Raw genomic sequence first — 576716 nt, 5'->3', positions numbered from 1 at the left:
GGATTCTCGTCTGCCCACACATGTTGATTGTGAAAATTTACAATTTGATCACGTTGGAATGAAGCCTCATCTGTAAACATTTGCACTGAAATGAGGATTGACACATTGTTGGATGAACCATTCGCAGAAGTGTACCTGTGGAGGCCAATCAGCTGCTGATAGTGCCTGCACACGCTGTACATGGTACGGAAACAACTGTTCTCCCGTAGCAGTCTCCATACAGTGACGTGGTCAACGTTACCTTGTACAGCAGCAACTTCTCTGACGCTGACATTATCGTCAACTGCACGAAGAATTGCCTCGTCCATTGCAGGTGTCCTCGTCGTTCTAGGTCTTCCCCAGTCGCGAGTCATAGGCTGGAATGTTCCGTGCTCCCTAAGACTCCGATCAATTGCTTCGAACGTCTTCCTGTCGGGACACCTTCGTTCTGGAAATCTGTCTCGATACAAAAATACCGCGCCACGGCTATTGCCCCGTGCTAATCCATACATCAAATGGGAATCTGCCAACTCCGCATTTGTAAACATTGCACTGACTGCAAAACCACGTTCGTGATGAACACTATCCTGTTGATGCTACGTACTGATGCGCTTGATGCTAGTACTGTAGAGCAATGAGTCACATGTCAACACAAGCACAGAAGTCAACATTACCTTCCTTCAATTGGGCCAACTGGCGGTGAATCGAGGAAGTACAATACATACTGACGAAACTAAAATGAGCTCTAACATGGAAATTAAGCGTTTCCGAACACATGTCCACATAACATCTTTTCTTTATTTGTGTGTGAGGAATGTTTCCTGAAAGTTTGGCCGTACCTTTTTGTAACACCCTGTATATTATTACAAAATACGGCTGAAAAGCACGGGCCGCAGTTTGACGATCAGTGGCCTCGTGAATACGCGCCTTTACGGAAGCTGGCAACCGAGTGCAATCGCCGGTAGTGGCTTCGCGTCAAGCGTAGCTAAATGGCTCGTAACAGATGATTATCTCCGGTTGCGTCCGATTAAGCGCCTGCGCAGCCAGCCGATAGCGCGGAGAAGCGCGTAGCGACTTCCTGCTACTGGTGGCAGGGGGGAGGGGCGGGGAGGGGGGGCCGTGTTGTGTGGCGGCAGTCGCGTGGCGTGCCGGAGTGAGAGTGGCGGCGGCGTGAAAGTGAAGCTGCCGCGGCGCGCGGAGAGAGCCGGGGCGCCAGTGTCTGCGATGCGGCCGCGGCGCTGGCAGCTGTGCGCCGCGCTGGGCTGCGCCGGCTGGCTGTCGCTGGCGCTGCTCGCGCTGCTGCCCGCCGGGCCGGACGCGCGCGCCCCCCGCCAGCCGCAGCAGCCTCCGGACGCTGAGCCGGCACCGGGCAGCACCTCCCCACTGGCGCCCGCCGCAGACCCGCGGGTCCTGGCGTCCAGCCCCGCGGCGCGCTCGGCCACCAAGTCTCTGGCGGAGGTGGCGGCCATGCCGCCCTCGGCGCACGTGCTGCTCTTCAACCGCGTGCCCAAGGCTGGCGGCGAGATGCTGGTGCTGCTGCTGCAGTGGCTGCAGGGCCGCAACGGCTTCCGTCACGTGCGCCTCGGCCCCGGGCCGCGCAGGATGACCCGCTCACAGCAGGTAAGCGGAGACAGGGGAGGCAAGACTATAACACAAGTTGTCCCAGCTGCAACGGCCAGAAATATGCTACTGTTATGCCCGTACACCCACCTGACGATGCAGAATAAAGCTTCGAAACGCATCTTGGAAAAACATAAACAGTGACTGGTAACAGTAAACTTAGTGTTTCTTTTGTGTTAGCAGAAGAGCCAACACCGTGTTACCAATGGAGGCCGAAATGCACGCGTTTTAGCTCACGCAGGCTGGCGTGAGGAGGGAAGAACTATACTGACGTGAGGTCTGGAACATGACCAGGAATTAGAATTCAGAAAGCGGACGTAATTAGTTTGATACTTAACTTTAATCCATTAATGATGAAAGTCGCTCTTGACGGTACATGATTCACAATATTATCTGTTCAGAATACATTCATAGTAACTGAATATGGCGCCTTGCTAGGTCGTAGCAAATGACGTGGCTGAAGGCTATGCTAAACTGTCGTCTCTGCAAATGAGAGCGTATGTAGGCAGTGAACCATCGCTAGCAAAGTCGGCTGTACAACTGGGGCGAATGTTAGGGAGTCTCTCTCAACTAGACCTGCCGTGTGGCGGCGCTCGGTCTGCAATCACTGATAGTGGCGACACGCGGGTCAGACGTATACTGACGGACCGCGGCCGATTTAAAGGCTACCACCTAGCAAGTGTGGTGTCTGGCGGTGACACCACAGTTTCATTGAACAACTCGTTAATGCATGGTGTCCTAGGAGGAACGGACGGAACGATCATGCGAAGTAAAAACTGCCGGCCGGAGTGGCCGAGCGGTTCTACGCGCCTCAGTCTGGAACCGCGTGACCGCTACGGTCGCAAGTTCGAATCCTGCCTCGGGCTTGGATGTGTGTTATGTCCTTAGGTTAGTTAGGTTTAAGTAGTTCTAAGTTCTAGGGTACTGATGACCTCAGCTGTTAAGTCCCATAGTGCTCAGAGCCATTTGAACCATTTGAAGCAAAAACTTACAGTACACGTGGGCTGTAAAATGCATATCTTAAGAGATGTGAGCACTTCATCCTAATACCGTGGGTTTGGGATTCTCTCCACTCGGGGACTGGGTGTTTGTGCTGACCTCATCATTTCATCATCATTTGGGAAATGACAAAGACTGCAGATGGAAAGATTGGAAACTTTTACGGGTTTTGATGACCACAATCGTGAGCGCCCCACAAACCTCCACCACCATCATCATCCTAATACTGTGAAAAAAATTCCTTCTACTGCAAGCTCTTTGCTTTCCATATTTTTGGAGAGGTAGTACGGACCAAAACAAGAAAAAATATCGAATAAACATGAGCCCTAAAATGGATACCTTAAGAACAACGAGCACTTGTTCAGTAAGAGAGATTTGTTTCACACTAGCGAAAATGAACAAGTGCATACAGCTCTCAAGTTTGCCGTTTAGAGTCGATGTTTGCTACACTTTTTTGCTTCCAATGATCGTCCCTGTCATATTCCTTAATACTGACCATTCATCCTCGGACAACTTGTGTAAATCAGTTAGCCAATGAAACAAAAAGTGCACTGTTACCGGGCATTGTTTATCTGTTCCCACAACGGATGTCTAAGCTTTAAATCTCCATCATTAGGAGGATTTATGTGCATTAACGTGACATGTATATGTTCTGTTACGACACTGGAGTAACCTGTGACAGTGTCTCCAATGGCGCGCGGGATTAGCCGAGCGGTCATGCCGGCAAAGGTAGCTCAGCGTGTTCGGTCAGAGGGCTGCGTGCTTTCTGTAATAAAAAAAAAAACTGAGTCAAAGAATAAACGATGAGCTTGAACGGATGTGTTGTGACCAGACGCAACGAACAATATCGAACAAAATGAATTAAAAAAAAATAAAAAAGCGGTCTAAGGCGCTGCAGTCATAGACTGTGCGGCTGGTCCCGGCGGAGGTTCGAGTCCTCCCTCGGGCATGGGTGTGTGTGTTTGTCCTTAGGAATTTAGGTTAAGCAGTGTGTCAACGTAGGGACTGATGACCTTAGCAGTTAAGTCCCATAAGATTTCACACACATTTTTTTTGTCTCCAGTGCTCCAGTGCTTGTTACTCTGTCAAGACATATCACAAACACCTTCGACTTTGTGACAACCAAGGTTGTAGCGCAACACATTCTTTAGATACCATATTAAACCACGTAATCCACCTGAACGAACAGCGTTGTGGGAATAAACAAACAGTGATTGGTAACAATAAACTTCTTCTTTCATTGGATAAACAATAAAAGTCGCATTATGGTAAAGGCTTACCAAATATCTTTAAAAATAAATGAGTTGGGCAGTTTGCACACTTGCCATGCCACAGGAAAACAATTTTATATGTCACACAAAAATGTGTCACGTCCGGAGAAATGATCGTTATCTACGACGTGTGATAATTCTAGGATGAATAAAAGGCCTGTACTCTACATTCTAGACGAGGGAGAGGGAAAGGGCAACAAGTCTCTCCTCTGCTTCCACTTGCAGACTCCTGTGCTCTTCTGCTGTACACTCTCTTTCCCACAGCCTCCTTTACCTCTACCAATATTGTCCTTCTTGTGTTAAGTAAAACGCTCAATGTAACATAAATGATTTCCCATCCATTGCAATGAATCTTAAGGATTCCTGACAATGAAATGGACAGTTACAGCATTGAACATATCTTTATTTTGTTTATTTATTGCAATATGGAAACGTGCTCTCTTGTGTCTCCAACGCAGGTCGTACAATACATTCGCAACATCGAAAATTCTCTATATAATGGTTTTTTTTTTAATTCTGTACTCTATCACTGCAATAATAAACATATTAATTTATACAACATAACTTTACAATGGCTATGTGCAAATCAAACTTCTGGTACCATTAGCTCTGTATGACATCTAATTTCTCTAACTTTCTCGTTCTGATCGTTTCACGACACGTGTGTGGAAGTAATGCGTTGCCCGACCGTTCCGGGAATGTTAGCGCTCAAAATTTCAGCAGTAAGCCTGTCCGTGATGCACAACGTTACTCTTGCAGCGTCTGCCACTGGAGTTTGCTGAGCATCTCGCTGACGCTCTCTCGAGCCGTGTGATCCATTTCGTGACGAAACGCGCCGGGTATCGTTCGGCCATTTGTATTTGTTCTATTAATGAATTACATGGACTCAATGATTTACATTTCCTCAAGATTCTCCCAATGAATCTCACTCAGTCTGGTATATAATTTTGTTTTGTGTGGTTGTTGAATTTCAGATAGCTGCGGATGATTACCCCTACGCATTTTACAGTAGTTACTGTTAATAGTGATTTGTCGCCTATAGTGTAATAGAATAGTGGTGGATCTCTTCGCCTATTTACGTTAAATTTATTTACGTCCAATGTCAACTGCCATTTCTTACACTAATCGTCGATCCCGAGCAGGTCTTCCTACATTTCATTACAGCCTACCTACAGACAACAGCAATCCTCCGCGAATAGCCTCACAGAGCCTCTAACGTTATCCTCTAGTCCATTAAGAAATTTAAATAGTTGCGGCTTTGTAACATTCCTGTGAGGTACTCACGAAAATATCTTTCCATTTGTCGATTTTGTTCCGTTACGAGCAACATGTTGAGTTCTACCAGCAAGAAGGTCGTGCATCCATTCGCAAACCCGATCCGATACTCGGTGAGTACATATTTTATTCTCTAAACGACAGCGTGGAATTGTTTGGAGCACCTTCCAGAAATCAAAGGCCGGTCGGACTGGCCAAGCGGTTCTAGGCGCTACAGTCTGGAACCGCGCGACCGCTACAGTCGCAGGTTCGAATCCCGCCTCGGGCATGGATGTGTGTGATGTCCTTAGGTTAATTAGGTTTAAGTAGTTCTAAGTTCTAGGGGACTGATGACCTCAGCAGTTAAGTCCCATAGTGCTCAGAGCCATTTGAACCAATTTGAAGAAATCAAGGAACACGACGGTAACCTCAGCGCCTTTGTCTACGGCGCTCTGGATCTCATCCTCTATTAGAGTGAAGTGAATTTCGCAAGATTTCTGTTTACGGAATTCGTGTTTATTTTTCTACAGGAGATTTTTGTTCCCCAATAACGTCGTAATGCGTGTCCCTAAAACAGGCTTCAAAATTTTACAACACATTGAGTTCAGGACGATAATTACTTCCATATGTCCGACAGCCTTTCTTGAAAACGGGAATGACCTGCGCTTTTTGTAAATCGCTAGTTAGCCTTCATTGCTCCAATGTCCTAAAATAAACTACTCCTGGAAAGAAAGCAAGTTCTTTCGCATAATCTCTGTACAACAAAACAGGTATCTCATCCACTCGATTTGCCCTTCCACTGTTGAGCAGTTTTAGCTGATTTTCTATTCCCCGATCGCATATCTCAATATTTGCCACTTCGGCATTCGTGCTTGATTGAATAGAGGAATCGTATATGGTCTACCGCACAGAAACAATTTCGGCAGATAGAATTCAGTTTTTCGCCCATCTCTCTATCATCTTTTGTTGAATAGGTGTATTCAATCCACATACTGACTTTACGTAAGACCTAAATTTATTATGATTTTTAGTACTATCGTTTGGCAAAATCTGACTTTGAAATTCTTTGAACACTTCTTTGTCGCTCTCCTAACTGTCACTTTTTCCGCACTCAGCTCCTGTTTGTCTACTAAGCTTTCACTTCGCTTAAATCGGAGACGAAATTCTGCTTTCGCGGCTACTGAAGAAAGAAGCGGAGGGAGGGGGGGGGGGGGGGGGGGACCGTCTTCAACCTTCCTCGGCACAGTTCGCGAAGGCATATTGTACAATGCTTTTGAATTTTATCCGTTTGTGCTCCGTGTCTTCGTCATCATAATACTCAGTTCATAACATAACACAATATACTCCTATTTATTCATAGGGGCATTTGAAGAAGTCGTGTTGCGTATGTTTCTTTCGAATGGATGAAGTTCTTGTGTTGGTTGATTCATCCTCAGCTGTCATTCGTCCAAAGTAGGTGAAGGTCTATAAGGTGAAAAGACAATTATCGCAAAACTTTTTGTAATTAAAAAAAATGACGCCAGATTTTCTCCAAGGGAATTACGTCAATTTTTGAAACATCAAAAACAACTTGCGACTGCGTGTCTTTTTTGAGTCCAGTGAAGTAGTTGTACCAGCCACTGATGAGTATTCCGATGACCTTCTTGAATTGCTCATGAACGATGGAAAACTTTCGACAAATTGCTTTGACGCAAAAGTAAGCTACATCGAAAATACGCTGTTTCTTGACCTCAGAAAAAAAATTAAAAAGTGTGTTTTACTACTACGTCGACAATTTCCTCCTTGGTCAAGTGCATCTTCACACTAATGAAGGTTGCCTATAATTGTGGAGGAACGTACCAACATCTTACAACATGGCGCAATTGTTCACGCACACGAGCTGCAACACTGTCCTATTTCTACAGCATTCTAACGTGTAACGTAGATGACTGAAACCTATATTACTAATTTGTGTTTGAAATAACGCGTGTATATGACATTTAATATTGGAAATTGCGTTTGCAACGTGTCACACTCCGCGCCAATGCTGTAAGTAATCACTGGGTGTGTCAGCTGCGAGACGCCGCCTTCAGCCGGCAGATGTGTACTGGGCGCGCCAGTGCTGTGACAGCCAAATGGCAGAACTACGGTTTAGTTATTCCGTTTATCCATTTGTTAACAAAGCAGTGTGTGGCACAAAGCTGAACTTGTCAGTATTTGAAAAGCGACCAGCTGGTGCGAAACGCCTCTGTAAAATCGTTCGTGTATGGTTCTGGTATCTAGCTTAAAACTGGAATCGCGTATTTGCACATTCTCACCACGTTCTGCGGTACAGTCTTCTAGCAAGAAATAAAGCCTAAGGTTGTTCACAAAAAGATTTCCTTAGGTGTGGGGAAGATATTCTGTTGCGTGCAGTGTCTTTGGTATAGCAACAATTCTGTACTAGTTATTTTCTTAAAATGGAAAGGCTATAACATTTCAGCAAGTTCAGGCGCAAAGATTTGTAAGAAGTGATGTGGGATTCATTTATCACTGACGAAATGATTTCTTATCTTTATGTGCAGAATATTCTTTCGTTTTGGAGTGGCTATGTAGAGGACACAGAAGGTAGCACTAATTTGATACCGCATTTTCTTTTAAAACAGGAAATATTTACAGGGACATTCTCAGGAATGTTAGCATTTGTCACGGTGGGACAAAGCAATAGCAAGTGGTTAGAAATTAAAAATGTACCCACTTCAGCAATTGAGACTCTCTATATTATAATACTATTCTCAGCATGCATGGACATAAATATCCTAACAAGACATATCCATGGCATACAAAAAGTGCGATCCATGCGATATTAAAAATATTCAATTTTATTGGTGTTGCCACCTTAGTGGCCACACTAGCGACATTTGTATGTTTGAACACGACTGGACACCTTCTTTTCTGCCCTCAAAGTTACGATTTTTTCACTGGAAGCCCGCTGAATTTACTGCGTCTAAATCCTTTTCTGATTGTTTCCATAATGGATGACTGAAGATTCTCATGAAGTGTCTGTACCGTGTTGACTTTTAGGAGTTATATCGTTTCAATCAAATAGTGCCAAAGGCAGCCTTTGTCTGTCATTTTAGGTACACTGCATACAGTTTCTAAAATCCATTTGTTACTAACTTCTCAACAGTTTTCTTAACTATATCAACTGACTGTAATTTTGCTATTATTCTTTAAACCTATACTAATCACCTACAGCCAATGCACCCACAGTGGAGTGGCCGAGCGGTTCTAGGCGCTACAGCCTGGTACCGCGCTACCGCTACGGTTGCAGGTTCGAATCCTGCCTCGGGCATGGGTGTGTGTGATGTCCTTAGGTTAGTTAGGTTTAAGTAGTTCTAAGTTCTAGGGGACTGATGACCTCAGACGTTAAGTCCCATAGTGCTCAGAGCCATTTTGAAACCACAGTAATGATAATAATAATATCGTTGTGGTATAAAATGCTGCAAGAAACCAGAAATGATCTTAAAGAGATGAGAATAGTAAACCACTAAATTCTAGACAGAAATGCGTTCGGGGTTTAGAGTCCATTTCCAGAAGAAACGAAAATGAAGACTTGTTTTTATTATAAGTGAGATAAGAATTCTGTTCATTAACATGTACCCTGTTGATTTCCAAAGAAAATTTTACGGCCCGACTAGAGATCTGCTCTAGGAAAGCATGACTAATTGCTATGTCACTGTAATACCGAGAGGGTGACGGGAAGATGATAGCAATATATCACTGTTTCCATAGATACAGGTAAACGACTGAAGCAACAAGGTAAGCGAAATACATCAGTCCACTGTGTCTTCACTATACTTTCAATATATATTCGGGTGGTATAAAAATTTGAATGAATACTTTAATAGCAGCTTTCGCCACAATACCAATTAAGACGTTTTTAATATGACGGCAGAGGTTTGATTGTAAACCGACAGAGGTTGGCCACCGAGGTCGGTTATTCTTTATCAAAATACATCGACAAACATCTGCAGTAGAGATAGCTGTTGCGTTAGAGGCGCCACGGCTATTGGAATAGTCCGACGTGAGAAGTGTCACGCCATCGGGATGTCATCACATGATAACTCAGTGCAGGACTTACAGAGCATGTGATCGCAGCCAAAAACCTAGGCTCCAGATATATCGAACACTCCATTTTCAGCGTCGAGCGCGGATCGAGTTTACCACGTAATACCCTGTTAGGGCGTACCGCGAGAACGTCAATTTGGGGAAAACAGACATTGCTATTAGCCTAATGGCGCGGGAAACAGTGTCGATGACATTGCGGATAATCATACGTTGTTCCCACAAATGTATCTGACTTCCCGAAATGGTGGTCTGTTGTGGACGTCATACAGGGTTAGCAACATTGTACATGAGCCGGAACGACATTATCTCTCAATTCGTGCAATTAACTACAATTCAGTAAGGTTACTGTCGTTCTGCTGAAGACTGTATGGTTCTCCCGAAGAACTGCTCAACATGTTGGATTTATTCCTCAGCCATGTATCGAAGGTCTACAGCAGGTGTACAGTCTCTTCACTCTGCTTTCAGGCAGCAATGGCGTACAGATTCACGCCTAGACCGCCGCTTACGATGAACAACTATTCCTGAACGTATGGCGTCGGCAACACAGATTCGGAGCAATGTTGCACCCATTGTCAGATGAAACCATCAGTAACCATCTGCTAACAGATGAGCTGCTACCAAGGGAGTTCCTTTTCTCAAGTTTCGCCTCTCAGTGGTAATTGACACTTCATCAGGTCTATTATGTTATAGTTCCCACAAGGCCAAGGAGATGTGCTTTTACAGCAGCAAAATAGAATTCAGCACGCATTTCACACGGTCTTGGTTCGTCCTGACAAAGAGCTTAATAATTCTGGGGGAATATGATACGTACACCAGTAACAATCAGAATGGTGTTCAATGTATATGCAAGTACAACACCTTGCAAATCAGTTCGTAGTGGTCTAGTTTAGTAAGCAAGGTAAAGGTCTGCCTTCAAATTATTTAGGGAACTCACGGAAAATCTAAGTTAGTTTGGTCAGACAGGAATTTGAGCCATCTGAACCTCATAAGGCTTCTGGGAGACTTGCTGAAATACTAATGCAAGCTCCATCTTCTGTTCTTTGCTAACTATGATGTATCAAGTAGGTATGTGTATCGAGTGGACGACTGCGATGAATTATCCCTCATTGTACTGTTGGGCTGTTAACAAGGACTAACGAGTAAAAGGATATCAAAGAGTGAAACTCAGAGCTGTCAAACATAAATATCCATTCCTCTCAATTAGCACCAAAGAGCTGCTGAAAAATAGTCCCCTTCCGACACATGAATCAAGATAAACTGCTTCGCCGTAATTCGACCGCCTGATAGTCAGACGCTGTACGTCACTTAAAACTTCCGGTGTGACAGGCCGTTCTCGATGCATAACACTTTCGCCGGCCGGTGTGGCCGAGCGGTTCTAGGCGCTACAGTCTGGAGCCGCGCGACCGCTACGGTCGCAGGTTCGAATCCTGCCTCGGGCATGGATGTGTGTGATGTCCTTAGGTTAGTTAGGTTTAAGTAGTTCTAAGTTATAGGGGACTGATGACCTCAGAAGTTAAGTCCCATAGTGCTCAGAGCCATTTGATCCATAACACTTTCCTCTAACGTTTCATCTCCGACTGCGGGAAACACCTGCAACCAGAACTCGATGGAGCGCCGAATATATAGGCAGTGTTGAGGACACCACAATCTATCACATAACGTCGACTACGAGATTATCTTTCGTAATGCCAACATTCTCGATTGAAAGTAATCGATTGTTATTCTTACATTGCAACGTTGACATCCAAATTTTATCTATTTTAACACCTTCTCCTGTCCTGTTAAAATCATTACATTGTTTATAATTCTCAATAGTCCCCTATACATGCACGCATGATAATGCGATGCTTTTGATATAACCCTCCTCTCCCTTAACTTTATTTCATGATTACCCTCTTAGTAAACATGTTCCGCTACAACCGATTCATCAGACATCCCAGGCGGCAATTCTTCTTGCGTTCATCCACACAGGTGGTAACTCTTCTTTTCGTGGTACCAATGTAAACCAATCTATTTTATACACATTGATCAGCCAGAACATTATGACCACCGACCTACTATCGATACAGACCGTGTAAGTAGGCTGTTTTGGTTTTTATGTTGGTAACGCCACATAGCGCTCTATATGAAAATCACTGACTGTGTTGTGTCCGGTTGGCATTGTTGGAATATTCGCTATTGGGCAGTTGGATGTGAACAGCGCGTAGCGTTGTGCAGTTGGAGGTGAGCCGCCAGCAGTGGTGTATGTGGGGGAGAGAGATGGCAGAGTTTTGAAAGCGGACGATCTGGACGTGTGTCCGCCAGAAAAAGAAAATTTGTAAATATGGTTGTCATGAATTGATAGATATATGATGACTTTTGAACATTATTGAGGTAAATACGTTGTTTGTTCTCTATCAAAATCTTTCACTTGCTAAGTATGCCTATCAGTAGTTAGTGCCTTCAGTAGTTAGAATCATTTATTTATCTGGCAGTATTGGCGCTCGCTGTATTGCAGTAGTTCGAGTAACGAAGATTTTTGTGGGGTAAGTGCTTCATGAAAGGTGTAGGTTATTGTTAGTCATGGCCATTCTTTTGTAGGGATTATTGCGCTAAAAATATTGTGTGTCAGTTTATTGATAATCAGAATAAGTAAAGAGAGAAATGTCTGAGCACGTTCAGTTGTGCTCAGCTGTTTGAAAATCAAATAACATAAGAGGTTACCAGCACAGTAATTTATAATTTTCGAAAGGGGACGTTTCAACCGCTCCAGGCGATAGCAGCGTCATCCGGCGAGGAATGACTGCTGGTCAGACACACGCACGGTGCGTGTAGTACCAGTGAGCGTGTTGTCCATGTGTAGAATGGGGAAGGCGCGCGATCTATCTGAGTTTGACCGAGGGCTGATAATGACGGCCCGGAGGCTCGGCACGATCATTTCGGAAACTGCGTGACGTGTCGAGTGTTCGAGCAGTGCTGTGGTGAGTGTCTTCAACACAAGGCGAAACCAAGATGAAATCACATCCAAACGTCGGGGAGGGGGCGGGGGGGGGGGGGGGGGGGGTTGGGCGACAACCCCGCACATTAGATGTTGGACCTCGTCGCTGGGCAGAGTGGTAAAATATGATAGGCGGCGAACTATGGCGGAAGTGACATCAAACTTCAATGCTGGGCAGAGTACAAGTGTGTCTGAACACACAGAGCACCGGAAACACCTACCGACGGGTCTCCGCTGCCGAAGACCCACGCATGTGCTAATGTTAGCACCACGACGTCGGCAACTATAACTGAAGTAGGCACGCGAACATCGGCACTGGACGTTAGCGCAGTGACACAGCGTCGCATGGTCTGATGAATCGCGATACCTTCCTCATCATGCCGATGGGAGGGCGAGAATCCGTCGTCTTCCAGGCAGACAGCTCCTTGACACTTGTACTGTGGGACGGAGACAAGCTGTTGGCGGCTCCTTATGATCTGGAGAACATTCATGTGGGCATATATTGGTTCAGTGGAGCTCATACAAGTCAGCGTGACGGCCAAGGAGTGTCACGCACTGGTTGCAGACAACATACACCCCTTCATGCCTATCGTGCTTCCCGATGGCAGTGGCATTTTTCAACAAGTTAATGCGGCATGTCACAAGGCCAGGAGTGCTATTGAGTGGTTCGAGGAACACAGTGGCGAGTTCCAGTTGATGTTCTGGATCCCCAACTCGCCCGATATGAACCAGATCGATCACAACTGGGACGTGTTTGAACGTGGCGTCTGCGCTCATCACACCGTCCCCGGAATTTACAGGAACTAGGTGACTTGTGTGAGCAGATGTGGTGCCAACTCCCTCCAGCGACCTACCAAGGCCCCATTGCTTCCATGCCACAACGTGTCGACGCTGTTATCCGTGCCAAAAGTGGACACACTGGCTATTAGGTAGGTGGTCATAATGTTCTGGCTGGTTAGTGTACACACGGTGTAGCCAAAGAATGTTGTTTATCTTTCGCTGATCTTAAACATTCTTTTACGCTGCTGGTGGGTGTGAAGATCGTTTCAGCAACATACTTGCTCCACATTTCTCAATACGATCTGTAATCTTACTAATGAACGGGAATCTGTAATCTTACTAATGAACGGAAAGAAGCCTTTCCCCTTGGGCGACCGTTGTTCTTCGTTGATCCTGATTCTCTCCCTAGGTCGAAGTGCTCGACCTGTCTCCTTCTTAGAATAACCATTCTTCTTTAATGTCGACAGTAGGTGTTCAACCTCATCTTTAAATAAGTCGGTTCACAAATTTTGTACGCCCTGTCTACTAGGATTTTAAACATACCTGTTTTTTTTGTCTGAGGTGGGGGTTAGAATCTTTATGAAGGTAACAATGACTATGCGTTGCTTTTCTATACACCCTATGGCCAAACGTCCCATCCCCTCGCTTGATATCACACACATCCTAAAAAATTGGTTGGCCCTTACTCTCCGTCTCCCTAGTAAATAGGATTTTCGAACTGACACTGTTGAGACGCATCAGGAAGGCATCCAACTCATCTACACCGTGTGTCTACACCACAGAAATATCTTAGACGTAGCGGCATCATCTGGCTGGTCTTTTACTCGCATCTGCAACGTCCGTTGTTAAAAGGTCTCCACAAATAAACTGGCCATAAACGTACCAAGAGGACTGCCCAGAGCCACCCCGTCAATCTATTCATAAAAATTATTAGTGTATTGAAAATACACTACTGGTCATTAAAATTGCTACACCACGAAGATAACGTGCTACAGACGCGAAATTTAAAAGACAGGAAGAAGATGCTGTGATATGCAAATGATTAGCAGATCATTCACACAAGGTTAGCGCCGGTGGCGACACCTACAACGTGCTGAAATGAGGAAATTTTCCAACCGATTTCTCATACACAAACAGCAATTGACCGGCGTTGTCTGGTGAAACGTGGTTGTGATGCCTCGTGTAAGGAGGAGAAACGCGTACCATCACGTATCCGACTTTGATGAAGGTCGGATTGTAGCCTATCGCGATTGCGGTTTATCGTATCGCGACATTGCTGCTCGCGTCGGTCGAGATCCAATGACTGTTAGCAGAATATGGAATCGGTGGGTTCAGGAGGGTAATACGGAACGCCCTGCTGGATCACAACGGCCTTGTATCACTAGCAGTCGAGATGACAGGCATCTTATCCGGATGGCTGTAACGGATCGTGCAGTCACGTCTCGATCCCTGAGTCAACAGATGGGGACGTCTGCAAGAAAACAACCATCTTCACGAACAGTTCGACGACGTTTGCAGCAGCATGGACTACCAGCTCGGAGACCGTGGCTGCGGTTACCCTTGACGCTGCATCACAGACAGGAGCACCTGCGATGGTGTACTCGACGACGAACCTGGGTGCACGAATGGAAAAACGTCATTTTTTCGGATGAATCCAGGTTCTGTTTACAGCATCATGATGGTCTCATCCGTGTTTGGTGACATCGCGGTGAACGCACATTGGAAGCGTGTATTTTTCATCGCCATACTGGCTTATCACCCGGCGTGATGGTATGGCGTGCCACTGGTTACACGTCTCGGTCACCTCTTGTTCGCATTGACGGCACTTTGAACAGTGGACGTCATTTCAGATGCGTTATGACCCGTGGCTCTACCCTTCATTCGATCCCTGCGAAACAATACATTTCAGCAAGATAATGCACGACCGCATATTGCAGGTCCTGTACTGGCCTTTCTGGATACAGAAAATTTTCGACTGCTGCCCTGGCTAGCACATTCTCCAGATCTCTCACCAATTGAAAACGTCTGGTCAATGGTGGCCGAGCAACTGGCTCGTCACAATACGCCAGTCCCTACTCTTGATGAACTGTGGTATCATGTTGAAGCTGCATGGGCAGCTGTACCTTTACACGCCATCCTAGCTCTGTTTGACTCAATGCCCAGGCGTATCAAGGCTGTTATTACGGCCAGATGTGGTTGTTCTGGGTACTGATTTCTCAGGATCTATGCACCCAAATTGCGTGAAAATGTAATCACATGTCAGTTCTAGTATAATACGTTTGTCCAATGAATACACGTTCATCATCTGCATTTCTTCTTGGTGTAGCAATTTTAATGGCCAGTAGTGTATTTATGTTGTGGGTGAGTAACCAGTCTTTCCATAAAGCGTTGACAAGTCTTCCTGCACTTCGTAATGAATTTCGAAAGATATGACCTCTCTGTACACAACTGCGTCATCTGGAATAGGCTCAGAGAGCTTAAAAGTACGTACATGGATATACAAAAGAATGGAAAGAGGAGGTGAAATCCGATGGCATCACGTAACTTACTGTTCTCAAATAACACGTGAGCTAAAGCCCCATTCAGCGGACAATTACCAACAATAGCTCGACGTGATCGTACATTGTGAGGCAATTCGAAGACGTTCATATTTGCAATGTAACTGGCTGAATCAGTAAGTACATTACTTTTCTCTCTATATAGGTATATTTCAGTCAAACAATTTTGTGAGCATTGACTGAAATTAGCTTTATAGGGCAATTCGGAGATATCTGGGATTTCACCAGCATCATTATAGCAGTCTGTCGATCAGGAGTATTCTACCCTTTGCTGACAAAACATGGACGCTGAAAATATCTTTAGGATATTTGACTTTGTACGTACAAGTCGGCGTCACCACACTAACGTTCAGCAGTGACTTCAGTTATGGAAGCCGGTAGCTATACCATGGATAAGTAGATTGAAACACCATTTGGATAAACAACGTACAACGTGTAAGAGTCTCACTTGCGGGTTACGAAAGTTATCTTAGTTTTGCTAAGTTTATGACATTTCTTGACTACTAACCCTGAAGTAAGCAATTTATAATTAAGCTCGCGGAAGGGACTCTTTCCGCACGGGAGCTGGACACTTCTTGGCTGCGAACGCCTGACCTTGGCGTATTCTGAAGGCCTGGGTGGTGACGTAACGGACGCATCAACAATCGCAGCACGCTGAGACATGGCTATTTTGTTCTCTTTTTCTTTGCTGCTAGCCGTCTGAGCAACTGAGGAGCTATTTCTGGAGAGAGTGACTTGCTGTTTCCTAGTGTACCTGACTAGTAGAGTAGGAACTTTCGTTTCAGAACAAAAAGGTATTCAGGAAAGAAGCCGCACATGGAGAAGCCCGGAATGGAAATTTGCCGACTGGGAACAGGTTAATATATACAGCGCTCATTCACAGGATGTTTTAAACCTTTTGGATCAAATTGGAACAGGTGATAGTGGGTCCACAACCGATTATATTCGGATGGGGAACCAATGGTCAGAAACGCACATTCGTTGTCGTATGAACACGCACAACGTAATGCGGCGCATGCCGTTCTGCCGCGCTGTCGCCAAGATCTCGGGTGTTTGTTGCACACTGGAGCAGGCAGCGGCTGATAAACAGCGTACACCTCTGACTGCCACCAGACAAACATACTCTACACGGCTGAGCTCATATCATGCGTGTCATATGGCGAGGACCGGCATATTGCCTAGTTTGCCTCATCCACGTTAACTGGTGTTCCTGCGAGATATGCTATCACAGTTTTTGGAGACTGTGCCGCCGGCCGGTGTGGCCGAGCGGTTCTAGGCGCTTCAGTCTGGAATCGCGCGACCGCTACGGTCGCAGGTTCAAATCCTGCCTCGGGCATGGATGTGTGTGATGTCTTTAGGTTGGTTAGGTTTAAGTAGTTCTACGTTCTAGGGGACTGATGACCTCAGATGTTAAGTCTCATAGTGCTCAGAGCCATTTGAACCATTTGAGACTGTTCCCATTGTTGCCCACGAAAGTATGTGGTTTCATCGCGACGGTGCACCAGCACACTTTGGTGTTAATGTTCGCGAGAACCTAAAGAACACTTACCCCCGTGACTGGATTGGAAGGAGAGGTCCTGTCCCATGGCCAACACGACTGTCGGATCTCACGCCTCTGGACTTTTCCCTCTAGGATTACGTCAAGGCGTTGGTGCATGACACCCCTGTAGAAACGGATGGAGACCTGCAAGCTAGGGTCCAAGCTGCATATCTGCTGGTACAGCAGACACCACGGAGTATTGAGAGAGTGCAGCAGAACTTCATGAGCCGTTGCCATGATGTGTCGAAACTGATGGTTCTCGTTTGAACAATTACTATGAGCTATATCGTTGCTAAGCAGTGTACGCTGTGTATGTCCGTAACACAACAGACATTCATTTCAGACCACTGGTTCCCTATCTGCCTATAATTGGTTGTGGACCCACTAACATCTGTTTCAGTTTTACGCAAAAGGTTTTGAGACATCCTGTATAATATCTGACCTCAATGTGGACAGCGTTCATTATTGCTGTCTCTGATCGAAGTCGATAAAGCGCTTGAGCTTCCAAATGTAGCCGGTTCCAGTCTTTGCGCCGACCGTTGTGACCGAGCGGTTCTAGGCGCTTCAGTCTGGAACCGTGGGACCGCTACGGTCGCAGATTCGAATCCTGCCTTGGGCTTGGATGTGTGTGATGTCTTGAGGTCAGTTAGGTTTAAGTAGTTCAAAGTTCTAGGGGACTGATGACCTCAGAAGTTCAGTCCCATAGTGCTCAGAGCCATTTGAACCCTTTAAACCATCCAATCTTTGCGGTCGAAGGTATTTTCTTCGTCGGGGTTTGTCGCAGAACGAAAGTATTTTCATCAGTTCAGGGTCACATTCTGAACTTCGAAGCGTGCGTCGCGCAGCAGTGATATAAAATAAGCAATAGTGATTCGTTTACTATACACGGAGGACAACCTCGAACTATCTAATTGGTAATTTACTAGACCACCTCCATGTTCCAAACTTTCCCTTATTTTCAGTACATTTTCATCCAAAATACAAATATTTATAAAGAACAAACTTGACAAATATAGCAATACACATGTCAGCAATCACTGCAGTCAGTCATACACACACACACACACACACACACACACACACACACACACACACACACACACACACAACAAACAAACAAACACTCACACACAAAACACACACACAGTGAATGGATGGATACGTAGGAACTTCAGAAAGTAAGTTACACATGTCGTTTCACTCTAAGACTGTTGCGCAAACGCAATGTGCGACTGTATAACAGCGGCAGCTCCAACGTATTCCGCAGTTGAAGTACGTGGGATGATGCTTATGGGCAAGGCATCTAAACTGCACACAGAGCCTTAGTATAAAGGTGCCAAGAAATTTGACCAAGGCCGCACAGACGTAGGTGATACTGACCGAGAAGTCCAAATCTTGCATCACATACTTCCTGTGTGTTGAAAGTACCTCTGGAGGGAAAGAGATTTTCCAACGAGAGGCATGTTCACACAGCCGTTCGAATGGCACTGTGACTGAGGAGCGGATTTCTGTCGACAGTGTACTGAGCGATTGGTAGAACGGTCCGGCCGTTATTTGCTGAGACTTTGTGAGTTACGTTTAAATATAGTGTCATGTATCTGAGTCACTTTGAATAAGGTTTGTCATACATTTTGAAGTCTTCTCCTATAAGAAACACCATTGAAAGAAGACAATAGTAAGCCACCTCCACTAGGGACGTCTCTGTATTGTTGCAGAGAACATTCTTAGTCGGCGCTGATCAAAATTAGTAATACAATATACGTGCGGAATGAAATGTTGTTGACATTAATTGCTCATTTCTTATTCGTTGTGTTTGTCTCTTTGTCTTGCTGTCAAACTGTTATCAGATATAGCATTTAAAACTGTCTGCTTCATCAGTCACCTCGTACGTCCGATTCTGATATTGTGGTGGGATCTGGCCAAGCTACTGATCCCGAGGAATGTGAACATTGTAAGTAATGGAATTAAATCCAAATATTAAACGCCGGAAATGGCAGGTATGTTATTTTGCTAAGGTTTAGTTAACGGACCTAACGGAGAGGCGCGTGTCATTCAGGGGCAAGTGCTGTAGCTCGGAACACTTCTCAGAATTTCGCCTCTAGCCAGCCCCATAATACAACAGAAGTGTAATACCTTTCCTTACTGCACTTTTGAATAAAAGCATTGACTTTTTGTGCGCTACTGTGTTTATTACGAAGTAGCAAAATTTATTCCAGAAAAGAAAGATTTTTCCAAATGCGAAAAAATGTTCCAAGGTATAACATGGTCATGTGGCTGTGAATAAATATTCTATCAAACTTGAAATATGTTTCAGTCATGAAAATTCTGTCAATACTATATTTAATAGTCTAGCTGTTGCATTATTACACTCTTACATATCATTAATCAGTATGTGAGACCAAATTAAGTGGAAGTTTATCAATAATTTGCAGAATGTATCATGAAATAGAAGCTATTGGAGAATAACACAAATTTCCATTTTCAATGTAGGTAAACTTGGAAAGACTGTAAAGAATCCGAAAATGTTGCATGTTCTACGGTATAAGATCTTCCGTTTCAATATATAAGATGATGCACGACCGACGAAGTATGGCTTACCGTCGTCGTTTTCAGAATTCTATTTTTTACGAAGTATAACGTGTACAAATATGACTGACGCATCAATAGGACCATATACTCACCAAGTGTGCATTGTGCCCGCAAGTAGGCGCTATGCCTTCGATTTAGCATCGCAATGCAGGACGCATTTGAAGACGAAAATTTCTCCTCCAAGCTGATGTTCAGCGACGAAACAACCTTCCATTTATCTGGAAAAGCTAATCGCCATAATGTGAGAGTGTAAGCCACTGAAAATCCTCATGAAATTGTGGCGCATGAATGAGATTCTCCGAAGATTAATGTTTTCTGTGCAGTGTCGCAGTCTAAGCTGTATTGACCATTTATCTTCTGCGAGAACACTGTGACTGGTACCCCTTACCTCGATATGTTGGAGTTATGGTTGTTTCCCCAAGTGACTGCTGGTTCCAGAATTTCAAGACGGGGCACCCCCTCATTGGAGCACCCATGATCGTCGCTCCGTATCACGGCATTGGGCGAAGTGGTGAGGACATGGCTTTGTCCGCTTGGCTCCTCAGGTCGCCCGACTTAACGCCCTGTGAGATTTTCCTTCTCGCGTACATTAAGGATGATGTGTACGTACCCCAGCTGCCAAGACCACCGAAACAGCTCAGAGAATGCATCAATGCTGTTGCGATGACATTGCCACATGAGGAGCGGAACGAACCTGACTACTGTTCAGACGCGTGTCGCGTAACCAGAGGAGAACTCGTAGAAAAATTTTAGAGTACAAAACGCAAACTTGGCGAGTTTCTGGCTCTGTTTACGAATCAATGTATTTGTACATGTAATACTACGGAAAATGTAGGACCTGAATGAATCGTTTAGAGTAGCCCTATATTATACAGGACTTCCATATATAGAATTCGTAATATTTATAAACACTGCAAAATGCATTACCTCAGGTATCATAACAACAATAACAAAAACAAAAACAAAAAATGCCAGAAATTGCATCTTGCGGCCACTAGTGCGCATTCCTTCATGTGATTCCAAAATAAATCACTAGCTTGAAACACAGACCAGAAAATACCATGTGTTTCTAGGCAATTCTCACGGTACAACAGTACTCTCTACGCCTAATTACATCCTTGATGCAGCATTCCACCAGGAAAAAACTGGAGTTAACAGGTTGTTCCAGCTACTTCCAGACACGGGACTGTTCGCAACAGGAACAAAGGATCCCGCTGGACCTCGCACAGTTCTCATGCTGGTACATGTAAGAGGGAGGGGCCAGTGCTGCGACGGGTAGAAGTGTTCTCAGACAAGTGCGCGAAGACCTGAAGCTGCAGAAGACGTAAAACACGCTGTTGCGTGGTCAGTTCTGCAGCAGCATGGCCCCCTTGTTAGCCTGACCTTCATCCCTTAGGTATCTGGCTATGAACACATTTAAAGGTATTAGCGTATTCCCGACTCATTGACAACGTGTATTTCTCACAGGAGTGTGTCCCACGCATGTGATCAAACCCTAAGGCAGCCACGTGTGTTCACACGGGTTCATAATTCTATGTTAAGGAAGGCTGAAGGATACAAAATGGCCTAAAACTCAAAAAATATTTGTTTCTTGGCGTATGTTTGCACATCTTTCCTAATTTTGACCGGTTCTGTCTCCTGCAGGAACATGGGACTCTTTTTTTAAAAAAACTACCTTTATAGCGAAAATACTCTGCTTCTTTTGTAGTTTTTTCCAAATTTTGATGTTAAGCAAGTCGTTATTCTAATTCTTACTATTCCTCGTAAACTAAGTCTGTAAAATAATAATTCTTACTATCCCTCGTAAACTAAGTCTGTAAAAATCTTATGTTAGGTATTCAACCCATTCCCTTTAACAATTCCAACTTCCCTTGCTTTTGGCCAGATGAGCTGTGCTGCCTGCGAACTTAGCAGTACTACGCATTCATCACAAACTTTTAATGCCACTTGTAATCTCCTTACACTTTGTTCTTTGCTTATTTTACGCAAAAGTTGAACATTGCTGCTAAAAATTCCCCTCACTTTTTTATTCGTATTAAAAAGAGGCCTCTTTTGTTCATCCCTGCTCATCTCCCGATTTTTTATACTACTATAAACAGTCAGAGGCTTAAATCTAGGTACAAAAACGCTATCGGTTTGTCGTTGCCTTTATGTATTCATCTTTCTATCATTAAGCGCATGGACGGAAATTGTCCTTAAGAGTATCACAATTTCTGAAATGAAACTGGTCTTCACTATTAAGAAATAACTCCACTGAATATATTTTCTAAACAATCTGATTGTAGTGCGGTCCTTGGTTATTGCACTAGTTTATGTTGGTGGTGATAGCCTTCCGAGTGATCCGAAATAATACTTACGTAAATCGCGGAATGTAGAGCCTCCAGTAAATGTTTGTAGTAACGATACGCAATAATAAACGGTCAGTTCGTAAGCTCACGATCCATTAATATTAGCGGCAATTTTGCATCTTTGTGGGAAGTAACACTCTCAGACACTAACAGTTGCTTTCATAAGCGGCGATCAAGAAGTTTCCGTTCGAAGGCCACACCAATTCCTTGCCTATATGTCGGCGGTTATGTACCTGTACCTAGCATCGGAGAAGCGCAGGACTGCATATACACTCCTGGAAATTGAAATAAGAACACCGTGAATTCATTGTCCCAGGAAGGGGAAACTTTATTGACACATTCCTGGGGTCAGATACATCACATGATCACACTGACAGAACCACAGGCACATAGACACAGGCAACAGAGCATGCACAATGTCGGCACTAGTACAGTGTATATCCACTTTTCGCAGCAATGCAGGCTGCTATTCTCCCATGGAGACGATCGTAGAGATGCTGGATGTAGTCCTGTGGAACGGCTTGCCATGCCATTTCCACCTGGCGCCTCAGTTGGACCAGCGTTCGTGCTGGACGTGCAGACCGCGTGAGACGCCGCTTCATCCAGTCCCAAACATGCTCAATGGGGGACAGATCCGGAGATCTTGCTGGCCAGGGTAGTTGACTTACACCTTCTAGAGCACGTTGGGTGGCACGGGATACATGTGGACGTGCATTGTCCTGTTGGAACAGCAAGTTCCCTTGCCGGTCTAGGAATGGTAGAACGATGGGTTCGATGACGGTTTGGATGTACCGTGCACTATTCAGTGTCCCCTCGACGATCACCAGTGGTGTACGGCCAGTGTAGGAGATCGCTCCCCACACCATGATGCCGGGTGTTGGCCCTGTGTGCCTCGGTCGTATGCAGTACTGATTGTGGCGCTCACCTGCACGGCGCCAAACACGCATACGACCATCATTGGCACCAAGGCAGAAGCGACTCTCATCGCTGAAGACGACACGTCTCCATTCGTCCCTCCATTAACGCCTGTCGCGACACCACTGGAGGCGGGCTGCACGATGTTGGGGCGTGAGCGGAAGACGGCCTAACGGTGTGCGGGACCGTAGCCCAGCTTCATGGAGACGGTTGCGAATGGTCCTCGCCGATACCCCAGGAGCAACAGTGTCCCTAATTTGCTGGGAAGTGGCGGTGCGGTCCCCTACGGCACTGCGTAGGATCCTACGGTCTTGGCGTGCATCCGTGCGTCGCTGCGGTCCGGTCCCAGGTCGACGGGCACGTGCACCTTCCGCCGACCACTGGCGACAACATCGATGTACTGTGGAGACCTCACGCCCCACGTGTTGAGCAATTCGGCGGTACGTCCACCCGGCCTCCCGCATGCCCACTATACGCCCTCGCTCAAAGTCCGTCAACTGCACATACGGTTCACGTCCACGCTGTCGCGGCATGCTACCAGTGTTAAAGACTGCGATGGAGCTCCGTATGCCACGGCAAACTGGCTGACACTGACGGCGGCGGTGCACAAATGCTGCGCAGCTAGCGCCATTCGACGGCCAACACCGCGGTTCCTGGTGTGTCCGCTGTGCCGTGCGTGTGATCATTGCTTGTACAGCCCTCTCGCAGTGTCCGGAGCAAGTATGGTGGGTCTGACACACCGGTGTCAATGTGTTCTTTTTTCCATTTCCAGGAGTGTATGTTGCAGCAACATCAGCAAACAGAAACTTTTTGACCGTATCTTATACATGCAATTTTAGCTCAGCAAGCCTAAATACTCTCACTCGTATCAAGACTTAAGGCCGATATCCGTATTTGCTGTATGCGTGCGCACTCGTTATGACCCTGAGGGACTCGCTTTCGGGAGAGGGGGTTTCAACTCCCCGCCCTGATGTTCTGATTTTGGATTTCGGTGGTTTCCCTAAATTAGTGCAGGTGATTCCGGATTGATTGCTACAAAAAAGGTATCTCCGATTCCTGATCAACCTCTCAACCACTCCGTTACCAATCCTTATTGATTCTTACAACAAGCATATATATCCGATTGCTCGTCACATCCAGCACTCCGTCACCACCGACAGGGTGTGCAACATCCCTTCCCGCTATCGTTCTTTCTGCGTCTTGGGGACCTTACTCAGTACTGCCAGCTTCCATTGACTTACTGCCAGATCCCCAGGATCTTGTGGAAAAGAAAACAGCTGGACTCACTTCAAAATGTCCCGAGATAAAATAAAAAATCTGTTGCTGGTGCTAGAGTTTAGCACGAAGTACTATAACTTTATTTTGTCTACATATTATGCACATTATTTTTAAGCCTTTGCTTTCATCATCTGGTGCAACCTGGTGAAACTGTACGTTTATCATTAAATATCAGTCAGACTTAATTTTAAAATTACATGAAGACGCTACTCATTTACGGTTCACCATGGAGAATGACCAAACGTTTAATCTCATAATCGTTTACCTAATGATGTGCGATAGATTTGTAATTCATTGTGCAATGTGTATAATGGCAACAAAGAGGTGTACGTCAGATCCAAGACGAATATTTTCATGTAAAGCTTCATAAACAAATTATAATACTGTAGGACCTCTTCTCAGGTGACTTACCAGATATGATGAACATTATCACGGCTTGCTGAGCTTTTCCAAGTTTTAAAATTGATTCACTCCCTCTTTCTCTGAGAATGCCTTCAGTATTAAGAGAGGAAGGTACACAAAAACACATTTGACTTTGGCGTAATCACCCACAATAAAAATCTCCAAGAAATTAAATATCAGCCGGGAAAGCCTGTATTTTATAATCATTCTCGTGAAAAATATATACTTGTACACTCGTGGATGCGCCTGTGAAGCAGCTACGAATTCGTTTGCAGTTATCACGGGAAAAATATAAAACTACCAGATAAATCAGTGACGCTGACATTCCCTTGTGTCATCAGAACACAGCAGTCGACTTCTATTCCTCAGTCTCAGTTGCACTTTTCTTTTGCACAAAAAGTATACAACTGAGACTGAACAATAAATGAGCATAAGAATACAATTGCTGATTCTCTCGGGACGAATATATCAGCTATAGTGAAGATTGTATGATCGACAGGAAAATGCATTTGTGGCTTCAGAGTGAGAAAATATAGGTGAGAAAACTATCTGTTTGAGTGAAGTTGAGATACCCGTAAACTGAACAAACTACATTGCAGGGCCAGTGGCAGATTGTAGACACGTGAAATTCGCACGTAGCCGGACATCTGAATACTGACTCACCTGTTGTAGCAATATCGTTCCTCCGGTTTGCTATTTGGAAATTAGTACAAGAGCCATGACGCATGCCGATGACTGATGACTGATGTAGGTTGTTATGCACTCGAAGGAATAGGTCCCATCACTACCGCGGCCCGTCCTTGCTGCAGCTGCCAAAAGAGTGATATCATCGAGTAAACGTGCAGAAGGCTTCATGAAGGTCATAATAAACTCGAGGCGACAAGCTACGTGGAGCATACAACTCGTCACAAGAGGAAGCGTCTTAGTCCACTAGTGAACACGTAAACTGGAAAGCAGGTCAGAACGGACCATTTCTTCACAGGTAAACAACGGTGCAGTTCACAAAGTGACAACAAATTTATACAGACACAGGCCAGTGCTAATTTGTGCGCTGGAAACTGTATCAGGCAGCGCAGACGTCCTTATCTTCTCAGATGGAAAGAGATGATTTACTTCTACAAGGCGATTTCATTAGACAACAAAGGAATGTTCTGGTGCGCAAATACCGTGAACAAGAAACAGTTAAGAGAACGGAGTGGCCAGTTGGAACCTCTGGCCTTCGTCCCATTCAGGAACACGTTCTGAGATGCTATTGGGAGATATTTTGCTACTGCTGTTGGTTCTCTTGACCCGGCCATTACTGTGACAAGAACAAGTTTTCAAGAAGACCTCGCAAACAAAGCAATTAAAAGCATGACACATCGTAGTAAATGCTGTAGCTCTGACTTGTACATCAGATTACTACGTACATTCGCACTTGGAGCTAGGTTTTCATACACACATCAAAAAAAAGTTTTGCATCACCCCGGGTCGCAGAACTCCTGAAGATAGATGTTGAATGTGAATATACTATCACAGATACAGTCCCTTTAACTGTTAAGAAGTGTCACTAAACCCGCCCAAAGATGTAAACAACCATGCATGAGCAGCGCCTATTAGACGGAGGGGGTCCCAGAGCCGATCAGTTCCAGTCATTCCACGAGGAAGGAGGTACACGGCTCGTGTTGTCTGTAGTTCAACAATGCCTAGACGGTCAATACCGCGGTTAGATCGCGTCCGCATTGTTACGTTGTCCCAGGAAGGACTCTCAACAAGGGAAGTGTCTAGGCGTCTCTGAGTAAACCAAAGCGATGTTGTTCGGACATGGTGGAGATACACAGAGACAGGAACTGTCGATGACAAGCCTCGCTCAGATCGCTCAAGGGCTACTACTGCAGTGGATGACCGCTACCTATGGATCATGGTTCGGAAGTTCAATGGCTCTGGGCACTATGGGACTTAACATCTGAGGTCATCAGTCCCCTAGAACTTAGAACGCCGCGCGGGATTAGCCGAGCAGTCTCAGGCACTGCAGTCATGGACTGTGCGGCTGGTCCCGGCGGAGGTTCGAGTCCTCCCTTGGGCATGGGTGTGTGTGTTTGTCCTTAGGATAATTGAGGTTAAGTAGTGTGTAAGCTTAGGGACTGATGACCTTAGCAGTTAAGTCCCATAAGATTTCACACACATTTGAACATTTGAACTTTGAACTATTTAAACCTAACTAACCTAAGGACATCACACACATCCATGCCCGAGGCAGGATTCAAACCTGCGGCCGTAGCAGTCGCGCGGTTCCGGACTGAAGCGCGTAGAACCGCTCGGCTACCGCGGCCGGCGAACGCCTTAGACACACTGCCCAGCGAATGCAGCAAGGTGGAGGTTCTCTGCTGTTTCGGGATGGCATTACGTGGAGCCAAATTACGCCGCTGGTGGTCATGGAAGGCGCCGTGACGGCTGTACGATACATGAATACCATCCTCCGACCGATAGTGCAACCATATCGGCAGCATATTGGTGCTAAAACATGCAATGTGTGGTTTTCGTGAGTAATAAAAATGGCGGAAACGATGTTTATGTTGATCTCTATTCCACTTTTCTGTACAGGTTCCGGAACTCTCGGAACAGAGGTGATGCAAAACGTTTTTTGATGTGCGTATATTAATTTTCTTTTTGTGTTATGGGCTTTCGCTACATTTCATTAAATCTGACCTATAATTTTAGGAGTTACCGTTATTTTTTTATATTATATGATCTATAGAATGCAGGGTTTTATAATATTTTTAGTTGTACAGTTGCGAAAGTTAAATTTGATCTAACCTACCAAATCAGTTACATTCGACACACTTGGCCATCATTCCACGGCGAGTAATGCAATACACTTCTGCTGCAAACGACGCGACCCCTCGTTTCGTAGTTTTGCAGACCAGGTCTCGTCTTTTATACACCTTAACTGATGACGCCGTGAAAGGGCGACAACGAAAACATATCACAGTGTTGAACAACTGAGAATGAAAACAAAACTCTAAAAATTTAGTGGTGTTATAAAAATGTTTAGTAATAGTGTTGGAAGACAATACAATGTTTATAGCCAAAATTATTTCTGCATTGAGGCACAAAGTTATCTCACAACTCTCACCCCTTAACAAAGTGGTATTAAGTACTCGAGTTTCTTCTCATTTGAACTTACCTGTAGCTCACAGTGCTCTTTCTGTGCCGAGACTCCATTTGCGTGGAAGAACAGCTGACAGCTTCAGCCACGACGCGTTTGTCTGGCAACGAGGCGAGACATGCTAATGCGACAGGTTGCCTCACGTGAGCGTGACTCACAGATCGGAGGAATGAACCCTGGGCCCACCCACCTTGTAGGTCCTGCTGAAAGTCGTCACTGAGTCAGAAAGCTGAACACTCTGGTTTTCTCGCTGATTACTATACGTATCCACTACAATACATTTCAGGCGAAACGCCGCTTCGAAAATGAAATCAATGTTACACAATTGTTCCTATTTCAAAACTGTAATTTTGGCAATTCCGTTCTTACAGTCTCTATTACCTGTCTATATCACTAAGCGTTATTTTTGACCGAATTATAAATTTAAAATGTTGTCATAAACTACTCATTAAGAGGTATAATCCTACGTTAAAGGTTTAACACAATAAGACAAATATTACAGTTAGAAACTGTGTGTTTGCATTGAGCCAGAGTACTCACCGCACACAAATACCCGGACTTCATTCATCTGATAATTGAAAACTAGAGCGCTTAGTGACTTCCAACAAACAAAACCCAAAAAATAGAGAATAGAAAAAAGTTTATCGCTTATTACATTTTCACTGTTCACGCAATAAGAGTTCAGTATCAAACATAACGTTTCAATCTATTACTTCTTTAGTACTGACTCTATTCTAACGCAGTTTGTATAAGATATCCACATATACCACTGAATGTACCTGCAAAATTATATCATTGTACGACACATAGTTCAGAAAATACACATATCAAAAAAAGTTTTGCATCACCCCAGTTCCCAGAACTGCTGAAGATAGACGTTGACTGTGGATATTGTATCAGAGACAAAGTCCCTTTGACTATTCAGAGACGTCGCGAAACCCGCCCAGAGATGTAAACAACCATGCATGAGCAGCGCCTATTAGACGGAGGAATTCCGACAGCCGATCAGTTCCAGTCATTCCACCAGGTAGGAGGTACACGGCTCGTGTTGTCTGTAGTTCAACCATGCCCAGATGGTCAATACTGTTGTTCGATCGCGTGCGCATTGTTACCTTGTGCCAGGAAGGATTCTCAACAAGGGACGTGTCCAGGCGTCTCGGAGTGAACCAAAGCGATGTTGTTCGGACATGACGGAGATACAGACAGACAGGAACTGTCGATGACATGGCTCGCTCAGGCCGCCCAAGGGCTACTACTGTAGTGGATGACCGCTACCTGCGGATGATGGCTCGGGGAAACACTGACAGCAACGCCACCATGTTGAATAGTGCTTTTCGTGCAACCACAGGACGTCGTATTACGACTCAAAATGTGCGCAATATTCTGCATGATGCGCAACTTCACTCCCAACGTCCATGGCGAGGTCCATCTTTGTAACTACGACATCTTGCGGCGATGTATAGAAGGGCCCAACAACATGCCGAATGGACCGCTCAGCATTGGCATCACGTTCTCTTCACCGAAGAATGTCGCATATGCCTTTAACCGGACAATCGTCGAAGACGTGTTTCGAGGTAACACGGTCAGGCGAAACGCCATAGACACAATGTCCAGCGAGTGCAGCAAGGTGGAGGTTCCCTGCTGTTTTGGGGTGGCATTATGTGGGACCGACGTACGTCGCTGGTGGTCATGGAAGGCGCCGTAACGGCTGTACGATACGTGAATGCCATTCTTCGACCGATAGTGCAGCAATATCTGCTGCATGTTGGTGACGCATCCGTCTTCATGGACAAAAATTTGCGCCCTCATCGTGCACATCTTGTGAATAACTTACTTCAGGATAACGAAGTCGCTCGACTAGAGTGGCCAGCATGTTCTACAGACATGAACCCTATCGAACATGCGCGGGATGTATGAAAAGGGCTGTTTATGGGCGACGTGACCCACCAACCACTCTGAGTAATCAACGACGAATCGCTGTTGAGGAGTGGGATAGTCTGGACAGACATTGCCTTGATGAACTTGTGGATAGTATGCGACGACGAATACAGGCATGTATCAATGCAAGAGGACGTGCCACTGGGTTTGGAGGTACCGTGGTGTACAGCAATCTGTACCACCACCTCTGAAGGTCTCTCTGTATGGTGGTACAACATGCAATGTGTGGTTTTCATGAGCAATATAAAGGGCGGAAATGATGCTTTTGTTGATCTCTATTCCAATTTTCTGTACTGGTTCCGGATCACTCGGAAACGAGGTGATGCAAAACTTTTTTTTGATGTGTGTATAACCTCATAAACATTTAGATGCGTGAAAAGCCAGCCTTTGCTCAGAATGGCGAACAGTGGAATTTCGGCATCAGGTATGATATTTTAATTTTATTACTCCTTTACTATTAACTAGATTCACAACGCCGGCCGCGGTGGTCTAGCGGTTCTAGGCGCTCAGTCCGGAACCGCGCGACTGCTACGGTCGCAGGTTCGAATCCTGCCTCGGGCATGGATGTGTGTGATGTCCTTAGGTTAGTTAGGTTTAAGTAGTTCTAAGTTCTAGTGGACTGATGACCACAGATGTTAAGTCCCATAGTACTCAGAGCCATTTTGATTCACAACGCACTTTGCGGACAATATCTACACATATCGCTGAATGTACCCGGAGAATTATATCATTGTACGATATTCGGGAGATATAACACCATAAACATTTAGATGCGTGAAAAACTCGTCTCGCTTAAAACTGAGCGCATATTACCCAGATAATATGTAACCAATGTTCCACAATGAAAGTACTTAGTGCCTTCCACGTATCTTCAGACATAATTTCAAATCTTTTTTAAATTTATTTTCTCTCTTACATGCTTAACGTCAAAAACTTAGCACATTAACTCATTTGTAAAGTATTCACACGTTTGAAGCTCATATAATACGATTTTTAAAGAATCTGAGGTTTACTGGTATCATATAAAACATTAAAAGACAAAGAAAGAGGTTGAAGAGCTGTTCTTGAGAGCATATAAGTTGTATCTTTGGCCATAGTGCAAGGAGATCAACAACCGACGAGTTTCGTTTGAACAGTGAACTACTAACAGTATCTGCCTTCTATTTTGAGGTCTTCGATAATTGTACGTAAAATACCGAGTAAAACAGCAAATCATCAAAGGCGGAACAAAACGCTGCTCTTCAATAAGGTATACGTTTGTTGATTTCCTGTGCAGTAACATAACTTATTTCATTTTTTTGACTTGCGTGAACTCGTATTTTCAATATTTGATATGTATTATCTGAAGGTTTAATGCTACGTGATGAAAATTATGAAGAAGGTTAAGTACGATTCGTAAAAATAATAGTTGTTTTATGTGTGGAACATTTTAAAACCAAATTAGAAGTATTCATAAGACGACGCGGTAACATGACGATTAGTAACACAGGCCACATCGCCGGGCTAAAGGAGTTCACTAAAGCTCTTTAATCCCTAGAAAGTGGGCTCTCTGAAAAGTACCTGCAAGGACTGCTAAGGGAAGTATAGCGTTGCATAAAGGTGTCAATGCCATCAGCAACAGCAAAGCGACTCCTATGCAAGACGCTTTTCACCAGGAGAGGTTGGCGTTTGCGGTTGCTCGCGGTTCTGTATTGCCAAGGCGAGTAGAAAACTGCCGTTAATGATTCTCGCAAAGTGTGTCATCTGCCGCCAGAGATGTTGTCTGCATTTGGCAAGCACTAATTAGCATCCCTGAAGTTGACGTTGGGAAATGGCAGCACTCCTGATCTTAACTGCTCCCAGAGAGTTAACTAGGCTTACAGAGCACATCATTTAAAAATGAAAGCAAAAACTTCTGTTTCATAAAAATGTGGTTCTTTTCTAGGCTTCAGACATTATCATCATTTATTATCTTATTACAAAACGAACGTCGGTCGTAAATCAGTCGGTGAATGTTACCTTACCGTCGATGTCTTAAGGTCTTGGCCTGTTTCTGCGTATTTGCCTCAGTTGTTGATGTGTCCAATGTTTCGAAGCAACGCAGCAGCCTTATGTATTGAGGCTTACATAGCTGATGGACTGTGGTCACACGGGAGTGCATCACATCAATGATTACCTTACGCCCGGAGCTGCGCCGGGTATATTCACAATCCTAGTGTTCCCTCACGGTCGGTCATTATATGGGCCGGCCGTAGTGGCCGTGCGGTTCTAGGCGCTACAGTCTGGAACCGAGCGACCGCTACGGTCGCAGGTTCGAATCCTGCCTCGGTCATGGATGTGTGATGTCCTTAGGTTAGTTAGGTTTAATTAGTTCTAAGTTCTAGACGACTGATGACCTCAGAAGCTAAGTCGCATAGTGCTCAGAGCCATTTGAACCATTTTTTTTTCATTATATGGGACCGTTGAATGTGTTCAACCTTCCTCCTATAAAGCCCTTATAATGCCAGAATATTCATGGCTTGTAAGACCTCCCCTTTCGATTCCTGATCGTGTCTGGAATTATATCGTTTCTTTATTAATCAGAGTTACTGGAACACCGCTTCCTTTCCCTTTATTTGAACGCAAAACACCAGTTACAAGTTCGGTGCAGGTCGTGAGCTCGGTGTACAATACTAACTTATGGCTGGCTGCAGTTGCGGAAAGAATGGCCAATGCGAGATGCTGCAAGTCCGTGAAAAAAGCCCAAGTCTGTCATACTTCTACGAAAAGTCCAAGCTTGCAGAATAGTTTGTTAACAAGAAGGCAGCCTTTTTTGTGTTTGTGTGTGGATCGAAAATGTTTTTTTTTTTTTCCTTTGAGACTGACGTTGGACTTTTGGGATGATGGAAGTTAATGATTCAATTTTGGCATTATTTAGGCGTGAGCAGCGGTTTAGGCTCATGGCACGGAGGCCCTTCTATGCTGGTAGTTTCTGCAGTTAGTTTGTAGTTTTATTAGGGCATCCTCACAAATGCGCGAGGCACTTTTACACGGTGCCATTGTTCCGGGGCGACTGAGCCTGTGTATTCCAGACATCTGTTGATAGGTCGAAACGCATCAATTTTTTCCAGTAGGGTTTCGGTTTTAATTCTGATTTGGTCACAGATCGGTGGGAAGTGGAGTTCTTGTGTAAGTCGCTGACTCGGGCTCATACCGGGGTGCCAAGGGCGACTCTTAAACACCTGTTCTGGTTCACCTATTGTGGCTTGATATTCGTGGTGCTAGTCAATCACCGACCTTGAATAATGTGGGTAGGACCATTACCTTATATAATCTAAGCTTTTTCTTTATGTTCCTTTGCATTCTGGCCAGTAGTGGGACGTAACTGGTGCAGGAAATGTAATAACTGCATCGTTTTAGATTGGCTGTGAAGTTTGAAAAGTAATTTGCCGTCGAATGATACCCCAGATGCTTAACTTCACTGGTCCAAGCGACTTCTCGGTTGCGGAAAACAAGTCTGTCAGGCAGGTCGGAACGTCGGCGAGTTAACATGATCGCTCTGGTTTTTTTTCACTTTGAGTCTAATGTGGTTCGTTGCTGCCCATTCTTCTGTGAAAGTGAGTTGTAATTGTAATGGTCCTGAGAGGGCAGCCGGTGCGTATTTTGTAAGCGTTTGGACTAAATGCGACATTGGCTTGTTGAGTGTGTGCAGACAGCTTGATCCCGCTGCAGAGGCCACGGGATCACATCACGTGACGTGACGTGGCGGAGGAGGGCGTCACTTCGGTCCCTTGCGGTGTGCTCACCACCTGCCCCGTGTATGTGGCCAGGTCCTTTGTGGGAGTAAGTGCCGGCCTGAGTGGCCGTGCGGTTCTAGGCGCTACAGTCTGGAGCCGAGCGACCGCTACGGTCGCAGGTTCGAATCCTGCCTCGGGTATGGATGTGTGTGATGTCCTTAGGTTAGTTAGGTTTAAGTAGTTCTAAGTTCTAGGCGACTGATGACCTCAGAAGTTAAGTCGCATAGTTCTCAGAGCCATTTGAACCATTTGGGAGTAAGTAGATACGTTTCACTATCGCATCGCTGCCTACAATAAATGTATAGCTGCAATCCAGATGTTAAGTATTTTTTGCAACTTTTCTTTATTACTGAAATTATATTTGCATTTATAAAACTTAACTGCTTCGCGAGTACTATGGGTAATCCCTAACGTAGTACTGACGACAGACGTTTCTTCGGATGAAACACTGTGGTTCTTACAAAGAGCCTAGTCGGCTAATGCACACTTATTGCTGTACACCAGCCTACATTAGCTTCCAAATCCGACTAACAAAATTCCATGCGGTTGTGGTCAGATGCATAATGAAACTACTAAGTAAATAATCGACACATAGTTAAGTGACTGCAGAAATGACAGTTCACTGAATCTGTCAGAGTAGGGCACGCTGTCGAAACCATACATGATTCAAAGAAACCTCTATGACTATCACCACAACAAAGCTGATGTCCAGCATTAAATAAATTTTTAAAAAATTGAGGTACTGTCAGGGGATCTGATGGGAGCTGTTAACAACAGTGAATAAGTTGTGATAGTGAGTGGAATACAAAAGGATTATTAAACACACTTACCAGTGCTGTATTTGCGACGTTTCTCGGAGGAGCGTTAGGTTTGGGAAGATGTCCCGCGCAGCTCCAGAAGAAACGTCAGAGATAAGCTACACACCTGTTAAATAACGATCTACGAAAACCATTTAGCTCTTTCCATGTCAATGGCAGAATCTTCCATGAGCCTTGTTGCCAATTGGTGCTCGTCTGGGGCTCTTCGGCTGACGGTCGTTTACTTCTGATCCTTCTCCAGCTCGGGTGGCTAACATTGTCAAAAAAAATTTCACCGTCCATTGAGTGCAGCAGACTGGAGTCGACGATATGACGTTCAGCCGTCAGGAGCCTCTACCTTGTCATTTACCGATCGAGGTGGCACATTGGTTAGCACATTGGACTCTCCTTCGGGAGGATCACGGCTCAAACCCGCGCCCGGCCATCCACGTTTGGGTTTTCAGTGATTTTCCTAAATATTTTCAGGTAAATGCCGGGATGGTTCCTCTGAAGGGGCACGGCCTACTTCCTTCCCCATCCTTCCCTAATCCGATGGGACCGGTGACCTCGCTGTCTGGTCCCCCTCCCCCAAATCAACCAACCATCCAACCAACCAACCAACCAACCAACCAACCAACCAACCAACCAACCTGGTCCTTAGCGCTGTGGTTATCCCTGTGTTACCGCCAACAGTTGTTCACTATATCGACGGAATCCTGAGTCTGTTTTAAGATTTTCTACCACACCTCTTTACTCATAAAAGCCATCGAAAATCTCATGTAGGACAACAGTTTCTTATGCAACTGTTGTCCTACTTGAGATTTTTGATGGCTTTTATGAGAAAATAGATGTGGTAGCTCTTCCATCCTGCGAGCCCTGCGTGTAGCCTAATTTTATCACATGATCCGTCTCAAACAATGTGTGGCCTGCCAATTCCTCCATCTGTCCCATCCTACAAAGCCGTTTACGTTTGCTAATCATGTTACTGATGGGTTGTCCAGTATTTACATCATAGATTTTTCCTCAAGTACAAGGTATGCCACATAGTTACGACACTGCGATTGAGTCCCAACTCTCCTTTGCCGATCTGAGAGACTCTAATGTTCTCAGTCGGTTTGCACAGAGCCTTTAAGCCAGCCGTGTCAGCGCAATATACGGCCACTCTGTCACTCTGGGGATGTACGGCAGAAAGCCCGCGATCAACGTATATCTTTCTACAAATGAAATGACACAGTTTCAAAGACGTTACTGGTCTCATGCAGATATAATTTTATGTGTATAGACTGAAGCGGGGAGTGAAAATTGTACCAACACGGGGAATCGAAATCGGGTCTCTTGCTTGCTAGGTAGGTGCGCTAGCTACTAAGTGGCACAGTGGTTCGCACAACTGGACGTATTACCTAGCACACCTTCCTCTTCAATCCAAATTCTCCGTCACTCCAATCTACTTTAAATTCCCACTTGCACACGAATCGCCAAGGCTCTCCATGTCGTCGAATAGCACCTCTGCATCGAATGTGAATGGGGGATCCAGCCTGAAACCCAGGTGCAGGTATTTATAGAAATGAAACGACAAAATTTCTGAGACTTTACTGGTCTCATTCAGATATGATTTTATGTACATGGAGCGAAGTGGTGACTGAAAATTTGTAATCCGTGCAGTTTTGTGAACCGCTGTGCCAAGGGGTCTTAGTGGCTATCGCACCTGCCTAGTATGATGGAGACCCGGGTTCGATTCCCTGCCTTGGTACAAATTTTCACTCGCCGCTTCAGTCTATATACATAAAATATATCTTTTTGGTTTGTCTCACTTCACGGTGTGTTAGGTTTCGCGACACTTGTAACACCTGTGGTGAAGTACCCACTGTCCCTCAGAACGCATTCCATCCAGCTTCCGAGGTTCTGCGTCTTTTCTGGGTCGGCTGTGTAGATTCACCGGTGTGTGTGTGTGTGTGTGTGTGTGTGTGTGTGTGTGTGTGTGTGTGTGTGTGTTTGTCGGTTAGTGATACACACTGCAGCTCAGGTTCCCACCATTCCTCGAAACCAGCACGTCCAGAAAAGGTAACTGTTGATCCGTTCATAGCTCCGTAGTAAATTTAATGCTGGTAAGGAGACCTTTCAGACGTCTTAGGAAGTCACCGCGCCGTTCCTCATGATGGCCCCACACAACGAAGGTGTTTCCGAAGTACCTTTGCCAAATCCAATTCCTGTTTTCCGAAATGCTCCTTGAAGAATTTGGCATCCACCAGACTAAATAGACTACCAATGGCGACCCGTTCCGCGTGAAGTAGTTAGTGATAAGGCATGCGCGAAAGAGCTTGGTGATGACCTGGGAGAAAACGGAGACAGTGTGTTCCAGAGAGTTTTAAAGTGGGACTTGGGCAAACGAAGAGACAACATCAAAGCTGGTCATGATCTCGTTTAGTTCAAATTTCTATTTCTGCAGCTCCTCGAGGAAATATCTCCAGTCCTTTATGGACGTGACGGTGGATAATACAGGAGACCAAGTGTTTCACCACTTTGTACGTCGAATTGGCATCATATCGAAGATTTATGCCGCTTAGAGGGAAAGTGGAGAAACATCATCGGCTATGTCAAAACGGGGACAAAAATGGGTGTTTAATGGCTGTGACAGATGGTGATCGAAGAGAATTATGACGAAAAATAAGTATCCGTGCGGTCTGAGGCGTCTTGTCTCTGTTCGCACGGCTCCCGCCGTCGGAGGTTCGAGTCCTCCCTCGGGCACGGATGTGTGTTGTCCTTAGCGTAATGTATTTAAGTTAGATTAAGTAGTGCGTAAGCCTAGGAACCGACGACCTCAGCAATTTGGTCACATAGTCCTTACCACAAATTTCCAATTACAAAAAATAAGAGCTCGACACCTGCAAAAGTCACCGCAGAATTTAATGTCGCGCTCAAGAACCCTGACAGCATGAAAACAACACGAAGGGAGCTTCATAAACAGAGAAACGCGGGGCGATTTGGAATTCCAAAACCACTTATCGCTGATGCATGTGCTGGTAAGAGGAAACATTGAGTCAAAGCCATAAAAACTCGACTGTGGAGCTATGGAAGAAAGTGATTTGGTCGGACGAGTCTTGTACCACACTGTTTCTAACTTCCGGTCAAGTTTACGTCGCAAGAGTGAAACACGCCGGGAACATCCACATCGCGGTATTGCATGGGCGCTGTGGTTACTCTGCAAGGTCGCCTTACTTCCAAGGACTGTGTGACTATTTTGGCTGATCGGGTTCATCCCATAGTCAAGTGTTTGTTTCCTTACGTTGATGCTGTGTTCCAAGACGATGGGGCCCCGTTCACACAGCACGCATCAACCAGGATGAATTGTCGCATCTCCCCTGGCCAGCATAGTCTATAGCTCTCAGTATCAATAGCCTTTGTGGTTCAAAAAATGGCTCTGAGCACTATGGGACTTAACAGCTATGGTCATCAGTCCCCTAGAACTTAGAACTACTTAAACCTAACTAACCTAAGGACATCACACAACACCCAGTCATCACGAGGCAAGCCTTTGTGGTCTAAATTGGAGAGAAGGGTGTGTGATCGCTATCCACCAACATCACCGTTACCTGAACACGGCACTCTTTTGCAGTCAGAATCGTATAAAACTCCATAGAAAACATTTAAGGCCTTTTTTCTATCCATTCCGAGACGACTGGAAGTTGTTTTGATTGCCAAGGGTTCAAAAATTCAAATTGCTCTGAGCATCTACGGGACTTAACATCTGAGGCCATCAGTCCCCTAGAACTTAGAACTACTTAAACCTAACTAACCTAACGACATCACACACATCCATGCCCGAGGCAGGATTCGAACGTGGGACCGTCGCGATCGCGTGGTTCCAGACTGAAGTGCCTAGAACCGCTCGGTCATTGCGGCCGGCCGCCAAGGTTTCCCTAACATATTATTCGTGGTAATGTGTTGTGTTTTTTGGTGTTTCTAAAATTTTGCCATCCCTCCCCCCACCCCCACCCCACCCCCTGAATGTCACATTTCAATAAGTATTCCACTGATTGCATCTATCCACAATCACACTGGTATCTTCTTGTAGACCTCACTCTCCCATCATCTTCCTTCATCTGTCCATTCCCGTTCTCGCAAGATTCAACGCCATCCACAGTTTTCAAGTGAGGGTCACTCACAAGGTCATGGTTTCGAGGTTTGTTTATGTCCCAAATCTCCTTCCAAAACTCCTTTGCATCTAAGTTAAGTGTTCTGTATGTTTGCCATTGTGGGAGCCTGAGTTGGGGTGGTTAATACGTACGAGATCCTGGTATACGAGAATATCGGAAGATCAGAGTTGTTTTCGATTTCCTAGTACTCGACAGCTGTCTTTAAGGCTCTTCTGCACTGTCGGACAAAAAAGTGCACGTGGTCTGATGTTAATGTGACTTCGTACAGACACATACATCGGCTGGTACATAGCACAGCCACCAGAGGACTTTAGTTCTGTTCCCAGGCTTGATACGGGGTATAATGGGAGTGAACAGCGTCAGATGTTTAGCATCACCATGAGGGATCTGAGATGCCGCACACTCCTGTGAGAAGCGTTATCAGCATCTGACAGAGTTTGAAAGGGGCCACATTGTGGGTCTCCTTATGGCAGGCTGATAGAATCAGGCAGTATCCAGATGTGACGAGCATTCGGATGTGACAGTGGTACGATGTTGCCTGCGTGGCAACGTGAGGCCAAGCACACTCGTCGCCAAAGTTACGGTCGACGGTGTCAGACCACCACATTAGAGGATCGGCGAATTGTGCACCAAGCATATCGTATCCCCTTCACATCAGCACCTGCCATTCGAGAACAAGTAATGGACTCCTGCAACATTCTCTTCCATCCGACACCATTAATCGGAGACTAGCAGCATCCGGACTAAGAAATTACCGTCCCATATGTAGGCTGCCGTTGCTAAAACAACACATTCGGCTGCATGTGGAGTGATTTCATGATCAGGAAGCATGGACTGTTGATGTATCAGAGATAAACTGTGGCTCCGCACTACACCAGATGACCAACGTCGGAGAGAAGGACGAGGCTTCACTCTTCCAATGTTATGGAGGTGGTGTGGGGAGCCATCTCGTGCGACTTAAGGTGACTAACGGAAGTAGTGATTGACGGAAGTCTGCTAGCACAACGGTACATCACGGACATCCTGCGTCCTAATGTTTTACCTCTCATGTGACAGTATTGTAGTGCCATTTTTTAAAGGGTTATACCCGTCCACACACGGCACCTGTCTCTATGAGCTTCCTGAAGATGAGGTACTCCCCTGGCCAGATAGACCCGCAAATCTGTTCCCGACAGAACATGTGTGAGACCAGCTTGGACGTCAACTGAGACCCAGTGTCAGTATCCAGAGTATCAAAGACCAGTTACGGCAGTTGTGGTCCAGTTTGCCTCAGGAGAATATACAACGACTTTGAGATATCCTTCCCAGTCGAATCGGTGCATTCATCTAGATCAGAGCCGATTCAGCGTCACACTGATAAGAGGGCTCATATTGTTACGTCCTTTGTAGATTTGACTCTATATTTTAATCACTGCAATGACATCAAATACCCTCTGAACACGATGAAGTTTCATTCTGTTTCCGGCTCACTTTCTGGGTAGTTCGATTTTCGTCAGATACTGTATTTGCATAAAATCCATCGTGGTTGTTGACTATATACTGCTGTAAAGCAAACCACTGGTTTCACACATGATTAGGCCTGTATGCGTCCGGTACGTCAATAATGTGCCTAGTTTTCATGGAAAATGCATCTGAAAGTGGCCAGTTATTAGGCTAATGACATCGATGCTCTGAAAGGGGGACAGGCCGCACTGAAAAATAATCGGATATCAAGTGATAAATTACGCCAGCTTAGAAGCGAAACTAAAATATTGCTATTTTTTCTTCTTTCCCGCTATGCTGACTACTTACACAACTGCATACAGGAGAGAGCGACACAGCTGGTGAGATCAGCGACCCCTGATACAGAGGTCGCGACTCATATCCCCGTTGTAACTGGCTCTGGGAAAATCTCAGACTGACGCAGTTTGTTGCGCAGAGGAAAACCAGAAGGAGAGTTTCTCCTCCAGAGGTTCAAGGCTAGACCACACCGTTCCCATTCCGCGCAGTGGCCACCGTGACGACACTGCTGTGCCTCTATGTGCGTTACCGGTTCTGATGCCAATTAAGCTTCCGACCCAGACAGGCCTCAGCTGTCATAAGTAGGCAGACTGAACCGTTCATACTCTCAGTTTGCTGATACATATAGACAACTGAAAAAAACATGCTAACAGATCGTACAGTAGTTATAACATAAAGATTTACCAATAACAATGTCATGAAACTTGTTGAACAGATACTTACATCTACACCTATATCTACGACTCTACGTCTACATCTACGTGATTACTCTGCTATTCGCAATAAAGTGCCTGGCAGAGGGTTCAATGAACAACCTTCAAGCTGTCTCTCTATCGTTTCACTCTCCAACGGCACGCGGGAATAGCGAGTACTTAAATTTTTCTGTGCGAGTCCTGATTTCTCTTATTTTATCGTGACGATCATTTTTCGCTATGTAGGTGAGTGCCAACAGTATTTTTCGCAATCGTAGAAGAAAATTGGTGATTGAAATTTCATGAGAAGATCCCGTCGCAACGAAAAACTCCTTTGTTTTAATGATTGCCACTCCAATTCACGTATCATATCTGTGGCATTATCTCCCTTATTTCGCGATAATACAAAACAAGCTGCCCTTCTTTGAACTTTTTAGATGTCATCCGTCAGTCCTACTTGATACGGATCCCACACCGCACAGAAATACTCCAGAATAGGGTGGACAAGCGTGGTGTAAGCAGTCTCTTTAGTAGACCTGTTGCACTTTCTAAGTATTCTGCCAATGAATCGCAGTCTTTGGTTCGCTCTACCCACAACACTATCTATGTGATCGTTCCAATTTGGATTATTTATAATTGTAATCCCTAAGTATTTAGTTGAATTTACAGCCTTCAGGTATGTGTGACTTATCGCGTCATCGAAATTTAGCGGATTTCTTTTAGTACTCATGTGAATAACTTCACACTTTTCTTTATTCTGGGTCAATTGCCACTTTTCGCACCATACAGATATCGTATCTGAATCATTCTGCAGTTCATTTTGGTCACCTGATGACTTTACAAGACATAAATGACAGCATCATCTGCAAACAATGTAATATGGCTACTCAGATTGTCTCCTATGTCATTAATATACACTCCTGGAAATGGAAAAAAGAACACATTGACACCGGTGTGTCAGACCCACCATACTTGCTCCGGACACTGCGAGAGGGCTGTACAAGCAATGATCACACGCACGGAACAGCGGACACACCAGGAACCGCGGTGTTGGCCGTCGAATGGCGCTAGCTGCGCAGCATTTGTGCACCGCCGCCGTCAGTGTCAGCCAGTTTGCCGTGGCATACGGAGCTCCATCGCAGTCTTTAACACTGGTAGCATGCCGCGACAGCGTGGACGTGAACCGTATGTGCAGTTGACGGACGTTGAGCGAGGGCGTATAGTGGGCATGCGGGAGGCCGGGTGGACGTACCGCCGAATTGCTCAACACGTGGGGCGTGAGGTCTCCACAGTACATCGATGTTGTCGCCAGTGGTCGGCGGAAGGTGCACGTGCCCGTCGACCTGGGACCGGACCGCAGCGACGCACGGATACACGCCAAGACCGTAGGATCCTACGCAGTGCCGTAGGGGACCGCACCGCCACTTCCCAGCAAATTAGGGACACTGTTGCTCCTGGGGTATCGGCGAGGACCATTCGCAACCGTCTCCATGAAGCTGGGCTACAGTCCCGCACACCGTTAGGCCGTCTTCCGCTCACGCCCCAACATCGTGCAGCCCGCCTCCAGTGGTGTCGCGACAGGCGTGAATGGAGGGACGAATGGAGACGTGTCGTCTTCAGCGATGAGAGTCGCTTCTGCCTTGGTGCCAATGATGGTCGTATGCGTGTTTGGCGCCGTGCAGGTGAGCGCCACAATCAGGACTGCATACGACCGAGGCACACAGGGCCAACACCCGGCATCATGGTGTGGGGAGCGATCTCCTACACTGGCCGTACACCACTGGTGATCGTCGAGGGGACACTGAATAGTGCACGGTACATCCAAACAGTCATCGAACCCATCGTTCTACCATTCCTAGACCGGCAAGGGAACTTGCTGTTCCAACAGGATAATGCACGTCCGCATGTATCCCGTGCCACCCAACGTGCTCTAGAAGGTGTAAGTCAACTGCCCTGGCCAGCAAGATCTCCGGATCTGTCCGCCATTGAGCATGTTTGGGACTGGATGAAGCGTCGTCTCACGCGGTCTGCACGTCCAGAACGAACGCTGGTCCAACTGAGGCGCCAGGTGGAAATGGCATGGCAAGCCGTTCCACAGGACTACATCCAGCATCTCTACGATCGTCTCCATGGGAGAACAGCAGCCTGCATTGCTGCGAAAGGTGGATATACACTGTACTAGTGCCGACATTGTGCATGCTCTGTTGCCTGTGTCTATGTGCCTGTGGGTCTGTCAGTGTGATCATGTGATGTATCTGACCCCAGGAATGTGTCAATAAAGTTTCCCCTTCCTGGGACAATGAATTCACGGTGTTCTCATTTCAATTTCCAGGAGTGTAGTTCAGGAACAATAGAGGGTCTATAACACTTCCGTGCGGAATGCCGGATATTACTTTTGTTTTACTCGATGACTTTCCGTCTGTTACTACGAACTGTGACCTTTCTGACAGGAAATCACGAATCCAGTCGCACAACTGAGGCGACATTCCACACGCACGCAGTTTAGTTAGAAGATGCTTGTGAAGAATACATCTTCTGTGTCAAATTGGTTTGTACTATTCCCTTGTTGCCGACCGCGATGGCAACGCGGTTCTAGGCGCTGCAGTCCGGAACCGCGCGACTGCAACGGTCGCAGGTTCGAATCCTGCCGCGGGCATGGATGTGTGTGATGTCCTTAGGTTAGTTAGGTTTAAGTAATTCTAAGTTCTAGGGGACTGATGTCCTCAGATGTTACGTCCCATAGTGCTCAGAGCCATTTGAACCATTTATTCCCTTGTTCTACATTGCTTGTTCAGTAGAAACTTAAGATTTTCCATTGTCTTTTGTGTTCACAATTAATAAATTCGTGGCAATGAATCTGCTAATCCTTAATTTATACTTCACGAGCTACAATCTATGTCGTTAAGGGAGCGTCCGGATATTTTATTTGTATCATAACTCCTCCATGACTTTACATTAGAAGACTGGTGCGCTCAAAAAGCGACTCCTATGGTTCCACATATGGCTTATATCTTCTAATTTTACTTGAGCTACAGGACAAAAATTTCTCGGTTAACTTCCCGCGCTATATTCGATTAAATCCTAAGCTAATGGTGATGAGAGCAATCATGGAAAGCTATGTAATTTATTCGAATTAGACGCAGCAAGTTAACCGAAAACATTTTATCCAAGAATTCTGTCGCAGAGGACTTCGTAGTCACATTTGCTCGTAGTTCCCCAGTTCCTCTTGGAATTATAATGTTGAGGTTTTCACTTTATATAATTATTAAAGAATTGTGATTTAGCACTTTCACTGGATTTTGTTGAGTAAATTTATCGAGCCCAATAAATAAATGTCAGATCTGACATCGCTTTTTCCTCCTGTCGCTGTCTTCCGTTGTCTTGTTTACTCAGATCCTCAAATAGGGGTTCATTACTTTCTGTACTTCCAAAATGCCTCTGCTGCAGGTGCACGCCCTTGTCTAGTAAGCAAAGTACTGCCGTACCGAATACTGTAATACAAATGGAATTTGACTGAAGACTTCTTAGCAGGCTGAACTTACCATGGGTTTCTTAATGGAGAGGTATCATTAGAAGCAAAGGTAGTTTTCGGCATACGTCAGCGGAGTGTGACACGGACTAATGTCAAAGTTATAGAGGGTTTGGCGGCAGGAATGGACAACATGATATGGCATTCAAAGCAAAAAATTCTGGTAAATATGGGCTCTAAAACGCATACCTTAAGAGCTATGAGCACTTCTTCATCTTCGATACTGTGAAACAAATCTCTTGTACCGCAAGGCCTTTGCTTTTCATACTTTGAGAGATGATAGTACGAACTAAAACAGGAAAAAAAGTCCAGTAAGTATGGACTCTAAAGTGCATACCTGAAGAGCTTCGACCACTAGTTCATCGTCGCTAATGTCAAGCACATCTCCCCTATTGAACAAGTGCTCATAGCTCTTAAGGTATTCATTTTAGAGCTCATGTTGACTACACTATTTTGCCTCGAATTATCTTTCGTGTCATATCCTCTGAATATTGACCATTTCTCCTGGAGCAACTTGTATACAGGGTGGTCCATTGATCGTGACCGGGCCAAATATCTCACGAAATAAACGTCAAACGAGAAAACTACAAAGAACGAAACTTGTCTAGCTTGATGGGGGATACCAGATGGCGCTATGGTTGGCCCTCTAGATGGTGCTGCCATAGGTCAAACGGATATCAGCTGCGTTTTTTAAAAAATAGGAACCCTCATTTTTTATTACATATTCGTGTAGTACGTAAAGAAATATGAATGTTTTAGCTGGACCACTTTTTTCGCTTTGTGATAGATGGCGCTGTAAACATATGGCTCACAATTTTAGACGAACAGTTGGTAAGAGGTAGGTTTTTTAAATTAAAATACAGATCGTAGGTACGTTTGAACATTTTATTTCGGTTGTTCCAATGTCATACATGTACCTTTGTGAACTTATCATTTCTGAGAACACATGCTGTTACAGCGTGTTTACCTGTAAATACCACATTAATGCAATAAATGCTCAAAATGATGTCCGTCAGCCTCAACGCATTTGGTAATACGTGTAACGACATTCCTCTCAACAGCGAGTAGTTCGCCTTCCGTAATGTTCGCACATGCATTGACAATGCGCTGACGCATGTTGTCAGGCGTTGTCGGTGGATCACGATAGCAAATATCCTTCAACTTTCCCCACAGAAAGAAATACGGGGACGTCAGATCCGGTGAACGACAACCAATCAAAAAAATGTTCAAATGTGTGTGAAATCTTATGGGATGTAACTGCTAAGGTCATAAGTCCCTAAGCTTACACATTACTTAACCTAAATTATCCTAAGGACAAACACATACACCCATGCCCGAGGGAGGACTCGAGCCTCCGCCGGGACAAGCCGCACAGTCCATGACAGCAGCGCCCAAGACCGCTCGGCTAAACCCGCGCGGCTGACGACCAATCCACCTGTCATGAAATATGCTATTCAATACCGCTTCAACCGCACACGAGCTATGTGCCGGACATCCATCATGTTGAAAGTACATCGCCATTCTGTCATGCAGTGAAACATCTTGTAGTAACATCGGTAGAACATTACGTAGGAAATCGGCATACATTGCACCATTTAGATTGCCATCGATAAAATGGTGGCCAATTATCCTTCCTCCCATAATGCTGCACCATACATTAACCCGCCAAGGTCGCTGATGTTCCACTTGTCGCAGCCATCGTGGATTTTCCGTTGCCCAATAGTCCATATTATGCCGGTTTACGTTACCGCTGTTGGTGAATGACGCTTCGTCGCTAAATAGAACGTGTGCAAAAAATCTGCCATCGTCCCCTAATTTCTCTTGTGCCCAGTGGCAGAACTGTACACGACGTTCAACGTCGTCACCATGCAATTCCTGGTGCATAGAAATATGGTACGGGTGCAATCGATGTTGATGTAGCATTCTCAACACCGACGTTTTTGAGATTCCCGATTCTCGCGCAGTTTGTCTCCTACTGATGTGTGGATTAGCCGCGACAGCAGCTAAAACACCTACTTGTGCATCATCATTTGTTGCAGGTCGTGGCTGCCGTTTCACATGTGGCTGAACACTTCCTGTTTCCTTAAATAACGTAACTATCCGGCGAACGGTCCGGACACTTGGATGATGTCGTCCAGGGACCGAGCAGCATACATAGCACACGCCCGTTGGGCATTTTTATCACAATAGCCATAGATCAACACGATATCGATCTTTTCCGCAATTGGTAAACGGTCCATTTTAACACGGGTAATGTATCACGAAGCAAATACCGTCCGCACTGGCGGAATGTTACGTGATACCACGTACTTATAAGTTTGTGACTATTACAGAGCCATCTGTCACAAAGCGAAAAAGTGGTCCAACTAAAACTTTCATATTTCCTTACGTACTACACGAATATGTAATAAAAATGGGGGTTCCTATTTAAAAAAAACGCAGTTGATATCCGTTTGACCTATGGCAGCGCCATCTAGTTTCCTCCTTCAAGCTAGACGAATTTCGTTCGTTCTTTGTAGTTTTTTCGTTTATGCTTATTTCGTGAGATATTTGGCCCGGTCACGATCAATGGACCACCCTTTATATTCCCCCAGATCTAGGCTGTTCTCCAAAGTAGGCCGGCGATGCTAGGAGCTTTTATTTTCGCTTCCGCACACGTTCTGTCTCTCGCAAAGCACATGCGGTCATCGGCCCTCCCTGAAGACATACGACGTCTCTCGGTTTGATTCTCTACACCCAATTAAATATTTTTGCTGTACTCTACGATAACTTGTTTTATGGCCTCAGTAGCAATACCATCCGTCGATAAGAATACTTAGGAAAACACATCAATCCTCTGGCGTGGTTTCTGGCACCACAAAGCGCAAACGTTGCAGCGGAGGGAGAGAGAGAGAGAGAGAGAGAGAGAGCTGAAGCGACAAGCTGACGACAGAACACTTTGGACAATGGTTACTGCAAACTATTCTGCTGGCTGAGCACTGAAAAAAATAGATGGCAATTGATGCATGCTGACTGAAGAGTTGAGTCGCGGAAGAAGTCGGCGCGGAAGTGCGGTCAGACGCGTAAAAGGCACGGAGGCGGCATCCAGCACGCGGCGTGCTGGGGGTTAAGGCCGCGACACCAGAGGAAGACTCTGTGTCAGGGGGCCACGAGGCAAGGAGCGAGGTGGAGGGGAGGCTGGCAGGAAGGAACAGGCCCGCCGGAAGGCCGCGGGGGGCGCAGGGCGTGGGAAGCGGGCGCGGCCCGGCTGGGAACCTGACCTATTGGCCACTCTCCGTCCTGGCCGGCTGGCTGGTCGGGCGGCACACCTGGGCCCAACTGCCGCCAAATAAATGTCACTTCAGCCACGGTGTTTCACACATGGAGGTAAAAATAACAGGAGCAGTCATGACGTCACAAACTTGAAGCCGACCCAAGTCCCGATCCGCATGTTAGCTACCGCAAAACATTCGCTACTGGTGGTTTGATTCCGTGTAGTCGTGAAGTGTTTTGATAAAAAAATGCTGGCTTGAGTCGCTCACGGATGTACTAATCGTTCTGATTGTAGTCTAAAGTTTAAACAAATCACATTTCATTCGTAAGTCGACTTGCGCTATTTTCATATATATACTTGAAATTCTGATGCTCTGTAAAGTTTTACAGTATGATTTTATTTCTGTGATTTGACTTTAGATTTCCTATCAATCCAACGCGAAGATCTTTCTGGAGGTGAGCAATACACTTGGTTTTCAGTGTTTGGTTATTCCCAAGTAACTGAAAAGTCCTGGCAAGAAATATCCTGGAAAATGGAGACTAATGTTTTAAAATGCGATAATTTAATATAAAAGTAATGTAATTACATGTAGTTAATTAAATCTTCAGTATAATGTGTGGAACACCTGTTACAGTGGTTAAATTATAAGTACTTACAGGGTTACATATTTGTTAAAGCGAAGTTCCCTATCTAAATGCAGGCTATTTAGATCATTTCATTAATCACTGTGTTGTCGTGTTACCCTGTAACTTGCTGTTATTTGCCACACTGGATGTCGCTTGGTAGGTACAAATTAAGAACAAAGCAGATGTGTAAACTACGATGGGCCTGACAATCTTTAATTCCGTTCTTTTCCTTCGTAATTTAACGAATCTTTGACTTTGTTGACATGACAGCTGGCTTGTTTATATCATCCCTGCATACATCTATGGGACAGCATAGGAAATAACGTAAGTTTCTTGCATTTAAAATTTGCATTTGACTTGAAAATGCAACGAATACTAATCGGTGCCTCTGAACTATCAATCATTGCTTTTGGAGTTCTGGCTTTACCAATTATCGACACAAACACAATGAAAGCGAATGGAAATGAATCACGAAAGCACACTCTTCATAGCACATACTTCTCGGTTATTCGAAGTGTATAAACAAAAAGGAATTACAGTACTGAGGCCAGAAGCGTCATATTTTCGTGTCGTATTACTGTATCAAATACGCATTTAAGACCAGAAAAACGTTTGAAGTTGCGTTCCTTATGCTGTGTTGTTCACTAAAACAGTGTAACGTTTACTATATAAAATAAATATCGCGTACACAAGACAGAAATAACGAACAAGAAGCAATTGTAAACACTCGTCTGCTAATGTAGGCCCCGCCCACTGGCTTCAAAACAACGTACAGCGTAAGTCTGTAGCGCCATCTCCCCTTATTCTACCTCCATGGTTTCACAGGAACACGCGGAGGGCTTGTCCTCAGCCAGGGGCTGTTTGGTGAAAATCAGATTGGGAAGGGGTGGCGCGGAAAGAGGGGAGAGGGGGGAGGAGGAAACGTGGCTCATACTTTGAAAAACAAATCTGTCTTCAGCTTCCCACGTTTATGTGCCATTCCCCTCATTTTGAACGGGCCACCAATGAATAAGATCATCATAATAATAACAATAAAATATATAAAATGTTTTGATGTTATTCTGACACAAAAAAAGACGCACCACGAAAGAATTATCCCAACGGGGCGCAATCGCTGGATATGATGTAGATGCACAGGCAAACAAATGATCACTGTTTCACAAAAATTGGATGATTCATTCAAGACAAAGAGCTTCATAAACCGAGCAAGTCAATAGTGCGTTCGTCCATCTCTGGTCCTTATGCAAGCAGTTACTCGGTTTGACATCGATTTACAGGGTTGTTAGATGTCCTAATGAGGGATGTCGTGTCAAATTCTGTCCAATTGGTGAGTGAGATCGTCAAAATCGCTAGTTGATTGCAGTGGCCTGCCTATAATGCTGCAATTCTGGGGTCACATTTCAACAAGATAATGCTGATGATGCTCGCCCATACACGGTGAAAATTTCTACTGCTTTTCTTCGTGCTTGCCTACATGAATCTACAAGGTCGCCGAATCTTCATCCAATTGAAAACGTTTGGAGCATTGTGAGTAGGGTCGTCCAACCAGCCCATCATTTTGACGATCTAACGCTGCAATTGGACAGAATTTGGCACGATATCCGCAGGAGGACATCTAAAAAGTCTTGTCAATCAATGCCAAGCCGAATAATTCCTTGCATAAGGGCCATAGGTTACTAACTGTTTCACCTCATAAAGCATTTTCTCTTGAATAAACCGCTAATTTTTCTGAAATTTTAATCAAATAGCTCTGAGCACTATGGGACTTAACTGCTGAGGTCATCAGTTCCCTAGAACTTAGAACTACTTAAACCTAACTAACCTAAGAACATCACACACATCCATGCCCGAGGCAGGATTCGAACCTGCGACCGTAGCGGTCGCGCAGTTCCAGACTGTAGCGCCTAGAACCGCTCGGCCAGAAATTTTAATCATTTGTATGTTTGTACATGTACATCATATCCACCGTCCGCCCGCAGTATCTGAGGGGTGCAGGCACGGTAGCTCATCGTGTTCGGTCAGAGAGCTGGTTGGCCTCTGTAATAAAAAACAGAGTGGAAGGATCAACAGGCGAACTTGACCGTATGTCATGCGACGTCCGCAACGACCAAATACAACAATCAACAACGAACAAAATGAAGGAAAGAAAAAAGAGAAAAAGAAAAGTGGTCAGCGCGATAGAATGTCAATCTTAAGGGCCCAGGTTCCATTCCCGGCTGGGTTGGAGGTTTTCTTCGCTCAGGGACTGGATGTTGTGTTGTCCTAATCATCATCATTTTATCCCCATCGACGCACAAGTCGCCGAAGTGGCGTCAAATCGAAAGACTTGCACCCGGCGAGCGGTCTACGCGACGGGAGGCCCTAGTACACGACATTTACATTTTTATTTCTCACATCCACCGAACTCCGTCCCATTTGAACCGTCATGGTGCGTTTTTTTTTTCTTAGAGAGTGATTATAATTTGTATACATCAATGCTTCGTACATTGCTTTAGCACGATTTTCAAGAAATAGCAATTTAGAGAAATGAAAAATAAAATCTGGGAAACATTTGTCCGAAAATTTGCAAGTATACATATAAAAAATCATGCAGTTGATTTAAGAGCTATGATAGCAATACTCTCTCTACACTTGCGCAACATCAAAATTGACACAATATGAAATAGAAATGTCCTTTCTCCATTATTAGTACTTCTTTTTGCACCACGACTGTGACCACAGGTCTGCAGACTGCAGATATTACGGAGATATTTGAGCTTTTGAATGGCGGGAGGGAGGAGGGGGGAGGGGGAAGGGGAGAGAGAGGGGTTCGGAAAGTCACTATTTCTGTTTCTTCCCCTGTATTGGAGGCTATTTCTCTTTCTGCCTTCTAAACTTCCTTTGATTAGTGCAGATACTGTTCTATGGTGTTTTTCAAAGCCTGATTGATATTTTTCATGGTTGGTATAAGTTCTAACGTAATCCATCAGATATTCGTGGACAATGTACTCCGAGTCGTTAGATGCTGCGGGAAACATGCCGATCGTCCTATAGTCAGCTGGTGATTTTTGGTTATCATTCTCAGATATTGGTTCAATTAAGCTATGCTTTCACCGAGTAGGATATGTATCGCTAACAAGGGAGAGAAGCCGGCCGGGGTGGCCGAGCGGTTCTAGGCGCTACGGTCGCAGGTTCGAATCCTGCCTCGGGCATGGATGTGTGTGATGTCCTTAGGTTAGTTAGGTTTAAGTAGTTCTAAGTTCTAGGGGATTGATGACATTAGAAGTTAAGTCCCATAGTGCTCAGAGCCATTTGAACCATTTTTGAACCAAGAGAGAGAGGTTGGAGATATCTGTGAGAAAAGGAATAATAATACTGAAAACTTTATCTTATCTATATTTACTTCTATTACTTCAGAAAAGATTCTCATGCGCTTTTACTAAAAAAAAATTGAGAGGATAGAGTCACGACCACCATTACATTCCCCTTATCCATGGATCCGTGCCTGCCTTCAGTAACACGACTTAGCCTAGAGCAAATGAATGCCCAGAATAAATATCGAGTTTGTGCTGCCCCCACCCTTCTCTCCTGTTCAATCGCCATCGCTGCTTAGCCTATTCGTTTGCTTATTGATATGAAAAAGATTTTACAATGAAGAAAAAGATACAGATTCCAGTAAATTTTTTATGATATAATTCAAAACTTGAACATCATACAGTCGAAAGCGTCGTTGCTTGCAACTATAATGTGATTCCTTCTTCATTGTTTCATTGCCCATCAATACAAAAAAAACCTGATTCAAAATATACTCTTTAGAGTTTGGTAACGTTAACACACTTTCCATAACGATATTGGCTCTACATCTAGTAACCGGAAACACTAAATGTGTCCGTACCAGGCAGAGATAAGTTTTATGGAACTGTTGGTCAACCCATCCAGACCGAATATCCTTTCATATATCTCTATCCCCTTTCCCTCTCTGAGGTTTTCCCCACATCATCTTTTTACACCTCCTACTACGCTCCCCCTCCCCCTAACCCTTTTTCTTAAGTCCTTGATTTTTTCGTCTGGCGTAGTGCTGCAACCTCGCGAAAAAAAGTCTCCAAGGCATGCGCCCCAGCTGCCGTACTCCAGGTACGCTGCTTTCTAAATCAAACCTTTGTGTGAACTATAGATTAATAAGCTAAGGGATAGGTTATCATTCATCCTCTTCAAAGGTACTTCGAGAGATGTCGTCAGACAACGGAGAGAAGCCATCAGAAGAAAACAAGAAAACATTGACTACGTTTCAAAGCACTGAGAGAGTACTGATAAATCTGGAAAATTTATACAAAATACTAAAACAATTATTATGCGGCCCGGCAGTTGATAACATTGGTTCTTGTAACTACACTACTGGCCATTAAGATTGCTACACCAAGAAGAAATGCAGGTGATAAACGGGTATGCATTGGACAAATATATTATAGTAGAACTGACATGTGATTACATTTTCACGCAATTTGGGTGCATAGATCCTGAGAAATCAGTACCCAGAACAACCACCTCTGGCCGTAATAACGGCCTTGATACGCCTGGGCATTGAGTCAAACAGAGCTTGGATGGCGTGTACAGGTACAGCTGCCCATGCAGCTTCAACACGGTACCACAGTTCATCAAGACTAGTGACTGGCGTATTGTGACGATACAGTTGCTCGGCCACCATTGACCAGACCTTTTCAATTGGTGAGAGATGTGGAGAATGTGCTGGCCAGGGCAGCAGTCGAACGTTTTCTGTATCCAGAAACGCCCGTACAAGACCTGCAACATGCGGTCGTGCATTATCCTGCTGAAATGTAGGGTTTCGCAGGAATCGATGAAGGGTAGAGCCATGGGTCGTAACACATCTGAAATGTAACGTCCACTGTTCAAAGTGCCGTCAATGTGAACAAGAGGAGACCGAGACGTGTAACCAATGGCCCTCCATACCATCACGGCGGGTGATACGCCAGTATGGCGATGACGAATACACTCTTCCAATATGCGTTCACCGCGATGTCGCCAAACACGGATGCGACCATCATGATGCTGTAAACAGAACCTGGATTCATCCGAAAAAACTACATTTTGTCATTCGTACACCCAGGTTCGTCGTTGAGTACACCATCGCAGGCGCTCCTGTCTGTGATGCAGCGTCAAGGGTAACCGCAGCCATGGTCTCCGAGCTGATAGTCCATGCTGCTGCAAACGCCGTCGAACTGATCACCTGACTCATTCCCAACCACCGCCCGCCAGTAAGTACTGTAAGACCTTAGTCGAAACAAGCCCCGAGAGAACTACTGACAGCCTTGGAAGAGCCAGTCCTGACAAAACTCTTCCATCTGGTGAGCAAGATGTATGAGACAGGCGAAATACCTGTTGGTGCAGATGGTTGTTGTCTTGCAAACGTTCCCATCTGTTGACTCAGCGATCGAGACGTGGCTGCACGATCCGTTACAGCCACGCGGATAAGATGCCTGTCATCTCGACTGCTAGTGATACGAGGGCGTTGGGATCCAGCAAGGCGTTCAGTATTACCTTCCTGAACCTACCGATTCCATATTCTGCTAACAGTCATTGGATCTCGACCAACGCGAACAGCAAAGTCGCGATACCATAAACCGCAATCGCGATAGGCTACAATCTGACCTTTATCAAAGTCGGAAACGTGATGGTACGCATTTCTCCTCCTTACACGAGGCATCACAAGAACGTTTCACTAGGCAACGCCGGTTAACTGCTGTTTGTGTATGAGCCCCGGTTGGAAACTTTCCTCATGTCAGCACGTTGTAGGTGTCGCCACCGGCGCCAACCTTGTGTGAATGCTCTGAAAAGCTAATCATTTGCATATCACAGCATCTTCTTCCTGTCGGTTAAATTTCGCGTCTGTAGCACGTCATCTTCGTGGTGTAGCAATTTTAATGGCCAGTAGTGTATTTTGTTTTAAACATTCAAGCAGACGCAGAGAGGATTTGTTTGTTGGGAGTCAGTTGCAGTGATCGGTATGACACATAGAGTAGAAATAGGTAAGACAAGTAATGTACACAGTCAATGTTTTGATCGATCACGTCACGTGCGACCACCAAATAAAGGATCGCCGAATTGTGCACCAAGCACGTCGTCGCACCCTCGCGTCTGTGTCTGCCATCCGAGAACAAGTAATGGACTACCTGCAACATTCTGTGTCAGCTGAACTAGGGAATTACCGTCCCATGCGTAGGCTGCCGTTGACATAACGACGCAAACGGCTGCATTTGGAGCGGTGCCGTAAGGGGGTGCGTGGATCGCTAATGTCGCATGGTATACAGCGATGAATCGCGGTTTTGCACTATCCCTGATGACCATCTTCGTCGAGTATGACGAGAAGTCTCATTCTTCGAATGTTTTCCTCCTGGCTTCGTGATGTGCCTTAATGACATGGCTGATAGTGATTGACGGACTCAGACAGTGCAACGGTGCGTCGCTGACATGCTGCGTGCTCATGTGTTACCTCTCATGCGACTGTACCGTGGCGCCATTTCTCTACAACGCAATGCCCCTCCACACAATGCAACTGTCTACGTAAACTGTCCGCGTGATATTGAGGTAGTCTTATAGCCTGCAAGATCCCCAGTCAGTCTCCAATAGAAATTGTGTGGGAACAGCTCGGACTGCAACTTCATCCAGATTAACAAGGACCGGATACAACAGCCGTGGGCCAAATTACTTCAGGAGAGGATACGACAGTTATTTGACGCTTTCCCCAGCAATTCAGGGTATTTATCCCAAAAGAGGGGGGGGGGGGTGCGGCTTCTTGCTGGTAAGTGTATTCATGTCGCCATTATTTCAATAAATGAAATAATATCACTTACTCTTTCAAACCTTGACGTTTCATTTTGTTACCTTCCTCCGACATGGGAGCTTCACTTTTCCGTAAAACAGTGTCAATGTGTACATACTATCAAAACTAAACATTGTACCACAAGAGGACAAGAGCACTTGCACCGAGCGAGGTAGAAAATCCCGCCTGGCCTTCCAGATTAGAATTTCGTGGTTTCCCTTAATCAAATTAAGGAAAAGTAAGGATGATACTTTTCGAAAGGACGTGCGCAATTTCTAACAGCATCTTTGTATCATTCGATACTGTACTCCAATGAGATCGTTATCAATGCGACGCTAAACCTTAATCTCCCTTGATTTTGCGCTGTTGCATTCGCTACAACGCTCTTACTGACTGGACTAGTCAGGTAGGACTCACAACCTCAAAGTCTGGTTCCATCAGCTGCCAGCTCTCCTATCTTTCAGATTCCCACAACCTCTCCTCTTGTCCAGAAGGTAAAAGAGACTTACCAGCAGATGGCAGCTGTGAAATTGGCAGTGAGTTCTCCTTGGCTATAGCTGGAATCGCAAACGATGGCGGTCGACTGGAGGCTCGTTCTGCGAGCCCACGTCACTCATTCTTCGACAGCCAATGAGTGTTCAGTACTGTTGTGAGTGCTCTGCTGTCAATGTTGCACCCAGTGCGAGGATTAAACGAGATGGTGGCGAGTTATTCAGTGAATTTTTATTCCATTTGTTGCGAGTTGTCATGGGTAATGATGGTGTTAAGCGACACTTTCTAGACAAGCAAGTGAGAGACATAATTTGCAGGACACACGATTATATCAGGCGCAAAGCACGCGTATGCGCTTACAACAACTGTAGCTTGGAACCTGCTACAAGACCATTCCCGTCCGTTTTCGACTTGTGCGAACTTCCATGCGTCGTGGCTCGGACTATATTAGTAACAGAGTTGCCACGGAAGCTATGTTCTCGCGTTTGGGTTCCGATGTGGTAAGCAGATGTAATCGTTTAAGAAGGTTCACAAAATCATTCTGGAAAAGCTGAATGATGATTCTAGCTATTTCAGGCGCCGTTACGTGACTGTAAGCGAAACGTGGATCAAAATACATACTCCAGTACTTCTAACTGCTGTAATAATACAGCAATACGTGGTCGGTCAATGGGAGAAAAGGTATTAACCATACAATATGATGGGAGAAAAGGTATTAACTGTACAATATGATGCGTGTACGGCGTACATTTCTTCTTCGCTCAGCCTTAGATATCGTCACTGTTCAAAGTTATACGTACAAGCCCCTCAAATGTTATAATGGTTACTAGAAATAACACGCACATTTTTTGATGTAATTCCCTTGTGGAATGGAACTGGTCAGTCCACTTCTTTTTCGTCACATATAGAAGAATCTGATACACAACACGAACCAACGGAGTCAAAATCGTAACTCTGTATTTGTTGTGATTCTGATAAATTATTCTTATATATTTTATAAACAGAAATAACTCGTGAAATTAACGTAAGAATTATTTTTCGGGAAACTGTTACTGTATTTCTAATTTAATTCGGAAGTGTAATCACAATATGTTATCAAAAGTATCCGGACACCTGGCTGAAAATGATTTACAAGTTCGAAGCGCCCTCCATCGGTAATGCTGGAATTCAATGTGGTGTTGGCCCACCCTTAGCCTTGATGACAGCTTCCACTCTTCCAAGCATACGTACAATCACGTGCTGAAACGTTTCTTGGGGAATAGCAGCCCATTCTTCACGGAGTGCTGCACTGAGGAGAGGTATCGGTGTCGGTCAGTGAGGCCTGGCACGAAGTCGGCGTTGCAAAACATCCCAAAGGGACTTCTATAGGATTCAGGTCAGGACTTTGTTCAGGCCAGTACATTACAGGCATGTTACTGACGTGTAACCTTCCTCCACAGGCCGTGCATTATGAACAGATGCTCGATCGTGTTGAAAGATGAAATCGCCATCCCCGAATTGCTCTTCAACAATGGGAAGCAAGAACGTGCTTAAAAGATCAGTGTAGACCTGTGCTGTGATTTCACGCAAAACAGCAAGGAGTGCAAGCCCCCTACATGAAAAACACTACCACACCTTAACACCACCGCCTCCGAATTTTACTGTTGGCACTAAACACGCTGGCAGACGACGTTCACCGGGCCTTCGCCATACCAACACCCTGCAATCGGATCGCCACGTTATGTACCGTGATTCGTCACTCCACACAGCGTTTTTCCACTGTTCAATCTTCCAATGTTTACGCATCTTGCACCAATCGAGGCGTCGTTTGGCATTTATCGGCGTGATGTGTGGCTTATGAGTAGCCGCTCGACCATGCATTCCAAGTTTTCTCAGCTCTTGCCTAACTGTCATAGTACTTGCAGTGGATCCTGATGTAGTTTGGAATTCCTGTGTGATGGTCTGGATGGATGTCTGCCTAATACACGTTCCGACCTTCTTCAACTGTCGGCGGTCTCTGTCAATCAACAGACGTGGTCGGCCTGTACGCTTTTGTGCTGTACGTGTCCCTTCACGTTTCCACTTCACTATCACATCGCAAACAGTGGACCTAGGGATGTTTAGGAGTGTGGAAGTCTCGCGTACATATTTATGACACAAGTGACACCCGATTACATGACCACGTTAGAAGTCCTTGAGTTCCGCGGAGCGCCCCATTCTGCTCTCTCACAATGTCTAATGAGTTCTGAGGTCGCTGATGTAGTACATGGCAGTAGGTGGCAGCGCAGTGTACCTCATATAAAAAACGTATGTTTTGGGAGTGTCCGAATATTTATGATCACATAGTGCCGGCCGCGGTGGTCTCACGGTTCTAGGCGCGCATTCGGGAACCGCGCGACTGCTACGGTCGCAGGTTAGAATCCTGCCTCGGGCATGGATGTGTGTGATGTCCTTAGGTTAGTTAGGTTTAAGTAGTTCTAAGTTCTAGGGGACTGATGACCACAGCTGTTAAGTCCCATAGTACTCAGAGCCATTTGAACCATTTTTGATCACATAGCGTATTAATGTCATTCTGTAATTCATTCTTAGTAAAAATTTGGCAATATCTGTAACAGAACTAATTGTGTATTAACATATTGTATGTAAAACCTAAATTGTGTATACTCAACATACTGCAACTTTTCGCCCTATCTTTGTTCTTGTTGCCTGTGTAAGTAGTTGTTGGAGGAAGTCAGGCGTGACTTATTGTTACGGAGATGGCGTGAGAAGCAGTTATGGAGAAGTTGTTACGAACTCGTCTGTTAAAATGAGTTGATTGTATCAAAATGGACGTCAGATTCGTAACATCTTACTGAAATATGAGATAAAGAAAATAAAAGTTCTATTGTAGAAGTTTAATCGTGCAGTGTCCAGATTGTCAGACTTAAAAGAACCCTATCACATCGCCTAGAAAAAAGTACTGTTTTCAGCAATCTACGTTTTCTACGAGCCACATTATCGAAGAGGACTGAGAGAACTAGATGAGTAATTTATTTTATTACAGAAGTGTGCATGAATAATCATTTATGATTTTTAGAAGTGACAGAAGTTCGTAATTATTGCTATTTTTCAAAACTAATGTGTGTGGCGTGTGGTATTGAGTGAGTGACATCCGAAAGGGTAGAATCGTCTTCGGCAGCGCGTCCTAATGGGACCTCGCTCACACAAGGTCTCTCCTATATTGACTCAGCACATTTGCAAATGAGCATCATGATGTCAAGATTCTCCAGAGAAGGTTAATGGTCTACCAAAGCGCGTCCCACTATTGGCGTTGCGCGGCGAAAATAGAAAGCTACGTCCTCATGTGCGTTACTCGCAGAGGAGAACAAATTTGGAGTATTTTAATCCTACATCCCTATTCTTGTCTCCAAGCTTTACGCTACAATAAGGCAAAATTGTAATGTGATCTAGACAAGATCCTATAGTTAGGAATTCGTCAAAAACTTTTACATCGTTCCTGACTTCTAACTGCCTGTTGCTGAATTTATGTTACGCTACCGTCATTTTGAATGCGACACGAAGCTAATTTGCAGTGGAAGACGTGGGCAGTTTGCACAGAAGATTGCCGCCCTTTATGCTATTTATGAAATCCAGACGGAGGCACACTGGTAACAAAGATTCTCCCATGGTGACCTGAGATTTTGGCGTGTTAGGTACTGTTCTTGGGCACAATTTTCTACCTAACGTCTCTAGCTGTGGGAGACAAAGGTAAGGACTATCAATACCAGTGTCTAAATTCTCTTCTGTTAACTTTTAACCCTTTACTGGCAAAAGCAGTAAGTAGAGCTGCACTCTTTTTCGCATACTTTGGTTGTGAAACGTGCTACAGCAATATCTGTTCCAAAATTGTTGTATTTCGAACAAAAACAGCGGCGAACGCAAATTGTTGAGGAATCGTGAGATGAAGCCAGCAACGATGGAGAAGTGTCACAACATGCGGTGAGAACACGCTTATAGATATGACGTCGAAACCTAGGTTCAGACGTCCCAATGGAAGCATTCTTAATCGTCAATACCGAAAAAAGTTCGACAACTGTGGTCAGGTGTGAAGAATACGCTCGCCGTGCTGTACGACTTTAAAGGTACAGTGCACCATGAGTTCCCACCAGTTCGAACGGCCAAGCAGCACTTCTTACAAATGAAACGCTGTTTGCATGAAGTAGTCCGAAGAAGAAAAAAAACTCACGGATCTGTGACGAAAAAGTTCAGGTTTTCGCCCCATGACAATGTATCTGCTCTCACTTTTGTGCGCTTTCGTGAATTTATGACCAATACAATACTACAATGAGCTCCAAACTTATGTTCGTGAGCCATGACCCCATGTGACGAAAATTTACAACGACATAACTTATCTACAACACTCGTAACTTACGAGACTTTAAAAGAAATACTTTTGTAAGTGCCCGAAAATTATCGAAATAAACCTGTTTCTCACACAATCATAAAATGAAATCAGGGAACGACTGTTTCTGAACGACCATACCCTTGCTGTTGTCAAAACTTCCCAAAAAGAGCACTGTTTAACTTTAGGCCTACATGTGACGATAACACAGTGTAACGAAAGAAATGACCCTCCACGAAGGATTTGTACGAAGGGGACGCAAATCGGTAGATGTCATGTACAAGTACATACAAACAAACAATTACAATTTCAGAAAAATTCGACAATTTATTCAAGAGAAAGAGCTACTTAAATTGAGCAAGTCCATAAGGCGTTGGTCCACCTCTGGCCCAAATACAAATAGTTATGCGTCTTGACATTAGATTTATTAGAGGTCCTCCAGAGTAATATCGTACCAAATTCTATCCAATAGGCGCGCTGGATCGTCAAAATGCCGAGCTGGTTGGAGATCCCGTCCATAACGCTCCAAACTTTCTCAATTGAGGAGAGATCCGACGACCTTGCTATCCAAGGTAGGGTTTAGCACGCACAAAGACGAGCAGCAGAAGCTCTCGCCGTGTTCGAGTGAGCATTGCCTTGCTGAAACACAAGCCTAGAATGGGGCAACAAAAAGAGTTTTTGAGCTAAGTGTCATTAATAGTGAGGCATTAGATTTTATTTGTGATAATACATGAACAGGAATACACCAGTAATGTTTTAACTAGTAGCACTAATCAACAAAAAGTATTTCTCATACCTTGTAATTTTTTTGCAAGAAATAAGAGAATTTAAAAAAAAATATTCCAGAATTGACTCCTGTTTCTTACACATATCCATTCTTGGGATCAGATGTTGCTGTGTTTACTGTAGAGTTCATTGTGCTGTTGAGGAAGAAATGGATTTTCGTAACATTTGTCAGACACATGTTTTGTCTCTACACTTCTCCAACAGTTTTACTATTTTTGAAACCCAATTATCTCCTTCCATTACAAAGACGTTTTATTGATACATATAGAGACTTACAAGAACTATGCTTACCACACAAACTGAGCATCAAGTAAACGAAGGAGACGCATGGGTCTTGGAACTCCAGAGGGAAGCACTGCTGGGCACGAAGTCCATGCGGCATCTAGTAGTGAATGTCTGGAACATTTTCTTCATGAATTGGCACTTGGAACAAGCCTAGTGACATGCAACAAAGTAACGAGAACACAAAAGGACTAAAAAAGCGTTTTGTAAAAGAATGGCAATTAGAACTTTAACATTTTCACTCCTCAATAGCATTTAATTTATGATGAAGCAGGATGTAGAGCCTCGTAAGTCGGACGAGTGATGGAGAAATGTTTCACTACAAGTAATATTCTAATTGGAGCCGGCCGCTGTGGCCGAGCGGTTCTAGGCGCTTCAGTCCGGAACCGATCTGCTGCTACGGTCGCAGGTTCGAATCCTGCCTCGGGCGTGGATGTGTGTGATGTCCTTAGGTTAGTTAGGTTTAAGTAGTTCTAAGTCTAGGGGACTGATGACCTCAGATGTTAAGTCCCATAGTGCTTAGAGCGATTTTTCTAATTGGAAGAAATCTATGGCCTTGCACAAATACAGAAGTCGCGTATCTTTTCTTGTCCGTGTTTCAGGCGTTCCGTGAGTAAACACTGTCCACATATGTAACACATTCAAAGAATGTGTGTGCGCTCATGAAATGTCATCTAGAGTAGCGGCATACGCACAGCCCATACTGTCCCAACAGGTCGGTACATCTCATACGAAAGTGTTAACAGAAATGCTCGGAGAACTGTCACTCAAGGAAAAAAAAAATATCATTCATATAGATATCGACTGCTAAACGGTAAGCCTTGGCGGCCTAAGGATGACTGTGAGACGCTGCAGAACAATTTCACCACGTACCTGGCAAGGATTGCAAACGGGGGGGTTGTCGGTATTAGGGCAAAAAGTCCTTGCGTATTTTTTTTTTGTATCCTCAGCTGGTTAGTAACTGTGCCTCGCTGATAGGCGCTTGAACAATACATGCAGATGTCAGCATTTGAGAGATGACGTGTATTTGGGCCCATAGAAGCCGGTTGGAGTAATCAGCGAATCGCTCGACATTTCAATAGCAGCGGTGTCACTTTTCTACGATGCTGGTAGAATATGTGAAGAAAGGCCGAACACAGCGTCAAGAAAGAAGCGGTCTACCTAGAATGACGACAAAACGTGAGGATCCAGCAATCGTCAGAGAGGCACTCAGAGTCTCGGATTAATCACTATCATCGATCCGACGCGCATTTGGTGCTTCAGTGACGACAAGGCGGCTCACAGAATGGGAACTGAGGTCACGACACCCCCTACGCCGACTGCCATTGATCTCTGTACACCAACAAGGCTGTTTGCAGTGGTGTTGGGCACATTTGGCCTGGATCTCATTGACTGTAGTAGAACCATCTTCAGTGATGAGCCCTGATGACCTGCGAAGACTTCTCCGAAGACACCCCAGACAGCGGTGGGATGCCAACCGGACCGTCGCCCGCGTTACGGCAGACAACCATCAGTGATTGTCTCGGATACCATTACATTTCATAGCAGGACTTCTTTGGTTGCCATGTGCGGCACACTTACAGCACAACGGTACGTCGACGATATTGTATATTCCCGTTTTGTGGCCCTTCGTGGAAAGGTATCCTTGGCTTACTATTCAGCAAGATAATGGCCACCCGCACACGGCGAAAGTTTACACTACTTGTCTTGATGTTTGCCAAACACTATCTTGGCCAGCATCTTAGCCGGATCTCTCCCAAACCGCGACCATTTGGAGTATTATGGGCAAGGCCCTCTAACTGGCTCCAAATTTTGCCGATCTCAAGTGCCAATTGGACACAATTTTACCAGCATTCCTCATAAGGACATCCAACAACTCTATGAATCAATCCCCAGCCGAATAACTGTTTGCATAAGGACCACAGGTGGACCAACGTGATACTGACTTACTGAGTTTGTGAAGCTCTTTATCTTGAATGAATAATCAAATTTTTATGAAATTGTAATCGTTTGCTTGTCTATGCATGTACATTACGTCTACTGATTTCCGTCCCATTCGGATAACTCCTTCGTGGTGTTTCTTCTTTTGTCTTAGAGTGTAAATGGGAATCCCTTGGAAAAAAAAGACGAAAACCTCGCGAAACGCTGTTGGTTAAATTTAGTGACGTATTCAAAGATGACTGTGCGATCAATAGGTTGCTACCAGTGCATATCTTGCATAGGGGTCATGGGAAAAAAGATGAAAGAGGTTACGGTGCCTTCAGGGGCATTCGGATGATCGTTTTTCCATCGTTCAGAAGATGAATGGAATATGAAAGAAAGTTAATAATAATGGCACGATACATCCTGAGCCATGCACTGTACAGTGGTTTGCGGAAAATTTACGTAAATGCATAAATAGAAACAGAAGTTTCATTACAAACTGAGCAAAATGACAACAGAGTCGCGAGCAATGTTGGTGCAAGTGAAAGGAATAGACTACGGGGGTTGGAATTGTGTTCATGGCTGGTTCAGCCATTCTTTTCGGTCTATATTTTTACTTATATCATTGCTTTATAGGTGTCGTATCGAATGATCAAAAGGATGGAAAGAGCCTTTACCTAGGAACAGCTGTGTCACCACTGTAGACAAAACCTTTATAACAATGGGAAAACTTGAAAGCTTCATTCGCCGATTTATGTAAACTAGCCAACGTGTACCTGATAATTCTAGAGAAATCAGTGCCCTCCGAGTGTTTATTTTCAAAGACAGGCAGTAAGTTGTTGAAGTCACGTAATAGAGTATCGGCAAAACGGCTGGTTAAAATATTGTTTTTGAATGGCTATACGACGAAAGAAAGGGAAGTTTAGGTAAGATTTAATTTATTTACTTTTGGATATTATTCAGGCGTTTTTCTGGTAAATACGGGATGGGCAAAATAAGCCTGGCCAGGAAAATTTTCACGCGCCTTAAGATAGACAACCCAACTTCCATCCACCTCAGGTGCAGAATGTGTGTTTCGTTCGGAAATTGCTCTCCTTTAAAATATATTCAAATATACTTATCCCTCCAGTTTCCCATATTGTCTTCAAATGAGAGCTATCTTACACTTTGCAGTAATTGCTTTGAACTCTATTAAATTTTGCAATGAAAAAAAAAAACATAGTGACTTTGTTATATAGACTGGCAAACTTAAGCGATAAGTCCTGTTCACGAATCAAACCGCACAGCTAAGAGTGAATACTGAATCACTGCCATTTCTGATGATGAACTCACTCACCTAGTTAGAATAGGTTACGCTGATGCCTCACTGCCTCTACTATTCTGATTAGTCTTAATATACCAAGTGAGATAGATGTTGGACGACAACCTATTAGCTGAAATCACGGGGAACGGATGCTACGCAGCTAACACGCTCAAGCCAGTATCCTGCCTCACTGCCACAAAGACACATCCTAGGGCAGACAGCAGGTTGCACACATCATGCACTGCCGTTAAGCGGCCAGATAACGTGAGATGATGTAGCGTTGATGCGTCTGGTCTTTGCGATGTGCATTGTAATGGCACTGTGTCTGATCTTGACCATCACTGACAGTGAGAAATGTATGTCTCAGACTTCTGGAATGCCTTGATCTTTAATTGCGTGATATAGCCACAACCCGGAGAAAATAAACTGTAAGTACCGAAGAGGATTTTTTCTTACCGACCTAATGATTTTTAGCGGTTCTTTCAGTAAGTCCAACAACATACACGCAGTCTGGAAACTCGCACGAGGTCCGCAGAAAATCCCTCCAATGCGTAGGACAGCCAGTGTTGTACACGAGTTGCCTATTCTCCTTCCAGTAAAATATCACTTTAACGATGGCACCACAATCAGTTGTGTGGAAAAGACGTGGTAAATGGTCCCCGCGCTGTGAAATTCAAGAAGTAGAAATTGAAAACTTAAATTAACAATCGGGATATCCATTGGAGTTATTGATCCAGGTAGTTATGGAAGGCAGACGTATGTGTATTTCGCTTAATAACTACAATATGGATACCTAAACATATAATTTAATATGGATAACTTCAGTGAAACCAGAGTTGAAATTTACACAGTATATGATTAGCAGAATGTAGCTGAAAGCTAGCTGACGCTCACTGTTGCGAAGTGAGGAACATTTCACATCCTGTCGCAAGCCTGGCGTTGTTACGCCATCCTTTTAGCGTGTCGCCGAACGCGACCAAGTGTCTGTGACACAGCACGCCGGCTCGAAAGTCAACACTTTGCCTTTAAACTATGCGGCGTCGTCTTCCAACTGGTGTCCAACCAGGTATTTTTCTTTGGTGCACATACAGCAAGTAATGCAATGTTAGCAAAGGCCACTGATGATGGCTTTGCATTATAGATGATGGACATGGACATTTTGCACTTTCAAGTTTTATTGTGCTCATTACTTCACCCAGCTAAGACGTTATTTTTATTTACAGTCATCAACTACGATATTGTCTCTCTCCTTCCCCCCTTTCTCTAAACTCGGTAACAAAATTTGTATTTACTAATTTCGTAGATCTACATAAGTACTCAACAAGCAACTATAGAGTGTGTGTCGAAGGATACTACGTACCAAAATCGGCAGTTTTCTATCCTGTCTCATCTTCGTGTTAACGAATGAAAAGTGACCACCCTTCTGCTCTGTATGAGCCCTACAGCTTCTTGTCTTGTTCCCATGATTTCTACACGAGATATAAGATGGTGGCAGCAAAATCGTCTTATATTCATTCACAAATACCTGTTCTCTAAATTTACGAAACAAGATTTCGCGAGAAATATGCCTTTCTTCCAAAGATTCTTATTTACGTTCCCTGTCCATCTCACACACATTCGTCTGGGCTATATCATCTGTTGCAATCATAGTACAGCGTCTCCGAATTTGTACAACCTCCGCTGTCATACCTACTTGATAAATTAAACTATAGGCAATACTGCAACCAGTCACAAACTTTTTTTTATGATTTCATAGTATCATTACTAGTTTCGAGCCTGAGCCCACTGTCAGTTGATAGCGTTGAGTTCTTTTCAAGTTTTATATTTGAGTCTTCATGAAAAGTCCTCATTTACGTTTTATAAGCCAAAGGTTTGATTTTCTTTTACAATTCATGTTGGTCAATGAACTTTACTACATGCAAGATGGCAGGCACGTTTTTCATGAAGACACAAACGTAAAACTTGTAAAGAAGTCAACGCTACCATGTGACGATGGGCTCAGGCCCAAAACTAGTAATGGTACAATAAAATGACAAAAAAACTTATGGCTGGTTGCAGTTTTTCCAGCTGTGAAATTTAGGGAAACAGATGTGGTGTGCTATAACCAAAATGAATAAAATAATATTTGATAAGGAGTCCAAATGCTGGACCAGTACTCCAAAACGCAGATTCAATGCATTTTTCCAGAACCATTCCAACAAATCTACGTCTTCCACGCATTTACCTTTTACATACTTTATTTGTTTGCTATACATTGCCTGAGAAAAAGGCACAGCACCCGGAAAGGGAAGAGCGATCAAAATGAAATTAATGTTATTTCAGTGAGTGTAAAACCGACTCATATTTACAATGATTTTGGCAGTATGAGCCCACTTATAAGTATGACATTGCACTCTCTCTGGCCTGAACGTAAGCACTGATTCAGCCGAAAGCGTGTCATAAAGACATTGTATCCTCTCCTGAGGCAAGCTGGCAACTGGATAATGGCGCTGGAATGGAGTGGCTGTCCGAGACGGTTCCACATATGTTCGTTGGTGTACAGATCTAGGGAACTTCCTGGACACCGGAGTACCGCATCAGCACGCAGACTGTTCGTAGAGGCGCGTGCCATATGTGGACGAGCATTGCCCTGCTGAAAAATGGCACAACGATATCAGCCCAGATATTCTCAGCAAAACGTACTTGATGGTGTGACTCTACTACAGCGTGAGGGTTTTCCTCGTCCCACACATGGCTATTTCTGCTGTTCGAAATACCATCACGATCAAATTAGGCGTCGACAGTAAACAGCACAATTTGGACAAAATCTGGTGGATCAATCCACTGTTGGAGCAACCACTGACACAATGTGATCCTTGGTGCAAAGTAAATCACAAGCACTGCATAGGTTCGTTGTGGGTGAAATGGGTGTAACTGTTGTTCGTGGAGTACTCGCCGCACGCTAGTACGTCCACCGCCCATTTCAGTGCAATACGACGAGTACTCGTAATGGGGTCCGCTGCAAGACGTTCCAGCACTCCCTCTTCAGAGTAGGGTGTGCGAGTCGTCTTCATCCAGCGAGGGCGCCGTTTCTTCTTGCCAATGAACTCGTCTCCCGTATTCGTCGATCGGATGATGCCTATTAGGCAATCGTTCCCTGAACAGTCGTTTAGCAGCGGGGCCATTGCAACGTACTTCCCCATACACAATATGCATGTCCATGAGTTCAGCGAAACTGTACTGCTCCATCGTACTGTACGTCTCTAAATAGTACTGAGTAATGAATGGCTCTGTCGTTAGTTCGTAGCATGTTCTGTGATGGGACCAAGTAAATACGATCCAACAGAGCCACCGTATGGACAAGTAAAGAAACAAAACCTGCGCCATGACTTCCTTGTAATCAGACTCGTCCTTGTTTCCTTGCAGGCAATAAAGAACGTACATGGAAATAAGCACCACAGTTCGTGTAAACTTGTACGTATATTAGTTGTAAATAAGCTCGAAAACAGTAATGCTAGACAAGGCGGCAGACAAATTTACTTCCATATCCCCTTAAGCTGGCTTCTTCGACTCCCAAGTTTATCGACCGAGAGAGGTGGTGCAGTGGTTGGCACACTGAACTAGCATTGGGAAGGACGACGGTTCAAATCGCGTCCGGCCATCCTGATTTAGGTTTTCCCTGATTTCCCTAAATCGCTTCAGGCAAAAGCCGCGATGGTTCCTTTGAAAGGACACGGCAGATTTCCTTCCCCATCCTTCCCTAATCCGATGGAACTGATGACCTCTGTTTGATTCCCTACTCCCAAATCAATCAATACCAGGTTCCCTACCTCAAATTGTTCAGTGGCGTATTCTGTATGTCGTATTAGATTTTTTCACGCTATATGGAAACACTCTGTATATGGCCGATTCCCTCTGAAGCAAATTCTCTCTTCTCTTACTGGTGCTTCTCTCTCTTTTCATATCTCAGCTTCTCACCTTTTTTCTCTCTCTGTTTCAAAAAATGTGTACCAAATATGTGTGAATTCCTATGGGACCGAACTGCTGACGTCATCGGTCTCTAGACTTACACACTACTTAAACTAACTTATGCTAACAACAACGCACACACCCATGCCCGAGAGAGGACTCGAACCTCCAGTGGGAGGGACCGCGCAATCAGTGACATGGTGCCTCTAACCGCGCAGCCACTCGGCGCTGCCTCCCTGTTTCTCTCTTTATTACTTCTATCTACAACGTTTCTCTTTTCGTTACTATCCTGCCCCTACTGACACGTGCATTGCTCCCACGGCTTACAGTCTGAATATACTTGCCTGTAAATTACCTTCATTACACTATTCTTCTCAAACAAGAAAAAACTATGGTGCTGATGCTGTAACATTATGGTTTTTTATGATATCTTTGGTAACTGTTTCTAACAGGTGCTACATTGCATACTAGATGTGAAGCCTCTCATACCATGTATGTCTTAATGAATGCATTGTGAAATATTAAGAATGCCTTGATAGATTTAAGAGAGATCCTTTGCCAGGATCAGTAAAGAAGCAAACATAAATTGCTTCTCACAGTAACGTTCGCGCACAGATAAAGTCACCGCACGAAATATGGCACATCCTTAAGAAGGCACACTGTGTGCGTTGGAGCGATAAATATATTATAGGCACTCAAGTGATCTTCCACCGCTAGCGTGCGTCGTGGCAGTGAAGTGAGTAAATGTGGCAGTCTGTTGTATGGAATCAGCGTAGTTAAGATGGGTCGACGTGAAGACTTGACTGAATGGCAGAAAGGAACCGTCGTGTATGCATGTCCGCATGAACACACCGTGAATGAACTTGGCCCATTCGTTGATGTGTCAATGGGAACTGTCAAAATGTCTACAAGGAATGGTGAACCCCTCACAGCTTCGTATCAGTCGCCATAAGAAGATCGTAACCAAAATGGCTCAAATGGCTCTGAGCACTATGGGACTTAACAGCTGAGGTCATCAGTCTCCTAGAACTTAGAACTACTTAAACCTAACTAACCTAAGGACATCACACACATCCATCCCCGAGGCAGGATTCGAACCGTTCCAGACTGAAGCGGACAGAACCGCTCGGTCACACCGGCCGGCAAGATCGTAACCATCAGGGACCGAAGACCAATGTCGTGACTTATCAATGACATTCGGTTTCACGACCTTACATGGATTACTGCTCTCAGTGAAGGCAGATCATCTCGACAAGTTTGCGAGCAAACATTGTTAAGCGAAGTGCGTGCATTGCATAAATGGAGTCGTCTATCTCACAAAATGTGGTTATTCACAGCGGTGCAGCCAGCTGTAATCTTCAACGAACGAAACACATAAACCGGACGCTAGCTGACAAGACACAAATAGTGTGGTCTAGCCAGTAGCGATTTTGTCTCTTTTTCAAATGATGCAACAACGTGCCGAGTGCGCCGGTGGCTCTATGAGGCGTTACACTCATTGTATGGAGGGTGGGAGATGACTCTACGATCTTTTGGGGGTGTTTTTCGTGCCGTGAACTGGGCCCACTCATTTAGGTTACCGTGTACGTGAACCAGGATGTTTGTTTCAACATTATCGGAGACCAACTATTGCTCTTTCTTCTACATCTTCATGATGTGTATGTTGTGGACACTCCCATCTTGCAAGATAACAACTGCGTTCGCAGGACTGCATGCATACGCTCCTGGTTCGAGGAACGGTCAGTCACCCCACTGCTCCTCGACTCGCCCGGCCCCATAAATCATTAAAACTTTATCTCTTAGGAGATGTCTGGTATATTTCGGGCAGCAGGTGAAGCATAGCAGTGTATATCCTTGCAGTTCGGTAACTCTGCGGGATTATTAATCGCCGCGCGGGATTAGCCGAGCGGTCTCGTGCGCTGCAGTCATGGACTGTGAGGCTGGTCCCGGCGGAGGTTCGAGTCCTCCCTCGGGCATGGATGTGTGTGTTTGACCTTAGGATAATTTAGGTTAAGTAGTGCGTAAGCTTAGGGACTGATGACCTTAGCAGTTAAGTCACATAAGATTCCACACACATTTGAACATTTTTTGATTATTAATCAACGAGTGGTTTCAGTTCGATACAGCGTAGCTGAAGAAAGTTCTAGACACGCTCGCCGAAGTGAAGCCATTGTCAAGGCCAGAGGCGGTGTTAAATGTAAAAGCGTGGTTGCTGCTCGGAGCGACTAGTTTTTTGCCGGCATGCTGACATCGTCACTGCGCCAATGATTGCAGTCGACCGGATACGAAAGCTGATGGCCGACGGTGAAGAGAAAATCCAATTAAAACGGTGAGGCGCTTTCTCGCGGAGCACGGCAGCAGCCCGATCGACAAGCGGACAGTGGCCAAACGAGTAACTGGAGCGAGTCGTAACACTTGTTAGTCACTGATCGCTCCGCATCAAAATAATTTCTCTTTTTCTTATTGCCTCGTTAGCAACGTAGTTCTTAAGGAAGACAGAAACCCTGTTTCAGCATCGTCCTTCTTTTGAACAGTTGCTCATATCTTTTCTTATAAGTGGCTATCAAAAAGTATTCGTTCGAAGGGCGTGCAGTTAAGAATCGGTATGCCAAACAGGCAAAATCGCTTTGAGCACTGAGGCAACCAGACCACCAACGAACCAGGTTGCAGATATCAGTTTGCTAAAACATCGTGTCCTGCTGCATGAAGAAGTCCGACCAAGCGAGGTGGCGCAGTGGTTAGCACACTAGACTCGTGTCCGCGAGGACGACAGTTCAAACCCGCGTCCGGCCATCCTGATTTAGATTTTCCGTGATTTCCCTAAATCGCTTGGTTCCTTTGAAGGGGTACGGCCGACTTTCTCCCCCGCCCTTAACAAATCCGATGTAACCGATGACCTCGCTGTTTAGTCTCCTGTCCCAAATCAACCAACCAACCAAGAAATGAAACTTCCTGCTAGATTAAAACTCTGTAACGGACCGAGACTCGAACTCAGGACCTTTGCCTTTCGCGGGCAAGTGCTCTACCAACTGAGCTACCCAAGCACGACTCACGCCCCGTCCTCACAGCTTTACTTCTGCCAGTACCTCGTCTCCTAACTTCCAAACTTTACAGAAGCTCTCCTGCGTTTGTAAGGTAGGAAACGAGGTATTGGCAGAAGTAAAGCTGTGAGGACGGGGCGTGAGTCGTGCTTGGGTAGCTCAGTTGGTAGAGCACTTGCCCGCGAAAGGCAAAGGTCCTGAGTTCCAGTCTCGGTCCGGCACACAGTTTTAATCAGCCAGGGAGTTTCATATCAGCGCACAATCCGCTGCAGAGTGAAAATCTCATTCTGGCAACCAAGAAATCCCTAACTGCCTGCTGCATATCTACGTCCGACGGTAGAAGTCGACTCTTCAGGTCCTTTTTTAAAGGACCGAAGGATTGAGAATCGCATAAGGAGAGATCAGGGCTATGGAGCGTATGCTCGAGTGTCTCCCACTTAAATTGGCGTAACTTCTGCGTTACGGCATTTGCTATTTGGGACGTGCGTTACCATGAGGCAGCAGCATTCCTTCTCGCACCATTCCACAACTATGGTTTTCGACGGACATGGTGCCCCGCAAAATTCTTCATTTTCCCATGGATGTCTACCGGTGCATGTACTTCGGCAACCAAAATAAGAATAACTGCACGTTGGTCCTGTTTGGACACATTTGGTAATAACGTCGCATAATTCAGTTTCCGCAGTTCCGCACCCACGTCGGAAAGACACAAATGCCACACTGATCCCTAGCCTAAATCTCTTATTGAAGTCTACTGAAAGCAAGATGCATTGCGCTAACAATCTGGCACCTTGCACATCATTTCAATACATTGTAACATAATATTCAAACACTCAATAATTATAGAACATTTTATAAAGAACAAACATAGTACTATATTCGGCAACTTCCTTCAACCAGTATGAACGTACCTTTTCCGCTGCCACAGTTCTTCACTTTATGTCCCACTTTTGCACTAAAATTTCCCATGAGGATATTTTTATGAGATTTCTTATAGTCCTGCATCGGAGTCACGCTATGTTGCATATACGCTGCAACAGCGCTTTCCAACAGAAACTTTTTGATCGCCCCATGCATTTCGCTGCATCCTGCGTAACGTGAGCGTACATGGACATTCTCGGGTGAGAAGTTGCAACCACGACTCCATGCAGCGCGGTGCAGATGGGCCAAACAACATGCCGAATGGACCGCTCAGGATTGGCATCACGTTCTCTTCACCGATGAGTGTCGCATATGCCTTCAACCAGACAATCGTCGGAGACGTGTTTGGAGGCAAACCGGTCAGGCTGAACGCCTTAGACACACTGTCCAGCGAGTGCAGCCAGGTGGAGGTTCCTTTTTGTTTTCGGGTGGCATTATGCGGGGCCGACGTACGCCACTGGTGGTCGTGGAAGGCGCCGTAACGGCTGTACGATGCATGAATGCCATCCTCCGATCGACAGTGAAACCATATCTGCAGCATATTGGCGAGGCATCCGTCTTCATGCACGAAAATTCGCGCCCCCATCGTGCACATCTTATGAATGACTTCCTTCGGGATAACGACATCGCTCGACTAGAGTGGTCAGCATGTTCTCCAGACATAAACCCTATCGAACATGCCTTGGATAGACTGAACAGGGCTGTTTGTGGATGACGTGACCCACCAACCACTCTGAGGGATCTACACCGAATCGCCCTTTAGGAGTGGGACAATCTGGACCAACATTGCCTTGATGAACTTGTCGATAGTATGCGACGACGAATACAGGTATGCATCAGTGCAAGAGGGCGTGCTACTGGGTATTAAAGGTATCGGTGTGTACAGCAATCTGGACCACCACCTCTAAAGGTCTCGCTGTATGGTAGTTCAACATGCAATGTGGGGTTTTCATGTGCAATAAAAAGGGCGGAAATGATGTTTATGTTGATCTCTATTCCAATTTTCTGTACAGGTTCCGGAACTCTCGGAAACGAGGTGATGGAAAACTTTTTTTTGTGTATGTAGTTCGCTATGACACTGCAAGACCATTGAAAGCTGATAAATCCTCGGAGGTACTACAAGTTTGTTTTGTGCATTTGCGAGAAAGTTTATAGTTTAACATCCCGTTGGTGACGAGATCATAAGAGACGAAATTTGAATACACCTTCAACAAAAAAAATATACGATGTGATATAACATGCAGTTCTTCACAAGCACGCGATAGCGTGCGCATTTGTTTGACTGTGTGTGCGTGAAACTGTTCAAAGTTCTCTTTGGGTGTGGTTGAGTGTTTTTGAGCTTTTTTGTTGAATATTTGTTATATATTTTTAGTGTTGTTGATTATGTTTTTTGTTGAGCTTTGTTGGCAAGCTCTTTCGTTCCATGTTTTGTGTGGTTTTTTTTTAATATTTTTGAGTGCTGTTGGTGAGTTTTGTGTGTTTATGCTGAGCATTTTTGGGTGTTTCCCGGTGTTGATGACTGATGTTCTGTGTTAGTATTTTCGAGAGTTGATTGTTTTCGGAGCTTTTAGGTGCAGTTATTGAGTGTTGTGTTAAGAACAGTTGTAAGCCATCTCAGCGGCTGTATGGATTTTGTTTCCAACGTGAAACAATTGCAAAAAAGTAATTATGAATGTTATTAGAATGTGGATGTTAGGAACAGGTTATATTTCTGTAGTGCACTCCCGCGACAGCAGACTCAAGAGCAAATTGTTTCTCTGAGAAACATTTTCTTGCCTTCTCTCCATTTTGTAGGGCCGAAAACGTCAGTGAGTCATAAAGAAAATATGGCTACAACTCCTAAGAAGTAATACGTCCGATCTACATTCCAGACGAAAATAAATAATAAAAGAAAACTGCTAAGATGTACAAAATACAAGGATTTATAAAGCACTGTAAGGGACTCTTATGAAATTGAGAGCAGAGGGATGTTTTGAAACACCATGTCACTGTTAGATTTGAAGTACGTTAACGAGTTATGAGATTCATCCCACTGATTTCGTCAGGACGAAGTTGCGCTCACTGCAGAGAAAGGGAGTAAGTAGGAGACGAGCCTGCTGTGTATTTTTCGTGCCAATTTCACGGCTGTCAGGGGTGTCGCTGATTGCGCAGTCTTCAGACATCCAGCGAAAGGAAGGCATTGAACAAACGGCGCGGATGTGAAGGTGCGTCGCGAATGCGGCCCGTCTGGTTGTCTGACGGCAGGCGATGCTCCCCTGTAATTGCCGCACGCTCCTGTGCCAAGCGCCCTCCTTTCCTAAGGCCGTGACTCTTTTGCCAGGTTTTTAGGCAATCTTCAAGAAGAACGAAAGTGAGTGGACACTAACTTTCCCCATGTAACCGTTCTATTAATCAGTGCTGCTAAAAATAAAATTCTACACTAATAGCCAAGTGTACGAAAAACAGAAGATGGATGAATTTCAAACGAATCTGTTGCTTGATGACTAAAAATACACAGTTTATTCAGTCAGTGTCAATACCTTCTATTGTTTTTAAAACCACAACACATATAATGATGAGCAAAGCAAGAAAAGAAGTGAAAATTCACCACGCTTTGATGAAATAGTGCTCTTCATGTGTGGTATCAATCAGATAACGGTAGTCCGATATGTAGTCGAGATCAGTCCCTACTTTTTCCTAGTAATTTTGTGACACTGTAGCAGCTATCTGTGATCTAAACTCCACCGGTTTCTGTGGTAGTTGATGTCAGCAAACATGATTTTAACGTCAAATTCCAAAGAGGGAAAACATATGTAGATAGGTAAAGCTAGCAAAACGATCAGAAATGCCAGACTGTAATGACACATTCCGACGCAGAGACATACAATACCTTAAAGGCTGCGCCAAAGATTAAATTGAGAGGGATGTAGAATATAATCTCTGTAATGTTCATATTGGATTCTCTTTTGTTTCATACTCCAAGGAGGAGTTAAGATACACTTTCGATTGTTACCTTGTATGGGGATGGACGTAATTTTTGGTGTGTGCGGAAAGGCAGCCATCTTGTTAGTATTTATGGTTTGCGCGACGAGCAGAGCAAGTCTTATTGTCTTGTGAATAAAAAATAGTGAGAAGTATCTAAGTTTTACGAGAATTATTTAAAGCGACGTAGCATTGTATTCCTTGGTTTCCACCGTTTTCGTGAAGTAAACCGATGCCGACTTAGGACGATACACACGGTCAACAAGGAGAAGAACATCGATGGTGACTAATGAATTAATGTTGTGCCAGGACGACTAATTCTACGTCTAATTTGTGAGTACTCTGATTAATTCAACAATGACGTAGAATTCAAAAGTGTAATTAATCGGAATTCTAAATTATATTACAGGCAAATTTCACGCAACACTGAATTTGTTCGCATTAAAGCCGGTCAATAAAGTCCGTAAAAAAGCCTTTCAAAAATTCTAACGTTAAAGTTCCATATCCATAATTTTTCTCTTTTCAACAAATCAATATTTTTTTATTTATTTCGCCACAAGACGTAGATAGAATGACAAGCTTGAAGAAGCAAACACAGCCTTCAAGAAACACAAATCACGCGTCTTTTTCAGAGAAATAAAGAGAAGAATTGAAGGTTTCGAGGCAAAAGAAACCTTCGTAATAGGACAAGATGACACAATAAAAATAGGCGAGAAATACGTGTGCAAGGAAAAAGGCTAGGTATTTTAGGGATTTTCTGAATGCAGAAGCACCAACAGTAAAGTGGGCACACTTACGCTCTAGGGACGAAAATCAGGAGAGTCTAGACAATGCGCCCACCGGGGCAGAAGTAGCAGAGGCAATTAAAAACCTCAAAAACAACAAGGCATCAGGTGAAACTTCCAGGCAGATTAAAACTGTGTGCCGGACCGAGACTCGAGCTCGGGACCTTTGCCTTTCGCGGGCAAGTGCTCTACCAACTGAGTTACCCAAGTACAACTCACGCCCCGCCGTCACAGCTTTACTTCTGCCAGTACCTCGTCTCCTACCTTCCAAACTTTACAGAAGCTCTCCTTCGAACCTTGCAGAACTAGCACTGCTGAAAGAAAGGATATTGCGGATACATGGCTTAGCCACAGCCTAGGGGATGTTTCCAGAATGAGGCATCAGGTAATGATGGTATCTGTGCTGAAGAGATCAAGTGGGGTGGCCTGATGGTTCAAATGGCTCTGAGCACTATGGGACTTAACTTCTGAGGTGATCAGTCCCCTAGAACTTAGAACTACTTAAACCTAACTAACCTAAGGACATCACACTCATCCATGCCCGAGGCATGATTCGAACCTGCGACCGTAGCGGTAGCGCGGTTCCAGACTGAGGCCTGAAGTACAAAGAAGTACAATATAATAATGGATCTCTGGAGAAATAAGAAAATACCCATATACTGGAAAGAAACCATTATAATACCACTACACAAGAAAGGGGACAAGAAAGTACTGGATGACTACAGGGGCATCTCTCTCTTAAACAAAGCTTACAAGGGTTTGTCGAGAATCTTGCTGAACAGAGTTGAAGAACAACTGGAGCCTACAACAGGAGAGTACCAGTGTGGCTTTAAAGAAAGGGAGGAACTGTGCAGAACAGATATTTGGAATAAAAAGGATAATAGAACACAGACACAGGAAAGAAAATAGTGACATTTGTGGAAACGTTAAGCGACACTACTGCCAGGATCAGGCATCGCAGTACGCTGTCATGCAGCTTCGAAATCAAAACAGGAGTCCGGCAAGGGTATGGAGTGTCACCAGTTTTATTTAACCTGGTTTTTGGAGACAACTAAATAGTAACATGAAGATCAAAGGTGTGCAAATAGGGTACAAGATCAAACATAATGCAACATTGGACTGCATGGCACTCGAAGATGACATGGCAGTCGTAAATGAGACAGAAGAAAAGGCAAAGACAGCACTAAAAAATCCAGCCGAAACAGCAGAAAATGTCGGACTGAAGATTGCATATAAGAAGACCAAGACATTGAACACTGAATCTGACTGTAAGATAGCTGGTCAAGTAGTTGAGAAAGTCAACAGTTTTCGTTATTTGGGGGAGAAAGATAACCGGTGGCATACAGAGCAACAGTGACGCAGTAGACAGGGCACAGCTTTTGCAGAAGCTTCGGTATGCATTGAAAACAACACATGGCAAGAAAAGTCTTGTCATGGAATGCCAAATTGCGATACTAGACAGCAACTGTAAGAAATGCTGCTCTGTATGCATCAGAAACGATCACATTCGGCAAGAGAGCTTGTGCACAGTTGAGGGAGGAGGAGCGCAAAATTTTGAGATACATATGGGGCACCAAAAAACATGGGGATATCAGGGTACACAGAACACGACATGAACTGTATGAAAATATTGAACCCATATCGAGCAAGATAAAGAACAGGAGGTTACGATTTGGTGAGCACATCATGAGGATGGACGAGGAGAGGTTGACTAAGAAGATATGGAATGTAACATGTCATACGGGAAACAACTGGGTGATGGAAGTCAGAGACGACTGGAAGGCTGTAGGAATAAAAGAAAGGAATCGGCAACTGGTTGTACAGGACAGGAAGAAATATAAAGGGTCGGTGGATGGTCACAGATGTCCGGACACCAAAATCAAGATTGTCTTAACAGAAGAAGAAAGAAACAGAAGAAGCGAGAGAATGAAGAGGTATTGGGAAGAAAGAAGACGTACAAAGCAAGCCACACGTGTTCCTGAAGGGTCCTAGTCGCGCGGGATTACCCGAGCGGTCTAAGGCGCTGCAGTCATGGGCTGTGCGGCTGGTTCCGGCGGAGGTCCGAGTCCTCCCTCGGGCATGGTTTGTGTGTTTGTCCTTAGGATAATTTAGGTTAAGTGGTGTGTAAGCTTAGGGACTGATGACCACAGCAGTTAAGTCCCATAAGATTTCACACACATTTGAACCTTTTTTTGAAGAGTCCTAAGGAAGCAAAAGAAGAAGAAGGTAAAGGTAACAAGGGAGCGTGGATTGACTAATCTCTCTTCACCGTTCTATCAGACAAGGTCGGTCACTCTGCGCTTTTCGTTAACGCTGTGAGTTTCCTCTGAACCAACGATACTGCCGTACAGTGCTCAGCTTACCGCGCCCTTATTAAAGTCTTCTGAAAGCAAGCTGCATCGCGCTAACAAGCTGATACTTTGTACATTTCAATACATTAAGTATGGGAGCGGAGGCAAGGGGGGGGGGGGGGGGGGCTACAGCCCCCTCCCCCCCAATGGAGTATCATATTACACTGGATAAAATAACTTCATAAACCAGCGACTATGTTACTCCAACAGATTCAGTAATTTTTTATAATTATGTAGGAATACAGGTCACAATGTATTTCAAACACATTTTAACAAAAGAATAAGAGTGGCAAATAGCTTACTATCTAAACCAACACGTATCATTTAACTTAAAATGGGTGTCTTATTATTTGTTAATACTCCAAAACACTGCAAAATACTAACACAAATTCTTTACAGACGAATGGAAAAACTAGTAGAAGCCGACCTCGGGGAAGATCAGTTTGGATTTCGTAGAAATACTGGAACACGTGAGGCAATACTGACCTTACGACTTATCTTAGAAGAAAGATTAAGGAAAGGCAAACCTACATTTCTAGCATTTGTAGACTTAGACAAAGCTTTTGACAATGTTGACTGGAATACTCTCTTTCAAACTCTAAAGGTGGCAGGGGTAAAATACAGGGAGCGAAAGGCTATTTACAATTTGTACAGAAACCAGATAGCAGTTATAAGAGTCGAGGGGCATGAAAGGGAAGCAGTGGTTGGGAAGGGAGTAAGACAGGGTTGTAGCCTCTCCCCGATGTTATTCAATCTGTATATTGAGCAAGCAGTAAAGGAAACAAAAGAAAAATTCGGAGTAGGTATTAAAATCCATGGAGAAGAAATAAAAACTTTGAGGTTCGCCGATGACATTGTAATTCTGTCAGAGGCAGCGGAGGACTTGGAAGAGCAGTTGAATGGAATGGACAGTGTCTTGAGAGGAGTATATAAGATGAACATCAACAAAAGCAAAACGAGGATAATGGAATGTAGTAGAATTAAGTCGTGTGATGCTGAGGGAATTAGATTAGGAAATGAGACACTTAAAGTAGTAAAGGAGTTTTGCTATTTGGGGAGCAAAATAACTGATGATGGTCGAAGTAGAGAGGATATAAAATGTAGACTGGCAATGGCAAGGAAAGCGTTTCTGAAGAAGAGAAATTTGTTAACATCGAGTATAGATTTAAGTGTCAGGAAGTCTTTTCTGAAATTATTTGTATGGAGTGTAGCCATGTATGGAAGTGAAACATGGACGATAAATAGTTTGGACAAGAAGAGAATAGAAGCTTTCGAAATGTGGTGCTACAGAAGAATGCTGAAGATTAGATGGGTAGATCACATAACTAATGAGGAAGTATTGAATGGGATTGGGGAGAAGAGAAGTTTGTGGCACAACTTGACCAGAAGAAGGGATCGGTTGGTAGGACATGTTCTGAGGCATCAAGGGATCACCAATTTAGTATTGGAGGGCAGCATGGAGGGTAAAAATCGTAGAGGGAGGCCAAGAGATGAATACACTAAGCAGATTCGGAAGGATGTAGGTTGCAGTAGGTACTGGGAGATGAAGAACCTTGCACAGGATAGAGTAGCATGGAGAGCTGCATCAAACCAGTCTCAGGACTGAAGACCGCAACAACAACAACTCCAAAACAACTACCAAAAACTACTTTAAGAAACACCAAATTTACCAATTTGTCGGTGGAGGACCCCAACTCTCCTTTTGTTAAGCGATATTCGATTCCCCCATACCCAATCCCCCCCCCCATTAGCTCCCCCCCCCCTCTCCTTGCCGCATGCCCCCACCCCTTGACCGACTTCTAGAATCGCCCCTGAACGCCAAAGTGGTTTACAAGGCATGGTCCTGTTGGAGGTGGTATGCCGCTACCTTCACCAACCTTTGAACTGATTTACACAGCCAGTTATAGATGGAACTACAGTTTAACGTGGATTCCGAAGTAAGGTAAAACTCGGTATTTTTCACAACAATGACCTTTTCCAGAAGTGAAAGAATTAATGTCCCATGACACACGTTGAAGTTCGTCGTTGATCCATTCACTTAGGTTTTTATTACAGAGGTCAGCAAACCCTCTCACCGTACACGCTGAGCTATCATGCCGGCTACCACTGATCCACCGAGCTAAGAAATTCCGATCTATTAAGACTCATCTATTCCCACTTATGAGCGATTCTGTTGTGAATTCATCCTCAGTATGACACATCCAAAGATTTACTACCACCTAATGGAGAAAATGCAGACGCTTTGCGTTTTCGGTACATTTCATGTACCAATCATCACTGTAGAGCAGGAACGCACTGACCACGGCCCGCGGGCAGCATGCGGTCGGTCATTTGATGGCGGCGTGCCCCTCGCTATCCGTTATTGTAAATTTCCTTACTAATCTTTTATTGCTGCATGAAAGGAGAGAGCGGACCCTTAAAAATATAGAACTTAGTTCTTTTAAGCCACGCCAGTCGATAGCTAGCATTGGGCCAGAGGGATCCCAGTTCGGAATAATAGTCTCTTACGGCACGTTATTTTTTAACTTCTGCACTACTTGCGCAACGGTGCAGTGGCGACAAGAAGAGCTACACGAGGACCTGCAGGGAACGACTTTGTTTAGTTGTCTGTGGTTCGTCTTTCTACAGAGTGGTCAGAAACAGTCTAACTTCAATGCTAAGCGGCACAACTTGCCGAATTTTTTCCTCTAACTGTAACGTGGGACACACGCTCAAGGATACTTCAACTCAATACAGACAAGGCAATAACTACTAATCAAACACCAACTCTGGTTTGTAGTGTCCAACAGATTTTAATACAATTTCATGACAACAGCAAGCTGCTGCTATCCCAGAACAATATACATAATTGCCTAGAATTTGAAACATAACTAAACAGACAAAATGTCTATGGCCGTTAAAGCCCACCCCAAACGATAAAAATTTTTAAAGCCCTGTTTACATAAATTTTAACAACGATACAAATATTTTACTGAGAAAACTCCCACAGAAGCAGAACACCTTTTAAGATGTGACAGCAGAAGCAACTCACAATTTCTCTTTCTGAATAAGATTTTAAAAACCCAGTACGATGAAAGGAATCTGATCAGGTATTACAAAATTTCAGTCACAAGTAATGGCACATCAGAGGTGCGCGGAAACTCTGATGGAGCCTGAATGAAAGCTGAAAGGAGCGGTGAAGAAGGAAAGACGGACGCCTTGAAACGACCCCTTAGAAAAATTATTGAATAACTATGCTGATAAACCCGTTACGTTATTTTATTTTCAAACAGCTGAGCAAAACTGAACGTACTCAGACATTTCTCTCTTTACTTATTCTGATCATCACTAAACTGACACACAATGTTTTTAGCGCAACGCAGTCTCACTTTCAATAATCCCTACAAAAGAATGGCCGTGACTAACAATAACCTATACCTTTCATGAATCACTTACCTCCAAAAATCTTCGTTATTCGAACTACTGCAATACAGCTAGCGCCAATACTGCCAGCTACATAAAAGATTCTAACTACTGAAGGCACTAACTACTGATAGGCATACTTAGCAAATGAAAGATTTTGATAGAGAACAAACAGTGCATTTACCTTAATAGTGTCCAAAAGTCATAATATATATAGCAGTTCATGTCATCCAGTCTTACAAATTTACTGTCTCTGATGGACACACGTCCAGATCATCCACTCTCAAAACTCCGCCATCTCTCTCCCCACATCCACCACTGCTGGCGGCTCACCTCCAATTGCGCAACGCTATGGGCTGTTACCAGCCAACTGCCCAACACTATGATGGCAAATTCCAACAATGCAAACCAGCTACAGAATGCACCTACCACTGTCAGTGATTTTCATATAGAGCGCTACATTGCGTTACCAACATAAAAACCTAAACAGCCTACTTACAGCCTCGACATCACCAGGAACAAATAATAAAATATTCAACTTAGATTCACCGAAGAACTGGAGTCTACTGATAAACACATCGACCGTGCTCTAGATTAAAATTCAGACTGGCCTCCACCAAGGCCTGTCCCCCAGTTAAATGACCAGCCGCAACGGACGACGCGCACCGCTGATTATACCACTGAAACAACATAAAACCACACAGCAACTGGGCAGTATCCAGAGTAACACAACAACAGTTCACACTCCCTTTGCACAGAAACCACGATAGATGAAAATTCACCATGAGAACATTGCAGAAAGTGTAGAAACCAGAACACATATTCTGTCCTATAATCCTAAATAATAATTACACACAAGAAGAAAAACCATGTCACAAATCTCTTAATTTTACCAAAGAATGCCACTATAGGTAGATTACTCTTAATAGCAAAAGGCAGAAGGAAGTGCCAGAAAATCGAACCTGTGGTTATCTCGGAATGCACAGACACGCACTTAGATATACACTCCTTGCCAGAATCTCAAGTACGTTCGAAACAGGCAACCTTTTTCACACAGGTAACTACTGTTGTGCATCAGTGATCAACACGAAACAGATGACATGGGCGTCCAAGCACTGGGAGAGGCGTTAACTGCAAACAGCATTAAATTCAGCATACATATATACAACAGGACTTTAAGAAACTGAATAATTCCCACAGTTTGACTCTGTGGCGCATCCGGTTGCAGGCGGATACATTCCAAAGCCACTTTTCACAGGTTCACATCGTTTAGCAGCACAGACGAGACCATCGCCCTCTCACTAGACTTAGTACACATTCCCGAGCGCACGCACATCTCCGTCAGCGGCCCTATTGCCCACGTGACAGAAAGAGGCAGAGCATACGCAAAGAGCGACCGCCGACAACCAGACTGCACACCAGCCAACCAAAACCAGTCCTCTGCCCACAGCGCCGTGCGCTTAAATAGCCGAAAAGCGACCAAAGAGGAGAACCGCGGCCAGGCGGTGCAGAGTCGATGGCAGAAATCTTAAATGAAAACAGTCAAGCGACTGACGCCAAGAGTGCCACGTATCACTGACAATTATTTCTCAGCCTAGTCTACTCTAAAATGGCCTTACAACCTTTTCGGACTGTTTCTTATCATCGTATATATTGCCGAACATCTGCTGCACATCTTATAGTCTTTTAATGTGTCTGCTCCTTTGCCCTAAAATACATATTTCTTCGTGTACTTTCCCTGAATTTCACCAGTTTCCGTTACGGTTGTACCCCATTCCAAATGAGGAGCTTAAAAGCCATGTTCAAAAGTCGCCTTTCTAGTTATTCGTTCCTAAGTGAGTTGTGAATTGCTAAGCTACTGCATAAACGTTCTGTACCAGAGTTCTCGACTTCTAAGCGTAATACAGTCTCCGGCTGACGAAGTGAAAGTACATCTGTAACCACACTTTGAATAAAAAAAGTTGGCTGAACAATCAGGTGCCACTGTGGCAGAGTTCGGTCGAAGCGTGCATTCTGCTTTCTGCGTTCTGTTTGCTGCACTCGGCATTTCATGTTGGCGGTCGTGCCGGACCTTCACGCATTTCGGGACTGGCTTGTGGACACTGTGTACCTAGTTGAGGGTACGTTCCGACGGCCGTACCCATGTTGCTGTAAACTACAAGAATTACGGCGGGGTCGAGGCTGTGCTAGCAAGCCTGGGGCCTAATATTTTGTTTGAAACGCTTTCGGGGTTACAGATGTACACTATGTGATCAAAAGTATCAGGACACATGGCTGAAAATGACTCACAAGTTCGTGGCGCCCTCCATCGGTAATGCCAGAATTCAATATGGTGTTGGCCCACCCTTAGCCTTGATGACAGCTTCCACTCTCGCAGGCATACGTTCAATCACGTGCTGGAAGGTTTCTTGCGGCATGGCAGCCCATTCTTCACGGAGTGCTGCACTGAGAAGAGGTGTCGATGTCAGTCGGTGAGTCCTGGCACGAAGTCGGCGTTCCAAAACATCCCAACGGTGTTCTGTAGGATTCAGGTCATGAATATGTGCAGTCCAATCGATTACAGGGATGTTACTGTCGTGTAACCACTCCGCCACAGGCCGTATATTATGAACAGGTGCTCGATGGTGTTGAAAGATGAGATCGCCATCCCCGAATTGCTCTTCAACAGTGGGAAACAAATTGTGCTCAAAACATCAATGTAGCCCTGTGCTGTCATAGTGCCATGCAAAACAACAAGGGGTGCATGAAAAACACGACCACACCATAACACCACCGCCTCGAATTTTACTGTTGGCACTAAACACGTTGGCAGACGACGTTCACCGGGCATTCGCGATACCCACACGCTGCCATCGGATCGCCACATTGTGTACCGTCATTCGTCACTCCACACAACGTTTTTCAACTGTCCAATCGTCCAATGTTTACGATCCTTACACCAAGAGAGGCGTCGTTTGGCATTTACCGACGTGATGTGTGGCTAGAGCAGCCGCTCGACCATGAAATCCATTTTTTCTCACGTCCCGCCTAACTGTCACAGTACTTGCAGTGGATCCTGATGCAGTCTGGAATTCCTGTGTGATGGTATGGCTAGATTTCTGCCTATTACACGTTACGACACTCTTCAACCGTAGGCGGTCTGTGTCACTCAACAGACGAGGTCAGCCTGTTTACTTTTGTGCTGTACGTGTCTTTCACGTGTCCACTTCGCTATCACATGGGAAACAGTGGACCTAGGGATGCTTACGAGTGTGGAAATCTCGCGTACAGACGTATGACACAAGTGACACAATCATCTGCCCACGTTCGAAATCCGTCAGATCCGTGGAGCGCCCCATTCTGTTGTCTCACGATGTCTAATGGCTACTGAGGTCGCTGATATGGAGTACCTGGCAATAGATGGCAGCACAATGCACCTAATATGAAAAACGTATGTTTTTGGGGGTGTCCGGATACTTTTGATCACATAGTGTACCTTCAGCCATGTTCAGACTTTACTTCCATTGTTCAGAGACAAAGGTCTTATTTCCTGCTCGCGTAACACTGTCGGTATTCGTTGTATATCCGTAAGATTAGCATTCGTTACCTTCTCACTATTCTACAATTGTTCAGAGTATTCTGTAGGGTATCGAGTTTCCAATTGATTTGATTCTCATGTACCGTTGAATTATGCACCACGTTATACCTCATAAGACAAATGTAATTTTATTGTTTGCCACTGCTTATTGAGTTACTTATCAAGAAACAGGAATTTCTCTAAAGCAATTTCGATTTATTTTCGTCTCGTATCAAGTTTGTACGATTTTTGAACTGTTTATAAGTGGCCCCATATTCTTACTTGAGACAGTATTTCATCTGAGAACAACACATTACGTACATTCCGCCTTCGGCAAACTTACTAGTCAAAAAAGATCTGCCATGAAGCAGTAATTTGAATTCGTTGCTTGCTTTTATTTTCAGCAAGGTAAGTCAGTGTTAGCGAGACTTCTAGTCTTCATGCTGTTACAAAGCGTTTTGGATGTGACCGATAATCATATTCATTTTGTGGATAGACGTTTGCCTTCGAAAATGAGGTTGTATTATCTCACTGCACGTAATCTGCCAACGAGGGAGGCCGCTCTTACACTTATGAATCATGATAGGAAGATACAAAATACAACTATGATCTTAGATTCATTGAAATATTCGTCAAGCTCCCTCTTTTTCCACTGAGCACGAAAGTACTTCCTACTGCTGAATATTTTAACTAAACAATTATCTGAAGTGTTAATAAATTATTCTTGGGTCAAAATTTTTGTGGTAGAGGGGAATCTCTTCGGAGTGTTTTGCTGAAATCATTTATTTTATGTGTTCAATTTAGTTCAAGGAAGAAGAACACGAGGGTTTCAAGCTGACAAAATTTAGTGGTTTCGCTCCTGTCTGAACTAAATTTGGAAAAAGTCACGGTCGCCATGTTACTGATGTCATTAATATGATTATTTCAGATTTAATCGCTTCTACACTAAATTCATGTTTTGTTGCCATGAATCTTCTAACAAAAGCGGTAAAGTTAAGTGTAAAATGCAGAACTGAACAGGAATGTGAAGAGCAGCGATGCGAAGGATACCCAGGTGTAGAATCTGCCGCGCATCCTTGAAGCGCGGGCAGACGGATCCGGTAGCTGGCTCAGTCATCTGCAACGCAAATGACTCACTGGCCACAGCCTCACGGCCGCGCTGGTGGACAGTAGCACAGCACGCGCCAAGTCTCGCAAGATCGAGCAGTAGAAGCCGACTGCCAGACAGTGAGCTAGCGCAGTACCTTGTTTCCCAAACCGGCTCTATATTCAATGAAATACGCTTACAAGATTACACTTACGAAGATTTGCTAGCAGCTGTTGAAACAACTGTCACTAAAGATGAGCAACATGTGATACATTACAGGAAAAGCGAGAAACCAAGTTTTATTTATTGAGTGAACATCATAAAAAAGCACAATAAAAGAATATTTTGCGGACTCTAACGGACACAGACCTACCATCACCGCTCAGTTTGAGAGATCGCCTTCTGTATCATCAGGTTGAAGCTCACACTTATGTTCGAGTTTGCCTACAAATGTTTGGGTTTTTGGGTAAATGCCGCCTTGAGCGAACACAATTTTCTTCTTTTTCTTACCTACGCATTTTCTCTGAAGTTACAGCAGCCTCAGGGCGGTTTTATTTTCTTTCTGTTAAATAAAAGAAAAATTGCTCTTTTCTATCTGTAGATATACAATTTCAGTTTTTAAGAAGAGAATCTAACAAATTTGAAAGCAACACAAATATTTTTGATATGTTTGCCGTGGTTTCAGTGGCTTTCTGCATTTTGCTTTGTAGTTGCTTTTCTTTCACATTTCTTCATCTGTAACTATAGATAGATTAATGTAGGAAATCATTCATATAGAAATTTATGACAGGGAACGTTGTGGTTCAAATTATTTTAATGTCCGTGAATGTGTGATTGTGTGTGTGTGTGTGTGTGTGTGTGTGTGTGTGTGTGTGAGTGTGTGTGTGTGTGTCTGAGTTCGTCGCGCAATATGTTTCTACTAAATTTGTCAAGTTTCTGCATTTCACACAGTGCATGTTTATAAGTGCAGTTTCGCACTGAAGAAAATGGGGAAACCTGAAAACTTTCCCAGTCGTAGTTTTCAAGGTAAATAATTTCCTCCGCTAAGCTCCCCATCGTTGCTGATGGCAAATTGTGAAAGGCAGTATGCTATAATGCCAAACACAAAAAACCACAAAAACAACAGCATGTGTTAACAAAGTACAAATAAAAAATTGCATCTGCTTTTATGTCTGTGAATACTTTTCTTAAAATCTGAAATTCTGTATGTGCAGCAAGTAAAGATCAATTGTCCTGTTGTTGAACGGAAGGGAAAATCAAACACCGATAATGCTGTAACTTCAGCGAAACGTGTCTTGCCAAAAAAGAAAATATTGTTTGCTCAAGGCGGAATCTACCCAAAAAACAAATGTATCCCTTAGAACTACGGAATCACTTCATCGGAACTCTGTCGGCAACCAAATAGACTGAAGGGAAAACTGCTCTCAAAAATGTTATTTTTACATTTTGTAGACAAAAGGTTGTGGGCTATATAACGCCGATTATTGTTGTAAATGTTAAAAACATCGATGTTCAGAGGTCGATTACCAGCCTCGATGTTCAAAGGTCGATCACCAGCCATCAATGTTTAGTCGTCGATGATGAAATCCAAATCAGAATCTATGATTTTCCAGTACAGCCCATCCCTAAGAGAGAGTAGCAAGGGTGCACAGCTCCGTCATTTTGGACTGTCGAAAGAGGGACCACTGGAGACCATTCGGTGGTGGAAGTATTCTAGTTTAGCGAATGTTTACGTGGGATGAAATGGGGCCAATCACTGGTGACCTGTACAGGGACCTATGCTCCAGTCTAACTGCAGCAGGAGAGTGCATCACTCCTCCGCTCCAGAACTGTCACAGCTGTATAAGAACCAGTCCAAGTACAGTACATGTGAGTGCTTGAGTGGCTCGTTAGGTCACATAATCTCGTATTTCTTGACCAAATTTACGACCTCTTCGTGGGAGAGGTGCACATCATGGACACAATTTCGAAGACTCTCGTGAGATTGACGGTTGTTGAGCGGTCCTGGATCAGCATGGACCCACAACGCAAGTTTATACTGTGACGGTTGACTACTGCTATCAGGCCGTGAGTGCTGTTACGAACACCTCCTACGTGTTTTGTATACGGCATGTATTTTATGGCGCAGGGCTACGTCGCATGATGTCCAATAGTGAAACAGAAATACAAGGTTATCGATCAACACGAAGTTTCATCATTGCTATCATGAATTAAGATGACTATCATCTGAGCTATAAAAACAGATGACATCGGTTTTTGCATTATAGATAGTAATATTTTTCAACGGTAAACATGGTGAACGGTTTGCTTGCCCTTACAGTAAAACTGTGTCGTAAGGAAACTACAGTGACACCATTGTAAATAACTACAGAAACTGCTGAGTCTCAAGCACTATCAGTTACCAAAGTAATAGGCTGTTGTGAAAGCCAGCATCCTTCAGTAAAACATTATATTGTCTAAATCAATTAGTATGCAACTAGACTTCTATCTACGGCAATAGTACAAAGCGCTCTGGAGCACTCTGGCCCCAAATCAGACGGATGGTAAACGCACGCTGTAATTGATAAACATTTTGCAATTGTTCCTGCAGAAACATAAAAAGATGACAACAGTATTATGACTGTCAGATTATTTCCTTGCATTCTCTGGCGCTTTTGAGCGTGAATTCATGCTAAAAGAGCATGTTTCCTCCCTATATAATGATAGCCTTTCTTCTATAGAACAGAATATTTTTAGTTTCACATATGGTCTGAAGTGTCTGCAGATAGCTCGATAACACGATCAAGACTTCAGAATACATTTATGTCCCAAGAATGTCTCGACCTAAAATTAAAATTCCGTTCGGGTGTTGACTTTAAAACTATTATGGAGTGTAGTTGACAAGATTTTTGCTTTGACTAGTATTGGGTGCACATTATAAGGTGAGTGCGATATGAGGCACACTAAGAGACAGAGAATACTTTGCAATGTCACCAGAACGTTTCCTTCATCTGTTTCACACGAGAGTAGAGGTGGGTCATTCACAGGAACGGGTCTGTAGGAACAGTTCACTAAACTGAATGAAAGGACCAAAGAACGATTTCTAAGGAACGGTCGTTATGCGTTCCCTTCAGGTCGATCTCATTTTCACCCCAGTCTCGTTTAGTCGGTGTAGTCGTTTGTCGAATGATTGCTCATTTCTCGCTCCGGCTCCACAATTCTTCGTTCAGTTTCAGTGTTTTTCGTTCACTGCGTTCGCTTGTTCTTGCCCAATTTCAAACCGTTCTCGAAATTTAGATTTCTAATTCTTTCCGTGCACCGTTCAGTGTACAAAATTTCCATCCACTAGAACTACCTTTTGGATGTTTTAGTCCGTGTTTTTGAAAATATAACGCCCATAATCCTAACATAGTTTTACCAAATAATATTTATCATGTACCATCTTCACTTCTTTACGCCTGAGGCACAGCTGGTTATCTTTTGAAGGAATTAAGGAGCATTCGGACTACCTAGAGCCCATTCTCATCTGTTTCATTCTCTTAATTCATCAACTTTTTTAGTTCTAATTTCGAAAATTTCTGATCCCACTAAAGTTGGGTGCATATAACATACTTATCAAACAAAGGGCCCTTACGGACTGATCTACCCTCTTCGATTTTCTTCATGTTTCAGGTTTTGAAAATCAATGCCCAAATATTAGGTTGTAAAGCAGTACGATGCAATTCTCAAAACCTCGATAAATCGGCTTTGTAGACTGGAATAGTTCTGAGCTCTGTTATGTACAAAACGACTCAGGTTTAGGAGTGCTGTTATTGGCAGCCATACGTGTAACATAACAGTTTTGCAATCGTAAAGTCGCTCCTTCTAATCGTACTAGGAGGAACTACTTTTTATTTTTATTTAAATTTATTATGTATTAAAAATAGAAATGTTAATTTACAGATATTGAATTACAATTTTCAATAAAAAAAACGTATTTTCATTTTTAATTACTGGCCATAAACAAGTATTTGACAAAGATCTACAGTATTACATAATTAGATAAAAAAGGTGCAGTGAACGAATAAACTTGATTGGGTCCCAAAAAGGACCAGTCACCAGTGAACTAGTTCCCAAAGATAAACGAATTTGCCCTCTCTACATCGGAATCCTCAGCTGTTCTGTCCCTAGGCAGTTGACACTGGCACACATTGAAAATACAGGGTGTTTCTTTATTGAAAAAACATACTACAAACATAGGACGAATTGCAAAATACTCACAAAATCTTAAAGTTTCATTTACGCTATTACAAATGCTCTATCTTTTCATCAGCAGCAGCACGAACAACATCTAGATCGATGGTTCCCAAGTTGGAGATAATTACCCCTGAGGGGTAAAATGAAATTTTCTGAGTGGTAAAAACTAAACGATTCGATTCTGTTTCAGCCACTAAACTAAATTATTTTCAAAAGATCGTTAGTACTATCACAATTTTGTGAGTCCCTAATACTGATTATGTAAGTTATCAATAATTACTTTTTCTCAATTAGTAGGATTAATCCGGTTATACAGATTCCTTATATAGCCCACTCACTACACACATGTAAGTTGTGCTTTGTCCGGTATTCTGCTGATGATAAAAGTGAGACATACACGTAAAAAATGCTAAATATCTCGAGAAAATGTCTTCTCCAAGTTGCAGATAGTACTTGCGTTCGTCTCTCTTCAAACTGGCGATACCAACGACAAGTGTTTTGCGTGCAGGTGGATCAACGTCGAAATCCTGACGAAAAGCACGTTGGACTGTAATCTCGTATTTGCAGCGTCCATTCCGTCCGCCTGTGACATCGGCATCCTGCACGACAGATGACTTCATCACAGCGAATGAAACCAAAGGAAACGAAAACACAGCCTCGTGTGTCAGCCAGAGGCCGCCAGAGCCCGCTACCTGAGCACCGCCGATAGACAGCAGCGCCAGACGTCGCGATCAACAAGCGAATTATTTTCCTGCGCTACTCACGTGATCAAAAATAGTCCCAGAAGATCCATCCACCAACCAGCTAAAGCACACACACCGCCGGCCAGAAGGCAGTTTGACACGCCTCCCGGAATTGTGGGTTCAATATGGTTCAAATGGCTCTGAGCACTATGGGACTTAACATCTGAGGTCATCAGTCCCTTAGAACTTAGAACTACTTAAACCTAACTAACCTAAGGACATCACACACATCCATGCCCGAGGCAGGATTCGAACCTGCGACCGTAGAGGTCGTGCGGTTCCAGACTGAAGCGCCTAGAACCGCTCGGCCACATCGGCCGGCCCGGAATTGCGGGGTCTGCCATCCCGCACGCAACATCCACGCTCCTCGTCTGTTGGAAGTCCCGTATCGTCAGGAGTGGTTGCTTCGGACTGTCTCAAGAGTGTCATGTAACGGTGGTCTGGCCTCCCTGGACTTTTTTGTAGTAATGCTGTACCGACCATTCTCTCCTAGTTTTGTTTCCGTATTACCTTTTGTGGACTCTATGGAGCGAGAGACTTGTGAGGAAAACATTTTATTTTGTTATTCTTCTGTTATAAGAACCGAAGTGGGGTCCATACTGTGTTTCTTGCTTAGATTGTGTTTTGTTTCGACGACATTGTCGGCATCAGCATTGTTCTTGTTTATGTGGTTTTTTTTCAATAGAAACAGAGAAATATAGTTCGCGTTTTGTCTCTGGTACCGCAGATACAGCCCAATTACTCACTGTTTGCAAACTGCAGCACACAAAACGCCTTCTGTTGAGCAGACGTCATCTTACTTCTTACTGACTGCAAACTGAGAAGAAGCACTGACTGACATCCATCACCGATTTTCTGAAACTGTAGGCCACGCCCATTCAACCTACACACATTTCCTTGCCAGTGTGTCCCATGTTTCCTAATCATTACCGTCAAAAATGATCTCATTCTTTTTTAAATACCCTGTATTATACAGCTGGAACACTAACACTGTGGATTGTTAACATAATACGTCTTAGTTTGCTTAATTTCCATAATGAATACAGCCATGTCAGAATAGCCGTCACCAGTTGTGCGCTAACACTAAAATCAAAACGCCTAGTTCAAGGCACAACAAAGCAATTACTGCGAGTGCATATAATGGCAGAATTTAAATATGGCAAAAGAAACGTAAAACAGGATGTCAAGAACAGCACTAATGGAACTAGATTATGACTTGACTTTAAATGAATTCTAATTTTCGAGTATTTTGGTTGTCCTATTTCGCCTACCTACGACGTTTGATGCGAGAGTATTTCAACAAACGACTCATAAGCGATCTTTGTTAACAACCTAGTGCAAATAATCTACGTCGATACTGTGGCGCAATTTAACAATAATTCATTAAAGAACATAGTCTAACAGAACTTGTAAATAAAGCTCTTGTATCAATTGATAACACGTAAAATGTTTTTTAATAAAATGCAGTGTTCCAAAAAAAGTGCGAATACTTTGAGAGGTGGTAGTACTTCAAAAAATGGTTGAAATGGCTGTGAGCGCTATGGGACTTAACGTCTGAGGTCATCAGTCCCCTAGAACTTAGAACATCTTAAACCTAACTAACATAAGGACATCACACACATCCATGCCCGAGGCAGGATTCGAAACTGCGACCGTAGCAGTCGCGCAGTTCCGGACTGAAGCTCCTAGAACCGCTTGGCCACAGCGGCCTGTAATGTTGTGTGTGCTCACTGTTTTTTTTCTTGAACTAATTTGTGCCTGATTTTATTCTCAGAAGCTCAGTAATGTATGTAAATACCGAAAATGTAAATGTAATTCAAAAAGTACTTGAAGTGAAGCGCAGCAGGACAGCAAGAAACTCTTTAGCGCGCGATCCCCGCAACGACTGTATTAGAGAATCTTTGAGTATGGACTCTAAAAAATAAAATAAAAAGACAATTGATTTTACTTAAAAAAAGACTGTTAATCTGTATCTTGTGGAAAGAGGACGTGTAGCTAGACCGTCGCTCAGAACGATCTGTTACATTTAATGAAAATTGACATTTTACTGATAAAACCGAGTGAAGTATGTGTAAGAGTTGCCAAACATTTACGTATACAAATATTCTGGAAGTGAAGAATAGAAATGTCTTTGTTTTTGGAAAAGGTGGTGAACTTCATTGTTGTCGCCGTCTATCAATTGACAGAATTGTAAGTGTACGAAGTTCACTAAAATGCCGGAAAAGAAATGCATTCTCTATAGTTTTCATTCAACAAGTAACAAGCTCTCATAATTTCTTAATTACAGTAATTGGATTATGTTCTTGTACAATAGTATGGTGTTGAACTCCACTGACCAATTTTGATGTAACAGGACGTGTAGTTTGAAGGAAGTTTGTGTGTCAATCAATCTCCTTTTCTCACGAAAATCAGATTGCTGTTTGATCTTACTTACTTACAACAGTGGTCCCTTAGGTATGAAAAGATACGAAAACTTGGGCTCAAAGCTATTCGCAATACGGCCAAGTAACTAACAGAGTCGTATTTTAAACCTTAAAGAACAATAACTTCCTCCAAATTGCAATACGTCAACAACAGGTGCAGAAGCTGATCATTCAAGGAGGCAGCAACCAAAAATTCAGGTACCAGTTACGACTTAAAGTAAAAATCTCAATCAAAAATCAATCTCTCTCTCTCTCCAAACACATATATAAATATTGATGTTATTATAAAAAAAGTCATTTTACAGGCCGGCGTGGTAGTACTTATCGAAACAAGAAAAATAAGTCCAATAAACAGGGATCCATAAACGCATAGTTTCTGTGATAAACACGTGTTTACAGGTGGTGGTCAACGTGGCGTCCATTCATGACAATGCACCCCTCTGCCCTCTAGCGTAAGAAAAGACGCACCCTTCGAAGTATACGCGGTTGTTGTTGTTGTACCTGCTGGCACACATTGAAAATGGTTCAAATGGCTCTGGGCACTATGGGACTTAACATCTGTGGTCATCAGTCCCCTAGAACTTAGAGCTACTTAAACCTAACTAACCTAAGAACATCACACACATCCATGCCCGAGGCAGGATTCGAACATGCGACCGTAGCAGTTGCGCGGTTCCGGACTGAGCGCCTAGAACCGCGAGACCACCGCGGCCGGCGGCACACATTGAGGGCGCGACCCTGTAGCGTACGCACAACGTTGATTGGCATGGCGTAACCCAATTCCTTCAAGTGTCCCCATAACCGATAGTCTTGGGGATTTAGTTCTGCGGAACGAGCAGGCCAAGGTGATGGGTCGCCCTGACCAATCCAGTAGTCTTGAAATATCTGTGTCAGATGTTCGCGGACATTGTGAAGAAACTGTGCTGGTTCGCCATCATGCATGAACCACATTCGTATTTGTTGCTGCGATGGTACAGTCACCAGCGATGAAGGCAATGCATTAATGACAAAGTCCGCGTAATGTGCCCCAGTTGACCTTTGCTGTAGTGTGTATGGTCTATTAATCTATCAGCAAGTGTGCTTGCCTATACGTTGATTGAGAATCGGTGTTGATGCCGTCTTTCCTGAATTGCTTCGGGATCCACATCTGCGCTGTAGATGATATGGCTACAGCAGTTGTTCATGAAGTACTCCCCAGATAACAGAGTAAGACACGCCTTCTGCTACTGCCAGTAGTCGCTCACTGGTACCTAGGGTAACTTCCACCGAACGTATAACACGCTCCTGCTTGTCAGGTTTGTGGACTGTACGGGGCCTTCCACTTCCACTGTCAGTCTCCCGCCGTGCAAGGATACCTGCGTCCCTCAGATGCTGTAAAAGTTTTCCGAGCAGATTATCAGAGAGCACTCTGCGCTGTGGATATTTTTCAGCATAGTGGGCATGGGGATACCCGTGTCCCTCAGATTCTGTAAAATTTTGCTGAACAGCTTATCAGTGGGCACTCTGCGCTGTGGATATTTTTCAGCATAGTGGGCACAGGAATACCTGTGTCCCTCAGATCTGTAAAAGTTTGCCGAACAGCTTATCAGAGGGCACTCTGCGCTGTGGATATTTTTCATCGTAGTGGGCGCAGGAATACCTGTGTCCCTCAGATGCTGTAAAAGTTTGCCGAACAGCTTATCAGAGGGCACTCTGCGCTGTGGATATTTTTCAGCATAGCGGGCACAGGAATACCTGTGTACCTCAGATGCTGTAAAAGTTTGCCGAACAGCTTATCAGAGGGTACTCTGCACTGTGGATAGTTTTCAGCATAGTGGGCACAGGAATACCTGTGTCCCTCAGATGCTGTAAAAGTTTGCCGAACAGCTTATCAGAGGGTACTCTGCACTGTGGATAGTTTTCAGCATAGTGGGCACAGGAATACCTGTGTCCCTCAGATGCTGTAAAAGTTTGCCGAACAGCTTATCAGAGGGTACTCTGCACTGTGGATAGTTTTCAGCATAGTGGGCACGGGCTAGCAGGCTACGTTCATTTGCTAAACAATAAATATCTGCTATTTCAATTGTTGTGTAGTAGGCTTCCATTGCTAACAAGTTGTGGAAGAGATAAAATGTAAATGTACTACACCATTTGTATATACAGACAGCGCAATAACGATAAACACATTAGCGAATACGCGTTTGGAAGAAGGTTAAACACCCTGATGCTTACCCGTGGTTGACAGTACTGTACAATCAGGCACACAAACACGACGAAAACTGAAGTAGCCCACGACATGACTCGAACCACGCAACAGACTGCAGACCACATAATCGTAGATTGAGTACTGTAAAACATCATAATACCCTGCTGACACACTTGAAGGAGCGTCAATGCAACGATTGTGGTAATATCCGCAACCAAGCGTCGCGCAGCTCTTTCTGTAAACATGTGTTTATCTCGGAATGTATGCGTTTCCGGACCCATGTCTATTGGATTTGGGCAGGCCGGTGCGCCCGAGCGGTTCTAGGCGCTTCAGTCTGGAACCGCGCGACCGCTACGGTCGCAGGTTCGAATCCTGCCTGGGTCATGGATGTGTGTGATGTCCTTAGGTTAGTTAGGTTTAAGTAGTTCTAGTTCTAGGAGACTGATGACCTCAGGTGTTAAGTCCCATAGTGCTCAGAGCCATTTGAGCCATTGTGTATTGGATTTGCTTTTCTTGTTTCGATAAGTACTTTCACCTCTCAAAGTACTCTACACTTTTTCTGAACACCCTGTATTGTTATGCAGAATGCATCATTTATGCATTACGGCAGCCCTCGGTCTCGCTGGAGATTTGCCCACCATCCTCGCGGATACCGATACCAGTTTTAACAGAGTGGTCAAATTTTGTGAACGGTCAGACCTCATGCTTAAACTGGTAGGGAAGGGCGGCAGACTTTAGAACGTTATAAACTGCTCCGCATGTGGGGACAGACTACGTCCCCACCCATGAGATTTCATGTTGACTTTTCGTCAGGGCGCTGATGAACATGATGTCGAGTGCCCCCTCAACTAAATCATCATCATCATTCATGCATTCAAAAACATAATTTTATGTCAACGATATATTATTCCAGTGCGTCAAAAATACTGAACAATCATTTCGTTCAAAACGTTTATGGTTAACTTTCCCCCGAAAAAGTTCACATTGTGGCGCGGGATCCCTGAAAGCACGGGGTGGAGCACGAGATACGTTAGGTGGCTTAGTTGCTTCTGGATATCTTTGTTTTTTGTCTGCCTCGAGCTTATGCTGCATCTCTTATAACCTCATCGTATAAGGGACGATAAAATATAATCTTCCCTCCTTCCTTCACAACACCTCAATGTATTAGCGAAGGCGATGTATAGGTTATAGAGGAATGTGACTTTGGCTTACGACTACATGAATGTACGTTCCAGTTAATGAGAGGGCATTATCGGCAGCTCGCAGTAAATGTGACACAACTACAAGCAATGCGTTAGCTCTCGTTATCTTAGGAAGGTGTGTGAATAAAGTCTTGTTCATTTGTACCACTAATCGTTAACGACTAAAGCAAGAAAGCTGTAAAAATGCCTCTAACGTTAGTTAGTATTTCTCTCCAGTACTTGACTTTATCAGTTGGATGTTCTAAACTGTAATGTTTATTATTGAAGGACGTAACTGAATTATGCAATAATTGCTGGTGAGGATGAGATTTTGCGCCGAGCACATTAAAGCAGACTGCAGCGTCACGAATGGTATGGCTAAAGTGCAAGTGAAAGGTATTACTTAAAAACCTGCGACATTTAGTTGAAGCGCACACTAGCCAACTTCATGCGATGCTGACGACTGATGGAGAAGGAATAAATACAGTGAGAGGATTAATGTTCTTTGAGGAACGTAAGCGTGCACGCGCAGGCAACAGTCTTCAACTCCGACACCGCACTTCATAGAAAAGCGCTGAAAATGCGGCGTCGGATTGCTACCGCATCCTAACACTGGAAGTAATGGACATCTTATTTTTGTTGGTGAGTCGTCTTCTTGTAGCCATCATGATTAAAGCGCGAGTAACGCCTGATTCCACGCTTCACTTGTGTTACATCGCGTACCTCTGTTATCTAAATGATTACTTGTGTGGACGTGAGCAGCCCGTTTCAAGACACAGTCCCGCAAGGAGTAAGTAGTGAAGAAAGTGTTCATGGTCCATCTTGTGTCCTGCTGAGGTAAAGAATAAACAGAGCTACGTAGGATAAAAAAATCGGAAGCTACTCCTCTACGCCTTTGTATTCAGTAACTCATCCGACTGTCAATTAGTGTGTGTATCAGTCTGCACTCTCGTCTGTGTCCTTGGTGGCTCGGTCGGATAGAGCATCTGCCCTGTAAGCAGGAAGTCCCGGATTTGAGTCCCGGTCGGGGCGCACATTTTTCAACTGTCCCCGTTGATATTTATCAACGCCTATAAGCAGCGAAAGGTCTAGCTTACACTTTAACTACATTCTTCGAGAGCTGCAAGATCACCAATGATATCTGTACAGGTACCAGCTTCATATAAGTTTATAATTCGTTGTGTAACATTATCCTGTAAAGTTTCATATGTGTTATTTACATGCTATAATGTTTATTGTGTATTTTAGTTGACTGAGAGTTTTGACAGTTGCCTCTTGCGTCATTTGAAACGTAAATATGATAATTTTAACGTTTTAATATTCTATTTCTCATATTTTCATTGTCGTTCTACAGAGTACTCTGTTATCAGGTTACTGCAGCGAAATACGAGGGCGTGCTGAAAAGTAGCGCCGAATTTTTTATTCCGTTCTCAATTTCGGCTTTCTCTCTCGATTTACCGGCTTCGCTGACGCCAGTTGCAACCCTTTGCCGCTAGAGAGCTCCGAATCGTAACGTCTAACATGGCGGTTCGTAGCGTAACTCCGTTGGCGCTTGAGAATCGGAAAGATATAATCAGGGACGCTCGCAGGGGTTGCCAGTGGGGGCAGCTGCCCCTAGTGAAAATTCATTTTAGTAGTATGGAAAAGATCTTTAAGCACAGGACCCAAATTTTTATGACCTAAAATAACTCGAAATTTAATATCAAAATTATCTGAAAATATTGATGAAAGGACGTAAAAATGTTATTAAACATATGTAAAGCGAGGTATAAAATAAACCAAAGTAAATGCAAAAAATTTTAAAGGAGGTTGGAACTGAATTTACAAAAATGGTAGGTAATTTAAAACCGCAATTTTTTCTTTAAGATGTACGAAAACTGCTGTATAAACATCTTAGAGCTATTGCAGTATTCTTGAGCAACATCGATGCGTTTTTTTTACAGCCACATGCATAGTTCTTTCTTACCAACATTGATAGAGTGAACTGTTATGTCAAAAATAAACATAAAACACAAACAATCAAGAAATTAAGTAAAACCTTAAAAATGAGATTGTCCTACATGACAAAACTGCAGAATTAAATTGACATACCTGTAGTCAGAATATTCGAGATCTCAGTACTTGCGAATAATGTGTAACTCATACGTAAAGAGAGATTAAATGTCAACAGTCTCCGGACATACCTAATAAGCTATAATAAAATGGAATGAAGACGTCGATTGACTGAGAGACGTAACTAATACATGGGTATCGGTGCAATTAGGAACCCTAATGAAGTACGGGGCGTGTAATGTTCACCGCAAGACTGTTATGCAGCACTTGTAGCTTCTGAATCTTGTCTGAAGCAGCGATAACTACGCAAGCAGCGTAGGCCCACTCGGCTCACTGCGATATCACACAACTGGATTAAAATTAACAACCCGACAAATTATCAATAGATTTAAATCTGTATACTTGGTCAAATTTACTTTAAGTACAGTGAAAGTGTTGTTGAACGCATCTAACAAATGTATTGCACAACTACATTGTTCAGTAACTGCGAATGGTTGTTTCAGGTGCAGTTGTGTTAGTCGTTCAAAAAGGCAGAATGTGGGAAATGTTGTGCATACCAAATTTTCAACGGCAGGAAAACAGTTAATTGAGAAAACGCGTCTTTGGAAGGTCCCAACGGAAAATAACGTAAATGACGGGAAAATGTCTAATTTGTGAACACAAAAACAGGTTTTACTATAATTATACTGTCAGTTCGTTCGTGTTTGTAACACTAGTAGGAGAAAATGATGAGTAGACAACAACGTCCGCAGAATTTCTTAATCATATTCATAAATAAAATGTTCTGCCGCTACTGACACGAAAACTTGCGGGCGCCCCTAACTATAACTGAGTTCCTAGCGGTAGAAAACGTGCCTCCAATTGAAATCCGTAGAGGAATGATACGCGACGTTGGGTTGTTCGTGCTCGTAATGATGGAAACGGTGGTGCTAACCTCCGTATGTGACACAAAGCTCGGAATGGACGGCCGCGTAAGGAAACCTACGAAATTCACGGAATCTGGTAGATGAACTCATCTGCTTCAGCATGAGAGTGACAGATCAAGCACGAGCGCTGCGACATCTGCAACAATCAGACGCCTTGACTTTTGTTACCGATCATCCTCCATACAGTCCCGACTTGGCACCATCCGAATGTCATTAAGTTTCCAAAATTTAAGGAACGCTCTGGAGGACTTCAGTTTGTTAGTGATGAAACAGAGCAAGCAAAGGCGAGATCGTGGCTCCCTCAAGAAATTTAAACATTTTACAGTGACGCTATCAACAAACTCGTCTCTCGTTGGAAGTTTCGTTCGTCGAGAGTGTGACTATGTTGAGAAATAAATATATAGACATGAAGAATAAAGATATAGAATTTTAGTAAATGCTTGAAGAGTTTTCACATCACAAAAACAGAAACACTACTTTTCAGCTCGCCCAAGTACTTCCTTTCGCTCATGTTTATTTTTTTTATTTTGTTTACTCATTTATTTATTTGCAACAACATTTAACGCACCGCTGTAAATGAAGGTAATTTCCAAGAATGATTGCCTATCGAAGTGGCGGGCTCCAAACGATACATATCGAACGTGCGATCGTAAATCGATCATGCGACAGTGGTGGCGGGCGTTATGAGTTTGTTTACGGTGGTCGCTACAGCAACGACAAAAGGAGAGCGTTACAAAAATACTTTTAATTGCAAAAGAGACGACTTACCTTACTCATCGTCGGTGTTGGAATCATATGAAAGCCCATTACGGTGGTCTGGATGGATAATTTGGAAGAGTCGAACCATGTATTCTTCCCGACACCCGTTCGTTTTCCGCACTGTCCACAGTGAAATTGTAAACGGTATTTCATCATCGAAACTGTTCTTACGAAGTTTTACACACTTCGCACCGCCACAGTCTACACAGTCCCTTCTTTCCTCGTCCAGTAATGCTCCATATTTGCGACAAAAAGTCGAACAATTTTCGACGATGGATAAACATGGAATTAGATTTTTCCATGTGAGAGAATACCAGACATCCCACTCACTAACCACGTAAGTCGTCTGGGATTCCCTAGCAACTCACAAATAATTCGCGGAGGTATGTAATTTAGAGCAACTAAGGGAACGACAGGAAACAGATAAAATGACGATCACAAATAATTAATCACAACGCCCGCCACCAGAGTCGCGTGGCCGATTTACGATCGCACGTTCGATATGTATCGTTTGGACTCGTTAACTTCGATAGGCAATCATTATTGGAAATTACCTAAATGAATGTTCTCGTCTCTACATACTTTCAGAATACCTCTTCAAAACAAAACAGAAATTTAAAAACGATCACGTCCGCTTTACGCAACATGCATATGAAATTATTACAATATTAGTAATTCAAATACTCGCATCAGCGTAACCGCAATTGAAAGGTCATCTCTATTGTGAATCTGGCAGTGAAACCAGAAAACAGGAGCGATTGCTGGACGGGTTATTTCTGTAGCGATGACCAGACTGAAAGTGAGAGAATGGTGCTGTCAGTTGTTCGTATCAACTCCGTAACAGTTGTATGGCATGTCGCAGCAAAGATATTAGCTTCAAACAGGATTCTTAATGGATAAACGTGTATCTGAATGAAAACACTTCTGTCGAAATAGCGCACATCATGGTTCAAATGGCTCTGAGCACTATGGGACTTAACATCTGAGGTCATCAGTCCCCCAGAACTTCGAACTACGTAAACCTAACTAACCTAAGGACATCACACACATCCATACCCGAGGCAGGATTCGAACCTGCGACCGCAGCAGCAGCGCGGTTCCGGACTGAAGCGCCCAGAACCGCTCGACCACAGCGGCCAGCACGCACATCATGGTGCGAAAAGGTTTTGTAGGTGGCTCGCACTAGAATTACACATTTTCTTTCATTATGCAGTCCCTACACTATCCCTGCTGAAAAACTTAGGTTTATAAAGTACTTGAACAACTCGCGAAAATTGTGGTACATAGGAAGTTCTTCCCTTCGTCATTAGAAATATCACTGAAAATAACTGGCGTCACAACTTATTTTGCAATAGACTTTCTACGTCTGACAACTCTTTCGAACTTTAAATTCTGCAAACTGTTACTTGATTCTTGTCTTGCTGGCGAAGTAAGTGTGGCTTCTTGGACCGAGTCTGCTATATCCTTTTTAACAAGAGCAGCAGGAATAACCAGTGTACCTCGTAATAAACAGCGATGATGATGATGATGCAGTTTAGATGTGTACAGTCTCTATAGTTACAAACGAATGAAAAACTGGTAGAAGCCGACCTCGAGGAAGATGAGTTTGGATTCCGAAGAAATGGAACACGAGAGGCAATACTGACCCTATGGCTTTATGTTACGAGATAGGTTAAGGAAAGGCAAACCAATGTTTCTAGCATTTGTAGACTTAGACAAAGCTTTTGACAATGTTGACTGGAATACTCTCTTTCAAATTCTGAAAGTGACAAGGGTAAAGTACAGGGAGCGAAATGCTGTTTACAATTTATACAGAAATCAGATGGCAATTATGAGTGGAGGGGCATGAAAGGGAAGCAGTGATTCAGAAGGGAGTGAGACAGGGTTGTAGCCTATCCCCGATGTTATTCAATCTGTGTATTGAGCAAGCAGTAAGAGAAACAAAAGAAAAATTTGGAGTAGAAATTAAAGTCTGTGGAGAAGAAATAGAAACTTTGAGGTTTGCCGACGACACTGTGATTCTGTCTGAGACAGCAAAGGACTTGCATGAGCAGTTGAGCAGAATGGACAGTGTCTTGGTAGGAGGATATAAGATGGAAGCCAAAAAAAGCAAAACGAGGGTAATGGAATGTAGTCAAATTAAATCAGGTGAGGCTGAAGGAAATGGGATACTTAAAGTAGTACATGTTTTCTTATTTGGGAAGCAAAATGACTGATGATGCTCGAAGTAGAGAGGATATAAAATGTACACTGGCTGTGGCAAGGAAAGCGTTTCTAAAGAAAGGAAATTTAACATCGAGTATAAATTTAAGAGTCAGGAAGTCCTTTCCGAAAGTATTTGTATGGAGTGTAGCCATGTTTAGAAGTGAAACATGGACGATAAATCGTTTAGACAAGAAGAAAAAAAGCTTTCGAAATGTGGTGCTACTGAAGAATGCTGAAAATTATGTGGGTAAATCACAAAACTAATGAGGTACTGAATAGAACCGGGGAGAAGAGGAATTTGTGGCACAACTTGACTAGAAGAAGGGATCGGTTGGTAGTACACATTCTGAGGCATCAAGGGATCACCAATTTCGTATTAGAGGGAAGCGTGGAGGATAAAAATCGTAGAGAGAGACCAAGAGATGAATACACTAAGTTGATTCAGAAGGATGTAGGTTGCAGTAGTTACTCGGAGAGGAAGATACTTGCGCAGGATAGAATAGCATGGAGTGCTGCATCAAACCAGTCTCTGGACTGAGGACCACAACAATAACATAGCCGATATGGACATTTTGGCTTCCTTGTTTTGATATGATTTACACAAAACAAAGCTCGTTTACAGAATAGTAAACAACAATGCATCGACAGTCAAAAACTGCTGCCTATTATCACCCATTTGTGCCATTTGCCACCTGTGTTTACCGAACATTATTGATTCCAGTATACGCGACCAGAGTCCCAAAGAACAATTGCGTGGAGTTAATGTTAAAAAGCGCGCAGTGATAATGTGAATCATAGATTACGTATTAGCTGCAATGATTACTGTACTAACGTCTGTTGAAGTTTCGCCATCAAAAATACATGTGTGTGAAGTAAACTTTACGTTACAGATTAAGTACGTGACAATAGCCAAGTGATTAGCATTACATAACTACGTACGGTCTCTGTCTTAAAGAATTTGGTATGATATAAAAGACTGTCATGCTGTACCCAGAACGTCCATAAAGCCTCATGTACATTACGCGAGTCTTGCTTCGCAAGACATAGCGCGGAGGAGAGGGGATGAGGTCATGGAGACTGACTGTCACCTACACCGTTCGAAGAACTGAAGATGTTTGTATTTTCCATATGTCAGTTTCTAAGTTTCTCAGCTGGATTTCGTGAAATAAATTAGCATGAAAATCGAGTCTCGAAGCTAGAGAGGAGTTCTAGAAAATTGCGAGCTACTCGTATGTTTAACAGCGTAGGCCTACTTTTCAGTTCACCGCCTGGGGGTAGCCCACGTGGACACGCTTGCAACCTGACCGGTTGCACAGAACATTCCAGCCAGGAAAGGGTACACATTCACGGGTTGAACGTACTCGGCAAAAATTCCAAAACAACTGGTAAGTCGCACGAAGCTGAGTGCAGTAAGACAGAGAGAGGGAGGTCCGCCGTTAAGAAAAAAGTAAGAAGAGTGACTTCCTAGAAAGAATAGGTGTGAGCATGTGTTCTATGATTTGGAATTTTTAAAGTCCTTCTGCGTTTCCTTGTAGAATTAGATTTGATTTTTCTGTTGTACCCTTAGCCGTGTTTCTTTCTTTTTTTGTTAGACCATTAAGATTCACTCTGAAGATGTGCCATAAAAATCGACTCTTTATTTTCATCATTGTATTTGAGAGTTTTCGGTTATTTGGTAAAGATACATTTCTGATGTGATTCCGTTTGTTGTTATGGAATTTTGGGTCTAGCATTTTTCTTTCTTTGATCTCCATCCTTTAAACTGGGTGTACAGGGCTCCTGGTTTGATTACGATATCATATTGTCCTTTTGTTGTATTTCATGAGTGGGACTTCATGTTGCGTGTTTTTGGTGCCGGCCGGAGTGGCCGTGAGGTTCTAGGCGCTACAGTCTGGAACCGCGTGACCGATACGGTCGCAGGTTCGAGTCCTGCCTCGGGCATGGATGTGTGTGATGTCCTTAGGTTAGTTACGTTTAAGTAGTTCTAAGTTCTAGGGGACTGATGACCACAGCGGTTAAGTCCCATAGTGCTCAGAGCCATTTGAACCATTTATTTTTGGTGAATTGGAAGGCCAATTCAACTTTATTTCTTATAGATTCCATTACCTTTTTCTCGAGAACATTCCAGCTGGTACAGTCGCTAAGATATTTCAGTTCTTTGGCGATTTTTATGTTTTTTCTCCCACTTTTAAATGTTTCAGTTGGTTTCTTATGTTTATCATTTTCTTATCTTTTCGAAAGAGATTTTGATACCTATTTTTTCTGCTTGTTTTTGTAGCTCAAGAGTCTGTTATTATATTCAAACATTTTATGTATGTTATCTTTATTATTAAAATCCTAGTAATTTTTGCTACATTAAAAGTGTGGATAACAGCTAACCATATTTGGTTGGGAAGGACGGGGAAAGGAAGACGATAAGAAACTGTGACTCCTCCCGAGAAGCCCACCCTGATCCCGCACATGCCACGAAGAGGGATGTTAAATCGTGGGGTGTCGGTTGGGACAAGCATGCTCTGTTGTACCCTCGGCTGCTGCATCTGCGTTCATCCTCGCAAAGATATACATTTTCACTATCTATAAACAAGGCTCTATTACTATAACAGTTTTGTAATGAAAGTAAGCTATGGAGCATTATAAAATAATGAGTGTGCATAAATATACAAAATTTACTTAACCAATCTAGTAGCATGCTTTGTTGTCCCTACATCTTTCACTTCTGTATGACCCCAACAGAATCATCATTTTTTATTTCAAAGTTGAGACTGGCTGCTGAAGGATTACGTTCATTTCCTTCCAGACATCCTCCCTTCTGTGCTTTCTCATTGGGATCTCACAAACAAGTGTAGGCTTTGTACAGTTTGATGAGTCGGATGTTTTTCTCCTGATCCACTGCCTCACGAAATAAGTAACGACGTTTACAATACCGAAACGAGACAGGCCACACGGCAAAACAGCGACGCGCAACACATTTCGCGGTGGAAAGCACCTCTGTTCACAAGGTTAATGTATAGTGCAGAGGCACAGTACAAATCGGAAAAAAGGTACCTGATTATATTCTTAAGAATCTCCCTCCACGTAGTTTATATCAGATGCCGCAATGCATCAACAATGCATGCTAGAGCACAATGACAAACAAACTGCAGATAAATAATATCCTAGTCATTTCCGACAAACATGCTGGACGGAAAAGCAGTGGTACACATCATTCTTTGAAGAAAAACGTTCCTCACCGGTTGTGGCTGAACATTGTTCTGCAGAAATATAGCGTAACTGACATTCCAAAATTCATTTACTTTCCCTGTTGGCTTTAAATTTTGTAGTTACATCCAATAGCACGCCCAACTACCGTACGTCTCATTTGTCTACCTTGCCGTTCATCAATGCTGGCTGCCGGGTTGTCGTCCCCCTGGAACCATTCGATACGTACGAGGCCATCACTGTAGGACTGCCGGCCGGGGTGGCCGAGCGGTTCTAGGCGCTACAGTCTGGAACCGCGTAGCTGCTGCGGTCGCAAATTCGAATCCTGCCTCGGGAATGGATGTGTGTGTTGTCCTTAGGTTAGCTAGGTTTAAGTAGTTCTAAGTTCTAGGGGACTGATGACCTCAAGTTAAGTCCCATAGTGCCCAGAGCCATTTGAACCATTTGAACTGTAGGACCGGCTGAAGAAGGAGTCGTCCGAATACAGAAAAACACTAATTTCTGCTACTCTTTCATTATTCATTAGATATTCGATGACGTTTAGTCATCGTTGTAGCCTCATTCATTTCAGTCTCTCTCTCTCTCTCTCTCTCTCTCTCTCTCTCTCTCTCTCTGCCTCTCTCTTATGTCGGATTATGACATATCAAATTCCCGCAGACCTACGTCGTGATGTCGTGATATTCTGTCCCATTCGAACTCGGTCACATGCTGATAATGTGCTCTTAGATGAGGCGTACTACCGCTTAATCGCTCTTCTCTGAATGAAGTTAGCTTAGTATGACTTTCCAGGTTCCAAAAGAGAGGCCGCTGTAGAGCGTAGGTCTGTGACATTATCACAGCAGTCGTATGTACTTACCGGTACGGATTCACAAACTTGATCATTGTCATTGTTTTTAAATCTGCATTTATGGGGCAAGCAGCAATAAGTTAAGTTGAAAATGCCCTTGAAAAGCCCAAAATTAAGAGAGAAAATCTTTCGAATGTAGGAATTTTCTTAAAAGTTAGTGTAGAAGAAAAAGCGGGTAGGAAGTAGGAGCCTAATTAATAGGCCTTTTTGTATCGCTGCACTCAATGGAATACGCTGAAATTGTTATTCGGGAAGACGTGCAGGAAAGGTGTCAGTGAGGTTCTGGAAGGTACCGATAGAGATGTGGAGTGGTGCTGACTGGACTCCAGTACCGTGGCCAGCTGCGCCAGGTTTCTCAGTTGAGGATCCATGCGCGAACAAAATGGTTCAAATGGCTCTGAGCACTATGGGACTTAACATCTGTGGTCATCAGTCCTCTAGAACTTAGAACTACTTAAACCTAACTAACCTAAGGACATCACACACATCCATGCCCGAGGCAGGATTCGAACCTGCGACCGTAGCGGTCGCGCGGTTCCAGACTGTAGCGCCAAGAACCGCTCTTCCACACCGGCCGGCCATGCGCGAACAGCCCGATCAAAGTGGTCCCACAGACTCTCGATAGGGTTTAAGTCTGGGGAGTTTGGTGGCCGTGGGAGCACGCTGAACGCATCCTGGTACTCTTCGAACTACACACGTACACTGCGCGATGTGTGACACGTTGCATTGTCCTGCTGGTAAACGCTGTAACGCGAGGAAAAAATAAGCTGCGTGTAGGGGTTGACATGGCCCCCCAAGGATAGATGCATACTTGCGTTGATCCGTTGTGCCTTCCATAATGACGAGATCATCCAGGTAATGCCACGAAAACATTCCCCAAACCATCACGCTCACTCCTTCAGCCTGGACCCTTCCGGTGCGTGTTACAGAGTGTTCGCTTTCAGACGTTTCACGCCGTACGCGCCAACGGCCATCTATCAGAAGGAGCATAAAACGCGACTCATCTGAAAAGGCCACCTGTAGCCACTCAGTGGACATCCAGTTGTAATGTTGGCGTGCAAATTTCAGCCTTCGTCGTGATGAACAGCAGTGAGCAGGTGTGCATGAAACAGGCACCTACTGCAGAGGCACATACGCAGCAAGTTCAGTGAACGGTCGTTGGGAGAGACACAGCAGGTAGCCCCTTTGTTCATCTGGGTGGTCAGTTGGTCAGCAATTGCATGCTTATTCGCCATACACATCTACGCCAACAGTCGTTCACCCCTGTCCTTTTGGAAATTTGTGGTAAGGTCTTATGGGACCAAACTGCTGAGGTCATTGGGCCCTAAGCTTACACACTACTTAATCTAACTTAAACTAACTTACGCCAAGGACAACACACACACCCATGCCAGAGGGAGGACTCGAACCTCCGGCGTGGGGAGCCGCACGGACCGTGACAAGGCGCCCTGGACCGCGCGGCTACCTCACGCGGCACCCCTGCCCTCTGTCCTCCATGGCCCGTTGTGCACCACAGTTTCCTCGACGCCGATTTATGATGGTTTTCTTCTGCCGTGCACGGTATACTTTAACCACTGCGGCACGCGAACAGTTTACAATCTTAGCCGTTTCGGAAATGCTTCCACTCTTGGCACGAAAGCCAATAATCGCGACCTTTTTGACGTCATATGAATCGTTCCATTTCCTCATTACGACAACTACTGTGCTGTTTTCCGCGTCTCCCTCCGACACGCTTTATCTATCCTCCACTGCTAGTGCTGCCACCTGCTGTCTGTGAGTGGTTATTGCGCGTTGATATCGAACAAAGGAGATGCGACTGGAATTTGAAAAAATTTACCAATGAATTAGATGAGAAGTTTTAATGGGTGCAAAATACACCTGATAATCTGAACTCAGGTTGGGGATAATCCATGTTGTAATCAGATCAGCATTCTTTTATTAAACAAGCACGTACACTGCTTTGTTAATGCCAAGTGTAACTCCACCCTTGGGTCATTGTCACACGGTTTCACTAGTTGTTTTAAAGTTTTAGCTCTTCCTGATGTCTTCGTATTTGGAAATTTGTGGTACGTTCTACGGGACCAAACAGCTGAGATCATCGGTCCCTAGGCTTACACACTACTTAATTTAACTTCGACTAACGCTAAGGACAACACAAACACCCATGCCCAAGGGAGAACTCGAACCTCCGACGGAGGCAGCCGGACGAACCGTGGGAAGGCGCCCATGACCCTACGGTCGTCGTATTACTTACGGGGTATTAAAACCATGTGTTAGCTTCGAATGCAACAAAACGACGTAAACATAGTTTAATAAATACGATCAGGGTTATTTACATATTAATACTAGTAATGTGTATTGTGTGCAATGTTAATAGTACACGCAAATAATATGTGTGTGTATACTGAACGACTGTTGTGTTCCGAAAGCTACAATTTGTCTAAAAAAACTCTAAACAAACTTTTTACGACTGTTTCATAAGTGGCAGAATGTAAAATTAATCGTAAGACTTATTATTATTCCTCGCACAATCATATTTTATAACACAATCGCAAAAGGTTTCACCCTACATTGGAAATCTTCAGACACTGTTAGTAACGGGCAGCATTTGGAGAACACAAGGTTCATTACATACTCTAGGAATGCTGGATAGCAGTTGGTTATCACACAGTTATATGACAATTAGAAATCAAAATATTCGAATCTATAATACATAGACGGAAAATAAAATCCCAACATCGAGGAATAATTAATGTAGAGTAATGAAATTTCGGCAGTATATTTGTCTAGGTAACATATTTAAGTGATTGACGATACAAATTAACAGGTTATGTAAACGCGAGAAAAGCTGTTGCAAATGTGAAATGCTGGTACTTTAACAACCGGCGTAGCTGCTAGAGCGTTGTACGAAACCATGCAAACGTGCATGCATTGTGTCGTACATGTACCGTATGTCAGTTTGTGGAATGGAGTTCCCTACCTGTTGCACGTAGTCGGTCAATACAGGGACTGTTAATGCTGGTTCTGGATGACGCTAGAGTTGTCGTCCGATGATATCCCATATGTGCTCGCACTGTGTGCTGTGTACAGTAGAAGAACAGTTCTGGGGCGATGACTGTTTGTATCTCCATGACAGCGCACCCTGTCAGCAAGCAGCATTTGTGAAGCAGTGGGTTGTGGAAGACAACATCCCTGACCACCCTCCCCATTCCCAAAACGGCTCTGAGCACTATGGGACTCAACTGCTGAGGTCATTAGTCCCCTAGAACTTAGAACTAGTTAAACCTAACTAACCTAAGGATATCACAAACATCCATGCCCGAGGCAGGATTCGAACCTGCGACCGTAGCGGTCTTGCGGTTCCAGACTGCAGCGCCTTTAAACGCACGGCCACTTCGACCGGCTCCCCATTCTCGATCTAAACCCAATGGAACAGTTTCGGGACGAGTTAGAACGTTGACTTCGCTCCAGAATCCAGCGTCAGAGATCACTACCGTCTCTTATTTGGTCTCCTGGAGAAAAATGGTCTATCATTCATCTGCGAACATTCAGACACGTTACTGAAAGTGTCCCCATCAGAGTTGAGACCCATATTAATGTCCCCGAACAGGTGTCCCGATACTTTTTGATGAGACAGTCTAATTGTATTGTTACCTGTTCCATATGTAATTGAAATTTTGAATGAGATCTCATGGAAATGATGGGAACTACGATCTGATCATGTACAGAGGAGGCGGTCTGGCAGGAAAAGCAGCAAGAAGCCGCCACAACTCCACAGCGCAGCGGAGCTTGATCAGAATGAGTGCATCTCTACATATCTTTAATGAATACGTACACTACTGGCCATTAAAATTGCTACACCACGCTGATGACGTGCTACAGACGCGAAATTTAACCGACAGGAAGAAGATGCTGTGATATGCAAATGATTAGCTTTTCAGAGCATTCACTCAAGGTTGGCGCCGGTGGCGACACCTACAACGTGCAGACATGAGGAAAGTTTCCAACCGATTTCTCATACACAAATAGCAGTTGACCGGCGTTGCCTGGTGATACGTTGTGATGCCTAGTGTAAGGAGGAGAAATGCGTCCCATCATGTTTCCGACTTTGATAAAGGTCGGATTGTAGCCTATCGCGATTGCGGTTTATCGTATCGCGACATTGCTACTCTCGTTGGTCGAGAGCCAATGACTGTTAGCAGAATATGGAATCGCTGGGTTCAGGAGGGTAATACGGAACGCCGTGCTGGATCCCAACGGCCTCGTATCACTAGCAGCCGAGATGACAGGCATCTTATCCGCATGGCTGTAACGGATCGTGCAGCCACGTCTTGATCCCTGAGTCAACAGATGGGGACGTTTTTCTGAATACAGAAAATGTTCGACTGCTGCCCTGGCCAGCACATTCTCCAGATCTCTCACCAATTGAAAACGTCTGGTCAATGGTGGCCGAGCAACTGACTCGTCACAATACGCCGGTCCCTACTCTTGATGAACTGTGGTATCGTTTGAAGCTGCATGGGCAGTTGTACCTGCACACGGCATCCAAGCTCTGTTTGACTCAATGCCCAGGCGTATCAATGGCGTTATTACGGCCAGAGGTGGTTACTCTGGGTACTGATTTCTCAGGATCTATGCACCCAAACTGCGTGAAAATGTAATCACATGACAGTTCTAGTATAATATATTTGTCCAATGAATACCCGTTTATCATCTGCAATTCTTCTTGGTGTAGCAATTTTAATGGCCAGTAGTGTATTTAAGTTCCCCACCACGTTTCTCTGTCTCTAGGCGAAGACTAATTTCAGGAACTACAATAGGGACTATAATACGGTTTTCACTAAGAGACCCATTCTAGAGGAAGGTTTATGTATATTGCCACCTATTATAATCAAGTCCTCCACCCACGCGAATCTGGGGGGAGGGGAAGGAATTGCTAGTGTAAATTATTCATGAATAATGTGCTTCTACGCTACGTTTTACAAAGACTAACAGATACTTCTATCATGAACGGTCAGTGAAGAATTGCATCATTCTCAGAAAGATAAACTCATTCGATAAACACATAAAGGTATTGTTGATTTTAGCAGTGGTCTAACACAGGAAACATCTACAGTAAGGTGTAGGAGCCTTTTAGATTAATATTGATGTAACTTTCGATATCGTTTTACAATGTAATTATTTGACCACTCCATGTGTTTCCAATTCAATAGTTACACCTACGTATTTTAATATGTCAAGTATACTGCTACGGTGAGAAAACCTGCATATGGGTTGTACCTTCAAAATTGTGACAGTACCTACTGCGTTTGCACTTAACTCGCGTTAGGAGCGCCACCATACGTTGATTTTTCTCACGCTGTTATATGTATCGCAACAATCTGTTAAGTAGTAGTAGTAGTAGTAGTAGTAGCACACGGTGATTGAGAAGGTACGCCGTTTTTCGACTTTTTACAATAACTTTATTATGGCTGAGCACTATAGGACTTAACTTCTGAGGTCATCAGTCCCCTAGAACTTAGAACCACTTAAACCTAACTAGCCTAAGGACAACACACACATCAATGCCCGAGGCAGGAATCGAACCTGCGACCGTAGCAGTCGCGCGGTTCCGGACTGGAGCGCCTAGAACCGCTCGGCAAACACAGACGTGTTATTCAGTCCTTGAAGTTTCATGCGATGTGTAGCACTTGCATCTGAAAAGACAACATCACTAAGATGAGCTTCGCCTTTATCGGAGCACTCATGTAGACGAACTATGAACCTTGCACACAAAGCGTTCTCCAGGACAGCAACAAGAATACCGGTTTCTTCTCTACGGATGTTGGTTTCCAGCGCCTGGAGGTCTGCACGGCGATTTTCGAACGCCCTGGACCGAAGGTACCCACAAAAGAAAAAATTGGGAGCCGCCAGATAGGATAAAAGTGCGGGCAACGCCACATCACCAGATCGGGAGATGAGACGCCAAGGAAACCGTTCACGAAGTCCGTCCATTGATAGACGAGCGACGAACGCAGTTTCACCGTCCTGTTGATATCATCTGATTGGACGGGGTTGCTATTGTAGCGCAGGGAAAATAAAATTTGGAATCACGGACACATATCACTCGGAAGGCACAGTACGTGTTGCACCATTGTTGTCCCGAAAGAAATATGGACTGGCGATCCCAGCTGTAGCGAGTCCACATCAAACCGTTAATCTCGGGCTGCGTAGCGCCTCTTCATGGACTTGCTGTGGATTCACAGTACCCCAAAAACGCCAGTTTTGCTTGTTAACTGAAGTGTCCCTCGTCAGTCAATGTCAGGTAGTCAACAATTCCTGCATTAGCAGTTCACATTTCCAGAAACGTATCACAAAACCGGACATGTGTGACCTTGTTGGTGGGCCTTAAGCGTTGCACTACCTGTGTCTTGTGGAACCGTGCATGCAAATCTAGGTGTATAGTGCGTCGTACGGTACCGTAGCTCATGTTTAGTGTCTGCGATTTGCGGTGGAGCGATCGTCGAGGTCCAGCTGAACTGATGCCCGTACACGATCAATGTTTTCCCCGTGTCCTCACATTTCGCGATTGTTCAAGAGATTTGGCATCACGCACTTAGCCACACCTCCGCCACTGAGCTATCCAAAGCCGTGTGGTATGGCCATCTGGGAGGTGACATCGTTGGTTTAATCTGCAGAAAACTCGTTGGGTCGTTACTATTGGCTTCGTTTCAGTGTGAAGCTCTACCAGCTGGACATGGCCTTGCGCATTCCAATTCACCATCGCAACTGAACTTCCCACTCCCTCGCAATGCTGCTAGCATGTAACCGACTACCTCTGCACACACCCGCAGTCACAATGACCAACTGAAAAGAATCGTTCTTTCTGACTCACCCTGTAGTTCTGCGTTTGGCCTTAGACGTGCCAATCGGGTCCGACCGACCGCCGTGTCATCCTTTGCCAAAGACGTCACTGGATGCGGTACGGAGGGGCCTGTGGTCAGCATACCGCTCTCCCGGTCTTTGTTTGGTTTGTTGCCCTTGGAACCACTACTAATCGAGTAAGTGGCTCCTCAGTTGGCCTTACAAGTCTGAGTGGATCCCGTACCAGGCCTCCTGCCAAGGAAAAATCCCTGCCAGTACCAGGAATCGAACCTGGGTCCTCCATATAGCAACTACGGAGGAAGGCTTGCTGGAAGCACAGCCATTTTTGGTGGGACGTAGTGTGATAGTGCTCGAGGGAGCGAAATTAGATAACTACTAATAGTAATGAAATAAGGTATTCATTTCGAAATAAAAGAATAGCTTACTGACGAAATGACTTCTTTTAAGAAAGTGAATTATTTTCCAAAATGTAATCCTGTTTTAAGAATTGGACTGGTTCAAGTTGCCTATTTTGTAATAGTCTTGTGCTACTTTCGTCGCAAACTGCGACTGTACTGTGTGCGTGCGTGTGTGTGTGTGTGTGTGTGTGTGTGTGTGCAGCGATAGCCATCAAATCAGGTAATTAGGAAAGTGGTAGCGGTTTCGTCCGGAAGGTATTTGGTGAAAGTTCAGCCTGCATTAGTAGCCGCCTGCGTCTCCAAACGGGTTTCAGCCGGCACCTTGACACTAAATCACGGCCGTGGCATTAAATAAGGTCGTCGCTGACTCAACAAACTTGTCAACTGCGCCGTTGAAGCGAAATCTACTTGCTTACGGTCTCTCCTGAATAGTACTAACAATAATAGAGAAAGAACAAAGTAATATTCGAAATTTAAGGCAGCAGTACTTGTACTATAACAGTACGTACAGCTGACATAACAAACCTGCTCTCTACTCTATTGCGGGTTACAGGTTGTTGTTGTTGTTGTTGTTGTTGTTATTGTTGTTGTTGTGCCGGCCGGGGTAGCCGAGCGGTTCTAGGCGCTACAGTTTGGAACCGCGCGACCGCTACGGTCGCAGGTTCAAATCCTGCCTCTGGCATGGATGTTTGTGATGCCCTTAGGTTAGTTAGGTTTAAGTAGTTCTAAGTTCTAGGGGACTGATGGCCTCAGAAGTTAAGTCCCATAGTGCTCAGAGCCATTTGAACCATTTGTTGTTGTTGTGGTCTTCAGTCCAGAGACTGGTTTGATGCAGCTCTCCATGCTACTCTATCCTGTGCAAGCTTCTTCATCTCCGAGTAAGTACTGCAAACTACATCCTTTGAATCTGTTTAATTTATTCATCTCTTGATCTCCCTCTACCATTTTTACCCTCCATGCTTCCCTCCATCACTAAATTGGTGATCCCCTGATACCGCAGAACGTGTCCTACTAACCGATTCCTTCTTCAAGTCAAGTTGTGCCACAAATTCCTCTTCTCCCCAATTCTATTCAGTACCTCCTCATTAGTTACGTGATCTAGCCATCTAACCTTCAGCATTCTTCTGTAGCGCCACATTTCGAAAGCTTCTATTCTCTTCTTGTCTAAACTATTAATCGTCCATGTTTCACATCCATACATGGCTGCACTCCATACAAATACTTTTAGGAAAGACTTCCTGACACTTAAATTTATACTCGATGTTAACAAATTTCTCTTCTTCAGAAACGCTTTCCTTGCCACAGCCAGTCTACATTTTATATCCTCTCTACTTCGACAATCATCGGTTATTTTGCTCCCCAAATAGCAGAACTCATGTACTACTTTAATTGTCTCATTTCCTAATCTAATCCCTCAGCATCACCCGAGTTTATTCGACTACATTCCATTATCCTCGTTTTGATTTTGTTGATGTTCATCTTATATCCGCCTTTCAAGACACTGTCCATTCCGTTCAGCTGCTCTTCCAGGTCCTTTGTTGTCTCTGATAGAATTACAGTGTCATCGGCAAACCTAAAACTTTTTATTTCTTCTCCATGGATTTTAATTCCTTACAGGTAGCGAATGAACTAATCATAGGCTAGGTGAAAAATTCCACCGAATGAACTGCTTAGCAAAGTCTTCGAAACTTTGGCATATGATGCTAAAAGTCTTTCGGCGAAATGTATGATTGGAGTTGTAGGATTAAAGAAGACGCACCGGCATTGACGGGTACTGATTGTTTCTGATCCTTGCCATCTTCGTCTAAAAGACTAAAAATTGTTCGTGTCGAGATCCTCGAAAGTTTAATTGACACTCTTCTTTCTCCTGGCCTTGTCTCGTATGTTACGGGTCAGCAAGTTAATCTGGATTTGGCAGAGGTACAGAATAGCCGGATGGCTTCCGGACCCCCACCCCATTCCCTCCCGAGCAGAAACTGTGTACGCCATCTATTTACGTCTTGTGTTAGCCATGTGAAAGTGTTAGAACCTATTTGAAATGTCTGCGAATTTTGTAACTAGTGTGGCACGTGGGTACCAGCCCGATAATCACTTATTCGGATGTGGGAAATCCTCAGGTCGTCACGTTAATGTGACTTGATTGCATACTTGCGTACATATGAAAATTCATCACAAAGTACCCTATTAACTTCACGGAAACCTCACCTCGACGTATTTACTCGTTTCAGTATACAGGGCTACTATAAATGATCCTTTTGTTTTCAGTGTTTTATATTTTACATAGTATTACATGCACGTATGTTATTGACGCCTGGATAAAACCGCGTATTGCCGGCCGAAGTGGCCGTGCGGTTAAAGGCGCTGCAGTCTGGAACCGCAAGACCGCTACGGTCGCAGGTTCGAATCCTGCCTCGGGCATGGATGTTTGTGATGTCCTTAGGTTAGTTAGGTTTAAGTAGTTCTAAGTTCTAGGGGACTAATGACCTCAGCAGTTGAGTCCCATAGTGCTCAGAGCCATTTGAACCAACCAAAACCGCGTATTCACGGAGTTTCCATTGTGCACACCAGTTGGTGTTACACGAGTGCAACGCCTTGAGAAAACTGTGACAAAGCAAGAAAAGAGTTTGTGGGTTGTAATATGCGAGATGTTTATCGTTACAACAGTGCAGCGCTCATTCAGGAGGAATTATGGGAAAGAAACACAATGTAAGCAGAGCAGCGTGCATTGTTATCGACAATAAAGCAACAGATGAAGCCACAAACTTGGAAAAGCCGCAGCGTTTGTGGAAGATCGTCTGTAGCACTGCCGTATCATAACGCTCGTCAGTTGAACTTTAGTCTTCACGGAGAGGTCTTGCATACGTACATCATAACGGTCACTGTTGCTGTTAAACGAGACGTCGTTACGGGGTTCTTAGAACTGTGCAAGGAATTCAAAGGTTTGTGGGGTATTTCTGACAAGCGGTATTGTAACAAGGATGCCAGAAACCAGCGACTACAAATCCTTGCTGATAAACTGTAGCCGGTGGTATATTTATAACGAAATACGTTACAGTTTTCACCTCATTAGAAAGCAGGATAATTGACACAACGCCCTCAACGAAGGACGATGTCCCAAAAATAAGTTAATATGGTTCTAATCCAGGGATTCCGAACAAGATTTGTGGGAGCTTTCCCTAGGTTGTAAGGCTAATGCCAGAACTGGAAGGCCCCCAGCGACTCTTTAACGGACCAGATCTGAACAGTGGCACGGGTCAGACTCCCAGCACAAACGTCGATATCGGACTGTCAGTAAGGAATATTCCCTCCTAATGCACTAATGCGCATTTTACACCTCTTCTCCATGCTCTCAAACTGTTGCATCTTAAAGGCAAATGTTAGTCTTGTTTACCTGCTTTGGACTGCCTTAACAGGTGTGACGTGTTAATGGTCCAAGAAATTTTGCCGCTGTACTCGATAATGGCATAAAAGCAGAAATCTAGGTAGGAAAGAAGATAAATACGCTAACACACAGTCAAATGTCGGTTTATTCTTTCAAAAAATATTGCATAACTGTGGCTCAATACCATCGATAACTTTCGTTGAAGAGTCATTGATGGATATATCCCACCGCTCCCTCAAGGTGAGTTTCAGTTCTTGCATGGTTCAGGAAGGAGGTGTTAGTTGAGAAATACGTCTACCAAGAGCATCCCATGCACGCTCTATAGGGTTTAGGTGTGGGGAGTATACAGGCCATTCCATACGTTAAATATCTTCACCTCCTAATGTGTCCGAAACCTCAGCGGTCTTATGAGGGCAGACACTGTCGTCCATAAACAGAAAGTCAGGACCTACCGCAGCCCTTAACAGATGTACACGATACAGATTAACGTAAATCATCCAGAATACTCTCCATGCAATACTGCTGTGCTGTACCGGTACCTCGCGCAAAGATATGCAGCGGTATTCGGCCATTGTACATAACGCCTGCCCTCACTACAACGCCAGGCCATACCGATGATGTTGATGAATATTCTATAATGTTTAACGTGTTCTCCTCTCTCTCTCCACACGAACTGGTGATCAGAACGTCACTCTGGACCATCGTTGGTCCTAACAACATGCTATCTACACCAACGAGCCGGCCGGAGTGGCCGAGCGGTTCTAGGCGCTTCAGTCTGGAACCGCGCGACCGCTACGGCCGCAGGTTCGAATCCTGCCTCGGGCATGGATGTGTGTGATGTCCTTAGGTTAGGTAGGTTTAAGTAGTTCTAAGTTTTAGGGGACTGATGACCTCAGAAGTTAAGTCCCATAGTGCTCAGAGCCATTTGAGCCGTACACCAACGAACACTTTCTCGAAGATGTCGTGATTGAAGGGTGATAGATTTAACAGGCCTCCGAGAATATAAACCAGCCTGCTTTAATCATCGCGAAATGGTTCTGGCAGAGCGGTTGCAAGGTCTACAGCGATCCGCCTACGAGGGAGATATCTGTTCCTTTTCGGCACTAGGGCTACGAATCGATCCTCTTGCGGTGTGATGGTTTGTCTAGGACCACCGGTGTACTGTCGCACAGCATTTCCACCTTCAGTGGGCTTATTTAAATAGCTAGATGACACTGTGGCCCACTACTGTGGCCACAGTCGTGACACTTAGGCCAGCTTCAAGCCGCCTAACTGCTCGTCCACGGTCGTAACCACTGAAATGATATCTTGCAGTCATTTCGCCGTACGTCACGGAATGTCGCACTAATCGGTTCCACAACCTTCGTCAAACACCGTACTGCATGAACTATCTAACGCATACAGAGTGTACGTGCAAAGACTTCACTGCAGGTAACACGTCTCGCCCTCTACATTTCCTTCTACCACCACTGATCGCGTGTTCCGTAGTAGTTGTCGGCTGTTCCACAACAGTTAGCACTTGTTCGGTAGCAAGTGTCAGTTACTGCTTAGCAATTATCAAGGAAGTGTTATAGGCCCTTTGCTGTTCATTATCTATATAAACGATTTGGGAGACAATCTGAGCAACCGTCTTAGGTTGTTTGCAGATGACGCTGTCGTTTATAGACTAATAAAATCATCAGAAGGTCAAAACAATTTCCAAAACGATTTGGAAAAGATATCTGAATGGTGCGAAAATTGGCAGTTGACCCTAAATAACGAAAAGTGTGAGGTCATCCACATGAGTGCTAAAAGGAATTAGTTAAACTTCGGGTACACGATAAATCAGTCTAATCTAAAAGCCGTAAATTCAACTAAATACTTAGGTATTACAGTTACGAACAACTTAAATTGGAAGTAACACATATAAAATGTTGTGGGGAAGGCTAACCAAAGACTGCCTTTTATTGGCAGGACACTTGCAAAATGTAACAGATCTACTAAGGAGACTGCCTGCACTACGCTTTTCCGTCCTCTTTAAGAACACTGCTGCGCAGTGTGAGATCCTTAAGAGATAGGACTGACGGAGTATATCGAAAAAGTTCAAAGAAGAGCAGCACGTTTTGTATTATCGCGAAATATGGGAGAGAGCGTCACAGAAATGATACAGGATTTGGGCTGGATATCATTAAAAGAAAGGCGTTTTTCGTTGCGACGGAATCTTATCACGAAATTCGATTCACTAACTTTCTCCTCCGAGTGCGAAAATATTTTGTTGACACCGACCTACATATGGAGAAACGATCACCACGATAAAATAAGGGAAATCAGAGCTCGTACGGAAAGATATAGGTGTTCGTTCTTTCCTCGCGCTATACGAGATTGGAATAACAGAGAATTGTGAAGGTGGTTCGATGAACCCTCTGCCAGGTACTTAAATGTGATTTGCAGAGTATCCATGTAGATGAATAAGTGTAATAATAATAATAATTTAGCATTTTCAGATGACTTAGCGATTATAACTGTTGTGGATTGGCAGGAGAGCCAACCCGTATGAAAAGAGGAAGCCGAAAGGCACGCGTTTAAGCTCACGCAGGCTGGCGTGAGGTCTGGAACAGGACAAGGAAATCAGAACCCAGAAAAACGGACGCAGATGGTGGTAATACTTGTCTGTACATTCTTTACAATATCAATAGCAACTGATAATGGCGCCTGGCTAGGTCGTAGCAAATGACGTAGCTGAAGGCTATGCTAACTATCGTCTCGGCAAATGAGAGCGTATTTTGTCAGGAAACCATCGCTAGCAAAGTTGGTTGTACAACTGGGGCGAGTGCTAGGAAGTCTCTCTAGACCTGCCGTGTGGCGGCGCTCGGTCTGCAATCACTGATAGTGGCGACACGCGGGTCCGACGTATACTAACGGACCGCGGCCGATTTAAAGGCTACCACCTAGCAAGTGTGGTGTCTGGCGGTGACACCACATTCCTCCCCCGCAAATCGGCGCATGGTTGTGGCATAAGACTTCCGCCCGCAGTGGGGAGGACCCCACGTTAGGTATGCGACGAGGTGCGGAGCCTAACAACAGGCGAGGCTGTGCCACCCGCACCCTGCCATTCGGTCCGAGGGGAGCTAGGAAACGCCTGAAAACCTGCTCCAGGGTGCAGGCCAACATGCGGTGTATGCGCCCGCAGAGAGACAGGAGGGGCCGAAGGGTCGACCTCCATCGGGCCGGGGCACCCGACGGGCGAAGACGACATATGGTCCAGAGCAGGCAAGAGGTCCATGTCGGAGGACAACTGGTCACGGGAAGCGATCGGCGGCGCGTGACCCAGGGAGGCGCCCGGCGGTTGCCGCGACGCGTCCACTGCGGGCGTCGCCGGCGGGAGAACAGGCGGCGGCGGCGGCGCGTCGTCATGGGGCAAAATGGAAGGCAGCGTAGGTAACACCTGGGGCTGAGGCGAGCCAGTAGATGGGTCCCCCGAGCGCTGACCGGGCGACACCGTCGCTGAAAGCAGACGGGGAGCGGCAGATCCCGTGCGACGACAGAGGCGCAGCTGGTTGAGATGCCGGCGCACCTCACCAGAGACCCCCAAAACCAGATACATAGCGCAGCCGAGGCAGCGAAGAATGCGCCCTTCCAGCCAACGCCGTGAACCTCGATAGTGACGATAGTAGACAATGTCGCCTGGAGCAAAAGCAGGCGTCTGCCGCTGCACAGGAACCTGATGCGGCGGATGTAGCAAAGGCATCAAGGTTCAATGAGGACGACCGTGGAGCAACTCAGCTGGCGAGCGACCATCTCGGGGCTGAGAGCGATACGAGGACAAAAAGAGCAATAACGCGTCCTCCCGAGAATGCGACTCTTAACTTCAACATCTGTGACTTGAAAGTCCGGACCAATCGTTCAGGGGCACCGTTTGAGTGTGGCAAAAACGGCGCGGTTGTCAGATGTTGAATACCATTGGCCTTGCAGAATGACTGAAATTCTGTGGACATGAATTGTGGGCCATTGTCGGAAACAAGAGTCTGTGGAAGACCTTCAATGCAAAAGATAGCATATTACGCTTGGATGGTGGCAGATGACATCGTGGAAGACATCTGGACAACGAAAGGAAAATTACTGAATGAATCTACCACAACCAACCATCGAGCATTCCAGAATGGACCAGCAAAATCGATGTTTAAGCGTTGCCAAGGGCAAGTGGCTTTTGGCCATGCAAAGAATTTCCGCGGCGGTGCGGATTGTTGTTCGGCACACGCCATGCAAGAAGAGCACATATTAGTAATCGCAGCATCGATTCCGAACCAAGTACAGTGCTGACGAGCAAGTTGTTTTGTTCTCACTATACCCCAATGTCCTTGGTGGAGAAGCCGTAAGACAGAGGCCTGTAACGAACGTGGGACCACGACCCTGGACTGATCATTATCAGAACGCAACAGCAAAACACCACGTCGTACAAAAAGTCTCTCCTTGTGAGCAAAAAATTGGCGAACCAACGGATCCCCGATCCGTGACTTTGACAAGGGCCATTGCGTAGCAACAAAACACAGAACGGTAGCAAGGACAGGGTCAGCAGCTGTGGCTGTAGCGACACGACGAAAATCAATCGGAAACGATTCGACCACGTCATCGGTTTCCGCATCAATGAACAGGCAAGCAAGTTCGGAGGAATCGAATGCTCTATCCTCAGCAACAGGCAAACGTGACAACGCATCGGCGTTTCCGTGCTTGGTGGACCGATACAAGATATCGTAGCGGTACTGCGAGAGGAAAATAGACCAGCGAATGAATTTCTGCGCTGTACGCGGAGGTACAGGCTTGTTCGGATGAAAAAGTGATGTCAAAGGTTTGTGGTCTGTAATGATGGTAAAGTGACGACCATACAAGAAATCATGAAACTTAGTAACACCAAATACGAGAGCCAATGCTTCTTTCTCGATCTGTGAATAATTTCTTTGCGCAGACGAGAGCAATTTGGACGCAAAGGCAGTAGGGCGATCGTGCGATCCATCTGTGTGCGCAAACACAGCACCGATCCCGAAATCCGATGCATCCACCATCAACAAAAGGAGCTTCTGGGGATCGAACGGCGTAAGGCAAGTATTGGAAAGCAACGCCGATTTCAACTGGAGAAAGGCGCGTTCGCATTCCGTCGTCCAGACGAACGGAACACCTTTACGGCGTAAGCGATGAAGCGGAGCTGAAAGGGAAGAGGCGTGGCGCACATAGCGATGATAATAACTGATTTTTCCCAGCACACTCTGTAGCTGCTTCAAATTCTGCGCCGAAGGCAAGTCTTGTATGGCACGAAGGTGCTCGGGACTGGGATGTATGCCTTGGGCATTGAGTACATGTCCCAGGTAGGGTAAGTCACGAGCAAAAAACACACATTTGTCCTTCCGCAAGCGAAGACCATTTTGTCGCAAGACCTGAAATAATGTTCTGAGATTGGCTAAATGTTCTTCTTCCATCTGTCCGGAGATCACAATATCGTCCAGATAGTTTGCTGCAGTAGGGACCGACGCACAAACTATTTGCAGATATTGCTGAAACAATGCAGGGGCGGATGCACACCCGAATGGCAGTCATTTGAACTGGTACAAACCAAGATGCGTGTTAACCACCAAAAAGCGCTGGGAGTCTTCATCCACCGGTATTTGCAAGTACGCATCTGCTAGGTACAACTTCGAAAAATATTTACCCGGGCACAGTTTGTCAAAAAGATCTTCCGGGTGGGGTAAAGGAAAAGTTGCAATCACTAGTTATGGATTCACTGTTGCCTTGAAGTCCACACAAAGTCTCAATTTTCCGGAAAGTTTTGGCAAAATTACTAACGGTGATACCCAGAGAGAAGCCTGCACATGTTCAATCACATCTTGTGATTCCAAATCGTTTAATGTTCTTGCGACCTCATCACGCAATGCGTGGGGAACATTGCGCGCTCTGAAAAATTTCGATTGCACGTTTACTTTCATTTCCAAATGTGCTTTATAGTTCGTAGCGCAACCAAGGCCCGGTGCATAAATGTCTGCAAACTCTTCACATAGACGAGAAACACTGTCTGAAGGCACAGTCTGGTTCACTGATAGGACCTGATTTACTATAGACAAGTTAACCAACTGAAATAAATCGAAACCAAACAAGTTCACTATGGAAGAAGAATGAAGGACGTACAATGACAAGTTTTGTTTGTCCTTTGTATGTTGCAAGAAGGCTGTACTGTCCTAACACAGGGATCGCTTGTCCTGAATAACTACTTACCATTTGCGGCACGCAACGGAGGTGTGCCCAGCTGTTTGTACGTGTCGTGATCGATCAGTGAAACTGCAGCTCCGGTATCGAGCTGGAATGGTATCACTTTGCCGTTAATGTCCAAGTCTACAAAATGTTTATTGTCCTGCTGACGACAAGAGTGACTGTCTCGTGCAATGTGAACTGACACTGGTACAAAATCACTTGTGACATGACGGGATTTCCGTCGATGTCGACGCACACTATTTGTGGGACGAACACAGTCACTGTTAGAGAGAGTGGCACTGAGCGGAGTGGAATGAACTACATGAATTTCCATGGGCGAAGGTTCACGAGCCTGAGTATCCTTGGTTCGAATTCGGCGCGAAGCAAAGGGCCTGGAATGGTTGTGAGTGTCCGATCTGAGCTTTTTCTGGCAAACACTCTGAACATGTCCTTTTTTATTACAGAAAAAGCAAATAGCTTGGCGTGACGGGCAATTCTCATGTGAATGTCTAGTAGCACACCGCGGGCATGATTTTAGCACTGCATTTGCTTGCCTGCGCAGCACACATGGCTTAGAGCCAGGCGGCCGTTGCGCGGCCGGGCGCGAGGGCTGTTTACTGCTCCGTGCTGCTCGCCCGGCGGGCCGGTTAACGTGACACACGGCTGGGGAAGTTTCAAATGATTTCTGAGCAAAGTCAAGTGTGTCCTGCCGATCCAATATGTCCATTACTTGTTCAAGGGAGGGATTGACTGGTTTCAAAATTAGTTCCCTTATACGAACATCAGAAACGTTCTGTGCAATTGCATCACGTACCATAGTATCTGAATAAGGGAGTCCACATTGACACTCAACACAATCCCTAGTAAGGCCTTGCAAGGTTGCAACCCACTCCCGATTAGTTTGACCGGTCGTACGTTTTGTACGAAAGAAGGTATACCTTTTTGCAACTACATTGACTGATTCTTTGAAATATGCATCTAATGCAGACAAAATTTCGTCGCAGGGCAGAGTTGCTACGTCGTGTCGGGGAAATAATTTCACTATCACACGGTACGTTTGGACGCCTATGGAGGAAAGGAGAAAAGGCTGCCAATCATTACCTTGAATTCTGTAGGCGGCGAGATGGAATCCAAATTGGCGTGACCACTCCGTCCAGCTTTCCAGTGCAGCATCAAAAGGACGAAAAGTTGGTGCAACAGCGTGTTGTGGCTACGTTAGCGGTGGAGCGGCGGCCGCCGCATCGTTTTGCATCGCACGTTGACCCTGGACGAGCTGTCCAAGGGCATCCAGTAAGGCCTGCGTCTGCTGATTCTGCAAGCGATAAAATTCGGACAGTACATCTGGAGATTGTGGCGAAGCCATGACACAAGTAAATCAGGGTAATATCGATAAGAACGCGGAAAACCTCGTCGCCAAAATGTTGTGGATTGGCAGGAGAGCCAACCCGTATGAAAAGAGGAAGCCGAAAGGCAAGCGTTTAAGCTCACGCAGGCTGGCGTGAGGTCTGGAACAGGACAAGGAAATCAGAACCCAGAAAAACGGACGCAGATGGTGGTAATGCTTAACTTTAATCCATTAATGTTGAACGTCGCTCTTGTCTGTACATTCTTTACAATATCAATAGCAACTGATAATGGCGCCTTGCTAGGTCGTAGCAAATGATGTAGCTGAAGGCTATGCTAACTATCGTCTCGGCAAATGAGAGCGTATTTTGTCAGGGAACCATCGCTAGCAAAGTTGGTTGTACAACTGGGGCGAGTGCTAGGAAGTCTCTCTAGACCTGCCGTGTGGCGGCGCTCGGTCTGCAATCACTGATAGTGGCGACACGCGGGTCCGACGTATACTAACGGACCGCGGCCGATTTAAAGGCTACCACCTAGCAAGTGTGGTGTCTGGCGGTGACACCACAATAACCGACTGTGAAGAAACAACAATAAAACAAATCGGGACCCTCAAAGAATGTGCAGAGAAGGTTGATCTGCAAATATCCTTCGAGAAGGCTGAATTCACGGTTCCAAGATAGATACTGAAACTAAAACAAACTATGGTGAAATCAATGAGTCAAACACTTTAAGTATCTCGGTGAAATCACCAAACCAGAAGGACTTGAAAAAAATAGCACAAAAACGCAGATTGCAAAAAATCAAGAAAGATTCCGGACTTGTTTCAGATTTGTATAACAAAAATGCCTGTCAAAAGGCACTAAAATCAGACACTACAACACAGTAATCAAACCGACAGTCACACATCCAAGTGAAACACTCTCACCAAATCGAAAACTAGATTTACAAGAAATTAAGAACGTAGGGAGAAAGATTATTAGAAAAATTCTGGGAAAACGACACACACAAGATGGATAAGTATTACAAACCATCGAGACAACAGGAAAAGGATCAAATATTGAAATTGACATCAGAAGGATACGAATGAAGTTCTATGGACACCTTGACATATTACCTGGAAACCGACTAACTAAACGTTTGTCGGCAGCACCTGAGAGATTTACATCAAATAAATTAACAAACAACGGAGCTGATCCCCCTTGGTACACAAAACGGGTCAAAAGATTGTTGCAGAAATAACGAAAAAACCCGCCAAATTTAAATGGAAGCAATATCTCCAAGATTGCCGATATTTTACAGAAGCTCGAAATTTAGGGCGAACTTCAATACGAGATGCTTATAACAATTTCCATAGCGAAACTTTCTCTCGAAACCTGGTAGAAAATCCAAAGAGATTCTGGTCGTATGTGAAGTATGTTAGCAGCAAGAAACACTCAATGGCTTCTCTGCTCGATAGCAATGGAGGTACTATCGAAGACATTGCTGCCAAAGCAGCCTTCCAAAATGCCTTCACAAAAGAAGACAAAGTAAATATTCCAGAATTCGAATCAAGAACAGCTGTCAACATGAATAACGTAGAAGTAAATATCCTTGGAGTAGTGAAGCAACTTAAATCACTTAATAAAAGCAAGTCTTCTGGTCCAGACTGTATGTCAATTAGGTTCCTTTCAGAGAATGATGATGCATTAGCTCCATACTTGACAACTACAGGGTTATTACAAATGACTGAAGCGATTTAACAGCTCTACAATAACTTTATTATTTGACATATTTTCACAATGCTTTGCACACACATAAAAAAACTCAAAAAGTTTTTTAGGCATTCAGAAATGTTCGATATATGCCCCTTTAGTGATTCGGCAGACATCAAGCCGATAATCAAGTTCTTCCCACACTCGGCGCAGCATGTCCCCACCAATGAGTTCGAAAGCATCGTTGATGCGAGCTCGCAGTTCTGGCACGTTTCTTGGTAGAGGAGGTTTAAACACTGAATCTTTCACATAACCCCACAGAAAGAAATCGCATGGGGTTAAGTCGGGAGAGCGTGGAGGCCATGACATGAATTGCTGATCATGATCTCCACCACGACCGATCCATCGGTTTTCCAGTCTTCTGTTGGTGAATTGCGAATTTGTTGCACGAATGCGTGAGGATTCTCTACCGACCAGATTCGCACATTGTGTCTGTTCACTTCACCATTAAGAAAAAATGTTGCTTCATCACTGAAAACAAGTTTCGCACTGAAGGCATGCTCTTCCATGAGCTGTTGCAACCGCGCCGAAAATTCAAAGCGTTTGACTTTGTCATTGGGTGTCAGGGCTTGTAGCAATTGTAAACGGTAAGGCTTCTACTTTAGCCTTTTCCGTAAGATTTTGCAAACCGTCGGCTGTGGTACGTTTAGCTCCCTGCTTGCTTTATTCGTCGACTTCCGCGGGCTACGCGTGAAACTTGCCCGCACGCGTTCAACCGTTTCTTCGCTCACTGCAGGCCGACCCGTTGATTTCCCCTTACAGAGGCATCCAGAAGCTTTAAACTGTGCATACCATCGCCGAATGGAGTTAGCAATTGGTGGATCTTTGTTGAACTTCGTCCTGAAGTGTCGTTGCACTGTTATGACTGACTGATGTGAGCGCATTTCAAGAACGACATACGCTTTCTTGGCTTCTGTCGCCATTTTGTCTCACTGTGCTCTCGAGCGCTCTGGCGGCAGAAACCTGAAGTGCGGCTTCAGCCGAACAAAACTTTATGAGTTTTTCTACGTATCTGTAGTGTGTCGTGACCATATGTCAATAAATGGAGCTACAGTGAATTTATGAAATCGCTTCAATCATTTGTAATAGCCCTGTATATACAACCGTACACTCGACGAAAAATCCGTACCCAAAGACCAGAAAGTTGCACAGGTCACACCAATATTCAAGAAAGGTAGTAGGAGTAATCGACTTAATTACAGGCCCATATCGTCAACGTCGATATGCAGCAGGATTTTGGAACATATATTGTGTTCGAACATTATGAATTACCTCTAAGAAAACGGTCTATTGACACACAGTCAACACGGATTTAGAAAACATCGTTCTTGTGAAACACAATTAGCTCTTTACACACACGAAGTGTTGAGTATTATTGACAAGGGATATCAGATCGATTCCGTATTTCTGGATTTCCGGAAGGCTTTCGACACTGTACCACAAGAGCGACCCGTAGAGAATTTGCGTGCTTATGGAATATCGTCTGAGCTATGTGACTGGATTCGTGATTTCCTGTCAGAGGTCACAGTTCATAGTAACTGATGGTAAGTCATCGAGTAAAACAGAAGTGATTCTTGGCGTTCCCCAAAGGTAGTGTTATAGGCCCTTTGCTATTCCTCATTTGTATAAACGAGTTAGGAGACGATCTGAGCAGCCATCTGAGGTTGTTTGCAGATGACGCTGTCGTTTATCGACTAGTAAAGTCATCAGAAGATCAAAACGAATTGCAAAACGATTTAGAAAAGATCTATGTATGGTGCGAAAATTGGCAATTGAGCTGAATAACGAAAATTGTGACGTCATCCACTTGAGAGCTGAAAGACATCCGTTTAACTTCGTTTAGACGATAAATAAGTCAAGTCAAATCTAAGAGCAATAATTTCAACTATATACTTAGGAATTACAATTAGGAACAACTTAAATTAGAAGGAATACCTTGGAAGTGTTGTGGGAAAGGCTAACAAAAAACTGCGTTATTGGCAGAACACTTAGAAAATATGACAGATCTACTAAAGGCAGTGCCTGCACTACCCTTGTCTGCTCTCTCTTAGAATACTGCTGAGCAGTGTGGGATCCTTACCAAATAGGATTGACGGAGTACATCGAGAAAGTTCAAAGAAGGGCAGCACGTTTTGTATTATCAAGAAATAGAGGAGGGAGTGTCACTGAAATGGTACAGGATTGCGAGTGCAAAATTGTAGGGTTCCCCTTAATAGATCACACGTGCACTACACGCAGGAAGCGGCTGCTGGGGCAGCGGAGTACGTGTGACGTGCACATGGGGCTTTTTTAGGTTAGATAACCCCTCCCTTGGGCTCAAAGACGATTTGCCTGTTAAAGCAGCCAGGGTGGCCTCAGAGAATCTTGGTCCTCGCGGATCAGAGATAGAAAAGATTAATACGATTTTAGTAAACTGCAGGAGCATCCAAGGAAAGGTCCCCCAATTAGTATCGCTTACTGAAGGCTATAATGCACAGATAGTATTGGGACCAGAAAGCTGGTTGAAACCAGATGTCAGTGACAACGAAGTCCCAAGTTTAGATTGGTATATTTATCATAAGGATAAGTTAGTCGCCAATGGTGGCGGCGTGTTTATTGCAGTAAAAAAATCGATAAAATCTAGTGACGTTATCACGGATTTCGAATGTGAATTAATCTTCCATAGGCAAGTATGTTCCGAGTAAGGTTTTGAACGGGTGGGAAAGATCCGCCATGGTTTAATAGCCGTGTTAGAAAAGCGCTTCGTATACGAAGAGTACTTCATCTCAGATTCAAGAGAAGAAAAAACCTCGATGACAAAAAAAGCTGAACGAAGCAAAAATGAGCGTGAGGAGAGCAATGAGAGAAGCGTTCAGTCATTTTGAAAGTAAGACGTTGTCAACCGACATGAGTAAAACCCTAAGAGATTTTGGTCGTATGTAAGACCAATAAGTGAGTCAAAATCACCTATTCATTCTCTCAGTGACCACACCGGCACCGAAACAGAAGATAACCGAAGGCCGAAATACTGAATTCGGTATTGCGAATTTGTTTCACTGTGGAAGAGCCTAATACTGTCCCTCCTTTCAATCGTCGTACGAACGTCGAAATGGCAGTTGTTGAGATAACCGACCGCGGAATTGAAAAGCAGTTGCAATTGCTTAGTAGTGGAAAGATGTCAGGACCAGATGAGCTACATATAATATTCTCGTACAGAGATTATGTGTAAGAACTTGCTTCCCTTCTAGCAGTAATTTAACGTAGATCGCTTGAGCAACGAAAGGTACTTAACCACTGGAAAAAAATGCAGGTCATTCCCTTTTTTAAGAAAGGCCTTAAGACAGATCCACACAATTATAGACCTATATCGTTGACGTCAATCTGTTGTAGCACTATGGAATATGTTTTATGCTCAAAAATTATGACATTTTTGGAAAATGAACATATCCTCTATAAAAACCAACATGGATTCCGCAAACAGAGATCTTGCGAAACTCAGTTCGCTCTGTTCCTCCATGAGATCCACAGGCCGGCCGGGGTGGCCGAGCGGTTCTAGGCGCTACAGTCTGGAAACGCCCGACCGCTACAGTCGCAGGTTCGAATCCTGCCTGGGGCATGGATGTGTGTGATGTCCTTAGGTTAGTTAGGTTGAAGTAGTTCTAAGTTCTAGGGGACTGATGACCTTAGAAGTTAAGTCCCATAGTGCTCAGAGCCATTTGAACCATTTTTTTGAGATCCACAGCGCAGTGGACAACGGCGCTCAGACTGATGTCGCGTTCCTTTATTTCAGTAAGACATTTGACACCGTTCCGCATTGCCGTTTAATTAAAAAAAAAAAAAAATACGAACTTACGGAGTATCGGAGCAGACTTGCGATTGTATTCAAGACTTTCGTGCAGATAGAACTCAACACGTCGCTCTTAACTGATCTAAATCGACATATGTAAAGGTAATATCCGGAGTACCACAGGGAAGTGTGATAGGACCGTATATAAATGATCTAGTAGAAAGCGTCGGATGCCCTTTAAGGCTATTCGCAGATGATGCAGTTGTCTATTCCAAAGTAGCAACGCCAGAAGATAGTAAGAATTTGCAGAACGAGTTGCAGAGAACTGATGAATGGTGCAGGCTCTGGCAGTTGACCCTGAACGTATATAAATGTAACATATTGCGCATACATAGAAAAAGAAATCCACTACTGTACAGCTACACTCTTGATGACAAACAGCTGGAGACAGCGTCTGCTGTGAAATATCTAGGCGTAACTATCCAGAGCGATCTTAAGTGGAACGGCCACATGAAACAGATAGTTGGAAAGGCAGTTGTCAGACTCAGATTCAACGAAAAAATCTTAAGGAAATGTAACTCATCCACGAAAGAAGTGGCTTATAAGGCGCTTGTTCGCCCGTTTCTTGAGTATTGTTCATCTATCTGGGAACCCTATCAAGTAGGACTGATAGAGGAGATAGAGAAGATCCAACGAAGAGCGGCGCGTTTCATCACAGGATCGTTTAGCTGGCGAGAGAGCGCTACGGAAATGCTAAACAAACTCCACTGACAGACGTTACAAGAGAGACGTTGTGCATCACGGAGAGATTTACTATTGAATTTTGGGGACAGCTCTTTTCAGGGGGAGTCGGACAACATGTTACTTCCCCCCATATACATCTCATGTATTCGAGAAAAAAGAGCCAATACAGAGGCTTACCGATCATCATTCTTCTCACGCACTATTCGCGAGTGGAACAGGGTTGGAGGGATCAGATAGTGGTACCGAAAGTACCCTCCGCCACACGCCATTAGGTGGCTTGCGGAATATGATGTAGATGTTGATGTAGATCATTAGAACAAAGGCGTTTTTCGTTGCAGCGGAATCTTCTCACAAAATTTTAATCACCAACTTTCTCCTTCGAAGGCGAAAATATTTTTTTGACGGCGACCCACATAGAGAGAAACGATCACCATAATAAAATAAGGAAATTCAAAGCTCGCCCCGAAAGGTATAGGTGTTCGCTTTTTCCGCGCTGTGCGAGATAGGTATAATAGAGAATTATTGTGAAGATTGTTCGATGAACACTCTTCCAGGCACTTAAATGTGATTTGCAGAGTATCCACGTAGATGTAGGTGTAGACGTAGACTATGTGACATCACTAAAGCATCAATACTCTGGATAACTGAAGTTAAGAAGGATTTGACAAAAGCAAAAATGATGTAACAAACGTATCAGACAGGTATACATCCAGAACCAAAATTGGTAAGTTTACTCCAGAAACGGAACCAAAACCATACCGACTAAAGTGGGCCCGAGAAAGAAAGAAGGCCTTCGAGGAGAAAATGAATAAATTTTGGGAAAATAAGAAGAACCCTAAGAAAGATTGAAAACCACCTGCTTATCGTTCTCCAGTGAGAACATTCGCTAATAATAATAATAATAATAATATTATAATAATAGTAATTCCGTATGCCTCAACATCCTGGTACAAATCTTTCAGTAGGACACCACTTAAGTGATCTGCGTGTCTCTAACCTATCCCGGTAATTCTACAGGGTAAAGGAGACCCACAGCTTAACGTGGAAGCCGAGTCATGTTCAGTTTCTGGTGAAACTTCATATCACTGATAGGTGAAGGCTAGATTAAAGGCAGCCTGAAAATTCCGTGGTCCGACTGGCATTCGATTCCATGAACTTTCGGATTCCGGATACGCCCTTTTCCACCATGCTCGACTTTGAATGGATGAAGAAAATACTTTTCACATATAAATTGCTCTTTAGTTTGCAGAATTATTCTCGTCAGCATTCGTCTTTGGGGGGGGGGGGGAAGCGGTAAGTGGTACATTCACAGGAACATCGTGGAAAGAGACCAACGTGGTTGCCGTAAGATTCATTATGTGTGGAGGTATCAAGGTAGCCGGGTGGAGCGTCACATCTTCATTGGTGACTGAAAGAGTACTGTTAACGCTCAGAGGTACAGAAATCCCGTACTGCAGCCATATGTTCAAATACTTTACTTTAACTTTTGAATCTACTTTGAAACGCATCGAGGCTGGCCATACGGCGCTGCACCAGTAACTACAGTCTTTTCATGGTTGTGCTTTTTTATTTTTGTTAACAATAGGAAGTAAATTTTAGTAGTTTTATTCAGAACAGCCCTCTAATATACAGCTTGGCTTTCGCTCTTTGTGAGGTAGCATCTATGATTTGATTATTTAAAGCTTTGTTGTTGTTATAATATGAAGTTGGTTTCTTGTTCTCATATTCTAGAAATTAATTTCGCTAGAAGCAACTCGGTTGAAATTACTGGATAGAATATTAGTTTGTGTTAACTAGAAGATTTATCAGAAAATGTTTTCTTTTAGAAAAGTCAAGTCGCAGCTTGGAAAGTATCTGCTAGTAGAAAAAGTAAAGAATTACAAAGCAGTGAGTATTCAAACAACCAACCAATAGCAATTGCCGACATTTAAGGTAAAATTTTGTTTCTATTTTTGACGTCCGAGTGGTAAAGAGCAAATTGTTGTACACCTATCAATAGCGACAAAAGCTGCAATGTCCTAACTGGCTCCTTGGCTAACAACCAACAATCAGTGGTATCGTACAGCATCTTTAAACCTAAATTCCACGACATTTGTACTGGGCTTGAAGCCGCCACCTGCATTATTTGAAGCCAGTGTGACGCCGCTCTGAACTGTGACTTTTCAAATGAGCACCTGATCCAGACTCTCTTTTAAATGGCAATAACGTTCCTCTGCATCGGGCTACTCCGGTGGATGAATTGTTCATAGGTGAAAAAATCCACCGCATAAACTTGTTAGGGACCTATGTGGAACTGAATCGCATACAGTATATCTGGCGTGCACTGGCGAGATGAACTGCGGTAGGTCAGCTGCCACCGAGAACTCTTACATTGTTCCGTATAGGCTTTTCTTGGAAATGGGAAAAATTTACAGTAAGAAGTGTTCTGCTCTTGTTACATTTCTTGCACACGGGGCGGAGCAAAAGGATACACAGCTAAATTTTCACAACGCATTTCTCTTACATAAAAGAAGACGAAGAAGAAAATGGACGAAACTAGCGACCCAACCTGTATTCATACGAGCAGCGCTAAGTAAGCCTAATTACAGCTGGACGGGCCTGCCGGAGTGGCCGAGCGATTCTAGGCGCTACAATCTGGAACCGCGCGACCGCTACGGTCGCAGGTTCGTATCCTGCCTCGGGCATGGATGTGTGTGATGTCCTTAGGTTAGTTAGGTTTAAGTAGTGCTAAGTTCTAGGGGACTGATGACCACAGATGTTAAGTCCCATAGTGCTCAGAGCCATTTGAACCATTTGAACGGCTGGACAATTTGCCTGCCGTAGGAGTAGTAAACTAGATACACAGATACCTTCCACGTGAAGTAGTCTAATTAGAGAAAACCACATCAAAATTTATGCATTAGCTCTTGAGATAAGATTTCACCTACCGACAGAAACACGCGACGAAGGACTTTATAATATACCGATTGAGATCCCGGCGTTGCTAAGGTATATATTTATTCCAATCTTCTCTTAGAGTGGAATATATACCCCTTATATCTCCTCCTCCCCTCCCCCCCCCCCCTGTCTGTGTACATCTTCTCATGGCCCCTTCTCTCTCCACCTCATTACGTTCATTATAAAAGGGCACTGGTGGTTTTCACCCTCCCCCCTCCCCTCCCCGCCCCTCACCGAATTTCGTTCCATATCATAATTCATATGAGTTCCATATTTGACTGACATCGTTCAATAGTTATAGATTCCACCCATGGCTTTGCACACGTGCGCACATGTAAAATGTATTTCACGTATATCTAACTTATGCCATATGTATTCTACATACATAGGAATTTCACTTCTATCTCTACCAGATATCGCTCTGCAGCTTCATTTCCATCCAGAGTAATGTTTATAGTGTCGTATCTCCTGAAATATGTATTGCACAATGATAGACGTATTTCTAGGTATATTCAACGGCATTTGTGGACAGCGCCTTTTCAATCTATCCCAGGCGAGTTCGATACGATTCATGTCTGGAGAACATGCTGGCCACTCTAGTCGAGCGATGTCGTTATCCTGAAGGAAGTCATTTACAAGAAGTGCACGATGGGGACGCGAATTGTCGTCCATGAAGACAACTGCCTCGCCAGTATGCTGCCCATACGGTTGCACTATCGGTAGGAATATGGCATTCATGTGTCGTACAGCCGTTACGGCGCCTTCCATGACCACCAGCGGCGTACGTCGACCCCAGTAATGTCATACCAAAACAGCAGGGAACCTCCACCTTGCTGCACTCGCTCTACAGTGTGTCTAAGGCGTTCAGACCTCCAGACACGCCTCCGACGATTGTCTGTTTGAAGGCATATGCGACACTCATCCGTGAAGAGGACGTGATGCCAATCCTGAGCGGTCCATTCGGCTTGTTGTTGGGCCCATCTATAGCGTGCTTCATGGTGTAGTGGGTGCAAAGATGGACCTCCCCATGGACGTCGGGAGTGAAGTTGCAGCCTATTGCGCACAGTGTGAGTCGTAACACGACGTCCTGCGGCTGCACGAAAATCGTTATTCAACATGTTGGCGTTGATGTCAGGGTTCCCCCGAGCTATATCCGCAGGTAGCGGTCATCCACTAGAGTAGTAACCCTTGGGCGGCCAGGGCGAGGCATCTCATCGACAGTTCCTGTCTATATGTCCTCCATGTCCGAACAACATCGCTTTGGTTCACTCCGAGACGCCTGGACACTTCCCTTGTTGAGAGCCCTTCCTGGCACAAAGTAACAATGCGGACGCGATCGAACAGTGGTATTGACCGTCTAGGCATGGTTGAACAACAGACAACACGAGCCGTGTACCTCCTTCCTGGTGGAGTGACTGGAACTGATCGGCTGTCGGACCCGCTCCGCCTAACAGACACTACTCATGCATGATTGTTTGCATCTTTGGGCGGGTTTACTGACATCTCTGAACTGTCAAAGGGACTGTGTCCGTAATGTAATATCCACAGTCAACGTCTATCTTCAGGAGTTCTGGGAACCGGGGTGATGAAAAACTTTTTTGATGTGTGTACAACACTCACACAAATTATTAGTAATTTATTAGAACTTGGACGTGGTAAAAACTCTGGTAACAACTAGTGTCCACGCCGGCCACTGTGGCCGAGCGTTTCTAGGCGCTTCAGTCTGGAACCGCGCGACAGCTACGGCCGAAGGTTCGAATTCTGCCTCGGGCATGGATGTGTGTGATGTCCTTAGGTTAGTTAGGTTTAAGTAGTTCTAAGTTCTAGGGGACTAATGACCTCAGCAGTTGAGTCCCATGGTGGTCAGAGCCATTTGAACCTTTTTTTTTTTTTTTTTTTCAAACCGCGTTTCGTGTAAAATGCAAATTAGTTTTTCAACAAAAAAGCAGTTTAATTTTGAAATCTGTCTATAACCGTTAGAAATTCTTACAAATATGTATTAATTCCTGTGATGTATGAATGGATAATGTGTGTTTCTAGGTACCATAGTGTCACGCTCGAATTATCGCAAATGTCTATACGAGTGAATACAAAGATCACTAGGCACTGAAACTTCGTAGGAAAACCTAATTTGTTGTATTCTGATTTGCCTATAATTACAATGTTTGTAAAATTCACGCTTCTCCATAACAATCTGCCTCACACAAAGCTTGATAAACCTTCTTAATGACTGTTCTGCAAAATCAGATTACCCTGAATATAAGTGCAGTGTCGAAAATCTTCACATTCATTAAATATAATGGTTCAAATGGCTCTGAGCACTATGGGACTTAACATCTGAGGTCATCAGTCCCCTAGAACTTAGAACTACCTAAACCTAACTGACCTAAGGACGTCACACACAGCCATGCCCGAGGCAGGATTCGAACCAGGGACCGTAGCGGTCGTGCGGTTCCAGACTGAAGCGCCTAGAACCGCTCGGCCACACCGACCGGTCATTAAATATACATTCCTGAGAGAGTTTATTTTGCGATCGTAAATAAGAGCAATCAGTTTCACGCCTGTGGTTTGGGTTCCACGGATTAGCAGAGCTCATATGCTCTTTGAAAGCTTACCTTCTGACTGCTATCGTTGGTCCATGCTCTTCAAGCGCATCGCTTAAGCTATTCTTGAGATTTTGGTGACGGCAGACGGACATCATCATGTCAAAACTAATGCTAAGCAACGGACTACGTCGCTGCATAAATGGGCTATTGTTGATGACTGCGTCACGTCGTCCTATGTTGTTTGCTCTAAGAGGATATATGGAAAATAATCACTGCACAATTAAGGAAACCAGCCGGCCGGAGTGGCCGAGCGGTTCTAGGCGCTACAGTCTGGAATCGCGCGACCGCTACGGTCGCAGGTTCGAATCCTGCCTCGGGCATGGATGTGTGTGATGTCCTTAGGTTAGATAGGTTTAAGAAGTTCTAAGTTCTAGGGGACCGATGACCGCTGAAGTTAAGTCCCATAGTGCTCAGAGCCAATTAAGGAAACCAGCCAAGGATAATAGCAGCGGCAAACTACGCTGGGACGTCTGGGGCAGTTCCTCCGAGTATAATGTGCTACTGGAAAGAAGAAAAAATCAGGGGAAAATGAGAGAAGATTGAAATTGTAAGGAAAAGAGGAAATATTTAGACGGTCAATACCGCGGTTTGATCGCGTCAGCATTGTTACTTTGTGCCAGGAAGGGTTTCACCAAGGGAAGTGTCCGGATGTCTCGGAGTGAACCAAAGCGATGTTGTTCGGACATGGAGGAGATACAGAGAGACAGGAACTGTCGATGACATGACTCGCTCAGGTCGTCCAAGGGCTACTACTGCAGTGGATGACAGCTACCTGCGGATTTTGGCTCGGAGGAACCCTGACAGCAACGCCACCATGTTGAATAATGCGTTTCGTACAGGCACAGGACGTCGTGTTACTATTCAAACTGTGCGCAGTAGGCTGCATGACGCGCAGCTTCCCTCCCGAAGTCCACGGCGAGGTCCATCTTTGCAACCACGACACCATGCGACGTAGTACAGATGGGCCCAACAACATGCCGAATGGACCGCTCAGGATTGGCATCACATTCTCTTCACCGATGAGTGTCGCATATGCCTTCAACCAGACAATCGTCGGAGACGTGTTTGGAAGCAATCCGGTCAGGCTGAACGCCTTAGACACACTGTCCAGCAAGTGCAGCAAGGTGGAGGTTCCCTGCTGTTTTGGAATGGCATTACGTGGGGCCGACATACGCCGCTGGTGTTCATGGAAGGCGGCGTAATGGCTGTACGATACGTGAATGCCATATTCCGACCGGTAGTGCAACCATATCGGCAGCATACTGGGGAGGCACCCATCTTCATGAACGACAATTCGCGTCCCCATCGTGCACTTCTTGTGAACTACTTTCTTCAGGATATTGACATCGCTCGGCTAGAGTGGGCAGCATGTTCTCCAGACATGAATCCTATCGAACGTGCCGGGGATAGATTGAAAAGATGCTGTCCACAAATGCAGCTGAAGATACCTAGAAATACGTCTATCACTGTACAGCATGTAGTGCAGGAGATACGACGTCGCGCAGCAAGCTGTGAGCAGGCACGGAGCACGGCGAGCACGGTACCAGCACTACCGGCACAGGGCGGAGGGAGGCGAATCGAATGGACAGTCGAGTGGCAGGCGGAAACTTAGCGTGTTCACCACTCATTAAATTAAATCCGCAACCAGCTGCATGAAAACCATTATGTGAATCATTACTGCTACAAATGAAACAAATAAACGAAAACTACACCTACCACAAATGTTATTAACGCATAGTACTACATTTTTCTTAATTTACTCTGCGAGCTGTTATACAAAAAATGAAGTCATGAAGTCATTAAAGTGTGGGAGTCTCGGTTCTCTTTCTCTTTTCCTCCTTAACAATTGCTTCTATTTCGGAGTAACTGTTCTTGTGCATTGTAGATTCTGCTTATAGTTTTCTATTACTAACAAACAGCCATTTCCTGAGGCACTTACTTTGTTTACGAACGTACATGTAACCGAATATTGACATTATTGTAACAGCCTGTTTGTGGACTCGAGGAAATCGAGCGACTCACCGTTACTGCTATTAGACGGCACGGCTGTCACAGCTGACCCTCCCTTATTCGGTAGTATGCGCTTCACTCGAACTGTCGCCACTAAACGGTGCGCGCACATTTCCCTCGCGCCCCACCACGCGAGCAAGATAGTGAGCAGGCATGAGTGCACACGTGAACGAATTGTTACGCCTTGCTATAGGTCTTAAAAACATTATTTTACCTTTTTCAGGTTCCATACGAATAGTATAGCTACAGGGCTTTTGACCCAGGCCCACGAGAAAGTCAGGCTGCGGCGCGTTCGTCACGAAGGTAGGCCGAGCTCGCTCGCTCAACTCAGTAGAAAACTGCGTTTCTACTCCTTTTAACTCGTAACTGGGTTTGTAAGTACAAACAAGAATTGCATCTTCTACTGGATTCCACTATTATGGAATTTTACAGTTATTAGTCCTGCAATGATAGAACGTGCATGGGCCTAGTACTGATTTGTCACGGCTGTACTCCTGTACAATAAAATTAAAATCATGTCAAAATATTAATCAACTGCACGAGGCCCCACATCTTGTATGAAATGAGGACTGTTACGCAGAAGAGACTAAATGCTACAAACAAGCCGTTACACAATTTATGTCGACAATCGATTTTAAATTTTGTTGTGCAAGTAGTAATTAGTAAGACTTTATAATAGCAGATTCCAGTAGAAGACGCAATCCTCGTTGGTACGTACACACCCAGTTGCTAGTTAACAGGTTTAGAAACGCATTTTGTCCACTGAGTCAAGCCAGCGAGCGAGCTCTGGCCTACCTTCGTGACGTACGCGCCGCAGCCTGCCTTTCTCGTGGGCCTCGCATTTGACACTATTACATCACGTACGTTGGTTATGACATCATACACGCGAGTTGCCTACATGCATGGCAGTATAATGGCGTCACAATACAAGAAAAAAATTGGCTGGAATGTCAAAAATCCAAGATTGCGGAAATAGTCAATTTGTACTAGCAGGAAATTTATATAATTACAAGATGGTGGAACAAGCCCAGTTACGATTTGCAACCCTTCTGATGTCACAATAGAATACAGCAGAACCATCCCAGTTCAGAAATATCTGAACAACCTGAGTTGTGTAAAATGAAGCAGGCAATCAGTATGTAGCCCAGAGCCGCCATCTTGGCTATGCTCTCAAGATCAGAAAGATATAAATATTACGTATATTAGCATCACTATCAAAGTGTCTGAATAACCAAAATTATTTATCAGAAACGAGTAAGCCTCATCTGCAACACACAAACTCTCTTGATGCTGATGTCAAGTCTCACAATGTTATTTCCACGTCTAAAACATCCGTATCATTTATCAAAAATATACAACGATACTAACAATTATGGTGTAACTTAAAGTATTTCTACATCTAAAATGTCTGTTTTATTTCTACAAAGATAAATGAAACTACTGATCTAACATATAGGTCAAGGTGCACTCGGCAACAGACAAACTTCGATTTTTGTACCACACTTGTTGCAAGGCACAGTGAAGTTCAAAATTAGATATTTCCACATATAAATTGTTTGTATTATTGTTCTTTAACTGTACAAAGATCACGATAGCTAAAATAACATCCTAATCAGTCAATGCAGTAATAATTAAGTACCTCTTAGGCCTAAATGAAGCTATGTTACTGGTGGTACAAAACCGAACTTTTATTGCTTGATACAGCACCATTTTACAGGGGAGAAGATAATGCAGCATGTACCATATTAAAAATGGGACTTACCTGTAATTATTTTCCACATGTGTAAAAAAAACTGACTTTCAGTTAAGGATGCGGCATTTGCTGATGGCACCTATGGAAAGACTCTCTAAAAGAGTTTACAAACCACATCTACACAATCAGCTACCAGATAATACTAACATCCGTAGCATGTTATCCACCAGTCTCACATCGTTCAACGCTTTAGCACAGCAAAGCGTACTTTATCGTTCGTTCTGGCGAGATCTTTTTTGCTTTGTATCACCCAAACTGCATATTTTGATAATAAGCAAGTATAACTTGCATCAAATTCGATGTATTATCTTCATAAGCACTGCTTGGTTTGTGTATGTCAAAAAACAATGATGGACAAGGTTTCACACAGATCTCTGATCGCAAACGAAAATTCAATCTTTGGACCTAAACAAAATTGTCAGTATTATTCATCAAAATCCGTACACATTTGTTCTATAAGAGTACAAACACATGTTCCACTGCTGATCTAACTTAGGGGGTTAAACACAGTGTGAGGACTGACTTGTGCTGTCACACGGTGGAGACTACATGGCTCTTCTACAAAATAACATACTGAACAGTAGTTTTGATATCTAAATAGAAAACACATTCAGTGACATGGGGCCCCAACGAAATTGTAACAGATTGTCCCCATATATCGCCACGCATTTTATGACAGACAAAACTACAATCATCTGGCCATAACTGTGGTTACTTTGACTTCTTTGGGAGATGGCTCATCTGGACAACAACATATGAAATATTAGTTCACTTTATTACATGAATGATAAAAGAATTTACTTAAGTTGATACAATCCTTTGCCACAAAAAATATTTCAAATGGTTCTAAGCACTATGGGACTTAGGCTCTAACATCTGAGGTCGTCCAGTCCCCTAGACTTAGAACTACTTACACCTAACTAACCTAAGGACACCACACACATCCATGCCCAAGGGAGGATTCGAACCTGCGACCGTAGCAGCAGCGCGGTTTCAGACTGAAGCGCCTAGAACCGGTTGGCCACAGCGGCCGGCCCTTTGCCACGGAGTGCTTGGTAATTTACAACTGTCATTGACTGTTAAAGCATCGATGTACTTATTAACAAACACTTCTCTTGAAGTATTATGTTCAACGTTTACAAATGCACACTTCCGTGTGACACTTGAATAATTCTGTAATCTCACGTGATGATGACTGCTTCAACTGAGGTCATGAACTGGGGCTGAGTATTCCACGCTTGGCTCCATATTGACCTCCGCGTCAGGGCACTGCTGTGCTTCCTCAGCCTCTCCCATTCGTTGTTGCGGATTGCAGCAAGACATCGCGAATGTCTGTGGTATCTACGAGCACTGCCGACTTTCGTGTGGCACCATGATCTCCGGACGTACCACACACATGACATTGGGCAGGTTGTTACCCTATAAGAACTAACTCTAATGAAATTATAACAAACTGACCCGTATATCGCCAAGCATGTGACATGCTGCAGGTTGCTACTCCGTAACAACTAGCCCCTCCCCACCCCCAAGAACACAATTAGCACATTCCCCCATACACAATTATGATGACACCTCCAGTTATGTCTCCTAAAAAATTATCGATTCATCTTAGAGTTTGCTGACTAAGCATACGTTCGCACGTTTGCACTGCCTTCAGATGTCACACACTTGTGTCCCCCATCATACCCCTCTCAGCCTCCTTTCTCGCTGCATCCTCCTCGCCAGTTTGGTCGATTTTGGCAGAAATCATGAAGAACCTCAATTTGCATGGGTGGACAGGGACCTGACTTGCCGTCGTTCTGAACGCAAGTCCAGTGTCTTACTGACATGACATGTCGCTCGTTTCCTATCAGAAAGAATTTGCATCGAAGTATCATACAACCAACTACTTGACGAAACATTTAACATCTCTGAAAGATTAGCCATTGAGCGTAATATATCTAATAAGCGAATTAAAGATGTAGAGCAGCACATTAGTAAGCTTTGCAAGGACGCGAGGCTGACGGAGCCTGTAACTAGACTTAAAGTAACACTGTTATCTGATATACCGCAACATTAATCGCAACCAAATATCTGGTTTTAAGGACTGCCTGTGGCAAAGATCGTCAAAACGAAGCACATAAGTTTTTCACTGATATTTCGTCATGACATTTTTCTTCTGTTTCTCGAACAACTAATGTTGATAAGAACTTTTCTTTCTTTCTTCTTTGTCCTGCTTCAACGCGGGGTCGGCCGTGTTACTATTGATTTGGCAGTGTTAGTTGCAGAGAGTGGCCAGATGCCTGTCCTGCCGCCACCCCGAACCCCCCGGGACGGAATGAGTGTACCCTAGCTGACTGTGTCTAGTGTAAGCCATGGAACAGTGCGAACGTAAGAACTTCATTAAAACACAGATCTACAAAATTGGCGTGCAAGACTCAGCAGAAAAAAACTGAATGCTCCTTTTCCAAGCTAAGAATATTTTTAACAATGCTTACACTCTATGAGTTAGCCGGTTTGGCAGTGCTATGAACAGTGACAGGTTCATTTGACTGGTGAGACCGTGTAACACATACCACGAAAGGCTTTATACAGCATGACTCGAACACGATGTATGTCTTCCAAGAACTTGCTTGAAAAACTTCGACATCCATTTTTCAGGGCAGATATCACGACTCTTCAGTCCACTACATAACTGCCCGTAGAGATCGTGAGGATCAAATTCAGCTCATACAGCAGCTCCTCTTCGCATGTTCCATTCGAAAATGGAGCAGGGAACAGATTTTAATGTATGATTCAATAATAAGTACCCTCTGTCAAGCAATATGCCACGAAAATATTCCCCAGACCATAACGTTCCGTCCTTGTTTGCTTTAACATGTTTCACGCCCTACACGCCAATGGCCATCTGTCCCAGGGAGCATAAAAAGTGATTCATCTGAAGAGGTCACCTGTTGCCACACAGTGGATGTACAGTTACTGTACTGGCGTGCAAATTTCACCCTTCCTCGGTCGGTTATGAGTAGCAGTCATCAAGAGTGCATGAACCAAGCACATTATGTAGAGGCCCAACAGTTGCTGAACAGTCATTGAGGAAACACTGTCACTATAGCTCCTTGGTTCATCTGGGCAGTCAATTGGTCAACTATTGTACGTCTATTCCCCTGCGCATATATCCACAACCATTATTCATCCCTGTCATCTGTGTCCCACAGTACACCACAGTTGCCTCGGCACCGGGTGTGGATAGCGCCGTTTCGTCATGCACAGTATACTTTAACTGTGGCGCCATGTGATCAGTTTGTATGTTTAGCCATCTCAGAAATGCTTCCACCCTTGGCCCGAAAGCCAATGATCATGCTCTTTTGGATGTCAGATGAATTGCTCTGCTTCCACACTATGACTACGACCGCACTGTTTTTCAAATCCCCCTCAATTCTCTGTATATACCCTCCACTGATAGGGCTGCCACTTGCCATCTGTGAGTGGTTCATGCATGTTGATGTCCAACATAGGCGGTGGTCACATTAATGTGACTGAACCATGTATAAACAGTTTGGCCTGCTGGGCTTGTTTGAGGTTGAAACTGCTGCCAAGAGTCAGTTTCCAGCCAGGTTGCGGATTTTATCCGCTCAGGGACTGGGTGTTGTGTTGTCCTCATCATTTTATCATCATTGACATGCAAGGCGCTCAGTGTGGCAGCAACTGAGAGGCTTGCAACTCAGTGGCTGACCATCACCAGGTGGGGGCCCCCAGCAATCAATGCCATACGATCATTTCATTTTCACTGCTACCTGAGTCTTTGTAGCCTTTGATGATGCCTGCAGCATTAGGAAACAAATTGTTAGGCATGAAACCCTGCCTTGGACCGTGGCCTAATGTTGATAAAACGAATTTCACTGAGGTCACAAATACAGTCCAGGAAATGCTGCATTGTTTTTTATAAAAATGTACCTTTCTTAGTGCATAGTATTCACCGTGTGTGTGTGTGTGTGTGTGTGTGTGTGTGTGTGTGTGTGTGTGTGTGTGTGTGTAAGGGGGGGGGGGGGGGCTGGGGTGCATATGCGCATGTTGGAGGGGAGGACAGGAAAGAGCCTCTGAAAGATGACGTGTGGATGAAGAGTTTTGGGCTGACATGGGGGCCGTCATGCAGGAAAGGAAAGGGAGCCCACTTTGTGTACTTGCCCAGGTGCCCCACATGGACATAGTTATGGTCCTGGCTTTGGGGCAGTGACGTCTGTATCCCATGACAAGGAGGTGGTTGTGGCTGGTATAGCTGAGGCTTTGTGATCTACTTTAGAGAGAAGGATGGTGAGATCATTACCTGTCTCCATTATCATCATTGAACTTGCCACTATTTTGCAGGAATAATGGTATAAGATTCCCTTGAAAACCACACAGGACTCATATTTGTTCATTCCAAAACAAGCTGTTTTCAATGCCAACGGAGTTCCTATACTGCATTAAGCATGGAAGTGTGTTGTGTTTTTGGCATTTCCATATCTTTTTCAGCCCCTGTATCTTATAGGAATCTTTAGAAGCAATCACCTTGTATAATGTTATTAATTTTAAGTGTACTTATAACATATCAGAATTTGATTGTAGTAACTACTAAGTGTATCATGGTCATCTTCAAAGGAGGGAGCACTCTTCTCTTATCCAATGCAAAGTACAGAATTTTACTCATTGCAAAATTCTCATATTCTTCTAGAAATGATTGTCTGATTCCATTAAAACACAGGATTAGGCAGTTTTAGCATAAGGTGAACAACCACAATGATAAGTCCTATGGATTTGGTAGCCACATAGCTTAAATTTGTTTGTTTGTCACACTGTTCATGGGGAATTATGTTGTATCTTTGAACACAGCTGCATTTTTGAACTGATCTTCTCTTAAGTCAATATGAACCTTTGCAGAACATTGCTGAAACAGAGGTTCCATTCATTTTTCTGTCAATTCTCTTTACCCATTGTTCTTGGATACAGACAACGCACATGCAGATTGTTCAGTTATAGGTGACAGATCACTGGGTTGGCCCCCAAAGACGCCATCTTGTTATACATTAAGTACATTTGCTTCAGTCATCAAAAGGCCTTTATGCAAAATCGTCAGAAAAGTAAGACGTATTTTCTGAAAGATTAATACACACTTTTTTTATCAATGTCATAGCCCATAGCATGTGTGACATTACTTTAATTTTCATACATTTTCAGAAAGAAGTCATCACTTAAAACTTGCTGTATATTTTTTATTCCAATTTTCTAGATATTTTTATGCTTTCTCAAAACTATACTCTACTGCCTTTTTATGCATTGTGTGGCCCTGGGTTAGGTATCACTGTGCCCTCTAACTCAACTCCAGGTTCAGAACTAGCTTGAACTGTTTTGAAGGTCCATAAGTGTGGTTGAAACAAAAGAAGCTCTGTTTTATTTCATACTATGTCATTTGAGTACAATCAGAGCATACTTGTATTCTACGAAGACTCTCAGTGAGGTGACTGATGGGAGTAGCTGCATTGGCCGAGACTGAATTTTGACACTCAGTATTGACTCCTTTCCAGTCAGTATCAACTTAAGGTAGCAGCCAACACTGTTTAATGGCTCAAACATGTCAGTGAGTAAGATGATTCCAAAATGAATTGCAAATACACTCCTGGAAATGGCAAAAAGAACACATTGACACCGGTGTGTCAGACCCACCATACTTGCTCCGGACACTGCGAGAGGGCTGTACAAGCAATGATCACACGCACGGCACAGCGGACACACCAGGAACCGCGGTGTTGGCCGTCGAATGGTGCTAGCTGCGCAGCATTTGTGCACCGCCGCCGTCAGTGTCAGCCAGTTTGCCGTGGCATACGGAGCTCCATCGCAGTCTTTAACACTAGTAGCATGCCGCGACAGCGTGGACGTGAACCGTATGTGCAGTTGACGGACTTTGAGCGAGGGCGTATAGTGGGCATGCGGGAGGCCGGGTGGATGTACCGCCGAATTGCTCAACACGTGGGGCGTGAGGTCTCCACAGTACATCGATGTTGTCGCCAGTGGTCGGTGGAAGGTGCACGTGCCCATCGACCTGGGATCGGACCGCAGCGACGCACGGATGCACGCCAAGACCGTGGGATCCTACGCAGTGCCGTAGGGGACCGCACCGCCACTTCCCAGCAAATTAGGGACACTGTTGCTCCTGGGGTATCGGCGAGGACCATTCACAACCGTCTCCATGAAGCTGGGCTACGGTCCCGCACACCGTTAGGCCGTCTTCCGCTCACGCCCCAACACCGTGCAGCCCGCCTCCAGTGGTGTCGCGACAGGCGTGAATGGAGGGACGAATGGAGACGTGTCGTCTTCAGCGATGAGAGTCGCTTCTGCCTTGGTGCCAATGATGGTCGTATGCGTGTTTGGCGCCGTGCAGGTGAGCGCCACAATCAGGACTGCATATGACCGAGGCACACAGGGCCGACACCCGGCATCATGGTGTGGGAAGCGATCTCCTACACTGGCCGTACACCACTGGTGATCGTCGAGGGGACACTGAATAGTGCACGGTACATCCAAACCGTCATCGAACCCATCGTTCTACCATTCCTAGACCGGCAAGGGAACTTGCTGTTCCAACAGGACAATGCACGTCCGCATGTATCCCGTGCCACCCAACGTGCTCTAGAAGGTGTAAGTCAACTACCCTGGCCAGCAAGATCTCTGGATCTGTCCCCCACTGAGCATGTTTGGGACTGGATGAAGCGTCGTCTCACGCGGTCTGCACGTCCAGCACGAACGCTGGTCCAACTGAGGCGCCAGGTGGAAATGGCATGGCAAGCCGTTCCACAGGACTACATCCAGCATCTCTACGATCGTCTCATGGGAGAATAGCAGCCTGCATTGCTGCGAAAGGTGGATATACACTGTACTAGTGCCGACATTGTGCATGCTCTGTTGCTTGTGTCTATGTGCCTGTGGTTCTGTCAGTGTGATCATGTGATGTATCTGACCCCAGGAATGTGTCAATAAAGTTTCCCCTTCCTGGGACAATGAATTCACGGTGTTCTTATTTCAATTTCCAGGAGTGTATATTTCAGTGAATGTTGACTCAGCATATTATTTTTGATCTCATTCAACCTAGATCAAAGTTTGTTTCACTGACAGCTCCACTGAAGGATTCAGATACCTGGCTGGCTACACTGCGTATCACACGTGAAACCATGATGATACACTCAGAAAGCTGTTCAGCAATGTTTCTAATCCTCCTCATACAGATTTTGAACATTTTCTTTTTATTGAAGTACTATTTTGCATTGTGTGTACAGTTCTGACATATCACTGATTGCCTAAAGAATTTCTGTTTCAACTTATTTTCAATAAATGTAAATGTTCATAGAGTGTTTAGAAAGGAAGACAGACTGGCTCCACATGTTGGAGTAACAAATGGTTCAAATGGCTCTAAGCACTATGGGACTTAACATCTGAAGTCATCATTCCCCTATACTTAGAACTACTTAAACCTAACACACATCCCTGCCCAAGGCAGGATTTGAACCTGCGACTGTAGCTGCAGTGCGGTTCAAGACTGAAGCGCCTAGAACCGCTCGGCGACAGTGGCTGGCTCAGAGTAACAATGAGCAGTCTTTTGTAATTGTAGCCTATCAGTTTTATCCAATTTCTCATACTCATACAACCAATTTCAAGATTCCTCTCCATCACCATCTCAGAAAGACAACACAGAAAGAGCTAAAATGTACAGAACGAACAAGGGATACAAAAATCACAGAAAGTGAGTATGTACAACTTTCCTTCATAATGGTAACATTTTTTCAGTGAAGGAGATGATATCTAACAACAGAATCAAAAATAAAAAAGGTTCCAAATTTTGGAAGGGTGGTAGCCCATTATTAGCAGATCTTGCCACAGTTAGCTGGACTGCAGGCTACAGATGGCACACAAACTGAACTCTGTTAAGTCACTGAAGAAAAAGTAGATGGATCTTTGTGATAAAAAATACTGTCACTATTATGTGTTGGGTCTTCATTTTATTTTACTGTAGAATACTTCTCATGTGGCAAGAGTGAATTAACTGCGATGTGGTGTTATTGTTAACTGCAAAATCTAACAGACATACATTATGTTCCAAAATTATCTTTAAAATTTTAATCACATAGATTTCAGAAACTGGGACAGGTAGAATTGTGACGTTTATGGCATAATGTTTACACACATATAAAGATTTAGTGCCCATTTAACAGAGTTCATTTTGTGTGCCATCTGTCACCTGCAGTACAGCTAAGTTATATTCCAGGTTCTCCCATGTCAGGCCTAGCATGTCCTCATTAATGTATGCAATTGCTGCTCGAAAGTGACCTGTCAGCGGAGGTTCTCAGAGTCTCAAGTCCTTACCTTGACTCAGTTTTCCTTCCCCTCTCTAACTGTTGTAGCTCGCTGACATATTTTCCATGGAAATGTCATGATTGAAGATTTACACCACCATATCTTTTGTCACTATCTCTGACATTTTGTTTTTGTTTCTTTTTTCAATATATTCATGTATAACAGTTCTTTTAGGATAACCTTTTGCAACAATACAATCAACTTCTTTGGTATCTATTATATGTTCCGTTTATATTCAAACGAACTCTGAACTAACAGGTTATCTTGTAGGGCAGTCACAAGTTGAGTTCATGAAGACCATTTTGGAGGAAGGGGTGGAGGGGGGGGGGGGGGGGGGGGAGGGCAGCTTTGTTCTTTACAAAATGAGAATTTTCTCCTCCTAACTTCATCCTCATTTCCTTTGGGCCTTTGTCCCACCGCAGTGCAGGTTCAGCCTTGTTATTACGGATTTGGCAATGTTAGTGGCAGAGGGTGGTCAGATGCCCTTCCTGCCACTACCCTGTACCCCCTGGATGAAATCAGTGTACCCCAGCTGTCTGCACATAGTGTACACCATGAAATAGTGCGAACGTTTTTTAAATGTCTGCTAGTCATGTAACTGATGCAGAATATGGGGAACAGCCCAGTATTCACCTAGAGGGATGTGGAAAACCGCCTAAAAATCACATCCAGGCTGGATGACACATCGACCCTCATCGTTAATCCACTGGGCAGATTCAATCTGGGGCTGGTGCACCTACCTGAGTCCGGGAAGCAGTGCATTAGTGCCCTCAGCTAACCTCGTGAGGTTACTCATCCTAACTTAAAGAATAATAATTAACTGTAAACAATACCATTGATAACATTTTAAAAGAACTTAGCTGAGCCTCATAAATGACATAAAATTAACTTTTGAACAGAAAAAGGATTCATCTCCAATGTTCAGTTTTAAATCCACTCAAAATTATGTGATATTTGTATACAAGCAATCAAAACAGGATTCCAAATGTTGTAAATTGTATGGCATTTAATGTGAGCTGTGCATGATTAGTCAATTCTGTATTCAGCAATAAGCTTATATACACATGGTGACACATCCACTAAATAATTTTCTGTGTTGTTTAAAAAATAAGAACTTTATACTGTTATTCTCATCAGGTGACTTACTGATCAAGAAATCTTACTCTTTTAGCAGTAGATTTTTCCTAAAAATAATTATTAACAAATAGGTTACAATGAAGTGAGAAACATTCATGAATATTTGCTGCAATTCTTAACAGGGATGTACCAAACCAAGTATAGCTTCTTCAACGTTGAAAAACATATTTTATCATTCTTTTCAGAACTGGTCAAATTAAAACAATGTTTATTTCAAGAAATACATAAAACTTTTACAAATAAAAGTTTGTCCTAAAGTAGTGCTTTTCACTGACAAAAAACTTTGATGCAATGGCTGATACTAGGGAACTGATTACTGAGTGTTTTATAATCTGTATTTGTTATGCCCTCCTGAAACAGACAAGTTCTCAAAACAACAAAGCAACTTCAAGGAATTTGTTCTATATTATCATTTCCTTTGCAGGAAAGTCTTGTGGAAACGATAATGAAGACCATACGTGATGAAGCTGTCCCAGTTGCTTTCGATCGTCATGTGTATTTTATAAATTTCACACTGTTTGATAAGCAGTCTCCAACATACATAAACCTTGTTAGAGATCCTGTGGACAAAGCAGCATCAAGGTATGAAGAATTCTTTCATATATTTTGTCTTCTCAGTCGTATATGAACCGACACGAAATTACACCAGCAACAGAGGGCACTCACAGAATTTCAGTTGGTACATAAGAATGGTAGATGCTCCTATGATTGTATAGGGTGAGTCAAAAACGACTTTACAAGTTTGGAGTGATGTAGAAATTTATTGGGATAACTTACAGAATATGTAGGTGTGCCATTTTGTAACAAACAACTTCAAGTTTCACATAGAAGTGTCAAGTGTCATTTTGATTTAATGTGACTACCATTTGTGATGCAGCGAACACCCCATCAGTAATAAGTTTCTTCCCACACTCCTAATGCAGCAAATTGTGAAATGGCAGTGTAGATTTGATTTTTCAGGTTGGTTAAATTGTCTGCTGGGAGAGGAACTTACACACAGTTTTTAATGAAATCCCAGAAAAAGAAATCCAGTGGTGTCAAGTCTAGGGACTGAGGTGGCCATGTGATTGGCTCTTCAAGGCCAATCCACTGGCATGGGAAGCAATTATTGAGCATACCTCAAACTTCTGTGAGGAAATGAGGTGGTGCACAATCTTACTGGTAGTAAACTAATGCATCTCTGTCATCTTCATTGATTTGAGGAGTTAAAAAGTTTTCAAGAATATCCACATGCAAAATACCAGTGAATTTTCTCCATGCAGAAGAAAGGGCCTTCTATTTTCAGTTTGTTAAGTGTACATAACATATCAACTTTGGAGCAGTCATGAATGCATTCCATGGCTGTGTGTGGATTTTTGCTGTCTCATTTTCTGCATTTGTGGGTGTTCACCATGCCACTGATATGAAATGATGACTCACTGCTGAAGATTATTGTGTTTAGGGATGTCTCATCATCCTGTACTTAATGCAACATTTCCAAACAGAATTCTTCAACCAGCAACCTTATCTGCATCACTAATGTGCTGTGCCATTGTGAATCTTTATCGTTTCAAGTGTAAATGTCTACACAGTACTCACAAGACAGTCTATTGAGGAATGCCAGTCTTGCGAGATGCATGTCACATTGGTTTTTGTGTACTGCAGGCAAAGCTCTTCCTAACTTGTTTGACATAATCATCAAAATGTGGGCAACCTGGTGATTTATCATGTCACAGTGAACAATCTGTCTCAAAAAATTCTTGTGCAAAGAGCAAATTGTAGGCCTGCTTGGAAGTCTTTTACCTCATTTGGTGCAAAATTTTCACCAAACAGTTGTTGCAGAGTTCATTTCATGAATCCAAAACATATGGCAAGCCCACTGTGCACCAGTCAAAGTAGCCATTTTAACTGTGCACTATGCTGGTGCTCCTGGTGGTGGACCGCAGACTGAGGCACTTTATGAATCAAACTTGAGGTTATTGGTGACTGTCAAGAGAACATTACCTGCCATTATGAGTATTGCTAACAGTGAAGTATAGAGAAGGTGATGTTACAGTATAGGTGGTGTTACAGTATAGGTGGTGTGTGTGTGTTTTTTTCTTTTTTCTTAGTTAGGATGTGGTCCTCTTATTAGCTTAATAAAACACTAAATTTGGAAGGATATGAAAATATTTTACAGCACTGTGCAGTGCATGCAGGAGAGGAACAGTTTGGCAACCATAACTGTTTGTATCACCATGACAATGCACCCTTTCATAAAGCAGCATATGTGAGGCAATTGTTTGTCAACAGTAACATTCCTGAAATGGACTGGCTGGTCAAGAGTTGAGACCTCAACCCAGTGGAACATCTTTGGGATGATTTAAAAAGTCAACTTCACTCCAAATCCCAGTGTCCAACATCATCACCTTGTCTGGTTTCAGCTCCTGAGGAAGAATGGCCTGCCATTCCTCCAGGCATTCAGAAAACCCATTGAAAGAGTCCCCAGCAGAGTCCAAGCCATCACAAAGTGATAGGGCAGGCACTCCCAATATTAATGTCCACTGACAGGTGTATGGATACCTTTAGTTAAAGTGTGTAGGATTTAAATAGCTGCAATACCAGACAGGAACACAATTTATAATTTCCAAGCAGATTTTCCCTCTATATCTAGTTTTCAGAGTGGGTTCCTCTCCTCCATTGTGTAGATCTTCATCCATTTGATAAAACAAGAAATTGATAAACTCTACAAATACAGAAAAGCATTTAAAAAATTAATGGCTATACTTCTTCCACAAATCATCTAATTATGTAGACTCCAGGACTGAAGATTTCTGTAAGTGGAATGACAAGAAGCAATGTTCATTATGGGACACGGATAACTGCTATTGTGTTACAAATAACTAAACCCATTTCTAATAAAGCATTGTTTCTGTTCTGTACAAATTTCTGAATCTGTAACAAAAACTTATTTTAAAATGATATTGTAAGAATATGTCCCTAATTTTAATTTGCTTACTATGTATTACCGCAACTCTTTTTTGACCTCTCCAATATCAGTTGTACAGTTTGTGCAGTATGATAAAACTGGATCTACGAAAAAAAAATCAAATCAAATATCAGTGCAGTCATATACACACTAAGCAGATAGAACTGAGGAAGCAGCAGATAGTATCCTTCATATCAATTTTCCAATGCCAAATTTGGTTTGAGTGAGCACAAATAATTTATAGCAGTTCAGTGATAGTCAGTACAGTGTCTGTCAGGTGATCCACTTTATTAATATTTACTTTGACTTGTTACATATCTCCAAAGCTTATCCTTCATGACAGAATCGACAGGATATGGTGAATGAATGAATATACACTTAAGAGCCAAAGAAACTGGTACACATTCGCAACATTGTGTAGGGCCTACACAAGCATGCAGAAGCGCCACAATATGACATAGCATGGACTCGACAGATGTCTGAAGTAGTGCTGGAGGGAATTGATGACATGAATCCTGCAGGGCTGTCCATAAATTCTAAGAGTACGAGGTGGTGGTGATCTCTTCTGAACAGCACACTGCAAGGCATTACAGATATGCTAAATAGTGTTTATGTCTGGCGAGTTTGGTGGAAAACAGAAGTGTTTAAGCTCAGAAGAGTGTTCCTGGAGCCACTCTGTAGCAATTCTGGATGTGTGGGGTGTCACATTGTCCTGCTGGAATTTCCCTAGTCTATCAGAATGCACCATGTACATGAACGGATGCAGGTGATCAGACAGAATGATTTCATGCATGTCACCTGTCAGTCTTTTCTAGGCATATCAGGAACCCCATATCACTCCAACTGCATGTGCCCCACACCATTACAGAGCCTCCATGAGCTTGAACAGTCCCATGCTGACATGCAGGGTCCATGTATACGAGGCTGTCTCCATGTCTGTACATGTATATCTGCTCAATACAATTTGAAACCAGACTTGTCTGACCACACAACATGTTTCCAGTCATCAACAGTCCAATTTCTGTGTTGACGGGCCCAGGCAAGGCATAAAACTTTCTGTCATGGAGTCATAAAGGGTAGAAGAGTGTGTCTTTGGCCCTGAAAGCCCATATTGATGATCTTTCATTGAATGGTTCACATGCTGACACTAGTTGATGGCCCAGCATTGAAATCTGCAGCAATTTGCAGAAGGGTTGCACTTCTGTCATGTTGAATGATTCTTTTCTGTCATTGTTGGTCCCGTTCTTGCAGGATCTTTCTCTGGCCACAGTGATGTCAGGGATTTGATGTTTTACTGGACTCCTGATATTCAAGTCATGCTCATGAAATGATCATACAGGAAAATCCACACTTTGTCGCTACCTTAGTGATGCTGTGATCCATCACTCATGCGCCAACTATAACACAATGTTCACACTCACTTAAACCTCGATAACTTGCCATTGTAACAGCAGTAACTGAACTAACAACTGTGCCAGACACTCGTTGTCTTATACAGGTGTTGCTGACTGCAGTGCCATATTCTGCCTGTTTACATATTTCTGTATTTGAATACTCATGCCAACACCAGTTTTTAGGCACTTCAGTGTATATTACACAATTGCAACTTAGGATTTCCATTGTTTCTTTAGATTTAGTCTGAGGAATGCCCATGTTACTCCTTCACCAATGTCACAGCTCATCTCAACCGATGTAACTAGTACTAAGTTTGCAATTCAAGAATTATCCATTTTTAACATCCCTCACATATACATAACTGCTTTTCTAAAGTAATAAAAACACCAAAAACAAAGATCTGATCATATGAAACAGCTGCTGTATATGTGGATAATTTCATGAATTATACCATATTTGTTGGTAGTACATATTATTATGGGAAATAGTAAAGTATGAGAGTGTGAATTATGAGTCACAATGAATTGATTTCAGTCTCATTTGTTTACTTTTATTCAGATTGGGTCTTTACAAATGTTTAACATATATTTTCAGGTTTTATTATGCTAGAGTAACACCAGATCCAAGAAATCCTGATTTGCCTTATGCTCCTCCAAGGCTCAACAAGAATTTCATCAGCTCTAATTTTGATGAATGTGTTGCACTTCAAGATCCTGAATGTACATTTGAAACAGGGCAGCCATATGATCTAACAATACCTTACTTCTGTGGACATGAGGAATGGTGTATGTAAGTGTTCATACCTTTGTTATGCTTGTAATGCTACTAATTCACTATCAATATAATAGTATTTCATGAAACATAGCTAATTTTAGAGCAGTAATAATTTTGTTTTTCTTTAGTAATGAATATGATTTCATGGGTATTGAAATCCTACACCTGCATTAAGTAGGAATGTAAACAATAATATTTGTTTGGTAAATGTTGTACAGCTTTTGTATGACATTCACTCTGTTGACACACACACACACACACACACACACACACACACACACACACACACACACACACACACACACATGTATATCACACGATATTCATAGGACATCACTTATGGATGCACATTACACAGTTCTCTTTAATATTTTAAATAGATAATTTTTATTTACTTTCATATGATGAATGAAACATAGATAATGAATTAATTTATGAACTCTCCATACAGATTATAAACTTTCTGACACAGAATAGAGTAAATCCTCATACTGGAACTGGAAATTCTGCACCACTGTATATAACTACTTTAGTACTATATAAATAAGATTATTTCTCAATCAAAGCAACATGTCATAATGACCATTTTGTTGCAGCACACTTTGTAATATCACTTTCTACATCTACATTCGGACTCTACAAACCTCTGTGAAGTGATAAAGAGTATTTGTCATTGTACCACATGTTGGGGTGTCTTCCTGTTCAAATTGTGTATGGAACATGGAAACAATGACTATCTAAGTGCCTCTGTGCATGCTGTAATCAGTCTACTCTTATCTTCACAGTTCCTACAGGAGTGATAAGTGGCTTGAGGTATATTTCTAGATTCTTCATTTAATGCTCGATCATCAAATTTTGTTAGCAGACTTCAGTGGGACGATTTGCATCTATCTCCAAGCATCTTGCTCACCCAAGCTTTTCAGCATTTCTGTGATTCTCATTCAAGACACAAACAAACACGTCACCATTCATGCTGTCCTTCAAATACATTCAACAGCTCTTGTTTGTCCTACTTGTAATGAGTCCCACATACTTGAGCAATATTTTAAGAGAGGACATATAAGTGTTTTGTAAACAGCCTCCTTTGTAGGCTGACAGCATTTTCCCAGTATCCTGCCCATGAGCAAAAGTCTGTCAACTGCTTTACCTATCACTGAAACCATGTGATAATTCTATTTCATATTCACATAAATTTTTACACCCAAGTGTTTGTATGAATTTGGTTGATTCATTTTGGGAATCTTTGATAGTGAATTCAAAGGATTCTGCTTTTCTGTGTCTTGTGAGATGCATAATTTTACATCTACATCTACATGTAGAGGGCTACTCTGCAATTCACACTTAAGTGCCTGGCAGAGAGTTCATCAAACCATTTTCATACTACTTCTCTATCATTCCACTCTCGAATGGTGTGTGGGAAAAAGCAACACCTAAATCTATCTGTTCGAGCTCTGATTTCTCTTATTTTATTATGATTATCATTTCTCCCTATGTAGATGGGTGTCAACAAAATATTTTTGCATTCAGAAGAGGAAGTTGGTGATTGAAATTTCGTAAATATATCTCGCCAAAGAAAACCGCCTTCATTTCAGTGACTGCCGCCCCAGCTCACATATCGTATCAGTGACACTCTCACCCCTTTGCACTTTTTCGATGTCCTCTTCCATCAATCCTACCTGGTAAGGATCCCACACCACACAGCAATATTCCAGCAGAGGACGGACAAGTGTAGTGTAGGCCGTCTCTTTAGTGGGTCTGTCACATCTTCTAAGTGTTCATCCAGCAAAGTGCAGTCTTTGTTTCACCTTCCCCACAATATTATCTATGTGGTCTTTCCAATTTAAGTTGCTCGTAACTGTAATTCCTAGGTATTCAGTCGAATTGACAGCCCTTAGATTTGTGCGATTTATTGTATACCCAAAATTTATGGGATTTCTTTTAGTACCCATGTGTATGACCTCAAGTTTTTTCTTTGTTTAGTGTCAATTGCCACTTTTTGCACCATACAGAAATTCTCTCTAGATCATTTTGTAATTGGAATTTATTGTCTGATGATTTTACTAGGCAGTAAATTACAGCGTTATCTGCAAAACAATCTAAGAGGGCTGCTCAGATTATCACCTATATCACTTATGTAAATCAGGAACAGCAAAGGGCCTATGACACTACCTTGCAGAAGGCCAGATATTACTTCTGTTCTACTCGATGATTTACCGTCCATCACTATGAACTGTGACCTCTTTGAGAGGAAATCACTAATCCAGTCACACAACTGAGACAATACTGCATATGCAGACAATTTGATTAATAGTTGCTTGTGAGGAATTGTATCAAAAGTCTTCTGGAAAGCTAGGAATATAGAATCGATCTGAGATCCCTTGTCAACAGCACTCATTACTTCATGGGAATAAAAAGCTAGCTGTGTTGCACAAGAATGATATTTTCTGAATCCGTGTTCGTTATGTATCAATAAGTCATTTTCTTCAAGTTGATTCATAATGTTCGAGTACAGTATATGCTCCAAAATCCTACTGCAAATTGAGCTCAGTGATATGGATCTGTAATTCAGTGGGTTACTCCTATTTCCTTTCTTGAATATTGGCGTGACCTGTGCTACTTTCCAGTCCTTAGAAACACACCTTTTGTCAACTGAGCGATTGTATATGATTGCTAAGAAAGGCGCTATTGTGTCTGCATACTCTGAAAGGAACCTGATTGGTGTACCATCTGGACCGGAAGACTTGCCTTTCTTAAGTGGTATGAGTTGTTTCGCAACACCTAAGATATCTACTTTTATGACACTCATGCTAACAGCTGTTCTGGTTTCGAATTTTGGAATATTTACTTCATCTTCTTTTGTGAAGGAATTACGGAAAACTGTATTTAGTAACTCCGCTTTAGTGGCACCATCATCGGTAGCTTTTCCATTGCTATCACACAGTGACAGTACTGACTGTTTTTTGCCACTGGTGTACTTTACATATGACCAGAATCTCTTCAGGTTTTCTACCATATTTTGAGACAATTTTTCATTGTGGAAACCATTAAAAGCATCTCGCATTGACATCCGCACTAAATTTCAAGCTTCCGTGAAACTTAGCCAGTCTTGGGGATTTTGCATTATTCTGAATTTAGCATGCTTTTTTCATTGCTTCTGCAATAGTGTTCTGACGTGTTTTGTGTACCATGGTGAATCAGTCCCATCTCTTATTAACTTATGCGATATGAGTCTATCTATTGCTGTCAATACTGTGTCTTTGTATTTGAGCGATATCTGGTCTACACTTACATAATTAGCTTGGAAGGAACGGAGAATTTCTGTTAGGAAGGCATCAAGCAAATTTTTATCTGCTGTTTTAAATGGATATATTTTGCATTTATTTTTAGTGGTTTTGGTTGATATTGTTTTGAGACTCGCTACAATGACCTTGTGTTCACTAATCCCTGTATCCATAATGACGGTCTCTAGTAGATCAGGATTATTTGTGACTAAGAGGTCAAGTGTGTTTTCACAACCATTTACAATTCATGTGGGCTCATGAACTAATTGTTCAAAGTAATTCTCAGAGAAAGCATTTAGTACAATTCTGAAAAATGTTTTCTGTCTACCACCAACTTTGAACACGTAATTTCAACAACAAATTGAGGGTAGATTGAAGTCTCCTCCAATTTTAACTGTATGAGTGGGGTACTTGTTTGTTATGAGATTCAAGTTTTCTTTGAACTGTTCAGCTATTATATCATCTGAGTCAGGGGTTTGGTAGAAGGAGCTAATTATTATTTTGGTATGGCTGTTGAGTATAACCTCTACCCATAGTAATTTGCAGGAACTATCTATTTCGACTTCCCTACAAGATAAACTACTACCAATAGACACAAACACACCACCACCTACTTTATTTAATCAATTCTTTCTGAACACAGTTTGCGCCTCTGTAAAAATTCTGGCAGAATTTATCTCCGGCTTTAGCCATCTTTCTGTTTCTGTGTACATTTAAAGTAAGTTGCCAATCTTGGGATCACTTTGAAATCTGACTGGTTATTTAAGCAGCTTTTTTAAGATGGTACTTCAGTAAACACTGGTGGAAGAGAATTGCAACACCAAAACGGAGTCATGCAACATAAAAGTTGGCGGGCGTGTTTCTACATCTGTAAAATGTTGTCTATTCAAATTTCACACCAGTCACATAAGAGTGGCACTAGCAGCCTCACTATAAGGATGCAAATAAGGTTTGCTTTAAATATGTGTTGTGACAGTTGTGAGACTATGTGTGATCACGAATGCCTTTAAGACAAGAAAGATGCCATTATCAACACCTCACTGAATTTGAAAGAGGTCTTGTAAATCTGTATGTCAGTCTGGTGATTCAACCTGTTGTACTGCCATTCATGAACAGTATTCCAGGGGGTGGTTTCCAAGAGGATAGCTACTGCCCACATACCACTATTGTAACACAACTTGCTCTACAGGGAGCTGAATGTTGCCTTGGCCTACTTGATCACCTGATCTGTCTCCAATCAAGCACATATTAGACATCATCAGACAGATCCAGTGTCATCCATAAACAGCATGAACTGTCCTTGTAATAACCAGCCAAGTGCAACGGGGCATGTAAGTCCATCCCACAAAGTAACATCCAACACTTGTACAACACAATGCATGCTTGCACACATCATCTTGGCAGTTACACCAGTTACTGATGTATGGGCATTTCACATTTGCAATGGCTTAGATCTCACTTACATTAACCTATGATCTTGAAATTACAGTCTTGAAATGGCTACTCTGTTTGTAGATGTCAGGAAACATGGTTACATTGAGGAAAGGTGCTGGATCAATTTTTTCAAAAGGAAAATTTATTACAAAAGCCCTTCATGACAGGTTTTTTTTGTTCCTTGGTACTTACACACTAGGAACAGAGGCATCTAATTTCTACTAGAATTTTACAACACCTTCAATCATTCTATAAGTATTCGCCACTCCAATAATTAAGAAAGATTCACTTTGAATTATTTTTAAAAAACACGTTAAGGAAAAATATATATAAAGGCATTCATTTTAATAATTTAAAAAACTTTCAATAAAATCTGGAGCTGGGCTGAATTTTAAGGGAAGAACTGTCATCATAAAACGATGTTACAAACAAGTTAATCCTGAACAAAGATAGCTTAACCAACACTGGTTGCCCATAGAAGCTTGTTAACTAGAACTTATCAGGAGATTCTCAAAATAGCCAATAACAATTCACAAGTCATGACAAAATAAACTTTGTCAATTGCTGCAGAATTCCATCTAGACACCTATAGGCCACAAACATGGCATTCAACCTTAGCCAACACACAAGTTTCTGATATTAACCATACTAGAGAAGGTTACAGAAACCAACATATCCAGTTTACAAACAGTAATGGTTTTCCTTTTTTTAAACCAGTACAGGTTTGTTTTGAGTGCACCCTTTTCCCTCAGGCTAGACACAGAATAGTCAAGCATGCCCCACATCACCTGCTGTCACAAACAGACTTACACACAAAGCTATGTTGTGTAATGTGTCCCAATCAGATAGGAAGGTTTTTCTTTTTTTTCCCCACTAGAATGCTGACATTGCATTCTTCCAAAGTCTAATTGTTCCAAAGTTGGACATGTCACAATGACCAGTGCAGGAACATAATATCGTAAGCATAATTAAAAGTAATAATATCAATGTGGAATTACCTCTACTGTGGATGGGCAACTTGAGTTAATTTAATGGTTACCAGTGTTGATTACCATAAGGCTCGGAATCTTCACTGGCAAGCATCGAGTTTGGTGATAGCAGACCATGTTTGTGTGAAATATAATGCAACAAAATAATTTGCATCACACTAGAAAACATAAATGAGACTTCATTAATGAAATTTAGACTGCAAAGTTTCACTACATCTGTATCACACAAATCTGCACATAACAGTGTGCAGACAATGCACAAATCAACAGGAAAGGTAGTCACATCATTCTAGTAAATCACTCATAGACTATATCAGAATTTCCAGTTGTTATTTCAAATAAACTACAAGCAAACATAAGAGATGCTTACATTCTGAAAGGTAGAAGAGAGACAGAAGGTAGGAGGCAATTTGAACCTTTCTTATTCGCAACATGAATGTCGAAATTAACAACAATGTTGGCTGTAGGAATATGGTAGTGGTATTGTGCAATTTTATCTTTGCAGAGTGAACTAATTAGTTACAGTTGCTCCTGCATCATCAGGATACTGTAGTTATCTCGGACAATGTCTATGTCTATGTCTATCTCTCTCTCTCTCTCTCTCTCTCTCTCTCTCTCTCTCTCTCTCTCTCTGTGTGTGTGTGTGTGTGTGTGTGTGTGTGTGTGTGTGTGTGTGTGTGTGTGTTGTTTCTTGCTTTTAGAAAGAAGAAAATTGTCAGACAGGCAACATGTTTCTTTGCATGCCTGCCAACTGATCAATGCTTCATCTAGCACTATGTAATCTTTCTACTATGTTTTTTTTTCCACCCAGGACTTCTCTGTATCATATTTTACCATTAGATTCAGATTGAGACTTCTTCACATACATCTGTATTGAAATTGATGTGAAATTAATTAGGGAAAGATAACACTATAGTAAATCATTTTTATGTACATTTATTGCAGGCAGCTGAACAACCGAATGGCACTAGAGAAAGCCAAAGAAAATGTGGAACACTTCTTTCCTGTTGTTGGTGTCCTGGAAGAACTGAATGCTACTTTAGCTTCCTTGGAGAGCAATCTCCCATATTTCTTTAAGGGTGTTCAAAAAATGTATTTTGAAGAATTGCTACGTAAGTAATATGAGAGCAGCTGCAGTTTCACGTAACTACATTCATTAGTGTAGAAGAGTATATAGGGCATTGCTGATTTCTAAAGTAAGGAAGTGTCATTTATATAATTAAAACTTATCAAGTTCTCAAGAATTCTATTCATTCAATGACATGACAAATCACAGAGACATTTAAACCTCAGTGTAAAACAAGTTTTTCAGATGTATGAAAATAAAAAAGTCAACAAAAATGCCAACTAAACATTAATTACTGTTAACTGAGGAATGTTGCATTATGTAGTATCACAATGTGAGTGAAATTAGATAACATCATAATAGAATTAGTAATTCATTTTGAGAAAGAAGTGAGAATTAAATGTAAAGGGTAAGGCAACGTAAATGACAACTAGTGCCAAGACATTGTTGTCATACAGTGCCAGAAACATAGCAAGATACTGATATTAGTAACTGAATTGTAGTGAGCTGTGTGCTATAAGCAAAGTAAGGGCTGTAGCATGAGAAGTTAGACATACTTCTCAGTTCTTTAGTACAAGGATGGTACAGAAAGTAACTACCATTCTAGCATGGTGCTAGTATTTGTGTGTGGAGTGCTGCCACTGTCACATCTGCATTTTCTCTGATTCAGTAACCATCTGACTGTGAAAGTATGAATCTCATTCTTTTGTGGGTTCATTTATTATAACAGGACTATATGAGTGCTGTAATAAGAGATCTCATGAGGTATGAGCAGTAATAAGATTTCTTTCAGTGCAAAATGTCTCAGCAGCAGGCATTTATCGTCAATTGTGTACTGCATACAGTCAAAACATTAGTTTTTAGTGTGAGCCATATGGGGAAGAACTCCCTCCCTAGCATTTTCAGTGTGAACTCCTTTCCCCTCTTCCTTTCCTTCTCCCTTCCCCACTGTAGCACCCTTCCATCCTACTAGGTCACCAGCACGTGTAGCCAGTCCGTGTGGTGGAGCTGTTATGCACCCATATGGCTCAGCCCCCTGACAACACAGGAATCACACTACTGATACCTGAGCTGTTCCCTCCCCATGTATACCAAAGAGTGGTAGTTTATCTTTTTAGAGCATCAGAAACCCCAGCAACAGCCACCATGCCAGTCATCCCTTGCTCTGTGGCTGGGTGGCACCCATGGGGAGAGCCCCTGGTTGGAGCAGGTGATATCAGGGCGGATGCTTAGCGCATGAAGCATATCAAGCTGCAAAAATCTGGCTGTTCTCAAATGGCTCTCTATTCGAATGGTGAAGGATCATTGAATACTGGAATACTGCTTCGTATGACCTGGCAACCTTTCCGTCCCTGTTCCCTGGCTACACCATTCGGGAAGGGGAGGGGGGGGGAGGGGGGGGGGGGAGGGCCAGGCTCACTGTCTTGGGATGAAATACTTTCCCCATTACTTCATCTGTACTAGGATGGATGGGAACACATTCACCACCACAAAGCCATTGTTTTTCATGGAAAATATCAAGGACAAGTTTGGTGAAGTGGAGTCTCTTCGTGAGATGTGGTTGGGCTCCCTGTTGATCAAAGCTGATCCATAGCTCTTCATGTCAGTGATTGTCATGGCAATGTCAAAGTGTCCATAACTCCTCACCAGTCTCTGAATATGGTCCAAGGAGATATTTTTCATAGGGACCTCATCCTGCAAACTGATGAGGGAATCCAGGTTAATCTGGCGCAGCGTGGCATTCATTTTGTTCAACATGTGCAGATGGGTCACAAAGACAACTGCACCAATACTGGTGCCTTCATTCTGGCTTTTGAGGGGGATACCCTGCCACAGAAGGTCAATATGTGCTACAAATATGATGTGAACCTGTACATCCTTCCACCTATGTGGTGCTTTCGATGGTTGAATTTGGGCATGTCTTCCCACTGTTTAGCAGACTCTTTGTGTGGTGACTGTGGCCACCCACTCCATGAGGGAAGCCCAACTGTGTGTGTCAATTGTGCTGACTGCCTCTCCCCTCACTTGCCAGATTGCCCAGCTTACAAGAGAGAAAAGAAGATCCAAGAATACGAGTCCTTAGATCGCCTGTCTTACGCTGAGACTCGCCAAAAGTATGAGAGATTCCATCCAGTGACACTATCTTCAACCTTCACCTCTGTTACTTCATTTCCTCCTCCTCCCCCCTTGTCCTTGACTCAGCCACATCCCTCTCTCCCTGAAGTTCCCACGACCTTCCATCAGGGGGCTACTCCCCCTCCTTGGCCAAAGAAGCGCCCCCTTTCTTCAGCATCTGCCAGTGATCGGGCTCCCTCCTGGGACTTCTCTCTGTGAAAACAAGCATCTTCACATTTATATTTTGTCTGCCAAACCTGGCAGTTTCTAACCCTGCTGGTAGGTGGCACACCACCTAAATATTTCAGAAGCGATGGTAGCACTTGGCTAGTAGTAAATCGTGCTCTGTGGAGCTGTGTAAACACAATGCAGTACCATAAATGTTTCATGCACAACACTCATCACTGCTATAGAGCGAGGGAAATAAAAAGAGAAGGTAGGAAGCAATATACGGTATGAATGTTCCAGTGAAGCAATGAAAAATTTTGGGTATGAATTTTTGTAACACAATCCGTTTATGATATCAGGCAAACTACTAAACATTATTTTTAAAAAAATTATAAAAAATGATCAGTACACCTATTTGATGCATGATTTGCACAGCTGATGTCCTTAGCTCATCAGTTTGAGCACAGAAACAAACATTAAATTTGTAGATGGGCCTTCACTAAAAGTTCACCCCTTGTATCAGGGCCTGGGCCTACGATGTGAGGACCAACCCATGAATGCAAATCACACCAGGTACAAACCAGAAAAAACTGTTTAGACACAACAAAATGAATAAAGTTCATAATCATATTGTGGCATCGATAGGTCATATCGACCATAGACAACATTAATCTTTGGGACTCAGTCGCTCATCTGAGCCGCCATGTTAATTCAGTCTGTTCTTATTCAATGTTTTATCCATCTCCACTGCAGGATGTGATTTTAGTGTATTTTTGCTTCTGATGAAGGTATATTTAGATGTACCAAAACTGTGGTCAAGGATTGCAATAAATCTTTATCCTGCAACTGTTTGGCTGTTATCATTTACCATGAAGATTTTCAACAGTCGCTGCTTCAGTCATGTTTAAAATTTTGAAACCTGGTATAACAATTGCAAATGGCACTTAATCTAACATGAATAGGGACTTTTTGTTCCAGATTTGGTTTTTAGTAACAAATTTAAAAACTGTTAGAGGTAGCTTAGTGCCGTCACATAGTTATTGTTTTTATATCAAACTGAGTCTACGTATGAAGTTTCATATAGTAATTAGTGCCTTCAAATTTTTATAAAAACACCAGTTTTGACCATAATATTGCTCTGATCAAGTTGAGACTTGTAATTTTTGATTGTGACATGCATTTGCACATTCTGACCAATTTTTGACTTTCTGGCTTTATTATTTAGTGCCATTTATTTTTTCTTGAAATAATATATTTAGCAAAACATATTCATCTTATCCTTCTGAGATTTAATAATTTTAACATTAATATACTGAAGCATACAGTGACAAAGTTTGCTGAAGCTATTTCAATTTTTATGTTCACTCTTAGATTATGGCACAATACTTTGTATGCTATGCACAGGTGCATTATGATGACATGATGCTAGCAGCAATGAACTGGGGTCAGTCCCTGCGCACTGACTCACCTCTGTATCTCTCAAATGATACAGTGCTTATTTCTCTGATTCTTCTCACAAAGTGAAATAAAACTAATAATCAACTCTGTCTATTGCAAGACTGCAAGGAGAAAATATTTATATTAACTAAAATACAGCAAATATTGCAACAAATAAAGGTCCACACTGCACATTCTATGCCAAATTCTTCTCATTGTGAAAGCCAATGTACTAATTAACTAGTTAAGCCTTTCCTGATCACTCATTTAACAGTTAATAAATTAACCCATAATAAAATAAAAAATAATATACTGTCATTTGTATTCAGCATTAAAAGACGAGTGATGCCACAATAAGCCTCATAAGACTGGATTCACAAGTGTAGTGTAGTTCAATATGAGATGAATCATAGAATTCAACTGATACCTAGTGATGGATGATGATGGAAGAAAAAAATCTAACAAGGAACTCCTCGAGTTTGAGGTCATAAAAGGCTAATGATGCTTATGGCGTTTGATAACCCACATATTGTCTATCATGCAACCACAATATTGGCTGCTAATGGCAACAGGGAGCTGGACTTGGCCATCCAATGGTAAGCACAGCCTGAGGCTTGGAGCATAGTTGAACTGCTTAGTCAATGAGTAACTCACAATTGTGCTAGAGTGCTAGTGGTGTTGATACAAAGCAGAGCAATGACAACGATAAATGAAGCAAACATTGCATGTTATCTACAACAACAGCTGTAAAAGTTGACATTTCATCAGTAAGGAAACCAAGGAATTTCACAGAGTGAGAAAGAAGTGGCAGATGAAATATTAGCATTTCTGTGAGATGAATCAGTGGAATGTGTGGTGTCGTATAAGCTCAACTGTGCGGACAATGTACATGAGGTGTATAACGATTGTGATCCATGCTTAACACATAAAACTGGTATTGAAACAGATGTTGATCCATACAGTTCATCACCCTTGCCACATAGGGAGCCACAAATCCAATCTCCAGTGAACTGTAATAAAGGACAATCTTTGTCCAAGGAGTGGGTATTAAACATCATTATGTACATGGAAGACCACCTGCAGCATTGTTAAAAAAAAAGAACAGGTTTTGAATAAATCCACAGCAATATGATCTTATAGTGCATAATGAAAATTACAGATATTTAAGGGAGCACAAGGCACACTTGTTACAGAAACTGGTGTTTGCGCACTTCAAGTATGCTCAATAAAATTTACAGGATGTGCATGATAGTGACCTACTATGTTATGCACATCAAATTGCACATGACATAGATTGCAATGATCTCAAGGGAAGCACAGGGTGGTTGTAAAACTTCAAACAGTGCTACAGAATTGGAAAATGTAAGGTAAAAAAATTTCAAACAATACATCAACTTGATGATGCACAGCAAACTGCAGAATTGGTCTGAAAATTTGTAGACAAGATAAACTAACTTATGCCATCATTTCTGGATGGTAAATTGGCTGGAAAGTTATTTATGTGCCACAAGAAGTTGGAGGTGCTGTGCTGCCTACAAGTATTTCTCATATGCATGATATTGCAAGGGCAGTAGGGAATATTTATGTCACAGCAAGCAAGAGTGGGAAAATGGGCATAACAGAAGTACAACTATGGTATGAGAACTGCTTTTGGCCAGTAGCTAGTCAAAATAATTTGCTTTTGCCTGATTCATGGTCTGTTTATAAAAATCATCCTCCTTTAGAGCAAACTATCCCTCCTGGAAAATGTATGACATTGCAGTTCATACCACCTGGAACCAATGGACAAATTCAGTCTGTGGATCTTTCTTTGTTCCATATCTATAAAACATTATTGCACTTACTGCTGTTATGCCTTAAAGCAGGGGTGGGCAGGAATCCTGCACCTGTGCAGTGCACTTGCTCGTGCACAGTTAACAGGTGTTCTGCATGCACACAGAGGCAAGCTGACCACCCACCCACTTCTCTCTCCTCCCCACCACACCATCCCTCCGCTCCTTTCTCTGTAATGCGTTTTGTTTCCTAACTTGCTTTATTGAATGAAGTAATAAGATTAGTAGGAGTGCTTGAAAGAAATCATGGTTTGAAAGAGTACCTATTACCTACGATACATTTTATTTAATTATCACAGGGGGGGTTTACAATACGTTTAATGTCTGGAACAAAATTTCTACATACAGACAAACGCAAACAGTTACGTAAATTTTCATCACTGATGTTTACTCTTAACCAAGACTTAACAGAAAAAAATCTCTCACAAATGTATGTTGAGCCAAACATTGACATTATCTTTGCGGCTTCATGATGGAGATGAGGAAACTCTTGAAGTGGAAAGTCGTAATAAAAGTGTATTACACTTCTTGCCAAAAGGAACTTGTCTCTCAGACGAGAATTACACTGTAGATCCATTAATTCCATTTGCAAATTGGGATGAATATCATCTACAGAAACAGCAAATGGTCTCGAGAACCATTCAGAAGCTTGGGATAAATATGATATATCCCCAAATCGCTTGAGAAATTCCTCTTTTATTGCACTAAGTACGGAAACATATTCTTTGCGATTCTATTCTCGCACAGTAGACAGAGTAGGAAAATGCACCGCATTCCCTGATGAGAGATGTCATTCCCACAGCTCAAACTTGCTAGTGAAAGCTTGCACCTTTTCAGCCATTTCATAAATTAGCTGATTTTCTTCTTGCAAACTTGTGTTCAATGCAGTCATGTGCCCGGTAATGTCCACTAAAAATGCAAGGTCGATAACCCACTCTGGATCTTCTAACTTGGGATCATACCTTCCTTTGTCCTTTAAAAACTGATTTATTGGTATTCTCAGCTAAAAAAATCTTTTAAGTACATTACCACAGCTAAGCCAGCGGCCTTAACTGTGGTATGGTATGTCACTGTACTCTTCCCCAACTTCAGCTAAATATGTGTGAAACTGTCTATGATGTGTAAGCCATGGGATCTCAAATAATTAACTGCCAGAATAACCACTTGCGTGACATCCCCCAGTTTTGCTGCTTTTGCACAGAGTACTCCTTGGTGCAAAATGCAGTGATGTTGTGCAATGATTCTTCTGTACGTTGTAGCTTTTTCTTAGTAATCCAACAAATCCCATTTGTTCCCCTTTCTTTGCAGGTGCTCCATCTGTTGTCACTGATGCCAAATGTTCTCAGTTTAAGCCAGCTGAATTGACAGCTTCTTCAACGGCTTTTAGGATGTCCGCGGCAGTGGTCGTGCTTTTTAAAGATATCATATCTAAAAAATTCTCTGTTATGTGCAGAGCAGTGTCCATACCACGGACATAAATCACTAATTGCGCAGTGTTTGAAATATCTGTGGACTCATCAAGTGCAATGGAAAATGCAATAAACTCCTGCACGTCACTCCTTAATTGAGGGCAAACGTCACCTGCCATGGCATTTATTTGACAACTTACAGTCCGCCAAGAAAGAGTGATAGCTCAAAAGTGATTTGAATTCAGTGAGAAAAGTAAATCAGCAGTGTCATTGATGCACTCCTTTATAAACTCACCTTCAGCAAATGGTTTTCCAGCTATCGCTATATTAAGCACACACTTATAACTTGCACGTACCGCTGGGCTATCATTGTTGTCATCCTGAAAAACTGAAAACAGTGCTCCATAAAATATTAAATCAGTTAGATGAGAGACATGACAAAAGAAAGTCACAGATCTCTGGTGACAACAGCAACTTATGTCAGATTCATCTTGTATTGTCACATCACTCTTCTTAAGCTCAGTCAGTTTCCCCATCCACTCAGAATCTGAGAATAAATTGTACTCGTCCTTGTGAAATTTTTTATAATGGCGTCCAACACTAAACTTCTGCTGACCTGTGAGAATATTGCCACATAATAAACATTTCAAATTTTCACGTTTTTGCACAAAGAAAAAATGATCCTCCCATTCCTTTTTAAAAGATAGCAAATCTCCACTTCTCCATTTCCTTGATTCACTCTGCATTTTCCAGTTCTTGAAATACAACGTTAACTACGTAGTGGTCACTTTGCATCAACGTCCACAGCCTATCCTAGTACTACACTACCGCAATATGCTGGCTGTCACCACTGCCCCGGTCAACGATTGCACGCGAGCAGCACACGTGCATCGCTGTGCACTCGTGAGCCACGTGCAACATTTGCCCGCCCCTGCCTTAAAGGATAGCCACTTTCATGATAAGCTCTGTGATAGACTGTTTTGCATTCAGTTGCATGCCATCACTTTTCATCAGTTCTCATCACCCCATTACACCAATATGATTCTGTATGCGTTTCTATAAGGGTCGATACTTAGCTGAATGCCCTGCACTGTTTCTAACTCCCAAAGAGTTCAACTCTGATCTTAATTGTGCAAACCCTTGTGGTCACTTGGCACACCATTTTTCATTCAGTGTTTGTGGTCAAAGGTAAACAGTTTGTTTTGAACATTACTTGAATGTCAATGCATCCAAAATGGTTCAAATGGCTCTGAGCACTATGGGACTTAACATCAGAGGTCATCAGTCCCCTAGAACTTAGAACTACTTAAACCTAACTAACCAAAGAACATCACACACCTCCATGCTCGAGGCAGGATTCGAACCTGCGACCATAGCAGTCGCGCAGTTCCAAACTGAAGCACCTAAAACCACGCGGCCACTCCGGCCAGCTCAATGCATCCATTTTATGAAGTGTAATACATACATCCTGTAGTAGGTTGGTCTGTGCACCTCCCACACACTCATTTTCTGTCACATTCCTGATGCATATGGTGAGCCATTAGCAGCTAATATTTTTCCAGTCATAATTGTTAACACAACACTTTCAAATGAGCCTTACTAAAGACCAACTTGTGACTTCACATTCAAGAGGCTCCTTGTACACCAGTGTTTCTCAATCACTATGTCATGACACATGGGTGTGCCATGAGATTTTTAATGTCTTCTAATCTTCCTCAGACAAAATAACTAAAACATAAAAAAATATTACCTAATTGTTTCTTGGGGTGGCCCAGTTCACAGGAAATCACCCATTATGTACAGATTTATAGATGTTTCATAATAATTATACATTTTTTTGCATTCAACTCTAAAAAGAATGATTTGTCATCTCACAATCATGCCATAATTAAAAAAAGTATTGTATGTATTTTGTGTATTATCTTTTTTACCATCTGGATCTCTGCTATCAAGAATTATGTAAAACTCATTATATAGCTCTACAATTCATGATACAACTTTTCTTTACAGAACCACACAAAAATAGGAATCGAAAGAAACCACCAGAGGTTGCTCACAAAACTCGAAAGTGGCTACATTCACAACTGGAGCTTGAATATGAATTTTATTATTGGTTACGAGCAAGATTACTGACTCAAATACAGTGATATAATGATAAACTGTCAAATTGCAGATTGCAGCATCAATTTTATATAAATGTGACCTGAACTGAAATTTTATACCAAATGTGGTGTGCAATCTCTGTATTTTATTGCTGAATCAGCTATTTTATTTATGACTCTACTTTCTGAATAATAAGTACAAATTTATTTATGTATATTTTCATCTATTTGTAGTGTATTTTTTAATGCAGTGTGCTGCATTATGCTTGTAGCTAGTGTACACCTCTTGCCAGATGTTAGATGGACTGGTTGTTTCCTGTGTGTAACTGTTATCAGGTGTCCTTCATGGAACATATGATGTGTGAATGATCTACGAAGAAAATTTTTCATAATTTGCAAATAGTTATGTTTTAATTTTAAAGATGTCTGACTTACCATGTTTTAAGTCCCTTTGATACCATATATATCAAAAATAGAAATGCTAATTTCTACACACAGATTGTCAAATGTTTGCATATAATTTGGTTGCACGTTATTCAATGAGAAGAATAGTTGTAAATATTAACATAATTGTTGTATGTCAGGGCAATAATATTGTACTTGCATTACAATTGTAACTTGCCAGTATGAATATAAAATCATTTATAGTTTCGTCAGCCATGCATACCCAGTAATAAATGAGTGTGCAATGTCTTCGAAAAGTTACCAAACCATTCATCATATTTGAAATGATTTTTATTTGAAGAGCATTTTTAAAGGGATTATACCAATAACAAACCTCATATGGTGGTTAATGGATGTATCACTATACCCAAAATATAGATTCATTACCATAGAACAATAAACTTTACTTGTACGTCATTTAACTATGAATTCTTAGGAAGATAGTGGGAATGTAATTTTCATGCCAAAGCCTAAACTATCATATGTAGAAGTTTAATATCCTAGAACCAGCAGGCATAAAGTGAAACTCAATGTTTCATTTGGATACTGTAGTCTGTAGATCAGGAATTGAGAGGCAGTTGGAGGAGGATGAATCCTAATGAAGGTTTAGACCATGGAGACTGTGACAGCAGGGGATACACAGGAACAGTTCCCATCAGAGTAGTTGGCACTGAGTAAAATCATAATAGTACTGGTCTCTAAGTAGAATGGAGCATGTGGAAGAACTGTGGTTCAAGGTTAAAAAAACAGTTGACCGTACACTGGATGGACAGGTAACAAACAGAACAGTAATGACTGGAAGAACCTTCCGTAATATACAGTCACTGTAAAGAAGAGACTACTGCATAATAAGTGTATATCAAAGCATATGGCTATACATAGAGAGATAGTGCATTGGGCATATTTGGCTGTCGAGAGGACAACTCATGAATCCTTCAACAACTACCGTAATAGAATATTACTTAAAGATCTCTCTCAAATCCTGCAGAAATTCTGGTCATACATAAAGAGTGTTAGTGGTATCAAAGTGGGTATCCAGACTCTCATGAAGGATAAAGGGGCTGAAACTGGGGATAGCAAAGAATAAGGGCATATAATGAACTCCATTTTGAAATATTCCATCACAAAAATAAAAAATCCATTAGTATTGCTCCATTTTCATTTTCTCACCACTGCACACATGAGTGAAACAGATTATGATTGGTGGCATTAAGGAACTGAAATTCAATGAAGCTCTACACCCTAGGGGAACCCAATTTCAGATACTACAAAGGAGCTGCAGCTGGTTTAACCACACTTTTTAACTGTAATATGTTGTAGATCCCTCAAACAAAAACACTGTGCCCAGTAGCTGGAAGGAAGCAAGGTTGAAACTTGTCTACAAGAAGCTAGTGATGTGGTGCATAAAACTACCACCAACATCCTCACATCCATCTGTTGTAGGGATTAAGAACATATTCTGAACCCAAAAATAATGGGATATCTTTAAGAACATGACCTTCTCCATAACACACAGCAGGAATTCTGAAAATATCTGTCATACAAAACCCAACCTGTGCTTCTCTCACATCCTGAAAGCCATGTTTCAAGGCAGTTGATACGTGCAGTTTTCATTGATGTCTGATAAACATCTCACTTAGTACCACATCTTCACTTATAATCAAAAGTATCATCGTATGGTGTATCAAGTGAAATTTGTGACTGGAGCAAATATTTCTTCATAAGGAGCACACAGCAATGTTATCTTGGATGGAGATTCATAGACAGATATAGATGTAACTTTTTTATGTCCAAGTGAGGTGTATTGTAGCTCTTGTTCTTATGCTGAATATTAATGAAACAGAACAACGACATTGGTTCTGTCACAGGAAAAGCAGGTGGCAGAGTTTGGTTTATTGGTAGGACATAAGAGAATGTGGTTCATCTACAAAGGAGACTGCTCACAAAATACTTACATCCCATTCTATAATATTGCTTGAATGTTTGGGACACATACCAATTTTGGACTCACTTGGGATATTGAATTTATAATGAGAAGGGCAGCATGAATTGTCACAGATTTATTTGACCCATGGAAGAGCGTCACAGAGGTACTGGAAAAAATGAACTGACACACTTGCACATAGACAAAAACTACCCCTGAAAGCTTACTGGTACTTACAAAGTTTCAAGAATCAGCTTTAAGTGAGTAGTAAGGAATATACCACATCCTCCTAAGTATCACTCTCAAAGGGATTACAAAGACACAGAATACTTATTGTCTGCAGAGAGGAGCTTAAGGAATCATTCTTCCCATACACTATACATGAATGAAATGAGAAGAAGCCCTAATAACTGGCAGAGAGGAAAGTACCTTTTACCACGCACTTCACAGTGGCTAGCAGGGTATAGATGTACATGTAGTGGAATGGTGAATATTCAGCAGCTGGATGCATAAAAAAAGGCATAATTGCACATGTTTCTCATTGCAATACAAACCACTACAGTCTGTTACATCTCACACCTGTATGCTGCTAAACACAGTTTTATCAAGATGGCCACTATTTGCATACAGGGCAAATCACTTAACACTTGCACCCCATTTATTTTTAGAACAGTTCTGCACATTGAAATGTGATTTTCAGCAAATGATTAATACTCTTTAACTCTCATATCTACCAAGATATTGAAGCAAGTACATCCTTTTCAAATGGAATGATATACTTTATAATGGCATTCAAAAGCTCTTGGAATATGAATACAGTGGCATAATGCTCATTAACATTGGTGTTGATACTTTTCAAAAAAGAATCAGAGACATGTACTTAAGCTGAGACATAGGCCTAGTGGCAAGAATCAGCTATTTCATTGTAAACTCTGCCAAGTGGGACTCTCATACCAGGCACCGTTGTTATATGCAGCAAGAAGATAGGCCTACTCTACTAAGATAAAAATATTTCCTCTAGGCCCTATTTTATATGACATAAATACAGTATTGGCTACAATTAGTGCAAATTATACTAACTTCTAATGTATCAGAAGGGGCTATGAAAATTATTTCAAATGTGTGTACAGATTTGCATTTAAGTGAACAACATTTGTGGAAACAAAGAAACAGGCAAAAGGGTTGAATCAAAAGGATAGCATGGTGCAAGAAACTCATTTGGCAAAGTTTACACCACAATAACTGATTTTTGCTGCCTTGTCCTTTTAATTTCAGCACATTTGTTGGATATTTTTGTAAGCAGTTTGTGTCAACATCACCAAACATTATAACACTGTACTCATGGTTTGAAGAGCTTTCAAAAAATTGCATCTGCATCCTGACCGATATAGCAGTTAAGGTATTAATTGTACAGCAAAACTTTTTGATATCTTGATTTGTTCATGTAATGAAAGGTATGTAAGTTTTATGTGATTCAATCTGTTTGTTGTTTAGCCTACATGAACCACTCATATAAATACATGTGGCTAATTAATTATATTTTGGTGTGCTAAAAAACTAAGAGAATAAATTATATGGAAGTAAACTTAATAATCTATAGTTTCGATACACAGATTTCATTGAGTCGAGTTATTTGATGTTGAACAGTCAGATTTTGACATTGGCATGGCACAGTTAATATCATATTTAGTTTGGTTATTAGCTTAATACTCTGATAACTAACCCTCTTAGCACAGATGAGGTTCAGCAGAATTGTACTGCCTTAATGATATAGTAAGTAATCTGGTACTCTGTCCCTGAAGCATCCAGCTTAAATTAATGCAGTGAATTTACTATAAAAAATACCACAGAATCACAACACTCCTCCATGCAACCCCAATCAGATCATTACTACAGAATGCGACACTAGTTATTGCAGATAAGACTCAAAATGTGCAATCAGATCTCACTTGTGCAGCACATGCACCAGTATTTATTGATGAAAACAACATACACTTTTAAAGGAGGAATATTATAAGTAACAAGGATTTGCAATATTGATTGTGCTCAATAATGGAGTGCAATTTAGCTGAATAAATAATGTGCCTTAGGTAACGAAAGACTGCTTTTATACAGCACAGCATATAAAGTTTTCATAAAGAACTTATGTGTACTAGTCCTGTCTACTTTTCATTACTTATAATGAAATTATATTGTACTTGTTGCTTAATGATGTAATCAATTAATGAGGATATAGAGTGTGGTATATGATAAAATAATCGGGATAACAATCCACGACAGAATAAATATGTATAAGAGAATAAAACACTTCTCATCAAATAGAGAAGGTACTAAGAAGATTACAGCTATAGAAAAAGGCAGATATTGCATACATAACTTTCAGACAAAGTTCTTCCTGGTAACAATATAATTTTAGAAAGTTTTTGAAAAAGTTATGTAATTAAGTAAGTATTAAACTCACAATTAAAGATAAATAGCAGCTATTTAGTATAACAAGGGAAACAGCAACTTTTTCCAATGGAGTGGCTTACCTCTATTCTTCAGGTTACACTTTGCTAGCATAAGCACAAAAAGTATGAAGCAATACAATGATTTTTGTTGTTAATACGGTGTACTGCTTAAAGTTCCACAGTTACATGTCTTTTGTTAAAGTATAACTTGTATTCCACATCCTCGAAGGTTCTCCTTCATGATGGGATCATGAAATATAATAAATGAATGAATATCAGTACTAATAAAAGCACCCACAGTGACTGAAGTAATTTGTTCATAAGATAAGCAGTTTACTGCCTGTTTTTCATACTTGCCTGCTGCTGCTAATCCCCGCCTCTGTTTTACTTATAGTGATGTATCTTATACATATTATAATTACATTAAATACCGGTATGTACTTATATTAATACTTCATTAAAACTGATAGTGGAGGAAGGGCTTGACAAATAGTTCTAAGAGTGTTTTTCATCTGAGACAGTCCATTGTGATTGGTCTCTTCACAGTCATCTGTACTAGTTCATATAGGATATGAATCTGCATTCTGTAGATAAGACCAGTAACAAGCTAGTTTGACTGCTAAGCTCAGCTTCTTTGTTGCATTCACAAAACAGTTCAGCTCACTGTCTAACAAAGATAAGATATCCCTAAAGTCAAGATCCCACACACATTTACAGAAACACACACATAATTTATTACACTGACAAATTTTAATTCTAAATATACAATAAATAAAATGTATTTTATGAGTAAGTAAATCATTAAAGGAACTAAAGTTATATGAAGCAAAAATATTACATAAAGATAATCTCATTTCCTACAGATGACATTTATGGACCAATACATTGGAATAATATGAGATTACTATCTGTAATATTTTTGTTACAAGAAAGAGAAAATACAACAAAAAATGCAATGCTCATGGATTGTAATCCTATCTTTTACTCACTTCCAGAGTTGTCCAAATCCAACTCCCAACCCACCACCTCCTTCTAAGTTTGCTTGATCACATTATAACTTATCATTATCTTTCATTTGAAGACCAAATATAAATATATAAATAAAATATAAAAAAATCTTTGAAACTGCCACAGACATTTTTCTATGCCATTATATTTATGGGCGACCTAAAGGGATCAAAGCTCTTGACCCAAAACTAAAATCCATATATAGTGAAGATTAATTGATGATGTCTTTATTCCAGAATGAGATTTTCACTCTGCAGCGGAGTGTGCGCTGATATGAAACTTCCTGGCAGATTAAAACTGTGTGCCCGACCGAGACTCGAACTCGGGACCTTTGCCTTTCGCGGGCAAGTGCTCTACCATCTGAGCTACCGAAGCACGACTCACGCCTGGTACCCACAGCTTTACTTCTGCCAGTATCTCGTCTCCTACCTTCCAAACTTTACAGAAGACCTACTCCCACATTCAGTCATGCCGGACTTATTAAAGACCTTCTCTCCTACTCCCGGTCCCTCCAGCAGACACACTTTTTGACCGCCAACCTTACTAATCAGACTCAATCAAAGCCAATGTTGAACCCTGCCTCACTTAGCTCACTCCTTCATCCAACCATAGTCAACCCTCACTGCCCTCAAATCCACCAACTGTCAGACTCATCCACCTACAACCCTCACCAAAGTGACCCCATTCCAGAAATGCAACAGGATCTCCGGTTTCTCCTCAAATCCTTAGGCCCATACCAGTACCCTTCCCTGGAATCCATCTCTCTCCTCACCCCTACCACTCCCCACATTCCTGCCTTCTACATGCTTCCTAAAGTCCATAAAACCAGCCACCCAGGATGCTTCATTGTGGCCAGTTACTGTGCCCTCATTGAGAGAGTCTTTCTTGTAGACCAACATCTTCAGCCTATTGCCAGAAATATAAAAGATACCAACCATTTCCTCCACTGGCTCTCACAGTTCCTATTCCCTCATAACATAGTGCACTGCTTGTCATTATTGATGCCACCTCCCTTTACACTAACATCCCTAATACCCATGGCCTTATCACTGTTAAACACTGTGTTTCACAGTGCTCAGTGGATTCCAAACCAACAACCTCCTTCCTAGTCACCATCACCAACAATATCCATACCAACAGTTACTTCTCCTTTGAGAGCATGAACTACAAACAAATCTTGGGTACGGCTATGGGCACTCACATGGCACTATCTTATGACAACCTATTCATGGACCAACTAGAGGAATCCTTCCTAAACACCTAGAATTCTAAACCTCTCACATAGTTCAGATTCAACGATGACATCTTTTCGATCTGGATTGAGGGTGAGAACAACCTATCTCCATTCCTACAGTACCTCAAAAGCTTGTCCTCCACTTGCTCCACCGGGTCCTACTCAACCCAACCAGCCATCTTCCTAGATGTTGACCTCCCCCCTCAAAGATGGCTACATCAGTTTCTCTGCCCATATCAAATCTACTAACCACCAGCAATACCTCCACTTTAACAGCTGCCACCTGTTCATACCAAGAAGTCTCTTCCATGCTGCCTAGCCATCCATGGGCATCACATCTGAAGTGATGAACAGTCCCTCTCGAAATATTCCGATGGCCTCACTGAGGCCTTCACAGACCATAACTGTTCTCCCAACATTGTACAAAAACAAATCTCCCATGCCTTATCTTCCAGTCACTCACCACCTCCCAGCATCTCACTGTCTGGCCACAGAGGAGCATTCTCTTTATGACTCAGTACTATACAAGCCTGGAGCAGCTGAATTACATTCTCCATCAGGGTTTCAACTAACTCTCATTATGCCTTGAAATAAGAAATGTCCTGCCCACTATCCTTCCCATCCCTCCCACAGTGGTGCCATCCACCAAACCTACATAATGTACTCATCCACCCTTACATAACCCCTGCTCCCAACCCCTTACCTCATGGCTCATATACCTATACACATGGCTCATATACCTATACACATGGCACTATCTTATGCCAACCTATTCATGGACCTAGATGCAAGATCTGTCCCATACATCCTCCGACTAACATCTACTCCAGTCTGGTCACAAACATCACTCACCCTATCGAAGGCAGAGCTACCTGTGAAACTAGCCATGTGATCTGGAAGCTAAGCTGTAACCACCATGCAGCATTCTACATGGGCATGAAACCATGAAGCTGTCTGTCTGCATGAATGGCCGCTGACAAACTGTGGCCCAGAAACAACTGGACCACTCCACTGCTCAGCATGCCACCCAACACAATATTCTTCATTTCAATGACTGTTTCATTGCCTGTGCCATATGGATCCTTCCCACCAACATCAGATTTTTGAATTGTGCAGATGGGAACTCTTCCTACAATATATCCTACGTTCTGGTAACCCTCCTGGCTTCAACCTTTGTTAGTCATTGTAATCACCCATCTAGCCCCTTTCCTGTTCCCATTCCAGCACTACACAGCCCTCTATTCCAACGACACACACAGTCTTTTTACTTCTGTCCTTTTCTGCTAAACCCCCCCCCCCTCCCTCTCTCTACCCCACCCTCTGTCTAACCTCCCAACTGCACCTAGCTGCCCTACCCTCTCTACATCTACATCTACATACATACTCTGCAATCCACCACACGGTGTGTGGCAGAGGGTACCTCATACCACAACTAGCATCTTCTCTCCCTGTTCCACTCCCAAACAGAACGAGGGAAAAATGACTGCCTATATGCCTCTGTATAAGCCCTAATCTCTCCTATCTTATTTTTGTGGTCTTTCTGTGAAATATAAGTTGGCGGCAGTAAAATTGTACTCCAGTCAGCCTCAAATGCTGGTTTTCTAAATTTCCTCAGTAGCGATTCATGAAAAGAATGCCTCCTTTCCTCCAGAGACTCCCACCCGAGTTCCTGAAGCATTTCCATAACACTCACATGATGATCAAATGTACCAGTAACAAATCTAGCAGCTCGCCTCTGTATTCCTTCTATGTCCTCCCTCAATCCGACCTGATAGGGATCCCAAACACTCAAGTAGTACTCAAAAATATGTCATATTACTGTTTTATAAGTGGTCTCCTTTACAGATGAACCACATCTTCCCAAAATTCTACCAATGAACTGAAGATGACTATCTGCCTTCCCCACAACTGCCATTACATGCTGGTCCCACTTCAGATTGCTCAAATATTTAATCGACATGACTGTGTCAAGTGCTACACTACTAGTGGAGTATTCAAACATTACGGGATTCTTTTTCCTATTCATCTGCATTAATTCATTATATTCGAACTGAGAGTATGTTCGAGAATCCTGCAACAAACTGATGTTAAGGATATTGGTCTGTAATTTTGAGGATCCGTCCTCCTACCCTTCTTACATACAGGGGTCACCTGCACTTTTTTCCAGTCGCTTGGGACTTTACATTGGGCAAGAGATTCACGATAAATGCAAGGTAAGTAAGGAGCCAATGCAGTAGAGTACTCTCTGTAAAACCGAATTGGACTTCCATCAGGACCTGGCAATTTATTTATTTTCAACCCATTCAGCTGATTCACAACCCCAGGGATGTCTATCACTATGTCCTCCATACGGGCATCTGTACGAGACTCAAACGGCGGTATGTTTGTACGATCCTCCTGCGTGAAAGATTTCTCAAATGCTAAATTTAAAATTTCAGCTTTTGTTTTGCTGTCTTCCATTGCCAGGCCAGACTGATCAGTGAGTGACTGGATGGAATCCTTCGACCTGCCTACTGATTTTACATAAGACCAGAATTTCCTTGGGTTTTCAGCAAGATCTTTTGCTAAGGTATGACGGTGGTAGTGGTTGTATGCTTTGCGCATCACTCTTTTTACAGCAGCACAAATCTCTACTACCTTTTGCCTGTCCTCATTCTCCCAGTCTTTCTTGTACCGTGAGTGCAACTGTCTTTGCTTCCCGAGCATTCTCCGAGTTGCGCTGTTAAACCACGGTGGGTCTTTTCCATCCGTAACCCACTTTTTCGGCACATACTTCTCCAATGCATGATTTACAATATGTTTAAAATTTGCCCGTAATTCTTCCACATCCATCGTACCAGAAGTAAATGAAGTCGATTCATTTACTAAGTGGGATGATAACAACTGCTTATCTGCTCTTTGTAGTAAGAATACTCTCCTATCCTTCTTGACCGACTTTTTAACTTTCATAACCATAGTCGTAATGACAACATCATGATCACCTTGTCCCTGTGCACTCCCCAGTAGCATTTCACCATCCCCTACCCCTACCTGCTATCCCTCCTCCTCTCCATTCCAGCCTCCTCCTTACCCCCACCCAGTTGTTCCTCCCATCATGCACTGCTGCTGCTGCTCCTGCTCCTCGTCTGGTTTCAGCTGCCACAGACTGTAGTTATTTCCTAACATCTTTTATACAAGTGGGTGCCATTTCTCAAATGGGATGCTGGAGCTGTCTGAATATGCTGCTAACATTGCCAGAAATTTACAGACAACAGTTTAGTGAGGAGTTAGTCCAGAAACAGATTTCCCATGTCATTTCCTTCTGTCATGCCAACAAACACATAATCATTGTGAATTATTCTATGATCAATACTCCCCACATCACCTAACAGCACACACCCTTGAAAAACTGAACCACATTTTCTTACAAGGCTATCATTGTGCCCTTGGATAAGGAGGGTACTATCCTTTTCCAGAAAGTGATATTCCACCACCCACCCAACCTGTGCAATTTCCTGTACCATCTCAATTCCTTTCCTTTTCATAATGTTGCAACCTGTATGACATCTCCCTGTGAACTGGATGTAACACCAATGCTACAAAGGCAATCCAGTCTGAAGCATTTCACATCAAATGAAAAGGACAGTCATACTCCTGTCATATATCCTATTATATACCAGAAACAATTGGACAGCATTCTGTATGGTCCAGCTGTATGTGTACATGAATGGTCACAGCCAAATAGTGGCAAACTTGACTACATCACTGCTGAATTTGGTCTATGCCACAATATCAATGACTTCAATGAAATCTTCAGTACCTGAAGTATTTTGATCTGTCCTCAGCACCAGATCTTTCTGAACTCTGCAGGTGGTAGTTGTCCCTCCAATACATCCTTCATTCCCACAATTTCTCCTACTTAAACTTCAGTTAGTACCCAATTCTTTGCCATCCACTTCCTGATAATTCACCCTGTTCTCACTTCCTTATCCTTATCTCCTTCTCTCTAGTCTCAACTCTCCTCTCTCTCTCTCTCTCTCTCTCTCTCTCTCTCTCTCTCTCTCTCTCACCTGCCTTCCCTAATTTTTCAACCTACTCCATCACTTTAAAGGTTGTTGTAAAAATTAATTCACATTTTTTCCAGTGTTGTTTAGAGCCAGAAATCATTATTGTGATACATGTCTGGACAAACTGTTGCTTTCAGCTGTAGTCAGTGCAATTCACAACTTGTTTGGAATGGCTACTAAGCTCACTCTGAATAAATACTGTTTTGCAGTTTGTCTGAAAGGTATGAAAACTGATCAACTTACATTTCATCTGTCAGGTGTCATCCCAAATATTTGGTAACAATATAATGGAAGGAAACATTCCACGTGTGGATGGATATGTGCGTGTGTGCGAGTGTATACCTGTCCTTTTTTCCCCCTAAGGTAAGTCTTTCCGCTCCCGGGATTGGAATGACTCCTTACCCTCTCCCTTAAAACCCACTTCCTTTCGTCTTCCCCTCTCCTTCCCTCTTTCCTGATGAGGCAACAGTTTGTTGCGAAAGCTTGAATTTTGTGTGTATGTTTGTGTTTGTTTGTGTGTCTATCGACCTGCCAGCGGTTTTGTTCAGTAAGTCACCCCATCTTTGTTTTTATATACAAATATTTGGTAATTTTGAAGTCAGTAACTGAGGATCACAAATAATATCTCTTGAGACACTCTTTTATTTAATTAGCTTCCATTCTTCTTGGCACCACTGGTAGAATTTGGTGATGCTAACAACGTTGTGATATGAGCCATTACGTTAAACTTACTTCTAATGCCATGCATATTCCCTTTCAAAGCTTCAATGTCTGACTACTGCACTAAAGTAGTTTCATTTCAGATTATGACTTCAGCATATCTCAGAGCTTAAAAGTAAAAGATCTGTCACAAAACATTGCTTACGGGTACTTCTATATACTTCAGGAAAAGCAGCAACTTATAGGCTGTCTGACTTCTTCAAAGTAGTTTTGTGGAAATCCCAGAAAACACATCTAAGTTAATATCACAACTATCACTTAGGTAAGCTACTACAAACAGCATAGTGAACACATTATTGTGGCCAAGATAGACACGAAGCCACCGTCTACTACAGTAGTACAAGTTTATATGCCAACTAGCTCTGCAGATGATGAAGAAATTGATGAAATGTATGATGAGATAAAAGAAAGTATTAAAGTAGTGAAGGGAGAAGAAAATTTAATAGTCATGGGTGACTGGAATTCGAGAGTAGGAAAAGGCAGACAAGGAAACGTAGTAGGTGAATATGAATTGAGGCTAAGAAATGAAAGAGGAAGCCATCTGGTAGAATTTTGCACAGAGCATAACTTAATCATAGCTAACACTTGGTTCAAGAATCATATACATGGAAGAATCCTGGAGGTACTAGAAGGTATCAGATAGATTATATAATGGTAAGACAGAGATTTAGGAACCAGGTTTTAAATTGTAAGACATTTCCATGGGCAGATGTGGAGTCTGACCACAATCTATTGGTTATGAACTGTAGATTAAAACTGAAGAAACTGAAAAAAGGTGGGAATTTAAGGAGATGGGACCTGGATAAACTGAAAGAACCAGAGGTTGTACAGAGTTTCAGGGAGAGCATAAGGGAACAATTGACAGGAATGGGGGAAGAAATACAGTAGAAGAAGAATGGGTAGCTTTGAGGAATGAAATAGTGAAGGCAGCAGAGGATCAAGTAGGTAAAAAGATGAAGGCTAGTAGAAATCCTTGGGTAACAGAAGAGATACTGAATTTAATTGATGAAAGGAGAAAATACAAAAATGCAGTAAGTGAAGCAGGCAAAATGGAATACAAACGTCTCAAAAATGAGATCGACAGGAAGTGCAAAATGGCTAATCAGGGATGGCTAGAGGACAAATGTAAGGATGTAGAGGCTTATCTCACAAGGGGTAAGATAGATACTGCCTACAGGAAAATTAAAGAGACCTTTGGAGAAAGGAGAACCACTTGCATGAATATCAAGAGCTTTGATGGACACCCAGTTCTAAGCAAAGAAGGGAAAGCAGAAAGGTGGAAGGAGTATATAGAGGGTCTACACAAGGGCAATGTACTTGAGGACAATATTATGGAAATGGAAGAGGATGTAGATGAAGATGAAGATGAAATGGGAGATACAATACTGCGTGAAGAGTTTGACAGAGCACTGAAAGACCTGAGTTGAAACAAGGCCCCGGGAGTAGACAACATTCCATTAGAACTACTGATGGCCTTGGGAGAGCCAGTCCTGACAAAACTCTACCATCTGGTGAGCAAAATGTATGAGACAGGTGAAATACCCTTCAAGAAGAATATAATAATTCCAATCCCAAAGAAAGCAGGTGTTGACAGATGTGAAAATTACTGAACTATCAGTTTAATAAGTCACAGCTGCAAAATACTAACGTGAATTCTTTACAGACAAATGGAAAAACTGGTAGAAGCTGACCTCAGAGAAGATCAGTTTGGATTCCGTAGAAATATTGGAACACGTGAGGCAATACTGACCTTACGGCTTATCTTAGAAGAAAGATTAAGGAAAGGCAAACCTACATTTCTAGCATTTGTAGACTTAGAGAAAGCTTTTGACAATGTTGACTGGAATACTCTATTTCAAATTCTACTGGTGGCAGGGGTAAAATACAGGGAGCGAAAGCTATTTACAATTTGTACAGAAACCAGATGGCAGTTATAAGAGTCGAGGGACATGAAAGGGAAGCAGTGGTTGGGAAGGGAGTGAGACAGGGTTTTAGCCTCTCCCCGATGTTATTCAATCTGTATATTGAGCAAGCAGTAAAGGAAACAAAAGAAAAATTCAGAGTAGGTATTAAAATCCATGGAGAAGAAATAAAAACTTTGAGGTTCGCCGATGACATTGTAATTCTATCAGACACAGTAAAGGACTTGGAAGAGCAGTTGAACGGAATGGACAGTGTCTTGAAAGGAGGACATAAGATGAACATCGACAAAAGTAAAATGAGGATAATGGAATGTAGTCGAATTAAGTCGGGTGATGCTGAGGGAATTAGATTAGGAAATGAGACACTTAAAGTAGTACAGGAGTTTTGCTATTTGGGGAGCAAAATAACTGATGATGGTGAAAGTAGAGAGGATGTAAAATGTACACTGGCATTGGCAAGAAAAGCGTTTCTGAAGAAGAGAAATTTGTTAACATCGAGTATAGATTTAAGTGTCAGGAAGTCATTTCTGAAAGTATTTGTATGGTGTATAGCCATGTATGGAAGTGAAACATGGACAATAAATAGTTTGGACAAGATGGGAATAGAAGCTTTCGAAATGTGGTGCTACAGAAGAATGCTGAAGATTAGATGGGTAGATCACATAACTAATGAGGTGGTATTGAATAGAATTGAGGAGAAGAGGAGTTTGTGGCACAACTTGACAAGAAGAAGGGACTGGTTGGTAGGACATGTTCTGAGGCATCACAGGATCACAAATTTAGCATTGGAGGGCAGCGTGGAGGGTAAAAATCATAGAAGGAGACCAAGAGATGAATACACTAAGCAGATTCAGAAGGATGCAGTAAGTACTGGGAGATGAAGGAGCTTGTACAGGATAGAGTAGCATGGAGAGCTGCATCAAACCAGCCTCAGAACTGAAGACCACGACAACAACATCACTTACTTTTGTCAAGATAAAATTGATGATGAAGGTTTCACCAGACCCACCTGAAGTATCTAAGAAGAAAGTTAGTCCTTGATTTGCCTCCCCATCTGTGATTATTTTATTGTAACTTTGCTAATCTATCACAGAGTCTCTACTGTAACTCATCGATCTCTCTCACATTCACACACTGTAATTAGTATCCCTCATGTATTTTCTGTCTTCTAAATCTTGTGGCATACATGTTTGCATCAAGCTGTATTCTTTTTACTGCATGCTCACCAAAAGCTGAGACTGCTTCCTCAATTTAAAAATGGTTTTTATTAAACAACTCATCTGTTACATACTCTTCATTGTGGTACCTATATATCTCTAGATCTGATATTTAAAGTCTTCTGATAGATTCTCTGAACTTACTGCACAGACTTAATGACTCTGTTACATGACGAGACACTAATATAACTAGAGAAGGCTCTTGCATAATAAATGATGAAGCAAAGCCTTCTAGAGTACTGTATGTCATTACTGACCATCTTTATTTGTTCATTCACATGTCATATTTCCTAAATCCCATTGTGATGGAGTACCTTCAGGGGTTTAGAAAAAATCAAGGTATACATTAACAACCCAAAGCAGCCACTCACCACAGGCTAATTCTATAAAGTATATGAACAACCAATTATGACTAGTGACAGTCTGATTACAAAAATTAGTGCTAAAAATTTGTAAACAGTATGATGATTGATACCATCTGCCATTCTTAATCCTACAAATGAAACTGGCCACAGTACAGGACACTTATTGAATGGGGATAAGGATGGTAACAAGCCAGCTCAATCCCCAGTAATGAGCATAAGGATTTATCAAGCCACTTTCCATTAAGGTCTATGATTTCAATTTCAGTTGTCATGCATTACTTTTAGAAGGGGAAAATACCAATCTAAACAGTCCTGGTTGCTAATGTCCTTGTAATGATAATGCTGGTTGTGTGATACATTCACAGTTCAAGACCTTATTTGGACACACAAAACTCCACATCAATGTGCCAGACATAATTACAGGACACATTGCTAGTCCTCAGGGGTTGAATTTTGAAAACTCCTGTCTTGATGAGTGTTTACATTATGTAAGGAATGGTTTCTACAAATTTCATGTTTCTAGGACCATTTGATTAGGCTATAATGGCACAGTAGTTAGCACTGCAGCCTCACACTTTTAAGCCCTGTGTTCAAAACCCAATTATTATTTTAATTTTTGTTTGTCACTTATGTAACCACATCTGTAGAAGACTACTGCCCGAATGTTTTCCAATGTATATTGAAATAACATTGTCCTTATTTGTCTGCTAATTGTATGCCTGGGGAATGAATTAAAAAGAAAACGGCAGTAAATGAACGAAACAATGATTTGAAATTGTTTTTGGTTCCTGTAGTGCATCTTGATTCATAATCAATTGCAAGTACCAGTTTTTGGTAAAGTTATCCATTTTGCATGGTTTTTCATGAAATTATTGCAAAAGTGCGAAATCTTCAGCAATGTTAATGATGTCTCTTCACTAGGTGAGATTCAAATGAAGAAATATCACTGTGGAAAACCTGCCTTTGTGTGACGCTGTGATGTTAAGGATTTCTATGTTTTGAATGTTTCTATGATCAGTATCATCCAAGGGAATGCATCAAATCTTCCTGCAGAATAAACACTAGAGTAAAATATAAGAATTCTAAATTAATGTAAGAGTGAAATATAAGTGTGTGAGAATTTAAAAAGACTGTAGCTCCTTAAAATGCCAACCCCACTTACATTACTTAATAATAAATGTATGATACTTCTTGTGAAACCCAGTTGTAATTTTACAGTTAATATAACAACCTTGTATCCCACAGCTTGATAAGGAACATTCATGTAGTAACCTTCTACAGACATTAGTAAATAAATGAGAGAAATAAAACAAAATGAAATAATGAAAAATAAAACAAAATGAAATAGTTAAAATTAATAATTGTGTTTTGAACACAGGATGCACAAGTGAGAGGCTGTGACACTAACCACTATGCCACCATGTGGGCTGAGCTTATTGTGTGCTAAAAGGTATAATGTTACCATAATTTTTTGGGCTTTACCTCAGAAACTAGCATTTTGGCCACAGCAATGAAAAGCAGTTGAGGGGTACTAATGTGCAAGTGTGCAGATTGCTACATTGGAACTATGCATACAGCGTAAGACAGATGATGTGAAGCATCACACTACTGAAACCAAAGTAAGAAAACTCTGTTAGAGAAGGCTCTTGCATAATAAATGATGAAGCAAAGCCTTCTAGAGTACTGTATGTCATTACTGACCATCTTTATTTGGTCATTCACATGTCATATTTCCTAAATCCCATTGTGATGGAGTGCTTTCAGGGGTTCAGAAAAAATCAAGGTATACATTAACAACCCAAAGCAGCCACTCACCACAGGCTTGCAGGGTAATGCAAACCGTTACCACACTCTCGGGCCATAGATTTGTTATAATGAGTCCAGCTGGGTACAATCATTGGCACACGTAGGCCATGAATGGGTGTAAATAATCATTAATTTGAACACAGGATCAGTAGTACCTATGGAAACTGGACAGCGAGACTGGTCAGACAAAAGGGACTGCACACACTCTCTATAAATTTGAGGATCCAGTGCCACACCTTCTAGTAGCACCACGTCCTTGTTCTCCTTGTACTTGGTACTCTCTCATCAGTGAGCTGTCTCATGGCCCACTCCAGTAGCTCCAAGGCTTCTGCTCTGGATGGCTGTGGAACGACGCCCAGGTGATACAGCCATCAAACTGTCTATGTTGGTGTGGGCACATAGGCACTGCACATCATCACTTGCTGGCATAAGTTCCATCACCGGAGGCTGACAGCCCCTACAAATAACTTCACAGTCTTCAGCACTGCTGGCTCTGTCCATGAGTGGCTGTGTCCCACTAATGGGGCCACATATAGCTGCATGATTTTATTTTATTTTATTTACACGTCAAGTTCCTTAGGACCAAATTGATGAGCAAATCTCCAAGGTCATGGAATGTGTCAGTACATGAAATTACAACATAAAAGTAATAACAGACAAAAATAAAATGTTTATGAACCCAAAAAAAGTCAGTCCATAAGTTTAAGTAAACACAATCAACAATAGAACAAGAATCAGCTTACTTTTTCAAGGAACTCCTCAACAGAATAGAAGGAGTTATCCATGAGGAAACTCTTCCTCTTCAGTTTTGCTTTGAAAGTGCATGGATTACCGTTAAGATTGTTGAATTCGAGTGGTAGCTTATTGAAAATGGATGCAGCAGCATGCTGCACACCTTCCTGCACAAGAGTTAAGGAAGTCTGACCCAAATGCAGGTTTGATTTCTGCCAAGTATTAACTGAGTGAAAGCTGCTTTTTGGGAATAAACTAATATTGTTAACAAGAAATGACAGTAAGGAATATATATATGGAGAGGCCAATGTCAAAATACCCAGTCTCATGAACAGGGGTTGACAAGAGGTTTGTGAACTTAAACCATTTATTGCCCGAAATACCCATTTCTGAGTCAAAAATATCCTTTTAGAATGAGAAGAGCTACCCCAGAATGTAATACCATATGACATAAGCAAATGAAAATAAGCAAAGTAGACAAATTTTTATGTTGAACTATCACTCACTTCAGATACCGTTCAAATAGTAAAATTGACAGCATTAAGTCTTTGAACAAGATCCTGAACATGGGCTTGCCATGATTGTTTACTAACTATCTGAACACCTTGAAATATGAACTGCTGAGTTTCACTATTCATATGCCCATTCGGTGAAATTAAAATGTCAAGTTTTGTTGAATTGTGTGTTAGAAACTGTAAAAACTGTGTCTTACTGTGATTTAGCATTAGTTTATTTTCTACAAGCCATGAACTTGGGTCATAAACTGCACTATTTGAAACCAAGCCAATGTTGCACACAACATCCTTTACTACCAAGCTTAGGTCCTAAACTGCACTATTTGAAACCAAGCCAATGTTGCACACAACATCCTTTACTACCAAGCTAATGTCATCAGCAAACAGGAATATTTTAGAGTTACCCGTAATATCATTTATATAAATAAGGAACAGGAGTGGCCCCAACACTGATCCCTGGGGCACTCCCCACTTGACCGTAACCCCCTCTCAGGCCCCACATCACAGCGATTCTCAACATTGTGATCAATGACCTTTTGCTGTCTGTTGTGATAGAGATGAACCAATTGTGAGCTACTCCCCATATTCCATAATGGTCCAACTTCTGGACCAATATTTTGTGATCAACACAATCAAACACCTTAGTTAAATAAAAAAAAAATGCCTAGCATTTGAAACCTTTTGTTTAACCCATTCATTACAAAGAAAAGATAATATAGCATTTTCAGTTGTTAAGTGACTTCTAAAGCCGATCTGTACATTTGATAGCAAATTGTGTGATATAAAATGATCAATTATCCTTACTTACATAGCCTTTTCAATAAGTTTAGCAAACACTGATGGCATAGAAATAGGTCTAAAACTGTCTACATTATCCCTTTCTCCCTTGTTTATAAAGTGGCTTTACTACCAAGTACTTTAATCTTTCAGGAAACTGACCATTCCTAAAGGAAAAAATTACAAATATGGCTAAATACAGGGCTAGCATGTGCAGCACAGTACTTTAATATTCTGCTAGGCATTCCATCACAACCATAAGAGTACTTAGTCTTCAGTGATTTAATTATTGACTCAATCTCCCCCTTGTCTCTATCAAAGAGGAGTATTTCAGACATCAGTCTCAGAAAGGCATTCGCCAAGAAAGTTATATGACTCCTGGTAGAAATTAAATTTTAATTTAATTAACCAGAAAAGCTCAAAAAATGATTGTTAAATACTGTGCATATATCTGATTTATCAGTAACAGAAATATTTTTACTATGAAATGACTTTATGTTGCCAACCTTGTGCTGTTAACCAGACACTTCCTTCACAACTGACCATATGGTGGTAATTTTATCCTGTGAATTAGCTATTCTATTTGCATACCACATACTCTTTGCATTCCTAATAACATTTTTAAGAACTTTACAATACTGTTCGTAATGGGCTACTGCAGCTTGATTGTGACTACATCTAAAATTTTGATACAATTACCGCTTTGTTCTACATTATATCCTTATCCTACTAGTAAGCCACCCAGGTTGCCTATTACTGCTGGTACCACCTTCAGAATGTTCTAATGGAAAACAACTCTCAAAGAGTGTGAGAAATGTGTTAAGTAAATCATTATACTTATCATCTATGTTATTGGCACTATAAACATCCTGCCACTCTTGTTCCTTGACAAGGTGTAAAAACTCTCTATTGCTGTTGGATCAAGTTTCATACATAGTTTGTAATTACATGTGATATTTGTTTGAGTACAAAAGCCTTTTAGTCTTCAAATTTGCGCATCATGGTCTGAAAGGCCATTCACCCTTTTACTAACAAAATACCCATCTAGTAATGAAGAATAAATAAAAATATTGTTAATGGCTGTGCTACTGTTCCCCTGCACCCCAGCTGGAAAAAACACAGTCTGCATCAGATCATACGAATTTAGGAGACCTTCCAACATCCTTTTTCTTGCACCATCATAAACAAAACTTATATTGATGTCACCACATATAACTAATTTCTGGTACTTCCTACAAAGTCAGTCAAGAGCCCTCTCTAGCCTGAGCAGAAATGCTCTGAAGTCAGAGTTAGGGCACCTATAAACAACAACTATTAGAAGTTCAGTTTCACTAAATTCATCTGCCCCTGCACAACATTCAAATATCTGTTCAGTGCAGTGCCGTGATACGTCTATGGACTCATGTTTTACGTTCTTGGCCACTCCCCCACTCTGCAAGGAACTCCTTGAAAAACAGCCAGCTAATCTGAATCCTAGTAAAGGAAGCCTCTGAATTGTCAAATTATTTAAGTGGTACCCCAGTATACCAATACTTTTAGAGTCAACACCTATAAGCAGTTCACTAACCTTATCTTTAACACCTCTTATATTTTAATGAAATGTACTAATTCCTTCTGTACTTTGAAACATGATGTCCTCTGAAGGTAATTACTTAGTTAGAGAGACTTCCTTTAAGCAGGTATACCTATCAGCTGACTTCAATCTAAGAAAGGTACAGCTCTAACACCAACTGCTACAGGAATTTTTCCATGAGTGATCCCACCACCACTCAGTACTCTGTCACCTATAATCTTTGCCAGCCTCCTCTTCCCATACCTATTGAGGTGCAGCCCATACCTAGTGAAACCTGATCTACTGATAGAACCAACTGGCACCACTGAAATGTGACCCATGCCCTCTGCCATCAGTGCCCTCCCCAGTCCCATGTTAAAGCGCCTACCAGCTGCATTAAGATGAGGTCAATCATGACGCTGAAACAGTTGCACAAAATGCACATTAGTGCCACAAGTTTGAGTAACTACCTTTACCAGGTCACCACCTACATCATATTTCCCGTCCCTAACAAGACTGTTCCCTGCTCCACCAACTATCGCAACCTGATCCTCCTTTGTAAAATTCCTCCATAACTCCCCTTTGCTGTCAGTCACCTGAGCCAACCCTGCACCAGGCTTCACAATGCTGGTCACCTGGTACTCACTCCCCAACACTTTCTGCAACTGCTGGCCCACACCTCTACCATGCAAACCACCTAGCAGCAGAACCTTCTTCTTTGTGTTTGACTTTGCAATGAACCTTGGCCTCCTAACTGCAGTGGACTGCTGCATGTTCCTTACATCTACAGCTACAAGAGGCTCCTCTCCACTCAACTCTGACAGTTGGTCAGATCTATTGCATATTCACAAAGTATAACTACCTGAATACCTCCTCCTCCTAGCTGCCTTTTTGCCAACTGCCAGTTCGACTTCCCAACCACCCTTCATCCTCCTCAACCTATCTAATTCCTCCTTTGCACTTTGTAACTGCACCTGGAAGGCACAGATCTTATGCTCCTGCTCCTCTATCAGCTTATTTCTACTACAAATTCTGCATTCTCAGGAGAGGACCTCGCTAGAATGCCCACTGGCTTCCCTACTGCCCCCCCCCCCCCCCCCCACACTCAATGAAAATACTTTGAACAAATCCCACACTATAATCCACTACTCACAAACCTATGACAAGGGTCCACACTTCTCACTAATAGTAAAATTTTACAGTTACTAAAAAAAACTATATGTCTATGTTACCTAAGTTCAGTTACACCAGTACAAGTACAACTAATTATAGAACTAACAACAGCAGTCTCGAAATTCTCTGTCTACTAAGAAAGCAACTACTTGTATTAATACTACTACACCACAGCTAATACCAATACCAACAAAACTTTACAAAATTATTAGCTAAAACCAAAAATTCAAGCGGCCACTGGAACAGTCAACAAATTTAAAACACTGAATGAAAATATTACTGAAATACTTAACTAGAAACAGGAAGAAACATCTGCTGAAAACTAAAGCATGAAATTTACTAAATGACTTCAACACACAGAAAACTCTAAAAACAACAGCAAGTGAATGTTTCCAAAAGTTTATTAAATTGTTATTTTGCCACAAGCAGCACAAAACACCACTGAAAACTATTAAATTTAATTGTATAACAGGGCACAAATAACTGTGTCAGTAATTGGCTTTATACCTGCTACAGCTGCAACTGCACGCTTCAAAATGTAAACACACTGGAGTCAGCAACAATGAGCACTAATGTCACATTGCAGTAGCCATCAGCTCGCTGGTGCCACATACAGTCCTCATCACATGCTGTGAGGGGGCAGGCCACTATCTTCAGTGAAACTTTACCAGTGTAGTGGAGTGAGTGCTAATAAAATGTTTTGCTTTTTGATGATATTTGACAAAGCTACCAATGGCCTGATCCCATGAACTCACCACACCGCAACATACCTGGCCCTGCAAAGAAGTGATCCTTAATCCTTGGACTACTTCATCTCGTATCAGCAACAGGATCAAAAATGCCTACAACCATGGATGCAGAAGATGACTTTATTACTGCAGGATTGTATTTTTGTCAACATTTGATGGGAAGTTAGTAGAGTTTAGATTTTATTGTTTTAAATGCAAGTACCTTGGAGAGGCAATAGGTTGTTTGCCAAATTTGTAATTATATTATTAAATTCAATACATGGCAGGTAGTTGCAGACAATGTTCTGTGGGTATGGCAATAAGAATGTTAAGTTTTGCATTATGTGTTATCACATGCAAGGTGTGTGGCTCATTGTCTAGGAGCATATAAGGTGTTAACCGTGTAGCGATTCAGAAGGTGGAGCTGAGTGCTGTTTAAGGAGTATCCATTGTTTTCAGTGTATAAAGTAATAATTATGAGAAGCCACTCACATAGACTAGTTAAATCACAATAAGAACTTTTATGATAGTGTCGCCGTCAATGTCCTTGATTTTGTTTTGATTTTTTTGTGTAGTTATTGAAGAGAGTTGTCATGATACCAGAAGCTGAGGGTCATAGGAAATGTGTGTTCGTTTGTGCCCTTTGGAATGGGCAATGGTGAAGAGTAAGGAACATGGCTCAGGATGTAGGCTTGCAATGTAGTGTAGATTGTTCAATAGCAGTACATTTTTGTACCTCTGTCATTTGTGTTTATGTATTTGATAAAGTGTAATCATGTGGACAGTTCCACCAGGTGTGGAATTTTTAGTACTGCAGGTACTACCATAGAGGAGTTATAGGAAACTGTGAAAGGAAAAGTAGACAAGCTACAAGGAGCCGATGTAAAAGTGTCTAAGAGCTTATGAGCAAAACAGATGGAGGAGGAGGAGCAGAGTGGAGATTTTTGCAATAGAGTTATTCCAGAGGGGAGGCAGAGAGAATATGATCAGGGTGTCTATGACCCGGGACAATCGGGAGATCCGGGATAAACCTGGGAATTTTTTCATCCGGGAGAAAACTGGAAAAACCTGGGAATTTTTTTTTAATTCCAGGAATTTTTCATTGTTTTTGTTCTCAGTTAAATTTTTGTAATTTTGACTGGTAAGAACCATACTCTAAGAAATGATATTACTCTATCCTGCTACTGCAGAATAATACTGCAGCAATTAAATATGAACGAGAGAAAAATGAAAACAAAACTTAAATTGTAAAAGAAATGCGTCATATACAAGAACAAAACACAGTGCTCATACAAGTGTCTGCCAACAGCAAAATGTGTCAAAGGCTTTAGGAAGACTACGGAATGAAAAAAAGCAGCTAGGCACTACCGGAAAAAATTTTACTGGCGCGCCCAAGCTGCCAGATTCTTGCATGCACAACAATCCTGGATCAAGGAGTAGGGGGGAGGGGGGTGGAGGAGCAAATTCATATTATTGAGGAAAAAACCTTGTTTCACAAGGCACCTAGCATCCAGCGCACATTGGTCTATCGATTATTTGTATGACTTTGAAATGTGTCCCTGTTGGTTTTTGAACATTGTTGAACACATTCTAAGTTGATTTCTGAATGAATCATAAGTTGATTTGTGAATTCGTGCATAGCGTACATGATGTCTCTGTCAGTGGAATCCACATCACATCTAGAGATAAACTTTCCTGCAGACAAAAGGGGCTATACGAGCTGAGCAGAGTATAGCCTAATGAAAGAAAGCCAACCACTGTCTGATTATGTGGTTGATTGGATTCGAATGACGGGCATTGTTATGATTACCAGCAAAATTCATGGATTCAGACTACCAGAGTGTGGATAAACGACTAACAGGAATAACAGGTAAAAAAGATTGCATATTATCTTCTCAGTGTATCCAAGAAAACAAAATTATGACAGAAAATTTTTGGGAATCGAGGACATCACTTGAATTATGGAAGAATATTATGATTCCAAATTTATATAAAAATTTCACACTACTACTTTTCGATCTCATGCTTGAGAAACTGGAGTGTATGAATGAAGTGTAAAACTATTTCCTAATGTAAAGCTTTTGCTTGAAGTAGGCCTAATAGTCATTTGATATTGGTACTTTGTGAATTATATTCTGCCATGTTATAAAAATGACCATTTGTGCCAAAACACTCTCGTTTATTTGGCGTGTGTTACAATTGCTGCAGTATTAGAAAGGCCTATTTTGTTTTGTCTAGCAGACAGTGACAAAATACATGTAATCAGGTTGAGAAACCACACCAGTCTTGGGTCCTATTTATATTAACAGCATTTTCAGTATTAGACAATGACATTTTGATTTTTCATGTAACAAAACGTTTGACGAACTTTGATGAGGTAACAGAAAGGAAAGCACTCCATGTAAAGCTGTAGCAAGATTATAGAGAAAAACATTCTAGGAGCTAAGGATTGAAGAAATGTGTACTGTCTTGCTTGTCTCTTGTCTTTACTGGTTTTATGTATCCTACACTTAATTTTATATCACATAAAGCAGCAAGTTGTTACCTAATAGGGAATAAAGAGTGCAAATTTTCTGAAGAGTTAAAAAAAAAGGGGGAGGGGGGGGGGGGGGCAAGATGTCAAACCGGCCAACTGGTAGCAGGAGAGGCACTATAGGACATTTTAACTTCCACTGTCTCGAATATAGTATGATAGCATCCATCACGAACTATACACGTTTCAATTCCACAGACTGAAATACAGCGACGTGCGATAGAAGAATGCTGTGTGAGGAGGTATGGCACTGCACTTTGGCACACTTAAGATCAAATAACATGTCTTACAATTCCTCAGACACATATGTTTCATGTATCAGACTCTTCAGAAAGATGTGTGCTGCAAAACGAACATATTTTTGAAAATTCGATTTTTTAAAATTTTTGATGTTCTATATCAAACGCTTGAGGGACACCACTATCTACTATTGCCCCAGTTCGGAAATATCATAGATACGGGGCTGATGTGCAGAACAGTCTGAGTTATAATAGGGAAGCGGGTAGTCTCCATGTGACCCGTGTTTATATTTAGTGATTATGCTGTTTCCTCTTTGTCTAGTGCACTCATGTCAAATGAAAACAAAATTGATTTCTGTGGCCGGGAGCTATCATGTGAATTAAAATACATTCACATAAATACGGAAGGCTAAAATATGTTATTAGTTTCAGATTTTATTTTATTTCCACCTTTCTGACAGTCAAGAATTAATTGCCATGCATAACAATGAAGTTATTTTTATCGGTATGCGGAAGAAATTTTCTTTTATTAATCTTTTCCTTTGAGGCACTCAATATATTTGAAACAAAGTGTTTAATTCCAAACTATTGGCTAGTTTCAACTGTTCGGTACATTTCAAGGGTACATTTTCATCTTCTAGCATGTATGGCATTATGCCATAATGAAGAACCAAACATGAGATAACAAAGTACTAGTACTCAAGGAAATTTACATCCTGAAAACCACATTGAAAAGCTTACTATCAGGTCAAGGCCTACTTCAATGGGAATCTGGGACTCATTTTAAAATCAGCTCTTTGATGACGAGCCATTTAGAAGAATTTAGAGCCCAGAAGATCCAACATTTATGTCGTTATTAAAAAATTTACTGGCACATTTGTGTGATGTATCTTAAAATGTAATACGCGCATAAAAGACCAACATTATATGTGAAAGCTTAGCTTCTCTTGCAGCGTATTGGCCTTAGAGACCAATATTATATGTGAAAGCTTTGCTTTTCTTGTAGCAACATTATATATATTAATTTAAACTATTAACTTTTCCTGTTCGTGTGTTCGTGCTATTTAACAGTGATGCTGCTATTGGCTGACTACACCATGTGTCTGAAGCTCTGAATATCCACTATCATCAGCTGGCAAGATCACGTAACATGAGCTATGACTGGCTTACAAATATGCGTCACAATCTTGATTTCAATGCTTCGGAAAGTAACATGCGGTGTTTGGTGGAATTCTAATTTATACTTTCGTAATATGAAAATATGCAGTGTACATGTTGCTGCATATCAAACATCTTTCCAAAAGGTGTTTCTTTCCCCTGTGTTTTGTTTTCTAAACCGCTGGGAAATTCCGTGCCCGTGTATAAAACCATAACCATTCAAAGGATTGATAAGTTATACAGTTCCAAGAGAAAATACACTGTGAGTTAACAGGGAAAAACTATGTTTCCACCAGGGAGAAAGTGTATTTTTAACTGGGACATCCAGGGGAAATCCGGGAATTTTTTTCCTTGTCCGCATATACACCCTGATGATGAATGGTGAATTGAAAGTGGGCCTTGAGAGATGAGGAACAGGAAGATTTTGGAGAGGATGGAAAGAAGGGAAAGATAGTTGGCAGAGAAGGACAAAACTGAGATGGTGTTAAAAGATGCAGAGTGAGACAGACCTTTGTCTAGTTTACTAGATCCCACAGTACATCCAACTGTCACTAATGTAGTTAAACCATCAATACTGTGAGGATTAACTGAGAATCTGATGCCTGGTTGGATGAGCTTAAGAATGTGGAAATTAAGGTAATTAATGAAGAGGGAAATGATATAGTGCAGAGTTGATTCAGTGTGCAAAGTACTAACATTGTTGAAATTAAGGGGTGTAATGTAGAAGTATCAGCTCTGATATTGTGCGGAATTGTACAGACTGAAGTAGTTACAGTGCCAAACAAAGTGAGTGTGGGTTGTACCACAGTGAATAAGTGTTTGAATAGCAACATGGCTCATTTAGGTACCATAGTTTCTACTCCATTGGGTGATAATGGTTTTAGAGTCCATCAAGGCTGCAGAGTAGCATGAGTTCTAGGTCCCAGCCTTGCAGAGGAAGCTGCTGATGTGAGCAAGCTGATCACAATGCAGCCACAGTCTGAAGTGTGCAATGAGTGTAAATTAGGTGAGAAGTATGAGGTAGATATGAGAGTAAATTTTCTGTTCAAACAGCATGCCAAAATTAACCTTTGGTCACATATGGTGGAACTCAGAGGGACAAAATTCCAGCCAGGGGAAAATGTTGCAAGTTGCATGCTGTCATGAGGTTTGTCCACCTTAAGGGGCAAATCAATTAAACTGCAAAGCTTTAATTCATATTTAATAGTGCCACTAGAAACCAGGAAGTAGCTTTTAGTGAGCAAGGGTACCAGAAACCCAAGCATTTTGAGAGACAGTTAGTCTATGATCAAAACCACTGGGTGGACAAAACAGATGCCGACGTAAGAGATGAATGGAGTCAGATTATGTACTGCTAAAGGTCATGTGTGAAGGAAGGCTTGTCATGATAGAAGGAAGACTTGATATGATTGTGCTAAACCAGTAATGTAAATTCACAATTTCTGAACCTCTAGATTCAAGCCATCTAGTATTTAAGAGAAAACTTGTAAAACACTGTACATTGTGTCCATGTACATTGAGTTCCATTGCAGACTGGCCTATGGTATAGATCCAGGGGCTGGATCTTCCAAATAGGTGTTGTAATATAATGCCACAACTATTTTTGTTACCTCAGAAAACAGCAGTTGGCCACAACAATGAAAGACAGCTGATGGGTGCCAACGTGCAAATACACTGGTTGCTACATCACCTCTGGTTGTGCAGTACAAGGTAGATCAGGCAGATCACTACAATACAGCAACTGCAGCAGGAAATGGAGCTCTTGCAGGGTAAAGCATGCTGTTACCACACTCCCAGGCCATGGATTCATTGTAACGAGCCCAGGTGTGAACAGCATATGGGTGCAAGAAGTGGGCCATGGATGGGCATAAGTAATCATTCATTTGAGCACAGGATCAGCACTTCAGCAGCACCTACGGAGACAGGAGGGCCACACCAGACAACTGAGTGATATGGGACAGCACACAGCCATTACCAATTTGGGCATTCACTGCCACACCTTCTAGTCCTTGGATTTGGTACTTCTACACTGGTGGGCTGCATCCTGGCCCAATCAAGTGGCTACCAGACTTCTGCCCTGAAGAGCGGTGGAATGAGGCCTGGGTTGTACAGCCACCCACACTTCTGTGCTGTTGCAGGCACCTAGACCCCACATGCCATCACCTGCTGGGGCGAATTCCACCACCAGAGGCTGTCATGCCCTGCAAGTAATTCAACTGTCTCCAGAGCTGCTGGCTCCATTCACAAGTGGTCACCTCCATCTAATGGGTGCATGCTGCTGCACATGCTACTGGAATCAGTAACGCTGGGTGCTAAGCTCACAGCATGGTAGCTGTCAGCTCACCGCCCCCACAAATTACCCTCACTGCGAGGGAGCATACCTGCCCCCTTCACTGAGATGCTACCAGTGTTGTCAAATGAGTTCTAATACAATGTATTTCCCCTTTATGATATTTTTCTATGCTACCAAAGAACTGCTCCCATCACCTTGTCACACACACTGCCATGACCCAACCCCACACAAAAGTCCTCATACACCACTGGACCACTTCACATATTTTATAAGTTCACTCCTTCAGTTCTTTTGTTACTTAATTGTTTCATTGACTTTAGAGATGACAGAAATTACTTACTTTGGAGTGAGAACCAATCACTGTATGAACAACAGTCACTACTGAAGAAGACAGAGTAATTTCTTATATTTATTTCTCTCTTCAGTGTTTGCCATGATTCACTCCAATTCCCAGAATTTCTAATTTATGATGGAATTGACAGAAAGCAGTGAATGGCTGAATGATAGTATCCATGAACTACGACAGCTTTGAATATTGTAGTATAATGTTGTATGACTCTAGATCATGACACATTACAATGTTGAAATAACTTTTACACTGAAACTGAACATGCCATCAATTGGACATCATATCCCTTATAAACTCTTTGGTTGAAAATGTTGTCATTTCATAGATGCAGTGAAGCTGTAGCATTGTCCACAATACTATAGAACTATTTGTTATGACAAACTAGTGCATTACATTATTTTATCATGAACTGTCTTTATGATGTGATAAAGTTCATAATAATCAATCAATTCAGTAACAAAGCAGTTTACTCTGGAAGAAAATATTGTGTATAAGTACAATTACAACAGTAATGAGACTGATGATACAAATATGTGAACTCACAAAATACATCCAGTTAATGTGCTCATCTTAAAATTAGAACTCTTTTGAGTCCACACATACCTACATGTCCATTTGGCATTTTTCAAAAAGGTATGAAGGAGCTGCTTTTGTTCTCTAGCAGAGCACAAGAACATATCTGTAGTAAAATGCACAGCCACTGTCAATGAGTTGAACCATTTTGATCAAATTTGTCACAGCATAACACATTTCTAGGCTGAAAAATGACAACACATTAATACATGATGACAAATAGTTCTTTAGATCTACGAGTAGCCTTGTCTCTTTTTTTATACACCTTATGTAGCAGAGCACCAACCCTTGGTGCGATTAGCAGTTAGCAGCAACAGGAGTACTTAGTTCATGCAGAGCACTTAGTTTAGATGTCATATTACACAATTCTTCTTGAATGTGACATGAAGCCATTTATTTATTTACTTACTTACTTATTTATTTTGTGTGTTAAATAGCCCATTTCATTTCTCTAATTATTTTCATATTTTATGAGTGTTAGGGTAGTGTTATTTAACTTTGTAATAAAGTTTCAGTCTGTCAAAGCATCACAGTCATCTGATTCAATCTGAATTTGCAAATAGTCATTAAATTTCCAGGCTTTGCTGAGTGTACTCTAGCAAAGAGCAGCATACCATTAACATTTACATTGTATCTAGCAACTGTAAGCTTGGGTTAATACAATTTTTCTTGTTGTATCACTGAATGCAAGTAAAGATGTTCTGTACAGATGAGTGGAGAATTAGCCAATGTCCAGAAACAGCTGGCCATGATTGGCAGACTCAGGCTGTTGCCCCAGCTTTCAGTAACATTGACACATCAGGTGCCTCTAGCATTGCCTGGTATTTCTGAAGTCAAAGGATCTTCCAATATATCTTACCTGGCTTGTTCACGCTCACCAAGAGTGAATGGCAAACAGTGGTGGGGTCACAGATCTCTTGGTGAAAGGCGAAAGCAGATACTGGCCAGATGTCTGCTCCCTTGTGCCTCAAGAACAGGTATGAGGCATTGCCCAATGCTGAAAGTACGTTTGAGCCAAGATGAGACATCTCATCTATTGGAACAGTGACCAATCTGCCTGTATGGTCTGAATAAGCACAAAGGGCAAGTTTACAGTCATTTTGAGCTCCTGTGTTAGATGTGTGATCAAGCTCCTCATGGAAAAAAGCAGACAACTAGAAAGGAAGACAAGTGTACACTCAATATGTTGCAAGGGAGTATCACAAGGGAGTAACACAAAAAATTCTATTCAAGTTTTCTTGATAGTGCAAAATTCGTTTAAAAAAGACAGCTACTAGTTTCATCAGTGTCTACTGTCACAATAAAAGTGTAATTAAATGTTTCTAAATCGTATTTAACTAACACATTTCGTATTGTTTACTAGTTAGACATGATCTAGGCTTAAATTTTCCAAGTTGTAAACGTTTTAAAAACCTGACCAAACACGCCTGATAACATAAATTCTCTAAAAGCAAAGTAATTACAAGTTCATTCTTCTGTCATTGTATCTCTAAATCAGTACAAAAACAAAAACCACTGCACATAAGACCTTTGTGTCATTTTTTTTGTGTCATTTTTTGTTTACGTATTGCCAATCTCGCATCCTTGACAAATTAAAAACATTCTTTAAACTTAATTATTCTTTCAAAACTGACCATGAGTGAGAAATGTGGGAGCTGTTATAGGGTAGTAAGTACAGGCATTTGTTGCCAATCTTGTAGGAAACATTTTCACTGTGGGGGAGGAGAGGGGGGATGCAGTGGGGAGAATGTTGGGAGAAGATAAGAGGCTCTTTCCTGGAACTGCAGGGTATGCAATAGGAACTTTTTGATTGGGGAACAGGAAAGGAAAATCTGTGCCCTTCAGGCACAGTTGGAGGAAGCAAGGAAGGAACTGATAAGTATCAAGGGAGATAGGGGGGAGGAGTGTGGTTGGGAACTGGCAACTGGTAGGAGGATAGGAAGAAAGACAACGCGATCCAACAGTTTTATCATCAACACCAAAAACAGGTATCTACCACTGCCAGAGTTAAGTGGAGAAGAGCCTCAGGTAGAACGAGGAGCAGGAAATGTGCAGCACACTTCAACCAAAGCCAAGAAGCCTAGGAATGTACAAAGTTTTAGGAAGAAGAAAGTTCTGCTGCTAGGTAGTAGCCATGGGTGAGCTGTAAGCCCTCAGTTACAGGAACGTTTAGGGGCAGCATACCAGGCTACCAATATCTTCAAGCCAAATGCAGGGCTAAGTCATGTGTCTTTATGTAAGGACTTTACAAAAGAGGACCTTGTAGTGATAGTGGGTGGGGCGGGAAACAGTTTGGACAGGGATGGGGCTTATGACATAGGTGGTGACCTGGACAAGATAGCTTCCCTGACTCATGGCATCAATGTACACTTTGTTGAGCTGTTCCGGCGTCATGATCGACCACACCTTGATGGAGCTGTGAGGTGAATCAATGTGGGGTTAGGGATGGCTCTGAGGACACCAACTTTGCTCATGTTTCTCTGGACACCCGTCGGACTATCAACAGATGAGGTTTCACTAGGCATGACCTACACCCAAACAGAACTGGGAAGGGAAGATTGGTACAGCTGATTCATGAAAGTATAGGAGGTGGATCTTGGGCCACACATGGTCAAACACCTGTTGTTATAGGTAAGAAAAGTAGGTTTTTTTAGGATAAATCCAGACAACAGGTTCCCCTGACTAAAGAGTATCTCCAGCAGTTTAAAAAATACTGAAACAATCACTCACAAAACAGATTTTAACACTTCAAATATCACATATACCAGATGTCACAAAGAAAAACAAACCATTGGAAAGAGCAACATGGGGCATTTCACAGACTTAACAATCCTCCATCAAAACATGCAATCAATAAAAAATAAAATACAACTATTATAAGTTGAGCTCCAATCTTTGAACTGCACAGTAGTTTGTATTACTAAGCACTGGTGTAGAGACACAGAAATCCAACATGTAGTATTATCATTGTATGAAAAGGCAAACTCTTACTGCAGATCTACTTCAAGGGGTGGAGGATCATGCATTTATATCAGAAAAGGATCACAGTTCAAATCAAGACATGTCCTCACTACAGTAAGTGAAGACAAACACTTTGAAATATCAGTTATTGAATTAACAGGGCTTGATATCACCAAGAAATTAATCATTTTGTGTGCATATAGATCTCCCAGTGGTAGTGTGGACACTTTTTTCAATAAATTAACAGAAGTTCTAGATAAATTCTCAGGTACAAAGGTCAACATAATTTTGTGTGGGGACATTAGCATCAACATTAATATCATAAATGAATCCAGCAGCATCTTCATAAACATCCTTCAAAGTTTTGGCATGTCCCTATTGGTCAATAGTGCAACAAGGGTTACTATGATGACTGCATCAGTAATTGACCATGTGGCCACAAATATGGACAGGAAAAAATGTGATGTAGCTGTAAAAGACCTCGGACTATCAGACCATCTCTGTCAAATAACAACAGTAAAATCAGGCATCAAATCATTCCCTAAACTAAAAGCCTACAAACAACATCTATCAGAAACCAAAATAAAAGATTTTTCAAAAGAACTACAAAAATAAAGCTGGGATGAATTGTATAAGGAAACGAATGTGAATATGAAATTCTCTAAATTCTCCACATTGTTTAAATTGAACTTTGAAAAGGCATTTCCAAAAGTACGCATGTCTGTATCAAGATCTCACAAAAACAGATGGATAACAGCAGGTATTAAGAAGTCCTCCCAAACACTTAAACACCTCAGTTCCATGAAAAAGATTCACAGTGATTCAGAATTCCTAAATTTCTATCATAGATACAAAAAGATCTGTAGGAAGGTGCTGACTGCTGCAAGAAAGTCATTTAATGACAAAATAATAAATAATGCAGAGAATAAAAGCAAAGCAGTGTGGGATGTTATAAAAAAGGAAACAGGGAGAAGCAGACAAATGCAGAATAACATACTGCTAAGGGAGGGGGATAAGGTAATAAATGAACCACAACACTTAGAAAACTATGTAAACAAGCATTTTTCAAGTATAGCAAAGAATTTACATCAAAAATTCCCCAAAACAAATATAACACCTGTAAATAATGTCGCACTAAATACAATGATGTTACTTTCAACCACAGAGAATGAAGTCAATAAAACTGTTAAAAAACTAAAAAATAAAGTCAGTAGGCTTAGATGAAGTACCAATGTGTGTACTGAAACAATGCATAGGGACTATACAAGGCCCTTAACAAATATAATAAATGATTCCTTCACATCATTTAAAACAGGCAAGAGTTGTACTTTTGCTTAAGAAAGATAATGCAGAAGAATTACCAGCCCGTTTCCCTGCTGTCAGCATTCTCAAAAATAATAGAAGTGTAACATTTCTGGTACTAATTGTAGCACTTCTGCTACTAAATGTAATTGAGTTTTCTCTTTTGATGCTAGTCAGTTGTCAGGATGAGCATTACTGCAAAGGGCATTTGATTCTAAAGCATTATGTCAGGGTGAAAATACTAAATTAATTACTTTTCTCTCTTAACAACATGTGGGCAGGGTGGGTTCTTCCTTGGCTCGGGTATGAGGTAGAATGAAACAGCATTTTTACATAAGATAACTTTTATTGCAAGTTTCGTACAACAGTTTTCTTACTGGATTGTACTGGCTCGGAGAGCGGCAGCTGTGTCATTTGCGAAGCCTTCTGCTGCGGCAGTGGCAGCGGCATCTGATTACGCGTAGTGGTGTGTATCTCGTGTCGCTGTCTCGCCCTGCTGACTGGAGACACGCAGCGCGAGGTGGCCCGTTTAATTATTGGGAGTGAAGTCATGCATTGGATGGTGATACCTTGGATGTGGCGCCCCAGTGTTTCTCTTCTCTAAGCAGCCGCGTGAGTTGTGCATCGGCCAGCGGAGCAGCGCAGTGGGGGAAGGCCAGTGTCCCGGACTCGAACAACGGACTCCCGCTTGCCAGTCTTCGGCTGTCAGATCTTCATTCCAGCTCACAGGTGACTGCTGATGTGAGGCCGTCTCCTTTCCGTTCTCACGAGTCACCTTGGTGCGTAAAAATCAGACTTCAAATACCTTTTAACTTCTGTCTTCTGGCGCCAAGGCTACTGCTTGCTATTCCATTACAATGGCAGACTTGGTGCGTCTGTGCATGATGCAGTCTCTTCTTGCATGACGGTCTTCAGCACCAAAACTGACTGAAAACTACTGATACTCTTCTCTTCTCCCTTCATCTTCCTCTCTCGGGCCCACTGCCTCCCGCGTATTTATTCACTTCAGTTTACTGGAGGTGAACGACTTCACGGTCATTGCCTCTTCTGTCACGTTGAAAAGCTTCTTGAAGAATCTTCTTAACATCGGTCATTGGCTCTTGGAATGTAGGCGAAGGCCTTTGATCACATGTGATGACTGAGAAACACGTGAGCTGGTCGGGCGATGCCCTGACGGCTGAATCGACAGCGTCCGCTTATGTGGAACTTGCTGACTTTATGGTCATTGTCTCTTCTGCTCTGCTGTTCTGGCCGCTGTTTGCCAGTAAGTAGCTCTCTAAACTAAACCAAGTTTTTCATTTATATTCTAATTTCTACTTCACTTTGATTTCACTAATTTATTTACTTAAGCACCACTCAACAGAAGCAATTATGAAGGACAGATTAATGAATTACCTGAATAAAGACAATCTTTTAAGCGAATCAAGTTTGGTTTTCGAAGTGGACAAAATACAGAGTCAACCATAGTAGAATTCACAAAAGTTGTACTTGATGCTCTTGATGAAGATGAGTGTGCCACAGGCATACTTTTGGATTTTTCTAAGGCATCTGATACAGTTGACCAAAAGATTCTATTAAATAAATCAGAAGCATTAGGAATAAGAGGGGTAGCTAATGACTAGTTTCAATCATACCTAGCCGATAGGGTACAAAGAGGAGAGATAACACATAATTCAAATAGATCTAAACTTTCAGTTAAATATTTATCAGAATAAAAATACATTAATATAGGGGTTCCACAAGGTAGCATATTAGGACCAATACTGTTCCTGATATATATCAACGATTTTCCGAGTCGTGTTTCTCATGGTGAAAAAATTCTCTTCGCTGATGACAGCAATATTATAGTCACTGAGAAAACAAGAGAACTCCTTGCCGAGAAAGCAAATATAACTCTCAAGGAAGTTATAATTGGTCAATAAGCAATAAAGTGACATTGAACATAAAGAAAACTAATGCCATGAATGTCAGTTAGAAGAGGAAAAATGACAATGTTAAATTAAATGTAGATGGCACCTCTATAGACTGTGTAACAAATGCAAAATTTCTACAAATGAATATTGATTCTCAGTTGAAGTGGTGTGAACACACAAAGGTACTTGCAAACAGAATGTCATCAGCATGTTACGCCCTTAGAATGCTATCAGTGTGTAACATGCAGTGTCTTTTAGTTACATATTGTTCAAATGTACACTCAATTCTTAGCTATGACATTCTTTTTTGGGGAAATAATACACAAAATATGAACACAATTTTCAAACTCCAGAAAAGAGCCATAATAATAATAATAACCAAAAATACTAACAGAGCTCGTTGTAAAGATCTGTTCAAAACACTGGGGATTTTAAGTGCTCCATGTGAATACATTTACCAGTCAGTTGTACACATCAAAAATAACATTGGTAATTACTGCACAAACAGCTCTGTCCATGACCATGCAACAAGAGAGAGACTCAACTTACATTTACCAAGAAAAAATAAACATAAAACTCACAACAGCATTTTCTACCAAGGAATAAAACTGTACAATAAATTATCAAAAGAGATTAAAGAAACTGAAAAAATACACTTATTTGAAAAGGCTGCTAAAAAGTACCTGTTATGCAATAAATTTTATACATTGAAGGATTACTTAGATAAAACAGGGTAGGGATTTGATAAAAAAATGTTATACAAATAAATAATAATAATAATGATTATAGAACATACAACGTTCCACATAACATCTTCACTTTACGTTTTTTTTTTTTTTTTCCTTCTTTTTTTTCTTTCCAGAAATACTTACCCCCAAGCTATGCATAGTGTTATGAAACAATGTGTGAATAGTGTGTGCAGTGACTGATAGTGAGATATGAGTGAACAGTGTGGCATTACATTATTTAAAAAAAAAATGTATACCAGGAGTAAATCTAATGATTGTCTCTAACTAGAAGTCTGTAAATATATGTGTATATGAATTAGCTTATTTTAAATTGATCTAAAATTGTAAATATATCTAAAAACACAGATGATGTGACTTACCGAACGAAAGTGCTGGCAGGTCGATAGACACACAAACAAACACAAACATACACATGAAATTCAAGCTTTCGCAACAAACTGTTGCCTCATCAGGAAAGAGGGAAGGAGAGGGAAAGACAAAAGGATGTGGGTTTTAAGGGAGAGGGTAAGGAGTCATTCCAATCCTGGGAGCGGAAAGACTTACCTTAGGGGGAAAGAAGGGGTATACACTCGCACACACACACATATCCATCCGCACATACTCAGACACAAGCAGACATTTGTAAAGGCAAAGAGTTTGCACCACAAAAAAATATACTCATCAGCATTCAACTTCTTCTTTCTTCGGCTACTCAAGGTAAATGGCATACTAGGAACAACTGTACCATAAGGCTGCTTAGCCAAAAGTCCTGTTGTCTCTGCTATACTCCATGTCTTCCATGTTAAAATATTTCCATCTGGAAAGGCTTCAAGGCCACCATAATCTGCATGGTTGCCCCATACTACAGCAAGCCTAAGCCACGTACTACCTTGTGTTAACGTGCCACAGCAATGCCTCGGCGACGTGCATGGCGATGTCGCGGGTGGCGCAGCTTTCCTGTGTATCGCAGCTTGAAAGCTATTGACATTGATTTGGCTGGACAGTTCAATAAACAACAGTTGATTGGAGGTCCAAATGTCTTTTGTGGACCCCATTTAAACTTTACATGTGATGTACAAGCAGTTTTTGGAGGTAGTACGTGGCTTATGCTTGCTGTAGTATGAGGCAACCATGCAGATTATGGTGGCCTTGAAGCCTTTTAGTCTTTTTTTTAAAAAAAAAAAACTCACGGGATGGATAAGGATGGTTCTCGGGTAGGGCAATCTTTATTGTCTGTAATATAACATACAATTACCATTGATCTTTATTTTACAGTTTCCATTACCAATCTTGCACCACAAAAAAATATACTCATCAGCATTCAACTTCTTCTTTCTTCGGCTACTCAAGGCCCAAACTCTTTGCCTTTACAAATGTCTGCTTGTGTCTGTGTATGTGCGGATGGATATGTGTGTGTGTGCGAGTGTATACCCCTTCTTTCCCCCTAAGGTAAGTCTTTCCGCTCCCGGGATTGGAATGACTCCTTACCCTCTCCCTTAAAACCCACATCCTTTCGTCTTTCCCTCTCCTTCCCTCTTTCCTGATGAGGCAACAGTTTGTTGCGAAAGCTTGAATTTCATGTGTATGTTTGTGTTTGTTTGTTTGTGTGTCTATCGACCTGCCAGCACTTTCGTTCGGTAAGTCACATCATCTGTGTTTTTAGATATATTTTTCCCACGTGGAATGTTTCTCTCTATTACATTCATAAAATTGTAAATACTTTGATATGTCCTATATCCTCGTAAAAAGAGATCTACGGATGAGTAAAGCTACTGCTACTACTACTACTACGACTACTACTACTATCATCAGGGATGTGGAGGAGAATCTGTTGGTGGCTATTGATTGCTTGATTAATCAGTGAAACAATTTAAATTGTATGGATTTCGTCATGTAAAAGATTGAAATTTTTATGGCTTTAAATTAATTTCTTGTGCAGTTATCGGCAATGAATTTTTTCAGTCCAATAACATTTTTATGGTCTTAGCTAATTATTATTCCTATATACAAATTATAAACAGTACTTCTTATAATAGGTAAAAATGTATTAATTCATATACCGTACTCCATTATAGTGTTAATTTCAGTTTCATTTTGAAAGGGTAGATAGAATCTATGTATTTCATGCACTGTGGTAATTTGTTATATAATATGATTGCATTGTACAACAGACTTCTTCCTTTTTTTGTCCAGATGCAAATTGTAGTAATTTCTGGTCTTACAATAATGTACTAAGCAGTTTTTAACATAGTGATCAATGTATTTTTAACATATATAACACTCTAAAAATATGTTCACAAGGTACAGTTAATATTCCCAGTATTTTAAAAAGTTTGAGGCACTGAGCCATATTTCCACTCATGGTCATTATATTTATTGTTCATTTTTGAAGTCTGAATAAAGCTTGAATATTTTCCTTATTCATTTTCCAAAAAATTATGCCATAGCTAGTACTGGAAGGAAATACACTGATCTGATACATGAAATAGCACATACTGATGAAATAATTCAGAGGACATAGCATGCTGCTATTGCTAAGAGCAAATTGTGGATTATGTCAGCACAAGTGGAAGCTACTGTCTGAGTTCACAGGCTATCCTCAATTCCTACAGGTTGCTGATTGAAATGGTGCAGGGAATTAGCCTGACACATAGAGCAGAATGTGATCCTGCAGGATCATTCTCAGAACAGATTGTGGTCCTCTGGTTTGGACCCAGCTGGAGGCTTAAATGATTCTGTGACAATATTGGATGCAGATCTCTTGACTACTATTGGTTATAGAATTGTAAGACTCTGTGAAACTTTAGCTTCTCCTAATGTACTTAAAGTTCCCATAACTTACAGGAATACAGCCATGTAACATCCTCAACAGCCAATATTTTGACATGTGAATGACCCACCATTTTCAAGGTACAATGAATCAATATGTCACTGTATATGGCAATTTAAACTTTTGGTAGATGGGGCTGCATCAGAAGGGACTAAAAGACAGCATATGCAACATTAATTTCAGAGAATAATCCTACCCACAAAGGGTCATCTTTGGCATAAAACTCTGGCCTGAGATGTTGGAGTTGGTGATCATGTGTGCATGACATCTGCTTGCTTGTGTGTGTGGGTCTATTTTGCTGATGAAGGCTGGGGCCAAAAGCTTTATTTAAGTGTCTTTTAATTGTGCCTGTCTGCAACTTGACATGTCTTCTTTACAGTAAGTAGCAATCTGTCTTTTTCTACATTGTTGATATTCCTAGCTGGAGTTTCCATTGTTTGATTTAAATAAAAAACTGATTACACTAATGTATGCTGTAAGGGTTCTCACTCAAAATACAATCTGTTCATCAGTGGTGACAATGTACCATCATAGTATACAGTGACTTATGATGTATAGAATGATTATTTTAGAGAATTCTATGATTTAAAAAAAAGAAAAATTAAATAACAAAAAAAGATAATCAGGGTGATAATGAAGGATAAATAAAGGGACTCTCAAAGACCTTTATTTGAAAAGTTTGAAAGTACTGCCCTTGTCTTAACATACATGCAAATCAAACTAGGCAGAAGCCAAAGCCACGCATAAATGTAGTAAGCACAAACTTATACAAAAGAGACGTGTATCGAACTGGGGATATGTTATTTAATCATATGTCTTCTTACTTAAAATGCCTGCCAACATCAGGCTTGACCACACCTTCTACTCTGTCTCTGAATTTCTGAAACATGATAATAAGTAAACTTCACTTACCCAAAAACTATTAATTGTGCCTTGTGTCATGTCGCACTATACTTTACTTTTTGTGTTTATCACATACTTTCACTTACTAACTTGTGCTATCAAATGTAGAAGCAATGTAGTATGTCAGTTTATATTATTATGCACTTTGATTGTGCTGACCATTTAGTCACACTGACTACTGTATCGTAAATCTATTATGTTTACCATTGTCCTATATCATGTTACAAACAGTGTATTAAAAATGATTCTTGGACTAAATAAATAAGTTGCTCCAAAATCAGAGGGAACTTCATCACAGATTTAAAGGCAACCAAAATCTTGTCAGCAAATGAAAATGGAACAAAGCCAAAAACACAGAAGAAGAGCAATGCATGTAGTGTTGAGTATTTCAAAAGTAAATTTCTGTTGATCAATCTCAATAAAATCATAAGAATATTTGGTCTTATGTTAAGCAAGTTAACAGATCAAAGCCATCTATCCAGTCACACAGTGTCCATTCAGGCACTGAAATGAAGGATGATGCAAAGGATGCCAAGATACTAAATTTCATTTTTGCAAACTGTTTCACCAAAAAAGATTGTACTTCTGTTTCTCCTTTCATGCATCACACAATTTCAAAAGGACAAATATAAAGGTAGGTAATCTTGGGGTAGGAAAACAAAGAAACTCACTCAACAGATGAAAGGCAATTGGACTCAATACGATCTATTCGATTCTACACAGAGTATCAGAAAGAACTTACATCTTTTCTAACATTAGTCTGTTCATCATCACAAGAGAAGTGAAGTCTTCTAAGTGACTGGAAAAAATTTGCAGGTTATTACCGTTTTCAGGAAAGGTCATTGAAAGGATGCACATAGCTGTAGGTGTATACCGCTGGTGTAAATCTGTTGTAGAGCACTAGAACACATTCATGCTCATGTACTTTCTGGAGTCCAAAATTCTCTGTACAAATCAATGTGGATTCTACAAACACTTCATTTTGTGAAACCCAACTTGCTATCTTCATCTGCAGTTTACATTGATGCCCAGTTTGATTCCATGTACCTGGATTTTTGGAAAGTATCCAATTCAGTTCCACACTGCTTGCCAATAAGCAAAATACAAGGGTATACAATATCAGACCAGCTTTGTAACTGTACTGAAGAGTTTGTAGCAAATAGAACATGGCTTGCCATTCTCAATGGAAAGAAATCTTCAAATGTTAGAGTAACTTTGAGCATACCACAAGGAGATCTTATAGGACCATTATTGTTCACCATAACTATCAGTGACTTAGTGGATAATATCAAAAGCTCCATGATTGTTGGGTCCTGCCCACATGTCTTGTATAGTGTGCCTAAGGAATTCTGCATTCGTGGAATGCTATACAACAATTCAAGCAAATAACATTGGTAGTTTTATTTCTGTAAAGCAGATTGACAATACTTAACTTTAGTGTGCAAAGGTGTTGCAAGCGATGAGCAACATGCAACATAATTCAGAGTCCTTTGCTGTATGCAAAGTTCCTGCAAGTTTGACACACATCACTAATAACTGATCTGCAAGTACTGGTCTACAACTGTGCCTATACTATCCACTAATGTCCGGCTGAGGCTGGCAAGAAAGGCACTTAAATTCACATCTTGCTTGTGTCGTGTCTGTGGTGGCGCAGTCCTAATCAGCACACTGTTGTCTGATGTTTCCTCACCGGCTTCTCTGGTCTTGCATTCTTCCTCTTCATTCCGGCGCGTTTGGTTATGCCAGAACAGTCATGATGTTTGTCAACTGTAGTATTATATGTAGAGAAATCAAAGCAATGGAAAATTGTAGTGATATGCAGGAAGATCTGTGAAGGACAGAAATTTTGTGCAATATTTGACAGTTGGGCCTCAATACAAACAAATGTAACATATTGCATGTAATTTGGCAAAAAGCCTCATTACTACATTATCACTTCATTGCTGATCTTTCACTGTAAACAGCCATAACCATTAAACATTCTGGAGTGTACCTAGAGAGTGATTTGAAGTGGAACAACCATATGCCATATGAAGCTAATAACAAGAGAAATGAATACCAGACTGAGATTTCTTTGAAGAATTCATAGGAAGTGAGCTACACTCACAGAGAAGGTAGCATGCAAAACCGTTTCCTAACTAAAATTTGAGTATTTCTCCTCAGCTTGGTACCCTTACCAGATGCAACTGATAGAGGGAAAGGAGAACAATCAAAGAAAAGGAGTGCATTTTGTCAAGGGTTCATTTAGTAAGTATGACACTGTCACAAAAATTCTAATTTCATTAGCAGATGCTGTGAGAGAGACACTGTGTATGACAGTCTGGTTTACCATTAAAAGAGTGAGAGTTTATACGTGTAGAAGTGGCAACCAACAAATTGCATTCTCCTTTGTACATCACACAAAAGGACCAAGAAGATAAAATTAAAGAGATTCAAGCTCTTATGGTACACATATCAATAGCTCATACTGTGCACAATTCATGACTAGAAAAGGAAATGGGTGAAGTAACAGTGATACATGAAGTACCCTTTGTGAATCACCACGAAGTGGTTTTTGAAGAATAACTGTAGATGTATGTATGTGTATGACCTTTTACTTGATAACGTACTTCAGGTAGCATTAGTTCTTTATGAAGTGGCAACAGTATTAGAATGTCAGCAAGAGAAGAAGTCATCAGTAATGTTATTCAATGAACTATTACATAATTTTCCACAAATGGACAATGCCCGAAATCTGGAAAAATGCTGAATGTTCTGTTCTGTAAAAAAAAAGTTTTAAAAAATCCCATTGACAAATGTAGCAGTTGAAATGAATCACTGAATAGGATAGAATGGAACAATTTTTTGGGAATAAACAATGATGAAAATTTGAACTGTAAGAAACATGTTATTGAGCTTCTCAATCAGCTAAATTTCACAACTTTAACTTTTCATGTTCATCAAAGATGATACCTCTACATATAAATTATTATAATGACATACCAATAGTAATTGTAATATGTGTTAATAATAATAAACACACATATAATGTTCAATTTACCAGGATGTAGCTACAAAGATACATATTATAAGATCCTAATTGGTACAAGTTGTGTTCAGATTCTGGCAGAATGGAATATGTCCTTCAGTCTGTGATAGTCTGCTGTCCCATTTTTCTCTCCATTCAGGTATGGTACCCACATTTAACTAGATTGGTTTCTTGAAACGCCTCTCCTCAGCCAGTTATGGGTAAGAGAACTCCAAGTGAGATACGGAAGGTGAACCTACCAGAGGTGGGTGGTGGTGGTGGTTAGTGTTTAACGTCCCGTCGACAACGAGGTCATTAGAGACGGAGCACAAGCTCGGGTTAGGGAAGGATTGGGAAGGAAATCGGCCGTGCCCTTTCAAAGGAACCATCCCGGCATTCGCCTGAAACGATTTAGGGAAATCACGGAAAACCTAAATCAGGATGGCGGGAGACGGGATTGAACCGTCGTCCTCCCGAATGCGAGTCCAGTGTGCTAACCACTGCGCCACCTCGCTCGGTAAACCCACCAGAGGGAGCTGCTACTTGATCGCACCAAAGTTCCATTTTGTTTCTGCATTACCATTAAGTAGGTGGCTAACTTTTTCTCAAGAAGCTCTTCTTGATCTAAGTCTGGATGCTGACATCTGATGGTCATTCAGCAGATGGAATTAATTTTCATGTAGTGTTGTTTAAAAGATTAAGTTCTGTATCTAGTTTTATGCCAAGATGCTTTGGTACTTAGCATTGACCATGATCTTGTTCTCTCCATTTTATTTGTGGTTTGTTTGTTTCTTAGGAGAAAAACACATACGTTGATTTTTATGGGGTTTGGCATCAGATGGTCAAACTTATAGAGCTCTTCCAGTGATCTAACTAATCTGCCTTTCACCTCTTTGAATGAGTATCTGTGCTCCCACCAACATGTCATCGGCATAGATATATTGCTTGACTTCCTGATGACTTTCACATGATTACAAGTTTCAAAAATGTAGAACTGAACATCTTAACATTTTTCCACATTGTCACTCATTGTTGTATTATGGCATACTTTTGTATGATAAATCATTTGGTAGTAAGAAAGTAATGACGGCACAAATGCAAACAGTGAGAATAGTACGTTCTGTTCATCTTGTCTTCTGGCTGGTACCTCTTGCAGAAGTCAGGCCTTCCAGCTACATCTTCATGACATACAGGATGATTATCCTGTGTGTGCAAAAAATCAAAGTATGAACAGATAATGCTGAAACAAATCAAAAAGTTAAATAAATAAAAAAGTTAAATACGACTTTTCACACAAACCGACTTTTACACATCTATCACCACCTTTCTGTACCACAAACAACTAGACAGAACGTAAAACTATGTAATTCATGTACAAAATGGTCATGCTGTAAAGATTCCATCTAAATGAGACGTGTTGGTAGTAAAAAGCACTTAAAGTTCTACACAGAACCAAGCAAACAGGGGTCGTAACTTTAACAATATCATATTTCCTTCAGGCTTGATAAGTAGAGCTTCTGGACGAGTCTTGCCAAGTTCAGCTGCTTGTCCAACATTTGTCATTGCCAACCATTCTGGACACAATTAGTTTTCAAAGGTCATTCCTATAAACAAATAAAATTGGTATCACTTATTAATAGGGACCGGAAAAATTCACATTTTGTGATAAATGCAAAATAGATGCAAATTCTGTGTCAAAATGAGAAAACTTGAAATTACTTAACAGGCGCTGTTTCATAGTGAACTGAATCCAGATTAACTATTTTATCAGAGATAATTTGAAATAGCTTTATTTTCTGTACATAAATATCAAAACTGTAACCAATTTTCAGTTACTGGTACTGCGAACCCCAATTTGGAAAGATAATGTACGTAAGAATGTGTATGCAAAATGAAAAGTGTATGGACACAACATCTTATCAGTGTGCTCAATGATCTGGTGCCATGATAACTGTAAGCGGCTGAAAGGTCTATTTAAGGTATATGCCAGTAATGCAATGTAGTACTTAGACATGGGATCTAGCATTTTATAAACAAGGAACACATACGTATCTTCATTAGCTAGAGCTCAAAAGTTGGTACAATACAGGCACTTTTAACAGGGAGAAATAGGTGGGGGAAGTTTTGAACTGTGGTTGCATTGAATGCCGTTAGAGGTCAGGCCTGAACTACATCATTCATGCTCTGTTAAGATCTTCGATCGCTGTGACTTCTGAGTCAGTTCTGCCGGAGGTTTCTGCCCTGCAGAAGGGAGGCGGTGGCCATTTTTCCCCGCACCGCTCCTTGCCCCTCTGGTATTTAAAATTCTAGTTTGTTTATGCTTGCGGCCATCTGCTACTAAAGCCTATAGTGCCCGCATTCTGCGCTACAGCAATTGCGAAGCAAAATCTTAACGTTTTCTGACTCCACCGAAATTCTTGCCCTAACACTACTACTACGCCAACTGCCTTGTCAGTTCTATCCATAGCGCTGCCAGGCATGTGTTGCACAGTTATGAATGAACACAAAAGGTAAAAATTAATTGTCTGCAGATTTTGTAAACATGAAATTTGGCAGGAAAACACAAATAATACCCAGAAACACTTTACATAGTCTTTTCACTGCCGGGAAAACCTCTATACAACCAAACAAAGAACACAAAGCCCCTTTTGGAAGAAAAAGTTGTTGAAGCTTTGCAAAAGTAAATATTCCAGTCACAAAGTTCCCAGTTGGCAATTCTTTAACAGTCAGTTTCAAAGAGCAGAGGCCTTGTTTCTCTTCACTCACACAGTGTGACCCCCTCTTAAATTTGTGTTTAATCATTTACAAACAAAGAAAATAGATGCAAATTTTGACAAAAGTAGACATGAATTCTGCAAAAAATAGATGCGAATTTTGCCAAAAATAGTTACTACATTTTCTGGTCTCTACTTACTGAATTAAAACTTGGCAAAAGAGAGAGAGAGAGAGAGAGAGAGAGAGAGAGAGAGAGAGAGAGAGAGAGAGAGAGAGAGAGAGAGAGAAGAAGATGAAAAGAAAAAAAGAAAGAATGGAGCTGGAATTTTCAGTTGCAAACTGTCTGCATTTCCTTCCTTCTGTATACATAGAAAAGCCACACATAAATCTATAGAGACAAATATAAAAGTACAAACAACTGTTCTAGAGTCAGTTTCACAAGATAGTGTATGCCATTATCTGTATGAAATAAAGGACACTATTATAAATATATGTTTATATATGTTTACATGAGAATATATGTTATTACTAACTGCACAATTACCTAGTAGTAAATTCAATCATCGCCATTACTGATTATAGCTCGACACCTTTATGGCATGCTTTTCACATGATTTTTTGCTTATTCCCTCGGTACCAATTACCATATCATCGTCATTTGATATGACAGCTGCTTCAAAGTACCCTACATACTTGATTTTGTTTAAGCTTCATCTTAATATACAATCAAACATTATCAATTGGATCTGCATCCGGAGACATTGCAGGCCAATCTTCAACATTTTGACCACCAACCTTTTTTTTTTTTTTTTTTTAAAAAAAAGGCCAAGATGTCTGCAATGAAATTGCATGGGGTAAAAGAAATGGACAGTATAAAAAAGTTTTATTTTTTCCTCGATAAATGTGAAACATCAATATTAACCTCAAGAATTTTTTTTTATTTTTTATTTATTTATTTATTTTTTTAAAGCTTCCTGGCAGATTAAAACTGTGTGCCAGACCGAGACTCGAACTCAGGACCTATGCTTTTCACAGGCAAGTGCTCTGCCAACTAAGCTACCCAAATACAACTCACAACCCATCCTCACAGCTTTAATTCCACTAGTACTTTGTCCCCTACTTCCAAACTTCACAGAAGCACTTCTGCGAACCTTGCAGAACTAGCACTCCTGCAAGAACGCACTTGCCCACGAAAGGAAAAGGTCCCGAGTTTGTGTCTCGGTCTGGCACACAGTTTTCATCTGCCAGGAAGTTTCATATCAGCGCACACTCTGCTGTACTTTTCAAAATCAACATTAAACTGCAGCATCCTCCCGTGTCTTTGTGTCCCGGTTGTTTTTGCAGAAGGCAGGAGACAAGTAATATCAGACCTCTCCACTATTGACTCATCTGGGACAAAAGGGAATACAAATCCAGATCCTTTTTTCTGCAGATAGGAAACATACACTTTCTCTTACTCAACAGTATTTGCAACTTGCCCAACATAATATTTAAAAGTCTCCTTGGTGGCAATACGAACAAAAACAATATCACCAGACCTCACTTCATCATGTGTCAACATTTGCACAGTTTGGGCTTCCTCGTCATCTCTTTCACAACATCCCTCATCCTCAGATTCCAGCATATTGATGAAAAGGTGTCCAATCCACTGTCTGTATAATCACTGATTTTTTTTCTCCTCAGAGATCATCAGGTCCTTCTTGCTTTCTTGCTCTGGAACAAAGTCTTCCAATTTTTATTTGAGTACTAGTGTAAACTACAGATTTCTTTTGCCTCGATTTTCCTCCTCACCTTGCGGCTTTTGGGAAAGGTCGACAGTCTTCAGGAGTTGGAATTTCAGTTAGGACTGCACCTGAAGTGGAAGGTGAAGCATCACACAAACTTGCAGGATCCACAGGAGAAGGTGTGTGACAACTTGACGTAGAGGCTGCTGTCTGTTTGGTTACTTCCGACAGCCTAAAATCATCTTCAGTAAATGCCAACCTAATAAGTGGCCACAATCCACGCACTTTGAAGCCAGATGCGATATTTTTTGGGTAAATGAAAGTGGAAAGGCTGTCCCACAAAACAGAGTGATTTCTGAAATAGTGACTGGATGATCAGGATGCATCCTCATCCAGTCAGCCATTGCTATTCTTAGATATCGCTTACAAGGCCCAAGCACAGTGATATTTAGTGGTTGCATCCTGTGGGAACAATGTTGTGGGAATGTCAGAAGAGTGATTTTAGCATCTCTGGCCATATTGACAACATAAATGCTGATGTGACTTGCATGATTGTCCAAAAGTATGAGTAGGCGATTGTCTTCTGAACAGCTCATCTGCTTAGCTACATGCTTCAAAACTTCAAGGGACAATTCGGTTGCCGTGTATCCAGATTTATTGGTGAAGCCAATACTACCATTTGGCACACCATCCATGAATTTGTCTTTCATATGGACTCATGGAAAAATGAACACTGGCAGTATGGCCATTAATGAGCACACATGGTCACATTTTCGCCTCTCTCGTGATGCTACCATTCCCACTTGCTTCTTACCACATTCTGCAATAACTTTAGGAGGCTACATTACGGTAGGAATGCCACACTCATCCTAGTTCATCATCCTGTCTGGAGTGAACTTAAAATTTTCCAACACACTCAAAAAATTGTCAAAGAAAAGATTAACATTTACTTAGTTAAATGCTGCATCCCTTCAGAAGCTTGTATTTTCAGGTCTACAAAGAGATAGCTTCTGTTGCCTACGTAAAAATCTACACAACCAGCCCCTTTCTGCCATATGCCTTACATCCCAGCTCCTAGGGTAATTTCTTTTCTGCAGTTTTTTAGCATACATAAGCGGCAGTTCACGTGCTTGGTTGTATGTCAGTCCATAATGTAAATTTGATGCCTTCATGAAGTAATTTCTTTTGAGGATCTGTAAAAATCTTGTGAACTTTGGATTTGGACTCAGTCATACTAAGTGTTTGGATTTCTTCATTGAATTTCCGGAATCAGTTCCATCACATGGATCTGAAAAAAGTATATAATGTAGTCAGCCACAAGGTATGGAATAGAAGAGGATTTTTGGAACTACACAACTGTATCTGTTATTTATCTAAGACAGTTGGTTTACAAATAATGATAGAATTATCATATGGTGGCATAGTTTAGAAACTCATCTGGATGGGTCTGAATGCTTTCAGCAGCATATTTCTTAGCTGTGGTGACGCATTTCTGTAGCATCAACTTCTTTAACCAAATTTCTCTGCAGTTCGTTCAGTACTCCCCTTTCTGAACAAAACTTCTTTTAGCACTTTCTGAACTCTTTCTTCATCAATATTAGCCCTGTCAGCTTTTTGGATATGTGTCCTCACCATCTACAATACAGATAATTTACTAAAATCATTCATAAATGTAAAATTATGAAACTGTTCTAAATCAGGACTGGGGTAACAGTGGACACTGTCCACACTTGCTCCTCTTCAAATGTCCACACTTGGTCCAGGGGGCCATTCTGGATATGAAATCAAATTTTAGCAAATGTGTTGTATTTAGATGAAACATTACACAAGTAAAAGTTAGGGAAATCTTTATAAATTTATAAACCATAACTGATAATATGTTCAGTACTAACCCTTTGGAGTAATCTTGAAACTGGTTTATGACAAAAATCGAATAGAAAGGACAGAAATCGAATTTTCAGTTCTCTTGCTTGCAACAATAACCATACTGGCACCAAACTTTGTTTGATTGTTCACTACATCCTACAGAACTACCAACATGAACATACAAAAATTCCAAAGATTATTTCACTGAAATAATTCTGTGTCCACTCTTACTCCAAGTCCACACTAGCCCCACTCTCCCCTACACCCCATAGTCTTGTTTCCATATTTTACAGATGCTGTGGCAACATTTCAGATCAGTATCCTCTTGAAGCACCCAGTTTGCCGTGTTCAAACCAAATAGCTTCTTAAGGGACCTCAGAAGGTGTTTTTGATAAATATATAAGTAAGTGATGCTTCAGATATTTTGTGCTTATTTTAAACTGGATCCAATGAAACTAAACATTCAACTATCTCACTGTTTATCTATACACTGTGCAAAAGCGCATTGATTACAGACTCAAGACCATAACCAGAGATGTCGCTGCAGATGTTAAAATTAAAATTATGGCGTACACTTTCTTGTGGAACTGATTGTAGATCTTGAAATTGTCAGTACTTCTCTCAGGAGGACAGAGAGATACAATTGGGACCAGTCAGTCAGATTCCAGGTTGAGAGGATATCTCCTGTTGCAAGGATGATGGCAGACAAGGATGATGGAGCGGATGACAGAGAAAGGAGGCAGCTAAAGATTGAACAGTGGTAAGCACTGTGCCAGCTTCAGTCCAGAGCTGATAGAAGGTCAGAGTGATAGGGTAGATGGAATACGAGGTTAAGAAACAAAAAGTGACATTAATAGTGCAATAAAGAACTAAAATTAAAGTTAAAATGCAGACAGGATAAAATTAAAAAGAGAGAGTGGGAGAGGTCCCCAAAAACCTCAAGATTAGTAAAAAGTAACAGAGTAAATTATTGAGTAAACAAATAAAGAAATATATTTAAAAAAAAGGAGGCCAACAATATACATTAATGAGGTTAAGGACAAGTAGGAATAGTAGTAGTAGTAGTAGTAGTAGTAGATGTAGTGTTTGATGCTCAACAGTGCCCTTATGCAAATTAAAAGAAACTTAAGGATGAAAGGGTAGTGGGATGTAAGGATGTACTGGATAGAAAGTTCCAATCTCTGAAGTTCAGGGTAATTAGTACTGGGTGGGAAGATAGTTCTCACACACTCAGCCAGTTTAGTACTCATCATTCCTAGATAAACAGCACTACAATGAACGTATGTTAGTTGGGATACAGGGGAACTGCAGAGTATGTAGTCCACCAGGGGCTCATGGTTCTTTCATCAGTTTGTGTGTGGTGCACATGGGGCCCCCAGCTATTGCAGCCCATTCTTCCTTCCCTGGCTGTCATTCCTTAACCCTCGCCCCCCTCCCTATCCTCACTCCTTCCCCACTGTCCCCTCCTTCCCCTCTCTCAGTGTTCTGATTTATGTTGACCTGGCTATCAACCTGGTTCCCTGTACAGTGTGCAATTTTGTTCCTCCTATCTGATCTCTTTCATCCTTTTTGCCATTTATGTCCCCACTTGAGGTTTGACCTCCACGTCAATATTTTCTGTTTTTAGTGTGAGCCATTTGGGAAAGCACTCCCTCTCTAGCATCTGCGACAACAAAAATGCATAACCTGCGTTTTGGAGGGAGAAAATAGGAAGCCATGGGAGACGGTCCACAGAGAGGCCTTGGAGCTGACAATCAGCAGATGCTACTGAACAGGAGCTGCATCAGATGCAAAATTCGTCAACATACAATGCCGGAGTAACCACAGGCCCAACAGAGATTACAGGCTCATTGATGGCTACATGAGGAAGAGGGTGATATTTAACACAGAAGTCTGTGGCATACCATTCTCCTGAATCGGAGGAGTGCTGAGTGAAATGCCAACTCGAACCCGGAAGAGACAGTGGGATAAAAACTCATGGATAAAAATTGGAAGGGAGCGGCAAAAGCCCCAGTCATGGAGGGTAACTAAAATGTGGAGGCACTAAGCCATGTTGTATGCCTTATGTAGGCGAAAGGAGACCGCAACAAAGTGCCGGCAGTTAGTGAAAGCCTATCGGATTGATGTTTCCAATCTGAGTAAATGGTAGGTTGGAGATTGTAGAAGCCACACTGATATGGGGACACAAGGCACCAAGATTCGAATACCCAACATAATTGGGAGCTAAACATCCTCTTTGCATTTTACAAAGTACATTCATCAGGCTAATGGGGCAGTAGCTGTCAAGGGACATTGGGTTCTTCCCAGGCTTAAGGATGGTGATAACTATACTGTCTCGCCATTGTGACAGGAAGGCACCCATGAGTCAAATGTGGTTGAAGACCCTGAGTAGATGCTACCCCTGGGTAATATCCAGGTGCTGGACCATCTAGTCATGGATGGGATCCCGGTCTGGGGCCACGTTACGTGAAGAGACAAGAGCCTGCAATAATTCCCATTCAGTGAAGGGTTCATTATAGGGTTCAGTGTGGTGGGGGTTGAAAGAGAGTGGGGTTTGTTCAACTCAGAATTTCCACCAGAAAGAGGTAGCCAGATAGGAAGAGGATGTCGATGCCATCACAAAGTGTGTCTCAAGGTGTTCTGCAGGGACCAATGGATCAGTGCACAGAGTGCCTTGGAGGATAAGACCCTGGACAGTTGACTGTCACTGGCGGCCCAGAAGGCTACGGAGTTGGACCAAACCTATGAGGAAGCATACGTCCCCAGGGAGGAAACATGGTGCTCCCAGCATCATTTGTTTTTACTCTGCGTAACAAGGTAACAAGCCTTAGCATGGAGGAGGGTGGTCTGTGAAGGGCATCATCGAAATCACCCGTCAGCGGTCCTGGACAGAGACTACTACGTCCTTGCTCCACCATGGTACTGGTCAATGATGAGGGCAACCTGTGGATAAGGGGACAGCAGTGCCAGCAGCATGAAGAATAGTGGCAGTGCCCTGCACAAATGCATCAATGCAATTCGAGACAGAGATGTCGAAGTGCAGAGCAGATGTATGTAAAGGCCAGTTTGCCCTGTTGAGTGCCCAACATGGGGCCTGTCTGCCTGGTGGCAACAGGGGAACCATAAAATCACTGGAAAATGGAAGGATCATCATGGGGTGACCAGTGGGGGGGGGGGGGGGGGGAGCCAAGAGAGCAGGGGAGAAGATTGTGAGATCAATAGCAGTAAAAGTGTCATGGGTGGCCCTGAAGATGGTAGGGGAACCATCACTGAGGAGACACTAATGAAAGTATGTAATAAGTTGGTCAATTAGGAGACCTCTATCAATTGAAGTGACACTCCCCCACAGGGGGTGGTGGGCATTGAAGCCCTGTGGAGGAGAAGCGGGGGCTGGAGTTATTGTGTTAAGGCAGACAGCTCAACACAAGGAAGTGGCCTACCTGGAGGGAGGTAGACATTGCAAACAGTGATCGCTGGAGTCATTTGCACACTTCCAAGTTGGTGTGAAGAGGGATCTAGTCAGTAATGACATCAGAGTGAACCAAAGCACAGACCCCTCCAGATGCTATACTGGGGCTGCCACAGTTCTGACAGAATACCAATAACCAAGAAAAATTGAAGAATGGTCATCACGGAAGTGCATTTCTTGAAGAGCAAGACAGAATGCAGAATAGGAAGAAACAAGATGTTGCATTTCTGGCAGGTGATATAGCACCCATTGCAATTCCACTGGATCGTCGTGTGGCAAGAGTCCAGGTTAGACATAAAGAAGCTGAGAGGAGGTCATGTTACTCCGTGATTAGTCATCACCAACAAGGATGGGGTGACACCTATAAATAAGACATCAGACACAGGTTGTGCAGAGGGAGATGGCACCTCGGGGGGGGGGGGGGGGGGGGGCTTGTCCTCGGGCTTACCCTTTTTCTTTCTCTCTTTCAGAGGTGGAGGATGGCAGGGTACACAGGGAGTACAGGCTTCTGCAAGGTCCAGAACTGAAAGACAGTGGGTGACCTTGGGGCACACAGATGGTGCATCTTGTGGCTGACTTGTGGTAGTAGGCTGAGAGACACTGGAGACAGGGGTCCTGGGGATGAGCCCCATCCCCAGCAGGTATTGAAGAAGGAGGGCACTGCTTTGGCCAGGGAGAAGGAGAGGCTCTCGGAGGGGAGGACATGGGAACTGGAGGGGAGAGGGGGACAGGGCTGGGTTAAGGAGGAGGTTGGAGGGTGAAAGGATATAACAGAGACAAAAGTTAAAGAAATTGACAACAGATGGAGTCTCTCATATTTTTTGTGAGCCTCAGTATAAGGCAGGTGATCCAGGGACTTGTACTCTTGGATCTTATTTTCTCTCTTATAAGCTGGGCAACAGTCATGACAATTGACACACACAGGGGCAGAACACAGGGGCTTCCCCCATGGAGTGGGTGTCCACAGTCACCACACAGATGGTCTGCCGTACAGTGGGAAGACATGCCCAAAGCACAAGTACTGAAAGCACGTCATGAGTGATAGGAGGTACAGCTTCACATCACATCTATAGCACATGACCTTAACCTTCTCTGGGAGAGTATCCCTCTCGAAAACCAGAATGAAGGTGCTGGTATCGGTGCAGTTGTCTTTGCTACCCTTCTGCACATGTTGAACTTAATGAATGTGGCGTCACTCCATATTATCCTGGAGTTCTTCATGAGTTTTCAGGGTGAGGTCCCTATGAAAAATCACTCCCTGGACCATATCCAGGGATTGGGGAGGAGTAACAGACACTGCGGCATTGCCAAGATGATCATAAGCATGAATAGCTGCAGGTTGGGTGGCAGAAAAAGGTTTGATCAACAGTGAGCCTGACTATCTTACTGAGAGACTCCACATAACCAAACTTGTCCAAGATATTCTCCATTAAAAACAATGGCTTTGTGCAGGTGAATGTGACCCCATCTGTCCTAGTACAGAGGTAGCAGGGAAACTGTTCCATCCTAAGACAACAAGCCTGGTCCTCCTCCCATGGTGTAGCAAGGGAAGGGAAAGGTGCTAGGTCATACAAAGAAGCATTCAACAATCCTTTACCATTTGAAGAGACAGCCATTTGAGAATGGTCAGATTTTTGCAGTTGGAAGTGATTCATGTGCCAAGCATTCACCCTGATACCACCTACTCGTATCAGGGGCTCTCCCTGTGGGTGCCACCCAGTCACAGCAAGTGCCACCTAGCACAGCAGCTGTTACTGGGAGTTCTGATGCTCCAGGAAGACAAGCAACCACTCCTTGGCATAAATGGGGAGGGAAAAGCTCACGTATCAGTAGTGTGATCCCTGTGTTACATGTTTTATTATCATTATTATTTATTTGTGTTACATTTTTTACCAAACCCCCCACTTTGTGTTACCATACACACAAACTAACACATGTTCACTGTAATGCTGTTTATATACGAATGATCAATACTAAACTGGCTGAGTGTGTGATTGGGCATGCCAGAACTGTCTGCCTTGGGGACACCCAGTACCCCATTGCTGAGCATGCTGTACAGCACATCTCGAGGGATGTGAATGCCTGCAACACCACATGGGCCATTTGGATCCTCTCACCCAGTATTAATTACCTTGAACCTCATAGATGGGAACTTTCTCTCCAATATATCCTTACCATATTTTATGGACTATAAGATACTTTTTTTTCTTCAAAAAAATTGCCTCCAAAGTTTACATGTATCTTATACTTGAAATTTACATAAAAATGTCCAGTGTTTGATTTAAAATTTTCACCACAATTAAAAATAGCCATATATTCAAAAGTGTGTGTATCTGGCAACAACAGATTCAACTGGCAGCAGCAAGAGTTGTGGTTATTTACAAGCTTGCTAACACTGTCTCCCTCTTGCCCCACCATCACAAACCCAAAACACTGTCTAACCTATGATGTGTCATTGCAGTCTATGGTGCCACTGAATTGAATTGAAAGTGATTTGAGTTATTGGTAACATACAATATTTTTGTTAGTAGCTAGTTTAGGAGTGGAAAACTAAAAAGTATTCATATGATGCAAACTATTAATTGAAAGAAATAGCATATGCAGAAGAACATGGCAACAGAGCAACAGAGTGGCATTTCGGCCTTCCACCAATAGAAAAAACTATTCAACTAGAAGATGGCATATTGAAATAAATTCAAGGCTACTATCAAAGTGGCATTGGAATTAATACAAAAACAATTCACACATTCATAAGCTAGCACTACAGCGGAAGTTAACAGACTTTAAGGGTGGAGCTGGTTGGTGTTACGGATGGGTGAAGTGTCATGGACTTAGCATGCAAACCAAAATCAAAATATCTCAGAAAATGGCACAAGAGTATGAAGAGAAAATATTTTCTTCCATCACTATATTAGTCAATATCGAAAGAAAACCAGTGTGGAACTAAACCAAATAGTGAATATGGATGATACTTTTTTGACATTTGATGTGCCAAGTAACAGAAGTTTCGCCATGAAAGGTGTTAAAGTTGTAAGTATACAACCTAGTGGACATGAAAAAATACACTACACTGTTGTTCTTTCATGTTGTGCTGATGGTACTAAACTTAGTCCAATGATCATTTTGAAGTGCAAAACAATGCCAAAATCCTCAGAAATACTGCCAACTATTGTTGTTCATATACATGACAAGGTCTGGATCAACAAGGCTAGTATAAAATTATGGATTAACAAAATGTGGGAGAGAAGAAAGATGCTTTATTGAAGAAGAGTTCTCTTCTAGTGCTAGATCAGTTTAGTAGTCATTTGAACAATTCTGTAAAAGAGATATTGAGGCAGTGAAATACAGAGCTTGCTGCTACTCCAGGAGGACTTATTTCACAATTGCAATTTCAGTGGATAAAACAGTCATGGTCTAGAGTGAGAGAAGACATTACTGTTAAATATTTCACAAAGTGTGGCATAAGTAATGCTTTTGATCACAGTGAAGACAATCTTATATGTGAAGAGGATGATGATGATGATGATGATGATGAGGAGGAGGAGGAGGAGGAGGAGGACGAGAAGAAGAAGAGGGAAGTTCAGATGATGAATCTCAGGGATTTTGAAGACCTGTTTGGTTTTATAAATTAAGAAAATTTTTTTAGTCTGGCTTTCTAATCTAGTAATAAAAATGTTATTTAAAAAAAAATGCTTAAAATTTAGGTGCATCTTATAGTCCATAGTGATAGTCCATAAAACATGGTACATCTCGACACCCTATTGTTCTTAACCTCCATTACTATACACCATTGGTCCCTTTTTTGTTTTTGTTACTATTTCTTTATTTGTTTATTCAATAATTTACTTTGTTACTTTTTACTTATTTTCATGTTCCCCTTCTTTCTAATTTTTCCCTGTCTACTTTTCTATTTTCTTTTTAGTTCTTAATTGCACTAGTCATTTCACTTTTCATTTCTTTCCCTCTTATCCCATCTTCCCTGTCCCACTGCCTTTCTGTCAACTCTGAACTGGATTTTTTAATTTATTTTCCAAGCTTCATCTGCATCAGATACCTGACATAGTCCTAACATTACTGTTGTACTTGAAGCTACAATTGTGCAAAACTACTGCCAAATCAACTCTTAAGTTTTGACATTAGCAGTTCTTTCTCCAGTATTGCAAAATGATGTTGGCAGTCACTGTATTGGTAAAGATGACCAGCAGTGTTCTTCATGTAGTTTGCACTGTAACATTCGACTTGAAAATAACACTGATATTCCTTGGGCTAATTTCTATTACTCATGATGGTGCAGCCATGTACACACTTGCCATTTTAACAGTAAAAAATTATGTGAGTTACTCAGTTATAGTTAAATGTTCAACTAACAATAAAACTCAAAGAAAATATTAATTTCACAGTAGTACTTTTTTGTGACATGAACGTGGTTGCTCAAATATTTGCTGTCTACGTATGACCACAGAATATCAAAAATATATTAAAATTAAAGGTGTAATTCTGAATTTTATGTGCAAATGTATCTTAACTAGACTATTAAGATTTTATCAAGTGATTTCCATGTTGTTATAAACTCTCATTTGTGTATTACCTTTCCTCTAAGCTTCTTGCACCAGTATGACACTGGCAACTGTACAACAGCGCTGCAATAATTAAAGTCTTTCCCTGAATGAGGTTATGATCTTTTACTGACCTTCACTCACCAGCATCCCCCTTTACTACAAATAGAATTACGAGCATTTACATAAATCTTTGTGAATATAGGTGTGTGTGTTCTTAGAAGATCCATGGATCTTTCTCTTGAGCTAAAATTTGGGTACAAATAGCATCTGGTAGATTAGAGCATGAGATAGAATGACATACAAGTCCTAATATTAAGATAGACAAATCCACAAAAGCCCTAAAATGCAACTATATTTACGAAATTTTAGTTCTCAACACATTCTGAGGAAAACAATCCTACAGCATGTGCATAAAAATTTACAGCAGATCAGATTTAATTTCTATTTATTCTCTGTCAACATGGGAAATCTATTTTAAGGTCTACTTTCTCACTGCAGAAGAGAGAAGCCGTGCAAACTATACAGGGTGTACCAAAAACAATCATACAATTTTAAAAAATTATAACCATTTTGTTATTTGAGATATGTGCGTGAACCATGTACCGTTGGAAAGAGCAAACTCTCAAGTTTTACGTAGTTCCTGCTACATAGCAGCAGTGTGTGCCCATATCATTTCTAGTAAAAATGATGTTGGGACAACAGAAAGCATTTTCTGTTCTACTTGTTGCGCAAGCATTTTGTGTTCTACTTGTTGCGCAGTGTGGGTCAGTAACAACTGTTCAGCATGACTTTTGTACTAGGTATGGTTTGAATCCTCCTACAGCACAGAGCATTAACCAATGGCATGAACAATTCTGAGAAACAGGTTGTTTGTGTAAAGGCAAACTGCCGGGCCATCCTTGAGTGTCTGACACTGATGTCAAATACATCTGCCTTATTTTCACAACGAGTCCACAGAAATTAATTTGCTGTGCAGCTCAACAGGCCCCTGATGTCCATCTGGCATATGTTGTGTCGATGTTTACACATGAAACCACATAAAATTCAGCTACTGCAAGTTCTTCGTACATTGTTCACAACAAATGAACTGAGACACTTCATGGCATCAACTGTGGAAGCTGTAACTCAAGACATGTCTGCTGCAGTATGGGAGAAATTCGAACACCACACTGACATATGCCATGCATCTCAAGAGAGGCGTATTGAACACCTATGAAAAGGTATGAAAAAGAAACTTTTTGTGTTTTCCATTCATTAAAAAACAAAATTCATCGTACACGTTTATTAGTTTTAGAAATATAGACATGCCAAATCAGATGATTCTTTATGATACACCATGTATTTCACATTATTGTGACAGCAAACACCTGGCCACTAAAAATAGTCCTAGTTCACAACCTATCTTTAGTGTTAAAATCTCAAACAATTTGTTGTTATCCAAGTCCTCATATAAAAATGTAAAATATTTAGTCCTTGGACATTGATTAAATGGCCAGGCAAGAGTTTAAACACAGCTTTTTCTGTTCAGTGTTACTGTATTTGTCAGCACACTGATTACTACAGCCTTACTGTTTTTGCACTATTGTATAAAGCATGCCTGCATAATCTTACCAGAAAACTGGAAAGATTAATGCTGTGTTCAATATAACAGTCAGAAAATAGGGAGATACCAATATTCACATATTAAAAAGTTCTGTTAGCTACATGAGAAGTAGTAGTAGTGTTGATTGTAGATCTAAATCTAATGTACTGTAAACAGAACTTTGTATTTACTGCTGAATTTTTTTTAAAATTTCATTGCAATTAAGTAAATATTAAGTTATATAAATTGAAGGTGGAGGGGGAGGGAGGGGGAGGGGGAGGATAGGAAAGGGAACGAAATATTGATGTCAACTGTATAGGGACTTTGTATGGAATCAGCTGAGTCAAGTGAAAAAGTGTGCTGGACTGGGATACAAGCCTGGGATCTCCTGCTCACTAAGCAGTTGTGTAAACCACTGTGCCACTTGGACACACTGTTAATCGCAGTTGCACTGATTATTTTGGCACATTCCACGGCCTACTCCCACTCCCACCTAGCACCACCTATCCACAGTCCCCATGTGTGTCCTCCATGCTTTCTAATTTTAGAGTCCTGCTGGAGGTTGGACAATATAGTGTATCTTCACTGAAGGCTGTAGATTCGTTTTCCATTGGGGCAAATCAATTATATGAATTTGTGTATTAGATTATTACATAAAAAATTGAATTAAATTGGTCAAGAACTTTTCTATATTATTGGTTATAGAGTTAAACAATGACTTGTGTTCATATAGTAGTATAGATTAATAAAGAGTGAAAAGAGTAATAGCTTATGAGATTTCAGACATATTCCTCAACCACAATACTACGAGGAGGCGATCAAAGCAAGGTTACCATGGATTTCCTACTGTTGTAAATAAACTCTCCTGAATTACTAAGATATAAGAAGATGGAGCAATATGACAGTGTGCAAACCACAGAGTTCATACGGGCTATTATTGCCAAACAATAGGGCAGTGCATGAACCATTCTGTTTGCATAGGTCAGTGTATTCTCCTTGTTTTTCGATAACTGTAAATAGTAAGATATTAACATAAACTTTCAGGAGGAGGAGGAGGAGGAGGAGGAGGAGGAGAGATTAGTGTATAATGTCCTGTTGACAATGAGATCATTAGAGACGGAGGCCAAGCTCAGATTAGGGAAGGGTGGAGATGGAAAGTGGTCATGCCCTTTCAAAGGAATCATCCTTGCATTTGCATTAAGTGACTTAAGGAAACCATGGAAAACCCATAAACTTGCAGATAATTTTCACTACTTGCGAGATCATAGTGATAGGATAAAGTAGCAAGATGGTGGATGGTATTCATATAGTTTAATGAAAAGAGAAGCAGAAAAGTCAAGTAGTGCATGGTTTTTTACGTTAGTAATTGGATATGTGTCATATTATTTTTGTACGTCAAGATATGACTTAATGTTACTATTTGAGAATGTATTTGATTTGTTAAAGGAATGTGATGTAAGTAATATGAGAAAGAGACACAAATTTAGTATATAGGTTAGGATGTCTTCATAATTCCCATTATCTTTCCATGACGTGAAGATATGTATCTGCTACCAGCACTAAAAGTGAAGATAGTTTAAAGCAAAAAATGATATCATGAGTGGAGATGGAAATATGAAATGTAAATAATGGTAAATAAACCAGTGTCTGTGTTTCGGCAAAATTCAAGGGCCAATTTTCTTAATAGAAGGGAGGAAACTGTAAAGTTATAAATGAGATTTAGAATCAGCAGTTGAATGCCAGAACGGAATAAGGTCAGAGACAAAGTTAGGTGCTGGCCAGTGGACTGTGTGGTCAGTAGCTTCACAGCTGTGTCTGTGATAACAGGCCACACGTGCCAGTGCTGGACCAGCCTGCAGGGAGTGTAACAGTCTGACTTCAACTGTGTCCTCAGCTCATTCCAGGCTGTTCAGTGTGGAACTCTAACAGCACTATTACTGTGAAATGAGCATGGAGTAGCAATATTTAAACGTGGCTGAACCAGCTCATCGTCATCAAACATACAGCAGTTATGTAACATCAAGCCTGTGCTGCTCCGTGCTATGCCAGTGATATAGACAACTCTACCTCTGCCTAACACAAAACACTGCCTGCCACCTAAACAGCTGGTTGCCACGCCAGCCTCCACACTTTGCCACCATTCCAGACATATGACCTGAGTGTCCAGCCATCTCTGCACTCACCTTGGCATCAACAGAAGACCACTATATTCCAGGTCCTGTAGCGTGATGTGGGCCGACATCCTTGCAGCAATTGCTGCCGCTTGTCGCCCCACTCTGCAGAAAGCAACAAGAGCTGCTTCCCCACCAGTGTCAGCACAGCACCATCATACCAGAGATGCCTGCTCAGTGCTCTGTCTTCCAACCAGTGCATACACAAGACTCGCTGCACCCTATTGGCTGCAGTCACAGTGCCAGAATATTATGACAGAACACTGGATCATGCAAAAAAAATATGGCACACTCAGAAGACTGTCCAAGCTGAATAACTTAATAAAGAACTGTCCTATGATCACTGATGGTTTGCCTGCAGCTTCCCCACACATCACACCTGCCTTCCAAACCAGCTATGGAATCCTAAAGTGCTGACAGAAGACTCTAGCACATCCTGACAAGCAAGGACTGTCTATGTTCCGCTTTCTGCTCTGTTAGGCACCAATGTCATCTCTGAACTAATGAAGCAGTTGCATCACTTACTACATATTCATAAACTAAGAACTAGCCCATTACACCCAGAAGGTAACAGTAGGATAGAACTTGTTAATCAAATGACTGGTAAGATGCAGATCTATTATGTTAATAGCCACCCTAATGATTGGCGTGTTTACTTGTCATATGTGGCAGCAGCATATAATTCAAAAACCCATGATAGCACTGGTCTTTCACCATACTAGGCTGTGTATGGCAGGAAGCTGGCTCACTGTTTGACATGGTCAAACTGAGAACCAGAAGGAATGGGGAATCGGTATGAAAGTTCAATAGGTGAACAAAAGATGTGTGGAAGCAGGTGCTAAAAGTGAACACCGAGGCCCTTGAACATCACGAGAGAATGGTGTTGCATATGAGTGAACTACCAGAGTACTGCGCAGGTCAACAGATCACATTAAGAAGCCTATAGACCTTGAAGGGTAAGATAAAGGAGTTCATCATGTGGTACCAGGGGCCATACTAAGCAGTTGAAATGATATCACCTGTGAATGTCAAATTACAATTTCCAACATGGACAACTATTGCCTTGATCTTTTTAAAGATGCAGTGGATTCACTACCACACATTGTAGCAGCAATTCCTGGGAAGGAAGTAGGAGGTAAGAGGAAGGATAAGAGGCTGAGGACATTTATGCAAGCAGGGCACGAAATGCAATATGCATTAAGATCGTGAATGTAGGGGGTTTAGATTAATATGTTTTATTTCAACTGCATTATTATAGAAGGGGTTTATGTTATATTTTTGTATTTGAGAAGTTAGCTTGAAATATTAATGTAGGATATTCATTGTTTGTGGTTATTTGTATAGAAAGCCTAGGATTCATGGGACTCATTGCTAACAGTTGTCTCTCATTCATGTCACATTTGCTTGGAATCTTGTTTTGTTCATATGTGAAGTTTGAGGCTTGTTCATTTTGATTTTTTTTTGTTAGTGGTATACATGAGTTGAAGTTTTTTATGGTAATTTATTGAATAAGGTGGCAGTATGGTGGTAGAGTGAAAGCATATTTATTTAATTGATGGTGTATCTATAGGTGTGGATTATGAACATCAGAGCTTTTGAAAAGGGGAGGGAGAGTGACTGTAGCTTTCTTTCCCCAGGTAGTCACCATCAAGGATTACCATGAATGTATTCATTGTGAAGAATTTCATACACTGGTGTTTTATTTTAGTGTGTGTGAATTTTTGGTGACAGTGGTAATCAGAGGCTTTGTTACAAGGACACCCAAACGATAGTTTGTAGGGGGTGGGGGCAAGATCTGCGGGTATGAAGTATTTTTAATGTTTTGGAAGACAAATGCAGATTTGTGAGTAGCCACAGAAAAGTTCCAATTCTGACATGGTTAAAAACTTGTGTAATATCAATTTTTAAGTAATTTTCTTGAAGGAAAAACAACTGATTACATTATAAATTTACCTTTCCATGAAAAATTGGGGGGTTGTGTGTCCAATTGTTGTGATTAGTGGTAGGGGTGTGTTTTTCTAAGACCCGGGTAATTAATGGATTAAGTATAGAATCTTTCAGTGTTGTCAGTGATTTGGTCTTGTGGTATAGTACACTGGCGGGGATGTAGGAGGTTGATGAGGCAGTACCTTAAAGCAATTTTTGTGTGATTTATATGATTATACTGTAGCTATGATTATATAACATGATTATATTTGATTTATATGATTTCTGGTAAGTGCTGAGGATTTGTTTTGTGGACGGTGTACCTGAAATGATGTTCATTTTGTTATAAGCAATGAGGATGAGTTAATTGTAACATGAAAGTAACAGACCCAAATGGTCCAGACTGACACAGAGGTTTGTGTGGTTCAAATGCTTTTAGGCAAAGCAGAAACAAAAGTGGAAGGTTGCCCGTGGGATATCCTGCTGCCGCAACCTTATTCTCAAAGGATACGCATATAGTAGATATGTTCCATGTACAAAACTAAAGCGGTTGTTGTGAATTACTATGAGGGAGACTGACCTAGTGTCATAGTGCGACTGGAGGTGAAATGTAATAGTTTATTAATTAACAGTACAGCTTGTGATATCACAGGAGAAACTTCTTACCTGCCAGCTACTATAATTGGGACCACAATTATGAATGTGACACCACCTCCACTGTCTTGGCCAGACAAAACACTGGAAGTCCTCCAAGCACAGAACCTTAATGACACCATGGAACCCAACCTTACCCATTCACTGGATTACAATGAAAAAGATGTTCCTACACATGCAGCAGTACCATAATGATCAACGTCACAAAACTGTAATGTCGAGTGTTTCAGTTTCTGGTGCTGTTGAAGTTCTGCCTTTACTTTATGCTACCTGCATCTGGCTTAGGTGAAAAACCACCCACCCACATGAATTCCCAGTAAATCATTTGCCAATAGACTGGATTAATCTTAGAAAGTGAGAATTAGTTAAATGCTCAACCAATGAACCCAGTGGTTTAAGCTGAACTAGGATGAGGAAACAATGAATATTACACCTATCTGTCAAACTATGGAATATGTTGTTAAAGTTTTTTCCAGAGTCCAGAGATGTAGATGGTCCGGACACTGGGTCTTCCAAAGAGGGTAGGTGTATGGCACCACAGTCCCATCTGTCATAGCAGCAGATTCCTGTGACCCTCTAAGAAAAACATCATAGGAAGAGAGAAGGACACAAGAAACCCCAATAGTATGTGTTTTTGTGCAAGAAGACATATTCAATGTGCTCACATTGCTAAAGTCACTATCTGGTGCTTCTGAAAGAACTTGCCACACTGTTACAGCACTGCCAGATGTGTGAAGTTGCTGACAAAACAAGAAAGGTGGGGCGCTGATGGTGTGGTTGCTCAATGGCTATCCCTTATGCCTCGATCTTGTGACTTAGAGGGCATAACTGCTACACTTTCCAAAACAATAGTGGACCAAGCTCGCATATATCCTGCCACTAGCTTAGCGCCCACTGCTACACTCGTGTAGACTGTATGGCCTGCAGAGATTTTTTTTTGTTTTTACTTAATCAAATTTTTATGTTGTTCATAAATTGCAACACATTCTAAGTTTTTCAAGCCAAGTAAGTGTGGTCTTTCTTGAATGTACTTCTATTCAAAAAGCAGTTCTGGTAGCTGCAGTCCAAAGTTTCTGTTAATCATACCTTTTGTGTTCTTGTGGAGATATTACCATAGCAACTTTCTTCCCCTATCAAATATTTCTTTATATATAACTGAGAAGTGAAATACCAACTGTCATAGATGGTGCCTTAGAAATCCTTTAGTACCTCTATGGTAATTATTTATTTTCAAAAAAACTTTCATCTACAATTTTACCCCCTTAGTTGGTGAATTTCTAAAAGTGTTAAAACACAAATTTTTTATTTTTTGACTGAGAAGCAAAATGCATTTTCATAATTCTAGCTTCAAAATTCTCTTCAGTGACAAATTTTCAAAAAGTCTTTCACCTCCTGTTTCACCCCCTTAGGGGTGGAATTTCAGATAATCTCTTCTTAAATGGTGCCTACAGTATAAAATCCACACCCTCTCCAAACTTCAAGTTTCTATCCTTAGCAGTTTGGGCTGGGCAATGATGAGTCAGCCAGTCAATCGGGAAATTGCGTTTTATGTATAGAGATTTCTAGACAAGCATCAGACAGTCACCACCAGAAGCCAGTTATGAGGAGAGATCTATGCTAGTCTGCTGGATCAGCTAGGTGCCACCAACAGACTCTACCTAAACCAGCTCGAGGTCTGCTGTCCTCGCTAAGTCTAAATACTGCCAACTAGGAGCCTACCAACCACTTGCTGGCTAACTTCCAGGTGCTGTTGTCCACCAACTCCAGAGGTCCGTAGTTCGTGCAGAGGTTGTCTAGCTGTTCCTGTCTGTCACTGTCCGTGCGGACAAACACGTCTCCCTGCTCTTGTCCATCATCACCTGTGACACACACCTTATTGTCGTGAGCCATCATCAACCTTGCTGAGGACTGCAATTTGATTCTGCACACCCAGTTATGTCCCACACCGAGCTGTCTATTTGTGTCAGTCACCTCAGCTCCCTATCCTGGCTGCCGAAGTCCACCCTACTATGGAGGCTGAACGTTGAGTACTGAGCACACCACCTCTCCGGGCTGCCATCCACAGCTCTTCAGATGCTGCACACTAGCCTTAAGGAAAGGCCTCTTGCTTACCTCAGCATGCTTCACCAACCAAGTCCTATCTATGTCTTCGGGGAGGGAGGGGGGGGAGGTGATGGTCATATGGTCACATTCTGGTACCACCACTACTGTTGTAGCTTGTATGGAATAAAACCACCTGCCACACCACTGCAACCACCCTTAAGGTGGTGAATTACAGGAGTACCTAAGCACTAGCAGCCCAGCTCCACAATCCACTTTAGAGGTCATCCACCCCTGACCTCTACAATTCAGTCAGATCTTGATAAGATTTTAAAGTGGTGCAAAGCCTGGCAATTTGATTTAAATGTTGAGAAATGTAAAATTGTGCATTTCACAGAATGCAAAAACATTAGTGTCATATCAATGAGTCACAACTGGAATTGGCCAATTTATACAAACACTTGAGTGTTCCAGTGTGTTGCAATGTGAAATGGGAAGATCACATAAGTTCAGTCATGAGTGAAGCATGTGGCAGACTTCAGTTGAGTAGCAAGATACTGGAGAAAATACGTGTAACAGGAGATATTCAACATGTACAAAGAAGGGCAGCAGCAACCTTTACAGGTTTGTTTCATCCACGGACATTGCCAAGGGAAAAACCTGAACTGGCAGACATTTGAAGACTGGCACCCACTATCCAATGAAAAACCTGCTTACAAAGTTCCTAGAGGAACCAGTATTAAATGAGTAATTTAGGAAGATATAAGAGGTGTTCCAAAAGGTTCCATTCCAAGGCTGTACATTCCAGAATCAGTATGCCAATCAAGCAAAATCACTGAGCAGTGAGGCAATCAGTGGATGCATCACGTTAAAGATACCCATTTGCTAAAACTCTGTGTCCTGCTGGGTGCATAATTCCATAACTGTTTGCTGCATATCCTCATCTGATAGAAATTGTTGCCATTTCAAAGGTACTAAAGGTATGATAATCACAAGGAGAGAGCAGGTGCTCAAGTGTGTCTCACTTGAGTTGGCATAACATCTGCTTTACAACATTTTTATATAGGATGTGCATTATGATGAAGTAATGTGGAACTTTGTGCACCATTTCACAATGGTGGTTTTTGAGGGGCATGCTACCTCACACAATTCTCCATTCTCTGATGGATATCTACTAGTGCTTGTCCTTTAGCACCCAAGAAAATAATAACAGCACACTGGTGCCATTGGACACTTTTGGTAACATCATTGCCACAGTTCACGCTGCCACATTTACTGCTCGCACATTGGAATGACACAAGTACCACACTAATCCCTTGCCTTCATGTCGGTGCTTATAAGCTGCATCAGAGTCATGTTTGTTGTATATGTGATACAGAAAACCGTTTTGTTTTCATTTAATGTGAGAGCAATAAATGAAGGGGAAACAGCAAAATCACTACACGTAAACACGGGTCACGTGGAGACTACCCACCTCCCCACTACAACTCAGATTGCTCTGAACATCAGCCCCGGATCTACGATATTTCCGAACCGTGGCAATACTAGATAGTGGCGCCCAGCAACACATCTGTAGCCAGAAGCGGGAGAAGGTCCTAGTCATACGTGACTCAACTGTGCATGCACAAGAGCCTGCCTGCAACTGCTCAAACGAATCTAATATAAACAGCTGTCACGTCACACTCATCGGACGCAATTTGTTGTTAGGAAGCATTGCATAGTCTTCCTGAAGCCTTTGACGCACTTATATGAGCACTGTGTTTTATTGTTGTGTATGGCGTATTTCTTTTTTTTTTGTGACTTAAGTTTTATTTTTGTTTTTTTCTGTCGTTCATGTTTTGTTGCTGCAGCATTATTCTGCAGAAGTGGGATACAGTAATATCCTTTGTTAGAGTATTGGTTCTTACCGGTCAAAATCACAAAAATTTAACTGAAAACTAAAACAATGAAAAATTTCCAGAATTCTAAAAAAATCCCGGGTGTTTCCCGGTATTCTCCCAGATGAAAAAATTCCCGGGTTTTTCCCGGATCTCCTGGGTCGTACACACCCTGTCATATCAACACCCCTTGGCTTATATCACCTATCTGTATCTCAGCTACTCCACCACTAGTTTGGAATTGTTCTCAATTACATTTAGCTTTCATTCTCTTTGAATACACTTTCATGTCATTCCAAATTATTTTAAGTTCCTCTTGTGATCTTTATGTAAGGCCTTCTGCATTGTATTCAACATGTGTTCTTTCCCAAGCATCCTTTTTACTTTTTAGCATGTCGACACAGTACTCTTTAGACTCAATACTAGTTATATATACTTTTTCATTAGTTGAGCAAATTGCTTTTTATCAGTTTCTGGTATGTTTTTTGAACATTTCTTAATAATTAAATTGTCCTTGGGTACCTTCACGTTGGTGATAGCTTGTATCTCAAGCTGCAAAAAAATTGTATATGTATCACTTAAATTACCATGTCACATACTAATAATGGATGATGGGAGCTGTAGATGGCAGCGTCAAGGATTGAACAATAAATTGTTCATTAATAGTACTTTTCTTTTTCATGATACACCAATCCTATTATCAATTCACTAGCATTTAACTTCTCTGAATATCAATACTCTTTTCTAGAACCAATTATGCTAACACAATATTATTTCTGAAATGTGATGCGTTAATGTCTGCTGACAATCAATATTTCCAAGGTGAAATGAAATGCACTTGCCAGCAGTGTGCAGCAATGGCATACTTCTTTAGTAAAAAGGCGTAACTCCTTTAGTTAAAAGTAAATAGAAAGTGAACACTCCATCAGTTACTAAAGGAGTATATTGTTACAGAAGTAACTCACTGTGGTAGTCCAGACTAAGAGAAATTGACACTAATTTGGTGCTCATCACCCTAAAAGTAGAAGACGAGTTTTGCTATTTGAGCAGTGAAGCAACTGATGATGGCCCGATTAGGGGGAATATAAAATGTAGACTGTCAAAGGAAAGAAAAGTGATTCTGAAAGTGTCTGGCTGGAGTATAGTCTTGTACGGAAGTGAAATGTGAATGACAAACAGTTCAAGCAAGAACAAATTCAAATTCAAATGGCTCTGAGCACTATGGGACTTAACATCTGTCAGTCATCAGTCCCCTAGAACTTAGAACTACTTAAACTTAACTAACCTAAGGACATCACACACATTCACGCCCGAGGCAGGATTCGAACCTGCGACCGTAGTAGTCGCGTGGTTCCGGACTGAGCGCCTGAACCGCTAGACCACCGCGGCTGGCAAGCAAGAACAGAATAGAAGCTATTGGATTGTGTCATTACAAAAGAATGCTGAAGATTACGAATTATTTAGGAATAAAGGAGATGACTCACCGGAAGGCAGAAGTGCTGTGTTGTCAATAGGTACACAAACAGAATGTACAGAGCTCTGCTACCTTTACGAATGCAGTTCCTTTTTCAGTGAAAGTGGCTGTGGCAAAGGACAATGGCAAATGGCTGATATACTTTGTATTTCCTGATGAGAGGAGGGCAACTGCTGTCCCCTGCCTACATCCTTTTCGCTTTTACAGATGACAGCACTCCCTCAACTACTTTTTGGCATATCTCCACAGTACATTAAATATTCTGTGTTAAGATATTTAATTGTTTGTCTCTCAAACCATAACAACCCTTTTTCTCTCAACTGCTTAATTTACAATGCTAACATAAATACACAGTAATGTCTTTGGAACACATTATAATCAGTATCTAATGACTAAAGGCTGTACACTTTCCTTTAGTATAATAATTATATTTGTGGACTCAGACTATGACAAAAAACCATCCACTGTGAGCTTTCAAGTCCTGTTATAACTTCCATGGCTTAGCTTGAATAAACAACTAAAATAAGTAGTAATTCTTAGACAAGGACAAAATAAAAAAAGAAGAGGGATATCTCAAGTCACAAATGATTACCAAAAGGAAATATGAAAGAAAGCAAATACTTCTTCAGGGTTTGTGTTTAAGTTTCCATAACCAAAAATCTGCTGTACGAGTTTTCATTTTGTTGTTGTATGTCATGGCTACATGGTGGTCATACACAAAAGCAACATATACAAGTGCCCTGTTGCAGCAGAATAGATGCTCATAGCTGAAAAAAGCAGCAATCTGACAAATTGTAATACAAATTTAGATGAACAATGATAAAAGCATTCCTAGCTGTAGATGACTATAAGACAGCATGCCTATCTCAGCTGAGACAGACATGTATATACAACCAGATGTGGAACCAAGTACTACAGCAGTGCCAAAACATCTCTCAGTTCCTTAACACAATAACAGCAACAACAACTACAACTTTCTTATGCTCCCTGTGATAACCCAAAATGATTTATTTTTTAAAGCAAACCTGGGCCTACAAGTACTGCTCTTCAAACATCCCAATATCTTTGATTATAATTTTCATTGTATTTAGGAAAAACAGCAATGATGATACAGATGCTTCAGAAATATCATTTGACATGACATTATTTTAAAAATCCAGATAGGAATACAATTAACACAGTAATATTTGTTATACACTTTATGAATTCCACATTAAATAATACATATGCAATAGAAATTTCATCATAATGCAACTGCCTCTTAAATAAAATATGCATAGAGCTCATCCAATTTCTACAAAATGGGAATAAAATGAAATGAAAACTCAATTTCTGTGTAAATGATGTATTTGTAGACTTCGTAATATATTACAAAAGTCATCTCAATCAAAGAAGCCTGTGGCATGAGTGTTTTTAAAAAACCATAATTAATAAATGCATGTGTCTTCTGCAACATGAGATACATAAAAGTAAAACATAGGAAACTCTTGTTTAGTATCAACCATATAATAAATAAGGAGCCAAACATCATCAAATGTGTGGCTTTCTTGTGAACTGTAGCACAAAAGAAACAGCTAAAAACAAGTTTTTCTGTATGTCAGTCTGCCACAGGCTTCCAATACAGGTAAGGAATTGCAGCAACAAATATCAGGATTGTGGATCACATGAGGTCACTTTTTCTTCGCATCCTTCAGGCCTGCTCCTGCATTGAATTTGAAAAATATGATGTCACCATCTTCCACGACATAATTCCTTCCCTGTTGTCTGTATTTGCCAGCTCCCTGAAACAACAAAAAATATTTTAGTTTATGGAAAATAGAGCACAGGATTTTAACTTCAAGGTCATCTCTTTCTGTTATAGAAAATGTAACTGATGTTTCCCCCCATGAACCATGGACCACGGACCTGACTGTTGGTGGTGAGGCTTGTGTGCCTCAGTGATACAGATAGCTGTACCATAGGTGCAACCACAATGGATGGTTATATGTTAAGAGGCTACACAAACATGTGGCTTCTGAAGAGGGGAGCAACCTTTTCAGTAGTTGCAGGCGCAACAGTCTGGATGATAGACCCATCTGGCCTTGTAACGTTAAGCAAAACGGCCTTGCTGTGCCGGTACTGCGAATGCCTGAAAGCGAGGGGAAACTACAGCCACAATCTTTTCCGAGAGCATGCGGCTTTACTGCACAGTTAAATGATGATGGCGTCCTCTTGGATAAAATATTCCGGAGATAAAACAGTCCCCCATTTGGATCTCTGGGCAGGAACTACTCAGGAGGACATCATTATCAGGAGAAACAAAACTAGTGTTCTACGGATCGAAGCATGGAATGTCAGATCCCTTAATCGGGCAGGTAGGTTACAAAACCTAAAAAGGGAAATGGATAGGTTAAAGTTAGATATAGTGGGAATTAGTGAAGTTTGGTGGCAGGAAGAAAAAGACTTCTGGTCAAGTAAACGCAGGGTTATAAATACAAAATCAAATGGGGGCAATGCAGGAGTAGGCTTAATAATGAATAAAAAGATAGAAGTGTGGGTCAACTACTACGAACAGTATAGTGAACGCAGTATTGTAGCCAAGATAGACATGAAACCCATGCCTATCACAGTAGTACAAGTTTATATGCCACCTAGTTCTGCAGATGGCGAAGATATTGAAGAAATGTATGACGAGATACAAGAAATTATTCAGATAGTGAAGGGAGACAAAAATTTAATAGTCATGGGGGACTGGAAATCGATAGTAGGAAAAGGAAGAGAAGGAAAATGTGGTAGGTGAATATGTTTTGGGAGTAAGGAATGAAAGAGGAAGCCACCTAGTAGAATTTTGCACAGAGCATGACTTAGTCATAGCTAACACTTGGTTTAATAATCATGAAAGAATGTTGTATATGTGGAAGAGGCCTGGAGACACTGAAAGGTTCCAGATAGATTATATAATGGTAAGACAGAGATTTAGGAACCAGGTTTTAAATTTTAAGACTTTCCAGGGGAAGATGTAGACTCTGACTACAATCTATAGGTTATGAACTGTAGATTAAAACTAAAATAACTGCAAAAAGGTGGGAATTTAAGGAGATGGCACCTGGATAAGCTGAAAGAACCAGAGGTTGCAGAGAGTTTCATAAAGATCATTAGGGAATGATTGACAGGGACAGGGGAAAGAAATACAGCAGAAGAAGAATTGGTAGCTTTGAGAGATGAAATAGTGAAGGCAGCAGAGGATCAAGTAGGTAAAAAGACAAGGGCTAGTAGAAATCCTTGGGTAACAGAAGAAATATTGAATTTAATAGATGAAAGGAGAAAATATAAAAATGTAGTAAATGAAGAAGGTGTAGAGGCACATAACACTAGGTGTAAAATAGATACTGCCTACAGTAAAATTAAAGAGACCTTTGGAGAGAAGAGAACAACTTGTATGAACATCAAGAGCTCAGATGGAAAACCAGTTCTAAGCAAAGAAGGGAAAGCAGAAAGGCAGAAGGAGTATATAGAGGATCTATAAAAGGGTGACATACTTGAGGGCAATATTTTGGAAGTGGAAGAGGATTTAGGTGAAGAAGAAATGGGAGATATGACACTGCGTGAAGAATTTGACAGAGCACTGAAACACCTAACGTGAAGCAAGGCCCTGGGAGTAGATGACATTCCATTAGAACTACTGAAAGCCTCGGGAGAGACAGCCCTGACGAAACTCTACCATCTGGTGAGTAAGATGTATGAGACAGGCGAAATGCCTTCGAATTTCAAGAAGAATATAGTAATTACAATCCCATAGAAAGCAGGTGTTGACAGATGTGAAAATTACCAAACTATCAGCTTAACAAGTCACGGCTGCAAAATATTGATATAAATTCTTTACAGATGAATGGAAAAACTGGTAGAAGCTGACCCTCGGGAAGATCAGTTCATTTCCATAGAAATGTTGGTACACACAAGGCAATACTGACCCTACAACTTATCTTAGAAAATTGATTAAGGAAAGGCAAACCTATGTTTCTAGTCTTTGTAAACTGAGAGAAAGCTCTTTCAAATTCTGATGGTGGCTGGGGTCAAATACAGGGAGCGAAAGGCTATTTACAATTTGCACAGAAACCAGATGGCTGTTTTGTAAGTGTCTAGGGGCTTGAAGGGAAGCAGTGGTTGGGAAGGAAGTGAGACAGGGTTGTAGCCTATCCCTGGTGTTATTCAGTCTATTTGGAGTAGCAATTAAAATCCATAGAGAAGAAATAAAAACTTAGAGGTTTGCCAATAACATTGTAATTCTGTCAGAGACAGCAAAGGACTTGGAAGAGCAGTTGAATGGAATGGACAGTGTCTTGAAAGAACACAAGATGGACGTCAACAAAAGCAAAACAAGGCTAATGGAATGTAGTCTAATTAAATCAGGTGATGCCGAGGGAATTAGATTAGGAAATGAGACACTTAAAGTAGTAGAAGAGTTTTGCTATTTAGGGAGCAAATTAACTAATGATGGTCGAAGTAGAGAGGATATAAAATGTAGACTGGCAATGGAAGAAAAAGAGTTTTTGAAGAGAAATTTGTTAACATTGAGTATAGATTGAAGTGTCAGGAAGCCTCTCCTAAAAGGATTTGTATGGAGTGTAGCCATGTATGGATGTGAAACATGGACAGTAAATAGTTTATACAAGAAGATAATATAAGCTTTCAAAATGTGCTGCTACAAAAGAATGCTGAATATTAGATGGGTAGATACTGAATAGCATTGGGGAGAAGAGGAATTCGTGGCACAACTTGACTAGAAGAAGGGATCGGTTGGTAGGACATATTCTGAAGCATCAAGGGATCACCAATTTAGTATTGGAGTGCAGCTTGGAGGGTAAAAATTCTAGAGAGAGACCAAGAGATGAATACACTAAGCAGATACAGAAGGATGTAGGGTGCAGTAGTTACTTGCAGATGAAGAAGCTTGCAGAGGATAGAGTAGTATGTAGAGCTGCATGAAACCAGTCTCTGGACTGGAGACCACCACCACCACCACAGCAGCAACAACAACAACAACAACAACAACAACAACAACAACAACAACAACAACAACAACTGATATTTACAAAACGGATTACATCAGTATCTGAATTTGATTTTGTGGCAACTTGTAATCACTAGAAAACAATACAGAGGTGGAACATCCATCTTGTGATGTGATCGTGGAATACTAATTAATGAAACAAAATAATGTTCACCAGCCCAATGGGGCAAAATCTAAATTTTGTACTGCCAATGAAACCAACGAAAACATAGTTTTTATTATGTGCAATAATCCAGCTGCTGTTAATGCCAGAATCAATAATGCTGTATAATTTAAAACTAACAGTATGTATAAAATTTAAAATTTTGAGAAGTCAGTGCTGCTATTAAGACTATCTTATAACAAATGTAACATATGCAGTAGTGATCAAATCCTCGTTAAACCAGTTATGTTTGGTAGTGTTTCACTTCATGGAAATGCCAGCATCAGCATGGTCCTTTTCAACAATGTGATGTGTGTTATCTTTTCTCGCGTTTGTCCAACGCAGTATCAGTCACTATCAACTGTGACATCATAGAATGCTAGTTTCCAACTTTACTCCCCCTCCTCCTCACACGCAATCTTGCCTCATTCCTTCTGATCTAAACACTACATGTGTTTTGGCTGTCAACTTAAATATTAGGGATCTGCCTCCTGTCATGTATTACACATATTGGGCCACTCATTCCACTATCACTGATTCTGATACTTTAGGTAACCTCATGTCTACTGTAAGAACTTTTTCCAAATCTGTATATGCAGGGAGATTAACACAACTGAATAATTCAAACATGTTACGGCAACATTAATGGCACCGCGGATCCTTAAGTGCTGCAAATAATGTAACTTGCACTCATTACTTTTCATTGTTAGCTCCTTTTCCCTTTCTTCTTTATGTATTCCACTAATCGATACAGCTTCTATGTACACTCCTCGAACTATTGTATGACGGAAAATAAATTAGGAAATCCAAATGATTCATGGAGGCAGATATACAATAACATTTTCAAATGAGGTTTCACAAATTGTCTAGTACTCAAGAAGAGAAATGCATTAACTGATTAGTAACTTACGTACATGGCATGTTGAAAAAGGTGAACTTTGAAAATAGTGAACATAGTGCTGTAGCCCTGATGTCAAGTATTGCTAAATGAACATTTAGCAAGACATTGTTGTCTACCACATTCCTTTGCATAACTAATTTCTGAGATGTAACCATTCAAGTGAGCTTGCACACAAATTGTTCAACTAATTTTATAATGAAGGAACAGGTATGGAAGTCTGTTGCAAAACTGGAAAGGGAGTTTAAGGAAGATACATTTGAATTGCTTGGCCAAATTAAAGAGGCAGGCTTTAAATGTTGCATGCAGTCCAATCAGTGATTTAACTACAACCTACCACATCACATAAGTCGATATCACAAGTGTGGAGTGCTGTGCAGTAATACGCAAATACAGTTGTTTAACAGTCTGAAAAAGTTGGAGGCCTCAATGTGGAAACCTACTGAACAAGTGTAACTAACAAATTCAGATCAATCATCAGACAGCAAAATTCATGCCTCAGTCATTGAAAGGCGAAGAAAAAGAGATCCACGTATGCATGTGTTGGAATGTGCTTGAAAATGGGAGGGTAGTGATGAAAACTTCTCAAAAAAAGTCATGGCAAGAGATGAGATATGGTTTTGTGGTTATAACGCAGACACAGTTGGATAAAAAATGATCAATTAATAAGGCATACACATGTCTGTTCAATGACAGTGTGGTAACAACTACTAATTTCACTAGAAAGACAACATTCACATCACTAGTTTGCATCCCTTGGCAATCCGGAAAATGAAGAACTGCACCAACAGGTTTCAACACATTAGTGAGAAGCTGTGAAATGGCAGTGCACTGAATTCCAAATAATTTGTGATATACAACTACCTGATAAAATGTTACACAGATGTTTCACATCACACACCTTATTCTACATACTTGATGGTAGTAGATATTATACCAATTATTCACATTAAAAATCACATAAGAAAATTAGGTTAGCAAAACAATGCTGAAATTGCAGAAAATTCACTTTATGTATTCCAACAACAATTACCGAGGAATGGCTGGGTATATTATGTAACCAGGAGGTTACGTGAAGGGGATGGTACCCAAGTTATAAAAACAAATGAAACTGTTACAGCACAAATATGATTTATTTTCATACCCTTAATACTATGAAAAAATTAAAGTTTTTTTCTACTGTGATCCTGAATACCTCTCATATAGGCACTAAAAATCTCAAAATCTATGTCCTTAAAGATCCAAGTATTTTATCAGACTATAAGAAATGTTTGCTATTCTGTCATTTAGTCACTTTCCAACACACATTTTTGTTTCTTCTCTCGATCTCGTTCTCATGCTGAACATAAAAATAAAATATGAATAGCAGGTAGTGTTTTTGGAAACTGTGCAATACAGAAAAGCTAGGTTTACAAGGTAATTCTTCTTTGGCACAGTTTCAAAAAATATGCAAGTCTTCAGATCAATACAAGTAATTCATTGTCTTTGTAGAAGCAGAACAGTTCATGCCAGATTTTTTTTGAGACAATGACTCACCTTGACCCAAATTCCTTTCTGAGATGTACTGTAGTATGAATAGCTGTTTTGAGTGATCTGCTCAAAATATTGGCGTCCCCCCCCCCCCCTGCACATTTCTTCATTGAAATTCCTGATCAAAAGTATCCAGACACCAATTTGTGGACATTCTTCTGTTACTGTTTCTCTACTGATAAAATACCACCCACATCCTTTTATACTCGCAAGTCAGTCTCTCCTCGGGTGCCTCGACACTTCTGATCAAATAGCGTATGTTTAATACTTCTCATTTTGAATAAATGAATTGTCAGTTCTCAAAGCATGTGACTGTCTAACTTCCAGTACTTGTTTTTTTACTAGTCCTTGATTAGTGGCCACAGCTACACTGCACGAGGTGGCGGAGGCAGTAGAAAAAAAAATTTGCAAAAGCTGGTTGTTGAAGAGCTGACTTATGAAGTCCCACCCCCCTCCCCTGCCTCTGCCTTCCAAAATGGAAAAAATTTAGCACTTACCATCCTTCATGAAGAAGTGACTGAGAAACAGCTGATTGGAAACTGCCAAAACAGACTACAGCACACAAGAAAATGCTCCAAGAATTATTTCCCCTGAAGAACTCTATCTTCAAATGATGACAAACATCAATAGAATGGTCTCTCTATAATCATAAATACAAAATGGGAGAACTGAAGAGAGCCATTATCTTCAGTCTCGAAAGAGGCTTGGAATGCTCGAAGTAGATCAATGTTTGTATTTGTGATTGATATTCTCTCTGTCTCCATCAGTCTCTTGCCTGTACAAAAATGTACTACACACCCTTGTCCTCCTTTGAGATACTGTCTGGGGAACTGAATTCATTAGTGCCTGGACTTCTCAGGTTTTGTTGTTTACTATTACATGCTGAAGTTCAACCCGTTCACTGCTGTAAACTAACACGACAAACTTTAAGTAGACTTTTAACTTCTGTTTCAATACAGTGAAGTCTTTCTTTCTCCACGTTTGAATACTGTTGCTTTAAAACAAGCGTTCAGTTCATAGTGTTGTGGAATGGGGGAAAAAACCGCAAACTGGCGTTCATAAGAAGAAGAACAACACCAAAAATGCAACAGGAGCATAATATGTAGGAAATTGTCCACGCAACCTGCCACTGATGATGCCTTGCAGAAAATAAAGGCGAAATGTGTATGGTACTAAAATTGTGTTTTATTCAGTTGCTGTCAGATGGTCCATAAGTAAAAATTATTAATATACCGTAACATTACACGCAACTGAGGAAGACAGGACTATAAAAGTTGAAGATGTCAGTAACAGGAAGTTTATTTATGAAAGCTATGTAAATATTTTGAGTGTGTGTATGAGATTGAGGATAGATACTTTATACAGGGCACCACACATAAATGCACCTAGGTCGATACAGTGTTCACTTTCAGGAGGCATTTTTACAGTTTCATGCTGCCATTCTGTCTTCAAGTGAACAAAATATAATCTTGCAGAGTACAGACTGGATCACAAACTTCCTAACAGATAGTACTCAACACTTGATTCTTAACAGGATGAAATTTATAATAACTCTGGGAAAGCTGTTACTTTTTGCAGTGTATGTAAGTGATCCAGTGGATAACACTAGAAGCTTCATAATGCTGTTTTCAGGCCTTGCTGTTGTCTGTGGTGAAGTTGTAAGAAACTTTCAGATGACTGATGATTGGTGGAGGGACTGGTAGCTGACCGTGATTGAATATGAATGTAACATATTACACACAAATGTGCAAAAGGTATTCATTAAGTCAATCAGAGAAACTTTTTACCAGTCAGTGGTTCTTTGTACTACTTTTCACTTTTGTTTCAAATGGCTGTTGCTCCACCTAAACAAAAGTAAAATATAAAAACATAAAGAAACAATGAAATTAGTTTATAGTTTGTCATATGTGATTATATTATTTACAACAAGTTAGGATCATGTGCAAACCTGGACCTCCAGCAATTGTGAGCAGTGTGCTTAGGAAGGTTTGATACAATTCCTGGATTAATTTGTAGCCAGAGGTGGCTTTACTTGTACTATTTTCATTTTGAATCCTGCAGAAGTTCTTCCACAATACTTTGAAAATACACTAGAGAGCAGTGAAAGTGGCAGTCAGGTCTCCCACTCCTCTTCTTCCCTTCTCTTCTCTTCTAAGTACCAATGGAAAGTCTTTGCCCTAGTCTGGCTTGGTCTATATATCTATATTCAAACACAGTATAATTTCTATCATTGTTGCCATACAGGTACCATTATACGAAGCAGCAACTACCAAATGAACACCTATTATTAATGGGTTTATATGGCAATACCACAATTCATTCATTCTGCTACTGGCACAGCTTCGCAACTTTGTTGCCACCTACTACCCAGCATTCGTTCATGTGTGCACTGCATGGAATAATGTTTGCTAAGATTGCACTGATTTTAATCACGTAGTATTGCTACTTATTCTCATGAGTTAAGATGAGTGAGTTTCAAGACACGCAGAATCAAATATAGGGAGTTATATCCACAGTACATGAATTTCTTCGCAACCTTAGAGACAATGACAGACCAGATGAAATCTTATAAGCACTAGAGACTTCAAAAGCAAAGGCGTGTGGTGGTGTTTTACTGTGAATGTTACAGAGGAAATTGCGGAAGCACGGACAATGGAAACATATGATGAAGAACTGAAGTGTCGATCTCCAAGAAAACATATCAGTGAAAGAAGAACTGTCACTGATTTTGACTACTGTTGAGTTGCAGAAAGGCACAACAAAAAGACTGTCAGAAAGTTAGCTGTCAGCCGACGAGGCAAAAGTATACATCATACACACACGCACACAATCACACAAATGCAAATCTCATTGACATGACCAAAGTCTCTGGCAGTTGGAGTCAGACTGTGAGCAGCAGGGCATTATGGGAGAGGCAACTTGATGAGGATAAATAGGAGGTTGGGGAGGATAAGGGATGGAAGGGTAGAATTGGGGACAGTAAAGTTCTGCTGGGAGTGTGCAGGGGCGAGGTGGAGAGTGGGGCAGCTGGGTGCAGTCAGAATGTTAGATGGAGGGTGCGGAAGAGAGGGGGAGGGTTAGCGGAAAAGGAGAGAAGTAAGAAGACTGGGTACGTTTTGGAAAAGAGGGCTTTGTAGCTGGAAAGAGAACAGGGAAGGGCTAGGTGGGCAAGGACAATGACTGACGGAGGTTGAAGCCAGTTGCAACTGAATTACATTCTCTGCCAGGCTTTCAGCTACCTATTGTCATGCCCAAAAATGAGAAATTTCCTACAGTGGTATTCTGCCGTCCACCAAACCTACACAATAGCCTCATCCATACCTACACAACCCCTGCTCCCAACCCCTTACTCATGGCTCATATCCTTGTAATAGACCTAGACCTGTAATAGACATAGACGTGTCCCATACATCCTCCCACCACCAGCTACTCCAGTCCTGTCACAAACATCACCTATCCCATCAAAGGCAAGGCTACCTGTGAAACCAGTCATGTGATCTACAACCAAAACAGCAACCACTGAACTGCATTCTACATGGGCATCACAACCAACGAGCTGTCTGTCTGCATGAAAGGCCACCAACAAACTGTAGCCAAGAAATAAATGGACCACCCTGTAGCTGAGCATGACACATGGCACCCAGCATGACATTATTCATTTCAATGACAGCTTCACAGACTGTGCTATATAGGTTCTTCCCACCAACACCAGCTTTTCTGAATTGCACAGGAGGGAACTCTCCCTGCAATATATCCTATGTTCCAGTAACCTCCCTGCCCTCAACCTTCGTTAGTCATTGCCCTTACCCATCTAGCCCTTCGCTATTCCCATTCCAGCAAACACAGCCCTCTATTTCACCGACATATCCAGTCTTTTTACTTCTCTCCTACCCCACTTATCCCCACCCTCTTTCCCCTGCTCTCCATCTAACCTCCTGACTGCACCCAGCTGGCCCACTCTCCACCTCACCCCTGCATGATCCCAGCAGCACTTTACCATCCTCCACCGCTACCCTGCTACCCTTCCCCCTCGCCACCCCAGCCTCCTTTTTATCCCCTATTTGTGTGAGTGTGTGCATTGTCTATTTTTGATGAAGGCCTTGTTGACTGGAAGCTAACAATCTGACAGTCTTTTTGTTGTGCCTTTCTGCAACTCAGCTTCTCTGCCATATGGTGAGTAGCAAATATCCTTTTCATTACATTGTTACATTCTATCCTGGATTTTCCACTGTTTGACAAAAATGAGGTAATACTTAATTCACGTCAAAGAAGAGTGATATTGCTCAGTGGCTAAAAGTGAAAAGAATTTCAATTTTCGACTATACAAAAGCAGAGATAATTGAGGAAGTCATGTGCCACAAACACCTTTATAATCAATACGAACTTAGCAGCAAAAATGGGCCATGAGGTTGTAATGTTGCCCCCTTACCACTGTCCACACAATGTGATAGAAAATGTGTGGGGCCCCACTGACAGGAAAGGCTGCATCCAGTAATGGCAGATTTAGAATTAAATATGTAAAGAATATACCTGAGGAAGCAATTGATAAAGACACAGTGGAAGATAGGATTGCGTGTGTATAACAACAATGAATAACTGGAAGAAAATGACTTTCTGAAGGAAGGCATGTAAATAAGTTCATTGAAGGCATTGTTTCAAATAACTTCTCAAATAGTGAGTCTTCATAACTGGACAATGAAAAAGCAAAAAATTTTATAAAATGTTCCTTTCCCTGCCGAAAGCTGTAAACACTGTTCCCTCTCTCTGCTTGTATGTTGCCTTCTCTTTCCTTTTTGCCACAAAAATCAACAACAAAAGTCAGATACAGCTGCTGGGCATACACTGTCTGCGCTGGCATGTGCGTAGTTGTTACTTGCAGCAACAGAAGATCCATATTTATTCATTTGTACTGCGATCTTAAAAGTAACAAGCAACGCTAAGGAATGGTTAGATTTTCACATAATCAAAACTGAAATAGCAGTTGCACCATGAGCAGTAATACCGTATTTACTCGAATCTAAGCCGCACTCGAATCTAAACCGCACCTGAAAAATGAGACTCGAAATCAAGGAAAAAAAATTTTCCCGAATCTAAGCCGCACCTGAAATTTGAGCCTCGAAATTCCAAGGGAGAGAAAAGTTTTAGGCCGCACATCCAAATCGAAACAAAGTTGGTCCACTGTAATATGAGACACAATTTAGGTCGAATGAATGACGATACAGCTACAGTAGTTTGGTTCGAGTCTTAAGCTTAGCAGTTAAGCTTTACCATGTAGCCATTGCTATGCGTCAGGTGCTCCGTCCGTATTTTTACGGGTACCATTCCTTTTTCACGTGCTTCGTCCGGTTTGAATTGATTGCTTATTTTTCTTTGATCTGGTGAGTTTAGCGAAAATTTTTCTCCAGTTGAAAATCTTTGCAGACGCCTCTTTAGTACCTAGTACATTACATTCTGCACAGAAATTAGTCATCTTAGATTTAAAAATCTTGTCAATTGCCGTGCTTCATTTCTGACTGTATCACTATTAGGCATAAGAGCAATACGAATATAAACATGACATGATATGTATATTATTCCGCGTTTGCTGTTGTCTCACTCTAGTTTCGTAGTTTATTAGGCAGACAGGATTTAAATGAGATAGCAGCAAACACGAAAGAATACATGGCAAAATGTTTATATTCGTACGGTATTATTCTTAAGTGAAAAGAATACTACATGCGATTCACAATTCATAAAAGCTCTTATTAGCAACGATCTCTTGTCACAGGTAGGAAAAATTTCAGAACGTAGAGTTGGCCATATTGACAAACACCCAAACAATCTTGCCAGTTGGATTTTCGTAGTACGTTGAAACGCTGCTACATTCGAAGATGAACAATACGGAATTTGTATTTACTTCATTGGATAATGTATGAAAATGCAGTGGTCGAAACTCGGGGGCAGTGAAAAAAAGCTCGTCTTCCACCTTTTTTTTTTTATTTTTTAAATTTACTGACGCAGAGGTTTTGTTGCCAGTATCTTTGTGCCTGCAAAGCATGCCAGTGTAGCGCTACATAATTCGACGGCAGAAGTTATTTTTCAGAACTTCCGCTTACTTTGCACTCGATTCTAAGCCGCAGGCGGGTTTTTGGATTACAAAAACCGGAAAAAATGTGCGGCTTAGATTCGAGTAAATACGGTAATGTATTTGGCAGTAATATACACTCCTGGAAATGGAAAAAAGAACACATTGACACCGGTGTTTCAGACCCACCATACTTGCTCCGGACACTGCGAGAGGGCTGTACAAGCAATGATCACACGCACGGCACAGCGAACACACCAGGAACCGCGGTGTTGGCCGTCGAATGGCGCTAGCTGTGCAGCATTTGTGCACCGCCGCCGTCAGTGTCAGCCAGTTTGCCGTGGCATACGGAGCTCCATCGCAGTCTTTAACACTGGTAGCATGCCGCGATAGTGTGGACGTGAACCGTATGTGCAGTTGACGGACTTTGAGCGAGGGTGTATAGTGGGCATGCGGGAGGCCGGGTGGACGTACCGCCGAATTGCTCAACACGTGGGGCGTGAGGTCTCCACAGTACATCGATGTTGTCGCCAGTGGTCGGCGGAAGGTACATGTGCCCGTCGACCTGGGACCGGACCGCAGCGACGCACGGATGCACGCCAAGACCGTAGGATCCTACGCAGTGCCGTAGGGGACCGCACCGCCACTTCCCAGCAAATTAGGGACACTGTTGCTCCTGGGGTATCGGCGAGGACCATTCGCAACCGTCTCCATGAAGCTGGGCTACGGTCCCGCACACCGTTAGGCCGTCTTCCGCTGGTTCTGTCAGTGTGATCATGTGATGTATCTGACCCCAGGAATGTGTCAATAAAGTTTCCCCTTCCTGGGACAATGAATTCACAGTGTTCTTATTTCAATTTCCAGGAGTGTACCTTTCAAAACAGACAAGAATGCATTAATAAACAGAGGCTGCTGTTTCACTAGAATATTTTTTTCACCATAATCTTGAAATATGCTGGAGTCGTTTTCTCTCTGCAGCAGTGTGTACATTCATTTGAAATTTTCTGACAGATTAAGACTGTGTGCCAGACTGCAACTCAAACATAGGACCTTTGCCTTTCATGGACAAGCGCTTTTCTTAATGTAGGGTTTTGCAGACACAATATATTGCTCAAAACGGACCACTGTCCACTTCCAATTATAAAATTGTTATTGCAATGTGCTATCTGCTGGTATCAGGTATCGTATCATTTTCCAGAGAATGTCTTGTAATGCAGTGTGCATACATGTGCCACACGGCATTGTCTGATGGCACACTTTTCCTGGTTTTTTTCAGTCACGCAGGCCAAAGGTTTCTGACATTTGATGACTGAGGTGTACAGTGAGAACATGATTGGGGGAAGCATGCAGAAAAGATGGAGAGAGTGCTTTCTACATTTGCGTCTCCAGCTGCCACTTTCACTGTTCCCTAGTATAGCAACCTTGATGTAAATGGCACAATTTAATTTGAAGATTTATTTCACTTTTTAGTAGCAATTGTGCTAGTGAGAAGTTTATGTTTTGAAGTGGTGCTTGACATGTGCCAACAACAATTACTCTGAATAGCAGTTGCCATGAAAAGGAGGTGTCTAGGTAACGCAATGGTGTTGCACACAGTTCTGACTTGTTACATATGTCCAATGCAGCATTTATTTTGCAAAGGAGTGATCAGCTATCTTGTCCAGCATGCATTATGTTACAAACGATCATGTATTTCTCGACACATTGACATGCTATCTTAAAAATTTCAAACTTCTTCAGTATTTCCCTCACTTTACTCCAGTTATAAGTATATAAACCACATCATCATCATCATCATCATAACTTGCACAGTACAAACGCAAACGCAAACGGTATTGTACCTTCACAGCTGCTTCTGATCCTTCTTCCTTGAAATCATCAAATTTCATCACTTCAGCCATAATGAAACCCTTTTCGAAATCAGTGTGAATTTTTCCAGCAGCCTGTGGTGCTTTTGTGCCTTTCTGTAACACAAAAACGACAGTGTAAACATTTCTGCATTAATGTTTGAATACAGATCACAAAAAAAAAAACACATGCACAAAAGGCATTACACACATTATATACTGAGATGCACTACTTTATCTACAAGCAGTTTTTTTTAAAGCCAATACTTATACTGAAAGTAATTATTCAGTAGACTGCCATAACACATACAGTTCACTTATAACTGACCAAAACACTGCATAACCGAGTCTAATATAAATGATGAAGGAATATTTGACAATCCAAAATAGGAAAAAAATCATCAATCAGTTGCCTTTCTTCCTGTTTTGGATTACATCAGTGTCACAGAGCACAACAGTTCTAATGGAATCCAGTCTGATATTTGACAGTCCCCAAAAGCACTTTATTTCTTGTATGCACCCCCCCACTTTCTAAACTATGGGAAGACTTCATTTGAAATGGCCACGCTTCATAAACCATAAACAGAAAGAATAACTATGACTGGGAATCCGAAATTTTTGGGACTGGTGCTGCCATCTGGAAAGTACGAGTAGAAGATCTTTGCACCGCTAGGTGGTGAGAGTTGCATATGTGATGAGTCATTTCCGTAATACTCTGTGTTTGGCGTGTGGCGATTTTACAATGGATCTGTGAACAGAACAGCATGTGTGTATCAAATTCTTTGCGACTCTCGGGACAAGTGCTACAGAGACCCTTGCAATGATTCAACAAGTGTTTGGGGTACAAAGCAATAATTGTACCAGTGGAAGAGCCTGGACTCTCCAAGACCCAAAAAAGTGCGACAGGTGGAGAACAAAGTGAAGAGCATGATCATCGTTTTCTTTGATACCAAGGGAATTGTGCACAAAGAATTTGTCCCATCCAACCAAACAGTGAATTCTGTGTACTACTGTGACATTTTGTGATGGCTCTGCGAAAATGTGCGGTGATGACGGCTTGAACTTTGGCATCAAGGGAACTGGCTGCTGCATCATGACAACACGCTCTGTCACATGTCCTTGCTCATCAGGACCTTTTTGGCAAAAAAACAACATGGCGGTTGTACCCCAACCACCATACTCACCAGATTTGGCACCTTGCGACTTTGCGCTATTCTCAAAACTGAAACTCAAGTTGAAAGGTCGTTGGTTCGACACTCTAGAGAGGATTCAAGAAGCATTGCTCGTGGTGATAAACACCCTCAAAGAACAGGACTTCCAGAAAATGTCTGACCAGTGGCAGAAGTGCTGGGACTGGTGTGTACGTGCGGATGGGAACTACTTCGAGGATGATGGTGTCCATTGGTCCAAAGGTAAGGTTTTCAACAGATGGCAGCACCAGTCCCGAAAATTCTGGATAGCACCTCGTATCACTTAAAAATAGATGTTCTAAAATTCTGAAGGACCAATGCTAGAAGACTCGTGATCAACCACTAGAATGCTCCTACAACATACATGTCTTCTGTAAAAGAAATTACTCTTTGTCTGTAAGACAGGAGTACATATTGCTTTTCATCATAAATAATATTTAAACACTTAGTTGAGTCTTATGCAAGAAACGGAAGGAGGCTGGGAGAAATAGCATTACTCAATGAATCTTTTAATGTTGGAACTGTATGAGGCACAGATTTACTGTATATTATTTTTACTTGCAGCTTCAGTCAAAAATGCCAACACTGGTTTCTCTGTGTTTCATAACAGTACTATACGTGTTGCAGCACAGCTCAGAGTAAAATGGTTAAAAATAGTTTTAATAGAAATAATGATTAAATTAATTAAATAAAATTGTAATGAAAAGAAATCTGTCAGATCATGAGTCCAGAAAATGGAGACGGCATTTCAGTTAACCAAAAATGTTTACAACAAAAGGATTTTCTCATGGAACTGCAAAATACGACACTACAAAACAGTAATTAAACCCGAAGCTCTCTACACCTCTGAGACACTAAACCTTCAACACAGAACACTAAAGGGGGAATTAGAAGTGAAAGAACATAAAATAATGAGGTAAATCCTAGGACCAAGAACTAAAGATTGTGTGCATTATCCAAAACCCAATGCAGAAATATATAAAAATATCTCCAAAATAATAGACATAATGCGCATGAGAAGAATCAAATTCACGGCACACTTGGAAAGAATGGACTCAAACACGTTAACGCACAAAATCCATACATTTTTAAAGAACAAAACTACAAGACCGAACTGGTACAAACAGATGGAAAAAGACCTGAGAGAATTTGGGTCTCCAAAGCTACAGGACAGAAATGAAATCAGAAAAATCACAAACACACGGCATTTTGAGGAAGAAGAGAGAAAAACTAACCAACATAGGTGGTCTACACAACAAAAGCTAGCCCATTCGTTGCTTATGAAGGAATACTGGGTGAATAGGAAGGCCAACACATGTTGATTACGCGTGGTCCTAAGTGATCCATCTGCGAAGGAGGAGGTCACTGACCTGTGATGGCACTTGATACTAATGCTTTACATACAATTTCCTTCTGCAACATGTCATTTTTGGCGAATACTACTCTCAAAATCAAATGAAAATATCACAGCTTGAAAAATTGTGTGAAATTACAAACAGAAGGTTTCTTCTTTCACACAAAAAGTAATGGATTTTATTTTTTTTAAAATAGATCTTAACAGATCTGGTATACTTCCATTTACATATTTTGACACCAACAAACTCGGACAACCTATTTCTAGCTCTCTGATCTGGCACAAAGAAAAGTCAAACTATATGCTGGCACAGCTGCACTGTGTGAAAGAGATCTTACTGGGTTGGTTGTGGCATGTTGTTTCTTATAAGAATATCTCCACAAGCTGTGACCATTAAGTAAATAAACCAGCTGCTGACAGAGTATCAGGTTTCCAGCACAGAGGTAACAGTCAGATGTGTAATATTTTCCTAGTAGGATGTGTTTTAAATGAACTACATGCACACCAGGAACTGGTGAATTCACAATCAACTGTCAGTTTTCACAATCAACTGTCAGTTTTCACAAAAAACTGTCAGTTTTCACAAAAAACTGTCAGTTTTCACAAAAAACTGGTACTGACAAATGGACTACCATCATGGTTGGGCAGATAAACTATGAACAGAAAAGATCTCCTGGAACAAATCAGCAGCCCGAATACTAGCATTATGAAGACGTATCATTTCTCAGAGAAACAGCAATTCAACGAGAAACTATTCCCCTTTCAATATGCCTGATAGTGTTCATTTTGCTGACTTGCATGGTGAAAGGCATAAGGACCGATGTAATCATCAACATGAAGGGAACCTGCAAAAAAGAAGAACCTATGAGGAAGTGGAACAGCAACAGCAGAAAAATTAGCACTAAAAACTGCTTATTATTTTTTAGAGTGTCTACAGAAACATCTGATTTTTTATAGGTCTTTCTGGAATAAGGTCAACAGTTTGTCTATGAGCTGAGTGGCGTTACCTTTCCAACAGACACTGCTGTGTATTTTCCTATCATAAACATTTGCAAATAGGGTGTCTATCGCAGAAGTGGGGGCGAATAGGTTGTCTATTGCATAAGTGGGGAACAAGTGGAGCATTTGCAAACCTGAAAAAACCACCTCCTTCATTACATGCTAAGTCTGTGGACTACTTGACATGAATCCATCAAGTATCTGAAAAATCACATTAGATGTACAACTTGATTACTGAAGCATAACACTGGGCTAGTAGAAAATGGTGTTGCCTTACTCCAGATGTAAATAAATACTCCATATGTGGAAGGCTAGCTGATAAAGAATACCTATAACAGTGAAAATACATTTACATGCTTAAGCAGATTAAACAGAGCTGTGTAATACAACATACTATTCTACCAACTGAGTTTACTGATGCTAATAGAATAAAATACGCTGGAATAAAATACATGGAGCAAAAGGTTAGTTACAATGTGTACAAAAACTAGACAGGAGTTATAAGAGTTGAAGGGCTTGAATGAGTCAGAGTGGTTAAGAAGGAAGTGAGAGAGGATTGTAGCCTCTCGCCTTTGTCATTCAATATGTACTGCAAGCAAACAGGACAAGAAACCAAGGAGCAGTTTGGAAAGGGAATCAAATTTCAGAGAGCAGAAATAAAAAACATCTAGGTTTGTCAACGATATTGTAATTCTATCAGAAATGGCAAAAGACTTGGGAGAAGAGTTGAACAGGATAATTAGTGTCTTGATCAGAAATCATAATATGAACAACAACAATTAAGTAAAACAAGGATAATGGACTGTACACAAATTAAATAACATGATGCGTAGAGATTTAAATTTGGAAATGAGACACTAAAATCAGTATATAAGTTTTGTTATTTGGGCAGAAAATAACTGAAAACTGTCAAAGTACAGGGGAATAATTTTCCTGAAGGTATCTGTTTGGAGTTCACCATTGTATCAAAGTAAAACAAAGATGACAAACATATCAGACAAAAATAGAATACAAGCTTTTGAAATGTGGTGCTACAGGATGAGTAAATTGGACAATTAACGAAGAGATAGTGAATTGAATTGGAAAGAAAAGATGTTTATGGCAAACCTTGAACAAAAGGAGAGATCTTTTGACAGAACACATCTTCCAGCATCAAGGAGTAACTAATTTAGAAACAGAGAGAAGTGTGAGGGTAAAAATTATAAGAGAGTGACCAACGCTTGTCCACAATAATCAGATTAAAACGGGTTGCAGTCATTATGCAAAGTAGTAAGACTTTAAAGTAACATGCTTTCAAAATACCTTGGGATCACTTTAGACAGTACGTTTTTCAATGTCAATAAACTTCACCAACAGCCATATATTTTAATGTATTTTATTTTACTCTGAAAGCAACCAGTTTCAGCAATTCATTTTGTGAGCTTCACACCCCAAATGATTTTATCAAAATAATCGAACTTATCGTATAGCACCACAAAACCACTGATTATCATGAATTCCAATCATTATACAAATGCTTCATATGAAGACATGACAGCAGCTTGAATAAAAGAAGAGAGCTTTTGACAGAGCGCACCCTCCAGCATCAAGGAGTAACTAATTTGGAAATAGAGAGAAGTGTGAAGGTACAAATTATAAGAGAATGACCAAGGTTTGTCCACAACAAGACTTGCTGTCACGTCTTCATATCAAGCATTTGTGTAACAGTTGGAATTCACGATATCCTGTGGTTTTATGGTGCTATATGATAAGTTCATTTATTTAGATAAAAGCATATGGGGCCTGAAGATGGCAAAATGAATTGCCGAAACTGTTTGCTTACAGAATGAAATAAAATACGTTAAAATATATGGTTGTTGGTGAAGCTTATTGACATTGAAAAGTACTTGCCAGCTGATATCCCCTGGCTGTGATGGACCAACAGGGATTAGGCAGGACATGTTCTTTTCAGGAACACTTAAAGTGAACAGCTGCTAAACTTAACAAGCTCTGTTGCACTAGTCAGGCATTGCCAGCAGATACTCTTAGATTATTGGGAATGGGACTGGTGTACTCAATAGCAGCACACTGCGCATCTGTCTGGATTAATAATCTGTATGTGAAAAAATTAGATGTGCTACTTACAAAAATCGATGTGCATTGTTTGAGGGTCAATCAATTGCTCCCACATACTGGTAGTACTGGGGATCAGTATTTTAGAGCACAGCCTGAAGTGTCATATAGGTTTGTGAATTTGAGATGGCCAACATGAGGATATGAACACAGATCTGAGAGTAAAAGCAAATCTCTATGACATCACACTCCAAGACTGAAGACCTGGGGATTTGAGTGCAGCCTGCAAGGTTGTTAGATTTCTTGTACAATTCAAGACGACTACAGAATTTTCCCTGAAATCACAGTGGAACTACATCTGTTTTCCTAAGTTTAAAATGGCGGTAGCCCAGTTGTCTTACATTTGAAAAGTTTCCTCCACCTCTCCAATGTCACAATTCAAACAATTTACCAAACCTAGTTACCTCACTTTGGAAGGCCAAGAGCTGACTTGATCTAAGTTTAAGCCCACCTATCCTATTCTCATATTTACTGTCTAAACAACTGCCACCAATACAGGGATAAGACAGGAACAAAAGCATCTTTATTTAAACAAAAATGAGGGTCTTCCACCACAGGTCGCTACTCACGTTAAATCTAACTTTGGCTCAGAAGGGGGTAAATTATGCTGCCACAAAAGTCTTTGGTCACTTACCTAATAGCATCAAAAGTCTGACAGATAACCATATAGCATTTAAAAGGAAATTAAAAGAATTTCTTAATGGCAGCTCCTTCTACTCATTAGATGAATTTTTGGATATAGTAAGTGGGTAATTTCCCAACCCCCACAAAAAATAAAAATAAATAAATAAATACTGAGTGTCATGTAATATCTTGTATAGACACCTTTTATTAACCTGACACGTTCCACATCATTACAAAGTGTCGTATTCATGATCCATGGAACAAGTACTAATCTAATCTAAAGTTCACCGCCAGTAATGTCATGTGCAGCACCACATCAACAAGCCTCACCCATACTGCTGCTGGAGAGGACAGCATGCACTAAGATGCTGTGACGCCACTCACATACTGCTGACTTGACTTCCTAATGTGAAGTGCAAGATAGTAGTACCAGTTTCCACCACTATTATGGTGTTTGTGAGGTGCCACATTCATAGATCATGTGACCTAAGTGAAAACAACAAGAAAATTTGAAAATGCAAGGTGCATTTTAACCTATAATAAAAAATGATGGGAAATTCAAAATAACCAATAGCCCACAGGGATATTCAAAAATACAAACACACATTTCCTTGCAGAGAGGAAATGACTCAGGGGGAAAAAAGCCACCACCAGACATATATCAAATCAAGCACATTGAGAATGAAACACATTTATACAAAGTGACACATCAACATGTGACCATCAAATTGGGTCAAACACAAATATCTAAAAGAATGACATTTTTATGAGAGTAGAGTTCAGCAACTATATGTGTGAGACATTTCGTGACTAAAAAAACTTGGCTACAATCAGCAACAGAATGAAATGCTATCTAGTGAACATATGTTGCATGCAGAAGTCCACTGGGACAAATTGACTCAGTCTGTCCATACACAGATTTCGGAAACATTAGTCATGCACACTTCCCTGTCACCTGTCAGACCAGCTTCTGGAAGCCGCAAGAGGCAACCTGCTGTGCAGATGCACCCTCTGCCAGCATCACCCACACACAACGATGGCTGAACAGCTAGTTAACACAGCAGCGATACCTCCACAGCCTGGACTCTTGAGTGGCTAAAACTTACATAGGGCTGAAAACACTCATCTATATATACTCTGAAACACATTCTAAGCAACTTGCAGTGATGTAATAGCTTGTTAATGTTTATGCAATGAAAATTCTTGGAAATAAAGACAGGAAACGACAAAAAGTGACAGTCCAGACAGTAGTTTCCTACACCTACTATTTGAAAAAAAAAAAAGAAAAGCAATGGGAACTTTGATGCCTCAACAGACGTAGCAAACAGTGTAGTATAGTTTCTGCAGCTTCCAGCGAAGTATTTTCTGTGAATAACCAGTATAGAATCTAACTTTGAACCACAATCTAGCAACTTTGGATGCATTTGGGAATCTAAGGATCTGGCTAATTAACATGCAGTCCAGATCAAAGTGCACACTGCAATGTTACCAATACAGTGGAGTCAAAACATTACAACCAAGCACTTAATAGCAAGTGTGTGTACATTTTACATCTTATACAACAATGATTCAGCATGACACAAGTCCATGGTAGGTTTCTGCAGGGATACGGAATCAAATCCCCATCTGATTCCAGTTATGAATTTGAATCATTTAGACAGAATGCATGGTATCCACAAAAAGTTGAACAATGCTCATTTGTGAAATGTGCTGCTTGGAAAGGAACACATAGCAGGAACAGAAGCAAATTAGTACGAGTAGCTCTGACAGGTGGCAGTACTACTATTGAATTATCATGTTGAAGGTGTCCTCATTTGTGTCACAGACTCCTATCTGCCAGAACTAGTAGGCTGAGAGTACCACTAACATTTCTGTTGAACAGTGCTGTCAGTTGCTTTGGCCTGTTGGGTACATATCTGTTTGTGAGATATAGACATCACAGGTTGCCTCAAGATTTCTAAACAATTTCTGATGAATGCATGTATGCTTCCCACAAAAAGGTGCTTGGGCGAGAAGTCTTTTGCTGGCCTACATTGTGGATGGTCATGGTACAGAGATCTGATGTTACGGCTTACACTGCAGTTCACATGAAGGCTTATGATTTTCAGCACTTCGAGCATGCAGACAAAACAGTGGTGCAGCAGATTCTTCCAGAATTTTAGGGATGTTTTACACAATTCCTGTAAAATGCAGGTGCAGAGTTGATAGCCAACCATGTGCCAGATGCATTCAGAGCATAATAATTTGATGTCACATCATCACGGGTGCTCCTCAGACCACTGTAACAGGATTTGAGTGTTATACCACAGTCAACTAAATTATACCATGATGAATTAGAAGGGGACTAGTGTGAGCAAAACCCACTATAAAACTTCATACAGACATGTGGTTGGCACAGTACAGTTGGTAGAGTACTACTAGTTGTTGTTGTAATAGTATGTTCATTCCATAGATTCAAATAGTAGGTCCCTTGGCACATTCAGTACGGTGGTAGCAGTAGATCCATACCATAGATTCAAAATACATCCCAAAATGGCTGTAGTAATAGTAGATTCATATAGCAAGTTCAAACGGTTTCTCAACTAGCTGTACTGTCATGCCCTTTCAAAGGAACCATCCCAGCACCTGCCTGAAGTGATTTAAGGAAATCATGGAAAACCTAAATCAGGATGGCCTTACAAGGATTTGAACCATCCTCCCGAATGCGAGTCCAGTGTGTTAACCTCTGTGCTACCTTGCTCGGTATTATTATTAATTTTGTATATATCTGTATGTGTGTTTTCTTTTATTTCACCCACAACACAACAGCTCCTGCAGGGAACCAGTTCTAAACTGAGTTTACACTATATCTATAATCTCTTGACAAATCTAAGCTGAGTCATTTCAGAATGCTGCTCTTCTATGCTACTTACCAATGAACATCAACGAACAGGAACACGTTGATGTCAGTCTAGCACCTGTAGCTATGAAATTATAATAGAAATAGAGAATGTCTGGTGTGGTACAAAAATCCATTTTAGTGATACTGAGTGGGACCAACTGCACAGCAAACTGAAATACATTGAGGACTACGTGGCAACCGGTTACAGTCCATTCCCTCCACACATCTATACCTTCGGCAGCAACACTGCATCCACTGTCAATGAGTTTGGAGAGGATAATATGAAGTTTACATCTGAAGGCTCAAGATGGTGCATATATTTAAAGTGCCCAAGTTTCATGATCCTCCACGGCTTGTATGCTGCAATATGGATCGTCACGGATAGGCTCAATCTATGATGAACACATGTAACAGCTCATCAATGATGATGGCAAGTACGCATCGGAACATAAAGTTCAGGATGAGGGGTCAGACAAGTGCACGTATGTGTGCTCCACATAATAAATGCAGGTATGTGTGCTATATGTCAAGTCTGCTAGTATTAATCCTGTAAACAGAAAGTCCTACATGCAGAGTTTACAAATGGCATACCTAAGTCTAGATCAGACAGAGACAAGGATTTGCGCGACACTATTTTGAATGTCTTGTCTGAAAATTACTTTGAGCAGACAGTTAGAGAAACTCATGAATGTAACTTCTTTGACCTCCTAGCAACAAACAGACCAGAACTTACCGAATTAGTCAACATAGAGGAAGGTATCAGTTGTCATAAGGCTGTGAAAGTAACTATGACAATGAGTTTTGTAAGGGATATTAAGAAAGATAGAGAGGTCTTTTTGCTTAGCAAGTGTGATAGGATACAAATCGCAGATTAACTGAGCAGTGAGCATGAAATGCAAAGCAACGAGGACGAAGATGTGGAGCACAAATGGAAAAAAATTCAAAAGTATCATTCACTATGCCTTTCACAAGTATGTTCCAAGCAAGGTCTTATGGGATGGGAAAGACACACCCATTTAATAGCCGAGTTAGAAAACTGTTCTATAAACAATGAGAGCTTCATCTAAAAGAGAAGTCAAAACCTAGCTCACAAACAAAAGCTGAATGAAGTGAAAAAAAGGTGGCAATGATTCATTCATTTAGAGACTATACTGGCACCAAAACAGAAGACAACAGAGAGAAGGTTGAAGTAATGACTTTGGTCTTACAAAATTGTTTCACCATGGAAGATTGTAACACAGCCCTCATTTCAATCACTGTATTAATCTTGAAATGGCAGATACTGAGATAACCGATTGTGAAACAGAAGAGCAACTACAACTGCTTAGTAGCGGAAAGGTATCTGGTCCAAAAGAGATAACTATAACATTTCAACAAAGATTATGTGAAAGAAGTTGGCTCAACTTCCAGCAGCACTTTAGTGCAGATCACTGAAGTAACGCAGGGTATCTAGCAACTGGAAAAAAAGTTTTCAAGAAGGGCCACAGGACAGATAAACACAATTATAGACCTATATAATTAACATCAGGTGACGTCTTTGGAGAATGAAAATATCTTTTATAAAAATTAACAGGGATTCTGCAAACAGAGATATTGCAAAACACAGTTCACACTATTCCTCCATGAAAGCCACAGCGCTGTAGACAACGGTGCTCAGGTTGATGCCATACTCCTTGACTTCAGAAAGGCTTTCAATACCTTTCCGCACTGCTGTTAAGTGAAACAAAGTACGAGATTACTGAGTATCAGGCCAAATTTGCGATTGAATTCAAGATCTCCTTGCAGGTACAACTCAACACGCCACTCTTAACAGAAGAAAACTGACATATGCAAGGATAATTTTGGAGTGCCTCAAGGAAGTGTGATAGGACTGTTATTGTTTAAAATGTATATAAATGATCTAGTACAAACCACTGGATGCTCTTTAAGACTATTCGCAGATGATGCTGTTGTGTATACAAAATAGCAAGTCAGAAGACAGTAACGATTTGCAAAATGATTTGGGAAGATTGGTGGGTGGTGCAGGCGCTGGAAGTTGACCCTGACCGTAAATAAATGTAAAAATTGTGCATACATACAAAAAGAAAGCCACTACTACAACTACACTATTGATGATGAAGCGCTGTAAACAGTATTTACCATAAAATATCTAGTTGTAACTATCCAGAGCGACCTTAAATGGAATGACCACGTAAGACAAATAATAGGAAAAGCAGATGCTAGACAGAAACACATGAAGAATCTTATGAAAACTTATCCATGAAGGAAGTGGCTTATAAGGTACTTGTTCGACCTATTCTTAAATACTGTTCATCAATATGGGATCCTTGCCAGATAGGACACATAAGAGAGAGATTAAGACGACGCAACAAAGAGTGGCGAGTTTCGTCATGAGATCACGTAGTCGGCACGATAGCGTCACCGGGATACTCAACGAACTCCGCTGGCAGACGTTACAAGAGAGGCGTTATGCATCACAGAGAATTTTTCCACTGAAATTACGAGAAAGCACTTTCCGGGCGGAGTCAGACAACAGAACACTTAAATGTCGCAAGAAATCGACTTAAGAGACTGCCTGCAACACGTTAGTCTGTTCCCTGCAGCAATACTCTGCTCGGTATGGGATCCTTACCAGACAGGATATACAGGGGACATCGGAAAAGTTCAAAGAATGGCAGCTTTTTTGTATTATCAAAAATAGGGGACACAGTGCCACGGATTCGAAATGCGAGTTGGGATCGCAACAATTAAAACAAAGGCATTGTTCTTTTTTTTTAATCACTAACTTTCTCATCCAAATGACGCCCACCTACACAGGGAGAAATTATCATCGTAATAAAATAAAAGAAATCAAAGGTCGCACAGAACGAGTTAAGTGTTCGTTTTTCCCAGGGCACTATCTGAGAGTGGAACGGTAGAGAAAGGGTCTGAAAGTGGTTCGATGACACCTCTGCCAGGTACTCAAGTGTGAATTGCAAAGTAGTCTTGCAGATGTAGGTGTAGATGCGATTTTTTCAGCCTTATGTACGGTTGAACTTTTCAAGATTCCAGGGTGTGGAGGTTTCACTGCTCTGTCGCTTAGAAGGGCAGCCGTGGCGCCGTATGAGAGACCGCACATGCACAGCAGAGCGCTTCCTGTGACCAGCTATGGCTGGCTGGGTGGCCGACAGGGTAGTGCTCATGACTCGTGTCTCCGGAATCTGTTTACGGCCAGATCACCACGTCCTATTGTGTGTCACTGGACCACTGTGTTCGGCATCAGTTCACTAGATAGGTCTGTAGCTGGGTTTTTTTCGTCATGACATGTCTCAAACAAATAGATTACCGAGTTGTTCTCTCGTAAAGATGTCGTTCTTTTAGACATTTGTATTTGTACCATTCTGAAGGTCACATACTGTGTAACTTCGTATAAACGAGTTCTGTTCTCAATGTGCTTGATACATATCTGGTATATATAATCGTCACATGTTTGTATGCATCTGTGAGTCTTGGCTATTGACGTAGCTGTCATCTATCCTTCATATTAATTTTTCATGGTGAATTTTGCAAGCATAATACCTGAAACTTTTTTTGGCTCCTGAGCCGTTTTTCTGGGAAGAAACTTGTGCTTGTATTTTTGAATTTCCCGGCAGAATATCCGTGTGGGCTACAGGTTATTTTGAATTTTCCAACTTTTTTCAATAGGATTTAAAATCCCTCTTGTAGTTTCATATTTCCTCAACTTCTCGCTTAGGTCACATGCAGTGCCATCACAAGCAGCATACTAGAGGTGGAAAATGGAACTACTATCTTGCACTAAGCATTTAGGCAGCTGGATGGGCATTATGCGTGCAGCAATCCCTGTGCTGTTACCAGCCGGCGAGTGGGACTCGGTGCTCGCCGTTCTGGCCGCGCGATGGCGGCGGCACAGCGCCTTAGCGCACGCTGCCATCTCCGGCAGTAGTACTGGTGTGGCGAGTCGATAGGTCGCGACACGGGACTTTACCGGTGACGAAGTTGGTGACACGCGCTGATGAGACACTCCCGCAGTTTTCTTTCAACAAAGCTGCAGTTGTTACTATACCATCCCTGCAGGCAGTTGTTTAAACATGAAATATGAGTACTGCTTAAGTGGACTTAAACTTCGAGCAAGTCAGCTCTTGCTATGGACTACATTCTTTAATTTGTGGCAGCCGAGGGAGGGAGAAAATAAATGTTTAAACTTAAGACAACAGGGCTACCACCATTTTAAACTTACGTCAACAGACGTAGTTCCATTGTGATGTCAGAGGTAAACCAGTAGCCGCCTTGGATACTACAAGACATCTGACAACCACGCAGCCTGTGCTCCTATTCCAGGTCCACTAGCTTGTATGAGGCTAGAACACTTGCACGGAGCCTGGGGCTCTTGCCAGGCTAACTGGCCTTCCACAGGTACAGACACATTAAGAAACCTAGCAGCTCACCACAGCTGCTCATGCGAACTGGCTCGTGCCCAGACCACAGCAGTCAGCAACTATGTATTGATTCAGGGTGGCTCATTAACGCATTTCGTAGCAAATTTATTTTTAATATTGTTGTATTAATGAAAACTGACAATGAAATTCAACATCTCTTTTAATATTTTATGATACAAAGAACGGGGAGCAGCTAAGTAAGAAACATGCTATTCCTTAGGGCCGTTGGAGCCTTATGACGACTCCGTTTTAGAACGAAATTTAAACTGACAAGTTTATATATCGTTACCATTTTTCCTAAACGTTAACAATAAAAACACAGAATGTCAATGAATATTGTATCGTGTATTGATCTGGGAGCCTAGAAACGACAGAGAGGCTTCGTCCCGCCATAGCCTCAGGGGTCTACAACCCCCACAACACGCCACAGCAGTCCACCCACCCCACCGCCGCTCCACACCGAACCCAGGGTGGTTGTGCGGTTCGGCCCCCAGTAGAACCCCCTGGGGAAAGTCTTATACCAGACGAGTGTAACTCCAAACGTTTGCCTGGAAGAGTAATGATGGTGTACGCGTACGTGGAGACAGTGTTTGTGCAGCAATCGCCGACATAGTGTAACTAAGGCGGAATTGGGGAACCAGCCCGCATATCGCCGAGGCAGATGGAAAACCGCCTAAAAATCATCCACAGGCTGCCGGCACATCGGATATGCAGTTTGATAAAAACGTTTTTCCCTTTTGGCTGGCAAACAACAGAGTATTCTGTCGTTCGGTCCGCTGTTATCATCTGCAAATAAAAAATTGCTACTATAATTTACCAGTAAGGTATTTTCTTGGAAGAACATTCCTCCAGAATGAGTGGAATCTCGTGTAGTTCCCATATATTTTTGTCTACAGCGATTTAACGATTGTTTCGCAATTCTTTGTGATGGTAACGACGTTACTAAGCCGTAGCCTCGATTGAAGAGCTGGCCCACTTCTTTAATGTAAACTGATAAAGACTGTAGCGTCTGCTTCTTTTGCCCGCATCTTTGCACTGACAAAATGTTTTCGCATTTCATTTGCTGCTTCGTCTGGAATGCAAATATGGCCACCTTCCACTAAAACTGTTTTTTTGTGGACAGTCTACCTTTGCATTCATTCTTTTTAAAGTTTACACAACGCCAGCGAGTCACTTCTTGTTTATTTTTATAGTCCACTATACACTGAAACCCGCTGTAAACGAGTAAAGCCCATCCTTTGATGATGTTGGTGGACTTTATTATCTCAGCACTGAAACAACTGAATACCATTTGCGAGTCAGAGGTCAACAGCAGTACTGAACTCTGGGATAAAGCCACGCACACTACGAACTCGTGCACGGACAGGGAACTGGGCCTCGACCTTCTCCAGAAAACGTCGCAGATAGTGGCGGACATGCCGGTGTATCCTACTTCTGAAACACCCTGTCCACTACCTACAGTGTCCTGGGCTCCGTCTAATGTCAACACGTTGCCTCTTCGTACAAGTTTCACAAACTCAACTTGGAGTGGAATGTCATATAGCTGTGCTCAAACTCCTAGGTCCATCATCTTGGGTCACCATCTTGGATTTAAGTGACACTGACGTAGACGGTCCCAAAACTGTGTTTATATCATCATTTCTGGCAAATGGGATTTCGTGGACTCACACGACACTTTGGACTGTTCTCGAGTCAACTGTTTGGACTTATGAATTCTCTGCCAATTTTCGTATTTCCCAGCATTTTATTCGTAAGACAATTGCCCCCTCCCCTGTTCTATGAAGCCACTGATGACGACATGATAAGTAGTAAAGTTGTCTGATTAATACGACGCTTTAGGCTGTGCTCGAACATACGCAGCCCCATTACTACTATAGTTTGATTAAAATTACTTGATAGATGACGTCTGTCACTTGAAGCTACAGTGTTGCCCCATCGGCTGCCGGCTACTGCTCGATTACAGGCCACACGACAAGGTTCGTTTGAGAAGTTGCCAGAGAGCGCCGGCAAACAGGCCGTAATAATGGTATTTTTTCTGTTCATACGCGTTTCGATGCATTTCTGTTTAAAATTCCGTGCGTGGTGGGGCATCAGGTGGCCATGTGCAGCCCTGCGGCATGTTGTTGAGAGGACAAACGGAGTTGTACGTGGAGCAATTGTTTTATCATATCCTACCCAGATAAGGGATGTAAATAAGGAAGCAGTTCTTGAAAAGATTCAGAACTACACTGCAGCTCAAAGTACCCTAACACTTTGCTATGTGGTGACATTAACACAGATATTTTTTTTATTCGTGCTCTGAAATACTGTTGTAGCATTTCCAACCAGGTTTACATTACACACACTGCAAAAATCTAGTAAGAAGAAATACAAATTTCTTGCAAAAATAAAAGAAACAGTTTCTCGTGTAGCTTACACCTGAATAAAGGATGATAAATTATTTCATAACTATTTCAAAATGTGTAAAAAATTAACCAGGTTGTTTGTGAAGCAAAGAAGCTATACAAATGACAGTTTATATTCTCTCTAGGAATAAATATAAAGCCACGTGGGGAGTTAAGATTATTAAACATGGTATGCTGCCAGTCTACAATTTAGCATAGAATGGCATTCCATAAATGTAAGATGTAAACAACACAAATTAAGAAATACCGTCAAGTATAGAGGAAATACTAGAAAGGCGTCTTGTGATCGAAAAACATTGTTTTACGGATGGGAGATTGGTAAAATTCTGCTAAAGCTGTCAGTATATTTCAAACAAAATATTTAATTAAAAACTACTGACCAAATTTTCCAGTTTAGTCAGCTTCAAGTGAATATTTATGTATGCTCGTACGTATGCAGCATTAAGAGATCTTACAGTGTCATATAAAACGAACAGGACATCAGAAATTCCTCTAAAAGTACCGAAATTTCGTAAACCATACTAAAATGATTAGTTCGGCTTAAAAGTGCACATTTGTATGTCCAGATTCACAATGAAGTACCTGATACTCAGCTTTTCTATGTGATTTTCGGGTTATCAATTTTCTTTGAGTACCAGTACTGTATTATCTCATGTTTGGTTCTTTCTTAAGGTACAATGCCATTCGTGCCAGAAAATGAAAATGTGCACTTCAAATTGAACGAAGTTGAAACTAGCCAGTAGTGTGAAACGAAACACACTTCGTTTCAAATAAATTGATTGCCTCGGCGGAAAAGATTAATAGAAGCCATTTCCCCTAGCAAACCGACAAAAATAACTTCATTAAGACGATTAAGGGTTGAATGCTAATAACGTGGAAATAATATAAAATTGAAACTACTAACTTATTTTAGTTTTCCACGATTATGGGAATGTATATTAATTCATCTGATGGCACCCGGCCACAGAAATCTGCTTTGTTTTTATGTGACGTGGGAGCTGTAAACGAAGTGAGAACAGCAATATTACTCAGCATATACACGGATCACATGGAGAATGCCGCCCCCCCCCCCCCCCCTCCCAACATAAATCTGATTGCTAGCGGGAATCTGGTAGCTTGGGGGAGCCGGAAATTTCTTTTACAGATAGCAGCATCTGGCTACTTGCTGCTACTGCTGATACGGCAAACAGCCACGCTCCAAGTAGCCAGAAGCTGAAGAAGGCACTGCTCATAAGCAAATTCAGCTCTCCGCATTTGCACGAGCCCGCTGGCAACTTCTCAAATGAACTTATAAACACGGCGGGTCATTTCACAGATTCTGTTAATGCGCAACATGGCGCAATGCTGGAAGCGCCCGCCGCGCGGTTTGTCGGAAATGCGAGATAATCTGTGGACCGCTGATTTTAAGCGACCAATGACTGAACTGCTCCAGACGTCGCGTTTTGTAGCACGATGTCCTACGGTAACCACAACCTCGTGAGATGCAGTTTTTATCCGAGAAAACGGCGGTCAACAATCTGAGGCACAACCAAATCACGATCGCTTTATTCACAATGATTAAAGCTAACCTCTACGCTGAAAGCAAACTGTAATTTCTCGCTATCATTTGTTACCTGAAACTATCCTCATACTGGCCACATGAGTTACCGCGGTACCAACCGCTGATCAGTTTTCATAGGCACTTGGTTGCAGATTATAGGCGACACAGGCAGATTCCAAACGAAAAAAGAATGATAGGAAGAAAAGTAAGAGCAAATAAAGTCAATACGATGTTTAAATTGATGAAGCAGGGATTAGAAATAAAATTATATATATATTTGCACGCATGACTTTTACCACGCTAGGTAGATACGCTAACCATTTCCCTACGCCACAACACTAGCAGGAGCAGTTTATATTTTTGATTGTCATGTTCCAGTCACAACTTTGAAATTGCAGCCTTGAAAAATTCGACTTCGAGCAATATGTGAAACTTACCTATGCCGATCTCCGTGATCATGATAACTGTACGAGGGAGAGGGGGTGGGGAGGGTCGTAAAGTTTCTAGCCTAACAAATAAAGAATGACAGAAATCTCATAATACCAATTTATTTTTCAATTTAATACCCGTGTACACTAATACACTTCAGGGCACGCTCAGATAATGTCTGCAAACCATTCAAACAAAAGGTCTTCAATTTGAGTCCCACCAAACGTACACAGCATCAATCACTGCATCATGACTGTCTAATCGTCGTCCCTTTACGTTTCGGAAAAGAGATAAAGTCTGTGGAGCCAAATCTAGAGAATACGGCGGATGGCATAACAATTCGAACCCACAGTCATGCAGTTTCCTGTGTTGCGAGGGCATGCCCCGGTGCATTGTCCTGATGCAAAGTAACTCCGCGCGCCAATTTTCCGCGTCCTTTTTTTAACCTCTTCTCTCAAAATGAAGGATGTTTCAATTGTTGCGACTGTTTTTTTTGTCTCAGGATCAAAGTGGTGAACCCATGTTTCGTCCAATGTCGCATACCTTTCAAGAAAGCCGTCTTCATCCGCTTCAAGTCTTTCAGGACCCATCGAGATGCAACTTTCCGCATTCCCAAAATATCCACAACAATTTCACGAGGAAGCCCCTGGGAGATTCGAAATGTGGTTTCAATGTGCTGCAACGTTGTTCGACGATCCTGTAAAATCGTACCGTGAATTGCAGCCACTGTTTCATCAGTGGCAACAGTGACGCGCCTTCCGCTCCACACGTTCTTCCACGTTTGCAGTCGTACACCCAGTTTATCACTGTCGCATGAGACGGAACACTGTCCTTAAGAATATTCCACGTCAGCCGCAATTTCCCTGGGCATCATTGCCTTCAAATGAAGGGCACGGTTCTTGATTTTCTAAATATTCGCCATTTTGCTTACACTACGGTATACAACGCATCAAATGGTTCAAATTGCTCTAAGCACTATGGGACCTAACATCGGAGGTCATTAGTCCCCTAAGACTTAGTACTACTTAAACCTAACTAACCTTAGGACATCACACACATCCATGCCCGAGGCAGGATTCGAACCTGCGGGCGTAGCAGCACTGCGGTTCTGAAATGAAGCGCCTAGAACCGCTTGGTCACAGCGGCGGGCTACAACGCATCCTAGCGGCAAAACCAACGAAGCTGGAGCTGCGAAATTTGACTTGCATACCCACAAAGGGTCACCATAAAAGTAGGTGGTAGTGTTTATGCGAGACATTGTGGCAACTATCTCGGGCCAGAAACTTTTCGACCGACCCTTGTACATGTGACGCTGAAGCGCGTCTTGCATGGAAGCATCCATTAGTGTTTGATTAGTGCTGTGTATGAAATGTGTGTACTGTATTACAATCGTTGTGTGTGTGTGATTAAATACGAAATAAAGGTGCCTGGCCCATGGATCTGGATCCAAAAACACTAAGAAACAATGCCGGACAAGGATTACGATGTGAAATGACCAATTGTTGTGGCAGTTTGGCAACGATGAACGGTTCGGGTGTGACGTTGGGCGCTCCGATTCCAGGAAACCAGCTTCAACGCGTGAAGTGTCAACTATAGTGTAATTTTAATCGGACTATAGTCCCATACATTATGTCATATTCCACTTCCTCATATCAGACGGAAGAGTGCAATACTAGGTGATTATCGGAAGATTGTTGATAACCTTGACCTTCCAATACTGAATGATGTATTCTCTGAGGTGCGAAAAAATTTAAGATCAAGACGTCCCACTCCTATCACAGATATGATTCTTGCAAAGATGAATTCACTGCCATCAATGAATGCAAATGCTGTTGGGCAACAAAAATATCCTCCAGATTTCATGAAACTGCTCAGCGTCCAGGAGCAATACCCTGTATTTGACCAGCCTCAAGCCATTTTGGACTATCCTGAATCACGTCCGAACAAGCCGTGGAAGATGTGCAAATACTCTCCACATGTGGAGAAAATCTCCATGACCATCTTGCGAATGTGGTGCTCGACGACGGACTGTTGCTCATGTTGCATCAACACGACCTGCCACGTGCCTACAAGGGTCCTTTAGAAGATTTAGTGACAATGATGATGAGTGCATTGATAAACTAGAGGGTGCGCCACATAAAACGGGCGCGCCTCACGTACCGGTTAATCGTATCTAGTCGAATTGCTTGTGACGTGGCAACACTGCTACACTGCATTTTATAGGTAAGTTGAGTGCAGCTGTGTGTGTTCGTGCGTCATGTGGTGAGAAGATCGTACTGTTGAGTTGTTACAGAAATGGGACAGTTTGTATGAGAACAGCGAATTGATACTGTGGAGTGTACATAAAGACAGGCTCCATCAAGGAATGTAAATAAATGTTTCAAGCGAAGGCAAAAAGCAGAAACTCTGGACTTGCTGGGCGTCATTGAAGAGTAGGAAGGGCTTTAACATCATCTGGACCACGCGGAAAAAGGGCTCGTACCACGTTACGATGGACGGGGTAGAGCAGCATGGTATTCAGTATTGCCCAGCAGCAATGTTTTTTCCAAGGACGTGTAATTTCGAAAAGTCTGAGTTTATTCTGACCGTCCTTATTTTATTTTCCAGTTAAGTTATTTTCTTAGTTTCAAGGCATATTCTTTGATTCCCTGCTCCCCTGAAACTAAGCCCACTCATGTTCGCGCCAAAACTACTTCTGAGTATTACAGTATATTGGTAATTTTTTACTTCTGGACCGTCTAATTAAAACAGTTCTAATTTTCAAGAATTTTCAACATACCATAACATTACACGCAACTGAGGACGACAGGACTACAGAGGTTGAAGATGTTACTTCTGAGCAGTTTAAATGTTAATAAGTCTCATCCTTATCAGCCTGTAATAACGCAGGCTGGGAGATTACACAGTGATGTCAAGAATGAGCTCTGCTTTCATGTTCTATCAACGGACACTCGGTCCCAGCGCATGGTGGACGGCGCAGAGCAGTTGCGGCACCTCTCGCCAGATGTCGGGCAGAGCGCGGGAGGCAGGGGGGCGGGCAGTGGGAGGGGCCCGCTTGTATACAGCGTGGGAGGGGCGCTCTGCTTTCATGGCGTCAGCCCAGCCACTCACCCTTCCCCACGCCGTTTACACTCCTGCGTGACGTATAAAGGAAACACAGGCTACGCGGCAATCGTCTAACTTGAGACAGACAAAATAAAACTGACCCGGAAAACCCTTACAATTAGACGGGTGCGTGATGGACCATTGTTAATGAACGTCACAGAAGATCCTGGAAATGGCAACCGCTGAAGGTGTTGCACTGCTGAGTTCGATTTATCAAACTGTGACACGAGTAGCAGCTTGGGGGATGGCAGCAATAGCGTTTTTCAGTGTTCTACTGTACCTCTTACAGCATGTAACGATTATTTGAGTACACTTGACCTTTCAATTTTTCCCGCAGGCAAAAATGGCAGGGAGAGAGATTAGGGGATAGAAGTGACCAGGAGATTGCAGCGTCTCTGCTGACTGACTTCTCTTCACCAAACACCTCACGTACTTCTGACATGGCTGTGTGTGCTGTTCCTCTGTCTTGCTGAAAATATCGATACAGTCGTTCATATTTGTTCCACAAATGGATTAAGCAGTTTTTGACATACCAGTTAGCATTAATAGTTTGACGAAAGCAAGGTTTTACGATACGAACACCGAACACTGCGCACAAAACGCCAAAGTTCGGATTATGCAACGGTCCTTCAATATACTGAAGGGGATTTTATTATGCAAAACGGTGTATGTTCTCGCAGTTCACATACCGTGGCGGGCCGAACCAGACCTTACCTGCAAAAACGAAAAACTGAGGATCCGAAAGTCTGGACTTCTCTTCCGTCAGAACGCACCCGCAGAACGCAACAAGCGAAAGTTTGTCTGGAGTCATGCATAACAGTAAATCTGTAAGGATACAGATGAAAGTCATTTTTGATAATGTTTTGATACGACGGTATCTCACTTCCCACTTGCAGAGATAAACAGCATTGAGATTTCGTAGCACTTTGTTCCAGGCTTTCCTTCACTCGAGCAACGTTTTCTGATCATTTTCACCAAGGTTATTACGAGGTTTTCTGGATTGTTAAGCTGGAGCTGGATATTCCTTCCATGTACTTCCAATTGCGACGCCTATTGTCGCATTCCCACCAAATGGGATTTGGTTGATACGAACGTAGATTTCTACGAACTTCTGTATACTGCGTCTGAATGGGAATAACAAAAATAAAGATTTCGTGAGACCAAATTGCACTAGATAAACACTCTAGACAAGCATCTGAATGACATGGTAGCCCTTGGTTGCTCTCATTCACCCAAAAGCATGACTATATTCAATTAAGTAACGTAATCTTACGGAAAAGGTCGGCAAGATTCTTACTTGCCAACTTCTGATGAAGTCCATAATGTTTCAGAGAAGGTTTAATCAACCACAGTCTTCGGAGAATGCGAATCAGTCACCATTAGCTCAGATATTCACCCACGTCGTGGTGGTGGCAAGTAGCGTTATGCTGACAGAGGCACTTGCTGTCCTCGCACAATTTCAATGTTTTTGGCAATAGCGCGCTATTTCTTGCCGCCGACTTCTTCTTCTTCTTCTTCGCCGCTTTCCTTTAATGGAATCGCCATGCGTGTTACCGCCCGTTGGTCCTCCGAATTTTTTAAACTTTATACTTCCCGGTCACTATTTTGGGGTTATTTAGCAATCTTTAGACCCACAGTAAGGCGATATTCGATCGATTATTTCTGTAAGACGATGACTAATACAGTTAATAAGTAATGCACTTTTAGATTTTGAATTCATTATTTTATTACTAACCGATTAACATCGTTTCTTGCTGGTAGTAGGAACTCGACTATAATACAGAGAGGAATAAAAACTGCCGGCAAGAAGCAAATTTCCATCATACAAACATGCAGGTCTCATCGAAATACGTGCGTTGGAAGTGGAAAGATACCAATCTTAAAGGAATAGTAAGCAGTTATCTTAAAACAATGAAGTATACTGCGTTTACTTCTAATAGTTGCATCATGCCAACTCCTTGAACCACTGTATACTATATTCCAAACGTCTCCTCTCGCTCTCTCTCACTCACTCTTTCTTTCCGCTCGCACCCCCCCCCCCCCCTCCCCGCCATCAAGCCCCCATTCATCCGAAGAATAACTGATGTAGCAGTGGAGAATGTCGGGAAACTCTTGCACTCTGGTTGAATCAACCTATCAACTCAACACGAATCAGAGTATCTACACAATCTTTTTATCCCAGATACGTATAGATTCTTTTCGTTCTATACCATGTCTGTACCCACACTAAGCATCACATGGTCTTCGAGGAAACTGACAACATTCAAATGTGAATTCGGAGTGGGAAACCCGGAGCTTTATCCTTCCTTATCTGCAGAATGTAGATGGTTTCACTCCTGCCTGCTTTATTCAGTTGCGATGAAATGCTCATTATTTGTGTAGCCAAGTGTGTAGTACTCTTCATGCCATTTTGAATACAGTTGCGTGTCGCAATAACGGTATTGCAATTATTAGTTTGGTGCATACATTTGTAACGTTTTTCCGTACGTTTAATAAACACAACTAAGACACATACCAGAGACATTAGTCATTAATAACATTTCCTCCTTCGCTCTTCACAACAGGTTGCCAACGCTGGGGTAACCTATCGATACAGCGACTGTAGAAGTAAAATGGTTTTGAGGTGAAGGATTCGTCGTGCCATGTTCGGAGCGCATTTTCATCCGGAAAGGATGTTCTTTGACGTTTGTTCGACAGAGAGCGGGAAATGTGAAAATCTGAGGGGCAAGATCAGGTGTACAAGGTGGGTGCAGAATGACTTCCCAAACCCAATACCTGTATAGCGTTTTCTGTCAGTCTAGCAGAATGCGGGTGGGCGTTATCGTGTAGTAGCATCACTTCACGCAGTTGTCCTGGTCTCTGTCCCTAGATTGGGTCTGCAACACGTCTCAGCTGTTGACAATAAATGTAAGCAGTGATGGTTACACCTCGGGCAAGCAATTCTTAGTATACCACACCGTCGCTGTTCCACCAGATGCATAACATTATCTTCTGTGGATGCGTGCAGATCTTTGTACGGGAGTTGTTGCTTTGTTTGGGCTAAACCATTCCTTTTTTTCATTATATTAGTATAAAGACACGATTTCCTGTCACCAGTAGCAATACAGGATGGGAATGGTCGGAGTTGTTCACGAGCCAATTGATGACGAGCGCGCAGAGGTTGCAAATATGGCCACTTGCTGATTTTTGTGATTTTGGCTCAGACCACGCGGTACCCACGCACCCGATCTTTTAACCTCCCCCAGTGCATGCAAATGTCGCACGTTGGTGCAATGATCACAGTTTATCACGTTTGTCAGTTCTCCAGTACACTGACGTGGATCACTGTAGATTAATTAATGCGTTTAGACCAGTAGTCGGCACACATTTTTGCTCAAGAGTCAATAACTGATATGGTGTGGCGGCATTTCGGGCCGCATATGTACCGATCTTGTCTTTAACTCGCAACCTATATAAATATGTTATAAGCCTCCAACTGACTAGTTATAGTGAAGATGGCTATCACCCTCAGCAACCCCGAAGTTGCGATACTGCAGTTGTCAGACGAAGCGGTGGTGCGTTGTCTATTTGAGCACATGATCAACTGATAAAGTCTATTTGAGCACATGATCAACTGATAAATAACAGTGACTGCACTGACATTTAAATGCATTTTGCAATATGAGACACGATTTCAAACGTTTAACAAACGTTTTGAAAGTCATTTTTCTTCTACTGACTGCGTTCAGGTACAACAGCGTTATTTTAATTTCACATTCCTTTCTAAAAATACGTACAGCATTTGAACTGACGGTCTCTGTTAAGCGCGTGCACGAATTCACAGCTGCTGATCAGTATGGATCGCGCTCCCTTAAGTTATCGGGACAGGAGACAAACAATAAAATACTCTTCCTCTCACATCCTCTAACACCGCATTGACCGCTCTTTACCCCTCTGCCTCTGAGGTATGTGGGCAACTATCCTTAGCTCTCAGGCGAATCCATCGTGAATTAAAAATTACGCCCATTTTGTAAAATTACTGTGTCTGTATTTTCATTTGTCACTGAGTACGAACACCACACTTCTTAAGAACTCTTAATGTTAACTGACGTTTTTGGATTCCGTTATTAGCTGCTTGATGTATATTACTACGTTATGTGGCCCGCGGCGCACAATTTGACGACCACTGGTTTAGATGATCTTCATCAGACCCTGAAGGTCTTCCCGAACGTGGAGAGACACTAACGTCAACCCTCCTTAAAACGAGGTAACTATTTTCTTGCCGTGGTCTGTCCAATGGAATTTTCCCCACACCCGGCGCAAATATTTCTGGCCGCCTCCTCTGCTGTCATGCCTCTACCGAACTCAAACAGAAGAATATGTCGTAAATGTTAGAATTTCTCCTTTTGGCACTCCACTTTCTAGCCTCCACAGATTCAGTCACCGTCTCCAAATGAAAATCGATAAATAAACCCATGTTGTTGTTGTTGTTGTTGTTGTTGTTGTTGTTGGTGGTGGTGGTGTGGCCTGCAGTCCAAGATTGGTCTGATGCAGCTCTCCATGCTACTCTATCGTGAGCGAGCCTCATCATCTCCGAGTAAGTACAGCAACTTACATCCTTCTGAATCTGCTTATGTATTCATCTCTTGGTCTCCCCCTACGATTTTTACCACCCACGCTACGCTCCAATACTAAATCGGTGATCCCTTGATGCCTCTCAGAATGTGTCCTGTCCACCGATTCTTTCGTTTGGTCAAGTTGTGCCGCAAATTTCTTGTCTCCTCAGTTCTATTCAGTACCTCCTAATTAGTTACGTGATCGACCCATCTACTGTTCAACCTCCTTCTGCAGCACCACATTTCGAAAGCTTCTGTTCTCTTTTCATCTAAACTGTTTATCTTCCATGTTTCACTTCCGTACATGGCTACATTCCAGACAGATGTCGTCAGAAAAGACTTCCTAACATTTAAATCTATATTCGATGTTAAGAAATTTCTCTTCTTCAGAAACGTTTTTCTTGCCACTGCCAGTCTACATTTTACATCCTCTCTACTTTGGTCCACATCAGTTATTTTGCTGCCCAAATAGAAAAAAAAAAAAAAAAAAAAACATACAACCAGGTTGCCAACATACAAAACAAAAACACTGCGAACTCATGCATGAGCCTAATACAAAGGCCAATAATGGAGACAAGTAACGACGAATGTCAACTCTAGGTGACTCTGCCACACAGGGTTCGACGCGGGGAGCAAGCAACATGCGCAGTCGAGAGCCGGCGAGGTGGGAAGGGTGAGCCAAATGGTCTAATCGCGAGGCTCGCCACGTCCCGCAGAGAGTAGTCGGGACCGCAACAGAAATCTCCTTTTCACCCAAATTAAAAGTGGACTAGCTTTTTTCCCCCCTCCTGGAACGCTGTGGCGAGTGCGCGGAAGATGGGCCGCGGGCGGCACGTTCGAGAGTGGCGGCACGGCGTGGCGAGGCGAGGCGCGGTGCGGCGGCCCTTAGCCATTCTCATGCAAATGACAGGGGGCGGCAGAGCGGCCAGGAGACGGCCAATTTCGATTCCGGCCGGCGCGAGCCGTTCCCGGCCGAGGGCTCTAATTTTCCCGTGCAGCGGGTCGCGAGTAATACGCCCACCATTTCGCTCGGTACCAGACGACGCGGTCTACAAGATACGGACCTTCTCCGCTGGAATAAAAGGCGGAAAAAAATTGTACAAGAATAAAAAAAAAAGATGAATACGTGGAGCTGGCGACGGGGCGGTTGACTGGGGGCCGAAAGCAGGGTGGGAGCAGGAGGACGGGAGAAGTGGGATGAGGACGAGAGAGTCGGCAGGCTACGTCAGGAAAGCGCGCAGGGAAAGGGGAAGGGATTGGGATGGGTGGTCGGGGCCACTACAAATTTTTGTCCGGGGAAAATTTCTCCTTGGTCGGTGCGCGCGGCGTGTGTGCGCCCGCGCATTTGCATGCGTAATGGGCCGGGCTGCCGAGGACTGCGCGTAAGGTAATGACGGCACACGTGACCGCCGGAGGCGACGCCGGGCCAGCCGGAGCAGCGGTGCGGTAGTGTGTGGAGGGAGGGAGGGGTGGCAGCCTGCGACAGGCGCGCAACGTGACGCCGGCGCCGGGGAATACCCGGGGACACACGCGCGGAATCACTGGGCCCGACGTTGCTTCTGTCTCGAGGTCTGTCCGCTGGCTGGAAAAGTTTATGCAACCCGTTACGCACCCTTGCAAGATGGGTTGCATACTACCCAGGAACATATGGCTAAGGCCGTCTTCGCACGGGACGTTAAAGCCATCTTGGACGTGGAACTGGTCGAGTTTTGTAACAAGTTACATTTGGTAGAGCATTCCCAAATGTGAACGGAACAACAGGACGTAGCCAATGACATTCAGAGCTTCTGGCATGCTATTTATATTCACTAGTTACCATTTGAGGCATGTATTTGGTGATTTTTATATTATTACATGCTACGAATATACGCTGGTTCCAAACACCGACACACTGTGGATATCACGAAACCGCGTCGTTTTTAAGATGTGTTGCAATCAAATGACGGATGTTATACGTATTATTACTTGCGCTTTATGAAAGTACACCGTTTCAAAGCATCAGGGCATTAAAGACTTCTTAAAAATGTGTCGTTTTTGGTGCAGTCTGTTATAATTAAATGTCAGGCAATGAAAAATATGCGGTCAACGCCTTTAGGACTTCGTGAGATGAAAGGCTTACATGGAGCGGTTATGGAATGATCCTCTTTGAGTTCCATAAAACGTAGTCCTATAACATTTCGAGGTCGGTGTCTGGGTACCAATTTTCTAAACCAAGATAATGCAATGGGACTAAAAAATAAAACAAATAAAAAATCTTTGAAAATTAGATTTCCATGCGCTGTTAAGTAATGAATATTCCGAACTTAATAACATCATCGCTGGTAACTGAGTTCGTAGCATATAAGTCTTGCAATTTTAAGGTCGCTGATACGAGTGTCGATAGCAGTAAAGCTTCTTTTTACTTTTATTTAAATTCTGGATTTATCAACAAATGAAAATGTTAATTAACAAATACTGAATCAATTGTGAATATAAATAACAACTCTTCCATTTAATCGCCAATGTATGAAAATGTGAATATTTACATGAAATTAAAATTTGGTACAAAAATGTGAAATATCAAATCGAAAATAAAATACTTCTTTAATTCCAGAGCTTAAACAGTTTTATTAATATAAATTACTCTATCATTAATTAAGAGTAAGGCATTTCGCATACCTGAATGTGATTTTCACTCTGCAGCGGAGTGTGCGCTGCTATGAAACTTCCTGGCAGATTAAAACTGTGTGCCGGACCGAGACTCGAACTCGGGACCTTTGCCTTTCGCGGGCAAGTGCTCTACCAACTGAGCTACCCAAGCATGACTCACGCCCCGTCCTCACAGCTTTACCTCTGCCAGTACCTCGTCTCCTACCTTCCAAACTTTACAGAAGCTCTCCTGCGAACCTTGCAGAACTAGCACTCCTGAAAGAAAGGATATTGCGGAGACATGGCTTAGCCACATCCTAGGGGATGTTTCCAGAATGAGATTTATGAGGACGGGGCTTGAGTCGTGCTTGGGTAGCTCAGTTGGTAGAGCACTTGCCCGCGAAATGCAAAGGTCCCGAGTTCGAGTCTCGGTCCGGCACACAGTTTTAATCTGCCAGGAAGTTTCATTTCGCATACCTATATCACAATTTCATGAACCAGTGATTAAAAAACGATAGTTGTTAATTTTATAAAAAAATGACTGATTGTTCATCAACATTTCCATTTGCCGATAAACATAGAATTTAAATAAAAGTAAAAAAAAAGTTCCACCTATCGAGGTTTGAACCAGAGATCACACGGTTTCAAGCTAAGATACGAACTCAGATACTGGTGATTAAGTTATAAGATCGATATGTTCTACACTTAAAAGCGCACCGAAAACAATGTAATTTCGAAATGAAATTTTTTCGAGTTTTTTGTTTTGTTTTTGAGAATTACGTCAACTGCTTTAGGAAACTGATGTCTTAATATTATATATCACGGATTTTAATAAAATAGGATATATATTTTGTAGTACAAGATGTTCTGTATGTCTAAGAGAGCTCTCCACTAAGAAGAGAGATTGCTCGATCTTGAGGACGCTCCAGCCAACAGGGACCATCAATTACAAAATTTCTCCATGCATCAATGGCTGGTGTCCAAGTTCAGAAGAGACAGCGTGCGTTTTAATAGACGCAGTGAACGAGGATGAGTGTTTGAAGCCATTACCACAACAAACATTGCTGTGTCGTTTTCCCGCCTACCTGAAAAAGTAAAACGCGCTAGGGACTTAAAAACGAATGCCAAAGCAAATTTGCAATTATGTAGATCATTTGGATGTTCCAGTCTATCGACATGTCCACAAACTATTTCACGATTTTCTCCACTCATCTTCGACGATCGCTAACAGAGTTAATGTACCTACTATGCGTACGTGCATTTCCATAAGAGTAATCCCTAAGCGTGCACCAACCACATTGGGAAACACATTAGGCCTGGTTCACGTACGGAAGCTAGTACCGCCTGTAGGAACGGCATAAACTATAGTTACCTTTACGTTAACTTGTAGACTGTAGGGCGCGGAAATTAACCAAGAGCAACGTACCATTTTTTCATCCCGTAAAATTATACGACAGATGGTATTTCCGTACCGTTCACAGTATCGTTTCTGTTGCGACAAAATATGGCAGGTATGCTTTGCCTCCCTTCCTCCACTGCGAGAATAAGTGTCGATCGAACAGAATGTTACGCCGGTCTAAACATAGCGTCAGCTCTATCCAACATATGGTTCGGGAGTCACGGCAAGTCGACAGGGGACAGTTCGTACGTGCAACTTTCCGTGACATCAGACAATGCAACAGAAGGCTAACACACGTCTCCTCCTACGAAGCACAGTAAACATCTATTGACCGACAAGAAACACTCGTATTGTGGCGTTCTGGTATACATACAGAATGCTAGCAGATAATGACATGTAAACGAACTATCAGGAACGATTACTCGCCAGACTCGTAAACGGTGGAACGCTAACGTTCTTAAACTAGTAACACTTATTGCTAGGGTAGTAATATCAAGCTGCATGAAACATTCGGGTATATGAAATAGGTACTGAAAACCTGATCCCAAAGATTTAGACTTATTTATCTTCACGAACTTGAAACTTGCTTTTGAGCAAATTTAACTGCTCAGGCGGTGTAATGGTAATGCAAAACTGTGTTCTATGTGTATACTGAGTAAATGAATACGATATTAGAAGGCAGTGGACGGTCATTGTTATATAAGTTTCCATTCATTTTGATGTTTCGGAATTGCTGCGCCTATCATGGAATGAAAATATTTTCTCATAATCTCATAGAAAAGAATTTTAACGACGGTACAATTCAGTAGGAACGTGGCGACGGAATCGCCACAAAATATTGTATTCATTTCAGGGGAGCCAGGCCGCAATCTTCGCCCAGCGATCCTCACTGGCGTCTTTCGTCATTTTCAACTAACCCAAGGTGAATGCGGAAATATGTTTCAAAAGCGACACTAACGATTCCTTCCACCTTCGTAACTATATGACTGTGCTGGTGATCCGCCCCCTGATGACGTTAAAGTAGACTCATAGTGACTGGTATGCAAACGACTTAGCAAATTTACATGCGCTACCATCAACACAAGTTTGCTTGTGTTGTCCCATTCTCGAACACAATATGAACCACATTGTACGAACATTGTTTGCACAAAACACGTATGACTAAAAAGTTTACGGCTACTGTTTTCTCCTGTGTTTTTCATTTCTTTATCAACCTCTATGGAAGCAACTATAACAAAGGCCATTGACTGACTTACAAAATTAAACAGAGTTATTTGGGAACTCACGATAAAATTTTGCGAACCGAAAGTCACATATGGTGAATTTTTTTGATTACTAAGAAACATAGCCTTTCTACCAATCGTTTATGATTTATACTCATGATATATTCGCATGGTTCTGGAAGTGACTAAATAATTATTATTTTTTTAAAGGCCTTTGTGAAACAATTTACAACGCGCCTCTCGTGTATTACAAGCACCATGACATGCTTGATACCGTTGAAGACACGGCGGTTAACTTTTGATTAGAATGCAAGGATTCTGTATCATGTCGCGAAACGCGTAATGGTTCAAATGGCTCTGAGCACTATGCGACTTAACTTCTGAGGTCATCAGTCGCCTAGAACTTAGAACTAATTAAACCTAACTAACCTAAGGAAATCACACACATCCATGCCCGACGCAGGATTCGAACCTGCGACCGTAGCAGTCCCGCGGTTCCGGACTGCGCGCCTAGAACCACTAGACCACCGCGGCCGGCGCTCAAGTTCCTCAAACAACGGCGTGGCGAGTTCTGAAACGATGTCTGCATATGAATCCTTACAAGTTGCAGTGACTGCAGCAATTACGTCCCGGCGTCCATAACAGAAGGTACGAATTTTGCATTTCAGTTGTCCAGGATATGGCAGAGGACACTTCTTCTGAGTGACTCACATTCTCGGACGAATCGACGTTTCATCTATCGTTATACTAAATCATCGTAATGAACGAATTTGGGGGTCACAAAGTCCTGGCGTCGTCGAAGACAAAGGGACACACCGATTATACGTGATAGCGCCTCGCCTCAGCTTCATCTTGAGTTGTCGCGTTATCTTGAAAATCCAACCTCAGAGGCCTACGTTGGATTGGAAGAGGTGGACAACAAGATCTTGTTCACTGCTTTTGGCCTCCCACGTCACTAGACCTCACACCTTGCGATTTTTTTCTGTGGGGGCAAATAAAAGATAAGAATCTTTGTCCCAGCTATGGCACCTAATATTCGCGAACTGAAAAATCGAGCTGTTGACGCTGTGGATTCAAAAACAGGGAACTGTTGATTCGAGTGTGTTATGGAATGGACTATCGTTTCGATGCTCCTCTAGCAACGCCTGATTCAAAAAATGTTCAAATGTATGTGAAATCTTATGGGAGTTAACTGCTAAGGTCATCAGTCCCTAAGCTTACACACTACTTAACCTAAATTATCCTAAGGACAAACACACACACTCATGCCCGAGGGAGGACTCGAACCTCCGCCGGGACCAGCCGCACGGTCAATGACTGCAGCGCTTTAGACCGCTCGGCTCAGCGCGTGGTGCTCATGTCAAGTGTATGTATAGAGGTTTTGCCAGCATGAAACTCTGAACCTTTCTCTATCCAGGATTCTTCGACAAAGGGTAATAAAGTCGCAAAAGCGAGATAACTCGTTAACTAGCATAAAAAATAGTTTATTCAAAAGTTCAGTGACTGAACACATTTCTTTCTAAAAGTTTATTTTTAAACCATGGTTCAACAATGTTTGTAACTAGTTGACATCGAAAAGTGTCTGCTTCTGAAACCTTAAAATTCATGGGGAAATATTCCGATGTTAGTGACTGTTGCGTCACTAAAACTTCAACATCAAAAAGATTAGCAAATAACGAAATTTCATTTATGGTGCGTCATTCCATGCTGCTCCAACCCTGTGCCACGGTCCATTAATCGTTGTATTTGGCAAGTGACGGCGCTCTAGTTTTTTCGAAACCCAATATCAGAGGTTTTCCATGTGAGAGAGACCTGGAGAACGTGCTGGCAATTACTGAACGTGAAACACGCTGGACACCGTTACTCATACCTAGTTTGTGCGGCTGCGCTGAAACGCTAACCATTTGCATATCGAGGCATGTAGTACACTTTATGCGAAATTGACTTTTGTTGCACGCCGTCTATATGATGCTGCAATTTTAATTTCCAGCAGTGTAAATCAGAAATGCCGTATCGAAAACACTCGCGAGTTTCTTTCTGTTACGGGTATTGTAGTAACCACTGAAAAACGAGGGGTGTTCAATAAGTAATGCGACAATTTTTTCTGAAAACAATTTGTTTTATTCAGGTTTCCGGACACCATATTATTCCTCACTCTTCTGGCTACATAACCCGGTTGTTCAACATGATCTTCGTTCAATGCGACCGCCTTACGGCACCTTACTGGTAGTGCCCGCATTGTGCCACTCTACGGGTCGACGTTGGAGACAACGTCTTGCTGCATCAATAACTTCCCCATCATCGACGTAGTGCTTCCCATGGAGTGCATCCCTTATTGGTACAAACAGACAGAAGTCTTTTGTTAGACGGCAAGCACACATTTGAGTACCCAAACTACTGGAAGAGTGTGTCTGCAAGACCAACAGTGCCATCCACTTGAGCAGCGACGTGTTTGTGATCCGTTGAACACCTCGAATGAGAGTGTCTGCACGTTCCAATACTGCAAGAGTCACAGCCGTGTGGGGCTGGCCGGTACGCGGGAGATCGGACAGGTTTGCGCGACCTTGTTGCGATGATGACAGAAGCTTCGCTCAACGACTTACCGTGCTTTCGTTCAGTGCCAGGTCTCCGTTGACATTTTGCAAGAGCCTATGAATATCTGCGATACTCTGGTTTTCTGCCAAAAAAGAGTCAGTTGTTTGGAACGGATCTCCTTTACAGACGCCATTTTGATGGCTATGTATATCGTTGCCCCTACCGGAACTACAGGAACTGAAGCTGGAACATTCCACGATCTCCCACAAAAAATTCTGCATTTTTTCAATCGAAATTGGCAGTGAAAAAAAGGTGTCAGATTACTTACAGAACGCCCCTCGTAATTTATCTTTCTCCACATTTGACAAAACTTACCCATCCTGTAAAAGAAAAGGAAGCAACATTTCTGTTGAGGTTTCGGCCGACACTCACCTGTATGGTCCACGCCTTCACCTCGTCTGGACCAGCAGTGAAGAAGTACTGCAGCTGAAGTGCTTTGTAACCCTGCACTATGATCTTGTCCAGCGCACTGTAACAAAAACACAGTCATGATTGCCGTGTCACATTGAACGCCCACAGTCATTCACTTCAGATGTGGAGTGGCACAATTTCATGTACCGAACGGTTCTCATTTCTGAAACTACCTGCCGGATTGAAACTGTGTGCCGAAGCAGTAGTCGGTAAGAACATTGTGCGCGAAAGGAAAGATTCCGGTTTCGAAACCCGGTCCACCACGCAGTTTTAATCTGCCAGAAACTTTCATAATAGCGCACACTCCGCTGCAGACAGAAAGATTCGTTCTGTTTTTCTCATTATCTTTTTAAGCATGCTTCAAGTTCCCGTATAACCTACGATTTTTAGGCCAAGTGGTCAAAATAAGATTCCTCCATCATATTTCTTAAGAAATATAAGCAATGTCGAAAATTTGGAATAAAATATTCTTCTTTTTCAATATTCAGTTCTTCGTTAAAGGATGCTCATGTTAACGACGAATGTATTGGAAAGTAAAGCCCCTAACGTAACAGAAATTATTTTTCGATACCTACCATTTCAGGACATAACAATAATCCCTCAGCATTTCATTTCACTTAACACTGCTTTCCAAATAAGTTTGATAATTATTTTCCGAATATAGCAGGAAGGCACCAGGTGAGGTGAAGAGTACGCTATGCGAAATTTCTTTATTTGAGGGCAAGTGAAAACAAAACTTAATATTTGCAACTATAACTATGGCCATCATGTCACTGTGCCCTAAGTTAACACTGTTGTTTTTTTAGATGTAACAGAGAGAACGAAGTGTACGTGGTCGCAAAGTATGGATGCACAAACACTTTTACACTGTCTACACTATGTGGTCAAAAGTATCTGGACACCCAGCTGAAAATGACTTACAAGTTCGTGGTGCCCTCAATCAGTAATGCTGGAATTCAATATGGTGCTGGTCCACCCTTCGCCTTGATGACAACTCTCAATCTTGCAGGCATACGTTCAATCAGGTGCTGAAGGTTTCTTGCGGAATGGAAACCCATTCTTCACGGAGTGATGCACTGAGGAGAGGTATCGATGTCGGTCAGTGGGGCCTGGCACGAAGTCGATGTTCTAAAATATCCCAAAGGTGTTCTATACGATTCAGGTCAGGACCCTGAGCAGGCCAGTCCATTACAGGGATGCTATTGTCGTGTAACCACTCCGCCACAGGCCGTGAATTATGAACTGAACAGGTGCTCGATCGTGTTGAAAGATGCAATCGCCATCCCCGAACTGCTCTTCAACAGTGGGAAGCAAGAAGGTGCTCAAAACATCAATGTAGGCCTGTGCTGTGATAGAGCCATGCAAAACAACAAGGGGTTCAAGCCCCCTCCATGAAAAACACGACCACACCATAACACCACCGCCTCCGAATTTTACTGTTGGCACTGCACACGCTGGCAGATGATGTGAATCGGGTATTCCCCATACCCACCCCCTGCCATAGGATCGCCACATTGTGTACCGCGATTCGTCACTCCACACAACGTTTTCCACTGTTCAATCGTCCAATGTTTACGCTCCTTACACCATGCGAGGCGTCGTTTGGCATTTGCCGGCGTGATGTGTGGCTTATGAGCAGCCGCCCGCCCATGAAATCCAAGTTTTCTAACCTCTCGCCTAACTGTCATAGTACTTGCAGTGGGTCCTGATGCAGTTTGGAATTCCTGTGAGATGGTCTGGATACATGTCTGCCTACTACATATTACGACCCTCTTCAACTGTCGGCGGCCTCTGTCAGTGAACAGACGAGGTCGGCCTGTACGCTTTTGTGCTGTACGTGTCCCTTCACGTTTCCACTTCACTATCACAACGGAAACAGTGGACCTAGGGATGTTTAGGAGTGTGGAAAACTCGCTTACAGATGTATGACACAAAAGTTACCGACGTGATTGTGGCCGCAAAAAGGGAATTAACAGACTTTGAAAGTGGAGTGGTAGTTGGTGCAGGACGCATAGGACATTTCATTTCGGATATCGTCAGGGAATTCAATATTCCGAGATACACAGTATGAAAGGAGTGCAGAGAACACTAAATTTCAGGCATTACTTCTCACCATGGACAACTTAATGGCCGATGGCCTCCACGTAACGACCGAGAGCAGCGGCGTTTGGGCAGAACTGATAGTACTCTAACACAAGCAAAAGTGCGTAAAATAACCGCAGAAATCAAAGTGGGGCGTACGTCGAACGTTATCCGTCAGGGTGGTGTGGCGGAATTTGTCGCTAAGGAACTATGGCAGCAGACGCCCGATGCGAGTGCCTTTACTAACAGCACGTCATCGCCTACAGCGCATCTCCTAGGTTCGGGACCATAGACGACTGGAGAACGGTGGCCCGGTTAGATGAGTCCCGAGCTGATGGTAGGATTCGACTGTGGTGCACACCCATCGAAGCTGTGGACCCAAGTTGTCAACAAGGCACTGTGCAAGTTGGTGGTGACTGCATAATTGTGTGGAATTTGTTTACGTGGAATGGACTGGGTCCTCTGGTTCAAATCAATCGATCATTGACTGGAAATGGTTATGTTCGGCTACTTGGAGACCATTTGCAGCCATTCATGGATTTCATGTCGCCAAACAACGATGGAATTTTTATTGGTGTCAGTGTGCCATGTCACTGGGGGCCACAACTGTTCGAGACTGGTCTTAAGAATATCCTGGAAAATGCGAGTAAATGATCTGGCCATTCAAGATCGCCCGATATGAAACCCATCGAACATTTATGGAACATAATCGAGAACTCAGTTCGGTCACAAAGTCCTGCGGCGGCAACACTTTCGCAATTGTGGACGACTATACAGGCAGCACGGATCTGTATTTCTGCAGAAGTCTTCCAACGATTTGTAAGTCTATACCACTCCTAGTTGCTGCATTACGCCGAGCAAAAGGAGGTCCGATACGATATCGGGAGGTATCTCATAACTTTTGTCACCTCTGTGCATGCTAAAGGTGAGTTTTGGAGTAGTGAAGTCACTCTCAGCCAAGTGGAAATCTTTCAGTTCGACGTCACATAGGCAGAAGAAAGGAAGATTTGCGATGACCGTCCCTCTGACGATCAAGTAATTAGTGATGTGATCTTTCCAAAGGAACGATCCCGGTATCCACCTTAGTCTATTTACGGAAACGGAAACCACGGCATTCCTAGATCTGGATGGGTGGACGCAGGATTACAGGCACTCTTCCGCATGCGAGTACGCTATCTTAACCACTGCGCCGGTTTGCTCGGTCAATTTCACCGGTCATTAGTTCAAGCAGCTTCTCAGCTGGGGGGTCAGGAGGACCCGTGAAACACGTTCGAGTCCTTCCTATCAAAGAAAAATCTGAGGTGGTCATCGGGAGTCGAAACCCGTACCTCTGCATCGGTATCGAGCGACGCTAAGAACTAGGGCAGCGCTCTTGGGCGTCAAACCAACTGACACTCGTGCAGAATGAACATAAGCATAATGGTGGGTTCTTGTTTAAAGCGCGAACATACAAGTCGGTTACGTAATTCCCGAGTGTGTCCACCCATCTATACTGTGGTTTTCCAGCAAATGCGTGTTATGTTAGAACCGTTTGGGGGACAGATGATTGGGCGCTATTTCGGAACGCCGGGAGACCTATAGGAACGAGACTCATTTACGTTTAGCAGACAGTTATGAAAATTACCTACGTCCCACAATACAATCAACGCAACGTCTATTACAAACGTGAACTTTCAGAACACTACACTGTAAGACATACTGTCTGGGCTACACTTATGACAATCGACAACATATAGAGATTATGAGTCAAAAAGAAACAACGTGGCGAAAAAAGTTCGGTCCTGACGAAGGCAAAGGCTGTTTGTTCATGAGTGATAGAGCAGAGTGCCAAAACTGGCTTTTATAAAGTAACTAGATGACAAACCTGGCACTGTCCGGGTATTCATTTTGACAATTTTCCATTAGGAAAAAAAATGAACTGTGTTTGTAGTGAAGTACTGAAAAAATTTGTTATCTATGTATTCGTGGCAACATCTATGAAATTATGCAACATTCTTACTAATAAATATCCACAATGTGTAACTACAGTATCCTAACTAACCATGATCCCTGATAGTTTCTGTACGAAGGGCGCAGCTGCTTCGCGTGTCTACAACACATTTTTGTAAATGTCTCTTTGGCCAAACCTCTTCATAGCTCTATAGACGGTTATCGTTTTCGACTACAGCCGTTCGCGCTTCGCAGTACAATCGTCAAAAGCGCTTCCAGATGACAAGAATTACCGTAAGTTGTCACAACTGTAGGAGCGTTTAGTAGTACAGAATAGATGTAGTAAAACATCTTGGATGATGTGGCGTTTTTTCACGTATCTCACTGTTTATGTCATCACATGCTTTGAACTATATGGCATACAATGATATATTTCTGTGGGTACATTCAGCGGCGAAAGTGGATACTGTCTGCAGAACGTGTCGCAAATTGAGTTAGTAGAAAATAAGTAACAAATTTAAACGTAGTGCACAGTGCGGTAGTTTTTCATGCATTTCTGTGTTTATGACGTGTTATCTCTTGAACTACGTGTGGTACCACGATAATCTTTTGTAGGTGCGTTTGGCGGTCTATGTGGGTACTTCCTGCGAAATTTATTGCGAATACAGTCAGTAGCACAGAACTAATACACCGAAACGCCACGCATTATGCGGCAGTTTTACGTATCTCATTGTTCATGGAATAATATCTCCTGAACTATGATACGTAGGTGGTTCTTACACCACAGCGATTTTTGTGAAACAGTATGAGACATGTATAACACGAGTTTGGTTGAAGTCGGTCCAGTGATCTAGGAGTTGGTGTGGAAAACACACACACACACACACACACACACACACACACACACGCACGCACGCACTTTGGGACCAGTACAGTAGTAATGAAGATAAAAACCTTACGCTGTGGCACCAGAACAATGGTAATGAAGATATTTAATGTCGTTAGTACCTTTAATTGCTTCCGTGAAAAACACATAACATAAGGACAAACTCGCTGCAGATTCCTATATTGGTATCCGAGGTGGTGCACGGTAAGGTTCTTAGCACGACAGTGATTAATGAAAAATTGAGTACAGCGTTTATTAATGCCCTTCGGGAAATAATTTATTAGAGTATTAGATTCCGAAAAGTTTCTGACGCTGACAAGAGCGATACGAGTACATACTCAGAAGTTTTAAACACAACAGTGGAAACTAGAAAACAGAAAGGAGATATGCGACATTCTGATGGCGTTGCTATCTTGTTGGTCGAGAGCAGGGCTCGAAATATCTCAGGTTTGAATTCTCTCTTCATTTCCCCTTACTTACTGGTGGAACTCAGTAAACTCTGCATAATTTTTTCGTGTATTTTATATTAACACGGGTGGTCACGTGTAGTTATATCATCATACATTACTACAAAACAGATCAAATTAGGCGTCCTAAAGAACAGCGATGCCCCATTACTCTGTTAAAATGAACAAGGCTGCAACTCAAACCGCTAGACAGAACGTTACATTACAAGAAAAGTATAACATTCGTATCGTTCCCCAAACGGCAGTAAACACATTTGGTAGGAAAAATAGGAATAGCACCTATGGATGTTCTGCTGCTTGAAATAAGATCGAAGCTGAGAAGCATACGCCTGGACGGTTCCAGCAGTACCTTCGACTACAGTATTTTATCCATTCTTTTAAGACTCTTGGCGAATGTAAGCCTTGTATCGGTTTTTGGCCTTAGAGAGTGTGTCGGATCTGGCAGTCTAGTGGTAAAGCGCAGTAATGGAAACGGAGGTTGCAGGGCTGGATCTCGGTCGGGCCACGGAAATTTTGAGTCTACGTTTAATCTAATCTTCACCTCTCAACAATGTTAGGAGCCTATAGGAAGAGCACGTCAGTTTTTGTTGGATGGAGCCGAAGTGGTGTCCAGTTGAAAGAGTTACACCTGGCCACTGAGCGACACGAAATAACCATACCAGAGAGACGTAAATTTGTTTGGAAGAGAAGTGCGGCAGATCCGCATGGCCAGAAGTATGGCCGAAGATGCAGATTATCATCTTATTAAGAGACCAACAAACATGAACTTGCCGTTCATTTTTCGATATAGTCATTATTACCACTGGAACAAGTATTTTTATTTCATCATGCATAATTAAAACGACCCCAGCAAAGAGGTTCTCGACACTTCGCTATCTTAACTTAAGAAGACATTTCTTGATGTACACGAGGCGATGATCAGAGGGTGTATTATCATGGCTGAGATGTGGAATATGCACGTAGGGTGGGAGTCGCTGTTCTAAAATTCCTTAGCATATGTTCCGAATAGTCTGGACGAAGCAGTTGTCTTTGTTTGGATACGCATTACCTATATCAGGGCAGTTCTATATCTCAGCTTTTTACATTGTCGATTATCAATGACAGGTCTAAATCTCGCAAGTATTGGTTGGTTGGTTCGGTTGGTATAGGGACCAAACTACAGGGTCATTAGTCCCTTCTGCAAGTATCTGCGTTTACTTCAGATTTTATTCGCGTCTCTTGCACCGAAAAACTCTCTGAGAGTGCACACCCTTGTGGTACACATACACGGTTCCCAGAACTTTCAGTGCACACAGTGTTTGTAGGGATTTGTTTAATTGTAATGATGCTACTTCACGGATTGCTATTTAAGACTACGCGCTGATGGAAGAAACCCATGCCTGATGAGCGACAACGATATTTGGAAACAATTTCGTCTCCTATTCTCTGCCGTTGGCAACTCAAACACGACGGCACTTTTACTTTCGAAGCCTTTGACGACTGATCGCAGAGGATGAGGGGAAGGTGCAAAGTAGCCAGTTGACACAGAAATATCCTCTGTTCAAGTGGCTGTTTAAAAGTGTGTGCTCCATTGTAGCATGTACACTGAAATATCTAGCCCAAAGTAAAATTAATCCGAAGTTGAGGACGATTTATCAGAACCTTGCTCCTTAATTTTCAACATTAGCTGCTGAATTAGAATATAGGCGTCTCTCTCTTGGAGATGACCCCTATAAGGCTGTACCAAAGGTGCAACCACATAGCCAGACATCCAAAAAGAGCACGATATGACAAGCTACTGAACAATCGATTTTAAAAGGAGTATGAAATAGCCACACTACAGAAATATAAGAAGAAAGGTTACGGTTCACCATACGTTAAGAATTTAACAACGAAAATGTTTTACGCATATGAGATGCGCTTTTGTCGAGTACTGACCAAAATGAGATTCAAAAACAAATTTCTATGCAATGTTTGGACTGTTTTAAACATAATCCAACAGTTCTCGTGTGGTGGTTCGTTACTGTAGATGAGTCGTGGGCCGCACCTCACGTCAGAAATTCAACAGCTATCACGGCAGCGGACGGATACCGGTGGTCAAGCCCAAGGTAGTTTAATCTTCCGCAAAACTTTATGGTTAATGTTTTGTGGGTTTTAAAAGGAATTCTTTCTGTTGATTAACTTGTAAATAACAAAACTGTCGAATGCTGGGCATGTTTACTGCGTCGACTGGGTAGAAAAAACGTAAGAAATGCGCTGGATTACAAATGTGGGAAAAATCATCTTACGTGACGGCAATGAGAGACGATATGGCAATGCGAAAAACTGAGGGATTTGAAATATTAACCATTTTTTTCGTCAGCCCTCAGATACTCGTCTGATGCTGTTATGTATGACATAGCACTACACGAAAAAGAGCTGCACAAGTATCGAGTCGGATCTTGATAGTATTACAGTGGTGCAAAGACTGCTTTAAATGTCCATAAAAATAAATCCGTGCAAAACGAGAAAAAAGAACGTAGTATCGTATGACTACAATATCAAGTCGCAACTGGAAGAGGTGAATTCATACAAATATCAGGGTGTAACGTTTTATAAGGATATCAAATGGAACGATTGCATACGCTTTGCGTAGATAAAGCAGGAGGGAGACTCCGGGCCAGTGGAGGAATACTAGGGTAATGCAACCAGTCTATAAAGGAAACTGCTTACGTGACACTCATGTGTTCCAGTCCACTATATTCTTCAAATGCGGGAGACCCGATCCAAAACATAATGACCAGATGCATACTGAAGGGCAGAACGAATGGTCATGTGCTTGTTTGACCTTGGGAGTGTGTCACGCACATCATGATGAAAAGTAACTGGTAGTCACTTGAAGATAGACGTAAACTACCCCAAGAAGGCCTACTTACAAGGTTTCAAGAACTAGCTTTAAATGATGAATCCCGCAATGGTCCCGAGGATAAGATTAGACCAATTATATCGCGCACGGAGGAGTTCAATCAATCATGTTCCCGCGTTCCGATCGTGAATGGAACGGGAAAAGTTCTGATAGTTGGTACGGTAGAGTGTACCTTCTGCCTTGCACTTCAGAGTGGTTTTGTTGAATACTGTTGTAGATGTATAAGTTTTTCACCTTGCAGATGTTGTATGTTGAAACAAGATTACTTAATTGTCGAATATTATACAGGGTGTCTCCGACGAAAGGTTATACCTGAAGAGCTCTGCGCATGCGCAACAAATCGGAGTGTGTGCGCGCGCGCGTGTGTGCGTGTGTGTGTGTGTGTGTGTGTGTGTGTGTGTGTGTGTGGGGGGGGGGGGGGGGGGGGTGCGTACATCACTTTCCTGGCCTTTTACGAATTCAGTTGATAAGAAGCACGTCTTGGGAGCACACCGTGCGTTCTGTGTGAGAATTTTACGGAAACGCTGATTCGGTGACTGTAGCACGAAGGAAAAGTTTGCAGTGATCGTGGAATGCGTAATGTAAATGATGGTCCAGGTATTCCCCCTTATCCTGAAATGGGTCAAAGTGTTTCTGGGGACCCGTTCAGCATTGGCCACACAGAGAAATCGGGCGACCGAGGTCATCAAAAACGGGAGAATCCGTGGAGAGTGTACATCAGCCTGCTCGTGATGATCCTAACCTCTCCCTGGTAACCGTGCAAATTCCTTAAATGTGCATAGACCACCACTGCACCGAATTATACAAAAAGATCTTAAACTGCACCCTTAAAAAGTCTAATTGATGCAAGAATTAAAGCCTCAGGATGCTATACATATCCCGCAGTTTGTTAATGATGTGACTGAGTGACCATTTCACATCATCTTGTTTTCTGACCAGGCTCATTTTCCCTGAACGGTCACACTAATAAGCAAAATTGGCGCTGCTACACTGCAACGAATCCCAAAGAGAAGCATGAGAAACATCTGCATTCGACAAAAGTTACTGTATGCGCTGTGATGTTTACTCGAGGAATAATTGGCGCGTACTTTTTCGAGGACAAGAGCTGTAGTGCAGTTATAGTGAATTCGGAGCGTTATGTGTCGATGTATAACAACTTTTTGGTGCCTGAATTGTAAAAACTTTTCTGGTTACAACCGAAGAACATGGTTTCAGCAAGACGGAGCCACAGCACACACGCGCAATGCGTGTATCCTGCAAGTTTGTGAAATTTACCCTGGTAAATTGATCTCCAGGAAAGGACATAAATTGGACCCAACGCAGTCCAGATTTGAGTCCCTTGGCTTGTTTGTTATGGAGATTAACTTAAAGAAAATACCCTAGCGAAGTGGCAGGCATCCCAGTGTTTAAATGACTAGCCGTCATCCAAAATTTTGTACATCGTTTGAATGAGTGCCGTAGGCGTGCTGGACTGCATTTAAATGACACTGCTTTTACGAAGTAAATTACTAAACTGTTTATTTTAATAATAAATAACGATTCTGTCGATAGGCTCCAACCTTTATTTTATTTTGACACGGCAAATATAAACTTTCTTTTGAGGCACCCTGTACAAGCAGGAAAAAGTGAGCAGCGAATTACTGGAGTCTCAGTATCGCCACATGGGACGTACGTGAACGGAGGGGTCGGACAGAAACGGAAACTATGTCCGGTGAAGGCGAACGGGCGAATAGTTTTGAGCCCCTCACAATGAAATTATGGCAGAGGGTTTGGGACAGGCGGTGGCGGTGCCGGTGCCGACAGAAATCACGTACCTGCCTGCGGAGGCGCCGGCTGGAGCTATAGTTATACGTAATATAACGACACGGGCGCCGCCGGAGAGGCAGACAGAGGCCTGCCTGCAATTACTCGGAACCCTTTGCCGCTCGGCCAGATGAAATGGACGGACGTAATGCCATTGTTTTACGAGGCGCTGCCCTGCATTTGGGGTCGGAGGAATAGTCGTTACAATTGCTCGCCGTCGTCCGGCCCCGCATCATCATGATCATTATTCGTAATGATCGTGATTGTGAAGGACGCCAAACAGTCCTCCTGCGCCGCCCACTAAACCGATGCGCAGATGTATGTGTGAACCAAGAAGCCGCCTCCCATGTCATCAGATCTGAAGTGAAGACGCCGTTCTACTAATGTTACGAAAACTTACGGTATCACGGACGAAATCTTATCGTTTCTGATAAAGTGTTAGCCGTGCCTAACAATCAGGTCAAAACTGTGTACCATACTTGTGTGCTGTACCATTTCCGACTAGTTCACTTAAGCCATCGTGTACACTCCAAGAGTAGTGCACTTCGTTATTGTTCCAAGAACAGCTCGAATAGACACCAGGTTACAGTATTAGAAATTTAATGGTCTTTCGTCAATGACTTCATATAAGTTCTCCAGCGTACCTCACGGGACTAGAACTCCTGGACAAAAGGAAGTTTGGAAAGTAAGAGGCGGGTATTGCCAATATTAAAGTTCTGAGGTCAGGAGGCGAGATGTGCCTGGAGAGGTCAGTGGGTGTCCCTCTTATGAGTCGTCAGACGAAGGTTTTCTTATGTTTCAGCAGATATCTGCAATTTAGTTTTGAAATTTGTAACTGGAGTCAGCCCAAACAAATACTGATTATACAGTCTTCCATGCGACGCCCGGGGAAAGTTTGTTCCCAGTTACAAAGTGGAATTTTACGTGCCCATTCGATAAAGCGATTTATGCGATTTTTGTTTTAGCGATATGTAGAACACGGACAGTGAAACACGAGGAATAACTAGTTCTCCAGCAGCGCTACCGCCACGCAGCAGCGCCCCTCAGTTGCTGCTGGAGTACTTCGTGTTTCACTGTTCCTGTTAATATATGCCCGTAACACAAATATGACATTAGGCTAATTTGCGACCGCTCTATCGAATAGGCATGTAAAATTCAATTTTAAAAATTATCCTGTTTGTGTAACAGGAAAGAAACTGGCGTTTTCAGTTGAGAACGAGCGTCACAAGAAAGACAAGACGAGTAGTATTCGTTTGGTCTGACTCCAGCTACACAACGCCAAAAATGAAACTGCAAATATCTGGCGAAACGCCAGAGAAAATGCACCTGGAAACTCTTAGGTTGTAATACATGATGCACACAGTTTCCTAGTTCTAGTACGTCTTCTTAGTCGAAGGGGCATTAAATAATGTTCTTTACTCGAGATTCTGAAATAGCGTACTGTCATCACAGAACCATAATGGTAAGCGAATATTTTGTGCTGTTTCTTTCAGCGACTCGAGAAACAAATATTTTATGGAAGCTACGTAACTGGATACAGTGCATCATGTTCCATCATATGACAGTCGAATTAAGAGTCTATGAATGATGACAGTTCGAATGAAAGCTGCGAATTCTCGACGGTGCCAACAGGAAATAAAACAAAGCACTTTTTTTAAGTCCAGGAAAGATTAATGTAACTGATTAAAATTGCCTTTTCTTCGATTACTATCTAATTGCGAAGAAAGGACGACAGCGTTCAAAACCGAATGTAGCTGGAAACAGCACAATTGCGTCTTTCACGTCTTCCTGAAAAACTGTGAGAACGATGAGTCTAATGGCGGGTATTGCCAAGTAAATAAATCCGCCGTTCCCACCGATTCACCTCTTGCCACAAGTAAGCCACACAGTCTTCACTACAAGCACAAAATTCCTACGATCGACACTGGCATTCTTCTACTCTGTGTTCTGCATTCATACCCTGCCTCCATAACAATCATCAACGCGGCAGAAAACCTATTTCCCGGTGGTGAAAACTGACGTTTACTTTCAAGTAACTGCAACAGGAATTAATTTCACTCTTATAAACCACAAATGCAGCTGTTAGACGTGAAAAAAAAAAAAGAATGCTGCTTTGGCATTACACCAGGTACACTTCTTATCGCCGGTCGTTATGGCCGAGCGGTTCTAGGCGCTTCAGTTCAGAACCGCGCTGCTGTTACGGTCGCAGGTTCGAATCTTGCCTCAGGCTTGGATGTGCGTGATGTCCTTAGGTTAGTTAGGTTTAAGTAGTTCTACGTCTAGGGGATTGATGACCTCAGATGTTAAGTCCCATAGTGCTTAGAGCCATTTGAACCATTTTGAACTTCTTATTGTTGGTGCTTGCGTACGTTGTTATGACAAAGTCAGTATATTAAAGCAAAGAACATTAGTTTGTGAAGGAAGTCGAAACAAGGAAGTTCTAGGAGTTTTCGTATCGATAGTCACCCTCAGGTGATATTAGCAGCCATCGAATGTGTGATAAACGTGAAAATAAAGTATGGAGAATCAAGTATATGGGGGAGACCAAATACTCATATGTTTATACGCAACTTCGACTTGTATTCAGCTTTTATCAGTTTTTATTAACATTGTTATTTTTGCATTTATAAGTTTAGTTTTCCGACCTTTGGATATTAACCAACCTTTCCACTCCTAAAACGTACTCCATCTACATATCAAATCTGCCTACGTATATGTTCATACATGGCACATGAACAAAATGAACTGAATGTAATGAACTCGTATCTTCAGTATAGCCATAGGCATCTATATACTACTACTACTACTACTACTACTACTACTAATAATAATAATAATAATAATAATAATAATCTATTGAAGCAACAAGTCTCCAAAACAGTAATTTCTTCGAACAAATCACATATAACGAACAGAAATTTGAAACCGTTTAACTGTATTCTTGAAGGAAACACTACTATTTACCTTGTTGTGTTGTGGTCTTCTAGATATTTCTTCCTCTCCACCTCGTCCATATCCAACAATTTATTTTCAAAGACTCCAGAAAAGGGGATGATTATGGAACCTGGGTCATTTTTATCAACCCATTCTTTGATTTTAATTAACCTAAGGGAAAAGAACAGATTAAATCCTTCAATGTTTTATTATTATTTTTGGGGAAACTTCTTGCAAATGACTGCAAGAAGTAAGAGTATGAAGAGCAAGTGACTATTTTGTTAAGACTGAATTACTGTGCGACAGATACAGGGAGATAAGGTAAAGGCGTCTCCTGATCCATCAACAAAAATTTAAAATCACCTGTCACAATAACAACAGAATTCTCCTTCTTCACTCTGCGGTCTGACAAAAATTTTCTTCAAACATCGAAACGATAATGTCGGGCATACTTTATACTGAAACGTGTTCATTAATATCAATATGAAAATAAATGTATCTGTACTCACCATTTATTCTTTTTTCTAATGTAGTCCTTTTCAGAGAGGTTAACCAGGTATATCACAGGTTTGGTGGTGATGAACATATGCTTGTTTAGGACCTCGATCTGCAGGCGAAAAGAAATTTCTCTTACTGTACAGCCGTTGTCATTCAGCTTTGTAAAGATACGTAAGACTATCACAATGAAATAAATGTTTTCGACTTACCTTATTATCGGACAGAGACAATACTTTCATGTTTTTAAATAAAAATATCTATGTACAATACAACCATCAAATTTGATGTTCTACTTGGTGTCCTCCCACCATCAGAGTTATACAATTGGGAAAAAAACGAGCGATGCAATGGAAGATGTATGTCGCCTACAGAAAAATTAAACTTTTGGAGAAAAGAAAAGCACCTGTGGGAGTAAAAAGTGCACAAATGTAATGAAAGTGCTAAGGAAAGACAGAAAGGTTTTGTGGAAGGAATATAGCCTATAGAGGCGTTACACAAAGGACACGAACCTCAAGACGAAGCAAATGAAGAAGAGATGGGGAATGTGGCAACTAGGAGAAGACTTCAACAGTGTGCTGAAAGACCTAGGTCGAAAGTCGTCCCCTGGACTATACGACATTCATTTAAAATTATTGAGATCCTAAAAGTAGTGGACAACTTTTGCTATTTGAGAAGAAAAATAACTGACGACGCGCAAGGTGGTAGGATATACGATAGACTGGATAAAGCAATAAAAGGATATCTGAAAAAGAGGGATTCTTAACAATGAATGTGTATTTAACTGTTAGAAAGATTTTTCCGAAGTTGTTTTGTCTGGAATGTAGCCTGGTACAGAAGTGAAACGTGGGCAATAAAATATTCAGACATGAAGAGAAAAGAAGATTTTGAAATATGGCGCTAAAGCAGAATGGTGAAGATTTGATAGGTAGATCGAATAAGCAATGAAGAGGGTTTGAATCGAACTGGGCAGCAGAAAAGAATTTTATGGTGCAACTTGACTAATAGAAGAGATCGGCTGATGGGACAAACAGGAGGCAAAATTACAGAAGGAGACCAAGGACCGACTGTAGCAAGCACGTCCAAATGGATTTAGGTTGCAGCAGTTATGCAGAAATGAAGAGGCTTGCACAGAATAGAATAGTGAGAAGAGCTTCGTCTATCCAGTCCTCGGACTGAAGAATACAGCACAAAACGAATGGAAAGGTAGTTCAAACTAACTGTCCTCTTTATATCTGTCAAAATCAAGCAGAGTTTTTGGTTCAAATGGCTCTGAGCACTATGAGACTTAACATCTGAGGTCATCAGTCCCCTAGAACTTACAGCTACTTAAACCTAACTAACCTAAGGACATCACACACATCCATGCCCGAGGCAGGATTCGAACCTGCGACCGTAGCTGTCGCGCGGTTCCAGACTGACGCGCCTAGAACCGCTCGGCCACACCGGCCGGCAGGGTTTTTGGTTCTTCACATTTTCGATAAGGACGTTTACGAATAAAAGCTTCCCGTCTTTTCAAAGTGTTGTTAATTTTGTTTTGTGAAACTCATAAACATTGTCAGAATACACAGTCCAAGTGTCAATCTGCTCTAATATGGAGTTATGGTCGAGAATCTAGCCTAACATAAATTTAGGTCTCATTGTTGAGCGGACTGCATATCTGACTTGATTTTCTTTACGAGACCCGCACATTTCTGGAAAATGTCTCTAGAATAAAGAGCTCAAGATTTTCTCGTAACGGGCATACATGGTCCAAAATTGGAGTTATTAGAGTTCCAATTCTCTGTGACAGGTAGTACAGGAACCGAAGTACTTTAGTATTGTTCGTGGTTAGTACTGTTACGAGCCCTGGTAGGTCATACAGAGGGCGTGAACAGCGTCAGATGTTGAATGATGGAAATGGAAATGAGCGTTTGGCGCCATTGGCCGGGAGGCCCCTTGGGGGGCAGGTCCAACCACCTTGATGCAGGTCTTATTACATTCGACGCCACATTGGGCGACCTGCGCGCCGGATGGGGATGAAATGATGATGAAGACAGCACAACACCCAATCCCTGAGCAGAGAAAATCCCCGAATCAGCCGGGAATCGAACCCAGGCCCGTAGGACGGCAATCCCTCACGCTCACCACTCAGCTATCGGGGCGGACATGTTGAGTGATAGCTTCAAAGGACACGGAGGTGTCAAGTGCTCTTGCGAGACAGCCTTATCAGAACCTGACAGTTTAAAAAGGGGCTTCATTCTGGTCTATGTTTGGACGGCTGGTCGAATAGTGGAATATTCAGGTTTGCCGGTCATTCATATGTGATAGTGGTCCAATTTGGACCTCATAAGAATGTGAGGGTAGCAGCGATAAATTTCAGTTTTGCACTACCGCAAGATGACCTTCGCTGGCGAGTGTTGCAGCGATGTGGGGAGAGGTCCCTTTCTTCCAGTTTTGGAGAGGCACAGTGGTATTACTCCTGGAGTCATAGTGTGGGGAGCCATCGGATATGGCTTCAGGTCACGGCTGCTAGTGATGAGGGAAGTCTCAGGGCACAAAGATACGATACGGACATCCTGCGTCCTTATATGTTGCCTCTCATGCAACAGTATCGTGGTGCAATTGTTCAACTGGATAATACTCGTCTATAACTGGAACCTGTATTCATGAACCGTCTGCGTGATGTTGCGGTACTCCCATGACCAACGAGATCCCCGTACATGTACCCGACAGAATATCTGTGGGATCAGCTTGGACGTCAGCTTCGTTCTAGTGCTAGTGTTCAGAATATAAGGACCAGTTGCAGCAAATGTGGGGCGGCCTGCCTCAGGAAAGGTTACAGCGGCTTTATGACACACTTCGGAACTGAATCAGTCCATGCGTATAAGTCAGTGAGAATGCAACCCCATATTGATAAATGGGTTCATTCTGCCAAGGTCTTTGTAAAGGAAGCAGTACGTTGGCTGACTCTTTGAGGAACGCCTCTGTCGCAGGGTCTGCCACCGGTGTCGGCTGAGTATCTCCGTGACGCTTTCGCGCGTAGCAAATCAACCTGTAACGAAACGTGCTGCTGATCCTCTATCTGTCCTATCTGGTACGGATCCCAGGCTGACGTGCAATACTCAGTTACTGGTCGAAGCTACCATCTTTGTTGATGGACTATATTTCCTGAGGATTCCTTCAGTGAATCTCAGTCTGACATCAGCCTTACCCAGATTAATTTTGTGTGGTCATTCCACTTCAAATCTCCCCGTTCGCACACACCTACATATTTCATGGAAGTAACAGCTTGCAGTGATTGTTGTACAATCGTGTAATCACACAATAAGGGGAATTTCTCTCTATGTATTCGCAATACTTTTGTTTGTGTTGATGGTCAATCACCACTTCCTACATCAAGCGTCGATCGTCTGCAGGTCTTCGTGCACTTCAGTACAATTTTCTAGCGTTGCGACTTCCCTATATACAACACATCATCAGCGAAAATCCTCATGGAACTTTCGACGTTATCTACAAAGTTATTTGTGTATATTGTGAAAAGTAATGGTCCTACAACACTCCATTGGGGCACGCCAGAAAGTGACTTTTACGTGGGAAGACATCTACCCGTCGAGAAGGACATGCTGTGTTTTGTGTACTAGAATTTCTTCAATCTAATCACGCAGTTGATCTGATGTTCCGCACGCTCGTATTTTGCACATTAGGCGGCAGTGCGAAAGTGTATCGAATATCATCTGGAAGAGAACAACGCGGCGTCTACTAGAGCGCCGGTATCTACTGATTTCTGTTTCTCGTGAACAAATAGAGCGAGCTGGGTTTCACACGATCGTTATTTACGGAACAACCGATGTTGATTCCTACATAGTAGATTTTCTGTTTCCAGAAATGTTATAATAAGAGAGCATAAAACTTGTTCCAAAATTGTATAACAGACGGGCGTCAGAGACAATGCCCTGTTGTTTCGTGCGCCTGTCCGACAACCCTTTTAGAAAAGGGAAATGATGAGTGCTTTTTTCCAATCATTAGGAACGCTTCACTCCTCCAGAGACCTAGGGTACATTGTTACTAGAAGAGGGGTAAGCTTTTTCCAGTGCTCTTCGTAGACTCGAACTGCTGTCCCGTCCTCAGGTCCAGTGGACTTTCCTTTTTTAAGGGATTTGAGTGCTTTACTTTCTTTGTAAGGCAGCGAAAAACTTGATGTGCTGTAACACTCTTAAATGAAGGTGATGTAATACGTTTTGAAAGTTGATCTCATGCTCCACGGCCGTAAAAAGTATAAGTACAATACGTGGTTGGATAGTTCTGGAGCAATACTACCGTCAGTTCAATCAATTTTCAAATGTAATACACATTCCGTCTTAACCGTTTAAGATAGTTTTATATCAGACCGTTCACTATTCTCGAATTCAGTCGTCAGTCATGCAAAATGGCGGACAACTATTAAGTTCCCCGCGAAAATTCGCATTTCCATTTTGCGATGTATCAAAGACAAGCACACTTATTTACTGTTTTGTGACCATCACTACCCTCGTTTCAAAACTATCAAAACTGTCTCATCAGTTAAACCATTTACTACTGATTATGTTAACACCGTCCGCCGCTCGTGATCTCGCGGTAGCGTTCTCGCTTCCCGAGTACGGGGTCCCGGGTTCGACCCCCGACGGGGTCAGGGATTTTCACCTGCCCCGACATGACTGGGTGTTGTTGTGTCATCTTCATTCATTCCCATTACGATCGGAGTCAACGGAAAACCACCTCCATTAAGACCTTGCTTAGTACGGTGGTGCGGGCCTCCCGCATCGTTCCCCAACGCTCTGTCAAGAAGCATGGGACATCATTTCTATTCCATCTTAACACCTGTTGTTCTTGCGGAAGGAAAGTTAGGTTTTAACATTCTGTCGACGACAGCTTTACAGCTCATGCTGGCCACGGACGGAGAAGGAAATCGGACGCGTTCTTTTCAGAGGAAACAATTCGGTATTCCTTTTAAAAGATCGATCCTGAAAGCTACGGGAGGTACTTTTTATTCGTTTTATCATCACGCTATTTGTCATAGCACCACTTCAATGGTTATTTTTCTTGAACTGGGTATTCTTTTTATGTATACAGTCAGCTTCGACAAGTTTGCTACGTCCTGAAACTCGTAGTCATAGATTGCAGTCCCTCATTCGCTACCTTCTTTGATGTCTGAACTACACTCCTGGAAATGGAAAAAAAGAACACATTGACACCGGTGTGTCAGACTCACCATACTTGCTTCGGACACTGCGAGAGGGCTGTACAAGCAATGATCACACGCACGGCACAGCGGACACACCAGGAACCGCGGTGTTGGCCGTCGAATGGCGCTAGCTGCGCAGCATTTGTGCACCGCCGCCGTCAGTGTCAGCCAGTTTGCCGTGGCATACGGAGCTCCATCGCAGTCTTTAACACTGGTAGCATGCCGCGACAGCGTGGACGTGAACCGTATGTGCAGTTGACGGACTTTGAGCGAGGGCGTATAGTGGGCATGCGGGAGGCCGGGTGGACGTACCGCCGAATTGCTCAACACGTGGGGCGTGAGGTCTCCACAGTACATCGATGTTGTCGCCAGTGGTCGGCGGAAGGTGCACGTGCCCGTCGACCTGGGACCGGACCGCAGCGACACACGGATGCACACCAAGACCGTAGGATCCTACGCAGTGCCGTAGGGGACCGCACCGCCACTTCCCAGCAAATTAGGGACACTGTTGCTCCTGGGGTATCGGCGAGGACCATTCGCAACCGTCTCCATGAAGCTGGGCTACGGTCCCGCACACCGTTAGGCCGTCTTCCGCTCACGCCCCAACATCGTGCAGCCCGCCTCCAGTGGTGTCGCGACAGGCGTGAATGGAGGGACGAATGGAGACGTGTCGTCTTCAGCGATGAGAGTCGCTTCTGCCTTGGTGCCAATGATGGTCGTATGCGTGTTTGGCGCCGTGCAGGTGAGCGCCACAATCAGGACTGCATACGACCGAGGCACACAGGGCCAACACCCGGCATCATGGTGTGGGGAGCGATCTCCTACACTGGCCGTACACCACTGGTGATCGTCGAGGGGACACTGAATAGTGCACGGTACATCCAAACCGTCATCGAACCCATCGTTCTACCATTCCTAGACCGGCAAGGGAACTTGCTGTTCCAACAGGACAATGCACGTCCGCATGTATCCCGTGCCACCCAACGTGCTCTAGAAGGTGTAAGTCAACTACCCTGGCCAGCAAGATCTCTGGATCTGTCCCCCACTGAGCATGTTTGGGACTGGATGAAGCGTCGTCTCACGCGGTCTGCACGTCCAGCACGAACGCTGGTCCAACTGAGGCGCCAGGTGGAAATGGCATGGCAAGCCGTTCCACAGGACTACATCCAGCATCTCTACGATCGTCTCCATGGGAGAATAGCAGCCTGCATTGCTGCGAAAGGTGGATATACACTGTACTAGTGCCGACATTGTGCATGCTCTGTTGCCTGTGTCTATGTGCCTGTGGTTCTGTCAGTGTGATCATGTGATGTATCTGACCCCAGGAATGTGTCAATAAAGTTTCCCCTTCCTGGGACAATGAATTCACGGTGTTCTTATTTCAATTTCCAGGAGTGCATTATTCCAAGTCAGTGTGTCACATTCCAGACTCTACAGCTCCGCACTGCGAACGGATTTCTATCATCAATCACACTTCTCCCATAACAGGAGGTTCCTGTTGCATGATGATTAGTTGCGGCAATAAGAGCGCGAAAGAATATCGCAAACTGGTTACGTAGGGTATTCACTTCCTAGCAAATCAACAACCGCTACAAAAGTATATTTCAAGCACACACAAAGCAAAAGCCAATACGGAGGTTAAGACAATGATCCTCCTAATCAAGGAACTTATTCCAATGGAAATGCAATAAATCGAAAGCACCACGCATAAGAGAAAATGGAATCACCACCTATTACATCACGTTTTCGGGTGGTCCTAGCAATAGTATCCAACACCGAAAATAATGTGGAGAAAATAATAAAATTGTCAAATCTTTTTAAGAGTATTAGTTTCAGATTAAGGGAAAAAATAATATAATGATACTTGGAGGTGCTCTGTATATTATAAAAAACTGCTTTGGCTAAAAGAGACAAAAAACAGCTCGGCTTTTAACCGTTTTAAACCGTGAGAAAATGGAAGGATTCTGTTAGAATTTGGACTAGGTTGCTGTATGACTGCAAAATATGGATACACTTAAAGGTTGGTGTAAAAAGGCACTAAGAGCAGTGAAAATGTGGTTATGCTGGAGGGTGACGGAAATCGGTTGGACAGAAATGAAGATTCAAATCAGGAATTAAAAGGAATGAGCGTACAACAAAACTTCCCTATAATAATGGGAAGAAGAAAATCGTCACTCTCTGAGCAACTTGTAATACATACAGCTTCCTTAAAAACATTCTCAAGGGCAGGATTCTTGGGATGAAATAAAGAGGCAAACTAAGATAAAAGATCAGAGAACAGCTGATGCAGAGAATGTGTGTGGTACCGAAACTACAAAGAAATGGACGCATCTGCAGCCAAAATATGTAAATGGTAGTAGCGATAACGCGTAGCCTTTAGACAACGGTTACATCTACATCTGCATGACTACTCTGCAGCTCACATCTAAGTTCTTGGCAGAAGGTTCATCGAACCACCTTCACATTATTTTTCTGCCGTTCCACTCTCGAGCAAAGCGCGGGAAAAACGAACGCTTCAATCTTCCGTACGAGTATTTTTTTTCTGTAATACATTACGATGATAATTTCTTCCTATGTAGATGGGCGGCAACAAAATATTTTCGCATTCGGAGGAGAAAATTGGTGGCTGAAATTTCATGCAAAGATGACGTTGCAACGAAAAACGGTTTGTTTTAATGATTTTAGCTGAAATGACAGGTTTTAGATTACCGTGATTTATCGTGCAGACGAAATTTCACCGATTCCTTTTGGTGGTCACTTGGATGACCGCACACTTTTTATTGTTTGAGGTCAATTGCCACTTTTCGCGCCGCACTGATACATTTTGCAACTGATTTTGATTTTCTGAGACTTTACTGGACGGTACACGATAGCATTATCTGCAAACAATCTGAGAGACTGCCTCCTAAATCATTAAGATAAATTAGGAGCAGCGCATCGCGCGGTGTGAAGCGCGTTGCCAGGGTTCGCGCGGCTCCGCCGTCGTAGGTTCGAGTCCTCCCTCGGGCATGGCTGTGTATGTTGCCCTTAGCGTAAGTTAGTTTAAGTAGTGTGTAAGCCTAGGGACCGATGATCTCAGCAGTTTGGTCCCACAGGAACTTATAAATTTCCAAATTTTCCATGATCAGCAGAGTGCTTAAAACACTTCCTTGCGGAACGGCAGATATTACTTCCATTATACTGGATGACTTTCCGTCAATACATTCTCCGCAAAACACTGCACAGTGCACGGTAGATGCCTCTTTCCATTGCACCTAATATTAGGGTTTCTAGTCGTTCCATTCGCATACGGATCGTGGCAAGAATGACTGTTTAAATGCCTCTGTACGTGCTGTAATTAGTGTTATTTTCGAGACACCTATGTAAGCATTCGGAAGAGTTGCAGTATATTCCTGTGATTCTTCGCTTAATACTGATTATAGAAATTTTATAAGCAGGCTTTCGCGGGATATCTGGCGTCTATCTTCAATCGTTTGCCAATTCAAGTGTTTCATCGTTTCTGTGAAGCTCTACCGTGGATCGAACAATCCACTGAGCATTCCGACTGCACGTTCTGCCGTTTCAAGTATCGAAGCAGCTATCCTCTATTTGACTGGAGCCTTGACAACAGTAAAAATAAATAAAAATAAAACAAAAAATAAAAAAATCCGCAATTATGAAATGAAACCGGGCACCATTGTTTTACATCTTTTTCTTTCAAGTGTGTTGTGCACTATTTTCTATGCGTTTTCATGGCAAAGTGCGAGAAGTACTGGGTGATCATAAGTGAAGTTCCGGTTTCAAAACGCTGTAGAAGGAGAACCGCTGCTCAGCACCAGTGTGCTAATCACTGTGCCACCTCGGTCGGTGCAACTGGTTGAGACGGCAAGACGACAAACTTGCCGGCACTGCGTTCGTCTCTCTCTCTCTCTCTCTCTCTCTCTCTCTCTCTTTCTTTGCGCCATTCGATGTAGGCTTTCATAGCCAAAGTCAAATATTTCCTGTGCGACTGGAGTAGTGAGATATACCACCATGTCGTGAAGAATGCATTACTCTTCACTCCCTGGTGTAGCATCAGTTGACAACTCAGTAATCGTACATACGCTGAAATACGAATGGTTTGTGTCAATAATTATACCTGAACGGCCATTCAATTTATATGTTAATTACGTGTTATTTTTCAACTACCGTCATTTAAAAACCAATTGTAGTTGTCAGAAAATGAGATTCATAAAATAAGATGGATGTAAGTATATGTTAAGTTTTCAGTCTTTTGTGATAGATCCCTCCATAAATCCTGTTGGCTCACCAATGACAACAAAGAATTATACGTGTAATCGTCACAACTTCTCACTAAGTAGATGCACGACGAACAAATGACCTTTCCATCACGATTCCGAAAAACCTCTATTACACCTCATCGATGAAAAATGATTCGTTATAGCGATGTCAAAATTTGATGGGAAATCAAAAAAAGACGAGACTCGGACGCAGTGAGTGGAGAGCTCTAGTGTGCAGCCTTAGCCAGCTGCATTAACGCAATCCTCCACGGCTGGCGTTCTTGTGTGGTACTCAAGAGGCTCATCAAGCTTTGAAACTAGATTTCTCGAAAACGCTTGATAAGTGCATCGCGCTACATCAGTACTTCTTGTATATATTATAACTGTAGGAGAGATGAGCGAAGTCGCAGATGTGTTGTGTGTACAGTGTCTGATCAAAAGTATAGGGACACCTATCAATGAAGATTATTACGGAACGTGTCCACCCTTCGCCTTTATGACGGTTTGAACTCTGCTGGGGACGCTTTCAGTGTGGTGTCTAAATCTCTGTGGGGGAATGGCAGCCCACTCTTCCTCAACAGCCCCAACCACATGAGGTAGAAATGTTGAGAAGTGGAGTATGGCCGCAAGCCGACGCCTTAAATCATTCCACAGGTGTTTCCCTGGCTTCAGACCTGTCCTTTGGGCAGGCTAGTCCATTTCACAGATGTTACTGTCCTCAAACCATTGCCTCACAGAAGCTGCTTTATTAGAGGGTGCACTGTTGTGTTGATACAATCAATCATCGTTTCCTAAAAGGTTTCTCAACTGTGCGCGGCATATTATGCTATAATATGAGTTGTTGTCTTTCCGCATTTAGCGTTTTCCTAAGCGCAATAAAGGGACGACATCATAACCACGAAAAACACATCCATACAACAAGACCACCTCCTCCGTACTTCACAGTTGGCACTAAATACTGATGGAGCGTAACATTCTCCAGGCATTCGCCAAACCCAAACACTTTCATTGGATTGCCTAAGAATACTAGAGATGGGCAAAACTGTTGTTTTCAGAGATCGGATCAGAATTGGTCACTCACTAGAATGAACTAGCTTTTTTTCATGACACAGCACTCACCATTCACTCATAAAAATAAGTAAAGGGAAGGTACAGTATCTTTTTAATTCAGATCACTAAACCAGTATTTTTATCCGATTTGGTCCTATTTTGAAAGGACATATAAAGAGGAGTAATAATTTTGTGTTATGTCCTCAGTAATTTTCAGATACAAAAGCTTTAAATTTCGTCTGCTGTAAAAATTATAAATATTACAACAAAATCCTAAATATATTTTAGGAAGCGGGAATTTTTTAAGTATGAAGACTGATTCTTGCTATATTTTGATATTTTTACTGGACAAAAATATAAAAATTATAACAACTGTAACTGAAGTGTATCTGCAGTCATCATTTATAGTCAGTATTACCATATATGTTCCATTAAGGAAACATTAATATTGTCATTTACACTGCTTTGTGTACATAATACGATTGCCGGCCTGAGTGGCCGAGCGGTTCTACGCGCTACAGTCTGGAACCGCGCGACCGCTACGGTCGCAGGTTCGAATCCTGCCTCGGGCATGGATGTGTGTGATGTCCTTAGGTTAGTTAGGTTTAGGTAGTTCTAAGTTCTAGGGGACTGATGACCACAGCAGTTAAGTCCCATAGTGCTCAGAGCCATTTGAACCATAATACGATTAAGGACCAATTGATACAGAGCTGGCCACAGCACTTTTCTTGTTTCCCACCAGTTTAACAGACTGCTGTTTCTAGGCAAATATCCCTCCGCTAAATATTTGTCCTGTTCGCCAATTGCTGCATTTTCTGGATCATGACTTGTTTGAAGCTGGCCAATAGTTTCACTGCACTACTCCCTGACTGAAAAAGTCTCATGTATCACTGTGGTAATTGGTTGAGAAATGAGCTCTGCTTTTTCTCATTGAACAACCAACGCTTTCATTTCTGCAGTAGCCTCCATGTAGCAGTCCTGAAATGTTTTGTCGTCTAAAAATCCTTGCCTTTGAATCGGGTCCAGTAACGTTGCCTTAGTAATAAGTTGGTTGCTGGAGATAACACTAAACCACTCTGATAGCCCTTGAAGCTAATTATCAACAAATTTCTTAAGGATATTCTTTATTGTTGTCTTCAAACGACTATCGTTTCCGTTCCATTAATCTTGGCAAGACTTTAATTTTTGAAAATGAAAATGTTTTCTCTGAGGACATCGCTTTGATTAGCTCATAGAAAACTTTGAAAAATCTGTAAAACCTGTTGCATTATCTCCCAGTCTGTACGTTTTAATTTAAGGTGACAGATTTTTAAAATAGCGAGGCAAGAAATTATGGGTTCTTTATTTACAGTAAATCTTTGCAACATTTCGTAAGCCGAGTTCCATCTGGTTGAGCCATCTTGTTTCAGTTTCAGTCGGTCTTTTTTTAAATTTTCTTGCATTTCAACAAGTTTGCTTGAAGCAAAAGGTCTCTCCTTAAGAAACATAACAATTCATTTGGCCTCGTCAATGGTTTTCTATATGGACTTCTGAACTGCGTGTTGAGCAGTGAGGTTGAAAGAATGTACAAAGCGTGGGATACGAGGTAGTTTCAGAAGCATGGCAGTTCATTTCATATTTGACTAATTTTCTGTTATTATGGACGTGATTTTAAAACTGATATTGTATTTGGGATAGTACACTTGACCCAGTCTGAGATGTTTTCTGCAGTTTGTCTGTCTTCGAATTGTGAGCACTCTAAAAGGTGGGACTAGTTCACTTTCTCATCTATGATAGGTGCAGTGGGTGCATAGAAACTAATGTAATTTACACTCGTCCACGCATCAGTCGAAGGGCAGACTGCCTTTGCGGTGGTCAAGTCATTTTTAGTTTTATCAAATAACTCATGATGCAAACTGACAACGTTTTTTGACTTGGTTAATTATAATTTGGGCAAAGCTACTAAGAGAGAGACTGGTATTATCTGCAAGTCATTTTTAGAAGCTGTATATCTAATGAGATACTTTTATTTAATGTGACCGGCTTTATAATATTATTAAAAAAATTACTTATCGGTTGTTGTAAATGGAAAGTAGTTGAGGGTGGGGCACCACAAAAGGAAATAAATCAGGACTTGGTCCAGAACCTGACGACACTGATGGGCTGGATAGGGAGGTGGAAGCAGGCGTCAGTGAGGATGGTTCACGAGAAGCGATTTCTTGAATTTCTGAACTGACTGATAGCGATCTTGATCGGCTTCTCCCACATTGTTGCAGAGGTATTGTAGGATGCTTCGGTTTTAGAGGTCTCTGCAGGTTTGATGATGAGCCAGAAGCCTTGGAAATTATCTTCTGACAGTAGTGGCATTTTCCTTTTTCTTCCATTTTGGTAAAACGATATTAAACATCGCTCGTAATTCTTCTAGACGAAGTCAATGTGGATTACATATTTTTTGTGCAGCACTGGTAAAATTAAAATGTTTACTATTTACATAGCCATTTTAAATTGTAAAACCTTAAAGCGAGAACAAATATACACGCAGCACATTCTATAATCAGAAGTTAGAGAGTAGGATGTACAACGTTGTTATCTGCGAAACCTAAACCCACAATCGTGAAGTTTGTGTCATATACGAAAAGGTCTGGAGCAGTCACAGTGATTAAGAAACTCGCGAAGACAAGCCTGATAATATGCCAGGATTTCACTGCTGAAAGATAAAAATTTTGAATAACATTATATCCGAATTTGGGATGCATAGCATCTGAACAAGAGACAGCTGGATAATATTGCGGATAAACGCTGGAAAAAACAGTGCAAATGAACTCTAAAGCCTTTGCTTTAGGAGCTACGAACTTATGCACTAATGCAGCCACAGGTTCTACCAGTGTGTCTGTATTGTTACTGTAGAACATAGTTGGCCATCACTTTAGACTCATTTCGACGAACTACGCCATGTATTTCAGAATATCAACATCCATGTGTTTCTTCTAATGAATGTGAACACCTGGTTCAAGCCAAGTGTGCTCTTCAGTTCCCTAAATTTAGACACCACTGTCCGAAGACACAACAGACGTAACAGATGATCAGGTGGAGTAGTGGCCTACAAATCTTTTGTCTTATTTCCGACCATACTATTCATATCCATCAGTAATGAAGACGAGCAAGTCAAATATAGGTTCGTAAGTATCGAATCTGTTAAGAAAATTTGCCTAATGTGCTTCCTCAAGAGACCTCCGAAACTAGGCGAGATAGCCTGTTTCAAAACTGACCTTTCAACATTCGATTCGACTTAGGAGCATACAAATAATGCTAGGAACATTAACAAATATTCTGCCCCTTCACTGTAAAATTCAAGTGTGTAGTTTCTTCTTCAAACGCAACAGTATTTCAGTTTGCACCTACCCATAATGCAGCCTATAGTCCGGCCCCCATTCTTATATTTGCCACAAAATCCACAAGCAAAGAAATTTCCTGGAATATCAGCTCACATCATCATATTCATGATTTGCCCCCTAAAGTATGCGAGGAATAAACTGTGCCAACACACAGAGACTGTAAGTGTACAGTGTACCCGAACTTGCAGCGGAGGCACAAGAGATGATTTGGGAGACGACTTCCATACCATTCCTGTACGTGAAAGACAAACTCCATGGATTTACTACCAAACTAACTCATTACATAATAAATATGTTCCCTCAAAGACCGGAAACCTGAAGGGAATACCTGCATCTTGGCTAAAGGAAGAGCTAAAATAATTTATGATTATGAAGTAGTTCTTGGAGACACTGCACATCAGACTTGCAAACGACCTCCTACCCTTGAAAATAAAATTGGTTACACACAGAAAGCAAAAAGATTCAATCAATTTGAGAGAAACAATAACTGAGACATGTCAATACATTAATCTAAAACATAAAGACCAGATGCTCTATGGAAAATCTTGCGTATCCTAGGGATGAGTAGGCAAAATAGAAGCTGCAGCTGATCCCACTGTCCCTACCTAGGAACTAAACCAGTACTTTAGCAATAACTTTCATTGAACTGTAAACAAAACATAGACTTGATTATTTCGCAGAGGTAAATGACGGTAGTCGCGAAAAATTCTTTCTTGAGCTGACAACACTGTCGAAAAATCCTTCAGCTCAGCATTTACGGTACAGGACGGCGACACAGTCCAAACGATCAACTTACTGTTGACCCACTGCTGCTCATACTGCTCCCAAGACCTTGTAACTCTTGCCTGGCCAAAACAGCAGAAACACTCGTCCCCATCGGAATACAAGCACTAGAGAGATACGATTGCTAAAAAGAGTAGGAGGGTACATTCTGTTTGACGGGAGAGTGAATGTAGACATCAGAAAAGAACTGAAAGTGAAAATCTTAAATGAGCAGATTAAAGCATACAGAAACACAAGTGAAGGATTATGTCACAAGAATGGAAGACGACAGTTCGCCAAAATTGGTGCTAATTACTACCCAGTGGACAGAAGATATTTAGGAAGACAGAGGAAAATCTACAATTTCAACCAAGAGAGCGTAACAGGTAAATGCCTGACAGATGCAGAGAGAAGAAGAGATATCATATTTAAAAAAAATACGATTTTTAAGTAACTGTGATTTTAATAAGTTCTGTAATATTGTATAAAATGCAACAGGACTCCCAAATGCATTAATCTGTTCAGATTAATTGAATAAATAAAAAATTAAAACGTCATGTACAGGTCGTCCTAGTATGAACTGTCAACATTCAGGGATGACAGGAACGATCATGTGAAGCAAAAAACTTCAGATAGACATATGCACTCTTCTGAATGGTTTTCGAGATAGAACATTTTTAATGTACATTGTTACTTATTATCTTTATTGTTCAGTGCTTTGTCATTGTTTACAAAGTACCATAGTAGTGTAGACGAATAATTTGATGCAGGACACGTGATCTATCAAGTCGGGAAACTACCACAAACTGCTTACCTAAATCTCAGCGCATGCACGTTGCGCAAGGTTTTCTGTATTCTCTCGATCTCTTCACGCAACCAGTAAGTCCTTAAAAAAAAAAGATACTGTCCGTTTTAAAGGAAATTTACTGGAGTTTAATTTTGTACTGTGACAAGTTTTCGGCAGAGGCTGCGGATTTCGTGTTATTCAAGAAAAACGTACAAAAGTAGCTTTAAATCTGTTCCATCTCAGAAACCTTTTGGAATAGGGTATATTTCCACATTTAGATTTTTGCTACAAATGACCGTTCCTGTCAAATGTCTGAATATTGACGTTTTCTTCTGAGACAAGCTTTATATATGGACTATCATGTATGTTAAAATAATTATGTTATACATATCGTTTGGTATCCTATCCACCCAAAGTAATTAAAACCTGCATAAAGGCTACCAACACATCAACAACAACAACTATAAGTGCAGCAGACATAGAAGAAGACATAATAGTACAGCTAACAAGAACACTCATACGACAAGAAAGCAGAAGAGCAACAACACAAGAAGACGACGACTACAGCAAATCAAACAAGGATACAAAGAAGAAAGAGATGAGTTTGGATGGTGAGGTGCTCAGTCAAAAAAGCGATCTGTTCCAAGAGCCCAGGGAACAGTGACGCCTCAAGTCGCCGTGTGGTCTGCTCTATGCGATCTCGTCCGCGAGAGCAGCAGGGAGCAGTGGGCTAGCTTGCAATCCGATCAGTTAATAGTAGTGGGGAGCGCCGGCCGGAGTGGCCGTGCGGTTCTAGGCGCTTCAGTCTGGAACCGAGCGACCGCTACGGTCGCAGGTTCGAATCCTGCCTCGAGTACGGATGTGTGTGATGTCCTTAGGTTAGTTAGGTTTAAGTAGTTCTAAGTTCTAGGCGACTGATGACCTCAGAAGTTGAGTCGCATAGTGCTCAGAGCCATTTTTAGTGGGGAGCAGTGAGCTAGTTAGACGGCCTACGGTCTGATCGGTGAGAGTGGTGGGGAGCCTGAGCTGTTGGGTGGTGTGTGATGCCTGCATCACTTTGCGATACACTTCGACCGCACATTGGCTCGAGACTGCAGCCGTTATGATCTTTATCAACACTTTCCAGGTGCGATACTAAGTCAATGGATAAGGAGTAACAACTCACTCAAAGTATGTACACGTTCATTGAGCTTCCGAAATTTGAGATATTCTTTTGAAGTCAAGAAGGAAACAGAATGGTCAAAGTGTTTTCTGTCTTAGTGTACCGTAGTGAAGCCCCTTTGTTTCGTTTGCCTTGATAGCTGTGCGGTTAATGTGTCGTACTATGAAATGAGGAGACCCACGTTCTATTCCCAGTAATGTCGAAGTTCTTTTTTTCTTTTTCCACTTGGAGACTGGATGTTGTGTTGTGCTCACTTTCATATCGTCATAATTAGTGTTACTATTGAGAGATGGATGAATGGGTAGTGCCTGACAGGGAATAAATTGGGGGGAAAAAGATGGAGCTTTATTTATTTTCTGTTCTCATGGACGAGAAAAGCTTCATATACTAATAAGGTATGCAAATCCACATGCGCACATGGTCTATAACACATGTTTTGTAGCTTGGGAAACGTTTTCTTAAGGATGTGGGGTGGGTCGCCGTTGCAGCAGCCTAACGCATAATTTTCATCCCGCTCATTACAACCACCGGAGAGGCATTTTGAAATTAGATGAGCTAACATTTTTTTCTGAAGCATGCATCATCCACTCTTCAGAAAGACCTGGTTCTTTGAATTAATTCAGGAGCAGACTGCCCACCTCAAAAGAATACAGCGTGATTCATCACTCCAAATCACTCGTTTGCAGTCATCCAATGTCCAGTGGCGTCCACCTGTATACCACTTTCAACGTCGCTTAGCGCTAACTGGCTACAAAAATCTGTAGCTTGTGAGGATCTGCTCGACTACTGTGCCTTATTCTTTTTAACTTCCTACGTACAGTCACTGTGGTAGTTGGACTGGTGGTAGTACTTTGGCACTCGCGAGTAATTCCTTCCGCTGATGATACGATACTTTTTACAACAAACCTCCGGAGTGCTCGTCGTGTCTGTCAGTACAGGAGGTCTGCCTGGTCTTGATTTAGCTGCAGTTATTCCTTTGTGTTTCCACGTCACTATGACGTCACCAACAATCGACTTTCGAAGCCAATGGGCTCTTCTGACCGATCCGTTCTGCTGTTCCTGCTTCTCTACCGACAATACAATACTTCGCCCTATTTGTATACAGACGGATTCGGCTTTCATGACATCTAATCATCAGTTCCGCATTACAACGAGGTGTCCTGATATTTTTGACCAGATAGTATACTGTATGATTCCCTTGTGAGATGGATTTAAATATTCAGAGTCCATTGAATGGCGTAGAACGATTGATGCCGCAACTGCACCACATTTCCGCATGACTTTCGTTCCGTCAGTGTGTCTTCCTACGTAAAACCCAACACAGACGATGGTACTGTTAGGATGGGGCAAAATTGCATGTAATACTGTTTCTGCGCCTCTGTTTCTGGGCTTGCTGAAAGCTCGATAGTGACAGAGCGAAAACCACGATAAAAGACTGAGTGACTGGGATCCCTACCACCTGAGAGAGTGTACGTGGTGAAGTCTTTATCGAATCAACACACAAAATGGCTTTTTTGAACACATGTAAATTCCAAATACGTGACGGAATTCAGCAACATAAAACGCCGAAAGGACAAATTAAAACTAGAGATGCAATCGCAGGTAGAGGCGAGATGACCCCTGGCCCAGAGGAGTGTTGTGGCAGGAAACAGAGGAGACGCAAACAGGGGCGAGCAGCGCACGGCTGTCAGGCGACCATTACTCAGGAGGCGCAGCGGGCGGCCGCATTAGTGACGTTGTCGATGGTCGCCCCAGGTGGAGGCGCAGCGGGGCACCCGCACACCTCTCCAGCGCGCTGACTCTGCGCTTTGGCCGGGTAGCAGAGGAGAAGAGTGCTCTTCAAGAATTGCATGGGTCCTCCACGGTTGAGTGGGGGGCTTAACGAAGTGTTCTAATGCATCCATTCTCTCGCTGACTGCAAAGTGGTATACTTACATCGTTAGCGTTCCAGTCTCCGAACCTCAGGTGTCGTTTCTCGTCGACCAGTAAAGTTTTTACTTTGCACAGGATGTCCTGAAATAAAACAAGAGACCATTACTAACATCATGACTGCCAAAGCTCCTGCTGGCAAGTAAGTTGTTTATCAAATGCAATCAGCGACAATTTTAGGTATATACATTTATTTCGGGCCAAATGACCAACAACAGACGTTATACATGATAGTCTCGTAATTTGACTGTGGTTTCCCTGTTTTTCTTGTGATGTATCCTTTAAGAAGGAGCATGACTTTGTTATCATGTGATGACACTATGTAAATGACACGCGATGATTATCGTGCGCGAAAAAGAGATACCAACATAGAGAAGTATCCAATTTCGTCGAAGAGAACGAAGATTAGTGTTCAATGGCCTGTCGATACCGAGGTAATCAGAGATGGAGAACAAAGTCGGTGTGGAGGAGCTTGGCACGGGGAAGGGGGAGTCGACAGTGTCCTTTTGAAAGGAACCATTCCGGCATTTTTTTCAGCGATTTAGAAAACCCAAGAAAAATCTAAATATGGATGGTCGTTCTAGGGTTCGAATTGCTGGCCTCTTGAATGCCAGCCAGTGTCTTAACGACTACTACACCTCGTTCGGAGGTTATAGGAGTTAAACTAGTGCTCGAAGAGTATAATCTCGAATAAGTGTCAGATTTCATATAATCTAGGTGTAAATTAAGTGTCGATAGAGATACTAAGGCCATGACGAAAACGAAGAACATCAACCAGGTACTTCAGCCAACGCAAAGATTTCTGGAGAACAACACAGAAATGAGATAAAAAGTTCTAGGTCTACGTAAAAGGCCTAGCTCTGGTACAAGGAAACGAGACCTGAAGGACGCATACGGTAATAAGCAGCTTCGAAACGACGGTCCATTACAGCGAGAGATCTATTAGAACTGATAAGGTATTTTCTGGAAAATATAAGGAAAGCACAAAAACGAAAAGAATTACGTACGGCCTGAAGGCAAGATGTCAGTATCTAATATACATATTAGCTAGGGATACAGACCCACCGACAGGAGAGAGAGAGACGGGAAAACCAATGAAATGATGGGCATCACTTGTCGTTTACGTAAGATCATGGTGAATTTCGGGTTTCCAGCTGATTTCACGATTCCGCATAAGATCACAAGTGAAATCATTTACTCGGCTACAAATCATAAATTACATCATCCATTAGTTGTTATTCCTAATTGCTTTACGTAGTATATATTAACTAATCATTCGTGGCCACAAAGGTATCAACCGATAAAACTGCAAAACTACTCAAATATGCAACAACACGAGTAATGCTTCGCCAAGCTGAGGAAAAAGACAACATTTTCACGTAAATCAAGACCTACTGTAGATATCGTTTTAGATTACGCAAGCGGAGCGTGTGTCTGGTGATGAAATCAATGCACTGGCTTTGCTGCGTAGGAAAGCACATTAATTGTATAGTGGGATAAATGCAGATGAGAGAACTGTGCATTATTCTCCCCTCTCAAGAAGAAATAGATGTTTTTGAAACAAATATTCCTGGAACCTATTACGATTCAGAGAGTTTCAAAACGTACCGTTGTGTTTCGAAACACGCAAACCTCAATGGACCGCGGAGGTTAATAAAAACTCTATCATTTACGAAAACTACTTCAAGGGTTTCTATTACAGGGCGTGTGTGAATACAGCATTGGGCATCGGATCTGAAGGACGGGCCTGGCTGTATTGCTGACCTTGGGGTGTTAATATACACTGATGATACAGACACTGTGACCATTGCCCACTGCGAGATTAAATGTCGCCTAATGGTGTTAGGGGCAGGTGACGCAGTAAGGGAAGTACAAAAGCGGAGAAGTGACGAATGGGGAATCATTCTAGCGACAGAAATGGGGAATCTACTGAGATAAGAGACTTAAAAAAAAGGCCAGACTGTTATAGGCTGGCGTCTGTGTACGAGCGTCTCGGAAACGGCGAAGCTCGGCAGCCGTTCTCTTGCTGCTGTCGTGAGCATCTATGGAAAGTTGTTGATGGCTAGTGAAATCACGACAAGGCGACGGTGACAAGGCGTTTGATGTCCACGACTCACCTCATAACTTAGATATCGAAGGCTTTTCCGCACTGCAACGCAGGATAAACGACGATCTGTACCAGACCTGACACCGGAGTGCAATGCTCCTGCAGGTACACGTGTTCTACAACAGACGGTCAACACACATTTTGAACATGGGGCTCCGTAGCAGACGGCCTCTACGTGTTCCTATATTGTCCCAAAAACGACATCGTCAATTACGATGGTGGCAGTGGGCGCCGGATCATCGAGTTTGATCAGTAGATCAGTGGAAATACGTCACCTGGTCGATCGAACCACGTTTCTTGTTACACCACGTCGGTGGACGTGTCGGGATATGCCATCATCCAGGCGAACGGATGCTCGAAACTTTTACCGCGCCACAGACGCAGGCGACTGGGGGCTAGATTACGCTATGGAATATGTCCAACTGGAGCTTCACGGGACCTAGAATGGAAGGCACCGCGAATGAACACAATTAAGGACCATCTGCATTCCCTTATGCTTCATGTCTTCGCGATGGTAACTTCCAGCAGAGTAACTGTCCTTATCACAAACCGAGCGAGGTGGCGCAGTGGTTAGCACACTGGACTCGCATTCGGGAGGACGACGGTTCAATCCCGTCTCCAGCCATCCTGATTTAGGTTTTCCGTGATTTCCCTAAATCGTTTCAGGCAAATGCCGGGATGGTTCCTTTGAAAGGGCACGGCCGATTTCCTTCCCAATCCTTCCCCACCCCGAACTTGCGCTCCGTCTCTAATGGCCTCGTTGTCGACGGGACGTTAAACACTAACCACCACCACCACCACCACCACTTATCACAAGGTCAGATAGTGGTATAGCGGTTTGAGAAGCATGGTAGTGAACTTACGCTGTCATGATCACCAAATTCAACTCACCTGAACATTATGAAACATAATACGTGGGACCCTATCGGGAGCCAGCTCCGCGCCCACAAACCATCGACCCGTAATTTATAAGTATAGCGCCACTTGTGCGTATTCATCTGGTTTCACATATCTCTGAATGCCTAACCCTGACTTGCCGAATGCATGACATGCAGAATCTCTGCTTACTGTGTTGCCAGGTCTATGTAGGTTCTGAAGGTGTGGTCACATGCCCAATTTGTTGAAGGCACTGCTTGCAGTAAGAGGCTATGAATCCTGTCACATGTTCATTAGGTTTCAGATTCCTCAGTCCTGAGTGGGTTTCATCGATAACACAAACATAAAAACATAGCTAAGGAACAAACAATAATTATTTCCTTACATCGGTTAATATCTTCATTTAGAAATAAAACAAATCCACGTTATTGAAAATCGTGCCCCAGTTGACGTCAAACAATTATTCGTCTAGTAGTCAAAATTCCAGGTATTACCCGACCCCAATATTATTGCACTTGGGCTCCTGTGTCCACTGTCAGAAATACGGCGTGACGTTACAGTAAGCAGGTACAGTGGTGACTAACGAAAACGCATCACACTGTGAATGCCTTCAGGATAGCTGTGCATATACTATCAAATGGTTCAGCGTGTCCTCGAGAAATACCACGATAAAAACTCACAATAAGCCGGTCGAGGTGCCCTCACTCCTAGGTGCAATAATGTTGTGGTTGACTAATACGGTGCCACACGGACACATGCCTCTCCATTTCCTTATGGAGTTTTCTTTCATCCACTTTAATGGATAGTTCCTCCTACATTTTCAAAGCCATTAAGTGATATTTAAGTAGAGTTAATATGGTTCGAAAATGTCGCGAAACTACAAAAGAAGGCAGAAATACCAGGTTGTTCCTAGTAATGGCAGACCTACCAGTATAGTGAAGACTATCATACACAGGTTTAATCAGAACAAAACGTACGAAAACCCATCACGAAGCTGCCGTCCGGCAGTACTATTCGAGATCCAGGAAAAATCCAAAGCTAAGAGCTCCAAAGCTTGTTAGTGCACTTCAAAGGAAAGTCTGCTTCAGCACAGACTGCAAGAAATGTGCATTACGAAGCTGGGTATAGAGCACGAACAGACCGCAGAAAACCACACATTAATAAAAATCAACAGAAGGAAGTGAGTTTCATTTCCAAGAGAGTATAAATCTGATGGGTTTGATTTCTGGAAGACGATTGTATTTAATGACGACAGTCGATTTGAACTGTTTAAGTCAAATGGGCGATTAATAGTGTGGAGAAACAAGAATTATGAACTTTAAGAGAGAACTGCAGCAACCTCAGGTGAATACATGAGAGGTTCCGTACTTGAGTGGGGCTGCGGGAGTGTAAATGGTACGGGGGGGATTTGTGTTTTACTGACGGAATTGGACCACAAGGTTTACGTAAACATCCTAAAAACTCATATACCCAGAAGTATTAAAAATGCCGATCTTTCTGGGCATTCTATTTTCACACAAGATAATGATCCAAAACATACAGCTCTAGATGAAAGGCTGTGGCTGCTATATAACGCTTACTGTTGGATGACACCAGTGCAATCTCCAGCTGTTAGTCAAAATAGACAATTTGTGGAATGTACTCGACAAAAGTGTGAGGAATTATTAGATATCCAATGGAAATAATACAAAGGACGCTCTACTAGGGGAATGGCAAGTGTCTTTTTCAGTATTGCGGACGAATACTTATCTGCAGAATGAAATTATCACACAGCAGCAGTGTGTGCGCTGATATGAAACTTCCTGGCAGATTAAAACTGGCGAACCGAGACTCGAACTCCGTTTTTGAATATTTAACTAGGTTTTCGTAAATACTAATCTGTGTTTCCTTATTGTATTCCCGTTTTCACTGATTGATAAACACGTCCATTTCCCTGTCGTACATTATTTTGACACTGTATCAAAACTATATATAGACTCAAGTATTAGACGAATACTTTTTGGAGTACGTGTAGGCAATACCACTGGAGCGATGCTTCCTTAGCTTTAATACACTGTCCCGAGGCCTACAATTCGCGGGAAGGAGCGTACATAAAATTCTTCGTACGATTGGATGGCGGGAATGGGAAGGAAGGAAGCTTTAGTTCTTTAACTGCTGTAATTTTTGGTTTAATGTAACTGGTAGATATTGGCAAACAACGGTCGTACTGCTTTAATTTTCACCTCGAGACAGTAAAGTTACGTAATTTCATTATTATTTTTTATGAGGTACGTTCTCACCACCCGCACACACTGAAGTCCCCGCACCCCAGTTCCGCAGAATGTAGCTAGAAAAACCAAAACGAAATGGCGCACCCCTTCTTGCATTACAACAGACCGGGACATTTCCTTTTGGCTTTTCTGGCTACGTGCTACGTAACTTTACTGCCTCGGGATGTTAATTCGATTTTTTATACTGTTCATCGTATATGATGACGTGATGCAGCTCCCGCGATGTCCGGTGTACATTAGGACGCGTCAGAGCATTGTGTGCCTATCGCGGAACTTTTTACTGCCGCGAAAGATGGAGCGTAGTCCTTTCTTATGCTTGTATAATCACTGTATGACGCTATCTACAACTCAGTGAAAAGTTCCGAGAAAAAGTCATTTGGTTGGCCAAGATTATTGGGACATCTTGTATATATGGATAACTCTCACAATTCTCTCTTTCCTCCACGCGGAATCCATGAAATGTAGATTTGCTGGAAGTTTCGGATACTTCACTGCCTGACCTACGGCTAGATTATCAGGTCTAACAACTTTGCTTTCGCCGTTTTGCAATAGATGGCAGTAGCGGGATGTGGTGGGTGGTAAGCGTCATTCAATGACCTTAGTCATTTGTAAACATAACGCCATCAAGGTGATAGTCGATTTGTGACTGAACACGATGAACATATTCTCGATTGAATGTATCAACATACGAGCCCAATTCTCGCCATTTGTGGGAAGTTTTAATTTTTGCTTTAACATGAAGAAATCTGCGGCTGATGCTGATGAAATGAAGCACGAATAAATGAAAGAACGTGCAGAGAATGGTTTCAACGCTTCAAGAACGGTGATTTTGACGTCGAAGGCCGGCATAGCATGGAAGAGAGAAGTTAAACGAAACTGGAAGCGACGGAAACAATCACAGGAGACCGTTATCGAAAGCAATTGATGCGTCTCAGCCGAGCGCGAAAAGGCAGACGGCCACAATACAGCGACAGACATGACAATGTGATTTTGCAACATGCAAATGCTCGAACCCATGTCGAAAAACCCGTGAAACCATGCTTGAAAACGTTTACATGGGAAGCGCTATTTCACCCGCCGTGTTCTCCATACATTTCTCCTTCGGACTACCACCTTTATCGATCAATGGGACGCGGCCTGGGTAACCGGTACTTTTGCCATATGAACAGGTGCAAAATTGGATCTGTTGCAGCCAAATGTAGTAAGCGTCACTTCATGCAGTGGAGAATAGCAAAACAGAGGCACGCCGGCGACCGAGGCGTTGCGAAGTAAGCACGCACAGATAGCCTTGCTGACAGCAGCAGTCTACCAACAGGCTGATAGTGGAGCGCAGACAGCAACAGACAGAAGAAGCAGTTAGGATCTGAGGACGGACGTGGTCCGTGTCAGAATGTTCAATCTTCGTAGGTGACGATTCCGGAAGTCTGTTCCAGGTCGCAGGAGTCATCCGTTCGCCGCCAGATGTCAACTTCAGCTCTGGAGGTCGGCCCGAGTTCGGTCGGCACCATGACTGACTAACCACAGCGAGAACTTCCAGCAGGACCGGCCGCAGCACGGTCTTGGTCACAGGCGCTGCCGGGGACTGACGCCTGGGCTTCACGGCAACCCGGCCCCACGACGGGTGATCCGTCCATGACGGGACCTCGAGGACATCGCGACTGACGGCTTCCCAGCCGCCGGTGCAGCAGGCGGCGACGAGTTCATCTCAACCACAGGGCATCCTGGCTTCAACGGAGCACTGGTGGCCTGAGGCGTCCGAGTGCGGATCAGCGGCACCCGTTGCGCCATTGTCAGAGAATCTACACAGCAGCAGCCAGGCGGCGGGATCCGCAGGTCTGGGCAGCGACGACGAGGGAGAAATTGTAAAGGAAGTTCAATAAATAATTGTAAAACTCCACGCTGTCTCAGTCTTTGGCGCAGCCACTGCGTCTGCTGCTAACAAGAGGTGCAGAAGTCGTAACAGATCGATTCATGATCTCAAAAGACGCCCAGTTCTTCCGCCCTGTGACTCGTATGCTGTCCGAGAGGAAGGAGGACGTGGTAGGTCAGCAATGGACAATTCTTCAAATGTTTTTCACAATAACGCCTCGAACTTCGAGAAAAAAACGGCGGAAGCAAAAAAGAAGACCTAATATTACCCTGACTGGGAACAGTTTTGTTTTCAGATGTTATGATTCAGCAGACGGAATTTTGTTTTGCGAGAATGCTTGCATACGAGAGCGACGCTGGCTTGTCTGAGAGGCAGCCAAGCAGGAGAGCATGAGCAGCGCTCCTCGGACTACGCCCGCAGGGAGTTGTTTCCCGTGACCGGCGGCGGCAGAGCGGCCGGCGTGGGCGTGCCCGGTGGGAGGGGCCGCAGCCAAGCCCGACAAGCAGGGCGACACGGTGTGCAGCCTGGGCAGGGCCGGGCCGGGCCCCGCGGTTCGGCGACGGCGCGGCGCGCTGCGCTGGTAACAGATTAGGAATACGGCGCCCCTATTAGCTGGGGCTGGGGGCTGCCCGTGGCAGTAAATTATTCATCGGTGTCGCAGGGTCGGCCCTCCTGAGTCGTGTTGGGAGGCCCCACCTAATACGGCCCGCTGCGAGGGAAGCCTGCGAGAGCGCATGCAGCCTCCACTGAGCAGTACTCGTTTCCCAGTTGCTGGGTCATCGTGTGCTCAAGACGTACTAGGAAAATTTGCCATTTAGGTAATTATTTGTACGCCACGTACGTTTTCACCTTCATGAAATTTCGTAAACTCGCATTTCGTCTCCTTTTTCTTTAGCTGAGAGTTTTTCTGATACAGCAACGTCCGTTTCTTCACATATTGCAACGCTGCTACTCCTGATCTATATTGCGTCTTTACGACAGAGACCAGTTAATGTCATCGTGCCACCTACGATGAGGTGACAAAAATTGTGGGATAGAGGTATGCGCATATACAGATGGCGGAGGTATCTCATACACAAGGTGTAAAAGAGCAGTGCACTGGCACAGCTGTCATTTTTACTCAGGTGACTCACGTGAAAAAGTTTCCGACCTGATTACGGCCGCACGACAGGAAGTAACAGACTTTGAATGCGGAGTGGTAGCTGGAGTTAGATGCATGGGACATTCCACTTCGAAAATTGTTAGAGACTTCAGTATCCGCGATCCACAGGGTCAAGAGTATGCCCAGATTACCAAATTTCAGGCATTACCGACAACGCACTGGCCGACGGCCTTCACTTAGCGACCGAGAACAGCGACACTCACGTAGAGTTGTCAATGCTAATATACAAGCAACACTGCGTGAAATAACCGCAGAAAGCAATGTGGGACCTACAATGTATCCGTTAGGACAGTGCGGCGACATTTGGCGGTGATTGGCTATGGCTGCAGACGATCGGCGCGAGCCCATTTGCTAACGGCACTACATTGCCTGCAGCGACTCTCCTGGGCTCGTGACCATGACGGTTGGACCCTAGACGATCGGAAAACTGTGGTCTGGTCAGATGAGTCCCGATTTCAGTTGGTAGGGGTTCGAGTGTGGCGCAGACCGCACGAAGCCACACGCCGAAGTTGTCAACAAGGCACTGTGCAAGCTAGTGGTGGCTCCACAATGGTGTGGGCCGTGTTTACATGGAATGGACTGTGTCCTATGGTCCAACTGAACCGATCATTGACTGGAAATGGTCCTGTTCGGCTAACGGGAGATCATTTGCAGCCATTCATGGACTTCATGTTCCCAAACAACAATGCAATTTTCATGGATGACAATACGCCATGTCGCCAGACCACAGTCGTTCGTGACTTCCGTGAAGAACATTCTGGACAGTTCGAGCGAATGGTTTGGACACCCAGATCGCCCGATATAAATCCCACCAAAAATTGGTGCGACGTAAGCGACAGGTCAGTACGTGCACAAACTTCTGCATCGGCAACACTTTGGCAATTATGGACGGCTATAAAGGTATGGCCCGGTATTTGCGTATGCAGATGACTTCCAACGACTTGTTGAGTCCATGCCACGTCGAGCTGCTCCACTACGCGGGGCAATAGGAGGACCGAGGCGATATTAGGAGGTATATCATGATTTTTGTCACTTCAGTGCGTAATTACATATTCCACGTAATCCATAGTAACGGAGCAAGTCTTCGTTTATTTTCTTTGGTTACAGAATGTAATACTTTGATATTCGGTGCGCGACTATAATCTTGTTAGTCTAGTTTTGTTTCTTTTCTTGGTGTCCAAAAACATCTTTTGTTCCTATTACACCATCTTCGATTGATATTGCCTTTTTTATGATAGACTGCATACTTTTCAATAATAATGTATTCCTGGTTTATCCGCGGATCTGTGTCTTTGAGAATAAGGTATTTCGAAAGATCTATGGACTCGTCTACATTATCAAGGAAGGTTAATGGGAGCGAAGAACGAAACAATACCCGTACCGGCGGTTTGGAAAGCCACACTATGGCCGAATTTTGAGGCACAAGAGGCTACAATGGAGTCAGCCACATCCGTCGAACTGACAGTCCTCTGCTCTTAACCTCCTAGAAAAAGCCCAAGAGGACGTACAAGGACGCGATGGAAGGATCGAGTATTAATAATCGTTAAAGAAGTAGAGCCGACAGCGATGGGAGATGAAGCTGGAGCCCGGCAACGATGGACTACCCTCTACGGTAGGTATCTCCTCTATTGACACAGAACCATTTTACTGTGCTTTTTATAATGTGTTCTCTTTTAATTGATTTTTACAGTGTTGTTTTTCTCTTTTTGTCGTGTGGTTACTTACTTCGTTTTCTGCTATAGGCGTTAAAGGTCCGTTAATGCAATAAATGACTATCATGACAATGATTGCAGATTTATTGTGGAAATTGTAATGTAATAATATTTTTCTGCTTGATCAAGCATTCACTACTTGCCTGTAGGGATACCTTTGTCTTCGGTATGTCTTTCTTGTCTTCTATCTTCAGGTTTATTTTTTACTAATTATTCTGTTTATGTCCGCAGTTCGTGGTCTTGCGGTAGCGTTATCGCTTCCCGCGCACGGGGTCCCGGGTTCGATTCCCGGTGGGGTCAGGGATTTTTCCTACCTCGAGATGACAGGGTGTTGTGTCGTCTTCATCATTAATCCCCATTACGATCGGAGGAAGGCAATGGCAAACCACCTCTACTAGGACCTTGCCTAGTACAGCGGTGCGGGTCTCCCGCATCTTCCCCTACGCTCCTCGGAGTATGGGACCTCATCATACATCATCATTCTGTTTATGTACCACTTTCACTTTTCTTCGTGGATATTATTTCCTACTAAAGGAATCGTTAGGCGACTAACAAATTGGAGAAATAAATACATCAAGAGATGGATGGATAGTTTTGAGAGACCTAATACTGACGGCACCAGAGGAGTAATAAGGCAAAAAGACAACGCCCAATACAAATCCTGGGGTAACACATGACATACAAAATCAAATGGATGAAAGAAGCAAATAAAAAAAGTAGTACATGAAACAAGGAAATGGGAATACAGGCGTCGAAATAATGAGACTGATGAAGTGCATAATGACGAAGCAAATATGAAAGTATGACCATGGGAAAAATGAATGCCACGCCCTGTTGTTGCCCACGTTTCACTTTCATATAAGACTAAACTGTAGATAAAACAGGTTTAGAAAAATCTTTCTAAAACTTAAATTTACATTCTATGTCGACAAATTTCTTTCTTTCAAGAAAGGTTTTCTTACAACCCCTAGTCTGAATTTTGCATTATCTTTTCTCTCTTTATCCCACCATCAGTTAGTCTGCTGCCGAATCAGCAGAACTCTTCCACTATTTTTAAGGTCTCATTTTCTAATCGACTTCCCTCACGGTAACATGACTTGCTCCAGCTTTTTAAAATCATAAGCCACTGCACCCTCCCCCCATGAACCATGGACCTTGTCGTTGGTGGGGAGGCTTGCGTGCCTCAGCGATACAGATAGCCGTACCGTAGGTGCAACCACAACGGAGGGGTATCTGTTGAGAGGCCAGACAAACGTGCGGTTCCTGAAGAAGGGCAGCAGCCTTTTCAGTAGTTGCAGGGGCAACAGTCTGGATGATTGACTGATTTGGCCTTGTAGCACTAATCAAAACGGCTTTGATGTGTTGGTACTGTGAGCGGTTGAAAGCAAGGGGAAACCGCAGCCGTAATTTTTCCCGAGGGCATGAAGCTTTACTGTATGGTTAAATGATGATGATGGAGTCCTCTTGGGTAAAATATTCCAGAGGTAAAACAGTCCCCCATTCGGATCTCCGGGCGGGGACTACTCAGGAGGACGTTGTTATCAGGAGAAAGAACACTGGCGTTTTACGGATCGGAGCGTGGAATGTCAGATCCCTTAATCGGGCAGGTAGGTTAGAAAATTTAAAAAGGGAAATGGATAGGTTTAAGTCAGATATAGTGGGAATTAGTGAAGTTCGTTGGCGGGAGGAACAAGACTTCTGGTCAGGTGAATACAGGGTTATCAATACAAAATCAAATAGGGGTAATGCAGGAGTAGGTTTAATAACGAATAAAAAAAATAGGAGTGCGGGTAACCTACTACAAACAGCATAGTGAACGCATTATTGTGGCCAAGATAGGCACGAAGCCCACGCCTACCACAGTAGTACAAGTTTATATGCCAACCAGCTCCGCAGATGACGAATAGATTGATGAAATGTATGATGAGATAAAAGAAATTATTCGGATAGTGAAGGGAGACGAATATTTAACAGTCATGGGTGACTGGAATTCGGTAGTAGGAAAAGGAAGAGAAGGAAACGTAGTAAGTGAATATGACATGGGGGCAAGGAATAAAAGAGGAAGCCGCCTGGTAGAATTTTGCACCGATCATAACTTAATCATAGCTAACACTTGGTTCAAGAACCATAAAAGAAGGTTTTATACATGGAAGAAGCTTGGAGACACTGGAAGGTTTCAGATAGATTATATGTTGGTAAGACAGAGATTTAGGGACCAGGTTTTAAATTGTAAGACATTTCCAGGGGCAATGTGGACTCTGGCCACAATTTATTGGTTATGAACTGTAGATTAAAACTGAAAAACCTGAAAAAGGTGGGAATTTAAGGAGATGGGACCTGGATAAATTGACAGAACCAGAGGTTGTAGACAGTTTCAGAGAGAACATTAGGTAACGATTGACAGGATTGACGGAAAGAAATACAGTAGAAGAAGAATGGGTAGCTTTGAGGGATGAAATAGTGAAGGCAGCAGAGGATCAAATAGGTAAAAAGACGAGGGCTAGTAGAAACCCTTGGGTAACAGAAGAAATATTGAATTTAATTGATGAAGGGGGAAAATATAAAAATGCAGTAAATGAAGCAGGCAAAAAGGAATACAAACGTCTCAAAAATGAGATCGACAGGAAGTGCAAAATGGCTAAGCAGGGATGGCTAGAGGACAAATGTAAGGATATAGAGGCTTATCTCACTAGGGGTAAGATAGATACTGCCTACAGGAAAATTAAAGAGACCTTTGGAGAAAGGAGAACCACTTGCATGAATATCAAGAGCTTTGATGGAAACCCAGTTCCAAGCAAAGAAGGGAAAGCAGAAAGGTGGAAGGAGTATATAGATGGTCTGTATAAGACCAATGTACTTGAGGACAATATTATGGAAATGGAAGAAGATGAAGATGAAATGGGAGATATGATTCTGCGTGAAGAGGTTGACAGAGTACTGAAAGACCTAAGCCGAAACAAGGCACCGTGAGTAGACAACATTCCATTAGAACTACTGACAGCCTTGGGAGAGCCAGCCCTGACAAAACTCTACCATTTGGTGAGCAAGAGGCGTGAGACAGGTGAAATACCCTCAGACTTAAAGAAGAAAAATAATTCTAATACCAAAGAAAGCAGGTGTTGACAGATGTGAAAATTACCGAACTATCAGTTTAATAAATCACGGCTGCAAAATACTAAAGCGAATTCTTTAAGAGACGAATGGAAAAACTAGTAGAAGCCGACCTCGGGAAAGATCAGTTTGGATTCCGTAGCAATGTTGGAACACGTGAGGCAACATTGACCCTACGACTTATTTTAGAAGATAGATTAAGGAAAGACAAACCTACTTTTCTAGCATTTGTAGACTTAGAGAAGGTTTTTGACAATGTTGACTGGAATACTGTCTTTCAAATTCTGAAGGTGGCAGGGATAAAATACAGGGAGCGAAAGGCTATTTACAATTTGTACAGAAACCAGATGGCAGTTATAGGAGTCAAGGGGCATGAAAGGGAGGCAGTGGTTGGGAAGGGAGTGAGACAGGGTTGTAGCCTATCTCCGATGTTATTCAATCTATATATTGAGCAAGCAGTAAAGGAAACAAAAGAAAAATTCGGAGTTGGAATTAAAATTCATGGAGAAGAAATAAAAATCTGAGGTTCGCAGATGACATTGTGATTCTATCAGAGTCAACAAAGGACCTGGAAGAGCAATTGAACGGAATGGTTGGGGTTGGGTTGTTTGGAGGAGGAGACCAGACAGCGAGGTCATCGGTCTCTTGCCTGGAGCGATTGAAGGAAATCAGGGAAAACCTAAATCAGGATGGCCGGACGAGGGATTGAACCGCCGTCCTCCCGAATGCGAGAACGGAATGGACTGTGTCTTGAAAGGAGGATATAAGATGAACATCAACAAAAGCAAAACGTGGATAACGGAATGTTGTCGAATTAAGTCGGTGATGCTGAGGGAATTACATTAGGAAATTGAACACTTAAAGTAGTAAAGGAGTTTTGCTATTTGGGGAGCAAAATAACTGATGATGGTCGAAGTAGAGAGGATATAAAATGTAGACTGGCAATGGCAAAGAAAGCGTTTCTGAAGAAGAGAAATTTGTTACCATCAAGTATAGATTTAAGTGTCAGTAAGTCATTTTTGAAAGTATTTGTATGGAGTGTAGCCATGAATGGAAGTGAAACGTGGACGATAAATAGTTTAGACAAGAAGAGAATAGAAGCTTTCGAAATGTGGTGCTACGGAAGAATGCTGAAGATTCGATGAGTAGATCACATAACCGATGAGGAGATATTGAACAGAATTAGGGAGAAGAGAAATTTGTGGCACAACTTGACTAGAAGAAGGGATCGGTTGGTAGGACATGTTCTGAGGCATCAAGGGATCACCAATTTAGTGCTGGAGGGCAGCATGGAGGGTAAAAATCGTAGAGGAAGACCAAGAGATGAATACACTAAGCAGATTCAGAAGCATGTATGTTGCAGTAGGTACTGGGAGATGAAGAAGCTTGCACAGGATAGAATAGCATGGACAGCTGCATAAAACTAGTCTCTGGACTGAAGACCATAGCAACAACAAGCCACTGCGCAGGGTGTCCTTGGTTGGAATAAAATATCGCTTTAATGTTGCATTTACCACTACTGCGCAGTTTCAGATTTATAACCATTTTCAAGTGATTGTATAGTATAACGTAGCAAATGCAAATATCTGGGTCAAAATCCAAGGAATCTGGAAGTCACGCAATGCTAAGCAACAACTTTTAAGTGATATGCTAAGCCGCTGTTGTTCACGTGAAACACTTGGGTCATGTCTATAGTTATAAAACCCGGCGAATCCTCAACATTGTCAACGATTATGTTACTTGAAGAAATCTTCGACTGAAACCAAGTACAATATCTGATCAAAAGTATCCAGACACAACTATGTAATACGGAACTGACTACTAGATGTCAGGACAGGTGGAACCGTCACTATAAAGCAATTCGGGCAGTATTATGCTGTCAGGAGAGAAGCAATAACAGCTTAATGGCTCTGACGTGGACTAGTCTCTGGATGTCATCTGTATAAAAAAATCCATCAAGAATATTTCAACACTTTTGCTGCCAGAGTCGAATGTCGGTGACGCGATTGTGAACTGGAAACGCAAGGGAACAACCACATGCATAAATCATGTATTGATGGACAAGAACCGCCAAGCTACGCGGATGGTGGTTGTAATAATTGGCATGAAATCAGCGGAAGGAATCATTCTTGAGTTCCAAAATTGCTACCAATAAATCAGCTGCGATAATGACTATGCTTAGGGAGTTAAAAAGAATGGCATGCAATGGTCGGTCACCTCCTGATAAGCCACTATTTCTATAGTCAATGCTAAGCGACCCATGAGGTGGTGTAAGGAGCGACGCCACTGGACCGTGGATGACTGTAAACGAGTGATCTGGAGTGATGAATCACGCTACATCCTGTTAATCTGACGAAAGGGTCTGGGTTTTGCCAATGCCTGGAGCACGTCAGCTGCCAACATATGCAGTGCCAACAGCGAAGTACAAAGGAGATTGTGTTACGTTAAGGGGTTGTTTTTTGTGGTTAGGGAGTCGTCCCATTATTGCGTTTCAGCAAACCTAAATGCAAAAATATGTCAAATCACTTTACAGCATTGTGTACTACATAGGGTACAGGAGTAGTTCGGAGGCGATGACTGACTGAATCACCATGACAAAGCATTCAGTCGTAATGCAGCACCTGTGAGGCAATGATTTGTGGACAATAACATACCTGAAATTTACTGGCCTGTCCAGACTGCCGACCTGTACCCAACGGAAATCCTTTGGGGTGAGTTGGAACGTCAACTCTACTCCTGACCCCAGCGTTCAACATCACTACCTACTCTCGTTTGGTATGTTGAGGAAGAATGGACTACCATTCCTCCACAAACATCGGAAAAATTGGAAATTTATGATAATGTCTTATGGGACCAAACTGCTGACGCCGTCGGTCCCTAAGCTAACGCACTACTTAATATAATTTAAACTAACTTACACTAAGGACAACAAACACACACCCATGTTCGAGGGAGGACTCGAACCTCCGACGGGGGGAGCCGCGCGAACCATGACAAGACGTCCAAGACCGCGCGGCTACAGCGGCTCACAAACATCGAGACACCTCGTTGAAAGTGCTCCAGCAAAGTTCAAAAGTCATGCAGGCGAATCGTGGACACACGTAATGTCCACTAATAGGTGACTGGATACCTTTAATCAAATGGTGTATACGTCTCTTTGATGGTTTAACTTGTGCTACTACTTTAAAATGGTCACACAGCCGAAACTGTCAAATGAAAGGAAATTTATGGTAGCTGTGGATCCTTCTTCAATTAAAACACTATTTTTTACTTTTGTCAATATTAATGTTATAACTGGTTTTCAGCACATAAATTCTATCAACTGATTTTCCTAATGTAGAATTTCCTAGTGCCATGAATTCATCATTACTTAACTATCAAGTTCACAAATACACGATGATTGCTCCCAGTGGAGAAGATGGGGCCACTTAGCACGATAGTCTTGCAAATGGCTGGAAGAGCACCATCTAGGGTTCCCTCAAATTCGCCGGATCTTTACTTTATTGAACATCTGAGATACCACAACTATTGTCGTGTTCGCTGTGTGAATCCTTCTAATCACGGCCTTCACCGGCGTCCTGGAGCCCATTTAGCGCCTGAATATGTAAGTCCTACAGCGTTCCAGAGGTTTTGTATGCTACAAACAGCGTTTATAATGAAATTTAACTGGTGGCTATAATAATGTAACTGGATAGTACGGTGTGTTATTTCTGCTGACGGCAAAGGCGGGAGGAGAACAAAGGGCAGCGCTTTGGTACCTGAAGTCGTTCTCAGACGAGATATGAATGCAAAGGTGGACGTGAATGAGATCGGGAACGTGATTGGTGAGCGCTAAGAAACGACGATATGTGACGTCTGCATGAACCAGAAGCTACAGCAGCTTGCAATATCTCAGCTGGTGCCTGAATTATCAACATGTCCACTTACATTAAGGTGCGGTACTCACTGCGGAAATAAGACAAGCGATACGACACAGAAGCAACTCACATCGGTGCAGCACAGAGAAACGTAGTGTAAGCGACTTAACTGCTTCACACTGGGGCGACTGTGATGCAACAGCGATACGTATCTCAGTCGTATCGCCCGGCGCAACATAGAGTGCTGGTTGCTCCACACATCTTGCCTGGTACGATACACGGGGAAGGAAATTTCAAATCATCCCATATGGCCAGTACTTCCTTTTCAGGTTTTTTTAATTTTAAATAATGATAAGCCACAATAAAATTATCTTCACGAGAGCTCCTGATTGGAACTGAATCTGAAACGCAATTCGTGCAGTCTTGTTGCTTGTTCCATGGTGAGTCCATCGTGAACCGCATCGGCTTAATGCGAACCGAGCTTAACAATGAGACGCCTGATGTTTGCCGCTAGGACTTCGCTAATCATGTTGTGCATGTGCACGAAGCACAATTCCTCTTAACCTTGCCCCTCGACTCACTGACAGCGGACATCTCGTCGCACGACCATAATATGTCTGCTTTCCGAAAATTTGATCAGGTATTGTCGCGGATGGACGGAGAAAATCACGAAGAAAGCTGCCAACGTCAGTTGATAGACTGGGAATTGGCACAAATGTCTGAATTTCAAACTGAGTATACTAGCACGTACGGGACTAGTGCCCGATATACATAGCTGCTCGAAGTTTGTATTCCTCGCACGTTTTCCTCCATAGCTTCCAAGTTCGCTCTATTTAAAGAACAGCGTACCAAAGCACCAAAATAAATGGAAGATACTACTGTTAAATTTCAGTACAACTACAACGTGTATAAAAATGTCTTTAGGATACTGTATTTCTAACTATTTCAATTACATGCTACAACTGATTAAGTAAGTTGCAGACTTTTAGGTCATAAGAAGAGCAATTTAGGCGCACAAAATAGGCTATTTCATTACCCATTTAGCTACATAAAACCAAAAATATGCCTAAACTTTATTATGCAGAAAAAGTAAACATAATGTATAATACAGACTGTTGACACATGAGCATATTTCTATCATTAAAACAAGGCAAATGAAAAAGTGCACAGTTGCCGAACACAGGAAACTTTATAAAACTTTGCTGTTCGAGCCGATCCTATTCCTTTTCAGTTTTCCTGAGGTGAAAATGCGCTAAAAAGCACATATGGCTACATGTTGAAACAGGCGTAATAAGTAATTTAATAAATGCTGCATAAACCAGTAGCTTAAAACATTCAGACCACCTTTACAGTAAACAAATAAACAAAATCTTTTCTAGGTTTTTCAGAGGAAAACTATGTTGCTTGTCAGTCGGTATTAATTTACCTGCCGAAAAGGAACATTTTAAATCAAGGATGTCACAGGGGCTTACTTCACTTGGGGCACATGTTGGACAGGAATACTACAATCAGGGGAGCTGGATTTTCCGCTAAGCGTGTATGTTGCTGCGCGGAAGTCCTTCAGGCCAGTGCTGTTCTAAAAACACCGTTGCATTCTTGCACGATTTCTAATTCGAAAATAATTCTTGCCATAAATGTGTAGTTACCTCTAACAGAAGCCAAGTCCCATCTTTGAGTATTTGTTTTGCTGAAGGCACCCTCCGCTAGTTTTTGTTACCTTCTGGACTGCTGAGAGATGCTTACTGTAGCATTTTGCTACTGCTAATCATGTGCTCCACCGGTTAACAACAAATTGAAGTGGTAAGAGGATATCTGGAAGTTGTTCTTTGAATGCCAGTACCCTTCATGGTGCTTTAACCAAAATATTCTTTATCGTGGAGACTGGGTAATTTATTTACGTTGGAGAATTCTAGTCTTACTTTTTCTGCTATACGGTTAATACCATGTGCTACGCAAGTTACATGCAACATCAAAGGGTAAATTACTTGAAGAAATTGAAACGCTGCAACCACATATGCAGCAGGATTTGTGAAGGCTACAAGAACCTCGTTTTCATCCATTCCATGAGAAGGCCTCATCCCGTCTGGAAGTCTCCCCTGGCCCGTGATTTTCCAAACTCTCGCAATTCTTAAACCTCGCCAATATTTTTCCTTTCTGTCTCTTCCTTCCCTTTCAACCCTTCTGCCATAAGAAGAAGCCACTAGCCCCGAAAGCTTGCATATTTCTTTAACCTTTATGTGAGTTTTCTCCTGCTGCCATCTGTTGAGTAGATTCTTTTACCTATCCAGTTGTATTAGACTTTGAAATAGCTAGACTTTGAAATAGCTGTTTTCGCACTTTTTTCTGTTGAACTATTCGAGCGCTGAAAGTAGAATAGATTTTGAAGAATGAATATGTCACACTTTATGTGTCCATTGCTACATTACGTGTTAGTTTAGTTTGGCGGGTGCACAACAAAAATTCGACAATGCCTCGTTCTCCTACAATGAGTGTTCGTGTGTAACCAAGGAGAGAGGTGAGGTTTTTTACTTCAATACCTGTACATACGCAGCTTTAACTTCCCCCTTCTGTTATTTTTCCTTCCTTCATCTGGGGTCAGTTCAAGGCCTAGGAATATCTTTGTGGAAACAGGCAGCTGGCCAGGATTCTACGGGCTATAGATTTTTTTTTCTTTTTCAAATATAGCCTTCAGTCCTCTCACTTTCAATTCTTGTTAAGGAATTCTTATCTTGTGTAAACATAAGAATTTTATGTAACGCTAAAAAAAAAAGTACCTTGCAAGATTTTAAAGCTAAACCAGGCAAAAATAGACGCCAACATTGAAATACGCTGTTTTAGGTGCTACAAAATTAACGATTTTGTGTTTAGTCATGACAAGTTTATTTTTAACTGGTAACTCGGGAAAAATAGGTTTTAACCTAAAGGTCCGCAGTCTAATAACAACCTCTCAGGTTTTCTCGGCGCCTCTGATTAATTGTGAGCTTCTTGGTGTTCGGTTATAAACAGCTGCGCGAGATCAACAATAGGTCACAGTCTGCTGGGAGTCCTGGCAGTGAGTACATACAGCAGTAGAGGTCACAGCAACTGAAGAAGGCGGCTGGGTCGACCGTGAAAAATTGTGGCCGGCCGGAGTGGCCGAGCGGTTCTAGGCGCGACAGTCTGAAACCGCGCGACCGCTACGGTCGCAGGTTCGAATCGTGCCTCGGGCATGGATGTGTGTGATGTCCTTAGGTTAGTTAGGTTTAAGTAGTTCTAAGTTCTAGGGGACTGATGACCTCAGCAGTTAAGTCCCATAGTGCTCAGAGCCATTTGAACCATTTTGAAATATTGTGCATGGAGTGGAAACAACAACGAAACCGAACATCCGGAACAATTGTATTACTTGACGCCAAGAAACAATTCCTTAACTTGATGTAATAGTAGCAGTATTCGTCAGTATCTGCTATACACAATATTTCATCTGATTATATTGACTAGGACTTTAAATGAATTTTTTCAAAAGGAAAAACAGAGAACTATAGAAAGGTCAATGTTAGGTCTCACTAAGAAAGATCGACAGAAAAGTAAAGACATAACGTGCATTAACAGGAGTAAAAGATGTTGTAGAACAGGTTAAGACTCTAAAATGGCAGTGGGCAGGGCATATTGCACGAACGAAGGATGGAAGACGGACAAGAGAGTGGAGTCCCAGAGAAAAGTGAAGACCACCAGGGAGACCATCTGATCGCTCGGATAAAGAACTGAGGAAAGTTGCGGGCTTCAACTGGGAGAAGAGAGCAGCGGACAGAGATGCATGGAAAAACCTCTTAAAAATGTATAACTTAAAGAGGCTGCATCTTGTATATATTGAATTAGCTGAACAATAAATAAATAAATAAATAAATAAATATTGACATGTACTATTTCTTAAACATTTCTGTAAATACGTAGCCAATTTACAGATGGTCGCTTGACCGAAACTGATTGTCAGTTAAGTGTACACACCACAACAGCTTTTGGTGGTTTCGTGATGCCGTAATTTAAATATATCGAAGCACTGCGGCACTGTTTATAGAAAAGTTCGTTTAAAACAAGATTTCCACTTCTATGTAAAAAGCACTGAGTAAAACTTCTTGAGAGTTTTATATCCCCCAACGATACATTTCAAATTAAAGATATTGTAGCACTTTAACGAACCGATGTGGCATTTACCATATTCTTTATACCATATCACACCAAAAACATTTCTTGTATAGACATTCGATGCGCCGGTCTCTTCAAATAGAAATTATAGCATGCAGTCTCTGAAAGAGAAACAACAAATACCGCCGTCAAGCTTTAGAAAGCTATATTCTAATTTGGTTTCTGCTGTTTTCAGCGTGTAACGAGGAACGTGACCTGGAATGGTATTGGTTCATCATGTCTTGTTGTACCTGGAGAAGATCTTATGAACTGTTGCTGTTTACGAGTGGAAATGATCCGGTTCACATCCCGCGTGAGAACAGCTGATCGCAGGGCCTCAGTGAGTAACCTGGCCGTGAGGAAACCCCCGTTCTTGTGTCGGGTGTACTGTGATAATGTAAATTTCTTTCGCGCCCATGCTTGGAGCTAATTACCCCAGAGGCGGGAGGTCACTGCGATTTAGTGAACACGGTCTTGTAGGCGAGTACACGGACAAGTGTTAACAGGAAACTGCTAGCTCGACACATTACCTATTACTCGACTGCCTGTCTGGCCACCTTTCACGTCGCTGGCGTGATAACAAATGACGGACGGTGTAGCGCAAGTGAAGGCCTATTAGGAGGCTGCGAAGCAAGACGAGGCGGTGTGCTGTGGGCGGATGCTTGACGCATCAGCTGACGGCTGAGCCGGGCCGAGTTCCGTAATGCGACGTGACAGCGCGCGCCGCGGGGAGCCGGCATTTGTAAACAGGCCGGGCCCGCGGGGGGCCGCAGCGCCGCCACGCCCTGCCCGGCCGCCGTAGCGCGGCTTGGCTCGTGCCTGCTGCACGCGCCACCCTGCCCGCCACTCGACAAGGAGACGACGGTCGGCGTCGCCTCCGCGCCGTTCTCTCATTAATGAAAGACACTACCGTTATATATCTCACAACACGCTAGTTCTTCAACGCTTCTCATTGGAAAGTTTCCGTAATACTGGTAGTTCTGTTGTTGTTATTGGTGGTGGTCGTAGCAGTGGTGTTCTTCTTCAGTCCCAAGCCTGGTTTAAGGTAACTCTCCACTGTAGTCTATCTTAAGCAAATCTATTCATCTCCGAAAAAACTTCTGCAACTTACATCCATTCGAACCTGCTTACTGTATACGAGCCTTGCTCTCAATCTCCACAAATACACACTTCCTCCGCTACCAAACTGAACACTCCTTCATGCCACAAGTTTATGTTCTCCCCAATTCCGCTCACTACCTCCACTGTAGCGATCCTACCTACCCACATAATCTCGATCACTCTCGTCTAATACTATATTTCAAACCCTGATCTCCTCTTCTTGCATGAAATGTTCATCGTTCAGTTTCAATTCCGAACATGGCTAAACTCCCACAAATAACTTCAGAAGAGATTTCCAAACATTCAAATTTTAACTGACGCAAGAAAAGTCATGTGACAACGATATGCACTTATACAGATAGCGCTGGTATCGCGTACACAAGGTACAAAGGACAGTGCATTGACAGAGCCGTCATTTGCACTCAAATGATTCATGTGAAAAGGTTTCCAATGTGATTGTGGCCGCACGACGGAAAAAAAAAAAAATCTTTGAACGCGGAATGGTAGTTGCAGCTAGACGCATAGGATATTCGATGTCAGAAATCCTTAAGCAATTAGATGTTTCAAGATCCACAGTTTCAAGGGGTTAGGAGGTTCAAATGGCTCTGAGCACTATGGAACTTAAACATCTGAGGCCATCGGTCCCCTACACTTAGAACTACTTAAACCTAACTAACCTAAGGACATCACACACATCCATGCCCGAGGCAGGATTCGAACCTGCGACCGTAGCAGCAGCGCGGGTCTGGACTGAAGCGTCTACAACCACTCGGTCATAGAGGCCGGCTGGTTAGGAGGTATCCTACGACTTTCGTCACCTCGGGGTATATTCGGTGAAAAATTTCTCTTTTTCTGGCATTTTTTTCTGCCGATGCCAGTCTATATTTTATATACACTCTACTTCAGCCGTCATCTGGCGGATTAACTACGACGGTGAAGATCGGTATGCTGGCCTGCCTGGATTTTTTTTTTTTTTTCCCCTAGCTCACGCTCCCTGCATTTTATCCCTGGTACTTTCAGTATTTCCCAGAATGTTTTCCCGTCGTCACTGTCAAAAATTTTTTCTACATCTACAAATGCTATAAATGTATATCTGCCAACTATCTTCTAAGACAAGTTCTAGCAGCCAACCTTGGGAACAGGCTGTCAGTAACTACATGGCAAAAACTGAAAAGTTTAAAATTCGAAGCCTGATTTAGGCCTTTAAATGCTATATTTCTGACACTCTCCTGACCCTAAATAAGGAGACGGCCGTCGCTATAGTAGCGTCAGCGTGGTGAGTATTATCAACTACGGATAAAAAGGTGAACTGCGCATCTTCTGACGTCACCTAGTTAGAAGAACCGCAACAGCTTCCAGACAAATGTCATGAAATTTGTGACGTCACTCGGTTTGAAAGCAGTTTTATTTCTATCGTTTAAGCTGACATGCGCAGAACGAAAAATTTTCGTCGTCACTCAGCATAAACTATCTTAGTAAGCCGTGCTGTCGAGACCATTCGTAGACAGGTTTCCTACGTACTCAGGAACGAAATCGTTACAGCCTATAAAAAACTTTCGTAGCATATGATTAGCGAAATATAAAGAGTAACCTTTCCGATTTTTTTGAAACACAACAAAGTAAAATATCCAATTCCGTTATTTTTAATAACTTCCTCGTAACTCCATAAACAAGGCGATAAATCCATAATAATTACTGACAATCCGTAGTAATTGGTGGTTCTACATGTTTTAGGGTCAGCATTGCCTCGCGTCTTCCTACATTTCTCCAGAACGTTGAGTGATTAACCCCGAGATAAGTCTCTAAAGATGAAATTATTAAATAAACACTTGGAAACTTAAACTAAACCTAGTCAGTTAGGCTCAGACAACTGCGCTGTGCCAACCGGTCGCCGTAGCAGCTTCTACCGACGGCGTCTTTTGATAAGGTATGGAGAGGCGTGTTCTTGGCACATCGGTCCCACACCAGTTCTCAGCTTTCTCAACCTCGTAACCGTCGTTTCTGCTTTCCATCTGAGCGCAACGCGACATCCTTAGAAAACTGATTGAGGAATCTGATATTTGTCGCAGCATAAAGAGAGTGTTCAGCATCGGAAAACACAATATACGGTTTCTTGGTACTCTGTGCATGGTAAAATTAATCCGATCTCGTTCTCACGATAGCTACGGAAGCGATATGACGGGGGTTGCAGTATGTATATAGAGACGTCATTTAAATCCGGTTCTTGAAACTTTGTACAATATGTAGTCTTTCTCGGGATAGTTTCCACCGATCTTCAAGAGGCTGCCACTTCAGTTCTTTCAACTTCTCTGTGACACTCTCCCGCAGGTCAAACGAACCTATGACCATTCGTGCAGCCCTTCACAGTATACGTTAGTCTTACTTGGTAAAAGCCCCACACACTTCCGCGACATTCTAGGATGGCGCGCAGGAGTGATTTGTATCCAATATCCTTTGCAGACTGATTGCATTCCCCTAGTATTCTGCTGATAAACCGAAGTCTACCACCTGCTTTACTCACGAATGTTATCATTCCATTTCACATCTGTACAAAGTGTTGCACCCACGTATTTTTGTGAGCTGACAGATTCCCTCTGTGACTAATTGATATTACAGTCCTAGAATATTAGGTTTTCTGTTTTCGTTCTGTGAAATACATGCGTTTACATTTGTGAACGTTTAAAGCAAGCTGCCAATCTTTACTCCACTTAGAAATCTGATCTGGCTAACTATTTGTGCAGCTTCTTTCACGTAGCTGCATTATCGGCGGAAAAGAGCACACCTGGGGCACAGGCGTGTCAGAACATGGTGTGTAATAGAACGATGTATACATTTTGAGATCTTAAACGTGAGTGACTTGTGACGGTTCAGCGACGATTTCGTATCAAATGTCACGTAAAAGTTCGAACGGACAAAACAACCCACAGATGACACAATACTTTCTGTGAGACTGGGTGCAAATGCGGTGCGAAGAAAACACGCCGGTCGGGACCGTCAGTAGTGAAGGTGGAGCACGTGCGGGAATCACTCGTCAGGATGTCGAAGAAATCGACAACATGCCCGAACAGAAAACTGCATATACCGCAGAGAACTGTCTCGTGCATTCTACGCAACACTGCCGTCTACAATTGTTACATGCGCTGACTACTTAGGGCAACGAGTTTCGCTCTGACTTTTACGATTACCTGCAGGGGTTCCTGAAGGAAGACTGTTCTTCACATAATTTTGGTTTTCAGAGACCAAGTCACGTTTCCTGGCTCTGGAAAAGTTAGTCGTCTTAACGTACATGTTTGTGGCACAAACCATAGTGCGTGCAGCACATACGTGATTCACATGGGCCACGTCGTCTTTAATAGTTGATGGATTATCTTTCTTTGCCGAGAAAAGTGAAACTGATTTCCTGTACCTGGGCATGCTGCAACAATGGTTAATGCCACAATTACAGTAATAAGGTGGAGACTTCATTTTGCAACGAGACTGTGCGCCACCACGTTCTCTTTAAGACATTCGTGTTCAGCTCGAGGCCGAATTGCCTCAGCAGTGGATTTGACGTGGCTCCCGTCATGTCCTTCTTCTTCTTCTATTTCTTCTTCAGTTCAGTAGCCCCCATAATCACCTGACTTAACTTCATGTGATTTCTTCTTACGGGATCGTATTAATGTTGGTACGTCCCTACCTTCACTGCTACGTTATACGGAAGAGTTGCAAGGAGCGATAATTAATGAGATGACTGATATCGACAATGACGTGCCGGAACTTTTATGGCAAGAGTTTGAATATCATACCGACATTTGCACCGTCACAAACATGCCGACACTGAGCACCTGTGACAAGAGTTAAGACTAAGAGAAATGCTCTATCCCTGATGCCTGTCTATGTTCCGTATGTCTCGCGCAGTCATCCTCTGAAAGCCTGGAGGTACTTATGAATAACCCCATATAACAATGCAATAAACATCCGAAAGTTCTGGCGCGATACAAGCACTGCGCAATAGGGATTACCTATCAAGGAGGGCAGCCTGGGTCAGCAGGTGGCGCGTACCTGGACCCACTGTGCCGCGAGTGCCGGACTGCGGAAGAGAGAGCACGAAAGCTCGCGCCATTCCGGGCAGGACGGCGGCCGCATCTTAATGGCATCTTGCGTTGCCGCCCCGCAGGGGTTCGGCCGTGCTCGCTGAGTCACGCACATCTGGGCGGAGGTCCGGGACCACCGCGGAGAACTCGCACCGGTCACCCAGCATCGATACATCTCTGGCGAGGTGGCACAATGCACACACGCAGACAGCAACGGCGAAGGCACTCCCCGAGTAACTGTACGCCGCGCTGATTGCTTTCGGAATATAGAACCTAGATACCGAGCATCACAGGCCTAACGGTTGGCCACTCCAATTCACACGAAGCTCTGTTGCGGGCACCGCACATCGGAAACTCTATCCATCTGGCAAGATATGGTACACGAACTGTCAATCGAGTCACCATAAAAAATTCTGGGTCTTGCCGTTACACACGAGGGTCGCTTGATAAATTTGCTCAAAAACAACAGAGAATGCTTTTTCCCGAAACATTCAACATTATTTCCATCTACGAAGATACAAAGGGTCTCCCTGCATTTCAACTTTTAATCTCACCAGAGAGTTGTGTTTTGTTCAAATTTCCCGCAACGGTCTGAAGAAAATATCTTCCCACCAAACTGAAATTTTTAAATTATGGAACAAGATCAATGCATTAGTCGCTAAATCTGCAAAGTAAGATGTCTAATAAACCAAGCCAATACAGTTTCTTTTTTGTGTGCCACTGTGACAGCTGATGTAATTGGCGCGAATTTCTACTGAAAAATCAAATTCTTGTGTTTCATCTAGGTAGTTTTCCACGGAATTCCTTGTTTAAGCGTTCCTACTACGGACGAAACTACGGGAGCAGTAACAGTTACCCCTTTGGTCGCGTAATTATGATGATTACAACCTTTTAAACCTAAAAAAAGCAGTGGCCACTACCTTTTCATCCGACAAAAAAAACCTTTTCTTTGTCAACCCTCTCAAGATTTACACGGTTTTGACTGCTACTAGGACATACGAATCGACATTTCATTCAGAGCCAAGAATTAGCCCCTATAAAGTTCAGTAGATTACCACGAACATGATTGTAATTACAAACTTTCTTCCGTATAACTTTTTTGTTCTAAAACAAGCAATCGTGGCACCTAGCCCACATTGAGCTTTTTCGTCTCCAGTTTCTGTTATGCTATCAATCATCACATATAAACCTTTTCAATGGTTTCCTTTGTGATGTCCTCGAACATCGCAGTAGCTACATGACAACGCAAAAACTGAAAGATGATTCCGTGATTGTCATACAATCGTATGCTTCCACAGTTAATCACATCGTGAACGCTACACTATGGAGAGAGAAGTCCTATAACACACAAACGCCTGGCTCTGCTGTCACCGCGTCACTGTCTACATCTTACTCTGTTAACGAGACGCTTTCTATGCAGAACATCAGTACTCTATTCAAACAGTGTGTCTGCTTTCTCAAACTGAAGCCGCAAGGTCTATTTCGAGTAGCTCCTCAATTGTTCTCTTGAGGATCCGTTCCAACGCTGTCACTAAACACAAAAGAAATATTTCGCGGTAATAGGGTTAGAAACAAGTATTCCAAATGGCAGTCTAAGCACTGAATGGGCGGGAACCATACGAGCGTATTTCAACAGAGTGAGCCAATTGCGAAGAGAGTACATCAGCATTCATTACTGAGCAGCGCAGGGTCAGTGTGCTCATAGAATGTTAGTACAATTACGTACAACGAAGTGGACAAAGTCATAGGTTAACTAACAAACAATTTCGTTGAAGACCTACACACATGGCTCTAGATATGGCTCGTTACACCAGTCGTCTGCTTCTTGGGTGCTCAAATCGTTAGCAACTAGATACGTATTGCGAGAGGATACTCCTTGAGCAAAACACGATTTTTATTCCCCGGACATGTTTTACTGGAGTTTCGACATCATCAGCGATTTTTGTTATTATCTTTCTATAAAACGGGAAAACGCTTTCTACTCCCGTAGACATACAAATTTGAGTTTTTAAAAACAGACAAAGTTTTGTACATATGCCTTATTACCGTGTGCTGTGGATTTCCTGGACTTTATTTAAGGCAGTTGTTTTGTTTTACAGTTCGTCACCTGCAACCACACAGAACTTAATGTAGAACAGTTATTTCCTTCGGATTTTTATGACTGGGCACGTTATGGTTATGCCTATCATTAACTAATACTATGCGGAAGATCATTTTTATTATTTATTTCTCGTATTTGACGATTTTTCTTCAGTTATTAGTTTTTGTGTATGTGTGTGTGTGTGTGTGTGTGTGTATGGGGGGGGGGGGGAGGGGGAAGAAGCGGGCTATTGCTGCATTTGAGAATTTTCTTGTCAATGTTTATGTTTCTTGGGCTGTTTCACGTCCATAAGGCGTTCAGCAAGTGTAGAATGACAACTGTTACTTTTTAATGCTCTTCTGTGTTATGTTTACTTGAAATTAAAGTTTCCGCTTAACTGTCCTATATATATTGATTTTATAGTATATCAGTTGATAAATGTCTTAGTTTCTTCTGTACTGAGATGTCTGTGCTGTTGCCTATTTTTAGCCCTTGTTTTTCTGAACATGTTGCTTATTCTATGGGCTGCTATGTTGTTGTACATGGGAGTGTACCATTTGCTTGTTATTATGGGTGTTTCTTGGCTCTGAGCACTATGGGACTTAACTTCTAAGGGCATCAGTCCCCTACAACTTAGAACTACTTAAACCTAACTAACCTAAGGACATCACATACATCCATGCCCGAGGCAGGATTCGAACCTGCGACGTAGCGGTCGCGCGGTTTGAGACTGTAGCGCCTATAACCGCTCGGCCACCCTGGCCGACATGGGTGTTTCTTGTTCATGTGTGCTTGCGTGTGTGTTCTGCGAATTTATGTTGTGTGTGTGTATGTTCTGTGTTTCTGTGTTTGTAAGTTGTTGGTAGGTTGTTTGTTTTTGTGTGCTAGATGTCCCCTTTATTTCTGTTTTGATTTTGTGATTCAGTTATTCTGTGATGTTTGTATCATGTTCATTCTCTATAGCTATTTTAGTAGTTGTCTTCACTGAGACGAGTTTTGTTCAGTCTTTGCAGCATATACTGCAAACTGGCTAGTTTGTGCGCGCAAACAGATGATTTAGAGTATTTGTATGTAGATGTGGTGGTGGTGGTGATTTCCCTCAACATGGATACTTGGTGTTGGTTGCCGTCTCTGTGTACTGTGAGATCAAGGAAATTCAGCATTTTGGAATTTTCTGTTTCCATGGCGATTATTTTTTTTTAATTTTTTGTTTGTGAATTGTATTTATATCATTGTGGAGTTATTGGATGCGACTGGGTGTCCCGGCTGGATAACATATGATGTTGTCAACCTAGTGATACCAATAAACCATCCTGTATTCTTTCGGTTTTACTATTATTTAAAATATTTTGTTTTCAATGTGAATGAGGAAGATGTTTGCTAGGAGTCCACAGAGCGGTGATCCCAAAGGAAGTCCATTCTGTTGTGAGTACAGCGGGTTGTCAAATGAGAAATAGTTTTACTCTCTGATGAATTTTAGAATGCTAGCTATTTCTTTTATCTGAGTTTTGGGAACGACATTCTATTTTTTAACTGTTGTTTCATGATGTTCATGGTTGCAATATCAAACGATGTGAGTACGGCTCTGGTGGGTATGTTGATGTTTTTTTATTTTTAGTATCAGCTCTTTAGTATTGTGTATGCTTCTTTTGTTTGTGTATACACAATGTTTATCTAAGTTTGTGTATATTTCTATTGCTATGTGATATGTGGGTGCACTTTTGAAATTTACCAGAAGTTTGTAGGTTGTTCAATGTAGGTGCAGTGGGACTATTTTGTTTTATTCATTTCACTTTTTGTTTTGTGAGTATGTGTGAGATATTTTTTGTACGTGTCTGTGCATTTCTCTGGTATCTTTGTGTTGAGTGACAGATTAGCTTTGTTATGTTGTTGTCCTCTAGAAATTTGACTGTTTGTTTCTGTATTCTTTCTGTTCTATTACTATCAGGGTGTTGCCCTTATTAAGGACAAGGGGAAAAATCCCGAGTTTTTCCCGGCTTGCCCTGTTATAAAACACGCTTTCTCCCAGGTGAAAATACGTTTTTTCCGTGTTAAGTGACAGCATACTTTCCCTCGGGATCGTAAAACTTATCAATACTTTGAATGGTTAAGGTTTTATAGACCGGCGTAGTACCATCCGCCACTTTCGGAAACGAACCCCAGAAAAAATGCGTTTTGGAAAAATTTTTGATGCGCAGCTACATGTACACTGCATATTTTCGTATTACGAAAGTATATAATCGAATTCCATGAAACACAGAACGTTAGTTTCTGAAGCATTGAAATCGAGATCGCGATGTGCTTTTGTAAGCCAATCATAGCTCATGTTACGTGATCTCGCCAGCCGACGATACCAGATATTCATCGCGTTTACATGGGGCTCCCAAAACCGGATTTCGTAAGCCGATCTCCCAGTACCGCTTCCGGGTGGTCATCAAAACATTTCCATCAGTTCTGGAAATTCACTTCTGGCTGTCGGTTTTCCAATTCCACAATCGATTTTCGCTGCCATGTAAACGCAACCGGTTTTGGAATGTGCTAGGGCTGTCAGGTTTTGTCTTATTTTTAAAAATTTTCGAGTAATATGGACGGAGTGGCTTTTTGTACAGTGAACGATAAGTACAAATGTTAGACTATTTACAACTCGTCTAACTGCAGAGGAATTGCGATTGCGCTGACTAAGTCAGAAACTGTAACAGCTGTTTTGCAGGCGCTGTAGTTAACTGGGCTAGCAAATCCACTTCAGACCTTAACGTTTAAACACGACGGCGATAAACGATTTCCGAAATTCAGTTTTTGTCTTTCGGAAGATGTGTCGCATGTAAACGTCGTGATTCAGAGCATAAGACACGAGATGCAGTCAGCCGATAGCAACATCACTGTTAAGTAGCACGAACACACAAATAGGAAAAGTTAATGGTTTAAATTACTGTACATAGTGCAGCTACAAGAAAAGCTAAGCTTTCACATTTAACATTTGTCATTTTTGCGTGTGTTACACTTAGTTACATCACAAAAATGTGCCAGTAAAATTTAAAGTAATGACGTAAATGTCTGGTCTTCTGGGTTCGAAATCTTCTAAGTCGCTGGCCCTCAAAGTGTTAAGCTTTAAATGAAAATCAAACGCTCTGTGAGTTAAGAAATTCAAGGCACGTTCGCACACGTGACATAATTAATATTGCGTATAATAAAATGTACTTTGAAAGTAATGCTTTTCAAACGACCAATTGCAATATTTTCCCGCTGCCTGTTCGAAAACGTTTCAGCAATTGTCAGAGAGCGCCAGAAAACGGCGTTACTGTGCCTGTGCATTTACGATGAAGTAGGTAGCCCGTATGTATATAGCATTGCATCATAAACGAAACAGGACATCAGAGGATACTTCAAGAGCATCGGAATTTCGTAAACTATACTAAAATGCGTAATTCGACTTAAACAGCATATTCGTATGTCCAGATTCACAAAGAGACCCCCAACGTACAATTGAAATTCCGCAGACAGTTGACACTAGCCAACAGTGTTTCAAATAAACTGACTGTCTCTTCGGAAAAGATTTATTAAAGGCAATTTTATATAGCTAATCTACAAAAATAACTTCGTTGTTCTGCACGGCAATTGACACCGGACTGCCAAAAACCTGGAAATCAAATAAAACCAAAAACAAATTAAAAATATATTTTGGCCTCCCATACTTATGCGAATATTTTAATTCACTTTATATGTTCCAGCCACAGAAATCCGATTTGTTCTTGAGAGCTGTAAACCAAGAGGAAACAGCAAAATCACTAAACGTAAACACGGTTCACGTGGAGACTACCCCTCATCCCAATACTACGCAGACTGCTGCTTGTTGCTACTGCCGATACGGCTCGTGTCTAGTTGCCTGGACTACAGCGAACAGCCGCACTACAAGTAGCGGGAGACGGTAATGCTCATACGCGCCTCAACTGCGCATGCGCGAAAGCCCGCTGGCACCTGCTCAAACGAACCTAATGTTAACCGTTGTGATGTCACGCCCATCGGAAGCAGCTTGTTGTTTTGAAATAATTGCATAGTCTTCGTTCTAAAGCCTTTGACAAGAGTATCAGTTCTTACCAGTAAAAACTACAAAAATTTAACTGAAAACTAAAACTACAAAAATTTAACTGAAAACTAAAACAACAAAAAATTCCCAGAATTCTTAAAAATTTCCGTGTTTTTCCCGGTTTTCTCCAGGATGAAAAAATTCCCAGGTTTTTCCCGGAGCGTATACACCCCGTTATCTGATCTTGTTATTAGAGCTCCATTGTTTTTAAATTTGTTCGTTATTTTCCTTGTAGTTTTTTCTTCTTCAGTTTTTATTCATGCCAATATGCTGTTTTTTGTTTTCTTTTATTACGCATTTTATTTCTTCTGCAATTAACTCTCTTGTCACACCTGCATTGAATTGCTTGCTATAAAAGCCTGTAAACGATGAAACTGAAGTTTCAAGTAAACACTACCAGAGCGTGTCAGCTGCACTGCAATTGTTTTTTAGTCAATTGTATTATTCAATTTCTATTACACATTATAGACAACTGCTTACATTTGTACAGCACAACTGATATAATTCTGGTAAGGAAGACTTGATGCTTCATTAGCAAAGACATTGGATGAAAAACAGGTTATTAATTCTTAAAAAAAAAAAAAAAACACATATTAGGCTTTCTATCAAAAATTAATTGCATTCTACAGATTGATGTTTAGACTCCTACAAAGAAATGTTACTGATAGCACCTCTTTCATATCACGGAGATATTTTGATTTATTTCCCAACGTCACTCCATACTCTGCATTTTCCCCTAGAATATTGTTACATCTTATAACCGTACCGCCATGAGCATTCCTCAATTATTTGACAAAACTGATGGGAGGAGAGCGCAAAGGTGGGAAGGGGAGGGGAGGGGACCGGTAAGGAGATGGTAGGAGAAGAGAAGAGATATTTTGTCGTTACTTGCCTTAATATTACGTTACTATAGCTACATATTAAGTGACTACACAAGTGTGTTTACCACCAGAATAGCATATTGAATTGCAAGCAACTAATAGGTGAAATCGTTTGTTGTGGTTGCGCTTTGTGTGGTTAGCCATAATTCTGCGAGAACGGACTCAATGTCAAACGGCTGCCAATGTGAGATGCTAGACACATGACCCGTGGGTGGGGTGACTAACTGAAGAGCCAGAAAGTAGCTCGTCAATGTGGCTTCAACGCAACTAGAGAACAAAGACTCGTATTGGACTATTGAGCCATCACTTGGTATTTCTACGTGGAACACGTAGAGAATAATAATCCCTCTCTACAGTGTTCCACGAATACTTGAGTAAGTTCTTACAGGACCAACGTGGTGACTGGACCACTAGGTAAAATTCTCTATAAAGTTCATCAAACGCAGTTTACACATATCCCGTCATATTATGGCGTTCATGGAACATGGGAAAATTTTTCCTTCTCGTAGCTGCTTCCGACAAACGTTTGTGCGTTTGGGGAGCCTTAATTATTTTTCAGTGGAAACTTCCGACTGCAGCATAGCGTGCAATTTTTTCTGGTTCGGTGGTCATCTGACGATAGGACAGGAGTTTCTTGAAACTCAAATGCGGGGAAATTTTGTGGTGGTAGACGCATACGGCTGTGCAAGGTTTACTAGAAATTATCGTCATTATCACTGACATTTAGGCGCACAGAGTTTTTGCTCTGGCAAGGGATGAGAATAACACGAATATTTTTTGAACTATTCAGAAACAAAAACGTGTAAGTTTTGTAGTGGGTTCCCTGCGCGTGGTGGTGTATTACTATTTGCTTAAAAGTATGCGGACACTCCTATGTAATGCGGGATTGACCACTCCATGTCGCGCAAGGGGGACATGCCAGGATAAAGTAAAGCGGGGAGTATTGTGCTGTCAGCGGAGAAGCGGTAACAGCAAAGTGAGTCAGTCAGGGGTGTTCAGTGGCTTCGTACGTGGACAAGTCAGTGAAGTAACAAATCCAACAGGGACTTTTCAGCCTTTCTGAGACTGCCCAAGTCGACTGTTGGTGAATTGATTGTGAAGGGAAAACGAGAGAGAATAATCACGGGTAAACCGCGACCAGACAGAACTCATGTACTAATGGACAGGGTATGTCGAGTGCGGTTGTACGAAATCTCATAATATGAGCGAGAGGAATCACTCGTGAATTCCAAAGTGCTATCAGCAGTCCACTAGGACAATGACTGTGCACAGGAAGTTCAAAGACTGGGTTACAATGGTGGAGTAGCTCATCATAAGCCACACATTTGTGTAGTTAAATTTTAAGTGACGCTCGAGGTGGTGTAAAGACACACCTCTGGACAGTGAGTGTCTGGAAGCGAATGGACTGACGCATCTCGCTATATCCTGTGGCAGTCCGATGGAAGGGCTTGCGTTTAGCAGATGCCTGGAGAACTTTACCTCCCATCATGTGCAGTACCAATAGTAAAGCGCAGAGAAGATAGCGTTACGGTATAGGGATATTTTTCGCGGTTTGGTCAACTTATTGCGCTTAAGAAAACGCCAAATGCAGAAGGATACCAACACATTTCACAGCATCGTGTACTGCGTACAGTAGAAGAACAGTTCGGGGATGATGACTGACTATACGAGCATGACAATGCATTTTGTCATAAAGCAGCATCTGAGGCAATGGTTTGGTGACAAAACCATTCTCAGAATAGACTGGTCTGCGCACAGTCCCAATCTGAACCGAATGGAACACCATTGGGATGAGTGAAATAGCAGAAAAAATTAAATGGTCAGTATTTTGAAACCACGTCATTTTCTCCAATTGAGACGCAGAAGTTCGAAATTTGGTTCGGAGGTGCCTACAACCTTCCTCTGTAAGGGTGCAAAAGCATAGCGCCTGCAGTGTCATTCTCGGGTTTGGCGACGCTTCAAGCCGCAAAATGTCGACATGTGCTACAAAAAGGCCAGAGCTCAGAAGTTCATGTGAGGTATAAAATGACGTAATGACGTCACATTAGTAATACATTTCGCCACAACTCTGCCAAACGTCCCCGTGGACATGCCTCACACACTCGTCTTGATGCCTTTGCGACGGAGATCAAGAATAGCTATGCCCAGTTTTGAAATCAAGCGATTTTCTTACGGTGGCCGAGGAAAACATTTCACACATACCGCTGCTCAGAATCGACACGAAAAGGCCTCAGCAGGTGTCATGTAAATGGCGTGAATGAAACCAACCCTTCCCTACAGCGGTTCATTTTCACACATTTTGTAGTCGAAAATGATAGTTCGCAGTGCGATGCGCCACAGGACGATTTTCTTGGCAGACTGCTGAAGACCCTCTGGACGATTCAACCCTTCTCTAAGGACGTCACTGAGCCCAAACACCACTGAACGTGATCTCTTATTTGGAGTATAGCCTGAATTCGATTTTTGATCTGGTATACAGGGTGGAACCACTAGGGACTGTTCAAAACCTAGTGACTTAATATCAACGTGTTCCGAGGCAGAACAGAATGTTTATACTTTTTTCAATTTCCCTCAGATTTCGCATGAGGCCAGCAAGCGATAGTGCAACGCCACTCATGACAGCTGAGGGGCGTCGAAAGGGTTGCATATCCCACCAGAAAATTGGAAATTTGTGGTAAGAACTATTGGACCAAACTGCTGAGCTCATCGTTCCCTAGTCTTGCACACTACTTAACGTAACTTAAACCAACTTACGCTAAGGACAACAAACACATACACACCCATGCCCGAGGGAGGACTCGAACCTCCGACGGAGAAGCCGCGCGAACCGTGGCAAGGCGCCAAAGACCGCGCGGCTATCCCACCAGAACCTAGGAATCGCTGAATGGGTGTCTACGTACAGGAACATTTTTAAAGTGCGCACAACAAAGAACAAAGGTGTGCGGGTGATACCGAAGGTTTTGCTGAACTGTGTTCTTAATGGGACCCGTTGCCGCTTTATTCATGTGCGTGTCAATGTAACACCCTCACGCACATGTCACAGCAGAGCACGAAAAATTTAATATATAAAACGATACGCATACAGTCTGCTTCGGATCACTTTAAAATTTCGTTGAATAGTTTTGAAAGGTCCCTAGGGGTTTCATCCTGAATATCAAAGAAAAATATTGTGGTCGCTCCACACTCCTCCAATGCTGATGTTCAATGGGGAAGCAGCCCCACGATGTCTTTAGAGGCGGGTCGACTCGTCCGTGGTGTGCTCAGTAGTGTCAGACGTTGTAGAGAACGTCGTCCTGTTGGGCATTGCTCTGCGAACTGTCGTTTTTGATCGCGAACGTGTGAAAATGAACCCCATACTGGCACGGACAGTTTCATTCACGCTCTCTCTGTCACCTCTTGAAGCTTTTCGAGTCGATTCTGAGCAGCGATGCATCGAAAATCTTTTCCTCAGCAAGTCGTAACTAAACCTAGGGATTTCAAAGCTGTACGTCGCGGTCTGATCACCGTCACAGAGGTGTCAAGACAGGGGAGGTGAGACGTGACGACTTTCCCATGGTGTGACACATCCACAGTATTGCTGGGCACAGATGTGATGAAATGAGGTGCCAGTGTCACGTCATTAACCTATTTTACACTTTACTTGAACATCTGAGCTCTGGCCTTTTTCCTGCACGAGTCGACGAGTTGCTGTAGAAGCACTGCCCAGACCAAGGGCGACGTCGCAACGCGCCAATGTTTCTGCACCATTACGAAGTACGTTTCTACGCAAATTCGACCCAAGTACACTTCAACTTTGATTCGCAGTATAGAACGTTGATCTTTTCCCAGACCCCAGAGTCGAACATCACTACCTTCGATGGTTTCGAATGCTAAGGAAAATGGGCTGTCACTCCACCACAGACATTCAGACACCTCTCTGTGAATGTCCTCAGCAGAGCTCAATCTGTCATAAAGGCGGAGGGTGGACACACCGCATTTAATATCCACTAATAGGCGTCCGGATATTTTGACAGATAATGTGACGTTGTGAGGCCAGTCACCAGTTACTTATATTTCAGTGTATGTTGTCAGCACTCGTCCGTGGAAGGCAATTAGACTTGATCGGCTGACTGTTACCACGACTGGAAGTTAATTAAGTGATGGTTTTAAACATCATCCCGAACTGTTTCTGTGAAAGACTGCCCACTGTCTTCAGATTAAATAGCGATATTTCATACACGCTGCCTACAACTAACAGTGCAGAAGCAAAGAGAGAAATGAAGATTAATATGTAGCTTCCCGTCGACGAGACGTCGTTATAGACACGATCACATGCTTCGATTGGGGAAGGAAATCAGATTTGTCCTTTTCGAAGGAAGTGTAACGCATCAAAGAGCGACAGCCAGGACAGCAGCTCGGCAACCGAAACCAGGCCGCAGTTAGCGGTCAATGCCCTACCAGCTCAGCAGCGTCAACAGGCCCCAGCGGCTCTGCGTGAGGGACGACACCGGCATTCCCGTCGCATGAGCGACCGACCCACCGATTACGCCAACCAGGCCATCGATCACGATCCAAATGATTCGACGCGACCTCAACACACGGGGTCTTCTGCAACTGTCAGCACGTGGAAATGGAACTTAAACTAGCAGGACTAGCAGTCAGCAAGTCTTCACAGCTGGCTCGTCCGATGACGCAGAGCCCGTATCGGTCGCCGCATCTATGCCGGGCCGCGAACCAACGATCGCTGGCTGAGGGTCCAAGCCGGCACAGGGACGCTGCCCCGCAGTCGTCCACGGGAGACGCCTGCCTCGCATCGCCCGTACCGGTGTGCTAGGGTCCGTCGCCTGCAGTCTATCTGTTTCAGATGTGTTGAACCATGTCCGCTCGTGTTCAGCAATAAAGTGTTCTATCAAGTGATTGGCTACCTTCTTCGCTCGCTCCATCGTCAACCTCCTGCAGAGAATCACTCGCACACTCCCATAACGCAGTAAAAGCCTGCCACAGAAGCAACCCAAAATTTTCCTTGCGTGTTTTGATAAAACCAAGGAAAATGTCAATCTGGATGGGGATTTGAGCCGTCGCCCTTCGAATGCGACAACAGACAGACATATTATCGTCTCGGCCGTGCAGAAACGTACAGCCACGTTTTCAGTAGGACTAGCAGTCACACAGAGAGTGCAACGGCCCTCTTGAGCACCACGCACTTTTTGCCTTTACGTACACAAGAAGTTCACATATTGTTTGCATAACCGTTGACTGCCACACGCGGCTTTACATTTGCGATGTGTTAAGGTCAAAGGTCAACAGCTGTACCCCCTTCTTCGAGGTAGTCGTGACATCTTTCAACAAGATAACGCAAAACCGCATGTTGCCCGTGCTGTTCTGATCTACTACCTCTATACAGACAGTGTGAAGCTTTTACCTTGACCAGGACGTTCTCCAGATCTGTCACTGAATGCAAGCATCTGGTCATGGACTGCGACGATATTGGCACGCCGCCAGCCGTCAGTCATCACCACTGATGAAACCTGGCGTAGATGATGTTGAAGCAACACGGTAGGAGGTATCCCTATCGTCATCCAAGCTCCGTTCAACTCGATGCCCGACAGTGAGAGAGTCGTCGTTGTCTCCAGACGTATGAGCTTCTCTGTATTAAATTTCGCACCCCCCTGTAACCGGAATTACCTTCAAATGTTATCACGTATTCTTCCTACTATACTGTATACGTGCAATGAGTGAAATTTCTTATGTACCGACCTTCCCGGTGCTGCAATTTTAATGGCTAGCAATGTACTCAACCACGTCCAGTAATCCTGCACTTCGAGACCGACAGGCGTCGCCAGGTACTTGGTTTTGTTTCCCCACGGTACCCGCGGAGCGAGCGCGTGATGTACGGCTAGGCTATGAATAGCGATGAGGCGCGACCCGGCTGTTCTCCCCCGCGGGCCAGGCCGGCGCGAACACTATCAATCGGTCGGGGCGCAGCGGCGCGGTGCGCTAATATGACACGGCCGGATAAGATCGAATTAATCAGCGCCCTGCGGGCTTGTCGCGGGGCGGGCCGGGGCGGCGCCGCGCCGATTGGCGGAGTCACAGCGGCGCAATCTGTCAATGTCAGTTTAGCGTCCGCCTCCCGGCCGGGCTGGCGGTAGGCCGCGGGATGAGTCCATTACCGAGAGGGTGGCAGCGGGAAGTGGCCAGCCGCGAATGGAAGGGCAGCCCAGAGCACGGCGCAGCACTGCGTGGCTAATAGGCAGCGGCAATTTCGGATGGCGGAAACGAACACACCCGCCCTTTACGTCTCTATCAACATCGCGGTGGCTGGCAGTAGCTACTTCCTCCGCAAGCTCCACCTGGTTCCAGCGCACAGCTCAGAACAGTGTATCGAATGGATACATATTACATGTTCTTCACCTGCAAACTTTCAGTTAATGCATTCAAAATGGTTAAAATGTTTCACGTTATTCTGTAAACCATGGGCTTTTTAATAAATTCCTATGCAACTATACAAGGGTTTTAGGTGAGGCACGCGAGGAAAGTAGTTAAACTGAAGTTCCACTTATGTCGAACAAAGTAACAAGGAAACACCTTCGCATAAACACGTGTTTTATCACATAACTAGACCGAGGTGACACAAGTCATGGGATAACTCCTAATATCGTGTCGGACCCACTTTTGCCCAGCGTAGTGGGGCAACTCGACGTGGCATGGACTCAACAAGTTGGAGGCAGTATCTGCAGAAATACCGAGCCATACTACCTCTACAGCCGTCCATAATTGCCATCGTCTTTTTTCACGAACAGACCTGTCGATTTTGTCGCACAAATGTTTGATAGGGTTCGTGTCGGGTGATCTGTCCAGAATGTTCTTCAAACCAGTCACAGACAACTGTGGTCAGGTGACATGGCGTATTGTCATCCATAGAAATTGCATCTTTGCTTGGGAACCTGAAGTCCATGAATGGCTGCAAATAGTCTCCCAGCAGCCGAAGAGAACCATTTCCAGCCACTGATCGGTTCAGATGGACCACAGGGCCCAGTTCATTCCATGTAAACACAGGCCACACCGCTATGGAGCCATTACCAGCTTGCATAGTGCCTTCATGGCGCCACACTCGACCCCTATATCAGCTCTTACCACTTGAAATCGGGACTTATCTGACCTGATCAAGGTTTTCCAGTCGTCTACGTTCCACCCAACATGGTCACGAGCTCAGGAGAGTCGCTGCAGACAAAAAATGGTTCAAATGGCTCTGAGCACTATGGGACTTAACATCTGAGATCATGAGTCCCCTAGAACTTAGAACTACTTAAACCTAACTAACCTAAGGACATCACAGACATCCATGCCCGAGGCAGGATTCGAACCTGCGACCATAGCAGTCGCGCGGTTCCGCACTGAAGCGCTGCAGGCAATGTGCTGCTAGCAAAGTTACGCGTGGGTGGTCTGCAGCCTTCGCCTATTAACGCCAAATCTCGCCCCATTGTTGTAACGGATACGGATATTTAACGCAGTGTTGCTTGTCTGTTAGTAATGACAACTCAACCCAAACCCCGTTGCGCTGCGGCGACCGTGGTGAGAGGTAACGCTTGAAATTTGGTTTTCTCAGCACACTCATCAAGATGTGGATCTCGAAATACTGAATTCCCTAACGATTTCCGAAATGGAGTGTCCCATGCGTCTAGTCCAACTACCATTCCGCGTTCAAAGCCGTTAATTCCCATCGTGCGGTCGTAATCAAGTCGGTAACCTTTCCACATGAATCTCCTGACAAGGGAACCTCCCCATCGCACCCCCCTCAGATTAAGTTATAAGTTGGCACAGTGGATAGGCCTTGAAAAACTGAATCCAGATCAATCGAGAAAACAGGAAGAAGTTGTGTGGAACTATGAAAAAATAAGCAAAATATACAAACTGAGTAGTCAATGCGCAACATAGGCAACATCAAGGACAATGTGACCTCAAGAGCGCCGTGGTCCCGTGGTTAGCGTGAGCGGCTGCGGAACGAGAAGTCCTTGGTTTAAGTCGTCCATCGACTGAACAGTTTAATTTTTTATTTTCAGACAATTATTATCTGTCGGTCCGATCCGAGGTAACTGCGCCGTAGTATGGGGACGCCACACCTAAACAAACATCGAAACACACGACGTCAGTCGACTACAGCGCACGGAAGAGAGAGTATTCCTGCTAACGAGGCTCCCTGGCTGGCAGTTGACTGTTCACTACTTTGGACGAGAGTGCATTAAATACGTGAGATGTATTCCGTGGGCAATATGAATCCAGCAAATATAGCTCGCGACTTCAATAACAATCGCATGGTTTTGCGGTGCGGTCGCAAAACACAGGCGCTAAACTTATTACAGTGAACAGAGACGTCAGTGAACGGACGGACAGACCATAACTTTGCGAAAATAAAGAAAGTAAAGTTTTCACTGGAGGGAAGACTTGAACCAAGGACCTCTCGCTCCGCAGCTGCTCACGCTAACCACGGGACCACGGCGCTCTTGAGCTCTGCATGTCCTTGATGTTGCATATCTTGCACATGGACTACTAAGTTTGTAAATTTTGCTTACTTTTTTCATAGTTCCACACAACTTCTTCTTGTTTTCTAGATTGATCTGTGTTCTGTTTTTCAAGGCCTATCCACTGTGCCAACTTATAACTAAATCTGAGGGGGGTGAGATGGGGAGGTTCCCTTGTGAGTACAAATGGCAGCTCCGCCATACTACTGTCCTCTTATGCCTTCTGTACGCGATACTACCGCCATCTGTATTTCTGCATATCACTATTCCATGACTTTTGTCACCTCAGTGTGTATCCGTGTTCGGTTCTGAGTCCTGCTGATTTTTTAAAATGAAAACATTTTCGCTATGAACTGCACTACATACATGGTGAAAATGTTGTGATTAAGAAAGTCTTATTATTGATGAATGGTGCTAAAAAATAATGATGTCGTGACCCTGAAAGTTGGTTTGAGCACCACATTGCTTTACTAGGCAAGATCGTACTGGAGGTGGTACACTATCGCCTTTCCCCCACCGCTGAACTGACTTGTTGACCCGTAATAGAGGGATCCACTATTTAATATGGACACCGATCCACGATGCAACTCGGTATTTTTCGTATTAACTAAAACTGTCAGGGGTGAAATATGTAACAAATATCCTAACTATGACTGGGATCGACCCGAGAATCTACAGTGTGTCACCTGACCACGCCACTTCGACATCAGAAATAAAATTAAAAAATTTGCCAAGTGGAAGTAGGAATCGCACACTGAGTGTTCCGTGCAAAGTTAATTATATGTTCATCCAACTTCGGAATCGAGGATCTCAACTACACACATAAAAAAAAATTGCATCACCAATGTGGATTATCCTTCCTGACCTTAAACTGCACCCAAAATAGTGCAACGCCGAGGCCTGGCTACTGGGACACACTGCCTACGCCATTTTTGAGTTACAACTCAGTGACACCGTGCAGTACATGGCCTACCTGTGGGAATGCCATCAACGATTGCGAAGTTCACCGCAGTACCGTGAACATTTTGCCAACACTTTATCGGTTGCGTTATTGTACGGATATCAGAGGACGCTTCACTTACAGTGAATACTTTCGCTAGAAGTATCCCTTTTGTTTCTCTTTTCTCATTAGTTTTCCATTTTCTCTTAGTTTCCTACCTGATACACTTATTTCAATTTTTGTTTACATCGACTCATACTGATTTTTTTTAGAATTGTTACTAAATGCTCTCTGTGAATAACTTGTCACACGTTTCAGTTGTATTTATTTCTGTTCTTAAAGGATTTCGACTATGTGACATATTGACCAGCTATTCACAATTACATTTTTCTGTTCATGTATTGTTGTAATGATGTTATGTTCATAAATAAACAAATAAAAATGGGCGTCCTTAGGGCGCATACATTTTGGTAGTCGGGATTGCGTTCGCGCTGACCTGACGAAAGATATTTAAAAAAACAGGGGGGGGGGGGCAGCCGACTGGGAGCAGGAGAGGCACCATACGAGATTAAATTTCCACTGTCCTGAATAGGGGTCTGATGGCCTATATTACAAAATATATGAGTTTGAATTCCACAGAGCGAGATATAGTGACGTGCGATAGAACAATGCTGTGTGAAGGGGCGTGGCACTGCAATTTGGCACACTTAAGACCAACTAACCTGTTTTACGTTTTCTCGAACATATATGTTTTATATATAAAACATTTCAGACAGATGTGCGCTACAAAATGAACATATTTTTGAAAAATCTATTTTTAAAAAAATTTTGACATCCTATCTCAAACGCTGGAGTCCGAGGAGGGGAGGGGGGGGGGGAGAGGAGCAGCACTATGATGTTTTCGCTATGGTTCAGAAATATCGTAGATCCGGGGCTGGCGAGACAGAAGAGGACTTCGTTTTCTATTTGAAGGACGCCATATTTACAAAAATCTTAAAACTTCGTGATTAATACGAGTTTTCTAAGTGAAGGTATTTCTGGGGCACCTTGCAGAACATGTCCGGGTCGATAATCTCCTGACGCGCCCTGAATCACTTATGTGAGCGTCGCTGTGCTTTTCAATTTGGAGCTCGTCGGTTACAGCGGACAAGCGGGATTAGCCGAGCGGTCTAATGCGGTGCAGTCATGGACTATGCGGCTGGTCCCGGCGGAGGTTCGAGTCCTCCCTCGGGCATGGGCGTGTGTACTTGTCCTTACGATAATTTAGCTTTAAGTAGTGTGTAAGCTTAGGGACTGATGACCTTAGCAGTTAAGTCCAATAAGATCTCACAAATTTTTGAACAGCGGACAAGTAAACACGAATCTGCGGGTTCTGACATGATAATTCAATTACAGATACAACTGTGTTCTTATATCAAGCTGGGTAATGAATGGATAAGCATTTTGTAAAAAGAATCCAGCGGAACTGTCCCAAAGAATAATTTCAACACAGGCAATCAAGTGAACATACAGAAAGCAAGAATGATTTCATTCGCTTGCAAAGCAGGCTCTGCCTTAACGATATAATCTAAGAACGGAGTGCTGCTTTCGAAACTGACATAGACTCGCAGATTTAGGATAAAAAATCCGAGAAAGAGCCGAGGAAATAAGAAACTGTTGGAGAATGGCATCAATTTCAAACTGCGACAACCTGACTCTGAGAAATCTGAACTAAACTGCTGTCAGACCTTGCGGCTTGTGTAGAAAAAGTTACGTAGCGCAGCAACCAATCTGAAGCGTACTCGAAACATCACACTGATTAACTATGCTTTCTTCCGCTGAAAGGTGGCACGCTCTTTCTATGCTGTCCAGCCAATTACTGCGGGACGTACAGTTTAACGCGGAACACGCACTATGGTGTAACTCGGTATTTTTCACATACGCACAGCATTGCCAGAGGTCATCTCGAAGGTAAATGTTATGGGCGAAAAACTGATTAGGAACGAATCCTAACAGAGTCCCGAACAATAGGTTCCCAGTCTGACACACACGCAACCATGTTATCAACCTAGAAATCCAAGTCCTACAACCAAGCCTCAGAAAGCATTAAAGATACAACACAGCAGGAACAGTACAAACAGAATGGTGAAAGTAATTTTCCATTTACAGCATGAGCGCTGAGACAGGTGGAAGCACGATACTTACATATTCTGGTTTCAGTTTCTTGTCACCGCCTCTTAACACAGTCCGTTCGAGCTTCTCCATGTGCGTCATGAGGTACTCTTCGTCCTTGAGACGGAGCTCTTCGCTGATGATGTCCAGGTCACGGACAGGATTCACATCGCCCTCTATGTGCGTCACATCGTCATCCTCGAATGCACCTGCACACACAGAGACGTGCGCGTTAGATGTGACCAAATTCAATACATTGCAAGCTCTGTACGAACTGCCTTCGTCGTCATAAAACTAGTTAGCCGCGACCATAACAGCACGACATGTGCATTATTTTTGTTCCGTTTCGTATGGCTTGAGATATGTATACAATGTATCAAAAAACTTTGGAGGTACGTTCCTCAGATAAAAAAAAATATGTCCAGAAATATTTAGTTTTGAGCTGTAATTGAAATAAAACTTGATGTAATGTTACATATAAAATTACCCTGGCGATGAACTCTTTCAGACCTACAGAGCGTGTCCCACGCAACAATAAGAATGATGTGGTTTGTGTATGATAGAACAGGATGTTCACCTGACGAAACATCAACGGTTATCAAGGACGCTACCTGCCTGACAAACAAGTGAAGTGCCCAGACGGAGAGGGGGAGGAAACGGAATGAAAATTCACGGGTTGAGATGGTATCTGCTGCAATTTCAGTGATTACAAAATCAAACCAAATTTACAAAGAACTCGTCGGTATACGTCCACTTATCAGTATGACGTTGCACTGCCTGGAGGCGCGCTCTGTTTCGGCTGAGAAGACTGTCATAAGGCCGGTGAATGATGAGGCAAACTGACACATAGCAGTTATATGTGGCCCTTGATATTGTGGATACTAGCACTGAAATGGAGTTTATGTGCGAGCTGGTTCCACACGTGCTGTATCGGGGACAGGTCTTGTTAGACACTGGAGTACCTCATTATCACGAAGACTGTTTAAAGAGACACCATTTGTGGAGAGCGTTGTCCATTCGAAAAACTGCACCACGATACTGTCGCCAGAGCGCTAACACAAGAGGACGCATAATGTCCGTGACTTACTGATATGCCGGCAGAGGTCACTCAGTGTGCCACTGCTGTGACAAACAGTCATACCCGTAGGCTCCCCACGCCATGACGCCCGGAGTGACACCGAGCTGTGCCTCTCCGGAATATTGGAGAGTGGAACCTCTTCCCAGGTCGCCGCCGTATTCGCCGACCATGGTCATCTGGGGTAGTGCAGAACCGCAATTCATCGCTGAACACAATGCGATGCCATTCATCAGTCCCTGCTTCCCGACCACCGCTCCACTAGAAATGAACCGTGTTAGTGGCAGCCTAAAGGTGCGTTTACACCTGTGCGCTTTGTGGCTAGTCGTGGTGCGGCTGTAGCTTGCCCCATAAGGAAGTAGAGGCGCCCAGTGTGAACACAAGCGTGAATGGATGGAACTACTCGCACGCACGTGTTAAGGAAGACGCCTGCAACCCACACGCGTGCCTCTGCTTTCGCGTGGGGCAAGCACAGTCGCACGGACTAGGCGCAAATGCACAGGTGTAAACGCACCTTAAACATGGGACGTTAATTCCTTCGCACGAGTCTGTCTGCTTGCACGAGTCTGCTAGCTTCCAACCAACGGTGCAGGATAAGATGGTATGTTACATGGAGTCCATTACTTGTTCTCGGGTCTGTTCAAAAAATTCCGGAGCATTCGTAATTTCACGCCAAAGGTGTGTTGGAGCGAAATGCGGTTGGCATCCGTGCACATCCCAGTGCTTAATGTGTAACTGCCGGAAGTTTCATTGTTGTATGCCTGTTAGTTATTGTTCAGTGCTGTTTTGAGTAGAACGTTATGTCGTACAGCCTGCGAATTTCGAGGCGGCAGAGTTAGAGGAGCGAAGCGTCTGCATTAAAATTTGCGTGAAACTTAAGAAAACCTTTACAGACACACACCAAATGGCGCGGAAGCCTACGTTGATGAGAACTTAAGCCATACTCCGTGTTACGAATGGTTAACATGGTATAAAAATGGCCGGACGGAAGTTAAAGATGACCCTCGCTCAGAACGTCCTTCGACGTCTACCGACGACGCTCCTGTCGGGAACGTCAACGAAATTGTGCGTGCCAATCGAAGAAAGACAGTCCGAGAGATTGCAGAAGAAGGTAACATTTCAATTGGATCATGTCATGAAATATTGGCAGAGCATCTTGGAATGCATCGTGTTGCCGCCAAATTGGTCCCACGGCTCATGAGTCAAGACCGGAGAGACCTTCGCCTCACAATCTGTGAAGAGTTTTTGGATGACACAAATGAGAACGATGTGTTCCTCAAGCGAATCGTAACTGGTGATTAGAAGTGGGTCTACCGTTGAAAGGACGAAGATTTGCAACAATAGACGAGATAAAAGAAAATTCGCAGACGGCGTTTCGCGCGATCCAGCCTATTGCCGGGATGGTTAATGAGAGAGAGCACGACCGATTTCCCCCGTCTTCTTTTTAAGAAGAGAAGTGACTGAATAGATTCGTCGACCCACGTAGTGTTTTTACATACGACCACAATTTTCTCGGGTACTCATTAAGATCTTACGCTAACGTATGACGGTCGAAGTTGTACGCTTAATGCGTAGATTGTTTTAGAGATGCTTGAGTTTTTGCCAACTTTTGCCTCTCGACACTTTTCTATCTGAGAGTGGATCAATATCTTTGCTCGGCATTTACCGGATTTTGTTATTAAACAACGACGAGTCAGTTCCATCTTTAGTCTAGTTACTTGGCACATTCTTCTTCAAATCGAGATTCGCAATTTGTTTAAGGTTTGCCCATAATCCCTCTACGCACAGCATCTTGAAAATAATATCAATGTTTACTAAAGTTGGGATAGAGCAAGGTCTGCTCATAGCTACTATGTCTAATATATTTCCTTTGCGTGGGTTGTCAAAATAGCTACTCAGGAGTGTTTTCGGAAAACTTGTTTAGAACAACTGTGTGTGTATTGTGTGTACTGAACCGGCGACCTAGAAACGACGGAGAGGCTTCGTCCCCGCCGTATCCCGCAGTGGTTCACTACCCCACAACAGGCTACAACTATTCACTCACTCCACCACGGCCTCACACCGAACCCAGGGTTATTGTGCGGTTCGGCCCCCAGTGGAACCCCCCGGGGAACGTCTCATACCAGACGAGTGTAGCCCCTAATGTTTGCGTGGTAGAGTAATGATGGTGTATGTGTACGTGGAGACAGTATTTGCGCAGCAATCGCCGACATAGTGTAACTGAGGCGGAATAAAGGGAACCAGCCCGCATTTGCTGAGGCAGATGGAAAACCGCCTTAAAAACCACCCACACGCTGTCCGACAGACCGGACCTCGACACTATTCCGAGGGCGGATTCGTGCCAGGGACCGGTACGACTTCCCGCTCGGGAAGCAGCGCGTTAGACCGCGCGGCTAGCCGGGCAGGCCAGAACAAATGTACACGACTATCGTCCATACGACCTGCAATGAATCCATCAACATTCCAGTCTGTACTTGATAGGTTAAAGTTGCCTCCTACTGATATTGCACGAACGGGGTACTTGCACGCTACTGAGCACAGATTACTTCGTTACAACGGAATCTAGTAGGGTGTAAAAACATTTGATGAGTAACTTGAGTTCATCTAGGCTGTTAATTCGCTTCCAGATACCTTCACAGTCAGACATATGTTTCATACCATGACTATCTCTTTGCTGTGTAACTGGGGTTTTGGGAGTTTTGCACTCAGTTTTTTCTTAAATTCACGATAATAAACTATGACAACATGGAAATAAGCTAACCAGACAAACTATTTATCACCTGTCTTGGCAATGACAATCGGTTTCAAGCCAGACAGGATTGCTGCTATCAGTGAATGCAGGCCCCTCTCGACCAGTTTCCGACTCCGAAGGGAAGTGCATGCTATGGATTTGTAGCATAGGATATTTCGCAGAAGACAATTTTTTTTTACTTCGGCACATAAAACTGCGTGTCTTCAAGAGGTCAGACAACACAAAGTCGACAGTAGTAAAGGGAGACAACGCATATAGCTGTACCGACTGCCCAATGAGACATTTTACCTGCAGTGTGTGGAGGTGTAGTTCGGATACGAGGTTGTTCTATGATGTTTTTGGGGTGTTTTTCGTACCTTGATTTGGGCCAACTCTTTCAGATTATCTTAAACATGAGACAGGATGTGCATTTCAGCATTCTCGCTGATCAAGTTTTGCTCTTTCGTCTGCATCTTCATAATGAGTGTGCTGTGGACACTCCCTTATCCAAGATGACAATAAACGTGTTCAGAGGACTGCACACATAAGTTCCTTCTTTGATAAGCACTCGGGCACCATATTGCATCTCGATTGGCGCGCCAGATCTCCCGGTCTTATTACCATAGAAAATGCATGGGATTATTTTGAACAGCGAGTGAAACGTTGCAGTTAACTTTACCGCAGTTTGGTAATTGTACGGTAGGCCAATCATCAATGAGTGGCTGCAACTGGATATGGCAAGAAGCTTGTGGACTCTCTTCCCCACCGAATAGAAGTCTGGAGGTGTTAACGTCATGCCTCCTGGAGACGATTTTTTTTCTTTACGCTGTGACCTTATGACTGCCTTGATTTGTCTTTGGTAATCACGAACAAAGTTCATAAATTCTTTCAAATTGTATTTACTTCATCGCATATTTTTGATGATGGGGAGACTGGCTTCCTCCGCAGTTGACCAGCAGCGACTATTCGATCTGAAATGTCAAATTTTTGTGTCGACGCGGTTTCGCGTTCCGGGCGTTTCTGATTCTCGTCAGCAAACAAGTATTGGGAGACTTATCGCGGAGAAATTTTTGTTTCACTTGAGTCATTTGTTGGAATGTGGAATACTAACGTTGATGAAATTCCTGTCGTCTCAAAAGTTCTCAGATTGTTAAAGGGCAGTCGTGTTCATGAGCGCCTGCCACTGTCTTTAAAGTTCAACTGCCGATGTTTTTGGTTATCGTAGTATCGAATCATCGTTTGTGCTCACAAGTTAACCACAAGCAGCTAGAGAATGGTAACACTGTTTACTGTTAGCCCAAAACAAATTTCACACTAAGCATTCTCGCTTTCTGTCGGATTTTTTGCACGTGTAACGTTTCGACCTTTGTGTACGTCATTTAATCTGCAACAGCCACAGTTTATCAAACATGTGCATGCTCCGTCTTCACCGCAAGTTACATACAAACAAAGAACTCTTTGCACGAAATAAAATCACTCGATTATTCCGCAAGTTTTCAACTGCAAATTACACAATTTTAAATTTGTTGCACAATTCAGTGTTATTCCTAGCCTGTCCAATACTTAAGAAAATTATCTTCCTACTTGGTTGTTTCGTTATTGCAATGAGGTACCTTGAGTATAAAAGACAAAAACTTTCACTTCGATCTTCATAACTTCATTGAGAAGTTATTTACAGTACTTGGTCACCAATGTCGACAATACGCAGCAGTATTTCTCCTCGTGTTGCCTGGTAGTAGTCCAAGTACGACGCTCTAAGATAGGGTTCGTATGCCATATTAACAATAACTCTCATGTACAAGATAAATCGAAAATACACTGACACAAGTAACTCATTATAATATAGTTTGATACTCACAGGATAATATTTGAAGCTCAAATTAAAGTGCTCCTCAGAGATAAACGACTGCTTACAGTGCTTTGTCTAGCTACCTCAACCACCTTTCTGACCGTGCCCGTTTGTATCCCGATACACAAATAAATCTGCAGTAATCTGAGAGAGACTTCGACTTCTCTTTTGAAGGTCCCTAAGGATGCTCACGCCTATTCTATCCTCCATAGCAGACCGTGCGCATGCACACCTATTTTCAGTCTGAAATGTCGATTGTGAATCGTTAGGGGAAATGTCCTTAGATCACCTTCTTACCCAACACCCTTCACTGCAGGTGTAAGCAAACTAAGGGCGCACTGAATACACTGACGTGACGAAAGTCATGAAATACCTCCTAATATCGTGTCTCACCTCCGTTAGCACGGTGTGCTGCAGCAACTCGATGTGGCATGGACTCACCAATTCGGTGAAAGCCACGTGCAGAAATATGAGCCATGCCGCCTCTATAGCCGTCCATAATCGCGAAAGTGTTAACAGTGCAGAAATTTTTGCGCGAACTGATCTCTCGATTACGTTCGACGGGATTCATGGCGGGCAATCTGTGCGGCCAAATTATCCGTTCGAATTGTCCGTCATGTTCTTCAAACCAAATACGAGCAGTTGTGGCCCGGTGATATGGGGCATTGTCATCCACAAAAATACCTTCCTTGTTTGGGAACATGAAGTCCACGAACGGTTGCAGATAGTCTCCAAGTAGTCTGACACAACCATTTCCAGTCAAACATCGCTTCAGTTGGACAAGAGAGCGCAGTCCATTAAATGTAAATACCGCCCACGCCGTCATGGAGCCACCACCAGCTTTTACAGTGGCTTGCTGACAACCTTGGGCCATGGCTTCGTGGGGGTCTCACCACTTTCCGATCCTACCATCAGGTCTTACCAACTGAAATCGGGACTCATCTGACCGTGCCACGGTTATCCAGTCGTCTAGGGTCCAACCGATATGGTCACGAGCCCAAGAGAAACGCTGCAGACTATGCTGTTAGCAAAGACTCGCTTCGGCCGTGTGCTGCCATAGCACATTACCGCCAGTTTCGCCGAAATGTCATAACGGATACGTTCTTCGTACGTCCCACGTTGATTGTTGCTGTTATTTCTCCCAGCACTGACAACTCTACGCAAATGCTGCTGCTCTCAGTCGTTAAGCGAAGGCCGTCAGTCAGTATGTTGTCCGTGGTGAGAAGCTAATGCCCGAAATGTGCTGTTCTCGGTAAATACTTGACATTGTGAATCTCGGAATATTGAATTCCTTAACTATTTCCGAAATGGAATGTTCAATGCGGCTAATTCAATCCACCACTCCACGTTCAAAGTCTGTTAAAACCCGTCGTGTGGCCATAATCACGTCGGATACCTTTTCACGTGAATCACTTGAGTACAAACGACATCTCGGCCAATGCACTGCCCTTCCGTACCTTGTGTGCCACTGCTACCGCCATCAGTATATGTGCATATCGTTATCCCATTACTTTTGTCACAACAATGTACAAGGTGTAGCAGGACTCCAGTTTAATGTCAGCTGTCAAGTAATGATTTGTTATATGTTCCACTCTGTCACGTTTTAGATAATTTTCATTCATCCTAACATATCTGTGGCATCAGACTCCACAGGTGATACCGTTTTGCAGTACGCAACTCTTTCCGCCAGAACGCTTTTCATTCGTTCCTGGTGGAACAAACTGGTTTACTTGCATGTCTCACATTGTCATCGAGGATTTGCAGCCATTTGTCTTGAAAATTTTACATCTTACTTACAAAATACAATATTAACTAATTTCTCAAAAGTCCCTCTGTGTGAGAAAAAAAATTTAGACTTTTACGGCTTTTGAAGGATATTGAGAAGCCCACTGATTCGCATTCACTCTGCATTTCTCATCAATTTATTGTACTCATGTGCTTCTCATTTCCTTTAATGTGCTTCAAGAAGCAGTGAACTAAAGTGTTCAGTGAAGAGGAGGTCGTACGGTTTTCATATGGGTGAAGGAACAGTGAAGCTACGTAGTGCATTTCTGGAAATAAAGAACCACGTTTACTCAGAGAAAGAAAGTGATGTTGGTAGACATTCACAGAAAGAAAATAGGATCAAAGAAGCGGTGTGAAGCCCCAAGTATAAATGAAATTACCCTTCAAAGTTACAGAGTTTTCGGAACAACGGCATACATCACTTGTAGCAGTGAGAACAAACTGTACACTTGCCACATCGTTCTTCGGCGAGTAATGTGCAAGTGTAGACATAATTTATGTGTAATCACGGAAAATCTAAATGTGGATGTGCGGACTAGGATACGAACCGTCGTCCTCTCGAATGCGAGAGGACTGAACTAACCACTGCACCATCTTACCCGATGGGACGTTGAAGTATTAAATTTCATGTTTAAAAAAACCATTCACGCAGGAGGATCGTACAAATATGTCTCAGTTTGACCATAGCACACGGTCACGGATGGAGGGAATAGCAACAACGATTCCTGGCACTGAGAAGCAACTGAAAGAGTTGAAAACAAGTAAGTCGTCAGGTCCGCATGCAATCCCAGTTCGGGTCTACACTGCGTACTCTTCGGCATTGGCCCTTCACTTGGCTCGCATTTATAGATGTTCTCTCGCCCAGCTCAGTCCCAAGTAAGAGGAAAAAAGCACATCTGACTTCCTTAGATACAAAGGATAAAAGAAAGGATTCGCAAAATTACATATCAATAACAAACTTCAGTTTGTTGCAGAACTCTTCAGTATATCGCAAGTTAAAATATAACAAATTTTCCTGAGGCAGAACAGCTTCTGGTCACGAATTAGCAGGGATTTAGGAAGCATCACACATGCGAAACTCAGTTCACCCTTCTTTCACACGATATCCTGCGAACCATGACTGGAGGGCAACAGAGTGATTCCACATTCCAGGACTTCCGGCAAGCGTTTGTCACAGGGCCCGCCTATAGACTGTTAACAAAGGTCCGAGCGTATGGAATGAGTTCTCAGGTACGAGAGTCGCTCGAGGACTTATCAATCAAGTGACAGAATTCAATAAGTTGTCATCGACTGTTAGTACTTATCAGAGGCGACGGTATAGTCGTCAGTTCTCCATGGAAGTCTGACAGGACCGCCCTTGTTCTCTATATAAATAAGCCATGTGACGGACGGGATCAGCAGCAATCTGTAACTGTTCGCTGATGACACTGTAGATGGATGTAAAATGATTTAGACAGAATTTCTATTTGGTGTGATGAATGGTAGCTAGCTCTAATGTAGATAGCGGCATTAGCCGACCACAACATTACTGCACCTGGTTGTCACGGACGTCGGTTGGCTTATGGCGAGATTTTATCCTGATACTTCACGAGGACACCCTGAAATTCTTGATAGTATATGCACAGTTAGCTTGGTGCCATTCGCATTGCGACGAGTTATCCTTGGTCACCATTGTACTTGTTTACAGTAACGTCACAGCGTGTTTCCGGTAACGGTCAGGCGAGGCCAAGTGCAGTAATACCGTGGTCGAGTAATAGGCCAACGCAGATGAATAGGAAAAACATTGCTTTAATGTTTGAATACAGCATTAGTGTTTTGCCGCTTGACACATGCACGTCGATTAAATATGGATGTGTAACATCGGAAACCAATATGAAACGGAACGCCAAAAGTTGACTTAGGTGCATTGGGAGATTTAAGGAAAGTAGCTATCTACAAAGGAGATCATTCAAAAACCGTTAGTGCGACCAATTACTAAGCACTGCTCGATTGTTTTGGATGTCCACCAGCTCGAATTAAAAAGAAGATACCGAACTAATTCAAAGGTGTGCTCCTAGATTCGTTACCGGTAGGTTCGATCAACATGCTAGTGTAAGGGAAACGACTGCGAACTGACATGTGAATCCCTGGAGGGAAGATGACGTTCTTTTAAAGAAAAATATTTAGAAAAGTTACCGAATTGATATTTGCGGCCGACTGTGCAACGATTCTACGTACGTTTCGAATAAGAACTGCGAAAAACAAGAAAAATGAAGTCTCCACAGAAGTCTTCCCCGGCTCCATTTGCGAGTGGAACAGAATAAGGGTGGTAAAAGACACCCTCCGCCATGTACCGTATGGTGGCTTGCTGAGTATGTTTGTAAGACGTAGATTTTTCACAACGCTCGGCCATACAAGAAAAACATCCCTACCGATAACCTGTGTTAATACTGTTGGAAAGTGTTACCTAATTGTTATCAAAATTCTAGATAACACACAACACGACTTCAATGGAACATCCTACGTGTGGACATCGTTTTCCTTCTCTGGGAGTGTTTTTTGTATCAGTCTGATAGGTCAACAGAGTTGATGTCTTGGGTGGAATATCAAAGTTTCCCAACTTCAAAGTTTGCCGATTTGCTCCTTCGTAAACACTACCTAGTGAATGTTATAACACTATTGCTACACATTCTACACATGCAGAATTAGAGCACGCTTTTAAACCAGGTAGATTAGTATCAAAACCAATTTATTTGTGTGTCTACGGGCTGCTAACTGTGTACATCGAAACAAATTAACAGAGACAAATCGTTTCTAAGTTTCCGACTAATTCTGTTCACTTGGCTGCCAGGTGTCCACATACGGGTGCGTAATATTCACCCGCATCGTACACATTATAATATGTAAAACTATCCTCTTATTTCACACCATGGTGTCTGCGCAGTCTTGCACTAGTGTGTGAAAGAATTTACTGTAGCTTTCTGTGTAAGTACTTTTTTTTTCTTTTTACACATAATTTACTTATACCGGCAGAAGTTAGTATATTGTGCAAACTTTTATTTACAGTGATGATTCTTCTTCTACAATGTAACGAACAATCGCTGCACAGCAGCTGCTACTTGTTATGATTGTTGCTGTTAAACCTGTTTGTCATTGCCCCTCTAAGCCACCTTAATTGTTCAGGTAGGGTGGACAATTAGTTTCCACTTAGATCACACATCTCCTGCTGGTGTCATACTTGATCCAAAGGTTCCTATTTCATTTTGTGGTGGTGGTGGTGGTGATGATGATGATGATAATGATGATGATGATTATGATGACTGGTTTGTGGGGCGCTCAACTGTGCGGTCATCAGTGCTCGTATGGGCTCAAATGGCTCTGAGCACTATGCGACTTAACGTCTGAGGTCATCAGTCGCCTAGAATTTAGAACTAATTAAACCTAACTAACCTAAGGACATCACACACATCCATGCCCGAGGCAGGATTCGAGCCTGCGTCCGTAGCGGTCGCTCGGCTCCAGACTGTAGCGCCTAGAACCGCACGGCCACTCCGGCCGGCGCTCGTATGGAGTCCCAATTTTTCAGTCCCAAGTTTTTACGCAGTCCGCTCTAGTCACTGTCACGAATTATGATGATGGTGATGGTGATGAAATGACGAGGACAACACAAACATCCAGTCTCCGGGAAGAGAAAATTACCAACCCGATTTTGTGGGTATGACTGACACTGTTTGCATGCTCCGCAAATATAAAAGCTCTCGTAGCTTTACTGATAGCATTTTTTTTCTTTCTCTTTGTATTTAATAACTATCGTTAGTACAATGGCATCTTAGTTCCTAATGGCTTGTAGAAATTGTTGTGATCTTCAATACGAAGACTAATTTTACGCAGCTCTCCATGCCACTCTATCCTGTGTAAGTCTCTTCATCACCGAACAATTACTGCAGCGCACATCCATTTGAACTGCGTACTGTACTCGTCTCTGGGTCCCCCCTCTGCAATTTTTATTCCGCACATTTCTCTCCAACACTAAATTCACAATGTCTTCACGCCTCACAATGTGTCCAACCAACCGACCCCTTCCTCTACGCAAGTTGTGGCACAAATTTCATTTCTCCCCAATTCTATTCAGTACCTCCTCATTAGTTACGCGATCTATCCATTCAATTTTCAGCATTCTTGTGTAGCACCACACTTGAAAAGCGTCTCCTCTTGTCTACTGTTTATCGTCCATGCTTCACTTTTATGCAAGGCCACACTTGAGACAAAAAAGACTTCCTAGCACTTCAATTTATATTCGATGTAAAAAATTTCTCTTCCTCACAACCGCTTTTCTTGCTGTTGGCATACTACATTTTATATCTTCTCTACTTCGACCTTCATCAGTTATTTTGCTGTCCAAATAACAAAACTGGTCTACTGCTATAAGTGTCTCCTTTCCTTGTCTAATTCCCTCGGCATTACCTAATTTAATTCTACTACATACCATTATCCTTGTTTCGTGTTCGTTGATGTTGATCTTATATCCTCCTTTCGAGACACTGTCCATTCCTTCCAACTGCTCCTCCACGACCTTTGCCGTCTCTGACAGAATTTTGCTCAACATTATGGTCCTTAGCAAGCCAATCTCATGGTTGGAGACGAAGGCTGTCCCCACATGCGGAGCAGTTTATAATGCATTACAGTCTGCCTCCCTTCAGGCCAATTTAGGGATGAGGCCTGACAGTTCATAAAATTGCACCACTCTTGCAACACTGGAATCAATATCGGCGAGGATGGTGGGCAGATCGCCATCGAGACTGAGGTCTGCCCGGATGTCAGTATATAAGACACATGTTGGCAAAATATGCTGAACTGAAAATGGCATACTACAAACCTCACAGTGTGGTGGATCCTCCCGCCAGAGGAGGAGGCCATGGGTTAAAGGGCATGTCCGATGTGCGGCCTGGTAGGCAGAACTTCCTTCCAGCGCTGAGGCTGACATGTACTCCACTACGCGTGTGTGATCGATTTGAACGACCGCAGTTTGTTTTCTGTCACCTGCAACCATTCAGTCTCCCACTGACGCATGATGCATCTTTCAGAAAATAAGATGACGACGTCCAACACTACTCCGACATGCTTCCTTGGCTGCTTTGTAGACGATGTCGTTTCCCTGTTTCTCGATGTGACCATGTACTCAGCAAAAGATCACCATCTTGTCATAATGTTGGAGTCACTGTAAGGAGTCACAGGTGAGCTAAATCACCTGCTCTACTGGGTACATTTGGTGAAGCGCTTGTAGTGCACTAAGCGAGTCGGAACAGGCAGGAGAACTTTTATAGTGATGTCTGTGAGTCATTTCCAGTACCATCATAATGCCATTTAACTCCGCACAATAATTTGTAAATATCGTCCTTCCTGTAGGAGTGATAACCCATTAATGCAGGTGTGTTGGTGGCTTTAAAACGAGTTTCTTGTAAGCAGATGCTGAACAATTTCTCCTGAACCATGAGCTCCAAATGTGATCGGTATCCATTTAAATTTCACTGCAACACTGAATGTTTGGTCTTGTGTTTCTCCCACAGAGGCTGTGATTCAGCTGAGAGGTCAGGGGGAACGTTAGCTGGTGACTGGCTCTCCGGCTCCTCCGAGTGGAAATCCATATCCTCAAGAGTGAAGTCTCCATCTGAGAGGGAGAGAGCTCGCCGATCCGAAGGTTTAATTGTTACTTTCTTCGACTTACACATACTTTTTGAGGGACGTTTTCCCTTACTTACGGGAGGTGTTGGTTGCTTGGATTGAGGTTATGGCTTAGCAGGCTTCTGATGGTGGGCAGCAATATGTGGCTTAGGTTTAAGACCATCGCTGACAGCTTCCGTATGATTTCTGGCCCAAGTGTAGCCTTTCCCCAACAGACACACCAACAAGTCCATGTGCTTGTACTTGAATCTGTGGCCTGAGTTCGTGTGGAGGCATCACACTTGGCGATTCGCTTCTTAATGGCTGATGAGAAAGAAGTATAAAAAACTGGAGGTTACATAGCTTTGAAAGCTTTTTTAGCTTCACCATAGGGTATGCGTCTCAAGACTTTCAACTCCTGAATTTTTGTTAACTCCTGAATTTTCCTTTCTTCGTTGTAAACCTGACACTTTCTGCTCCATAATGGATGATTCCCGAAGCAGTTTGTATATTCCGAAGGAAGTGTACGAGCAGCTTATAAATTTTGGAGGAAGTGTGCAAGAATTGGTTGACTTTGGAGCTGAGCCTCCACAGTTTCCACTTGTAGGCTTCCCATTACATCCCTTGCTGGTATGGCCAAATCTTTGACATTTGAAGCATCACATTGGGTTGCAAGAATGTTTCATGTAAATCTGGAGAGCTAAACGTTACAATAAATAACGCAGATTTTGTCAATGTCGCATTGACTCTCCTCGGGTAGTTCTGCACTTCCGCGATGCCCATATTTTTCCATTCTTCACGTAACTCCGCAGGGGTCCATCTCCATTGTATCATAGCAGCTAACCGCACCTTTACAGAGGTTGGGTTGGGTTGTTTGGGGGAAGAGACCAAACAGCGAGGTCATCGGTCTCATCGGATTAGAGAAGGAAGTCGGCCGTGCCCTTTCAAAGGAACCATCCCGGAATTTGGCTGGAGCGATTTAGGGAAATCACGGAAAACCTAAATCAGGATGGCCGGACGCGGGATTGAACTGTCGTCCTCCCGAATGCGAGCCCAGTGTGCTAACCACTGCTTTACAGAGATTAAGGGTGTTATGCAATTCAGTCTTGACTGAGTAGTCACCTACGGCGTTACGTCCCAGAAGCTTACATACTTGGTTTGAACTAGCAGTTCTAAATAGAAGTGGCCCAGCAATACCCTCCAATGACTTATGAATACAGAAAGGGGAGAACTTCTCAAAGGTTCCCCCTGTTCTCTTGGTTACAATGAAAGTGTTATGCACACTAGTGCCTAGTGACTACGATTCTGAGAATACTACTCAGTCGGAGTGACCAACCGACCTCTCTTTGATAAGTGGGTGTAGGTACTACCTGAGAGTACACTCGTTGGAAATTTGAGGGTATGTTCTCCGATTTATGGCGTAACGACAACTCCATATGGTGCGTAGTATTTCGACGACTGCCCTAGTCACCGATTTCGGGTGCTCCATACTTGTGTTTCACTATTTTCGCTGCCTGGACTCTAGTTAGAATTTTCTGAGGATAATACCGGCAGTCTTACTGACTAGAGTAACACCTCACTGCCTGGTTGGAGTACACGCAGCTAACATCCTTAAATCCACTGTAAGGAACACCGTAAGAAGAAGACTACAGTGTTAATCGTCGAAATACTCGTATTACGCGTAAAATGAAAGGTAAACGCGGCTAGAAACCAGAAAACATAATATCAGTTAATCACACGGAGGACAGCTCTGAAATCACAATACAGTTATCTTAAATTCCACTATGATTCATTTGCAATTCGATTTCGTTCTTCGTTTAGGACTGGCGGCCGTTGGTTTCGATGTTTCGCCTAACCTAAAAAGAAATATCATGAGCTCTCCATACGTACTCTCTCACCCAAGCGGCCGATACAGCAAATAGTATAAGATGACCTATCCAGGAAAACCATGGCGGAAGCTCTATCCAATGTCGAGACATGTGTAACCACTGAATCCTCTAGTTTCGACTCGGCACTCAGTTCAAGATCACAGGAAGCCGATCGACCCAGGAGACGATAACGCACATCGACAGCTATGCTGAAACTGCAAGAGTAGGACCACTTGCTTTGACCACTTCTGCTAGTCGCTCGAAGGAACTCACGATTGTTTCGGACCATGACGATAGATGTTCTTGGCGCCAAACTGACCAACACCTTTAGTCAACAGCATTACGTACTATAGATTACCCTCGGGGTGGGAACTTCCAAGCAGTGTAAGTTTCCTCCAGGGACGCACATGATCACATCGGTTTTCTTTCTCTTACACATCTTTCTAAGTTATAGACATCATCTTTCAGCCAGTACCTATGTACATTCCTTTCTGCAAAAGACTATCAGAGACCGGAAGAACTGAACCTGAGATTCTGGTCTCCAGTTAGGATTCTCTGCCGATCACACCGTCGAGCTTCGAGACAAAAGGGCAACATTCTGTTAAGTAAGAGCGTAGTCGCACAGATGGTAAAAGATATTGCCTTAGTTCTTTCTCAGCCCGACGGAGGGAACCTTCGTCCTTCATGCCATGTCCATAAAGCATCAGTTTACCTTAAATTCTTGGCTGAGATAAACATGAAGAGACATGAGTGCACCTTAACGTCGCGTTTATCAAATATGACTGATGCTGACTGCTAAACGTTGGTTCATCGACAGAAATGAAGATTGGATACTGAGAGGATAATGATCCGAAGTACTGCAGCAGACTTTGCAGCGGCTGGCAAAATGAGAAAAGTGTGCATGGTCCTCATAGTCGCCTGAAACTATCCATTGAAAACATATGGTCTACCATCAAAAACAAGGTGCGTGAGAAAAATATCTTCACTTAGACATAGCTATCCACGCAAATTCTACGCGTCTGGAGGTCTCTTACACGTGAATACGGGGAAAACATGTTTTCAAACATGTGTCGGAGACGTCAAGCAATCATCGACGATGCAGATGACTGGACGCACTGTTAATGGCAACTGCATTTTTCTTTTGTTCATATATCATGTATGTGTGTATTTTAGTTTGTTGTCAAATACATTTTTCTACTGATTAACCCGGCCACGATCTTATTTAACAGACTGTATTTCACATTTATTTTAGGAAGAGTCCCATACTTTGCGAGGTTAAGATGTTACTGAACCATTTTCCAACGCTCAAAATTAACTTGACTATACTTCGATATTAGAACATTTGGTGTTTTAGGTTTTTATATATCCGTTATATTTACAAGAGATGTTCTGAAAATTTATCTTCTTTTTCAGCTAATGTTAGATTGTCCGCACCTCGTGGTCTAGTGGCTAGCGTTGCTGTCTCTGGATCCTGGCCGGAATGTGGATTTTCTCTGCCCGGGGACAGGGCACAAGAGAGAAAAACTGCCACTCGAACGTTATGTGCGAAATGTTGTTTTGAGAAACATAGCGACCTGCTTGTGAAAACAAAGAAATGCGATCTTTTCGACGTTCTTGTGAAGTAGGCGTCAACCATGACAAAACGCATCGTTACTCAAAATGCTAAACTGCCCCGAGTCGGCAAGCCCCTTGTTTTTCGGAGCGAGGAGGGCAGGACACAAAGCAGGTTGAGCGACTCAATGGCTGACTGCCGTGCAGTGAAATTTACGCTTTACACAGATGATGATTGAGAACTTACACATTAGAGCTGCTCACTATAATGTCAATATAAAGGACGACCAAAGAAACTTCGCTATAGAGGGTCTTTGCTAGTAGCACTCACAGTAACTTTATTTATCAGTTTTTCCAACACTTCCGAGGTTTGCCATTAAAGCGTTACTCCTGTGTCATGTGCATGAATTCATGTCCAGCCGCGACACTTGTTCTAGCATCTCACCCGTTACGCGCGCTCGTCGGATGGGGTCTCCTGTCTTCGGAGGAGCAGCGCGGCGAGGCCCGAATGAGCAATCAATCACGTGCGAACGACGGCACGGTAGCAAAACAATGACCGGCGGACAGGTAATTTCGGGTGCAGGTGACGTGTGGGCCGTCCGGCGACTGATAGCCGCCGCACACGAGTCGCCGAGCCGGCTGAATAATGGGATGAGGGCCCCACACACGGCACTGAAAAACACGCCGCAAGAAGGAGCACATTCTTAATGAAGCCGGCGGCGAGTGCTAAATTACTTGACAGCTGCGGCCACCAGCAGGGCGGCACGTACGCTGGAATAACGCGAGCGACTTCTATTAACAGAGGCCGGCATCGCCGTTATTATATGACTGATGTAGATGGTTGGTCAGATTGCAATCGTTGTGACACATTCCAGCTTCAATAATAATTTCGTGGCGTTCTTCTTTCCACTGCAGATATTCAATGACACTCACTCTCCCCCCCCCCCCTTCCTCCCTCCAATGTCAAACGTGAGGTTGGTTTGCAGCAGACGACATTCCCCTCATGTCTGCCTCCCCACTTCCGCATATGTACTGCAATCCATATCATTCATAATCTGCTGCAACAAGACATCCTTGGTCGTCTCTTTATTGGTAACTCTGTCTCTCATCATCCTTCTGTAGCACCAAATCGCCAGAGCTTCTAGCCTCCTTCTCTTTTGTTTTCCTATCGTCCTAGTTTCACACCCGTATAGAGCCATACTCCAAACAAAATAATACTTTTTGTGCCCCTTTTCCGTATTACCAGACTGATATTATTGTTGGTAAGTACGTTACTTCCCAAATTAAATGCAGTTTTAACTTTCTTTATTCTGCGCACAGTTTCTTCCCGGCTTCTGCCATCCCTTTTCTTCCTTCTTCGTAATTAGTTATAACTCTTCTTTTCCAATTCTTTTTCTTAAAGGTCCATATTCTTCTTCACCACCGCATACCGTCACTTTAGTTTACGCTTGTTTATTATAATACAATACTGACGGCGGAAAATCCTTCCCGTCGTGCTGAGGACCTCTCTGTATCTTCTTTCGTCGTCGTGACCACAGTGTATCTTCAGCGTAACACAGAATGTCTATCTTGTGCGCGTTAATTTGATCCCCGCCTTAGTAGTTCCACAAAATTCGTCCATAGCTTCCTGGACGTAAACACTGACTATAAGAGAAGAGTGAGAACACCTTTGACTCACAGCGTCTCTAATTTTTGCTTCTTGTTTCTGATGAAAATTTCTAATCAGACACATTTCGTTCTTATAGGCTGAGTATCACCCGAATATCTTCGTATTTTAGACCCGCTTTTCTCGGCACTCTTAACACTTCTTGCCAGGTAACATCATAAAGCGGCTTTTGCTGGTCTACAAAGGCAATGTAAATTGGGTTGTTTTCGTATATTTGCTTTTCGATAAGAAGCCTCAGTGCTAGAACCGCCTGTCTTGTTTGTAATCCTCTCCTGACTCTAATTTCATCTTCACTCAGCATATCATCCACCTTCTCGAAAACTCTCCCCAGAATTATTTTCAATGTCTACTGTAAATAAATTTGCAGGAGCTGCGCAGTATTAATCACAGTTAGTATTTTCTTCGACAATTAAATACGTATACTCCGGAAGTCACTTTACACTGCATGGCACAATATATCAGTAATAGATACGACGGTGACAGTAGAATTATGGGAAATTCCTAATTAGCTTTTGTAAAAACTGGGCTTTTCCCAATGAGGTCCACTGATGTTATCTGTGCATATACATACGGAACAACTTCAAGTGCAACAACTACAAAAAACTAAACATGAGTAAGGCACATGAGAGACAGATTGATTGGGAGAATCCTCAGGAATTGTAGTACACCGACAAAGGAGGTCGGTAACAAAAACCTCGTTCGCCCAATATTGCTCGTCAGTATGGGATCCGTACTAGATGGAATAAAGAGGAAACACAGATGATCCAAAGAAGAGCAGTGCGTTTTGTTACAGGTTCATTTAGCAACCGCGAAAGCGTCACGGAGCCGGCAGGAATGGCCGTGCGGTTCTAGGCGCTACAGTCTGGAGCCGAGCGACCGCTCCGGTCGCAGGTACGAATCCTGCCTCGGGCATGGATGTGTGTGATGTCCTTAGGTTAGTTAGGTTTAATTAGTTCTAAGTTCTAGGCGACTGATGACCTCAGAAGTCAAGTCGCATAGTGCTCATAGCCATTTGAACCATTTGAAAGCGTCACGGACGTGCTCAACCAACTCCAGTGGCAGACCCTGCAAGAGAGGCGCTCTGTATCACTGTGATTAACTGTTAATGTTCCGTGAGCGTACATTCCTAGAAGAGTCAACGAGTCTGCTGATTCCTCATATATATATAGCACCAGGAAGGTAAAATTTGAAAGATTGGAGCTCACACAGTGGCTTACCAACGATCGTTCTTCCCGCGAACTATTCGCGATTGAAAAAGAAAAGAGGAACCGGGGGGGGGGGGGGGTGGAGGCCGGCCGCTGTGGACGAGCGGTTCTAGGCGCTTAAGTCTGGAACCGCGCGACCGCTACGGATCGCTACGGTCGCAGGTTCGAATCCTCCCTCAGCCATGGATGTGTGTGATGTCCTTAGGTTAGTTAGGTTTAAGTAGTTCTAAGTTCTAGGGGACTCAGAGCCATTTGAACCATTTGAAGGAAAGGGGGGGGGGGGGGCAGGTTACATAACATACCTACCACCACGCACAGTAAGGTGGCTTGCAGAGTACAGATGTAGATTTCAGTTATTCTTTCGGATGGACTATTTACCTGCTACTTATCAATCTGTGCGTCCCTGAATTCATTCAACGCCACTTTGATTTCGAAAGAGTTTCGAAAGAAGACTACTGGCGGAGAGTCAGGAAGGAAATGTGGATTGTTCCTTGCAAGGAAACATCCCAGTATTTGCCTTACGAGATTCAGACAAATTACGGGAACTTAACTCTGGACAGGCAGACGGGGATCTAAACCACTCTCCTACCGAATACGAGTCCAGTGTTTTACCACAATGCCACCTTGCTCGGTCGGTAATTTCCATACTCTTCCAAACGAATCTAAGTTATTACATTCGTCTTTCATGATATTAATTTCACATATCCGTTCCATTTTATTTCATATAGCTTTGTTATTGGTTGTACGTACTTGAAAGATTTGTCCGGTTTCATAGTTTACCAGTGTACTATGCTATTGTTTTTTCTTGTTTACGGGTGTTATTTTGCTTTTAACCACATTTAGAGTTGTCTATCACGAGATCAATTGATCTATCGTTCTATTACGGTAATCCAGGGGCGTTGTTTGGCTGTAGACAACGACATCGTCAGTAAAAACGCTGAGAGTGTTGCAGACACTGTTTGATAAATGGTTTGTTTCTGCTGAGAATATTATTGATGATAGTACGCTTTGATGGGGTATACCCAAGGCCGGTTGGAGAGCATTTATTCATACAAGCGACAAATCAGTTTGCCGCCCCCTAACGCTATGGATGGCGGAAATGAATTGCTTTTGCTTTTAAAATAAGTAGTACATAGTACCTCTGTACTGAAAGTACTACACACACACATTCCTCTCCAAAAATAAATTTCTGGATCTTTTTACAGTGCTAAACATTAAAAGAAGAAACAATTCATTTACATTCAGATCTTTGAAATGTTTCAGTGAAAGCAGAAAGAACTATACCTATTGTATTGTTCTAGTTTCAATAAACAGTGCAATTAAACTGGGTAGAAAGAACGAAAATATATTTTTTAAGCTCAATAACGTAATTTTTAAGTTCTGCAATTTACAAATTATTTCACTGTAAATCGGAAAACATGGAACAGAAATATAAAAGAATCGAATTTTATTTTGACGTGGCCGTCTTGGACCATATTGCCGCGATGAGCTGCAAAGCGTGTAATTATCTTGCTTATCTATCGACATTTGGTTTCGTCATATGAAGATTTTCAGTAACTGTTCGTCATTCTTCCTCTCATGTGCTGCAGATGCAAACGCATTTCCACTGTGAACAAATAACGAAGGTTGTAAGCGGACGTTGGGCGACTTACGGGTTTATTCGGGGTCTTTTTCTATGGCGACTAAAGACCTACATTTCGTCACTATTACTGATAATTATTTTTTTTTTCCTGCCTGCAGGTAACACTCCCAGTTCCTACGTAAACTTTTCCGGATTTTACGTCACGTCGTATCACAAATTAATGATGAAATGTTCCTCGTTGTCCTGCATTTCTGCCGCTCAGCGCCATCACTAACAAGCCGTTGTGAGGAGGGAGCTCTCATAAACAGAAAAAGGTTGACAGTTTATATTGATTTTAATGCATTTCATTTGGCCGCACTGCTCACAAAAATACGAAAAAAGAAACGCATCCCATACACATTCCTCGTCACAAACGTCCACAGGAAACTTTCACTTCCTGCTCCCTTGTCCACGCAGGAACTGCTTGCCTCTCGACCGTCACATTCCCCGTAGGTATTATTACGAAACGTCGACTCGCTGGGAGTGGGACATATTAAAAATGCTTACTGGTCAATGTTTCTGTATTGTTTCCTATCGATTTTTCTAATAAGTCTTGCAGTTACTATGATTCTGTGATACTACGAAATCATTTCTCGTCTACTTGCTAGTTTCTCGAGACGCCAGACGGATTACGAAAATTCCTGAAAATCTGGGCGCTTAATATTCTGCAAGCAGAGCTCAAGATATTGAATCTCTTTTTAGAAAATATGTACTGGAGTGCACGTTTCAAAAAGAAACCGGAAGATTATAATTTTTATACGGAATTATTGGGTTATTGCGCAAGGTCGTGGCGTTTTTCCCACAAATTTAATAAACACAACAGACACACACATAACAGACTTTAATCGTCACTAATATATACTTCACTATTTACAACAGTCTGCCAAGATGGGGTAACTTCTAGATTTAGCATCTGTAGAAATCACGTGGTTTTTGGGGCGAAGAACTCATCGAGCTATGTTCGGAGTGCATTTTCAGCCGGAAAAGAAGTTCCTTGAAGCTGAAAATCTGAGGGCGGAAGATCAGGTGAATAAGGCGGGTGCGGAATGACTTCCCAACCCAACTCCTGTATAGTTTTTTTTTCCAGTCTGTCAGAATGAGGGCGGCGTTACCGTGAAGTAGCATCACTTCACGCAGTCTTTCTGGTCTTTGGCTCTAAATTGCGTCTGCAAGATTTTTAAGCCGTTTGCAATAAATGTTAGCAGTGATGGTGGCCCATCATGGAAGCAATTCATCGTACAGCACACCGTCGCTGTTCTACCAGATGTAAACATTTTTCGTGGATGAGCGCAGGTCTTCGTACGGGGAATTGCTGTTTTGTTTGGGCTCAATCATTCCTTCATTTTCCTCATTGTGGCATAAAGCCACCATTTCTCGTTACCAGTCACGATACAGGATAGGAATGGTGGATGTTGCTCACGAGACAACTGATAACGAGAAAGCAGAGATGCGCATGTGGAAACCCACTGATTTTTGTGATTTCGGTTCAAATGATTCTAAGCACTATGGGACTTAACCGCTGAGGTCATCAGTCCCCTAGACTTAGAACTACTTAAACCTAACCAACCTAAGAACATTACACACATCCATGCCCGACGCAGGATTCGAATCTGCTATCGTAGCAGCAGCACAGTTTTGGACTGAAAAGCCTAAAACCGCTCGGCCACAGCAGCCGGCTGAGATTTCGGCTTAGACCATGCTTCGGTGTTCATAAAACCGATTCTTTAACTTCCCCATTGTAGGCGAATGTCAGATGATGATGGAATGGAATGGTCACAGTTCATCATATCTCCCAGTTCTCGAGGACACTAATGTGGATCAGTGTGGACTAGTGCGCTTAAACAATCTTCATCAACCCCCCCGAATGTCTTCCTGAACGTGGAGCGTCACTAATGTCAAAACGATCGTCCTTCAAACGAGAAAACCATTTTCTTGCTATTCTCTATCCAATGGCGTTATCCCCATACACGGCGCAAATGTGTCTGCCTGCCTCCGTTGCTGTCACTCTCTACTGAACTCAAACAGAAGAATATGTCGGAAATGTACCGATTTCGCCATTTGGCACGCCATTTTCTAGCGTCCACAGTTCCACTCACTATCTCCAAATGACAAAACGATAATCGATAAATAAATCCATGGCAACAGCAATACCAACATGCAAAACAAAAACGCTAGGAACTTATGCAACAACGTAATAAAATTAATTGCGCGACTACGAGTCAACAGTAAATCTGAATTTCTACTGCACTGCATTACCTCTAGGAATGTCGAGGAAGAGACTTGGTGCAGGCCTGCGGCATAACTCTACCGAACAGCACAGAGGGGGTCGCCGAACTTAACGGCTAGCTTGTCACCACGAACAGCTCTTTCTTTTACCAAGTGATAAGATATATAATTCAGTGACCTTTTATACAATTTCATGACGGTCAGAGTGTGTAATTTGAACTTTTATATACCATGATGAAGTGGGCTAACTATCGCCATATGAACACGGAAATAAGTTGTCTAAAGGGGAAGTGATTAGGCGAACCTGACGTAATAAACTAAATTTGACTGACCGTTGGAGTATTTGAACTATCTCCCTCCTGAAAGCTAGATTGTATTTTACAACTATATGTCACGTCTCAGTCAAAAAATTTAAAAATACGATTGTTTAAAAGCGAGGACAAATTATATATCGGTCTAGTGGAGTATGTTTTACACCAGAGAGCAAGGCAGTTAATTTAAATCTCTGTTGCTGACTCTGATCTGACAGAGGTAGACGAAATAAAGGCATAGCAATATGTAAATTTTTTGTTACGAACGAGTAAGTCGCCATTTTGTATGCTGAGATCAGGGGAAATTAATTTTACTGATGAGCATTACAGAAAACAGCAATTTCATCATTTCATTATCCATGACATTACTACTAATTAAGATGTAAGTTTCAGTCAAAACTTTTTATTTATATGCACGAAAAAGAGTCAGGTCCACAGGCCTTACAGGCCCATCAGTACCGACCCACCGCCGTGTCACCCTCAGCACAGAGTCACGGGATGCGGTATCGAACGGCGTTGGTCAGTACATCGCTCTCCCGGACGTTGTTAGTTTTCTTGACCTGGAGCCGCTACTAATCGGTCGAGTAGCTACTCAACTGGCATCATGAGGCTGAGTGCACCCCGTGCCAGTCCTCCTCCACCAAGTAAAAAGCCCTGACACTACAGGGAATCGAACCCTGATCTTCCGCATGGCAGTCAGCCGCGCTGAGCACTCAACTAGAGAAGCGTACATATTTTTCTAAATATGTCATGACTACTGGCACTAAAATTTCAGTTACTTTCATCGCTGCCTGAATAGCGTTATACTCTGACTTTCCCTTTTGGTGAAAGATACAATTTAATTTTATTCGTTGCGTATTCAAGTAACAGGCTCTGATTGAAAGAAAAGCAGTATTAGTATGAGCCATCTTGCTCCGCAGCTCTCACTGAGACCTTGATCTATGCGAACTCTGATTTGTTTTGTTTTATTATGACATTCATGTTTCCATATACAGACGGGAACCTTCAGTCACCTCGGTTCAGCATGTGTCCTGTTGCCTGGAAGCAACACGGTCTGCCACGAGCCCTGTTCACTTGTTCCCTGCATGATGGAATCGACGCGTATAGGGCGCGAATGGCTTCCTGTGGTATACCCATCCATGCTGCATTCACCTGGTTCCAAAGTTCATCTGCAGTTGTCACCATTGGGTCACAGCGCTGCACCCGTTGTTTCAGCATATCCCAAAAATTTTCGATTGGCGGCAAGTCTGATGATCTGGTGGGCCAGGCAAAGCCTGACATCCTCTGACACCAAGAAGGCACGTCTTCGTGAACCAACATGCGGCCGTACATTGTCATGTTGGAAAAGGGTGTCTGGAGTGTTGTGCAGAAAGGGTACGGCTACGAGTCGCAGAATGTCGTTCACCCGCGTCACAGTGCCCTGGACACTCAATTACTTTGATTTGTAGTTGTGCCCAATAGCACACCACACCATAAGGCCTTGAGTTGGTGCTGTTATGTCTTGTAAGAATGCAGTCACTGCGATACCGCTCCTCCTGTCTGTGGCAAATCAAAATGCGGGTTTCATTTTCATACAAACAGAACCTGGATTCGTCCGAACCCTGTCTGATGCCATTCCTGTCCCCAATGACATCGTTCCATACACCATTGCCGTCTAGCATGTCAAAGGTAGGCGGACAAGTGGACGACGCGCACGTAACCCATGCCGTAATAAACTGCCTGATAGTGTACGATGTGTTAAGCTGTTCCACTGCTGCGCCAGAGCCCAGGAGGACGCAGAGCTGTCCTACAATGCCATTCGGATGAGGTATCAATCTTCTCGGTGGGGGGGGGGGGGGGCTGGGTGATGCGACCTGGACCAGCACGCCGTGTTCTACGGCCTTCCGTGAACCATTCTGCGCACACCAGTTGCATTGCAGAAATACTTCATCCCACACGAGCAGCCATTTTCCAGATGGATGCATCATATTCTCCCACACCAAAAAAGTGCCCTCTTTCAAACTTACTGATATGACGTAAAGTTCGCGTGTACTTCGGCGAGGCATCCCGCACGTCTACTCATGTCACAATGATCCATTACCTTCGGTTTACAGCGACAAAGAGAACCGCAGACACATTTTATCAGTACGTGATGTTGCGCTGTGGTGTCGATGTTGACCTTGAACCAGCGGGCTGACATGTTTCAAATGGTAATCGTTTCTGCTGAACATACTAAAAGTACAATGTACTTGTCCTGTTAATATGAACGTCCTGTCTCTAGTGGTTCGGTTTTTTCCCCCTCCTTCTGAATATGACTGTACGTGAAAAGATTAGTCGGAAAAAAGACGCCTTTGTTTTAATGATTGCTACCCCAACTCGCTTATCACATCCGTGACCCTGTCTATCTTATTTCGCACTAATATCAAAAGAGACAGCCTTCTTTAAACGTTTTCGATGTCCTGCGTCGATCCTTTCTCGTAATGATTCCACACCGCGCACATGCATTCCAGAAGAGAAGGGACAAGCGTAATATCGTTTCCTTACGGGTACGTTAGGGACAGGCCAGCCGCTGAAGTAGCGGCCAATTGAAAGACTGGTACAAGGGCACACGTTGCATCTTCTAATTGGTCTGGCAACAAAACGGCACCTTTGGTTCGCTTTCTATGTAACATTATCTTTGTGGTGGTTCCAGTTTGTTTGTAGTACCTGGGTAATTGTTAAACTTACAGCGTTATTTATCTTGTACTTGAAATGTAGACATCTTGCCCTAATCATTAAGCAGTATCATCTGCAAACAATGTGAGAGAGGAGGGCTGCAAAGCGTAGATTGCGTGGGATGTGTACAAAAAAAAAAAAATAAAGAAAGGAAACAAAAAGTGGCGCAACAACCCTGTCACCGCAAAAAATAGCAAATTAAAGGACGGCTGTTTGTTCACAGGTACTGTTCAAAGTAACGTCGGCAATAAAATAAATGTGATAACGAACAGAGTGGTTGCTTCTGTTAACACACAGTGGAGACCAATTTGTTCATTGTATGAAAAAATTCGACAAACAGCCCTAAATATCATCTGTAAATTTCTCGGGAGTGTGGATTTACCACTTAAATAAAGACGAAGTCGGGCGCTTCTGCGTTGCTAAACGCGACACATCGCACAGCACCCTCAGAGTGCTGACCTACACTCATCAGCCAGAATATTATGACCACCAACCTAATAGCCCGTCTGTCCCCCTTTGGCACGGATAACAGCGGCTACGCGTCGTGGAATGGAAGGAATGAGGCCTTGGTAGGTTGCTGGAGGGAGTTTATACCAAATCTGCACACCCAAGTCACGTAATTCCCGTAAATTCCCGGGAGGGGGGCATTGAGCTCTCACGCCACGTTCAATCACATTCCAGACACGTCCGATCGGGTTCGGATATGGCGGGCTGGGCGCCAGCACCTAAATTGCAATCCGCCATTGTGTTCCTAGAACCACTCCATCAGACTCCTGGCCTTACGATATGGCGCATTATCTTGTTGAAAAATGCCACTGCTGTCAGGAACCTGATCGTCATGAAGGGGTGTATGCGATCTGTAACCAGTGTACGATACTCCTTAGTCATCACGGTACCTGGACCTACGTGAGTGTTCCGAAGAGTATACACTGGAGCCACCGCCCGTTTGTCTCCCTCCCGCAGTATACACGTCAAGTGGCTGTTCCCCTGGAAGACGACGGAGTCGCGCCTCCCATAGGCATTATGAAGAAGGTATCGACATTCATCAGTCCATGCAAGGCGTTGCCACTGCGCTAACGTCCAGTGCTGACGGTCAAGTGCCCATTTTAGCCGTAGCTGCCGATGTCGTATTAACACTGGCACATGCATCGGTCGTCGGCTGCAGAGGTCCAGCTTTAGGAGTGTTCGTTGCACTGTCTCTTCCGACATTCTTGTACGCCGTGCAGCATTAAAATCTGATGCTAGTTCCGTCACAGTTCGCCGCCTGTCCAGCCTGCCCTGCCTACGACGTCTCACATTTGCAATGAGCGGTGGCCGGCCAACCACACGACATCTTGACGTGATTTTGCCAAGTGTTGAAGACACTCACCACAGCACTCCCCCAACGCCCAGGAAGTCTTACAGTATGTGAAATGCTCCTGCCGAGCCTCTGGGCCATCACAATCTGCCGTCGGTCAAAGTGAGAAAGCTCGCACTTCTTCCCCCTTCTACACACCTACAGCACGCTCACTGATGCTACATGTAACGTGCCTGTGTCTTGACTAGCCGTCATTCCTCGTCAAGTGACACTGCTATCGCTTGAACGGGTTTATATCGACAATAGGTCGGTGATCATGATGTTCTGGCTGATCAGTGCATTTGCATTGTCCCTGCACTGTCAAAGGTCTTAGAATGTATAGTCCACGACCAGTTAACCAACTTTTTAACAACAAACCGCCTTTAAGACGAATACTAAACAGGTTTCCGTAAATTTTGGAACACAAACACGACCTGAAGCTTGCCATGGATGGATAAGAGACGACTATTATGTGCTACTTGGACTTCACCAAAGCCTTTGATTCTGATGACTTCGACATTTTACTTGGCAAACTTAGCAGCCAGAATTTCTTGCCAAGAGCAATGCATTGGTTTCGCTCGTTCCTCATGTCTCGCCAGCAATGGGTCGTATTCGGCACCACAAAGTCACTACGCAGTCAGGTATTATCAGGTATCCCTCAGCGTTCGGTATTAATTCTTATATTCTTTTCAGTATATGTCAATCATGTGTCACCAGTTTTGTCCTGCTGCAGGTACCAAATGTATGTTAATGACCTTCAAGTTGTATCTAAGCGCACAACCAATTAACTCAAAAGACAGCAATCAAGAATCTAAATACTAATCTGTATGCACTATCACAATGGGCAGAGAATGTAGAGTTAAAGCTCAATCCATCCAAACCCAAGCGGTACTGACTGGTCACTCTAGTCTCATCAACCTAAAATATTGGAATCCCAATAATATTTAAACCTAAATGGGACGTATATCAACCTCTCTCCCTCAGCAAAGAGTCTAGGAGTAAAACAGATGAAAATCTAAATTAGACTGAGCACATAGTTGTAATTTGCTACTGTTATCTGCACCTCTCTACACCCAACAAAACTATAAAAAGTTCTTCGCTTTTGTTCCGAAAGAGGAACTTGAAATGCTTATTCTTTTAATAATTGATTACAGTAATGTTATGCTGCAAGGCGTGTCTCGGGAAAGCTCATCATGCCACATGGAACTGGTTATGAAAGCGTCTTAGATATATCTGTGACGTTTGACTCAATCATACGGAGGCGTCCAGAAAAATATAGACACTCTATAATAGTCAATACTAATGAAACAAAATGACATGAAGTTACAATTCTTACGGGGGGAAGATTATTTTATGTGCTCAAAGTGACCCCCATTAGCAGCCAAACATCGTCGATGTCGCTGAACTGTTGACCGATCCACGGCTGTCACTGTTGCCGGTGCGACAGGCGCACAGGACGCCTCGGTGTCTCGTAGCTCGTTCAGTGTAGCTGGCTTCTGTTGATAAACTTCATTTTTCAAAATCCTCCATAGGTAGAAGTCAAGAGCTGTAAGATCTGGAACCGTGGTGGGTACTCAATAGCTCCTCCTCGACCTATCCACCGTCCAGGTAGATTTTCATCAACGCAGGCTCTGAAATCTGTGTAGAATTGAGGCGGAGAGCCATCTTGTTGTAGGTAAAAATCATTTGTTACCGCACACCTCGGCTGGCAGGTAAAACTGATGTTTGCACCATATGAAGATACACCTCACTAGTTACGGTACCTTCAAAGAAGAATGGGCCAATCAAATCGCGCGATGACGGACCACACAGTACATTAACAACAGGTAATAACATGTTTGTCCACGTGAATGTCAGGATTTTCATGAGCCCAGTACAGGCATTTGTGACGTTCATAGTACCCTTCAGTTTGAACTGCGCCTCGTCAGACCAGATAAACATTCCTGCAAACCGTTCACTCTCGCGAAGCATGTCTTCAAACCATTCGCAGTACTGCATCCTTCGGATCGGGTCGTCCTCGTTCACAGCGTGCAGTGACCTTGGAATTTACACGTGCACCGTGTTTTACAGATGTTTCAGGTGACCTAGTAAAATGTTATAACACAGCAGCGCTGGATGCTGGACTTGTCGATGTTTTTGGTCGGCCACTGTTTCGTCTTCAAATTTATCCCGAATACAATAAATTGTTGTACGTGTTGGTGGCTGAGTTCCATACACATTACGTCATTGCAGTTGTACCTCCATCCTGTTTTCGTACTTCCACTACCACTTCAATACGGCCTTGCCGTGTTCGAACGACAGTCTTACTCCATTCATTGCTGTACTGTCATCTGTTGGAAAACACGATATGTTGAAGAAACAATGGTCTCTGTTACCGCGCAAAATTGCAACGACTTGTCATTTTGTTCCAAAGACATTAACTATCAAAGAGTGTCTACTTTTTCTGATGCCCTCTATTTCACGGTCTTATCCACGAATATTCTGGATGTGCAGACAAGACAGGGAGTAACATACAACTCTTGTCTCCTCTACCGTCTTATCAACGTACATTGTCCTTCATCTCTCTCCTCGACCTTAGCACTCCTGTCTAAACAACAATGCAAAAACACCCAATCTAATAATAGCAGGAACCCGACTCTGGAACAACCTCCTCCATTATGTAAGAGAAATGAATAACATCATCAATTTCAAAAGACAGTCATATACAGGATGTTACAAAAAGGTACGGCCAAACTTTCAGGAAACATTCCTCACACACAAATAAAGAGAAGATGTTATGTGGACATGTGTCCGGAAACGCTTAATTTTCATGTTAGAGCTCATTTTAATTTCGTCAGTATGTACTGTATTTCCTAATTCACCGCCAGTTGACACAATAGAAGGAAGGTAATGTTGACTTTGGTGCTTGTGTTGACATGCGACTCATTGCTCTAAAGTACTAGCATCAAGCACATCAAGTACGTAGCGTCAACGGGTTAGTGTTGATCACGAACGTGGTTTTGCAGTCAGTGCAATGTTTACAAATGCGGAGTTGGCAGATGCCCATTTGATGTATGGACTAGCACGGGGCAATAGCCGTGGCGCAGTACGTTTGTACCGAGACAGATTTCCAGAACGAAGGTGTGCCGACAGGAAGACGTTCGAAGCAATTGATCGGCGTCTTAGTGAGCACGGAACATTCCAGCCTATGACTCGCGACTGGGGAAGACCTAGAACGACGAGGACACCTGCAATGGACGAGGCAATTCTTCGTGCAGTTGACGATAACCCTAATGTCAGCGTCAAAGAAGTTGCTGCTGTACAATGTAACGTTGACCACGTCACTGTATGGAGAGTGCTACGGGAGAACCAGTTGCTTCCGTACCATGTACAGCGTGTGCAGGCACTATCAGCAGCTGATTGGCCTCCACGGGTACACTTCTGCGAATGGTTCATCCAACAATGTGTCAATCCTCACTTCAGTGCAAATGTTGTCTTTACGGATGAGGCTTCATTCCAACGTGATCAAACTGTAAATTTTCACAATCAACATGTGTGGGCTGACGAGAATCCGCACGCAATTGTGCATTCACGTCATCAACACAGATTTTCTGTGAACGTTTGGGCAGGCATTGTTTGTGATGGCTTGATTGGGCCCCATGTTCTTCCACCTACGCTCAAAGGAGCACGTTATCATGATTTCATATGGGATACTCTACCTGTGCTGCTGGAACATGTGCCTTTACAAGTACGACACAACATGTGGTTCATGCACGATGGAGCTCCTGCACATTTCAGTCGAAGTGTTCGTGCGCTTCTCAACAACAGATTCGGTGACCGATTCCATGGCCTCCACGCTCTCCTGACCTCAACCCTCTTGACTTTAATTTATCGGGGCATTTGAAAGCTCTTGTCTACGCAAGCCCGGTACCAAATGCAGAGACTCTTCGTGCTCGTATTGTGGACGGCTGTGATACAATACGCCATTCTCCAGGGCTGCATCAGCGCATCAGGGATTCCATGCGACGGAGGGTGGATGCATGTATCCTCGCTAACGGAGGACATTTTGAACATTTCCTGTAGCAAAGTGTTTGAAGTCACGCTGGTACGTTCTATTGCTGTGTGTTTCCATCCCATGATTAATGTGATTTGAAGAGAAGTAATAAAATGAGCTCTAACATGGAAAGTAAGCGTTTCCGGACACATGTCCACATAACATCTTTTCTTTATTTGTGTGTGAGGAATGTTTCCTGAAAGTTTGGCCGTACCTTTTTGTAACGCCCTGTATCTACTGAAATGAAATGAAATGTCGTGTGACGAGGGCCTCCCGTCGGGTAGATCGTTCGCCTGGTGCAAGTCTTTTAATTTGACGCCACTTCAGCGACTTGCGCGTCGATGGGGATGAAATGATGATAATTAGGACAACACAACACCCAGTCCCTGAGTGGAGAAAATCTCCGACCCAGCCGGGAATCGATCCCGGGCCCTTTGGATTGACAGACTGTCGCGCTGACCACTCAGCTACTGGGGCGGACCTGTATCTACTGAAGCAACAATAATGACTAGCTTTGTCCCTGTATACACTCATTACCCACATTCCATCCTTCTATCTAACCACATATTCCTCATATCCTAGAGCTCTCAACCATGGACAACGACAAGATCCATACGGCTGGCCGGCCAGAGTGGCCGAGCGGTTCTAGGCGCTACAGTCTGGAACCGCGCGACCGCTACAGTCGCAGGTTCGAATCCTGCCTCGGGCATGGATGTGTGTGATGTCCTTAGGTTAGTTAGGTTTAAGTAGTTCTATGTTCTAGGGGACTGATGACCTCAGAAGTTAAGTCCCATAGTGCTCAGAACCATCTGAAGCATACGGCTGTCAACAATGATGCCTTCCCGCAACGTCACAGAACTTGGAAATCTGAAGATTTCCTGGACAACATTTGGCAGGTACCGCTCACTACGGGTCACCGCACAAGAACAAGGCCATCACCTTGTGTCAGAGGATATCCGGACTCGTACTCGTCTGTGAATAAACGGCAGAACCGAAGGCGAACTGCAAGATGATGTGTCAAGTGGCGTACTCGAACAGGACTTCTAGGTCGTAAGGTCCTTTCTCGTAACCTGCTCATTACAGTACGATCGGACGCAGCGACACCAGTGGCCCTTTCAGATGGTCTTGCAGTGTTCTGGCGGTATCCGTAGACGCCACAACACAGAGTTGGGCAGATACCGGTCTTCATATGGGATTGTAATGCGTCGGCTACCTTGTCAACTCGCCTTGTCTACTGACCTGTCCCGCTCTACGTGTCCACAGCGTAAGGACAACACTTGGAGAGGCACTGGCACCTGCAGCAACACGACCAAAAGACCATCGTCTTTGGATCAAAGCAACCTGAACTGCATTAACTTGTTGCAGTGTATGTGCTTGTTGAATGCTACATCCACAAATCACAACTGCCACCTGTGGATCTCACTAGAAAACTCAGACACCGTTACTCACTTCTGAGCGGTCACCTGGCACTGTAATGCATAACACAGCCGATAGATGGCGTATGATTTTAAATGTTGCCTACAGTGAAAGCGTAGATCTCATGCCGCGTAATAAGACCACAGGTACCTCCTGTATCAAAACAGATTTAACACCTGGCCATCGATACAGATGTTCCTTTAATTCTTTGGAACAATGTATTTGTCATATTGAAATTATGGTTATTTCTTAGGTGACAATGCTGTAAAAAGGCACTGTAGGAGTGTGACCCTCGTCCGACATAACAGAGGGCCTTCGGGCCCTAGTCTGATCAGGTTAAATAAATAAAATAAACAAATACACTGCCGGCCGACGGTAGCTGCTGGAACATCTTGTAATCCAAGAGATTACTAAATCACTCCGCATAACCGCAGCACGTTTACTGATATAATAATTGTCTATCTTTTCCTCGACCGACTAACAAGCTGTATTATGTGTCGGATAATATCATACAATTATCAGAGCGAAAACATATCCATTCAGTGCCAAGCGGTTTCTTCTCTGTCTGGCGTCTGAAAGACACTGTCGCAGATCCTTCACAATGAAAGCTCCCGTCTCGACCACATGGGAATAAAAAGCAGAAAAGAAAACCGACGGGGAAACAACTGAGTTGCAGACCGCGTAAGATATCGTGACGGCCAATACAAACAAACGCCCCCTCGGGCGTGCTATTCTTTCGGCCGAGCGTGCACCCTCTGCGGTAGCATTCCAACAAGGGAAAAAGGGCGGGAACTGTTCGCTTGCGGCCACAGTGGCAGTGTCCGACGAGGAGGCATTTGCGCGAGCAACCGCAGAAGAGGGACCAGTTGAGAGCGAAAACGTTCCCACGGCGGGCCTCCAGACCGCACGCACGAGAGCGGGCCGGAGCAGTCACTGGCTACGCATTGTTCGGCGGGCAGCCGCCGCAGGCACGCCAGGAGCTGCGCACGCCGCTGCCGCTGCCCGGCGCCCGAATTAATTAGTAACGTGTCCGGCGGACGGCACCAGCGCCTCCCTCTGTTTGATTAAGGCCGCGTCCCGACAACTGCCTCATTCTTCACGGCCTGACAAAAGGTCCGGTGGAACGATGGGGAAGCCTGGTGGCCGAACTAGACGCGAAGCAAAAAATAAGGAAGGACATTTCTGTCACGCTGATGATATTGGAGTTCTGGTGATAGTAAAAGATCTAGCACAAAATGCAACCAAAATCTGCCTCGAAATCAGTGCTGAGAAGATTAGAGGTGATGGTGCAATACAGGGCGTCCTATTGCAAGTGGGAGGTCTGAGTTTGGCCAAAGCAAACAACTTTACGTACCTAGGCTCCCATTTTAGCAGCACAACTTCAAACTGGAGATAAAAGAGCGAATAATTTATGTAATCTAGACTGTACTTCCGACGGAAACAGATAATGGAACCATGCATAGTTCCAATGGCGTTACAAGGAACAGAGACCATGGAGCCATGGAAGACCGTTGTTGAATGTAAAATCTACACGGAAGTTTTTTGGCCCAATGCGAGACGCGGAGGGCTGCGAAAAAAGGAAGAGTCAGGAACTGTATGAAATGACGCAGCAATCAACCATTGTGCAGGAAATGAGGGCTAGAAGATTTTGATGGGCAGGACATGTGGATCGCTTGCTCGAACAACGCTTAACGAAAGCAGTGCTGATGGGAAAATCTGACAGGTGGAGGTTGAATTAGCTGGATGGGAACGTCTCAATAGTGCAGTCATTGGAGATAGATTTTGAGATCAGCACATCACATTGAAGGACGAAAAACGCAGGATAAGTAAGCATACATGTATAATCAAGGACGAACACAGCAAACAGTCCTATATCAATTTGTATTTCATTGCAGATCTAGCTAGATTTAAGTTAAAGTATAGCCGACACAGCGCATTTAGTACTGAAACATGTACACCCAGAAAACTTGTGCAAAGCTTTCTCGGTATGTATGACTCACTACTAAAAGCACTGATGATGGCTATACTTATCTGAAATCTAGCTATATCTGCAATGAAATACATACTGATATACGATTGTTTGCTGTGTTCGTCCCTGATTATAATCATTTCATAGTCGCTGAGCACGACGACTCCTAATGGAATCCAACTTGATGAAATTAATGTTCTCGTATTGAATAACGACACAGTTCGAAGCTTCTTCACCAATATTTAGAGTCTACGGACCACCATAACCGTATACAACGGCGATGTTACCCTTCATTTATCCCCATGAATACACTGTACAAAACAGAAGTTTTCAAGTCTGAAACACACTAATTTAATTTTCTTGTATGATCGAATCTCAGTAAATAAAATCACATAAATCGTGAGTTTCTGGAGATCGTTTCCCACTTGGTATGTTTGTATGTGCTATGCTTGATAATCCACGACCTGTACGCTAACAACTAGGTGTCTGTCCAGGTGAAACTGCAAAAGCTGGTGTACACACAATTTTCGTTTGCTATTACGCTGCAGTGCTGAAAGGAAACTCCCGTCAAGAGCCTAACACTACGCCCTTTAATTTTTTCTGAGTTGGCGTGAAATGAATAGACTAGTCTTTGTAGCAGTACGTAGTGACGACCAGACATTTTCTGTTATTCCTCTATTTATTCGTTGTTTTCAGATTACAAGTTTTGGTTAGGACCGAAATTAACATACGCACCTTGTAATTTAAGCAGTCACTGCAGTTTCATTTACTGTATTAGCCACTCTCAATGGAGAGAAGTCTTCCGAAGGAAGAGAGATTTCAGGTGCCGCAGGGGAGCGTCTGCTATTCACAATATATATAAATGACCTTGTGGATAACATCGGAAGTTCACTGAGGCTTTTTGCGGATGATGCTCTGGTATACCGAGAGGTTGTAACAATGAAAAATTGTACTGAAATGCAGGAGGATCTGCAACGAATTGACGCATGGTGCAGGGAATGGCAACTGAATCTCAACGTAGACAAGTGTAATGTGCTGTGAATACACAAAAAGAACGTAGACAAGTGTAATGTGCTGTGAATACACAAAAAGAAAGATCCTTTATCATTTAGCTACAATATAGCAAGTCAGCAACTGGAAGCAGTTAATTCCATAAATTATCTGGGAGTAGGCATTAGGAGTGATTTAAAATGGAATGACCATATACAATTAATCGTCGGTAAAGCAGATGTCAGACAGAGATGCATTGGACCAGTCCTAATAAAATGCAGTCTGAAAACAAAGGAAGTAGGTTACAGTACACTTGTTCGTCCACTGCTTGAATACTGCTCACCGGTGTGGGATCCATACCAGATAGGGTTGATAGAAGAGATAGAAAAGATCCAACGGAGAGCAGCGCACTTCGTTGCAGGATCATTTAGTAATTGCAAAAGTATTACGGAGATGACAGATAAACTCCAGTGGAAGACTCTGCAAGAGAGGTGCTCAGTAGCTCGGTACGGGCTTTTGTTGAAGTTTGGAGAACATACCTTCACCGAGGAGTCAAGCAGTATATCGCTCCCTCCTACGAGTATCTCACGAAGAGACCATGAGGATAAAATCCGAGAGATAAGAGCCCACACAGAGGCACACCAACAATCTTTCTTTCCACGAACAATACGAGACTGGAATAGAAGGGAGAACCAATAGAGGTACTCAAGGTACCCTCCACCACACACCGTCAGGTGGCTTGTGGAGTATGGATGTAGATGTAGAAGCCTAGACTGTATTGCTGCCTTGTCCACAAAGTGACAGATGTCTACAGTCATGTAGTCGGATCTAATGATACATTTATCAATTAGTGAACTTTCGGCCAAGGCAATTCAACTAGATAGAGACACTAGTGAGTACTTGCTTGAGTGTGCTATGAATTATGTGGGGAAAAAAAGAAAATGTTAACCATTACAACAGATAGGGCCAGAGTTTTCAGTGTGAAAAATGTAGCTATGGTAAAGCTTTTGAAAAACAGGTCACAAGAAAAAGACATACACTGTGATTTCTTGTCTTTTCCTGCATTCTGCTTCAGGAGAGCCTTTGTAAAGCTGCACTGGACTTAAAAAAGCATGTGGTAGGTCCTGTTATTGGTGTTGTGAATGTAGAGCAAGGGCACTACACTATCAATAGTTCAGATCTCGTCTTGAGAATGTGGGGACAGAGGATTAAGACTTCATTTACAACAGTGTAAGGTGGATGAGACTGGACAAAGTGTTAAAAAGAATCTGGTCATTGGAGAATAAGATTGTCTTATTTCGGGACAAGGAGGAGACATATCATAATTTTTTTACAAAAATAGGATGTGGGAGGTGGGGGCAGGGGAGATATAAGATGTTTGCAGCTGATATATTTGAGAAACTGAATGCTGACATTGAAAGGAAAGTGGTCGTTTGTACGTAAAATGTAGATACAGGTACACTCATTCAAAGCAAAACTAGTTCTATTTGTAAGGCAAGCAGGGAAATGTAATTGTTGTCATCTCCTTTATTAGGGGAACAGAAAGTGCCTGAAAGTGTTTCTGCTAAGATTAGCACTTGCAGAGTTTGGAGGGTGAGCTAACAAGATATTTCAGGACCTAGCCTCAATTCAATTTGCTATCTTATCACATCAGTGCTGATATTGAGACAGCAGCTGAGGAGCTGCAACTTGAACTTCTCAACATGCAGTCAGATCAAACTGTGGAAAAAAACATTATGTTGTGTTGTTAGCTGACTGTTACAAATCTTTGTCAGCTGAAAAATTTCCCCATATGTTCTCCATATTTGGGTCTATATATTTCTGTGAGTGAGGATTTTTTGCTTGAAGATCAAGAAGAGTAAATATTCATGCTCTTTGACAGACATTAACTTGCAGTCTGTAATGCGAACCTCAATACGATATCTCTCTCCTGATTTAAAAGCCTGCACAAAAATGTGACACCATACATTTGTCTCATTAAATTGGTTCTAAAATTAAATGTGCTTACAGATGTAGATTGCATGAAATTAGGAAAATAATAAACTGAATAACATTTGGAGTATTTTATTGACATGTATTGATCTTTATGGTGCAGTTTATACTTTTCTGAAATGCAAAGTTAAGTAAGGAATCCAGTCATTTAAAAGTTGTGGCTTTGCACTAAGCTCCGCTTCCACAAAGTGGTCCTTGAGTTGAAACAATTGCCCACGTCTGTTACGGATGACTTGTATCTGAAGGTGAGCTATTAAATCTCAATAAGTGTCCTAAGAAATTAAAACCTAAATTGTTACTGGTCAATTAAAGTCTAACCAAATAAAATTGTATTCAAAGGCACGGTTTTATTTGTGTACATCATTGGTGAACAAGTGCTGTATTCAGCTACAAGTGCCAAATATTGATGAGTATGGACCCGAAGCTATTTGAATAGGAACACGCGATTTCACTAAGTTTAGCTGTATGGATGTCGAACTGAAACTTGTAGTCTTCTATGAAAGCATAACTCATCCAGCGGAGACATTGTTTGCTATATTGTCCTCCGACTGATTATTCAGTGCCTGTTGTTTGTTTTGTCAAGCCGAATTAATTGGAATGACACGGAAGGGTCAGATGAGTTGCGTGAGTCTTCGAAGGCTTGATTAACAAAGCAAATAATTTATCCTTTAAAACTGCCCCTAATATTACAAAAAAATATAGAATATCTAACAGAAGATTAGAAAGGTGAAAAAATGATATTCGCCATTAATTACAAAATATGTGGAGGAGGCTATAAGTACTGTGACAGTCTTTTAATAACTTTAAGTAATATCTGTTGCTTTGGTAATGTTGGTCGAGATTTCTTTTCGCACTAGATTTAGAAGGCTCGTGGATTCTGAAACAAGTCGATAGTGTACTGGAGTATTTGACATTATACCACCAGTGTGGCAAGTGGGGTGCTGAAGATTCGATTTCCCTTTCAGACTCTATTTCTGATGCGAAAATAAAGAGATCTTTAACCTCCTCCATGGTACATCACAAATCCTTCTGCCAAGAGCACGTATTAGTTCGTTTACACGCTCTCTTTTGACTGTCTGCGAGAAGACCGAAGCTATTTGATTCGAAAAGGGAAATGTCATCTGATTACGCACTGCAACGAAGACAGAAATGCGCGAAGCTGCTGTCTACGTTCTACTGACTGGTCCTCACAAACTGAACATTCCAGCAGGACGTGAACACGTGTACCTATGTACGTGGGAGGGGGTATCTATGTATCGGAGATGGGTTGCTCTTTCTTCTTGATTCTATATACGTAATACAGGTATGGATCATGCCCCGGCAGACAGCACGCAAGCCCAGCGGTTGGTTGAAGGAGTATGTCAGCCTTCCAGAGGCAGAAGAGTCGCATCTCTTCCGGAATGAATTAGTAATAAATGAAGATAGAGAATATAAAAATAAACGTCAGAGGAATGGATATGACCTATCGGACACGAAAGAACAAGACTGTCGGTATGGACAGTGTAGCTGCACTTTGTGGTAAACGGAAGTATATAACATGTGCAGAGATGCCGAAGCAGCAGCTGACGAACATGGGCGTTACCGTGTGTGTGTGTGTGTGTGTGTGAGAGCTGATGCAGGTAATCGGAGCCCGCATGCCCGGCCTCGGTGCCCATTGTATTTGCGCGAGTGGGCGGGGGTGAGGAGCCGCTAATGAGCCGGTGCTGGTCCGCCTTCCGCCAATAACAGTCATAACGCGCCCATAGCGGCGCCCGCAACTCGGCCGTCGTGGGCGGCAGCCACTCCGCCCCGCAGCGCCTTACGCTCGGTACTAAGTGGTACGTCAGCCGTGCAGTGTGTGGTCGGCAGTGAACTTGCAAGCAGTCTGCCCTGAGAGCGAGATTCGTATCATCCTCATTTGGTTATAGAAGATCAACGTTCCAAATAATGCCAAGTCTACGGATTTTATAAGATTTTACTTTTGGCGAGCCAATAGCCACTCCGCTGTACGAACAAAGATTCCGAAAGCGTAGACAGCGGTGAAATCTAAACTTTTTTGTTGGTTTACGAAATACAGAAGGTTGCAGGTACCGGAACCCACGTTAATTGCGTTTTTCTTGATTTCCGGGAGACCTCTCGCCAACTAAATAAATAATAATGGTGTGTGACGAGTGCCTCCCGTCGGGTAAACCGCTCGCCTGGTGCAATTCTTTCGATTTGACGCCACTTCGGCGACTTGCGCGTCGATGGGGATGAAATGATGATGATTAGGACAACACAACACCCAGTCCCTGAGCGGAGAAAATCTCCGACCCAGCCGGGAATCGAACCCGGGCCCTTAAGGATTGACAGTCTGTCGCACTGACCACTCAGCTACCGGTGGCTTCTAAATAAAATACAAACTTACGGAATACCTAAACTGACAAGCGATGGGACTGAAGTCTTCTTAATATCAGAAACGAGTTGGTACTTTTGTTTTCATCGGTTGGCGTCAAGAGAAGCGGAAATGGTGTATTGCGTACCTCAATGAAGTGCGAGAAGATCGTTCCTGTTCGCAATATGTATACAAATGATCAGGTAAAAGGAGCTTCTGACGTTGTTTGTTGATTGCGCAGTATGAGCGGGAAGATGGTGTCATTAGAAAAGTGAAAAGAAATGAAGACAGGTTTGAAGACATAAAGAGTCTACCGCATAGACTGGCCGCTGACTCGCAATGTCCGTAAATTGAAGGAAGCATTCGGTGTCGTCTGACCATAAGAGTCGCGATCTGTCATTTGTCTAACACAGAGTTATTCGTAAGAATATCTGGGTTTTCAGAAGACGACTGGGTGAAAACACGCCATCCGAACAGGGCGCGCACCAACGACCCATTTCCTTCAATGTACCGACAGAACGTGGAACTTATTCGCTGTTGCGTAGAACTGCGCCGTTTGACGTCCAAGCAAGCCGCGCAAAGCGAAGGAAAGAGTTGTGTGTATCCCTAGTGTCTGTTCTTTCGGGCATGCTCGAAAAAAAAGAGACAGTAGCATTCATGTAGCTGATTCGCATTGATCGGCAATCAATCTACCAGCTTCAGTGCGGTTGCACAATTAAGGTCGACCTTCTGCGGAAATATCAAAGCAGCGAGCATAGGGGACATGGACGGTGACTGCGGATAGGTGGCACTAAGTGGTAATGTGGGTCGGCCGTGAGGCGTGCCCGTACAGTCGGCGCAATTGCGATAAACCCGGTGTCCGGATGGTGCAGTGGTTAACCCAACTACCTAGTAACCATGAGATCCCGGGTTCGAATCCCGGTCTGGTGCACATTTTCACTCGTCGCCGCTGATTTGCATGAAGTCCCGATGCAGCTGATTACAATACCTCCTGCCTCTCCTTTCCTTTCCCCCACTCCACCTTCAATTTAATTAACTAAGGAAAGAGGTTCGGCGTAACGCGGCGCGGCCGCTGTAGATATTAAACATCACCGATCTACGCAACAGCGAACAAGTTCCGGGCTGTGTCGGTACATCAAAGGAAACGGTTCGTTCGTGCGCGCTCTGTTCGGACAGCTTTTGTCGTTTCCATTTTTACTAATGCATGCGCGCGGACACACACACAGGAAAACTGAAATATTGCTGCGCACCAACAAACACTTCTCCGTTCTCTGGTCTGTGACGTACTGCGATGCCCTGCGACGCTCTTTTGTGCGCGGCTCGCGTTGCTCACGTATCAGCTCGTCAGGTGTGGACAGGGCTTAAGACAAACAGGAAACAGAAATGTATTAGCGGATAGATTATCTCTTCAACTTTTTAATTCACAGTGCTCAGTGTGGTCACTGTAGGCGCAATTTTTTTACAGTCGCTGACACAAATTGCAGGGGAAGGTACAACGGCACTGTACTTCGAAAAACTTTTCGTCGGATTTCCTATCTGCAGACGCGAACAAATTCGATGCGACAGTAGGGAGCAGATCATTTTTCTATGCATTCTAACACACCCGCCTCCCAGTGCAGCAACGTCACAGCGCTTAATATCAATCAAATGATGCGTGACATGTGTGATATTTGTTTGTATGACTTTTAGTTTTCGCGCAGTCGCCTTCCGGAGCCAAGTAGATACTTTAGAACAACCATGTAGATGCCAAGCTCTCGACGTTCCATCCGGGAAGCAACGTTCAAATTTCGCAAGGTTAAGGGAGTGCCATACCAACTACAAAACAATGCTAAAGATTGGATGGGTAGATGGGATAACTAATTAACAAATACTGAATCGAAAGAATGAGAAAAGAAATTTAAGAGAAGATTTGACTAAAAGAAGTGATTAGTCGACAGCACACATTCAGAGGCACCAAAGTATAGTTAATTTGTTTATGAAGCCAAGTACCGGGGGGGGGGGGGGGGAGGGAGGGGGGAGGACATGGTAAAATGTATAGGTAGACCCAGGCTTAATTGCAGAAACCTCGTTCGATGGATGAAGATATGCACAGTACAAACTAGCGTGGAATAATGCAATATGGCAGTTTGAAACAGAAACAGGAAGGTAATCATACGTGCAGAACGCACCTGATGGTACCGTTCGATAATTATGACGACGAAAAGAAGTGAAAAGAGGCCTTTGCTGAAATTGGTGTGCTAGAGTTCCCCCTTCTACGTTTACACAGAAACTATCCGTGAACAACTCTAGGGGAAAATGTGTCAGAATTTTACTCACACAACAACAAGCCTGCTCAAAGGCCGACCAAACTATCAGCATTGCTGGAGAAGAATCCGTCGCAATGAAAAACGCCTCTCTTTTAATGACCTCCAGCCCAAATCCTGTATCATTTCAGTGACACACTCTCCCATTTCTCGCGATAATACACAACGTGCTGCCCTTCTCTGAACTTTTATGATGTACTCCGTCAGTCCCATCTGATAAAGATCTCATACCGCGCAGAAGTAATCTAAAAAGAGGACGGACAAGCGTAGTGTAGGCAGTCTCCCTAGTAGATCTGTTACATTTTCCAAGTGTCCTGCCAACAAAAAGCAGTCAGCCTTCTCCACAACATGTTCTATGTGTTCCTTCCAATTTAAGTTGTTCGTAACTGTAATTCCTAGGTATTTAGTTGAATTTATGGCCTTTAGATTTGGCGGATTTATCGTGTAATCGAAGTTTAACGAATTCCTTTTAGCACTCATGTAAATTACCTCTCACTTTGCGTCATTTAGGGTCAACTGCCAATTTTCGCATCTCGTTTATATATATATAAGGAACAGCAAGGGCCTATGACACTTCCTTGGGGAACGCCAAAAATCACTTCTGTTTTACTCAATGACTTTCCGTCAATTACTACGAACTGTGTCCTCTCTGACAGGAAATCAACAAATCCAGTCACATAACTGAGACGATATCCTGTAAATGATACAGTGTCAAAAGCCTTCCGGAAATCCAGAAATACGGAATCGATCTGAAATCCCTTGTCAATAGCACTCAACAATTCATGCGAATACAGAGCTAGTTGCGTTTCACAAGAACGATGTTTTCTAAACCTATGTTGACTGTGTGTCAATAGGCAGTTTTCTTCGAGGTAATTCATAATGTTCGAACACAATATATGTTCCAAAATCCTGCTGCATATCGAGGTTGACGATATGGGCCTGTAATTAAGTGCATTTCTCATACATCTACGTCTACATCATACTCCACAAGCCACCTAATGGTGTGTGGCGGAGGGTGCTTTCGGTACCACTATCTGATCCCTCCAACCCTGTTACATTCGCGAACAGTACCTGGGAAGAATGATTGTCGGTAAGCCGCTGTAATGGCTCTAATTTCTCGAATTTTCTCCCCGTGGTCAAAACGCGAGATGTATGTGGGGGAAGTAATATGTTGTCTGACTCCTCGTGAAAAGTGTTGTGTCGAAATTTCAGTAGTAAATCTCTCCGTGATGCACAACGTCTCTCTTGTAATGTCTGCCAGTGGAGTTTGTTTAGCTCTCTCGGCAGCTGATCGATCCCGCGACGAAGCGCGCGGCTCTTCGTTGGATCTTCTCTATCTCCTCTACATCTACATCTACATTGATACTCCGCAAGCCACCCAACGGTGTGTGGCGGAGGGCACTTTACGTGCCACTGTCATTACCTCCCTTTCCTGTTCCAGTCGCGTATGGTTCGCGGGAAGAACGACTGTCTGAAAGCCTCCGTGCGCGCTCTAATCTCTCTAATTTTACATTCGTGATCTCCTCGGGAGGTATAAGTAGGGGGAAGCAATATATTCGATACCTCATCCAGAAACGCACCCTCTCGAAACCTGGCGAGCAAGCTACACCGCGATGCAGAGCGCCTCTCTTGCAGAGTCTGCCACTTGAGTTTATTAAACATCTCCGTAACGCTATCACGGTTACCAAATAACCCTGTGACGAAACGCGCCGCTCTTCTTTGGATCTTCTCTATCTCCTCCGTCAGACCGATCTGGTACGGATCCCACACTGATGAGCAATACTCAAGTATAGGTCGAACGAGTGTTTTGTAAGCCACCTCCTTTGTTGATGGACTACATTTTCTAAGCACTCTCCCAATGAATCTCAACCTGGTACCCGCCTTACCAACAATTAATTTTATATTATCATTCCACTTCAAATCGTTCCGCACGCATATTCCCAGATATTTTACAGAAGTAACTGCTACCAGTGTTTGTTCCGATATCATATAATCATACAGTAAAGGATCCTTCTTTCTATGTATTCGCAATACATTACATTTGTCTATGTTAAGGGTCAGTTGCCACTCCCTGCACCAAGTGCCTATCCGCTGCAGATCTTCCTGCATTTCGCTACAATTTTCTAATGCTGCAACTTCTCTGTATACTACAGCATCATCCGCGAAAAGCCGCATGGAACTTCCGACACTATCTACTAGGTCATTTATATATATTGTGAAAAGCAATGGTCCCATAACACTCCCCTTTGGCACGCCAGAGGTTACTTTAACGTCTGTAGACGTCTCTCCATTGATAACAACATGCTGTGTTCTGTTTGCTAAAAACTCTTCAATCCAGCCACACAGCTGGTCTGATATTCCGTAGGCTCTTACTTTGTTTATCAGGCGACAGTGCGGAACTGTATCGAACACCTTCCGGAAGTCAAGAAAATTAGCATCTACCTGGGAGCCTGTATCTAATATTTTCTGGGTCTCATGAACAAATAAAGCGAGTTGGGTCTCACACGATCGCTGTTTCCGGAATCCATGTTGATTCCTACATAGTAGATTCTGGGTTTCCAAAAACGACATGATACTCGAGCAAAAAACGTGTTCTAAAATTCTACAACAGATCGACGTCAGAGATATAGGTCTATAGTTTTGCGCATCTGCTCGACGACCCTTCTTGAAGACTGGGACTACCTGTGCTCTTTTCCAATCATTTGGAACCTTACGTTCCTCTAGAGACTTGCGGTACACGGCTGTTAGACGGGGGGGCAAGTTCTTTCGCGTACTCTGTGTAGAATCGAATTGGTATCCCGTCAGGTCCAGTGGACTTTCCTCTATTGAGTGATTCCAGTTGCTTTTCTATTCCTTGGACACTTATTTCGATGTCAGCCATTTTTTCGTTTGTGCGAGGATTTAGAGAAGGAACTGCAGTGCGGTCTTCCTCTGTGAAACAGCTATGGAAAAAGGTGTTTAGTATTTCAGCTTTACGCGTGTCATCCTCTGTTTCAATGCCATCATCCCGTAGTGTCTGGATATGCTAGCAGTCCTACCGGATAGGGATCCCAGACAGATGAACAATACTCAAGAATCGGGCGAACAAGTGCCTTATAAGCCACTTCTTTCGTGGATGAATCACACTTCATTAGATTCTTCCGATGAATCTGAGTCTTGTGTCTGCTTTTAACACTATCAGTTTCACATGGTCATTCCACTTAAGGTCGTTCAGGATAGTTACGCCTAGATATTTTACGGCAGACGCTGTCTCCAGCTGTTTGTCATCAATAGTGTAGCTGTACAGTAGTGGATTTCCTTTCCTAAATATGCGCAATATGTTACATTTATTTACGTTCAGGATCAACTGGTAGAGGCTGCACCATCCATCAATTCTCTGCAGGTCGTTCTGCAAATTCTTACTGTCTTCTGGCGTTGCTGCTTTGGCACAGACAACTGTAGATCATTTATAAATATTGTAAACGTCAACGGTCCTATCACAATTTCCTGTGGTACTCCGGATATTATCTTTACATCTGTCGATTTAGTTCCGTTAAGAGCGACGTGCTGAGTTCTATATCCAAGAAAGTCTTGAATCCAATCGCAGGTCTGCTCCGATACTCCGTAAGCTCGTATTTTGTTCATTAAAGTACAATGCGTGACGGTGTCAAATGCCTTACTGGAATCAAGGAACCCGGCATCAGCCTGAGCGCCGTTGTGCACTACACTCTGGATCTCGTGGAGGAACAGAGCGAGCTGAGTTTAGCAGGATCTCTGTTTGCGGTATCCATGTTGATTTTTATAGAGGAGCTGTTCATTTTCCAAGAACGCCATAATTCTTGAGCATAAAACACGTTCCGTAATTTTACAACAGATTGACGTCAGCGATATAGGCCTATGACTGTGTGGTTCTGCCTTAGGGTCTTTCTTAAAAACGGGAATGACGTACACTTTTTTCCAGTCGTTAGGTACCTTTCGTTGCTCAGGCGAACTACTACCTCCCTTGAATATTGGTGTGACCTGTGCAACTTTCCAGTCTTTGGGTGCGGATCTTTGGTCGAGCGAACGATTGTATATGATTGTTCAAGTATGGAGCTACTGCATCAGCATACTCTGAAAGGAATCTAACTGGTATACAGTTTGACCAGAAGACTTGCTTTTATTAAGTGATTTAAATTGCTTCACTACTCCGAGGATAATTACTTCTAAGTTACTCATGTTGCCAGCTGTTCTTGATTCGAATTCTGGAATATTTACTTCGTCTTCTTTTGTGAAGGCATTTCGGGAGAATGTGCTTAGTAATTCTGCTTCGGCAGCACTGTCTTCGGCAGCACTGTCTTCGGCAGCACTGTCTTCGGCAGCACTGTCTTCGGCAGCACTGTCTTCGGCAGCGTCTCCATTGCTATCGTACAGAGAAGCCATTGAGTGTTTCTTGCCGCTAACATATTTCACATAGGACTAGAATCTCTTTGGATTTTCTGCCAGGCTGCGAGACAAAGTTTCGTTGTGGAAACTGTTGTGAGCATCTTTCATTGAAGTCCGCGCTAAATTTCTAGCTTCCGTAAAAGATCGCCAATTTTGGGAATTTTGCGTCTGTTTAAATTTGGCATGTTTGTTTCGTTGTTTCTGCAACAGTGTTCTGACCCGTTTTGTGTAGCAAGGAGGATCACCTCCGTCGTTTGCTCATTTATTTGGTATAAAACTCTCAACTGCTGCTGATACTATTTCTCTGAATTCAAGACACATCTGATTTACACTTATATCATTCATTTGCAAGAAGTGGAGATTGTCTCTCTTGAAGGCGTCAAGTGAATTTTTATCTGCTTTTTTGAATAGGTACATTTTTCGTTTATTTTTGGAGGATTTGGGGATTACAATATTCAGTCTCGCTAAGACAACCCTGTGTTCATTAATCCCTGTATCCGTTTGGATCCACGTTATTAACTCAAGATTATTTGTTGCTAAGAGGTCAAGTTTGTTTTCACAATCGTTTACTATTCGCATGGGCTCATGAAATAACTGCTCGAAGTAACTTTCTGAGAATGTGTTTAGCACAATTTCGGATGATGTTTTATGCGTACCTCCGATATTAAACATGTATTTTCGCCAACATATCGAGGATAAATTGAAGACACCACCAACTATAATCATATGGGTTGGGTATGTGTTTGAAATCAAACTTAAGTTTTCTTTGAAACTTTCAGCAACTGTTGTCATCTGAAATGGGAGGTCGGTAAAAGGATCCATTTATTATTTTATTCCGGTTGCCAACAATGACCTCTGCCCATACTAACTCACAGGAACTATCTTCTTCAATTTCGCGACAAGATAAACTACTTCTAACAGCAACAAACACGCCTCCGCCAACCGTGTTTAGCCTGTCCTTTCGGAACACCATTAGGTTCTTCACGAAAATTTCAGCTGAGCTTATATCCGGCTTTAACCAGCTTTCAGTGCCTATAACGAATTGAGCATAGTGGTTTGTATTAGGGCTTGGAGCTCTGGTACTTTCGCAACACAACTACGACAATTTACAACTGTTATACCGATGGTTCCAGTATCTACGTTCCTCCTGTGTTCGGCCTGCACTATTTGTGACTGAAGCGGTTCTTGCGTTTTCCCGAGACCCTGTAACCAAACAAAACCGGCCAGTCCACGCCACACAGCCACTGCTACCCGTGTACCGCCTCCTGCGTATAGTGGACACCTGACCTATTCAGTGGAACCTGAAAATCCAGCCACCCTTTGGCCCAAGTCGATGAATATGCAGCCTACACGGTCGCAGAACCGTCTGAGACTCTCATTCAGACCATCCACTCGGCTCTGTACCAGAGGTCCTGTCGACTACGCTGCAAATGGTCAAATTTGCTTTCATCTTGCAAGCAAGACTGGTAGCATTTACCACTTTTGTTAGCCGCACGAAACCAGAGAGAATCTCTTCTGATCCATAGTGTGACACACATCATTGGTACCGACGTGAGCAACCACCTGCAGTTGGCTGCACCCTGTGCTCTTCATGGCATCCGGAAAGACCCGTTCCACATCTGGAATGACTCCATCCGCTATGCACACGAAGTGCACACTGGTTCTCTTTCCCTTCTTGGCAGCCATGTCCCTAAGGGGCCTCATAAAGCGCCTAACGTTGGAGCTCCAAACTATCAATAATCTTACCCTCTGTGATTGTCCGGATCCTGCAAGCTGAGAGGTTTCCTCTGAAACAGACAGGCGACAACATCTGACTCAGTGACAGTGTCAGCCACAGATAGCACCTGGAACCTGTTTGTTAGACAAACCGGGAAGGCCTTACGTGCGGCCGCCTGGGAAGTCTTTCGCCGCCTGCTACGCCCCGGGGCGACCCCTCACTCGACCATAGGTGAGGGGTCAACCTCAGTATGAGCAGTAACTGGGCTGGCCACCGGTGAGGACCGATCGGAGGACTCTGACGTGCTGGAAGTCCGTTGGATCCCCACGGCCGGCCCACAACAGTGGTGCCCATCCACTGCAGCCTCAAGCTGTGTAACCGAAGTCATCACAGCCTGAAGCTGAGAGCGAAGTGTCACCAACTCGGCTCGCATCCGCACTCAACAATCGCAGTCCCTATCCATACTAAAGACCGTATAAAACTAAACTATGCAGATAAACGGACTATCGGCCTGTGCTGCGCAACTCTACTGTAGCCCTGATGAAAACGCAGGAACTGTGTCTAATAAATTAGATTAATACTCAGAGATTCAAAAACGTAACTACCGAAGCACTCAAGTGAAACTAAATAATTCGCCCCTGATTAGGAACTTGTAATATGTCACAAAATCGGTTTACTTTCCGACGCAAACGAAAACGCGAGAACTGTGGTTATTAGTTATTAAATAAACACGCAGAAGCTCAAGAAATTAAACTATTAAAGCACGCAGATGATATTATAGAAATCGCTCCTGGTTAGGAACTCGTAACGAGTCACAATATCGGTTACTTCCCTGTTGCTGCTTGTGTCTCGGCCGGCTACTCCACCGATCACGTCCTTTTCCCTTTCGTAAGGCACAGTTTTGTGTTTTTAAAAGCGGCTGCGTCAGCGAAAAAAAAGATTTTTTTTGTTCATTGTTTGAGCGGATATACTACTGCAGACATTTTAGGGAAATATTCTGAGAATATTTAATGAGAAACATGGGGTAAAAAAACGTTCAATTTTTACGAACATGTTAACATCCTCCCATGCTTCTGCTTGAATAATTGTAGTGTACAACACATATTCGAAGATAAAAGCCTCAAGCGAAAGTGAAGGAACACCGCCGTTGCACTCCTACAGTAACAACAAAGGAGAGTGAATGGTTGGGTGAAGTTAGACAAGAGAAATTTCTGTATCACTGAGCTCGTTTCAATGCACGTAATATCTATCATCCACGCGGTGTCATTCACAGCCATAAGTTTATTAAATGAAGGCCGCATTTTCCATTTAGGCTGTATTTTGACTTCTTCGACCAACAACTAGTTACGAATTTTGTTAAGCATTATACCTCTGCACCTTTTTCTCGCTTGTGCACCAACTATCTGTCAAGCAATCAAGAACAGTATAACTTTTAAATCAAAACTAACGAAAGCACATCAAGTGAATACGCTGTCATTTTCGTGCACATGACAACTTTTTCTCGCTTAACACTCTACTGTATAATGGCTTAACGAAGCTGAAACTAGTTCTGGAAAGTAGAAGGGGCCAAAATAAATCCAGCTTAAGGTAAAAAACGCCGCCTTCATTTAACAGACATCAGCTAAATATTGCGTGGAGCGCAAAGCAAATTTATGAGAGTGTAAATTTAGCCTTAGAACTTGCGGTATTGACGTATTACTTTGATAATTCAAAGCAGTATAATACCAGAAGCAATTATAATAATAAATTTCTTGTTACAAAGGACTGATATAAATTAGCAGTCTCGGGAGCTGTATGCTGCCATTATGTATCAGTCCATAATCTTGCGTTAGAATTGGACCACCATAACAATTTGCAGAGATATAAAACAGAACTACAACAAGCATAATCGCAAGAAAGGTAGAAGACAGAATAGGCTCACTAGCATGATACTGGGAAAATGCAGCCCGTTTACATATCACTTGTGTATTCTATTTTAGAATATTGCCCAACTTTGAGAGAGCCACACCACATGGGACTAACAGGACGAGTTGGAAGTACACACAGAAGGGCAGCACGAATCGTCATTGACTTGTTTGATTCTCGGGTGATAGTCATGAAAATGTTGAAACACTTGAAGCGGCAGACTCTTGACGAAAGACGCAAAATACGAAAAGCCTGCTTACAGAATTTCACGGAAGAGGATAAAGTAAAGAAATTTTTCAGACCTCAACGAATCAGTCCCGTAGAGATAGTGAACACAACATCAGACTGATTACTACAGGCACAAAGGCATTTAAGAAGACATTCTGCCCGCGCTCCAGAGGATACTAGAACAGGCAGGATCTCGAACACCTGTAAGCCGTGCAAGTACCCTCCAGCATTCACTTCACAGTAGTCTGCTGAGTATAGATGTAGCTGTATCAGGTCGCTAAATAGGAAAAGAAATTAAGCGTAGTTATTTTAAAGAGCCAGTAATGACAATACTCACGGGCTAAGTGGAAGATGGCGTCGCAGGCTTTGATGTGCGACAGAAAGGCATTGCCCAGCCCTTGACCCTCTGCGGCGCCCTTCACGAGACCCGCGATGTCCACCACGTTCAGGAATGCTGGCACCTTGCTGCAAGAAACACACTCTCAGATTCAACCTGTTCCATCATAAATTGGTTTTCTTCACTCATTACTCTAAAGAATTAGGGGAACACATCCTTATCTTAAATCTATTTTAAGACAGGTTTGTGGTCGTACTGCACAGCTTGAGATTTTAGCTTCCAATGTATGCAACAACTAATGTCATTCGCCATCTGTCGGCTGTGTTACACATTACGATATCAGCTGAACCTCGAAAGGATGTAAGTACCGGTTTCCCAGCGAGGTACACAGGTGACAGTTGTCGTTTCTGGAACTTGTCGTCATCAACGAAGTGCAACTTCCAAGGACAACCTGTTTCAATCGAGAAGGATGGACTTTCCGTCGCATCGCTGCAGATGCCAACGTCTCTCTATCTGGTATCGACAGATTGTGTACACGCTTCAGAGAGACAGGTCAGTAGACAAGGCGAGTTGCACAATGTCCCCGACGCACTTGAAGATCAGTACCCGGCCATCTCTGCGTTGCGGCGTCGTGCGGCTACCTCGAGAGCACTGTAAGATGATCTCAGATGGGCCACTGGAGACGCTGTATCCGATCAGACTGTAAGGAGCAGTTTACGAGAAAGGATCTTTCGGACCCGACGTCCTTCTGGAGTACCCCGCTTGACGCGACAATCTCTCGCAGTTCGCCTTCAGTTCTGCCGTACCCGTGTTAACAGGCAACTTCACTTCGTCACTGGCGAAAAGTGTTATTCAGAGACGAGTTCAGATTTCCTCTAACGCAAGGTGATGGCCATGTCTGTGTGTGGAGGCTCCGTGGTGAGCGGTACCTGTCACTTGTTGTAAGCTTCTGTGATGATGTGGGGCGGCATCAGTGTCGACCGTCATACCGATCTTGTTGTCCGTGGTAGCCTTCCCGCCTGGCAGTATATCCAACAGATCCTGCTGGACCATGTGCAGGTTGTTGCATACGGTGATGGCCCTGAAATCTTTCTCATGCACGATAATGACAGGGCCCGTGCGGCGGGCAACACTAGGAATATCGTGAAAGTCTAGACATTGAAGTACTGGAACGATACATGTCATGTATGTGTCAGACGGTAATAAATGCTCATGGAGGGCACACAAATTATTAAAGCTGTCGCAGTCCAATGAAAAGTACCGAGGATTGAGTACTTAATTTTTGAAAGATAAAGCTTTACTCAGGCAACATACCAGATCAATTATTATTGTTCAATGGAGTATGGCAGGCACCCAAAGCCATGTTCCCTAATTCATTTGAACAGTGTGTCTGAACATCCGGTATTAACAATTTAGCTCCGTCTACTGACCCATGACCCACCCAACTACGAAATAAAGCTAACAAGAAGTCTCAAAGGTACCGATGAAATACTTCCACGCTATACCTGAAAGACATGGGATGTCATTTGGTACCATCATCATCACCAACGAGAACAACAAGTGACACCCGCAGAATTATTACTCCGGAATTAGTCTTTCACTCTGATGAGGAGTGTGCGCTGTTTTAAAACTCTCTGGCAAATTAAAAGTGTGTGGGAGACCGGATCTCGAACACACAACCTTGTTACGGGCTACTCCCTTGGTTAGTAGGGCAGAGGTATTAGCAGAAGTGTGTCTGTGAGGAAGGGTCGAGTCGTACCGCTATACATCAGTCGGTAAGAGCGCTAGCTGCAGACGGAAAGGTTTCGGGTACGAGCCCTGGTCTGGCACTCTGTTTGGAAGTTTCTGGATTATTATTGTTTGCAACAGTGTGCATATATAATCTAAAACTAGTAACTAGCAAACAAAGTGTGTAACCTAACATTGTAGTTGTTACCTCACGACTCTCGTACTTCTAACGATAACGTATTCACTGAAATTGACCTTGCAAACAAAAAATGTAGTTATCTGCTTATTATGATGTTAAGCTTTCAATCAACATATTAGGTCCAAGTTAGACTTTGAGGAAGTATCGACAGAATCACCAAGAGATAGTGATACATCTTCCTTTCTTCTCTTGTTACGGTAACAAGTCCCTCCTTCCCACTAACTCAGTTACTTACATGTTCCATAGACCTAGCTACGTCGCGAAATGTGCCAAATGGTTTCCTGATGCACTTCGCCAATGAAAATATGGCTAGGCCCTAGAAGCTGTCCATTTGCGTAATTAGTTGTTAACTGATGCTTATAAAACGCTTAATTTCTGATGGATGGAACTGATCTTTGCGCGCGCGCGCGCGCACGCCCACACACACACACACACACACACACACACACACACACACAAAATGGGTTCAAATGGCCCTGAGCACTATGGGACTTAACATCTGAGGTCATCAGTCCCCTAGAATTTAGACCTACTTAAACCTAACTAACCTAAGGACATCACACACATCCACGCCCGAGGCAGGATTCGAACCTGCGACCGTAGCAGTCGCGCGGTTCCGGACTGAAGCGCCATGAACCGCTCGGCCACAACGACCGGCGCACACACACACACACACACACACACACACACACACTCTTCTCTTATTGAACGACAGGGTGTCAGGAGAAAACGATCCCTTAAAAAAAAGTTATTCACAACGGAGATGGTCAAACATCATTTAGCTCATTTTCCTGATATTAAGCTGCTGGTGATCTCTTTATAAATAAGGAATCAGCTGTTTACCTGAGGTACACACAAGTTCGTGAACAGGGCCAGTAGATCACAGGAAACTGAAATGGAGGGAGAGTGACAAAAATGTGTACAATTTGAGTTTTTGGTGATATGTGCTACATCTCCTCCTCAGGTAACTACTATCAACACTGGAAGCTTCAATGATCCTGCCTGACAACAATTAAAAATTCCAGTTGGGCATCCCTGAACTACCAGGATACGACGACGAAAAACCTGATGTCCAAGTTAATCCCGGGTGATTCACGAGAACTGTGACTTTTACTGGTAGAGTTACTTAATATTTGACAATTTCCATGCCTCACAGTATGGGCTTAAATATGTTCGACATCAATATGCAGGACGTTTCGTGATAAAGGGAACAGTGGTGAAGGTTGTGGATCATAGTAGCAGTATTAATAGAAATTACGTACTATTTTTGTTTTTTTACTATAACTGAACAGATTGACTATTTAATACATTCGTAAGTTGTTAGTGATACTGCAGATAGCATAAAAAGGTTGTTGTAGGACCAGGACAATATGCTTCTGGAAGAACAAAATTCTCTTATTCTTTAGTAACTCGAGCAGATCAAAATAGTTGTTCTATCAGCATATTAATGCAACTCCAGTACAAATATACACAGAGAAAATCTTGTGTTTTATCACATAATGCGTATTGAGAGTCATAAAGGGACTGAGGCACTATGCACTATCTTTCTGAATGTGCTCTATCTTTCATTTTACGATTATATTTCTCAACTAGATTGTATATAAAAATACGTTATCGCTACACGAAAACAACAATGATTTAAGAATTAATATGAGCAGTAGGGCATTTCATAGTTTTATGAGCATTAAGTGATGATGCTGTGAAGTATAGAAATATTCATGACGTACTTACTACGCTTCCCATTGTTATCGACCAGGAAGGAGGAGTGCATAGTAAATGTTGTTCTCCATTTAAAACCATCGCACTCGTATATTCCACAAAATATTCATGTAAAGCTGCTCGAAATGGAAGCCTCTTGAGGATTTCTTCGATTTAATATTCTTTTGCAGGAGCTGTATCAACGGCAGGCTGTAGTTGTTACGATTAGGATTTAAGACAGTACAACTGTTAGCACCCTTCTGCTGTGGTTATGTGTATGTTATCATATACAGCACACAATAAACTTTTTATTTTCGGAGTGAGGCAGCTTGTATGTAACAAGCAAGGAGACATGTTTGTGGATTTCTAGTGTTTAACAGACCTTTGGCAGAAAATTATTAAGAAAGGAGCACTGACGGAGATTCGATTTCAGTTCTTGCACTAATCGATTGTGTTCTTCGGTGAGGGCCCATTTCTGCATTCGTACTCAATGGCACTCACTCCACGCGAAAATAAGCAAGTTCTGACACGACGATCAACGGCTGTTCATCGAACACTGTTACAGACCTTGCTCTTAGTACTCTCTTCCATTATTTGTTCCTCCCAATCAATGTGCTGTCTGAATGAGATTTTCACTTTGCAGCGGAGTTTGGAAGGTAGGAGACGAGGTACTGACGGAATTAAGGCTGTAAGGACGGGTCGTCAGTCGTGCTTCGGTAGCTCAGGTGGTAGAGCACTTGCTCGCGAAAGGCAAAGGTCCCGAATTCGAGTCTCGGCCCGGCACACAGTTTTAATCTGCGAGGAAGTTTCCATGTGCTGCCTGGTTTAGGACGCTAACACAGTTTCGATTCCTATAGCCTGTTGTCCGCGAATTAACACTACACAATAGCTACTAAGCTATTGAGATAAATCTAAGGGGCCTCAGTTGTCAAATGGTCCCAAAAGAAAATAAGGCGACGTTAAAGTCTTCAACTTCTGGCGGAATACAAACAGTAAGGACGTACTCCAAGAGCTTACGAAACTGAGACATCTGTCGTAAAATCTGGCGAACCTAATATTTAAAGCGTGTTGATATTAATTTTATATTATTCAAGTTCTGCCACCTTCATTAAGCGCCAACAGTTGACTGATACTCCATTTAAATATTTAATGAATCTCTGTGAATGGATGAAAGTTATCTTTCCGTCGCTAATGATTAACGCACCGTCAAATGTTAATTCCGCGAATGTTTCATCCGGAATGCTTCACTTCATGTGTTACTGAGAAAATAAAAACCCAACAAGGTTATCGCACGAGGAATTTGCGGTGATTTGATGTTCTAATGTCTCATAGACCATAACGGCAAAATGCTTCAGGAAAACTAGCTTCCTCTGCCTTTTATTCCTATACGAGATTTGATGAATCGCTGAGTTCACTTCCAGAAATCCTTGGTAATGAATCTTGCAAAACGCACTCTATATTTTCTAAAGCTGCTATAAATCAGTCTTTAGTAACTCATACTTATCACAATGACAATCTAGAAAGTCGCAACGCAATCGTACTTACCGTTTAAATTACTTTTCTCCAAAAATTACCCTTTATTAGATAACGTACGTTATATGACTCACAACCATTTCTGACTCTTAGAGATACCAGCCCCCCCGTGAACCATGGACCTTGCCGTTGGTGGGGAGGCTTGCGTGCCTCATTGATACAGATAGCCGTACCGTAGGTGCAACCACAACGGAGGGGTATCTGTTGAGAGGCCAGACAAACGTGTGGTTCCTGAAGAGGGGCAGCAGCCTTTTCAGTAGTTGCAAGGGCAACAGTCTGGATGATTGACTGATCTGGCCTTGTAACAATAACCAAAACGGCCTTGCTGTGCTGGTACTGCGAACGGCTGAAAGCAAGGGGAAACTACAGCCGTAATTTTTCCCGAGGGCATGCAGCTTTACTGTATGATTACATGATGATGGCGTCCTCTTGGGTAAAATATTCCGGAGGTAAAATAGTCCCCCATTCGGATCTCCGGGCGGGGACTACTCAGGAGGATGTCGTTATCAGGAGAAAGAAAACTGGCGTTCTACGGATCGGAGCGTGGAATGTCAGATCCCTTAATCGGGCAGGTAGGTTAGAAAATTTAAAAAGGGAAATGGATAGGTTGAAGTTAGATATAGTGGGAATTAGTGAAGTTCGGTGGCAGGAGGAACAAGACTTCTGGTCAGGTGACTACAGGGTTATAAACACAAAATCAAATAGGGGTAATGCAGGAGTAGGTTTAATAATGAATAGGAAAATAGGAATGCGGGTAAGCTACTACAAACAGCATAGTGAACGCATTATTGTGGCCAAGATAGACACGAAGCCCACACCTACTACAGTAGTACAAGTTTATATGCCAACTAGCTCTGCAGATGACGAAAAAATTGAAGAAATGTATGATGAAATAAAAGAAATTATTCAGATTGTGAAGGGAGACGAAAATTTAATAGTCATGGGTGACTGGAATTCGAGTGTAGGAAAAGGGAGAGAAGGAAACATAGTAGGTGAATATGGATTGGGGGACAGAAATGAAAGAGGAAGCCGCCTGGTAGAATTTTGCACAGAGCACAACATAATCATAACTAACACTTGGTTTAAGAATCATGAAAGAAGGTTGTATACATGGAAGAACCCTGGAGATACTAAAAGGTATCAGATAGATTATATAATGGTAAGACAGAGATTTAGGAACCAGGTTTTAAATTGTAAGACATTTCCAGGGGCAGATGTGGACTCTGACCACAATCTATTGGTTATGACCTGTAGATTAAAACTGAAGAAACTGCAAAAAGGTGGGAATTTAAGGAGATGGGACCTGGATAAACTAAAAGAACCAGAGGTTGTACAGAGATTCAGGGAGAGCATAAGGGAGCAATTGACAGGAATGGGGGAAATAAATACAGTAGAAGAAGAATGGGTAGCTTTGAGGGATGAAGTAGTGAAGGCAGCAGAGGATCAAATAGGTAAAAAGACGAGGGCTAGTAGAAATCCTTGGGTAACAGAAGAAATATTGAATTTAATTGATGAAAGGAGAAAATATAAAAATGCAGTAAATGAAACAGGCAAAAAGGAATACAAACGTCTCAAAAATGAGATCGACAGGAAGTGCAAAATGGCTAAGCAGGGATGGCTAGAGGACAAATGTAAGGATGTAGAGGCCTATCTCACTAGGGGTAAGATAGATACCGCCTACAGGAAAATTAAAGAGACCTTTGGAGATAAGAGAACCACTTGTATGAATATCAAGAGCTCAGATGGAAACCCAGTTCTAAGCAAAGAAGGGAAAGCAGAAAGGTGGAAGGAGTATATAGAGGGTCTATACAAGGGCGATGTACTTGAGGACAATATTATGGAAATGGAGGAGGATGTAGATGAAGATGAAATGGGAGATACGATACTGCGTGAAGAGTTTGACAGAGCACTGAAAGACCTGAGTCGAAACAAGGCCCCTGGAGTAGACAATATTCCATTGGAACTACTGACGGCCGTGGGAGAGCCAGTCCTGACAAAACTCTACCATCTGGTGAGCAAGATGTATGAAACAGGCGAAATACCCTCAGACTTCAAGAAGAGTATAATAATTCCAATCCCAAAGAAAGCAGGTGTTGACAGATGTGAAAATTACCGAACTATCAGCTTAATAAGTCACAGCTGCAAAATACTAACACGAATTCTTTACAGACGAATGGAAAAACTAGTAGAAGCCAACCTCGGGGAAGATCAGTTTGGATTCCGTAGAAACACTGGAACACGTGAGGCAATACTGACCTTACGACTTATCTTAGAAGAAAGATTAAGGAAAGGCAAACCTACGTTTCTAGCATTTGTAGACTTAGAGAAAGCTTTTGACAATGTTGACTGGAATACTCTCTTTCAAATTCTAAAGGTGGCAGGGGTAAAATACAGGGAGCGAAAGGCTATTTAAAATTTGTACAGAAACCAGATGGCAGTTATAAGAGTCGAGGGACATGAAAGGGAAGCAGTGGTTGGGAAGGGAGTAAGACAGGGTTGTAGCCTCTCCCCGATGTTGTTCAATCTGTATATTGAGCAAGCAGTAAAGGAAACAAAAGAAAAATTCGGGGTAGGTATTAAAATTCATGGAGAAGAAATAAAAACTTTGAGGTTCGCCGATGACATTGTAATTCTGTCAGAGACAGCAAAGGACTTGGAAGAGCAGTTGAATGGAATGGACAGTGTCTTGAAAGGAGGATATAAGATGAACATCAACAAAAGCAAAACAAGGATAATGGAATGTAGTCTAATTAAGTCCGGTGATGCTGAGGGAATTAGATTAGGAAATGAGGCACTTAAAGTAATAAAGGAGTTTTGCTATTTGGGGAGCAAAATAACTGATGATGGTCGAAGTAGAGAGGATATAAAATGTAGGCTGGCAATGGCCAGGAAAGCGTTTCTGAAGAAGAGAAATTTGTTAACATCCAGTATTGATTTAAGTGTCAGGAAGTCATTTCTGAAAGTATTCGTATGGAGTGTAGCCATGTATGGAAGTGAAACATGGACGATAAATAGTTTGGACAAGAAGAGAATAGAAGCTTTCGAAATGTGGTGCTACAGAAGAATGCTGAAGATTAGATGGGTAGATCACATAACTAATGAGGAGGTATTGAATAGGATTGGGGAGGAGAGAAGTTTGTGGCACAACTTGACCAGAAGAAGGGATCGGTTGGTAGGACATGTTCTGAGGCATCAAGGGATCACCAATTTCGTATTGGAGGGCAGCGTGGAGGGTAAAAATCGTAGAGGGAGACCAAGAGATGAATACACTAAGCAGATTCAGAAGGATGTAGGTTGCAGTAGGTACTGGGAGATGAAAAAGCTTGCACAGGATAGAGTAGCATGGAGAGCTGCATCAAACCAGTCTCAGGACTGAAGACCACAACAACAACAACAGAGATACCAGCTGGCAACTCCACTATTTCGCACTTTTTATTTCAAATTACTCTTTTTCTCTCACATATTATGCTAACTTTAGGTTCACCTTCAATTCCAGAATAATCACCAGCTCTGTACTTTAAAGTATCTTTCGTTTTTCGTCGCAGACGTTACCATGATTTCCCACCAACACACACCGAAGTAACAATCCGTTTTTTTTTTCTCGGTCTTAATAAATGTATTACCAGGATCTGTTTCACTGACTATAACATAACGTGATGGACTACCCCTGGCTAACGAACATAAACTATCCAGATAGCGAGTAGTGTCTGAAGTGATGCAGTGTCTGAAGCAGTGAATGGACAAAAAAAAAAAAAAAAAGGTCCTGCTTTAAATGTCGGATCGGACGTACACTAGTTTACTACAGTGGCTTGGAAGCCACCAATGGTCCATCATTTATAGCACAAAAAACTGCTTTAATATTGGTTTTTCTATTTCAAGACGTGATTGCTTTACCTACACGCTTACACACAAATAGCGACTTCTTTTCCATTTCTCGGTACTCTGCAGCTCAGAAACACGCGAAGAGATCTTCGGTATCTTCTTGAATAGAGACTGGTGGCGACCGATGATGGAGTCGAGATAACAAACCGCACTTCGTGCAACAATAAGCAATTAAATCAAAGGTTATGTATTGGCCTTTTCGGGCTATACGGTTCTTGTGGGAGTCCAAAGTTTCTTCAAAAATCCTTTTTGGCCTGTTCTAGTACAGAAACTTACACACGAATTTGCTACCACTGTGTGGGCAGTACACCGTTTGTAACTGAACAGAGAGAAGTGTGTGTGTGTGTGTGTGTGTGTGTGTGTGTGTGTGTGTGTGAGAGAGAGAGAGAGAGAGAGAGAGAGAGAGACGCCGTGGTTAGCCTCTCGCAGCGCCCCAGAGGGGTGCTAAATATCGGGCGGGCAGCAGCCACCGCGCTGCTGACTTGCCGAAACAGCCGCAAGGGGCGTGGCCCGACACACACATACACACACACACACTCGGCACTTTCCGGGAGCTCCCGAAACGACCGCCGCCCCGGCTTCCCCAACCAACTGCGATTACTTTCTGCACGAACAGCAGCTTTCCCGCTCCCTTTGCCAAGGGCTGTAGCCTTCTGCCGTAGCCCAATCCGCAGGTTGAGGACGCACTTCCGCAGCAAACCAAATGAGAGCCGACATTCCTCCCACCAGCTGTAAAAGCCGTGATACGAATTTTGATATCCCCAACAAAGAGGTAAGAATACTTCAGAATAAATCCTGTTCACGAGTTCTCAGGCACCTTCGCACCTGCCCTATGTTTGATAAGTAGAATATTTTTTTAGCCGGGACAATCGCTTTAATGTCTTACACAGAACTTAATCACTCGATAAGAAACCACATTCACAAAACACGACCGTAAGTGACCACTGCCAGCCTCCGTGGCAACTGTTGGGGTTGGGTTGTTTGGGGGAAGAGACCAAAACAGCGAGGTCATCGGTCTCATCGGATTAGGGGAAGGATGGGGAAGGAAGTCGGCCGTGCCCTTTCAAAGGAACCATCCCAGCATTTGCCTGGAGCGATTTGGGGAAATCACGGAAAACCTAAATCAGGATGGCCGGACGCGGGATTGAACCGTCGTCCTCCCGAATGCGAGTCCAGTGTGCTACCACTGCGCCACCCCACTCGGTGTGGCAACTGTGCTCTGTCTTTGGAAATTCAAAACTCTCTGCTCTTACGGCAAACAGCGATCAGGAGACACACTCTTCAGAGGATGCCAGCTGACCTTCCTCCCCCCCCCCCCCCCCGTTCCCGTCCACATGCTGGAAAAAAAAGTCTCCACAAACCCAACGCTCAGAGCCTACCTCGTCAAAGCACCTCTCCATTCAGCGTAAAACTAATACGGGTTTACTCCCCCGGCCCCCCTCCACTTCAGATCTTGAGCATGTACGTGAATGGATCCCTTCTATTTTTCTATTTTCCGCCAGAGATACTAGTGCGGATACTAACATCCCTTACAAAGCGGCATAATTTAATAGTTTCGGGTTTACGAAACAAAGCAAGAATCCAGCATGCTAATTATTCTCCTGTCTTTAGCTTTAGATATTAGACTACGCCTGAAACCGATGGGTACGGCATGTGCGAAATTTGTTCGACAAACGGCTGTGGTTTCCATTCAGTAACAACTTTACGGTCAGATCGTAAACGTCATATTCTTACAGTGCTAGACGGATTGCCGCTATTGACATTATATATTAATTATTCTTTGTAATAACTTTGTTACTACAGTAAAATAAAATAATCATCCAATCAAAAGTAGTGGATCTCATCAGAAGCGAAGTCTATGGCCATAGGATAATCACTAGTACGAACACGAAGATCCGTAATATAAAAAAGATGTAAGAAATGAAGATGTAGCTGAAGTTTTCTTTTCCAATGGCATTAAGACGGCAGTTGTATTTAAGCTGATTACCGGCAACTACTCTTTCGCCAGGAGCGTCGAAAACATTTTGGAAAACTGTTACTGAAGGAGCACTTCATATGATACCGATGTAAATCAAACTGCCGACGAATACTTTCAAACCTTCTAAATACGTGCCGAAGGAAGCATATTGATTATACATGATACGAGTCCTGCATACTTCAGTCACGCTATTCGAATGCACTGGCGGATTTCTACGATGTCTAGATAGGCAGGTTCATGATGTTCGCTAAATCTCAATCAATTTGCGCATTTATCGTTTGAACCCCGTAATGGAATTAATAAATGGGCGATCTTGACATTTAAGGTTAAATTGTACGTCTCCCATACCTGGCTGGGTTAAGTCAGTTCAAGGGTAAGAGGAAGGCACCAGCATACTAACTCTAACAGGGCAATACGTGGAAAAGCTTTGCATAATTCAAAGCAACAATCTGGGTAGGGCAGCATTACATTTTTTCACTTATTATTGTAAACTGTAGGTGGTCTAAAAATTGTCGTGGTGTAAAACTGTCTAATAAGCTTGTAGACCATTATTCGCCTGCATGATAACTGGTCAGTTTATATACTCCGAACAGCATGAGATCTAGTCGGTCGCTCGTATGTTCGCTCAGAGTTTCTTTGGGCCTCTAATAATGACTACGTCCGTACTGTTGCTTACCTACAGTGAAAACGGGATCTATCCGTTCCGTCTCCCATGATGGATTGACATTTTGACGAGAATATGTGTATATGCTGCTACGTACCATCTGATACACAGTGTAGCTGTTCGATGCGTCAGATACTACTTGATTATAGCAAGACGCGCTGTTGACGAATTTTACCAACAAGAAATCGTCAACCGATTGAACAAACGAAAAGCAGACATACAGCAGTGTCGCAGAATCCCTCTTTCGTACGTTGTAGTAGAGACTTGAACGGTAGCTATTTCGCTCTTAAAGAAATAGTTGCTTGGCCTCACTTTTTCAGCTACTTCACGTACAGGAAAAACTGTGAATTTGTTATGTATTGTAACTGCAAACTGGATGTTTCGAGCGGGTCGAAAACGGTTACCACTAAAAACAAATTGGGAATAGGACTGGATACATATAAAGTGCAGAAACATAGTTCACCTCTCCCTTGGTCTGATGCAATCAGCGGCCTAATTTTGCTGTGGTATAATACGTACTGGTGCAGAAACATACGTCTATTGCGCACAGCACCTAAAGTGAGCACTGTTTAAAGAGGTATTACCGTACTGAACAGGGGAAAAAGAGATTTGCTCCGATAGCAGTAATGATGCTTTTTAAAATTGATCCCATGCCGCGCACTACGACAGCAGGTAAAGCGATAGCATTTAATGTTTCTGTATCTGTACGCCGAGCCCAACCGCGGGAACTTCCATAATATTAGGGAAACAGCACCACTGTAGTTTAACGCCGATGTTTATTTGACGCAGTGTGATAAGTTAATGGGACATTATACTTGCGATAATATGGTTATGGCTTTTTCATATCTGACTCTTGGGTCTGGCTCCCCCGAGGCACGAAATACGTGACGTGTGTCCGATACATCACTTCTCGCGTACACATTTTCTGTAATAGAAACCCAGCACCGATGAACATGCAGCAGATACTGCTTATCGGAAATTATTTTCATGACTGTGTCGACCTAAAATAAAACTGACCGTTACGCAGTTCTTTCCCGCTTTGCTTTCTGAGCGTAAATACCTATGAACCCCCACTATTTATAATAACTCTCCTGAAAAACAACTCGAGACAAAAAACGTATTATTCGATTTGGAAGCATTACATACAGCCGCTTTTGATATTTTGTAAAAGTAATGTGAATTAATGTTTATCAGAGTTTCACATCTTATCAAAGCACATTTCTTCAAAATACATACAACCATCGTAAACCAAGCAGTCAAGTGCCTATGATATGCGGATGTTCATCCGAACATGCTTCGTAGACAGAAACAGTCGCTTACCGTGCCTCAAAACGATGCCTACAAATGGGTCAGGTATCTTTCGCTTCTGAGAAAGAAAGAAAGAAAGCAATCACTTGGATCCTCAACTTGTTCGTAAAGTGGATTCATATGTGTACCGATTCAAAACTTCTCCTGTAATACACTTGCATTTTGGCTAGCTATTGAGCAAGTGCGTTTCGTGTAAAAATAATCTGACACAAGACGGTATTTTGTCGCTTTTCTTGAATTCTACCTACCAAATGCGCACAGTAGATGTACTGTTCAACCCTTTTTCGAAAACATAATTTGTTTTCTTCAGTTGCGATTTTTACTGTACGACCTAACGAACACTCATTTTCAAGACAATTCGTTAGTGACCGAATTGTTTCAGCGATTCAGATCCTGGAAGATGGAAGAATCTCCGGATGTCTCGTTACACTGATGCACTCTTAATTATAGCGAGACACGAAAAAAAATTAACAAAACTCATCGGGCAAAAATTTTTCGTTTCTTTTTGCACGAACAGAAAAGACTAAACACCATATAAAGCATAACAAATGAAACTCGTTAGGAAACAGTGCTTTGAGCAGCAGTCCGAGTTTACTTTTCAGTTTGTCGCTCCTATGATAAAAGTTACAGACTCATGTAGGACAGGTTACACATACTTTAATTCTTAACACGCAAATCCATCTGGCAAGACGTGCCACACCTGTATAGGGTGGTCAAAATAAAACTGACCTGTAAAATGCACACCAGACACCAGTCAACCTTTTTATCTTGTTGGTGGTGATTTTCCGAAGCATAGTAGCAATTGTACTTTGCGTTAACACCAGGACAAGCTGAACCAAGCCCAAGCTCAAGAAATGAAGAACCGGTTATCCAAATGTCCGTACACCCCTTTATACAGAAACGACCGGAAAAAATGAACCGTGTAGGTTGGACTGAAAACTTTAGTTCAAGCACAACAAAAAGAATTTTGAGGATAAACATGGAGATCCTTTCTGGTAACAGTCTGAAACGACGTACATACCATCCCCACATGCACCGCTAACCGACATACGATTTTTCGTATTTTCCTGTGGATTAGAATTGGTTTCTGGTACTCGGGATCGTATTGGGAGCAACTGTAAAAAATTTCGCCTTTTTCTCCACTTCTAGCAGTCTCTGTGCAAATGATCGAGTTACATTGCTCTTATATATGCTATTACGAAACGTCGCAAACATTTTTTTGCGTCTGTTTTATTGTCATCCTGTATTATGCAGCATAATGCGCATGAAGAGTTCTCTTTCCTCAATACATTGTCTGAAACGTCCACAGCTTCGTCAACATATGTTCTTTTATGAACAAATGAGACATGTAGAACTGGAAGCAGTTATGAAACTTCGAAGACGATAGTAATTGCCTATAATATTGCTATCTTTTGAGTAGAAACCTGTAGCAAGTAATTATCTTGGGCATTTGAATTTTATGTTAATTTACTAACAACATACTGTTTAGTGGAAAATGCAGGATGGAATGTAACAATATTATGAAAAGGATAGTTGCAACCCACCATATAGCGGAGATGCTGAGTCGCAGATAGGTACAACAAAAAGACTATCACACAGTAAGCTTTTGGCCAACAAGGCCTTTGTCAGAAATATGTGAAAACACACACACACACACACACACACACACACACACACACACACACACACACACCAACTCTCGCGCCGAATGCTTATTTTGTGACAGTCTTTTTGTTGTGCCTCAGCATCTCCGCTATATGGTGAGTAGCAAGTATCCTTTTCATAATGTTATTTACAACATACGTTTTACTTGGTTTACGAGTCGACAAAAACGATGAATATTTGTGAAGTTTCTTTCGTCAGGTCTTCGCCGGCTCACTCAGCACCATAATGCAGCTTAACATTCTCCTATACTGTTACGACTATCGCTTTGGTGGTGGTGGTGGTGGGTAGTGTTTAACGTCCCGTCGACAACGAAGTCATTAGAGACGGAGCGCAAGCTCGGGTTAGGGAAGGATTGGGAAGGAAATCGGCCGTGCCCTTTCAAAGGAACCATCCCGGCATTTGCCTGAAACGATTTAGGGAAATCACGGAAAACCTAAATCAGGATGGCCGGAGACGGGATTGAACCGTCGTCCTCCCGAATGCGAGTCCAGTGTGCTAACCACTGCGCCACCTCGCTCGGTTCGCTTTGGTAATGTTTGCACTACACACCAATTAGTTGAAGATTACAGTACGCTACCGCTAAGACATTATTCACGAAAGTATGCAAAATTCGGAGTGAATCCTGTTATTACATTACATACGCCTGTAAGCACAGAGGGTCCATGTGAGCAGACTAACTTATGTTCCTCTGAAGATTTTCACGAATTCTATCTGCTTGTATTTGGAGACACGCTCAACTGCGTCCTGACATTGAGAAAGCTATTGATAATGCATGAAACGACCAGCTGAAATATATATGGTAACTGAAGCACAAAAATCCTACGAAAGTAGGAACTGACACAAACGAAAAATCCGGATAGAACTTGAGGAAAGGAATTTATATATATGAGCCTGCACTATTGTTGGTATTTTAGTTATAACAACAGTATTAAATCAATCCAAAAAGAAACACTACATAACAAATACACAGTCACTAATACAACTGTGCATGTTACATTTGCGTTCATTTCAGGAGGAAAGTAAAGCAGTAAATGTGGAACTTTCACTTTACTCAGGTCCACACAATCCTTGATGGACAACCGAAGCGGTAGCACACACCATGCATGATAATGCAGCACAATTTGCCGCTACACCACACCGCGGTTTAGCCTTCTACCGAAGAAGAAACTAGGGTCAAAATTCGAAACGAAGGCCGTCACCAGCCATATAGCACACGTCATCAGAACCTGACCTGCTCCCTCCCTCCCCCCGACCACAACAATCCAACCAGAAACAAGTAAATAATCGTTGTTTACTCAGCGGAAACTTTCTCCGCAGTTAAATGGAACAAAACGCAGAAGTAACAAGAAAATAAAACTACGCATATACTCATATTAATGATTATTATCAGTTAACGCTCTGCATGAATTTATATTATCAGTGACAGATCTTGCTGAGAACGCGAAAAAATTCTCGTCCTGCATAAAATCGCTAAGTGGGTCGATGGCCTCTTTCCACTCACTCGTCGACGAGTCTGATGCGGCAATAAAGCATAGCAAAGCGAAAGCTCAAATTTTGCTTCTGGCGTTTAATTCATTCACGCACGAGGATCGTACTGACACACCATCGTTTGAAAGTCGCACAGACTCGCATAAAGGGGGGGGGGGGGGCATGCAAATATGTCGCCAGCTCCGGATGGAACCCCAATTCGTTTTACATAGTACTCTTCGGCATCGGGTGATTACTTAGCTTACATTTATTGCGAATCTCTCGCGCAGCGCAAAGTCCCAAGCGCGTGGGAAAAAAAAGGACACAACTGAAGGTGACTCCTACGTGTAACAACGGTAAAAGAACGGACGCGCACAACTGTAGACCAGCAACCTTAAAAACGTTTGCTCAAGAATTCTTCAGCACATTTTACGTTTAAATATAATAAATTTTTTTGAGACAGACAGACACACAAATTAACACGAATTCAGAAAAAAGTACTCGCGCGTAATTCAGCTCGCCTCATTCTCGCACGACATTCTGCAAATCACAGATTACGGGCAACAGGCAGATTCCACTTTCATTAGTTTCCGAAAATGGTTTTACACAGTGGCCAACAGCAGACTTTTAATGAAGGTCCGAGCATACGGAATATGTTTTGTTCTATACTGCTACTGTTCACTGGATACAAAGGTATCATCGAAGGTGCTCCAGAAAACTGTTTTAGGACAGCTCTTATTCTCTATGTACATAAATAATCTGACGGATAGGGTGAGCAGCAATCTGGAACTGCAAGCTGCCGTGTACGGGAAAGTGTCCTCGTTACGTCACTACAGGATGACCCAGGATGACTTGCAGAATTTCTCTTTAGTGTGATGAATGGCAGTTTGTTATAAATGAAGAAAATTGTAAGTCAATGCAGATGAGTAGCAAAAATAGTTCTGTAATGTTTGAATACAGTATTACTGATGTATTGCTTGACATTTTCATGTCGATTAAATACGTAGGGGAAATCTTTCGAAGCGATATGAAATGCAGCGAGGGGGAATTATAGGAAAGTACAGCTCATCTGTAATGGAGACTGCGTAAAGAACACTTTGTGCGACCCATTCTTGAGTACTGTTCGAGTGTTTAAGATTCTCACTAGGACTGATTAAAAGAAAGCATCGAAGCAATTCAGAGGCGAGCCGCTGGGTTTGTTAATGGTAGGTCTGATTAACACGCGAGTGTTACGGAGATACTTCGTGAACTCAAATAGGAATCCCTGGATGGAAGATGACGTTCTTTTCGCGTAACATTAGTGGGAAAATTTAGAGAACCGGCATTTGCGGCTGCCTGCAGAATGATCGTACCGTCGCCAACATAGATTTCGCCTAAGAACCGTAAAGACAAAATAGAGAAGTTAGGAGTCGTATGAAGGCATGTATAGAGTCATTTTCCCTTCGCTTCATTTGCGAGTGGAACAGGAAAGAGAATGACTAAAGATCGATTTTCACAGGCATGAATTACTTACACGTGCACTCCCTCACCACCACTAGCTTACATGTGGAAATACCCTACCTGCACTCTGTGATCCCAACTTCCGCCTAAGTTACGAAAGTTTAAGGCGTTTAACTTTCTTTCAAGAGGTCGCTCCCCTCAGCATCGCCTGCGAGCTCAATCAACTGCCAAAAGGTGGATCTGCTCTCATTCTGCTATGGTTCGTTCGACAGCACAGATACAGAATAGTTTACGTTCTTTAGGAGTTAGCGTCATGCCAAATTATTGGACTTGGTCTTCAACTAAGTTAATAACAAACATTGCTCTGTAAAGTGCCAAAATGTTCTTAAACAGTGCGATTTGAAAATCATTCAAACATTCAGCAACTACTTATACTCACTTATTTGTAACTGAGTAACACACCATCGTTTGCCGTGACGAAATTGAGTAAGAAGTATTCTAACTGAGACTGTTAACGTGTTGAGATTCCTATTATTGCAGAGCAGTCAATACAGTAAATGCATTTTTTATTTCAGTATAATTAAATTTCTTTGCTTCAGTCACTAAGTGTAAATATTGCGGCGAAATGGAAATTTATTTGTAGCTTTAGAGATTCAAAACTACTCCTGACCCTTCTTAAAATTCGATGCACAGAGAACTGTGTTCATATTGGTGCTATCATCGACTAACGAATGTTCTGCACAGTAGTGCAAAGTTTGGCTACGAAATTACATACCGTAACGGTAAGACACAACCGTCATCTATCAGAAACTTCGATAAATCTGAAACTGAAAACAAAGCTCAACTGTTGAAACAAAAGCCTTAATTTCCGATGTACGTTTATCTTCGGTGTATTGTAGGTAACATAAAAATTCAGAACTAGTGCTCTTCAGAAAGCAATACATTCACTGCATTGACTCCAGTTGCCAAGTATTTCAAAGTTACTTGTCATTTAATGCGAGCTGGCACGGCATCTCGCATGTGTGTATTAGCCTGAAATATGGTTTAAAAAGATTTCAAAATTGATTTCACTCATTCAAAAATCATTTACGAACGAAACGCCGTCCTCGACAAGTAACTCCCTTATTAGAGTATTAGATGTTCCCAAACGATTCCTACGAGATGTCCATTTCCATGTCCAATATTTGTGAGTCACTATAAGCTATTGAGCTAAACTTGAATGTAAGGGCAGCGATGCGGGGGTATATGCGCAAGAAATTCATTCCTGTGGAAACTCGGTTCGACAGTGATCCAAGGTACCTTCCTCGTCATCCACAGTATGATGGCCTGTGGAGTACGTATGTGATCCAGATATTTAGTGAACTGAGACTGCTGCTGGTTCTACTTTGTATAATCGAAGATGAATGAAAGAAAGGTAGGATTTCCGTTAGCGACCGCTAGACGACGAGGTCATTATGGGCGGAGTCAAAGCAAGGAATGGTTGAAAGTTGGCAAAGGAAATAGGCCATGTTCATTTCGAAGAAATCATTCCAGCATTTGCGTTAACCAGTTTAGGGAAGCTACGGAGAACCTGAAGCTAATTGGACGGTGGGGGATTTGAACTGTTGTCCTCCTGAATACAAGTCCAGTATGCTTCCACTGTGCCACCTTACTCAATGCCCAATGAGAAAATTTCATCGAAGTCAATTAGCTATTAGCGTTCTCCAGCAATGCCAGCATGTCACCGCTCCTCTATCTTTATCCGCAATTATCAGTAAGCGAAATATTGATTTGTATCACTTCTTGACTCGCTTCTGAAAGGGGATATATGGAGATGACGAATTCACAGTCGGAAAAAAAATCATTTTATGAAAGGTAGCAGCGAGATATGAGTGTTTAAAGCCGCGAACAACGAAAGAAGAACTAAATCACAGCACTCTCTCGCGTACAATCTTAGAGATAAAATAGTTACAGATTGACAAACCGACGATTTTTAGTTACCCCAATTAACCGATTAATATTCTTGCAATCACTGTAGAAATGAAATGCCAAGGAATCTAGACAAGTGCCTAAATTTTTTAACTCGGGGATCTTTTCCTGCGCAGCAAGATCCCACTTTTTCTGGAATGCCACGTGACCAATATCCAGTTGGAAGAGTTCACAGACCATTTCGTCATGGTGGCATACTTTACGTTGTAAGGCACTTCGTCTGCTGCGTGCATCTGTCCAAAATTCTGAGGGGCATACGGAGAATAGAAGCAGGTGATAAAACTCTGATGTCTATGAAGTCTTGTCTGCTACAGAGTCTTCGTGGTCGCCTATACATCTACATCTTAGCTTGAAACTTCGTTGGAAGACAAGGTCAGGGAAAACAACGGAACAGCTTACTCAGAGTCACAGTGAAAACGAATAACGTAAAACATCCATTTAAAATATATTGCAAAGCAATCGTTTTCCACTACTCTGTGAAGGAGACCGTTAGTAAATCACCGGCTTCAGAAGTCTTGGGCATTTACGCCACTCGTACACGATTCTGCAACAATGTTCTTACCCTGGACATCTGAGGACCTCGTTATGTTGATTCGAAAACAAAACAATCGTTCAGGGGTAGCAAATCAGTGGGAAGGAAAGATGGCGACTGGGAAACAGGAAGATGTTACATGCGAGTCTCAACACAAGTGTGAGGGTGATTGTATTGTATACGGAAAGGGAAAAGCGATACGTAGCGATACGGCCTACCTACCGTACGCCAATACCTCGGGCCAGCGTGGGCCCCTGAGTCCGAGAAAAAGGACCGCTACGATGTACGGGCTCGTGTGACAGTGGTTTTGGACAGTCGCTGCAATTGCGCAGCCCTCTGGGAAGCGCCCGTAGAAATTAGTTTTACGTGGACACAAGAAAAATAAATTGCACAGCTTATGGGGAGAATGTCTTAAGCGACAGAGCTGTGAGGCAAAGCAGGACAAAGTGATATCGTACAACCAGCCAAGGAGTGTAGAGCTGATGTGGTCATCTATGAATCTGTATGGACATAAGATTGACAGACTAATCAACGACTCAGATTTGGAGTCATCAGTTCGTTTCTCCCAAGTTTCCCAAAAACTTTTAGCCAACTGGGGTGATAAAACTGATTTTATAAAATCCGTTACGGTACCTTTTCTGTCTTAGCGTTAAAGTTTTTTACTTTTTAGTATGTAATATAAAAGTATGTTCACGACAGGAAAAAAGAACGGCTGTTGTTGCTGACCGACTGCGCCCTGGACTACTTGAATGCCACTTTTCCTGGGAGATGGATTGGCCATGCATTTCCGAGACTTCGGTCTCCCCACTCACCCGATTTGACACCAGTACACTTTTTCATATGGGAATTTATCAAGGCCAAGGTGTATTAAAGGAAAAAATCAACAATATTAAACAGCTGAAAAACCGCAGGTGTGAAACAAATAGCGCTATATATATTAGCAAGGGTTTTCCGGCTACACAGGAATGATGGGACTTGGGCTTGCATCTGCAGCGTCGCTCCATTGACAGGAACTAAATTTGTATCAAGAAATGTCTCAATGTACGAGGACTGATCAACAAAAAGCGATACTGATTTTTCGTTCTCAGAGGTTTATTACTCAATTTCATTGTTTACACTATCTTTTTCAAAGTACTCCCCTCCTCCTTGAATGAACTTTTTATGGCGCAGAGACGCCATAAAAAGTTTATTCACGCCATAAAACGTTTATTCAAGGAGTAGGGAACACATGAGGCATGCCATTCTTCGTCAGGTCCTTGAGGATCGCCTTATTTTCTATTCTTCTCAAAACGAACTCCATGAAGCTTTGCGTTTAATGACGAACATAAAAAAAAATCAAAGTATGAAATATCCGGGCTAACAGGAGGATGCGGTACACAGGTATGTTGAGTTGAGCCAGAAACTGCGTAACTTGATTTGCGACGTGAGGCTGCGCATTGTCTTGACGAAATCGCCACCCAGTCCGAGAAGGTTCTGGGCGTTTTTTTGCAATGTGCTTCCTCAATTTAGCCGATACTGACGTGTAGTATGCTGCTTTAATAGTAGTGTTTGCTGTTGGACACCTGGCGATTTCCACGCTGTATTGGCTCGTTTTCCTCCAGGATCATAACGGCGCAGTCATGACTCATCAGCGGTGAGAAAACAAATCCCTTCCATCAGCAAGGAGACGCAGCACCTCCCGGCTTGTCTCCATTCGCACAGCCTTTTGTTCGGGATTCCACAGAGGTGGCACCCAACGGACACAAACACGGGTCATATGAAGATGATCACGCATAAGCACAAAGAGACTGCCACACGAAATTCTCAACAATTCACTGAGGCTACGTTATATTATCCGCCAGTCCTCACGGGCAATCAAAACTGCTGTTTTGCTGTTGATTTCAGTCAAAGCAGAAGTCGCAAAACACGGCACACCTTGCTTAACACAAACACGTCTCTTCTTTTTTGAGGTCCTTGAGCCACCTAAATACTGTCGCACAAGGTAGTGCATCATCAGTGTACGCTTGCAGCAACTTTTCGTTAAGTTTCAGTGGGTGTATGGTTTAAACGAACACAGAATTTTATTGCACCGTACTGCTCCCCGTACTGCTCCTCTCGCATCACGTCCACTGTTGGTATGCGAAATGCAAAGAGCGTCAACAAAATGGAGCATTACTACCAACCTCCCAATACTAGATGCTGCCGCCTATGGACTTATAAAAAGCCTCTTTTTCAAAAAGTCATGGTACAGATAGGAAACTATCACGGAAACTACAGGAAAAAAAGAGTCAATCACAGTCTTTGACGACCGGCCCTCGTGTGTGCATCTCGTTTATAGTCCATAATAAAATGTTGAAGTGGAGAGCGATACGTTGACTTTATAAACACCCTGTGTCACAGAATGGGAGGAAAATGTCTCACTCTGAATTAATTATTTTTTAAGTTCAGTGGCAGAGAATATTTCCACGGCTTTTTTAAAACGAAATACGCTCTCTCTGCTTTTGATGCTGGGTGCCGGTATACAGGTTACTTCTCTCTAACAAGAACTAGGGCGATCACCATCATTCTCATGAACGTTAAATATCCCCCCCCCCAACTACGAGACGCTGCAGAGAGGTTTGGGATCTAACCCTGGAAATTGGAACCCAGTTTTGTGGTTTATTTTGAACACGAGATGTATTTTGTTGAGCGACACTATAGTAGAGTTCATTTTAAATCTTGAATATGGTTACGTGCGTGGGTATGTGTACACAATAGTCAAAACTTTTTTTCGTACGGCAGTCAGACAGGCACCATCAAAGCAATGGGAATTTTGGTAACTCGATTCCCTTTCCGGTATCCTTAATTATACCTTACCCCCCACATACCACGCAGTAGTCAAATACATTTTAATGCAGTAGTTGGCAGGAATTTTTCAAGAAGGTCTCGGCACAGTTACATAGTCTATCTGCGACAAGATGGCGTAACTGGGAGGCTAAAATAATTGAGACGGAAAACAATTTCCGTTCCGTTTCTTCCCTTTTTCCATCTATAAGCGTTCTTACAGGTAGCTCTATTACGCTGTTAACTACGAACGTAGCGCTATTAAATGAACAGTTCACAACTTTTTTTCAATTTTACATAACACTTTATACGGCTCACCAGATAGCTCAAATTACAGGTGGATTTCTAAATGTACAGTTCAGTTTTTATCTATGTTGAAGGGAATATTTGTGTAAACACGGCGATTTACGCAACAGAGATTGCATGATTGGTGCCCTCTTCTACACCACATACGAAGATTGTGGAAGAACGATGCGGTACAGATGTTTCTTGAATCAGTCATGATCGATGTTCAGTCTTGCGACGAAGGTTCTTAAAATCCTTGAATATCAGCAACTACAGTTCCAGAGATCCACTGATCGTGAGTGTTACAACTGTGTTCTTCCCCTATTTCTGGGGACGTCTGTCGCATTCTGTCCTAAGTTGCTTGCGTAAAGATGTGATTTTCCGGAAGAAATCGGTAGCCAAGACTCCGCAATGACTAATTTCTCCGTAATGAGTGGCTTCCTTGCCAAAAACATTTACCACTTCGTTCCAAAATACTTTATTAACAATGCCGGCTTCTCAATAACTATCGCCTCCATTAGTTCCATAAGCAACACGTTGTCATGACGTCCAACTGCAGCGTTCTCGCCGGAAACGGTAAACAGGAGAGTCCGATTTTACGGAGGGCACTTTCAACAGTCGACAGCAGTTCTACCAAAACGGATTAAACTTTTCGAGATACATCTACCGCGACACGAAAGCTCGTGACAGAGAGAAAGCTAAAATACTGAATACACTGTTACACCGCGGAAGGTAGGATATGGTTCCTCCTTCCAGTCATTGCATGGCAGAATAGAAAGTAAACTACATCGCTAAATAGCGAAAAGGAACATGGACTGAATGAGATACTTGTGAGATTCTACAGATTATGCGAAACAAGTTGCTCCCCGTCTAACAGGTAGTACATGAATCGTAGGTCGCTTGAACATCGAAGTGATTTTGCACAATTATGGAATATGTTCTGTGCTCAGGCATTATGATGTTTCTGGGAAATGAATCACTCTACTACAAAAACTGACATGGAATCATAAACAGAGATCTTGGAGAAAAACAGCTCGCTCTCTTAGTTCATGAAATCTACAGCGCCGTGGACAAAGGTGCCCAGGTTAGGTGCCCAGGTTGATAATGCGTTCCTTGACTTCCGGAAAGCATTCGATACAGTCTCGCACTGCATTCAGTTAACAAATTAATAGCTTATCGAGTATGGGACCAGATTTGCCAGTGGATCCAGGGTTTTATAAGCATCAGAATTCAATACTTTACTTTGAATGGGATTTAAAAGATGTAAAAGCTATTTCGGAGAACCCCAAAGAGGTGTTATAGGGGAAAAAATTTGAAAATTTGTGGTAAGTTCCTATGGACCACATTGCTGAGGTCATGAGTCCCTAGGCTTACACATTACTTAATGTAACTTAAAGTGACTTACGCTAAGGCCAACACACACATCCATGCCCGAGGGAGGACTCGCACCTACGACGGGGGGAGCCGCGCGAACCGTCGCAAGGCGCCCCGGACAGCGCGGCTACCCCGAACGGCTGGTCCCCGGCTGGGAATCGAACCCCGGTTTCCCGCTTGACAGGCGGGGATACTAACCTCTGTACTACCGAGGGCGTTATAGGGCCGCTACTGTTTACAGTATATATAAATGAATTAGTGGATAACGCCGGAAGCTCTACGAGGTTTTCAGCAGGCGATGCTGTTGTCTATAGGAAGGTTGCAGTACCAAAGACCAGCCTAGTTCAGAATGACCCGGAGAAGATCGATGGTGGGTACGGTGACTGACAGTTGGCCCTGAACATAAATAAGTGTAACATATTGCGCTTAAATAGGCGAAGAGATCTATAACTGAACGATTACGCCATTGATGAAAAATCACTGGAAACGATGACAACTGCAAAATACCTGGAGTAACCATCCGGAGCGACGTAATTTAAGGAAACGTCATTCATCCACGAAAGAATTGGCTTACAAAACGCTTGTTCGACCAATTCTTGAGTGTTTTATATCAGTCTGGGACTCTTATCATGCAGGATGAATAGAAGAAATAGAGCATATCAACGAAGAGTGGCCCGTTTCACCACAGGACCGTTTAGTAAGTGAGAGGGCTTTACAGAAATGCGTAACAATCTCAGATGGTAGTTGCTACGAGAGAGGCACTTTCTGTCACGGAGAAGGTTACTGTTGAAAGTGAAAGAGCGTACGTCGACCAAGAGTTGGGCAACATATTACTTCCTCCCAAACAGCCTCCTGAACTGACGATGACGGAATAAAGTATCACAAAAAAATGGAATAGAGAGGAAGGAAAATGATAGTGGTACCAAAGGTACCGTACGCCAGACCCCGTGAAGCACGCCAGACGCAGTATGTGTCGTGGTTGCAGCACGCTCTGAAACGACCTTCCTACATGTCACGGAGCGTGCTCCTCTTTGTGAATTGCGACAGCAGCGTTCTCCGAGCGTCAGTTATCGGCTGCATCCGGCGTCCAAGTCACACTCTACGAAAACGGACGTGTGTAAAACGACGGCGTTAACTCTGTTTGCGATCGTCAAAGAAGACCGGAGAAAATGGCAAAGAAGATTCTGGGCTCGTCGATTGCTTGACACTGGTGACAAAACATTCCCGGAAACAGCTTTTCACCAACTTCTGCTTTGCAATACAAGCAAATGATGGATAAATACAAGAAAATACAACTGATTCAGCTCTGTTCATAATGCTAATGAGAACAGCGAACTTCAGCCCACACCCTAGAACACTGTTATTTAGTCTAACCAGTTAAGTTGTCCGCCCACGGTAGCTGAGTGGTCAGCGCGACAGAACGTCAATCCTAAGGGCCCGGGTTCGATTCCCGGCTGGGTCGGAGATTTTCTCCGCTCAGAGACTGGGTGTTGTGTTGTCCTAATCATCATCATTTTCATCCCCATCGCAAGTCGCCGACTTGGCGTCAAATCGAAAGACTTGCACCAGGCAAACGGTCTACCGACGGCAGGCCCTAGTCACACGACATTCACATTTTACCAGTTAAGTTATTCAGTGAAAGTGGACATTTACTTAAGTCGGCTGCTCAAAGACTAATGCACAAGTTTTGATCATATTACTGAACACAATCTCCCTGCATAGCACTTCACTTTTCAGAGGAGGCAATCTCAAATGTAGGGATTGTGGGACTACCATTTTAACGTAATTCCTTTCCAAAGAAAAAATTCACATTTCAAAATAAAATAATAAATTTTATATTCGCAACATTTACTGTTTTTCAAGCTCTATTTATAAATTTCATTATTTTTGTTTCACAAGCCTTAGATGTTTGGTAATTTCAAATTACTGAGTTCGCTGCTAATAAATTTCATGAAACGGTTTCATTATCAGGTTGTTTTAAAGTTTCTGCAATTACTTGACATGCAAAGAATTAACTCTCACTACTCTTATTCGGTTTTTTTTGTGCTGACAGTGGCTGTAACATCAACATCTAACCTCAGAGAGCTATGCGACTGTTGTAGCTTATACCTAAGTTCTTCATTAAGCGTAACCTCCAGACAATTTTCATCTGGAAATTTAACAGTAATGTATTCTCAAAATTGAACAATCTCTCTTTTTAACTGAGGGCACTCTTAAATAACAAGGAGTATTGTTCAGTTAACAAGAAAGTCCCAGAACCTTTTTCTTTAAAAAAAAAAAAATGCAGGCAATCAGACGCGGTCATACTCCCTTCTGCTGCACAACTTACGACTCTGCAGCCTCTAAGTTACGTCGTAAATCTGTAATTATGGTATCTTTATCTGACATTCAACTATAACAAATTGTACCAAAATGATACGCGTTTGACAAATGATCACTGTGTCGCAGCACTGAGTGGTGCCCTTTCATGACACGCGAGTTATAATATGAAAAGCATCAAATAAAGGAAAGCTTTAAACTACCAATATGCAGTTTCCCGTAATTTTATTACAACAACTCGTACCAAAAAAAGACTAGTTTTTAGATAATTCCTCAATGTGCTGGTGCTTTGAAGCAGCTTATATTAATATCACGTACTGTCCAATATAAAAATCACGAAATACGCAGTTCCGATACCATATGACTTAATCCAATATGATCTCTGCTAAGTTCTGCTTGCGACGTAAAACAGATGTTGCATCTCATCGGCACGTCCCTCTCCAGAAGGCAAAAATCTGACTCGGCAGATACTTCCTTTTACGCTTCGCAACGCAGAGGGGCGTGAAATTCCAAACTGTGACGCCACAAAAGTCGAACAACAACTCATCCATGAAAGCTTTGACGTTCCGTGAAAGGACGCCCTAAAATTTCTAGTGGAATATAGTTGTAGACTCAGGTACTTGACGAAGTCTACATCTACATCTACATTTATACTCCGCAAGCCACCCAACGGTGTGTGGCGGAGGGCACTTTACGTGCTACTGTCATTACCTCCCTTTCCTGTTCCAGTCGCGTATGGTTCGCGGGAAGAACGAGTGTCTGAAAGCCTCCGTGCGCGCTCTGATCTCTCTAATTTTACATTCGTGATCTCCTCGGGAGGTATAAGTAGGGGGAAGCAATATATTCGATACCTCATCCAGAAACGCACCCTCTCGAAACCTGGCGAGCAAGTTACACCGCGATGCAGAACGCCTCTCTTGCAGAGTCTGCCACTTGAGTTTGCTAAACATCTCCGTAACGCTATCGCGGTTACCAAATAACCCTGTGACGAAACGCGCCGCTCTTCTTTGGATCTTCTCTATCTCCTCCGTCAACCCGATCTGGTACGGATCCCACACTGATGAGCAATACTCAAGTATAGGTCGAACGAGTGTTTTGTAAGCCACCTCCTTTGTTGATGGACTACATTTTCTAAGGACTCTCCCAATGAATCTCAACCTGATGGACTACATTTTCTAAGGACTCTCCCTATGAACCTCAACCTGGTACCCGCCTTACCAACAATTAATTTTATATGATCATTCCACTTCAAATCGTTCCGCACCCATACTCCCAGATATTTTACAGAAGTAACTGCTACCAGTGTTTGTTCCGCTATCATATAATCATACAATAAAGGATCCTTCTTTCTATGTATTCGCAATACATTACATTTGTCTATGTTAAGGGTCAGTTGCCACTCCCTGCACCAAGTGCCTATCCGCTGCAGATCTTCCTGCATTTCGCTACAATTTTCTAATGCTGCAACTTCTCTGTATACTACAGCATCATCCGCGAAAAGCCGCATGGAACTTCCGACACTATCTACTAGGTCATTTATATATATTGTGAAAAGCAATGGTCCCATAACACTCCCCTTTGGCACGCCAGAGGTTACTTTAACGTCTGTAGACGTCTCTCCATTGATAACAACATGCTGTGTTCTGTTTGCTAAAAACTCTTCAATCCAGCCACACAGCTGGTCTGATATTCCGTAGGCTCTTACTTTGTTTATCAGGCGACAGTGCGGAACTGTATCGAACACCTTCCGGAAGTCAAGAAAATTAGCATCTACCTGGGAGCCTGTATCTAATATTTTCTGGGTCTCATGAACAAATAAAGCGAGTTGGGTCTCACACGATCGCTGTTTCCGGAATCCATGTTGATTCCTACATAGTAGATTCTGGGTTTCCAAAAACGACATGATACTCGAGCAAAAAACATCTTCTAAAATTCTACAACAGATCGACGTCAGAGATATAGGTCTATAGTTTTGCGCATCTGCTCGACGACCCTTCTTGAAGACTGGGACTACCTGTGCTCTTTTCCAATCATTTGGAACCTTACGTTCCTCTAGAGACTTGCGGTACACGGCTGTTAGACGGGGGGGGCAAGTTCTTTCGCGTACTCTGTGTAGAGTCGAATTGGTATCCCGTCAGGTCCAGTGGACTTTCCTCTGTTGAGTGATTCCAGTTGCTTTTCTATTCCTTGGACACTTATTTCGATGTCAGCCATTTTTTCGTTTGTGCGAGGATTTAGAGAAGAAACTGCAGTGCGGTCTTCCTCTGTGAAACTGCTGTTGCTTTAAAGCTACTTCCAGTTAACTTTCACTGCAGAAACACTGTTGAAAGATTCTGACACACAGTGAATAATTAATTAAAATGCAGTTGACATTCCAAGATGGGAAATTCCCTCGTTGCACGCCGAAGAAGAGCAAGGACGGAGTGTGGACGTGTAGAAGACACGGGCACCACAGGCCGCTGGCGACACCGCGACACGGCCACGAGCAGCAGCTGCTTTCGCGCGCCGCAGTAGCAATTTTAAAAGCCACACACACACGTAATGAACTGCACTTACCTGCCATTACCGACAGGATGGGGAATAAAACCGGGAAAAACGCAATTTCGTATACTGCGCTATGTAACTTAAAAATTGAATTACACGCCGGTGCCTGTCATTTCAGCATAAATTACACATTTCTCTCGTAATTCTAAACTCCCAAGGCGGTGTCATTACGGGACTCTCGGGGGGAAAGGAAAAGGGACATTCACGAAGAATCCTCTCCGACTTTTTTTTTTACTTTTTCAAGAATTCGAACAATAAATGAAGTTGGGATTCAAACATTTAAAACGAGAAAACCTTATCCAAACCGCACGGAATGAAAAATCAAATTACTACGTGAAAACTATATCTTGTCTTACTTTGTTCTATTGGAGAACATTTTCTCTTTCACTCGCAGATACCGAAACACTGCAGTTTACATGTATTGCTTTTTGGGCAAAACAAGATTTCCTAGAAATTACACAATAGGCTTTTCTCCGAAATTTCGTAGCTAAACGATGATTGAAAATAGACAAATGAAATATCAAATTAACCAGCATGAGGTCCAGTAAAAAAACAAAATTAGTGATTCGAGGGAAAACTGAAATATTTCATGAAAAATTGCTGCTAACTACGTAAATGAAGTCTCAAAAACTGACAGACTTCAGCATAAATGCAAATTTCTCTACTTTGTCTTGATCTATGCACTATTAATAACAGAATACCGATCGACATTTAAATATACGTTTCATGCTTTTTGAACGACACATGATTTTTTTAAGACGGTCAAATGTTACGTGAAATAATTTGTCTGAAACTAAGAAATAAAATAGACCAGAGAAAGATTTGACGTACCTTTGAATGATTCTCGAAATCATGTACAGCGAATGAGACTGTAGGTCTGCATAATTCACCAGACAAATAACCTCTAATACTCTTTGAAATACTAACGTGCTAAGTTAAACATTAAATTTTCAATCCTCAATCGGCACTTCATTGCGGTACATGACTCCGAACATCGTTTCACAAAACATTTGACCTTTTTTTTCTTTCAAATTTTTTTAGTGATAGTAACTTACGCATCAGGAAGAGGCTAAATGACAAATTATCAGCCATATTTTTGTCATTAACTGAGCAAGTATCGTAATGATCACAGAAGATCAGTGACCTCCCATTAGAGAGGTCACCACACTGGAACAGCGGTTGTCCCTTTCGATAAGAAAACCCAGTCAGCATTGTACGCTTGCATTCTACGTAACTAACACTCACTTCAATAGTTTTAAGTGTTGTAGTATGTATAACGTACTCATTTTACTTACTACGTTCATCCTTAAATACGATCCGAACGTTTCGCAGCGATCACTGATCTATTTTACACCACATAAAAAGATAGTAACAGTGTCTCGTGATAGAAACGATATTTATGACAATGCGTGCAGAAATTGCCACATTATGCATGCTAAAAGGATATGAATCCCCCACATTGGTAAAGATCTTAAAAGCATAGTCGGAAAGTGTTGACCAACTAAGGGTCCCTTTTCGAATCCGACCGATAAAATAAACTTTTATCGACAGATATTGGGCATGGGACACGCAACGGCTTTGTTTAGTTGTTTGTCATGCGACTGTGTAACAATGTCCTGGCATCAATATCAAAAATTTATATTCGTTTAGTATTGCATACAATGGACAAAAACTGAAGAGAGAAAACTTATTGTTATATGTACTACTTTCGAACTCTGTGGTCATATACGATCGTCAGAAGCACTAACTAGAATTAAAGTTTAAAAACACTAATGAAAGGTAAACTTCACACTTTGAGGGAACCATCGACGTTACTTCGTTATGCATACGGATGGTAACATAGATTTTAAGCAGTCTTATTTTTTGGTTGGGAAATCAATTAAAATTAGAAATAAATTAAAATTAGTTCAAACCCCCGCCACCTCCCCTTCCCACTTCCGACCAGGGTTTTCAGGTTTTCCTTGGTTGTAAGGCATTTGTTACAACTAGCAACCCGTTCCCAATTATCCACAACTGGGACCCCTTTTGCCCCACTGCCAAATCGCTTGCAAATTCCTGCAAAGATTTGGGTTTGTACCCTTAAAGGTAGAGAATGAAAAAGATGTACACACGAAAGACTCGTTTATTTCTTTATGTACGTAAAATTCAGTGTCCTACAGAGACTTCATCCATTAGCGTGCGTTCCTGAATACAGCATAGTAAAGACATACTGAAATCATATATCTGTCGAATTTATACAATTTGACGACGTGCATTGCTTTAGAACGTGATAACCACCGGCATAATAAGAGCGTCTAACATCTTTTCCGAAACTCATAGTCCCAGTGTGTGTGTGTGTGTGTGTGTGTGTGCGCGCGCGCACGCCGCTTGTGCATGCGGGCCTGTCGCTTGCTTATACAGTCGCGTATGGAGCGCGACAGAAACAAGGAGAATTTTCGCTTTTTCTCAAACATCGATTTTAATTCCCTTTCAAAACACTCTCCGTGAAATATAATACATAAGAGCCAGCTTTTCATCCTTCAAAACATTTTAGAAATGTAATTTGCAGAATAGCTTTTCGCACCTCCTGCGATTTTGGCTCCCTTTCTTCAGTGTCAGCAAAACGTTGTACTTTTAGGATCCTTTTCAGCTTCGAGGATAGGAAGAAGCAATCACAGGGGCTCATGTCCGACGAATTCTGTGGCATCATGATGGCGTTGCTTTGAGAAGAAACGGACAACGAAAGACGAGTGAGCAGATGTACTACCGTGGTGCAATTGACACGAATTGCTTCGACCAATATGCTGACATTTTCTTCAGAATGCTTCACGCTAACAGCACCAACTTCCAGATAGTACTCCTTAATGACCTTACGACACGGCGGCATGGACTCGTAGTCCTAAATTACGCCGTTTAAATAAAAGAACAAAGTGAGCAGAACCTTCTCATTCAATCGTTCGTGGGCTCGGTCTATTCATGAAGCCTCTACTGGGGCGGGTCGGCGTCCATTTTAGCGTCATACTCAAATAACCATACTTTATCTCCACGTATGATAAATTTTGCCAGTTCTGGATCATAGTGAACTTCATTCCGCCACAGCTCAGCAACCTTGTTTTCTATAATAACCACTTGTCGGTGAAACATCTGATGCACTATAAATAGAACTTGGCGTCGTAGTAGCTAATCAACAGCGCGTGTATCACATTTGCATTTAGATCGTCGACTCTGGTTAAAATGCTTCACCAACATCGGCATTTCTCAATGAGTATGGAAACAATTTTGCATAAATGGTGCTATCTAGCCTGGAAAACAGGGCAGCATGGAGAAAAGAAATTACAGTGGCACGCAACATACGACAAAGTTTTTTAGTTGTATATTACTTTTACTTGTTAAAGAGTTGATATCAAGACGAATCTACTAAAGGAGACAGTGAGAGCCGGCCGCTGTGGACGAGCGGTTCTAGGCGCTTCAGTCCGGAACCGCGCTGCTGCTACGGTCGCAGGTTCGAATCCTGCCTTAGGTTAGTTAGGTTAAGTAGTTGCAGATCTAGGGGACTGATGGTCTCAGATAAGTCCCATAGTGCTTAGAGCCATTTGAACCATTTGACAGTGAGGAAGCGGCTTCGTGCGACATGCAGTCTTTGTATATAGTAATTTGTGACATACATGAAACACTAGCGAGCGAGTAAACAGTAATGAAGGAATTAGCAATGAAGAAACATAATGGGCTACTTCACTCTTCTTTGGGATGAACTGTGGGAAACTTGTATTCATCTGCCTGAAGCATATTTACATTTTTGCATGCCGACCTCCTCTCCTCCCAGTCCCAACCATCCCTCAAAAAACATTTTCTAGTAAAAGTATATTTTGCTCAAAGTTGTCACTACTCCTTGTCACACTAACCCATTTTTTCATATTTCTGCACTTACCCACTTTTGCCCAAAGTAGAGCGATTTGCTCCTTCAGCGCACTGGTAAATACAAGAAAACTTTTCAGTTAAATCACTCAGCTTTCACGCGTAAGTGTTAAGTTGATTTTTTTTTATTTCTGATGCTATTAATTTTAAGTACTAACACGCACTGTTAACTTTAAGTGTTAACATGCAAGTGCAGGCATGAAACTTTCACAAATGTTGAAGTCGAGGAAAACAATCTTTTCCACCTAATGATCACTGCCGCAACAGGAAGAATGAGAAAGTATTTTCTTTTTTTTTCCTAATAAATATGAGCACATAATTCGTACAACACTTTCTCATAAAAGCTGGATGTATTCACTCACCTGACTGGCTTGTAGTACTCGCACAAGTAATCCCATCGCTCGTCGGGCACCGGAACACGACTTGCTGAAACAAACGAAACAATGTTACAACACCTGAACAGTAAAAATGAACACACGCAGAAAGGCACACACGAAATACAACCGCTTACAGCGCCCATCTGACTACTGTAATCTTCACGATGGGTACCATCGCAAATCAGCAAACAAAACTTTATACCCTACAGCAGGGGTTGTTAGCTGATTATATTTAAAGACGAACAACTTTATCGAAACAGTTTAAAATACTCAATGGTTTAGTGTTCCGAAAAATAGATGTTCTTAGTATTGCAGTTATTAAATGACAAGTAAATGCTTAAAGATATCATAACATAAAATGTTAAAAAGCAGCCATTATAAATCGCAAATTCATTGCGTCTCTCTGAACTAGCGAGTCCTACGCTTTAACTTTTATCTTCTTCGGTTAGATTCGATTAATAATAGTTCCGTGTAGAAACAGGGTAGCTTGGCACAAGAAGCAGTCGTTCTTCATATCGACGTCCCCCAAAACTTCTTTTATTTACATATCTGGCTATGCTCAAATCGATTTAAGCATCTTTTTTTTAATTTTGCAGCTTTCTTTTCCATTTGAAACGGCACGGGTTCCCCGTTTTCTATCACACCTTTTCTCTCTTCTGTACAAACGATAAATGATCGCCGCAGCAACGAACTGTCCGCACGAACAGTTCCCTAACTTCTTCATGGTACCCTTGATAAATCAATCTAGGTGCACGCAATACTTACGACAATCCACAATTCTCGTCACTGTAAATCGACAATGCCGTTACGAATCGTCATAGAAGTACGGTTAAAAGACCCTGAAGAATGTGTATCAAATACAAGAAACATCGATTTTTCACAATTTTATGTTTAATTCTAGTAAATTGGGTCTTCTCGTAGGAAGCACTGATCTGAATGACTGTTATGCAAAGCAATTCAGCTGCTCTGTTTTCTGAAATAATCTTTTTTATGTAAGACCATACACGTTGAATAGGATCAGCATCAGGCGACTGTGAGGGGCAATCCAGCACCTGAGCACCTTCCTGTTTTTTTTTTTTCTTTTTCTTCCAGTCGCTGCAAAGCCTGCTGCTGTGCTTCGGACCGTTGTCCTCCTGCAGTATCCAAGCTTCATTTTGTCGACGAAGTAATGTCTGGCAGGCGGAACCAAACACCTCGATAAACGCGACGCGTAAGCTGCACTCATGTCTCTTCTTGTGTATCTCAGTCATGAATTCAAAGTAATGCTTTATGGACATTGCAGGAAGGACAAAGGTCTCCTATGTCGGATTGTGAAAGAACTAACGCAATATCTTTCACCACTTGTATGTAATTCCTACTTAACAGACCATATTATATCTGCATGTGGTGACCTCTAATTAAAAATAGAATACTTTAAATTATTTCTGTCCGCCAACTTTACAGTTGATTTGTCTACTGGTTCCCCAACACATGATTTCATCTCCATAGAACTGCATCATCTCTATGGTTATTAAGTATGACAAAACGATATTCGTCACTATCCTGTACGTATGAGCTTATACTCTCTTATTATCAGTCGTAACAAATTATGAAGGACATGATTCACACACTGAAGAGCACTTCTGACCTGATGTATGTTGCAGACAGCAAAAATTATCTAAATATTCGGCAGCTTATTTTAGATATGTTGAATCACTGATTCTATAAAACTGAGATACTACAGAATGAATTTCACTCTGTAATGGAGTGTACGCTGATATGAAACTTCCTGGCAGAATAAAACTGTGTGGCGGACAGGGAAATAAAGCTGTGAAGACGGGTCGTGATTCGTGCTCGGGTAGCTCAGTTGGTAGACAAATTGCCCGCGAAAGGCAAAGGTCCCGACTTCGTGTCCAGGTCTGGCACAGTTTTAATCTGTTAGGAAGTTTCAAACTAAGGAAATATTAAGAAAACAGCCAAAAGCTCGTGATATTCTGAAAACAAATGAAGAACATATTAGCGTAATTCTAGACATATCAAACGTCTGAACGATTCATTTCTTCCAGAATGTCTCAACGCTGACATAAATTGGGTTTTGAGAAGTGTCTAAATGTTTTTGGGGGTAAGGACCAACATGAAAAATAACATCACAGACAAAGACAAGGCGCCCGGGGAAACGTGACTAACTATAATGTTACTGAAACGAATCCTGACACAAATCATCTTCAGATCAAATTTAGCAGTAGCACTACGTCGAACAATATATACGGTGATGCGCTTTAAACGTTAAATCAGGCAAACTGATAATCGGCTAAGAAATTGTGCCGATTCTCAAGTAGTTGATTTGGGCACATTACTGTGTTCGTTGCGTAACTGTCTTCTCACGTTAAACAAGTTTTCGGAAGGTGCCCATAGTTTTTCTTTTCTTCATAGTGGCAAATCCCCATATCGGACATGTGAAAATATCCTATTTACCCAGATATTTTCGCCCCCCCCCCCTGGTTTCCCCCCCCCCCCTCACACACACACACACACACACACACACACACACACACACACACACACACACACGCGCGCGCGCGCGCGCGCGCGCGCGCGCACGCACACGCACACACTTGAAGAAACTTTTAAAGCATAAACTGCACCCCAAAAGTAGCAGTTTTAAATCATCTTCAGAAGACATAACTTCCATTAAGAAACTAGAGAACAGAGTAGTCCTGTCATGCCGAATACCAACTCTTTTTTGTATTAGGACATACAGTCACCGAAAAAAAGACGTTCTGCGAATATACGGAAACTGGCATCGTCTCGCAGTCCCAAACACACGGCGATCTCAAACAGTTAGAAGTGTAAACAGATCTGAAGGAAGCGGATCGTAGACTGCAGAACAGATTTTAACATCTGTACAATTAATATTAAAAATCGCAGCATTGGTATTTGAATTATGCTTTAAGCAGTCAAGTGACGTTTCAAACAAACCTACAGCAGGGTGTGAAAATACATCTCGTGTCAGAGAAGTCGTAACCCTTGCGTGACGATAGTACTTCTACCTTTTACAAAGACAGTTCCTGTTGCAAACAGACTGTCAGTTACCGTTTTCGTGACGGAACTCCGGGCGGATTCGTCATGTTTTTACATATTTACCATGTATTCGAGGCCACATGATTATTTTTAAATGCACAAGATTTGGTATGGATGACAACCGCAACTGAGAGGCAGTAATTTAGAGTGGTCCGCTTCAGTTGTACCAATTATTTATTCAAACATGATTGTTTTCGTGATTTTAGAATCTCATTTTGACGTACATGAAATTATTGTATTTGGTGATACACAACATGCGGTCGGAAGAAGGAAGATTGGGTTTAACAACCCTGGAGAGATTTACGGAAATCACGGAAAACCTAAATCCGGATGGCTCCACGCAGGTTTGAACCGTCGTCGTCCCGAATGCGAGTCCAGTGTGCTAATCATCGCGCCACCTCCCTCGGTAACATGCGGTCGGGCCAGTCAGTGTTAGGAGCTCCAATCACTGCAAGTTGGCGGAAACTGTCCAAATTCGACAGTAGTGGCTGCCGTTCCTACCGTGCCGCTGCCCGCCGGTGGGCAGTTTCCGCCAACATGCAGTGATTGGGTCTCGTACCGCTGACTGGCCCGACTGCCCGTTGTACGTTAACAAATACTACAATTTCACAAACCTGAAGATGGGATTTTAAAATTTTGAAACCGGTCGTGATTTGAGTAAATTATTAGTACAAATGAAGCGGATCTATTTAAATTTATTATTTTCAAATGTGTTTTCCTTATAAGATTACATGAATAAAAGAGGGAATCGGGCACCACAAGTTATCAATGAGACCCACACGACTCTACAGAGGCGACGAAACGCCGGGTTATTAACGAGTTTTCACTTTGAAAGTGTTACCACAATTTCAATTATTTCATGAGTTCACATGTCTTTCTGAGAACATGCTAACCAACGGAGAAGGAAGAGCAGACCAGAAAAAATTCTGGAATTAACTGCATTATATTATCCAAATGCTATTTAATATGTTCCTACAGGTCACTTATGTGTGTGTCAGTTCATACGACTTCTTTATCTACTGATGTCAAACCCTTCAGGTTTTAGGGGACTGTTTTGGTTCTGGTATTCGAATAATGCTTTGCACAATTTTTGGGAAAGACAAATAACGGTAACGATAATGTACATTTATGAGTGTGTCTACTCCTTTTTGTTAAACAGTTGCCAAAGCACCAAGTGTTGCTTAAAGGCTGTATTAACATTGGAAGGACTCTTTTTGTAAATACTACCAAGAAAACTGACTTCGTGCTGGATAAAAACACGGCTTCTGGTTTCCAAATAAATTTGCCCCTAAATAAATTACCTTAATAATCAATTATTATTGGTTTTCCGTCTTAAGCTTATCGTAAATAAAGAGTATTTTTCACGAGACGCGTATCGCTTTTTAATTGGTGAAGCATGTTCTGTGTTCATTGACGTTTCTGCCTCTTGATTATAATTCTGCATTGGCACTGCCATTCACGAGTTATGGTGTTCGTAAATAATGGGAAGAAAAATCAGTGTCGATGAAAAATTCGAATTAGGCCTGGAGGCGTGCTCATATAGCTTTATGGTTACTGCGACTGGTAGAAATCAGCACGATATTTACGTTCCCGTCCTGATCTGGTATAAATTTTCATTTGTCACGACATATTCGTCCCTGAGTTTGCCATTAGATTTAAGGAGCAATCCGTTCCTCTCGCGACAGTTTTTAGTCACCACAGAGATTCTAATACGGCAGAACGTGATTCGTTTCTTTTTGTCTCTTATTTAAACAGAAGCGCTGTGTAGCGCTACAGCAATGTTACACGAATGGATTTATTTATTTATTGACAAACCACGTCTCGCTTCCACACAGACTTGCTAAATTCATGTTGAGTTTAATCTATGAACTGCTCGATCCAGCTACAACTAATTCAGTTCTATCAAAATCAAAGAGTCGTTGGTGTGACAATGACACTTGACAACGTCATGGACATAACGGTGAAGAGCAAACCAGTACGTCAGTGTTTGAATCACATTGCCTCAGGAAACAGTGTGGCATGTTCCCCCGAACAGAATTTCCGCCAAAACTGGCTACTGTCGCAACTCAGCTATCTTGTGAATGAAGAGACTATTTAGATTTTGATCGAGCATTCCCTGAAAATGTGGATTATAATTTATGTTGGTGAAATTACAAAGCTTTCCCAGGTAACGATCAATGACTGTAAAAAGAAACAGAAGTTGGCTTTTCTTACTGAGGCCTCATTTCACTTCTGCGAAAAATAATTCAACTGTACTTTTGTAGACGGAAGTGACAAGCCGCATTTTCAGCAAATACTCGAACAAAATATAAACAGTAGAACTATTCCCAAGATTGTTGAATTGCAGCAGCAGCCACCAATGTTCAATATATAGAAGGTTTTGATCGAGCTGCAGAAATAATACTGTGTTCCATTGTTAACGGACCATGAGCATCAAATTTTGATTTTTTTCCATTTAATCACGAGCGCACAGAAGGTGGGAGTTACAGCAATGAGCTAAATAAAACTGATTTGAACAAAGAAGCGACCAGAACGAGGTGTACACAAATTCAGGGCTGACCTAAAGCACCGCGGCACGCTACAATGTCAAGTGTTTCACTGACATTTCACTACATAGTGATCGCCGCCCTTTAATTCTGACTATCCATATAAGGGAACTAATAAAAAGAGCATCCATTACAGCAGCTATGTCATAATGTGCGCTAACAATGGTATAATCACTCGCTTCGTAGAATGCTTGTACTTCTGTGGAGTTTACTAGAAAAATGAGTGGGCCGTCTTCCTGATTTATCGCATGTAAAAGACTAATGGTGCAATATGACTCGGTAGCAAAGGGAGACAGCTTACACAAAATTAATAACGGCAATGGAGTCGTCCTAAGTGCCAAGTAATACGTCCATGATTGGGCCGAGGAGCTATAAAGTACAACCAGTTACACGGCACAGAAGGAACCAGATATTGCGGCTCTTCACCATTTAAGCAAAATTGTATTCTCATGCATGCAACCTCTAAAAAAATATACTTTTAACAATAAAACCATAAAATTTTCGAAGTATCTAATGAATAAACTGACAGAAAAGCATCAATCTTTTACTAAGACAGACAACGTCTGTCTTTTTGTATACGTAAAAACTCAGTTAAGGAAAACATACATTTCATCGGATAAGGGGAGGACTTTGACAGTATGAACCACAGCTGTATTTGAATTGTATGCTACATGATACTTGTAAAATGTCCTCTTTACAACATCGGACAACGGAAAACGTCATTTCTTTGCATCTGCCGTTCTCATGTTACGAGTGGTAACATCTTTAACGATAACATTCCGCGGCAGTTGAGTTGGGATTCTGAAGCCAATATTACATAAGCAGTTATATTGTTTGCTGCAGGCCAACGAACAGACAAAAACGAGCGGTATCCATCAAAAGATACGATCCAAGGCTAGAAAACCGAATAGGCTGTAGTTGTGGGAGTCGAAGGACGACCCTTGCTATTTCAGCGAGCTAATATGGTGTGACCTCTTTTTTTGGCTTTAATCCATTTTGCTCCTTTTTCTGACAACTGCGATTCTACTTGCCTAAACGACTTCTTAAACATAAACGCATTGCACTTACGTTACATGGATCATACTCCCCACAGTGACGAGTCTCTGAGATACGGAAAGAAGTCAAAACGTAGATTTTATTTAAGTTCTATACAACATAAAGACTTCAGCCTTGTGGAATTTAATATTACAGTGTTTATTGAAATTCGGAAGTCATAAGGGACAAAACAGAGCGCGCGAAAGGCTATCTACAACGGACATAGAAGCGAAACTGCAGTTATAAGAGTAGAACGACGTGAAATGAAGGCAGTAGTTGAGAAGGGAGTGATACAGGATTGTAGCCTATCCTATGTAATTCATTCTGTACAATGAGCACGGAATAAATGAAATCAATGAGAAATTAAAGTACAGGGAGAAGAAATATAAACTTTAGGCTAACGCTTACCGATGATATTGTAAATCTGTCACACGCAGCAAATAACATGGAAAATTAGTTGAAGTGAACGGATTGTGTCTCGGAAGGAAGTTATGTATATCAACAAAAGAAAACAAGAGTAATGGAAAATAGTCGAGTCTGAGGGAATTAGGTTAGGAAATGGAACACTAAAAGTAAAAAATGGTTCAAATGGCTCTGAACACAATGGGACTTAACATCTGAGGTCATCAGTCCCCTAGACTTAGAACTAATTAAACCTAACTAACCTAAGGACATCACACACATCCATGCCCGAGGCAGGATTCCAGACTGCAGCGCCTAGAACCACTCTTTCATTAAACAGATTACAGGTTTTGATGTTCTATGAAACATACTTAAGTTCATTTAATGCCAACACGTTCACCAAATGGGCTACTAAGGCAAGATTATGTATGCTGTCACAGTTGTATGAAACAAGTTAAAAAGTACTCCAGAAACAAATAAAGCCCACAGTTTCAGCAACTCATAAATTCTGATCTGCGGAAACTTTCAACGACTCGTATATACTAATCTGCGGGGAGGAAAAATGTGTATGCGGGAGGTAAGAGAAGTTATGTATACCCAGCGTAATAGTTAATTTTAAATCACAATTACAAATTCAGCAGAAATATTTCGTTAACTCAATCCATAAAAATCCGATATGCGTTATCTGAGATTAGGAATGGAAACGGTACATCTAATTAAATATTGAGAAAAAAGGAGAAACTCACGACTTAACATAAAAAAACTTTATTCTACAGCTCGGCATTACACTCCCTGAGCTCGTACAGAAAGGGATGTTGTGGATAAAGTACGTAGAATATGTTATGTATCGGGACAAGAGTTATAAATGAACAACGAAAAAGGCAGAAAACAACAGTTACCTTGTTAGATGTTGTGAAAATAAAAATAACAACGTCTGGCACCATGGATGAAGCTGATTGGTTACCGCGCCTCTACGTGCACTTGGAGCTCCCTGCAGCGGGCACACCGACCACTAAACACACACACAGCTGCACGTGAAGTACAGTACATTCGGACAACAGCGACCACACGGAAGCACACGGAGCAGGGTCTCCATCTGAGCACGACGACAGACTACAAATATTCCTCTCATGGTGCACGTGTAGAAATGGAACTTGTTAGTTAGCCGCTGTATACATGACAAATGCAAGGTGATTATGCAATAATTCTTTTCTGCGGAATGAATGTCCGTTATAAATTCGGACGTCACTTGGTGCCTATTACTTAACAGGACTGCCAGAGGTTGCAAGAGCAGGACGTGTGGCTCTAAGGCGGAATGTAAGTTGAACTGGATAACGATATAAAATGTTTGTCGGATTTTTACTGTCACAAAAACTGCTGCCCGTGAGATGTACAACAGGGTATCAGGGGAGAAGAAATTCTTTGAACATCATGGACCACGTCGAATTTATTGACTTGCAGCAACGAAGTTATACTCTCTCTACAAGCCATGTTGCATGAAACGATGCTTCACGAAAAGTTGCTGGAACTGTCCAACATACGACTGTGAGCAAACCACTTAAACGTAGTTTTATTGTTATTCCGAGGCTACAGAGATAAATATTGAAAGGTATTACCACTACTGCGTTATCCTTCATGTTCGTCCATTGCGAGTAAGATGATGATATCAGTTATCGGCATCCGTCAATTGGGAAGTTACAATGCCCTTTTCTCTACTTAACTATTACGTTATCCTGCGTGGTAAGTACCAGCGGGTTAAGTAACCAGAAAGCTTCTAGTTTCTTCTGTCGGGAAAAAAAACCTGCGTCCATAGGCAACTGGGCACACAAAAGTGTGCAGAAATGAAATAACCTGAAGAGAAAATTATGGGACTGTGAAACAGGGTGGTTAATGTGGTTGATAATGACGAGAATGGTGATGGTTTCTGATGAACATCGGCACCATCATGATGATGCGGATAGCCACGGATGTTGGAGGAAAGAGTGGTGGATGCCGTATGGCGATGATTCGCACTGCGGCAGTTCCCACCCTGCAAGCTTATTAATAAGGGTGAACTTAAATCTATGAACAATTCAAACTCAGTTCCGATGGTAGCTGCCCTGTGATGTAGCTGATATAAATTTCAGGAATCCAGCCACGATAGCCGTTCCAAGGAGCACCACGATGTAACGCTGTTCCATCCGCACTCGAGTGCTGGTGAAAAGCTATGAAATGAAAGCCGCGCAGGGTCACGTAGTGAACCTTTGATATTGGTCGAGTATCAGAGTACTCGGTGCTGCAGTGGATTTCCGACCCACTGAAGGTCGTCAGAGCCACGCGTGAAACGGCATCCAGATCGTTCGCCGCTAGAGTCGCCAGCGTCGCGCGCCAACTGTCACACGTCCGCGAACTCGGCACGACCCCGAGTGGCCGCGACGAGACCTCCATTGAGGACTCCCGGTCGTAGACTGACGACACGGAGCAACGTGCAACGCTCAAAGTGGCAGCCACCCCGGCAGCAGCAGCAGCAGCAGCAGCCGGGGGGACGCGGAGGAAATGTGTTTTTATTGTGGACAGCGGTGCGGCGGGCGGACACAAGACGCAGGCGGCCGGCCAGCTGCTGTGGGGTTTCGGTGGGTGGAAATGAGTCCGCCCGCTAATAATAACTCACCCAGATCTCCCGGGCCTCGCGGCCGCAGTTGTAATCACGGCGCAAATGACACGGCGGGGGCATTAATGCGCTCCCCTGCGCCTGCAATCAATAGCGGCGAGATCATACGGTGTGGCCAGCCGGCCGTGGCGGGCAGCGCGGCGCACCGCAGACGCAGCGCCGGCGACACGGCGCGAGACCTGACGAGACGAGGCAGCCGGCTTGCCGCTCCGAGCGAAAACGACCAGCTCTGGCGTCACCGCCAATCAATTTCCTATGGGGCTTGCCGACCACAAGATTGCACAGTGTGGGACCACCACGCGCCGCGTTGATAATAGCCGTGTTTCATCCGAAGACACTCAACAGGCACTTGTATTTTAGCCGAAGTGATGCTAACTCGCCTCCGTGTAACATACTGTACCTTAACACATGGATACCTCTGACGTTAAGAAGTGTCACCAGTTTGTGATGCCTGTGGTTCCAACGCACCTTGACGGCACGAAATTTGTGTTCTCAGCAAAGGGCATAATTTGATTTACGTGGGGAAGACTCGCTATTCTAAGTAATGGCTACTACTACTAAACGCAATTTCAGTTTATTTTTGGTTGGTTCAAATGGCTCTCAGCACTATGGGACTTAACATCTATGGTCATTAGTCCCCTAGAACTTAGAACTACTTAAACCTAACTAACGTAAGGACATCACACAACACCCAGTCAGTTTATTTTTAAAAGGTAAATAATCCAATCACTATGTCAGTTAATAGCAATTTAAAATCATTGATTCAAATTAATTTCTACTTCATCATTCATGACGCAGATCACGAAATAAGTCCTACTATGTCAGAAATATTATAAAATGAAAAAAAAACTAAAAAAAGTACTGAAATGAATTAAGAATACGAGAGTAACATGAAGATTAACCAATATCTATCAAACAGGGCACCTATAGGAAATGGTTATACGACCAGACGAGGTACAAAACCGAAATATCTGTGGAACAGCTACCGAGACGTCTGGGACATTCCTCGATGAGACACAAAAAACAGGTATCACGTGGCCGAGATAACGCCTTTTGATGAAGAAACATCTAACTCACAGAAAAAACAACAAAAATGAAACAAAAACAAGCTGCCTTACTGGTTATGATTTAGTTGTTGTGTTAGATGGGTGACTATAAAATAATAATAATAATAATAACAAAGAAATCTCAAAGAATCGAAAATGACCGATACAAATTGTTTAACGAATAATTTTGGGCTTTCTTGACAAAAAAAAAAAAAAAAAAAAAAATACGCAATGGAGGAACTACATGAACAGAAAAAAGAAAATAACAATATGACAAGATGAAGGAGCACTGAATTAGTATGCAAGAAATGGCAAGGTTTCAGCCACGGCATACCAGTAGCAAACGCTTGGAAGTATTTGCGTAAACCGAAATCAAGATGGCTGCACCAAGCAATGAAGCCTCACTCCACTTAACATGATAAGTTTTCTTCCTGCTCATCGGTTTCACTTTAGGCACGATTTACCCGACATGAAATACTCATATGTGAACAGCTTTTCCTCTTGTTTTCCATTACTTTCAGTTACCTACAGTTACCATAAAACAATTTGGCAAGCTTGGACGAAACAAGGTCAGTTTGACAAAAATAAATCATTCAACTCGTCTTTGAAAATCTGCGGTCTGACACTATGAGACTTCTAATCTCATACTTCCTATTAACCGAGCTCATGTTGTCAACCATAAATTTCCTGGACAAAGAATTATCAGAAGCGTATACAGGGTGTACCATAATTATTAAAGGCGGACATGCATAAAGCTGAAATTACACGATACTAGAAGCAAAAAAGTGTAGTAAACATGGACTTCCAAATGTATATCTCAAGAGCTACGGGCAACTTTTCATTTTCGATACTGTGAAACAAATATCTTCTACTGCTAGCTCTTTGTTTTCCACATCCTGTCAGGAGGCAGGTATGGGCCAAAATAAGAAAAAAAATGCCTAGTAAATATGGGCTCTGAAATGTATATGTTAAAAGCTATGAGCAATTGTTCAGTAAAAAGAGATGTGTTTCACAGTAGCGAAGATGACCTACTGTCCATAACGCTTGAGGTACCACGTTTACCAGACTTTTCCTGCTTCTAGTATCGCGTACTTTTAACTGTATGCGTTTATGCCATTAATCATGATACACCTTCTATATGCTTGTGATTTAACATGTATTCTGGTCATTATCTGTATATATGAAAAATGTCAACTTGCGCGTCTTTTAGAGTCCATATTAAACAGTAGCCCCCGTTCTCCACACACACACACACACACACACACACACACACACACACACACACACACACACACACACACACAAACTACGTGTCCAGATGTCCAGTAGGAACATATTTGGTAAAGCGCTGTTGTGTTCAAAATCCAACTTTCGGTTTGTGGAGGACTTTGTTTATGGTCCTGGTGACTTCCTTTTGGACTAAACATATTCTTTGTGACTGAGCTATGTTCTTAGTGTGGCCATTTTTCAATGGTAGAGGTAAATGCGTTCAGCTTCTGCCAAGGTAACGTTGACATGTGGTTTCCACGACAGGTTACCATCTGTTTGGAATCCCAGGGTGCTAGTGTCTTGTGCTTGACTAATCTTCCCACCAATGCAGCAGTGTAGGGCGTCGGTGCAAATAGAAATGTTTCTAACAGTTTGGAGGAATTGTGTTTCATTACGATCTTCTTGTGTATCTCAGTCAAGAATTCAAAGTAATGCTTTATGGACATTGCAGGAAGGACAAAGGTCTCCTATGTCGGATTGTGAAAGAACTAAGGCAATATCTTTTACCACTTGTATGTAATTCCTACTTAACAGACTATATTATATCTGCATGTGGTGACCTCTAATTAAAAATAGAATACTTTAAATTATTTCTGTCCGCCAACTTTACAGTTGATTTGTCTACTGGTTCCCCAACACATGATTTCATCTCCATAGAACTGCATCATCTCTATGGTTATTAAGTATGACAAAACGATATTCGTCACTTGAATGAAGACTCCTTATGTCCAGAATATGATTTGCTGTTCAAGACCAACTGCTAACCAAGCCACGAATCCTTCAGTACGGACGCGCGAGTGGAGCGACCGAGGACTTGGCGTGGCCTGCTTGTGACGGCGCTGCGAGCTTTTGGTTTTAGTGGTCAGTTACAGACGCCGGTCGGCGAGCGTTCCCCGTGCAGCGGCTCGTCGTAAGCAACAGAAGTCCCGGCGGTAAGTGCGCTGCCGGCGCCGCTCGCCACGACCCGCCGTTTCCTCTGGCCGGCAATTACACGCGACGCAATTAGACGCAGAATGTCTCCGTAATTTGTCTGCGCCGCGCGCTAGTGGAAACGGCGGCACGACAGACTGTGACAGGCCGAGGTCACGCACGTACGGGCTCCTGAGACCTGTTTTCAGAATGTGCAGGTTCATTTATTAACGTCTTCCCTTATGCCGGTTCGCTTGATTAGGCACGTCTGAACACTGTGCATAACATAGTCTTGGCACAAACAATGTCATTTATCTCGCAGTGAGGATAATTAAGTGTTTGATCAGTCATATTCTGATTGCTAAGGATTCCGTGGCGTGACTGATAAGGCGGTATGTTTTCGGTGTCTGGCTGGGGTGCACCCTGGGGCAGTTTCCTGCAGTATGGAACCACATAATGTGGGATTCGCTACTATCCGACAGGAAATTTTGCATCAGTTTTTCTTGTTAAATGGTCCGAACCAAAAATGTTATGACAGTACGATATTACAGTTCACCCTTTTGGATGAATAACTGCATTAAAAAGGCGTGCATCGAAAAAAGCACTCCGAGGATTAAACTGAGGGTGCACGGGGCCGCCCGTTTACCCTGAACGTGAACAACGTTATCCTGACGTTGCATACATGCACTAAATCATCAAAAGTATCCGCATACCCACAAAAACATACGTTTTTCATATTAGGAGCATTGTGTCGCCTCCTACTGCCAGGTCCTCCATATCCGCGACCTCAATATGCATTAGACATAATGAGAGAACAGAAGTCAGGCGATGGGGTGTCACTTGTGTCATACGTCTGTCAGTACGCGAGGATTCCACACTCCTAAACATCCCTAGGTCCACTGTTTCCGATGTGATAGCGAAGTGGAAACGTGAAGGGGCACGTACAGCACAAAAGCGTACAGGCCGGCCTCGTCTGTTGACTGACAGAAACCGGCGACAGTTGAAGAGGGTCGTAATGTGTAAAAGGCAGATATGTATCCAGACCATCACACAGGAATTCCAAACTGCATAACGATCCACTGCAACTACTATGACAATTAGGCGGGAGGAGAGAAAACTTGGATTTCATGGTCGAGCGGCTGCTCATAAGCCACACATCACGCCGGCAAATGCCAAGCGACGCCTCGCTTGGTGTAATGAGCGTAAACATTGGACGACTGAACAGTGGAAAAACTCTGTAACGAGTGACGAATAGCGGTACTCAATGTGGCGATCCGATGGCAGGGTGCGGGTATGGCTAATACCCAGTGAAAGTAATCTGCCAGCGTGTGTAGTGCCAACAGTAAAATTCGGAGGCGGTGCTGTTATGGTGTGGTCGTGTTTTTCATGGAGGGGGCATGAACTCCTTGTTGTTTTGCGTGGCACCATCGTAGCACAAGCCTACACTGATGTTTTAAGCACCTTCTTGCTTCCCACTGCTGAAGAGCAATTCGGGGATGGCGACTGCTCCTTTCAACACGATCGAGCGCCTGTTCATAATGCAAGGCCAGTGGCGGACTGGTTACACAACAATAACATTCCTGTAATGAACTGTCCTGCACAGAGTCGTGACCTGAATCCTACAGAACACCTTTGCGATGTTTTGGAATGCTGACTTCGTGCCAGGCCTCCCCGACCGACATCGATACCTCTTCTCTGTGCAACACTCCGTGAAGAATGGGCTGCCATTCCCCAAAAAACCTTCCAGAACAAGATGCCTGTGAGAGTGTAAGCTGTCATCAACGCTAAGGAGGGCCAACACCATACTGAATTCCAGCATTACCGATTAGGGCGCCAAGAACTTGTATTTCATTTTCAGCCAAATGTCCGGATACTTTTGATCGCATGGTGTAGGTAGGCGAAGAAATCCACTATTGGACGACAGCACTGTTGGCGACACAGCACAGAAGACAAATGACCACGAAAAACAAATTGTACGAAAAGCAGGTGCCACACATTCATTCGAAAACCCTTAAGGTTCGATTAATAGGAGAAAATGGAAAAAGACCAACAAAGAGCGGCACAGGATATGTAAGTGACGCGAGAGTATCACGGAGATGCTCAACAAACTCTAGTGCCAGAAGCTACAAGAGAGACATTGTGCACCAGGGAGAGGTTCACTGCTGAAAGTCCGAGAGACTAAGTACCGGGAATAATCTGATAACTTAACATAATCGGGCAGGTAAGTCAGAAAATTTAAAAAGGTAAATGGAACTAGTTCCGCAGATGATGAAGAGACTGAAGAAATCTATGGTACGATAAAAGATAGTTACGGGAGACGAAAATTTAATAGTCATGGGGGACTGGAATTCGATAGAAGGGAAAGGAAAAGAAGGAAAAGCAGTGGAGGTAAGGAAAGAAAGAGGAAGCCGCCTGGTAGAATTTTGCGCAGAGCATAACTTAATCATAGCTAACACTTGATTTAAGAATCAGACTAGAAGGTTGTACAATTGGAAGAGGCCTGAAGACACTGTAAGATTTCAGACAGATTGTATAATGGTAAGACAGAGATTTAGGAACCAAGTTTTAAATTGTAAGGCATTTCCAGAGGCAAATATGGACTTTGACCACAATTTATTGGTTATGAACTGTAGACTAAAACTGAAGAAACTGCAAAAAGGTGGGGATTTATGGAGATGGCACCTGGATAAACTGAAAGAACCAGATGCTGTAGAGTGTTTCAGAGAGAGCATTAGGAACGATTGACAGATACAGGGGAAAGAAACACAGTAGAAGACGAATGGATAGCTTTGATAGATGAAATAGTGAAGGCAGCAGAGGATCGAGTAAATAAAAAGACAAGGGCTAGTAGAAAGCCTTGGGTGACACAAGAGATATTGAATTTAACCGATGAAAGAAGAAAATATAAAAATGCAATGAATGAAGCAGGAGAAATGGAACCCAAACGTCTCAAAAATGAGATCGACAGGAATAGCAAAATGGCTAAGCGGGTATGGCGAGAGGACAAATGCAAGGATGTAGAGACATCTATCACTAGGTGTAAGATAGATACCGTGTACAAGAAAATTAGAGAGATCTTTGGAGAAAAGACAACCACTGAAGATGGTGTAGTGAAACGCCGAAACTAGTCGCAAAAATAAAATAAAATTAGAAATATAAACGGCTGATTGTATATTTGGTTTGACGTTTCATATTGAACAGCCGAAATTCCGCAATCATCCTGTATGAAAACTGACTTACAGGCAACCACCAAAAATGTCGGGAGTGTGTCAGTGACGTCAATGAGCAACTTATTGTGCCTGCTATAAACTCCTAAAATCCTGAGCATGCTGAATGCAGCGCATGAACACAGGGGACTGTGATGTCGTTTTCCAATGTCGGAATTATTTTCACTGTGAAGGAAATATTCGTAGGGCTTAACGTCCCGTTTACGACGACGTCATTAGAGACGGAGCACAAGCTCACAATGGGGAAGGAAGTCAGCAGCACCCTTTGAAAGCAACAATCCCAGCATTTGCCTTAACCAATTAAAGCATTTGCCTTAACCAATTAGGGGAAATCGTGAAAATCTAAATCTGGATGGATGGGAATTTCAACTAATGCGAGTCCGGTCCCTTCATAATTGCGCCGCCTCGCTCGGTTAATTCAAGGCGCGCTCACTTATGTTATCTAAGGGATTTCGTGTTTATTTTTTCCTTCTTAATCTTTATTTTACCGTTATCTTTTTATTCGATACGTGCTCAGGCTGCATGACTGTGTGTCCTACGAGTGTTCTTACACAAAAGACAAAATATGTGAAAGTAAAAAGTTATTTGGCCCTTTTTATAAGTGAGGAAAGAAGAGCCCACTCGCTTCCTGACATTCACTGCCCAGTCGCATCGTTCTTTACACCACTCCAACCGTCGCTGAGTATTGACTCAGAAATGTGTGACTCGTGAGGAGCTGCTCAACCGTTGCACCCCACTCCTTTTCAGCTCCCTTGGCACAGTCTTTGTGCCAGCCGGACTGCTGGTAGTACTCACGAGTGATTCCTTCCGTTGCTTTCATGTTTCTTTTTTTTACACACTCACCCTGTGCAATGCTCAACGCTTCCTGTCCGACCAGTACAGGTGATCTGCCTGATGCTGGTTTAGCTGTGGTTTTTTCTTCGCGCTTCCGCTTCACTATCACGCCACCAACAGTAGACTTGGGCAGCTGTAGAAGTGTTGAAATGTCGCTGACGGATTTGTTAGTCAGAACACATCCAATGACTAGTTCACGTCCGAAGTCACTTACGTGTCTTGACCGACCCATTCCGCTGTTACTGTCTGTCTGTTGACAACACAATACTACCAGCCTGCCTCCTTTCATATTGGCATGTCCGTCTCTTGTAAAATCTAGTGGTCAATTTCGCATTACCTAAGGTACCCGGACATTTTTTAAGAGATAGTTTATACAGGGGGGCGCTGCAGTAGATTCATTTGCCACGAGTAGTAGGCTGAGACAATAACTTCACTTGTGTAAAAGAAGCTTAAGAGTATGCCGATACCGTGTCGTCGTCTTTTACGTCGCACGTTGTGCAACTGTTTATGATGTTATGTTGCAGATTAAGTTGGGTGACATCCCGTCCTGTGCGGCGCTCTTGAGGAATACTTCGGTATGTCTTTAACAGAGATGACCGCACCGAAGGCTACTTTATTTGGAGAGGGGACTTGCCAGAGATAAAAACGTGCCCGCCCCATAACAGGAAGGCAGCGACGAGCGAGCATATGCTGATCACGAACAGTGTCGCTAAAGGGCGGCCAGGGAGCGCCGACAGAGGCTAACCCCCTCGCCCGCTTCATATCAATAACAAAGAAAGGCGGCGGGGGATCCGAATGCCCCTGAAACACGTGCGGAGCAGAATTCAAATCTTGAGCAATTACGTTATCAGCGGGCTATTCAAGGCCTTCTGCTCCTCGGGCCGGGCATTAAACTGATGGCCGCTGACGTGCCGCGGGGCAATTGATTTACAGGGGCGGAGGCCACGTCCCGCCTGGCGGAGGATAATAAAAGTTAATTCGACCGGCGACGGCGACGGAGCCGTCTCGGTGATAGGCCGCTTCAAAGGAAGAATATTCCGCCCGCTGTGGCCCAGCCCTGCTGTTTCATCTTAAACGCTTAATGATCTTCCTTGTTCGCCTTGCCATTGTTTTCTTTTCTTTTTCAACTCAGGGAAATTACTTCGAAAGAGACGCTTACATTATGTCAACATCTATATTTTTTTGAAAATTAAGTGCTACTGACAGTTCGGAGTTTCCGGCACAATGTAATGGAAAACATCAAGGAGAAATAGAGTATTCGATCGCGGTCGTGATCGTAAGGTAAGTGCACAGCTGCCGTAAGATTTCTTCTCGAACTGTTAGTACCGAGCTTGAATATAAAATCCGTTCCCTTTAGAGAATAGTGACAAGTGTCAAAATCCTGCACACTTAGACGCCAACTCTCCAAAATTGTCAGCAACGTCGAAAGCCACAGCGTCACTAAACCGACTGACTGGAGGTTAAAAATTCAACAGTATGTGCAGAGATTTATTTCAGAATGTCCGTTAAGTGTTCAAGCTATTTTATCGTTGCTGCATTTTATGGCTCCCGATATGCAATATCATGTTTTCAGAGAATACACTCTCTCACTAAAAGTAACACAGTTTAATTGTATTCTGTATTTGCTGCGCTAAATGTGTTAAGTCCAAGTTGCTTCACGTATCTCTCGTTATGGCTAATAAAATAGAAAAGTAAATAAAGGAAGAAAGTTAAACTTAATACCTCTGTAAGAGATAATATGACGTCTTAATAAGATTACTAAATTATTTTATGTTCATAATTCGATATACCACGTCATTTCAAAGTTTCAAATTTAGTTATCTAAGGAACTTCTATTTCAACTAAACACACTATATATATATATATATATATATATATATATATATATATATATATATATATAACTGATGACACTGTTTCCACAATGTACTGTACATTTGTGGCATAGTGATGTGTAACTTGACAACTCGCCCACATAGCCGAGCGCGTTAACGCGCAGCTTCGGGGATTCAGAGAGGCGAGCCAGTCACGGATCGAACCCGCCCCGCGGATTAACAAGGGTGGGTGAGCCTGCCAGCCTGGGCGTGTTTTTTAGACGGTTTGCCATGTCCAACTACGTGAATACGGAGCTGGTGCCAACGTCCCGCCTCAGATACACGCTCTGCATGCATTTAGAAAATATTGTCACACTGGAACATGAGTCCGCCCCCGGTAGTTGAGTGGTCAGCGCGGCGGAATGTCATACCTAAGGGCCCGGGTTCGATTCCCGGCTGGGTCGGAGATTTTCTCCACTCAGGGACTGGGTGTTGTGTTGTCCTAATCATCATCATTTCATCCCATCGACGCGCAAGTCGCCGAAGTGGCATCAAATCGAAAGACTTGCACCCGGCGAACGGTCTACCCAACGGGAGGTCCTAGCCACACGACTGGAACATGAGGTTTTCTCTAAAGGCGGACAGACGGGAGTACACAGATTCTGTCTCTGGGTGAGTGGTGGCATCCAGATACTACTGTTCACTAACATTCCCTCAACCCGTTACAACAAATGACGGCCACGTACAGAAACGAAGGGTGGTGGTGGTGGTGGTGGTGGTGGAGGAGGAGGAGGAGGAGGAGGAAGAAGAAGAAGAATATTCAACTTTGCAGCTGAGCTGAGAAACTAAAGTTTTGTTCTGCGCAGATTCTAATTCCTTCCATCAGAGCACAGCAATTAGCAATTAGGATGGATGCCGTTTGAAAATGCCATATTGCGATTGAATTTCGTTCGTATCTCTCTGTCACCGATGCGCAACGGCATTTCCTACCGGCGTTTCACAAACATGAATCGTGTACGAAGTATATTCATTCATGGTATGCACAGTTTACAGTGAATATGAGTGTGGTTCCTCCGTAGCCCACAAAAATCGACATTGTGGTGTCACGTATCGATACCACCCCACTGTCGTTCTACAGTTGGTAAAGGAATTGTAAGTTTGCATTAGACGCCGACAGCGATCGTGAGTTACTGGCGGACCCAATGGTGTGCACCCGCTGAGCCACGCCTCCAACCGTCGATACCACCGCGCGACATGGACAGCTGGCGGCACCCACTCACCCCACTGCCACCTCATTGCTAGGACACCATCGTTCGTACTTGGTACAGTGAGACCCATAATAGTTGCTACTGTATGAGCTGGATTCTAATTCTTGATGCACTATTTTTAATGAATCTTTGAATGTTTGGAGAAAGTCAATCTTCTGTTTATTATGTTAACTTGCTCGCTAAACATTTCTGCCCCTGTCCAGCTTTCCTACGACGACAGTTTCCGCGCCGTTCTGTAGCCCACCTCTGCTTACTGTTGCGTATGAAGTCCTACACAACAGACATACAATGCGAGCAGCGAGTTGATCACACTGCAACCGTCTGTTAGGAAGATCATGCTGAAAATATCGTCAATAGTAGCTGCTGCCAACTGCAAAGGCCGACTACACAATGAGTCGCTTTGAATATGCAACAACTGCAACTGCGCATGGTGGATAGGGGCGATTTGAGTGAGAAAACTGTTTTAAATGATAATACATTCCTTGTTAATGTGAACGTAAATAAATTCAATGTGCTAATCCAAAGGAAAAAACTCTTAACTATCACGCACCATTTTCGCGACCCACCAAATTTTAATGTGTTCGTTGTGATCTCTTTTCTGCTTCGTGAAACGGACGATTACAGGACACGTGTATCCTACTTGGACAGAATGAAAACTGACTCTTAACTGCAGACTTCATCCACCAACTTCATCTCCAACTTCTTAAATTCCTAATAACGACGATGAGAAACCAAAGAACCTATTGTGATCGCAATAACGATCAGGAATTCGTGCTACGACCTCCATACTCATGTGACTAAAATGCGTTTTTTTTAATGCGGTATTCGGTGTTCGTGCCACAGTTACTAGCAGACGTATCGGAATTTAAGCGTTCGCCACAACAATGCTATCTAATAGATTGACGTAATCTGCTATGTTAGGTGTGAGATGAACTTTATGACACGCTCCATATGTGTAGACGCATCAGAGAACACATTAATCACTTGTAAGAACAACATTTTCTCTTTATAATTGGAAATCCCCGCAATATGTTTTAAAACACATTTACCGCACACTAATGAAACCTATTCAGTCACTTCGCAATACGTCTGCATAATCATGACATACTGAAACAGTTTGAATGTATAACTTACCAACATAATGATAGCATTAAATATTTTTATAATTTAACAGACCGAAGACGCCAATATAGACAGTGTAAACAGTTACGTTATATCTATATTAGTAGGTCACTTCTTGTAGATGAAATGGGGGTAGTGAGCAGAATGTATGAATATCGCACAAACATGATGTGTAAGATGCACTTTCGGGCGAAACGAGTTATTCTGAATAGTGACTGTGTCTCTATGAAGAACTGACTACCGCAAGCTCTCTGAGTATATTGTTATAATCTACAAAAGCACTCTCTCAATCACGTAGTACACACTAGCTGTTATCATTGCATCTACCACTACCACCACCACCACCACCACCACCACCACCACCACCAGCCCTTATCATTACAGAAAAAAACATGCATTTCATATTGCTACAGTCACCACTTCGATTCCAAACAGGAAACTCAACCTCCCTTCGTAGCCGCTATGGCAACAAATGGATTGTTGGATCAAACGATTAAAGAACCAGTGTGACATAGGTATACTACTAAAAAGAAATGAAGGGGAAAGGGGAGGGGGTGTGTGAGAGAGAGAGAGAGAGAGAGAGAGAGAGAGAGAGAGAGAGAGGAGTGGGAAAGGGTAAAAGGTAAAAGAGACAAAAGCAGTGAGGAGGAGGAGAGGAAAATCAAGTAAATGTAATTTTGAAAGCTATGACCGTAAATCACTAATGGCTTCAGTGCGATGGACGATAAAATATCTTAAGTGTTGCTCTTTTGAATGCCAAATATAATTTTAAGCTAAACGAAAGATAATTTAACGCTGGAAAAGGACGACATTCGTGGCTGTAATAGCAAAAACCTGTCTCCAAATATATAAACAAAAAAATGTTATTAATAAGTTAAAACACTATCATAATGGAGGATCTTGAGAGATCAATATCACATAGGTTTCACCGAGCAGCATTGTAATACACCGTGAAAACCGTGCATATGCCATGCCAAATCGAACATAATTGAAAGCAACCGTTTAGTAGCTTCATTAGACCCCATTCAGTGGTCGTTAAAGGAGATAGCTCCGATGATTCCTTGAAAAAAATTTCGAAAACAAAAAAGGATACACCGAACTAATAAGGAAGTATTCTTCACAGAAACGAGATGAAACAATTTCAACACTCGTTCGCAAACGAATAAAATAAAGTGAAAATTGATTCAAACGCAGAGAAAATGCTAAATGAAAAGTTTATCTAACAAACCATAAAACTAGAGGAATTAGTAGAGATTGTGAATAAAGCAAATGACTGAGAAAACAAGTCGATATTTTTTTTAATTTCTCGTAGGATGCCGATTAATAGTGTCAAATCCCTCTACAAATGTGACACAAGAAGATGACATCAAAAAGTACCATGTTGCTGTTCAAATTATGACGTGAATTGAAGAGAAACACAATTCTCGACAGCGAAAAGCAAATTGAGGCAAGTCACAACACTAATTAAATCACGAGGTAGTGGATCAAAGGTGTGTAACGAATCGATATCAATGGAATGATACTTGACTGCGTGAAGGATAATTTAAAACCATTATACACAATGAAGAAAGACATACAAAGAAGGGAGGAAGGGAACATAAGGAATTTATGTCCTGTCGACGACGAAGTCATCAATGACGGCGCACAAATTATGATTATGGATGGATTTGTTTCCTTCAAATAAATCATCCCCCGCATTTTCCTTCAGCAATCCAGGCAAACCACGGAAAACGTAAGTCTGGATGATCCTCCTGAATGCGACTCCAGTGTCTTAACCACTGCGCCGTCTCGCTTGCTGCGTACGTACACTGCCCACCGCAATACTGAATGCCGGATGGCGTTGCGAGCGCGTGACGCAGTAAGGGTAGAGACGACTGCGGAATCTTTTTATTGACGACACAGGCCGCAAATGGATAAATCCACCGTCATAAGCGACTTTGACAAATGACAAGAGTGTTATGGCCCAGCGCCTGGGAATGAGCATCTCGGAAACTGCCGTCAGTATTTATGGAAAGTGGTTGAAGGACGGTGACACTACGCGTAACCGACAAGGAGTTCGAGCTCGACCTCATCACAGAACGTGGACGTCGGAGGCTTGCCGGCTCTGCAAAGCAGGATAGGCGGCGATCTGTGGCAGAACTAATGACACAGAACAATGTTGGTGCAGGTGCCGTTCAGTTCAGGTCATGCAGTTGAATACGGGGCTCTGCAGCATACGAGCTCTGTGCGCCCCAGTGCTGCCCTAACGACAGACATCGTCAATTACGATTGCAGTTGGCACAGGATAATCGAGACTAGACCGTGGATGAATGGAAATGTGTCGCCTGGTCGGATGTCTCGCGTTTCTTGCTACAACAAAACGACGGGTCGTGCCCGAATACGTGGTGATCTGACGAAGGGATGCTCGAAACATGCACCACACCACGGACGCTCGCCGGTGGTGTCACTATTATGTTGAAGGGGATGCATTCATCTGAGCTTCAGGGGATCAGTGGCAGCTGAAGGCACCGTGTCATCCGTGGACAAAGAGAACATTACTGCACACCACCTGCTTCCCTTCATGCTTGATGTCTTTCCCGACGACAGTGGTATCTTCCAGTAGGATAGCTGTGTGCCACAAGGCCAGCATCGTGCTACAGTGGTTTGACGGCCATGAAGCTCCAATTCGTCTCGGCTAAACTACATGAAATCCATGTGTACTTGGTGACAAGTCATGGGCGTAGTGCTCGCCACATGAGTAAGAGTAAGCGGTTGTAGAGCACACACACATCGTACATGGCCACTGGACTACAGGTAAGATACGGAGGACCGTTCTTTTTATTGTTATGTTCCAAGTTTTGATTGTGGTGTGTGTGTGTGTGTGTGTGTGTGTGTGTGTGTGTGTGTGTGTTGGTTGGTTGGTTTAAAAGAGGGGAGAAGGGACCACAAACTGCTAGGTCATCGGTCCCTTGTTCCGAATAAAACAATGCCACAAGGTTGAGAATCAAACAACCAAGACTGACAACACAAAATGGAGAGAAAGGAAAAAACCACAAGAACGACGGAAGGGCAACAAACACTTAAATGGGAAAAAGGGGAGAAGAAAACCACAGAAACGCAAGAAACAGGTAGAAGAGATTAAAACGACATAACAGATTACCATGGCTGGCTGATCATCAGAATAAAAAGGAGAAGCCTGTCGCTCTACAACACATTAAAACCTCCACACTAAAAGCACTAGGGTGGAGGACACAGAGGGACAAAGGACATGCGCTAAAACTTAGATCAAATGATAAAAAACACCCTCACGAATAAAACGAGAAACTGAATCAGCCGATGAGGCGTTGTCAGATAAAATTAGCGGCAACGAGGCCGGTTACCGAAGATTTCGTCGCAGGGCAATCAAAGTGGGACGAGGGTAGCACTAGCCAATAGCTTGTAGACTGCTCAAGGAGTCAGTACACACAAGAAACGACTCCCCTGTCAGTAAGAACTGTGCCACCCCACAAGGGGGTTATGAGCGTTAAAATCTCCCGAAAGTAGGAAAGGCTTAGGGAGTTTATAAATCAGTACAGCCAATGCGTTCAGGGGTACTGCACTATCTGGAGTAAGATATACGTTGTAACAGTTATTTCCTGTGTCGTCCTTATCCTGACAGCTACAGTTTCAAGAGGCGTTTGAATGGGCACGGGTTCACTGTATACTGAGTTCAGGACATAGACGCAAACTCCACCTGACATGCTATTATAGTTGCCACAGTTCCTGAATATCCCTTACAGCCATGGAGGGCAGGGGTCCGCATTCCAGGAACCAGGTTTCCTGGCGGGCAATGCAGAAGTAGGTGCAAAACTTAAAAGTTGCCATAGCTCAGCCAGGTGGTGGAAAAAACCGCCGCAATTCCACTGGAGGATGACGTTATCGTGAGGCTGGGAAGGGATGAAGTGCGCAAAGAGGCAGGTTATGCCTCAGGGTCACCTGCTGCCTCCGACTGAGTATTTGTAGCCATTTCTATGGTGGATGAAGCATTAGTGAGATCCAGGTCCGCAGGGGACGCGAAGATCTCCACTGCATCCTTAGACGCAGAATTGATAGGGAGTGGTGGTGTTGGGGACACCAGAGGGTCCCGTTTCTTAGCAGACTACTACTAAGTTTGCTTGCTCTCTCGCTTCACTTCAGGGGCTTACTGGGAAGATTTCTCCGAAGCAGCTTCATGCACGGAGGAAGACCGTGAAGCTCTTCGTCCAGCAGCTTTTGGCTCCTTACGCCACTGGCGAGTGTCTGCCGTGGCATTAATACCGACCTTGGAAGAGAGGGCCCCAAGGGACCCCTTCCGCATGGGTGGAGCTGGAGGAGGCTGTTGATTCTGCGGCAGGAGTGAGGGTATTGATGTCCTCTGAGTTTGGGGGGGGGGGGGGGAGGGGGCTTGTTCCCGAAGTAAGTGCTTTGGGAGCAATGGAGGGAAGATTTGCCCCCGGCCACCAAGTGGGTGGATGTGTTCTGGTGGCCCGGAGGGCCCAATGTTCATGGCACAGTGAGGAACCACTGGCACTTGGGACAGCGATAGTGATGTAGCTGCAGCGTATGTCGACATCAACCGAATGGGGTGTAATCTTTCGAATTCACGTTTAGCATCTGCGTAAGTCAACTGGTCCAGGGTCTCGTACTCCACGATTTTCTGCTCCTTTTGGAGTACTGGGCAGTCTGGCGAGCAGAGGGACTGGTGCTCTCCACAGTTGAGGCAAGTGAGAGGTGGCACACATGAAGTATCTGGATGCAGTGGACGTCTGCAGTCTCGACATGTGGCACTGGAAGTGCAGCAGGAAGACATGTACCCGGACTTCCAGCACTTAAAGCACCGCATAGGGGGAGGGACGTATGGTTTAACGTCACAGTGGTAAACTATCACCTTGACGTTTTCAGGCAATGAATCACCCTCAAAGGCTAAGATGAAGGCACCAGTAGCAACCCTGTTGTCTTTGGGTCCCCTGTAAACACGCCGCATGAAATGAACACCCCGCCGTTCTAAATTGGCGCGGAGCTCGTCGTCAGACTGCAAGAGAAGGTGGTCACGATGGAAAATAATCCCCTGGACCATGTTGAGGTTTTTATGGGGAGTGACGGAAACAGGAATATCACTCAGCTTGTCACAGGCGAGTAACGCTCGGGATTGGGCTGCGGATCCTGTCCGAATCAAGACTGCACCGTTTCGCATCTTGGACAGCGCTGTCACTTCTCCAAACTTATCCTCAAGTTGTTCAGCGAAAAATTGAGGCTTCGTAGGTAGAAAAGAGTCCCCATCGGTTCTGCTACAGACTAAAAACCGAGGCGAATACGGCTCTCTCCGTCTTGTAGCTCTATGTTCCTCCCATGGTGTAGCGAGGGAGGGAAACGATTTAGGGACATACCTGTCGGCATTGTATTCTATCTTGCCCTTCTTAGAGACCGCTGGTGCCGTACGGTCACCAGCAACAGGTGACTTAGTCCACTTCATTGTGGGTCATCTGCCCTGATGCCACCCACTCCGATCAGGGGCTCCCCCCACGGGCGCCACACAGCCACAGCAAAGGCCAACCGGTATGATGACCATCGCCGGGAGTCCTTGATGCCCCAGGAAGACAGGCATCTACTCTTCAGCATACATGGGGAGTTTGCAGCTCAGGCATCAGCAGTGCAATCCCTGTGTTGTCAGGGGGCTACCGTCAAATGGGTACATGATGGCCCCGCCACAACAGACTGGCTACCGTGCTGGATATTGGGTGCAGAGAAATCCAATATTGTCGTAAGGGCAAAAGAGGACAGGAGACAACGGAAGATGACATACCCCGGAAAGTGTCCTTACTCAAATAGTTGAATCGCAGGTGGAGATGCAGAGATCGAATCTCAGGGCACTCGTGCACCACGCAAGGCATCCTTCCCCATATGGCCCCCACTTCTGTATAATTTTGAAAGTGGCAGGTCAGACCATAGAATGGGACCTGAACTCATAGGGCCGAAAAGAGTGTGTGTGTGTGTGTGTGTGTGTGTGTGTGTGTGTGTGTGTGTGGTGGGTAAGGATCCTGCAGCACGTCTGTATGCCTGTGCAGCAGGTGATACTCCCAGCCTACCAGTCGACAATGATCAATATCTTCAACAGGGAACAAGTCAGTCTGAGGAACAGCCAGCTCAGTAGCTCCGCTTGAAATCTAGGACGCTCAGAGAGGTGTCTTGCTGTTCGCATTCGAACCTCGGCAGATTCTCACTGTGCTGAGAATAGCTTTGCAATACGAGTAGCATTCACTTCCTATGAAGCTCATACAGACCATAACGACTCACATGACGGAAACGTGGCATGATTATAGATCAAAAGAAGATTACAACAAAACACCTCTACATTCATACATGGACAACAACAGATTCGAATGCCTGCAGAGGAATACGATGCTTAACATTAAAGGCAAATATCGTATGGAGTTCACAGGAAACTTCTCTGTTAACTATGGATAACAATGTCAGATGACTGATGGCAAACGCTGGGAGCGGATAGCATTGAAGCAGCTTTGCATGACTCAGCGTCGTGAGCAGCGCAAACGTGTGTATCCGAAGCCAATTCCTCAGTCTCCAGCAACGAATCATCCTTCAAGGTTACAGCCACGTAACTGGCGTGGCTCATCGGAAATTTACGTCGGATGACACGGGAATGTGGCCAACACCCACTAATCGAGTGCGTCTTGCAGTCGGACATTAATCATGCTAGAATCCTGCCTACCAAGCTGACTCAGTCTCTCTTTCTTTCTTTTTTTGCGACATACACAAGTTTTAAAATTTTGCATAAGACTGTCTGGATTATCAATTCGCGTGACTGAAAATCAAAATACCCGATCGAACATTCGATGAGTTACGGAGTTGAAACTTTAAGATTCTATTTTTGAAGAATTCCGAATCGATTGTTTCTTTGGCTTATTAAGCTGTCACTGGCTGGTGGAATTTAAATTTGGCCGGACTAAGGGGGGTCTGCAGACGATCAGCCTCTACAAAATTTAGTAGAATATCACGTTTCCCATCTTAACACGTGCAAAATTTGTCGATAAATGTTCTCCCACTCCCTAATCCCGCCCAACTGCCTCAAGATAGGTCGCCTACGAATAGTTTCTCAGTATCATCACATTTCAAGCAGGAAACGGCCTCTTCTCGCTCCTTACATGTTGTCAGGACAGTGTCTCCTATCCACCGTCAGGCCATCCAGATTTAGGTTTTACGGCATTTCTCACAATGATGGTTGCATCGAAAGACCACGGCCGACTTGCTTCCCCAGTCCGACCTTGTGCTCCGTCTCTAACTACTTTTTCGTCGACAGGTCGTTAATACGGATCTTCTTTCCTTTTTTCCTGAAAGAAACTGCCGCATCATTTGGCATGTACAAATGCGCCCCTACGCAGTGTCTGTTTTACCGAAATTGCATACATGCTGCCATTGGTTACTATATGAATGCATAAATATGAGAAAACAGTGTCAGAAGGACTTGCGGCAGTCACTGGAAACTTATTTTTCTAACACGTAAATTTGTGTAGGTACTAAGGGAATAAACGCAAAGTATATTTCTTAACTCTAGGAGAAACCTACTCCTACCTACTTCAAGGAACTATTTACCAGTAGCAATTACTCTGCAAATCAGAACGGACCAGGTACTGAGTACAGTGTCTGTTGGACACTAATTTGAGCAGTAATGACGCCGTTCACCACTCTGGCGACGATTTAATTGCGATCTTGTACAAATCGAAATACAGCGACGATAAATTCTATGTCATCACTAAATTAATTTTTGTCCGAGCGGTAAATTTTGATTAATATTTGGTCGATACCATTAATGAAGCTTAATGTAAATTAACAGGAATATAATCTTTCACAGCCGGTGTACACTCGGCGGTAAAAACAACAAAACTAACTATGAATTTACCTAGTCTTTTCAAATGGCGACCTTTTTGTTACCGTAATGAGACTATGACAGACCATTACTAAAAAAAAAAAAAGGGGGCGAACAGTTTCCTACAGCCTTTGCGGTCATGTCATCATCACACTCATTCGCACTCTTTTTTTTTCTTTTTTAATGACGACGAACAAGCGTGATTACGGTCCGCCAGTTGCAGTCTGAGTTTTTCTGTTGTCGCTCAGCGTACAGCAGTAGTAGTTTAATTTGCGACATGACGCTGCATATAAATCTTGTAAATATTTAAGAAAATGATGTGGCGGAATCACATTCACAATACTAGATCAAGCTTCATAGAATTACATGTTGATGCTTTTGGACCATTGAATCTCAGAATCTTCACTTTAAGTCGATATATGGAACGAAGACACCCTTCTCGGAACATTTCTTCACATCAAGAATGCAATACCGAGTCGTAAATACTATGCGTTTCTTAATTATATTTATTTCGCAAATGAATAACATATGTTTTCTTTCTCTAATTTATGAATCAGTCCAGACGACGCGAAAATCATTCAATAATCGAGGGTAGTTTAGCAAGCAACGGAGAAGCGAATTTTGGAGATTACTAGGAGAGACAGAAAACCACACAAATGGATCAATCAAGCCGGCCGAAGTGGCCGTGCGGTTAAAGGCGCTGCAGTCTGGAACCGCAAGACCGCTACGGTCGCAGGTTCGAATCCTGCCTCGGGCATGGATGTTTGTGATGTCCTTAGGTTAGTTAGGTTTAACTAGTTCTAAGTTCTAGGGGACTAATGACCTCAGCAGTTGAGTCCCATAGTGCTCAGAGCCATTTGAACCATTTTTTGGATCAATCAACAGACTGAATGGAATGTATAATTATGACCGGAAAGAGAACTAAATGCTGGCGAGTCGGACACGTTGTCAGGAAACTGCTCTTGATTTAAAAAAACGTGAAGACGACCTAATGGAAGATGACATTATGAAACGTGCAGGTATAACATGGATGATACATGAAGACCTCGATGTATGTAAAGATCCAGAGGAAGCCTTTACCCAACAGTGAACGTAATATGAATGAGGGTGGTGGTGGTGGTGGTGGTGGTGGTGGTGGTGGTCGTCGTCGTCGTCGTCGTAGAAACTATTAACCTGATTCAGTTGCTATCTTCGTCACAAGGTTGTGATGCATATATCCAAGCAACACTGTTCTGTAACGCTTAAGGACGAGATAGATAAAACAGCAGCGTACACGGAAGCCGCACGTCACATGGTATGAGGTCAGCGTGACTATAGCGTCTAAATGGGCTCGACACACAACACGAGGCAGTCGAAGAAACGGAAAAATACAGGCAGGCAGGCAGTCGGCGAATAGTTACGGTGCACTGTGATGGTGTACTCCATTGCAACATGGCCCGGAGGCAACATCTGAATGACTTCAGACGAAAAGCACTCATCGGAAACTGGAACGAGGATTAATTGTGGAGAACGCAGTCCAGGAATTTGGTATTGTTTACAGCATTGCTTCATGTGCATGGGGAGCGTTCCGAACCACAGGCACCGCTGTCCGGAGAGATGATGGTTGACCACGGCCAACTACAGCAGCAGATGAGCGCTACATTGTGCAACAGGCAAGAAGGGGACCACGTTTAACAGGACTGCAAGGTTCGCAATCTCACGCTCCACAGTGGAACGGCGACCGCGAGGGAGTGATCTCTCTGCCCGACCACCACTCCGTTACGTTCTGTTGGCACCCGCCCACCGGCGGCACCGTTCGCGACGATGCTTACAGCATAGGGATTGGTCGAACGAGAAGTGGGGTCGCGTGCTCTTCTCGGATGAAAGCAGGTTCAGTGCGAGTACTTATTCTGGACGTATCCTCATATGGTGAGAGGTGGGAACACGTAATGCACCCAGAAACACTGTCGAACATGAACGTTTTGGTGGCTCAGGAGTTATGGTGTAGTGAGGCATAATGTTATTTGGGCGTACTGACCTACAAAATTTTGAACACGGTACATTCACTGGTCGGCGTTATTATGGCACTGTACTCCTTCCCTGTGCGTGTTTTCTGGGGTTAATTCGACTCTGACTTCATTTTTATGGATTAAAATGTGGGACCGCATCGAACAGCGCAGATGGGAGAGCTCTTGGTTCGAGAGGATGTTCGCGACTGGAGTGGCTTGCCCGTTGCCCCAACTCAAATCCCATCGTGCACATGTATCAACGACCATCCAGCAGTTGTCTACCGCGCTGATGAAGGAATGGGACGGCCTACCGTAAGAACTCCTTACCAACCTTGTGGCCAGCTAGGGAGCACGTTGCAGAGCATGTACTGCTGTCCGTGGAGATCTCACAACCTATCAAGAACCATATCCCGTCTTCTGTAATGTCCAGGAACCATCACAAATCGCGGAGATTCAGTGTATTTCTCGACTTTGACTATGGCTCTGAGCACTATGGGTCTTAACATCTGAGGTCATCAGAACTTAGAACTACTTAAACCTAACTAACCTAAGGAAGGACAGCACACACATCCATGCCCGAGGCAGGATTCGAACCTGCGACCGTAGCGGTCGCGCGGTTCCAGGCTGAAACGCCTAGAACCACCGACTTTCAATAAAAGTGTCATACACTGTAGCAGTTATTTCTACAGTATATACGATTTAAGTTTTATCAAACTATGTTACTTGACACATCATGCGCAAGTTACTTTCGACCTTAAGGTTTGCACACCAATGTACATCAACTGTTCACGTTTGGAGTTTCTGTCAATGTAGTCGCCACCAGAATGCAAAATTAATTTATTTATCTACATCAATACGTGATTTATAATCTTGCAGAAAGTGCCAGTATTAAGACTTCGATACATCATAGCGTTCCTTATTGAGAGTATGTTTCTACTCCAAATCTCGAAGACGCACTTTCGTAACACAGTCCAAGTTGGGTTGGAAGATTTTCAAACGTTGAAAAATCATTACTGAGAAATCGAATACACGCGGTGAGTTGAATAAAGAGATAGAAAATATCCAGTATGTACGTGCCCCGCAAAGACTAGTATGTGCTTGTTCGTTCAACGGCAACGTGATTCGCCAGAGAAATAATGAATTAACTAACTCCAACAGAGGGAAATTTGACACCAGAGCAAGCATATTTGCGATATCCATAATCGATAGAACTTTTAAGCCCGTTATTCACATTATCACCATAAACAACTGCTTCGAAAGCAAAAGGACTGACATATGTAACCGTATGTTCTGACTACCTACGAGAAAAAGAAATGCGATTTAAGCATCAAATACGTAAAAGAAATGGACAGTTAAAATTGTAAACATCATTAACTGAACACTTCATTCACTGGTGGGACGTAGAATGAATTCGGTAAACACATTAGTACCTTTGAATTTCGCAAAGTGGATGGAAAGCTTCTGTTTCATTTTTACGTACTTATGACTTCCTTTTCGCCATCCAAAAAACTGCCATTCAGGTGTCCAAATTCAAATGTACTTATTTCTTTTTTTTTTACTTAATAAATTAATGTATTTATTTATATTCTTTGAAATGAAAGTAAACTGAGGTGCCAAAAGTTATGGAATACCTCCTAATATAGTGTAGGACCTCTTCTTGCCCGACGTTCTGCAGCAACTCGACGTGGCTTGGATACAAGTCGCTGGAAGTCCCTTGCACAAATATTGTGCCCCGCTGCCAGTATAGCCATCCATTATCACCAAAGCGCTGCCGGTGCAGGTTTTTGTACATGAACTGACCTCTCGAATGTCCCATAAATGTTCAGTGGGATTCATGCCGAGCGATCTCGGAGCCAAATCATTTACTCGAATTTTCCAGAACATTCTACAACCCATCGCGAACAATTTTGGCTCGGTGACATGGCGCATTGTCATCCATAAAATTTCATCGTTGTTTGGGAACACGAAGTCCATGAATGGCTGCAAATGGTCTCCCGTCAATGATCGATTCAACTGGGCCACATGACCCAATCCATTCCACGTAACCACTGCTCACACCGTTACCGAGCCACCACAAGCGTGAACAATGCATAGTTGACAACTTGGGCCGACGGCTGCATGAGATCTGCGCCACACTCGGTCTCTACCATCAGTTCTTACAAACTGAAATCGGGACTCATCTGACGGGCTACAGTTTCCCAGTCGTCTAGGGTCCAACCGATATGGTCACAACTCCAGGAGAGGCACTGCAGACAATATCGTGCTGTTAGCAAAGGCACTCGCGTCGGTCGACCGCTGTCACAGTCCATTAACGCCAAATTTCACCGCACTGTCCTAAAGGATACGTTCATAGTACGTCCCACATTGATTTCTGCGGTTATTTCACGCAATTTTGCTTGTCTGTTAGCACTGACCGAAACGCCGCTGCCTTGGTCGTTAACTGAAGGCCGGCGACCACTGCGTTGTGCGTGGTGAGAGGTGATGCCTGAAATTTGGTATTTTCATCACATTCTTGACACTGTGGATAGCGAAATACTGAATTCCCTAACGATTCCCGAAATGGAAAGCCCCATGCGTCCACCTCCAACTACCATCCCGAGTTCGAAGTCTTTTAATTCCAGTCGCACAGTCATAATCACGTCGGAAACCTTTCCACATGAATCACCTGAGTACAAATGGCAGCTCCGCCAATGCACTGTCCTTTTATACCTAGTGTGCGCGATACTGCCGCCATCTGTATATGAGCATATCGCTATCCCATGCCATTTGTCACTTCAGTGTAGAACAGCTGTTAATACCGTACTCACTTGCTACGATGATTACCCACATCCTACTCCTCATACCTGAAAACAGTGTGGTGTTGTCGTCGTCGTCGTTGTTGTTGTTGTTATTTATGAACAAACTCTCTGTAGTAGATGTTTGAACACTGTGTTACTATCTTCTAACACCACCTGTATTAAATTCATGAAGAAATAATGACTAGCCGGCCGGAGTGGCCGAGCGGTTAAAGGCGCTACAGCCTGGAACCGCACGACCGCTACGGTCGCAGGTTCGAATCCTGCCTCGGGCATGGCTGTATGTGATGTCCTTAGGTTAGTTAGGTTTAAGTAGTTCTAAGTTCTAGGGGACTTATGACCACAGCAGTTGAGTCCCATAGTGCTCAGAGCCAGCCAAATAATGACTACATGCACAATTATTTATTTTGGGTACACAGTTCCAATGGGTCTGAGCACTATGGGACTTAACATCTAATGTCGTCAGTCCCCTAGACTCAGAATTACTTTAAACCTAACTAACCTAAGGACATCACACACATCCATGCCCGAGGCAGGATTCGAACCTGAGACCGTAGCAGTCGCGTGGTTCCGGACTGAAGCATCTAGAACCGCTCGGCCACAACGGCCGGCGGGTGCACAGTATCTTGTGGGATTTTCAAAGGTAATTCAAAGATCAGTTAGTCATGTCTTATAAGCAACTAATTTTTTGAATTTAGCAAGAGACCGACCGTCCAAGAAACTTGAGTCCTTCAGGCTGAAGTGTGTTGTGAAATGTTTCAACCTGTCGATAACACAATGTCTTGCCGTGCTTCTGTGACAATAACTTATGTTTATACACTCATGTTAAAAAAAAGGAACACCTTGAACGACTAGAGATATGGCGTTCATATTCACAGTACATGTAGATTAGTATGTTCTGCAAAAGTGATTTGCATTTGAGACATCTCGGTTCAGCATGTTAGCTGTTGTCTAGAAGGCACACGGTGCGCCACGGGCCCTCGTAGCTTGTTCCATGCGTGATGGCATGCAGCACCCCACACCATAAGGCCTTGATGTGGCGCTATATGTCTTGTGAGAATGTCGTCACTGTGATGCCGCTTCTCCCTGTCCACGGAGAACCAAAATGCGGCGATAATTTTCACGCAAACAGAACCTGGATTCGTCCGTAACCACTATCTGATGCCATTCCCGTCCCAAGTGACATTGCTCCATACACCACTGCTATCTAGCATGTTTTTGCACATTCGTCAAACGTATGCGGAGAAGTGGATGGCGAGCACGTAACCCATGCCGTAATAAACGGCGACGGACTGTCAACCCTGATAGTGTACGACATGTTCCAATGTTGCGCCAGTGGAATCAGTTATCTTCTCCCCATGGCAATTCACGTTTCACAATGGAAAAAGTAAAAAGAGATGGGACAAAGTAAGTGTTGGCATTCTTTGTCGAAATCTGTCGGACAGCTGTTACTCCCCTGCACACTGAAACCAATCAATCGAAAGGCTTCTACAGATCGCGTCAATGTTATTCTTTGGAACCAAATATGCTGAAGAACTTAGTGCTATGAGAAATTTAGTAAGGTACGAGGAATGATATTCTGACAGTAACTTTCTTTTTTCTCTCGTACAAATTCTAATGAAACTTTTCATAATTTGCACCAGGGGATTGTTGGTCTGCTTTAAAAATGGTTCAAATGGCTCTGAGCACTTATGGGACTTAGCTTCTGAGGTCATCAGTCCCCTAGAACTTAGAACTAGTTAAACCTAACTAACCTAAGGACATCACACACATCCATGCCCAAGGCAGGATTCGAACCTGCTACCATACCGGTCTGGTCTGCTTTAAAGTTTAAAAAATATGAGTCTTCATTTTTGTGATAGAGAATGTTTTTCGTGGCAACCTGAGAACGTGAGGGATATCAAATGATAAATACCATCGACCGTATTAAAAATACTACACCTAGCGAGGTGGCGCAGTGATTAAGACCATGGACTCTCATTGGGGAGGACGTCAATTTAAATTTTTTAGTTTACCTACATCGCGTAAGGCAAATGCAGGGATTGTTCCTTCGAACAGGACACGGCCGACTTTCTTCCCCAATCATACGCCATGTCTTTAATGACCTCGTCGTTGACGGGACTTTCAACTCCAATAATCCTTCCTTTATATTATTCTTATTAACCGCTAATGTATATTTCGAAGCACAGTTCAATACTCAGAGCTCCAGTGCAATGTCAAATTGTCACTTTCAAATCGTGGTGACGTTTCATCAATTGTGTTCCGACCACTAAGATATGCTTCTCCCAATACAGTTGGTTTAAAGTTCGCAGAATGAATAATTCATCCTATAATGGGTTTACCCTGTAATGGAACTTCCTGACAGACAAAGTTCGTACTGAATAGGGATTCATACCCTTGCAATTTGCGGGTAGTCATCTTATTAAGTAAATGGGCTTTTATGAACGCTTCACGGATTGATGCAAGGATTATACGTGCTGATACATGTCTCCTAAGTATCTGTTCTCCACAGCGGAACTCACAGAATACCAATGTAGCAAAACTTGCAGTTTATTATGAGGAGAAAGGCTATTCGATTACTGAAGCTTCCATTCGAGCCATGAGACGTGTCTGGATTGTCAGTCGCTGAAATAATTGCTCTCTAGAAATTATTGTCCCAACTGAAATCCTGGTCAGCTAATCAGCTCTCATGTCATGAAATTACGATAAAACCGGGTAACTTTAAGGGAATCAGAAGAATTCGTCATTAAACTTGACATGTAGCTAAGCAATCAGAATTTTCTGCGTATTTTTCTTTTCCTGCATTAAACTTGGTTTTAAAGAATTCCATTGGTAAGTTCCTTGAAAAGGACAGAAAATTAATGTGTACTTTCTCGTCGACGACTTTATTAGAGATGAAGCGTAAATTGGTACTTTGGAGCGATCGGGAGTAAATCCGCTTGCGCCCTTTGCAAAGGAATCATCCCGGCAATTGCCTTACGGGACTTAAGGAAAAAGTAAATCTGGAAGTTCAAGCGGGGGATTAGAATCGTCGTCCTCCTGAATGCAAATTCTGGGTCTTACCATTGCGCCACCTTGTTCATCATCTACCACGCTCTATCTCTGAAATCCAATGGTGGGAACGTCTCAATCCACGTTGTCGAAGTCGGCGATGAAAGCTAGATTGTTGGAGACGGCAACGCTACAATCCAGCATCAAAATATCTACAAAAGAAACTGAAAGGAGGAGATACTTATTTTCATTGGGATCGATGGTGCAGAACGGGAAGTTCTCGGCGGCCGCCTGGCTCTTGGTGAGGACGTTGAAGAACGTGGACTTGCCGACGTTGGGGATGCCGACGATGCCCACCTTGAGATTGGTGCCCACGCGGCCAATCAGCGGCTTCCTCTCGGGCTCCTCTACCTTCTTGGGCGCCATGGATGCTGAAACAAATGCACGCACACAGTGTAGGAGAGCGCACACGGACGCAGGGAAGGGCAGGTCCGCTGGATATGCTAATCGGGAGGGACGGCGAGGCCCCGGGCAATCGGCCCTCCTCGACCGGACACGCCCATCACCGCCGACTGCACAGCCCCCCTCGGCTCGGCTCGCCTCGCCTCGCCTCGCAAGTTATACTTTCTTGCGCAATGACCCATTCGTCTCCGCGCTCCGGCGCTGGGCCTGCCTGCCCCCTTCGCTGATCGCCGCCCATTCTCCCGCCCCCTACACAAATTCATCCATCCACCTGCTCCTTCCGCCAGCCTCGCCCGGAGAATGTATAACGAGGAGATGGAGGGACGGAGATCTTTTAATCTGGGAGCGTACGTACGTTCACTGTGCCCGGAGCCAGAAGGCATTTAATGGCCGGCGTAATGCTGGACCTTTCGATACGGAGTCTGCAATCCCGATTGCCGAAGAATGGGCCGGGAAGGTCGGATGAGGGAGGAGGGACAAGGTAGGGGTGGAAAAGAGAAAGAAACAGTATTAATGTAATTACGGCGCCGCCCGCTTGGTCTTCTCTGCCGACGCCGAACGTCTAATTTAGAAACCAGATTCCTTATAAATGGAGAGCAACTACGGCCAATCACAATTTCTTGACGGAGAGCACCAAGTTCTTCCACTGAAAATTTACATATGTGGCGGAAATCGTATCTACTTTTTTTCCCAGCTTGCGTTGGCGGCAAACGCCGCCGAAGGCTGCCCGCCGAAGTTTACGCCCCAAGATTTAATGCTCGCCAGGCGTGGCTTAATCAGAATAAAACGGAAAAAAAGGAGCGGGAGAGTGAGAGAGGTAAGTATTTTGGCTGTGGGGCCAAGGAAGACCTAAGAATTGGGCTTATAGCTATAATAACGTGTCGATATTGCCTGTACTTTTGCATCCCAACCTCTCTTCTTCATTAGACGATGCCTTAGGCCAACTGATATACGCGCCTGCGGGTGTCATTATATTGGCCGAGTTAACCCCATTTTCATACAAGACGTGGTTCCGCCCATGCTAGATGTTAAGGCGTTCGATGAGCTCGAGTTGGTCCCTAATTATGGAGCAATCATCACAATTAGCAGTGCGTATAGGTAGATCAGCAGAGAGATGCAGATTCGCATGTAAACTGCCGACGTGAGGAAATTTAGGTGTAACAGCAGACGGCCGAGTTCGAGCTTGAGAGACTATGTTATGACCAAGACATTGGGCGATAGTTAAGCAGCTGGGCTGAATCAATGCTGCGCAATTCACACGATTTTTAAGTTATTGTCAATACTTGAAAGGGAGGTCAACAGCTATGATTTTTTACTTTCACGCATTTATAAAGAATAATTTTCTTTTTACTCTCAAGAGTTGGCAGACTTTTTACCTGTCTGGGAGTTAATGTAATTTTATATTGATATGCTAATCTCGCGAAAGAGCATGCGAATACTGAAAACTATGAGGTAAACTTCCCATAAAAAAGCGCCATGAGATACGGTTTGCGTGTGAGAAACGTCGAAAGATGCTTTGTTGTTTCATCACAGTGCAACAGCTCGCGCTTTAAATCTTGCTGCCACAAAGGCACGTGTCTCTGGTCAAGTTATTTCTCCCCTTACTTCATACAGCATCTTGCACCTCCTCCTTTCTTATTTTCTCATGCCTTGTAAATGCTATAGTTCGTTCTGATGCAAGTTTGTTCCTCTTGTTTGATTAAACTCAATGTTTTTGCTACTAAATTGGTGATACTATTTGTGAATACCTTGTTCACTAATTTATCACATCACAATGAGCATACCTTTTAGTTTTTATATGCTAGGCATTTCTTCTGATCCAACACTTGAAAATACTTGACACTAGATGAATTTGTTGCCTCTCACTTTCGTATAGAGGGCTACAACGAATTTTACACGTCGCGTTACGGTAATTTCAAAGTGTTTATCAAAATGCTAGGTACTATTTATTTCTGCTAACAATGTTTTCCAAAAATATTTATTTTGCTGTAACTGCACCGTCAGCAACGCTTTCACTCGAAAGTGCTGCGCTTCTCCCGATACCCTCGTATTTTCTACCAGTTAGTTACCGTTATGCTTAAGCCTCCGCTACCAATCGAGCCGCACGCCACTCTCTCCAACAGTCCTCTAATACAGTAAACAAAGCAATAAAGAACCTTAAAACTGTTTTCTTAAATATCACAATGCTTTCGCAGGAATGGTAAAACTGTCTTCCCACAACCTATGAAATGACACATTCTGCCTGTTACGTGCAAACATACTATTTAACCAAGAAATTGAGCTTTCCACATATGCAGAGCTCTGCCAGAGGTGAAAGAAACAGCAGAACACTAGAAAAAATTATAGCATCGAGCATGGATCGAACTCTTTAACAGTTGGCTGTCAAGTACGACATCCATTCAGCGATTAGTCATCCACCAATCCTTTACAACAATCGTTTACCATCACCAGTTTTCCGCTGGTGTTATGCCTGACTTATTAGTTCATCACAATGTGATGATAGCAGTATTGTATCTCTTACGTTTCTTGAAGACACTTGTTCCTAAAAGCCTAAGAAATAAATCTTAGAAGAATGTAACGATAATCATCTATATATACCTGTACATGATTACTCTGCAATTTTGGCAGAGCATTCTTGTAATCACTTTCAGGCGATTTCTCGAGCGTTCCACTCTCCAACAGCACGTGGGGAAAATGAACACCTGATTTTTTTCGTGCAAGATCTGATTTTTTTTAGTTTATTATGACTTATTTCTCCTAATGCCAGAAAAGGTTCATAAAATGTCGAGCTTGTGAAAACCGCTCTTTATTGGCACAAAGTAATGAGTCTATCGACAGGTGATCTCAAGCAGATACATATTTATACAATGCCAGGAGGCGTTTGATACAGTTCCTCACAAGCAACTTCTAAACGAATTGCGTGCCTATGGAGTACAGTCTCAGTGGTGCAACTGGATCGTTATCTCCTTTCAGATTCAAATGGTTCAAATGGCTCTGAGCACTATGGGACTTAACATCTGAGGTCATCAGTCCCTTAGAACTACTTAAACCTATCTAACCTAAGGACGAAACACACATCCATGCCCGAGGCAGGATTCGAACCAGCGACCGTAGCGGTCGCGCGGTTCCAGACTGAAGCGCCTAGAACCGCTCGGCCATTCCGGCCGGCCTATCTCCTTTCAGGAAGGTCACAGTTCGTAGTAACTGACTGGAAATCATTTAATGAAACCGAAGCGAATATGGAATTCGCCAAGGAAATGTTACATGTTCTCCGTTGTTCTTAATCCATATAAACGATTAATGTGACAACGTCAGCAGCCCTCTTAATGATGGTATCGCTGGCCGTCTAGTAAAATCAATAGAACATCAGAACGATTTTTATTGTGACAAGATATCTGCATGATTCCAAAGTTTTTAAATTACACTAGCCTCATTTGGGCATTGAAGGGAATCAATGGCAACAGCAGAAAATTTGAGCACTGCCGGGACTCGTACCCACATCTCCCGCTTAACGCGAGCGGTCGCTTTAACCGCCTCGGCCATCCGAGCTCGCTTCCCACCCGACGCGCAGCGTAGCGTCACCTACCCGTGAACCCCTCACTCGCCATTACCGTTTCCCGCAAGAGACGGGGCTTGGTGTGCACCCGCATGGAAAGACTGGATCTGCGGTCGTCGCATCTTACTGATATATATGTGTGCATGACGCGAAAGGGCTACTGCTAAGAGTAATTCGCAGCACGTTCGGTTAAGAAACAGGAAGGTGAGGCAGACCCGGATCGACCAAGTCCGGTTGATTAACGACCGTGGTTGGTGCATCAGCCAGACAGTGGTTTTCAAAGGGTTTTCCACACTCGTTTAGGCAAATATTGGATTGGTCCCCCAATTTCCACCTCAGAAAATACGTCACACAAACAGAAAAAAGTTTATACGATTCACGGACAGGTGGTGCACAAGACTTCCCCCAGGTAAATGGCGACTGAGGCGACTGGAAGGGCATCCGTCCGCAAAGTTAAGTAAAAATAAATTTGCCGAATCTTGAGTACAGCGGAATCCGTACTATACTGGATTAACACTAACAAGGGGACCATACAAACTCCCCCTGACCGAACTGATTCATATAGACAGGATGCGTAGGCACGACTAGGATTTTAACATATGTAAACAGGAAGACGCCACTCTCGACCGTTTTCGAGAAAATCGAGTTTGAAATTTTCAGGCGTACTTATATGTGTAATTTATTCGATTACTAACACTTGGGCGCTCCGCAGCGTAGCGAGTAAGCGCCTAGTTTCATAAGCGCGGACCGAGCGAAGTGGCGCTGTCGTTAGCACACTGGACTCGCATTCGGGAGGGTCGCTGTTCAAACCCGCATCCGGCCATCCTGATTTAGGTTCTCCGTGATTTCCCTAAATCACTTCAGGCATATGCCAGGATGGTTCCTTTGAAAGGGCACGGCCGACTTCCTTCCTCATCCTTCCCTAATCCGAGGGGACCGATGACCTCTCTGGTCCTTTCCACGAAATCAACCAACCAATCAGAAGTGCGAGGTCTCTGGATCGAATCTCACTGTATTTACTTTTTTTTTAATTACACGTTTTTCAAACAACAATTGTGCAAATTGCCGATACCTAATGAATCATTTATGATCTTTATACTGAAAAAAGGAAGAATTTTTTCGTAGAGAGATTGGAAATAAAGAAAGGATGGGAGAGAACATTCTATCAAATCAGCTTAGTCATTTTGTTCATATTATTGTATTTACATCTGTGACAAGTATAATATGTAATCCATGCCGCACGGCACAAGTCAGGATGCTACTGATCTTAAAACAAGGAAAACAGTAATATTCCGACATGTAGCGCATGTAATGAACGCCGATTTTTTTCATACCAATGGTCTTTTCGGTGTGCCTATTGCACAACAAACTTGGAAACTTCGTCTACATTCATGAACGGTTCTTGGTCATTACACAGATTCGCGGCATACCATGTATATAGAAGCACGTCACCGAACACTGATACCCGTAACTAATGGTGTATGATTGATTGAATTTTTATGCAGTAATCTCTTCAAACTCCCTCTCTTCTCTATGATTTATAAGCAATTTTGTAGTACTTATAAAAGGTTCTTCATCTGCCTGTAAAAATAAACGTCGCAAGGCTGCATTAATAAAGTACATTTTGGAGGTGTTACTTCAATAGTGCACGTTGGGAGACGATCTCCATGTCAGAAAGTTTCCGTTGCAATTAAAATGAAAATCAGTGGCGACAGCGAGATTCGATCCCGACATCTCGCGCTTATGAAGCTAAACGTTTACTTGCTCAGCTGCGGACGCTTTAAGTCGCAAGTATGCAAGCACGTCAAAAATTTTCGCACTCTATTTTCTCGAAAACGTTTCCTGTTTACATATGCTGGTGTCCTAGTCGTGCCCCACACAAGCTATCAAAATGAATAAAATTGGTGAGGGGAAGTTCGCACGGGCCCCTTATAACGAGATGATCGGCATGATGCGAAAACTGACAATTCGCCCCAAACAATACAAGTGTAAAGTCCAACACATGAGTACTGAAAAAAATTCGTTACAGTTCTGCTACACGCTAAATAGCTCGAATTTCAAGATTATAGATTAAACTAATTACCTATGGTTTACAAGTAGAAATAACTTAAATGGGAATCATCACACAGAAAGTGTTATGGAGGCGGCGAACCAAAGACTGTGTGTTGCTGGCAGCAGTTAACAGATGCAACAAATACACTAAATAGACTGGCTACACTACGCATGTCCGCCACCTTCTGGAGTATTGTTGCGCCGAATTATATCCTTACCACAGAGGATAGACGGAGGACATGCAGAAAGTCGACAGCAGGGCAGCTCGTTTTATTACTATCACGAAACAGGGAGAGAGAGAGTCAAGGATATGAGAGATGTGGGGTGGCACTTACTAGAACAAAGGTGTTTATCGTTGCGGTGAGATCTTTTCATGAACGTCCAGTCGCTAACTTTTCTTCTGCTTTTCTTACTCCCACCTACAGATGGAGAAATGAGTATCGTAATAAAATAAGTCAGAAAACACACGCAAAATTTCAGGTTTTCATTTTCCTCATGCGGGGTTCGAATGTGGAACGTTCGATAAATAGCCTGAAAGTGATACTATGAACTCTTTGCCTAAGTAACGGACGCATTGTACACAAACGCACGTATGTGAGGAAACGAAAGGAGCCCAGCGCTTACCATCTCATCGACAGAAATGTATACTCATGCAAGTTACGACGGAGTTACAGTTAGCTGCTATGTTGGTGAGACATCGCCCGCGTTGCCACGGCGCACTGTAGTTCCGTTAGTCACGTGACAGGGAAGTTTCAGGCCTTTGCACTGGCAGACGATTGAGAACCGCGCGCAGAATAGAGAAAATACACAAAATGAGTCCATTTGATCACGGCCAGAACGTGGGTGTCCGACATAGGGACATTTCAGCTCCGAGGCACCCGCAAACGGCTTTTTATGTTCCAAGTCAGTTTCCACAGGGAACACGTGCTGGCGACAGAGATCACCGCTGACTAATGCGGATTGAAAAAATGTACATTCGGACCACAGGTGATTCCAGTCACTCGCCAATTTAATGCTGGACAACAACTAAAATAAGAGAGCCGTCATATTATTCAGAGCGATCTACTTGCTGTGATGTACGTTCAGAGCACTGTGTTTAGTAAGGGAGTAGCAACACCGACTATGGACACTCGAAGCACGGAAGAAGATTGCCTCGATGATGAGATACAGTAAACGTCCGTCGTAGGATACAATTAAATCAAAACACTTATTAGCTAATGCTTCCCACTTGCTAACAGAGCATTTTTATTGCAGTCAGTGGAGGTATTTTAGTATGGAGGATGTACCACTCCGAAGATAAAATGGGGGCCTTATACGTTTGCCATCGTCTCTCACCGACGAACGACGTAGACCATTGCAGTCCAAGTATCTGCATCTATTTATTCGCCTGCAGCTTCGTGTAGACAAAGAACCATCGATCCCGAACTGTGCCAAAATTGGTGAACACTCCATACGAGGGTTCTTGTGAAGCATTCAAGTTCAGCTGACCTCGACGTTGTAGATAAATCAGTGACGTCATCGAGCGAGATGTGGGAAACTTGAACCCAGATCCCACCAATCGTCGTAGAGGTGGGCATCGACGGGCAAGGTGAGCAGTAATCGGAGGCTCTTTGCTAACGAAGCTGTGGTTTACGCGAAAATGTCGTTGAGCGAATGAAGGAGTATACAGGATGACTTGGTTAAGATTTCTAGTTGATGTGATGAATGACAGCTTGCTCAAAACGTAGAAAAATGTAAGTTAATGCAGATGAGTGGGAGAATTAGTCCTGTAATGTTCGAATACAGTATTAGTGGTATGCTAATTGGCAGAGTCTCGTCGATGAGAGAAGGCGATTATCTAACTTCGTTTTATTGGGAGAATTCTATGTAAAATGTAGCTCATCAATAAAGGAAAACTTGTGCGACCCATTATTGAGTACTCTTCGCTTTGGGATACCTTCCAGGTCGGATAAAAGGAAGAAATCGAAGTAATTCAGAGGCGGCGAGTCGCCAGTTTTTTTTTTTTTTTTTTTTTTTTCAGGTTGCTTCTATCTAACGCCAATGTATAATAAGTCTCTCTTACCTTCGTGGACACAAAGGGAGCAATACGCACGAGTCTGTAGTTGTTTAAAATTTGGAAGTAGATTTTTGCGGGATAGTTTGCATCTCTCTCAAGTTTATGCCTGTTCAGTTCAGTCAGCATTTCTGAGCCGTTTTCCTATCAGTCAAACAAACCTGTAACAATGCGTGTACCTTTCTTTGAATACCTCCAATGCCCCTCTTACTACTCTCTGATGCAGTTCCTGAACATTTGAATTCTATGTAGGTGCCCTTGTCCACATCACTCTAACACATACAGAGCTATGGGTGTTGCATATAGATAAACCATCTGGGAGGGGGGGGGGGGGGGGGGAGGTACCTGAGCCTTACGGTATGCCAACAACTAAGACTTGTGGAGAGAGACTGGAGAGTTTCTTTAAAATTCTGATACTCCAACGATGTGGAGACAGATTGAAGGCGGTGACATTTGTGTGGCATATAGTTCGCTTTTCCACCGACTCCAAGGGTCGCAGCAATCAAGTCCCATGCGGATTCCCGTTGGACCGGTACAGGAAATAAATAACCGACTTGGTAGGTGAACTGGCAGTTTTTATCTCGTCACTGAAGCCTTTTTTTACATATATTCACGAATACAACATATATCTCACTATCCGGACCTCAACAAGGTTCCAAATTTTGCCTTGTTTTGAAAGATGGTTCTGGTTTTGTTTACTGCTTTAATTTGTGTTCATACTACTCGCATTTATAATGCTAACACTTTATTGTGATTTCGGCCATCGACTTATCGTATATCTTGGCATCCACACAACCATTCAATTGTAAGAGTGACCTGCCTAGTTTGTGTCAGGCTACGACACAAACGTGGTTATGGTGAACTCAAAACTCTGGAATGTCATTAGTCTATCATGGATACAAATTTTATTACTGAGTTGCGGCAGCAGCAGTAGAAAACAGAAAATTCAGTTACAATTGGAGATATTACAAAAACACCACAGCTACTTGCTGAAGTGCATGTAAGAGTGGGACAATACTCCACCAACAGCATTAAGACCTACATTTCTGGCTTTGATGAAGCTAAGAAAACTTGGAAAACATATTTCGGATAGTTTCCGCTGTTTTGAAAGACTAGTAACGTGCCTAATACTCAGATTCCGTCCGCTCTGAGACTGTTTTCCAGAAATCACATTTAACAGCTGCTTCATAACTTGCCACCAGATATCTTGCATAGTTCATTCTGCACTCATTTTGAGATGAAAATGTATGTAATGGCTGCTAGACAACATTAAAACCAGCTCAGTAGAAACTGAACCAATCTTACAAATGCCGGTTGGTCCATTAGTTAACAGAGCAATATTCTCCGCTAATAATGCAACATAACTTATACCAAAATTCTTCAGTCTGGGACATGGTTCTGTGTCTAGCTCCTTGCCAGGAACTTCAGACTAACACTAACATAATACTGTCTGATACTAGGTTGAGCGAGGTTCGTCACAGTTCAGTCACCTCGGTCGTAGCTGAACATGCACCCCATGCCGACTCGTTAGCTGCACAATGTGCAGCCAGCGTTGTCTTGCGCATAGCGATAATACATACCACGCTATGTTGTTCCCTAGCGTCAAATGATGGAAATGAGCGTATGGCGTCAGTAGCCGGGAGTTCCCAGTCGGGAAGTTCCGCCGCCAAGTGAAAGTCTTATTGGGTGCGACACCACATTGAGAGACTTGCACGTCGACAATGGGGATGAAATGATGATGAGGACAGCACAACACCCAATCCCTGAGGAGAGAAAATCTCCCTCTCCAGCCTGACCATTCAGCTATTGGGGCGGACTGTCATTGATGACCGGATGGCATAATCTGTAGATACTGCAGCAATGTGACGCAAAGATGCTTACGAATCTACATCTACGTTCACATAATTACTCTGCAATTCACAACTAAGTGCCTGACACCTTCAAGCTATTTCTCAACCGTTCCACTCTCCAATCGCGCGGTGGAAAACCCGAACACTTAAATCTTTCTCTTATCATGATGATCATTTCTGCCTATGTGGGTGGGTGCTAAAATACCATTTTCACAAATGGATGAGAAAGTTGGTAACTGAAATTACACGAGAAAATCCTGCAGCAACGAAAAAAATCTTTGTTTTGCTTATTACCACCACAATTAACGTATCATGTCGGTATCACCTTCTACCCTACTTCGCGGTAGTACAAAACGAGCTCCCTTCTCTGACCTTTTTCGACGTCCTCAGTCAGTCCCATCTCATGAGGATCCCACAGCTCAGAGCAGTGCTCCAGAAGAGGGTTGACAAGCGTCGTGTAAGCAGTCTCTGTAGTAGACGTACTGCAAATTCTAAGTGTTCTGCCAATAAATCGCAGTCACTCACATTACATCTACATGGATACTCTGCAGATCACATTTAAGTGCCTGGCAGAGAGTTCATCGAACCACCTTCACGATTCTCTATTATTCCGGTCTCGTATAGCGCGTGGAAATAACGAACACCTACATCTTTCCATACGAGCTCTGATTTCCGTTATTTTATCGTGGTGATGGTTTCTCCCTATGTAGGTCGGAGTCAACAAAATATTGTCGCATTCGGAGAAGCATGTTGGTGATTGGAATTTCTTGAGAAGATTCCGTCGCAACGAGAAACGCCTTTCTTTTAATGATGTCCACCCCAAATCCTGTATCATTTCAGTGACACTCTCTCCCATATTTCGCAATAATATAAAACGTGCTGCCCTTCTTTGAACTTTTTCGATGTACATTATCAGTCCCATCTGGTAAGGATCCCACACCGCGCAGGAGTATTCTAAAACAGGACGGACAAGTGTAGTGTAGTCAATCTCCTTAGTAGGTCTGTTACATTTTGTAAGTGTCCTGCCAGTAAAACATAGTCTTTGGTTAGCCTTCCCCACAACATTTTCTGTGTGTTCCTTCCAATTCAAGGTATCCGTAATTGTAATTCCTAGGTATTTAGTTGAATTTATGGCCTTTACATTTGACTGATTTATCGTGTAACCGAAGTTTAATGGAGTTGTAGCAATCATGTGGATACCTTACACTTTTCATTATTTAGGGTCTAGTGTCGATTTTCGCACCATTCAGATATCTTTTCTAAATCGTTTTGGAAATTGTTTTGATCTTCTGATGACTTTATTAGTCCATATACGACAGTGTCATCCGGAAACAACCTAAGACGGCTGCTCAGATGGTCTCCCAAATCGTTTATATAGATAAGGAACAGCAAAGGACCTATAACACTGCCTTGAGGAACGCCAGAAATCACTTCTGTTTTACTTTGACTTTCCGTTAGTTGCTATGAACTGCGACCTCACTGACAGGAAATCACGAATCCAGACACGTAACTGAGACGATATTAGATAAGCACGAAATTCACTACAAGCCACTTGTGTGGTACAGTGTCAAAAGCCTTCTGGAAATCCAGAAATACGGAATCGATCTGAAATCCCTTTTCAATAGCACTCAACATTTCATGCGAATAAAGAGCTAGTTGTGTTTCACAAGAAAGATGTTCTGAATCTACGTTGACTGTGTGTCAATAGACCGTTTTCTTCGAGCGAATTCATTATGCTCGAACCCAACAAATGTTCCAGAATCCTGCTGCATATCTACGTTAATGAAATGGGCATGTAATTAAGTGGATTACTCTTACTACCTTTCTTGAATATTGGTGTGACCTGTGCAGCTTTCCAGTCTTTGGGTACGAAGCTTTCGTCGAGCAAGCGGTTGTATACTCTGGAAGAAACCTAATGGTATACAGTCTGGACCAGAAGACTTGTTTTTATTAATTGATTTAGGTTGCTTCACTACTCCGAGGATATTTACTACTACGTTACTCATGTTGGCAGCTGTTCTTGATCCGAATTCTGTAGTATTTACTTCTAGTTTTGTGAAGGCATTTCGGAAGGTTGTGGTTAATAACTCTGCTTTGGCTGCACTGTTTTAGATAATATCTCCACTGCTATCGCGCAGAGAAGGCACTGATTGTTTCTTGTCGCTAAAATACTTCACATACGACCAGAATCTCTTTGGATTTTCTGCCAGTTTTCGAGACACTGTTTCATTGTGGAATCTGTTCTAAGCATCTCCCACTGAAGTCAGCACTAAATTCCGAACGTCTGTAAAAGATCGCCAATCTTGGGAGTTTTGCGTCTGTTTAAATTTGGCATGTTTGCTTCGCTGTTTCTGCAACAGTATTCTGAGCCGTTTTGTTGGTTGGTTGGTTGTTTGAGGTTAAAGGGACCAAACAGCAAGGTCATCAGTCCCTTGTTTCAAATAGACTCCATTCCGCTAACGGGACATCTCAGAAAAGTCAGAACAATAAAACGGAAAAAGGGGAAACGTAAAAGGGCAGTCACGTTGTCATTAGTAAAAACAAATGAAGGAAGTTGGCAAGAGAACGAACCCAACACTATGCTGAAGCAGCATAGGCAAGACCACCTGTGACTTAAAAGGTACAACTGCTATAATGCAGAAAGTACGTATGGGAATAGAAAAACTAACCAAGCCTTAAAAAGAAGGGGTAAAAACAGAGTAAAAGGGAAAGAAAAGAGGATTCCGGTCAGGGAGGTGAATCGGGAATCTCTGAACACTGCCTACAGTGGGAGACACCCAAACAGTCACCGTCCTGCCCCAACACCAGAGAGAGATTAAAAACCTTAAAACTGAGAATAAAAACCACTCTCCCGGAGGAAACCTAGAACCAGAGAGACCATCCGGGAATCGTCGGCCAACATCAAAGGTAAAGTGTGGGGGAGTCTGTACTTAGCACGCAGAGCCAAAAGAAGGGGGCATTCAACCAAAATGTGGGCCACTGACTGGAAGGCTCCACAACCACATAGCGGGGGTGGCTCATCACGCAAAAGGAAACCATGGGTCAGCCTGGTATGGCCAATGCGGAGACGACACAGTGTGGTCGAGTCCTTGCGGGAGAGGCGAAAGGAAGAACGCCATAGGCCTGGATTCACCTTAATTGCACGAAGTTTATTAGACACTGGAGTAGCCTCCCAAGAATTGGCCCATGACTGTGCAAAGTGGGATTTGATGTGAAGCCGTAAATCCGCTGCAGGAGGGGTTACAGAAAATGGGGGGTAAGTAACTGCTCCCCCAGCCAAACGATCAGCGAGCTCATTACCCGGGATACCCACATGCCCCGGGACCCATAGGAAGTCAATGGAACAAGCAGCACGGTGAAGATCAGCGAGATGGTCATGGATGGCAGAGACCAAGGGATGGCGCGAAAAACACCGGTCAATAGCAAGAAGGCCACTCATCGAGTCCGTACATAACAAAACGCGGTTGTGTTGGGATTGTTTAATAAAGGTAAGGGCCCGGGAAATTGCCATCAATTCCGCAGTAAACACCCCACATGAGGGTGGCAGCAGATGATTTTCCGTTCCAACAAAGGACGTGAAGGCATACCCAACATGATCAGCAGATTTAGAGCCATCAGTGTAAAAAACAACAGCATCCCGCAACTCCCATAAAATTTGGCGGAAAAAGGAACGGAACACCACCGGGGGGATGGAATCTTTCGGACCGCGGCGGAGATCCATCCTGAGCCGTTTTGTGTACCAAGGAGGATCAGCTCCGTCGTTTGTTAATTTATTTAGTATAAATCTCTCAACTGCTGCTGATACTATTTCTTTGAATTCAAGCCACATCTGGTCTACAATTATATTATTCATTTGGAAGAAGTGGAGATTGTCTCTGAGGAAGGTGTCAAGTGAGTTTTTATCTGCTTTTCTTTAAGAGGTATATTTTTTGTTTATTTTTGGTGGATTTGGGGATTACACTATTCAATCTCGCTACGACAACCCTGTGTTCACTAATCCCTGTATCCGTTTTGCTGCTCGTTATTAACTCAGGATTATTTATTGCTAAGAGGTCAAGTGTGTTTTCATAACCATTTACTATTCGCGTGGGCTCATGAACCAACTGCTCGAAATAATTTTCAGAGAATGCGTTTAGCACAATTTCGGATGATGCTTTATGCGTACCTTCGGAATTAAACATGTATTTTTGCCAACATCGAGGGTAAATTAGAGGCACCACCAACTATAATCGTATGAGTCGGGTACTTGTTTGAAATCAAACTCAATTTTTCTTTGAACCTTTCAGCAACTGTATCATCTGAATTGGGAGGTCGGTAAAAGGATCCAATTATTATTTTATTACGGTTGCCAACAATGACCTCTGCCCATGCTAACTCAAAGGAACTATCTACTCAATTTCGCCACAAGATAAACTACTTCCAACAGTAACAAACTCGTCTTTCGGAACATCGTTAGGTTCCTCGCGAAAATTTCGGCTGAGTTTATCTCCGGCTTCAACCAGCTTTCAGTGCCTATAACGATTTGAGAATCAGTGATTTCTATTAGGGCTTCGAGGTCTGGTACTTTCCCAACACAGCTACGACAATTTACAACTGTTGTACCGATGATTCTGTATGTACGTTCTTCCTGTGTTCGGCCTGCACCCTTTGTGATTGAAGCCCTTCTTGTGTTTCCCCGAGACCCTCTAACCTAAAAAACCGCCCACTCCACGCCACACAGCCCCTGCTACACGTGTACTACCTCCTGCGTCTGGTGGACACCTGATCTATCCATCGGAACCCGAAACCCAACCAACCTTCCAGCGGGACTCATCAGCAGAAGCAGCCTTCTCCTGAAGATGGCGACCAGCTGGATCGCCGAAATGTTGAATCAAGTTGATTTTGAGATCCGGCGGCAAACCCGAAGAGACTTTCTAAATACTTCGTCCCTGATTAGGAACTTGTAATATGCCACAAAATTGATTTACTTTCGGACGCAAACGAAAACGCGCGAACTGTGGATATTAGATATTAAATGAACACTCAGAAACTCAAGAAACTAAACTATTAAAACACGCAGATGATGATATAAAATTCGCTCCTGGTCATGAACTCGTAAGTCACAAAATCGGTTACTTCGCTGTTTCTGCTCGTGTCTCGGCCGGCTACTGCTGTCTGGCGTGTTGATTCCAATTTAAGTTATCCGCAACTGTAATCCCTAGGTAATTAGTTGAATTTACAGGCTCTAAATTTGTGTGATTTATAGTGTAACCGAAATTTAGCGTATTTCTTTTAGTGCTCATGGGGATTATTTAGAGTCAATTGTCACTTTTCGCAACATACAGATATCTTGTCCAAATCATTTTGCAATGTACTTAGAAATCCCTCCTCTATGTTGGCTGAAGCTAATATAGAAAATTGTTAAGATGGAAATTACAGTAGTAGTAGTAGTAGTAGTAGTAGTAGCAGCAGCAGCAGCATTAACCTTAATAATACGAGGTGCATTCAAGTTCTAAGGCCTCCGATTTTTTTTCTCCGGACTGGAAAGAGATAGAAACGTGCACATTGTTTTAAAATGAGGCCGCGTTCATTGTCAATACGTCCCAGAGATGGCAGCACCGTACGGCAGATGGAGTTTTACCGCCAGCGGCGAGAATGAGAACTGTTTTAAATACTTAAAATGGCGACGTTTTCCTTACTTGAACAGCGTGCAACCATTCGTTTTCTGAATTTGCGTGGTTTGAAACCAATTGAAATTCATCGACAGTTGAAGGAGACATGTGGTGATGGAGTTATGGATGTGTCGAAAGTGCGTTTGTGGGTGCGACAGTTTAATGAAGGCAGAACATCGCGTGACAACAAACCGAAACAACCTCGGCCTCACACAAGCCGGTCTGACGACATGATCGAGAAAGTGGAGAGAATTGTTTTGGGGAATCGCCGAATGACTGTTGAACAGATCGCCTCCAGAGTTGGCATTTCTGTGGATTCTTTGCACACAATCCTGCATGACGACCTGAAAATGCGAAAAGTGTCATCCAGGTGGGTGCCACGAATGCTGACGGACGACCACATGGCTGCCCGTGTGGCATGTTGGCAAGCAATGCTGACGCGCAATGACAGCATGAATGGGACTTTCTTTTCATCAGTTGTGACAATGGATGAGATGTGGATGCAATTTTTCAATCCAGAAACAAAGCGCCAGTCAGCTCAATGGAAGCACACAGATTCACCGCCACCAAAAAGATTTCGGGTAACCGCCAGTGCTGAAAAAATGATTGTGTCCATGTTCTGGGACAGCGAGGGCGTAATCCTTACCCATTGCGTTCCAAAGGGCACTACAGTAACAGGTGCATCCTAGGAAAATGTTTTGAAGAACAAATTCCTTCCTGCACTGCAACAAAAACGTCCGGGAAGGGCTGCGCATGTGCTGTTTCACCAAGACAACGCACCTGCACATTGAGCTAATGTTACGCGACAGTTTCTTCGTGATAACAACTTTGAAGTGATTCCTCATGCTCCCTACTCACCTGACCTGGCTCCTAGTGACTTTTGGCTTTTTCCAACAATGAAAGACATTCTCCGTGGCCGCACATTCACCGGCCGTGCTGCTATTGCCTCAGCGATTTTCCAGTGGTCAAAACAGACTCCTAAAGAAGCCTTCGCCGCTGCCATGGAATCATGGCGTCAGCGTTGTGAAAAATGTGTACGTCTGCAGGGCGATTACGTCGAGAATTAACGCCAGTTTCATCGATTTCGGGTGAGTAGTTAATTAGAAAAAAAATCGGAGGCCTTAGAACTTGAATGCACCTCGTAGTTTGCAAAGAGTAATGAAAACAAGGAAATCAAGCACTAAATGTTTCCGCAGTCACAGCCAGCGCAGAGGCCCCAGTTCAGTGCTAAGTGTTTTGTTTGGGACGATGATGGGCTAGTGGCAACCATCTGTTATGGTCACTTACAGCCTTCCCCACAGCACTGTACCACACTGCACAAGATCACTCTTGTGACATCAGGCACTACTTCAACTCCACTCAAACTGACTGACTAATTGGTCATCAATTACGTGGGTAGAGAGTTTCATGTTCATACCTTTGCTTCTACATCTCTAATTACAGCTGAAACATACTGGTGTATCTGTTCACTGCTTTGGAGCTAACTAAATATTGTTTGATGCAGTAAAGTAGTTTGCATATTGTTTCAAAAGGTCATGTAATAGTTAATGTTATCTATAAACGTGTTTATAGATCTACTGCATCTTTTGTAGCCGCGAGGAGTGGCCGCGTGGTTTGAGGCGCCATGTCACGTATTGCGCGGCCCCTCCCGTCGGAGGTTCGAGTCCTGTCTCGGGCACGGTTGTGTGTGTTGTTCTTAGCATGTTAGTTTAAGTTAGTTTAAGGGGTCGATGACCTCAGCAGTTTGGTACCTTGGGAATTCACGTACATTTGAACATTTTGAACATATTTTGTATAGTCTGCACCAGTAGAAACTAATATTTTGGGTACAAACGCTTTTTCTAGCTTCGGTTTTGAAATACAACATTCAGTTATCATATCCAATACTATTCTGTTTACTGATTTGAAAATTTAACATAAAGAATACTCTGATTTAATCGAATGCAATCTGGGCTACGAACAAAGCACACATATCACTAAAACCTAAAGCTGCCCTGCCCCTCATTTTTTCAGGGCTAGATGTGTATTTGGCTACAAAGGGAGCAGCTACAGCGCAACTCCATCGTTTATAGGCATCAGGTGTTGTGACATCAATGACGTCCAGCCAATGGTCAATGTCTACCGTGATAATTAAGAAGTCTAACAGCCAAATCCGTATGTGTGGCAATTTTAAAATAGCAACCTATTTTTCAATCTGATGTAAATGTTCATCCGATTCTGCATTCAGAAGATCTACTGCCTAAGTTATCAGGGAGCCAGTTCTATTCTGACTACGTTCAGGCTTACTAGTAGTTACCCCTAGATGTATAATTAGAACTTTCTTGTCACCTAAGTCTCCGAAGGCATCAGACAACTGACTGCATGTACATCTAAGACACTAACCGTGACACAGGTGTGTTAGAAGTAACTACAAAAGGAGCCATCGGCTTTTATTTACAATACGAAAAATTCCACTTTTTCTTATACAACATAATTCCCCCTGGTCGCATGGACCACAAGCCATTGAAATCGCTTTTGGACCCTTATTGGACCAACCAAATAAGACGGTACAATGATTACAGGAGTGGCTGCTGTTTTTTAGCAGTTACTATCATGAAATCCGCTATTGGCCCACCACCCATCGCCGCAAGGGGTAGCCACGCGGTGTGAGTCGTCTTTCCAAGGTTCGCGCGGCTTACCCCGTCGGAGGTTCGAGAACTTCCTCGGGCATGTGTGTGTGTGTGTGTGTGTGTGTGTGTGTGTGTGTGTTGTCCTTAGCGTTAGTTAAAGTTAGGTTAAGTAGTGTGTAAGCCTAGGGGCCGATGACCTCAGCAGTTTGGTCCCTTTGCTCCCATAGAAACTCACCACCACCACCCACAGCAACAACCTAACTAACATCCTGCGATATCTACCGACGGGTCCTGAATAAGAGTTCGACAAGCAAGAGGCATTTCGTTTCCATCTTGATGAAACCATGAGTTGTACAATGGGCAAATTCCGGTTATGCCCTATGAAATGCCTAGACTCACATATCAGGACCCGACATTCTGCAAAATAGTACGGGTGGTTATAATTAAATTTTCGCTATTTCCTCAGTTTAGATGAAAAACTATTTACCGTATGAATGTATAGCAATGTACACCGTATGCTGTATAGTAAAGATGTCCAGACTATGCGCTGTAGGACCTGCGCTGTCAGTGGTGTTAGTCTCACGATTTGTCGCTAGGCGTCGGTACAGGTACACAAGCGTCAGTGAGCATTACAGTTGCAGATAGTCAATATCGGTCTGGACAAGGTGAGCAGGGCTTTACTCGTAAAGCTGTTTTATCAAAACTGCAGCAGTAGTGCTGGTGCTCTTCGCGAGTATCGATGCATTAAAGGAATTGGGAAAGCTCCTCTTTCCGCATCGGGGATGGTACATGATACGGAAGTTCGAATTAAACGGAGAATTGGGAATTGCTCCTGGGAAAGGTCGACGGCCTATTGTACCATAAAGCAAGACTTTAGCTGCAAGAGGAATTAGACTGATGGTCTGATGCTCTTCACATTTTTTAGTGTTTCTCTATTGGTATCATAACTGTTGCAAGGAAGTCCTCAGGCCATTCCCCTTTGTCATAAATCTCGTTACAGAGGTAGTCTATTTCTTTTCTTGCCTTGTTTCCCAGACTCTTCAACAGTTCTGCTGTCAAATCATCAATTCCACATGCCTTCCTATTCTTCATCTCATTCAGTGCCTTTTCTACTTTTGCTTCCAAGATGGTGAATGCCTTTCCATCTTCCGACACATATTGCTCCTCTTCAACCTTAATTTCGCTTTGCATTTCATCCCTCTTACACAGACATGCAATATATTCTTGCCATCTGTTCAAAACCTCCTGTGGTTCTTCTATTTTCATGTTATTCCTCTTTCTTTTACGTTCAAAAACTATCTCACTAGCCAGTCTATACATGTTAAGAATAAATTATTAAACATCAGATGGGTGCAAAAGATAATAGGGTAGGTTAAACGTCAGCTGGGAACGATTCGGGGCTCGTCGTGGCTTCTCATGCGGTGGAAGTTACGCAACACCAATCTGACCAAGCTACCCTGCCTACTGTAGCAGGTCAGTGGATACGTCAAATTGGTTATCTAATAAGAGGAGCACAAAAACATTTTTACGAAGAAATTAAGACTCATCATGATATTAAAACTTTGTTGGGATGTCAGGAACCGAACCAGCTCTCCATCTGGGGTAAGCGGGATGTAGCCTGGAGCTACAAATTCGGTGGCAGCCCACGTTGTTTCTCCGTCTGGCAGCCGGCAAGACCATAACAATGAACATATCAGATAAAAATTACACAATCCAATCTGATCGATAAAATTTAAAATGACTTGCCACTTGAACTTATCAGCTAGGATTCCAAGGAGTGTTTCAGCCAGCTGCGAAGCTCGCCGTGTAGGGTGGGGCACTCCAACATGCACAACCGTCAGTGGAGTGTTGCAACTGCAGCAGGCTACGGCAGCCTGTCGGATGTATTCATGGTAATATGGTTGAAGAGAAGACTGCCAAACAGTCTCTGCCTCTTTTACAGCTTTGATCATGACACTCCATTCAATGTCCCAACCCGCTAAGAGCCGGCGATACAAGGTCGTCCGCATATTGGACCCTGGTATCTTTATTTCCAGAGCATATTTCCTGGTAGATTCTTGGCCAGCTGGTCTACGATTTCAGTCCTCAGGATATTTATGTGACGGAATAAACAGAGGAGATCTGCTGTCATGGAGTTCTAAGAGGTGAGCTGGTATATGCAATACCAATGGAGGCCACAAATAACACTAGGCTACAGTCTATATGCTGCTCATACGAGGATGGTTTGACATATGATAAAAATGAAAGAAAAAATGTCTTTTGAATACAGAACTCACCTTACTTCTCGACATAGTATTCTTTGAGGGATGCACACTTGGTCCAGCGATTCTGCTGCTTCTTCATCCCATTGGAAAAATAGGTGTTATCAAATGCCGCAAAATACTCGCTGACTGCAACTATCACTTCCTTGTTTGACGGAAATTTCTTCTCAGCAAAGCAAAGTTTCAAGTTAGGGAACAGCAAGTTGTCACTTCGACTAAGTCTGGTGAATAGGGTGGATGAGAAACCAATTCAAAGCCAAATTCAAGCACTTCAGCCACTGTTATCATTGATGTAAGGGATGGTGCATTATCCTGGTGAAAGAGCATTTTTTGCGTACCAACCTTGGTCAGCCGATAATAGTTTCAAGCCATCCAGCAAAGTAGCATAACAGGGTCCAGTAATCTAAGAGTATTATTCCTTGTGAATCCCAAAAAACAGAGGCCATCACTCTGCCAGCTGACAAAACAGTCATTGTCTTCTTCCGTGAACTTTCACCTGCCTTTGTCCGTTGTTTTGACTGCAGTTCTGACTCTGGTGCGTATTGATGGATTCAAGTTTCATCAACTGCCACAAATTGGTGAAAAAAAAAATCCTTGCCGATTGCAATTACACATAGCCATACATTGTGCTCAAATGCTGTACCGGACGTGCTTTTGGCTGACAGCAATCGCAGCATCCACCTCGCATACAGCTTGTTCACAGTCAATTCCTGGTGCACGATATTATGCATTCGCACGGTTGAGATGCCTACTGACTCCGTAATCTGAAGAATTTTTATTCGATGGCCTTGCATTACCGTATCATGGATTTTTTCAATGATTTCCTTTTTGGTGACAACTGGACGGATGGAGCGCCCTTTATGTTTGGCGCTTGTCTAATCACGTTTATATTGATTATTCCAAAAATAAACGGTCTTCAGTAATGGTACAGATTCGGGATGAACTTTATCCAGTTCTGTTTTGATTTGTGCGACAGTTCAACCATTCAAATAAAAATTTTTAATAACAACACATAGCTCGTTTTTCTCTGTTTTCAATAACAATCAACACACTGACCATTTCAGACCCTGTACATTGGTGAAATTCTTATACGATCCTTGGCATAATTAATCTTACCAATCACGATGGTGCAACAAACCTATGCCATTCTTACATGGAAATTTACCAGGTTTACCAAACCACTCTTGTAGAGTCACTACACATTAGGAAAGATGTGACTGGGTGCAAATGTAATGAAGTGCAAGCATGACTGGCACAATTTCTATCGTAAAGGCACTGCATCCACTATGTAGAGTGTGTTGCTTACTGGCACTGGTGCTTGTAAAAGTGTAGTCTGTCCAGTCTTCAGCTTTTGAGCCATCTGCATAAATATAACTGAATTGGGGTACTCACTGAGAGTATCAAGAAGAACGAGTCGCAAAAAACAAACGCGTCTGTCACATCATTTGGGCCAAGAGATAGATTCAGGTGAATTTGTGGGTAAGTTATGTTCCATAGTGATGTTCATGAGTGTGGCCCAGTGAGAGGACTGAGAGAAGATAAGCAACAGTTGGAACCAATGGACTGTAACTGGGCCAGTAGTGGAATTCCTGGCCAAGGCTCCTTTTCTCAAAGTCTTACTTCTGTATCAGAAAACAGAAGGTGTTGATTCATAAGATGTGGGTCACTATGTATGTGTATGATATAGCTAAGGAGTAATTTGTGGTGCCTAACTGATAAAGGGGGAAATCCTTGCCTTTATCAAGAGACTGACCACACGACTCATCTGAAAGGCACAAGCTTGATACCATAATGGTGGACTGTGGTGGTGGTGGTGGTTAGTGTTTAACGTCCCGTCGACAACAAGGTCATTAGAGACGGAGTGCAAGCTCGGGTTAGGGAAGGATTGGGAAGGAAATCGGCCGTGCCCTTTCAAAGGAACCATCCCGGCATTTGCCTGAAACCATTTAGGGAAATCACGGAAAATCTAAATCAGGATGGCCGGAGACGGGATTGAACCGTCGTCCTCCCGAATGCGAGTCCAGTGTGCTAACCACTGCGCCACCTCGCTCGGTCGGTGGGCTGTGTCTAAAGTCATAGTGCCAATGGTGCTACTGATCCAGGGACACGGGTAAGGTGTTAAATGTACTGGCTGTGCACTGACACTGAGTGTGCAAACATACAGATGAAACCAGTCAGATCTGTCACGACATTCTCTTCCAAGGTATACTCTCAATTAGCCATGGGATCACATGCATTCACATCAACCCACAATGCACAGATATCATCAACAATATCAGTGCCAACAATCCAGGTACCAGAGACAAACTTAGATATAGAGGGAGTGCCACAAAGTATTATATCTGATAAGGCTTGTCAGTTTGATTGGATAAATTCTGTTCCTTATGCAAAAGGAACAATATAAGACATGTCATCCTGCATGAAGTCTGGAACAGGCCTGTTCGTCAGAAATCTCAACGGCCACACAACAAAATGACAACTTCTGAGGAAACCCTGTCACACTTCCTTTCTTTGAATAAATCCAACCCCACATATATCCAGCCCAGCCAAGATGCTAGAAAAGTGCAGATACCATACCGCATTCAATCTCCCACACCCAAGCCAGCTTGCACAGTCCTCACAGCTATGCCTGCAAAATCATGCACTACCATACGGGCTCTCTAGCCAGTGCAAAGCAGGTGGATCAGCAATTTATATCTTGTATTGAAGCTGTTGCTGTACTGATTCATGAATACAACAATTCCTTGTTTTCTGTAGCTGAACTTTGATTTAGAACTATGTTTCATTGCACCACACTGAGTGACTCCGGCACACACTGCATATGGATTCCAAACGCCACTGTGACTTGTGGACAGTTGGAGAAAAGGCATACCAAGGGCAGATGAGCAACAATATGTTATGCGAGTGAAGTTAGAGCTGCAAAGAACTTAATGCCTGCTGTACCATGAGGAGCTGCTACCAGATGGTGAGTGGCGGTTCCCTGGCCTCAACACAGGTACTGGGTATGAAACTGGTCCTATAAGCACCCATGGCCAGTCGAATCCCATCACAGTGGACAGTGTCAATGACCTTCAAAAAAGAAGGCCTCATTGATCCATACACCATGCACCCATAGTCCAGCCACAAATGCACAAAAGGCCTGTAAAACTGTAGCAGACACACCCTGTTCACTCCCCAAGACCTGTGGCTAAGGCACTTCATGAGGTTCAGTGCCTTGAAGGCTCTGGCTTTCAGGTCTCTCAAGTGTGACAACCACGACAATTTGGAGTAAAAAATTAGGCCCAGAAACCTCACTGAGTCTCTAAAATGTAGGATAGTGTCCCTCATATGCAAGTGTGTTGTTCATTGGTATTGATTTGAACTCAAATTACTTACAGTAATAACATTCACACTCCACTGTGTTTTCAGCCATGCAGATATGCATCAGTCTTAATATTCAAATTCTATGCGGTTCACTGGAATGATCTGCCTAGTTCCTATCATACTTTTAAACATCAATTTCATTTCACTTTATAAAGGAAGCCTTGGCACCATCAGTTTCTATAGTTCTCACCAGTCTGTGTGAGAAGATTGTTTTATTGTGGTTACCACACTGTTTGATAAATGTGCACATGAAGCTTGTACCTTGCTGTGCAAAGTATGGCCAAATATATTAAAGTGGCATATCATAATAAATCTTGCTTTATTAGTCTGATGCCTCAATAAAGTCAATAAATTATTTACAAAATTAGAATAATAAACTACTTTTAAAGAGAAATTACATATGCAAAAAAATCACCCTCTTAAGAAAGAATTACACACACACACACACACACACACACACACACACAACAAATGAAAAATATCAAATTACAACACAACCCAAACAAAAGACAGACAAATACACAACAACAGTTGGCAACACTACACACCGAAAACACACATATGTTGATCACAGAAATGAACAGTAGAAGAGATATATGCGATGTGACAAATCTGGGTGAAAGAATGCCAGAAATCGACCAGCTGGAGTATGAAAAGTAACAAATACATCTCCAGGACCACACACTAGTTAGCAGTGCCAGAAATTGTAACACCGAACGATAAGTTCACATTACGAACTTTGTGCTACAAAAGTTGATTTTAACCTAAAAACAAGAGAAAGACATGACAAAATGTAATATAGCAGCATATGATATCTACCACATAATTATTTTATGCGTAAAAGGAAACGTGTATTACAGGCCACTGATGATGCTTCGCAAATAAAAGAAGTGAAATGTGTATGGCAACTAAACAAATTGCTTTCAATCAGTTGCATAGATAGTACATACCTCCATGAATTTAAAGCAAATAAGGGAAAGATGGAAAACAGAAAAAATGACAAGAAATAACATACAATTTCTCAAGTGTGTGTGTGTGTGTGTGTGTGTGTGTGTGTGTGTGTGTGTGTGTGTGTGTGTTTTACAGGTGCTCAATGGTGAGGTGGTCAGCACCCTTACACCGATCAAAACAAACGAATGTGAAGATAAACTCTAAAATTGTTGCACACTCCCGCATTTGAAATGACCACACAGTCACTCTATCTCACATGTGCTAAAACAAATTAGAAAGACAGCAAGTAGCTATACATGAATTTAAAACAGAGAAAACAAAACACAGAAGAGGTAAAAGGAAAGCACAGGAAATATGACTGCCTGACAAATCACAAAAAACTTGGGTGAGCCAGTCACCCTCGTAACACATTAGAACATCTCCCTAAAAGTTGGACAATTTATAGAAGTTTAAAACTTGAACCATATTTGTTTGAATGTTACTTAAAATAGAGGCAGATCGACCAGACCACTGGTCAGAAAATACAACACAGTCCAATAAAATGTGGCACACAGTGACCTGCACGGCACAAGCACCACACACTGGAGGGTCCTCTCACCTGAGTAAGAATCCATGGGTCATAGGCCTGTGGCCTATGCGAAATGAGTAAGAACTTCCTTGTTCTGTATGCCACAGCTGATTTAGGGGCTTTACTACACAGATCTTAGTGTCGGTCACTTCCAGTAAATCGCCTTCACATCAATGCATGACTTTGTACCACAACAGAGAGATGATAGCATGCAGGTGGATGGCACACTGAAATAACTGAGGATCACAATGCGGCTCCTCCTTGGCTGCTACATCTGCCCTTTCATTCCCTGCAATATTCACGCACCCTGATACCCAGTAGAATGACATCTCTGGGCTGCTTCAAACTGCCTCTAGCCCACATGAGCTCAGCATTTATTTACTGGGTACGAACTTGTCAACCCTGGGGTTCCGTAGCTGAGGACTGGAAAGCAGTGCCAGTCCCTGTCATTGTAAGCTCTAGACATGGTTCAGTAACCACTATGTGGTTTGGTTGTGGAATGTTGTGTGTCGCAGGGAATGGGGATCTTGGCTTGATCACTGGTGGCAGCAGCATGGATCCTTCAAAATTATCTCTTTCTCCTCCCAGAAAAAGGGTGGGTTACTGGTAGGTACCAACACCCAATCAACCAAGAGGGCTTGTGTAGCCAGTCCTCCAGATGTGGGCACTACACAGACTCTGGCAATATCAAGCAACAGAACCATGCTGGTGGCCAGAATGTGTTCTTCATAATTAAATGGAAAGATAGGAGCTTTGAGTAAGTTTCACTTCCGGAGCACGTACAGGCTGGTTTCCTCCACCTCAACATGTAGTCTTATTTTCCTAATCAAATGCACTGTTTTACACACCAGCACTTTGGGCACACCTCCTCAGGTTGTAAGGGAGAAGGCACTTGTGGCAAATGTGGTAAGGCAGTGCATGACGGTATTGATTGTTCATTACCTCCAAAGTGTGTAAACTGCTCTGGCAATCACCCTGTCTGCAGTAGGAACTGCAGTATCTTACTTGAAGAAAAGAAGATACAAGAAATCAAAACAACTAAGCATTCTTGTAAGGTGAGGCCAAACAGAGCTATAAGGCCAGGCAGCCCACAAAGTTTGCTACCTCCTTTGTGTATGCTCTCAAACAACCACTTCAGAAGATCAATGCTGCTACCCAAAAAGGAGGTTGCTAGTGTAAGCACCAGCAACTGCATTTGCCAGTGCACTTGTCCCGCTGCCATTCCGACAAATCTGTTGTTGCTAACGTTGCAGAGTTTCCTGCTCCTCCAAAGATTCAGTATGGTCCACTGTCCAGCGGTTACATTACCACTGCTGCAGTTTTGGCTCAAAAGCCTACCCAGGGCAAAAAGCTGAAGGCCAATCATCCACCACTGACAAAGTCGGGAAGCAAACAGTCTGACGATACTATCTGACATTATCTCTTGACTCTTTAGTAGAACTAACAGATCTTGATATCAGACTGGGACAATCATCTCGCTTCAAGACTGAGCCCCAGGCCATCACGGGCTCCCCTCCCCAGCGGAAAGACAGGGTGAAAGTGCAACCCCCGTGATATACGGCTCCTGCACTGCCATGGAATGTTAATGGGTTCACAACACATGAAGAGGAACTGAAACTGCAAATGCAAGAATGCCCCCTGTGCCTGTGTTTACAGAAAAACACATTTTAAAGCCACTGACATTCATGTGCTATGTGGCTATACCCTTCACCGAAAGGATGACCTGACTTGGGACAGAGCCAAAGGAGGAATTGCTGTGTCTGTCAATAACACACATCATCCCTCTGCTCTCCCACTGGCTACTGAACTGCAAGCTGTCACTGTCGAAATTCACATGTGTCAGAGGATTACTGTTTGCTTGCTGTATTTACTTCTGCAAGATGCAATAGACTCTGAGGCTCTCCCTGATCTTGTGGATCAACTCCCATGATCATTTCTCCTACTGGGAGACTTCATTGACCATCGTGTCTAGTGGGGCTCAACATCTACATGCCCTTGGATGTCAGGTTTTTGTGAGCCTCATGAGCTGTGCTTTCTTAAGACGCGTATTCACACTCATTTCTGTACTGCTATGGGGTCATTCTCAGCTAGCGACCTCTCTTTATGCTCTTCAGCCCTCAAAGAGTCTATTCAATGGGAGCGCATTGATGACCTTCATTCCAAAGACTACTTCCCACTCCACATTTACCGAGTAGATACAACTTTACCTGAAGAGAATCCATCAACATAGATGGTCAGCAGGGCCAACTAGATGCTATTTAGCCAGCTGGCTGTATTTGAATATCGTGACAGTGTCCAGGAATGGGTGGACCACATCACACGAGCGATCCATCATGCCTCTGAGATATCCATCCCAAAGTCCTTAGGTCATCTTAGGAGGCGACCTGTACCTCGGTAGACAGATGAGTGCCATAGGATTTTGATCTGCCAAGCATCACTGTAGGACATTACTGGAGGGCCAGGTAGGTAGCACACAACTCTACTGATTATCAGCAGATCTTCTCCTTAAAGTAGTTCCTCCTGAGACTCGGTGACCTGCACTTAAGCAAACATTTATATGAAAATCTTTGTTAACAATGATTGAACAGAGGTCTTCTGTGTGATAATCATAAACCTTAACCACTTACTCACAGAAGCACACAAAAATAACAATAAATACCAAAAACTGTTGTACCTGAGCTACTCTGAAACATGCAACATTTATTATCCTGTGCTACAATGAGTCCCAATAAGTATTCAAGGTTAATGGAGTCTGCCACCTTAAATGTTAGGACCTAACATGATGAATATTCCATCGACATTGTGGTCATTAGAGATGGAGCACGCGCTCAGAATGTTTCAAGGGTAGGGAAGGAAAATTAGCTGTGCCCTTTCAAAGGAAACATCCCAGCACTTGCTTGGAGCAGTTTAGGGAAATCACTGAAAACTTAAACCTGGGATGGCTGGACAAAGATTTGAAGCACCATCCTCCTGAGCCCTGTGTGCTAACTACTGTGCCACCTTGGTCGGTATTAAAGATTAACCACAAGCTCAAGTTGGCGAAGGATAGGAAAGGAAATCGGATGAGCTGTTTCAAATGAACCATTCCGCCATTCATTAAAGCGATTTACGGAATTCAAGGAAAATCTAACTCTGGATGGCCAGGCGGGTGTTTGAACTGTTGCCCTCATGAATACAAGATCAGTGGCTTACCACTGTGCCACCTCACTTGGTCTGTTACAAAGAACTGTGGAGTTTAAGCAATGCAGATGAAACCAGAAATCGTCCAGCCTTTAGAAGAACCTATTTGCACTACTGCAATATGATGATAACTGCATGAACTAAACATTCAAGAATTTTATATCAACCACTTAAATTATGTAACTTCTCACTACCAAACAATTACAACCCTTTAAAACACAGTCACTATGCCAAGCAATATCTGTCTTGTCTGCAACTAAAGACTTTTTCCCAGTGTAAACCTGAGGAGTCATTTCTTATCAGTCTAATTACTTTCATTCTGATTAAAAAAACTTTCACTTGTGATGGTCAATATTAGAATGTAACAGCAATGGAATTCAGAATACCACCTTCCACAGCAATCTCATTTGTAGTTCCCCTTGCAGCTGGCTTCTTGTGGAGCCGAATTCTTTCCCTGTCGCAAACATCAGCTGATGGATACCACCACATTTCTATTCAAATTAAAGACACAGACAATGAACACATGATTCTGGAAGTTTTCCCAGCAGATAGAATATTCATTCGTTTTTTATGTGTGCATCTAGGACAGCAACACTTCTTTATCTAATATTTTGGCAGTCAACCTTACAGTCACATCCACGACGAGCCGATGGCCGAGTTCCGGGTATCCAAGCTTACCTATTTATATGGTGAAATGCTAAAATTACATGATTCAAAGCTCTACGTGGGGTAAATAAAATGTGTGTGTGTCACAGATGACACAATCAGTACAGCAGTGCCAGTCAAAGGCAAAATTATACTCTTTTGTGCCAGCTGCATTAACTGTGATACAGGGACATTTTACTACACATTGTACCAAAGTATCATATAGTTTTCGGAATTTCAGTGAATAAATATGCACAACTGGATAAAAAAATGGTTCAAATGGCTCTGAGCACTATGGGACTCAACTGCTGAGGTCATTAGTCCCCTAGAACTTAGAACTAGTTAAACCTAACTAACCTAAGGACGTCACAAACATCCACGCCCAAGGCAGCATTCGAACCTGCGACCGTAGCGGTCTTGCGGTTCCAGACTGCAGCGCCTTTAACCGCACGGCCACTTCGGCCGGCCACAACTGGATACTTAGAGCTTAGTAACTGATGTGCCGTGAAGAAGACTGTAATGTTCACAGTCAAAGTATAAAAGATGTAGTGTTGACTGGAATATTTCCACAATGACTTGGACATAACAGAAAACATGTTTGTGTTTATGCATACCTTCTCAATACATCTTAATGAGTTGAGAGAGAAAGAGACAGAGAGAGAGAGAGAGAGAGAGAGAGAGAGAGAGAGAGAACTATTGTGCATCAAGAATAACACTCCTGCAGAATCAGGAATAGTAATCAACACAAAGTAACACCATGAATCACAATATTTTCATCACATACACAACCCAGTCACATTAATGTGACCACCAATTGTGTTTTAAGTCAATATGTAATAACCACTCACAGGGGCAGGGGAGCACTTACAGTGGGAGGTATATAAAATATGTAGGGGGGATGCAGGAAACAGGGCAGTCATTACTGTAACGCATAAATTGAGCAATTTACCTGACATCCAAAAGGGCATGATCATTGGCTTTTGGACCATAGTGGTAGCATTTCTAAAATGGCTAAGTTTGTAAATGGTTATAGTGCCACCTTGGTTAAAGTATACCATACATGGCAAAATAGTGCTATCCAAAACTGGCGCCGAGGCAACAGTGATGCACCACGAGCCACAGATGATAAGAATGAATGATAGCTACGAATTTATGTATGTGCAAACGGATATGCAACCACTGAGCAACTGACCTCTCTGATGAACCACGGGGCTATCATCAGTGTCTCCTCAATGAAGAGTCAGTGAACATTGCTGCCTGAGTGGCCTCTGCAGCAGGTGCCTGGTTCATGCACCCACATTAACTGGTGGTCATTGGTAATGAAAGCTGGAATTTGCATGACAGTACTGCAACTGGATGTCCACTGAGTGTTGACAAGCGGCATTTTCAAATGAATCACGTTTTTCACTTCATTGTACAGAAGGCTGTTGGTGAGTAGGGCATGAAACTGAAGGAGTGTTATGGTCTGGAGAATGTTTTTGTGGCATTGCCTGAATGATTGCATAATTCTGAAAGGCACAATGGGTCAACACAAGTGTGCTTCTATCCCTGGGGATTATGTCCACCCTTATATGAAGTTTGAAATCTACAAGAAATTCGATGTGACATGTCACATGGCCCACGGTGTACACGCATAGTTCAAAGAGCACCTGGACGAGTTAACCATCTCCCCTAGCCAACAAACTCCCCAGATCGTAACTCAATTGTGAATCTGTGGTGCCAGCTCAATTGGGCTGTTCACACTGTGGATCCTCAACTGAGAAACCTAGCACAGCAGGCCACAGCATGGCACCACATTCTTGTTGGTACCTTCCAGAACCTCACTAACTCACTTCTGGCACATCTTGCAGCAGCCCGCACTGCAAAAGGTGCTATTCTGGCTTTTGACAGATGGTCACATTAGTGCGAACAGGGCAGTGTAATATGTCAATAGCACAAATTTCTAAAATGGTGACCTCAAATAGGTTTGAATACCACACTACTTTACTAAGTATGATCCTGATGGAAGTGGTTTGCCTTGCCTTCCTCTGGCCTCTTACATTAGTCACCCAGCTAGCGAAAGGGTGATCTACAATTAATGTGGACACCCAATCACACTGTAACATGGAATGTTCCACATTAACAGATCATTGTCAGAGTTACAAGAAGTCCTAACAATGATGAAGTTTGAACCCTAGACCTTCGAATAGTTATTAGGCCTGACAACATCCTTGCATAAGCCACCATTTTATCACAATTAACACTCAGGAAAGTCTTGGACTTTCAGATGTGTCAAGTGGTTTTAAACCCATGAGCTTTCAATAGAGAATTTATCGATCATTGTCAAGAGGTAACTGTTATGTGGTTGTTGTTATCATCCCTATACATGCGATGTCACTAGTGCCTAATCGAGTGCCATTTAAGGTAATGTTTTCATTGCAAGATGACATACCTGTTTCAAACTTCCGATGACCACATTCCAAGCTGTGCTTAACTGAAGACTGCTGTTGTTATTGATGGTGTTTTCAGAAATTTTTATCTTTATCACTTGTTTTATGATGCTATCCCAGAAACCGTTCTTAGTTCAACAACAGCTGTGTCACTGAATGAAAATTGAGCTCTGTTTTCCGTACCGTGCTCTGTTACTACTGGTTTATCAGGATATCATAGGAGGAAGTACATTTCATGTTCTCTATGGCACTCTTCCATAGTGTGCGCAGTCTGTAAAACATAAAACCGTCCACACCAACATGGTATTGATGTGGTCCAAGGACTATTCCAGCTTTTCACTTCCACAAGACCAGACAACAGTTGTGTCATCAACATATCAAGAAAAGCAACTAAGCTCTGCAGAAGCCATGTCCAGAATACCATCTTCAAACTGTTCTCTGAACGGGTTGGATATAACTGGAGCTATTGGGTTTCCCATTGCATAGCCATCCAACTGGTTAAAATACTCTCCACCATGAAAGTATGACAACATCAGTGTGTAAATAAATAATAAATTGATAATGATGTCATCACATAACTGGGAGAGGTGATCTACAGAGTGTTTGATGAAAATGTGCGTGAATAATGACACACATCAAGGCTGACTACTGCACTTCCTTCTCCACAATGTAGACATTTAATTCAGCTGATGATGTTGATTGTATTCTCATTAAGTTTCATACAGTGACTAACAAGTGGAGTATGCATGCTGGTTAGATGTTTTGCAAGTCTGTAAATTGGCAATCTTATAACACTCAGATGGTCTGTAGAGACATGGTCTTCTTACAAACTTTTTTAATAGACCATAAAATGTATGTGGTCAAGGTGGCTGAAGGAGAAAATTATTAATGACACACTCTTCTCTTCTTATGTTGAACACGTTGCACACACTATTGAACAGTGCCATACAGAACATAGAGGTGTTTCTGTGTACAGTATCCAGAGAAATTAGTAGCAGCATCACATGCTCTGAGAAATGGATCCCAAGTAGCACTTATAAAACAACTATTACTAAACAAACAAACAGTTTCTGGGATAGTATCATAAAAGAAGTGTGCAAGATAAAAATGTCTGCAAACACCATCAATGAAGGCACCAGTCTTCAGTTACGCACAGCTTGGGATGCGGCCATCAGAAAGTTGTAGTGGTTGCTGTGGTTTTGCAATTGGAAACATCACTTTATATGATTATGGATTGGGCAACAGTGAGATAACAGGCAGTAGCACTGAGAAGGGCAGCACAGTGTGCCAGTGAGGAATGTGAGAGTTTTCATCAAGATAGCAAAGAGACGGAAGACCTGCATGCTGCAGATGACTGCAACACTACAATAACTAAATAGAAGTTTAAAACCCTTTTAGGAGCCACCGAATAATGGTCTTTTCCATTTTTTCACGAATTAGGAAATATCACTGCCACATATGTGTTAGGACCGGCTACACACTAAATATTAGGACATTAGGAGGACCGTCCTTAAAACTATGGCAATATTCTCACAGATCCCAATGGTGTCTTGAACTCCACTAATGAAGGCTTTGCTTCTATCTTGGAGACAGCTAAGGATGTATCCTTTTATGAAAACATTGTAGGCAACATCAAGATGTTTCGTTTCTCATCACACTTCCTGACAGCTTGTGTCAATGTGGTGTACATGATACTAAAGGATGCTTAATTGAGATTAGTGGGCACTTTGAAACCTGAACTGTTCTGCAATGAGTGACTCTGCCACCTGGAAGCACAATGATTTCTAAACAACCACAACATGTTAGTTAAGGAATAAGTAAACACCTAGACATAAGCACGTTTCAAACAATCGTGTTGAAGAAAACAATGTTCATGTAGTTTTGTGACAGGATGATGATAATACACACACACAGTTGTGAAAGCGGATATATTATGAATCATATTTATGGTTCTACAACCTCCCATAGAAGAGATATTCGATGCAAATATCTCAAATAGTACTGCAGAGAAATGTGCTGACTGACCATTGGACTAAAGAGGATAAAACAGACACACAATGAGACACTATAACCATCACCGTAAAAGGTTAGACTAAGTCCAGACTCTACACAACATTTTAAAATTTGCAATGCTAGTCTCATTGTCATTTAAAACAGAGGGTAGGTCCCTGCTTAAGTCTGCATCTGCCTTCCTGTCAAATTATAAAACACACTCAGTTCAATTGAAACATACAGTGGTATGCACATTGTACACTGGGGGGGGACCCTCTCATCTGAGTAGGGAGTCATGTGTTAACAGACTGAGTCTGATTTGGAGGCAAGTCCAGAACATCTTTGCCAACGGCCTTGCCGCAGTGGTAACACCAGTTCTCATCGGATCACCAAAGTTAAGCGCTGTCGGGCTAGGCTAGCACTTGTATGGGTGACCATCCGTTCTGCTGTGCGCTGTTGGCAAGTGGGATGCACTCAGCCCTTGTGCGGAAAACTGAGGAGCTACTTGATTGAGAAGTAGCAGCTCCAGTCTCGGAAATTGATATACGGGTGGGAGAGCGGTGTGCTGACCACTTGCCCCTCCATATGCGCATCCAGTGATGCCTGTGGGCTGAGGATGACACAGTGGCTGGTCAGTACTGTTGGACCTTCACAGCCTGTTCGGGAGGAGTTTAATTTAGTCCAGAGCATCTTTATCAAACTGGAGTGGTCAGCAGAATGCCACTGCTGGATGGTTGTAACTTCCTGGCCCTCACAGTTAGCCAGTATTCCTCCTACACTTGTATGAGACTCTTGACTCATCAGCAAGATGACAGCCCACAGGTCAATGTTATGCTGTGTCACATTTTCCCTGCAAGCCACCTCGAGTGTTTGTTGGGTTTTCATGTGCCCTGGCGCCCAGCAGGGTGGTATATGATTCCCTTGCTGCTGAAGGAGGACTTTACCCTGCACTGATTTGATCGTTTTCTCGTCACATTTGCTGTAATCCTTGTAGGGCACTAAAGGAACCGGAGCAGGTTAGAAACATTTTGTTTTTAAGACACCTCACCTTGTTCCACTGCCTTCAGGACTGTATCCAGTTATGTGCTGAATATAGTATATTCGCAGAGAAGGTGAATCCCTTGGACATGGTAGGGGAAAAACTTAACAATCGAGGAAATCATCTTGTCTCAAAGTATCTGTGTATAATATATTCACTTAATAGTGTTAATACTGGATGTTATAAAAGGATGACTTAAAATATGGACTGCATTCCTTCTTAAAATTTGTCAGACCCACAATAATACAGGGTGATTCAAAAAGAATACCACAACTTTAGGAATTTAAAACTCTGCAACGACAAAAGGCAGAGTTAAGCACTATCTGTCGGCGAATTAAGGGAGCTATAAAGTTTCATTTAGTTGTACATTTGTTCGCTTGAGGTGCTGTTGACTAGGTGTCAGCGTCAATTGATGCTAAGATGGCGACCGCTCAACAGAAATTTTTTTGTGTTATTGAGTACGGCAGAAGTGAATCGACGACAGTTGTTCAGCGTGCATTTCGAACGAAGGATGGTGTTAAACCTCCTGATAGGTGGTGTATTAAACATTGGTATAAACAGTTTACAGAGAATGGGTGTTTGTGCAAAGGGAAAAGTTCTGGACGGCTGAGAACGAGTGATGAAAATGTAGCACGCATCCAGCAAACATTTGTTCGCAGCCCAGGAAAATCGACTCGCAGAGCTAGCAGAGAGCTGCAAATTCCACAATCAACTGTATGGAGAGTCCTATGAAAAAGGTTAGTTATGAAACCTTATCGTCTGAAATTGGTTCAGGCGATGGATCGGCCGCCAGGCAGCCCGTGACAGAGCACTTCATCACTGGGCTCCAAGAAGCCCTGATCTTACCCCCTGCGATTTTTTCTTATGGGGGTATGTTAAGGATATGGTGTTTCGGCCACCTCTCCCAGCCACCATTGATGATTTTAAATGAGAAATAACAGCAGCTATCCAAACTGTTATGCCTGATATGCTACAGAGTGTGTGGAACGAGTTGGAGTATCGGGTTGATATTGCTCGTGTGACTGGATGGGGCCATATTGAACATCTCTGAACTTGTTTTTGACTGAAAAAAAAAAAAACCCTTTTTAAATACTCTTTGTAATGATGTATAACAGAAGGTTATATTATTTTTCTTTCATTAAATACACATTTTTAAAGTTGTGGTATTCTTTTTGAATCACCCTGTATTAAGCCTCTTAAGAGGTCAAAATAAAGATCTACTACCAACCATGGCATAAAACTTGCCAGTCAGGCCACAGCAGCCAGCCGCAACAGATGCAGACACAGCAACAGGGAAGTAACCGATATTGTGACTTCTATGAGTTTCTAACCAGGAACAAATTTGTAATATCATCTGTTTGTTTTAATACCTTAGTTTCTTGAGTTTCTGCATGTTAATTCAATATCTATTAGCTAAGGTTCTCACATTTTTGTTTGCACTGGAAAGTAAACCGATTTTGTGACATATTACACGTTCCTAATCTGTGATGAATATTTAGGTTCACCTGAGTGCTTCAGTAGTTTAGTTTTCGAATACCTGCATATTAATCTAATTTATTAGACACAGATGCATTTTCATCAGTGTCTACAGTAGAGTTCCACAGCATATGCCGATAGTTCATTTATCTGGGTAGATTAGTTTTCCAGGATCTTTAGTATGGATATAGACTGTGATTGTTGCGTGTGGGTGTGAGCTGTGTTGGTGACATTTTGATCTCAGCTCCAGGCTGTGATGGCTTCGGTTGCACAGTTTGAGGCTGCAGTGGATAGGCACCACTGTTGGGGGCCGGCCATGAGGATCCAATGGATATCCAGCACATCCAAGTCCTCCAATTGGTCCCCACAGGTGGCCAGCCCAGTTACTGCTCGCACTGGGGTTGACCCCTCACCTGTGTTCGAGTGGGAAGTTGCCCGGGGTGTACCAGTCCGAGAAAGACTTCCCAGGAAACCGCACGTAAGCGACCCCCCCCCCCCCCCAATTATTCTGACAAAAATGTTCTAGGTGCTGTCTGTGGCTGACACTCACTGAACAAGATGCCGTCGCCTATCCTGTTTCAGACAAAACATCTCAGATTGCAATATCCGGACAATCATAGAGGGTGGGATTATTGATAGTTGGGAGCTCCAGCGTTAGGTGTGTTATGGGGCCCCTTAGGGACATGGCTGCCAAAAAGGGTAAGAAAGCCAATGTGCATACCGGGTCGAGTCATTCCAGACATGGAACGGGTCCTCCAAGATGCCCTGAAGAGCACAGGGTGCAGCCAACTGCAGGTGGTGGCTCACATAGGTACCAATGATGTGGGGCACTTTGGATCAGAACAGATTCTCTCTGGTTTTGAGTGGCTAACAGAAGTGGTAAACGCTGCCAGTCTTGCTTGCAAGATGGAAGCAGAGCTGACCATTTGCAGCATAGTCAACAGGACCGACTGCAGCCTCTGGTACAGAGCCGAGTGGAGGGTCTGAATCAGAGGCTCAGAAGATTCTGCAACTGTTTAGGCTGAAGATTCCTTGACTTGGGCCAAAGGGTGGTTGGGTTTCAAGTTCCGCTGAATAGGCCAGGAGTCCACTATACACAGGAGATGGCTACATGGGTAGCAGGGGCTGTGTGGTGTAACTGGGATGTTTTTTTTAGGTTAGAGGTTCTTGGGAAAACACAAAAAGGGCTTTAGTCACAAAGGGTGCAGGATGAACACAGGAAGAGCGTAGATACAGGAACCATTGGTACAACAGTTGTAAATTGACATATCTGTGTTGGGGAAAGTACCGGAGCTTCCAGCACTAATAGAAAGCACTGATGCTCAAATCGTTATAGGCACTGAAAGCTGGTTAAAGCCAGAGATAAATACAGCTGAAATTTTTAAGAAGAACCTAATGGTGTTCCCAAAGGGTAGGTTAAACACAGATGGTGGTGGTGTGTTTGTTGCTGTTAGAAGTAGTTTTATCTTGTCGTGAAATTGAAATAGATAGTTCCTGTGAGTTAGTATGGGCAGAGGTCATTGTTGGCAACTGGAATAAACTAATTATTGGATCCTTTTACCAACCTCCCAGTTCAGGTGATACAATTGCTGAAAGGTTCAAAGAAAACTTGAGTTTGAAATCAAACATGTACCTGACCCATACAATTATAGTAGGTGGTGACTTTAATTTACTCTCGATATCTCGGCGAAAATACATGTTTAATCCCAGAGGTACACATAAAACATCATCTGAAATTGTGCTAAACGCAATCTCTGAAAATTATTTTTAGCAGTTAGTTCGCGAGCCCTCACGAATAGTAAATGGTTGAGAAAAAACACACGACCTCTTAGCAACAAAAAATCCTGAGTTAATAACGGGCATCAAAATGGATACAGGAATTAGTGAACAGAGGGTTGTCAAAACGAGACAATATTGTAACCCCCAAATCCTCCAAAAATAAACAGAAAGTATACCTCTTAAAAAATGCAGATAAAAATTCACTTGACACCTTCCTGACAGACAATCTCCACTCCTTCCAAATTAACAATGTACGTGTATACCAGATGTGGCTTGAATTCAAAGTACTAGTATCAGCAGCAACTGAGAGATTTAAACCATATAAATTAACAAACGATAGCACCCACCAGCTTAGCCAAGAGCACTAATGCACTGCTTCCTGGACTTGGGTAGGCCCGCCAGCCCCAGATTGAATCTGCCTAGACGATTAACAACGAGGGCTGGGGTGCCTGCAAGCCTGGATGTGGTTTTTAGGTGGTTTACCACATCCCACTAGGTCAATACCGGGCTGGTCCCCACGTCCCGCCTTAGTTACATGACTCGCAGACATTTGAAACACGTTCGCACTATTTCATGATTTGCACTAGGCAGACAGCTGGGATATACTGTTTGCATTCCGGGGGGTACGGGGTGGCGACACGAACGGCATCTGGCCACCCCTCCACATTAACCATACCAAATCTGATTGTAACAATGCTGACTCTGTGAAACTGCATGACAATGGCACAAGCGAAAGAAGACGAAATTAACTAATGACAGAGCTGGTTCTCCTTGGCATACAAAATGGGTCAGAACACCGTTGCAGAAACAACAAAACAAACAGGCCAAATTTAAACAGATGCAAAATCTCTAAGATTGGTGACCTTTTACAGAAGCTCAAAATTTAGCGTGGACTTCAAAGCGAGATGCTTATAATAGTTTCCATGACAAAACTTTATCTCGAAACCAGCCATAAAATGCAAAGAGATTCAGGGCGTATGTAAAGCAGCAGCAAGACACAATCAATGCCTTCTCCGCACGATAGCAAAGGATATACTATCAAAGACATATGTTATGTTCGAATATAATGAATTACCTCAAAGGAAATGGTCTATTGACACACAGTCAACGTGGATTCAGAAAACATCTTTCTTGTGAAACACAACTAGCTCTATATTCGCATGAAGTGTTGAGTGCTATTGACAAGGGATTTCAGATCGATTCCGCATTTCTGGATTTCCAGAAGGCTTTTGACACTGTACCATACAAGTGGCTTGTAGTGAAATTTCAGTCTTATGGAGTATCGTCTCAGTTATGTGTCTGGATTCGTGATTTCCTGTCAGAGAGGTCACACTTCATAGCAACTGACGGAAAGTCATCAAGTAAAACAGAAGTGATTTCTGGCGTTCCTCATGGTAGTGTTATAGGTCCTTTGCTGTTCCTTATCTATATAAACGATTTGGGAGACAGTCCCTTATCTATATAAACAATTTAGGAGACAATCTGAGCAGCCCTCTTAGGTTTTTTGCAGATGACACTGTCGTTTATTGACTAATAAAGTGATCAGAAGGTCAAAACAAATTGCAAAATGATTTAGAAAAGATATCTGTATGGTGCAAAAATTGGTAATTGTCCCTAAATAATGAAAAGCGTAAGGTATCCACATGACTGCTACAAGGAATCCATTAAAATTTGGTTACACAATAAATCAGTCAAATGTAAAGGGTGTAAATTCAACTGAATACCTAGGAATTACAATTACGAATACCTTAAATTGGAAGGCACAGATAGAAAATGTTGTGGGGAAGGCTAACTAAAGACTGTGTTTTTCTGGCAGGACACTTACAAAATATAACAATTCTACTAAGGAGACTGCCTACACTACACTTGTCTATCCTCTTTTAGAATACTGCTGCACAGTGTGGGATCCTCACCAGATAGGATTTGTATTATCACGAAATATGGGGGAGTGTGTCACTGAAATGATACAGGATTTGGGGCAGACATCATTAAAAGAAAGGCGTTTCTCACTGTCACGAAATCTTCTCATGAAATTCCAATTACCAACATGCTCTTCCGAATGCGAAATTATTTTGTTGACTCTGACCTACGTAGGGAGAAACCATCACCACAATGAAATAAGGGAAATCAGAGCTCGTAGGGTAAGATACAGCTTTTCACTCTTTCCGCACGCTATACAAGATAGGAATAATAGAGAATTGGGGAGGTGGTTGGATGAACCCTTTGCCAGGCACTTAAATGTGATTTGTAGTGAATCGGTGTAGATGTAGAATAAACCACATCATCTCTGTAAGGCAGTCCTTTACTTACATACCAAAATGCCTCATTGCTCACAGTTGATTACTGAAAAGTTGTTCCATTGGTGGGTGAGCAACAACATGGTGTGAAGGTGTCCGTTACAAGAGTAGTGTCTTACAGGATTGCAACACCAAGGAGCCTGATCTGAATCTCCAATCTTGTAGCACATTTTATGCCAATTTGATGTTTGTTGCATGCCATCCTCCTGGTGTTGCATTTGTAATGCTAGCAGTCTTTTGTTGCATTCAGGATAATAAGGCAGATTATGTTAATGTTTGACAGACAGGTATTGTCAAAGCAATTAAGAACAAGGAGTGACTGTGTCACAATAGGACCAATGTAGAAGCAGTAATGTACCACAGTATGGACCAGAACTGAGCATTATACTTCTTGAGGGTCTTCCAGAATTTCTTGCACAGATTTAAATTTTGTGTGCTGTTCTATCAGATTTATAAGTGCTAGTCATTTCTGAAAGTATTTGTATGGAGAGTAGCCATGTATGGAAGTGAAACATGGACGATAAACAGTTTGGACAAGAAGAGAATAGAAGCTTTCGAAATGTGGTGCTACAGAAGAATACTGAAGATTAGATGGGTAGATCACATAACTAATGAGGAGGTATTGAATAGAATTGGGGAGAAGAGGAGTTTGTGGCACAACTTGACAAGAGGAAGAGACCAGTTGATAGGACATGTTCTGAGGCATCAAGGGATCACAAATTTAGCATTGGAGGGCAGCATGGAGGGTAAAAATCGTAGAGGGAGACCAAGAGATGAATACACTAAGCAGATTCAGAAGGATGTACGTTGCAGTAAGTACTGGGAGATGAAGAAGCTTGCACAGGATAGAGTAGCATGGAGAGCTGCATCAAACCAGTCTCAGGACCAAAGACCACCACCACCACCACCACCACCACCACCACAACAACCACAACAACAACAACAGCAACAACAACAGTTGATAAGATTGTGTTGGAGGCTATTTTCAGAAAATCTGGGAGATTTAAGATTTGCCCAGCCACTGCTCTTAACCGAAACGGAGGTCTCTAGACCAATATGCAGGATATAGTCTGAAAAGTGATGGATCATATTATTGGAGTTACCACCAACAATCACGATCCAGCTTTCGGACAGCACAGTTTAGCTTCTGAGAACTGTTGTAGGACTTAAGTTCCATCAATGATGAAGTACACAACTACCTCTTCTCATGTGAAAGCTGGACTCAGACTTGTGGCATGTGATGTACCACATGGTCACAATAGGATAAATTACAACTTGTACACAGCACCTCACAGGAAGAAGTGAAGAAATCATTCTCTGTTTTTTATTTTATCTAGCTGACTGAACACTTTCTTATCTTGTGAAAAAAAAAATCTTGATATTATCTGGATAAAGACTACCAGTCACAGCACAGAGGAGAATGAAAGTTGCCAGATTGCATTCATTATCATTGAACTGGATCAGCATTTGCTTTGGTGTACCTTTGGCTATACAATACGGTAACTGACATATCCAGTAATTTGGACAGCAGCCGTTACATTTTTGACATATTAAGACCAGCGGCTGTACCCTGTCTTAAAGGGGTCTATGACAATATTTTTGAACATGGTAATGCAATACTGCATGGTACCCATGCTATCCTGACCTACCTTGAGACAGAGGTTGTTGACTGTTCCCTGAAAACTACATTCTTCAGATCTTTCATCAATTGAAAACATCTGCTCATGCACAGGTTGTTGAGAGACTAGCACCCCACCAATTACCTAGCCACTATGATTGATGAATTCTGCATTGAGCTGAGCAGCATGGAATGGTATACTTGTATCTTCCATCCAAGATCGGTTCAACATGATGACCAGCTAGGTTAGAGCAACTGTTGCTGTCAGAGGTGGCAGCTCTCTGTGCTAAATTTTGCATCCTCTATACAAACAAAGCACCTACAAATTTAATAATGTATTCTTCCTACTATACTTTATGGACACAATAACTCCAATTGTATTATTTGCTGTTCACCAAATAGGTGTTGTAATTTTGAGTGTAAGCATTGACTTATGGTGATTTGTTTAGGTACTGATCATAGGCAACAGTAAGTATCAACATTCTTGAACATATTCCTTACATACTTCAAGACTTACCCATCTTGAGAAGATGGAGTACTGATGACTGTGATCCTACAAGTAAGAAATAGTTATTTTTGGGATCTCTCAAGAATACACAAAGGAAAAACCCACAACTGGGAACAGGCAGGACAAATTTTATGCATTCCACCTGCGCAATGAAAAATACTACAGTTCATCAAACAGACTTGAGAAGACATCCTCTCATCACAGGTGAAACAGACTGTTGATTGGTCCCCTCTGTTCCCCTCAATAACTGCTTCATACCAAGTACACAAACATTAACCTTCATGTGGATTCAGGTTGCTTCGTCATACTCAAATGATTTGACAAAGCAATTCCCATAATAAGTCATTTCCAACACTCCCATGGATTTCTTCCCGAGTGAGAGTACCAGAACAGGATGCATTCAGACTCAGATGAGTGATATGTATCGGCTCCAACATTTAGGAAGCTGATAACAGCCAGGAGAGTGGAATGTTGATCCCATGCCCCTCCATCCTGCATCTGAATGATGCCACTGGCAGAGGATAACAAGGTGGTCAGTTGGCACAGAAAGATCCTACTGGGTCTAAAGGCAGAGCTTTAACTTTTACAGTAAAGCATTCAACAAGATTAAACACACATATTTGTGACTGTAGATCAGGTAAGACATAAACATGGCCCACTACAGCCAAACCACCTGATGTTATCGGGATAAAGCAGAGAGGCTTCTGTGGGGCTGAATCTGTAGACATCTGTGTCTAGTTAAAAAATTACTATTAGTGGACAGACAATAAAATGGCAATAGTAATCATGCTGAGGCCACAAGAAAGCTTTTGAAAACTTCAACAGTCACATTTGGTCTGCTCCCAATGGCCAGTGGAATTTTAATGTGCTAGTCAACCTGTTTCCAAAATCTTTAAGTGTGTTTAGCAGTTTATGACTGAGCTACATTTCGATTGTCCTTACAGACTCTTAGAGCACTGTTCTTATTTTCAACATAATTAATTATGTAATTTGTAAGGTTAAAACCAACAGTAATGTTGATAGTCACAACCACCCCTTTAAAAAATATGAATCAGTGTGTGTGTGTGTGTGTGTGTGTGTGTGTGTGTGTGTGTGTGTGTGTGCGCACGCGCGCGTCAGTCTCTTTTAACACGCAAGTGGTTCAACTGCTACCGAGGTTTCTCTCTCTCTCTCTCTCTCTTTCTCTTTCCTTTTCTTTTTTTTTTTTTGCGTCACTGGAAGAGTTGCAAATTTGTTCATGAATAAGGAGAACTGGCCAAAGCTCATAATTGTGGACATTATGCTATAACTGCTATGACAACACTTAGGATCTTCTTTGAGAGGCACTGTCCTTCCAATAAAACTTTTATATTTATGTTCAAAAGAATTGTTATGACATGTTTGCAAAGCCATACCAAGGTGATCCTACACTGCTGGCAGAACTAAAGAAGCTGCCCCTTCCCCAATGAAACTAACCTTTCTACAATTTTTACAGTGCAAAAACAAATGGATACAAATGACAAAGCCACATGGGCATGATAGGCAGGCACAGCAACAGTAACTGCCCATTGAGATAAGACACATGAACTACAAGTGTTAAATATTTATCACAGTGATTAGCACAGAAACTTAAGATTTTCAATCTTAAGTTTCTGTGCTAATCACTGCTTTACCATGTGCCAGAGTTTCATTTCCGCTACAGTAACAACAAAATACCTAAAACATCAGTTAGGTCTACTTCCAATGGTCTTACAACACGAGATGCTTAAGCAATGCAACTGATGACCAATGGAGGGGCGTACATTTGACTGCACATCGGCTAAACTTAAAAGGGCAGAGCATAGCTGTCTATATACACAATGAGTAACAGCTCCTGTAACATTATTAATAACCCACAGAAAGCTTATTCTTTAATTCTTTTTTTTTTATTTAAGCAGCAGATTGAAACTTGGGAAGACAAATATTACTGGCTGGAGAGGCTAGTAAATTACACATCCTGGCCACTGTTTTTGCTGGTTCCATCTGCCGTCGCATCTCATTCCAGCGTCAGGAAAGATTGGTAAAAATTTGAAGCCTTTGGCCAAATAAGAATAACAGTTTCAGTGCCCACTTGCCAACCACTGAGATCCTACGATGATATAGCCCAATAGCAGCAAGGACTTGAACACTAACTGTCATCTCTTTGGATGTGATAGGATAGCGTCATGTTAATGTATCAATGAAATAAATTGAAGTGAAATGCAGACTTGTTTCATCAAACTCCATAGCTGAAGATGAGAGAACTGTGACAGGCAGCTATGTGAATCAAGTGCACTTTGCCACACAATGGAGCTATTAGGCGTTTGGTAGTAATCACTTCTTAATTATGCTAACTAACACTGTGACAACAGCACACATTTATAGTCAAGGTCTGAGGGAAAGGCTTTGCCTCTTGGGCAAAAGATAGGAACAAAAGGCGTGGGAGAACAAAGATACTTCTCCCAGTTAATTCTACAAACATCTTTCTTTCATGTTTTTGTTTTGGCCAGTTTTTGCGCCCCTGGCGGGAGCCTATCTTGTCCCACTCTTGGTATAGGTTTCCATGTTTGACACGACGTGTGGCAATGTACAGTTCTTAGATGGGAATGACGCCTTCAACACCACTAGCTGTGCATGTATGTACTTCCTGCACTGCCACGAGGGATTTCATAGCACATATAAGAAAGCTAACTACAATGGCAGAATGTTTTATAACAAAGCACCTACAATATAACTAATACTGTTTATTGACAAACAGCAACTGACAAAATACACTTACTGAACAGCAATTTCAAAACAAGAAGAAAAAAAGCCTCTTAGTTAAAAGTGAGTGCACTGCAATATTTTATTGCATTAGTGATTTTGTTGTTTATATAAGTGATTAGTGATCCCTGCATCTATGACACATGGTAGTGAAGCAGTGCCTACAGGTAGAGACTGCCTGAAAAGAGGGAGAGGGGAAGGACTGTATATGAGGTGGTAGGATTTTGTGTGTGCATCGACTGCAAAGATCAAAAGGTACTTCATTAATATGAGTCCCATTTTTAATATAGATTTCTCACATCCCAAACAATGAACTACTTTTACAGCAGAGAGAGAAAGTACCAACTAATAATCAGAATTTCCCTTCTTTCACAATGTTCTCTCACATAATGTATAACAAACAATGTACACAGAGCTACATTCATAGATTTCCAACATAAAAGGTTGAAATACGCACGTGATGAAGCACTGTATTTGTAACATGTAAACAATGTATACAATTTTTAATGTCATCTAAAGATTGGAGGATATTATACTCGTACACCCTCAAAAACTGATGACAGTTTTACTGCAAAGAATTCTAAAAAGTGACTGCTGCTCAAAGTTTCTCTATAAATCAAATAAGTTTTACTTATTTTACACATTGCTGCAGATACAAATGGTTATTAAATGTAGTACAGTCACCTATGAAAGGACACCATTTTTTGCAGTTAAATCACATTGCCAGTTCAGTTACGCTGCTACCTCATGGCTAAATGATAGATATCTGCTGTGCTGAAACCTTTGTCTATGTTTAACGTGAATGATCTAAAGTGTTTAAATGCTAGAAAACAGTAACAGTCACAATAAATAAACTACTAATAACTGTAATGACACCTCTAAAGACATTACACTGAAATACTATATTTCCATAGAATCATGGTAGAGGGCAATAATGGCATGGTTGAAGCATTGTGTTGTTGGTAAAGTAGGAACACACATATTGATTTTTAAAATGCTGAGTATATAATAACTGTATCTGGCTTATTTATATTGGAATACATAAGATCCCACTGTGCAGTGATTGTTGGACTGACATATTGCACAATGGAGATCCGATCAGGTGAGCATGTGGCTACAGATAGGAAGGATGCAGCAGAGAAGTTCAACTTTGCTGCCCACCTCACTGAGAGTGGAGTCACACATGAATTTGCTGCACAGTGCCGAGAAGGGCAGATTCACGGATCTCCTTGAGGACAAGGAGATTTTCTGCCATTGCAGAGGATCTGACGTTCACCTGTTCTGTGAGCAGGTGTTAGTCAGGAACACACAGAGCCAAGTGTTGATTAGAAACAGGTGTAGCAATCCATAAGACATACAGATTCCGAATATCATATGCTTGGTTACAATTTGTTATGGGCACTAAACACACACAATTTCTTTTTGAAAACATTCATCTTCCAAATGAATATCAGTGGTTTACTTCAGGTTTTTCATAACCATTATCTTGTTTCAAAGCATCTTCTAATGTGGGTGTTAAACCGCATTTGTTAAATGGCTGATCTTTCTAGATCTGTAGATCATCAGCGCAGTGCCATATGCTGCTCATTGCCCTCTTTCTTGCCCCCCCCCCCCCCCTCCAATTTCTAAAGGTTGAGCATTTTCATAGTATCTTCTGGTCTGTTGGATTAATTTAGGTGTTTCTTTTCTTACAGTTAGGGAAGTGTTGTATGAGTTTTTGGTTTTGTTACAATTCCACAATTCGAAGGCTTAACTGCAGTTTCACAATCCAGATTCCACCAAGGATGTTTTTGTTTCTTTCAAACTGGAATTAAATTTTGCGCAGTTTTGATGAACTTTTCTTTTGGGCTTTGCCAACTGTTCGATTGTTTTTTGTCAAGTTCACGTATTAGTGCAGGGGTTATTTTAGCAGTGTCACATTTTGGGAGAACATTTTTTTTGTTTTGAAGAGTTTTAGAGGTCCTTTAAAATTTTAACATGGTTTGAGGGAATTTTCAAGATGATGCTTTCTAACGTTTCCCCAGCTTCATTAACTACTTCAGGTTTATTATAGTTATCCTCATTGGCTGGCACAGAGCATTAGTTAAAGTGTATGCTTTATTTGCATATTTAAGAGAAATTGTCATTAGTCTATTACTAACGGGTTTTACTTCCGTTATTGAATTTAAAATATTTTTGGGAGGCTGCAAAAGCGACTCCAAGATGTGGTGTATTATTAAATATTGTTTTACCAGTTTTACTTTTAAAAAGACAGTAATTGCCAAAACCCATGGTGTTATGGTCCATCATTCAATTCATGTTTCTTGATGGTGTTATGGTCCATCATTCAATTCATGTTTCTTGAAGTGCCACAATTTGAATTTTCTGATCTTTTAATGTGTCTCCCAATTTATGAAGTTTACTTGGTTGCAAAAGTGCTCCTATGTTAAGTGTTGCAAAAAATGTATTTGTTTTGGTTTTAAGTTGGCCAGAGGACTCCAACTTCCTCTGCTGAATCACACTGCATTTTCACCTGGCCACCCCAGAATCTGAAATACCAGTTGCACCAGTAATACTGGTGCTGGATTGACCATCTGGGATAATACAAAATGCTCCACGATGATTGTACCTGAAATTAGGCGGGGTTGAGTAGACTCACTGAGTGAACTCAGAGTGTTAAGACTGGAAGGGTTAGTCCCAGAATACAAATTTCAGCCGCACCACTGGTAAACAGATGCTGATCACTTTGCCGCTTTCTACAAGATGGACACACAGTGGATTTGGTTTTGTTTTGCCTTGGTCCAGAACTGCTTCTGTATTCGCATATGTCCACCATATCTGACGGAACATTCACTATCCGCCACCTGTGACCCATCCAATACCCTAGGAAAGGTTAACTTCTTAGACTGTTAGTTGCAAAAGTCTTGAAGCCTCGAATCGCACTATTGTAATATGGAGTGGAGTGTCCCCTTATCACACTACTGTAGTAAGGGGACACTCCAATATGGCTGATAAGAATAAAAGAGTTGTGTAATTAAAACAGGTGCCAAAGACTTGAATTTGTGTGAAATATTCTTTAATACTTTGTGCTGTCAGTTAAGACATTTGACTTGTGATGCCAACATCTTGAGGCCTCCCAGTAACTAACAGACCTGGACTTTTTGAACAGTTAACAAAGAGGAAGCAATCAGTAACTGCTGTCGCATCAATGAACACAATGTTAAGTGGAATGTTACGGAAGTTAGGAAAACAATATTGCTTGGTAAGAGGAACAGAAAACAGACCTATGACTATCGCACAGTCAACATCAAACATTCAGTTCTGGCTACAAAGATGTAGTACAAAAATTAATAAAAATCAAAAGCACTGTAGAATACACCTTACACATGTATGGGCCAAGGTAAGGTGGGTTATGAGGGATGGGAATGAGTCATCCTGGTTCCATAACTGTGTTGTAAAATTATTATGTTCCATAACTGCATTATAAAATTGCTACAAAAAAAAGTTTAATCACAGATTAAAGTAAAGTAAAGCTCTTAATTACAAAGAGAATCAGAATGAAGCTAAAATGAGAGCTATGAGGGAACCATCTGACAAATTCCAAAGTAAAATTTTCTCAACTGATCTGGCTAACAAACCAAGTTTCAGTCTTACGTAAAGTTAGCAAACAGATCAAAAACACCTCTTCACTCACTCTGATCATACATGATCTGAAGTGGAACGTGATAAACAAAATATAGAAACATAAAATTTTGTCTTCCAAAATGTTTTCACTCTGGAAGTTTGTAATATGGAAGCTTGGTTCAATTATCACACAAATCCTGGAATGGCATACAGTATGGTAACCAACAATGGAACTGACAACTGACTATAAGCTTCTTTGCATAATCCATATAGACTTGTAAAGATGTCTCATCAGATTCAGACGCCTTATCCCTAGAAGCCTTCTAGCAGCAGTTTATCACAAGTTGCAGGGCTGATGAAAGGTAGCAAATGAAAGACAAAAGTGGTTTTTATTCCAGTTTTCAAGAACTGGTTATTGGGCAGATGCATGGAATTACAGGCCTATTTCACTGACGTCAATCTGTTGTTAGAATTATAGAGCATGTTTTATGCACAAGTATAACAAATATTTCAGAAACCAAACACCTCTTCAATAAAAATCAAGATGAGTGCTGCGGAGACCTTGTGGAACTCACTCTTTTTTTCCCATGAGTTCAAGATCACTGTAGACAATGGTGTACAGTTTCGTACTGTGTTCCTTGATTTTCAGAAACCATTGGATAATGTTCTGCATTGTTATTAAGTTAACCAAATACGAGACACTCAGATTAGGTTTGTGACTTGATTCAGGACTTCCTAGAAGACAGTATCCATCATTTCTAATGGAATGACTTGACAGATGAAAAAGTAGCTCGGGGGTATGTAAAGGGAAAGCTATATGGCTCTTACTGTTGGCAATATATATAAATGATCTGATGGTTGATGTCAGAATCCAAATGAGGCTGTTCACTGATGATTCTGTTCTCCATAAGAATGCCAGAACAAGTCTAGTGAAATGCAGGAAGAACTGCAGGGGCTGATAATTTGTGATGGGACTGGTAGTTAACCATGACAGTAAATAAATCACACATAAACAGGTGCAGCCATAACTGTGACTGCATTATTCCTGATAATACTGTTCAGTAATAACTGTGAAATACCAGAGCAACCTTAAGTAGAATGATCACATAAGACTCGTTGTATGAGAAGCTGCGCAAAGGCAAGACTCACTGGAAAAACTAAGGAAAGTAATTAATCCACAAAGAAAGTGGCTTACAAGAAACACTTCTGATTGATTCTTGAGTGTTGCTCACCGATCTGGTCCCCTTACCAAGTAGACTCAAACAGCAGCAGCATATTTTGTCATGGCTGTGTTAAGAAAGCATGCAAGTGTTTTTGAGATGCTCATTAAACAATACCAGACTCTATAAGAGAGATTTTGTGCATCACTGAGAAGTTTACTATTTAAGTTCCAAAGTGCAGGTTTTAACAAGAAGTCAGGTCACATGTTACTTCCACCCACACACACCTCACAAAATAATCACAACGAGAAGAACAAAAGCAATGAGGCAACTGTGTAACTACAAGTCATCTTCATTAGATTTCTGATTACCAAGCCGTGAGAAATGGTATGCATTAACTAAAGCACCTTTGTCCTATGTGACCACTTCTGTCTGAACAGTGGTTATTTACAGCTGCAATGAAGAGCTGTGATAACATTCTAATATATATTACGTGCTGTATATGAACAGACTTTGTTAAGTCAGATTCAAGTTCAATGCCTTACAGTATAGTGGCTTTTTGTGTAAGTGTGAAAAGGGGGGGGGGGGGGGGGTGCACACAAATAGAGCATTGTAGTTTGGATAATGGATACAGAGATAATGAAACATGCCACTCAAATAAATCATTCAAACTGAAAAACTGTGGTAAAGGAAAGCCACAGCGGAATTTAAGTAGAGGTGTTAATTCATCGAAAGGTGCATACGTAATACTGCAAACTTTGCTAACTTTATTAAGGCAAATCCATTTTTTATTCTTACCATAACTCTGCCCCATGTATACTTATGTACCCACTTGTACAAAATTAAAAGGAAGGTAAGTGTATAAATTCCTGTCAATGACACTACATGGTACACAAACTGAGTGGGAGCACTCGAATATATAGCAGATTGTTTAATCCCATTGAATTCTGCTGTTGAGGCAACAAACACCCTACACGATTACTTCTTTCCAAATGCATCAGGTACATCATCAAACTAATGGTTGCAATGCCCTCATTTATGTTTTCATTTCATTTCAGCTGAACACACTGTCTTACTGAAGACCCATAATGCAGTTTCTATTAAATCATTGCTATTTGTATAAATTGTTTATGTGGACGTATATTTATCTGAAGAGTCAAGACGATTCATTTCCAGTTCAAAAACTATTCCACTTTAGTTGGTTGGTTGGTTAGTTTCACGTTCAGTGGATCATTTTGCACAATAAAGTACAATTATAGGGACAGAGTCATTTGACATTCACATTACAAATTAATTTGTAATTGTGGCTACATACTAAACACTTTTTTAAATATGCAGGTTTGAGGTAGTAATAAATATTCACCACCTTTTACACATTACAATTCTAGAAATTATTCTACGGAATACAAGGAGAAGCTTTTACAGTTTGTTTTCAAATTTGATTTTGCAGTCTGTCGGGCATTTTGTATCACCAGGTAAGGGATCAAAAATTTCAGCTGAGCCCTACTTTTAACACCAAAGCCAACCTTAATGTGGAATAACGAACTGAACATGATTTTCCTTCTGTGTTGCGATAATTTACGCCACTGTTACTCCTGACCCGTAGTGGATTATTTACACCGAACTTCCTGAATGAATACAATGTGAAGCAGTTGTCAGAATGCCCAACTTCTTAAAACAGATGTCTACAAGATGATCATGGGTGAGTACCAAAGGTTACTCTTACAGAAGTTCTTTCTTGAAGAAGAGTTACCCCAGAACATTATTTCAAATGACATTACTGAATGAAAAAGTGCCAACTTACTGATTTGTTTCTCCCCAAGATTTGGTTATTTGGTTATATTCTGAATGCTCAATGAGTCTTTTCAGTATATCTACCTCACTCTTACATGGAGCAAGTCAACTGATTTATAAACATTTTTTTCTTCATGAAAGTTGAAAATTCATGATGGAATTTTTTTTTTTTTTTGTGTGTGTGTGTGTGTGTGTGTGTGTGTGTGTGTGTGTGTGTGTGTGTGTAGGGATCAGTAGCCACCAAACAAAAAAGGTTCCAAACAGTAGACAGGCATACGCAGTCACATTTATACAGCGTCAGACAGTTGCTTAGCTTTGACGTGCAGTCCTATAGACATACCAAACTAAATCACAAACCATAAATCTTACATGAATTAAATAGTAAGTTGACAACTTTTAATCCATAATCTTCATCCAGCTGTATTACTTTCTGTCACAAAAATATTTTATTTTCATTTGTTTCTAATTACTGCAATTATGCTAGAGTACTACACTTATCTCTAGTACCTTAGTGTGACAACAGGAAATGGCATTTTTAAAACACTCAGTAGAACAGAATCCAAGCTGTTGTCTAGTTATATGATACAAACACAGAGACCCTAGCTTATGGTGTCATATGTGTAACGTCTGGTTCTTCAATGTGCTACACATATAATAAATGGAATATTTGTTCTATATGGGGCACTGCCAGACAGAACAAATGACTCTACCAATACCGCATGCCAGCTTCATCTCATAATGTAATGACAATGTCGCATGTAATGACATACGTGCCTAACCAGATAGAGCACAGAATGCGGAAAATATTTCTTTTGCATCTAAATTATTTTTTAGAATGTATGTTGTGATGACAGAATTACCTGTAACATAGCCTGAGGGCTGGGTTGGGTTGGGCTGGAAGATGGCATTCTAGCTGTGAACTGTCGAAGTCCTATTAAAGCTTAGTTAATCCCCACAGATAGTACATAAAATTATCTGAGTGGAAAGGAATCATGCAGTCCCTTGCCATACATCATATGTGTACAATCTGTTTCATTATAATTGTTCTCAGCATGTCCACACATTTTAGACTGCACAAAGTATTTGTCTTGGAAATATAATGATAGGTAATAAAATGATAAGCCTAGATACCATCAACTAAACAGTAGTGGAGGATTGTACATAACAGGAGTGTCCCAGGTGATACCGTTCAGAACAAAATCACAACTTATCTTTTCAAACAAACAGAAGTCTCTCAGCAAACCAAAATATATTTTTAAAAATGAAACCTATTTTCTGTTTAAAACATCTGAAAACTTCTACCCTCAGTTATTGGATCATGATATTAACAGAATAACTTGCATAATTTCTTAAATTGCCATACAACACCCTGTAGTATAATAAAGTTATGATGTACACTACACTGCAATTTTATTCACAGAGTTATTACTTTCAAACACACAATTCTAGCCTCATTACACAGGTTGATCATCAAGTTATTAAAGAACACTGACTACATTCTTAGAGGCAGCCCAGTGCCATACCCACTATAAATTTCACACTGTAGCTCATTACAACATAACTTGTGAAACAGAGGCTTAACATGTTTAAATAATTCATGTATTTATAAAATTATTCTACCACATACCAAAGAGTAATTCATAGAATTCACTAGCATAGATGTATGCAAAAATCACAAAAGCTTTAAATTTTGCTTATAATGCACAAAAATTAGAGCCAGAAATCTTCTGTGAGAGGCGCTACAGCAAAGGGAAACTGGACTCATAAATATAAGCCACTTGTACAGAAGAAATTTTAGTTCATAAGTCATCTAATGTCCAATATCCAATAAAAAGACACATATAAGGGAGACATGCAATCTAATTTTCATGATGAACGGCAATTTCACTAACTTAACATTAATGAGACCTGCTTTCACTATAATTTGATATACAAAGAGTAATCTTTCCATTTACCACTGATAGTAACATAACCTTCCGTAACTATGCTTTTTAAAAAAAAATAGATCATAGATGCAGAAATCTCTCGCAATGTCTCAAAGTGATTAAATAAACCCGCGGTACAATGTTTCTGATCATGACAGTTCATTCTACATTCAGTATCGCAGTAATGTCCAAATGATACAGACTTACTATGTACATCTTCTTGTCAACAAAATATCAATTGCTCTGCTACAAATAAAAAAAATAATGACACAAAGTAATGCTTTTCTTAATTACAGATTAAAAGTTTATATCACATGTTCCGTTTCTGTCAATCCGTAAAAACAAGGTAACAAAAGTAAACTAAGCAAATGCCAAAGTGTATACTTCCTAAACCATATGTCAGAACATCACATGAATTCATGATGTCTACGAAAGTTGTGACATTAGTACCTTATCAACGAAAACAACAGTGCGCAGGGAAAGTGAGGGGAAAGGGGGGCAGGCTGTGTACTGTTGAGAGCGGTTGAGAACGTGGGTTGGGGGAGGGGGGGCACGCTGTGTACTGTTGAGAGCATGCATTTAAGTATATGAAGCTATCCTGACATCATCTTGGTCGCATTACAAATCAAATATAAAACAGAAACAAATGTGTGACATTTAGTTACTGGTGATTTTAAAAAATAAACAAAAGTTTATAACATAACCTAAACGCAACTACAAAACCGGTAAAATACGGACGCGCCGTGAAGCTAAAACATGACAAGCACAATTATCACGCTTAAGATAAATTTCGTTTACTAATAACTTTATTTACCTGATTTGTCTCCCGACTAGTCTTCGTTTTAATGTTTTTGTCTCGATTTTCACTTTTAACGTGGTATAGCCTCACCAGCTTACTCTCAGGAACCGGAATAACGTCAGAGAGTATGAGAAATTTGGTGTCACTATATATATACTTCAAGTGTTACACCAGTTAACATAACATTGTGGCGATATTGCATTAGCGTGTAGCAATGAGCGTGTGTCATTCCAAAAACTGTATTGTTTCGGATTTCAGAGTATGGGGAAACCGATGCAATGATTCGTGCAGTTGGTTTCGATACCAAGAGACGCACGTAAGTTTTTCATACGAAACGAAAAATAAATGAAAGATCCTAGATCAGGTTTCATTCGCAATAATATTTTCAGGGAGCAGTTCGTACATGAAGAAGTGATAAACATGAGAAGGAACACATGAAACCTTTCAAATCTGTTCACGTTAGCTGCTCAACGGCTTTTACTCATTCAGACTCAATCGTTACGTACTTACGCATGACAACTACAATAAAATGAACAATTACGTTAATTACGCGCCCGTAAGTCTTGTTAACAGTATACCATCAACAGTTAAAACGGAGTAAAAAATACTTCAGCATGAGGTACATAAGCCTAGTGTATATATTAAAACCCTTTCCAAAATAAAGCCATCAAATTACTTCCTTAGACTTGGCCTTGCATCCCCATTTACCATTCTCTTTAAGGACTGCATTAAATGTATCACTCATTTTATAAAGAGCGGTTCTCTTACATAACATAATCTGCAATCCACCGTATGGCGCGTGGTGGAGGGTACTTTGTATCACCAACAGTGATTTCCATTCCTGTTCCATTCGCAAATAGAATCATAACTTCGTGGTTCATATGCGAAAAGTACGTTGGCAGCAGCAGAATCGTTCTCCAGTCAGCTTCAAATGCGGTTCTCCAATTTTCTCTATAGTCTTCCACGAAAAGAGCGTTGTCTACCCTCCAGGTAGACCCACTTGAGTTCATGAAGCAACCCTGCAAATATTCGCGTACGTCGAACCTCTGAAATGCTTCGTTGTCGTCCTTCAATCTGACCTGGTGGGGATCCAAAACACTCGAGCAGTAGTTCACTCGCCTTGAGTTCATAGTGGCGATCTGTAGTCATTACTTAGAAGAATAACAACAACAACTTCTTAACCGAAACCGCTATGAAAAACTTAACTGTAGATAAACGGCTTCGGTAAACTAACAAGGGGAGGCCGCCAATTGTGAAATTCAGATTCGATCCATACTGCGCATAATAAAAGCTCATGGCCAGAGGTGTAATGTGGCAAAGCACCAACAAGCACTTCTCAGCCGTTGTCGAGAAAATCGACAGTTAAAAGAAACAATTGCGGTGAAATACTCTCTGCGATTATTAATTTTCTACAGCGTCGTGGCGCAGCGGTAAGCGCTCGGGTTTAGGAAGTATACACTTTGGCATATATATATATATATATATATATATATATATATATATATATATATATATATATATATAATTCCCGGCAAGCAGTTGCAACAATTATGCATATAATAAGTAGTTGAAAGTCGTTTGTCGTGGAAAAACTGGCGACTTCGAACATCATTATGTTTTCCGCAAACAAAGTTGTATTTCACAAATGTTATTAATCGTTTTCATAATGTTTACCATGTATAGTTAACGTAAGACGTAGAAACGATACTCCGAAACGAATACGTATAGTGTAAGTCAAACTTTCAAATTAGAATATAATTTTTAATCGAGTGAAACCGTGACATCAACTCCAGAGACGATTGTATAAAAATCCAATCCATCGTCCACCACCAATTGTCTTCTCCGATTTTTGCCGATATTATACGATACGCGTGGTATCCATCAAACCTGACGAACGATAGAACAATTTTTCAGAATGTCAATCAGATGTGTTTCCCAACAGATAATTTAAAAAACAATTGTTCTTGTAGAAACGCATCGTTTATCAGATGTGCTCGATGTCGTGCTGTTTTCTGCTTTCCATTTTTCTATGATAACTATCACTCTGGTTGGTGCGATACTCCAGCTACTTCTTGTCACTAATTGTTAATTATGTGCGAGTGTATACCGAACTTTTCAATAAATTGTATCCACTTGAATATTATTTGTGATATTGTGTTTTATTTCAAGTATTATTTTTCCACGACAAACGACTTTCAACAACTTATTATATGCATAATTGTTGCAACTGCTTGCCGGGAATATATATATATATATATATATATATATATATATATATATATATATATATATATATCAGTTGCAAGTTGCTGAAAGTCGTTTGTCGTGGAAAAATAATACTTTTTTGTAATATATATATCCCGGCAAGCAGTTGCCACAATTATGCATATAATAAGTTGTTGAAAGTCGTTTGTCGTGGAAAATATATATATATATATATATATATATATATATATATATATATATATTACAAAAAAGTAATAATATATATATATATATGTATATATTACAAAAAAAGTAATAAAAAAGTTGCATGGCGTGGGATTCCATCCGGCGACCTTCGGATTACGAACCCGAGCGCTTACCGCTGCGCCACGACGCTCTAGGAAGTTATTAATCGTAGAGAGTATTTCACCGCAACGGTTTCTTTTAACTGTCGATTTTCTCGACAACGGCTGAGAAGTGCATCATGGTGCTTTGCCACATTACACCTCTGGCCATGAGTTTTTATTATGCGCAGTATGAATCGAATCTGAATTTCACAATTGGCGGCCTCCCCTTGTAAGTTAGCATCTTCAGATCTTCATGAAGGTTATTACAAATATCTTTCCATTGAATTTCCAAGTAAATAAAACATGAAATGAGAGATGCGTTGGCACGTCAAAATTAAAATTACTATCCTCACAATTCGCCATAACGTCGTTCCCATAATATAACACGCTATGCCTACCATGGCGCCACAAGGTTCTGGCGATCTCGTAGGCGTGACGTGCTGCATTAGGGGAACGATGTTTTGGCTAAATGTGATGTACACAGCAATTTTAATTTTAACGTGCCAAAGCGTCGCTCAATTCATGCTTTCTGTTAGTGGAAATTCAATGGAAAGACTTTGTGTGATCTACAATAAAGTTTTTTACAGCGATTTCGGATAAGAAGTTCTTCTTAAGTACTCAAGTATTACTCAAGAACTGGTCGCACTAGTGTTATACATGCAGTCTCATTTACAGATGAATTACACTTACGTAAAATTTTCTCAGTAAACCCAAGTCAACCATTCGGTTTCTATACTACCGTCCTTACTTGCCCCTTCCATTTTATATCACTGCAACGTTACGCGTAGATAATTAACCGACGTGATTCTTTCGAGAAGCAGTCTACTGTATCTGAACATTATGAGACTTGCATTTTTCTACACTTCCCAGTCACTAAACGGCGAGACTTTCCCGCACACCAGTGTCATCAGCAAACAGTCGCTAATTGTTGATCACCCTGTCCACACTTTCCTGGAACACTCCTGGCGATACATTTGTCTCTGATGAACACTCGCCGCGGAGGACAACGTGCTGGGTTCTGTTACCTAATTAAGACGTCCACTCACATATCTGGGAACCTATTCCTATGCTCGTACCTCCGTTTGCAGTCTGTACTGGGGCACCGTGTCAAACGATTTCTGGGAATCTAGGAATATAGAATCTGCCCTTCATCCATGGTTCGTAGATTCGTGCAAGAAAAGTTTCACAGGAAAGATGCTTTCTAAATCCGCGTTGAATCATCGACGGAAGCTTTTCTCTCTCAAGGAAATTTATTGCATCCAACTCAGAGTTCGTTCAATAATTCGTCAGCAAACCGATGTTAAAGGATATCGGTCTATAATTTTGCGGGTCCGTCCATTTACCCTTCTCCTATACAAGAGACCCCTGTGCCTTTTTCCAGTCGCTTGGGCTTTGCGCTGGACGAAAGCTAGGCGATAAATACAGGCTAAGTAAAGGGTCAGTACCGTAGAGTACTCTTCGTAAAACCGCACTGCGATTCCGTCCGGACCTGGCGACTTAACTGTTTTCAACTCTTTCAGTCGTTTCTCTACGTCAGTGATAGTTAATACTATGTCGTCCAAACGGGAATCTGTGCGACGGTCAAGCGACAGTATGTCTGCACGATTCTCCTACATGAACGATTTCTTAAACGCGAAATTTAAAACTTCGGCTTTCCTTTTGCTATCTCTTACTGCCATACCGCACCGACCAGCGAAAGACTGGATCCGCTTAGCAAGTGTACGTAGGACCAGAATTTTCTCAGGTTCTCGACAAGATAAAAAAAAAAAAAGTTCAAATGTGTGTGAAATCTTATGCGACTTAAATGCTAAGGTCATCAGTCCCTAAGCTTACAGACTACGTAACCTAAATTATCCTAAGGACAAACACACACTCATGCCCGAGGGAGGACTCGAACCTGCGCCGGGACCAGCCGCACAGTCCATGACTGCAGCGCCTCAGACCGCTCGACGATAAGATCTTTTGTTAGGATACAGCGGTGGTAGCTGTGAGCTTCGTGCATCGATCTTTTCACAGATCCACGAATTTCTGCTAACTTCTGCCTGTCGTCATTTGCACGTTCTTTTTTGAACCGAAAGTGCAACAATCTCTGCTTCCTCAACAATTTCCGATCGTCGTTATGGAACCGCGGTGGGTCTTTTCCGTCCGTAATCCACTTACTCGGCAGTCATACTTTCTCGGCGGTCGGCACATACTTCTCAAGAAGGCAATTTACAGTCTGTTTAAACTTCGCCCGTACACTGATGAGCCAAAACACTATGACCACTGCCCACCGCGAGGTTCTATGCTGCCTTATGGCGCTGGGGACACGTGACGCGGTGGAGCAGAGACAAAAGGGAAATCATTCTAGCGACAGTATGTGGCGCAAATGCGGAAGTTTGCCAACTTCAGCGACTTTGACAAAAGCCAGATTGTTGTGGTCCAGTGCCAGGGAGCGAGCATCTTGGAAACGGCGAAGCTGGTTGGCTGTTCGCGTGTTGCTATCATGAGCATCTTTGGAAAGTGGCTGAAGAATGCTGAAACCGCGAGTTGGCGACAAGAAGTTGGACGTACATACCTGATCACTGAACATTGGGAGCTTGCCCGCTCTCTCAAACAGGATAGGCGGCGATCTGTGGCATATGTGACGGCAGAGAACAATTCTGGCGCAGACATAGGTCCCTTGGGAGCACACCGTAAGTGCACAGTGTTGAACATGGTGTTTCGCAGCAGAGGACCCCTACGTGTTCCCATGTTGACCCAACAACATCGTCTGTTACACTATTGGCCATTAAAATTGCTACACCAAGAAGATGACGTGCTACAGACGCGAAATTTAACCGACAGGAAGAAGATGCTGAGATATGCAAATGATTAGCTTTTCAGAGCATTCACATAAGGTTGATGCCGGTGGCGACACCTACAACGTGCTGACACGAGGAAAGTTTCCAACCGATTTCTCATACACAAACATCAGTTGACCGGCGTTGCCTGGTGAAACGTTGTTGTGATGCCTCGTGTAAGGAGGAGAAATGCGTACCATCACGATTCCGACTTTGATAAAGGTCGGATTGTAGCCTATCTCGATTGCGGTTTATCGTATCGCGACATTGCTGCTCGCGTTGGTCGAGATCCAATGACTGTTAGCATAATATGGAATCGATGGGTTCAGGAGGGTATTACGGAACGCCGTGCTGGATCCCAACGGCCTCGTTTCACTAGCAGTCGGGATGACAGGTATCCTGTCCGTGTGGCTGTAACGGATCGTGCAGCCATGTCTCGATCCCTGAGTCAACAGATGGGGACGTTTGCAAGACAACAGCCACCTGCACGAACAGTTCGACGACGTTTGCAGCAGCATGGACTATCAGCTCGTAGACCATGGCTGCGGTTACCCTTGGTGCTGCATCACAGACAGGAGCGCCTGCAATGGTGTACTCGACGACGAACCTGGGTACACGAATGGCAAAACGTCATTTTTTCGGATGAAATCAGGTTCTGTTTACAGCATCATGATGGTCGCATCCGTGTTTGGCGACATCGCTGTGAATGCACGTTGGAAGCGTGTATTCGTCATCGCCATACTGGTGTATCACCTGGCGTGATGGTATGGGGTGCCATTGGTTACACGTCTCGGTCACCTCTTGCTCGCATTGACGGCACTTTGAACAGTGGACGTTACATTTCAGATGTGTTACGACCCGTGGCTCTACCTTTCATTCAGTCCCTGCGAAACCCTACATTTCAACAGGATAATGCACGACCGCATGTTGCAGGTCCTGTACGGGCCTTTCTGGATGCAGAAAATGTTCGACTGCTGCCCTGGCCAGCACATTCTCCAGATCTCTCACCAAATTAAAACGTCTGGTCAATGGTGGCCGAGCAACTGACTCGTCACAATATGCCAGTCACTACTCTTGATGAACTGTGGTATCGTGTTGAAGCTGCATGGACAGCTGTACCCGTACACGCCATCCAAGCTCTGTTTGACTCAGTGCCCAGGCGTATCAAGGCCGTTATTACGACCAGAAGTGGTTGTTCGGGGTACTGATTTCTCAGGATCTATGCACCCAAATTATGTGAAAATGTAATCACATGTCAGTTCTAGTATAATATATTTGTCCAATGAATGCCCGTTTATCATCTGCATTTCTTCTTGGTGTAGAAATTTTAGTGTCCAGTAGTGAATGATTACAGTGGGCAAGGGATCATCGAGATTGGGCAGTGGGAATCGTGTCGCCTGGTCGGATGAATCCCGTTTATTGTTAAATCAATAGGATGGCCGTGTCCAGATACGCCGTTATCCGAGCGAACAGCTACTCGAAACAAGCAGCGCGCCACGTATTCAGGTCGGTGGGAGCACTATTATGTTATGAGGGAGATTCAACTGGGCTTCCGTGGGACCTGTGGTAGTAATCGAAGTCACCAAGATAGCTGTGGACAACATGAACACTAATAGGGAGCACCTGCAACTCCTTATGTTTGATGTCTTCTCTGACAACGGTGGCATCCACCAGCAAGATAACTGTCCCTGTCACAAGGGTAGAATCACAAGGGCAGAACCGTGCTGTAATGGTTTGAAGATCATGATAGTGTATTCACGTTGATGTCTTGGGCATGAAATTCAGCTCTGAATCCGATGAAACGCAACGATGACACTATCGGACGCCAGCTGCGCACCCACAAACCAATCCCCCGTAAATTACGGAAAGTGTGTGACCTGTGCCCAGGCATCTTGTGCCACAAACTTCCGAAAGCCTTTCAAGTACTTGTCGAATCTGTGGCACGCAAAATCACTGCTGAATTGCGTTCCAGATATGGATCAACACGCCTTAAAGTAGGTGTTCATAATATTTTTGAGTATCAGTCTAGTTCTCTACAGAGATCCCACTGGAATTAAATGATTCCCTTCACTTTACAACTACTTATCTGCTCTTTCTAGCAAAAACGCTCTCCTAGCCCTCTTGGTGGATTTATTAACTTCCATTGTCTCTCTCATGACATCATGATAACTAATCCCTGTCTCTATACTGAGTTTGTCGATGTGGTCAGGCCTGTTTCAAGTTACAAGATATAAAATATTTTCATTGCGTGTGGCCCGTCGAACTAGCCGCTGAAGACATTTTTCGGAAAAACGTGTTCGAAACTATTCACAAGACTGCCTGTTCGTACCAGCTACAACATATCCATAGACGTCCCAGTCTACACTCGGTAGACTTAAGTCGCCTCCAACTAATATTATATGATCTGGGTATTTCCGCGGTACTGAGGGAAAACTTTCTTTGCCATATTTTAAAACTGTCTCAGCGGAATCTGGTATCCGGTAAAAGAATCCGGTAGTTAACTTCAGTTCACTTAGACCTGTGGTCTCGCGGGTAAGGCGCTCAGTCCGAAACCGCGCGACTGCTACGGTCGCAGGTTCGAATCCTGCCTCGGGCATGGATGTGTGTGATGTCCTTAGGTTAGTTAGGTTTAAGTAGTTCTAAGTTCTTGGGGACTGATGACCATAGATGTTAAGTCCCATAGTGCTCAGAGCCAACTTAGATCTGTTACATGCGTCCAGATAACTTCACCGCCAGACTCAGTTTCAATCTCGACAGGCACAATACTTTTTTTGTCGACTGCAATGTACGCTATCCCTTCTGTAGCGTCTAATCTGTTTTTTCGATATATGTTGCATAACTCGCTAAGTATTTCAGAGCTTTTCACTTCGGGTTTCAGCTGGCTCTCGGTTTCGAGAGTAATTTGAGCGTGACAACTTTCCTGGAGCGTACTAAATTCAATAGCTGTGTTACAAATACTTCGACAATTTATTATTAAAATATTGACAGTCCAAGCGTCTTTACTTTTTACGCGGTCTGATTTAGCTATGTATCGACTGGCGAACGTTCGTCAGAGGACCTCAGACTGCCGTCCAGCCTAAAAAAAAAGAAACATGTGCGCTCCATAAGTACTCTGCTACCCGCGTAGCTACTGTGTAGTGCGCCCCTGACCTATCAAGGGGAGTCCTATAATTCTCCATCCCATAGTGCAGGTCCAGAAATCTGCAGCCAAGATCATCACATAGTCAACGAAGACTTTGGTTGAGACCCACCACTCGGTTCCAAACCGAAAACATTTTTAAAAATCGTGTGTTCCTTGCACCATTCCTATGACTTGTGCCTCAGAAGCAGACAGAAGGAACAGAATGTCCACCGAAGCGATACTGTCACTGTTGAGCATAATGGCTGAGCAATCTTAAAGACAACAGTCATTACATTTCACGACACTAAATAGTTCGAGAATACGATGAATTTTTCAGGTACACAGATATAGAGCATACAGTGCGCTTGAGAAGGAAGTATCGTTAACGCTACAAGAATAATAGCTGGTGTATAACCAGATCAGAACTTGACCATAAGTTCAAGTGCATTTCGAACTCCATTTGATCATTGTCATAATTTTACATTAAAACGAGGTGCAGATAGATTACCACTCTCTGTAATCACAGTTTACATTGGAGACCAATCTACGACCTTAGCTACAATCAAATAGTCATGGGATTTCGAATACATGTGCATATCCAGCAGTCTTCATATGTCTGGTATTTTATCCATCGGTTTAATTTGTAACGCTATCTATTTTTTATTCCGCATTAACCTGCGTTATTCCAACTGCTACAATATATCCCAACATCCTAATGCAAGTTTTCCATGGCGTCCCTAAATCACTTAAGGGGATATCCCAAGGTGACTCATGATTTTGGAACCGATTTCATGATTTTTCAATAAAATAACTAACAAACACCAGAACTGACTTTAGACCTTTATTGTACGTCCTTAAGGTTGATAATGTATTTTTTAAGTAAAAAAATGCACATAGAGAAAACTACACGACATCGACGAATGGCCTTCGCAGAGTGCGAGGGCGGTTGGTGGGAGCTCTGAATGCCTCACTGTTCAACCTAGAACAAAATTTCAAAAACTGCTTTGAAACTGAAAATGGTTTTAACAAAATGGCGGCACTACGAAAATAAAGTCAATGTTTTTGACAAAAGAGTCGTATAAAACGTGCACCAAAAATCGAAATTAAAACAAATCGCAAAAATCCTGTGTGCTACAGCATAAAGAACGCCGACTCACAAGTAACAAAAAGGTCGTAGTTCCTGCAAACTTGAAAAATGTTGTTTTGAAAAAACAAACATGTCAAATTTCAACTTTTATTTTTTAATATTGGAACTGAAAAAAAAAACTTTAATCGGCTCTGTACAGTTGGCCGTTTGTTCGCCGATATCGAAACACTCTCATATTCACGAAATTATATCGATTAGCTGGCTTCCGCCTACCAGCCGAAGCGGTTTTTGCACATCTGGGATAACTTTTTAACCTTTTCTTCTGTATAAATACACTTGTTTGTCATTTTTAAGCGCCCATGTTTTACTTTGTAAAAAAAGAAAAAAGAACACAAGCGAAATGACAGAGTTAAGCAGACGCGAGACAAGCACGTGTTTTCAGATTGTTTACCATAAATGCATCATATTACGAAGAAAAATCTTCTTGAGAATAGTATTCTAGTTGATACTAACGCTCTTTGTGATGCTATCCGAAACTAACAGAACCCATATTTCTTCGGTAACTGTTATGGTATTTCATCAGTTGTATTCGAGCACTCGGATGCGCCAGATCCTCATGCAGTAAACCGCGCTAACATTTATGACAAACTTTGTATGAATTAATCTTAAAAATGGACTTTCTAAGCAACATTTTAGGCCATAAAAAATTTATGCTAAATTAATTTCTACCCTGGTTATTCCTTTAAGCTGAACGGCAGAGCGGTTTCTAAAACAAGGCCGCGGACAATTTATTCTTATACCCTTGCAAAGATTGTCGAATTACCTAGTCGTTGATAAGAAATTAAAACTTCGATCTCAGTTCTCACCTTCCTTCTCTACGAGAAGCTCCCGTAATAACAACGTTCCAACACAAGCCTTCGAACCTGCTTTCACATTAACGAACACGTGAATCAGTGTTACCTATTAGTATATATTTCGTTATGATAACGGCAGCGACACGTCGTGGCGTGGACTCTTCGAGGCATTGAAAACGCGGGGATGCCATTCGGAGCCATGACCTGTCAGATACTTCCTGGCTACCGTGGTCATCTCTGTCGATGACGTAGCAAATGTGTTCAGTATGGATAAAGTCAGATGACTTGTGGAGAGGGAGGGGCTACAAAAACCATCCCATCTCCGAGACAGGTGGTATTCTGTTTTGTATTGTTGAAGGTATAGGTCGCCTGACTGATACCGTAGAATGTAGAGCTGTAGACGACCAGACGGCTGCAAATGATCAGACAGCAGGTTTCTCTATGGTGAACCGACGAGAGACGATGGTAGATAAATCAAAGGCCGCATGGAAGTGACCGTCTTATCAAGGGGGATGCATCGGGTTTTGGCCAGCGATCAGCGTTTAATAAAAATCAATCAAGACTCATCAGTTCAGACGACTTAATTCTATTCTTCATGTGTGCAATGGCGGAGATTTACCATTTTACCGCAATTTATTACCACCTCTTAATAATTCAGCAGTCATTACTAGGTAGACTGTGTCGCAATTGCGATAGAGAAATACATACTATCAGAATATACATAAATGAAACAGAAATATATTCAGGTGGCGAAAGTAGTGGGGGGTATCTCCTAATGTCTTGTCGGGCCTCCTTTTGTCCGGCGTAGTGCGGCACCTGGATGTGGCATGGGCTTAACAAGTCGTTGGAGGCCCCTGCAGAAATACTGAGCCATGCTGCCTCTATAGCCGTCCATAATTGCGGAAGCGTTGCCGGTGCTGGATTTTGTACACGAACTGACCTCTCGATTAAGTCTGAAGGTTGATTAGGATGGCCAATTCACTCGCTCGAATAGTTTAGAATGTTCTTCAAACCAGTCGCGAACATTATTATGACCCGGTGACAAGGCGCGTTGTCATCCATAAAAATGAAGTCCACGAACGGGAGCAAATAGTCTCCCAGTATCCATTTCGAGTCAATGATCGGTTCCGTTAGACCAGAGAACAGTCTATTCCCCGCAAAAACAGACCACACTATTATGGAGACATCACCAGCTTGCACAGTGCCTAGTTGACATCTTGGGTCCATGGCGTCATGCGATCTAGACAACAATCGAACCGTACTACCAGGTCTTACCACCTGAAATCGGGCCTCATTTGACCGGATGACGGTTTTTGACTGGTGTCCAACCGATGTGATCACGAGCCCAGGAGGGGCGCCTAAGGCGACGTCGTGCTGTTAGAGAAGGCACTCGCGTCGGTCGTGTACTGCCATAACCCATTAACGCCAGATTTCGCCGCGCTGTCCTAACGGATACGTTAGTCGTACTTTTCACATTGATTTCTACGGTTGTTTCACGCAGTGTTGCTTGTCACCGCTGACAACTCTACGCAGACGCCACTGCTCCTGGTCGTTAAGTGAAGGTTCTCAACCACTGCGTTGTCCGCGGTGAGAGGTAATGCCCGAAATTTGGTATTCTCTTGACACTGAGGATCTCAGAATATTGGATTCCCTAACTATTTCCGAAATGGAACGTCCAACGCGTCTAGCTCCAACCTACCTTTCCACGTCCAAAGTCTGTTAATTCCCGTCGTGCGACCGTAATCTCACGAGAAATCTTTTCTCATGAATCATCTGAGTGCAAATGACAGCTCCGCCTACGCACTGCCCTTAGATGCTTCCTGAACGCGATACTACCGGCATCTGTATGTATTGTTGAGTGTTAATTAAGTAAATAAATTAGTGAAATCAAAGTGAACTAAGAAATTAGAATATAAATGGAAAACTTGGTTTAGTTTAGAGAGTTACATACTGGCATTCAGCGGGCAGAACAGAAGAAACAATGACCGTGGAGTCAGCGAGTTCCACATAAGCGGGCGCTGTCGATTCAGCCGTCAGGGCATCGCCCGACCGGCTCACGTGTTTCTAAGTTGTCGCATGAGCAAAGGCCCTCGCCTACATTCCAAGAGCCAATGACCGACGTTAAGAAGATTCTTCGAGAAGCCTTTCAACGTGACGGAAGAAGCAATGACCGGCTCACGTGTTTCTCAGTCGTCACATGCGATCAGAGGCCCCCGCCTACATTCCAAGAGCCAATGACCGAGGTCAAGAAGATTCTTCGAGAAGCTTTTCAACGTGACAGAAGAGGCAATGGCCGTGAAGTCGTTCACCCCCAGTGAACTGAAGTGAGTAAATACGCGAGACGCGGTGGGCCCGACAGGAAGACAGATGAAGACAGACGGAGACGAAGACGAGAGACGAAGGAAGAAAAGAAGAGTAGCAGTAGTTTTCAGTCAGTTTCGGTGCTGAAGACCGTCATGCAAGAAGAGACTGCATCATGCACAGACGCACCAAGTCCGCCGCTGTAATGGAATAGCAAGCAGCAGCCGCGGCGCCAGAAGACAGAAGTTAAAAGGTATTGGAAGTCTGGTTTTTACATACCCGGGTGACTCGTGAGGACGGGAAGGAGACGGCCTCACATCAGTAGTTACCTGTGAGCTGGGATGAAGACCTGACAGCCGAAGACTGGCAAGCGGGAGTCCGTGGTTCGAGTTCGGGACACTGGCCTTCCACCGCCGCGCCGCTCCGCTGGTCGACGCACAACACACGCGGCCGCTTAGAGAAGAGAAACACTGGGACGCCACATTCAAGGTATCACCATCCGATGCACGACGTCGCTCGCAATAATTAAACGGGCCACCTCGCGCTGCGCGTCTCCGGTCAGCTGGGCGAGACGGCGACACGAGATACACACCGCTACGCGTAATCAGACGCCGCCGCCGCCGCCGCCGCCGCCGCCGCCGCCGCCGCTGTCGCAGCAGAAGGCTACGCAAACGACACGGCTGCCGCTCTCCGAACCAGAACGTCCCAGTAAGATACAGTTGTACGAAACTTTCAATAAAAGTTAACTTATGTAAGAATGATGTTTCATTCTACCTCATACCCGAGCCAAGGAAGAACCCACCCTGCCCACATGTTGTTAAGAGAGAAAAGTTAATTTATTTAATATTTTCACCCTGACAGAATGCTTTAGAATGCTCATCCTGACAATTGACAGCATCAAAAGAGAAAACACAGTTACATTGAGTGACAGAAGTGTCACATTTAGTAACACAATTGTTACATTTAGTGTCTTAAGCCGTCTTAGTTGTTACAGTATATCGCTATCCCATGAATTCTATCATCTCTGTGGACAGCAACATTGTATATAAGGGTAGCTGTTTACAATTTATACAGAAACCAGCTGGCAGTTATAAGAGTCGAGGGGCATGAAAGGGAAGCAGTGGTTGGGAAGGGAGTGAGACAGGGTTGTAGCCTTTCCCCGATGTTATTCAATCTGTATATTGAGCAAGCAGTAAAGGAAACAAAAGAAAAATTCGGAGTAGGAATTAAAATCCATGGAGAAGGAATAAAAACTTTGAGGTTCGCCGATGACATTGTAATTCTGTCAGAGACAGCAAAGGACCTGGAAGGGCAGCTGAACGTAATGGACAGTGTCTTGAAAGTAGAATATAAGATGAACATCAACAAAAGCAAAACGAGGATAATGGAATGTATTCGAATTAAATCGCGTGTTGCTGCGGGAATTATATTAGGAAATGAGACGCTTAAAGTAATAAATGAGTTTTGCTATTTGGGGAGCAAAATAACTGATGATGGTCGAAGTATAGAGGATATAAAATGTAGGCTGGCAATGGCAAGGAAAGCGTTTCTGAAGAAGAAAAATTTGTTAACATCGAGTATAGATCTAAATGTCAGGAAGTCGTTTCTAAAAATATTTGTATGGAGTGTAGCCTTGTATGGAAGTGAAACGTGGACGATAAATAGTTTAGACAAAAAGAGAATAGAAGCTTTCGAAATGTGGTGTTACGGAAGAACGCTGAAGATTAGATGGGAAGATCACATAACTAATGAGGAGGTATTGAATAGAATTGGAGAGAAGAGGAGTTTGTGGCACAACTTGACTAGAAGAAGGGATCGGTTGGTAGGACATGTTCTGAGGCATCAAGGGATCACCGTATAGTATTGGAGGGCAGCGTGGAGGTTAAAAATCGTAGGGGGAGACCAAGAGATGAATACACTAAACAGATTCAGAAGGATGTTGGTTGCAGTAGGTACTGGGAGATGAAGAAGCTTGCACAGGGTAGAGTAGCATGGAGAGCTGCATCAAACCAGTCTCTGGACTGAAGAGCACAACAACAACATATAACGGTAGACATGTAACATGTCATTTAGCTGAAAGTGGTAGCCAATTAAAATATGAAAAAAGTCATAACGCACAAAATAACAACACCGCCTGGTTTGTCTGCATGTTGCAAAGATTCCAAAAGTCCGTCTTGCAACATCAAAGAAAAAAAAACTGCCGAATACGGGGGTTGCAGTCACAGAGTATTCTGGACATTTATTTTGAATTTTTTCCATCTGTAATTAATGATTGTACATCAGAAGGTAACAATACATTACATATATTTAGTGCCAACTCTTTCACATATTTTGGATAATCGAAAGCATGCTATTCTCTGCTCAGTGTGAACTGAGGGGAGTAGAAGTACACGTGTGGGGTCCTGGCTTCTGCACCCCATAGTCATGAGGTAGTTCTGAATGTTCAGGTATTATAAGGGTACATTTTGACAAAACTACTACAAAAATGTATTTGGGCCAAACGGAAGTGTTACACATACAGTAGCAAGTACAGAATAACGTTTGTGCAGCACTGACACGTTGAGCGTACTTAAATTTCGTGTTTTGTGGTTAGTTCAGTGGTGTAGTATACAATGGTGTCCAAAGCTAAAGGACGAAAGTAGGTTTCGTATGATGTGACACTGCAAAGCAACATCAGCTCGATGAAACTTGGACCATACATAGAAAGAAGTGCTACAATATAGCACGGCAGGTAACAGAAAGAATACGCAATGGGACGTACAGATATGACAGTTTTATCCAAAGTCATGAAATACACTGAAGTGACCGCAATTTGTGATGGCCCCCTGGATGGCTGGTAAATAGTTCTTGTGGTAGACGGTTCTATTCATCCACCAGCTCGGTTGACAATTGCTGTATGATCGTTGCTGCATGTGGACGTGCTACAAAACGCATTCCATACATCCGCGATGGAATGTAAGTCAGGGAACGGGAAAGCCAGCCCATTCGCCGAATGTCCTCTCGTTCCTAGAGCTCCTGAAGAGGCTGTTCCATGCGGTCGCGCATTGTCATCCACAAAAATGAAGTCAGAGCCGATTGCATCCCTAAAAAGACGCACATGGGGAAGGACTACAGTACAACAATAACTTTGACTGGTGGGTGTGCCGTGTTCAAAGATTTGGAGGTCAGTACACACATGCAGCATTATGTCTCATATCACCATAACACCTGGACCACCAAAATGATGATGTTGGCAACGTTCCTGGGTGTGTTAAATGTTCCCAACTCTAGGCATATGAGGTGCTCATTATCCACGTCCAACAACAATTAGTTTCAGTCGATCCCAAACGTATCCAGTTGGGTTCTTGTCCGGGGTACAGGTAAGCGGTTCCATTCTGGTGATCCTAGCATGTTGTTTCCGGCCGCTGTGGCCGAGCTGCTCTAGGCGCTTCAGTCCGGAACCACGCTGCTGCTACGGTCGCAGGTTCGAATCCTGCCTCGGGCATGGATGTGTGTGATGTCCTTAGGTTAGTTAGGTTTACTTAGTTCTAAGTCTAGGGGACTGATGACCTCAGATGTTAAGTCTCATAGTGCTTAGAGCCATTTGAACCATTTTTTGAGCATGTTGTAGGACGAGGTCACGAGAAGAGCGGAATGAGCGAGTGAGTAATCAAAAATGCTGGCGATATAGTCGTAGTATCGGCCCAATTCTGGGGCGTCCATTCTGCATGATTTTTTGCCCATCTGTAACTGAGTCCATTATGTTGTGGTGTAGAATGTGGTGCTCACCATGGTCGTTGGGAATCGAGATTCGCATCACGCAATCATTTCCTAACAGTTTGATGCGATACATGACATCCTGTAGCCTCTTTGAATCCGAATTCATTTCTGGAGCACTCAGTTCAGGATGGTTTGACACAAAAGTCGTAGATAACGGTACCCTGTGCACCTATCGAACGTGGACGGCCTGTGTAGTGTAAAAGCTCAACAGTATCTGTCACTTGGAATCGATTCCGTGTCCGAACCACATCACTTTGACTCTGGCGTATACGACGAGCAACTTCCCTGGTTAATAAGTCTACTGCGCGTAACATAATGACGTGCACCCGATCACTGATCGGAACTATCCTTTGTGGCAAGATGGACATTCACTGTACTGGCACACAGACGTCTCTAAGGCGTCCATACTGGTCCTTTACGTTCACTTGAAATGCTGCAATCCATTCGAGAGCGGCGACCTACCCGTAGGTAGGGCTCATGGTGTATGTTTAAAACAATATCAGGGGTGTCCTTCCGATGGATTCAGGAACAGTCACAACAGCAACACATTGCACGACATGTTGAGGCGATGCAACACTTAAACTGCCGGAAAAAAATGTGACACCTTTAGTTTTGTTGAAGAATGATGTGACTGGTAGTTCATCATTGCACGAGTATATGATAACAAATTCAGGTCAAATGAGACAAACATGTCACAGTTAAGGGTGCGCAAACATACACATCAGGACATAGTGAACGCACCTCCCCCTTCCCCCCCCCCCCCCCCACACACACACCCATTTTGCTGCAACGCAGGCGTGTAGCGTGTATTTTCGCAAGTCAACGATCATAAAGATGCCAAAAGGCATCCCGCGATAGATTGTCCCAAGTATCTGGCCCTTTTGTTTCACTTCAGCAGACTTCCTGCCGATGAAAAGACAGTAACACCTGTGCAATGTAGCGGGCACTGGTTTCTTTACCCTGCAGAAGCATCAAATGTGCCCGCGAGTTGTAAAAGATGGCCTCTCACACCATGAAGCGTGGGCTGGGACCGAAGTGTTCATTCTTCACTCGCGTACAGACATAATCTATTTTGATCACTGAAGACATCATAGCTGTATTCCACTCTCCATTTGACTCTTTCACGACACCAGAGAAACAGAGAAGCCGTGCATGGCTGTGTCATGGTGTCAGTGGTAGCCTGGACAGAGGCACACGGATCTTAATCCTGCCGCAAACAGACAGTTGTCAATTGTCCTTAATGACAAATCTGGTGCAACATGTACCTAGATTTCTTCCCTTGACGATGTTTGATCGGCCACCACTGCTCGCAAAATACGTAGTTCTTCACGTACGTCTGTACTACGAGGTCGTCAGAACCTGGTGTACGGGTGTGGGACCATACCACTGCTGGAAGCAGGGAGGAGACACTACCGATACACTGTGTCCACCATGTGCAACAATCCTTCGACACGTCCACCTAGCTTCCCGCAGGGACAAAATGCGACCCGCTCAATGATTTCATTGTTCAACAGCTTTACTTACTCTTCGGCGGGGCACGGGTGAACCTTAGAATGAATGTTGTAAATACTTCTCACCTCTAAGCTCAGTGCAATTACCGCCTGCGGAGTCAAAACAGAGGGTGCACAGACAGGCATCCCACCGCCATCTGACTGCCGATTGCCGTGACAAATGAATCAGTAATACTACAACTACTTAAATACGCTCTGTAGGCACTGAACACAGTCCTTGACAGTGTTGCTTTTTCTCGGCAGTGTATATGTGTATGCCGGGTGTTTATCGGTTGTAAATAAATAGTTGCCAGTCCTCGTATTTGTTGCCCCTTAAAAGGTTTTTCAATGTGAAAATCGAGTGCCTGGAGTGCGCATAACCAGCAAGAGCCAGTAGCTAAAGCTGAAATTGCAAGCGAAATCTGTACAGACACATATAAAAGACGACGCAGGATATCACGGAGAATCTCGGGACGATAATTTCCGCAGACTACGGCTGTACGTTGTTGTAATGGTAGCGTCTTTGCGTCGTAATCCAAAAAAGTCCTCGGTCACGGATTCGAACTCCCTCCCCCCCCCTCCCCCCTTCCTCGTAAGTTCTGAATAAAAATCAGCACTGACGGCCGAAGAATTCCGGCATAAGAAGTCACCCTCATTCTGTCAATGGCCTTGTCAAAGTGGGCGGAGGAGCGGACAGAGGTTTAGGGCACTCTCTTGCCCATAGGGTGGGAAACCGTCCGTAAAGGCGGAAGAATCATCAATGATCAACGGTATGAGGAACCAGAAGGCAATGGGAACCACACAGAATGTGTATCTACAGGACATGTGGCCTGTAATTGAAAAAGTGCCATGATGATTTCTACACTGGCAAAAGATTCCGGAATAGCCCCCATTCGGATCTCCGGGAGGAGACTTTTAAGGGAAGGTGATCCTGAGGAAAACATTGAGTAATCAACGAAAGGATAACGTTCTCTGAGTCGGGGTGTGGAATCTCAAAAGCTGGAACGTGGCATGGAAGTTAGAAAATCTGAAAAGGGAAATGCAAAGGCTCAATCTAGATTATAGTAGGGGTCAGTGAAGTGAAGTGGAAAGAAGAAAGGGATTTCTGGTCGGATGAGTATAGGGTAATATCAACAGCAGCAGAAAATGGTATAACGGGAGTAGGATTCATTGTGAATAGGAAAATAGAGCAGAGAGTGTGTTACTGTAAACAGTTCAGTGATACTGTTGTTCTTATCAGAATCGACAGCAAACCAACACCGACAACGACAGTTCAGTTATATCTGCCGACATCACAAGCTCAAGACAAAGAGATAGATGAAGTATATGAAGATATTAAATGCGTAATTGAATAATCAAAGGGATGTCAAAATCTAATAGCCTTGGGGGCTGGAATGCGCTTGTACGGGGAGTAAGAGAATGCATAACGGGACAATATGGGCTTGGTAACAGGAATGAGAAAGGGGCTAGACTAATTGAGTTCTGTAATAAACTTCAGTATAATAACGTATACTCTGTTCAGAAATCACAAGAGGAAGAGGTATACTTGGAAAAGACATCCAGATACGGGAAGATTTCAGTTAGATTACATCATGGTCAGACAGAGATTCCGAAATCAGATACTGGATTGTAAAGCGTACCCAGGAGAAGATACAGACTCAATCACAACGTAGTAGTGATGAAAAGTAGGCTGAAGTTTAAGAGATTTGTCAGGAAGAATCAATACGCAAAGAAGTGGGATACAGAAGTACTAAGGAATGAAGAGATGAGATTGAAGTTCTCTAAGGCTACAGATACTGCTATAAGGAATAGCCCAGTAGGCAGTACAGTTGAAGAGGAATGGACATCACTAAAAATAGCAACACAGATGTTAGACAGAAGAACATAGGTACAAGGAAAGCAACTGCACAGAAACCAGGGGTAACACAAGAAATATTTCAGTTGATCGATGAAAGAAGGAAGTGCAAAAATGTTCAGGGAAATTCAGGAATACAGAAATACAAATCTCTGAGGAATGAGATAACTAGGAAGTGCAGGGAATCTAAGACGAAATGGCTGCAGGGAAAATTTGAAGAAATCTAAAAAGAAATGATTGTCCGATGGGCTGATTTAGCATATAGAAAAGTCAAATCAACTTTCGGTGTAATCAAAAGCAATGATGGTAAGAGTGCACAGGCAATTCCACCGTTAAATGTACAGGAGAGAGGGGATATGTAGAAATAGTACATTGAAGGCTTCTATGAGGGATAATAGTTGTATGATGTGTTAGAAGAAGAAAAAGGATAGGTTTAGAAGACACGGGGGATGCTGTACTAGAATCAGAATTTAAAAGTGCTTTGGAAGACTTAAGATCAAATAAGGCAGAAGGAACAGATAACATTTCATCAGAGTTTCTAAAATCATTGGGGGAAGTGGCAACAAAACGACTGTTCACGTTAGTGTTAGTGTGTATGAGTCTGGCGATATACCATCAGATTTTTCGGAAAAATACGATCACCGCAATTCCGAGGACTGCAAGAACTGACAGGTGCGAGAATTATCGCACAATCAGCTTAACAGCTGATGCATCCGAGTTGCCCGCATCTCGTGGTCGTGCGGTAGCGTTCTCGCTTCCCACGCCCGGGTTCCCGGGTTCGATTCCCGGCGGGGTCAGGGATTTTCTCTGCCTCGTGATGGCTGGGTGTTGTGTGCTGTCCTTAGGTTAGTTAGGTTTAAGTAGTTCTAAGTTCTAGGGGACTAATGACCACAGCAGTTGAGTCCCATAGTGCTCAGAGCCATTTTTTGAGCATCCGAGTTGCTGTCAAGAATAACACGCAGAAGAATGGGAAAGAAAATTGAGGATTTGTTAGTTGACGAACAATTTGGCTTTACGAAAGGTAAAGGCACCAGAAAGGCATTTTTGACTTTGTGGTTGAAACGAAAGCAAGACTAAAGGAAAATCAAGAAACGTTCGAAGGATTTTCATAGGAACCTGGAAAAAGCGTTCGACAATGTAAGATAGTGCAAGACGTTCGAAATTCTGAGGAAAATAGGGGCAAGCTAAAGGGAGAGAGTGGTAATATGCAATATGTAGAAGAGAGAAGAAGGAATAATAAAAGTGGAAGACCTTAGCCAGCCGGGGTGGCCGAGCGGTTATAGGCGCTAGTCTGGAACGGCGCGACCGCTACGGTCGCAAGTTCGAATCCTGCTTAGCTCTGAGCACTATGGGACTTAACTTCTGAGGTCATCAGTCCCCTAGAACTTAGAACTACTTAAACCTAACTAACCTAAGGACATCACACACATCCATGCCCGAGGCAGGATTCGAACCTGCGACTGTAGCGGTCGCGCGGTTCCAGACTGTAGCGCCTGGAACCGCTCGGCCACCTTGGCCGGCGTTCGAATCCTGCCTCGGGCATGGATGTGTGTGCTGTCCTTAGGTTAGTTAGGTTGAAGTAGTTCTAGGGGACTGATGACCTCAGAAGTTAAGTCCCATAGTGCTCAGAGCCATTTGAACCAAGAGTGGAAGACCAAGAAAGAAGTGCTAGGACTAAAAATGGTGTAAAACCAGGATGCAGTCTTTCGCCCTTACAGTTCAATCTATAGGCCTAAGAAGCAATGATGAAAAGAAAAGAAAAGTTCAGGTGTGGAATTAAAATTCAAGGAGAAAGGATACCAGTGATACGATCCGTTGATGACATTGCTATCCTCAGTGAAAGTGAAGAAGAATTACTTGATCTGCTGAATGGAATGGACGGTCTGAGTACAGAATATGGATTAAGGGTAAATCGAAGAAAGGCCGGCCGAAGTGGCCGTGCGGTTCTGGGCGCTACAGTCTGGAGCCGGGCGACCGCTACGGTCGCAGGTTCGAATCCTGCCTCGGGCATGGATGTGTGTGATGTCCTTAGGTTAGTTAGGTTTAATTAGTTCTAAGTTCTAGGCGACTGATGACCTCAGAAGTTAAGTCGCATAGTGCTCAGAGCCATTTGAATTTTTAAATCGAAGAGAGATGAAAATAATCAAAAGTAGCAGAAATGAGAACAGCAAGAAACTTAATATCAGGGTTGATGGTCACGAAGTGGATGGAGTTAGGGAATTCTGCTACCTACGTAGCAAAATAACCAGTGACGGAAGCAGCAAGGACATCAAACAGCAGACAAGCATTCCTAGCCAAGAGAAGTAGTATCAAACACAGGCCATAATTCGAGGACGAAATTTCTGAGAATGTACATTTGGTGAACAGCATTGTATGGTAGTGAAACACGGACTGTGCGAGAACCGGAACAGAAGAGATTCGAAGCATTTGAGACGATGTGCAGATGAGTGTTGAATATTAGGTGGACTGATAAGATAAGGATTGAAGTTTTTCTGCAAAAAATGGTTCAAATGGCTCTGAGCACTATGGGACTTGACATCTGAGGTCATCAGTCCCCTAGAACTTAGAACTACTTAAACCTAACTAACCTAAGGACATCACACACATCCATGCCCGAGGCAGGATTCGAACCTGCGACCGTAGCGGTCGCGCGGTTCCAGACCGAAGCGCCTAGAACCGCTCGGCCACACCGGCCGGCTGAGGTGCTTCTGTTCAGAATCGGAGAGTAAAGGAATATGTGGAACGTACTGACCAGAAAAAGGACAGAATGTTAGGACATTTGTTAAGACATCAGCAAATAACTTCCATGATACTAGAGAGAGCTGTAGAGGATAAAAACTGTAGAGGAAGAAAGAGATGGAATACATCTAGCAAATAATTGAGGACGTAGTTCGCAAGTGCTACTCTGAGAGGAAGAGGTTGGCGCAGGAGAGGAATTCTTGGCGAGCCCCATCAAACCAGTCAGAATACTAATGGCTCGAAAAAAAATGGGAATCGATACCAAAAACTGTTCTGGCAGGACTATATACTTTGATGATAGTTGTGCTGGATGCTCTACTACGTTTCAGTGATGGTGCAGTGTCAAGGTTTAAGGTTTTGGAATTGGTGGGAGTGCCTGGTGGTGTAAATATGCAAAGAACTAATTGCCATTGATCACAGGAGACTCTACGAAGCAGAAAAATCAGTGTTGGAGTCACCAGAGAGTCAAGAATAAGAAGAATCTGAAGAAAAGGAAGGGTAAACAACACCAGAAATTAGATAAATATGGGCCTGGGATGCATTAGTGTCGTGCGGGTTAGGTAGAGAAACAAGCTTTAAATTTAACTTGAACTTCCCGGAAGTTAACTTTTTTGATGTTCGTGGAAACATTGGTTAAAAACTATTAAAGATATAGGAATGATAGTTTGTATACTGTCTGAAAGCATACTTAACTAAAAAGTAGATTATTCTTATGACTTAAATTTGAAAATTAAAGACTTATTAAAGAAAAAGCTATGAGTTAATTTCTGAAATTTTTTGGTAATCATAATCAAAAGGTTTTTGAACCACAAGTTACGACAGCAACAGCTTTTTAAAAGTCTACTGTAAACATAAACTTCCAGAAAAAATTCAAGCTTCTCTTTGTTTTTATTTCGAGATATGTGTACCCGTGCTGTACATAAATAATTAACATGCTTTATTTCACTTGTAACGCAAAATACTACCCAGAGAAAAGTATGAGATTGAAAGCTATTGTTCACACATGAGATACTTCCCAAAAGATCTGTTGAAAGATGGTTAAACACTACATGGACTTACAACTCTTGTTCTTTGAGCAATACTATTTAGAAAACCAACCAGTTTCTTAAGATTTCCCATTGTATTCAGGAATCAGTCTCCGTTATAGGGAGTTATGGCGAAATTGCGGATGAGCCTTATTTTTTTTTTTTTAATTACGGCGCAGCTGCCACTGGAATGAGCGCTTTAGCAGTTGTCAATGTTTAAGACAAACGGTCAGTGGAAATTCTTGGTGCACCACGTAATTGCGAGTAATAAATAAATCGCTGTTTAATTTACAACGATAAGGATAATTGTTTAACACATTCATTTGTCGTAATGAGTTTTTTTAGAAGGTTTCCCTGTGGTATGAGGCGAAAGCCGGAACTAGAAATTCCCTCCAAAAGATCCCCAATTGCGATACGCTGTATCCTACTCCCAGCCTTTTGGGATTTCTGGGTGAAAATGACGAAGTCCTACATCAGCCTAGATGTGAATTAAAAACGTAAAAAAAAATCGTTAGACGATCGACAGCAATATAGGTACATCGTACATGTCGATCAAGTCATCGAGTTTGCTCTCTATACAAATGTACTTTCACATGCACTGTGGCTTCATTTTTGTCTGACAGATTACAAATTAAAAGTAGTTCGCGTCACCCGGTTCTGACCTAGATTTTCGAGGGTTTTTCCTTGGTTCAAGACGAACGCCTGAACTGCGAATCAACTCTTAAACATTCCCAACTGGTATTTCCTCTGCACCAGTACCGGCTCATATGGTGCTTGACTGAAAAGTCTGACTACACTGCTCATCAGCCGAATGACCCGCCCTACCTATCGAATGAAAGGTACCAAAAAAACATATAGCGCTTGCTTAAACATCGAAAATTCTCGGCATTTCTGCATCTCACTTAAATCATAAAAACGTAAGCAAATATGCATACAGCTCATAATATCTTATGAAAGGAGTGTTTGCTCTGCCTTCAGCCAATATTAGGATCGTAACTGAATTTTGTGATCCTTCTTGACTTAAATAGCTCCTTGCAGTCAAATTGCATCTACATAACCAAACAAGCGAGCAGGAAACACTGTATTTCAGTCAAATCAATGGCAAACCAAATGATTACCGTAAAAGCCATAGTTTTGAATTTAATTAATTCTAGCTAATAAGTAATTACGACACCAGAATCAGAGACGTCAATAACAATTACAGATTTACTCTGTACTGAACACTGAACGTAGCCTGAAACTAGAACAATTCATAGACTACGTTATCGTTGCTGTCTTCAGCCTGAGGACTGGTTTGGTGCAGCTCTACAAGATATTCCATTCTGCACAAGCCTCACCGTCTCCGAATGCTACATCAAGCTATATCCTTCTGAGTCTGCTTACTGTGTTCATCTCTTGGTCTCCCTGTGCAAATTTTATCCTCCACACTTCCCTCCAATACGAAACTGACGATTCCTTGAGGTCTGAGAGTGTGTCCTATCAACAGATCCCTTCTTTTGGTCAAGTTGTGTCACAAATTTCTTTTCTCCTCAATTCTCTTCAGTACCTCCTCATTAGTTGCGCGATCTACCCATCTAATCTTCAGCATTCTTCTGTAGCGCTACTTGTGAATAGCTTTTATTCTCTTCTTAACTGCCGGCCGGTGTGGCCGAGCGGTTCTAGGCGCTTCAGTCCGCAACCGTGCGACCGCTACGGTCGTAGGTTCGAATCCTGCCTCAGGCGTGGATGTGTGTGATGTCCTTAGGTTAGTTAGGTTTTTTGTAGTTCTAAGTTCTAGGGGACTGATGACTTCAGATGTTAAGTCCCATAGTGCCCAGAGCCATTTTTTCTTCTTAACTACATTTCGCCTATGTTTCGCTTCCATACAAGGCTGCACGCCACACAAATGCCTTCACAAAAGCCATTCTAATAGTTAAATCTATATTCAATGGTAACAAATATCTCTTCTTCAGAAATGCTATTCCTGCCATTGCCTTTCTACTTCGGGCGTTATCAATTATTTTACGATCCACATAGGAATATTCAACTACTGCTTTTGGTGTCTCATTTCCTATTTTAATTCCCTCAGCATTTAATTCCACTTCATTTCTTTACCTTTGTTTTGGTTTTGTTAATGTTCATCTTATATTCCCCTTTCAAGACGCTGTCCATTTCGTTCAACTGCACTTCCACGTCCTTTGCTGTCCCTGACAGAATTACAATCTCATTCGCAAACCTCAAAGTTTTTAGTTCTTCTGGTTGAACTTTAATCCCTATTCTAAATTTCTCTTTGCGTTTCTTCACAGTTTGCTCATTGTACAGATAGATTAACATTATGGATAGGCTACAGCCGTGTCTGACTCCATTCTCAACCTTACTACCATTTCATGCCCGTTGACTCTTTATAACTGCCGTCTGGTTTCTGTACAAGTTGTAAATAACCTTACGTTCCCTATAGTTTACTCCTGCTAGTTTCAAAAATGCACAGAGTATATTGCAGTCAACGTTGTCAAAAGCTTTCTCCAAATCAACGAATGCTATGAACATACTTTTGCCTTCCCTTAACCTCTCTTGTAAGATAAGTCTTAAGAGCAGTATGACCTAGCGTGGTCCAACATTTCTCCGGAACCCAAATTGATCTTCTGTAAATAATAATTCGTGTCAGTACATTGCAACCGTGACTTATTAAACCGATAGTACGGTAATATTCAGCACCTACTTTTTTGGAATTATTACATTATTGTTGAAGTCTGAAGGTAGTTCCCCTGCCTCATATGCCATGCATATCGGGTGGAATAGTTTAGTCATGGTTGGGTCTCCCAAGGATATCAACAGTTATGAGGGAATGTCGTCTACAGCAGGGCCGTTTATCGGCTTGAGTCTCTCAGTGTTCTCTTAAGTTCTTCTGGCGGTCTTACATCTCTTATTTGATCTTCATGTACTTCATTCTTACTTTCTGTGATACTGTCTTCAAGTTAATTTCCCTTATACAGCCAGCAAGCGTCCGTGTTTTGCCGCGAGAGTTCCGGTTTCCGTATAAATGTCCTAGTATACCGAGAAAATCATTCGGGACACATAATTGTCCTGGTTTTTAACTTAGAACCAAAATGCGTGCAATAATATTTCTCATTTAATTATTTGTGAAAAATAATTTTTCTAGAAGTAGAACGTTACAGAAATATGTATTTTCACAATACTCCATATAGACCTACAGCATTTGTTTTAACTCGTGTTATGCCTAAGGAAGGAGTAAAATAAATGTTGAAAAGAAAAGCAGGTATTACCTACCCCCACCTCATACTATACGACCTTTCACTTTATGGTCCTCGAGACAAGTGAAACGAAAACCAAAACCATGGGAGGTGCAAAGGAGCATCACTTAAACCATTTCTCCTAACGAAACTGCAGATGAAGTTAATTTTGTGAAACATGTGAGCGATGTAGCGTCTGTTAGCAGTGCTTATTAGATACTGTTTGGCACGCATGCACGCTTGCCCTAACAGTCTGCAGTCAAACGAAATCTTAAATTGTAGACTTATTAGTAGTATCATACAGCTTCTAAGATTAACAAACTGTACCTGAGTAAACAGTAAGTGACTAAGCATTGCAGAAAACATACCCTGGCTACTATGATAGAAAAATATATATCAGTCTTTTTTTATTTCCGAAGAAAACAATTTTAATTATGTATAAGTACATGAAGATAAATTATTGCTATTGGTTCTTCAGCTGCTGCATCGTCATAGGCCTATGACCGATTTCAAAATATCACGATAGCTGGCAAGAAAGGTAAGCGTAAGTGTAGTAATGAATCTGGATGTAAAGTACAAACACAAGTTCCTGGTTTTTTCTCTTAGAAATCTAGTCAATCTACCTCTGTCTAATCCTTCCACATTTCAGCTTTCCCTTCATTGCTTGGTAATGGTTTTCCTTCTCAGCTCTTGATACTCATAACGCTGCTTCTCTTCTCTCAAAGGCCTTTCTAAATTTCCTGTTGGCGGTATCCACCTTTTCCCTCTTATACAACCATACATATTATAAGAAAGTAAGTCCGTGTGTGTATGCGTGTGTGTGTGTGTGTGTGTGTGTGTGTGTGTGTTTCACATCTCCTCCTAAACTACCGCAGCGATTTCAACCGAACCTGGTACACACAACCTTCGTTGCCAGATAACAATCGCTGTGGCGGTAAGAACCACCTACCTAACATACACTCCTGGAAATGGAAAAAAGAACACATTGACACCGGTGTGTCAGACCCACCATACTTGCTCCGGACACTGCGAGAGGGCTGTACAAGCAATGATCACACGCACGGCACAGCGGACACACCAGGAACCGCGGTGTTGGCCGTCGAATGGCGCTAGCTGTGCAGCATTTATGCACCGCCGCCGTCAGTGTCAGCCAGTTTGCCGTGGCATACGGGGCTCCATCGCAGTCTTTAACACTAGTAGCATGCCGCGACAGCGTGGACGTGAACCGTATGTGCAGTTGACGGACTTTGAGCGAGGGCGTATAGTGGGCATGCGGGAGGCCGGGTGGACGTACCGCCGAATTGCTCAACACGTGGGGCGTGAGGTCTCCACAGTACATCGATGTTGTCGCCAGTGGTCGGCGGAAGGTGCACGTGCCCGTCGACCTGGGACCGGACCGCAGCGACGCACGGATGCACGCCAAGACCGTGGGATCCTACGCAGTGCCGTAGGGGACCGCACCGCCACTTCCCAGCAAATTAGGGACACTGTTGCTCCTGGGGTATCGGCGAGGACCATTCGCAACCGTCTCCATGAAGCTGGGCTACGGTCCCGCACACCGTTAGGCCGTCTTCCGCTCACGCCCCGACATCGTGCAGCCCGCCTCCAGTGGTGTCGCGACAGGCGTGAATGGAGGGACGAATGGAGACGTGTCGTCTTCAGCGATGAGAGTCGTTTCTGCCTTGGTGCCAATGATGGTCGTATGCGTGTTTGGCGCCGTGCAGGTGAGCGCCACAATCAGGACTGCATACGACCGAGGCACACAGGGCCAACACCCGGCATCATGGTGTGGGAAGCGATCTCCTACACTGGCCGTACACCACTGGTGATCGTCGAGGGGACACTGAATAGTGCACGGTACATCCAAACCGTCATCGAACCCATCGTTCTACCATTCCTAGACCGGCAAGGGAACTTGCTGTTCCAACAGGACAATGCACGTCCGCATGTATCCCGTGCCACCCAACGTGCTCTAGAAGGTGTAAGTCAACTACCCTGGCCAGCAAGATCTCTGGATCTGTCCCCCACTGAGCATGTTTGGGACTGGATGAAGCGTCGTCTCACGCGGTCTGCACGTCCAGCACGTGCGCTGGTCCAACTGAGGCGCCAGGTGGAAATGGCATGGCAAGCCGTTCCACAGGACTACATCCAGCATCTCTACGATCGTCTCCATGGGAGAATAGCAGCCTGCATTGCTGCGAAAGGTGGATATACACTGTACTAGTGCCGACATTGTGCATGCTCTGTTGCCTGTGTCTATGTGCCTGTGGTTCTATCAGTGTGATCATGTGATGTATCTGACCCCAGGAATGTGTCAATAAGGTTTCCCCTTCCTGGGACAATGAATTCACGGTGTTCTTATTTCAATTTCCAGGAGTGTAGTTCGGTAGATTTGACGTGGCGACAATTAAATGCGTGAAAAACTACCGCATTCTTCATAACGCTTAAATTTATTACTCCTTGCTACTATTAAAATACTATTCGTAGTATATTTCGCAGAGAGTATCCACATACGCCGCTGAATGTACCTACGGATTCTACGACACGTAGTTCAAGAGATATGACGTCAGAAACACTGAGATGCGTGAAAAATTGCCGCTTCATGCATGAAGTTTTAATACATTTATTCTCTACTATTAATCGTACAGTCGAAAAATCCCTGAAACCTGGCTACGTTTTTGACAAGTTTCAAAGTGCAAAGCGCAAACGGCTGTAGGCGAAAACAGTAGCGGTCTATACAGCTATGAAGAGGCGCTGCCGTGGGTAAATTTAAAAAATCGCGTTGTATACACGCAAAGCAGCTGCGCCCATTGTACAGAAACTGGCTGAAATCATGTTTATTAACCTGGATACTGTTCTTATACATTTGAACATTATGCATATTACTTTGTACGATTGTTCCATAATTTTAAAGGTGTTTTCACGAATACATGGGAATGAAATTTTTTCGATGCTTATCAGCAGACACAGTCAATTTTTTTTTTTTCGTTTCTAACAGGAAATCGACAAAATGAATGCCCGGGCAATGTCGGGTTTGTCAGCTGGTGCCTCTATAGACTTAGATTTGTCCGCTAGCCACCCCTACTTAGCAGTTATGCACTTCCGTCAGTCATAGTATTTAGAGGTTTGTAATTCCTTTCGCATGCTTCATTTGTGCGTTTTTATATTTTCTCCTTTCATCAATTAAATTCAATATCTCCTATGATATCCAAGGGTTTCTAATAGGCCTTGTCTTTTTAACTATTTGATTCTCTGCTGCCTTCACTGTTTCATCTTTCAAAGCTACCCATTCGTCTTCTACAGCATTACTTCCCCCCGTGTCAATCAATCGATGCCTAATGCTCACTTTGAAACTCTCAAAAACCTCTCGTTCTTTTAACTTAACCAGGTCTCATTTCCTTTATTTCGTACCTTCTTGTAAAATTCAAAAGAAAAGCTAGGCTTCATACGGCGACCTTGCCTTTGCGTCTTACACTCGCTAATTATCGTTGGTAGGTTGACATCTACCGCTCGCGACACGATAACGTAATTTTTTGTGCTTTGATGTACATTACAACAATCTTAAGTGTGGGTATTCACTAAGACATTGTCCGTTAGAAAATGTGTAATTCCTCCGGGCGTCCATAGCTCTGAAGTCGTTCACCTGGGGAAACATGTATTTTTTTTGTCATCGGTTACCTGACGGGTTTGATGCGGCCCGCCACGATTTCTTCTCTTCTGGCGAACACTTCATCTCAAGTAGCACTTGCACCCCACGTCCTCAATTATGTGTTTGACGTTTGGAGATTTCTGCATTCTTCTGCAGTTTTTACCCTCCACAGCTCCCTCTGGTTCAACGGGAGTTATTTCCCGATGTCTAGTAGATGTCCTATCGACCTCTCTCTGTTTCTTGTCAGTGTTTCCCATACATTCCTTTCCTCGCCGGTTCTACGGAGAACTTCCTCATTCCTTACCTTATTAGTCCATCTTATATTCGATCTCCTTCTATAGCTCCACATTTCAGACACTTTGATCCTCTTCTGTTACAGTTTTCCCACAGTCCGTGTTTTATTACCATACAAAGCCGTGCTCCAAACTTATATTCTCAGAAATTTTTTCTTCTAACGTTAAGGGGTATATTTGATACTAGTAGATTTCTTTTGGCCAGGTATGTCCTCTTTGCCTGTGCTAGTCTGCTTTTTATGTCCTCCTTGCTTCGTCCGTCAAGTGTTACTTTGATTCCAAGGTAGCAGAATTCAAAAATGGTTCAAATGGCTCTAAGCACTATGGGACTTAACATCTGACGTCATCAGCCCCCTAGACTTAGAACTACTTAAACCTAACTAACCTAAGGACATCACACACATCAATGACCGAGGCAGGGTTCGAGCCTGCGACTTAAGCAACAGCGCGGTTCCGGACTGAAGCGCCTAGAACCTCTCGGTCACACGCTGCCGGCTAACAGAATTCATTAACTTCATCTACTTCGAGGTAGCAGGATTCATTAGCTTCGTCAACTGTCCAGTTGCTAAGTGCTCATGAGACTGTTCATTCCATTCAATAGGTCCTCTAATTCTTCCTCCTTTTCACTGAGGATAGCAAAAGCATCAGTGAATCTTATCAGTTATATTCTTTAACGCTGAATTTTAATCCCAGTCTTAAACCTTTCCTTTATTTCTGTAATTGCTTCTCCGAAGCATATATTGAACAGTTGGGGCGAAAGACTGCATCCCTGTCTTACACCCATTATAATCGGAGCACTTCGTTTTGGTCTTCCAGTCTAATTGCTCCTACTGGTTCTTGAAAAATTGTATAATATACATCTTTCCCTATAGGTTACTCTTCCACCATTTCACTATGTCGAAAGTAGTGGAATAAAGTGGGTTCTGCACCAGTTTTGATACCAAAATAAGATGCCAATTAATTAAATTGATCAATTAAATCAGCCCCCCCTTTACCCATTGCTCTGCTAATCGATTTATGACCCCTTGGGGTTGATTTATGACCCCCTGTAATAATAAGTCCTTCTTAGAAATCTTCCCCACGCCTCCTCCTCATCCCCCACCTCTCTGGGAAAAGAGGCACTTTTTCTTCATCCTTCCTCAGTTCAGTTCTGAGCCACTTTTCCCGCTTCTGGGAAATCCCTCAGCCCTCCCTTTCCCAATTCCCTCCTTATCTCTTGGTCTGGAAAATGGCGGGAAAAACATTCAGTCTGCGCTGAGCAGTTGGTGTGGGAAGATCCCACGACACAAAATTAAAATCAGTGTCAATTGACATAATAATATATTGTTCAATTCTATTTGCATATTTTTTAACTAATCAGTTTACAGGAATAGGTCTCCTCCCTGGTAGGAAATAGCTCAATTGTAATACCTCCGCTCTTATTACATCACCTCACATCCTGCTGGTGGATAATGGTACAGATAGGTCAAAATCCTTACTACTTCAATCTCACAACTCATCGGTTTCCCAGAAATATTGAGGCACTTTTGATTGATCACTACAGCTCATTTGCGTATGTGGTGGGAAATATCTTATCAAATTGATTGACTGGGCAGAATATTGTAACTTGTGGGCGAAAAGCTCGCTTAAAACAATCATCGCATCCTATATCTGGCCAAAAATGCCTTCTGATCGCCTCATATGCAGGCGTGCTGTCTGGCCAGAAAAATAGCGGGATCTTATATTACCACCAACACACAAGGTTAATGCACGTTTATCCATGTATCTGCCTCTCTTCCCCCTCCCCAGCGAGTAGTATAGCACACTGCGTAGCTTAAGTTCACTTCATTTTACACCGATTATCAGCCATAATGAAGCATTCCTGTGATCGAATTAATGATGCTGATGAGGGTTGTAGATGCCCTATCTGGATGATGACACTGCAGGTATGAATCTAAAAAAAATATGCATGTGTATTTGCATGTTCATGTAGGCGTGATCTAATGGTCATTGTTGTGTTATAAATGACTGCATGCTAACTTCACTGAGGGGGGACAAAACTTTAAACCCACTCATGGAGACAATAAGTGCTCTGGAGGCAGATAGTTGGTTTGAGAGGGCTGAAATAGCACGACTAAGCATAGAGGACTGTATTTATAAGTACAAAGAGGTAGTCACTCTCTTTCAGTACATTTTACGTGTCAGCCTTTGTGCCAGCACCAAAGATCAGATGCACCTATAAGATACTTGTCTTTGACCTTAAGGGTCCACGCTTCGCAACAATAAAAGAAGACGGAAAAAACAAGTGTTTCTACAAGACATACCTTTGTCGTATTCGATACTGCTCTGTTCTTCCAGATCTTGGTGAGCTTTTTCATGGCCGCTTGCCCAAGTGTGAACCGTCTCCTTGTATCATCTTCACAACTTCCTCTACTGCAGATGGTTGACCCCAAATAGATGAAAGAATGCACGCCTTCCAGTTCCTATAATCGACCTGTGAGCTGAGCCTGTGCTCCTTGATCAATTATCATGAGTCTGACTTACTCAGATTGAGATCAAATCCATATGACAGACTAATGACCTTTACTTTTGTTAGTACCTAACGAGTTCATATTCACTGCTGGCTAAAACCACTATGTCATCAGCAAATCGAAAGTTGATAATAGTTCTGCCAGCAATTGCGATACCTTTAATCCAAACATCAATAGCATTCCTAATGACATATTCTACAATAAATAGTAACGGCAGCAATTGATAGATTTATACCAAATAAATTAACAAACGACGGAGCTGATCCTCTTTGGTACACAAAACGGGGGTAGAACACTGTTGCAGAAAAAACGAAACAAAAATGCCAAATTTAAACAGACGCAAAATCCCTAAGATTGGCGATTTTTTTTTTTTACAGAAGCTAGAAATTTAGCGCGAAATTGAATGCGAGATGCTTATAACAGTTTCCACAACGAAACTTTGTCTCGACACCTGGTAAACAATACAAAGAGATTCTGGGCGTATGTGAAATATGTTAGCGGCAAGAAACAATCAAAACCTTCTCTGCGTGATAGC

The 576716-nt window shown here is 42.7% G+C and overlaps 2 protein-coding genes and 1 non-coding gene across 3 annotated transcripts; 1 reads left to right on the top strand and 2 right to left on the bottom strand.

Moving 5' to 3' along the window:
• Positions 1 to 1203: 1203 nt before the first annotated feature.
• On the top strand, positions 1204 to 171358 carry LOC124739843 (uronyl 2-sulfotransferase-like). Its single transcript, XM_047248618.1, has 5 exons — positions 1204 to 1599; positions 150434 to 150591; positions 154946 to 155140; positions 161775 to 161941; positions 170867 to 171358. Exons 1-5 carry the CDS (start codon positions 1204 to 1206, stop codon positions 171001 to 171003), a joined length of 1053 nt encoding a protein of 350 aa, XP_047104574.1. The 3' UTR covers positions 171004 to 171358.
• A 43444-nt stretch (positions 171359 to 214802) lies between these two features.
• Positions 214803 to 214875, bottom strand: Trnaa-cgc. Its single transcript has one exon. It is a non-coding gene; the product is annotated as a tRNA-Ala (tRNA).
• A 26871-nt stretch (positions 214876 to 241746) lies between these two features.
• LOC124804834 (obg-like ATPase 1) lies at positions 241747 to 543060 on the bottom strand. Its single transcript, XM_047265184.1, has 11 exons — positions 542910 to 543060; positions 488760 to 488945; positions 451665 to 451725; positions 418023 to 418150; positions 366851 to 367026; positions 321887 to 321964; positions 303369 to 303466; positions 302890 to 303030; positions 289836 to 289932; positions 255943 to 256065; positions 241747 to 242198 (listed from the first exon to the last, which is right to left on the bottom strand). The coding sequence occupies exons 2-11, from the start codon at positions 488938 to 488940 to the stop codon at positions 242088 to 242090; spliced, it is 1194 nt and encodes a 397-aa protein (XP_047121140.1). The 5' UTR covers positions 488941 to 488945; positions 542910 to 543060; the 3' UTR covers positions 241747 to 242087.
• Positions 543061 to 576716: the final 33656 nt, after the last annotated feature.

The sequence above is a fragment of the Schistocerca piceifrons genome, chromosome 1 (assembly GCF_021461385.2).
Source record: "Schistocerca piceifrons isolate TAMUIC-IGC-003096 chromosome 1, iqSchPice1.1, whole genome shotgun sequence".
NCBI classification, from domain to species: domain Eukaryota; kingdom Metazoa; phylum Arthropoda; class Insecta; order Orthoptera; family Acrididae; genus Schistocerca; species Schistocerca piceifrons.
The sequence above is the reverse complement of the archived record's forward strand: the minus strand, read 5'-3'. Positions and strand labels throughout refer to the sequence as shown.

Excerpts from the sequence above, each read along its gene's own strand:
- LOC124739843 (XM_047248618.1), top strand. The coding sequence starts at position 1,204 with ATGCGGCCGCGGCGCTGGCAGCTGTGCGCCGCGCTGGGCTGCGCCGGC. Across the intron at positions 150,592-154,945 it reads GTGGACAAAGCAGCATCAAG|GTTTTATTATGCTAGAGTAA; the intron begins GTATGAAGAATT and ends ATATATTTTCAG. Across the intron at positions 161,942-170,866 it reads GTATTTTGAAGAATTGCTAC|AACCACACAAAAATAGGAAT; the intron begins GTAAGTAATATG and ends TTTTCTTTACAG.
- LOC124804834 (XM_047265184.1), bottom strand. The coding sequence starts at position 488,940 with ATGGCGCCCAAGAAGGTAGAGGAGCCCGAGAGGAAGCCGCTGATTGGC. Across the intron at positions 303,031-303,368 it reads ATTAGAAAAAAGAATAAATG|GTTAATTAAAATCAAAGAAT; the intron begins GTGAGTACAGAT and ends CTTTTCCCTTAG. Across the intron at positions 242,199-255,942 it reads GATCAGAAGCAGCTGTGAAG|GGAGCTGGCAAATACAGACA; the intron begins GTACAATACCGT and ends TTGTTGTTTCAG.